The 576716-nt window shown below is 43.4% G+C and overlaps 1 protein-coding gene and 1 pseudogene across 3 annotated transcripts; one reads left to right on the forward strand and one right to left on the reverse strand.

Annotated features, from left to right (window-relative positions):
* The first annotated feature begins 45537 nt into the window (after positions 1-45537).
* SYNDIG1 (synapse differentiation inducing 1) lies at positions 45538-433375 on the forward strand. 3 transcript variants are annotated; one of them, XM_088477355.1, is made up of 4 exons: positions 45538-46076; positions 232366-232936; positions 322504-322641; positions 429261-433375. In XM_088477355.1, exons 2-4 carry the CDS (start codon positions 232457-232459, stop codon positions 429417-429419), a joined length of 777 nt encoding a protein of 258 aa, XP_088333481.1. In that variant the 5' UTR covers positions 45538-46076; positions 232366-232456; the 3' UTR covers positions 429420-433375. The 3 variants fall into 3 exon arrangements, with proteins under 3 accessions (XP_088333481.1, XP_088333483.1, XP_088333482.1); XM_088477357.1 differs by lacking the exon at positions 429261-433375 and adding an exon at positions 365756-367483; XM_088477356.1 differs by lacking the exon at positions 45538-46076 and adding an exon at positions 190618-190641.
* Positions 433376-435522: 2147 nt separating this feature from the next.
* On the reverse strand, positions 435523-435641 carry LOC148518358 (5S ribosomal RNA; annotated as a pseudogene).
* Positions 435642-576716: the final 141075 nt, after the last annotated feature.

The raw sequence follows: 576716 nt of genomic DNA on the forward strand, positions 1-576716 counted from the left end.
CAAGGATTAAATATAATGACTCATGCACGCCGCTTATAGTTCTTTCACCGCAGAAAACAATTTCCAGCGTGTACAGAGAAAGTGACAGCTCTGCGTGACTTATCGATGTCACTGCCAATTTATTCATGCTATAGAAAACACATTCATATTGTGAAGTTAACTTTATTATGATAACATGTTATGTTCTTTCATGGAAGAGTGAGTTTATTAAAGAAAATTATATTAATCACAATCACGAACAAATCATTGGATACCATTAAATGCAATACAACAAACATTTGTGCAGATATGATTTTTTTTTAGTAGAGTAATGTGAAATGAATTAGAAAGAAAATGCTTAGGCTTTAATCCATGATAATATATACTATGGAAGCTTATAACAAGCGGTGAAGGTGAAGTCGTGCACTAGCAGTGCTTTGCGGATGACAAACTTGTCATCATGTATGTAATGCGCATAAATTTACCCAATAGAAGCTCCTGGTATAGAATGGTAATGTATATATATTTGCATATTGCATATCTGCTGCTCCCATTTGCTTGGGTGAAATATAAAAAGTGGACAAATACTGGACAACCAGAGGTATATTTATCAAAGTTCGATTTTGCATTTCTGGTGATTTTGCATACAATTTGCATTCGATTTTTGTCATCAGAGATTTACTAAAGTCAAAATCGTATGTAAAATTGAATATAAAACTGAATCCCTTTCAAAATCGAATATAATTTAAACATTGGTACTTTTACATAGACCAACATCGGATCCTCTGAGTTACTAATATTTGAATTGAAATCGAACACCAAATCAAACACAACATCCACAAAATAATAGACCTGCTTCATGCTGGTGATTTTAGCAGGTTCTAGCATGGTTCATGGTTCACCATTAAAATAGAGCTCAAAATAGAAAATAACATCCCCAAAATAATAGACCTGCTTCATGCTGCTTATTTTAGCATGGTTCTTGTGTGTTAAAATAAAGAAAAGAGATGATGTGGGTTCACCCCCAAAAGCCCAACCAGCACTGGGCTGGGTAAGCCAGTTCTGGTTGTGAAAATACGAGGGAAAAAGGACATAGCAGTCCCCTGTATTTTTAACAACAAGCACCGGGCTCTTACTAGCGGGGTGTAATGCCACAGCATACAGCACCCCACACTATTCAGCCCAGGCCAGGGATTCCAAAAAAGGGGTCTCCCCTCTCCAGATAACAACAGACCTGGGCTGAAGCCCGGGGCTATCCCCCATATCCCTGATCAGTGGGTGCGGGGTTGTAAAATATAGACTAAAACTAATATTGTCTTTTACATGGGAACTGTCGGTCCCAGCAAGACTCCACCGCATGCTGGTACTTGGAGAATTACAAGTACCAACATGTGGGGCAATAAGGGGCCGCTCCTGTAAAGGAAATATTAAAATAAAGGCAGTACATATATAAAAATAAAATGTTATTACATACACTCACACTATACTCACCTTGTGCCCAGTGTTCGGTCCTCTTGTCCAGTAGAATACCGGTTTGGATGAAAAAAAATCTCCAGTAGCATCCCGGGCATATAAAAAAACAAAAAAAAGACAGGGATCGATATAAATAGCACAAATACACCACAGCGGCCTGTGAAATACCAAGCGCCTTCACCAACAAAACCCCATACACAAGTGTCCAGAGAGATAAAGCGTATCCACAACATACAAAGGTGATTCCTATGGGAAGCAGTTGGGAAGCCGATGGACGGAATGCCGACCGCCGGCTTCCCGACTGTACAATCCCGACAAGGGTTAAATGATCAAAGGTAAGCTGGGCGACGGGCGCGGACAGCCGCTGGGGGGGAGGGTTAGGTTTAGGGTTCCCGGGGGGGGACTTGGGGTTAGGCATCCCCCTGGGAGGTTAGGTTTAGGCTAGGGGAAGGGGGTTTAGGGTTAGGCACCCCCGGGGGGAGGTTAGGCTTAGGTGGTGGGGAAAGGGGGGTTAGGTTTAGGCACTTAGAGGGGGGGTTAGGGTTAGGCACTTGGGGGGGAGGTTAGGGTTAGGCACCCCTAAGAGAGGGTTAGGGGGGGAATTAGGCTAGTGAATATTTACCTTGGGATGATCTGGATTTTCATCCTTGTCGGGCTGCCGCCGTCGGGATTTGAAATCATACTGAATCCATTCCTATACCAGTCACCCAGAAATAGGTATATATTGAAAAATCTTACTCTTCAGAGTAATAAAGGAAGTTTGCTCTTCTCCTTATATGGACTAATTTAATACTTCTTGAAAAGTAAACACAAAAGATCGCAAACAGTAGTGTAGTATTGCCTCTAAATTGGTTTTAATTAGTTAATAAATCACACTCACAAAGGTAAAAATATTCCTCCCCGACTGATAATAAAAAATTTGAGTGGTCCTTTTCTTGTAATTTTAACTCTCATTTTAGAGAAATAGAAACAGTTTTTAGAAAAAAATGGAAGATTTTAAGACAGTGAATGGTAAAATATATCCGATAAAACAATTCCTTACTTGTAATTCCAAAAATGTAGTCTATGTACTACAGTGTAAATGCGGATTGACATATATTGGAGAGACTGGTAGGAATCTCAAGACTCGTCTTTCTGAACATATATATAATATAAGAAAGGGTCTTGAATCGCACACTGTTTCTATGCATTTTAAAATAAACACCAATGTAAAGAAAGCAATATACAGTCTTTTTGGGTCATTGAACAAATAAATTGTACATGGAGACAAAATAAAATAGAAACTAGACTATCCCAGGGTGAGATGCGGTGGGTATAACTGAAAAACATCACTGCCAAACAGATTAAATGGAGACTTTGAGCTCAAATGCTTTTTATAAATATATATATAGATATATATAGATATATATATATATACACACAGAATATGTATATATATATATATATATATATATATATATATATATATATATATATATACTTGTTTTTTAGAAATATATATTTATTTGGATTTGAGTCTTATTAGAACATTTTAAACTGATTCTACCTTTCTGTATCTTTTTTATATATATTTATGAGTGTTCTTATCTTTTTTATGATTGTATGAATTTTTACCCATTGATGTTCATTGTCATATTAACCCCGATTGTGCATTGGTATGAATTGTAATTATTATGTATCTATTTTATTCTATGTTTTCCGGATTTATATACCACCCTGGACTCAAATATACTGCTCGGAAGTTGAAAGGAGAGGATTTCCAAATATACCTTATGGATCTGTGCTGTGGAACGCAGGTGACTTGCATCTGGAACACATAAACCAGAAGTATGCAGGTCATATGATCCGGAAGCATGGATCATCACTTACAGTTACTGGACTACCTGGAATTGCGGCTGTCAAATGATCAACTGCTGATAATAATTAGACATTAAGGGCGGGATGTACTAAAGGAAAAATGCTGTAAAAACCCCGTTTGGGGGGTTTTACCACATTTCCATATGTACTAAGCCCCGTCCACCCTTTTTTCGTCATGGAGGGTAACGCCAGAAAAACCTGGCGTTACCATATAGAAACCTATGGGCTTCTTACCGGACCCTGCACCCGACGCTTCGCCGCCATGTGACCAGCAGGAAGCACCCGGGGCTTGGAGGGGACGGGGTCCCACGGAGACCCCGTCACCAGGCATCGACTGCTTCGCAAAGGGCAGCTCTTATCGCAAGAGCTGTCCTTTGCGATACTAATCGCATATGGTAGTACATATGCGATTAGTAAGGTTGCGGTGACTGGCGGAATGGTCACCACAATCTTAGTACATCCCACCCTAAGGGTGGATAAACTAAGATGTTTTGGAGTCACTGTCACCATGCCGCTGATGAAGGACGCAAGGTCTGAAATGTATTAGGACGCTGATAACTGGAAGACTGTGGAGGGTATATTGATTGGGAGTATCCGGAAAGGGTGAGACAGGGAGCCGGTTACCCAGCTATTGTCCAAGAAGCATGTTTACACCAGGAGGATCCCACAAGTGTGGTGGATATATGCTTTTATTTAATAGTACCATTTCAATGGATTAGAGAATATAGCTGGATTATCCTAGAAGCAAGTTTACATTAGGAGTATCCCACAGTGTGGTGGCTATATGCTTTATATATTTTTACCTTTTGTGAGTGTGATTTATTACCTAATTAATACCAATTTAGAGGCAAGACTACACTATTGTTTGCAATCTCTTGTGTTTACTTCTCAAATACATAATCTTATGAACAAAAGTCTTCCACAAAATATGGAGAATTAAATTCGTCCATATAAGGAGAAGAGCAAACCTCCTTTATTACTAATGCTGGGCATACACGGCAAGATAAAATGTCTGTCAGACCGACAGACATTTTATCTGGCTGGCTGCCAGTCGCAGATGTCCGCGGCATACACTGTGAGAGAAATCTCACAGTGTATAGCCCGACATCTGCGCTCCGCCCCCGGGGGAGGAGACATTTCCTTGTTCCTTCCATAGGAAGGAACACAGGAAATGTCTGTCTGTCGGCCGCGCTGGGCATACACTGCCCGATGTGGCCGACAGTTACCGGGTAAATATCGCATCGGACGGGCAATATTTAACCCTCGGTCGCCCCCCCACGCTACAATTATCGTGGCGATCCGCCGATATCGGGCGGATCGTCCCGATAATTGCAACGTGTATGGCCAGCATAAGAAGAGTAAAGGTGGGTACACAGCTGAAAGATATATCTGCAGATCGAGTGATCTGCAGATATATCTTTAGATGATGGTCATTCATACACACTGAACAGCCATCATCTATAATCCGGCAGCCGCGGGTCCCGATGGCAGGAAGGCGGGGCCGCCCCCCTGCTCGCAGCTGACGATGTGTGTGTATGGGCGGTCTGCAGACCATCCATACACACTTGCCAATGCGATATGTCTGTGAACGACGCAGTTCACAGACATATCACCTGTACACACTGGCCGACGGCCAGCAGATATATTGGTTGATCAACTGATCGGCCAATATATTGGTCAGTGTGTACCTAGCATAAGATTTTTCAATATATACCTATTTCTGGGTAACTGGTATAGGAATCACCTTTGTATGTAGAACTCACTGCGAGCGCCATTGTGGATACTCTCAGGGACATATTTATAATGGGTGCAGGGTGTGCAGGGCACACCCTGCACACATATTATACTTACCTCTTCGGAGTCCCACGTTGGCGCAGGAGTCGGCGCTGTAAAAACGTCCATTTCCCAGTGACCTGCGCATGCGCTATACACTCTGGGCACACTCTAGTGCGGCGCTGTTGGCCACGCACACCGCTCAGTGCACTGAGCCGGACGGAGAGGAGGGGGCCCATGACGGAGACTGCGCATGGGCCCCCTCCTCTCTAGAAATGCCCCTGAATACGCTTTATATTTCTGGACATTTAAAAAAACAAACCGGCATCCCGAGCCATAACAAACACAGAAGAGATGTATGTGCGTATACACATACAGCTCTTCTCCACAAGTGACAGGAACCACAAGGTTTCCTGCACTTGTAGGGCCACCAGCCAATCAGCTGCCGCTACTATAGTAACTGGTCGCTGATTGGGTGTGAGTGGCCTGGCTTTCAATCAACAGCCAGGCCGCTGATTGGCTGACAGACACAAGAGCCATGCTAAAATAAGCAGCATAAAGCAGGTCTATTATTTTGTGGATGTTGTGTTTGATTTTGTGCTCGATTTTATAGGTGATTTTATGTTCGATCTTGAAATGGACATCCACACCTGAACTGAAGAAATCACTAGTCAAAATCGTACATATTGAATTTGATTTTAAAATAGAGCTCAAAACTGAATTATTGTAAACGTGGGATTTTGACAGTGACATGTACATTCGATCTGCTTTGATTTCAGATGAGTTAAATCGAACATAAAATCAAATAAAAAATACAACTTTTGCTAATATACCCCTGTGGTGAAGTTACTGGGCAACAGCTCAGTCTCTGCCCTGCACTTCTCAGAGAAACCAAACACCCCCCCACACACATACACACACACACTAAACACTCACACACATGAACCAAACACCACCCTCACACACATACACACACACTACTAGGTATTTGAAGGCCCCATAGCAAAAGTTTGTAAGGTCCCCTATGTACCACCCAAAGGTGAAAAATGTATATAACACATGTAACTTTGACAAGGAAGATGGGTCCCTCTCAGCTCTGGGCCCCATAGCAGCTGCATCCCTTGCACCTATGGTAGTTACGCCCATGCACACACACACACACACACACACACACACACACACACACACAAAACACTCATACACACAGACCAAACACTCACACACATAAACCAACTCCCCTTCCCCTTCCCCCCCCCCACACACACACACACAAACCAAACACTCACTTAATAAAATGGGCTCAATTGAATTCAACGCAAATTGAATAGCGCCAGGAAGGAGCTTCCGGCCAGAGCTATCATTTCAGCGCGCTGTTAAGCCCGGCTGAAGGATTTCCTCTCACATCCCTCCTGGGATGTAAGCAGAAATCTGACAAAACTCCTGGCGCAATGCTATTTTCTGCTCTTAGCGCGGCGGAAGCAGCATCGCAGCAGGCACTTAAGTTGGAGAATACCGGTTCGTGACTATACACCATGTTTAAGGTGCCAGAACAGGCATTCTCCGACATAGCAGCGCACTGAATTGAATAGCTCCAGGAGCTCCTTCACGGCACCATTCAATTCGCATTGAATTGAATTGAGCCCATAGACAATCAAAACACCCAGAGAAATAAAACAAAAAACACACAGACAAACACATTTGATTGAAACCCCCACTGCCTTATAAGAACTGTGATCAGCAGTGAATGGGATACTGCAGGAAGAAAACACATAGGTAAACAGTAGCCGGTTGTCGCTGTGGCAACATGTGTTGGAAAAAGACAAAGTGGCTGTAATTGTGGGCAGCCACGGAAGCCAGAATTACTACCTTATGCTCCTGCAAGATACACATCCATGACACGACACTCTCATGGCACATTTTTTATTTATGTAACAATATGATGTAACTTTTATTACATTAACTACATGTCACTGAACTCTGCTGGTAAGGTTAATATTTCCAGTTCAGATGGAAAGATCCAGCACAGATACACAAACAGAATAAAGATACAGTACTCTCCCTGTCAATTCAGATGTATTTTGTGCTTTCAATATCAATATATTATGTGACATTTAATTGTTTTTTTAACATCATTATTTTTTATTGAACAAATTTACTTCTAAAACAGGCTACAAAACAGCCCTATAGGGATCGCCAAACATACAACATAGCACGACAGGAAATTACTGAATGTGTCACATATCACAAACAGCACACATAATAAAGAAATGGAAACATAAATGTTATCATTAATGTGGAGTCTCATTCAGGCTGAACTTCAAGGCGTCAGCTGGACCTTTACAGATAAACCCTGAGGAGCCCTCTCCATCTGTAAAACTGCCTAACAAGGGTGGGCCATACAGAACATGTGCCCTAAGCACCAGCATGTGGGGGCCGAGGTGGCACGGCTTTGTGTGCATACCAATTGCCTCCCTCCCCCAGACATAATTTTATCACCATCAAAATCACCAATAACCATAAGGTGGGTGAAAATAAAGTACCAGCCAATCAGCACCTGTCATTTTTTAAAAACAGGGGTCTATTTACTAAGCCTTGGATGGAGATAAAGTGGACGGAGATGAAGTGCCAACCAACCAGCTTCTGTCATTTTTCAAACACAGCCTGTGACATGATAGTTAGGAACTTATTGGCTGGTACTTTATCTCTGTTCACTTTATCTCCATCCAAGGCTTAGTAAATAGACCACAGCCTGTAAAGTGACAGTTAAGCTGATTGGATGGTACCTTATCTCCATCTATTTTCCTATTCCTATCCTAAAAGACTAAGGGGTCTATGTACAAAGCCTTGGAGAGAGTTAAAGTGGATGGAGATAAAGTATCGACCAATCAGCTCCTACATGTTATTTCTCAAACACAGTCTATAAAATGAGTTAGGGCTGAATGGTTGGTAGTTTAGCTCTCTCCACTTTATATCTCTCCAAGGCTTAGTACATCTCCCCCTAATTCTGCACCGGCCCAGCAAGGTTTCCATGACTGGTCCCTCCCCCAGGACCAGCCACCCATGAGCTGCCTTTTGTGTATTTATTTTGCCCATTTGTCTCTTACCCCATATGTCTTTCTCTCCTCAGTGTCTCTCCCCCATGTCTTTCTCTCTCCCCCCATGTTCTCTCTCTATCTCTACCCCATGTCTCTCTTGGCTCTGACACCTGCTTCCCCCTCGACAATCAGTGAAGAGCACTTCTCACCATGGTCCTGCTGCTGCTGTTGGCACCTACCTATTGATCATCTTCTGTGCATAGAAGATGGAAGGCTGCTGAACTCTAGTTTGCCCATTCTGGCTCCCTTCGCCTCAACAGCCACATCTGGTGCTGTTGCACTCTAGAGAATGATTTGGCTCTCCCAACTAGAAGCTCCTTGCTCTGAATGTTAGAGCTTCTGATAGGACAGATCTCCTCACTGCTCTACATCTGATGGGTGTCCTGACGGGCTGTTCTGGGCCAAGTTAATATACATGTGGGGGGAGGGGGGATTGCGGTTAACTGAGTGAGAAAAGGTGTCATTTTTTATCCTTTTGTCCTGGGTGCCATCAACCCTAGTTACGCCTCTCCTATTATTAATAGATGAACCAAATCATACACTGAGCAGCTACCTGGGTGTGGATTAAGAGATAGACAGTAAAAAGGTCTACAGATGTTAGACAGACAGTAGGTGGACTGGGATAAAAGGTCGACAGATACAAAAGTTCAACACACTAAAGGTCGACATGTAAGAAGGTTGACAGGTACAAATGGTCATCAGGGTCAAAAGATTGACACAAAAATGGTCAACACATGATTTATTTTATTTTCTAGCCCTAATCTTCACCCTAACCCTTCCCTTGGCGCCTAACCCTCAACCGTCGAGGTAGGTGCCTGATTCTAACCGTCCCTTCTAGTGCCTAACCCTCCAGTAAGTGCCTAACTCTAACCCTCCCTCCTGGTGCCTAACCCTAACTGTTGGGGTAAGTGCCTAACCCTAACCCTCGGGTAAGTACCTAACTCTAAACCTAACCATAAAAAACAAAAAAATATCATGTGTCAAACCATTTTTTTTGTGTCGGACATTTGTACCCGTCGACCTTCTTATATATCGACCTTTAGTGTGCCGACCTTTTGTCCCTGTTGACCTCATGTCCCAGTTGACCTAGTAACTATCTAACATCTGGTGTCTATCTAGACATTGTTGACCTTTTTATTGCCTATTTGTAGTCCGGAACCCCAGCCACCTTATACCAAACCCTTAAAAAGTCAAACACAAAACACAACAGAAGGGAGGTCTCATTTGGCCAAGTGCCCTATGAGACCTCAAAAAACAATGAGGCCAAAAAAACAAAAAACAAAAGGAAGGCAGATAGTTCTTGCAGTTGATCGTGTCTTTCCCTGATTTCAGAATCGTCATTTAGTGAGTATAAAGGTCAATTTGTCATGAATACAGTATAAAAGGGCTTTATCTGCAGATCCTAGGCATCAAGTGACAGCAGATTTGAATTCAGCTAGGATTGCTATAATTCTTAAGGTTTTAAAGTTGTGCATAACACTGGGCAATCTCTGCTGGGTCTAGAATTTTAGCGCCCTGGGGAGATTATGTTTATGTTGGTACTGTCTAGAGAGCCGTTTCTGGGTAAGTAGCTTACCCAATCTATTGCCAGTCGAGTAGAATTGCTGGTGTAATTTAGCCAAGGCTGCTTGAGTTTTGAACAGAAGAGCATTTAACTTTTTCAATACCTTTGAAGGGTTAAGGTTAAGATCTTCAGTACGGACAACTAAAGGGGCCTATCCACTAATAGACATAGACATGAGAGCACGATTATGACATTGTAATTGTGCTGTTGTTTCTATGTCTAGTGATTTGCCTAGACTGAACGTTCACTCGTTCAGTCTAGGCATGAGATCACATGAGTGTCTAGCATCATCAGGCTGTGACTGTTTCCCTTTGGCAGTGGCTGAGCCATGTGCTGTGTCTTGCAGAGACAGGAAGGCGGAAGCAAGAGGTGACTGTACCCAGCTCACAGTATATGCTACTGTACGTGCTACGGTGCTACTGTACCTACGGTGCTCTCTTCATTGCTGTCTCTCCCCGTACATGCTGAACCTGACGGGATCGTCAAGTTGACCAGCATGTACGGGCGATGATAGATGGCAAAAATGACCAGCGGGCACGCACATCGCTGGTCATTTTTGACATTTACATGCCCGATTTGCAGGCGATTTGCAGGTGATTGCACGATAACGACGTCGTTATCGGGCAATCGCCTGTCAAAATTGCTTAGTGGATAAGCCCCTTAACTTTAATTGGGCCTGTTGTTTCAAAAGCCAAGACCCCGTCTGTTTTGCCATACCTCACAATACTGACTTAAGGGCATGCTAAAATACAAATTTAGCTATATGTAAACATGACTTTCTTTTTCTTTGTGTCTAATCATACCTAGTTCAGTCATTTTAGAAATTTCCATATTTTACTTTTGTCTATTGTCACATTAAATGTTTACTTCTGTCACCAGTTACCCATCCCATGAACAGTAGAGTAATGGGGGTGTAACTAGAATGTAGGTTGCTGAATGCTTATTTGTGCCTGGAGAATTTGCATGCTAAACTATGTAACTGATAGGAGGGTTTCCATTATCGCACTGCTATAGTGTCTTTAGCTCTGAAAATTCTAATACCTGGAGAAAACAATCTTTTGTAAGCAATAAGGACTGGCTTTCCTATTCATTGGAAGGCTTATTCTGCGTACACACGGTACGATTTAAATGAACGATATGAATGATATCGTTCATTGTTAAATCGTTCACAACATTAATTTTTATGCTGCCAACGATCGACCAATGATGCGCGTTCCTGCATGGACGATAACGATGGTCGTCCATGCATGTAGGTCAACCCGGATGATATCTATCAGTGACTGCAAGAGGGAATGGTCGTTGGTCTTGGGTGATATTGTTGGTGTGTGCATGAACTATATATCGTTCATCCAACCCACCGGGAAATTCAAGGGAGATCGTTCAGCGATATCGATCGCTGAACAAATCGTCCCGTGTGTATGTAGCTTTAGATTGTGTTAACAGATAAGGACAATTAGTTTAAAGATTGTTTTGTGTACAATTCGGCACACTGCTCCCAATGCATTTGAATTGTGCACAATCGGTATTTCCATTGAAAAAATTACTGTCATCTCTGCTATAGTTTAAGTAAAATGATACTGTGCAGCCTAATTTAGTTTTAATCATAAAGGGTGTCATTGTGTTTACAAGGGAAAGAATACTGGTCCTGATTCGACCCGCTTGCGAGTGCTCGCAAGCGGGTCGATGTGCATGCGCGAGACCCGGATAGCGACGGGCAAACCGTCGCTCCGGGTCTCATACCAAATGGGGCGTGCTGTCGATGTTGAGTGACAGCTCGCCCCCTTTGGTGGGCGTGCCGGGGGCGTGGCTGCCCATACGGAGGCGTTCCCATGGGAACGCCTACCGTCTGGGGCCGGCCTCACTGACATCACAAGTGATGTCAGTGGGAGTGCTTTCGGCTCTGTTTGAGCCGAAAGCACGCTAGGGCTTGCGGCAACGAGACCCTACCACAAGGGTCTCGTCGCAAGCCCGATGGTTGCGATGGTCTTGACCATCGCGACCATCTTCCTGCCCGCTCGCTATAGCTGTGGGTGGTCACCCACAGCTATGCGGGCGGGCAGGGGGCTGTTCAAAAAAAAAAAATAGCCCGGCCCTGATTCAGAGCGAGCGCTCTGTCAGAGCGTCCGGCTCTGAATCAGGGCCACTGATAACATACAGGCCATAAATAGTCGTAAATTGCTGCAATAACAATACGTTTGGGCAGTAACAGTAGACAGATGCAGGTTCCATGATGTAAAATGACCCCAACAGTAACAATTACCTGTTCTTTTGTCACATGTATTAAGAATCTTTTAGAAAGTTAATATTAATCTAAATGGAATTGTTTCTGAAATCTATTATTAAACTATTTTTCCTCACTAAAAAAAATTAACAAATGAGCAATGAGTATAAATTTGCAGAAGTGGAGACACATCAACATGAATTTATAAATGAACGCTGTGCTTTCTCTTCTATTCACATGTTTCCATTTCTCTAACACTTTACAGTATTTGAATTGTTTCTTACTTATCTACTTGTGTATTGGAGTATTCACCAATATGTATCGACTGAAGATGAAAAATGAAGTTCAGTACAAAAGAGCATAGAATGTAGCCAGGATTACAGCACTTTATTTTTATTAGCTCTGCAAGGGAACACCAGGTCAAATCACACTATAACAAGGGAACACCAGGTCAAATCACACTATAACAAGGGAACACCAGGTCAAATCACACTATAACAAGGGAACACCAGGTCAAATCACACTATAACAAGGGAACACCAGGTCAAATCACACTATAACGGAACAATATATTTGACCTTCATGTATCGTACCTGAAAATATAATTTTAGAAATATACTGTCTTTTACGTAGTATGCATTACATTATCTGATAGATGTTAGTGAAATCTCAGTTACAACCACACAATAATACATTTATTTGTAGGTACATTGTAAGTATCGCCTGAATTTCAAAATGATTAAAATAATAAAGTATTTTTATTTGCCTGATCCTTTGGTCATTGGTGCCTTATTGCATCAAACACCATTGGAGAGAATGCAACATTATTGTAGTAGGACTCAGTGACATCACTGAGATAATAGATGAGTAGTCCATCCTGAGTTGAAAATTAAATGAAGGCCTTACTAAGCTTTAAGAGTGCAAATTTGGCTATATGAATAAATTACTTTATTTGTGTGTTATTATAACTAGATTTTTAATTGTATACTAAAAATGTACCTTTTCATCGTGGTGTACTCCCAGTGGAGGCTCTAGAGGTGGGGCTGCAGCGCAGTCCAAAATTGAAATAGGGGAGCCACACCAACTGCCAGTGAGTCCTGGCTGACGATGTTAGGTAGCATTTGTGGTGGCAGTTGGTGTGGCTCCCCACTTGGATTTTGGACTGCATTGCAGCCCCACCTCTGGAGCCAGCACTGAGCCCTCCTGATAACTCATCATTATTCTCTTCTAACCTTCCACCATGTATCATTCCCAGTTCTCCCCCCAACTGTTTACCCCTTCCCCTAGTATGTAAACTTTTACAAGTATGGCCCTCCGCCCTCCTGTTCCTCCCTTGCACTATCCAGGTCACCAGTGCTCTGTTCCCTTGTCTCCTTCTCCCTTCAGTGACTCTGACTCTGCTCCCCAAATTGGTTACAGAATCATGTAATTGATTCCCTCCTGCAGCTCACCACTATATGCTCCTGCTAGCTTCAGCATGTTGCCCTACCCTTGCCCCTGTTATTTGTCCTATCCAGTCTGTGGGATGATATTAATGATTGGTACTTACTGTAACCTATGTACTTAAACGTTGGTCTGCCATTGTGTATGGTGTTTATGCTTTGATACCCTTGATACAGTTACTGTTTTCTATGCATACCTTCTGCCTATACTTTGTGGTACCTTACGAATTAAAGATAATAATAATAATAATAATAATAATAATAATAATAATAATAATAATAATAATAATAAGTGTACCTACTATGTCAAGCTACCTATCAATGTATGGAAGAAAAAATAAACAGAAGGTACATGGCCATTTTCACTCTGCAAACGGACATGAGTTTTTGCGCCATCTCTTAAATGCTGCCTTTCTGTTCTTATTTTATACATTTACTGAAACAGATTTTGCACTTTCATTTTGCCCTTTGGTTGAAAACTCCATATCTTGTTTATTTAAAGAAATGTAATAAAAAGTTTCACACAATTTGCTAGTTCAGTACATCCTGGAAGGTAGATGTAAAGGGGTATATTTAGTAAAGTCCAAGTTTATCTGCATTTGTCCGTGTTTATCTGCATTTGTCAAATATATGTTTTTGGTATATTTATATTAAAATATATACAACACGCTGGGACAGGCCTTCTTTGCATGGGCTATATCGGCAACGACTTTGCTGCTGAAGCAAAAAGTAAGTGTAATGTGCCAGCCCGTACACGCTCAGTGAGGGTGCCACGGTGACATTAGACGTCAGAGATAGCAGAAAGATCTTCCATGATTGTATCTACTGTACAGGTAGGAAAAAGACACATAACACCATCAAGCGACACCCAGTGCAGGGAGAAATGTACTGTAGTCCCTGATAAAAAGGGGGCATGGCCTCGCAGGTAGGGGCATAGCCTTCTTGGTAGGGACGTGGCCTAAACCCCAGTTGTAATCACTCCAGGGGGGTCCCGAAGGTGCGGACTGCCCTCAGGGACCACTCTGGCTCGCACCCCCTTGTGACACCACTGTATACAGGCACTAGTAAAAAAAATATAACTATCGGGGAGAGCGCATCACAATGTGGTATGACTTAACTGGAAAATCCCTTTACTATTGTGCAAATCCAGTTGTTCTCAAGTTATTAGGGCAAGAAGTGGTTTTCAGAATTGCTTGTAAAACTTGAGATTCACATAAATGGCAAATATGGAACATATTACTGTGGTTTCGTTGTATATAAATAATTGTAATAATCCACAAATGTCTCCTTAACTCATTACTGAAGCAGAATATGCTGATTGCTGGAGGGTCATCTCAGGCACATAGCAGGAACCCATATTTTATTGATTACCAATCTCTCCCAGTGATTCTATAATGAGGAGCGAAGGTAAGCATTTCACGGCTTGTTTATTCCACAAATGCAGGCTCAAAATGACATTGCTGATTATGACTTGGAAGTCAGTGTAATGATAATAGCATAATAAGTATAATAATAGCTCTCTTTAATCATAAAAATAAAGACATGCCGGCTGTAGGCTCAGCTGGTGATTCTGTCACAACAAATGTACAATATAGTTTTCATTATATTTTCCAAAGAGTTATTTTGATGGACAGTTGACAATAATAACATGGCTGCATAATGCGTGAGCTGAACTTAAAGGGCCTACATATAAAAAAAGGTAGAGTATGAGTGGTGTTTAAATATAGATAAATAAACAATAATAAATAAATAATACAGTAAGTATGCAGAACAGTTTCAGGAGCTTATGAGATCTGAGGATATCTGAAACAACAGAGTGGCTGATTTTATCAATATTCCCTAAAAAAATATGGGGTTTATTTACTATAAGCCTTGGATGAAGGTAAAGTGAACGGAGATAAAGTACCAGCCAATCAGCTCCTAACTGCCATGTAACAGGCTGTGGGGTCTATTTACTAAGGCTTTTATCAAGCTACCTGTCATTGTTTGCACAGAATTTTGGCTATATGAAAACATATAAAGTGGAGATAAAGTGGACGGAGATAAAGGACCAACCAACCAGCTCCTAACTGTCATTTTCCAAACACAGCCTGTGACATGGCAGTTAGGAGCTGATTGGCTGATACTTTATCTCCGTTAACTTTATCTCCATGCAAGGTGTAGTAAATGTTCAAACCTGAAGATTCAAACCTGACGATATCGCATGCGGCCCCATTCATGTTAATGAAGGACGGAACATCGTTCCGTTGTTTATTACATCGTTCTGATGTGCACCCGCGGTACGATATGTCGTCCAGTTTGTACCCACCTTAAGCCACCTAAACTGAGTATTAAGGCTATCTAAAATATACATTGTTGATGGATAAAAGAACTGGAGTTGAGAACTACAACTGGTAATAATAGGAAAGAATGAAGAAAAATATGAAAAAGAAAAACATTAATTAAAAAGTTGTTTTCACATAATAGAGAACAATCTATGTTTGTATATTTACATTTCACTAAAGAACGCACTGAGCATTTTATCTGGAGAAATTTTGTTAAGTAAAATGTACAGTGGAAAAAAAGCTTAAAATACGTTGCTGTAACCATTCATAATAGGTTATTGGATGATGTCACACCAGCAAATTGTCCTCTAATAACCTGCTGTCAATCTCTGCTGACAGAGATTTAGCTTAATGGGAAAATGATACTGGCAGATGCAGCTCTTTTTAAAATGATCTTACTGTATCTGAGAATTACCTGGCCCACAGTAGCAGTTAGTGGCTATTTTACCTTTCTGAGGGCTTGATTCTGAGTGGCACGCTGCTGTTGCTGCTGCTGCTGCTACCACTTTAGTATCTTTTGCTGTAGTCACATCCGCAACTCTATGCTATTCCTAGTATCAGCCCTTCCCCAGGGGTATAAGTGGACGTCTACACTGTGCAAGGACTGAAATGGCCACTTTCTGCATCTTTAGATGCCACCTTCGGCCGCGCCATTGAAACCTTCACCGGCCCCATGCTAGGTGCAGACCATACTCGGCTGCCTCCTCCGTGAGGGGTGGGTCTCTGCAGAGGTGGGTGGGTCTGGGGGCGGCAGGGGATGGGGCTCAATGGAGGTGGGCGGGTATGGTGGCGTGACAACATGATTGCATCATCGTAGCTTTGCCCCTCACTATGCAATGCAGAGATTACTGGTATTGTGGAGCGGGTAGCGGATCCACGATGACGCGATTCAGCGCGATTTGTATCATCGGCCGCCTGTACTGCCCACTTCTCTGGGGAAGTGGGCGGCCACGTCCAGATGCCCCCAAACTCAACAGACTTGTCTACCTTTCCGGGTGGCACATTTTTGTGAGCCTCCTGGTCATTCTGGGAGGATAGGCAAGCATAGTGCAGACAATTCATCAGAGTATGGCCTCAAATATAAGCACTTAAGCGTCTGAGTTCGCAACCAGTTATGCGACAAGCCCGTGACACTCCCAAGACACACCCATAAAATGGTACTTCTCTACGTGTCTGAGTAGCCACCTCCCAGTCACCGCCCAGTAACGTCCATCACATTTCCATACATTTCTGAGACGATGCGTCTCAATCGGTAATTAGATTCACCTTCTTAACAACATTTGGAGACTGGAAAATCACTGCAGAAAATAGATCATAAATCACATTTGCAATTTTTTCATGTATAAAACTGCAGCTGAAAAAGTGTCTGAAAACCACTAAACTTATGGAGGAAGTATGAGCACTTTTACTAGATAAGGTGACGTTTATCTATTCGTTAGTGCTACTGTAGATCAGATCAGTTGCTAGTAGGTAAATCATTTGCATATGCTTTAAGGTTTATTAAATATAATAAATTGAGAGACTTTGGGGTCTATTTACTCCACATACAGTACCGTGGAGTTAATGCCACTCCTGCTTCACCTGCCACCGCTGCGAAGCAGGAGCTGGCTACCGTGGGTAGTACTAATAATAGACCTACCGAGGAGGGTGAACATTAATAGTAGTAAAGAGAGACAGGACTCACCATCATCAGGTCTCTGGAGTCCAGTACAGCAGGAAGCAGAGAGGAGGTTTGTTTTTTTTCAACAAACTTTATTAATAAACGTCCAAACTGATACAATTTAAGTCTTGCTTCTCCAGTGAAGAGAAGCAGATACCAGCACCTACAGGAGGCGATATCAGCGCTGGAGAAGACACCCGACGGTAAGTGCCCTCTCCCCTTAGTAATACCAGGGACACTTAGCACTGCCATAGGTGTCTATGGCAGTGCTAAGTGCCCCAGGTGCAGTGTGATATTGTAGCCTGCACTTAGCGCTGGCAGGCTGCAGGCAGAGAAAATCCCTTTAGTACATACTGAGAAGCGGTATGTACAGGGATTTTCTCTGTCTTTAGCAGTTCTAAACTCTTATCTCCCCTTAGTAAATAAACCCCTTTGTCTGTTGGGGGTGTAAACTACCTGTAAATAGATCTCTCCCATCTATTGCCTCCTATTCATCTTAGTGGTTCGACCCCTTTTTTCCCCTAGCAATCTTGTTCCTTCATCTTAAATTACCTTTCCTAGTTGATAGCATATACAAAAAAAATCAGTAGTACTTATTTTCTGTTCTGCACAATTCCATAGCACACAAGAAATGGATCATTTTGTCACAGTTGTTTATCTGGGTTACCGCAATGGAGGCTTGAATAACTCTCACCATATGTATTCAACCAAAGCTGCAGTCAGTCTCACTCAGCAGTCACAGAAACTTAATCCGTGTTTTGGATCTCAGAACTACATTATATCATATTATATTATATGCATTTATAGAGTGACGCACACACGCCCTGCCCCGGCAGTCTGACTACTGCTCCATCCTCACTACACTGACTGCTGGCATTGTACTGTCGATTTGTGTAACCCACACTGAGGCGCTAATTCAGAGCCGGACACTCTGAAAGAGCGCTCGCTCTGAATCAGGGCGTTTTTTTGGGGGGTTTTTTTGTGCGGCCTCCTGGCCGCTCGCATAGCTGTGTGTGACCACCCACAGCTATAGCGAGCGGCCAGGTTGATGGTCGCGATGATCAAGACCAAGAGATGTGTGGGTACAGAATTCTGAAATCCGAACAAACCTGAATGTAGGGGTTCAGAATAAAACCAGGTCAAGGTTCGGATTCACTTTTGTGACCCGGTTCGAACCTAGGACGTGATTCAGACCCGTTCACTCGCTACCGGGCGATTTTTGCTCAGTGCACATGCGTATAATTCGCAATGCGCATGCGCAAGGTAACTTCAGCGATCGGGAATCGTGCTCTCATAGTACACAGACTTGCCGCTACTTTGAGTGACAGATAGTGCCGTTTGTGGGTGGTAATAGGGGAAGGCGCTTGTGAACGGGGGAGTGGTGCTGCGAACAAAGGCGTGCCCGACCGTCAAAACTGACTTTTAAGGGCGTGCATAATTTAAAGGCCGCATCATTGTACACGTCAGTTCGCATCCATTACGATGGAACTACTCGCAGTGTTTGCGGTAGCCCAGGGTCTACCACAAGCACTGCATGTGCAGACGATGGTTTCTTCCTCTGCCAATGTATGCAGTCAATTGATAGAGTAGCAGGTGTTACTCATTGCATTGTATAATAGCAAAGTGGATGTGTAAATTAGCATTTTTTTGTTTGTTTTGTCTATTTTTGTTTGTTAATTGGATATTAAGAAAGATACCAATCCCAAAAAACTTTTAATTCACAAACAATAGTCCCTATAGTTTTAAAGTTCACAAATGCATGTTTTTTTTCTTTTTGTTGTTTTTAAAGTGAAAGTGTTTTATTGGTTGTGGAACTGCACATCCCAGCATGCCATTCCACAGTAAATACATGCCTTTTTAGCAATACTGTTGCAAGCCAGGGCCGGATTTGTTGTACTATAGTAGTTTGTTTTTTTATGTTATGTTGGAAGAAGGTACAAAAAACATTCTGTCATTGAAAATAAAATATTTTATTTTATTTTATTTTTGGGGGATTTTTTAGAATTCAAAATCCATAATATTTAGAATTAACATTTTTGAAAAATGCATCATTGAATATATATTTTTTTTAATAAAAAAAGCAAACAATTTAATTAATTAAAAATACATGAATTTCTGGACGAACTTGGTTTAGGCTTACCATCAGAAAATGAAGATGTGGACACACTTGCAGATGTAAGGAAAGTGTGCCTGTGCCGCCACCAGATGTGCCTCCTCCACCTCCTACAAACACATCACCTGAAAATGTGGCAGGCCCATCACATGGAACGATACAAAATTAAGATATTCCTTGTGGGCCTTCCAGGGGCACTAGCCAGATTCCATTTTTTGGACATACATTTGGAAAGTTCTGGGTGAAATAAATTCAAGATAATCAATTGGATTTCTTCTTTACAGCCAACTCTGGTAAGCTGAGTTTATGGATCCGGGTGTACCGTCGTGGACCCTGCTGGGTGCTCGGTCCAGCCATAGTAGGGCACTGGTCCGCCTCACCTTCTATTGGGCCAGTCAGATGTTCGTTGATCTCCCTGACATCTTGGCTTATGGATCTTAGAAAGGAGTTTTGCTCCAACATGCTGGTCTGGACAGCCTCCATGACTGCTGATTGCCTTAACACTGCCACCCTAAGCCCATCCAGGACTTGGGCAAGAGTGGCAGTGGAGGATGGGGGAGGCACAATTGATGGAGGGTGTGCCGTCACCCCATTCACACTGTAATATTTGTCATTGCCATCATGAGATCCTCCAGTTTTAGCAGATGGGAGCTGCGTGTCCTCACAGACGTTATGGACCGGCGCCTGGGGCCTGTGGGCCCGCATGTGCCCAATCGCATTAAAATGCGGGTGTACGGGGAGGTGAGAAGGAGGCTCCGATGCATGGGCTTCCACCGCACTGTTGTGCAGCTGGAGAGGAGGTGGTCGGATCTTCGGAGGTGGACCCCGGCCCTCCTGGATCAATTGCGGGCGGATAACCGCCAAAGTAAGTTATGTATTGTATATGCATTGTGTGGTGTATGATTTGTGTTGTGTATGCCTTTCTGCGTGTGTGTGTGTGTTTATGGTATATTTACTGATTTTGATGGCCTGTTTGTTTGCTTCATTTTAAGGTCTGCAGACATTTTAATATTTTTTAGAAAATGGCTGCCAACAAGTTGTAAGTCCTAATTTCAATTCTGTGTTTGAAAAATTAGCACAACTGTTGTAGACATTAGGTGTGTGTGTTGGTGTGTGTGAGGGATTATTTGTAAATCAACATGGTTTCTGACATAGGTGTTTAAATGTAGAAGATGGCTGACAATTTGAGTGTCAGGCTACAGTTTACGCAGTGTCTCTGGATTATTTTCACACGGGTGACACAGGTGTATGTATGTAATCCTCTGTTTTTTGTTTTTAAAAAACCTTGCTCATGCCTTTGCTCTGCTAAACCAGAGAGATCTGGATATGATGTTTTAATTTTTTTATTTTTAAACTCTTAGGATTATGTCAAAGAAGAGCAAGGGCTCGCCAAGCTGAAACCCCACCCACCCCTGAATCCCCCTTCCCCCAACCATCCTCCCCACCCACACCTGAAGATGCCTCCCCCACCCACCCCTGAACCTGCCTCCCCCACCCACTCCTCCCCACCCACCCCTGGACCTGCCTCCCCCACCCACTCCTACCCATCCACCCCTGAAGATGCCTCCCCACCCACTCCTCCTCACACATCCCTGAACCTGCCTCCTCCACCCTCCCCTCCTCACCCATCCCTGAACCTGCCTCCCCCACCCTCTCCTCCTCACCCATCCCTGAACCTGCCTCCCTCACCCACTCCTCAGGAAGCTCTAATTGGGCTGCTTCCGCCCAAGATTTGCCGGCCCAAGGACATGAAGGTACATATGTCACAGATGCCATTATGCAATGTATATCTAATTTAGGAACCAGAAAAGAATGCAATGTGAAAGCAGCATTAACCTCAGTAGCCAATGTGAAACACTGTGCAGTACTATCTGGCGAAGGGATACACACAAATTATTCATGACTATGGTGGGTGGGTTTTATGTCAAACTGTTTGGCTTTAATAACAAATACTTATTAAATCATTTTTCTTTTCCTTTACATTTCAGTTGAACAAGAGGAGCCACTTTGGGAGGTTCTAAGGAGGGAGGTGGCCACAATAGCCACATCTGTCCAACATATTTTGGAGGCCATTACACGCATACAAAATGCGCTTTAAATTTTATGTTTAAAAAAAAAAAAAAAAAAAAAATTCCAAAAAAAGTGTGGTGTTTTTATTAAAAGGTCAATATTCTATAAGTAACATCTTAATAAAGTAGAACTATCTGATTCAATGTTTGCGTATATATGTAATGTTTAATGTGTACATATATATATATATATATTTTTTTTTTAAATTTTAATCAAATATATGTGTATATAATATATATAAAAATTATTTAAAAATCTTGGTTGGTATATATATATATATATATATATATATATATATATAAATATCTTGCAAACAAACTATATATATATATAAATATATGTGCGGATATTAATTCGAGATCGTGATATATGTATATACATATATGTATATATCTAAATTTATATATATTTGTCTGGATATCTCTCTCTCTCTCTCTCTCTCTCTATATATATATATATTGAGAGCGAGAATATATAATTTGACAAAGTTGGGGGAAGTCCAATTTGCTAACTCCAGCCTATGTAAATTAGAATGTAAAAAAAAAAACAACAGGTGCGAATTTACACTGATTGCAATCGCATCAGAAGCAATTAAAGGGGCCATCGAAAGAGCAGATGAGAAAACATGACTCTGCCAAGTAATCGCGGTGGCCGCATATGGTGACGGCTGTGTCCGTCAGACTACTACGAGTGTAGTCATCGCTCATTCTGTTACGTGGTCCGGTAGGTGTGCTTTCATTGTGATGGGTGTTTACCCGCTTGCGCTGCGCATTGTGAGCGTTCGCTCGCTTTGCATGTTATCGCTCACTGCAGCTGCAAGCGATTGCGCCTTAGCGAGTGGGTCTGAATCAGGTCGCTAGTCCCAGCACGGATTTGTTGCTGGTTCGGAGCTCAGATTTAAAAACAGAACTTGGGTTTTGGATTCTGACATTTTAGCTATTTTCATCGATTTTTATTGATTTTTAATAAATTTTTATCGATTTTCATCTGAATCCAAAACCAAAACACTTGAGGGTTGTTTTGCAAAACCAAAACCAAACCCAAACCACAAAAGATGAGTCCAAAACCAAAACACGGGTGTCCACGCACATCTCTAATTATACTATATAATCAAATATATATATATATATATAGCAAAAGGACGCGGCGTCACTCTCCGGACTTAGAATAGGACAATAAGGACGTCACTGCACATCATGACGAGTTTGCTAATAGACTTGAAACGTTGACCGCTATGCAATGACGTCCTTATTGTCCTATTCTCAGTCCAGAGAGTGGCGAAGCGTCCTTTTGCTATTTTAACTACTGGGCGAGCACCATGGCAAATGATACATCTGAATGGGAGTGCCTACACTACAGAACTATATATATATATATATATATATATATATAATGTGTGTGCGTGCTAATATTTACAGGGCAGAGGTCACACAAATAAGTGTTTAATCATTTCCTTCCAGCAGCTGTGCAATCCTCTGAGCCTGTAACACTCCCTGTGATCAGGGGATAGCTAATAGTGTATCACTACATGGTGTGGGGATCATTACTACTGTGCTGTAATTTGGGGAGTATCCAAGGTGTGGAGCGGCCAATGCATACAGTACACAAATCGTCCTCTTCCTCATACTGGTCAGACTGGCCTTACTGGACAATGGGCCTGATTTAGAGTTGTACGCTAATGCAAACACATTTGCAAATTTTGAGACGCTGGAGCTTTGTTCTGTGCATTCGCGATCGCAGCTGCTGGCTAGTACACGCCCAGGAAAGGCCCGTGTTTTGGCAGGAATTCCCCGTAACCACCCACAAAGCGGTCTCTTCCTGTCAAACAATTGCGAGTGAATCCTCACATCGAGCTCGATCACAATTCATTCACATTCGAGAGGGTGGCGGCCAGTCCAGGAGACTTGCCCTCCCTTGTGGAATGCCTGAGTGGCATACAGCTCGGCTTCGTTCATGTTTGTATACACTCAACTCCGCAGCATGTGCAGGGCGGATACATTTGCTCCAATAAGTGCAGCCAAATTTGCTGGTGATATGAAAAGCTAACAAAGATAAGAAAACAGAGCAGTTCCTTTATGGACACTGCAGCAAACATAGATTTTAGGAGAACAAAACTTTCCCACTGCAACAGCAGCTCTGCCAACCTCTTAAACTCAGATGAATGAAGAACCCATTTGAAAAGACAGCAAGCCAGTCACACATAGCTGATGCAGCATGTAAGGTTTTTTCTTTAGAAAGCAGTAAAGAAAAGTAGAGATAAGTGAATACTTCATTTCAAGTACATAATTAAAAGAACTTTAATTAAGCATTAAAAGTGAATAAATTCACAATTCGGTGTAGCCTTCCTCTTGATTCATTTTAGATTTCAAAATATATGATATTATAATTGTAAAATTGCAGAAGTACGTTCTGGATTCCAGTAATATCAGTCTGGCAGTAATAGCATACTTACCTACTCTTCCTTGGATGCTCCAGGAGACTCCCTAATTTTCGGGTAGTCCACCAGGCTCCTGGAAGAGTAGGTGGTCCTCCAGGATCTCTCCTTCTTCCTAGTGAGGGGAAGAGCCTAATAGAGATGTGTGCAGACCCCCGTGTTTTGGTTCTAAATCATCATCATGTTTGGTTTTGGCAAAACCACCCTCAAGTGTTTTGATTAAGTTTTGAGTCTGGTTTTGGATTTCTTTAAAATTGATAAAACAGTGAAAGTCATGACAATTGGACCTGTTTTTGTTACTACAGTATTATTAACATCAATGACATTCATTTCCAGTCACTTTTGACCACCTTACAGCCCACAATATTGTTTTCACCAATATTGGCCAAAAGCTGCAGCGAGCTGGCTAGCTAAACTAAGCATCAGAGCAGCGACACAAACACATGACAGTTTAACAGAATGTAGCACATCTACTAAAAAACAATTGTAAGTGCAGCTCACTCCAAGTTAACCATACCTCCCAACTTCTTGAAAGTTGCAATAGGGGGTATGGCCTCGTAAAAGGAGGCGTGGCCTCATGGGCCTACCCCCAGTCCTGCTCTGCACTGAATGGACAAGGCGTTCGCATGTGCACGGCATGTATTCACTACTGTTCTGCTAAATAGAGCAGAGCGTGAGATGGGGGTCTCAGAACCTCCCCCGACTGCAGGACAGTCTCCAAAAAGCGGGCTGTCCCGCCAAAAACGGGATGGTTGGGAGGCATGAGTTCACTTCTAATAAATATACACAAGAGCCTGTTTGCACTGGATTGCAAGTGCTAGCTAGTGTGTGTGTGTCTGTCTGACAAACAAACACACGCAGTGACAAAGATGCCTGCAGTCTTTTACGATGCATAGCGTTATCTACATATTCTCATACATAACCATTGAGCACAGTTGTGGTCCAACTGCACATCTAAAGTCTGTTATAATTGAAGTTTGTTTTGAAGGTTGAACTTTTAAGTGCAGCATAGATACAATTGTAAATGTTGTACCAAACCAGTGAGTATTCCTGGAATATGGCCTACAAGCTTGAACTAAAGACTAGAGATGCGCGGATTTGGTTTTCTGAAAACTGAGCCCACCTGAATTTTGCATATACCAGTACTTCCAAGCCTGGGCTCGGGTTTTCCCGCCAGGGTGGGCTGTGGGCTGCAACACTAAGTCAGTGTCAGAGGAAGGCTGTGGGATGCAACTAAGCACTGCTGTGGCAGACTGAATAGCTACAGTATGGGCTGCCTGCAGCACTGAGAAGACTGTGTCAGTGAAGGACTGTAGGTTACAAGAACTACTGTGGCACTACTGCTGTGGCTGTGTCAGACTGTGAAGGGCTGTGGGGTGCAGCACTAAGGACTTTGTCAGTGAAGGGCTGTGGGGTGAAATCACTGCTGTGGCTGTGTCAGACTGTGAAGGACTGTGGGGTGCAGTACTAATGACTGTGTCATTGAAGGGCTGTAGGGTGCAAGCACTGTTGTGGCACTACTGCTGTGACTGTGTTAGACTGTGAATGGCTGTGGGGTGCAAGCACTGCTGTGGCTGTGTCAGACTGTGAAGGACTGTGGGGTGCAATACTAATGACTGTGTCAGTGAAGGACTGTAGGGTACAAGCACTGCTGTGGCACTACTGCTGTGACTGTGTTAGACTGTGAATGGCTGTGGGGTGCAAGCACTGCTGTGGCTGTGTCAGACTGTGAAAGACTGCGGGGTTCAGTACTAATGACTGTGTCAGTGAAGGGTTGTGGGGTGCAAGCACTGCTGTGGCACTACTGCTGTGGCTGTGTCAGACTGTGAAGGGCTGTGGGGAGTAGCACTAAGGACTGTGACAGTGAAGGGCTGTGGGTTACAAGCACTGCTGTGGCTGTGTCAGACTGTGAAGGGATGTGGGGAGAAGCACTAAGGACTGTGTCAGTGAAGGGCTGTGGGGTACAAGCACTGCTGTGGCTGTGTCAGACTGTGAAGGACTGTGGTGTGCAGTACTAAGGACTGTGTCAGTGAAGGGCGGTGGGGTGGAAGCACTGCTGTGGCTGTGTCAGACTGTGAAGGACTGTGGTGTGCAGTACTAAGGACTGTGTCAGTGAAGGGCTGTGGGGTGGAAGCACTGCTCTGGATGTGTCAGACTGTGAAGGGCTGTGGGGTGCAGTACTAAGGACTGTGTCAGTGAAGGACTGTAGGTTACAAGAACTACTGTGGCACTACTGCTGTGGCTGTGTCAGACTGTGAAGGGCTGTGGGGTGCAGCACTAAGGACTGTGTCAGTGAAGGGCTGTGGGGTGGAAGCACTGCTGTGGCTGTGTCAGACTGTGAAGGACTGTGGTGTGCAGTACTAAGGACTGTGTCAGTGAAGGGCTGTGGGGTGGAAGCACTGCTGTGGCTGTGTCAGACTGTGAAGGACTGTGGTGTGCAGTACTAAGGACTGTGTCAGTGAAGGGCTGTGGGGTGGAAGCACTGCTGTGGCTGTGTCAGACTGTGAAGGTCTGTGGTGTGCAGTACTAAGGACTTTGTCAGTGAAGGGCTGTGGGGTGGAAGCACTGCTGTGGCTGTGTCAGACTGTGAAGGACTGTGGTGTGCAGTACTAAAGACTGTGTCAGTGAAGGGCGGTGGGGTGGAAGCACTGCTGTGGCTGTGTCAGACTGTGAAGGACTGTGGTGTGCAGTACTAAGGACTGTGTCAGTGAAGGGCTGTGGGGTGGAAGCACTGCTGTGGATGTGTCAGACTGTGAAGGGCTGTGGGGTGCAGTACTAAGGACTGTGGGCCTGATTCAGAGCCGGACGCTATTTGTGGTCGTACGTCCAGAAAATAGGGGTGGCTATTCAAATGAACCGTTCGCTCTTTGCGGTCTGTTCACCCCTCTAAGTCTGAACGAGCGAACAAAACTTGCGGTCGTTTTTTGAAAAAATACGCCCCCTGGCCGCTCGCATCCTACGTCATGTCCGCTATTTATTAGACTAATCGAGTACATCGACCAGCGTATGAACTGCTCGCTATTCTTGTGGTTGGTTTTTGCTACCACAATCTTGCGAGCAGTTCTGGCTATAAAATAACCCAGTGACGTGGTCAATGACGCTCCTGTATTAATTATGCACACCCTTAAAACGCCCGTTTTGACCTTTAAGCACACCTGCGTTTGGATCTCCACTCCCCGTTTTCAAGCACCTTCCCCTGTTACCACCCACATACGCCTCATTCTGTCACTCAAAATAGCAGGCATTCGCTATTTAGCGAACAAACGATTTTTGGCCGCACTGACTGGTTCGCGTATGCGTATTACGATCCGTACGCATGTGCAGTTGGGCAAACATCGCTCGGAGCGAATGAGCGGCCGCTTACGAGCGGCTCTGAATCAGGCCCTGTGTCAGACTGTGAGGGACTGTGGTGTGCAGTACTAAGGAATGTGTCAGTGAAGGGCTGTGGGGTGGAAGCACTGCTGTGGATGTGTCAGACTGTGAAGGGCTGTGGGGTGCAGTACTAAGGACTGTGTCAGTGAAGGGCTGTGGGGTGGAAACACTGCTGTGGCTGTGTCAGACTGTGAAGGGCTGTGGGGTGCAGTACTAAGGACTGTGTCAGTGAAGGGCTGTGGTGTGGAAGCACTGCTGTGGCTGTGTCAGACTGTGAAGGACTGTGGTGTGCAGTACTAAGGACTGTGTCAGTGAAGGGCTGTGGGGTGGAAGTACTGCTATGGATGTGTCAGATTGTGAAGGGCTGTGGGGTGGAAGCACTGCTGTGGATGTGTCAGACTGTGAAGGGCTGTGGTGTGCAGTACTAAGGACTGTGTCAGTGAAGGGCTGTGGGGTGGAAGCACTGCTGTGGCTGTGTCAGACTGTGAAGGACTGTGGTGTGTAGTACTAAGGACTGTGCCAGTGAAGGGCTGTGGGGTGGAAGTACTGCTATGGATGTGTCAGACTGTGAAGGGCTGTGGGGTGGAAGCACTGCTGTGGATGTGTCAGACTATGAAGGGCTGTGGTGTGCAGTACTAAGGACTGTGTCAGTGAAGGGCTGTGGGGTGGAAGCACTGCTGTGGATGTGTCAGACTGTGAAGGGCTGTGGGGTGCAGCACTGTGAGGTGCTGTGTTCAGTGCAGGCACCAAGGTAAAAAAGATAAAATAAACTGTCGAATAATAATGTTCATTAGGTGCCAGTGTGCCAACATTACTATAAGTAGAAAATTAACGGGTTTTGCATTAATTTGATGTATATAAAATTATATAATAATGCTATTCAATATTATTACCAAATCTGGCAGAACCAAGTAAGATCAAGAACGTCAGAATAGTTTTAAATATATTTATATTAAATAATCTAAGTCATAAAAAAACATAAACAGCATACATATTCAGGTGTATTATACACAATAACATGCTAAAAAATCTGCACAATTATATGTAGAGGTGGGTGCATCCAATAGCCGGTTCTTTTCCTCAATATAATGTTAATGGAGCAAAGTATGTCACTGTAAGATCTCACCATATTAGACTGTAAAGGTAAGGTTGTTTGAGTGTCTCCGCTTCTCCGTGTAATAAGCTCCTGTTGTGCAAGCGGTTCTCCCGGGCAGTAATTTTGTCAGCCCTTCACCACACTGCAGAAATAGCACTCTCCTGGCTTGCAGAAGCTTTATCAAAGAGTGACTCTTTGATAAAGCTTCCATTGGAGGGAGCGAAACCGGTCAGAAGACTTCAGAGGACTGTTCTTATTAGATCTGCTACTTGGTGGGACTTTGTGTGGACATTATTCTCAGACTCCCTTTATTAGACCTCACTGTGCATTGAAAGGGGCAGCATTCAGGGAGATAAATTACAAAGATGCACGGGGACTCACTTCAAAGCGCTCACACTGGCCGGGTAGACTTGGGCCCGACAGCTGAGGTGTCAAACCTGTCAGGGACTGGCAGTTGGTGTGTGTCAACCTATAGACTCTAAAACAATAGGAAGACAGAGAGGAAAAGTTTAGTGTGGGGAGAGAGGGGGTTAGTTGGGCACTGTGTGTGGTTGCTGATTAATGGAACAAGCACAGTATTAATAGACAGGGTACACTTGCAGCGGCAGATGAGAGGTCTCAGAATAGTCAAGGGACTATGATGCAAGCTGGGTAGTCAGACAGTGAATGGCTAGACAACCTAAACTAGCTGCACGGCAGGGATGACCAGGACTGAAGATATTGCAGGAATACACGACAAGACTAGACAGGCAAGGACTAGATGAGGACTAGAAAGGCCAAACACAGGCAAAGAAAAGACAGACAAAATGAACAAAGATAAGACAGGCAATGCGCAATATGTGCGGCAGGACTACAGAGCTGCGGTGCAGCTTGAGGTGTGATTTGAGACTGGACAAAGCAACCTTGAGGGCTGAGGTGCAACTAGAGACAGGACTTGAAAACAAAGATGTGATTTGGGATAGGACGATGCGGACTTGAGGCCCATGGCGTGACTGGAACCATGTGATGCGGCCATGCGGCTGAGATGCGCCTGAAACTGGATGATGCGGGCTTGAGGCCCCAGACGTGACTGGAACCTGGTGATGCGGCCTTGCGGCCAAGGTGCGGCTATGACTGCTGAGATGATGCTTGAGAGCTGATAGATGTGCAGGCTGTGACGCAGCCTTGCTTGTCGAGGTGTGGCTATGACCGCAGAGATGCGGCTTGAGAGCCGATAAATGTGCAGGCTGTGATGCGGCCTTGCAGGCCGAGGTGTTGCTGAAGCTGGATTGTGCGGGCTTGAGGCCCATGGCATGACTGGAACCAGGTGAAGTTGAAACAGCAGGACTATTGACTGAAAGCAGCAAGGATGAGAACACTACTTACTTACTACGGTGGACATGAACAACACAGCTTAGCAGGACTGAGGTATGAAGCTGCCACAGGCAACGGCAAGGTTTGATGCACAGGTGCTGCAGAACAAACAGGCATGTACTGGACACTGGGGAAAAAACTCCATAAACAGGAACTGTAGAACTTGGAAGACCATCTAGGACTCAGACTTCTGAGAACAGACCAACTAACAAAGCATGTCAGACAGTATAACCGGCATGGATTGAAGGGCTGGCTGTAACTTAACAGTTGCAGGGTCCAATCAGAGCAAATCCCTGCAAGCCTCCCTAATAACAGACTAGTGTGCACCGTGCCTGTGCACAAAGCCAAAACAATTAACTAGTGTGCAGCTGATTCTGCACACAGACAGGCAGGAATGACAGGCTATGAGCTGTACACAGACAAGACAGGTTTTCCAGCTGCCTGCAACTGCCGGAACAAGGACAAGACACGATGCAGTGTCCCAGTAGTAACTATGACTGGGAACTGACACCAAGATGATCTGCTAAGCGCAGATCCTAACAATAACTGTCTTATTTTCCTTTCTTTTAGTCGTTAATTGTAATGGTTATAGCTGTGAAGTAGTGGAAAGTTAAATTAGATTCAGTACTGGTGAAATTCATTACCTCTTTGTTCTAATGCTATCATCTGCATACAGTTATGATTTATAGATTGTATTTGTAAGACAAGTTGAATACATTGTAAACAAATGTATTTGTATCTAAATTGAAGGAGAGGAAGTTCTATTATTTATACTCATTGTTAATTCAAAATACGTTTTTTATTTATTTATTTATTTTACATTTTTATTGAAAATCTGCAAAATAACCAGATACAAACAATCTTAGAAAATATTTTTCCAAACATATCAAATAAGGTAAAATATAAAATGAAGGGGAAGGGAAAATGGGACTGATCACCTAAATCAGGGATGGGGAACCTCAGGGCCGGGGGCCATATAAGGCCCGCGGAATCATTTGGTCTGCCCTCAGAGCTTTTTTCTGTTAGCCTCATCTGGCTAGCACGGTGCCTAGAATGGCACCCTGCAGCCAGAATCTATGCAGCAGTGCCGCCTGGAGCATCCTTAGGATGCTTCAGGTGGTCACACCGCTGCCCTTACAGCTCTCCAGAGCATCCTCAGGATGCTCTGGGTATTGCTGTAATCACCGGCATCTGTAGCCTCACCCCGTGTGACCTCACACAAAGGGTCGTGGCCTGCACAGGGCCCTCGAAAAATGTTATATATATCAAAATGGCCCTCGGCAGAAAAAAGGTTCCCCACACCTGACCTAAATATAAGAAAACAATACATGAGTCAGTATGAAAATCCAAACCCCATCTCTAAACGTATAATAAAAGAAAATTAACTCTCAAGAAAACTTGCTTAATTAATTTAAATCAACTTAAGTAGTGGCTATATCGACAGGCACAGTAGCATCTGCCCTATAATCACTCCACCCAAACCACTACATTAATGGTGAAGACAAATTTTAAACTACCAGTAAATTTAAAATCTACCAGAAGTCTCTAAATTGGTTATAGACAGATATATATGGTAGCTGAGGAGAATTGTTATTACAAGTAGTCAAGCAGGATAAAAGTAAAAAACATATCATTCTACATTTAAATTGAAGAGGAAAGACAGGTTTCTCTGAATTCATATTAGAAAAAGAACCATAACTCTGTGTCAGAAGATCCAGATCAAGGTAGGCCTTACTAATAATAGTAACCATCCAAATAACTAACCCTGATACACTATAGTTGACAATGTCCAGTAAACACTTCAACTTTCTCAGTTCTGCACACGTGCAAGATGGAAATTGTGCGTACACAGTACAACTTCTGCCTGGGAATGCAGATCATGGACAGGTAAATACAGCATAGCACCTTCCTGAGATGGCGTTATGCTTTCATCTAAAACTGTGGTAATATATAGGAAAGATTCCTGGACTGCACACCCTGAATATATATAATGGGAGGTGCTACCTGATGAGACTAATTGCAGGCACAGAAACAGTCAGATCACAGGTGCACAACTCCAAATTACTGATAATATATTATAAATACATTATGCAATAAAATTTTGCAATCAATAGAGGTTTTTAGCATAATCATGGCCAAGGTTATGGGCCTACCCACCATATCCAGGTAACCTCTGTAGGGTAGGTCCCTAACATACTAGGGTTCAAATCCAGAGCGCAGGACACCCCTAAATCGGCGCAGCCAAGCCGCCCCAGAGCATCGCTATAATGAGAAAAGTGAAATGTGAAGTAAGAAAGATAAGAGCAGCTACGGCTGTGAAAATACAAATATAATAAAAACAAACAGTAAAGTGTTAAAATTGTGCAGAAAAGAAAGAATGTGCTATAATGCGATACCATGAGTCAGAACAACCAAAGCAATCCAGGGGACCCACGCCCCAAAAATTAACCCAAAGTTGCACTACAGTATATAACTTGTAGGACTTACCTAAAATTGTGCCTATTACTAGTGTGCATATACATTACCAGACTATATGCTTTTAAACCAATTAAAACTGTGGTAAGCACAGTCTGACACCGAGTACTGAATTGCTGGCTGGTCACTTTTCCTATAATTGAGTATTGGTAAGCAACATTATCCAAAACCACTCCTTGAATAGCACAAAACTGTAAAAAACACCTTTTTCAAAACTATTGAAAAAGGCTACTGTCAGATTTATGAGCCCTAAGCTTGAGACCTGCCTCTGGTGGGTCTCTAGTTTTAGGGCTCTATTTATGAAGCTGTATAAAGCAGTTAAAAGTCCTATATCATTCACAACCTGTGATAAAAAGGCTTTTCACAGCTTCAAACTATTCATGTAGCAGGTTACCCCAGAGAAATCTCTGATTTCCTCTCCAGTCTCACTATGTCTGCCTCATTTTGTTACCCCATACACAAATATGGGGAAAGCGACCTGTTCACAATACATACACCAATGGTAAGCTCAGTTTACTGTTCACTTTGAAAAAATAATAACGTCATATGAAGTGTGTATGCACTTGCTGATGCCGGGCACACTAGAGACATCGTATAGTGTGTACCCGGCTTACCTCCAACTTTCAATATATACCTCACACCAGAATTGACTTCATATTAATTGTTGATAGATAACAAGTGTATTTTTGAGCACAGTCCCTATCACTGACTCTGAAGTCACAGTGCTTCTCAGCCAGCCCCCCTTCAGCCACTGTTCAGCCTACAGCCGAGTCAATACCTGCTCAATGCAGTCACAGTGCACCTCTGTCAGCACCCACACACCAACCCCCTGACTCAGCCCCTGCTAGCCAGTCACCCCCACTGCCCCCCTCCAGTCTCAGCCCCTGCTCACTGCAAACAGTGCTCCCAGCACCCTCCTCAGCCACTGTTCAGCCCTTCTCTGTCCTCCCCAGACCATACATGCCTACCCTCCCGGTTTTCGCAGGAGGCTCCCGATTTTTCGGGTAACCCCCCGCACCCCCGGAAGGGTAGGCATTTCTCCCGCATTCTGCCCACTTCCTAGTGAAGTGGGCAGAATGAGGAGAATTCTGGCGGTGATCGCGGGTCTCCGTGTAGGGGGCGGGGCTTATGATGTGATTCTACATGAATCACGTTGTTTGGCCCCGCCCCTATGTAAATTCTAACCAATCGCGGCAATTTTACCGGGAGGGGGCGGGGCTTAATGGCGTGAATCATTAGGCCCCGCCCCCATCACCCCCCTGCTGCTTCTCTTACCCGGGCTTCTCCCGGGAAGAGCTATTGAAAGGTAGGCAACTATGCCCCAGACTGACTCAGCCCCTCAACCACAGTGTCCCACAGCCTGGCAACTTGCCCCCTACACCTTCCAGCCAAAATTCAGCCCTCTCCTACCCTCAGCAAATGCTCACTCTTTTGCAGCCAGCCCCACTCTCCTCACCTTTCAGCAGAGTCCCCCTTCCTCACTCAGCAGTGTGTGTCAGCACCTGTAGCTCAAAATCAAATTATTTTAATACAATAATATTCAGTTTCACACTCACTTACCAATAAATAAAATGTCAGCCCCACTCCAGGAGATCATGCAGCTTCGTCAGTCAGTGGCACTTGCTTGCTGCAGCCTGCACCTGCAGTTCCCATGTGACCTTGGCCCGAGGTCACTCCTCCTCCCCTGAGTCCTGACTGAGTCCTCCTCACCCCCGCAGATCCCGACCACCTCCATACTGGACTCTGAGTCATTGCAGTGCACCATGACCGTGTGTGATGGATGGTCCTGACTACGCCGTGGCCCCTCCTGACCACCATTGCATTAGCATGGGTGGCATCTGTGCTCCTCTTCCTCTGTTGCACAGAGCAGACAGTGTAGAGCAGTACGTGGGCAGGGACAGCTGTGTGTGATGTCACACGCCAGCAAAGGGTCACAGGGCCGCTCGGGCCACCCAGTGCTGCAAATCCAGGTGGAGTCTGTCACTTAGTGATTGTGACCAACTCTGTGATTGTGTTGTCTAAGCGCTAGGCAGCCGGGAAAAAAGCGGGGCGAGCAAAGTGGAATCGGCGCACTAACAAAGGGTGGCACTCTTGTGCAAGAGGTGTGCGGTGCAGTGCCTGCTGCTGTGCAGGTGCACTCCCGTATCTTACCTTGCGTCGCACCCTCTCACCTGTAGGCCGTATGTTGATCAAACGGTCCTGGAATTCCCAACTGGACACTGATACGATGACCTAGAAGGAAGGAGATGATGTGAGAACCGATCTTCCTCATGTCGACCGACATGCCCTACCGGACCGAGGGATAGATTCAAGTTTTAAGTGAAGATCATCATTGGCACTTTTGGCCTCAGATCCCGAGTTTTCACCTATAGGTACTCACGCACCAGGTGAAGACTCGACCTTGCACCGGGATGCAAGGGCCACTGTCCGCCCAGAAGGAAGAAAGACAGAATAGAACAAACAGACAGTGAGAGACAGTACACACAGCTATTTCTCACTCTTGCTCTTCATTCGGTCAATCGCCTTCAGGTCCCTGTAAGGAGGTACACACCACAGCCGTGCAGGGCCTAAACCACGCTACTACTAATAATATGACAATATCACCCTCAACCTACAGTGTGTGTAGTGCGGCATGCTTAACAAAAAACAACTAAATGTTTGCCCTGCACGGAACAACAATCACGGACAGTAATCACAAGAGTAAAACCACGGTGCTGTCCCTTTAAATGTTTGTTTCCTGCCTAACTAGAGCTGGCCATCTGCTCTTCTAGGTGACTGGAAAACACTTTTTAGTTTAGTGGAAGATGACACAACTTTCCACGGGGTACTTCACGAGTTATTTCAGTGAGAGCCTGACAGCTCTCCACGCAGAAGGTGGGAGCCTAACAACTCTTCACGGGATACTTGGAGGGTGAAAGTCGCACAACTGCTCACATCTCTCTTGTACTCTTACACAGGGGGCTACCTACTTGCTAAACCAGTGGTCTGGGCCTATTGAACAGAACCACTCTCAATGGGCTGGTGGCTCAGGCTTTGTGCCTGCCTACTGCGGGGAGTCCCCTTTTTTATGTTGCTTGCTCAGTCTATGGGCCTGCCTAATGGTGGGGCTCAGGTAGAGCTGGGGCCTAATGCCCAGAGCCACTTTATACAGTGCTTAGGCCAATGGGCCTGCCTACCGTGGGGCTTCAACGAATTTGGCCTAGTGCCCTCCTGAATGTGTACAGGCCTTAGGCCTGGTTGATGGCCATGGGCCTAGCATCCGCCTACTTAATCCACTAGTAACCTGGGTCTAGTACCCAAGTCACTCGCAACTAACAGAAGCAATTAATCACTATAGGCCCTAAAGCCTACTTACAGCACTCGGGCCATGTGCCCGCCTGTGCCCACAGGCCTATTGCCTGACTGTGCCCCACAGGCCCAGTGCCCGACAACCCTGGTGGTCTAGAGAGGGGTTAATAAAGGCCGCCTACCGGTACGTTCGGAGAGGCTGCAGTGGGGAGCTTCGTTAGCTCTTTTGCTTCCCACCACTGCAGCACTTCTCCGGTCCTCAACTTCCTTCTTTTGCCGCTGACCCGTTCTGGCCAGCGGCGCCGCCTCCTCTTCTCCGCATCCAGCCGGCACCTCCTGTCTTCCTTCTTGACAGCGGCGTCTTCTGGCATCTTCCGCGGCAACCGGAACACTTGCTGCACCTTCTGTCTTCTTTTCTCCAGGAGGTCTTCACTCTTCCCCCTCCGCCATCGAACTGCAGTTTCGCGCTCAGCGGTGTCTAATACAAGACGCTGCTAGTGGGCAGGGCTATGACGCGACGCGGCAAGCCCCGATTGGCTCATCGCATCTGCCTCCTATTGGCTGCTGGCCAGAGCCAAACACCCACCGCTGTAACCAGGCTGCCGGGCTGAGGGCTACAGTAAGCCCACACCCAGAGCCAAGTACGGACCCCCGCACCCGATGCTCAACCGGCGCTGGGAACAGATGCTCTGTCCCAGCACCGACTACCAGCCGTCTCCGCAGGGGACACATCGCTACTTGTTGTGCCGATGCTGGGATCAGCCACTTGATCCCAGCACAACTTTCCACACTTGAGCAGCTGCTCAAGTGGAATGTGCCTAGAGCGGGCCCTGCGCCTGACCCGTACTGTGGATGTGCAGTGCGGGTCTGAGATCCTGCACGCAGTCCGGCAGCAGACTATCAGTGATTGACAGTCTGCTGCTATTTCTCTCCGGGAAGTGGGCGGCAATGGTCTCCATTTCCCAAAATGGAGGCGTGTTGACGCCGTTGTGGGGGAGAGGAAAGGTCAGGATCTCTGTCGGCTGATGGAGATTTCTTGGCCTTTTTTACTCATCTGTGGCAGCTGGTTTGCATGGTCACTCAGTCGGTCGAAGGGATCGCAGATGACCCGATGCTGCGCCCTTGAATGCAACTTAGATCAGTAATGCATGCAGGAGGCGTTTTGCCTCCTGCCGCATTACCATATTACAGCTATCGCAGCTGATAACATGTTAGCACTGCTATAGCATATCTGTCCACAGCTAAATTACTCCCTCTGTTCTGCAGTGATTTCTGAAACTCAATTGATTTTGGAAGCTATTGTTAACTGATTTCTGTTCTGTAAGTCAGTCTGCTTCTGATATACCCCACTGCAAACAGTATGAGAAATATACCTCCTTGCACTGTCATTTACTCCTAATATGCAAAGATATCCAGGCTATAGGCGAGGACAATGTAAAAAAATGAAGGTTGCAGGCATGTTTCAGGGTCCAGTCTTCAACCTGGGCACTGCCATCCAGGTTCCCTATCTCTTTTATGCCTGGCTGCTTTTTAACACAGCTCTCTCCCGTCCTGCTGCAAACCCACAGGCTGGGCTGTGGATGGAGCAAAGTCCCTGCATGGTTTGAGAGCATAGCCCTGACGGGAAACACTCTGATCCCACAGGGAGCCTACCCAACAGCCTGACTACGATGACAACAATAAAAGTAAACTATTAAAAATATTAGTACTTTGCTGTAAAAGGTACTATCTGTTATTGGCCTATTATTACATAGATAATGATCCCTTAGCTGTTTAACTAGAAATCGGTACCTTGCTGTTAATTATTGTGGTACTTTGCTGTTATTGATTGCTCTCCTGTAGTTCCTTTTTTGCGCTGTGGTTGTTAGAAGGAAGGGATGATCAAAATTTGATGTTGCACTTCCAGGAACTTTTTGTGCCAAAATGTAACCTGGCCGCATGCAGGTCGGGTGCACATCCTGCCGCTGCTTGGAAATCCCCTTCAGCTGGAGAAATGCCACAGCCTCCTCTATATCCGGGGTAAATCCCAAATAGTTTTAATCATTTATTTTTATTGTCACCGTAGCCAGGCTGTTGGGTAGGCTCCCTGTGGGATCAGAGTGTCTCCCATCAGGGCTATGCTCTCGAATCCCCCTTCAGGGACTTCACTCCATCCACAGCCCAGCCTGTGGGTTTGCAGCAGGACAGGAGAGAGCTGTGTTAAACAGCAGAGAGGCGTAAAGGGATAGGGCACCCGGGCGGCAGCGCATCTACACCGCACCAGAGCAGGAGGGGAGAGAGGCAGCCAGATATAAAGCAGTCAGGCAGCGGAATGTGAAGGGATAGAGAACCCTGGTGGCAGCGCCATGTATGGGGACACACCATCTACACCGCACCAGAGCAGGAGGGGAGAGAGGCAGCCAGATATAAAGCAGCCAAGCAGCGGAATGTGAAGGGATAGTATGGAACCCGGGTGGCAGCGCCATGTATGGGGACACACCATCTACACCGCACCAGAGCAGGAGGGGAGAGAGGCAGCCAGATATAAAGCAGCCAGGCAGCGGAATGTGAAGGGTTAGGGAACCCGGGTGGCAGCGCCATGTATGGGGCACACCATCTACACCGTACCAAAGCAGGAGGGGAGAGAGGCAGCCAGATATAAAGCAACCAAGCAGCGGAATGTGAAGGGATACGGAACTCGGGTGGCAGCCCCATGTATGGGGCACACCATCTACACCGTACCAAAGCAGGAGGGGAGAGAGGCAGCCAGATATAAAGCAGCCAAGCAGCGGAATGTGAAGGGATAGAGAACCCGGGTGGCAGCGCCATGTATGGGGACACACCATCTACACCATACCAAAGCAGGAGGGGAGAGAGACAGCCAGATATAAAGCAGCCAGGCAGCGGAATGTGAAGGGATAGAGAACCCGGGTGGCAGCGCCATGTATGGGGACACATCATCTACACCGCACCAAAGCAGGAGGGGAGAGAGGCAGCCAGATATAAAGCAGCCAAGCAGCGGAACGTGAAGGGATAGGGAACCCGGGTGGCAGCACCATGTATGGGGACACACCATCTACACCGTACCAAAGCAGGAGGGGAGAGAGGCAGCCAGATATAAAGCAGCCAAGCAGCGGAACGTGAAGGGATAGGGAACCCAGGTGGCAGCGCCATGTATGGGGACACATCATCTACACCGCACCAAAGCAGGAGGGGAGAGAGGCAGCCAGATATAAAGCAGCCAAGCAGCGGAATGTGAAGGGATAGGGAACCCTGTTGGCAGCCCCATGTATGGGGACACACCATCTACACCGTACCAAAGCAGGAGGGGAGAATGGCAGCCAGATATAAAGCAGCCAAGCAGCGGAATGTGAAGGGATAGGGAACCCTGGTGGCAGCGCCATGTATGGGGACACACCATCTACACCGCACCAAAGCAGGAGGGGAGAATGGCAGCCAGATATAAAGCAGCCAAGCAGCGGAATGTGAAGGGATAGGGAACCCTGGTGGCAGCGCCATGTATGGGGACACACCATCTACACCGCACCAGAGCAGGAGGGGAGAGAGGCAGCCAGATATAAAGCAGCCAAGCAGCGGAATGTGAAGGGATAGGGAACCCGGGTGGCAGCGCCATGTATGGGGACACACCATCTACACCGTACCAAAGCAGGAGGGGAGAGAGGCAGCCAGATATAAAGCAGCCAGGCAACGGAACGTGAAGGGATAGGGAACCCGGGTGGCAGTGCCATGTATGGGGACACACCATCTACACCGTACCAAAGCAGGAGGGGAGAGAGGCAGCCAGATATAAAGAAGCCAAGCAGCGGAACGTGAAGGGATAGGGAACCCGGGTGGCAGCGCCATGTATGGGGACACACCATCTACACCGTACCAAAGCAGGAGGGGAGAGAGGCAGCCAGATATAAAGCAGCCAAGCAGCGGAACGTGAAGGGATAGGGAACCCGGGTGGCAGCGCCGTGCATGGGAACAGTGATACACTTCATTAGTCTCTGCATACCTTCACTTTTCTGTTCTTATACAGATTCAAACATCCTACACTACGTCAGCCTTATCTACTGAATAGCTTCTGTGCATAAAATCGCCTGGTGGTCATAATAATTTGGCCACTCAGTGTATATTTCTCACATATTACAATATATGAGACAATTAAAATTGACAATAAAACTATAGTCCACATGTTTTCTTTTAAAGGGACACAGGGCTGGACTTTTTCATTTCATTTTGTTATCAGTGTCCTACTGTGATGCATGTGCTAGAGATCCCTAGGACACTGCTTCCCCTCTGTATCTAATTCTCACCTGGATGTTTTACTCTGCTCCACCATTACAGGAAAATGTTTAGGTACTCCGGAACATCACAGTGATGAACCCTGAGGGTACTAGTTCGTACCCCAGGTTGAGAACCACTGATATTATGGACTGGGCCAGCAGCAGCAGTTTTCTGTAGGACTGGCCTGCATACTCAGCAAAGGCTGGACCATGCCACAGTTGTCTTAAGGGGCACATCCACTAGCAGACATAGAAACGACTGCACGATTACGACATTGTAATCGTGCAGTCGTTTCACAGTCTGTTGCTGTGCCTATACTGAACGTTCAGTCGTTCAGTGTAGGCACATCAATCATTGCCTAACATGCTCAACCAGACGATAAAGCATGTTCGGGTGATGATTGATGTCGGAAACGACCAGCGGGAGTGCGCATCGCTGGTCATTTCCGACATTACATCCCCGATGTGTGCCCGATTACTGAGCGATTGCACAATTACGATGTCGTAATCGTGCAATCGCTCAGTAATGTCGTGTAGTGGATACGTGGCATAACTCTGAAGACATCCAAAATTCTGAAGCATGTCTTCCTCTCCAGACTATAAATTATATTAACCGAACCTAAGCAAACTAGCTTCAAATAAGGAAGGACATGGAAACCACTGAAATTGTTAGTATCCATCTATTACTTTTGTAAATGTGTATATGTTGTAATGGTTGTCTCTTTATGCCTAGGGAGGCATTCTCACATTAGAGGGGCCTTGCAATCCCTCTCCCGCAGCCCCCTTCCACTTTACTTCTTACTGATCACCAGGACCCTTTCCCAGCGTCTCCTTTAAAACAATTCTGGCATAAAAAAAATGTCTGACTGCAGCGAATTGCAGCAATAACAAATCTTAATTTTCGGGGGGCACACTGGGCTTAATAATAAATATGCCCTTTATTCCTTTGTAGAAGCCCATCACATCTTGTGTCACAATATTGTAATAACAACAGAGCCTAACACAGCATTCTGCATTTATACATGACTGTAGCTGGAATGTGCAGCACATTCTTATTCAGCACCACATATTCCACCTACAGCTGACTAAGTGGCAGCGGAACACCTAGTGCAATTATTCTACAGACAATTAGATTAATGTCAGCACACAGCAGTTTGTAGTGACCCCAGAGACAGAGAAGCACACAACGGACACAATTCCAAGTTCTCAGGCCAGGCACATCAGAGGTATATTCAGCTATATGGCAAAGTGCCCACTTTGGAGAGAGAATTTTCTTTCCGTAGATAAGAGGGCTGGAAATGTGCAGTCAAAGACATTATCTCATCCCAGATAAGCACAATGACAACTATTTTAAGTACCTACTAATATGCTTAAAGCTGAATAGTGCACTGATGAAATGACAGTGGCAGAACAAGTTATCATCACACACCCAGGTGTAGGTTCTGTGTGGCTGGTGCACAGTATACAGTATGTGCAGGCTGTGTGTGGCTGGTATACAGTATGTGCAGGCTCTGCGTGGCTGATGCACAGTATACAGTATGTGCAGTCTCTGTGTGGCTGGTGCACAGTATACAGTATGTGCAGGCTGTGTGTGGCTGATGCACAGTATACAGTATGTGCAGTCTCTGTGTGGCTGGTGCACAGTATACAGTATTTGCAGTATCTGTGTGGCTGGTGCACAGTATACAGTATGTGCAGTCTGTGTGTGGCTGGTGCACAGTATACAGTATGTGCAGGCTGTGTGTGGCTGGTATACAGTATGTGCAGGCTCTGTGTGGCTGATGCACAGTATACAGTATGTGCAGTCTCTGTGTGGCTGGTGCACAGTATACAGTATGTGCAGGCTGTGTGTGGCTGATGCACAGTATACAGTATGTGCAGTCTCTGTGTGGCTGGTGCACAGTATATAGTATGTACAGTCTCTGTGTGGCTGGTGCACAGTATACAGTATGTGCAGTCTCTGTGTGGCTGGTATACAGTATGTGCAGTCTCTGTGTGGCTGGTGCACAGTATACAGTATGTACAGTCTCTGTGTGGCTGGTGCACAGTATATAGTATGTACAGTCTCTGTGTGGCTGGTGCACAGTATACAGTATGTGCAGTCTCTGTGTGGCTGGTATACAGTATGTGCAGGCTCTGCGTGGCTGATGCACAGTATAGAGTATGTGCAGTCTCTGCATGGCTGGTGCACAGTATACAGTATGTGCAGTCTCTGCATGGCTGGTGCACAGTATACAGTATGTGCAGGCTCTGCATGGCTTGTGCACAGTATACAGTATATGCAGGCTGTGTGTGGCTTGTGCACAGTGGGCCTGATTCAGACCCGCTTGCTAGCGCTTGAGCGCTCGCGAGCAGGTCCATGGTGTGCTCTGCACACATGCAGCGGCCGCACTGCGCGCGCGCAAGCCCCGGAGCGAGAGAAATTCTCTCGCTCCGTGGATCACTACAAAAGGGGCGGCTGTCGATGTTGATCGACAGCTCGCCCTGTTTTGTAGGTGTGGAAGGGGGTTGGCTTCACAAACGGAGGCGTTCCCATGCGAATGCCTGCCGTTTGTGGGTGGCCCCAGTGATATCACCAGTGATGTCAGTTGGAGAGCTTCTGGCTCTATTAGAGCCAGAAGCTCTCTGGGGCTTGCGGCCACGAACCCTACCACAAGGGTCTCATCGTAAGCCCCGATGGTCACGATGGTCTTGACCATCGCGACCATCATCCTGGCTGCTCGCAATAGCTGTGGGTGGTCACCCACAGCTATGCGAGCGACCAGGAGGCCGCACACACAAAAAAAAAAAAACGCCCTGATTCAGACCGAGCGCTCTTTCAGAGCGTCCGTCTCTGAATCAGGCCGACTATACAGTATATGTAGGCTGGGTGTGGCTGGTGAAATACAGAACAAGCGAGCGCATATAAAGTAAAACAAGTATTGTTTAATATAACATGATAAGATCAATAAAAGATAATAAAAGAATGAGAAATAGAAACAATGTCTATAGACAATAAATGCCACTAATTGGTCTCAAATTTCCGGCATAGAATTGACACTTACTGTAGATAGTGAGGTGTTCCAATTAATTTTATATTATGGCAAAGGTGCCTTCTGATGAAACCATTCGATATAAATAACGGAGAAATGCATTAAGATCTGTTTTTGGACATTAATACCGGCTTCTGGACATTTAACTTGTGATTGGTGAAATACCCTGGGCGCAGAACTGTGCACGTTAAAGGTGCCCATCCACTAGCAGACATGAAAACGACTGCACGATTACGACATTGTACCCGTGCAGCATACTTGCTGACTATCTGGCTGCCCCTTCCGGGAGGGAGCAGACAGATCGGCATGACTGGGGGGCGTAGCCAGCAAACGGGGGCGGGGCTGGGCAGACGACGAGTATTTGCGGGGGGCGGAGCCATGCAATAACATCATTTTGGCGAATCGCGTCACCACCGTCCCCCGCGGCGGGGGCTTTACATGTAATTGCGGGGGGATAGGAGGGGTCGCCGGCAGCCAGGAGGCTTGCCTGCCTTCCCGGGAGGTCAGGAGCGGCACCCGATTTACGGGAGGCTCCCGACCAAATCGGGAGGGTAGGCAAGCATGCCGTGCAGTCGTTTGTCAGTCTGTGATGAGCCTGTACTGAACGAGCAGTCGTTCAGTGCAGGCTCATCCATCATCTGCAAACATGCTCAACATGACGTTATCGTCAGGTTGACCAGCATGTTTGCACGATGATAGGTGTCTAAACGACCAGCGGGCATGCGCATCGCCGGTCATTTTAGACATTTTTGCAAACGATTTGCAAACTATTGAACGATTGTTATCGTTCAATTACTCAACTTAATCGTCTAGTGGATGGGCACCTTTACTCACAGCACGAGCTGAGTCTCGCTCCATATTACATTAGGCCGTGGATGTGAGGACGTTCTCCCACCGCAGCCTTTCTGTGACATATATTGCTGGGCATCAACATTGGTGGTGAGATTACTGTAAGTCTTTGGAGAGTGAGCACGTGAACTATTTGGCACCTTTGCCATAATATAAAAATGTGTTAAACCGCAAATTACACCTCCTGCTCCATGCGGTGCAGGCGTTGTGCTGCCAATTACTTAATGTGCAGGCTCTATGTGGTGGCATCTGGTGCACAGTGTACAGTATGTGTAGACTCTTTGTGGTGGCATCTGGTGCACAGAATACATTACTGTATGTGCTTGCTGTGTGTGTCTATTGCACAGTATACAGTATGTGCAGGCTCTGTGTGGTTGGTGCACAGTATACAGTATGTGCGGCTCTGTGTGGTTGGTGCACAGTATACAGTATGTGCGGCTCTGTGTGGTTGGTGCACAGTATACAGTATGTGCAGGCTGTGTGTGGCTGTTGCACAGTATACAGTATGTGCAGGCTCTGTGTGGCTGGTGCACAGTATACAGTGTACGTGCAGGCAGGGGTGTATCTAGGGATCTAAGCACCCCTGGCAAGGTAATGGACTAGTGTCCCCTCCCCCCAAAATTTCAGGAAATGCCCCCCAGTAGTAGTCCCCTCTATGCAGTGCCACCAGTAGTAGTTCCCTCTATGCAGTGCACCTACTAGTAGTCCCCCTTATGCATTTCCCCCAGTGGTAGTCCCCCCTATAACGTGCCCCCAGTAGCAGCCCACCTATACAATGCCCCCACTAGCGGCCACCCACCCCATAACATTCCCCCAGTAGCACCCCCCTATACAGTGCCCCCAGTATTGGCCACCCCCCCATAAAGTGCCACCAGCATTGGCCACCCCCTATACAGTGCCCCCAGTAGTGGCCACCCCCCCATAAAGTGACACCAGCATTGGCCACCCCCTATACAGTGCCCCCTAGTAGCCCCCCCCTATGCTGTGTCAGGAAAAAAATACACACACACACACACACACAGAAAAAACTTACCTGATCCCCACTCCTGCCGACGTCTGCCGCTGTCCACTCCCCTGGGCCCGCCCTCGCTCTGCCCTACATCATGACGTCTCTCCCATTACCCGCAGCGGGGGAAGCCGGAAGGCGGAGCTCATGAGTGAGCTCCAGCCGGCTCCCTCCGTGGACGCAGCAGCCAATGAAGGTCTGTCTGACTCTCATTGGCTGGCTGCTATAACAAACACACAGCTGCCGCTGGCGGCTGTGTGTGTTTGTCACTTGTGGGGCCGGGGGACTAGCGGGGCTAGCTCAAGCCTCTGGGGTAGTCCACCCATTGGCTGCTGGTGGCACTGCCGGACAGCGCCCTCCCTTTGGCCGGCGCCCCTGGCGAGTGCCATCCTGGCCAATGGGTAGATACACCCCTGCGTGCAGGCTCTGGATGATTGGTGCACAGTATACAGTATATGCAGGCTCTGCATGACTGGTGCACAGCATACAGTATATGCAGGCTGTGTGTCGTATACAGTATATGCAATGCACAGTATTCTGTATCAATGAATCAGATTACTCCTGCTGTGATGAATGTATCTGGAGCGCAGGGATAAAGGTGGGACGTGCAGTGACTGAGGATTCTGTGGCAGCTATATACCTCACTCTGACTATACATATTGCAGTGGCATAAAACACTTACTACTGTGACAGGGATTACTGTATCAAAGGGTGAAATATCTCCCCATCACTTCCACACAGAGCAGGCGAATGAGATCAGTTACAGAGAGACTCTCTTTAAGACCAAGAAGTATCCTTCCTCCATGTCTCTCTCTACCTCTCCTGCCGTGCAGGGGCTGTAAATTACTGTGTCAGCCGAGCAGTAGCTGCCCTTATCTCCCACCTTCACGTCTCCTCCAGCCTCTCTCTCTCCTATTACATCCAGCTATCCCCCTTCCTTCCCTGCACTATGCTGAGCAGCTGATATACTAACAGTCAGACAGGCTGCAGAGGAAAAGTTGGCCCCATTTACCTTTTCCCACTATCCCATCAGAGCAGCAATTGCCGTTTGAAGCGGGGGATCTGCAAAGCATCCATCCGGCTGCGGTGTGTGAGTGGGCTACCTCCCTCCCACCTCTGTCACAGTGGCCGATTCAGGTTCCTATCCAGCTCCCTTAGCTGCTGCTTCTGCTGCTGTGCACTGCTGTGGGGGCGAAGCTATCTTCTCAGCCCACAAGTCTGAGACTGGCACACAGACACCCTTCGCTTCCATGGATCGGATGGAGCAGCCATTCCACGATTAGCACCAGACTCAACTTTTGCCCCCTGTTCTGAGCTGTGTTACTTTGCCAGGTAAGGTGCCTTTCATTGTAAATGCTATTAGTACTTATTACTAATGTATACTGCAGCAACGTACTATATAGAACCTGCTGCCCTCAACCTATTGGAATGCCAGGGCCCCTCTGCCAGGGGGCATCTGCATAATGTATTTTATATAGCTTTGAGCTTCATATGTTACTTTGTGGCTCCCATGTGGATGAGGATAAAACGCTGTGAGCGTATGTTACTGCCTGTATAACGTGTGGTGCAGCATCAGGTCTCACTATCACTGATAATGCAGCAGATAGGTTGTGTATTGTAAGGTGAAGTTAATATGCGCTGTGCATCTGCTGGAGCTGTCTGTGCAGGGGAATGCAATACCAGGCAGGCTCATTCTGTAGCTTAGGGTAACATGTCTGTGTTACCACACAGGATTCCCTCTATACTTCATCCTGACACTACTGCAGCCTGTACACAACATCACTGAATAATGCTGTTACTATTTGGCAATCATTTACACCTTCTATTATTGCACATATACAATCAAGACAATAGAACTCATCTTTATTTTAACTGGGGGTATAATAAAACTGCTGCTTGATTTTTTTTCATATGAAAAGTTTTATATGTGTTGGACAAGAGTAACTATTGAAAGTGTCATGTGTAGATCAACTTGACTAGAGTTCAGTCATATAGCAAAGTCTGTACACATTAGTACATTTGAATTATGTTTTATGTCTTCCTCTTAGCAAATCAGTGTTTGAACAGTGTAGTTTATATCTGGGTCTGCACCTGTGGTCACTGCAGACCTGCAATCAACAACATAATTGCTCATCTGACCTATGGTCTTTTTAAGCTATTTTGATTTGCTACAGTATTTCGCTGTGTTTAAATTGCAGGGATGTGATGTTCTTCTTTTAAATGTGGAACTTAACCTATGAAAGTCTTACTTGCACAGCAGGTTGCAGTCAGATGAATTATGGTGTGATATACTCGTACAGGGATTCCAAATTGTAAAGTTTTGTACAATTTCTTTTCCCTGCATGCTGTTCAGCAAAATGTATTATACACGTTCAAAATATAAGCATGGAAGCAAATTACCTCTCATATAAATTAATACATGCAAGAATTCACATAAACTTATGTATTGCTGTTGATTGTGTAATATATACACTAATATGATAGCAATTGCAGTGTTTATAATCCAGAGTAATAGAGCAGGACTGACCAGACGGGGAAGACGTTGGAGCAATTGGTCAGCTTAACAAATGTTGCAACAATTGAAACTAACATTCCCTCTTTATATATGCAAGTTTTATTTTTTACATACAGTATATATGCAAGTTTTATATTTGAAATGTATTTTAAATTCTGTTTTCATGATCTGTAAGATGGAGCCTCTACGATGTCATTACATTCATAGACAATGGTACATTAACAAAAGCAAATAGTTTTTTTTTAACATATACTATAGTATAATTGTTTGTTTTGATGAACCTTTTTTCCTAGAGAACATCAACATAATTTCCATATTCCCATGGGAAATCACTGGAATAAAATCCATTCACCCCTTCACTTGGCAGAACTGCAAACCTGCCACTACGCTTGGCTGTAAGACCCACGTATTACTGTCTGCTGAGAACTCTACTGTAGTCTGTAATCATCAGCATATACATGTCATGTATCATTAATAAATATTATTGTTGTGTTCACACTGTTAGATAAGGAAGCAAGAAAAAAAGATGATATCACTTTAATCAACATATGACGTAAAATAAATTTTCTCGCTGTAAACAACTGACTCACATTTATGCACTGAAGTGCCAAAAGTCATGGGATAGGTGCTTAGTATTAGTAGGACCCCCTCTCGCCCGGCGAAGTGCAGCAACTTGATGTGGCTTCAATTCTACAAGTGGACGGAAGACTTCTGGAGAGATGTTGATCCATGCCATCTGGATAGCTTCCCACAGCTCCGTGATGTTTGTAGGTGCAGGATCTTGGGTGTGATTGGACCTCTCCAGCATATCCCATAAATGCTCAATTGGGTTCATGTCGGGTAAACATGGTGGTCACACCATTCGTCGGAACGCTCCAGAATGCTCCTTGATCAAAATCTGGACAACTTGGGACTGATGACATGGTGCATTACACGGCTGTAATATGCCATCGTTGTGGGGTACATGAAGTCCATGAAGGGCTGCAAATGGTCATCAAGTATTGCAAAATAGGGGTTGCCAGTCAATGGCGTGTTCATGCAGAACAGTGTACCCAAGCCATGCCACGTGAACACACCCCACACTGTTATGAACCACCACCAGTCTGCACGGTGCCTTGTTAACAATTGGGGCTCATGGGATCTGTTCCACACCCGAACCCTACCATCAGCCCAAAACAACTGGAACTGTGACTCATTGGGCCACATGTTGCCAGTCCTCTAGGGTCCAATTAGCGATGCCATGAGCCCAGGTGATGTGCTGAGTCTGGTGTCATGTTAATAGGGGCACTCTGGTGGGTCTTCTGCTTCCATATCCTATAGACGCTAATGAACACTGCACTGATCTTTTGGATATGCGTCCGGTACGTCCTGTATTGAATGTGGATGTGATTTGATCCAGTGTCACTTGTCTATTACCATGGACAATTCTGGCCAGGCGCCGCTGATCACGATCATTAAGCACCCATGGTCGGCCACCATGGTTTTAGGTAATGCCCTCCATGAGGTATTCTCGGTACACTCGTCACACCATAGATCGAGGAATGTTGAATGTCCGCACAACTTCGCAAATGGAATGTCCCATCCGGTGGGCACCCACTATCATGCCCTGTTCGAACTTCAAAATTTAATGTCGCCTTGTCATGAGCAGCCTAGCCGATGTTCAAACTGACTCATGAGATGTCAGATTACAACTGATGCAGGTCTTGGCATTTTCAAGACATCACAGTACAGTGGTATCACCTACCATTACCTTTGCATATTGCTATCTCATCACTTTTGGCACTTCAGTGTAGACTAGACCTTCAATCAAAGATAATGGTTGTCTTATCACTGCGCATAAATGACTGCAGCCCGTGACAAACTTAAAGGACACCTTACAATTTCCTTAATACAAATACAAGAAATTTTTTAGAGTCTCACAATGGCGCTGTCCATAAAGAGATTAGTTCATAAATCCATGCTTCTGATGAAGGACCTAAGCATCCGAAACGCGTTAAGCTGGTGGAGATCAACATCTTAACTGAGACTTTTGGAACTGTGGTGGTGAGTCGATTGGTGTGTCCGGAAACCCCTACTCTACACCCCAGTGACAGTGTTGGTGTGGCACTTTATTATTTTCTCTCAATATATGGGAGCTGATGATCCAAAAGTGACGCAAGGATCTATCAGGAGTCCATTGGTCATACTTCAATAAGAAATTGTGAAAGGCTTGATCTATCTACTAAAATGTGAGTGACCCTTTTGTCTAAAAATTGGACTTTATAATCAGCACAGTATTACACCATCCTCTGTTTTCTATCTTTTCTTGGGAGGTATAAAAGAATCTCGGAGAAAAGATTGGTGATCCTAAAACAGCAAGAAGAACATTTTTGTATTGTTTAGGGTACAACCGAACTTTTTATAAACTAATCTCTTTATGGACAGCACCATTGTGAGACTAAAAAAATTCTTGTATGCCTAGTTCAATGGCACACTCATCTGGTGCGTCCTCAGTGAGGCTCAGACTTCTTTGGCGTGCTACATCACACAATCACACCACTTACGTTCATCCGGTATGAGTGCTGTGCACTCCTACGCGGGCTGTGTCTTTTCTGCACCGCCTAGCCCAGGCAGGCCAATATGTTTCCTGGACCGGCAGGCTGGCTCTTTTGTGGCACACTTGTTCACTAGTCACGGCAAAGCCACACCAGTTGAAAATCACAGCTTTAATTCATTCTCCCCTTTTCCTGCTGCTCTCTACCCTGTACACAAGTAGTAGCAGGCGAAGTAAGGGATTGTACCCCCCTGCACATTTTCACAGTGTTCCGGAGAAGCAGCATGGTGTGATACTAGCTTACTGAGGAGGGGATGGCGGTGAGAAGATTGATTTACAGTACAGAGGACGTAAGGGAGAATGATTTGCCGAGGAAGGGAGGATGTATTATACAGGAGAGAAGTGGAAAAATGAATTACAGGGCTGGGATTGGGGTGAATGAGGTACAGGGGAAGGGGGGGGAATGAATTACACTGTAGGGGAGGTAGGATAACTTAACTTCACGGGAAGAGGATGAATGAATTGCAGGGAATGGTGGGAAAGATTTAAGTACAGATTCTGGCAGTGACAGTAGGAGAGAATTGAATTACATGGAAAGTGCACAGATACTGGTTATGGGTAATGAATTAAAGAGGAGAATGAAACCGCACTCTGGAAACAGTTTGAATGTGTAAATTACTTGAGTTTATTAAGTGCCAGAAACAGCAACGTTTCGGGTCTGCTCAGGACCCTTTATAACTTGATAATGGGTCCTGAGCAGACCGGAAATTTGCTGACCAAACAGTTGTTATGGAGACAAACATGGAAACCTTCCTGTGGTGGATAGAGGCCTCCTCAAAAGCTACTTAATGCTCTGTAAGCTATGGCACTAAATCATATATTAAAATTTTTGTGTTATATCCAAAAAGCAACCTTCAGTGTATTGCATAGTTGCCGATATACAGTGCCCCTGAGCGGAAATGGGGGCAGGTCCTGGCTCTTCTCATCATTAGGCCCTGCCTGCTCCCAACATAATGCCACAAATCATTGTTTTATGAAGGGTGGGGTAGGCCAAAATTATGTGATTCTCATAAAGTGTTCTTGCAAGAGCTGTCCCTTCATTTTATACATACAATAGATATTCAAGTAAACAATACTTAGAAACACATCAATATGGACCAGGGCCATAACTAGGGGTGGACGAGCTTTTCCGCTGCTATATACAGTACTAGGGGACTGTACTGTTGCTGCTGCGTGGCACCAGTTTTTAGCATGCAGGGTGCCTGGAACTGCTCCCTGCAGCGCCAAGAAAGCTGCCGCTGCGCGCTCAGCTTCTTATTAGTCCCAACGGCTCTGCCCCTGACAACATAACATCACATGTTCCCGGGCAGGACCAGTACAGGGCGGATTTTCATCCTACTTCTGTCCTGATATGGACTGTTAATCATCGGGGGTATACCATGATTATTCATATATAGGGGTCTATTTACTAAGCCTTGGATGGAAATAAAGTGAGCAGAGATAAAGTCCCAACCAATCAGCCCCTAACTGACATTTTTCAAACACAGCCTTTGACAGAGCAGTTAAGGACCTGATTGGTTGGGGTTTTAGCTCCATTCATTTTATCTCCATCCAAGGCTTAGTAAATAGACCCTATAGGGAACATAGACTATCTGGATTTTACACTGTCCCTGTAACAGATACAAGAGTTGTTCAATAAATAAGGTAACAAGACCGCTCATTGTGTAAATGTATTCAACTCGTTCATATGCGTATAATCTATAGTATGGCCTTGGTACAGATTATTTTTCCACATAGACCCCAGTCTAAGCGTTTGTTCCAACTGTACACCAAAGCATCTATTTCGGCATTGAAGAAATCAGTGTCAAGCAGCACTAGAAGCCAGGACATGGCGCCTTGCTGAACTTCACCGATGGTTGCGAATCGCCTTCCACCCAGGTGCTTCTTGAATGGTCCAAAGAGATGGAAATCACTCGTTGCCAGGTCAGGGCTGTAACGAGGTTGGTCCAGTACCTCCCAATGGTAGGGCAGTAACAATTCAACTGGATGTGCTTGGCCGACCAGATCGCTGCTCATCTTGAAGTCTGTTCTGCCGTTATAAAAGGCTGTGCACCAAAGCCAAACCTATTTCTGTGACTTGACTTTATCACCGTACACCTTAACAAGTTGGCGATGAATTTCAGCTGCTGATGTGCCCTTTAGGTGCAGAAATCTGATCACACTATGCACCTCAATGTTGGACCATGTTTCTGCCAGCCCTGCCATCTTACAACTGAGGTTGAGACAGTAAATTTACTGAGTGGCCCTACTTGTACACTGTATGGGAGTGGGACCTGTTTTCCTGAAATTGGTTCAGCTCTTATATGATAGCCTTAACGCCAGGCCAGGATTGCTGTTAATGGCTTTGTGTCCTCCCCTTTCCCCCTGTCCTGTGATACCAGGCAGGGCTGCCCCCTATCTCCTGCTCTGTTTGCCCTGGCGATAGAACCGCTGGCTTGTATTTTTAGGTCACACCCTGACATTTTGGGTCTTCAACTTGCTTTATATGCTGCGATTTACTTTTAATTCTTCAGGATTATAGGAAGGCCAATCCAGCAGTTTTGCGCATCATGGAGAAATTTAGAGAATACTTCGGTCTCACTACCAATTTGGGTAAATCATCCATAATGCCACTGTGAGGGCCTCCTCCTACTATTCCAGAGTTAGATTTGCCATTGTGGGGGTTTGAATTTGTAACAACTCAGAGGAGTTCATTACTCTAAATTTGACGCCGCTATTCACCTATTTGCGTGACAAGATAACTTCTTGGACCAATCTTCCCCTCACAGTAACGGGTAGGGTGAATCTCATTAAAATGGTGGTGCAATCTAAATTTCTTTACATCTTACAGCAGTCCCCGGTGTATTTCCCGACCGTCTCTTTTTCGGAAATTGAATAGTATGCTGTCGTCTTTGATGTGGGCGAGCAAGCGTCCTCAGATTTGGTTGGATGTGGTCACCAGGTCCAGGGAGGATGGTGGCCTAATGCTCCCACATTTCAGATTCTATTACAAGGTTGCTCAGATGTCACATATTCGGTCATGGTTACAGGATAGCTCCGTTGACTCCTTGCCTGCTCTTTCAGTCTCACAGCCAACTCCAGGACATACTCCCCTACAGGCTTTGTTAGGTGGTAAGATTTCTAATCGCAGCTCTCCACTACTTGTTCAAGCCGTCAAGATTTGGCGTCAAAGTGCACTTGTTACTCCAGTTTACTGACCTTGACCCTGACACCCCTTTATGACATTCTGGTAGGGTTTCTGAACTGGATGCTCTTTTGATGAGACAGGTTTGGGATGTTAGGGGTGGTTGGTGTGCTGGGACAATTATATTCTGATGTCTGAAATATTTTGTGTAATTGAGGGATGAGTTTGATTTGCCGACCACCTATTTTTATAGATTTTTGCAACTCAATATATGTCGGCAGTTTTTACTTGTTTTGATGTTAGATGATATTCTGCGCGTGGCTTTTATTTATTATTTATTTATTTCTGTATTTATTTTGTTCTATTTTATTGTGTACTATGGTCAATTCTATTTCTGGTTTATTTTTATATGTAAATTGATATGTTTTTTTTTATATCAGCAGTGTGTTTGCTATTTGTACGGGGTTTAATTGCTTTAAGACTTTTTGATATCTCAGATTATATATACGCTTTTACCTGTGTTTTTCACTGATGTTTAACAATTGTGCATAATCTATTGAATATTGATCTGCACTGTTGCGAGTGCATGTATTTTCTTCTAATTGAATATTCTGGGCCCTGTGATGCCCTTGTTAATGTATATCTGTTCTGTTGGCTTTTATGCTACTGGTTGTTCAATAAAAAATACTTACAATTCCCACTCAGTTAATTTTTTAAGTATTTTATCGCCAATTTTTCGTAATAGATATAGAAGAGTGAGGGGACTTGTGACTCCTTTAATTATTACAGGTGGTGGCAGTAACAGGAAGTGTTGTACATATAGGAATTCAAATTACGGCGTTCTGCCCATAATTAGAGTGCAAGGGATACTTAAGCCGCGTTCACACTAGATGATATTTTGAACGATATCGTAATCGTTCCAAATATTGACTAGTATGTATGTGAAAAACGACTAGCGATGTGCACTCCCACTGGTCGTTTACGATAACCCCTGGTTGTTTACGATAACCTCAGTCGGCTGTATATGCAGCTAGTATCGGACTGGGACATAAAGGGTCCACTTGGGGAATGCAGTTAGGGGCCCATGATTAAGAGGTGTGGTCATCCACCATAGGGGGTGTGGCCAGCCACCACAGTTGTTTGGCTACCCATTAGACAAATATTAATATAGTTTTTATAGAAGCAAACCAAGAACCGATAGTCCTACTCCACAAGGTAACTGACCATCTAATAGAGTAACAATGTACAATTTAATGCACAGTCTGGAACATGATCCCTAGAGGAGGTGGTGGGGCCTTTATGCAGTGGGGCCCACCGGGGATTTCTCCTGCACCCCTGTGGGCCAGTCCGACACTGCATGCAGCCCAATCTGGGGTTATCATAACGATACTGAATTAGAACCTCTATACATTCCTTCCTATATCTTCTAATATCCTGCCTATACCTTCTAATATCCTGCCTATACCTTCTAAAGATGAGGCTAATTTGCGTATGCAGTCATACAGTAAATAAAGACTTCAGACCTTGAATCTGTGGTTCCAAAGCACAAAGCATTATTCAAGTAAAAGTACAGTCAGTTACACGCTATTGATCCAAATACAATTCGGCGCAAAGGAATTATACAGACCCAAGTACAGTATACATACGCAGCGCTTCCGGACCAGATGTTAGGCATCAGCAAGAAACCCCTCTTTAAATCAGCATTCAGCACGAAGACTAAGACCCAGTGTTGGAGCACACATATTTATACCCCCCAGAAATAGACAACACAATAGAGAAGTTTGTTGCTGATGCCATTGGTTCCCAAGGGGGATGCATCTGTTACAGAGCATTTAACAGGCTGATTCAAATAGACCCAACCCAGCCTCTAACAACTGGGGGTCTCTGGATTCCCGCCTCATGCAACATCCTAACAGTTGTTCATATAATATACATTTTGTTGCTTGAAGTCTCTGCCGTCCATAAGTTGAGAATGCATGATGCGATCTCCACACCGATGATACCGGAATACTGTGGAAAGAGTACGCATCAGTACAAAACCAAACACGGCTTACTTATCATGTATAAAACCTTAGTTACCAAATAATCTTTATTTCACAGCATGTATACTAAATGAACAAACTTAAATCTTATCCTTTAAAGCTTATGGAACCTTGTATCTGAATATGTAATGTGTGAGTATGTGGGGTTTGATATAAAGACGCTAGTTAACTTGGAGCAGATGCGTGCGCATAAAGCTAATGAACAGCGGTTTCATATAGGATCTTATGCATTCGCTAATATGCGACTAGTTAACAGCGCAATTGTGCATATTAATGTGTATATGAGGAATGGTGAAAGATGCAATTGCATGGTGCTAATAGTAATATCGCCACATGTACTAAAGTGTGAGTTTATCTAAAATGGCGCTTAGGCGGCCATTCGCAAAATGGCGTCTTGCGATCTCATTTCCAAGATGGTGTCTTGCGGCCAGTCGTAAGATGGTGTCGCTGCGATTCAATTTTAAACTGATCTTGTCTCAGCCAATAATCCAGCTTCGACAGTCCACCCTTTCATAGCGAACAACATTCTATCACAATCTGATTTTAAAATATAACTTAGGCTTACATTTACATATTATTTAGTGTTATTATGGGATGGCACAAGGTGGTTCTTAATCCATCAATAATGTGTCTCTGAGTGGGGACGTAAAACTACTATTATACGCACACCGCGGATCTTGGAAGATCATGTGAAAGGTGTGGGGATGCACCAGTCTTATAAAAGCAGTCTTGAAGGGGAATTTAGACTTTACATTATCTGAGGTGTTCTTATAAATAACATTTCAATAATACCTTCTATGCATGTCTAAATATGATACATTAAATGATGGTATTTCCTAGTTCAGGGTTGTAATGCAGTTCTATATTTACCTCGGTATTCATATTGTCATTACTGACCACCATCATAATTTCGTTCTTTTGTTTTACTCTATTTTTACATTTACCACACTTCAACACAATAGGAACACACCGGACACATATGCCAATTATTAAGATGACAATCAGTATAAGGATTAAGAATTTGCCTATGCTGGCGATCACTTCCTGAACCCATTCCCCTAGACCTGAGAACCATTTCACTGGGTTCAGCCATGAAACCCATCCTTCTATCTTTTCCCCTACTTCAGCCACTGAAGCGTTATGGTTCTTACGAAACTCCCATTTTAGCTGCAGAATTTCATCCATCATCCGGTCTATCACCTCCTTGGAGTTGCTGGTATCATTGGTGACATAGGTGCAACATTTTACTCCAAATTGGGTGGCCAACATTACGCAATACCCTCCAGTAACAGCAGTTAAATAATTTAATACTAGCCTGTGTTGCACCAGTTCTTTCTTGTACGCTTGCAATTCTCTCCCTGTATACCTGAATGTGTCATCGTACATCTCGGTGATATTATCTATCAATTTAACAAGTTCCTGAATATACCTAAAATTTAATGTACCCCGAGCAATCCTGGTGGGATCCAGTGCAACTAAAACTTGAAAGCCAGTTGTCTCATTAATTAACTGAGTGGCTTTATGCACGTCACCAGGTATCATATTTCTTTTGCCTCTGTGTTCATATTGCGTGTGAAGATATGGTGATGGTGTGTTCTTATGTATACCAAGCATTTCAACATGTGTGAGGGTCATAACTTCTGGGACTACTCTTCCCAGGTAACACAAACCTTTGGAACTTGGGGAGAGCCACTTATAAGTATAAGCATAAGGAGTGGTCCTTATGCTATGTAGGACCAAAGGTAACGCTTCTGGCCATCCTAGTCCAGTCTCTGCCATGATTTTACTTAACTTATTTTTAGTAGTCCCGTTCATCCTCTCTACCTTGGCACTGGCTTGCGGTCGGTAGGGGGTATGAAGTCGGCTATTAATACCCATCAGCTTACACATATTTTGAAAAACATCACCTGTGAAACGAGTACCCCTGTCACTCTCGATGATTTTAGGGATACCGTACCTTCATACAAATTCCTGAACTATTTTCTTGGCAGTTAATGCAGCAGTATTAGTGGCCGCTGGGTAGGCCTCAACCCAATTAGAAAATACATCAGTGCACACTAATACATACTTAAGATTCCTGCAGGGTGGTAATTGGATGAAATCAATTTGTATCACCTGGAAAGGTCCATCGGTCGGTGGAATGTGGGACGGTTCGTTAGGGATCGATTTCCCTATGTTCTCCTGCAAGCAGGTCAGACAGGACATTGCTATCTTTTCTGCTTGTGAAGAAAAACCTGGTGCGCACCAGTATGCTCTCACCAACTTGTACATACCTTGTTTTCCCAGATGAGTCAGACCGTGTGCTGCCTCAGCCAGGCTGGGGTAATATGCCTTTGGGGCTACTGGTTTACCTTGTCCGTCCCTCCAGAGCCTGGAGGACTCTTGCCCACATCCCTTGGACTTCCAAATGGATTTATCCTGAATTGAACACAAATTTTGCATCTCAATTAATTTCAGCATATCAATTGTTTGGAAAGACATCATTTTTTCAGTTGGAGAAAACATTTTTAACCTTGCTGCCCATTTTGCAGCTTCATCGGCTCTGTTGTTGCCCAGTGACACCGGATCATCCTCACATGTATGGGCTTTACATTTAATTACTGCCACCGCTTTGGGCAGTTGGATTGCTTCTAAAAGATGTTTTATGTGTCGGGAATGTGCAACTGGTATGCCTGCTGCTGTCATAAAATTCCTCAGACGCCATAGATCCCCAAAATCGTGCACCACCCCGAACGCGTACCTCGAGTCAGTGTAAATGTTAGCAGATTTGCCTGCTGCCAATTCACACGCTCTAGTTAGTGCTACTAACTCTGCCACCTGGGCTGAGTGAGGAGGACCAAGAGGTTTAGCTTCTATGATGTCTGTGTCATTTACAACAGCATAACCTGTACATAATTCACCTGTGTCTGTTTGTCTATCACAACTCCCTTCTGTATAAAAAGTCACATCCACATTCTCTAAAGGTGTGTCATGTATGTCAGGTCTAGCAGTAAAGGTCTGATTCAGATATGTCATACAATCGTGCGTATCATTATGTCTGCTGAACTCACCTCCCGCCAGCAACTCATCTCCTTCCACCCTTTGTACATCATGTTGTACATATGGTAAATATGTTGCTGGATTCAGCGTGCTGCAACGTTTAACAGTGATGTTTGTGGGTGCGATTAGAGCTAGTTCCCATTTGGTAAACCTAGCCGAAGAGACGTGTCTGGTTTGAGCTGAGTTCAGCAGAGCAGATACAGCATGGGGAGTGTAGACAATGATATCATGACCCAGTACTACGTCCTCACTTTTACTCACCAATAGAGCGGTAGCTGCTACACTTCTCAAACAAGTGGGGAGTTATCTTGCTACAGTGTCCAATTGGGCACTGTAGTATGCTACGGGCCTACTGGCATCACCATGTTTTTGTGTAAGGACACCTGCAGCACAACCATCGGCTTCGGTACAATACAAATAAAAAGGTTTTTCATAATCAGGTATTCCCAATGCAGGAGCTTTTGTCAGACTGTCCTTAAGATTAAGAAAAGCCTGCTCTGTTTCCTCTGTGTGTATGACACGATCGGGCTTTGAGGAAGAGACTAATTCCTGTAAAGGCAAGGCCAAAATAGAAAAACCTGGGATCCACATTCTACAGTATCCACACATTCCCAAGAAGGTACGAATTTGCTGTTGATTCTGCGGTAGTGTCATGTTTTGTATGGCCTGGATTCTATCATTTGTTAGATGTCGTAACTCCTGGGTTAGGCAGTGTCCCAAATGTTTTACTCTGGATTGGCACGGCTGTAGTTTGTCCTTAGCCACCCTGTGTCCTCTATGGGAGAGATGAAGTAACAAAAGTTTAGTATCATTCAAACATGACATAAAGGAGTCAGAACATAGCAATAAATCGTCCACATATTGAATTAGAACAGATCCATTGGCAGGTTGAAAAGATTGTAAACAGTCGTGCAATGCCTGGGAAAAGATACTAGGGCTGTCTATGAAACCTTGGGGTAACCGTGTCCATGTATATTGTACATCTCTGGATGTAAATGCGAATAGATACTGACAGTCAGGGTGGAGAGGCACAGAGAAGAAAGCAGAACAGAGGTCAATGACAGTGAAATGGGTTGCATTTGGTGGGATCTGCATCAGGATGACAGCTGGATTTAGCACTACAGGGAATTGGCTCTCTACTACCTTATTAACACCTCTAAGGTCTTGTACCAGCCTATAACCCCTCCCACCACTCTTCTTCACCGGAAAGCTGGGACTGTTGGCTACACTAGCTGTACGAACTAAAATTCCCTGTTGCAATAATCGCTCAATTATTGGAAAAACCCCTAACTCTACCTCCTGTTTTAGTGGGTACTGGGGAATTTTTGGAGCTTGCCTACAGCTTTTTAAATTTAAAATTACAGGGCTTACGTTTGCCATTAATCCAGTGTCCTGTCCATCCTTAGTCCAAAGGGAATCTGGAATTTGGGACAACATTTCATCTACCTGAGATGGGTTTTCATTTAAACTTGTAGAGTGATACATTATCCTTTGGGGAGTGTCCAACATATCCCGCACCTCGTGTGCAACTCTCTCTGGGATATCTAAAAATACACAGGGGTGCAATATACAACACATCCCATTTTAGACCATCGCGACCATCAGGCTTGCGACGAGACCCTGCGGTAGGGTATCGCTGCCGCAAGCCCAGGAGTGCTTTTGGCTCTATCAGAGCCAAAAGCATCCCCTCTGACATCACTAGTGATGTCAGTGGGGCCAGCCCCAGACGGTATGCGTTCCCATGGGAGCGCCTCCGTCTGGGCAGCAATGCCCCCGGCACGCCCACCAAAGGGGGCGTGCTGTCCTCACCATCGACAGCACGCCCCCTTTGGTGCGAGACCCATAGCGACAGCTTGGCTGTCGCTATGCGGGTCTCGCGCATGCGCACGACGGAGCTCCCTCCGTCGTGCGCATGCGCACTAGGGCACCATCGACCCGCTTGCGAGCGGGTCTGAATTAGGCCCTGTGTTTGTTGTTGCGTGGGGTTAGTGAGGGCATATAACTGTTCAGATGTAAGTGTGTGTGCAGGTGCGAGTGTGTCTGTTGGCTGTGATGTTACCGTCCTTCCCTCCAGAGCTTGGATACTGACAGCCATTAGTTTTTCGCTCTGGTTCTCTCTCTTGAGATGTTTTTATCATGTTCTATGGCAGATTCTATGAGGGTATCTATTGTGAGTCCCCTCCAGCCAGGCTGTGAGGTCTGAACCTGAGTCTTTAAATTCTCTTTCAGACCGTCCATGAGTACCGTGACTATCATTCCCCTGTGGTGAGTGCTATCTTTAATATCTTCTATCCCAGTGTACTGGGTGATAGCCTGCAGAGCCCGGTCTCAATAATCCTCTGCAGATTCACTCTCCTTTTGCTTAATGGTGAAAATTTTGTTCCAGTTAACTACTACTGGAAAATATATACCCAATTGAGTTACAATGCGGGAAATGTTACCTTGGTTTACTTGGTCTGTTAAGGGAACGTCTCCATCCAATAAACAATCCGTGATAAATTTTGTCACGTCGGTATTTCATGGTAGACAGGCCCTTAACACCACCCGCCAATCTTTATTAGTTGGCTCATGTGAACTACCCAAATTTCGCAAAAATCTTTGACATTTGGCTAGTTCCTTTTTGGGATCGGGGAAATCATTTATGATGGAATTTAGTTCTGCTCTTTTCCAGGGATAATGCATTACTACTTCCCTCGTGGGCACTACACCGTTCGCATCTGCATTTCCATTCGGAACAGTTATCGTCCGAATGGGATGCAGACCGGTAGCGCTGCTACCTTTGACCTGGTTACCTGGCTGGGGGTTTAATCTGCTGCTGCTACGTATGGTATTAACAACTTCCTCTACGGGTGCAGAGTGTGTTAGCACTTCCCTTGCTGTTACCGATGAAGATGGCGGCACCACTCGTGATTGTGGTGATGCAGCATCTATCATTTGCACAGCATGGAAAATGGCAGACATTACAATAGGCTCATTCATCCACATCATAAACATTTTCTTTATGGTTAATTAAGAGAGGGTACAAATTGCTTGTTACATTTTTATGGGTATTTTTGGTAACTGTACTTGCACCTCCATCCACATAAGGTGGGGGAGGTGAGCATGAACTGCTGGCAATACTCTCTACAACGCTACTTTGCTGCACGTGCACGCCATTTTGCAGCTCACCCGTATTGCAATTCAGCGTCGCGGATGTATTCTCTGGCAATGCGCTCGCAACGCTAGTTTGCGTTGCTTGCGCATTTTTAAGCCACGCCTCCCCTTCATGCTGCCACAACTTTAAACATTCATAATATTTGACCTTTTTCTCTCGGGAGCGCATCAGACTGATGTGATCCCGGACATTATCTAGTACATTTTTATCAAAACTACCAATTCTGGGAAACAGTCTAACACTTTTCATCGTCATTTTAAACCATACATCACAATACCTTATCGCATAAGTACCGTACTTAGTATGCATAATACGACGGGCCGATCCAATCGGCGCTTCCATTAGCAGCACATCATTGTCTAACATCTCTACTGTTTGCGCGGCTCCCATTCTGAGACAAATCCTATGCTTTTCAATAAAGATTTAGGACCTCATTCAGAGTCGGTCGAAGCGGCCGCACGGTCGTATGCCACCGATGTTCGCTGTACTGCGCATGTGTAAAGTTCGCAATGCGCGTGCGCAAACTAGCCGCTACGATCAGAAATTTCTCTCTCCTTGAACACAGCCAGGTCGGTAGTTTGAGTGACAGATTGAGGCGTTTGTGGGTGGTAACAGGGGAAGGTGCTTGAAAACGGGGGAGTGGAGATCCGAACGCAGGCGTGCCTAATTATGTGAACGGCGTTTTATGGGAGTGCATACGGTTTATGGGAGTGCATAATTAACAATGTAGCGTCATGGCACATGTGACATGGGAGGTTTTTACACGGACATGATCGTAGAGCTTAAGAGATGGTATGGTCAACCTTAAGCTCTACGACCAGTTCCGATGGTTCCCGATGGTCTCGATTAATCCTTATATGCCCGGAGATGACGTACAATGCGTACGAGAAGGGGGCGTATTTATTTTTAATTCCGGCCGCTTCCTCCCCTTGGTCGGCCAGCTATCGATCCGAACCTAGGGACGCAACTTGCGAGGGAATCATTTGCATATCCGGCCCCTTTTCCCGTACGACCATGCGGCCGCTTCGACCGACTCTGAATGAGGTCCTTAAACTGGTGAAAGACAATCAAGATACTTTCACTTACCTGTGGACGATTTAAATGGCAGCGCCCACACACCTGGATAAGATTTGAAAAAGGCAACTTCCACACACAGATAAGATTTAGTAAGGCAAGTTCCACACCTATGGAAGTTTATGTCGGCTGCTTCCACGCACCTCTCTACAACAAAGACAACATGTACACCTGCTACTGTGTATAGAACAGTAAGCTGCTTACCGAGCGACTAGCACTTAGCCCTTAAAGGTCATACGGTACCTCTAACTGTAGGGAACAAGTTACCCCTACCAACAAATACTCGCTGTTACAGACTTTTTCCTGCGCAGAAAAATACACGTTAACCCAGATATTGATAACAATTGAAAAATGTAAACCTCAACGGCTTTATTTAAACACGTGGCGGCACAACCGGAAGTACGTATACGCTATTATGCGACCAGTCGCATACACAATAATGCGACTACCACACAACCGTATGACAACTTTTTAGCTGCGTATGCAAAAGTGCGTCTTTGCTGTGCGCAAAACTGCGACTCAGCCTCGTGCTCAATACTGCGGCACCCCTTTAAACGTTAGGTTCTATCAACAAAGGAAAACAAACTTTTTCCTCTCTTGTCCCTGGATTCTAGTCAGCTTCCTTGACTCACACGGAAATGGATAGCGATCTTTCAGCACAAAGCGGTTGCAGGTAAACCCTGCATGTGGCCACTCCACCCTTTGCTGAGATATCGATAACCCTATGTGCCATGTGAGTAGGTAAGTGACTTCACTACGAGCCCCAAACTAACGATACTGAATTAGAACCTCTATACACTCCTTCCTATACCTTCTAATATCCTGCCTATACCTTCTAATATCCTGCCTATACCTTCTAAGGATGACGCTAATTTGCGTACGCAGTCATACAGTAAATAAAGACTTCAGACCTTGAATCTGTGGTTCCAAAGCACAAAGTATTATTCAAGTAAAAGTACAGTCAGTTACACGCTATTGATACAAATACAATTCGGCGCAAAGGAATTATACAGATCCAAGTACAGTATACATACGCAGCGCTTCCGGACCAGATGTTAGGCATCAGCAAGAAACCCCTCGTCAATCAGCATTCAGCACGAAGACTAAGACCCAGTGTTGGAGCACACATATTTATACCTCCCAGAAATAGACAACACAATAGAGAAGTTTGTTGCTGATGCCATTGGTTCCCAAGGGGGGTGCATCTGTTACAGAGCATTTAACAGGCTGATTCAAATAGACCCAACCCAGCCTCTAACAACTGGGGGTCTCTGGATTCCCGCCTCATGCAACATCCTAACAGTTGTTCATATAATATACATTTTGTTGCTTGAAGTCTCTGCGGTCCATAAGTTGAGAATGCATGATGCGATCTCCTCACCGATGATACCGGAATACTGTGGAAAGAGTACGCATCAGTACAAAACCAAACACGGCTTACTTATCATGTATAAAACCTTAGTTACCAAATAATCTTTATTTCACAGCATTTATACTAAATGAACAAATTAAATCTTATCCTTTAAAGCTTATGGAACCTTGTATGTGAATATGTAATGTGTGAGTATGCAGGGTTTGATATAAAGACGCTAGTTAACTTGGTGCAGATGCGTGCGCATGAAGCTAATTAACAGCGTTTTCATATAGGATCTTATGCATTCGCTAATATGCGACTAGTTAACAGCGCAATTGTGCGTATAAATGTGTATATGAGGAATGGTGAAAGATGCAATCGCATGGTGCTAATAGTAATATCGCCACATGTACTAAAGTGTGAGTTTATCTAAAATGGCGCTTAGGCGGCCATTCGCAAAATGGCATCTTGCGATCTCATTTCCAAGATGGCGTCTTGCGGCCAGTCATAAGATGGTGTTGCTGCGATTCAAGTTTAAACTGATCTTGTCTCAGCCAATAATCCAGCTTCGACAATCGTGAGCAATGCCATTGCTGCTAAATGCAGCATGGCCCTGCTTCGACCCCCCTCCCCCCCTGCCATTGTCCGTCGCTGGTCGACATCGGCAAGTGTGTATACACTTGCCGATGCCAGAACCCCGTCGGGCCGCCGATGACGATATCACATCGTGTAGTGTGTATGTGGCTTTACTGAGGTCCCTGACATAATTATATTCTGTAATCATGACTTGTTGGGAATTGTAGGGCATCAATGTCAGCTGTGGTGGGCTTAACGCCCCCATTCATCAGAGATGGATTGCAGCAATTGTGCAATTTGCAATCGAATCTGTATAAAAATCTGCAATGTATGGGCTTCACAGATCGCAGATTGCAACCAAAAAGTGATTGGAATTGTTTAATCAGATTGTCCAACATGTTGGATTTCACAGATCGATTGGGGCTGTAAATTGCTAGTGTATAGACAATATGAGCGGATTTGCAGACAGTTACTAGTAAAATGATGGGCCTTTCAAGATTGCCAGATCTGTGTTTGCTGCAATCGATCTGCAAATCACTGAAAAAGATCTGTAGTGTATGGGCGCAGATTGCTCGATTGCGAAAGCCTAAGATCGGGCAATAAATCTTCAAATTGTTCAATTGTGGTTTTCAGATTGCTGATGTATGGGGGCCTTTAGGTGCAGCAGCTCAGCAGCAGAGTCCAGTTATATTGTTTTAAATTATTGGCAACTATATAATGGAATATCAAACCTTACATAAATACATGATTGTACAAAATCACAAGAACTATTAAAACCCTTATCCTATAAGAAGAATTTAATACTATAGTAATACTATTACAGTTTGCGTAGACACAGCAACTTGTGGTTGACGTTACATTAGTAGAGTGTGTTGGAGTGACACCAGCCCAGACATGATAAGTAGATTTAATATGAACAGAGTTATGCAGAGAAAAAAAAAATGTACGCAGGAAAATTAATAAATTCTTTTTCATTTAAGCATCAAACAAGAGCTCAGCAAAAACATATTTTTATTGCTACATGTATTCAGCCAGAGCCACATATAATATAAACATACCTTGAAGACATCAAGCTTAATTCATTGATATTTTTTAACCGAATTTTGATTGCATCTTTTTTCATAATCTGAGTAGGAGTAGTATGTTTTAAAACCTATAGAATGTAAGCATGCGAGCAGGGCCCTCTTACCTATGGGGGAATTCCAGTATACCCAATATTTTTTGGGGCAAATAAAACTGGATTTTAACAATTGAATTGCCTTTGATCGTGTCTTATTCGCCCCCAAAAATATCTGTTTTTGGACAAATACACAAAGGATCCATGATAAGTTAACAAATCCTATGTGTTAACACCAGCGCCTGCCAGAAAACAAAGAGTTATCGGGCATTTTTCTTCAGAGCCTGCTGACCTTCTGTATAAAAGGCCTGATAAGGAGTGGCGCTGAGAAGGTGGGACATTACCGCTCCCCTTACCTGTCAGCAGCCCAGCACACGCTGCTGTGTGCTGGGCTGCAGTGGGTCTAGGGAGACTTATGAGCAGCAGCAGTCTCCTCTCCCTGTGCGAGAGTGTGGCAATCACCCTGATGGCCCCCCCTCCTCAGCCAACATGGCGCTGCTACCTTTTTAGGGGGCGTTTCCATGGCGCCCATGATTCGGCCATGCCCCTGATGATAAGTACGGGCTTTGGGGGTAATTGAATTAACCCAGGGGATCAATTAGCCAGCGGTAAAGTACGTTGGCCAATTGAATTCCCCCCTATGTCTGTCTGTTATTACCCAGTCTTCTATTCAGTTCTATTTCCCAATTGTAAAGTGCAACAAAATATGCTGGCACTATATAAGTAACTGATAATAAATAGATAACTAAATAAATAAATAAAATAGCATGTAATACTCCTACGCCATTGTTTTTTTAATAAATGCATTATGTAAGTGACACAAGGGAACATCATTGATGTAAAACACTGACACTCACAAATCTAAAACTAAAAAAAATAAAATAAAAATCCAATATGATGCAAAGACCTTACTTTATGATCCTGTTCCATGACATCATGGGCCTATTTTGGCACCATCGAGATTGTTTGTACGGACTGTCACTGTAAGGTGGTATCAAATGTGGAGGAAACATATTTTCTATTCATTATTGGCAATAATGCAGCACACTATGATGGGATATTGTAATAAATTTCATGGGGTGAAGACCATGAATAAAGCCCCATACACACTGGACGATTGTGATATCTTTGAACGATATATAGTTCAAATCGTCCAGTGTGTATACGCTTACCGACGAATGATGCACGCTCCCGTGGGTCATTATCGATATCCCCAGTCGTCTGTACATGCAGTCCAATCTGGGGATATTGTTAACGATGCCATGCTGCTGAATGCAGCATGCCCCCCCCACCACGGTCATTCGGTGTTGCCGGCATTGGCCCTCATTCAGAGCCGCTCGTTAACAGCAGTACGCTCGTTGCGTTCCGATGTTGAGAAACCGCGCATGCGTCGGTGTAACACTGCGCATGTGCGTACGGCAGATTGCGAGCTTTTTTTCACTCGTTCGGCAAATTGCGAACAGGAAGTGACATGTCAAATGTGATTGACAGAACAGGCCGTTTTTGGGCGTTGACGGGGGTGGAGATGGAAAAACGCAGGCGTGGCGAGGCGTTTTTAGGGCGTACATAAATTAGCTCATGCGAATGTCCAATGTGTTCGTACCAACTCATACGTCACTGGCTGATCCTCTTTCCGTTCAAACTGCTCGCACAGCTTAGGGTCTGGATTACTCGACCACAATGGCGATGGCCTTCTCCTTTGGCCCGGGCCTCCTCAATGTTTCATCGATTTATCACGGCTTCTCAGATAAACAATAAACTTTGGATTGAAAACCAGCTTGTAATGTTTTTTGTTTTTTTTTCCTTTGGAATAGCACAAAACCGTACGCAGCTGAAAATCTCGGCTGCTAATTTCAGGATTACACAATCAATTAGCGTTTTTTTGTAGTAATGTATTTTACAATTTTGTTAGTATTTTTGGATTTTGTAACAATATTGTAATCATCTTTGTGTGTATTGTAACCTTTTGCATTGGGCTGTTTTTTTTTTTTTTTCCAAAGTGTTCCTTAAAGTAACATTTTGTTTTAACCCTTGATTTTTGGGAACTCCCAAACTCAGATTTCATTTTTTCCTTGTGGGACAGGATTAACTAGAAACCAATTTTCAATTAATGTCACAATACAGTTGAGAACAATTTGTAGGTTTTATTTTCAAAACACATTTTAAAACAAATCATGTGCATTGTCACGTACATTTTTGGGGTCATTGTTACCCACTAATCTTTGGTACATTCATTTTTTTCAAATGATATTTTTGGTTCCAAAAAGACAAAAATAAAAAAAAAAATTCACAAGAAAGGAGAGGGAAGTTTTGGCCAGAAAGGAATATGGGGCAAGCACAGAAGGAGTGTGGTCAAAGTAGCCAATGCTGTCATCGTTTCTTTCCCCGTTTGGCTGGGGTAGGGTGGGCGCCAGACCGGCTCCGGGATGTCCTCTGGCTGGCCTGTCCAGAGGCAGATGTTGTGGCCTCTGGACTAGGCACAGGGCTAGGCACATTTGGAGGAATGGCTGTTGTTGTGCCAGAGGTGGAGGATCCTGATGTTCCGGCAGGAAGGGAGGTCGGCTCCACCATGTGCTGGCGAACGAGCTGCTCCAGGGCATTGGCGATTCTGATGTTGGCCCTGGTATTTTTAGCCAGGGCCTGACCAATGGTCACGTTGGCCGCCGCATTTTGCTCCAGGGCCTCAGCCACCCGTAGCAGACTGGCGTCCATCCTCTGCAGAATCTCCGTATGGGAATCCGATTTAAAATTGAGTTCTGTGAGGAGTGCCACTGCCTGCGAGGGGGATTGCCCAGGACTGGCTTCTGCAGGGTCCTCAGCCGGATGTACTGGTTCCTCCCCTGCAGAGCCAGCAGAAATTCTGCTGCCAAGGCTCCCCTCTGGAGCAGACTCATCCGCCTGTGTCTCTGTGAGAAAAAAGAGAAAAGAGGAACATTACAATCGACATATTGTCACATTAACATTTCAGAGTTGGTTACATCACAACATTTACCTGGGACAACATTAGGAGCCGCAAAGTCTGGCATGTCCGTATCCATGTTGGACACGCCAAACACCTCCACATCCTGCACACACCCCTTTGCCAGCTCTTCCAAATCATTAAACTCCAATGACACAGGGGTGGGACCCCCACCTGTCCCCCTTGCATGCCTAGCCCTGTCAGCCATTTTTTGCTTCCGGCGATATTTGAAGTCTTGCCATCTGTGGGTGAAAAAGTAGCCATTATTCCTGCATTATTTCACCCTGTTTTTTTTGGGTGGCCAAGTTTTTACTTACCGCCGTTTGACATCCCGGGCTAGACGGACATAATCACCCACCCTATTGACAGCACTGGCTATCTCCTCCCACATTCTCCACTTCTGGCTTGCACCCATATTCCTGTCTGCCTGTGGCAGGATGTCCACACACTTCTGAACCAAAACCTCCATCTCCTTTCTTGTGAATTGTGGCTGCATTTTCTTTTTCCCTGCAGCCTCTTCCATGTCATCCTCAACACCTATTTTCAATAAAATTGTGAAATTTTAGCTGGCCAACTTTCACTATATTCTGCCTCAAAATAATCCTTGATTGTAAATGCCAGAAAAACTTACCGGCCGCCTCTTGGCCATTGTTTGGCTGGTCTGTAGCCATTTCTCATACCAAAACAAGAAATACACCAGACTGTTTTTTTTTGGTCGTGACGTATTTATACATGCGTCCTTATTATTCGTCTGCATCATTGATTGTGCGTTCCTATGATCCCTCCTTAATTTGAGCGGGAAAAGAAACACTATTTATGGCTTTGGCCGACTCGAGTCTAGGTGGCGGGTGTTGCTTGTTGGAGGTTACGTTGGTCGGAGTGGAGTGTTGGCGGGAATTGTATTTGGTGGTGTTTGGCGATTTTTTCAGTGCGTTTTTTTTTGGGTTTATCTTTCCGTTCGTTTTTTTTGGTGTGGTTCTTTTAGTTGTGGTGTATTTTTTTGGTAAGTTTTTTTCCATCTTCCTTTTGTTAAATTTGGCTATCCTTTTGTTTTTTTTTGGGTCCAAAAATTTTTAACTTTTCTCCTTTTGTAGGTTTCTTTTGGCTCTGCCCCAACGACCTTTTTGTTCGGTGACTTCTATATCCTGTATTGGTAAGTTTGGATTTTCACTTGTTTGTTAAATGTTCATGTCTTTTTTTACGCATCTTTTGTGGATATTACAGTTTTTTTCTTTGTTTTTGTGTTTCCTAAATGTCTGAAATAATTAGCGCATTTTTGTCTGCTTATTTTTTCTAGTTAAATTGCGAACTAATTAGCGCATTTTTGTCTGCTTATTTTTTCTAGTTAAATTGTGAACTAATTAGCGCATTTGTGTCTGCTTATTTTCTCTAGTTAAATTGCGAACTTATTAGCGCATTTTTGTCTGCTTATTTTCTCTAGTTAAATTGGGTGATATTTACCGTTCCCAATCTTGGTTGTTGTTTGGGCCCCAAATTGTGGAAGTCTGCGCACTGTCGGATTGCTCTTTGGAGAAATGTGTGTTTATCCCCTTTTATGTTTTGTCTTTTACCAAATTAAGAATCCTAAATGGACACCAAACATTTTGTCCTTGTTCTGCTATTTTAATTTTTAGGCTTTGTAAATCATGACAATACCCCGGCATGTAAGCATCATTGGATTGTATCGTAAAGATAAGTATTTTTCGTTCTTTTTTGGGGCAAACAAACCTTAAATTCAATTCTTGCCATTTCAGGTTGATCTTGGTCGGATTGTTGTGGCCATGCTCCCGGAAGCCGACCAACCTCAATCTCGTCCCAGGCGTAGGCATCGTAGGCGTGCAAGGCCCCAGATATATAGAACACGTGTCACCCTTTTTGGAATGCCCGATGGTGAGGTGTTAAGGCGCTACCGTCTTCCGCCCCAAATCATCATAGACACTCTCTCATTAATAGAGAGTGATCTTGAGCGGCAAATTGACAGTCCTACAGCAATACCACCACTTACGCAATTTATGGCGGTGTTACATTTCTGTGCCTCAGGATCCTTTCAAACCACGGTGGGAATAGTTGCGGGAATATCCCAATCCTCCTTTTCAAGGATCCTGAGGGCAGTGATGGAGGCCCTTTTCAAGCACCTCCATCATTTTATTAAAATGCCTTTGGATATGGGTTCCCTTAGTGTGGCCAAGGCCAATTTTTACCAAATAGCTGGCTTCCCACACATCATAGGAGTTGTGGATGGTACTCACATACCACTTCAGCCTCCAGCATGGCTGGAGGCCATTTTTAGGAACCGCAAACACTATCACTCACTGAATGTAATGGTGGTATGTGATGCCTCCCTCCAGATCCTGACCCTGAATGCAAAATTACCCGGGAGTGCACATGACTCATTCGTCATCCGGCAATCAGGGATATGGCAAAAATTAGACAACCTACAAGCTGGTGATGCATGGCTTCTGGGTAAGTGGAGACCTTTAGTACATACCAATGCTAAGCTTGATACACAGTGTTCCTGATGTTGTCACTTCTTTTTCACAGGAGACAGTGGCTACCCTTGCACGCCCTGGCTGCTCACTCCTTATTTGGCTCCCACACCAGGGCCATAAAGTAATTTTAATTCCGCACTTACAGCCACCAGGCAAGTGGTGGAGCGCTGTATCGGCCTTTTAAAAGGCTGATTCAGATGCCTCCACTGCTCTGGTGGCGAACTCATGTATTTGCCGGATATGGTTTCGAAAATTGTGGTCCTGTGTGGGATATTTCACAACATCGCCATAAGGAGTGGTGTCCCAATGCAGCCAGATGATGCCTTGCCTGAGGATGGCCCCCCCGAGGTTGGTCGGAGGTCAGTATGTGGGGGGCCATAATCAATGATGTGGTGGCCAGATTCTTTAGGTAATTATTGGCACCAAAGAAGTTATTTGACACAATGTCGAAAGGAATTTTTTGGACCATCAAATTAATTGGTTTTTTATTTCCCATCTTGTGTTTTATTTCATAATCTTTTGGACTGAAACGATGACTACTTCCTGCTCCCAAAAAATGACTTCATGGGGACACATTGGATATATATTCTGGACCCAATTTGGAAACGCAACATTTGTGGAATCATGTTGGCATGCTCATTCGTCAACCAGTTCTTGATTTTTATTGTCATTTTTATTATGGTGTCTGCTGTTTTTTTCATTTTGTTATCTCTGTGTGTATTGTTTGTGAACCAACACTTTGTGTTTTTTTTATGTGGTGAATAAATTTTTTGATTTTGGAATCCCAAAAATGTATTTGTACATTACAAGCAAGTGTAAGCAGGTTCACCCACGTAAAATTTGCTTAATGGTTAATCCTGTAATGTGGCAATTTGCACATTATTTAACTATGCTTTGTGGGTCAAAACCAACACCAAAAGGTATTATGTAGAATCAGTATGCTTTGGAATCTCGGCCTAAGCAGGTTTCCCACAAAATTGTTACATGTAAATTTATTAAATAAAAAAAAAAAAACATCTGGAAACTCGCAAAACCTATTGTTAGTGTTAGCTGTTTCATGTGCCTGCTTTAAAAAAACAACATAACACAATCTTAGTGACATTAGTTGCAAATACTTGCTGCAAGAGTCTACTTATGTAAGTTTATCCAATCTAAGATTTTGAGACAAGGAATGAGACTGGATTCAAACTTTAACTTTTTATTTTTAAAAAGAATTTGATGGTGAAAACAAAAAAATTAGGGACGCAGGATCCCTGCCGTACGATCCAGGACCACCAGCAGGCCGATCACGTGCCCCCGCATAACTTGGACGCACCCGGCTAGGTCCGCCAAACGCCGCTGGTCCTCTGTGGGTTAGAAAATTATGGTGCTTACTACAATGAATCCATAATTTATGAAACTCAAAAAATACTCAAGCAAAAGAGAGTTAGCAAAAAGTGACAATAGTGTTGCAAAAACCACATAAAAAAAAACCCCCAGAACAAATAAAAAATGTACAAACAAAAAACAGTAAAAAAATAGCAACCGTAAGCCAGACATACAAGTTTGACTGTTTTGATATGTGTATGGGGAAATCAGCTGTGAAATGTAAATACAAACAGATATATAACCAAACTTTTTGAAACCAAAAAAAAAGGAAAAGGCACAGACAAAGGATTAGATCAACACATTTTCATCAACAAAAAAGGAAAAAAGGGAAACATACCGTTATGAATGACGGCTGGCCCCGAAACCACTCCCTCGTCCTCCTCGGAGGTGGGCACATTTCCCAAGGAGGTGGGTGGGTTGAGGGGAGGGGGAATTGGGATGGAGGGGAAATTGCAAAGAGGGATGGGTGACAGGGTCTGGGCAGGCTGGGGAGGAGGGGGTATTTTGGGGAGAGGAGGTTTGGCTGGGGGTTGGGGAGAGGGGACGAGAGCGCCGTCTTTGCCGGCGATGACGCCGAAGTCTTCGCTCGGCCCCTAAATGATGGAAAACAAATTGAGGTTAGTTTAGAACATCACCTTGTTAAACGCTAATTGTTTAACCCAAAAAAAGGAAAACATGCACACGCAGATATGAGTGCAAAGAATAAACAGGCCAAACAAGAAAATATGCACACGCAGATATGAGTGCAAAGAATAAACAGGCCAAACAAGAAAACATGCACACGCAGATATGAGTGCAAAGAATAAACAGGCCAAACAAGAAAACATGCACACGCAGATATGAGTGCAAAGAATAAACAGGCCAAACAAGAAAACATGCACACGCAGATATGAGTGCAAAGAATAAACAGGCCAAACAAGAAAACATGCACACGCAGATATGAGTGCAAAGAATAAACAGGCCAAACAAGAAAACATGCACACGCAGATAGGGCCACAAAGATAAACATGAAAACCAAAGAAAAAAAACTTACTTTCCGCTATACGCATGCGAAAGCATGCCAGCAAGCGGGGCGTCCGCCGTTGAAGGTCGGACCACCTGCGCTCCAGCTGGCCGATCTGTCGGCGTGAGCCGAAGGAACGCAGGCGTCCGCGAACCTCCGCATAGGCGGCACGATTTTCACGATTGCTGATGGGGGGAGGCTGGCTGGTGATACGCCGGTCCATCACCTCTGTTAAAACCAGAAGCTCTCGCTTGGTGAATGCAGAGGCTCTCATGATGGCAATGGTGTATTTTTAAAAAAACAGTTTTAATAAAGACCAGAAAATAATTTTGATTGGCTAATGTAGTTGGGAAATTAACATGAACCATTCTATTGGTTAGTGTATGAGTCATGTGTTCGACAGGGACAAAAATCTATTGTGAGTTATGATAGGCTTGATGCAGTGACATGCGTAAGCTAATTTAAATAAAGAAATGAACCCAGTAAAATATGCCTGGGTAAAAACACGGAAAACAAATGGATAATTGGCTCAAACATGTATTTTGGCAAAAGAAAGCTACTGTTTAAACCGTACGTATTCTGCGGGTAAACACAAACACGGACAAGAGTAAAGTTTATTGCAATTACAAAAAAAAAAAAAAAAAGAACACATGTGAAGAGCAATTAATCTAATTGATATATTGATTGGCATGATACGATTGAAGGAGGTAGGCAGAATAAACGAGTAGGTAATCGGAATCTAACAGGCCCACTTCCGGTTTGTACTTGTGCGTGCGTTCCCTGCAAGCCACATTGTGGATGTACACTCGCTATTTGGCTCGCTCGTTAGCTAGAGGAGGGGTCGGTAGACTTTGGGGTGTCATTTTAGGTGCGTTCGAAATTACGTGCGAGTGCTTAAATTTACATATTTCGGCACGTACGCCGAACGTACTTTCGGCCACTTGCGTCCGGGTCTGAATCAGGCCCATTGTCATGTGTGTATTCACTTACAGATGCCAACATCCCCGTCGGGCCTGCCACTGCTGATATCGCTGGGTACACACATCGTCCAGTGTGTACCCAGCTTAAGACCACGTATAATTGTAGACATTCCTGACATAGCAGAGGTCCATAGTTCTTTTATAGCTTGGCTAAAAGATCATATGTGCACAATAAAGGTGGCAGCAATAATCAGAGCTTGTACAATACAATGTGAAAAACATTCAGTGCTTGTAAGTTAATTGGCTTCTGCCAAAAACATTAAACCTAGTGTGCATGTGTGTCCATGTGATAGGGCAGTGTTTCCCAAATTAATTCCTAAAGCTGGCCGTCCACTATACAATTTTCTGTCAGATATCTGTCCAATCTGGCTGGTTGGAATGAAAACCTGGTAATGTATGGGAGCAAATGACAATTGACCATTTGTTCACAAACACTGGAAAATAGCTAAAAATGATTGTTCAGACAAATTGGTTAAAACACACAAATTTAACCAATTTGAACAATTTTTTTTGTCCTTTTTTTTCAGTGTTTAAAACCATATGATCGACTGTAATTTACTCCCATACATTACCAGGTTTTCATTCCAACCAGCCACATTGGACAGATATCTGATAGAAAATTGTATAGTAGATGGCCAGCTTAACAGTGCATGTTTTCCAGGGCTCCTCACAGAATCGTAAGTGAAATAATTAGCTACACCTGTGGATCTATTAAAATGTGTCAGCCAGTAATGAATACACCTGTGCACCAACTAGAAAAATGAAAACCATGCACTGTTATGGGGCCCATCCATCAGCGATGGATTGCCGCGATCCAAGGATGCTGCATCTCGGGATCGCAGAAATCCAACATGTTGGATTTTCCCGTTTTGATGATCGCAATCAAAAATGATCGCGATCGTCAAATCGGGGACATTTAACATGTAATATTTCAGCGATCCTGCGACGGATCGCTGACCATCGATGTTGGCCGGCCGGCGTTTCCACCCAGCAGATCAGCATTTCCGATCGCGTTTGCAGGAACGCGGAAATACCGGTCAGATGTATGGGCACCTTTAGGAATGAGTTTGGGAAACACTGTGATAGGGAATGTAAATTGTAAGCTCCACTAGGACAGGGATGTGAATCACGAAATAGTGCTTGTAAAGTGTTACGCACTATGGGCCTGATGCAGCAAGGATCGCTATTGCGTATGCAGCTGCAAATCCTTATGGAACGCAGCTGCGTATGTATGCTAAAGCATTCCACATCTCGGTGGGCATAGGGACGCCCAGTGCTGCTTTCTCACATCCGCATACGTCGCATTTCAGCATATACAACGGTACCATCGACGCACATCGGCCCCTCGCGCACAATTTACACCAGGTCTGACCAGCCGCAGAAACTGCAAGTCTTGTCGCACGCTTTGAGTACTCAAGGGGCGTATGCAATCACAGTGGCTAATTTATGCACGCCCATGAAACGGACACGGCTGCATTTTTATGACCACTCCCCCTGCCACTCACTCTGCGATCGCTTTCTCTGTGCCTCTGTAATTGCAGTGCAATCACAGCGCACATGCAGTGTGGCTTTTACGCATGCGTACTAGTGAACAATTGCCCGATCTGCGAACGCTGTTGAATCAGGCCCTATGTGTGCACTATATAAATAACTGTTAATACATAAATAAGTTAATACTTTCTATAGACTGCTCTTCCCAAAACAAGAATGTGAGCAAATTTCACTGAATGGAGTAGGCAGACAAATTGGCGTAGGTGCTGTGCTGGGCCATACCAAGAGTGGTGCCACCACCCAGGCTGCCTGTTACTTGCCCCAGTCTGTTCCCTAAAGACTCTCTCAGGAGTTGTAAATGGTAAGTATATCCGGGGGGAGGGGCCAGGAGGATTTTACAAGTAGCATTAATGCCAGAAGGGCCAATGGTCTGATGGACCGATTGGCCCAAAAGCCTGGCTGTGCAGGTCTGCTTCATGGCGCCCTACTCGGCCGGCATGCAGAGAAGTGAGGTGCTCTGGGTGGGGGCACTGCCCGGTCGGCCTGGTGAGTTAAAATATCATGGCATAGTACTGCTTTAGTGGTTAGAGTAGCTGGCAGACAGGCTTTCACCTGGATATTCATGCTTTAGGATGTTCTCTCTGGGTTTCAGAATACTATTTGTTTTCCAGTCCTGATTCCTGAATGAAAGTGTAACACAGTAGGACCCTTATTTTACATTCCCTGATTTTCCTCTTTCCTGGGACCTACACATTCTTCATGGTCCCCTCGTTCTCTAATATATTACAACAGGTCCATTTACTTGATTGTGCACATATTCTCCCAAATACAGTATTTTGTTCATACTACTACTATCATGTGCGAATGTACAGAATAGTAATTCAGTGTTTACCAATGTAAAAGCTACACTATAATATAACTGCTTAAATTAGGTTTAACCTTATGCAGTGTTTCAATGCACAGATGTGATTTTCTTTCCAAGGAGACTCCATAATGTGGAAACATTTTACATACCGGAATAAACTGTTGTTCACAAGAAATCACTTTGTTAAATTGCCTTAAGTGTGTGTCCTATATTATTACTTAAGGCTTTTGGTGTTCTTCTGTCCACAACTGATGCCACCTTACTGTGCCAATCCGCACAAACAATCTCAGTGGTGCCATAATGGACCCGGTCATGGAACAGGAATACATAGTCTTTGCCTTTATTTTGCATATTCAAGGATATTAAAGTCGGTTCCTGGTTGTCTGAACAGCATACAATTATTGAATAGTTTAAAAGTACACTAAGGGAAGTAAAACGGGATCCGGTCAATATCCCAGCAAAGCGGATGCCGGCGCTTAGAATACCGGCGCCAGAATCTCGATACCTGTCAGAATCCCAGTGCTGGCATCCCGTCCGCCAGCATCCATACCCAAACAAAACATAGGGACCCAAAAGAATACGAAATACGAATGGAGCATCAGTTACTCCAAATAAAATCAGCTTATTTTGAGCCATCTTATTGAATAGACTGTGCAAGACTGAGCCCTTTTGTACTGTTTTTCCTCTGATGCGCTTAGGGGGCCTCAGGTGTTAGATACATGCAGCTCAAAACACTGGTGCAAGTTTGCAAAATTTTCTGTGATGCTTAAAAATGTGACACACAAACGCATAATCACCCTTAATTTCAGGGCCCTATCTGTGTGCAGTTTGTATGGTCTCCCTGTGTTTGTGTGCTTTTCATCCATGTGCTCCAGTTTCCTTTCATATTTTAAACACATACTAATGGGTTAATTGGACAAAATTAACCCTTGTGTGCTTGTATGGGGCAAGAATTCATGTGGATGACGAATATACTTTGTACAGCACTTTGTAAAATGGTGGTGCTATATAAAAACCGATAATAACTATAATTTATAACATAAATCAGGCTAAGATGAGCAGTACATTAGCTAAAAAAACTGTTTGGATACATAAAGGGTTTGGCCATAATGTGGTAACAGGTTGACTTTGCAGTGATGTTTATATCATATCCTCCACGCACATTTTCTGCAGCTTTCCCCTTTTTGCAGGGGTGGTTCCAAGATGGGCAGTGGGCAGGCACCTTGAAATGTGTTTGACAGACATATATTAGACCCCTTTCAGACTAGCAACTAAAACCCGGGTTATTGTCTGGTTAACTCGGGTTGCTGTTAGGTGTAAAAGGGGCCAGGGTTGGATTACCGGGTTGAGTGACCCAGCAATCCAACCCGGGCAGCTCGCAGGGTTTAACACGGGAACGGCCCGTGTAACCCTGCAGTGTACATGGGTAACGCGGGTCATACAACCCGGGTCCCGTTTACAGCATGGAGGGTTACAGATTTTCCAGCACTTGGAGATGATGTCATCTCCAAGCAACGGCAGACCAGTTCCACTGCACCTGTGTCTGAAGGGGGTATATCCTGTGTCTGACCCTGTTTGGAACCTTGTTCCAAATACCGGGTCAGACCCGGGAATTTTGTGTAAAAGGGGTATTAGTCACCCTTGTGTGAAAAGAAAAGCAGTGGTGGTATGCATTTTTTGCAATTTGTAAATGACTCTTAATGCAGAGGTTCCCAACCTGTAAACAAATAAAGGCTGCAGGTGTACTTCAGGGTCCAGTCTTCAACCCGGGCAACGCCGGGTATCCCAGCTAGTGTATAAAAAAATATGGAAACCCCCCACATTGATATAATTATATATAAAGAAACCCCCTTAGAGAGAAAGAGGGAGAGAGAGACTGATGATAGATAGAGCGAGAGATAGATAGATAGATAGATAGATAGATAGATAGATAGATAGATATGACAGAGATAGATAAATAGATAGATATGACAGAGATAGATAGATAGATAGATAGATAGATAAAAACACAAAAGCAAAACTCACTCATGTCCTTTGTAGGATCCCAGGCTCTCTCCAGCTATTGATTCTCCTGAGAAATGTACAGATCTCCACAGTGAGGGCCTGATTCAGAGCCGCTCGTTCGCTCCGAGCGATGTTCGCGCATGCGTATGGGTTGTAATATGCATGCGCGAACCAGTCATTGCGGTCGGAAATCGTGTGCTCGCAAAATAGCAAATGCCTGCTAATTTGAGTGACAGAATGAGGCGTTTGTGGGTGGTAACAGGGGAAGGTGCTTGAAAACGGGGAGTGGAGATCCGAACGCAGGCGTGCCAAACGGTCAAAACGGGCGTTTTAAGGGTGTGCATAATTAACAAAGCAGCGTCATCGACCACGTCACTTGGTTGTTTCTTAGCCTGAACTGTTCGCATGATTGCGGTAGGAAAATCCAACCACAAGCACTGCGAGCAGCTCAGATGCCTTTCGATGTACTCGATTAATCTAATAAATAGCAGAGATGACGTAGGATGCGAGCGGCCAGGGGGCGTTTTACAAAAAATAGCGAGCGCATGTTTCGTTTGCTCGTTCAGACATAGAGGCGTCAACAGACCGCAAAGAGCGAGCGCTCTATGTAAATATCCGGCCCCTTTTTCTGAACGAGCGAGCGCAAATAGCATCCGGCTCTGAATCAGGTCCTGACATCACTGGAATTCACCCTGAGGACTCTCCCCTACGCTCCATGCTCCTGCATCTAAGCTGTATGCCATCCCTTAGCTGTCCGTTTGTGATCAGTAAGGTTGGCTTCCAGCAGATGGGACAGCACAAAAGGAGATGGGGGCATCTAGCGGCACCTGGCAGTACAGCTTCCAGCAGAGGCAGCTGCTCTCTGCGACTGGCTGGCTCCTAAAGAGCCATCTTCTGCTTGGTGCTCTAGATAGCGTATCTGCTGGCCGGCCCTGATCAGGAGGTGGGGGAAGGGGCTGAAGCTGCATACACACACACAACGATTTAGTAAATGAACGATTTTAGTAAATGATTTTTGTTAATTTTTTCAAGGGAAAAATGAATGAAAATCTTTTACTAAAATCGTTCATTTACTAAATGTAATGATGATTTTTTTTAACTACAAACGATTTTTGCATATTCCCTTAATGAAAATCGTTGAGTTGGTCAGTCTGACTGAACTACAAACTACAAACATGAACTTGCATGAAAGATAATCGTTCATCGTTATAACTCAGAAAGTGAACGATTTTTTCAACGATTGAACGATATCGTTATCGATAATCGTTCAAAAAAATCGTTGTGTGTGTATGCACCTTTAGTACTCAGAATGACTTTACTCTCCGAGAGGAGTAGCATACAGTATTTTCTTACATTACTAATACAGAGAAATGTTGTTCCCAGTGTACTAGAATCGATAGGCTTCAACTTTAACCGCACAGGAATTGGTTTCCCACATGTACATAGTCGCAGATAAAGCACCGTTGAACAAAGATTCAGACTGTTGCACACAGATGTACAAATGTCGCTAGCCCCAGCAGTCAGTGTATGCTAGTAATGCTGTTCTGTCTCTTCCAGTTGTTTTAATGAAACGAATAAGATGCACATTTTTTGGCAACAAAAGGAGCTATTTGGCACCACTTGAGCCACAGTGTATCAGGACACATCTGCACACTACTTACCCGATATCAAAACTTCAAACTGCACACAAATCAGGATAGCCTCTGCATAACCCCCTGATTTAGTTTAGCTTCCTGTATCTTATGCTGAAAGGTTTAAGGACTTGAAATGAGTCTTTGGCAGCATAATTGAGATTTGACAAGCGTTTAATATGCGCACACAGGCAGCAAAAAGAGAAAACACTTGTCTACATCAGATAAACTTTTTCCTATTGTCTCTTCTTTGTTGCAGTTTCTATTGCTCCAGCAGTTCTATTGCATTTGAATCAGTTGGAGGTTTCAGTTTGTTTTCTCATACCACAATATCTAACTGCAAACAGAAAACCTTCTGCTGAGAACAATACATGCAGAATAAATATCATTTTTTTTAACTCAAACATTAAAATGAAGCAACAGAAACGTTTTATCCTAACAAGGCATTCAATCGGGGCAATCTGCCTATCAGAAACTTAATTGTACAATTTGTAGTCTTTCCATGTGTAAAAATTGTAATGGCGTTTTCAGATCTACCAGTATGAAATAATGTGGTCTGATGTGCCGTTTGGCCCTCAGTAAATCACAGTTTTTATGAAGCACACATTAGAAACTATGCAGAACGGTGAAACTGTACTTTAGTAAATCTCCCTCATGGGTGGGAATTCAGGTAGTCGCTAGCTTTACCATTTGGCCTCAGCTCCTGGGTAAAGTGCCCATTGCTATTCAATTAGCGGCCCACGGTAGAACAGCGGCTAGCCACCACTTAAAGCGGATTTCTGATCGCACCCTCCGGAGTGGTTCAATGTTGGGATACTGTGCTTGAAAAATATGGAGCTGAGCTGATAGATATATAATATGAAGGTAACCATGGAGTATTGGGGTGGTTATTGGGGGTTTCACAGAGTACCAGGGAGTGGGAGGGAGGCTTGGGGGTGTTTGATGAGAGATGGCAGAGCAAATTTGAGGGGGGGTGCCTAAGGTGCAAAAATGGCACTGCTTCTCCCAATCTATTAAAGGGTCTCCCCCAGCAATAGCATTTTCTCCATATATCGGAGAAAACTATTTACTGAATAGGCTTCCAGTTGCACTATGCATTTGTGAATTAGCTAGCTGGGTCACACATGTCAATATCCCTGGATGCCAACCCGGTGAAGCGGTCATATTTTATTGATAAGTTAAGGGGATCTGAGGTTTTCTATCACCGAGATAAGCTATGATAGAAAACCTCTATCATCCAGTGTTAATAAATAGGCTCTTAGGCGCATGGGCTCTGGGTTAGTAATAATAAAATAATAAGAGAGAGAATAAGAGATTAAAAGAAAACAAACAGCAGTTACTGGCTGAGACTAGTGGCTGGCAAATTAGGGAGCTTTTTAGGAAGCATTGTGACAGTAGGAAATAGACTAGAAGAGAGTTAAAGTGGACGATATGTCATCCACTAGACGATATGTCGTCCATTCCAGCGGATTGTACGACATATCGTCTACATTGAGCAGCGACATCGCCCATCGCTGGTCCCACTGGCGATATATCGTCAGTGAGGTCCATGCTGCCGAATACAGCATGGCCCCCGATGTCGCTCCTGCCATTGGCAAGTGTGTACATATTTGTCGATGCCAGCACCCTCGCCGGGTCCTGTTGCTAACGAGGTCGATACACACTATACATCGTCTAGTGTGTACCGGCCATAAGACTACCTGTGACTTTTTAGCTATCGTGGAACTAACAGGCCCCACCACTTATCTTCAAAGAATTATGTATAGAAAATCCTCTTATCAGGAAAATACTGTACATTCCAAAGCCAAACATATTCATCGCATTCCCATTGAAAAAAAGATGAATAATAGCAACCAAACCTAGAAAACAAGCGGATAGTATGATATCACCGTCTAGTGACAAATGCCATATGGAAAGCCATACAAAAGACAAACAAAGGCTGCTGCCGAGGGAGAAGAGATAAAGAAAAGGACAATGATTGCATTGTCCAAAACAAATGGAAGCATACTTTTGGGTGACAGAATAGTGGGAGAATAGTGGTTCCCTAGTGTCTGTGCAGTGATATATTGACAAAGATACAGCATGGTTACTTGCAAACAATGAGGCTGATTCAGAAGTGGACACTATAGCACAGCCGCTGCGTCTTTAGTAAAAAGATGCCCACTGCTGGTTCTGTGATCTGCTGCTGCAACACACACATATACACATATATAACCGTGATTTTTAGCTATTCAATTATAAATCTGCGTTAAGGGCCTGATTTAGAAATGGATGCAGTGCTGATTTTATGCGCAGTTGAGCGATGTTTTGATGCTACACCATGCTTGGCCGATTCACACTGAATCGCAGCATTTTGGCCCCACCCACTGCTTCACAATGGCGGTAATCTCGGCATTGTGTAGCGGGGGCGGGGCTAAAGTGATGCTGGCCCCGCCCATAAACCGGCTCGGCCACGCCCTATTCCGGTCACGCCCCCTGCGATGCCGATTTGGTTGCTCTCTCTCGGAAGGGGCAGCCAGAATATTGGCAACCCTGTACTGTGCATGCTTGAAAGTCCAAGAAATCCATACTGCACACTTAACCTAACTGTACAGTAGCGGTCACAGTTGCATCCTGGATCAGTATCATTAGAAGAGGTCACTGCATATCATGGGCTTTTCTGGAAGGTGAATGGGAGGTGACCTGAAGTGAATGCAAAAAGCAGAAACAGGCCCTAAATCAATGGGAGTTAAAATGGCTTTTATCTCACGTCTCCAGACTAGGTGGAAGTAGAGGGAAATCCTCATTTTAATGTAAAATACAGGACACAATGTAATACCCCTGGGACACCCCTCCCTATGAATAATATTAATGTATGTTTTTAATAGTAAAATATAGCCAATACAGACATGTCAAGCCATTTTCTGTAAAAAGCAGAAAAATGGGTTTAATGATGTGGCACATGGCCTAATGACTTGACAGTCTGCCCCCGCCCCCTAGAGATGCCAGAGGTATCTCCTCTCCGGGCTTGTCCCAGTGACTTTGAAAGACCCACTACTTTATTAAAGCCTTCCAGCTCTCATCCTAACTGCTATATGCTCCTTCCTCCTTTAGAAAGTGTCTCAACTGTTTGTCTGCCCTTCCCCTTTAGAATGTAAGCTCTTATGAGCAGGGCCCTCTACCCTCTTGTGCTTCTCCCTACTTTAGTTTCATCTACTTCTTACTCCCCACTAGGGCACCTAACACTTGGTTGCTTATGCTCTGCTGCTTATGTGGGTGTTATGGTCGCTAATGTAGCAATGTATATTATCCATGTCCTTGTCCTGCATTCTATTGTATTGTACTGTTATGCTGCATACACATGGTCAGATTTCTTATCAGATATGAACGATAATGATTGTAAAAATCGTTCATATCTTTGACATGTAGGGCATGCATCGACCAACGATGAGTGTGCCCGCATGTCAGATAACGATATCTGACATCGACTGTGTTTGCAGTCAGATTTGGGCGATTTCATTCATTTAAATGCTGTCAGAAATTGTTAATCGTTCATCGTTCATGAAATCGTTGGTAAAATCGTTCAAATCGTTCATCGTTCATCGTTGATCTAGCAAGTCTGACCGTGTGTATGCACCATAAGTCTTTGGTCACGTAATTGTTTATATATTTTGTAAGGTGCTGCGGAGCACTTGTGGCGCCATATAAATAATCAAAATAATTATAATAATAATAATGATAAAGTAGGCAAGTATGTGATAGAGCGTTTTTTATTTTTCCATCTTATTATAAACTTAAAACTCACTATAGAGACATTTTAATGTCACCCAAAAAATCTAGACCCTTTTATTTTCTGGAATAAACTTGCTGGCTATATTTTTTTCCATAATGTATAATACTGTAGTTGCAAATATCAACCATGTGACACCATCTAACCATCTGGCTGCCTTAGGGGTGTGGCCATGTCCAAAAATGGGGCATGATCATGGTATATAGGAAACATGCCTATCTTACATAGGGGAGATTTCCCAAAGCTTGGAGAGTCTGCAGCCTGCTTTAATTTGCAGGCAGTGCAAGGGGGGTGTTTGGTGTGGGGGAACTGGAGTAGAGGGGCTGTGGGCAGTTTAGGGGTACTGTGCATCCCACTGCCTCTCCCTGTCACCCATGTCCTCTGTCACCGTCTGCCTCCACCTTCCACTGCCTCTCCCTGTCACCCATGTCCTCTGTCATCGTCTGCCTCCACCTTCCACTGCCTCTCCCTGTCACCCATGTCCTCTGTCACCCTCTGCCTCCACCTTCCACTGCCTCTCCCTGTCACCCTCTGCCTCCACCTTCCACTGCCTCTCCCTGTCACCCATGTCCTCTGTCACCCTCTGCCTCCACCTTCCACTGCCTCTCCCTGTCACCCTCTGCCTCCACCCTCCACTGCCTCTCCCTGTCACCCATGTCCTCTGTCACCGTCTGCCTCCACCTTCCACTGCCATCCATGTCCTCTGTCACCCTCTGCCTCCACCCTCCACTGCCTCTCCCTGTCACCCATGTCCTCTGTCACCCTCTGCCTCCACCTGCCACTGCCTCTCCCTGTCACCCTCTGCCTCCACCTTCCACTGCCTCTCCCTGTCACCCATGTCCTCTGTCACCCTCTGCCTCCACCATCCACTGCCTCTCCCTGTCACCCATGTCCTCTGTCACCGTCTGCCTCCACCTTCCACTGCCTCTCCCTGTCATCCATGTCCTCTGTCACCCTCTACCTCCACCATCCACTGCCTCTCCCTGTCACCCATGCCCTCTGTCACCGTCTGCCTCCACCTTCCACTGCCACCCATGTCCTCTGTCACCCTCTGCCTCCACCCTCCACTGCCTCTCCCTGTCACCCATGTCCTCTGTCACCCTCTGCCTCCACCTTCCACTGCCTCTCCCTGTCACCCTCTGCCTCCACCTTCCACTGCCTCTCCCTGTCACCCATGTCCTCTGTCACCCTCTGCCTCCACCATCCACTGCCTCTCCCTGTCACCCATGTCCTCTGTCACCGTCTGCCTCCACCTTCCACTGCCTCTCCCTGTCACCCATGTCCTCTGTCACCCTCTGCCTCCACCTTCCACTGCCTCTCCCTGTCACCCTCTGCCTCCACCTTCCACTGCCTCTCCCTGTCACCCATGTCCTCTGTCACCCTCTGCCTCCACCTTCCACTGCCTCTCCCTGTCACCCTCTGCCTCCACCTTCCACTGCCTCTCCCTGTCACCCTCTGCCTCCACCTTCCACTGCCTCTCCCTGTCACCCTCTGCCTCCACCTTCCACTGCCTCTCCCTGTCACCCTCTGCCTCCACCATCCACTGCCTCTCCCTGTCACCCATGTCCTCTGTCACCCTCTGCCTCCACCTTCCACTGCCTCTCCCTGTCACCCTCTGCCTCCACCTTCCACTGCCTCTCCCTGTCACCCATGTCCTCTGTCACCCTCTGCCTCCACCTTCCACTGCCTCTCCCTGTCACCCTCTGCCTCCACCTTCCACTGCCTCTCCCTGTCACCCATGTCCTCTGTCACCCTCTGCCTCCACCTTCCACTGCCTCTCCCTGTCACCCTCTGCCTCCACCTTCCACTGCCTCTCCCTGTCACCCATGTCCTCTGTCACCCTCTGCCTCCACCTTCCACTGCCTCTCCCTGTCACCCTCTGCCTCCACCCTCCACTGCCTCTCCCTGTCACCCATGTCCTCTGTCACCCTCTGCCTCCACCTTCCACTGCCTCTCCCTGTCACCCTCTGCCTCCACCTTCCACTGCCTCTCCCTGTCACCCATGTCCTCTGTCACCCTCTGCCTCCACCATCCACTGCCTCTCCCTGTCACCCATGTCCTCTGTCACCGTCTGCCTCCACCTTCCACTGCCTCTCCCTGTCACCCATGTCCTCTGTCACCCTCTGCCTCCACCTTCCACTGCCTCTCCCTGTCACCCTCTGCCTCCACCTTCCACTGCCTCTCCCTGTCACCCATGTCCTCTGTCACCCTCTGCCCCCACCTTCCACTGCCTCTCCCTGTCACCCTCTGCCTCCACCTTCCACTGCCTCTCCCTGTCACCCTCTGCCTCCACCATCCACTGCCTCTCCCTGTCACCCATGTCCTCTTGTCACCATCTGCCTCCACCTTCCACTGCCTCTCCCTGTCACCCATGTCCTCTGTCACCCTCTGCCTCCACCTTCCACTGCCTCTCCCTGTCACCCTCTGCCTCCACATTCCACTGCCTCTCCCTGTCACCCATGTCCTCTGTCACCCTCTGCCTCCACCATCCACTGCCTCTCCCTGTCACCCATGTCCTCTGTCACCCTCTGCCTCCACCTTCCACTGCCACCCATGTCCTCTGTCACCCTCTGCCTCCACCCTCCACTGCCTCTCCCTGTCACCCATGTCCTCTGTCACCCTCTGCCTCCACCATCCACTGCCTCTCCCTGTCACCCATGTCCTCTGTCACCGTCTGCCTCCACCTTCCACTGCCTCTCCCTGTCACCCATGTCCTCTGTCACCCTCTGCCTCCACCTTCCACTGCCTCTCCCTGTCACCCTCTGCCTCCACCTTCCACTGCCTCTCCCTGTCACCCATGTCCTCTGTCACCCTCTGCCCCCACCTTCCACTGCCTCTCCCTGTCACCCTCTGCCTCCACCAACCACTGCCTCTCCCTGTCACACATGGCTTCTCTGCCCCCCACTGCCTCTCCCGCAGTGACCCGTGGAAATAGCTCCATATTGAGAGGCTGTGACCCTGTACTGACAAGACTCTTGTACCATTAACAAAGTTGCGTCTTTGCGTCTACAGAAAGCCTGTAGAGCCATCCAAATGGCCTGCATCACCGCCATATCTCTTCCCCTGTGACACCCTGACAGAGAGCGCTCTCTGCTGCAGTACTATTCCCCTCACTGTCATAGCTCTTCACACATACATACTGCACATATGCATACCGCACAGATGCCCACTGCAGAAATACATATTGCACACATACCCACTGTTCACATGCGTACCACACAGATGCCCACTGCAGACCTACATATTGCACCCATACCAACTGTTCACATACATACTGCACATATGTATACCGCACAGATGCCCACTTCAGGCATACATATTGTACATCTACCCACTGTTCACATACATACTGCACACATTCTTGCCTTGCCCTCTTCCTACCACCAGCACTGCTTTCTCCTAGCCTCATCCTTGCCCCCCAGCACTGCCGCAACTGCTTTCTGCACTTACCCCCTCCCTACCCCAGCACTGCCTGACCTTACTCCCCTCTACCCCAACTTCTCCCTGCCTTTACCCCCAGCTCTACCAAAACTGCTGCTTGCCCTTAATCCTCTCTACCCCAACTGCTACCAGCCCCCCGCACTGTCCCAAATGCCCCCTGCCCTCACCCACATAATATGTGATGGGACTCAGAAACGGTGGAGTAGGACCCCAACTTTATAAAGTGAGGGGTCCCTGGGACCCACAAATTTTTTCGCTTTGCGCGACCACTGCTACTGTATAAGGGGCACTACTGGGGAACAGCGCAAGGGGCTCTAATACAGGAGGCATTGCATAATGGGCTTTAATATAGGAGGCATTGCATAATTGGTTCTAATACAGGAAGCATTGCATATTGGGCACAAGTACAGGGGGCATTGCATAAAGGGGTATTAATACAGGGGGAACTGCATAATGGGCACTACTACTGGGGGCATTGAATGAGGGGCACTACTACTGTGGGCATTGTGTATAAGTGTCAATAATGTGGTCATTGTGTAAAATGGGAACTACTGTGTGTCAGAACATAAATACTACTTTATGGTGTAATGTGAATCAGGGGCACTATGTGCAGTGTAATGTGGATAAGATTGTGCTACTGTGTGGCGTAATTTGAATTGGGGATAGTATTGTATGACCATGTCCCTTTCTTTCAAGATCACGCCCCTTTTTTGTGCTACACGCTTTAGGCGCACGCTGTCCTTTTATTGATAAATCGCCGGAGGAGGGGGGGGGTCGTTCCACCACATCTCTAGGACCACTTTTAGCACTGCTACCCAGAATATCGGGCAGGCGTGGCATAGTCACTGGTAAGGGGGAAGAGTTCGTGGAGCTGCAAACCTTGGTCCCGATTTTTTTTTTTTTTGTGGAGGGGGGGGGGGGGTGTGTCACCGTGCATTACAGCATCGGGTGACACCAACTCTAGTGACGCCCCTGTGTGCATGGTAGGCTATGCTCATAGAAGTATCTTAGCAATCAGATGTTCTGTGACAAGTTGCTGTCAGTAGGAATGTGCTGTTGGGTACAGTGTGAGCAATGGGGGAAGGGCTGTGCAATTAGTGGGCCAGTGTCTGTGCAATGGAGTATTTAACAGGATGGTGTAGTGTTGGTATAATCATGTGCAGTGGTATAATGGGGGTATAATTCTGTCTGCCTTACTAATTGGCTTGGTTCGGGAACTTTGCCTGATATTCTGTCTAGTATCCTATTTGAACTTGATCCATGGACGTGCACATGAATGCATGTCATAGACACACACAGGATTATAATATATTATTGGATAAATATACAATAATAATAATAATAATTATTATTATTATTATTATCTATATAATTATCATTTACATCAGACCCGAGGCCTACTTCAGAGTTGGGAATAGAGAGAGAGATATTACTTAACTGTGTACCTGGACAAACCATGTTGCAATGCAAGGGGTGTAAATACATAATTATTTTTTGGATGTATGGTAAATATTGGCTGCTTTTACATGTACTGTGGCCCACAAATAATACACAGCTTTATTATTACTCTACAAATTAGATGTCAGTTTGGACACCTCCCTCCCAAATGTAAATCTTTCTGCACATTTTAAATCTGCCTCACCTGCAGTGCAGCATGGTTTCACCAAGATGATCAGTTGAGAGAGATATCTGCCTATTAGGGGAACCATCAAAAAATGTAATAAATAATAAAAGACAGAGCGTAGTTGTTTAATCAACAATTAAAATAGATAAACGAAGAACCAATGAATGTCAGGAGATATCATATATGACCTCTATTTATGTCATATAATCACTACTCTCTGTCCCCTATCCACATCCTTAATTTTTTTCCAATAAAAGAATAATAGCAACATTAATATTGTCTGTAGACTGTTACAACATTGAAGCAACTATCAGCCTACAATGTTGCAAATGCTCTTTTATTATATAATACATAAACAACATGTGTTCCAATGAAACAGTACTGCACTACAATACAGTAAAGTCATATTAACAACATACCAACGAATCCGAGTTGAACATTTGAGTATCAATTACTATTTGATTCTGCAGTCTGTACCAACTAAGGAACATAATTAAATAAATTATAAATATAGAGCAACCAATACCACTGTGATTCAGCGGATCAACTTATTGATTTTAAATGTAACACTTTTTCTTACCTTTTTGCACACATTCTTATTATCTATAATTTTGTTATACAGTATATGATCTTAATTAATCAACAATAAAGGTTATGTTTTACAATTAAAACATTTATAAAAATGAAAAAATGAATACATAAGAAGGCCCTGGAGTGCCCCTTTCAATCTCACACTGATTTTTTTTGTTTTGGTGGCAAAGTAGTCTTACATTATTTTAAATTGTTACTGTGGGGATATAGGGTCCGCATATCACTGAGACACGCTAGAATATGAACAACATGAAACAAAGTTTATTTTGAAGACAGACTTGAATACAGAACATTTACATGAAGGGATGAGTCTGATAACACTGTGGGGCTAGGCACAGACTGCCGATGTGTCACCTAGATGTCCATAGATTGATGTTAATGTCCTCCAGCAATACAGGGTCCCAGATGAATAACCTGACTCAAAGTCCCAAATATTCCAGTACAATGGCTTCCATAGCAAACCCCTGGCAGAGCTTCACCTTAAGGTGCCTACACACATACCGATTTTTTACACGATCTGGTCGATTCCGACGCATTGGAATGACAGATCGTGTAAAAAATGCCCAATTCGTGAGTCCCCACTCACAATCACAATGCGATGCGTGTCCCCGCTGGTCGCACATCACATCGTCAGATCTGCTGTGCAGTAGGGCAGATCTGACAATCTAGGATGCGATGCACTGTAAAAGTCTGGATGCTGGAGAGATTGTATGAAGATTGGACACCAAATTGTGTGCAGAGCATGTGCAGAGCTACCGGGGAGAGTTTCAAGGGAAATTATACACATCGGCTGATTGTGAGCATATCGCTATGTGTGTAGGCATCTTAAGATCCATGATTCCCTGCTCCAACTCTCCAGGGTGCCACTTTTATTACCCCCTTAACTCTACCGTGGGAATGGTCTACCGAGAGGAGTTTCCAAAGGACAGGATTTGTGAGTTTCTCATATAGCCCAACCTCCCCTTACCTCCCCCAAGTGTCCTTCCCCAGGAGACCCCCTGCAGGGTTGGTGAATGTCTAGTAGAGCTTACAAGTGGACAATAGGGTGTAAATAGCAGTGACAATGGTACATTAATGCACTCAACCAGAGGCGTATCTACCCATTGGCCAGGATGACACTCGCCAGGGGCGCCGGCCAAAGGGGGAGCGCCGTCCGGCAGTGCCACCAGCAGCAAATGGGTGGACTATCCAAGGGGCTTGAACTAGTCCTGCTAGTCCCCCGGGCCCAACAAGTGTAGGGGCAGACCGCAGTGAGAGCGGTCTGCTCTACACAGTAACAAACAGACAGCCGCCAGTGGCGGCTGTGTGTTTGTTAAAGCAGCCAGCCAATGAGAGTCAGACAGACTCTCATTGGCTGCTGCGTACACGAAGGGAGCCGGTTGGAGCTCACTCATGAGCTCTGTCTTCCAGCTCCCCCCGCAGCGGGTAATGGGAGAGACGTCATGATGTCTCTCCCATCCCATAGTGCAGAGCGAGAGCGGGAGAAGTGGACAGTGGCGGTCATCAGCAGGAGCGGGGATTAGGTAAGTTGCTCTATTTTTTCTGTGTGTGTGTTTTTTTTCTGGCACAGCACGGGGGGGGAGGAGTGTGGCTACTAGGGGGCACTAAATAGGGGGTGGCCACTACTGGGGGCACTTTATGGGGCGGTGGCCGCTACTGAGGGCACTGTATAGGGGGCTGCTACTGGGGGCATGTTATGGGGGGGATGGCTGCTACTGGGGGCACTGTATAGAGGGGGCCGCTACTGAGGACATGTTATGGGGGGGATGGCTGCTACTGGGGACACTGTATAGAGGAGGCCGCTACTGAGGGCATGTTATGGGGGATGGCTGCTACTGGAGGCACTGTATAGAGGGGGCTGCTACTGGGGGCACGTTATGGGGGGGGTGGCCACTACTGGTGGCACTGTATAGGGGGACTACTACTGGGGGCACTGCATAGAGGGGACTACTACTCTGGGGACTACTACTGGGGGCACTTCCTGAAATTATGGGGGAGGGGGGTGCCAGCGCATTACCTTGCCAGGGGCACTTGGATCCATAGATGCACCCCTGCACTCAACTCCTGAGTGTTACCTGTGGAGGTAGAATTTAACCCATGAAGTACTTTCTCCAGTAGATGTTACAATGTCATTCCAGGTACTTCCTGTATGGCCCACTTTTAAGGACAGGTAGATATACATTTATGACAAACAGTTTCCTTACAGTTACCAAATCTATTAAGGCTATACCTAGACTATAAATTTTATTATGCAGTTAGCTAGTGCTGAAAATGGGGACATTTCCATGGATAAATCATAAAACCATGAATTGTGCCTGGAAATTAGAGGTATCATTATACTTTTAAAACTGGCTCATAATATGCACTCACTCCTCTTTACAGATTTATAGCACAAACACATTAATACTCTTGAGCAATAACCCAGAGACAACCACAATAAATGTAACAAATATAATGCTAGTGTTTCCCCAAAGCACTTAAAACAATGGCTTCACTGGAAGTATGAGGTTGCCATGGTTACCAGAAAGACTGAGATTAATCAAGTAGTGATCCTATGTCCTCACAGAGATGGGAGATGCCATGTGATCTTTGAGAGGTACACAGGTCAAACTTTGATGAATCGGGGCCATAAACTGTATTGAGCTCTGGGGATCCATACAACTAATACCGTGAACACCTAAATGTCATATGCTCTTATTTTCTGAATAAGGCATCTGATTAAAAACAATATTTTGTGAAAATCTCAAGAGGCTGTAAAACATGCAGTAAAATTGAGCAATTGGATTTATTGTTGTAATATAAAATTCTTGATTCTGCTGCATAAGAAAATTACCATAGCTAGGTATTAGCAGCCGGTACTTTTGACAGAAATTGGGCTTTGCCCTACACATCAAGAGGTACCTATGACGATAGCACTGGTACTGCCGGCAGTAACCCCCCTAAAGCCGTTGGGCTGCCAGTTGAACTACGCATACTCCTATTCCCTGAAACTGTCATGGCGAAGTCGTATATTAACCCTTTATTTTTCAGATCACTATCACCAAAGCAATTGGACATTGCTCAGCTGCCTTGTTGAGATTTTACTGATGAATTGTGGCAGTAACAGAACTTTTTATCACCACCAAAAGCAGTGATAATAAACTAAAAATAATTGTTGCCGCCACTTAAAACTAAATAGGCCTCCACATTTGTTTGGCAACAGCTTTTACACAACAGTACAAAATGTGTGTGCCTTTGCAAATAGTACTTAGTAAAAGGCAAAGTCACAAAAAGAAATACATTTCAAGGACAATAAACTTGAGAGACCATTACATCAAAGCAGTAGACTGAGAAGAGGCATTCTGTAGTGTAATAATAAAAGGTAACCTTCATTCATACCATGGTAAAAACAGATAAGAACCAGTGCCTGATACTGAAACAGATGCATGTGGAATTGCAGACGTATCTTATAGACTGCGCATACATCAGATCAGGAATATGTAAATCACAAGTGTGTATGGACCATACCTTGAAATGGGTGTTATCTGGGTGGTGACCATGCAAATGCACTGAACTTTTCTGTCTCCTGGGAATGTCATGGGTGTGTAATGCCACATACACACTAGACGATTATTATGAAAGATATGGACGATAACGATATCGTTCAACGATATATTGTTCTTATTGTTCTGTGTGTATGCAGCGACCAACGATGCATCGCGCTCCTGCGGGTGGTTAACGATATCTTTTGTTGTCCGTACATGCAGGAGAATCTGCCGATATCGCCAAGAATTGGTGTTCAGAGATGTGGCAGGATGACTTCTCTGAAAGACATCTTTAAAGATATCTGTCAGTATGTACACCCAATATCGTTTGTCCTGCACTATAGAAAGTTCAAGGGAAATCTTTCACCAATATCGTTCATACACCTCATTGTCTAGTGTGTATGAGCCTTAAGCTGCATACACATGTAAAGATTTTCTGTCCAACCATCCAACTAGTTGATTGTTTGGAAGGAAAATCTGGTAACGTATGAAAGCAAATGAGAATCAGCAATTTGCTCCCAAACGCCGGAAAATGGAAAAAAACTGTTGTTTGAACAAATTGTTTAGATCAAACATTTAACAAACTTGTCTGACGACCATTTTCATCTGTTTTCTGGCATTTAGGAGCAAATTGCTGATCATCATTTACTCCCATATGTTACCAGCTTTTCATTCCATCCAATCAACTAGTTGGATGGTTGGATAGAAAATCTTTACGTGTGTATGCAGCTTTAAGATGACTTCCTTATTTTTGCATAGCCTGCAGATGGAGATGGGACACCTGTTTCTTTTGCACCCAGCATTGGGTGTGTCTTACATTGGGATCTGGGTTCCCATTGCAGGGTCCGGCTGCCATCTGTGTCCACGCATCCCTAAGACCATTCTTCTGTAAAATGCAGTTTCTGTTGTTCTGCAATTAGTCATCCACTACTATCCTGGGGGTCTAGCCTACCTTCACAGGAGTACAGTAAGTAGGTATCACAATATTTCAGGAGTCTCCTGGACATTCAGGGTGGGTAGATAACTATGATTAGTTTAGAGTGGGGATATTGTGAAATATGCTTCACAAAAGGACTACTAAACCCCAATACATAGTTTTCCAGGCATGAACTATGAAGGTAAAATACAGCTGATATTGTTCTGCACTGCTGCTATAAAATAAGGGGTTTCCTCTCACCTCATAACAGTGGAAGTCCCTCCCATATGTGTAGGACAGTGGACGGGATGCATCAGGCTTCGTATTTTGCATGCGATGCATCTCGTCACTGATTGCATACATGCCAGCGTACATAATGCCGGAATGCATAAATAAAATCACAAAGGACAGCTTTCCTGATAATAACTGTCCTTTGCGAGAGAGAGACTACCGGGTTTATGAACCAGAAGTCCCTCTGGCGTCCTTCTACGCATGCACAGAAAGACGCGTGTGGTGATCGGATCCCTCTCAGTTTGCGGGATGCATGATGATTCGCATTCGGGATGCGATTCATCCCGCCACTTCGCATTCGCTTACTTATGCCGGTATACATGAACAAAAACGCAAAGGACAGCTTTCTCGGTAAGAGTTGTCCTTTGCGAATGAGGGACTTCCGGGTCTATGACCCAGAAGTCCCTCTGGCGTCCTCCTGTGCATGCGATGTTATGGAAAAGCATTGTATCAGTTCCTGGCTCATTGCAGACTGATAGAAATGTATTAACCTTTCTAAGTTAGTAAGAGAAGCATATATGTGCCTGTTTTCAGACTGACTTTATGTATGGGAAATCTGTGTAGGTTAATATAAAATCTATGAAACATATTGGGAAGCATTCACCCTATGAGCTGCCAGGGATGGTTTTCAAAAATCTTGAAGGAATCTCAGGCTATCTGCAGAAGTTCATAAAAAAAACCTGTCCATTGCCCTAGGGCGTCATCTGTCTGTGTGTCATTTCCATAAAGAAGGATTTCGCCTTCTTCCTGGCATTACTTGCGTCTAGCATTTCAACTACTGAATTGTCCCAGTCACATTGCATAAGGTACTTTAATTGTTTTAATTTTCTAGGCCTGTGCTATTAAAATAATGAAATCCCTTCAAACATGACTTATGTCCCACGGTAATGTATAGGGGAGAGGTAATGTGTAAGGAGGTTGTTGGAAGGTCTATAGCAATGTTTGCGGCAAAGAAACAACTCTCTCGTCCAATTTATCTAGTTTCTATAAATATAAGACAGGCGTGTCTGCTGTACCAGCACAAATATACACGGGCGTTTCTAGAGAGGAAGGGGCCCGTGTGTAGTCTCCAACATGGGCCCCTCCTCTCCTCCCGGCAGCTGGCAGTGCACTGAGCTGTGCGCGGCCAGCGCCGCAGTTATAGACTCTGGGCACTAGAGTGTGCCCAGACTCTCTAGTGTATGCACAGATCACCGGGAAAATGGCCACGGCGGCCATCTTCCCTTTACTGCGCATGCGCAAACAACGGGAAAATGGCCGCCACGGCCATTTTCCAATCGTTTTCCAGCGCTGGACCCCCGCGCCGACGTGGGACTCCGGAGAGGTAAGTAATATTATGAGTGCAAGGTGTGCGGTGGACCCAAGGGCCCGTGTTCCCTGCTCACCCTGCACCCATTATAGATACGCCCCTGAATATACAGGTCCTAGTTGCCTCACATTGCGACTTAGATGCATTTTCGGCAAACGCAAAAGAGACGCCCAACTCTAGCAGAGTCTCACGGGACCAGGCGCGTCAAGAGGCGCTGTTTGGCGAGACTGCAGCAAAGACGAGTGAGGACACATCTGTTTACATTGCCAATTGCGGAGTAGGATCAGACATGACCATTATAGCCTACTCCCATTTACTCCAGCAACAGAGATCTGTCATAAATATGGTACCAAATGTTTGCAGTTTCTAATTAACAGTATTAAAGCCTAGTGTGCACCTAAATAATAATTTTGTTTCTGGCCCAAGCCAAGGAAATTACTCCTAAAGGGAATTGGAGTGGCTGACAATATAATTTCCCAGTCAGTGGTACACAGACACCTACACACAATAGGGGCAAGGATATCAGATGCCAATTATGCAACTGGAATATCTTAAACTTTCAGATAAAATCTTGTGGGGGCCTTGGCGGAACTAAGTTGTGGGTCCCTTGTGCCACCACAGTGCCCCCCCCCCCGGTGACCGTCTCACAGACCCCATCTGTCTCTTTGACACACTGAGTCCCTCTCCCTGGTGCCCAGCCCCCACACTTACCTTATTTGTTTTCCGACTGCTCACTGCAGCACAGCTCCTTGGCTGCCTGCTCTCTTTCAGTGAGTGCAGCGCTGCCTGACGTCACGCACGCTGCACCGATTAAACAAATTAAACTTTATTGCATCGGCCAACTGGCACAACTAGTTCAATAAAGTTACTGTGCACCGCAGACCCCCGGACTGTCCCCTTACAGGTATCTGCCTTCGCCCTGCTAGTCATGCAGCAGCGCAGGCAGCAGTCCACCTGTGCCCCTAGTCCTCCCGTCACCGGGTATGTGTGTGGGGACCCTCCTGTGTGTGGGGGCACCAGGACGACTGCCCCTGTTGCCCCCCCCTTAGACCGGCCCTGCTTGGACCCCAGTACAATGCTGACCAAAGTTCTTAAAAGAAAATATTTTTCAATAACTACTCTCCCCCTGATTAGTGGAACTATGGGGATCATTCAAACTTCCAATTTTCGACATATTCCTTCTTGCAAATTTCTAAAGCGAGTTAAGTATTCATAGGTAGTCAGCAACATTATTGGCCAATGATGTCATCTTTACATGGGGTCAATATTGGAGAATTCACTTTTTTGGAGGGCGGTTCAATTGGAATTGGCATGAAATACCGCCGGCCACATGGCTGGCGGTTCGATTCCCATCAGCGGCAGCCCGACAGGAGCAGAGTGCGACGCAGCGGAAGCCCAACAGCGCTGGAAATCACGATCGTGGATAGGTAAGTATCCACTAACCTATCCCCCCTAACCCTAACCCTCCTTAGGGGTGCCTAACCCTAACTTCCCCCCCAAGTGCCTAACCCTAACCACCCCCTTCCCCACTGCCTAAACCCCGGGGGGGTGCCTAACCCTAAGTCCCCCCCGGGGGTGCCTAACCCTAACCCTTCCTCCCCCTAGCCTAACCCTAACCCTCCCGGGGGGGTGCCTAACCCTAAGTCCCCCCCTGGGAGCCCTAAACCTAACCCTCCCCCCCCGCGGCTGTCCGCTCGCGGCGCCCGGCATCACTACGATCGTGATGCCGGGCGCCGGTCTCCTGGCATCTGGGAAATGCGGGCGTCTACATCTAGACGCCCGGCATTTCACCCTTGCCGGGATAAGACAGTCGGGAAGCCGGCTGCCGGTATTTAGGCAGTCGGCTTCCCGATTGCCTCCCGTTCAATTGTTTTTTCGGTGGCTACTTTTTTAAGGCGCCTGATGGAGCAATTCAATTGTTGCTCCGTCTGAGCGCGATAGCCACCAGCGCCGGCATTTCTGCTCACACCTTAAGGAGGGTTCGAGCATAAATGTGAGAGAAACCCGTGGTTAGGGTGCCCTAACCAGAATTAGGGTGCCCTAACAAGGACTTTAGACATGTTTAGCCATTTTACACGGCTAAACCTGGTCTATTAGGGCGTAAATAGGACGATAATTAATGAGCGCCCAGAACAATTGAATTGAAAACTGGGTGCTCATTAATTATCGCCACCAACGCAACAATTGAATCGCCCCTTGGAGTGAAACAGCCTTTACTGTAAGTTACTCACTGGTTCAGAAGAAAGTAGTTGAGGATAAAGTACATGCGCATTCATGAATATGCTCAATTTACCTGACATGTTTCATATCTCTCAACCACACGATTTCAGCAGGACACTCCCAAATTTACAGGGGTAGTCCCAATTTGGTTGGACTGTCCTGCCGTCCAACATTTCAGACATTCGTCCCACTTTGTGAGAATCATGGAGGTATTTCTACATCAATGGCACACGTAGTGGGGGCAGATATCTCCAGTGCATGCAACAATAAACTTGGTTATTTGGAGGGTAGGGTGGTCTAGCACGTCCAAAGTACTAGGCAAGCCCTCTGGGTACATGGTCGCACCTGCTCTGATGCACACCCACAAACAATGTGCTGCAGCCACGCCCAGGTGTTCTGAAGTTTACAAGTGTTGGGGGTTACAATACAAGGAATGGGTATGATATGCCGGTTCATGAGATGCTGGTGGTTTAAATACCGTCGTTGGAATCCCGATCATGCAGAATCCCGACAGCGGTCAGTAAGTACCCTAACCCTCCCCCTCTCCCCCCTAACCCACCTTTGGTGGTGCCTAACCCTAACTTCGCCCAACGGTGCCGCACCTTAAATATAACCCTCCCGGAGTGGTGCCTAACCCTAACCTCCCACGGTGGTGCCTAACCCCCTATCCCCACAGCCTAACCCTATCCCTCCCCTAACCCATCCAGGAGGTACCTAATCCTAACCCCCCCATCCCCGGGCTAAGGCTAGTATACTTACCTTCGGGAAGTCGGGGTTCGGGATGGCGACATAGGTATCTTGATCTTTCGGGATTTCGGCCCCGAAATACAGACGTCCGGCATCCCGTCCACCGGCAGCTTAACTGCGTCCCACAATACACAGCAGTGAAGGTGATCACTAGTGCTTAAGGTTGGTACATCCCTGACAGATATATTTATAGATTGACTGATCTGCAGATATATCTGCAGACTGTGCAGAAAATATGTTCTGAATACAGACTGCCCAATTAGTTGCGACCGGAGTCACAACTGGGCGGGCATTTACATATTTACATGCGACCGCCCAGTTGAGCTGTCAATCACCGCCATCCCATGCAGCAAGAGTATGGGCGGTCAGCTGACCGCCCGTACACACAACATGATGCACCACTATATCTGCAGATTTATTGGGCATCGGCTGTGCAGCACAGCCGACATGATATGTCTGTGAACGACGTCGTTCACAAACATATCGCTGGTACACACTGGCCGACGCACACACGGTGTATCAACTGTATCAAAGATATGTCGGCCAGTGTGTACCCAGCATTAGAATGGAAATCTGTTATCATTAAAATGATAACTGCCAGTACATCAAAGGTGCTCCGAGGTCCCACAAAACATCTCCTATCCTAGCTAACAGCACTGGAAATACATGAATCAAATCTACAATTTTTACATGTTACTGCACAGTCCGTAACACCCAAAATCAGTATAGGAGATGGAAAAAATACATATTATTGTCCTCATACAAGACTACATCTCTAACGAAGGCTTGTTAAAAGCATTCTGTCTAAAAGAGAAGAGCAAATGGAAATGACAGCAGTCACTAAGGTAGAAATTCAACCTACTATGTAGCTTAAATATCAAAAAATGAATATGATGTGTTCATGCTCCAGGCAGGTTTTTATAATGTTGACGACTATGAAGTAACTAACCATACATTGGTTATAAATAATGAGCTTAGTGAAAGGATATGAACACAGCAAATCCAGTGCTGTATTGTCCTGTGAGTTTGGAGCCTCTGGAAAAGCTTTTGTATTAGTGCACTTTGGACCCTCTGTATCTAGGTCATCACTAACAAAGCCACCGGTTCCACACCATGCAATGAGAGGTTTTATTATACTAAATCCTAGAAAACATGTTTTTCTTTTACTGGCAACTAAAAAATATCTTATTTCCTGTTTCCAGGGATTCTTTTCACAAAATGTTTCTTGTCAAATTTCTACAGCAGGATTTTAATCCAAGAACATCAGTGGTGGAAGCTCTCTAGTTAGCAGCATTCTCCTAGCCCTGATCAGCAGCATTCTCCTAGCCCTGATCAGCAGCATTCTCCTAGCACTGATCAGCAGCATTCTCCTAGCACTGATCAGCAGCATTCTCCTAGCACTGATCAGCAACATTCTCCTAGCACTGATCAGCAACATTCTCCTAGCACTGAACAGCAACATTCTCCTAGCACTGATCAGCAGCATTCTCCTAGCACTGATCAGCAACATTCTCCTAGCACTGATCAGCAACATTCTCCTAGCACTGATCAGCAGCATTCTCCTAGCACTGATCAGCAGCATTCTCCTAGCACTGATCAGCAGCATTCTCCTAGCACTGATCAGCAGCATTCTCCTAGCACTGATCAGCAACATTCTCCTAGCACTGATCAGCAGCATTCTCCTAGCACTGATCAGCAGCATTCTCCTAGCACTGATCAGCAGCATTCTCCTAGCACTGATCAGCAGTATTCTCTTAGCACTGAAAACGATTGCAGGAGGGTGCAGCCATTGGATACCTTTTATAGAAAGTGTGGGGATAATGTAAGGGTGAAATGTTGGTCGCAACTTACTTTACATACGTTAAGTATCGCCTGCTCTTGTCTGCAAATTTCTCCCAATGCTTTCGCATGTGGGAGCCTATTTGTCACATATAATCACGACTTGTTTTATTAACGCCACCTCGGGATAGCTTTGACAACAATAACAGACAGAAAAAAACTAAATGATTAAGTAGTTTTTTTTTTATTTTGTAAATTGAAAAGATATATTTATAATCATTTAGAATATAATTTCTAGATTTTTATATACATAAATACTTATTTGTAACATGCCCCATATGTACTTATAAAGTATTAAATAATGTTAACAAGTAATTTGTAAGCAGCAATAAAAAAAATTACACTTAAAGATGTATCCTCATACATGTAATCTCAATACGCCACGCAGCAAGACTTGCCTGGCGTGAGTGAGCCGCAAGGTTCCGTGCAACTCTGCTAGTGTTAAGCATCTTTTTTTGGCAAAAATGCATCTAAGCTCCAATGCGATGCAACTATTTGATATGCGACTCTAGTATATATGAGTGGAACGGAACTTGGAATAAAAAAACCTTTGGATGCAACATTGTAGCACTTCATATACAGATTCAGGTACTCAGGTGCAAACAGATATACAAGAGTTGCATAACAAATTACTCAATACCAACATCCGAATCCCGACAAGGGACTTAAGATAGGTGTCGAAATACAGACGTCTATCTTAATCCCAGCAGCTGAACACCGAAGGACACCATCCCGAACGAGGTAAGTCTAGGGTGCCCTTAGTGTTAGACGCGCGCGCGGGGGGGGGAGGCGGGGGGCTACGTTTAGGGAGCATAGAGGGGTTAGGTTTTGGGGATGGGAAGTTAGGGTTAGACACCCCTAGGGGGGAGGGTTAGGTTTAGGGTGCGGTAAGGGGGGTTTAGAGTTAGGCACCCCCTGGGGGGAGGTTAGGGGGGACAGTTAGGGTTAGGCACCACTAAGGGAGGGTTATGGGGGGAGGGGTAGGGATAGGGCACTTACCTACCCTGCCGGCGTTGGATATGAACCGGCGGCTATTCAGTCACCGGGACTTTATACCCATTCCCATTAGCACATCTCTCTTTCCTTGTCACTTAATACCTGATTGCAAAATTGTATTGCAGTTTTGTGTCTGCTCAGATGTCCAAATGAAATAATAAAGAATGACCATAGCATTATTCATGAGCAGGAAGCAGCATATGTGACTAATTATATGTCTCTGAAAGATAGCAAAAGCATGTTTATTAATGCCAATCCAGGGGTGTATTTATAATACTTTTTTTTTTCTTACCTCTCCAATGTCCCATGGAGTAGCGCTGCTGAAAATGCCTGGAAAATGGCCGCCGTGCCCATTTTCCCAGAATTTTGCGCATGTGCAGTAGGAAATCACTGAGAAAATTGCGGCTGCCCCATTTTCCCTGTGAGCTGCGCATGTGCAGTAGACTCCGGGCACACTGTAGTGCCCGGCGTCTACTGCTGCTGTCAGTCAACTGACGGCAGCCGGGAGAGAGGAGGGGGCCCCGGTCAGGGAGTAAACATGGGCCCCCTCCTCTCTAAATATGCCCCGTGCCAATCTGTTAAATGTTGCTCTATGGCCAGATTCATTGTTGGGAGATTTGGTCTTACATTCTAATCAATTCATCAATCCATAATTTCAGATACACAGATTTCAATTGTAACATACTGTAGAGCAATAATCTTGTGTGCTTGTCAGAAGAAACAATTAGTGTTGCTCAGATCAGTGATGACCTTCTGAAGTGCTGCTGTTCCCGGACATAAAATAGACAAGTTAAAAACTGGGGAATGTGCAACTTCCTCATGTTAGTTTTGTGCATCTGGCCTCTTGTATGGAATCCTGGGGTATTGATGCAAACATCTCACATCACTTCTAGGCGCACAGAGAAAGTTTCCGATGATTTCATACCAATGAATTGCAAACATGTTTGTCTCTGTGTAACATATGCAATTGTATGGCAAAGTATGCTACTTGTAAAACACAGGTGTAAGGAGTGGATGACCCTATGTACTGTATATGGCATTCTCTCCCCTCCTGCTCTGAAGCATATACTGGGTATAGGCTGGGTAAAAATGCAAAGTGCACAAGTATAGAGCTCCTAAGTATTCCCATCAAGTCTCAGATCTGTAGTTAGTCTGTGCTGTCATTATCTGATAGCAGATCCCATCCCCTGTACAGATGTGACCTCCTACACGTTCTTGCGCTGTATGGAGCAAGATTCCTGCCACGATTTAGACGCCATACCGGATTGCTAGCTTCATACTTTTGTATTTTAGCATCTGGTTCACAACCATGTAGTGTATTTTTTGCCCCACAGCCGCATAGCAACAGACTTAGGGGTAAATTTACTAAGATTCGTTTTGGTCCCGATTTGTCCCGTTTTTAAACACGCCATTTTTTTCACTAAAAAATTTGGGAGTTTACAAAACACCTGGTTTTGACAGGATTGAGTTGTTTGATGATGTATTTGATCAATCCTGTCCGTGTTGAAGCCCCGAGTTCCCTGGCCGACTTTTAAAAAAAAATTATGTGGGATCCCCCCCAAAAGCATAAACGGCCTGGACTGGTCAGCCAGTCCTGGTGCCTAAAATTACTTGGGAAAAAATGTGTAGGGTTCCCTCGTAATTTTGGAATCAGCACCTGGCTGCAGGGCCAGTCCTGGTCTTAAATATAGGGGGGGGGAAAATGCGTAGGGGTTCCCCTATATTTAAACCAACACCGGACCCAAACCGACCGTGGTGTAATGCCACAGCCAGGAAACCCTATCACCAGGTCTCCAAAGCCAAAGCATTAACACCCCAAGCCAGTCAGCCCAAGCCGGGGATCTCAGGGGAGGTGGGGACCCCCGCAAGAAGGGGTCCCCCCTCTCCCGAAACCCCAGGCTTAGGCTGAAGCCTGGGGCTCTTCCCCGCACCCCTGGGCTGTGGGTACGGGGGTAATAAGGTGGTATATAGTTAAAAACTATTGTAATTTACAGTGGAACTACAGGTACCAGCATGCCTGCCCTTTGGCACCCGTACCCCCACTGTAAATGAAATTGTTAAAAAAACACAGTACGCACACCATCTAAAGTACAACTTTATTACATACCTACCTCACTCACACATACTTACCTGCTGCCAGATGTTCATGTCCCCTTCTCCATGTAGAATCCAATGGGAGTACCAGGAATAAAGATCCTATACTCACCTCCATCCTCGCGCCGCTCTCCGTAGTGTCCCCGGACTTGGCAAAATAACAAAACGACTGACCCGAACTAAGGCGGACATGTGTAAATATATGTTGTGACGTATACTTACACTTCACAAAATGACAGATGATCGCAATCATCTGTATTTCACACGGGCAGCTAGCCAATCAGCGGCCGCTTTACATGTAGGGTAACACTTTGAGCGTCCGCAACATGTAAAGTAGGTGCTGATTGGCTGGCGGGTCCAGCTTCTGACAGTTCACAGGTGGGGTGTCCCGTCAGAAGCCGGGTAGCCATCTATGTGATAACACATAGGCGGCTACAGTCTGCTGTGCTCGGGACATACCGGGGATGTTACGGAGACCGGCGCCAGGATGGAGGGGAGTATGAGATCTTTATTCCAGGTACTCCCATTGGATTCTACATGGAGAAGGGGACATGAACATGTGGCAGCAGGTAAGTATGTCTGTGTGAGGTAGGTAGGTAATAAAGTTGTACTTTAGACGATGTGTGTGTACTGTGTTTTTTTTAACTATTTAATTTACAGTGGGGGTGCGGGTGCTGGCCGCCTGCTGGCACTTGTAGTTCCACAAGTGCCAATGGGCAGGCATTCTGGCACCTGTAGTTCCACTGTAAATTACAATAGTTTTTAACTATATACCACATTATTACCCCCGTACCCACAGCCCAGGGATGCGGGGAAGAACCCCGGGCTTCAGCCTAAGCCTGGAGTTTCGGTAGAGGGGGGACCCCTTCTTGGGGGGTCCCCACCTCCCCTGAGATCCCCGGCTTGGGCTGACCGGCTTGAGGTGTTAATGCTTTGTCCCTGGAGACCCGGTGATAGGGTCTCCTGGCTGTGGCATTACAACCTGGTCAGTTTGGGTCCGGTGCTAGTTTTAAATATACGGACTCCTATGCATTTTTTTTCCCCCTATATTTAAAATGTCTGAATACAGCAAAATGAATAATGGTAAATTCCCGAATTATGCTGAAGTTAATGAAAAGTACTTCCGATTTCAGTCAATGATGTATTCATTTCTAGTTAAAAAAACGGCCGCATTTGCGGTATTAACATGCCCAATTTCAACCCCGAAAAATTAAAAAACTACCCGAGTTTAATAATAGTAAATTCCCGATAAGCAAAAAAGTTTTACATTTTCACCCGAGATTGCAATCTCAGACCAACACGAATCTTAGTAAATTTACCCCTTATAGTGTAATGGGGATTTATTAAATGCAGTTTTTTTGCAATTATGGCAGTGTAAATTCGTACAATGATAAATGGCAGGATTCATGGTGCGGATTAGCTATATCGGACCCCTGTCTCTTCCTTTTTTTTTCTCAGAGTCTTTTTCACACAGCTTTAGCCCGCAAATACGCTAGTAATGAACAGAGTAGGCGTACCTTGTGCTATTATCTCACTAGCAGTGTGAAAAAGATACAAATTGAGTAAAATATTGTATAAAAGAGACACATGATGTTTTTTATAGCGTGCCATATGAGGCTATTTGGCATAATTTGAGGAGAAGTGATGATCAATTTTCTACTTTTCACTGAACTCCAACAGGCTGCAGGAGTCATATGAAGAAGAAAAAAACAGCCATAACAGAGTCTTTGGCCAAGAGTCCTGATGGCCAAGAATCCTTGGCCATCAGGACTCTTTATTGTATGTAGTTCAATAGGGATGGACTTTATACAATAATCACCAGATTATATTATATGTATTGAATACTTGCCAGGCAATATGTTATGCTTTGTAGTGGTAATATGGTATGTGTTGTACTCTAGCCACCATTGTATTGTACTAGAAATCGGAAACCAATGTTTGGCAACAATCAATGTCTTTGGATCAATGGAAATGGTTTTTCAATTGGATGCCAGGGTTGCAATGGTTGCCACAAGTGCATGCTTGTTTCTGATGGCCATCCAATGTGCATGACGTCAATTCAGCTGCGGACACCTGGAAGCGGTGCCCGCAGCACAATACTTTTGTGCTTGCATGATATTCCAGCCTTCGACTGCACATGCGCACCAAATAACCATCAATGGTTAAATTGCGATGGCTACATGATATCGCAAGGCATGTTGTGTTTCCGTCATCCTTGGCTTCTTGTGATGGCTATCCCTATATTGCACTCTAGCCAACAGACAATGGACTCTGCAGGGTTACTTATCTGGTATATAGTAATGGTACTGCGCTAGTATCTGGGTCATGTCTGTTATAATGTGGAGTCACGCGAAGTGTAGAAGCACCAGTTCATACTTCCTAACTGTTCAGTGGATGTTTCTGGTGGATATGGGTGGAGTTTAGGTGAAGTTTGGGTTGTTTGGAGCAGGACTTATTGTGTCCCACTTTCATGTCTAAATTTTGGGAGGTGTGCCATTGGGTATAATGTTATAATGGTAATGGTGTCAAAGAAAAGTGGGGATTGTATTTTGTTACCCTTAAAACCAATTCAACTTTCAAATTAACTAGGAGAAAATTATATCCATCATGCTATGATAACTTTGAGATATATCTCAAACATACTGTTTAGTGCATATGTCTTTCTTTTAAAGTACTTTTTAGGAGTTAAGAGGTACAATCATATTAATTATGGGGGGCCGGTATCCAACGCGAGTATCCAACGGTATCCATTTGTTCGGAAGTTGCCATGTCATTGTTTATTGAGGAGATCTTTAGGTGTTTAGTGAGGGTTTGTTAATGGGTGTATGGTGGCAGGGCGTCGTCTCTGGGCTCAGAGTCTAGCTTTGGTGAGAAAGAACGACAGGTCATTCAGCTTGGGTGCAGTTGATTTGTATTTGGGTGCACTCAATTTAGTCTGAAGCCTCAATCACCCCATCGGGGGCAGCACTACACCTTTCCGGGTGATTTTTGTTAAGTTGTAAGGTTGAATTGGATACCCCCTTAGTTGTGTTTTGTAAGCACCTATATGGCAGACTCCGCCTGCAATGCATGTTTTGTGTTTGCATTGGTGCATTGCTGGGCTGCGATAATTATTGCCTGTCCTTTCTTGCCACCATACAGTCTTTTATTTGTGATCTTTTCAATAAAAAACTAACCTTTTTAATGCCATTCCTGTCTCAGTGTCATTATTTTATATAAGTTATTGGGACCTAAGCACAAAACACACGTCAGCTGAGGTTTATGCATTTTTTTATTTATATATTCATTTAAATGAGCCTTATATGGAATTGCTATGTGGTATTAATGAACAAGCTTATATGTAACAATATTTGGTAGTTTTAAGGATGGAATAGAACCACACACATGATAATTGTTAAATCAATTAAGGGAACATAATTTATATAAGGCTTATCTGTGAAGCTCCCAGCATGCACCAGTTTCCTTTGAAAAAATCTGGTTTGGTCAGAAGAAACGCGTCAGCAGGTTTTACTGGGCTGGAAACACTTAAAGTTGCTCACTGGATCTTTGCGGGTGACAATCCTGTTACAATTGTGCTATAATATTGCTACAGCTACTGGCTACAGATCTGCAACCTGAAACCACATCGTATATGCATAATACCTGCTGTGAGCTTTTTTATCAAGACGGCATCTGGAGAACCGCAGTGAATGATCTCACAGGAGCCCTTACGGCAGGTCGCAAGCTCCGCCGTCTGTAATATCTATTGTGGACAGGTGATAAAAATACCCAGCGGAGAAGGACTTTCTTTACTACAGGGGCGGAGGTTTGAATACCAGTGGGGCGTGATGTCTCCTGAGCCCAAAAACAATTAAACTGCAGTTGTTTCCGTTGGTATCCCGTGACGGTGGAACTACAGAGGCAATTTAAGAACTGCTATATGGAATGTTCCCAGATTATACAATCTAATTGATATACATATTCATATATTCCTGGACAATAAAAGTTGTCTATTACGGTTTAACATTGTCACTGTATCCAAGAGCATAATATTAATATTTTTTGAGGTGTGAAATGAAGTAATATTGAAATTGTGGAGCATTAATACCTACATACATTTGTATATATGGTTGTTTTGAATAAGTATACAAAAGATGTTTCTTTATGGTTTTTAATATATACACTGTGTGAATATATTGGTATATTTGATTGAGAATTGTTTATTGGCAATTATTCACTATAGCGCAGTGTATATTTAAATCTTGTTTTTTTTCTGTAGTTTTGTTCCAAATTAGAACAGAGACAGAAATAACATTCCTATAATATTAGTACAGATAAAGCTTATGTCTTTTGGATTGCAACCAGGCCAGAACATTATTTTGCATCTTTAATAATATGTTGCTGAAATCGTCCACAGTAAATCTGTAGAAAATTAATATTGAAATAATTCAGAATTCATATAATATACTTTGTGTGTATTAAATATGAATAAAGTTACATTCTGGACTTTTATATAGGGTTAAATGGAAAATATCCTACTATATCAAATTGTTTAGGTACACTGTGGCAGAATGTAACTGTAGCACTAATCTTTCCAGCAGACTATACATCTTTATGGAAACATGAATATACTGTACAACTAGTCCTAGCCCCATCGCATGTCAGCAGTTTGAACTAGGTAGTACAGAAAGCTATTGGTACTGCTCACGTCAAAACTCAGCGTCCAGCTTGTTTCTTGTTGGTGGGCAGCGCCGTAGCAGGGCAAAGATGCAGGGCCCCTAAGAACGCTCCAGGCGAATACTGTCTAGGCTGCAGGATGCTGTTTTAGGCACCCCACATATCAAATACAGGTGTAATGGCGCAGCCATGGTGCCGGACCTGAGCCCTGGGCAGCAGCATCTATCTCCTACTTCTAGTTACACCCCTGCTAGTGGGTCAGGACATAGACATATGTATGCACACTCACAGCCCCTGCATATTGGAGAGTCTACAGTAAATGGTAATTGATAGAAACTTTAGACATGAGTCATACTTGCAATATACTCCCTTAAGCCAGGTACACACTATAAGATTATCTGTCCAATATGGCTGGTAGGAATTAAAATCTGGTAATGTATGGGAGCAAATGACAATCAACTATTTGTTTCCAAATACCAGAAGGCAGACAACAAACTGTCATTCAAACGGATTTAACCAATTTATCTGAACGACCAATAACGGCGGCTGTTCAATGAATGGGAAGAAATGGTCGATTGTCATTTGGTCCCATACTGTACATTACCAAATTTTCATTCCAACTAGCCAGCTTGGACAGATAATCTTATAGTGTGTACCTAGCTTTCGAGAGGCTGACCTACTAATGGAGTAATAATTAATGAATTATCAATGACACTAATAACTCAAAAAAACAGACAGCTTTGCATAGCATAATTGAAAACACAGTTAAAGCTGGGTTAAAGTGTTAAAGTGTAGCTGACAAACAATATATCTTCCCGGACATCGGCAGATGTGTACACACAATGGACCTCATTCAGAGTCGGTCGAAGCGGCCGCACGGTCGTACGCCACCGATGTTTGCTATACTGCGCATGCGTAAAGTTCGCAATGCGCGTACGCAAATTAGCCACTACGATCAGAAATTTCTCTCTCCTTGAACACAGCCAGGTCGGTAGTTTGAGTGACAGATTGAGGCGTTTGTGGGTGGTAACAGGGGAAGGTGCTTGAAAACGGGGGAGTGGAGATCCGAACGCAGGCGTGCCTAATTATGCGAACGGTGTTTTATGGGAGTGCATACGGTTTATGGGAGTGCATAATTAACAAAGTAGCATCATTGCACATGTGACATGGGAGGTTTTTACACTGACATGATCGTAGAGCTTAAGAGAGGGTATGGTCAACCTTAAGCTCTACGACCAGTTCCGATGGTCTCGATTAATCCTTATATGCCCGGAGATGACGTGCAATGCGTACGAGAAGGGGGCGTATTTTTTTGAATTCCGGCCGCTTCCTCCCCTTGGTCGGCCAGCTACTGATCCGAACTTAGGGATGCAACTTGCGTGGGAATCATTTGCATATCCGGCCCCTTTTCCTGTACGACCGGGCGGCCGCTTCGACCGACTCTGAATGAGGTCCTATACATCTGTGAACCACGTAATTCACAGATATATTGCATTGCCTGTGAAGCACATCTGCGTGTGTGTACAGATGTCCAACCAACCGACCCATACTGTATGCTGGCCAAAGGAACCAGAGGCAATGACGTCACAACTAGTTCCTGCAGACGGACATATCGGGGCCGATTGGTAAGTGTGTATGCACATATCTGTTGTGCAGAACACTTACCAAAACGTTGGATCGGTTTGCCCATCAGGCCCCGAGGCCGAACCATCATTCACGCATGTACCCCACATATGATATACTAGAGATTTTAATATTATAAATATTTGCCTACTTATTTTACTTTTGTATTACTGTAGTTGAAAGCATTACTAGCACTGACTAACACAAGGAATCCTCCGCATATGGTAAAGACACACCTCCTTGTGCTTGCCCCATAACAGACAGCTGCCACTTAAGCACAAATACTATACAGAAACCAACATCTCATATATTACAGTAATTGGCTGCCAATAATCTAACAAGAAATGTCTTCACTTAGGGAGTGATTTGTTGAAAGGATAATGATATCAGTCCATTATCAACAGAAAAAAGGCCTCTTTGCATTATCATTTAAAAGCCACAATTACTTGTCCATTGTAACACACTGGTAAATGTCGGAACAATTTTAGTAAATGCTTTATTGGAAAGAATATGCAACCAAACATGTTGTTTATTTTATTTTTACTTTATGCGCAGGATCAGCTTGTAGAGAAGTGTTAAAGCTTCTCTATAAACACACTGAATATACATAGTAGCTTTGAAACTATACATTCTGTGAGGTTGAGGTGGGGGACATTTAAGATAAATGCAGATGTTTAGTAACCAATAGTGAAACCTGCCAACAGTTGGAATTTTAGTAGATAGATGGTGGTTAGCCTGTCAGCAAGAGGGAATGGTTTTGCCTGAAATTGGCATGTCATGGGAGGAGTGGGCCGTGTGTTCAGCAGAACAATGTGGATGCCTAATCTGTTCTGATTTTGGAAGGTATACACATAGTGACCAATCATACACTTACTCTTACAACAAGCGGGCAGACTCAATTTTACCAGCCAGTCCAAAATTGGTTAGCCCGCCCGATTGATCATTGTGTTTGTAGTGTTTAGCTCCCCTCACACAAGCCAGTCATTGTTCAGTTTAACCACACATAGAAGCTGATTGTCTGAATCACTTTTGGCTCTATTGTTGCCTATTTTATCATTCAAAAATACGGGATGTAGTTACTATCCTGGCGGTCGAGATGCTGGTGCTTAGGATACTGGCGCCAGGATCCTGTCAGCAGTTGGAATCCTGGCGCCAGAATCCCAACTGCCAGCATCCGAAGGTGAGTATTAGGGTTAGGGGGAGGGTTAGGTGTAGGGTTAAGGTTAGGCACTAGTGGAAGGTTTAGGGTTAGGCTGCGAGGGGGGATAAGGGTTAGGCTGCAGGGGGGGAGGGTTAGGGTTAGGCTGTGGGTGGGAAGATTAAGTTTAGGCTGCGGGAAGGGTGGGTTAGGGGGAGGGTTAGGGTTAGGATCACACTTACCTGATTGGGCCGAGACTCTGACTATCTGGATGCCGCTGTCGGTATTGGGACCGTCGGCATCCCAACCACCGGGATCCCATGCCCAACCCAGAAATACACTGAGAGTCACCTCTATTTTTCAAGAAAAATCCTTTATGAATGATCTTAGGAGGCATTTTATGTGACTCCAGTAAATTGTTCAAGAAAATCGAAACTGTAGCAGAAGACAGAGTGGTCAGATTAATTTTTGAAATTAGGAACCATTAACTGACTTCTGGAAGTTGGTCTTAGTTGATAAGTGTGGTACATTGCAAGGGTAATTTGTCTGTTTAGATATTTGGGTATTTTTTCAGAAAGATTTTGAAGGATAAATAAGTAAAGTTAAGTTGAAGTTGTGGAGCGGCTCCTAGCTATGGCTCTGTGATAGACAGCCACTATGTTGACAGCGACAATGTCAATCACAGTATTCAGGTGCCAGGATGCCGTCAAAGTTAACATGCTACTTTACCTGCATCTTTACTGTTGTAATGCCGATCCAGTTAGCTTGTTGTAAGTAGCATGTTAAAAGTGTCAGCATGCCCGAGCCTGCATTCTGGGATCGACATCATCACTGTCGACATAGTGACTGTCCATCTCGCATACTAAACCCATTTTGTGCTAGATCAGATGTTATACACTTTGCAGGAATAGTAATTTTTCCAAAAAATATGGGTACACCTCTATCAGAGTTGTTTGACCTGTGTGGATTTAAGATAGTGTAATCTCTGTGTACATATGCATAAAAGCTGAGGTCATTTATACTCACAGAGACTAATGTTAACATTTTAGATATTAGACTTGGAGCTTGATATTGGTAAATACTGTGATCCAGTACAGAGTGATGCTGAATGTCAAAAGCTTTTGAACCAGTCAACTGTCCATAATTTTTTCTACACTGAATTTCATTACACATTTATAGCATGCTTGTGACTGTTGAATGGTTTGGTCGAAGCCAGACTGAAAAGGACTCGGGAAATGTATTGTTTTGTAAAAACTGCTGATTTGGGGATGAACATGTTGTTCCATGACTTTGAATAATATAGGCAATATACACAGGTTTATGGCTTGAATGAAATGCTTGTGTAATCACCTTTGTGGTTCAGGATAACTATGCTATGAGAACTACTCATTGATCGCTATGTATTACTGCACATGTTCACATTTGTACCTATTTTCATAAATGATCCACATTGTGTACCATACTTTGGGACTATGGTATGACCACATGAAATAATAGATTTAGAAAAGAGGCTTAGCAATGCTGCAACACTGAGCTGCCAAAACCTTGACTGCAACTGGTTTGGCCAACATTGTATAATTTAATAATATAAGCTTTTGCTGTAGTAAATGTGAATTTGTTATTAGCTTTTGTTGGGCGCGGTATTGTCTGAGTGCATTCAAACAGGGCTTCTGAAGTTCATTGATCTTGCTGGGAATAGTACCGTTGTCAGATACACACACAACGGTTTTTTGAACGATTATCGTTAAACGATATCGTTTAACGATAATCGTTTGTAAAAATCGTTCACTTTCTGAGTCAAACGATGAACGATTTTCGTTCATGTGCGTTCACGTTTGTAGTTTGTAGTTCAGTCAGACTTGTCAACTCAACGAGTTTCAGTAAGGGAATATGCAAAAATCGTTTGTAGTTCTAAAAAATTGTTCATTACATTTAAATGAACATAGTATAAATGTACAACTTTAGTAAACGATTTTAGTTCATTTTTTCAAGGGAGAAAATCGTTTACTAAAATCGTTCATTAACTAAATCGTTGTGTGTGTGTATATGCAGCTTAACAGGTTCCTGACAGCAAGATGGTGCACATAGGGGGAAATGCAATTAGCATTGCGGGAGTGTAGTTTAAGGTTAAGTGCCCGAAGCTATTTGCCTGCAAGGTAAATGTGTGACTAGCGGATTTCTGCTTGCATCCTCCTAAGGGTGTGAGCAGAATTTGTGCAAACTCATGCTTCATAGCTAGTCATAGTCTTACTGCATGCAGTAACAGCATCTTGCCAGACAATTAACCCGGGATATGCAGTTTTCTGCGACTCTGCCCTGAGTATTAGTCATGGTAAAGTGTATCTTTACACAAGGCAGGCAGTTGAATAGCTCTGGGAACCAGTGGTGTAAGTTCATCCCAGACGCCCGTAGGCAAGTTATAATTTGGTACCCTCCCTGTCACAGCCGCTGACACTGTAAAGTAGCAATTCGCATGCAGACAGGCTATAGATAGACGAAGGCAGCAGCTGATGGTCTGACATGGAGCTCTCCACTAGTGTATGGTGGCTTCCTAGGTGCCGGGAAGAAGTGTGATGTATTGGGTGGCCATGACGGTACACTCTGGGGGTCATTCAGACCCGCTTGCGAGTGCAGGACGCTCGCAAGTGGGTCGATGTTCCCCCACTGCGCATGTGCACGACGGAGGGAGCTCTGTCGTGCGCATGCGCGAGACCCGGACAACGACAGCCAAGCTGTCGCTCCGGGTCTCGCACCAAAGGGGGCGTGCTGTCGATGGTGACTGACAGCACGCCCCCTCTGGTGGGCGTGCCGGGGGGTGGCTGCCAGATGGAGGCGTTCCCATGGGAACGCCTACCGTCTGAAGCCGGCCCCATTGACATCACTAGTGATGTCAGTGGGAGTGATTTTGGCTCTGATAGAGCCAAAATCACTCCAGGGCTTGCGGCAGCGAGACCCTACCGCAGGGTCTCCGTCGCAAGCCCGATGGTCACGATGGTCTTGACCATCGCGACCATCATCATGGACACTCGCATAAGCTGTGGGTGGTAACCCACAGCTATGCGAGCGTCCAGGAGGACACTCCAAAAAGACGGCCCTGATTCAGAGCGAGCGCTCTGGTCAGAGCGTCCGGCTCTGAATCAGGGCCTCTGTGTACATAGTTACAGCCCTAAGTGGGGTGAATATGTTGTGGACAATGGAGGAGGTGCCCCTTCAGAGCTGGAGCCTGGCGGCAGGCGCCTCCATTGTCTCCCATAGTTCTGCCCCTGCTGGGATCATAACCCAGGAGCGCAACCCCTGCAATGCTAATTGAATTAGTTATTAGTGACCTTCCTTAATATTTCAGGATTTGAAGAGTGCTTTGGTGAGAATCGTCAGAGCTTTTGCTACTCCTGTTTCCATAGCTCATGTATTCCACAAGTGCCTGGAATCACGTAGGGCCAATTAATGCCCATTACTTCACAAAGCTGTCTAAAGCCAGATTAGTCAATAAGATAAGTAAAAAGTGAGTCTCATTGCACTCTGACTGCAGAATGGTGCATGGCTATTGCAGGGTTTTAGGTACTCTGACGGAAAAATATTCAAATGCAGAATCAATGTCAGGTCTCAGATAGATACAGTATTATGAACAGTAGGTCTAGTAAGGCATGTAAATGTCCAAGGTGAATATGAACATTCTTATGTTTCCCTATCTGTTGGACCAGCCACACTACACACTAGACCATATCTTAAACAATTTGGCCTATTCCGACGCATCGGAATGACAAATCGGTCATATCATCCAGTGTGAACACTCTATCACAATCCCGATGCGCTTTCATGCGGGTTGTAGGTCGCATCTTCAGATCCTTTGTACATGCAGGAAGATCTGTAAATCTTGTTAACAATATGTCGTTCAGACAGGCACGATGCGGTCATCACTTGACAGGCATTCCCATAGACACTCCCCTCCCAGACCTGCTTCAGACGCAGATGCATGCACAGATCAGTGAGATCCGTGCATGCATCTGTGTAAAAAGCTTGTAAAATGAAAAATAAAAAAAATGTGGGGTCCTCCTCTAAAAGCACAACCAGTCCCAGACTTTGCAGAGCCAGTCCTGGTTGTGAAAATACGGTGGACAAAAGATGTAGGGGGCCCCTGTATTTAGCACAACCAGCACTGGGCTCAGCGAGCCGGTCCTGGTTTTGGAAATACATGGGACAAAATGACTAGGGGTTCCCTGTATTTTCCATAACCAGCACCAGACTCTTTCTAGAGGAGGTGTAATGCCACAGCCAGGGGAAGCCTTTAACTGGGTCCATCGGCCAAAGCATGAGTCCGGGGAGTACAGGAGAAATCGTCGACGACATTGCATCGTTTGCAAGTTGTACTATGGTAATATGTACCCAGCTTTACTATTCAATTAATGATAATTCTTAAAATCATACTGGGAATTTTTATTTTTTTATTTTTTTTACCATGCCTGAAAATGATCCGCTTCCTTTACAGAGGCTTATTATTATGGAGGGTACACACGGTCAGATCTTCTGGAAGATATGAACGATAACGATTGTAAAAATCGTTACATTGTTCATATCGTTGACATGTTTGGCATGCATCGAAGAACCGTGCACGTGCCCGCATGTCAGATAACAATTTCTGAAATCGACTGTGTTTGCAGTCAGGACAATATCATTCATTTAAATACTGTTAGAAATCATTCATCTTTTATGAAATCGTTAATATCGTTCATCGTTATCGTTCATCGATATTGATGATCTAGCAAATCTGACCGTGTGTATGCACCATTTCAGATTGAAGTGGTTTTCGGACCACAAACACTGCAATAATGGAGCCGTTACCCAGTATCAGCTGTTTGTTGTTACCATTAAAGAAAGCTTATTAATGATTGGTTGCTATGATTGTCGCTGATTGTGTACTATGTACTATTGCACATGGTAATAAACATTCCCATAGTAGTTTTCAAAAAAATTGCTACTCATCTGTTTTGCAGAAGGAAAGCTGATGCAACTGGAAATTAAATATGCTGCTTGTCATTTTAAATGTAAAATCACTTTATTAAAAGTAATTGATTATGTGCCAGGGTGTTTTGTTGCTTAATACTTTACATTTGCTTTAAAGTCAGAAAGATATTAATAGTTAAATATAATAATATAAAGGTAGATGAAAGCTTTATCTACAATATAATCCTAATGAGACACTGTTCATGGTCAGCAGAGATCTATCACTGTTATTTTTTATTTCCTTTGTATCTTTCATTCTTTGTCAGACAATCATTGATACATCAAATACTAGGATGCAGATACTGCTTTTATTATATTGCATATCGTTTCATAATAAGCATTTATTTGAGTGGTGGATATCATACAGACATGTTCAGGGGAAAAAACGGACCAAGATTAGAAAATGAGATGACCGTCACAATTTAATTACTATGTAGTTAAATTACTGTTTTACTGACCCGTATCTGATGCAATTGTCCTGTGGAGATACATATTTACTGTAGTTCAAGTGTGTTATGGTGATCTATATCTGGTGACATATAATATGCAGATCCATATATAGGGGCCCCATTTAATAACAATGCTTATTACCAGCGGCATATTTCATTCAGTATTGCAGTGATACTAACAAATATACCGTTGGCATTTAACATTACCTAACCCTCAGGTGAGGTCCAGTGATGGCCCCCTCCTCGGTGGAATTCTCCACTCTGTTGCTGGCAGCGAAGGACTGCTGTGTCCCCTGGCGGGGACTCTGCAATGCCTATAGTGCTTCGCTAAAGCCTGAAAGGCTGTTGCTGGGTCCCTATTGCCATATTGCTCTCGCCATCATAATTGACAGTGACATACAGAGGTAATCTTAGCTTACTGCTGTTTGTAGAATACTGAAAGGAGGAAATAACCCCTTTAGCAAGTGCTAAAGGGGCTATGGATCTCATTCAGACCCGGTCGCAAGCACCGATGTGCTCGCAACTGGGTCGATAGTTAGCCCTGTGCATGCGCAGCGGCCGCACTGCACGTGCGCAAGCCACGGAGCGAGAGAGAATCTCTCTCGCTCCGGAGCTCTCTACAAAAGGGGCAGCTGTCGATGTTGATCGACAGCTCGCCCCGTTTTGTAGGCAGGCCGGGGGGGTGGTTTCCAAAATGGAGGCTTCCTTAACGAACGCCTACCGTTTTGCGGGCGGTCGCACTGACATCATCAGTGATGTCAGTGGGGAGTTTCCTGCTCTTTCAGAGCAGGAAGCTCCCTGGGGCTTGCGGCTGCCGAGACCCAACCTTAGGGTCTCGTCTCAAGCCCCGATGGTCGCGATGGTGTTCACCATCGCGACCATCAACCTGGTCGGTCGTTAAGCTGTGGGTGGTAACCCACGGCTTACCTAATGACCAGGAGGCCGCACTTCAAAAATTAAGCTGCCGCCCTCATTCAGAATGAGCGCTCGCTTCTTGCGAGCGCCTCTGAATGAGGGCCTATGTCTCACTGTTAAATGAGGCATATTAATATGCAGACTTGCTGAAAATCTTCAATCTGCTGGATATTAATTATGCAGGCCATGTCCTGGTTCTGGGAATACAGAAAGTAGGAGTTCCCTGTAATTTCCATAACCAGCACCAGACTGTTTCTATTGGGGGGAGGGGGGGGTAATGCCACAGCCAGGGGAACCCTTTCACTGAGTCCCCCAGCTGAAGCATTACCCCAGACCGCTAGTCAGCCCAAGCCGGGGATCCCAAGGGAGCTGGGGACTCCCCCAATAAAGGGGTCCCCCACTCCAGGGCACTCCTGACTAGGCTGATAGCCCAGGGCTATCCCCAATACCCCTGGGCGGTGAGTGCCAGGTTGATGATGTTATGTGTTGTAATTGATAGTAGTAAAAATATTGTCTTTTGCTGAAGAACTACAGGTCCCAGGAAGCCTCCCCGCATGCTGGTACTTGGAGAACCACAAGTACCAGCATGTGGGGCATTACGGGCCAGCTGGTACCTGTAGTTCCACAGCAAAACAAATATAAAAAAAACAGAACACACACACTGTGAAAGTAAAAGTTTATTAAAACATACAGTAAATGCGCACTCACACACACTTATCTCACATAGGGCTCTATTTATTAACATTATTTTTACTAAAATAAAGTGAAAAAGGGTGTTTTCACACCCTTTTCACATTATTTTAGTTTCACCTGTAGTTATTACAGGGCAATTGGAGTAGAATTAGTAAAATTCTACTCCAACCCCCAGTATCACTTATTTTTAGTAAAGCAGATCGCATTTCCCATAATTGTAATGGGAAATGTGATCTGTGTGCAAGTTACTAAAAATAAATTGTAAAAAAATACCGGGGGAAGCCCTGTGATAATAACGCCACCTGGAGGTGGCGTTATCCAGGGTCTCCCCCGGTTACCGGGCTCCCACTCTGCTCTAACGGAGAGAGCAGAGGCGGGAGCCGGTACCAGTAATCAGCTATGTGGTCTAAGTAGACCGCAAGCTGATTACTGTAAAAAAAAGAAAAAAAAATTAAACATTTTTTTTTTTCCTTACCTGAATCCAGGGACCGGTGATCGGGCCTCCGGTGATGGCTCCTCTCCGGTCAGCTGGTCTCCCACAGTGCACTGGGGCCCGGTCATCAGGTGATCGGGTCCCAGTGCAGTATGGGAGATCACCTGATCGGGAAGCCCGGAGAAGATCACCGGTGGCCAGGAGGATGCAGGTAAGTGTAATGAAGGGAGGGGGGGTCGCGGGGGTCCGCGATCGCGGGGGGCGGGGCTTAGCGTCGGTGGGGGGGTAGTAGCGGTGGGCGGTCGGCGCATGCGCGGGCTCTTAGTCGCGGTATTTTTTCCGAAAACACTGCGACTAGAGTGCGGATGGGATCCGCAGGGACAGAGCTTTATCGCAAGCTCTGTCCCTGCAGGGGATTTATAGTAAATCCCTGTGATATTGCCTGAATTCGCAATGCGAATTCACTCGGTAATATCACACTACAATCCGCATTCAATATGCGGATTGTAGTAAATAGAGCCCATACTCACCTATGTATCCCTGAAGCCCATCACATCCCAGTAGGAATCCATAGGGTGCCTGTAATAAAAAATCTGTACTCACCTCCTCCTATGCGTTGATCACATCCTCTTCTGTCCATGTAGGCATCCACGGGCTTGGTAAAACATCAAATCGAAAATCCCAGACCAGCTGACATTAGTACCGTCCTCTAAGGATGGTAATACCAGAATGAAGGCTCAGCGGATGTAGAAATCCCGGTGCTGAGTGCTCATTGGCTGAGAGAGGCGAGCCTTCTGCCTCTGCCAATGAGCGGTTCTAATCATTGAAGCCAATGGTGATAACTGCAAAGTAACCTTAAGTAAGATTTAGTTTTGACGAGACATAGAAAAGGAACATGTAAAGTTGTCCATGAGAAAAGTGTCTGTCCCTGTGCTTTATTTATTGTCATGCCAAAGCAGACTCTTACTGGGAATTGGACTCTTTGAAATTAAAGAATCATTTTTCACATAAATGAAATAAGAATGGTAAAAAACATGAAAACTGAAATTTTGTATCAGTAAACAGGACTTACATCAATTTTTTGGACAAACCGTATAGCAAATAGAGATGTGCGGGTTCGGTTTTACTCGGTTCTTTTTTCGCCAAAATTATCGCAAGTTCGGATTAGTTCGGATTTATTTTATTGGCTATCCAAAACACGTGATAGCCGATAGCCAATAAAATGCCATTTTTGAGATCTGAACATATCCGTGTAAATCCGAGTAAAACCGAACCCGCACATCTCTAATAGTAAGTATCAATCTCTACATGATATAAAATGATGTCCATTATTTTTTTCATTGACTTGCTTCACTAAAATTGTCACTGTTCAGCTCTCGTTTGTCATACATTAAGCTTCATATACCTAAACCAGGGATGGGGAACCTCAGGCCCAGGGGCCATATAAGGCCCGCGGAATCATTTGGTCTGGCCCTCTGAGCTTTTATCTGCTAGCCTCATCTGGCTAGCATGGTGCCTAGAATGTCACCCTGCAGCCAGCATCTATGCAGCAGTGCCGCCTGGACTGTCCTTGGGATGCTTCAGACAGTCACACCGCTGCCCTTACAGCACCTAAGGATGCTCCGGGCATTGATGTAATCACCGGCGATTGTGGCCCCACCCCCAGAGGGGGCGTGGCCCGCTACAGGCCCGCAAATAATTTTATATATATCAAAATGGCCCTCGGCAGAAAAAAGGTTTCCCACCGCTGACCTAAACCTTCCTCGATAACTGTTATATAGAATAATGACAACTGCATCAAAATCCGTCTAGTGGTTCTCGAGATTACCCCGAACAAACAGACAGACGCCTACCAGGGACTTTATTTTATACTATGTATAGATATCAGGTTACCAGTGTCATAGGTGCTACAGTGATACAACTATTAATTAAATTTGATTTTTAATATACATTAACATACATTATTATTTTATTTTGATGGTGTATTTGAATGGTTGAGAGCATTTTATTGTATTGGAACTTCATTTTCTGCTTGCCCAAGTGGGTGGAGATAGAGCAACCTGTAGCCAATCAGATCATGCACATGCTCCCAACAACACAGATCATTTAAGAATATGAGTGTGCTTTTTGTTATTCACATCTTACGCAGGTATCACACAGCCTTTCTTCACGTCACATTTAACAAGCAGCTTTTAATCACTCTAATTTGAAATCGTTAATTTCATTGAATAAAACAAAGAGTATTTGAATCATTCCACTTTCCTAACAGCAGTTTTAGTGAGAAGTGTACAGTATATAGTGTTTAATAAAAGTGCTCTCCATTAGAAATAACTGCATATATTGAACAGACCCATCACACAGAGCATTTTAAGTTCTCATTATAAGTCATATGATTTAAATGCTCTGAACTTTTCCAGTTGTAATAAAAACAATATTATAATGAGGCATGACACTTCCAAAGGTGGAACAATGTTTGCGTGACACGACCTTTACTTTCAATTGTGTTAAAGTTTTGCTACATTGCTTTAGTTTGGGAAATAATGTGTCTATATTATATATATCTCTCTCTCTCTATATATATATATATATATATATATATATATATACTGTGTGTGTGTATATATATATATATATATATATATATATACACACATTATAAAAATGCTATTTCTTATGGAGCATACACACGGTCAGATTTGTCAGATGAACGATTTGAACGATTTTACCAAAGTTTTGAACGATTTGAACGATTGAACGATTTTTGACTGCATTAAAATGATTGGAATCGTCCAAGTCTGACTGCAAACACATCAGATGTCAGATATCGTTATCTAACAAGCGGGAACGCGCATCGTTCATCGTCCATCGTTCAGGCATGTCAGATATGTCAGATTTTCCTTCAGATATGAACGACTGAACGATTTTTAAATCGTTATCGTTCAGATCTGAAGGAAAAATCTGACCGTGTGTATGCACCTTTAGGCACATTGTAGAAGATAGTCTCCTAGATTTTCAAGGTGAATTCACATATGCTCACATATGCTCACATCTTAAGTACAATTTATAGCTATAGTTTTCATACCCTGAAAATGGCATATACTGTCAGGATGTAATAGCAAATCATTCTGCTACACTGGATGCTGAAATAGTCTTGTAAATGTTTATTTTGGTCACCTGAATAATAAACAGTTTATGAATGTGATGAGTTATATATTGATCTATTTGAAGATTTGTACATCTCTATTTTTTGCAAAAAATGTAATATTTGTAGGTTCATTATCACTTTTAATGTTGTAGTCTTATTTTATTTACAGCATTACTTTTCCTGACACCGGTAGCTTCCATACTCTATTTAATGGACTGTTTTTCTAATATGAATCCTAATTGAGTAATTAAAATAATAATACAACTGCATTATTTTGATCTAATATAAGATTATTATTTCTGAAGGGATTCACTAATTAGACCATTTATATTTTTAGTTAATTTAATTATAGCAATGAAATATTCTTGTAACATGTTATTAGAATTCTGATCACATTTTGCTTTCTTCTGTACTACCTATCCCTAATTTTACTGCCGGTTTTCTGCTTTCACTGTTACATATCACTCTTTTGTGTCTTCTACTGTTTACAATTTAATTATTAAAACAGATTATTTCTCTGTTCAAGCCCTGCTGTTCATTCTCTCCCTGTACAACAATGTGGAATATGGTGGTGCTTTAGGAATCAAAATAGAGTATTAGTAATTATTTTGTTCTCTAACATTTTTGTTCGCGGGTACACCCTGGTCGATGGGCAGCAGATATTTTGGCCGATCAGTCAGCTTAACTGTATCAATTTGATTGTGCTAAAAGTTTTTTTCTTTTTTTGTGGATGGCATTGGTCATTTGAATGTAAGATATATGGTATGTATATGTCTTTAACTGTATGTGTAGAATGAAATGTGCATTCTGCTTCAAGTGAGGTATTCTGGAGTGACTGGCAGCACTACAGATCTCCATATTATGTGCTCTTCGTGGTGGGTTCCTTGTCGCACATGCGCGTTGGAGTTGGTAACGTGAGTGAGAGTGGGGGGCATGGGAAGACATGTAGCCTATGTTCTGACCCAGCCTGTAAACTATTCTTATATGGATTGTCAAGTTAACAAATATTCAAGGTTTAATTTTCATATATTAGTAGGGTTATGTGTGTATATATATACACATATATATATATATATATATATATATATATATATATATAGATCTTTTGTATGGATTCGTACTTGTTATGCACATACAACTCCTCATGATTTTTTATGTTGGTATTTATGTTAAATTAGTGCTTATTTTGCAATTGTTTCTGCATTTAATTGTATTTTAAATGGTAAAAATGGTAAATGCTACTTTACTATTTATACTGTCCAGAAACAAACAGACTGTCTTATGTGTATGATACTTTATTGTACTAGATCATAAACCAACTGTAACTTTAACATTTACTACTAACACGGTCATGCCACAACTCCTGGTGTAAACCAGGAAGATATACTATTATTCAATCCTAGCATTAACCTGGAGCATATACTATTGGACAATATCACTGCACAATAGTGAAAATGTTTACGATGTGAAAATAGTTACTTCTAATTGATTTCAGCATGCAAAGAATGAATATGACATTTAAAACTCTCAGTTAGCTCTGAGTTCCGAGATATAGCCCATTTATGACGATGTAGGGGTATTCCTAGTGAAGTGGGCAGAGTGGAGAGAATTTTACCAGCAATCTGCGTTCCGTGCAGAGGGGGCGGGACCTAATGACCCAATTAAATGAATCAGTTATTTGTCCCCTCCCCTATTCAAATATATGCGATTCACAGGATTACCCACACAAGATAACTGTGGTGCACTGAGTGACAAGCATAGTGAGCGATTCCACGAAGACATTTCAGCAATGGAACAATGATATCAGGGTAGGTGAATCACTACTGTTGGACAGTAACTAGAGATGCCCCAGAAAAGTACAAGCGACAAGCAAAGAGAAAGCACCCCCATGAATAGGCCACTATGGCCCGTATTCAATTTGAAGCGTTAAGTCCGGATCTGCGTTAAATTACCGCCGATGACGTCATTATCGCCTGTTTTGGTTTTACCCCGTATACAATTTGAAAGACTTTCCGTCAATCCAATGTAATAGGCGGTAAAGTATCGCCTATGAATGGCAGGCGGAAAAAAATGCAGAATTGGGGTTTTGGGGTGCAAAGTTTCGGGAACCCCCGTGCAGCCTTTAGACAGTCCCCCAAAGGTAATCTGTGTAAAAAAAAAAAAAAAACTTAAGGACACCCCAAAAATTCACTTTGAAAAAGGGGGTGAAATAAAAAATTGGGGGGTACAAACTTAAATACTAGCGAACTTGACTCTGGGTGGGTCCCCAAGTATGGCCCAGGTGTTTTTTTGATTGCAGGTGTTTGCGGCAGGTGGATTTTTCACGATCTTTTTAAGTTCACTTTTTCAACTTTAAATATGCTGACCCCCATTTTCAAGTACCCCAAATTTGCTGGGATAACTTATTTTCTGGAAAAAATACTCCTAAAGACTATTCTGCATCAGGTATAGAAAAACGCAATTTAGCAGCTATTAAGCCCATTTAAAAACACCATATACCTTCAGCGAGCCAAATCGGTGTGGGTACCATAGTGAACCTCCATGTCAGAGCATCATTTGGGGGTGACAGGATGATTTCCCCAAAAATGACAGTACTTTCCGCTAGTTACAGTATCGCCGGGTGCCGTTTACGCGTACTTTCAAATTGAATACGGGGTAAGGCGTTACAAAACAGGCGAAGTCGGCATTAAGTCTGGGCCGCGTTAAAGCGGCTCGGCTCAAATTGAATATGGGCCTAAATTAGATAGTACTTTCGTATGCTGTATGTTTGTTTCGTATGCTGTATGTTTGTTTCAGTTTGTGTTCTTATTTGCGATTGAATTAAAACGACTGTTATTTATTTTCTGTCAAGAAAATATCAGATTATTTTGAAATAGCTTTTCACTATGACTATATTACTAATGCACATACAGTATAGTGCAAGTAGTGTAGCTCAAAAAATAGAGCTTTTAAAAACATTCTGAAATCATTTTAGTTTTTCTTGATCTGACATTAGTAATGTATGACTATTTTTGGAAAGGAAACAAAATAAAAGTATTAATTTGTTGTACAGTGTTTAGTGCATATACCAACTTTGCAGTGCTGGATGGCATCGTCTGCACAATGGTTTTTAAGTGTGCATTTTGCGCTTGTGTTTTTAACTAAAAATGTGTCCCACTCCTATGTTAGAAAAAATGGGTTTCCAGTGCTAGTACTCTGTTATTTACAATTGCTGTTGATATGCAGTGTATATATATAATATATATATATATATATATACACACACACACACACACACAATATGCTCTTTACAATATGCCACCTTTAACAATGCAAATGTGAAGTGAAAAGTACATTCTGATAAATATTCAAACCACACTTTCTGTCTTGCATGATACAAGAAATGCTATGGTAACTGAGACATGCAGTTTATCATTTGATTTACTGCTCCTACGTGAATCCCATTTGGTTATTGTTCTGCCGTTATTTGCATATAATAGTCCATGTACTGCAATCCTTGTTCAGATAGAAAAAAAGGCAAAATATGTCAAGATTCTCTTTGTTGTTTAGAGACTTTGGAAAAATACATACGTTACAGGTTATGCATGAATTCAATTCACAATTTGTCTATGTACTTTTATATGTTATATAAATGTTCTTGAAATACTTGAAAGCAGTTTTTCTGTCCATCAGTGGCATAGATTAGAAAAGGGTACATACATTTTGTGTGTGTCACCCAGTGCACCACCAACCTTTTGCCCCAGGTATAAATGGACCTAAAATGAAACTAATCTTAATGTATTTTTACTAATTAAAAATTTATTATTATTAAAAAGATGTTTAATAAAGTCATTATGTTAAATACAGTTCTGTACTGTCACATTCCCTGTTTATATACACAAATGATTAGGCTAACCTGCTCTCAACCTATAGTGTCCAAATTTACCTCTAATGTGGGGTATCCACTTAGCGATTTAGCCAAGCGATTGCACGATAACGACATAGTTATCGTGCAATCGCTTGCAAATCGCGCATGCATCGTGCATGCGTTAGTCGGAAGCGACCAGCGATGCGCGTGCCCGCTGGTCGCTTCTGACATCAGACATCGCCCGTACATGCTGGTCAACCTGACGATCTCGTCAGGTTCAGCATGTGCGGGGATGGAGGGATGTGCCGGGACTGAATGAGTGAACGTTCAGTCTAGGCACATCACTAGATATACAAACGAGAACACGACTGGAATGTCGTAATCGTGCTCTTGTTTGTATATCTGTTAGTGGATACCCACCTTAAGGGAGTTGTTATTACAAGGTTCTCAGTTGCCCCAGGACTTATGATTGAGCCAGCAAGTGATTTATGGTACCAGACTTAGGAAATTACAGGAGTAGAACACATTGCAAAATCAAAGACAAAGAAGGCAAGGTCAATAATGAGTTTATAATTATCAGAATGTTCCCTATTTGTCAGTAAAAGTATATTATATAACTTTTTCTTCATTCACTCACTCTTTCTTTAATTCAAACAAACATATTTAGCTTATTTTTAACTTTTAGAAGTGAATATTTTTAATTGAAATAGAATAAAGATTTACATGTATAAAAGAGTGCACAGACGCAAAATAGTTGTTTCCAATGTTTGTTCTTGGATCCAGCCAGTACCAGAAATACGAGTGCACAGTGAAATTTCTGTCACATGACCACGCCTGTCTTATCCAGAGTATCAGTCTTAGTTATCTGGCTGCTTGGACAGTTCCTGCTGTTCCCCAATCTTGACATTGGCTTGCAGTTCCTGTTTCCTGATATCCTTGTGCATCATTATCTGTCAATTCTAACAGTGATATTCTCGTGTCTCTTCTAATAATCATCTGATTGGAGAAAGAGCTCTATATAAATAAAATTATTATTTATCGTGATATTCTCGTGCCTCATTGTTTTCTCTACATACTGCCAGTGACATTCACATTCCTCATTGTCATCTGTTCCTGCCAATCACATCTGATATTCACTCAGTGGACTGCGACCTGCGTGGTGTCAACAGTAAAGTCATACTTTCGCACTCTCCCAGAACCTCTGGGAGACCCAAAATTAAGGGGAGAGTCTCCAAGGTTCTGGAAAAGTGGCCAATACACCTGTACCCTGGATTCCTCCAGTTTACTGGTAGATCATTGGGGCATGATGACACAATATGCTATGAATCACATCATCACAACCCACATGGCTACATAAAGCCATGAATCATGGCAAAACATCATGGGGGTGGGGCTGTAATGATGTAATTCATGGTGCCCCACAGCCACTGTTCCCCCTGGCTTGCCCTCTCCAGGGAACTCCCCGAGGGGAGGGTTGGCGAGTATGAGTAAAGCATACTTTCTTGAGGGGGTTCTTGGTGAGCATATGTGCCAGCGGTGGCCAACCTGTCGCTCTTGAGCCACATGCGGCTCTTCCATTGTCCTGATGAGGCTCTCTTGCCGGCTCCCCTGACTGACACTGACTGCTGGAGTGACACATGGACAGGCTGCTGTTGTGACACATCAAGGGCCGCTGGAGTTACACATGGAGAGGCTGAATTGTATTTTGTGAACCTGTTTTTTTTCCAATGTATTTTTTGTGGAAGTGGCTTTTTCAGTGTATTTTATGTGGATGAGGATTTTTCAGTGTATTATTTGTGGATGTGGCTTTTCCAGTGTATTTTATGTGTAACTGGCTTGTTTCAGTGTATTTTATGTTTTTTTCAATGTTTTTTTATATTGTTCTGGCTTTTTCTTTCCCTTTAATAGTTACCTCCACGGTGATTGTGTGCATGCGCTTTTACATACTCCTACAAAAATCGTACCAGGGGCGTGGCCTAGCTGGCACAAGGCCACACCCCTTTTTACATGTGCGCCTTCGGCGCGCGCATGATCTCGGCTCTTTGACATACCTACAGATATTTTGAGCTCTTTGAATCTGACTTGTTGGCCACCCCTATCTGTGCCATGTTAGGCTTTGCACCTCCATAGTTGGTAGTGTCAAACTAGACTGACAGTTTGGTGTTCTTCATATCACAGTGCATTTCTAACAGATCTGGGCTGTAGCTCTCCTAACTAAGTTGACTGTAGACATTTATGCCCGTATTCAATTTGAGGCTTCCGCGATAATGTTTCGCCGATGTCATTTTCGCCTGTTTTGAGTTTCCTCCGTATTCAATTTGGAAGACTTTTCGCCTAGGCGGAAAGTCAATGCAATGTAATAATAAAAGTTTTGCCTATGAATAGCAGGCGGAAAAAAGTGCAGAATTGCGGTTTTGGGGTACAACATTGCGGGAACCCCCGTGCAGCCTTAAGACAGTCCTCTAAAGGTAAACTGCGTCAAAAAAAATTAAAAATATTTGGGACACCCCAAAAAAATTATGTTTAATTTTGGGGGTAAAAAAAAAAAGGGGAGCAAAGTGCCAAACTATCTAAATTAATTCAGGTCGGGTCCCCATGTATGCGGCAGCTGTTTTCTTCATTGCGGGGATTTGTAAAAATAACTTTAGGGACTTAAAAAAATGCTCATCCCCATTTTCATGTACCCCAAATTTTATAGGAATAGTTATTTTCCCCCCAAAAAATAATCTAAGTGCTATTCTTTACCACTTCTTCATATCCGCAAAATTGCACCTTGCGCGGCTATTACAAACCCCGACTTCCTTCAGCAGGCAAAAATGGGGGTACCATAGAGATCCTCCATGTCTGGACATCTTTAGGGGGGTCCCAGGCATATTTCCCGAAAATTCCGTTTTTTTTCGTAAATGGGGTGAAAGGTAATTTAAAAAAAACAGGGATAATTTTTCAATTACATATAGCAGGTGAAAAAAAGTGCTGATTTGGGGTTTAGGGGTGCAGGCTTAAAAAAATAGCCTACACCCTTGGGAATGCCCCCTTAAAACGAAATGTGCCAAATTAAAAAAAAAAAATCGGGACACCCCATAAAAATGATTTTAAATTTTGGGGTGGAAAAAAAAAAAGTAAAAAATGTTTTGCCAAACTAATGAAATAAATTCTAGTGGGGTCCCCAAGTATGTGGCAGGTGTTTTTTTCATTGCGCAGAGTAGTGGCAGGAGTATTTTTTAAGAATTTTAAACATTACCTTTAGGGTCTTAAAAATATGCTTACCCCCATTTTCATGTACCCCAAACTTGATGGGACCACTTTTAAAAATGAAAAAAAAAACCTAAGTGCTCTTCTGCATCACTTCTTCAATGTCAGGAAAAATAACCACATGCTGCATCTATTTAAAAAGCCGACTTTCTTCTGCAGACAAAAACGGGGGTACCCATAGTGATCCCCGAGGTCTGGACATCTTACAGTTATTTCCCAAAAATTCCCATATTTTTTCACCGATCCAAGTTTTGCCTGTTCCTGGTTTCGCCTACTTTGGAATTGAATATGGGGAATAGCGGGCACGCGCGCAATACTTTTCCGCCTGGAAAACAGGCGAAGGAGGTGTAAAGTCCAGTAGGCGAAAAGTCTGGACTTTTCGCCTCAAATTGAATACGGGCCTTAGTAACTCTAGATACACCCTCTAGTCTAAGTGGACACCACTACTAATATCTTATTTGTCACAAAAGGGTTGGCTTAACATCATTATCACACTTCAAATATCAGTGTCAAATTATACAGTATGTTTTATAAGAACTTGCTATATTTCTATGATAGCACTGAGGCTTTATTATGAAGCAGATATATTAATTACCAATTAACAAAACCAACATTGCAGTTTAAAAAATTGCCACTTTCATGAGTTTGTTACTGGAGGTGGCTTATCTACAAGACGAAATTGTCACAATATTTATGATGTAGGAGGCACTGTTTTATTAGAGGCTAAGGATCACTGAGAGTTCCAATTATTCTCCTTCCTATGAGGCATCCATTACTACAATGAAAGAGTTCTGGAGATGAATCTGAATTTGGGTTGAACGAAAGCTGTTGCCCCTTCCTACACCTTATTCTGCCCAGCCCCCCGCCTCTCTTTGCTGGCTGATGCACCCTGGCTCACTCCATCACCCTCTCTGTTCTGCCCTCTCCCTGCTGTATATATTTGCCCCTTCCTACCCAGAGCAGAGCGTTCCTCCAGCTAAGGTCTGTCTCACCGCTTGCTACAGTGGGAGCTATCGGAGGGGCTGCGCACAACCGGGCTCCCACTGCGCATGCATGTTGGAGTTGGAACAGACCTTGCCGGATTATTATATAGATATATATTTATATATAATCCTATTAAACCATTGAACATTAAAAATATGCTTTAACCCTAAAAGGGGAAAGAGGTAGATGGTAATGAGCCTGTAAAGAAAACATACTATGTACGTTATTATCAAGTAATGTATTTGCAAACAAAAAGCTTCACACATAATTTACTTCGTTCCCGGCAGCCTGCATTGCTGTCTCCATCAAAAGAATAAATCATTTTGTCAATCATTTTCATTTGTTATTGCCACCTGGAGATGACGGTAAGAAAACAAGCATTACGGGGGTATTTGTACGGCCACAATATTGCATGCAAGTCTTACCACTGGCGGGGTCTTTACTTGTTTGCCGGCAATAGGGCTTATTGCCATTTAATAAATATGTCCCATCGTTTTGATTCTACTCAATTAAAGGTTAAAACCATAAATACACAAACATGAAACAAGCCAAAAACTGATTTACTTAATTATGGATGAAGATTTTGAGTGTAATTAATCAGAATTTGTCAGAAGAAAAGTTCATATATACTCTGTGGGGATACAGTAACATCTTGTTATTTGAAGAGTAGAGATAGTTGTGACAGACCGGCGGAAAAGTAAGATATGTCTGGAAAGGAAAATGTGCTTAAAATAAGAACATGGTAGGTTGTTGGAGAACAATTGTGTTTGCTGGATTATAGCAGGTCATGTCACTCAGGTACTGTAGAAGTGACAATACTATCTTTTCTGGCACCAGTGTGATCCTGCTGAAGCAATTTTTGGCATTTGTCTGAACTTTGCTTGTAATACACAATAAGCTTTATAAATAAATATCTTTGTACTGTGTGCTATATTATTGTGCTGCTGATTTATTATTGAACATAAATTTGTAATCTTTAAGAGTTAATAAGTATTTTACAATAAGGCAACGTGTTAGCTTGAAATTCATGATGTGTGCGCTTTCTGATGATGCGTTTTACTGTCCACTTCCTGATTGCATCATGCATCTGTATGTCACCATGGCTGCCATTTTGTTCTAAGCCAATGTTGAAAGGAGGCGGTTGGTAATGATCACTAAGCACAAAGAAAGATCGTAACCTGGATTCTAAAGTGACTTGTACTGTATGTCAGCTTTTGTAGGATCCAGGTTACACTAAATCTGCCCATACTAACCATAGGGGAGAATTCAGGCTCCTTTTTCCATGTGCATACAGTTGCCACTTGTGCCTGAGTTACAGCGATAATCCCAGGTTTTAACAGTTTGTCCTTGTAAATTTTTATTCTGTGTAATATTCTGATTCAGGGCGGTAAATATGAAAGTGTAAGCTGCCACATGGCACCTGCGTTTAGTTGTCAGTGGGCATGGAGCGTAACCCCGCTGTCTGTAGTGCTGTCACAGAGCCACACAATACATCCTTTGGATGGCACTCCCCTTCTTCCTGTTCCAGTGGCCCTGTCCCCGGACATTTTACATCATGATGTTGTGCCAAAGGGGCGTTGCTGCCAGTACCAGGAAGAAGAGAAGTGCTCGGAGTGCCATTAAGGTGGTCATGGCAGCTCTGTGGCGGCTCTTCAGGGTGTCACTCCAGGCTCACTGCTAGTTAAATGCAGATGCCATGTGGCAGCGTTGCTGCCCATCCCTAGGCCTTGTTATGTTCCTGTTCTGATTTCTCAATATTGACTAACTGAGCAGTACAAGTCATCTAATTTTCTCCATAAAAATACAATTATCATTATGTGCTGATTTACAGATGGGTCCTCATACATCTAGCCTCTTTGCGTGTTAAACAGCCCTTCTAATCGCGCCATGCCGTAGCGTGACTCAGTTGCACCGAGCATCTTTTTGTGCGGCTTTGTACCTTCAAATGCGTCTTATTGATGCAGTGATGTGAATAGGATGCACAAGCAGCTTCTGCTGAATAAAATGCTATGCAGCATGCCTGTGTTCCCTGTGTGCATCTGCGGGTGTATCTGCATGCGAAATGCTACGTTACAGTGTTACAGCTGCTAAAACTTAAACGTAAGATTTCACAAGCAGATACACCCGCAGATACACACAAAACATAGGCATGCTGCATAGCATTTTAATCAGCAGAAGATGCTTGCGCTAGCTGTGTGAATAAGGTGCATTTGAAGGTAAAAAGTTGCATGAAAGATGCTTGGCACTACCAAGGCACATGGAACTTCCGCATTATGTGTGGCGCGACTTGTAGCAAATGGAGGATAGATGTATGTGGACACATCTGTACTGTGAATTTTAATTGTAGCATAAGTTTTACTTTTCACTTGTGGCCCAATGTTTGTTAAGGAAGATTCGGGGAATCCAAGTGCAACTTATTTGCATTTCTGTTAGGAAGTGTATCTTCTTTTTCTAGTCTACTAAAAGAACACCCTACATGTCCAGAAGAAAACAATGTGAAATGTAGACAATTGGAACTAAAAAACTTGGATACATTGGTACAGTATGTAGCAAAGTGGTGGAATGTGGTCTGCATAGTAAGGTATAAAATACACCCTGCATGAAGAGGTAACATTTTTGAGCGGCAGCGAGAGAGGAACAACAGGAACATTCGCTAGCTCTTGGCACAGGTCTGATGCAAGAAATTACAGAGCACTTCTACGAATTCCTTTTATATTCCCATCAGACAGGATTTACTTTTCAGCAAATCTACGCTCTTCTCTAGGTTTATATTCTCAGCACTTTCAATAAAAAACACTCAAATGGTATAATAATGAAATTACTATTGAAATAGCATTGAAAAATTCTAGCCTACTAGAAAGAGTAATGGAATACTTTTGTCCAATGTTTGATACATTTTGAAACCAAGAAAAGGATATTATTGTAATAACTGTAATATATATTTGCAGAATTTCCTGTAGCATTATGACAACAATGTTTATTGAAAATGTTTGACATTTTAAAGGCGCCATGCCCTGTAAAAATAAGGTATGTTTTTAATCACACTGGTGATTAAAAACATAAAGAGATATTGTGTTGCTCATTTATCAGTAGAGATGTAGTTTAACTTGCTATTATTTAATTTCTATGCATTTACCGTGGAAACTGGTCACAGGACATTGTGATGTAGTGAGCAGGGCTGGCAACAGAAACCTTGGGGCCCAGTACACTTATATCTCTGGGACCCCCAATCCCACCCCCCCATCCAATGCCCCCTCCAAACTGTGAGTGGAGGGAAGAGTTATAGAAAAACAATTTTTTATATATATATGTAATATATATATATATATATATATATATATATATATATATACATACATGCAATACCAAAATCCGGCACTCCGCTGGTACTGAAGTTAGCTGGGCCGGGTGCATTCCACAGATGGCTCTGCTAGGAGTCACACTGTTAAATAATAATTCACAGGCGGCACTCCAGACAAAATAATAAATACACTCTTACAAAGCTTTCATATGCAACGTTTCAGCGTCATTATTGACGCTTGACAAAATATACATATATATATATATATATATATAGTAGAAAAGAAAGCACTCAAAAGGGACTTTTGAAGGGATTTAGGGGGTCATTCAGTCCCGGTCGTTAGTGCCGATGCGCTCGGACCGGGTCGATGGCCCCCCACAGAGCATGTGCACGATGGCGAGTCTCGATCCAAAGGGGGCGAGCTGTCGATGTTGATTGACAGCTCGCCCCGTTTGGAAGGCGGGCCGGGGGGGTGGCAGCCCAAACGGAGGCATTCCCATGGGAACGCCTGCCGTTTGGGGGCGGCCCCACTGACATCACTAGTGATGTCAGTGGAGAGCTTCCGGCTCAGACAGAGCCGAAAGCTCTCCGGGGCTTACGACAAGGGAGACCCTACCCTAGGGTCTCGTCGTAAGCCCCGATGGTCGCGATGGTCTTGACCATCGCGACCATCACCTTAGGCGGTCGTAAGGCTGTGGGTGTTAACCCACAGCCTTACTACCGCAAAGGAGGACGTCTTGAAAATTCAAGACGTCCTCCCCTCATTCAGACCGACCGCACGCTCTGTGCGACCGGCTCTGAATGAGGTCCTTAATACTTAGCTTATGGAAAACACATTTTGGTCCACAACATTACGTCATAGTTAATGAGTGGCTCAGGAACTGAGTTTCTGCTTGTTCCTGCTGAACAATAGCACTGCATACACACACATATATACATTCACACACATATATATATATATATATATACACACATATATGTTAAAAATGACAATAACATAGTCGCTTAAGCTGCCCATCCACTTGGCGATTATACCTAACGATGGAGCGATAACGACGGTTGTTATCGCTCCATCGCTTGGTAATCGCCCGCAAATCGGGCAGTAAAAGGCTAAAAACAACCAGCGATGCGCGCCCCCGCTGGTTGTTTTTAACATCAATCATTGCCCGAATATGACGGTCAATCTGACGACTGCCGTCAGGCTGCCATGTTCGGGGATGATTGATCTGCATACACTGAACGTCTGTACGTTCAGTGTATGCAGTTCACCCCGCGGGAGACGAAGGCGTCGTAACCGTGCCGTTGTCCCCCGCATCGTTAAATGGATGGACATCATTAGTCACTTACCTTCACGCTGAGGCTGTGGACAGTTATGACGCTTGGCTTTGTCCCTACGCTATTCAGATGGATCACTAAAGAGGAGGACTCGGAGTGTGGGGGTGCCACGAGGGAGGAGTCCGCAAGGGAGGGCAGGGTTGCCGCGAGGGGGGCTCAGAGGGGCCACGAGAGGGAAGTTGAATAACAGGGAAGGAAGCCAATGGGAGAGGAGAGTAACAGGAAGGAAGCAAGAGGGGTGAGGTACTGGAGCTTGGTGCAGGAGCACCAGCCTTTGCGTTTCACAGTGTGACCCAGTGTTTGACTTGGGAAGGTGGGGCAGGGTGTCAGTGGGCAGAGCTTTGGCTGGACTGCTGCTGTAACAGCTCAGCAGCTGTTTAAAAAGTTTAAATAGGTGCTGCTGCCGCGTTTTTTCTGTCCCTGGTCCTCGGGGCCCCTCTGATGCACGGGACCCGGTATGGGTGCCCCCCCCCCTGTTGCCGGGCCTGATAGTGAGCTGAGAGATTTTGCAATGCCCCTCTTCGGTAGCTACGGTATGTAGTTGCAACACCGCCCACCTTACCTCTCCTTTCTCTATCATCACTTTGTCAAGTGTGCAAGCAGTAGGTCCTGATACTATGGAGACAAATTTTGATAGGTAATTTATTTTAACATACATTCTAACAGTCCCAATTTAAGAATATAAAAATATATATAGGCAGTGGTGTCTCTAGGGGTGTGGGTGCGGAGGGTGCGGGCTGCACCAGGTGACACCATCTGAGTGGGGGACACAAAATAGCAAATTTTTTGTTGTCACCCCCTCGGATGGTATCACCAAGCAGCGGTGATAGCTGAGATGGATGACGCACTTCATCCACTCTGTGCCTGGAGAGGCAGTGTGATGAGAACGGGGTCCTGACACAAGGTCAAATCATCATTCAACAGGGTGTGTGGCTTTGCGGACATGAGGTCACTTTTTGCAAGCATGCGAAGAGTAGCTGGGGCTTGTCAGAAAGTGGGCATGTTTGTACAAGGTTTGTGTAAATTGGGAACATAGTTTGTGCACTTTGGGGGATGGGCTTATTTTGATCCGTTTTTGGAAAGCTGTACAGTACATGAGTGGATGGGGCAGGCTTTGACAATAACTTGCTGTTTAAACATATATAACCACCCAAACATATGTTGATTTGCACCTATATAAAGCAACATTTAAATCAGCGATGAGGAACCTCAGGCTCGGGAGCCGTATAAGGCCCACAGAATCATTTAATCTGGCCCTCTGAGCTTCTTTCGGCTAGCCTCATCTGGCTAGCAGGGTGCCTAGAATGGCACCCTGCATCCAGAATCTATGCAGCAGTGCCACCTGGTGCGTCCTTAGGATGCTTCAGATGGTCACGCCTCTGCCCTTACAGCTCCCCGAAGCATCCTGAGGATGCTCTGGGCATTGCTGTAATCACCGGCTATTGTGGCCACGCCCCGTGTTATGTCACACAGAGGGGCATTGCCAGCATCGGGCCCACAATTCATTTTATATATTTCAAAATGGCCTTCGGCAGAAAAACGGTTCCCCACCCCTGATTTATATTATGAACATTGTGTCAGTGATACATATTTTGAGAAAGTACTGCTGGAACAGATAATATTTAATTTAAATAGAGTTGTAAATGACATTGTTTATAATGCAGGGTACACACTAGACCAGCAGTGGCCAACTTGTGGCTCTTGAGCCACATGCGGCTCTTCTGTTGTTCTGATGTGGCTCTCTTGACTGACACTGACTGCCTCCTCTGATAGGCGCGCAGCTGTTCAGAGGAGGCTTGTCCTTTGTTGCAACAGTCTGCTCTGCTCCGGAGGCATGTATGGGCGATGTGGTAATGTCACCAAGTTCACACAGGAGATGGAGTTCACCTTGTGACTATACCTGTAGCCACAAGGAGGACGCGGTCGCAGATGCGGGAGCCTACATACATGACACAGATAGTCGCACTAGGGTAAGAGCTGTGGAGGTTTTTATTTCTTTTTCTTTTTCTTTGTGACATGTGGGCGGGCTGGAGTGGCCTGTGGAGTGGGATGGAGTGTGGGGGAAGGTGGCTGTACTGGAGTAACCCGGGAAGAGAGGGGGGTTGGAGTGGCACATGAGAGTCTGCTGTTGTGACACATGAGGGTCTGCTGGAGTGACATATGGTGGGCTGGAGTGACACATGAGGGCTGCTGGAGTGATACATGGGGGGTTGCTGGAGTTACACATGGAGGATCTGCTGTTGTGACACATGAGGGGCTGTTGGAGTGACAAATGGGGACTGAAGTGACACATGAGACTTCTGAAGTGACACATGAGGGGGACTGGAGTGACACATGGAGGGTTGGAGTGACACATGGAGGGGTTGGTGTGACACCAGGGGGGGGTTGGATTGTATTATGTGAATCTGTTTTTTATTTTTTTTCAGTGTATATTTTGTGGATGAGGCTTTTACGCATGATCTCGCTGATGATGCTCGTTCCCGCACATTATTGCATGCAGGTCCGACAGGAGTTACCGTCAGAGGGGGACATACTGTCGTAATGCAGCATGGCCCCCTGCCGTTCATCCCGGCAACGACAAGTGTGTATGCACTTGCCGATGCCAGGACCTCCACCAGGTCCTGTCGCACATGAGATCATGCTGGGTACACATCGTTTAGTGTGTTCCCAAGATTAGCCTAAAATACAAGTTGATAAATGTGAAACTGTATTGTGTAATCACATTATTTGTACTGACAATTTGTGAACAGATTTGTCAACATACAAAATGTTGACACATTGAGATTTTTGACATTTTACATGCTGATATTCACATAATGTTGCTATTGCCAGATTGTCAACATTGTAGTTTTTAGAATGTTGATTATTCGATTTTAATTGTAAACCTAACCCTAAACTCAACCCTAACCATAATATAACCCTAAACCTAAAATCACTCTTCAATATCCTGGCTGCTGACATGCATGTCAACATTCTGCCCATGTCGACATTAGTCTGTTGACATTCTGAATGTTGACATGATGACTGCATACCATATGAACCGTTGTTAAGGCCAGATTCAGAGAAGCATGCAATGCTGATGTTGGACGCAGTAGAATGATATAAAGCCGCACTGTGAATGCACATCGTTAGCTTAGGTATAGCGCTTGCACAGTGAGTGACAGGTATTCAGCATTTGGGGGAGGTAACGGGGTGGCTAGAAAAACGCTGGTATGTTAGAACCGTTTTCTGGACGTGTGTATTCCCGGCATCTTAGGAGAGCGGCTCATTCTGAGATAGCATAGGCTTGCTCATTGGTTTGATGTGTGAGTGTATGACCGATGTACGTAAGCTGCAGATGTGAGACACGGACAGTGGGCATTTTTTGTTAGTCCACTGCATACATGATCGCAGGAGTGACAGTGATTGTGTCAGTGCATCTCTAAATCAGGCCATTAGTGAGCTGAGGGCCTGATTCAGAGCCGCTCGTAAGCGGCCGCTCGTTCACTCTGAGCGATGTTCGTACAACTGCGCATGCGTATGGGTCATAATGCGCATGCGCAAACCATTCATTGTGGTCGGAAATCGTGCGCTCACAAAACAGTGAGGGGCTGCTAATTTGATTGACAGAATGTACCGTTTGTGGGTGGTAACAGGGGAAGGTGCTTGAAAACGGGGGAATGGAGATTCGAACGCAGGCGTGCCTAACGGTCAAAAGGGCGTTAATGGGAGTGCATAATTATTAAAGTAGCGTCATCGACCACGTCACTTGGTTGTCTTTTAGCCTGAACTGCTCGCAGTGATAGCGGTAGGAAAAGGCTACCACAAGCACTGCAAGCAGTTCAGATGCCTTTCGATGTACCCGATTAATCTAATAAATACCGGAGATGACGTGTGATTCGAACGGCAAAGGGGCGTCTTTACAAAATAGCGAGCGCATTTTTAGTTCGCTCACTCAGACATAGAGGCGTCAACAAACCGCAAAGAGCGAGCGCTCAATTTAAATGTAAGCATTTGTTCTCCTGTTATCTTCCATAATGTGCTTTGAGTGGTGTATCTGTCAGAAGATTCCCCCCAATAAACATAGGCATCTCTTACTGTACACACAGAGGGCCTGATTCAGACCCGGTCGCAAGCGCTGAGCGCTCGCAACCGGGTCATTGGTGGCCCACAGCGCATGCGCATGACGGAGCCGTTTGGGTCTCGCTCCAAAGCGAGACCCAAACTCGATTTGAGTGACAGCTCGCCCCCTTTGGTGGGCGGGCCGGGAGGGTGGCTGCCCAAACGGAGGCGTTCCCGAGGGAACGCTTGCCGTTTGGGGGCGGCCCCACTGACATCACTAGTGATGTCAGTGGAGAGCTTCCAGCTCTGTTAGAGCCGAAATCTCTTTGGGGCTTGCGATGAACGAGACCCTACCACAAGGGTCTCGTCGCAAGCCCGATGGTCGCGATGGTCTTGACCATAGCGACCATCATCATGGCCGCTTGCTATAGCTGTGGGTGGACACCCACAGCTATGCGAGCGGCCAAGAGGCCGCTCCAATAAAAAAAAAAGCCCGGCCCTGATTCAGAGCGAGCGCTCTGTCCGAGCGAGCGGCTCTGAATCAGGCCCAGAGCCTAATGCAGAGTTGGAAGTATATTGGGCACACATTGCTCTCACTGAACTTTGCCCGGTTACCACCCAGTCCCTCCTATTCGGTCGTAAGTGTACATAGGTTCGAATGCATGTCTCGGCATTGCCCGTACTGGCGTGTGTTCAACTCTGCATCTGTCCTATTATGTTCAGTCATTAGAACCCTATAAAGCTTTTATATATTATCAATATTGTTATTAAACAGTAATTTAGTGGATTTAGCTGTTTACCTTTAGTGGTCTTTTAACGATTACCTTTATTTATTTATTTGTTTCCTTTGTTTTTCTGAATATGGTGACCCAAACCATAATGCTGCTTCACCTAAAATAGAAACTGATTTACTGTAAAGGGGCTTTCTGTAAAATGCAATTACATGTTCTGTCTATTAGTGTAAATTGATTTTTTTTTGTACTCTTATTAGCCAGAGGGCACAAGAACTTGTCTTCTATACTCTTCCATATGTGATGTTGTGTGGATTCACAGCGAGTTTGCTTGATAATGAATAGGGATGCGTATAACTAGTGCTAAGTTCCCTGTAAGATCCAATAGTAGATCCGGACGTGCAGCAAGGAATAGAAGGAGCTTTTCAACAACGCCCCTCAAAAGACCGTTTTGGAGACAGTGATCGCAAAAACTCGCTACAGCACATATTTTACCCGGTATTGCAAACCAGGGACTCACTTTTAAAAACTGTCCTGCTAGATTTAGCCTTTCTTTAGTGGGATTTATATATGTGTTATATTAGATTGAAGATTCATTCTTGATAATCATGGAAACAAGAAAATAAAATTGAAAAATATTGAATGTGTAGATCCATTTAGCTCTATAGGACAGTTATTTATCTATATTTTATGCCATCTGTTGCTTAATTTACTTTGCATTTATTTGAACACTGTATCTGCTTCCAAAGATTTAACTTGTATATATTATATTTTAATATGAATTACAGAAGCATGTTCTTTCAATTTGTCTAGGTGTTACATTTTTCTTCTTGGTACATTTATCTATTTACTATTTGTTATTGAGTGAAAAAGTGATATCCATGAGACATAGGCGGGCTTATACACATTGAGTATTACGCCAGGGGAGCTTAGCATATCTTACCTGATTTTGCACTGTGCATGCTCAGGACAGTGACATACAGATGTGTTCTCATACCATACTTGCCAAATCTCCCTGTTTTGTCAGGGAGACTCCCTGAAATAGTAGCAATCTCCCTGACTCCCTGAAGAGTCCAGCAATCTCCCCGATTGCACCTTACCCCCATTATGTAACTGTTATACAGTATATAAAAAACACAGAGATATGTACATTCAAATAGGATCATTAGTATAATTTCCTTGCATTGGTTATAAGGTACAATGATCCATATGGCTACATGCGTTTTCTGAAAAGTATCAGTGTATTTTCATCAACAAGTAGATCTTACTGGGGCTCATTTACATTTGGATGTAAGTCAATTTTACTGCATACCTCTCAGACAGGGCTGGCTCCAGGAGGAGCCGCGCCCTGTGCAGAACCGGACTGAGATGGCAACCAGAAATGGGGGCGTGCCCTAATTACCATAGGCCACACCCGCTAAACAAAGTTATTTGGGGCCGTATGGCACGCCTCCCGTATAACGTCAGGCTGGGGGCGAGCGCAGCAGTAGTTGGGCTGCCCCTAGTCCTATTCCTGCACTGAATGAATTCCGCGCGGTGGGGGTGCCCAACCTTCCGACTGCCCGTGAGACACTTTGGTGGAACAGCGGGCAGTGCCCGAAAAACGGGTTGAACGTGCCTCGAGCCGGCCCTGCTCTCAGATGTAGCAGTACACGTCCACTTTACCACAACACTCATGTTGCTTTAACAATAAAGCTTTTTCAAAAGTAGGCAAGTATGCCTCATACACTGTGGCTTCAGAGATGCCAAACAGCTCCTTACACCTCTCCAGGTCCCGTGCGACCGCACCAAGCGTCTTTTTCAATCAAAATGTGCATCTTATTCACATAACTAAAACAATCTACTTTGCTAGATTGCACTGATCAATTTATTGTGTGACATTTCACATTTGTACATATGTGTGAATGAGGCTGAATCCATATACAAAGTGCTACAATGCAGCAGCCATGCTTTTTCTGACGCCAAGTTCTTCATCTGCGACTTTGTACGTGTTTAACACTAATTCCTTGTCTGCTGTTATGGTCACAGCCCAGAGTCTCTAGTACACTGTGAGTGGTATTTTGTCTCAGAAGAAAAAGATTGTACGCTACTCCTATTAGAGTGGCTCAGCCATGCCGGACATCTCGCGCTATGTGGCGTATAGACGCTAGGTGTATGAGGCCACACCTGTATGCTTATGTGCCCATGGCAATGTGTATGATTCTGACACTTTAACCTGCTTGATCATAGGTGGGTGGGATATTTGTATTCAAATGTAAGCTAAGTGGTCATTGGCAGGTTCAGCTAGTGGATGATGATTGTGAAATAGCAAACCGCTAGTGATTGTTTGATTGCAAATGCTCCTCTGACACTGGGTAATGATGACTCCTAGGCATAGATGTGTGTGCATGATTTTTTTCTTTTTATCCATACACAAAATGGGCAGTCGTTTTGGCTATCTTAAGTGAGTTTTATTATATTTAATATTTTTCTTAATTTTTATTTTTTTTAATACAGGTACTGGAGCCATGTGGGAAGTTGTAAGTAGGGTCTAACCTACGTATTACAATTACATTTTCAAATTGACTAGTTTTAACCCCTTAACTTATTGAATGAACACAAGCGACCAGTGTTACCTGATAAAATAAACCTTCAATTATACAGCTGGCTCCATGGATCAGACGTTTCCAGGAGAGCATGAGCCATACTTGCCGACTTTACAATTCTCCTCTCCAGGAGCAAGCCCAGAGAAGAGATGTTGCGGACTGGTCCGAGAGGTGGGAACGAACTAAAAATGTCATTAAGGCCCACCCCTCACGGCAAAAGGCCGCTATGTGCAGGTCTGCAAGTAGGGGGTAGGGTCAAATTGCACAATTTGCTTTGTTTAGCCCCGTCCCCTCTACGGACCCGCAAATTCCCCATAAAATCTCCCCATCTTGCCCACTTCACTAGGAAGTCAGTAGCTGGGGCAGCCCAAGGGGCGGGCTGACAGGACCATCGCCTGGAGCACTGTAGCTGCAGTAAGAGTGGCAGATTCATGGCGTAACTGAATCTCCCTAACTAAAAAAACAGGAATAGGGTAGAAAGTAAATCCGCTCTCTCCCCGCAGCACTACTGTACCTCACCTAATCGGGACAGACCACATCCTGCCGAAGAAGAGCAGGTCACAACAGCTGGGCCTACCAGCATCTCTACCGGCCATCTCTCTCCATCCCCACTAGAGACCAAACTGGGAGATACTGCAGCACCAATGGGCAGTTTATAGAGAGCCTATCAGCACTCTCCATGCAACACTGACTGCTCATTCATTCTGAACAGGGCATACTACTGTCATAATTGGACATTCATTGTACTCTCGCAATCATCCTGATTGACTCTCACATATGACAACACAGTGCTACTTGCTAGGAATTTACTCAGACGTTCACCAGCTATAACCTCTCACCACCAGAAATACCAGCTAATAGTGCAATGCTGGATACATAATACACATCAGCTCCAGTGCTGTGCACCTGTCAATAAATACTTATCAACTGTGGGGCGCCACAATATTCCTCCCACACCAGGCATCCTGAAGTAGGAAGCCCTCACCTAAGCTTCATAGTAGCAATTACAGGGAACATACAGCAGGCTTTGTGAAGACTGTACGGACAATGCTTCCTAGGGGAGACACCCCCCCTCCAAGGTGCCACATTATTATCAGTGGGCAGGATAATAATGCACAATAGTCTGTGTTAGGCATAATTTAAGGTATTTAGGAAATAATCTGCATACAAGTTTCTTGTCAATTTAAAAATGTGAAAGTGTAATGCATATGCACAGACCGGGCATGGCACATGACACAGCAGCCTGTCGCTGGCATCGATATAGGCTGCCAGCAACAGCATGAAGGATGCCACTGATTGAGGTGAACTTCAGTGGACCTTGCCGGAAAGATAAGTAATGTTAGCTACCTACGGCATATTGGTTGATTTTTATCTATCTTAATATATATAGTGCCCATGGCAGTACTAAGTGTTTGAACATGATGGTTAAGATTAAAAATGAGACAAGGCCTCCAAAAGGGTAATAACTGAGTTTTGTGAATATTGCAAAGACCTTTATCATTTACACGGGCCTTCACCTAATCCAGTTAATTTAGACTTTTCCCCAATGCCAAATCTATCTAACAATCTGCCTCCTCGTATCATTACACAGCAATCTGTGTAACTGAACATGGATATTACTGTAGATGAGATTCTTGCAGCAATCAAGGGACTTACATCATTGGGGGACCCAGGCCCTGATAGTCTAACGCTGCAGTACTATAAAAAAGTTGCAAACTCTCTCATTACCTTCCTTAATAACTTCTTTAATAAACTTCTGGATGGAGCTTCTATTGACCCACTGAACTCGTTGGCTAACATATTAGTCATACCAAAATGTCCCGTGACTCAGATATGCACCAATTATAGGTCTATTTCTCTTTTATATATAGACTTAAAATTTATGCAAAAATTGATTAAGCCCTCTGCTCCCCACCCTGGTTCATACGGACTAGGTTGGGTTCATACAGGGCCACCAAGTTCTTGATTTACTCTATCCATGGTCAGAAGCTCCCTGCTATGGTATTGGGATTCGATGCAGAAAAAGCATTTGACCCTATAGCCTGGCCATTTATTTTTGAGATGCTACGATCAGTAGGTTCGGACACAGGTTTTTTAATTGTTTCTACAACAGTCCCAGGGCATCAGTGTTGGCCAACAGAGTCACTACTCCCTCTTTTATGATCTCCAGTGGCACGCGGCAGGGATGCCCCCTATCCCCTTTCATTTGTGCTAACAATAGAGGTGGCACAGATAAAGGGAATTAAAGTGGGTGATGAGAATCACAAAATAGCAATCTCTGACCCAGTTTATTCTCTCCCCCACCTATTTTGAGAGTTGGAGGAATATAACTGGCTCTCTCTTTACAAGATCAACACACAAACAGAAGTCAGACTTCTTTATTTCTCAAGACCTTAAGCACATGTTATGGAGCCAATAGAAATCCAAAAGGTTTTGGGTAACAATTGAATAAGAAACTCGGAAACTGCATTTGATTGCCTCTTTGTTATGGCTCCATATTGCTCCATATCTGAGCCCTATAATCCCTCTATTTGACAACCCTCACTTTTAGCATTGAAGAAGGCTGGCTTCCTTTATACAGTGCATTGGCAGTCTGGCGGAATTAGATTGATGAACTTTATTACCCAAGATTTAATATTCCCCACATTTCTAGATATGCAGACCAAATTTCCCCTCCCCCACAAATATTTTCATCAATATTTACAAATTTTCCATTTTCTCTCAATGATAAAGTCAAGGCTAACTAATAGACTGCCAACTCCTACTGAGTCCTTAATCTTAAGGGGCACAGGCAGCAATGGACTTATCTCCGCATTGTATGCAGAACTCACACTTCCTTGGTCCGAGACAAGAGATCCACATGAGATGGCATGGGAGGTAGACCTGGGGGAAACTTTAAAAAATAAGAGTAGGAAGACATTAATGCCAATGTGGCATCTTGCTCTTTCTGTGTACATAAAAGAGAATGTTTATAAACGGTTTTATAGGTGTTACTATGTTCCCTCCAGGCTAAATAAAATACAGCCCGAAATAACAAATTTGTGCTGGTAAAGCAGATCGGACATTGGAACGTTTGTGCATACATTGTGGAGCTTCGTGAAGCTTGTTTCCTTTTGGAATGAGATTAGTAATCACTCCTAAATATTTTATTTTGCCGGTGTGTGTCCCCGATGTCACCTGTCAGCAATATAAATTGTTTCGACATATGATCTCAGCAACCACTTGTCACCTAGCAGCAACTTGGAAAACAGCTGATGTCCCAACCGTGGGTGAGATCATAGCTAAAGTGTGGCATATATATTAAATGGAGCACATGACCAGCATTCTACAAGACTCTTCTAAAAGCTTAACCAAAACATGGGAGCCATAGATCTCTCATTTTCATGTCTCCCCAGCATTTAGCTGACTCTCTGCATGAACATGCTATCTGTGAGACCAGTTCGCTATTAGCAAAGGTGTAATAATGTTCAGCTCAGTCAATCCCCCAATTTTATTTACATTTTCCTTTTCTCTTTGGGGGCAGCCACCCCTCTAATGCTTCTTCTCTGCACTCTATTTTTTTATAAGTCATAAAATTGGATGAGACTATCCTAAAGCGAACACGTGCATTATAGTTGGACATTGTATGTTTTTCTTCATCCTGTATGATGTATGTTCATTAATGTTGTGCCATTTCTCATTTATAGACCTCTGCATAGGTTATGTGACTGCTGTCTCTCATCCCTTCAATAAAAAATGTCTTTAAAAAAAAAAAAAAAAAAAGAGACAAGGCAAGTCGGATTGTTTGATAGAGAGCTCACTCCCAGGTCACCTCTTCTATCTCTCACTCTTCTACAGCTGAACAGATCACAGTAGAACCAAGCTTATGCTAAGTACATAGTGCACACGACATTAGTAACCTTAAGTTCTAGATCTTCCAAAGATGTGATTTCTTTTGTAGTGGCTAATGCTGAGTACACACTATAGCGATATATCTGCAGATTGAGTGATCTGCAGATATATCTGCAGATGATGGTAGTTCATACACACTGAACGGCGATCATCTGCTTCTGCTCGCGGGTCCCGGCAGCCGGGGGGCCTGTCGGGGGCGTGTCCCGCTCCCTTCCCGCAGCTGCTGCTGTGTGTGTACCGGTGGTCTGCAGACCGCCCATACACACTTGCCGATGGACAGATATGTCTGTAGACATATCTGTCCATTGGCTGTGCAGCACAGCCAATGCGATATCTCTGTGAACGACGTAGTTCACAGACATATCGCCTGTACACACTGGCCGATGGGCAACAGATATATTGGCTGATCAATTGATCGTCCAAGATATCGGCCAGTGTGTACCCAGCATTAGAATTGTGTGACTGTGAACATGTAGGGGTAAATTTACTAAAGTGAGAGTTTTTAGAAGTAAGTTTTAGAAGAGATGTTGCCCATAGCAACCAATCAGATTCTAGCTATTATCTTCTAGAAGGTATTAGTTAAATGTTCAGTAGAATTTGATTAGTTGCTATGGGCAACATCTCTTCTAAAACTCACTTCTAAAAACTCTCACTTTAGTAAATTTACCCATAGTCTACAGTCATAGGCTACATGTTAAAAAATACATCCTTCTTCTTGATCCATTCTTCCTTGTCTGTTAATCTTATAAACATAATAATTTGAATTATTGACAGATGGCTGAGATAATAAAATGAACTTCATGTTATCTTAAAAATGGTTTAAATTAGGGGTGAGCGGGTTCGGATTTCTGAAATCCGAACCCCCCCGAGCCCCCCCGATCCGAGTCCGATCCGAGTCAGGCTCGACTTTTCCCGCCTGACTCGGATCTGAAATCGAGGCAAAACGTCATCATCCCGCCTTCCGAGTCTCGCGGGTTTTGGATCCTATATAAGGTACCCGCGTCGGCGCCATTTTCTCACTCGGCTGTGGACAGTGAAGAGGGAGGGTGGGAGTTAGGGCTGGCTGGGCAGTGTAGTGTAGTGTAGTGCTGCTGTTGTCCACTACTTCAAAGTCCATAGGGGCTGGCTGTGTTGTGCTGTGCTGCTGTTGTTAATAGGGGCTGTGTCCACTACTTCAAAGTCCATAGGGGCTGGCTGGACTGTGTTGTGCAGTCAGTTCTCCATAGGGGCTGTGTCCACTCCAAAGTCCTGTGCAGTGTCCCAGTCCTAAAGGGGTGCTGTAGTGTTGTCCAGGGGGTGCTCTGTCCATCAGGGGTGCTCCCCCCAAGTGCTAAAAAAATAATATATTTTCTGTGTTTGTGAATTGTGTGCGCAGTAGCCGCACGTGCATCAACAAAGTAGTGCCAAGCGTGCGCCTGTGTCATAAGTAAAGGGCCGGCTGGCTTGACCGTTAAAGGGTGCTGTAACCCCCAAAGTACACTCCAGTCCAAACAAAAAAAAAAATTATTTTCTGTGTTTGTGAATTGTGTGCGCAGTAGCCGCACGTGCATCAACAAAGTAGTGCCAAGCGTGCGCCTGTGTCATAAGTAAAGGGCCGGCTGGCTTGACCGTTAAAGGGTGCTGTAACCCCCAAAGTACACTCCAGTCCAAACCAAAAAAACAATTATTTTCTGTGTTTGTGAATTGTGTGCGCAGTAGCCGCACGTGCATCAACAAATTAGTGCCAAGCGTGCGCCTGTGTCATAAGTAAAGGGCCGGCTGGCTTGACCGTTAAAGGGTGCTGTAACCCCCAAAGTACACTCCAGTCCAAACCCAAAAAATATATTTTCTGTGTTTGTGAATTGTGTGCGCAGTAGCCGCACGTGCATCAACAAAGTAGTGCCAAGCGTGCGCCTGTGTCATAAGTAAAGGGCCGGCTGGCTTGACCGTTAAAGGGTGCTGTAACCCCCAAAGTACACTCCAGTCCAAACCAAAAAAAAAATTATTTTCTGTGTTTGTGAATTGTGTGCGCAGTAGCCGCACATGCATCAACAAAGTAGTGCCAAGCGTGCGCCTGTGTCATAAGTAAAGGGCCGGCTGGCTTGACCGTTAAAGGGTGCTGTAACCCCCAAAGTACACTCCAGTCCAAACCAAAAAAAAAATGATTTTCTGTGTTTGTGAATTGTGTGCGCAGTAGCCGCACGTGCATCAACAAAGTAGTGCCAAGCGTGCGCCTGTGTCATAAGTAAAGGGCCGGCTGGCTTGACCGTTAAAGGGTGCTGTAACCCCCAAAGTACACTCCAGTCCAAACCAAAAAAATATATATTTTCTGTGTTTGTGAATTGTGTGCGCAGTAGCCGCACGTGCATCAACAAAGTAGTGCCAAGCGTGCGCCTGTGTCATAAGTAAAGGGCCGGCTGGCTTGACCGTTAAAGGGTGCTGTAACCCCCAAAGTACACTCCAGTCCAAACCAAAAAAAATATATATTTTCTGTGTTTGTGAATTGTGTGCGCAGTAACCGCACGTGCATCAACAAAGGAGCAGCGCCAAGCGTGCGCCTGTGTCCCATAAGTAAAGAGCCGGCTGGCTCATTTCTTAAAGGCTGGTGTAACCCACAAAGTGCACTACTCTCCAGCAAAAATAAAAAAATATTTTCTGTGTTTAGCCGCACGTATATATCAAATCGATATAACATAAATGGAGGACCAAACTTTCTCCGATAAAAATAAAATAGAGAAAGATCAAGAACCACTTCCTCCTAGTGCTGAAGCTGCTGCCACTAGTCATGACATAGACAATAACATGCCATCAACGTCGTCTGCCAAGGCCGATGCCCAATGTCATAATAGAGGGCACATACAATCCCAAATGACAAAGTTCAGGAAAATGACCTTGAAAAAAACATTTAAATCAGCTGAAGAGAAACGTAAACTTGCCAATATGTCATTTACGACACGGAGTGGCAAGGAACGGCTAAGGTCGATCCCTAGTATGTTCATGACTAGTGGTTCAGCTTCACATGACGATGGAAGCCCTCCTCCCACTAAAAAAATCAAAAGAGTTAAGCTGGCAAAAGCACAGCGAAGAACTGTGCTTTCTAAGAAGATATCACAAATCCCCAAGGAGAGTCCAAGTGTGGTGGTGGTTGCGATGCCTGACCTTCCCAGCACTGGACGGGAAGAGGTGGCTCTTTCCACCATTTGCACGCCCCCTGCAAGTGCTGAAAGGAGCACCCACAGTCCACTTGCTGATATGCAAATTGAAGATGTCACTGTTGAAGTACAACAGGATGAGGATACTGGTGTAGCTGGCACTGAGGAGGAAGTTGGCGAGGAGGATTCTGATGGTGATGTGGTTTGTTTAAATCAGGCTCCGGGGGAGACAGTTTGTTGTCCGTGGGATGAAAAAGCCCATCACGGTCATGCCTGGGCAGAAGACCAAACATTCCACCTCTTTGGTCTGGCAATATTTCTATCCAATTCCGGACAACAACTGTCTTGCCATATGTACCTTATGTAAAGGTGGAATAAGTAGGGGTAGGGACGTTAACCACCTAGGAACATCCTCCCTTATACGGCACCTGCAGCGCGTTCATAATAAGTTACTGTCAAGTTCAGAAACTTTGGCTAAGACCGTAAGCAGTCCAGGGACACCTAAATCCCATTGTCCTGATGTATCCAAGCGCCTGCAAACCACACCGTCAACTCCCTCCTCGTCAATTTCCTCCTTAGTCAGGATCGGAAGTAGTCCTGCAGGCCATGTCACTGGCATGACTGACTCTCCTATCCGGGATTCCTCTGGAGGATCCTGCATTGCTACGCCTCCTGCTGCCGCTGCTGCTGTTGCTGCTGCTGGGAGTCGTTCATCATCCCAGAGAGGAAGTAGGAACACCACTACTTTTACTAAACAATTGACCCTCCAACAGTCCTTAGCGAGGAGGATGAAGTACGACAGCAGTCATCCTGAAGCAAAACGTATAACTGAGGCCTTGACTGCTATGTTGGTGTTAGACGTGCGTCCGGTATCCGCCATTAGTGCAGTGGGATTTAGACAATTGCTGGAGGTAGTGTGTCCCCGGTTCCAAATCCCGTCTAGATTCCACTTCACTAGGCAGGCGATACCGAGACTGTACAGAAACGTCAGAAAAAGTGTCCTCAGTGTCCTGAAAAATGTGGTTGTACCCAATGTCCACTTAACCACGGACATGTGGACAAGTGGAACAGGGCAGACTAAGGACTATATTACTGTGACAGCCCACTGGGTAGATGTATCCCCTTACGCAGCAACAGCAGCAGCGTCACCAGTCGCAGCATCTCAGAAACGCCAGCTCGTTCCAAGGCAGGCTACGCTGTGTATCACCGGTTTCAGTAAAAGGCACACCGCCGACAACCTCTTAGAGAAACTGAGGGAAATCATCGCCAAGTGGCTTACCCCACTTAGACTCTCCTGGGGATTTGTGATATCTGACAACGCCACCAATATTGTGCGGGCATTACATCTGGGCAAATTCCAGCACGTCCCATGTTTTGCTCACACAATAAACTTGGTGGTGCAGAATTTTCTGAAAAGCGACAGGGGCGTGCAGGAGACGCTTTGGGTGGCCCGAAAAATTTCAGGCCACTTTCGCCATTCAGCGACTGCGTGCCGAAGACTGGAGCACCAGCAAACACTCTTGAACCTGCCCCGCCATCACCTGAAGCAAGAGGTTGTGACACGGTGGAACTCAACCCTCTATATGCTTCAGAGGATGGAGGAGCAGCAAAAGGCCATTCAAGCCTATACATCCACCTATGACATAGGCAAAGGAGGGGGTATGCACCTGACTCAAGCGCAGTGGAGAATGATTTCCGTGTTGTGCAAGGTTCTCCAGCCCTTCGAACTTGCCACACGTGAAGTCAGTTCAGACACTGCCAGCTTGAGTCAGGTCATTCCCCTCATCAGGCTTTTGCAGAAGCAGCTGGAGAAAGTGAAGGAGGAGCTAAGATGGAGCGATTCCGCTCGGCATGTGGGACTTGTGGATGAAGCCCTTCATTCGCTTTGCCAGGATTCCAGGGTGGTCAATCTGTTGAAATCAGACCACTACATTTTGGCCACCGTGCTCGATCCTAGGTTTAAAGCCTATGTGGTGTCTCTCTTTCCGGCCGACACAAGCCTGCAGAGGTGCAAAGATCTGCTGGTGAACACACTGTCAGCTGAAGCGGAACGTGACACGTCAACAGCTCCTTCTTCATTTTCTCCCGCAACTGGGGCTGCCAGGAAAAAACTTAGGTATCCTAAGCAACCCGCTGGCGGTGATGCAGGGCAGGCAGGACCAAGTTTGGACATCTGGTCCGGACTGAAGGACCTGGCAACAATTTCTGACATGTCTACTGTCACTGCATATGATACTGTCACCATTGACAGAATGGTGGAGGATTACATCGGTGACAGCATCCAAGTAGGCATGTCAGACAGTCCATACCTGTACTGGCAGGAAAAAGAGGCAATTTGGAGGCCCCTGTACAAACTGGCTCTATTTTACCTGAGTTGCCCCCCCTCCAGTGTGTACTCCGAAAGAGTGTTTAGTGCAGCCGGGAACCTTGTCAGCGAAAGGCGTAGGAGGTTGCTTCCACAGAATGTGGAGAAGATGATGTTCATCAAAATGAATTATCAGCTCTTCCAGGAAGACCAGCCTCCAGAACGTACAGAGGGACCTGTGGTGGTGGTGGATTCAAGTGGGGACGAGTTAATACTTTGTGAGGATGAGGATGTACACACTGAAGAGGGTGAGGAATCGGTGGATGAGGAGGATGAGGATGACATCTTGCCTCCGTAGAGCCAGTTTGTGCAGGGACACATTAATTGCCAGCTTGTTTTGTGGGGGCCCCAACGAACCAATCATTTCAGCCACAGTTGTGTGGCAGACCCTGACGCTGAAATGATTGGTGTGTTAAAGTGTGCATGTCCTGTTTATACAACATATACCAAGGACAATTCCATCTTGCACCTCTTTTTTTTCTTTGCAGTATGTACAGTTTGGGGCCTAGTTTTTCAAACTGCCATCCTGTCTGCCACTGCAGTATCACGCCTAGATGGGTCACGTGTTTGTGCCGCCCACTCGTGTCGCTTAGCATAGTCATCCAGCTACCTTGGTGCAACCTTTTGGACATAAAAACACTATTGTGAGGTGTGAGGTGTTCAGAATAGACTGGAAATGAGTGGAAATTAAGGTTATTGAGGTTAATAATAGCATAGGAGCAGAAAAACCTACAAATTCTGTGATTTTAGCTGTTTTTATGCTTTTTTTCAAAAAAATACAGATCCAAAACACGGAAGGGTGGTTTTGGCAAAACCAATCCAGATCCAAAACACGAAGAAAGATCCAGGTCCAAAACCAAAACACAAAACACGAAAAGTGGCCGGTGCACACCCCTAGTTTAAATAGATCTATTCATTCTTCTGTAGAGTTTACGATCACGCAATTTGGAATATTAGTATCTCTTTTCTAAAAAATATATATATATATATATATATATATATATATAGCTAACATATTACCACTTCATAGGAGTTGGGTATGAGATCCCGGTGGATCAGAATACCAACAGCGGCATCCCGACAGTCAGAATCCTGACAGCCATAAGGAAAGAAGGTAAGACTAACCCTTACCCCTAACCCTCCTTGCCCGGTGCCTAACCCTAACCTCCCCCCTAGTGTCTAAACCAAACCTCCCCCTCCCCGCACCCTAAACCTAACCCTCCCTCGCCATTGCGTAAACCTAACCTCCCCCTAGTGTCTAAACCTAACCTCCCCCACACTGCACCCTAAACCTAACCTTCCCCTCTAGTGCCTAACCCTCCCCCTAATTCTAACCCAGCACCCTAACCCTCCCCCTAGCACCTGATACTTACCTTAGGGATGCCAGCAGTCGGGATTATGGTGCCAGGATCCCGACACTTTCGGGATTTTGGTGCTGGTAATTCGCCCGTCGGCATCCCACTGACTACATCCCCCTCATAGACCATATGTCTATGCTTTTTTACAACCGTAGAGCAAGGATACAAGATAATGTATAGAGGGCAATATTAAACATGAACAAAATTACATTGCTGGCGCAATGGTTAGCTTGCGGCCTGACAGCACTGAGGTCTTGAGTTCAGTTCCCACTGAACTGTGTGGAGATTGAATGTTCTCTGATTTTCTCCAACAATTCAAAAACATATAGTAGTAGTGCCGTCACATGGGGGGTGCGGCCCGCACCCAGGTGTCACCAGATGAAGGGTGACACCGAGGTGCAGACTCCCCTTCAGTGACAGGAGCCGATTGCTGCACTGTAGCATTGAGTGCAGCACTCGGCTCCTGACATTGTAAGGGAGTCGGCACTTCCACAAGGAACCTTCTGCACCCCCCTGCAGTAACAAGAACGGGACCACTGGGGTTCGGGCCCCCATCCTGCAAGGCCACGCCCCTTTTTGGCGGTGCGCGGCTTCGCCGAGTGCACAGCGTCCCTCCCCGCACCAGGTGACACCGCTGGGAGGGACGCCACTGTATGGTAGGTTAAAAAATGTAGCCTAGTGTATACATAGCTGTGTACATTTGGTGAGGATATAGGCCCTCATTCAGAGCCACTCGCTATCGGCAGTACGCTTGTTCCGAGCAATGTTCGCACATCTGCGCATGCGTACGGTTTTTAGTACGCATGCGCGAACCAGTCAGTGCGGCCGAAAATCATTTGTACGCAATATAGCGAGTGCCTGCTATTTTGAGTGACAGAATGAGGCGTATGTGGGTGGTAACAGGGGAAGGTGCTTGAAAACGGGGAGTGGAGATCCGATCGCAGGCGTGCTTAAAGGTCAAAACGGGCGTTTTATGGGTGTGCATAATTAATATAGCAGCGTCAATGACCACGTCATTTGGTTTTTTTTAACTCAGAACTGCTCGCAAAATAGCGGTTGAAAAAACCAACCACAAGAATAGCGAGCAGTTCATATCCTGTTCGATGTACTCGATTAATCTAATAAATAGCGGACATGACGTATGGTGCGAGCGGCCAGGGGGCGTTTTTCAGAAATAAAAGAGCGTATGTTTTGCTCGCTCATTCAGACTTGGAGGTGTGAACAGACTGCAATGTGCGAACGGATCATTTGCATAGCCACCCCTTGTTTTTGACCGAACGAACGCAAATAGCGAACGGCTCTGAATGAGGGCCATAGAATGTAAGCTCCACTGGGGCAGGTACTGATGTGAATGACTAGATATTCTCTGTTAAGTGTTACAGAATATGTTTGCATTATATAAATAACTTAATAAATAACTGTTAATAAATAAATTCCTTACTAGTGACCTATTTATTCAAATATGGGGAATTGAAATCTTCTCTAAATTCAACATAAAAGGAAGATATAATTTGAAATGGATGAGACAATAGAATGAATGGAAAATAGTCAAGGATTACGTTATTAATATTTAGTCATGCTATTTTGTCTCTGTAATGTTCCTGCCATTTTTAAGGATTTTGTTAATTACAGTTTCAGACAGTTTAGAGAAACGTACAGTCATTTATCTTTAATATATATTGATTTTCTCCTGTTCCTTGGAGGAACACTATAATCATAGCCATTTATTCTTTAAATGCTAAACGTGAAAATGTATTTTTGAAAGCACTGAAGTTCCATTTTTGATATATATAAATACTATTACTAGCTAAGTGTCACACATTGATTAAGAAAAAGTTCAAACTATATTAGACTGGGCTCAACCCAAGAACAAAATCCATTCAGAGGTTTTTGGCATGTTAGTTGCTATAACACGATATACATAATACATTTTTAAATAATTTCTGTTGTTAGAATGCATTACTGCTTTGAGAAATAAACGTGCTATACAAGAATAGCCCTTCAGAAGCAGAATTGGCCTGTATCACCCCAGTACTGTGTCACCCCAATAATCTACACCCTTTCATTGTGGAAGTTTATGTATCTGAATTTTGTGCTTGCACTTTCACTATCCTGGAACCCCTACAAAAACTTCACATGTTTATGTTTTTTAAAGAAAAATGCTTCACTATCAAAACAAACTTTGCCATAGATAGCTGAGATTTATTAGCAATCATGTGGCTATTGAAAGAATGGAGCCATTGGTTAGACAGCACTCTATATCCAGTCATGGTGTATGCTGATCAAGGACTTGATTGAATCAGCTAAAACATTTCAGACAGGCTAGATGTTAAGGTCCCCATACATCAGAGATTGATTGCAGCAATCGTGCAATTTGCAATCGATTGTGTATAAAAATCTTTCCCTTTTTCAATCGATTGCTGATTGCAGAGATGCCACAATCGATTGAAAAAGGGAAAGATTTTTATACACAATCGATTGCAAATTGCACGATTGCTTCAATCAATCTCTGATGTATGGGGGCCTTTACTTGTATTTCTTGTGACTTGAATATCACCTGTGTACCAGAATCTAAAAGTATCTAAGATTACGCTTTGTCTCATAATTGTTTGCATCTACACAACAAATCATCTAAAATACTTCACATTATCCCTTCAGAATTAATAACTGTCATTGTGAGTCTTGACTTTAAATGAAAAAAGCCCATACAAAATCTCCATCTGACAGACCTTCTATGTTACTGTATGGAGCCAAGCTGAATGTATACAGTGGCAAACTCAGGATTTCTAGAGGGGGGTTTCCAAATGCTTGATTTTAGAGCAAGTCTGACCAGTCCATGAAGAGGGCAGAATTATTACTTAATCAGCTTTAATATGTTACATACAAAGTATATTGTGTTGCATAATTCCAGCATACACAGGACCAACGATCACAGTAAGCCATTAGATGCGGCAGTAGCTCCATCCTGTCTGAGCAGAATGTTTTTCTTCAGATGTGGGCATCATTAAAGAACATTGGAGCAAGTCTGGGAGTCTGGGGGAGCAGCAGAGGAACCTAGCACTGCCGTGGACATATATATGTACCTATTGATCTCCTTATGTACTGGATAGTGTATTATTATACAGTATTAATAATTAGCCCTATTGAAGGTCTATAGCAGTGCACCCCTAACAGTGCATATTTTCCACATCTCCAAGTTGGTGCATAGGTGTATTTATTACTAGCTGAAACATTTTAAAAGATCCACAGGTGGTGCTAATCATTTCATTTGTGATACTGAGAAGAACATGCAGTACTAGTAACATTCTATTATATTACTATTTCTATTGTGGTCATGGTGTGTGCTGGGGAGGGGGGTTTCCAGGCAGACGGAACCCCCCCCCTGCGTTTGCCTATGGTATACATCTGAAAAGTGAAATACCTCACTCAAAGCCGGCCAGACTATCCAAATACTTTCTAGAACAGTCTGGAATTATATGAGAAGAAATATTAAGGTGCATATTAAAGCTTGTGAAGTTTGTGCTGGATATACGTCGTCTTTTGCTTCTCTATGATCTATTTTACAAATGAACATCTCTAAAGTACTACATACTCATATGTCCACAGTTTTGTTGTCATTTGGGTGTTTTTAGATCGTTTTTTTAAAAAAAGCATCATTTTATTAACCTGTCCTGTTTACCTTCAGTGATATTTGCAGATAAAACAATTAAACGTCATGGGATTCCCACTAACTTAGAGTGACATTTCATTTGAACTTATTGGAGAGCTTTTGGAATTCAGATTTTTTTCCCCCCTCACGTACTATCCTGAAAGCAAAGGATAGGTTTCATTCCTTACTCTGTCTTCTTATATAATATACCACAATCCAGTTCCATAGTACCTCTCACAAATCAGGAAAGTCCAAGCAAATTTAACACATACATATTGTAAACAAAAGAACTTTGTGACCTAAATTTAAAATAGTTCACTAAAAGTTTGATTGTCCACTAAAAATATTCAACTTTACCTTCTCTCAGATTAGATGGGATATGGTCCTGAAACATCACTGTACAGTAAACAAGTATTTGAGTATTGGTTAAAAGGAAATTTCCACAAAAAAATAAAAATTTATAAAGCCTAAAAATATGGCTTCTACTCCCCAGCCTCATTTTGAGGGGAGTATTATGGGATACTTGTATAGGGCTCTTAGTGATACCGAACTGAGGGCCTGATTCAGACCCGTTCGCAAGCGCCGAGCGCTCGCACCTGGGTCGATGTTTGCCCACTGGGCATGCGCACGACTGAGCCGGCTCCGTCATGTGCATGCGCGAGACCCGGCTAGCGACTGGTGCTCTGTCGCTCCGGGTCTCGCACCAAAGGGGGCGAGCTGTCGATAGTGAGTGACAGCTCGCCCCACTTGGTGGGTGGGCCGGGGGGGTGGCCGGCCAAACGGAGGTGATCCCAATGGAACGCTTGCCATTTGGGGGCGGCCCCACTGACATCACCAGTGATGTCAGTGGGAGAGCTTCTGGCTCTGTTAGAGCCGAAAGCTCTCTGGGGCTTGCGGCCACGAGACCCTACCACAAGGGTCTCGTTGTAAGCCCGATGGTCGTGATGGTCTTGACCATCGCGACCATCAACCTGGCCGCTAGCTATAGCAGTGGGTGGTCACCCACAGCTATGCGAGTGGCCAGGAGGCCGCTCCAAAAAAAAAAAAAAACGCCCTGATTCAGAGTGAGCGCTCTTTCAGAGCGTCCGGCTCTGAATCAGGCCCTCAGTCACACAGAGGGCCTCATTCAGAGGCGGTCGTAGGATGCAAGCGGTCGTTCTGAAACAGGGCGGCTGCTTGCATCCTGAATGGCCACCTCCATGGGATTTTAAATAAAGTTTATAGTATACTGACTCTCCAAAACCTGCTTATGCCTATAGAAGTTTGGTTTATCATTAGGGATGTACAGGCTCAGATAGGTTTGAATTTTCCCGCCAAGTTCAGATTTTTCCTGCCAAAAATCGGGTCTTAGAAAGAGGCAAAATATCATCTTTCAAAGACAAACATCATCACTCCTGGACAAAAGTCCATGGAAGATGATGTTTGTCCATGAAAGATGACGTTTTGCCTCTTTCTGAGACCTGATTTTTGGTGGGAAAAATCCAAACTTGGCGGGAAAATTCGAACCTATCCGAGCCTGCACATCCCTATTTATCATTGGGACTTTCTCCACTACTAATCTTGTCTTACAAAGAAAAACATCATACAGATTTGTGTTTAGTCCTTCAGCAAAATAATGTGGTTGTCAAGATGATGATTAGGCAATGAGTGAACCCACAACTGCCATGTCACATCCTATGGGAAGTGCAGCAAAAATCATAGCGTAAATAGAAATAATAATAGCGCATCTTTAATGTTTTGAGCTGCTTCCTTACTTCTTATAAATAATATGAAGTGAACAATATAGGTAATAGGGAAGCGCTGTGTGTTTAACGTGAACGTATAATAGTATTTCGCAAAATGGTTGAAACTGGTTCTCACACACCTCTTTTTACACGCATGAAATATACTACATATATACATTCTTTCAATCATTTTTTCAACCATTTTGCAGCAAAAATCATGCTGAAACACAGGTACAAGTAACTAGTATAGAAACATATAAACATATTTAATAGGCATCATAGATCGGAAACAGTAGTACCCTAAAAGGTTTTCTCCATTTATCATAAGATGCACCAGGCACACTGTGCTATAAATAGAAATGATCTGTGCATTAAGTTATACTTGTTTTCCATGTGGGGGAAGGGGAATCTAGCCACAGCTTCTTTATAGCAATATGACAGCACAAAATACGGTATCTATAAACTTTGTGTAGTGTGAAAGGCGAAACAGATAGTTACAATAATGGAAATTGTCTAACTGAAATGCATCAAGTAATCAAATAAAGGGGCATATGTATCAAAGCTTGATGTGAGATAAAATTGTGAGATATATATCACCAACCAATCAGCTTCTAACTTACATTTTGCAGGCTGTGTTTAAGAAATAATAGTTTGGAGCTGATTGGTGTTGGTGATATATATTTCACAATTTTATCTCACATCAAGCTTTGATACATATGCCCCAAAGTACCATATTGGTAAATTGTAAAATCAGAGGATGTAAAATTGGGGTTGACTATGTACACAGGTTACCATCAAGAACAGCTCATTAGTGGAATATATTTTTTTCCAATTACGTGAACTATTTTGTTACTCATTTTACAATGTAATCTAATCTCTCTGAGGTGTAAGATCTTTGCATGGGTACTTCTGGGGAATTGGTGATATGGACTGTACCGTACCTTAGGAGAACAGTCATAAAGAAGTGCTACATGATGACTGACACTTTAGATTTATCATGTAACATCATGAGAGGAACTCATCATGATTTTGCATCAAGGTTTTAGGCTCTATTGGCCTTAAAATAAATTATGTGTGTGTGACCAAGACATATCAATATAATTAGAATTTTGATTGGTTTCTGTGGTAAATCCTGACAACAGATCTATGTGTGATAAATTACAGAAAGCATTTTGATTCCAGTGCTTTGGCAACTCAACTCGCTTACCAATTTATAATTTCTGTTCAATATGCCCTTCTATGTGTCTCCAAATTTGCCACAAATTTCACGTTAACAAGCTCTTTCAACCACCAGATTGCAGCATGCGTGGCGAGCTTTAAAAATGAACTAAGAAAAATTAAGTCACGTCATCATGTATTGTTGGAGGAATTTATGCATTTTAAAATTAATTAGTAATATATAGAATAGATAGAGGCTTGATGAAGTCCCAGGACGAAACGCATTGGCGGTGGCTACACCTTGCCTCATGAACTTGTGACAAACAACTTCTTTCCATTCACTAAGATAAGCTGCTATTTTTTAGAAAATATTTTTTCTTTTTAATATAATGAAATATAGACAGTTGTAAATAATTCTCTTGATTTTATCCATATGTTCTTACCCTTTTGAGAAAGGCTGATTGTATTTTTTTTTATTAATTGTTTTTATTTATTTTTTATCTTATATTATCTTCTCATTATTATGTGTCGCTGAATAAATTGTTTATTTATTTATATATACGGTACTTATTTGCACTAGCACTTTATTTTCTTTGATTCACACAATGTGTATATGCACTTGAAAACATTATTTCATTTGAGTCACAACCATACCATTTGTGCACTTTAGCAAACTAGTCGCTCTGCAGTCAATCATTTCTATCTAATTGTATACCAATACCTTTACCAGTATTTTTTATCATTGACATGGAGTTGATGCCTTTAAATATTAGGCATTGTTGCTGCATTTTTTATTGTTTCGTTTTTGCACGATTATTAAGTTATACACTTCTCCTCACTCCATTACAGTAATATTGGCGCCGTACCCATCTATTTTTTCTTTTTTTATATATACCACATTTACCACATTTTACTACATAGCATTTGGCTAGCACAACACCAGTTGTAAATAGGGATGTGCGCCAACCCCTGTATTTTGGTTTTGGATCTCTATCTCCTTTAAGGTTTTGGATCTGGATTTGGTTTTGCAAACCACCCTCGAGTGTTTTGGCTTTGGATCTGGATTTTTTTAAATAAAAAACAGATAAAAAGTTTTAAAAACAGCTAAAATCATGTAATTTATGCAATCCAAAACCTGAAATTCGGATTTAAAATCCGAATTCCGAACCGCAAAAAGATCAGAACCGTGACCCGGATTTACCCGGATATGCTCAGGAGATTAGAACCGTGACTCGGATTTACCCGGATTCACGAAATTCTGGTGGATTTGGATTTCTGGAAAACTGAACCGCACATCTCTAGTTGTAAATCACTGTTTGGACCTGATTGTGAGTCGGTCTCCGCAGCGAACTCAACTGCGTCATTTACCACATTTGAGTCTGCATCTTATGCTAATGCCACGGACGATTTTCTAAAAACTGAGATGACCACTTGCAGCTCCTTGAGATGGTGCATTTCAGCCATGCCGTGTTTTTAGATGCACCATCGATCTCACCATCGAAACTTACACCAACCCTATGGCCTCCCAGGTACAGTATGCCCAGTAAAATCCACAGACCCTGCGCCCAATTCCATACTATGTCTCTGAGTGGTAACAATTGGGATGCATGCGCTGTGCGACTCAGACATCACACCATCGGCTAACTGCGTGCGCATCGACATAACTGAATCAGGCCCTTTGCCTTAGAGAGAGAGATAAAGTGGATATAGTACCTACCAATCAGCTCCTGTCATTTTTCAAAAACAGTGACAGGAACTGATTGCTTGGTACTTTATCTCTGTCCACTTTATACCTCTCCAAGGCTTAGTGCATAGATCCTATAATCTCTATAAATTGTGTTTCAGTGATAAATTAAAGATATCCAATGTATAAAGAACTTTTTGGATCAACAACGTTAACAATAAACCTTTAGACTAGAACAATGATGAACTTCCTCCATAATTTTTCATTATCCTTTCAGTAATAGATTTAAAATAAATCCATCTGTCACTGGACTTGGTGTGATTGGTTATTAGTGGAGTGTGACTAGAAAGAAGTATATTACACATCTCTGCTCCTGTCTACAGATAGTGCTGCAGAAGGACAATAAAATTGATAGATGATGATGTTGCGGCAATATACTGTGCTCTGGATTTACTGCAGTGTGCATCATCCTGTGCTTTGCAATATACTTAGAAATTATATATGTCAAGTAACTTCTTTTGAACTTGACTCAAAAGAACATGACAATCTATTTTTTATGGCTCCATGACATTAAATCTCATTTATATTTAATGAACAGTAAAATGGTTATAATTAGCAATTTTAAAACAGAACTTAAAAGCCAGTTTCTTTCTACGTAGTAACTAACAAAGTGCATTTGTGTAACCTATTTATAATGCTGTACTCCAAAGTTACCTAAAGCCTAAATCGCATCCTGTTATTTTTAATTTTTTTCCAACGCTAGTAGCTTTTTTTTTTTACTATTGTTCAATTTATTAATTAATTTGTTTAAGGCAGAGAGAGAATTTACAGAATATTTTGTTAGAACAATCCACAAACACCTGTAATTCGCTGTAAGCAAACCTCCTGGCCTTTTTGTAAGAGACTGTAAGAAGGGGTGCAGGAAAAGTTGCACTTATGTTTTTGTGACTCCTGCACGGGAATGGGTATGAAATACCGCTGGCCGCATGGCAGGAGCAGAGTGCGACGCAGCGGAAGTCCGACAGCGCTGGAAATCCCGATCGTGGATAGGTAAGTATCCACTAACCTAACCTAACCCCCCCTAACCCTCCTTAGGGGTGCCTAACCCTAACTTCCCCCCCAAGTGCCTAACCCTAATCCCCCATCTAAGTGCCTAACCCTAACCACCCCCTTCCCCGCTACCTAAACCTAAGTCCCCCGGGGGGTGCCTAACCCTAAGTCCCCCCCGGGGGTGCCTAACCCTAACCCTCCCTCCCCCTAGCCTAATCCTCCCGGGGGGGGTGCCTGATCCTAAGTCCCCCCCGGGAGCCCTAACCCTCCCCCCCCGCGGCTGTCCGCTACGATCGTGATGCCGGGCGCCGGTCTCCCAGCGTCTGAGAAATGCGGGTGTCTACATCTAGACGCCTGGCATTTCACCCATGCCGGGATAAGACAGTCGGGAAGCCGGCTGCCGGTATATAGGCAGTCGGCTTCCCGATTGCTTCCCCCTGCACGGAGGGGGTGAATTTAGCGTTTAGCCATTCTATTTTCATCTTTGTGAATTTGGGCATTTCCAGGTTTCTGGGCTGTGCTCTTCTGTGACATTTCCACCATCGTCTATCGGTGTTACACCTTCATCAATTGCCAGGTCTTAACTCTCATCAACACCAATCAGAACAGAACCATCGTTAATGTTTGCCTGTGCATTAAGACGAACACAAGAGGGCAGTAGCACATTGGGGGATAAACTCATTACCTGCTGCATCGCAAAAAGAAGGGGAATGACGCTAAAGCCACCATCATCCTCTGCAAAAAACCTTGCTTTTCTTATCAAATGTGTGCAGCAGTTTTAAAATGTTCTCCATAAGTTGTAATTGCCTTGGGAGAAGAAAAATACATTTCCCACAAATTTCATGTTACATAGCATAATCCTTGTTAGCTTTTCTTTGATTTTTCAGGCTCCTAAATCTAACTACCATAGAATTCCATCTAGTTGCAGGATCACACATGAGAGGATGTTGTAGAAATTGTTTTATCTTTGTAACGTGTTTAGAGCATTCCTTGTTCCATATGTAAAGTCTCCGAGTTCTAGTTGGATAATAGTCTTGAGTTTTACTCAGGAGCAGTGGTGGATCTAGAGGTGGGGCTGCAGCACAGTCCAAAATTCAAATAGGGGAGCCACAACATGGGCCGCCATTAGGGGGGGGACTGCCGGCTCCATAGTCCCGGGCCCAGAGAGAGCAGGGTCTCGGATAGCAGCAGTGCAAAACTGCAGATATGCACCCCAGCCAGGGAGAGACAGCGCCACCACTGGCACTTCAAATATGGCTCTGGCCTCTAGCCAGACACAGCTCGCAGATCGGCAGCCAATCAGGAGCGGACGCTCCTGATTGGCTGCCGGTTCGTGCACTGTGATTGGCTCGCGGCCAGTGCCATATTTGAAATGCCACCGATGCTGTTACTAGCTGACTACCGGTGCATATTTGCAGTTCTGCACTGCTGCCACTCGGGCCCCCGCTCTCTCCGGACCAGCTGAAAAAACGAGGTAGCCTGGTAAGTATATAGCCCCTGCCCTGTACCCCTCTACCTAGTTCAGCTTTCCCTGCTCTGTGTCTCCCCCCTACTTCATCCAGCCTTCCCTGCCCTGTACCTCCCCTACTCCAGCTTTCCCTGCCCTGTGCCTCCCCATTAAGGTTCAGCCTACCCTGCCCTGTGCAAACCCCCAGGGGGGCCCTTCCTGCCTGTTTTATCAGTACCAGCCCCACAATTTCTGGTGGCAGTTCTGGTCACACCAACTGCCAATAAGCCACTGCCAGGGATGTTTGGCAGTGTTTGGGGTGGCAGTTGGTTTGGCTCCACTATTTGCATTTTGTAGTGTGCTGTAGCCCCAATTCTGGAGCCGCCACTGCTCAGGAGTCTCAGGGAAACTCTGTGATAGCAGGCAAGTATGCCTGCAGTCCATGGTAGGCGACAGACAGTGCGAGACGCAGAGTGCGGCCGCCCGGGGATCCCACCACTTGTGCCAGTCCTCTAGGTCTTTAAACCTACATTGACTTGGGAGTGCTGATATCGGTGACCTCAGCCTGCACATCTATAATAGTTAGACGGGGACAAGCTAGCCAAAGAGGATTTCTCCCCTGTGTGGTGATTTATATGCTTTAAAATTTATTACAAAGTGAGTTTTTTGGAAGAATAAAGTGTAACGTTTTTATTAACAGTGTTGCACTATTTTTGTTCTGTTTTTACTCCGAGGTGTTTACTACTGGGATTAAGTTGCATATACACATCACCATTACTTTCTCTTAAATTGTAGGAACAGAAAAAGGAAAATTGATTTAACACTTCAACCACCTGCTTGATGTGAGGACTCTAATTTGTGCATTAATAGATACTAAAGACTGTATGAAGCCAGTTATGTGCCATTATTAGTAATATTTCTTATATTGTTGTTTTGAATTGTGGTGAGAGTGGTGAACGCTCACATATGTTATGTTATTCTAGGCTGCCTCCTGTGTAATTTGTGCAAAGTATTTTAGATCACTATTTATTAATTGATACACAAACACTGCCATCATCATTCACAGAACAAGTTAGTGGTTGTGTATCAGGAGTGTAGTTTGAACCCTAAATACTGTGAGCATTAAATCAGTATTGTATATAAGTGCTGAGCTGTCGTAATCTCTGTTGCACATGTCTGATCACAACTCTCCGCACAGAGGGCCTGATTCAGACCCGGTTGCAAGCGCTGAGCGCTCGCAACTGGGTCGATGGTGGCCCACAGCGCATGTGCACGACGGAGCCGGCTCCGTCGTGCGCATGCGCGAGACCCGGCTAGCGACGGGCATTCCGTCTACCACAAGGGTCTCATTGCAAGCCCGATGGTCGCGATGGTCTTGACCATCATCATGGCCGCTTGCTGTAGCTGTGGGTGGTCACCCACAGCTATGCGAGCGGCCAGGAGGCTGCTCTAAAAAAAAAAAAAAGCTGGCCCTGATTCAGAGCAAGCGTTCTGTCAGAGCGACTAGGTCTGAATCAGGCCCAGAGTGGTGTTGAATGGGGATATAAAAAAAGGATGATACTATGGAGCATAGTTGCCGACCTTTTGGCTGCAGGAGGAGGCAGCCAGTTTGGCACTGTGGGTTGGTACTCGGTGGAGGTTGGTGGATCTGGGGGCGGTGATGGGTGGGGGCTTAGCAGAGGTGGGTGGGTCTCGGGGGGCGTAATGACACAATCACGTCATTGTAGCCCAGTCCGCCACTATGCAATGCAGAGATTACTGACATTGTGGAGAGGGAGACTCAGCCACGATGACGCGATTCAACGCGAATTGTGTCATCGGCCACACTGAGGAAGTGGACAGCCGGGTGGCCTCAGCTCCCCGGGAGAATTGTCCATCTTTCCAGGTGGGCGGGAGTGCAAGTATGCTAAGGAGCCTCTTTGTTTGTAGTTGTAGCTCTAATTTCATACCTTGTCATATGTCATATTTCCAATCTTTAGTTGTATGGGGGACACACACCATGCTTATTGGGCCTGATTCAGAGTAGTACACAAACCCGATGGAGGTTAGTTAGCTTTTTGCTATAAAGTGTTTAAACATAAGTTTGTTTAGCAATACTCTCCTTATTTTTCTTATGGGGCATACACACTAGACGATAAAAGTGAACGATATCGTTCAACGATATATCGTTCATATCATCCAGTGTGTATGCAGCAAACGACCAACGATGCGCGCTCCCGCGGGTCGTTACCGATGTTTGCTGTTGTGCAAACATGCAGGCCAATCTCACTATATCGTCAGAAAGTGCCTGTTCAGGGAGGTGGCAAGATGATTTCACTAAACGATATCGTTCACTGTGTACACCCGATATCATTCCCCAATATCTTTCACAATATCTTTCACCAATACAGTATCTTTCACCAATATCTTTCACAATATCTTTCACCAATACAGTATCTTTCACCAATATATTTCACAATATCTTTCACCAATACAGTATCTTTCACAATATCTTTCACCAATACAGTATCTTTCACAATATCTTTCATACAGCACATCTTCTAGTATGTATGAGCCTTTAGGGAGCCTGTTCCAGGATGTGTCTTGCTGCACGTTTACTTCTGTCTCATACGGTGATCAGAGATGATTGTCAGCCATAACTGTTGCTGGTTTGGATTTTTTCTGTGGAATTACTTAATATATTGGTATGAAAGGTTGGTGTGACCAAATAAGGCAACTATTTAGTAGAGGGGCTGTAAGAGACAAGTTTCATTACACCTTGAACTGCTAAGATTATCCTTCTTTTCCCCTGACAGTCCTGAGTCATGATCAGTGAAAGTGCATATTTTTGACCAAATTAGGACTTTCTGAGTGGATTCAGGTGGAGTTTGGGCAACTCAAAGGCAGCGACTCTTTTGTCTTTATTTGGGTTTCATGATAGTAAAACATTATTTTATTTCACAGAGACAGCTGCACTTTTCTGGTGCAGTATATAAAGTTCTGGATAGGGCTGGGCAAGGGTTCTACTCTGCATAGAGGAAGATGTAACAATATTGCACAATGATTTATCCATACGTAGAAGCAAGGTGCATGGCAAATCTTGGCTTTTATTACTTGGGCTCACTGAGCTTCATTCCTGCAGCCGTCATCATAATTACAGTCACTGTTTATACATTCAGAGCAGAATGAATATAAATCATGCAAATGATGCTTAATGTGCGTCTCTCCAGAGAGAAGAAACTAGAAATAGTGATTAATTGAAGGAAGTTTCTCAGCTGCAATGAAACCTTGGATATTTTGCAGGTTAAAACAGATTATCATTAAAAGCAATGAAAGTTATAGAAGTATGCTAGGCATTCCGCAAGCTAATATTGCCATGTTGTTAGACTAGCTGCACTGCTAATCATTTTGATATATAGTATCCTTATGTCTTCCCAGCTTTGAGTCAAGTAGCCATCTGCATATAGGTTGAGGAATGCCGGTTCTGGACACTTTGCATCAGCCATCTGTCATCCTCTCCATATTATCCTGGAGATAACCTTCTCTATAATTAAATAACACAGAAATGGTTAAAAGAAGCACTCATTTCAGTTGCTTTGCATACAAGCTAATAATACCATTCAGTTATTCAGGTAAAAGTTCCATATATTGACATTTTATTTTTCTCCTGGAAAATCTGGGGGGCTACTCCTGGAAACTCAGAGCACAGGCCCTGATTCAGAGCGAGCGCTCTCTCTGAATCAGGGCCATCCTTCCTAATTTTATAGCGGCCTCCTGGCAGCTCGCATAGCTGTGGGTGACGACCCACAGCTATAGCGAGCGGCCAAAAAGATGGTCGCGATGGTCTTAACCATCAGGCTTGCGATGAGACCCTTGTGGTAGGGTCTCGTTGCCGCAAGCCCTGGAGTGCTTTCGGCTCTTTCCCATGGGAACGCCTCCGTCTGGGCAGCAACGCACCCGGCACGCCCACCAAAGGGGGTGTGCTGTCACTCACCATCGACAGCACGCCCTCTTTGTAGTGAAACCCATAGCGACGGCTTGGCCGTCGCTATCCAGGTCTCGCGCATGCGCACGACGGAGCCGTCTCCCTCGTGCGCATGCGCACTGGGCCAACATCGACCCGCTTGCGAACACTCAGCGCTCGCGAGCGGGTCTGAATTAGGCCCACTGTCCTGTATCCCGCTCATTAGTCTGGTGGAATGGGTGGCATTGGTGTGTGATGGCACAGTTCTATAATGGGCGGCATAGGTTTGTGATGGCGCAGTTCTCAGAGTTTCAGGCTATCACAGCACTTACCACAGTTGCTGAGCTGTCGTGAATTTCAGGAAGGCTCAAAACATTGAGAGACAAAAATAATACAGCTGGTATTTTCTGAAAATATATTCAGTTTGTATGACTAGAGATCTTCTCACCTACACCTTCCTATGGTAATAGTATAGTAGGGGTATAGCTAATAATAGTGGTAATTCTGACTCTCATTACATGTAAGCAATGTGTAACTATTCAGATAGCTAAACCAAGTTCATCTCCTAATCCACAGCCAATGAGATTTTTGGAACTTTCCACCTTTTCTTAATACAGACTGGAATGATTGTCTATATAATACAGCTGTAGTTCTGCAGAGTAGGTCACTGTACATGGGGTAGCAAATAAAATGAGATAGAATAAACAATGTGCGATAAGAAGATATAAGCCTGTAGGGTAGTGGAGACTTAAACACAGCCTGTCAGCAACTCATACACAAATTAACTGCAGTAAAAATAAAAATGGATGATTCAACCCTTTGACTTGTCACATGTTAAAAGGCAGCTAGGCATAGGCAAACAAACGCAGATCTGCACAGGACAGAGTAGACTTAGGGCCTGATTCAGACCCACTCGCGAGCGGCTGTCCGCTCGCAAGTGGGTCGATGGTCTGCACTGAGCATACGCACGACGGCGGGAGCTCCGTCGTGCGCATGCGCGAGACGCGACGAGCGAAGGACTTTCCTTCGCTCGTGTCTGATCAAAGGGGGCGTGCTGTCGATGTTGATTGACAGCACGCCCCCTTTGGTGGGCGTGCCGGGGGCGTGCCTCCCTGACGGGGGCGTTCCCAAGGGAACGCCTACCGTCAGAAGCCGGCCCACTGACATCACTAGTGATGTCAGTGGGAGTGATTTTGGCTCTGATAGAGCCAAAATCACTCCAGGCCTTGCGGTTGAAAACCTCAACCGCAGGCTCCGGCTCGCAGTTTCGATGGTCGCGATGGTCAAGTCCATCGCGGCCATCAAACTGCACGCTCGTATAGGCTGTGGGTGGTGACCCACAGCTATACGAGCGTCCAAGAGGACGCTCCATTTTTATGAAGGGCGGCCCTCATTCAGAGCGTGCGCTCTGCTCAGAGCGTACGGCTCTGAATGAGGGCCTTAACCAGCAGAGTGCAAAACATAAGCTTGTCACATAAAATCACTAGAAATAACCAAGTGGAAGCTGCTCAAATCAATTTGGCAATACTTTTCAGGAGCATGAAAGGAGCTCATATTAAACAAACAAATCAGAAAGGGGGTGTCCCCCAGATGTTCCCCTGCACACTAAATTGTACCTTTAACAATACTTAAACTATATAGTAGTCACCCCTGGGATCTCCAATTAGCACTACAAGAACCAGCATGCCCTCCAAATGCTGGTTCCGTCTATGCCTCTCAAAACAGCAAACATAACAAAGTGGAAGTTTGGCAATACTCTTCAGGTGCATGAAAGGGAGGGGTCATACTAAACCACAAAATCACAATAGGGCATGCTGGTTCTTGTAGTGCTAATTGGAGTTCCCAGGGGTGTCACCCAGGTAAGCTGGCTCTCAGTTTGGATGTATTTCTGTATGTGCCTTTATATGAGGCCTTACAATAGACAATTACATGGCCCAGAGTAGGTACTGTTATCATGCAGTGTAGGATCCACAAGTTATCAGAGAAGCCGTGAAGTTGGCCTGGTGGCTTACCATGTATTTGCAAATGCATGTAACAAATATCTCTGAATTTCTATTACAATATAGTTTTCATGTATTTTTACAGGTACAATTTAGTGCTCTGGGGCAGTGGCGGACTGGGCCGGGGGGCAGGGTGCCATCTGCCCCCCGGGCCGGCACAATTTAAGTCCAGGGGGGCCGCCAGCTGACTGCAGCCATTTGCTGCATACACATGATGGGCCGGCACTATAACCTCATCACCGAGGGGGAGGATTGGAAAGGAGCGCCACGCTCGCAGCTCCGCCTCCCCTCCTGGACGTTCCAGCTCAGTGCTGTATACTCTTGTTAGCAGCAGCCTGCCCGGGGCTTCCAAGGCCCCGCCCCCAAACCACAGACCCCGCCCCCACCCGCGACCCCCCCCCTCCTGTCATTTCAGGCAATTTTTATTAATTGTGATTGCTGCCGGGCAACTGCTACTACTGCCAGCCGGCAATATAGCAGGAGCAAAAGCAGCCATCCCCGGGAAGCTCCCAGCAGAGCTCAAGGAGGCGGAGCTTCTCAGGCTCAGCCTCCAGGCATTGTTGTGATGAATTTGGGCTGGAAGGCCAGCAGTGATCGGCATCAGGTAAGGAAGTTTTTTTTTTTTTTAAATAGTGCTGCTAAGGGGGGATGTTTGTAAATGCTGCTGGTGTTATGGAGGGGGGAGTGTGTAACTGGTGTTGGTAAGGTGGGGGGATTGTGTAACTGGTGCTGGGGTGTTGGTAAGGGGGGAGGGGGGGAGTGTGTAACTGGTGCTGGGGAGGGGGGGATTGTGTAACTGGTGTTGGGGAGGGGGAGTGTGTGACTGGTGCTGGGGTGTTGGGGAGGGGGAGTGTGTAACTGGTGCTGGGGTGTTGGGGAGGAGGGAGTGTGTAATTGGTGCTGGGGTGTTGGGGAGGAGGGAGTCTGTAACTAGTGTTGGGGAGGGGGGAGTGTGTAACTTATGCTGGGGAGAGGGGGGAGTGTGTAACTGGTGTTGGGGAGGAGGGAGTGTGTAATTGGTGCTGGGGTGTTGGGGAGGGGGGAGTGTGTAACTGGTGCTGGGGAGGGGGGAGTGTGTAACTTCTGCTGGGGAGGGGGGGAATTGTTTAACTGGTGCTGGGGAGGGGGGAGTATGTAACTTCTGCTGGGGAGGGGGGGAATTGTGTAACTGGTGTTGGGGAGGGGGGGAATTGTGTAACTGGTGTTGGGGAGGGGGGGTGTGTAACTGGTGCTGGGGAGGGGGGAGTATGTAACTTCTGCTGGGGAGGGGGGGAATTGTGTAAATGGTGCTGGGGAGGGGGGAGTATGTAACTTCTGCTGGGGAGGGGGGGAATTGTGTAACTGGTGTTGGGGAGGGGGGGAATTGTGTAACTGGTGTTGGAGAGGGGGAGTGTGTAACTTCTGCTGGGGTGTTGGGGAGGGGGGAGTGTGTAACTTCTGCTGGGGTGTTGGGGAGGGGGGACTGTGTAACTGGTGCTGGGGTTTTGGGGAGGGGGGAGTGTGTAACTGGTGCTGGGGAGGGGGGAGTGTGTAACTGGTGCTGGGGAGGGGGGGTGTGTAACTGGTGCTGGGGAGGGGGGAGTGTGTAACTGGTGCTGGGGTTTTGGGGAGGGGGAGTGTGCAACTGGTGCTGGGGAGGGGGGAGTGTGTAACTGGTGCTTTTTCGAGTGCGGGGAGGGGAGGGAGAGGAGAGGTTAGGTTTAGGAACTAGGGGTGAGGTTAGGTTTAGACACCGGGGAGGGAGGGTTAGAGTTAGGGTAGGGAGAGGGGAAGGTTGAGTCACTGCTCATGGGCTGGTGCTTTGTGCTTGCCCCCCAAGCTAAAATTCACCAGCCAGCCCCTGTCTGGGGGACACCCTCCTTTCTATTTTTTCACATAAAATCACTGACAAGACTATAATAATAGAAGTGCTGTGGATTTAGTACACTCCCTGTCTGATATCTGTAAATATCACTATTTAACTATGCAAACACATGAGGAAAAACAAAATCATAGTAATGCATGCATATGAGACATAAGAAGCACAGTCTCTGTAATTGGTCTGACGAAAGTCTTAACAGTTCCATCTTCAACTACTTTGACTGCTACTTTTCGAATCTTTCCATCTCCGCTAGGAAAGGTTGTAACAATTAGTCCCATTGGCCACTCATTTAAATTGACCTGCTTGTCTTTAAGTTTTACAAGGTCTTTTTCTTGTAATTTGGTACATGTGATTGCCATTTGCACGATTTTGTAGAGTTTCCAAGCTTCCAATGGTTCCAAAGGTTTTAGCAAGAAACTGCACCTGTTTCCACTGTCATTTGTACAAGTCGTTATCATCAGATGTAAGGTTTATCAATTGGAAAGAGTCTCTGGCAACGAGTGATTCATCATCTGGACGTAACAAGAATGTTGGACCTGTTAACCAGGTGGTGCTCATCAGAAGTGTTGCAGGAACTGACCCAGTGGCATGATCTGCAGGGTTTTTATCTGTAGACACATAGGAGGTCATTCAGACCCGGTCGTTAGCGCCGATGCGCTCGGACCGGGTCGATGGCCCCCCACAGAGCAGGGGGCGAGCTGTCGATGTTGATTGACGGCTCGCCCCTTTTGGAAGGCGGGCCGGGGGGGTGGCAGCCCAAACAGGGGCGTTCCCATGGGAACGCCTACCATTTGGGGGCGGCCCCACTGACATCACTAGTGATGTCAGTGGAGAGCTTCCGGCTCAGACAGAGCCGAAAGCTCTCCGGGGCTTACGACAAGGGAGACCCTACCCTAGGGTCTCGTCGTAAGCCCCGATGGTCGCGATGGTCTTGACCATCGCGACCATCACCTTAGGCGGTCGTAAGGCTGTGGATGTTAACCCACAGCCTTACCACCGCAAAGGAGGAGGTCTTGAAAATTCAAGACATCCTCCCCTCATTCAGACCGACCGCACGCACTGTGCGACCGGCTCTGAATGAGGTCCATAGTTCCGGAAAGGAAGATCTTCTCATCTTTTTCACCCTGTTACCAACATACACATGGGATCTTCTTGTTTGGTTATATATGTAACCTAGAACTACCTTACTATCAGTGTCATCCGGTTTGATGTCTAGTTTTTTTAATATAAGCTCTGCTATTTCTGCTGCTAGTACAGCTCCACACAATTCGAGTCTCGGAATAGTTATCCTGTCAACAGTTTCTATGACCCACTTGGTTTTGTAGCGCCTGTAGCGAAGTCTTTGCTAAGGGAGCTTTCAGCAGATTTACAAGACTGGGATGCACCACTACCTTTAGGGAAGAAACAAGAATGGCAGATGTGGAAAGATTTCTAAAGTTCCCTAGAGTAAATCCAAGTTTCACGTTGCTACACCTCTGTGTTAATTATTGCAGAAAAGTGTAGGGAGATTTGTATTTTCTCAGATTCTTCAACAAAAGCCATACCTAAAGGCTGACAGATCCTAAGGCAGCTTGCCAGATTGGATTCATTCAAGGCAAGGCTAAGTTGGCACCACAACCTCAACTAACTATTCCGAGACTCGATTGTGTGGAGCTGTACTAGCAGCAGAAATAGCAGAGCTTATATTAACAGAATTAGACATCAAACCGGATGACATTGATAGTAAGGTAGATCTTCTTGTTTGGTTATATATGTAACCTAGAACTACCGTACTATCAGTGTCATCCAGTTTGATGTCTAATTCTGTTAATGCCTCACCCATTCCTCTCCCATTTACATCTCTGATCTCCTCTCCCTTCACTCTTCTGTCCGCCCTCTTCGTTCACTTAATATAATACACGCCGCCTTTCATGCCAATTGATTACTTCCTCCCACTCCTGCTTCCAAGATTTTGCCTGCGTTGCTCCCCACCTTTGGAACTCCATCCCTCTCCCCATCTGACTCTCTACAATCTTTCAAACGAGCTCTTAAGACCCACTACTTCATTAAAGCCTTCCAGCTCTCATCCTAACTTGCTGCTACATCTTCCTTCCTCCCCGCCTACTCCATCTGTGTCACTCCTGTTCGTCTGCCCCTCCCTTAAAGAATGTAAGCTCTTTCGAGCAGGGCCCTCTACCCTCTTGTGCTTCTTCCTACTGTAATTTAATTTATCCCATACTCCCCATTAGGGCAACTAACACTCGGCTATAGCAATGTTTATTATACATGTCCATGTCCTGCTTTGTATTGTATTGTAAGTCACTGGTTTCATTGTCGAATTGATGTTATCAATGGCCTTTGTGTATGTCTTGGTATGTTTGTTTTTGGTTTCATAAGGAATTATTTTAAGTTAATAATATTAAAGGTTACGTTTTAATTATCTTAATTTTTCAAATATAAAGAGTGCTCATAACACAGGGTTCTTTTATCTTCCTCTTATTTTCAAGGTGTAATATTTCTCTGGCTGCAATCTATAGGTCACATAATTGTGTTTTGAATTTGGTTCTGAACGTTCCTTGCATTTGACACTTTAAGCACATCCGTTTCAGGGCCCGATTCAGACCCGCTCGCTAGGCTGCGTTCGCACGCAGCCTGCCGATGTTTGCAATCTGCGCATGCGTATGCAGTGGTGGTGCGAACGCAGGGGTGCCTGAGTGTCTTAACGCCATTTCAGAGGCATGCATAATTAAGACGCAGCGTCATAGTACACGTCACATGGTTGAAATTCACACTGAAGCACTCGCAACTGCTGCGATCACTTCCGATGGTACTCAATGTTATTGATGGTTTCATACACTTCCTGGACATGACGTGGGAATGTGCGCATCTTTAGACAGGCTGGTGGGCGTCTGCATACACACTGCGATTGCACGTCAAGACATAGTGGATGTGCTAATGCTTTTCCGTGCGATTGCGGATTTGCATACTTTCGCTGCGTGCAGGTCTGAATCGAGCCCTCAGTTCTATCCCATGCTTTTTCTAGTCTTCTTTGGTATTCATCTCTCTCACTGATGTATTTATCCCTGGCCTTTTGAAATAGCTTAACTGTACGCATAGTTGTAGTGCCATTTTGGGCCTGTTTGTGTTGTGATGGGATTTCATCATCTGCAATTTTTGGCAGTTTGTACATTAGAGTTATAGTCTGCCATGATGTGGCGTTTGCAGGTTAATGACTGATGATTATTAGGATATGCTCTGTGCTGCACACATTTACTTGAGTTCTGTGTGGTGAAACTGACTGCGACAACACGCCTTAAATACGAGATTAACTGCACGTGACGATGAGTCCGGAGCAAACTTGTGGGAAGTTCCGGCTGTATGGACGCAGTCACCGGATAGTGGATCTGTAATGGGTGAGATTACACCAGCCTGAACCCTCAGAAAGGTTATCTTCTTACTATTTTGACCCTCATTACACGTAAGGAGTGTGTGACTATTCAGATAGCTAAACCAAGTCCATCTCTTAATCCGCAAACAATGAGATTTCTGGAACTTTCTACCTTTTCTTAATACAGACTGGCATGATTGTCTATATAATACAGCTGTGGTTCTGCAGAGTAGGTCACTGTACATGTGGTAGCAAATAAAATCAGATAGAATAAACAATGTGTAATGAGAAGATATGAGCCTGTAGGTTAGTGGAGACTTAAACACAGCCTGGTCTAGAACGAGGTACTTCACAAGACCACTGAAGTCACACGTCAAAAGGGGGAGGGGCAATATTCAGAATGGGGGACCAAAAGTGTTTCGGGATTAGGACCCAAGAGTCCTTCTGCGCATGCGTCAAGTGAAGCACATGCTGTGGGGGGTGCTGGGAGGTATCCAATTGGATCCCTTTTAGAGGGATATGTGAATAGAAGCCCATAGGCTTCTATTGGGCAATGCCATCTAAAGATGGTGTTGCCCACCGCATCCAAACTCCAGATCTTATCGCATTCCCGGAGCTTGGTGCATATGTGGTAACCACCAAAAACTGCATTTTCAGAGGCTTGACCGCAAAATATGATTTGCTGCATCCTGCCCAGGTGCTGCACGCAAACAATCGGGTTTGCGGACAACACTGAATAAGGCCCATAGGTAATAATATTAGTGGTATAGCTATTGGAATTCACTGTACATCATGCTTTGGAATAAAATTACTGTTACTAATAAATGCAGCATTTCCCAAACACTTGCATTATGTATTGATTTGAAGTCTATGTTAATTTGACAGTCTACTATTACAGTACAGGCTAATCTCAGGACACACACAATAAAAATGAGATAAATTATGGGGTTCCTTATATTCATTAGGTTATTTACCAGATATTTTTTTTTGGTCTTCCTACATTCAGTGCATGAATAAAATAGCTTGCTGTAAAGCTATTTTTTTTTTTTAAATACACCACAAACAAACAAACAAACAAACAGGAATTGCTCTTTTTGGATATTATAATATAGCTCCTCATATACTAGAACTGGTTCAATCACAGCCAACATTACAGGGCATTTTAAGTGAAAATAGTAAATTTCATGTACTTTTGTAAAATGTAAGTATAACCCCCAATACAGGAAAAAGTCCCACTCTGTAGTATGGGGATGTAGCAAATATCTCATTCATTTAACAAGCTCTGCAAATACATTTTTATTGGAACTGTTTTAGTGTAACTAATGGCCCCAATTGTCTGCTAAAGATTGTGCGGGGAGGGATCTTTTCAGATCCTTTCCCCTGATGCAGCAGCTCCTCCCCTCCTCTCCACCACTGCACCCAGCTGGAGCCAAGTATAACATCCAACACAGTAGTTCCATTCATGTTGTGAAGCAACATGCAAGAAGACAACCCTAATATTATTGTATAACTAAGACAAGTATGATTGATTTGGGGGTGGATATATGTAATAAACTTATATTGGTGTACTTCCTATTAGAGTCCGCATATGGGACCTGATTCAGACCCGCTCGCTAAGGCGCGCTCGCTCGCTGGGAGCGATTTTCGCACATCTCCGTATATAATTCGCAGTGTGCGTGCGCAAGCCATTCAAAGCGATCTGATTTTGGTTGCTCGTAAGCCACTATCAGGTCGCTGCTTTGAGTGACAGCGCCGTTTGTGGGAGGTAACAGGGGAAGGTGCTTGTGAACGGGGGAGTGGATGTGCGAACGCAGGCGTGTCAGGCCGCCTAAACGCCGTTTAAAGGGCGTGCATAATTAGCAAAGTAGTGTCATTGTACACGTCACCTACATGTATTTCAGCCCACACTGATCGCAGTGCTTGCGGCGGGCAAAGGCAACCCCCAAGGGCTGCGAGCAGCTCCGATGGCTCACAATGGTCCCGATTAATCATACATTTCCCGGTGATGACGTGTGTTGCGAGTGGCAAGGGGGCGTCTTCAGACACTTGCGAGCGCAATTTGCCGTAGCTTGCTAACACACAGTGGGTGTCCTTATGCAGTGCGTGCGCTTAATTTAAATATCTGGCCCCTTTTTGCCAGCGAGCATTCACATCTTGCGTGCGGGTCTGAATGAGTTCCATAGATCCATGTCTGTCCATCTCTGCAGCTCTGCTCTCTGCTGCACATTTGGCTCTCGCACTGCTATGCATGCCCGGGATCATAAAGGAACGTGTGCAAATGGAATAGAAGGTGCAAAGTGGAACGGAGGTGCGAGCAAGCAGGTGATCTTTAGCACACGTCTGAAAAGCTGTACTTGCAAGAAAGAGCTGCTTTTCAGAAGCAATATTTATTATTTATATAGATGCCGGGTTATAGTCCCAGTATATAAGGTAAATTCACTTTTATTTGCAGTGAGTTTAAAACTAAAGTTACACTGATGATAATTTTAGCATAACATGATGTGAAAACATAATGATAAACATAATGATAAACATAATGTGAAAAAGAGTGAAAATTTTGAAGTTTCAGATCAACCTTTATTGGTTAACTTACTTGAATCAAAATGAAAAGATACTGTATAATAAATTGATTTATTAATCTAATAACCCTAATGTTATGGTATAATTTTGTGCACAGTATAAGTATGTATCAGTGGTAAAATAGCAGCTGTCCAGGTGCACTCAATGGTCTGGGGGTTATGTTGTTAAAAACATAACATTTTAATCTAGTTTCAGCCATACAAACACTTATATTAACGTAGCTATGAACCAATAAAAAGCTACAAAATAAATTAGTTACTTGATGTTAATGTTGTTCTTACAACAGTGGTTCCCAAACGTTTTTGAATCACGGCGCCCTAGAGTATCAGTATTGTTTTCACGGCACCCCTAAGCCAATACAGGTTGAGTCTCCCAATCCAAAATGCTTGGGACCAGGGGTATTTTGGATTTCGGAAAATTCCGTATTTTGGAATATTTGCATATCATAATGAAATATCTTGGGAATAGGACCCCAATATACACACAGAATGCATTTATGTTATATGTACCTTATACACACAGCCTGCAGGTCATTTTATAAAATATTTTCAATATTTTTGTGGCTCAAGCAAAGTTTGTGTACATACATGAAATTCATTTGTTTCATATACACCTTATACACACAGCCTGAAGGTAATTTTATACAATATTTTTAATAATTTGTGCTTTAAACAAAGTTTGTATACATTGAACCATCAAAAATCAAAGGTTTTATTATCTCAGTCATGCCAAAATTATTCCGTATTTCGGAATATTCCGTATTTCAGAATATTTGGATATGGGAGACTCAACCTGTAGTTTGTTATTGAGAAATTCAGAAATATATGTAGCATGTAGTAAAGTGAAGTAAATTGTGCTTACCTGTCATCCTTAGGGTCAGTTATGTGGTGGTGGACAGGTTTGTGCTTCTGTTTGTCCACATATTTACATTACATTGACCATAAAAAATTTGATTTGGTGCTGGAACACCAACCTGAGGCACCCCTGCAAGTGTCCCAAGGCACCCCAGAGTCTTAGAAGATAGTTTAGAGTTTGGGAAGTCTTTTGAGATTTTGGGAGATTGGTTTGTGTTCATCTATAACCAGCAACTGTTCAAATTAATTCTTCAGATTGATTTTCTAAACAATTTTTCTACACCGCAGGATATATGAGACCTTTAGAAATTGTACTTTACAGATCTTCAAAGACAGTGTAGAGTGCGGTTCACTGATGAAAATGTCTACATTTAGTCATTTTACTATTAAATATGAGGGACCAAAAGCTTTTTGTTGCTGTTATTCTATTGCTTTGATTAGGGGTTATGATCTCTGCTTTTAGCATTTGAACAAGCAAAATTATAGAGGGTTTGGTGTGTGGGTAGGTGTGTGTGTCTTACTTGCCCATTCTCCGGCAATGGCCGGGAGACTCCCGAAAATTGGATGGCGCTCCTGGCCGCCCAAAAGAGTAAGTCTCCCGTAATTGGCTAACATCACCTCGTACCCCACGAAGCTGCTCGCACAATATCCCCCCCATGACCGCCAATTTACTGAGCAGGGGGGCGATTATGCAATTGAGCTGAATCTCACATCCTTGTTGCCCCATCCTCACTTTACAGTGCCTGTAACATCGGCACTGTATAACGAGGGCCATGATGACTCAATAGAGCTGCACTACACACCTATGCCATTCCCGCTGCTCTCTGACGAGGAAAAAAAAAAATTTATACGTTTTTGAAAACAGTTAAAACCATGTAATATTTGCAGTCCGAAACCAGATATTCGGATTTAAAATCCTGATTCCAAAGATCAGAACCGCTACTCGCATCTGTCCGGATTCACAAATTCAACCAAACAGCACATCTCTACTATAGATATCTCTACCAAGTACACATATAAAACAATTTCATAGACCTAAGCTAGCTGGTGAAAGGTCCATTCTCTTTGTAAACTCCCCATTCAATCGTTTCATCATCTATGACAGTGGTCAGGGAACAGGGGTAAATTACCCCATTTGGGGTAAAACTGAAATTCCTGGGGGTAATGGATGGACAGCCGGGCATGCTTATGAATCATTGCATGTCCGGTTGTCCCCCCATTACCCCCAGGAATGGAGGTCACTGGCAGCGGCGCACCCGGCATCAGTGACCTCCAGCCCGGCGCCGCAGTGAGGCTCTAAGCCGGACGCCCGCTGAGATATTATTACCATCGGGGGCCCGGCTCCTTCCCTGCAGCGCCGCGTTAGCCGGAGGCTGGAGTTCTCTTCTGAACTCCAGCTTCCGGCTTTCCATGCACACTATGGGAGAGACGTCATGACGTCTCTCTCATATTTCCGAGGAGCAGCCGGGCGGACAGGCCGGCGGCGGATGCAGGAGCGAGGATTAAGGTAATTTTTTTTTTGTACAACCTGCACTACAGGGGCATAACTATGGGGGCACTACTACAGGGGCGTAACTATGGGGACACTGCTACAGGGGAATAACTATGGGACACTGCTACAGGGGCATAACTATGGGGACACTGCTACAGGGGCATAACTATGGGGACACTGCTACAGGGGCATAACTATGGGGGCACTGCTACAGGGGCATAACTATGGGGGCACTGATACAGGGGCATAACTATGGGGGCACTACTATAGGATTTCCTTCCTTTCAAATCAAGGGGGTAACGTCGGCGTATCTAAATATATTTTGGTATATTTTTTTCATAGACCCCTGATCTATGAAAATCTATAAAATGATTCTTAAAGTGACAGTTTCCCAGTATTTGATGCTAATTTGAAAGATGATGTTTGTCCATGAAAGATGACGTTTTGCCTCTTTCTGAGACCCGATTTTTGGCGGGAAAAATCTGAACCTGCTCATCTCTAATTATAACTTTCCAACATCATAGTGCTGCCAACAGTAACATTCTTGACAATGTCACTGCTGACATAATGAATGTATCCCGTGTCTACTATTGTATATCATAAGGCTCCTTCTTGAAGATGGAAATGCAGAAGGAGGTTTAGTATTGGATGAATGGCCCTCAACATGTACAGTAACTAGTAGTATACCAAAGGCCTCCATCAAACCTATTCTAGCTTTACATTTGACTGAGAACCCTTTCCTTAGTTTAGATCTGACCTTTCCTATAAGTATAAAATTACTCACTTACTACTCCTCCAATATCAGATTATCCTGGGGAACATACAATAACAAAATTGAAAGGCATAGCATTATTTTACAAGCCAGACAGGATGAATTCCCATGCGCAGTTACATAGTCGGCCATGTACATTCATCTCCTCTCTGCTGCGCTTTTACGTTACGTTTAAGCCGGCTTCATACATTTCCAGAATACACCATTGCTGACTATGGAGCAGGAGTTTCTGCACTTCAGTATGACGGGAGATTATGACAAGATCTCCTACAATACTTGCGACTTACATTTCACTGATCATTAAATTCACAAGGAAACATGTGGAAAGTGCAGGTTCACCATGTTTTTAATTGAAATACAGTTTGATACATCTCCCCCTGTTCTAAATCACTACTGGGTACGCTCAGAAATGAGTTTACACAGTTTTCGGATGGATCTTGGTCAAATATCTGTCAGAGTGAAATTGACGTTACTGGGCGTTACCGAGTGGTAACCAATCAGAGAGGTCTGCCTCATGTGAGTGTCTTGGGCATGTAGCTTGAGGTCTGTGCTATTCTGAGTTGTGTGTACGAGGAAGGGAAGCCTGTTTCTGATATGGCACCCTGCAGCCAGGATCCCTACTGCACCGCCGCCAGACCGTCCTTCGCGCCATGCGTCCGATGTCGGGAGCTAAGGATCCGGCTGGCACATGGCGTATTTAGGCCCTGTTACAGCTCTGCTTTAAACTTTGGGTGTTTAATTACTTACTGCCTTCTAAGGTATGTTTAAACTTTATCTCTGAGCTATAGTTTTCCTGTGACGATAGACAATTTAATACTCTCTCTAGTAATGTAATAAAAATGTTTATTTGTTCACATTGATTTATTTCTTTTTTTTCAGCTCTATTAACTAAGCTGTCACTAATTCATTAGAATTCACTTTTTTTATTCTTAAATATTAATCCCCCGATGGCTATTCATTAACTTGTTTCATGTTCGTTCACATTGATTAATATTAATTCATTTCAGTTCATGAATATTCAGGCTTGTCAAGCTAAATGGTGACCCAGGGCTGTCAGTGCTCTTGTAATCTAGTGATTTTGTTATAAATGTGAAAATGTAGGTTGGTTTGCGTGGTGTGTCTATAGGAAAGAAAATGTACTTGCAATCTGTTCCTAAGATAAGTTACCACTGAAGGCTCAGAGGAGACAACAAGGCTCTAATAAATCCATTGCTGATTAGCAGGTTGAGGCCGTAATTAGCTGTAATTTATTCCGTTACTTCATATTATTAAAATAATTTAAATGTATTTATTATTATTATTATGATGCTTAAGTAATTGTAAATAAATATTGACATTGGCTTATGTATTTCCTAATTTGACCTATTTACGGTATTTGGAGACAGACTTTTGTCTGAAAGATTTCTTACACGCTTTGGCAATTTTAGCCTGATGCAGGGTTGAATGCAATCTATGTCTTAAACAATGGCGTAAATTGCATTAACGAACATTTTGCGTAATATGCAGAGAATGTGCATTCCATGTAAAATGTGTATTTTGTATAAACTATATAAGTTGCATAAGTCAAGCAATTCACATAAGAAATGCTAATAATGTAAGGTTCGCTATAGTGTATCTTGCATACATGCCTACCCTCCCGGTTTTCGCGGGAGGCTCCCGATTTTTCGGGTAACCCCCCGCACCCCCGGAAGGGTAGGCATTTCTCCCGCTTTCTGCCCACTTCCTAGTGAAGTGGGCAGAATGCGGAGAACTTCCGCAGCACTCGCGGGTCTCTGTGTAGGGGGCGGGGCTTAATGACGCGATTCTGCGGGAATCGCATCATTTAGCCCCGCCCCTTATGCAAATCTACGCCAATCGTGGCAATTTGCCGTGAATGGGGCGGGGCCTAATGATGCAAGATATCAGGCCCCGCCCCCATCACGACCCGATCTTTCTCCTCTCTCCAAGTCTCCCGCAAAAGAGTACTACAATGTAGGCAAGTATGGTATCTTACCCTATTGGCGTAGCTCATACCTGCGTACTTTTGAAAAAGCATTTCAGAGAGATTGTGAAAGGAACAGCTATCGGTGCGGCGGTAAAGTGGGCGTTTACTGCTACATCTGAGAGGCGAGCTATAAAACTGATTTACATCCAAATGTAATTGAGCCCCAAAGCAGTCAGTAAGATCTACTTGTTAATGAAAACACACAGATGCTCTTCAGAAAATGCATGTAGCCATAGGGATCATTGTGCCTTATACCCAATGCAGAGAAATTATACTAATGATCCCATTTGATTGTATACAGTATATCTCTATTTTTTAATATAACAGCTACATAATAGGGGTAAGGTGCAATCAGGGAGATTGCTAGACTCTTCAGGGAGACGGGGACATGGCTGCTATTTCAGGGAGTCTCCCTGACAATAAGGGAAAGTTGGCAAGTTTGGCGTTAGCTCCGTAGTGTGTTAGAATGGGTGCTCCCCATAGTCTGACACAGACCGAGGGAAAACCCCAGTGTAAACATAAAAGTGCTTTGGCACTTCTTAAGCTGGGTACACACTGAACGATGTGTGTACCCAGCGATGTCGCCGACGATTCCAGCGCCGACGGATCGACATATTGGGCGGTAAGTACACACTGGGGGATCTGGTGTCCGACTGCTCGATATGCCGGCTCCCCCATATAGCGCTGCATGAGATCATCAGCCGCATCACCTGATCTTACATGCGGCACATAAGATCAGGCGATGAGGCTGACGACCCCAAGGGAGCGCGCATTACACGATGTAGTGCATACACACTACACATTTTTAATGGTTTGTCATTCTGATGTGTCGGAATCGGCCAAATCGTTAAAGATATCATGTAGTGTGTAGGGGCCACTAGTCATTCATAGCTCCATAAGTGGGCATTGCAAGTATTTTTGTCAAGCCAAGAAGGGCATGTGTGTGGGAGGTTATTTCTAAAGCTGCATACACACACACAACGATTTTTTGAACTATTATCGTTAAACGATATCGTTTAACGATAATCGTTTGAAAAAATCGTTCACTTTCTGAGTCAACTGATGAACGATTATCGTTCATGCGCGTTCACGTTTGTAGTTTGTAGTTTGTAGTTCAGTCAGACTTGTCAACTGAATGATTTTCATTAAGGGAATATGCAAAAATCGTTTGTAGTTCATAAAAATCGTTCATTACACTTTAAAAAATCTGACAGATAATCTGTCAGATAATCTGACAGAAAATCGTTAATAAAAATCATTCATAAAATCGTTGGTCGTTATGTGTGTATGCAGCTTAATACATCTTTTGTTAAAGACAGTCACTGTCTCTGTTTTTTTTTTCCGATCTATTTTTCTCCTTGAAGTACTACAGGTCCTAGCCTACCCTGGATACAAGGCATGCTCTCACTAGCCAGTGCCAGCCTGTTCAACCCTTTAAAGATGACCTAGTAGTGCTGAGACCTGTAGTCCTCCAGAGATAGTTGAAAATGTTTTTATATTTTACCACATTCACACCCACTCATCCCATACTTACTCTCCCGGAAGTGTCGGGAGGCTCCTAAATTTTTGGGGAGCCCCCCGCACCCCCGTACGAGGCACAGTGAGGAAATATGGCTCATTCAGCATGTTTTCATGCTCCTAACATTGACGGGTAATAAAAAATTAATCTGAATGGATGTACTGTAGCTAATTCGATAGTTTCTCTAAACTAGTGATATGCGGTCCGCTGAGGCAGAGCCTTTCCTGTCATTCTTAGGTATACTCCAGAGTTTTGACTGTAAAAGTTATATGAAATATTTAAAGAAAATATTACAAATATCTTCTTTGCATTTTTATAGTCAAAACTCTGGAGTAAAAAGTGTATGGAAGGTGAGGCACTGCCTCCCCTGTCTACCTTTTCTGCACATCCCTGATTAAAACTCACCAAATTTCAAGCACTATATACTGCTGCACCTTTGTATAATGCCCACATGAACCCTCTGGTTCATATCATACTTGCCTACTCTCCTGATATGGCCTGGAGCTTCCCGAAAATCAGGTGCCGCTCCCCGAAAAAGTAGGTAAACCTCCTGGCCGCCGACCCCACCGCGAATCCCAGACAAGCCCATGCAGCGGGGGGTCTGATGACACGATTCGCATTGAATTCGAGTCATCATGAACCTGCCCCCTGCTTTACAATGCCAAAATGACGCGATTCCGTGACCACGATCACCCAGTAGCATGCCCGGCCGCGCCCCCCTCTACCACGCCACGCCTCCCTGCTTGTCCGACCTGGCTGCCCCCTCCTGGATGGGCCTGCCAGAATGTCGGCAAGTATGGTTCATATATGTGTGTGTAAATCTGGCTTTGGTGCTAGCAAGTGCCTCACCAGCTATTTACTTCACCGCACATTACTGACGTGTCTGATGTTTGTTCCAAATATCTATGGTTTAATCTAACCAGATAGCCTGAAACAGCACCTCCATAAGTGAGGAGGAAGTGATCGATCGCTTGTCACTTGATGCACATGCAGATATATTTGAGTGGGATAATCAGTGATCCTCCATCCTGAACATTCTGCCTGAGACCCAAATACATATAGGCCCTCATTCAGAGCCGTACGCTCTGAGCAGAGCGCACGCTCTGAATGAGGGCCGGGCTCCATTTTCATGGAGCGTCCTCCTGGACGCTCGTATAGCTGTGGGTCACCACTCACAGGCTATACGAGCGTGCTTTGTGATGGCCGCGATGGTCGAGACCATCGCGACCATCGAAATTGCGAGCCGGAGCCTGCGGTTGAGGTTTTCAACCGCAAGCTCCGGAGTGATTTTGGCTCTATCAGAGCCAAAATCACTCCCACTGACATCACTAGTGATGTCAGTGGGCCGGCTTCTGACGGGAGGCGTTCCCGTGGGAACGCCCCCGTCAGGGAGGCACGCCCACCAAAGGGGGCGTGCTGTCAATCAACATTGACAGCACGCCCCCTTTGATCGGACACAACGAGCGAAGGACTTTCCTTCGCTCGTCGCGTCTGGCGCATGCGCACGACGGAGCTCCCTCCGTCGTGCGCATGCTCAGTGCATAACATCGACCCACATGCGAGCGGACAGACGCTCGCGAGTGGGTCTGAATCAGGCCCATAATCTTCAAATCATAGACATTTCAGTATCTTTCTCCTTTTCTATGTGGAACTGCACTTAGAGATCAGTAAGTATGTTGATAAAGAAGAAAGTAAAGCTGTCAAGACACATACAGTAAATATGGAATACATGTAAATTTAATACATATCTTATCTAAATATGAAATAAAGTAATAGTAGGAATATACGTTGTCCAGTAAGGAACTCCGCATCGCAAAGGTAAACAAAATGCGGAGTCCCGGAAACAGGGGAATTCCTTACTGGACAAAGTACAGGGTGTTTCTCTCACTATTGGCCCTAAAATGTTTTGATAACCTTTAAAGTAATTAACATCATTTAGTGAGATTTCACACAACCCCACTTCGTGTCTGTATGTTACGTGCCAATATGAACCGGTACATAGCTGAACAACGCATATGTATTGCATACATGCCGACAATCAGCCCCCTCCTTCCGGGAGGGAGCTGATTGTCAGCTAACAGCGGGGGGCGTGTCCAGCCAGATGTGACACATTGGGGCCGGAGCTGGGGTGGGGCTGCGCGATCGCCGATATTTTCGGCACTGTGAAGCAGGGTGCGGGGCCACGATGACGCGATTCAGCGCGAATTGCGTCACCGGCCCACCCGCTGTGGGGATTGCTAGTGGATTCTGGGGGTGGTCGGGAGGGTTGGGGAATGTCGGGAGGCTTGCCTGCCTTTCCGGGGGACCGGGAGCGGCACCCGAAAATCGGGAGGCTCCTGGCCAAATCGGGAGGGTAGGCGAGCCTGATGTATTGTCCAGACATACTGGAAAACTGCAATACAAAATAGTGGTTGCTCATATCAGCTTAATGGTTTTTCACAGGTACTTGTAAAGAGAGGGGTTTACTCTGTACTACAGAAAAAAAAGAAAAAAAACTTTCCATTGAGCACATTGCAAAAAACACCTGCACAAAGGCTTGAATACTACATGATAATAGAAATCCAGAGGTCTTTGTTGCATATATTTGCAATTATATGGTTAAGCGCTGGCCCGCGTCAAGGTACCGGGATTTCAACGCCTGTCATTAGTACCCTGCCGGGATTTGACAGTCGGCTTCCTGACTGCATCCCATACACAGGAATATGTGGGCCACATGAGCCTGGAGCTGAAAATGACCAAGGGCCAGGGTTGGACTGGCCCACAGGGGTATAGGGAAAATCCCCGGTGGGCCCCACTGCCTGTGGGCCCACCCCCTCCTCTAGGTGTCAGGTTTCAGACCCCAAATTATAAACTGTTACACTATTAGACAGTCAGTTACCTGGTGGAGCAGGACCACTGATTAACAAGGGGGCTTGGTTCACTTCTATAGAAACCACACCAAGCCTAATGGTAAGCCAAGCATCTGTGGTGGCAGGCCACACCCCCTCTGGTGGATGACCACACTCCTTAAGCATGGGCCCTTACCAATGATTACCCCGGTGGGCCCCTCATGCTCCAGTCCGACACTGCCAAGGGCCTATTATGAGAAGCAGAGGAGGTGTGACCAGTGATTTGTGGGTGTGGCCAGTGCCATGTGGGCGTGTACACCCCTATACTCTCAGCTCCAATGTCTGCCTAAATATGTTAAAGAAAAAAAATGCTTCATTTTGTGAGGTAAATAGAAATACAATTGTACTACTTGATTTATGGCTGACCGTGTGGAGAGCAGATGGCCAGTCAACATTATGTTGTCATGACAATGGGCCTATTTTTATGTGGAAGCCTGGAGCTGTATGGTAGCTCCATCCGCCCCATTGTTAATCTGGCCCTGGCCCTTCCCCCGTACCTGTTTGATTGTGCCTCCCGCTCTATGCTTCTCCCACAGCGCCATCTTTCCAGTGATACATTTGGAAAGATGGAGCATACATAGAAGAGAGCAAAGACTATGACACAGTACCATAGTCTTTATAGTCTTTGCGAGCTCCTGTGCAGCGCCATCTTTCTGGATACATCACTAGAAAGATGGCGCCACAGAAGCAAAGGCATATTCGTTAGTATCACTGTGATACTAAACAGAATATGCCACTGGTAATAAGGATCGTTATTAAATGCTTCAGCCTTACTATGGAGAGTGCCATTTTTCTATTGCTACAGATGTAGCCGTGCTCATCTATGCCACAATGCGTGCGCACCATAGTATGGACGATGCAACTAGTGTGCCCGTGTCTATGGCGTGCACATGCATGTGCACAATGGGGAGAACGTCGGCCTAGTCACGGCCCAGCGAACGCTGCTCTATGCCGCGATGCATGTGCCTGCGCACACGCATCGGTGCAACGATGTAGATGGCTACATCTGTGTGTATATCCCATTTTCTATCTTGTACCTATTACCTGTTTTATGGAAAATTCAAAGTGTTATATTTGTCCGTGTACTTTCCTGCTACAATGCTCTTATATATATCAGTGTTTGTTGGATTCTACAGAATGTATTTCCTTATGCAAATAACATTGTAAAGCTGAGCTTTTCTGACTTCTCGCCATCACCTTGTATATTTTATATAAATGAAGTCTGGTGCCTGCGCTATACAGCTTTGCGGAAAACGATGTACTGCTAGAGATGAGTTTAGACTATTTCACAAGGACAGTGTCATTACAAAGTGTAGGTGATTAGCAGATTTTGTCCATCCCAAAACTTGGCAGAGATATGAAATTCTATTAAATCATTATAGAAATCATATTAGTCGAATGTTCATTGGTGTATTAATAACGAGATTCATTCAGCCAGAGTCTGTTTCAAGGGCACTAGCAGTGTCTTGTGCTAGATTATTTAATATTACTCGCTACTGTATACCAGCTTTGCTATTTTGTATTTCACAAGGTCATTCAAACATGAAGACATATATACACGAATATGACCTTGCATGCTCAATTTTTTTTTCAAGTGATGCTTGTTTATTACCAGACTAGTGGTGGATAAATACACATCACTAATTAAAAACACTCAAAACACATTTATTGACAAATAAACCATATTAATAGTATAAAATTAATTGGAATTAAATTTTTAGTAGCCTTGACATCATCAAATATACCATTTTGTTAAATGCAATGCAGCCCTGTTATGCTGCTGATTCTCTGTATGAAATATGTAGGAAATATATAAAATAAATTGTATTTATTATTATTAACTAGCTGGGAAACCCAGCATTGCCCGGCTTGTAGACTGGACCCTGAAGTACACCTGCAGTCTTTATTTGTTTATATTGTCCTCACCCCATTCCATTGATCCTGAAAAGGACCCCACTGTTTGCTAACATGCGTGCAAATAGTGGTGTTACTACCGTGGGTGTGTGTGAGTGTATCTGTTTCACTTCGAATATGCACTTTAGTGTTATATATTAATAAATAAGTGCGCATTTATTAATGTAAGTGTGTTTGTTCCACTTAGTATGATAAATATGCACTTAGTTGTTATATATTAGTAATGTTTATAGCCCTTTATAGGGAAAGTGAAGAGTCCCGTCTTGCGCTCCGACTGTGGCTGTCAGGCAAAGGAGCCGAGGTACGGAGGATAAGATCTGATCCTATATTTCCTTTACCTCCTAGTTACCTGTGCTTGTGCTGCAGGTATGAATGCTGCTGCCGCAGTGGTGATCGTTCCCCAAACTGGACTGTCAAACTCCACCATGTGGTCTGGGGATGACATTGGTGGAGTTTGACAGTGCATATGTATAATTGTTGAGTATATATATATATATATATATATATATATATATATATATATATTCAGGAGCAGCCAGCACACACCTCCTTACTTTTTCGCCTCCCATTGCTGCCAGAAGCCCCGCCTCCCGACTGACAGCCACAGTATGTCTCCGGGAGTGCAGGGAGAGGGCTAGACAGGTGGAGAGGCAGTGATGTGACTTCAGGTTCCTGGCATCAATGAATGCCGAGTAGTGTGTGCCTCTGGGGCCGGTTCCCTGCATGGTAGTCTGGCAGCAAATAGACAGCGGCCGCACTCAGACTTAAGCCAGCGCCCTTGACTTTTATGGCACCCAGAGCTTGCGCTATGCCGGAACTGCCCTCCCTACGCCCCTCTTTCTAATGTGCTCCTGCAGACTGATTTGAAAATCTGTTAAGGTGCCCATCCACTAGACGATTAGTTGAGCGATTGAACGATAATGATCGTTCAATCATTCATAAATCGTTTGCAGAAATGTCTAAAATGACCAGCGATGCGCGTGCCCGATGGTCGTTTAGACATCTATCATCGTGCAAACATGCTGGACAACCTGACGATAACGTCAGGTTGAGCATGTTTGCAGATGATTGACGAGCCTTCACTGAACGACTGCTCGTTCAGTGCAGGCCCATCACAGACTGACAAACGACTGCACGATTACAATGTCGTAATTGTTCAGTCGTTTTCATGTCTGCTAGTGGATAGGCACCTTTTAGTTTTTCCTATATTTATTTTTTTGAGATTGCAGGAACACTCTAAAAGATATATAATAGAGGCGCTCCTGCAGTTCGTGATGCTGTTATTTGTTTACTTCTAATTCTATGAACTGTATCATAATTAGTTAATAATAAAGTACGAGCTAATCTCGTACAAACAAATAATAAGTAAGATTGTACTATATCTTAAGGGAAGATCTGCCCTTGGTTTAATCATATGCTAGGTAACATCTAACTTAAAAATAGCCTTAGGGGTCTATTTACCGGCACAATTTATTAACCCATGGTTCCTATCACGACCAGAGCGTCCTTACCTGCTGGCTCGCGGTCTCTGCCTGTGCGTGCGCTCTGGCGTGGTCCTACCGATGGGGTTGCTGGTTCCTGGAGGTTGGCACGAGGAGGTCCCGGGGGAACAGGCCATGCTGGTACAGGTAAGACTGGCAGCTTCTCCATGCTGCAGACTACTGGGTGCCGCCATCTTGGTTTTGAGCATGTGACCTGAATGGGCCAATCAGGTTGGAGCCTTGCATGTGACTCTCAGCAGCCTATCTTGCACCTTCCTTTGGTACTTAAGGGTGTTCAGCACACCCTCTAGTTGCCAATGCAACATGTTCTCAGCCTTGCTGTGTGAGAGTTCCCTGTGCTCCCTATCCTTGGTATATTGCAGTCTCAACAGTGTCTCGTTTGCTTTCTGTCAGCATTCCAGGCAGTTCCCAGGATTCCTGCACCAGCTATACCCCACATCTCACCCTCCACTGGTTGCCCATCAACCGCATGCACTCAGAACCCACTGCAGTTTACAGACCTCTGATCCTCAGCATACCTGTATTGGAATTTCTTCCCTGTCAGTTCATTACCAAGCACCTGTTTCCCTGCCTCACGTCAATTGGACTCATTCATTACCAGACATCTGCTTCTCTGCTTCTATTGGATTTGTTTTTTTTATCAGACACTTGTTTTGCAATTCCACAGCAATTGGACTATTATTTTCTGCCAGACACTTATCCTCAGTTCACCCATGGACTTTTTACAGTATTTATATATTTGTTTAATTCCATGAATCTGAATACCCCCATGAAACCAGCTGCCTTTCTGTTTAACAAGACCGTTCCTGCTTCGACTCCTGATTCCAACTCTGGTCCAAAAATCCCCCAGGTCCTGACAGCTCCTCTGTGAACCCCAGCAATAACTGCCCTCCTCGGTGAGGATTTCTTGTCTTTCACTATCAGTCCAATGCTCCCGGCAAAGGAGTAAGTGCTATGGGCATAGTGATCTAACCAGGAGGGATTCAGCAAAGTCTCTTTGGCGTTGCCAGACCCCCGTTAACCAGGAAAGCTACAGTAACACACCATCCAGAGAATATTAACAAACTAGTCACATTGCCATATGAGAGGTCTATACAGGTCTGTAGGGATTGCGTTAAGCTCCTGTAACAGGGATAACGTCAGAGAAACCTCTAATTTCTCTGATATTATCATTTTGTTAAATAGCAAACAGCAGTGGCATAGGGGCCTATTCATCATTACTTGAAAATTCTCTGGAGGTAATTCGGTTTAGAACTCGCATGGAGTTCTACCTAATTACTGGAGGAATTCATCATTCCTCCTCTCTATAACTATCTATTCCGAAAAGCTGTCATTTTTGCAATGCCAGATTTTCAGAAAATAGATGCTTTTCCCTCTCTACTCTAACTTACCGCAGCTGTAATCATCAGTGCTCCACATGTGCCGTTACATTCACAAAAGTGGCGCATTAAGTAGCGCACGCAGGGGGGGGGGTTCTGAGTACCCAGAAACCCCCCCTGATGGACCAAATTTGTTTTTTAGAGACGTAGACAGCACTGTCTCCGTCTCTGCACTGCCCGCGGGCGTGTCGTAGCTGCTGCGGACACACAGACAGAGAGCTCTCTGCCAAGGAGGATACAGGTGCAGCGGGCGCCGGGTAGGTAGCGCTGTTGTGTGCCACTGTCAGTCCCTGCTGTGCTGTGATTGGCTGGCTGTGAGAGGGCGTGTTGGTGCGGCGACAGTAGGGGGTGGAGCAACAGTGTGTCTCCCGGTCACTGCTCCCGCTGTTTCCCATCATGCTGTGCGGATGCTCCCGGACCATGAAGGGCCATCGCTGTGGTCGTCCTGGTGCAGTGTGCAGGTGCTCCGGCGGGCCTGGCTCAGCTCCAAGTCCTATGTCTTCAGCCGGGAGCTACTACGCATGCTGATCAGCAGTAACTCTGCTCACATGGGCTCCGGCGGTGACCCAACTCAGCCCTCGGTGAGTATACTGATGTTTATGTATGTATGTATGTTGTGTATAAGTATGCTTGTGTGTGTATGTATGTATGTATGTATGCTGTGTGTAAGTATGTATATATCTTGTGTGTATGTATATATGCTTGTGTGTGTATGCAAGTATGCTTATGTCTGTGTGTATGCTGTGCGTGAGTATGCTTATAAGGTGTGTGTATGCTGTGCGTGAGTATGCTTATAATGTGTGTGTATGCTGTGCGTGAGTATACTTATAAGGTGTGTGTATGCTGTTTGTGCGTGCGTGTGTAATATACATATTTATATAAAATTTGTGTGTGTGGGAAACCCCCCCTTACAAATCCTGCGTTTGCTACTGGCATGTGCAGCACTGATTACAGCTGCTGTTATTCTGTGTCCCTCCTCCAGCATCCACTCCCCTCTAATCTCCCACCTACCTGGCCGCATGAGAACGGCGTATAGTAACACCATCAAATTTCTAAACTATATAATTATCGGAATTTGATGAATAGCCTAATTTCTACATCCCCATCCTAATGTACTAAAGTATGAGGAGTGTGGAAATTAACGCAGATGGACTTAGCATGAGATATCAGTGATATCTCCTGTGTTAAGGGTGTTAATACTAAAAAAAAACGGTCATTAAGGAAAATGTCCTTAAAACCATTGTTTTATTGTTGATGAATAGGCCCCAGAGTCTTTTGAAGCCGTTTACGCCAGCATCTCGGCTCCTCGCCGCTTCTTACATAGACCTCATAGAGTTGACATTTGGCAAATCAGCTGGGAGGCAGACATAGCATTTTGATGCAGTATGTACAGTAGATGATCAGACAGAGTCTCTGTCATTCTTAAGGTTCTCATAATACAGGATAAGTCTAGGAACATCCACTGGATCTATCACAAATAAATGTCACTTGTTTCCTACAGGCAAACTCTAAATTCATATAATATTATCCGTGGCCGATTACACCAGAAATCCATTACTATCACTGCGGGACTCACTCACATACTATAGTCCCTTGGGCACCTCTGTCACTTCACTCATACAATTGCTACGCTGTATTGACTGTGGACCAGAATACTTTAATGTAAATATATATATATATATATATATATATACTGTATATGTGTGTGTGCGTATTAGGTGGAGTGCCTTTATTTAAAGTGTCATATGAACACATTCATTTCTTGCCTGTATAAAATGTACCCAGACAGAGCAGAAAGTGCTGCAGAATAAGTAGTGGCTGAGTTAATAAGGTTCTAACATTCCTTAGATTATATTGTTTTTGTTTCTGCAGCCATTCCATACAAACAAAGGCAATTGGCAATGTCACGACAGCTGATGTACCTCTGAGGACTGTGGGCCTTATTCAGAGGTGGACACTAATGCATGCGCGCTGCCATTTGTTTTGGATTCGCAGCTGCGTTGATATGCAAATGCTCTTCTGTAATTGCGAGCGCCAGAGATTTCAAGCCCGGAGACGCCCACTTTCAATGTTTATGGACAGTGGAGAGCTGCCGGTGGGCCCAAACACTCCATCGGCGCACCATCGCTATAGCTTCAACACTAATGATGCCCTAGGGCTGGCACAGTGTCTCCTTCTAAACATGGCCTCTAAGGCTGCGGCTCTGCGTTTGAGAATGCAGCCGTGTTCCCTGACACGCCCGTGATAATCCCATAACACGCCCATCAGACGGCTTTTGCTTCTTCACTTCAGGCCACCTCCCAGACACCGCCATGCTTTTCCTCTGCCATCTTAAATGAGTGTGATGGCATACACAGCGATCTCTTCGAACACTCAGTGGTGCGCATGCGTCCTAGGGGTTTCCATTACTTTTTGTGCATGTACCGTAGCAAATACTCACTAAACTGCGCAAACATGCGTCCACCTCTGAATCAGGCCCTGTGTGAGTATCTAACTTGCTTCATGGATACTTAAACAGCATAAAATGTTTTTAGATGATAAAATTGGATAACATTTACAGTTCTATCCTATTCATACTTGCCTACTTTTCATTTTTCCTCCCTGGGAGAAGCCCGGGGAGGAGAAGCATGTTGGCAGTGATGGGGACGGGGCCTGATGTTTTGCATAATTAAGCCCCACCCCCTTACTGTATCTTGAATAGTGCATATTTAATTAGGGGGCGGGGCCAAGTGACGTGATTATTTAATAATTGTGTCATTAAGCTCCGTCCCCTACTCGGGACCCCCAATCTCCATGAAAATTCTCCCCGTTCTGCCCACTTCACAAGGAAGTGGGCAGCAATGCAGGAGAGGTGCCTACTATACCGGGGGTGCGTGGGGTTACCCGAAAAATCGTGATCCTCCCGTGACTTCTGGGAGAGTAAGCATGTATGATTCTGCCCTGATTCTCCACTCTTTTTATGAAGTATCCCCATTCCCTAATGATAACAATTAGAGACACTTTCTACGTTGTGCTGAGTATAAAGGTGATTTGTACCACTGACCAGGGATTTGGAACACGTTTCCAACCCGGATCAGACCCAGGACAGACCCCTTTTACACCGCAACGGTGACCTACCGTTCACACTGGGGCCTGGTCTGCTGTGACCCAGCTCTTCTGGTGCAGGTAAGCAGCGCTTCTCCCCCTCCCTCTAACCTCACTCTCTGCAGTGGTTCAGAGGCAGGGAGGGTGGGTGGGGAGCGCTGGTCAGGCCGGCCCTGGTTGCAGTGAACTCTTGGAGATGATGTCATCTCCAAGCGCCACTAAATCCGGCCAATTGGGTAGTGTGCGGCACAGATTGCACCATTTATACTGCAGGGTGTCACGGAAACGACCCCTAGCCAACCCTGCAAGCTACCCGAGTTGCATTCCCGGATCCCTGGACCAGGGTGGATCCATTTACACTGACAAAAATCCCGGGTTGATGCACATTGATTCTGATTTCACAATGAATGAAACATGTAATCTATATAATAAGCGAGTATGGCGGTATGCAGTCAGACAAAGTCAATATGATGCAAATCGACATAGTGCATGCTCACATCGTGAACATACAGTACCTGTTGACATTAGGTAGTTGACATAATGACTGTTGACATTCTACACATCGACAATGGCGCCGGTCACAATCCCGACTCCAGAATGCCGGCAAAGAATTTATGATGGTTGTCGAAATACCGCCGTCTATCATAATCCTGATGCTGGAATCCAGGACAACGCGTGCCCGAACGAGGGAAGTACAGGGCACCCGTCTTGGTAGCCGCTGCGGGTTAGGGTTAGGTTTAGGGCATTTAGCGGGGTTAGCGTTAGGTTTCGTTTTTGGGGTGGAGGTTAGGGTTAGGCACCCCCAGGGAGAGGTTAGGCTTAGGCAACCCCCCCCCGGGAGGGTTAGGTATAGGGAGCGTTAAGGGGGGTTTAGGGTTAGGCACCCTGGGGGGGAGGTTAGGGTTAGTATAAATAAGCAAACAAATAAAACTATAAGAGCAATGTGTGCAAATGCTAGGAGCTTAGGAAATAAAATCCCTGAACTAATAGCAATAATGACAAGGGATGATCTGGATATTGTGGCTATTACGGAGTCATGGCCATGACCGTGATATACTTTATTTAAGAAGGACAGAATGGGAAGAATAGGAGAAGGAGTAGCAATGTATATCAAGGAAAGCATAATTACTATGTTAATACATAATATTGAAGAATGCTTGCCTACCCTCCCAATTTGGTTGGGAGCCTCCCGGTTGCCGCCGACCCCTCCTATCCCCCCTGCAATTATGGGGCTGGTGACGCGATTCACGCATTCCGCCCCCCAACCGCAAACACTCGTCAGGTCTGTCCCACCCCCATGTGCTGGCACGTCCCCCCCAGTCATGCCGACCTGACTGCTCCCTCCCGGAAGGGGCAGCCAGATAGTCAGCAAGTATGCTTTGGGTGACTATAGAAACAGGGGAGAAAGTGATTCTTCGTATTGGGGTGATTTATAGGCCACCAGGTCAGGAAGAGGAACTGGACAATAAACTATTGCTGGACATCACTAAAATGGCATTAAAAGGAGAGGTTATAATCATGGGAGATTTTAATCTACCCGATATAAACTGGGAGGTGTCTGTGGCAAGTTCCACTAGAAGTAGGGACATCCTGATTTCATTGCACGGTGCCTCCCTCCAACAATTGGTGAGGGACCCCACTCATAAAGATACAATATTAGACTTGATACTTACAAATGGAGACAGAATATCTGATGTAAAAGTGGGTGAAAACCTGGGATCCAGTGATCATCAAGCAGTATGGTTCAGGATAAAGACAGATACTCACCCCATACAAAAACAAAGGTGATAGATTTTAGGAAGGCTGATTTTGCAGGGATGGGAAGACGTGTAAGCGAATCTTTGGCAGAGTGGAGAAACGTGAAAGGAGTGCAGGAGAGGTGGGAAAATTTAAAAAGTGCAATATTAAAGGCAACAGACCTTTGTATCAAAAGGGTTAGGAAAACCACAAGGAAAAGGAAGCCAGTGTGGTTTGGGAAAGAGGTAGCCAGTATTGTGAATGCAAAAAAGATGGTCTTTAGGAAATGCAAGCAGATGCAAAATAATGAGGACAAAGAGGAGTATCTTGTAAAACAGAAGGAGGGTAAGAAAGTAATCAGATGTGCAAAAGCTGAAGAGCAAATGGCACAGTCAGCGGGTAAAGGGGGCAAAACTTGTTTTAAGTATATAAGCGAAAGGAGAAAAACAAAAGGTGGAATAAAAAGACTAAAGACAGAAAGAGGGAGTCTTGTGGAGGGAGACAATGTAACAGCTGATCATCTTAATAATAATTTTTGTTCAGTGGGCCTGATTCAGAGCCGCTCGTAAGCGGCCGCTCGTTCGCTCCGAGCGATGTTCGCACATCTGCGCATGCGTATGAGTTTTAGTACGCATGCGCGAACCAGTCAGTGCGGTCGAAAATCGTATGCTCGCAAAATAGCGAATGCCTACTAATTTGAGTGACAGAGTGAGGCGTTTGTGGGTGGTAACAGGGGAAGGTGCTTGAAAACGGGGAGTGGAGATCCGAACGCAGGCGTGCCAAACGGTCAAAACGGGCGTTTTAAGGGTGTGCATAATTAACAAAGCAGCGTCATTGACCACGTCACTTGGTTAACTTTTAGCCTGAACTGTTCGCATGATTGCGGTAGGAAAATCCAACCACAAGCACTGCGAGCAGTTCATACGCCTTTCGATGTACTCGATTAATCAAATAGCGGAGATGACGTAGGATGCGAGCGGCCAGGGGGCGTTTTTTCCTAAATAGAGAGCGCATGTTTTGTTCGCTCGTTCAGACATAGAGGCGTGAACAGACTGCAAAGAGCGAGCGCTTAATTTAAATAGCCAGACCCTTTTTCTGAACGAGCGAGCGCAAATAGCGTCCGACTCTGAATCAGACCATGTATTCACTACTGAGAGAGAGGGCAAGGGGCCACAGTTAAGTTGCAGGTGTAATCAGAAAAATTAGGTAGTAACAAGCACATTTACAGAGGAGAAGATCCTAACAGAACTCTCAAAACTGAAAGTGGATATATCAATGGGGCCTGATGGAATACATCCAAGGATACTAAAGGGGTGCTGGTAACACCATTAACAGAATTATTCAACCAGTCACTAGCTACTTTAGTAATTCCAGAGGACTGGAAAAAAGCAAATGTTGTCCCACTGCACAAAAGTGGAAGCAAGGAAGAGGCAAGCAACTACTGACCAGCGAGCCTTACATCAGTCATAGATTATCTCAAATCCAGCAATTTGCAGGATCCCAAACAGCATGGCTTTACTGGGGGGAGATCATGTTAAACAAATCTTATTGACTTATTTGACTGGGTGACTAAGGAAATAGATAAAGGGGGGGCCATAGATATAGCTTATCTAGACTTTAGTAAGGCTTTTGACACTGTTCCACATCACAGACTGTTAAATAAACTGGAAAGCATGGGATTGGATACAAAGATAGTTGAATGGATAAGATCATGGCTGCAGGATAAGAAACAGAGAGTTGTAGTAAACGGAGTGCAGTCTCAAGAGGGAAATGTTACCAGTGGAGTACCTCAGGGGTCTGTACTTGGACCAGTGCTTTTTAATATCTTTATCTGTGACATTGCAAATGGGAAACTATGCCTTTTTGCAGATGATACAAAGGTATGCAACAGGGTAGACAGACCAGGAGGGGTAAAACAAATGATTGATGATCTAGGTACACTAAGAAATGGTCAAGAACGTGGCAACTACAGTTTAATGCCAAAAAATGCAAATCATGCACTTGGGTCTCAAAAATCCAAAGGCTAAATATAGTATTAATGACACTATACTGGAAACTACTGAAGAGGAAAGGGATCTAGGAGTCACTATTTCAGGTGACTTAAAGGCAAACAAACATTGTAACAAAGCAATGAGGAAGGCAAGTCAGATGCTTGGTTGCATAGGGAGAGGAATCAGTAGTAGAAAGAAAGAAGTGATAATACCACTGTATAGGTCATTGGTACATCCTCATCCCGAATACTGTGTTCAGTTCTGGAGGCCATATCTCCAGAAGGATATTAATACATTAGAGACTGTACAAAGAAGGGCAACTAAAATGGTGCAAGGTCTACACCACAAAACATACCAGGAAAGACTAAAATATCTTAATATATATAGTTTGGAGCAGAGAAGTGAAAGGGGGGACATGATAGAAACGTTCAAATATATAAAGGGTTTTAACAAGGTAAAGAAAGGAGACATTCTTCAAAGAAAGAGAAGTATTAGAACAAGAGGACATGTTCTGAAACTGGAGGGTGGTATGTTCAGGGGAAATTTGAGGAAAAATTACTACACAGAAAGGGTAGTGGACAAGTGGAATAGCCTCCCATCAGAGGTGGTAGAGGCTAAGACAGTACAGCCATTTAACATGCATGGTATAGAAATACGGATATCCTTCAGAAGAAGTAAGGATCAATAAGGGTTGAGGTAACAATATGTTTAAAAAATGGGGCAGACTAGATGGGCCAAGTGGTTCTTATCTGCCGTCAAATTCTATGTTTCTATGTTACCTGCCGCTGTCGGGATTTCCTGCTGTCGGGCTCACGCTGTCGGGATTTGAACCGATGGCTTAACAGCCGCCGGCATTTCAATCCCATTCCATCGACAATACATACTGCTAGTTTCCAGCAGGATCAAGCAGGAACTCAGGGCTCGATTCAGATCCGCTCTCTAGATGTGTTTGCATGCTGCGAAAGTATGCAAATCGCAATCGCACGGCAAGGCATTAAAACGACCACTATGTCTTAGTGTGCGATCGTGGTGTGTATGCAGACACCCACCAGCCTGTCTTAAGATGCCCACTTATGCACGACATCTCCAGGATGTGTATGCAACCATCGGTAACATCGAGTACCATCGGAAGCACTTTTGGTTGACCATACTCTTCCACAAGCACTGCGAGTGCTTCAGTGTGTAAAACAACCATGTGACATGTACTATGACACTGCGTTTTAATTATACACGCCTCTGAAACGGCGTTGACACGCTCTGGCACGTCTATGTTTGCACCACCACTCCCCCGTTTCCATCTACCATACCCTGTCACCACCCACACACGGCTTCTCCTGTCACTCATTCTAGTGAGCTCTCTATGCGCAGCAAACGAACACTTCCCGATCACATGGACTAGTTTACTCATGCTCACGCATGCGCAGATTGCACACATCGGCAGGCTGCGTGTTTGAATCGGGCCCTCAGTACCTGAACCTCTCATTAACTGATACTTACCAACATTTTAATTTTCCTCTCCGGGGGTTGCCCAGAGAGGACAGCGGCGTAACTACATTTACCTGTGTCCGGTTCAGGCCACGCCTCCTCCGCATGACGTCATGGACGGGATCGTGATCGGCGGTAATCACAGCAATGCCCAAACCATCCTCAGGATGTTCCGAAGTGCTGTAAGGGCAGTGGTGGGCATGCCTGATGAGTCCTAAGCACGCTTCAGACGGCACTGCTGCAGAGCTTCTGGCACTCTGCTAGCCAGATGCAGGGACCGTGGGTGAGCTGCGGCCGCGCCGCTCGCACACCCCTAGTTTCGGCCCTGGGAGAGGAGATGCAAGTGGGCGGCAAAAGCGGACATGCCCATACTATTTATGGCATTAGGTTCCGCCCCCTACTCACGGACCGGCGATCCCCGGGAAAATCCTCCACATTGTGCCCACTTCACTAGGAAGTGGGCAGGATGCGGGAGAAGTGCCTACTTTTCCGGGGGTGCAGGGGGTTTCCTGAAAAATTGGAATCCTCCTGCAGGTATGATGTAATGTCCTGGGCCAAAATCTATTTTCCATAACATAAGTGTTATTTTAACGTCTTCTGAGTGCCTTATTTTCTTAATACTCTCTCTATATATATATATGTGATTTTTTATGGAGTGCCGCTGAAAGTGTTTGTGTGTATATATATATATATATATATATATATATAGATATATATATATATATACACACACACACACTAGGGTGAGTCAAAAATTATCCACACTCCAGTTATATTAAAACTTCTGCTGGCAGCATTGTCTTACCAATGCTTTCCGTACCAGGTCGCTGTCTCCCCAGTCACTGCTGTGCAGGTTTGAACATGTTACGTCAGTTCATTTGTGAATGCAGTGCAGGAAAGAATGGCTGCCCCACTTGTGATTTGCGTGAAAGAGCAGCTTGCAGTGATTCTTTTTTTTGTGGTCTGAGGGTGTGTCTGTGTGGAGAAAGTGTTTTATCGCAGAGGACTGCAATCCAAGGGTGTTGTGTTGTTACAGGACAATGTACTTCCATACACCGCTGTGCATACTGTCGAAGTAGGCACTTTCCAAAAACTTAGGGCCTGATTCAGAGGCGCACGCTATTTGCGTGCGCACGCTCTGAATCAGGGCGTCCCTAATTTTATTTAATTCTGGCCTCCAGGCCGCTCTCACAACTGTGGGTGACCACCCACAGCTTGTGCGAGCGGCCTAGCGATGGTCACGATTATCGCGACCATCGGGCTTGCGACGAGACCCTTGTGGTAGGGTCTCATCTGCCGCAAGCCAGAGTGAGCTTCCTGCTCAAATAGAAGTGTAGGGTCCAATATACTTTATAAACATGTAAAGTCATATTTTAACTTTTTAGGTTATATTTACAGGTTATAAATGCATTCATATTTACCACATTTTTAGGTATTAGAAATTCTCGCCCTGATTGCATAATAGCGCATTTTTGGTTTTCTCTGTTTACACTAAAGAAAGGTAAAAAGTAATTTTATTGGCAATATATCACAAATGCATGAACTTAGGGCTCGTCATTGATTAGTAACCCAAATCTAGATATGCAGAGGTTAATATACTGTTCTAGGTTCTCCTTGCTGCTCTTGGGGACAGCTGTGTATGTGATATTTAGACATATTTAACAATAGGTTAACAGTCTATCACTTTGAGGCTGAATTATTATTAAGGGGAACTAATGTTTTGAGAGGATCTTCTGTGTGAGCCTGTTGTAAATATCTCTAGCATGCTGTAATCTCTTTGGTCGAAAGGGATAGAATTTCTGTAGCCATTGTATTGATTTTGTTTAAGGCAAGAGTGAAAGAGGAAGTGGTTTTATTAATGTCAGGCACAGCTTTCGACAACATTGATGAACAGTGTAATGCTTGAATAGCTGAAGGGAATTGAACTTGAGTTCACCGAGAAAGAAGCCGTTTTCTATATATTTTATACAAATGGGCAGCTACAACAAAGATGTGAGTAAGCTATATTGTTATACATTGATGGTAGCTATAAAATGATGTGTTGAATCATATTATAACATTAAAGAGGACCTGCCACCTAGTTATTGGATGTCATTTTATTTGCTTTATTACATGTTGCAATGTTAATTATTATTATTATTTTTTCATGCATTCTGCAATCTCTTGGTCATTCTCTGCCACCATAACTGCTGTCTGACCGCCTCCATGACTGCCAATTTTGTGCATAAATATTTGACTGGGGTCACCTTGTCCCAGTAAATGGGCATTCACATTTTCATCACAATTTGCACTAAGAACCTTATGATTATTTCAGATATTACAGATGCGCCCAGTTACCTTGTGGCTGATCGCGCCACAAACGTGCGTACGCATCGTGCCATGCGATTCCCCGCGTCTGCATATGCTACAGTACGTTATGGCGTGCACTGGGGACGCCCCATGCATTCCTATGGAGGCGCAGGTGCGATGACAGTACGTGTATCCTCTCGCGGGCGCGCGTCTCCTGTCATGTGTGGCACGATTTGCCGCGCCAGCAGCAAGGATGTAGCTTGGCATATCTGTATATAGTATTATTGGAATCTTATATACAAATGTTTCTTATTGTGATTACTATGTTTTTTGTGTCTAAAGTATGCTCTAGTGTTCTTTCTTGTATAATTATGGAAGCCATGCCTGTTTTGTCCTTGTTACTTCTTATTCTCCATTTTATACTTTTTCTCTTATGTGTCTTCACCATTCCTCAGTCTCTGATTCTTGGGGCTTCTGTGCATGTGACAGTAGGGGTGGCCATTAGTGGTTTAACCATCAATGCTCACCATCGATGATATTATTGGTGGTTAGCCTTAATGATCATAAACCCGGAAGTCCTCTTATCGCAAAGGACAGTTCTTTCTGGAAGGGCTGTCCGTTGAGATTTTAAATGCAATTGTACGTGCATACCAGTGTTATTAACACCAGTATGCATACTGTAAGTGGCGGGATGTATCACATTCAAAGTGCGTTGTTTGGGCGGATGCAGCAATGTCAGAAATGCAGTCAAAACCCCGAAAATGCAATTTCTGTTGGTTTGACTGCATTTCTTATGTGCACCAAGACCCGAAATGCGAAACATACCGGGGCTTGGATGCAGTGGGTAATGCCATCTGCAGATGGCGTTATCCTATAGAAGCCTATGAGTTTCTATACGCAGAATGATGTGGAAGGGATCCCTCCCAGCACCCCCTGCGGCATGTGTGCGCAGAATACCACCAGAGGGACTTCTGGGTCATAGATCCGGAAGTCTCTCACTTGCAAAGGACAGCTCTTACCGAGAATGCTGTCCTTTGCGGTTTTGTTCATGCATACCGCCGTAATTAATGCCAGCATGCATGAGAAGAGTGGCAGGATGCATTGCATACAAATTGCGATGTGTCATACACCCCGCCCTATGGGAGATACTGTATATATCAAACCTTCTAAAGAGTGGAGAAGTAGACAATTGGAGAAGTTGTCTATAGCAACCAATCACCTTCGACCTATCATGTTACAGAATGTACTTAATAAATTCTAGCTAGAAGTTGATTGGTTGTTATGGGCAACTTCACTTGTCCACTCTTTAGAAGGTTTGATACATTTTCTCTTCTGTGCTACTTGTTACTGTTTGGGATGCTCAGGGAGTGCTCCCAGCCATTGCTTGGAATCTTAATATATATTTGACTACATAGCCACTAGAGCAGGTCACCGTCTGTCTTAAGACCCGAACAACAAAATCGTTCAAATCGCCAAGTGTGTATGCACTATGGGCCTGATTCAGACCTGCTCGCTAGATGCGGCCGCTCGCTCCCAGCGTATACAAATTCAGCTAAGTGATGTCATGGCAGGCGATCGCACGGCAATGCATAATCACGCCCACTATGTCTTGGCGTGCGATCACTTTGTGTTTACAGACACCCACCAGCCTGTCTTTAGCCGCCCACTAGCGAACGTCATCTCCAGGAAGTGTATACAACCATTGGTACATCGGTTGCCATCGGATCTGACCGCGGTTCTTGCGGTTGACTGTAACCTACCGCAAGCACTGCGAGCACTTCAGTGTATAATTCAACCAGGTGACGTGTACTATGACGCTGTCTGTTAATTATGCACGCCTCTGAAACAGCGTTGAAACACGTTTGCAACTCCAGTCCCCCGTTACTACTGCCCTGCCCCTGTTACCACCCACAAACGGCCTCTCCTGTCACTCATTCCACTGGGCTGTCTTTGCTGGGCGAGCGCTTCCTGATCGCTCGGACTAGTTTGCGCACTGCGATGCATGCACAATTGCATGACATCGTAACATCGGCCAGGAACGAGCGAGCGGCTGCTTGCGAACGGGTCTGAATCAGGTCCGATGCGTGCTCCCGCGGCATCGCCTGTCGCATCTTTGGATCTTTTGTACATGCAGGAAGATATGTCAATCTCGTTAACGATTCCCCTCAGATCGTGCAGTGTGTACGCTCTACCGAACGACCGGTTACATTATATTGTTAACGATCTAACCACCAAATGATGCAAGATATATTGTTTAGTCGTTTGTTAGATTGCACAGTGTGTATGCACTAGATCGTTTGCCCGGGAATTCAAGGGAAATTGTTGACGACCTTGTTTGCAAGTTGTCTAGTGTGTACCTAGCTTTACTGTCAAACTCTGCAATTATAGCTACAAGCTTATTGTTTGCTATGGGCATTTTTAGTTTAAAAAGGCCAGAGGGTAGGCTGTCAGGGGACAGAATCTCAGGAGAGAGCAGAATGCAGGCAAGAAGGAAGGGTATCAGAGGACAGGATAATAATGGACAGCTGAGAGGGTCCCAGGTACAGGGTGTCAGTAGTCAGAGTGCCAGGTAAGAAAGAGGGTTTCAGGGGACAGTATTAAAGGGGGGCAGGGTGCCAGGAAACAGGGGAAGTTATCATAGGACCAGGGAAGAGAGAGGATGGTAATAGGGAACAGGATCGGTATGATTTCAAATCCCGATGCCAGAAGATCGGCACCAGTGAAGATCCTGACTACGCTAAAGGTAAGTATAAACTAACCTAACCCTCCCTTAGGGGTGCCTAACCCTAACCTCCCCCCCCAAGTGCCTAAGCCCCCTCTAAGTGCATAAACCTAACCCCCCCTAAACAGAGGAAACAGAGGAGGCTCAGGAGAGGCTGAATTGCTTCTATAATGCAGAATTTGTTTCTTTATAAGAGTAGAGCAGCAGTTGTAGTATGAGGACATGTTACATAGCTGGTGGAGAGCATAGAAGGCCTCTGAATGACACAGACGGTTCCCGACCAGCAATTAGATTACAGGTTGTTTCGTTTTTAGCTGAAAACACCAGGAAATACTTCTAATTCCCAGCTTTTTCTGTTCAATTCAAAAACCAAAATCTCAATTTATAATGCAGGAAGGAGAATTCAAATGGCTGGACTCGCGTAATGTACAGCAGATGAAACACTGTTACTCCATTAGTTAAGTTAGTAACAACTATAATATTTCTTTAGTTTTGCTTTTGCCCCTGACAGTAGAGGCAAAATCATTAACAGTAACTTGTAAACCTTATTATCAAGCAGGATATATGAATTATGAATGAAAACAAAAATTGGGTAGAGTTACACAGCATATAATATTTAAAATCTTAAATTTGCATCTATAAAACTAGAGGATGATACCGTAGATTGATGGTAAAACCTAAAACGTGGCTTGAAAGGTATACCAGGTGATCGGTTGACAATAAAAAGGACGACATTCATAAGGTTGACCTGAGATGGTCGACACATTCTGAAATGACGTAAAAAGGTCAACATGCTCATTAGGTTGACCATCATGCTGCCGACGTATTTGGGTCGACAGAGTTAATGGGCGGACACAGTCGAAAAGGTCAACATTTTCATGATTTTTAGGATTAGGGTTAGCTGTAAATTTAGGGTTAGGATTAGGGTTAGCTGTAATTTTAGGGTTACGTTTAGGATTAGCTGTAGGTTTAGGATTAAGGATAGCTATAGGTTTAGTATTAGGATTAGCTGTAGGTTTAGGATTAGCTGTAGGTTTAGGTTTAGGATTAAGGATAGCTGTAGGTTTAGGGTTATGTTTAGGTTTAGGGTTAGGCTAAACTAACAAATATAAAAGGGTTAACATTTTAGTGTCTACATGTTAAATGTCGAGTTTTTGATTTTGTCGACAATTTAACCATGTCGACCTAAATACATGTCGACAAAGTGATGGCCAACCTATTGACCATGTCTACCTTATTACTGTCGACAATCAGAACCAGTTGACCTACTGTACTGGGGCCAAGCTTCTGAATATCGACCTTTATACTGTCCACCTTTTGAACCACACCTGCTCAAAAGTGAACCATGTATTACAGTGGGAGAGAATTATAAGGCACGTGAGCAGATAGCATGTTCCATTATTCCTCACTTTCAAAGCAATGATCCATGAAAGAGGTCCTACTGTAGTTCCGTTTTGTTTGCACTTTTTATTGTAAATGCATGCTGCACAGAAGGTCTTCAGCTTTATCAAAGTATGAAAACCCTTCATGGGTCAAGTATTTTAAGCTCCGTCAGCTGTAGATTTGTTATGAATAATACAATAAGTAAAGTCAGCTATACATTTTAATTATGTGCTTAAAGTCATAATGACGCTTCTATCAGTCACATTTTGCTTTGTAATAGTTTGAAGATTAATATGACATTTTTTTTTAGAGAGTGCAATTTCTTGCAATTTACTCCACAGTGACCTTCTGAGATGTGTCACGCGTCACTTGTAAGCTCAGCAAATATCAGCATACAGACAAGCACCACTGAATTACAAAACTGGACCATACCTCTGATAGAGGGCCTATGGGAATGGCATATAACAATATATTGCTTGGCATTTTGTTTTTTTTCATGATTATATGTCTGTTTTGTCTAAATTTTTTTTTTTTTCTTTTTTAAATACTTTTTACATATTTTTTTTAAATAGAAACCATTGCCCAACTTTGTTAATTCAAAGTTTTCTTCATCTGTGAAATGTCCTGCAGCCTTTCTGGATAGTCAGGGAATGCAGATCAGTGTGTCCTTTTAAAAAAATACATAATTTTGTCATTACTTTTATCAGTGTGTCCAGTCTAGTATAAAGCAAGATAGATTAAATTGTCCTTGAAAAGCAACCAATCATATAAAACATGGAAAGGGCTTGGCGTAGTCTAAATGAATTGTTTTGCTATAGAAAATGCTCTGCTTGCTTAACTAACTTTGAACTGACATTTAGTTGCAACAGGTCTTCAAGGCAAGTAAACCCAAATAGTAGACTTGGACACATTGGGTCTGAATCTGAGTCGGATGTAAGTGCAAAACCAAATGCATTTTGCAATTATCCACAGACTGTGCAATAGTCGAAAACAACATACACGCTCTACAGTATTTATACTTTGCACAAAATGCCCAGAGTGGCAAGGAGCTCTGTACTACATGGATCTCAAGCTGACTTATCCTTCCATAGAATGGGTATTTCTGGGTAGTTACAATGCGGAGGCATAGAACAGATGCATCTCATGGGAGCGGCATGGGCGTATAAACTAGGGGTGAGCGGGTTCGGATTTCTGAAATCCGAACCCCCCCGAGCCCCCCCGATCCGAGTCCGATCCGAATCAGGCTCGACATTTCCCGTCTGACTCGGATCTGAAATCGAGGCAAAACGTCATCATCCCGCCTTCCGAGTCTCGCGGGTTTTGGATCCTATATAAGGTACCCGCGTCGGCGCCATTTTCTCACTCGGCTGTGGACAGTGAAGAGGGAGGGTGGGAGTTAGGGCTGTGTAGTGTAGTGTAGTGTAGTGCTGCTGTTGTCCACTACTTCAAAGTCCTTAGGGGCTGGCTGTGTTGTGCTGTGCTGCTGTTGTTAATAGGGGCTGTGTCCACTACTTCAAAGTCCATAGGGGCTGGCTGGACTGTGTTGTGCAGTCAGTTCTCCATAGGGGCTGTGTCCACTCCAAAGTCCTGTGCAGTGTCCCAGTCCTAAAGGGGTGCTGTAGTGTTGTCCAGGGGGTGCTCTGTCCATCAGGGGTGCTCCCCCCAAGTGCTAAAAAAATAATATATTTTCTGTGTTTGTGAATTGTGTGCGCAGTAGCCGCACGTGCATCAACAAAGTAGTGCCAAGCGTGCGCCTGTGTCATAAGTAAAGGGCCGGCTGGCTTGACCGTTAAAGGGTGCTGTAACCCCCAAAGTACACTCCAGTCCAAACCAAAAAAAAAATTATTTTCTGTGTTTGTGAATTGTGTGCGCAGTAGCCGCATGTGCATCAACAAAGTAGTGCCAAGCGTGCGCCTGTGTCATAAGTAAAGGGCCGGCTGGCTTGACCGTTAAAGGGTGCTGTAACCCCCAAAGTACACTCCAGTCCAAACCAAAAAAAAAATTATTTTCTGTGTTTGTGAATTGTGTGCGCAGTAGCCGCACGTGCATCAATAAAGTAGTGCCAAGCGTGTGCCTGTGTCATAAGTAAAGGGCCGGCTGGCTTGACCGTTAAGGGTGCTGTAACCCCCGAAAGTACACTCCAGTCCAAACCAAAAAAAAAATTATTTTCTGTGTTTGTGAATTGTGTGCGCAGTAGCCGCACGTGCATCAACAAAGTAGTGCCAAGCGTGCGCCTGTGTCATAAGTAAAGGGCCGGCTGGCTTGACCGTTAAGGGTGCTGTAACCCCCGAAAGTACACTCCAGTCCAAACCAAAAAAAAAATTATTTTCTGTGTTTGTGAATTGTGTGCGCAGTAGCCGCACGTGCATCAACAAAGTAGTGCCAAGCGTGCGCCTGTGTCATAAGTAAAGGGCCGGCTGGCTTGACCGTTAAGGGTGCTGTAACCCCCGAAAGTACACTCCAGTCCAAACCAAAAAAAAAATTATTTTCTGTGTTTGTGAATTGTGTGCGCAGTAGCCGCACGTGCATCAACAAAGTAGTGCCAAGTGTGCGCCTGTGTCATAAGTAAAGGGCCGGCTGGCTTGACCGTTAAAGGGTTCTGTAACCCCCAAAGTACACTCCAAACCAAAAAAATATATATTTTCTGTGTTTGTGACTTGTGTGCACTGTGGCTGCACGTGCATCAACAAAGGAGCAGCGCCAAGCGTGCGCCTGTGTCCCATAAGTAAAGAGCCGGCTGGCTCATTTCTTAAAGGGTGGTGTAACCCACAAAGTGCACTACTCTCCAGCAAAAATAAAAAAATATTTTCTGTGTTTGTGTGCGCTTTAGCCGCACGTATATATATCAATATAACATAAATGGAGGACCAAACTTTCTCCGATAAAAATAAAATAGGGAAAGATCAAGAACCACTTCCTCCTAGAGCTGTTGCTGCTGCTGGGAGTTGTTCATCATCCCAGAGAGGAAGTAGGAACATCACTACTTTTACTAAACAATTGACCCTCCAACAGTCCCTAGCGATGAGGATGAAGTACGACAGCAGTCATCCTGAAGCAAAACGTATAACTGAGGCCTTGACTGCTATGTTGGTGTTAGACGTGCGTCCGGTATCCGACATTAGTGCAGTGGGATTTAGACAATTGATGGAGGTAGTGTGTCCTCGGTTCCAAATCCCGTCTAGATTCCACCTGCATCCTCAAAGCAGCAGCGACAAGCGTGCGTCTGTCTGTTAAAGGGTGGTGACACCCTCAAAGTGTGCTACACAAACAATTAAAATATTGTTCTTTTTTTTTCTGTCTTTGTGAATTGTGTGGGCTGTAGCCGCACCTGCATCCTTAAAGCAGCAGCGACAAGCGTGCGTCTGTCTGTTAAAGGGTGGTGTAACTCTCAAAGTGCTCCAAAAAATAAAAAACTATTTTTTTAATGTGTTTGTGACTTGTGTGCGATGTAGCCGCACTTGCATCCTCAAAGCAGCAGCGACAAGCGTGCGTCTGTCTGTTAAAGGGTGGTGACACCCTCAAAGTGTGCTACACAAACAATAAAAATATTCTTCTTCTTTTTTCTGTCTTTGTGAATTGTGTGGGCTGTAGCCGCACCTGCATCCTTAAAGCAGCAGCGACAAGCGTGCGTCTGTCTGTTAAAGGGTGGTGACACCCTCAAAGTGTGCTACACAAACAATTAAAATATTGTTCTTTTTTCTGTCTTTGTGAATTGTGTGGGCTGTAGCCGCACCTGCATCCTTAAAGCAGCAGCGACTAGCGTGCGTCTGTCTGTTAAAGGGTGGTGACACCCTCAAAGTGTGCTACACAAACAATTAAAATATTGTTCTTTTTTTTTTGGTCTTTGTGAAATGTGTGGGCTGTAGCCGCACCTGCATCCTTAAAGCAGCAGCGACTAGCGTGCGTCTGTCTGTTAAAGGGTGGTGACACCCTCAAAGTGTGCTACACAAACAATAAAAATATTCTTCTTCTTTTTTCTGTCTTTGTGAATTGTGTGGGCTGTAGCCGCACCTGCATCCTTAAAGCAGCAGCGACAAGCGTGCGTCTGTCTGTTAAAGGGTGGTGTAACTCTCAAAGTGCTCCAAAAAATAAAAAACTATTTTTTTAATGTGTTTGTGACTTGTGTGCGATGTAGCCGCACTTGCATCCTCAAAGCAGCAGCGACAAGCGTGCGTCTGTCTGTTAAAGGGTGGTGACACCCTCAAAGTGTGCTACACAAACAATAAAAATATTCATCTTCTTTTTTCTGTCTATGTGAATTGTGTGGGCTGTAGCCGCACCTGCATCCTTAAAGCAGCAGTGACAAGCGTGCGTCTGTCTGTTAAAGGGTGGTGACACCCTCAAAGTGTGCTACACAAACAATAAAAATATTCTTCTTCTTTTTTCTGTCTATGTGAATTGTGTGGGCTGTAGCCGCACCTGCATCCTTAAAGCAGCAGCGACAAGCGTGCGTCTGTCTGTTAAAGGGTGGTGACACCTCAAAGTGTTCTACACAAACAATTAAAATATTGTTCTTTTTTTTCGGTCTTTGTGAAATGTGTTGGCTGTAGCCGCACCTGCATCCTTAAAGCAGCAGCGACAAGCGTGCGTCTGTCTGTTAAAGGGTGGTGTAACTCTCAAAGTGCTCCAAAAAATAAAAAACTATTTTTTTAATGTGTTTGTGACATGTGTGCGATGTAGCCGCACTTGCATCCTCAAAGCAGCAGCGACAAGCGTGCGTCTGTCTGTTAAAGGGTGGTGACACCCTCAAAGTGTGCTACACAAACAATAAAAATATTCTTCTTTTTTCTGTCTTTGTGAATTGTGTGGGCTGTAGCCGCACCTGCATCCTTAAAGCAGCAGCGACAAGCGTGCGTCTGTCTGTTAAAGGGTGGTGACACCCTCAAAGTGTGCTACACAAACAATTAAAATATTGTTCTTTTTTTTCGGTCTTTGTGAAATGTGTGGGCTGTAGCCGCACTTGCATCCTCAAAGCAGCAGCGACAAGCGTGCGTCTGTCTGTTAAAGGGTGGTGTAACCCTCAAAGTGTGCTCCACAAACAATAAAAATATTCTTTTTTTTTCTGTCTTTGTGAATTGTGTGGGCTGTAGCCGCACCTGCATCCTTAAAGCAGCAGCGACAAGCGTGCGTCTGTCTGTTAAAGGGTGGTGACACCCTCAAAGTGTGCTACACAAACAATTAAAATATTGTTCTTTTTTTTTCGGTCTTTGTGAATTGTGTGGGCTGTAGCCGCACTTGAATCCTCAAAGCAGCAGCGACAAGCGTGTGCGTCTGTCTGTTAAAGGATTACATCGGTGACAGCATCCAAGTAGGCATGTCAGACAGTCCGTACCTGTACTGGCAGGAAAAAGAAGCAATTTGGAGGTCCCTGTACAAACTGGCTCTATTTTACCTGAGTTGCCCCCCTCCAGTGTGTACTCCGAAAGAGTGTTTAGTGCAGCCGGGAACCTTGTCAGCGAAAGGCGTAGGAGGTTGCTTCCACAAAATGTGGAGAAGATGATGTTCATAAAATGAATTATCAACTCTTCCAGGGAGACCAGCCTCCAGAACGTACAGAGGGACCTGTGGTTCCAGCAGGGACGAATTAATACTCTGTGAGGATGAGGATGTACACACTGAAGAGGGTGAGGAATCGGTGGATGAGGAGGATGAGGATGACATCTTGCCTCCGTAGAGCCAGTTTGTGCAAGGACAGATAAATTGCCAGCTTGTTTTGTGGGGGCCCAAACGAACCAATCATTTCAGCCACAGTTGTGTGGCAGACCCTGGCGCTGAAATGATTGGTTTGTTAAAGTGTGCATGTCCTGTTTATACAACATATGGGTAAGTGGGAGGGCCCAAGGACAATTCCATCTTGCACCTCTTTTTTTTCTTTGCATTATGTACAGTTTGGGGCCTAGTTTTTCAATGCCATCCTGTCTGCCACTGCAGTGTCACGCCTAGATGGGTCACGTGTTTGTGCCGCCCACTCGTGTCGCTTAGCATAGTCATCCAGCTACCTCGGTGCAACCTTTTGGACATAAAAACACTATTGTGAGGTATTCAGAATAGACTGGAAATGAGTGGAAATTAAGGTTATTGAGGTTAATAATAGCATAGGAGCAGAAAAACCTACAAATTCTGTGATTTTAGCTGTTTTTATGCTTTTTTTAAAAAAAATACAGATCCAAAACACAAAACCCAGAACCCAAAACACGGAAGGGTGGTTTTGGCAAAACCAATCCAGATCCAAAACACGAAGAAAGATCCAGATCCAAAACCAAAACACAAAACACGAAAAGTGGCCGGTGCACACCCCTAGTATAAACTGACATCCATGTTTGTTTGAGGTGTGCTGATGGAGATGAAGGTGGGTGCAAGTGCTAATACTAATGATGACGACTGTGTCCGGAAGAACAGTGGCGGTGCTACAGCATGTAGCCATAGGGATACTCACATAAATGGATGATATTTACATTAACATAAAATAGTAAATGTGGCTGTCGTGGACTACCACACTTGATGCCACTTTGTGTCCGACACAGTTATTCCCATTTCGCGCTTATGCCTCTTTACTCTTGCTTAGACAGGCGGGACACACGATGGAGGGGGTGCGCAAGCATTGGCTGATTAAAGACAGGGCGTGTTCCAGCAATTGCATCATATGCAGATCACAACAATACAACAAAGTCATATATATATATTTGTTTTATATATAGTCTTATGCACGCAAGATACTGTAACTGTCTCTACTTCTAGAGAATCTCATGGATAGTTCCACTCAGTGGTATATATTGTTAAGATTCGGGTATATTTTAGAGAGTATGAGTCCAGCAACAGCCTTGAGGGCTGGAACACTTGGCTAGCTGCGGCCCTGGAGAAGCCTTGATGGCTGGTAGTCTTTAACTAGTTGTGGCCTCAGGGCTGAAGAAGTTGATGTAGCCTTTGGGCTAAGCAACAGTCTTGAGGACTGGTAAGTCTTTGACTAGTCGTGGCCTGAGGGCATTGAGATGAGATGCGGCCTTTGGACCGTGCAGTAGCCATGTGGGCTGGTAAGTCTTAGCACGCTGTGGCCTGTGAGCTGTAGAGCAAGATGCAGCTTTTGGGCCGAGTAGCAGCCTTGAGGGCTGGTAAACTTTGGCATGCTGTGGCCCATGGGCCGTAGAGCAAGATGTGGCATTTGGGCCGGGTAGTTGCCTTGAGGGCTGGTAAGCCTTGGCACGCTGTGGCCTGTGGGCCGTGGAGCAAGATGCGGCCTTTGGGCCAAGTCGCAGCCTTGAGGGCTGGTCTGATGAGGGACCTGTGCCGCTGGGTTGACACTGGCCGTGGTACACTGGATTGCGTACTTTGGAGACTGCATTGCGGCCTGTGCCGCCGGGTTGACACAAGCGGTGGTACGCTGAATTGCATACTTTGGACGCTGGATTGTGGCCTGTGCCACCGGGTTGACACAAGCAACTGGACGCTATAGTGCGGCCTGTGCCGCCGGGTTGACACAAGCATCTGGACGCTGAACTGCGCACTCTGGACACTGAGTGCAGTCTGTGCCGCCTGGATGACACAATGGCAGATAGTAGATATGCGGACCGTGCCACCTAGATGACACAAACGGCAGGTAACAAAAGCTGACAGGAGGACTGGGTACTCGAATGGATAACAGGAGAAAACACCAAAACCGGATACATGTGAAACGCTATCACCGGCATCGGAGCCGCCTTCGCACCAGCAGGAAATAGCCACAGAAGCCAATCCAGGACAGACCAAGGATGATGGACAGCTGATGGGGAGGAGTTCAGCGAACGATCGCCTGGCGTTCACCTCGCCCTGCATTCTCAGTGCGGCGGCTTGTGACATATATATAGGAACATAACAATGTCGCCAGGTGGCAGCACTCAGGTGAGTTAGAAGATAGAAACAGCAGGATACGGTCCAACTTTCCAATTAACATTTTGTCATCAGTAAAAAAAATCTCCAATTTGATTCTATTAAACAAGATCCTTCTGAATACATGAAAATCCCATCAAAATGCATATTTACTACTTACAGTGCAAATTTTACTTCATATAAGGCAAGACATTAGATTAAATAATTAAGACCTGCCCTACATATACAAAATGATCATCCAGAGGAATACCTAGAGACCTGTGCAAGATCTCAGTTGGGGCACCGGGCTCCTTACACTACACAAACCTCAAACACCTTTAGCAGCACTTCCCCTAAATTTCACATTTATCCCTGACACTTTCACATATGTGGATTATACATCTCCCTCCAACTTTACAAGTAGCTAAAATACATTGAACCCCTTAAACTATACTTATAGCTACACTTATAGCTATAACATACCTCTCATCAATAGAATCAGAATACAGGACGTCCAGTGGTCATGGCCAATCCTGGTGGGCAAGTTTTGCACTTCTAAAATACTAGGTTGCCATCACCTCCTAGAAAAACCTCCAGCAAATTGGGCAAATGTGTTGAACTCGGAGACAGCCAGGAGATACTGTATGGCTATAATACCATTGACCACCTAAACTTCACACATTCTACATCTCCAAGCAGGAATGGGTTAGAAATCTTGGCAGTCGGGCAGCATCCTGATACTCATTCATGCGTATTCACACATACGCTGATGCACATAATGCACACATATATATACATATATACACACAGACGCTCATATGCGTATTCACATACTTACACATGGACGCTCATCTGTATATATTCACGTACATACACATAGACGCACATTTGCTATTTCAATACACAGATTACATATAAAATGGTTCCCACACATTATAGTTAATAACCACAGTTATTAAAGGTATTTGTTAGCTAATAATTATGGTGTAAGATGTACTTAAAAGAGATCTAAGGTTCAGAATACAGTGGATATGTCCTGTTTGGTATCATACTAAATCCCTGTTTATTTGCAGACATCTGTTTCTATCGGCAAAGAAGTCGCATCATGTGTCTGCTAGTTATGGATGATAGGGAGTTATTGAATAGAATGTTATTACTAGTATGCAGTGCTGTAGCCAGTTTTAATCAGTTGTTCGTCGGGAAGCTACACAATGTGACCGTTGGAGAATTGAGCCATACCCCTTATGACACCGTATTAACGGACCAATGACCAGATTGACCAGAAGCAAGAACCAATAAGAACCTGTCAATTTGTCCCTTTGTTAACTCTGAAACTTGTAAGGTATATAAGCTGTGTCCTGACCTCAGTGTACGGACATCATCTTCTAGCGACCGCAGACTAAAAAATCGAGCGCTCGCTCTGAATCAGGGCGGCCGCATGTTTTTTGAAATTCAGCCTCCTGGCCGCTCACATAGCTGTGGGTGACCACCCACAGCTTTTGCGAGCGGCCAGGTGATGGACACGACCATCGCGACCTTCGGGCTTGCGATGAGACCCTTGTGGTAGGGTATCGTTCCCGCAAGCCCCAGTGAGCTTCTGGCTCTAATAGAGCCGGAAGCTCACCACTGACATCACTCGTGGTGTCAGTGGGGCCTCCCCAAAACGGCAGGCGTTCCTTCGGGAATGCCTCCGTTTGGCAAGCCACCCTCCCGACCCGCCTACCAAACGGTGTGAGCTGTTGATCAACATCGACAGCCACCCCTTTTGGATGCGAGCGCCGGAGCAAGTGATTTCTTGCTCGCTCTGGGGCTCGCGCTCGCCACACGTGCACACTGCCTAACAATCGACCCACTTGCGAGCACATAGCACTTGCGAGCGGGTCTGAATCAGGCCCTGTATACTGGGACCTGTGCGCATGTGTATGTATCGGGCTGAACTATTTTATTGCTTTTTACTCTAATTGTTAACTCTTACATCGTGTTACCCCTTTTTACATTAATAACTTTTTGTGCTTTGGAACCACACAATTGGACTGGAAAGCAATTCTTTTTTAAGCGACTTGCAGCGCTAATTAGCGACTTATAGGAATCAATACCCTCACACCTTGGTGCCTAAATCTGACCCTTCCCCTTTAATGCCTAAACCTAATCCTTCCAGTGGTGCCTAACCCTAACCTCCCCCTCCCCAAGCCTAACCCTACCAAAGTGGCGGCTAACCCTCCCCCTCCTAACCATCCCCACTATACTTATGTTCCGCATCCCGGCTGTCGGGATTCCGGTGTCGGCATCGGCATCTATTGTCTGTATTCCGGCGCCGGTCTTCTGGCCGGGTAGTGGCATTCTTACACCTGGATTTTGTCAGCCAGGATGCCGGGTGTAGGTATATTAACTACATCCTCTCCAAACATTACATATATACTTAGCATCCTTCCAGAATGTAGTTAACATCCCAGCTGTCGGGATGCTGGCGCTCAGAATGCAGGCGCCAGAATCCCAACACCAGTCAGAGTCCCAGCGCGGGCATCCAGACCGCTGACATCCCGACGGTAAGTATTGGGGTTAGGGTTACTAGGGGGAGAGTTAGGGGTAGGCTGCAGGGAGGGATGGTTAGGGTTAAGCTGGCATCAGGATTCTCACCGTCGGGATACTGAGCGCTGGCATCCCATACCCAACCCCATCCTTCCACCCAAAACCTCACACTTAGCATACTCCTAACATGAATCTGAACCCCCTAAACTTTAACTGAACTTTCCATGCATCTATAAGGCCCTGAATGCCAAGGTATGCTCAGGCCTTTGTTCTGCAAACACCAGCATGAGCCTGAAGCCATGGTTATGTTCTACAAACACCAGCAAACCCAAACAGTTTATGGCTGGAAGGGCTTGCTGGGAAAAGTGCTGCCAAATTAAAAACAAAATGATTTCTATAATTTACAATGTATTAATTTAATAGCCACTGATTGGTTTATAAAGAGACTAAATGCCACACTCCTTTCAGCTGTGATTCCCCCCAACACCTGGCACCCGCCCCTCGCCCAAAGTCTTAGTGGCCCTGGTCAGAAATTAGAATTTTCTGATAGTTTACACATCATCTTGTAAATACAATGTAGCAAGGCAGTGGTGTCCCTCCCCGTGGTGTCACCCGGGGTGGGTAGGGGTGATACGCATGCGCCTCCGAAAAGGGGGCATGACCACGGGGGGTCTAGGGCATGGCCTCGTGGTCAGGGGGCATGGTCTTGTGGCCCGAGGTTAACCCCCATGCCGATTACTTGGGGGGAGGGTGTGCAAGGTACCTGTGTGTAGTGCTGGCCGGCTCCTGACACTGAGGAGTGCTACAGTGCAGCACCCGACTCCTGTCAGTGAGGGGGAGTCTGCATCTTGGTGTCACCCCTCGGAGGGTACGGGTGACACCCGGGTGCAGACCACACCCCCCTTGTGACGCCACTGTAACAAGGCAAAGTCACAAAGCAGTATTTAAACAGTTACTGTCGTTGAGAGGGTAAGAACTAGAACACTTGTAGACTTCTCTATCTTTCCACAATAAAATATACCACCATTAGTCATACCATTAAAACAATGGACAAGCCCAAGGATCTGGGCAGCTTTGACAAGGACCAAATTGTGATGGCTAGACGACTGAGTCAGAGCATCTCCAAAACGGCAGGTCTTGTGGGGTGTTCCTGGTATGCAGTGGTTAGTACCTACCAAACATGGTCCAAGGAAGGACAACCGGTGAACCAAACACAGGGTGATGGGTGTCCAAGGCTCATTGATATGCGTGGGGAGAGAAGACTAGCCTGTCTAGTCCCATCATACAGAAGAGCTACTGTAGCACAAATTGCTGAAAAAGTTAATGAGATGCCCACTTTCAGGCTGTGTGGTCTGTGCATTTGCGATGGAGATTGTAAACACTCCAACAGTGATGCAACATCGATCACACCATCGACATTTGCAGTAAAGGTCTACTCTTGCTACTCTCTTCTAATCCAACTATACATGACAAAAAAACACTCAACTGCATAAATATCGGCACTGCGTCCCGTCCATCTTTGAATCAGGCCCTATGTCTACTGTAATGTAGGGATAGCCATCAACTATCAATGGGTAACATCCATCTATGGTGTGCCACGATGGTCAATAGTTTTGTCATAGATGACAGATTTGATGTTTCTCTGACATTGATGACAGAAAGCACCACAATTTTTTATTACTTGTCCTTTGGCGCTATATTTGCCTGGCCTTGCCCCCTTTTGCCACGTCACACCCCCCGTGTGGAAGCCTGACAGCTCCCTCCCGGAAGGAGGGAGCTAAATGTTGGCAACCCTGCTCAAATGTGTCTTATTCGCACAAAGATGCGACTAGATAGCACATGTATCATCTGCTGATTAAAATGATATGCAGCATGCCTGTGTTCTCTGTGTGACTGCGGGTGTATAAAAAGGTAAAAAGATGCACGAAAAGACGCTCGACGCTACCAAGTCACGCCACGGGATGGCGCGACTAGAAGGGTTGTTTAACGCGCAAGGATGCTAGATGTATGTGTACCCATCTGTATATAGGGAACAAAGCAAACACAACCTTAATGGGCTTAGCCTTTGCTTGCCTTTCCCTTACCTCCCCCATTTTTACCTCTGCTATCACTGACAAGCCCGTAATACTCCATAACACACCCATGAGACAGAATTGTTGCACTCACTTCAGGTCACTTCCCAGTCATCACCCAGGTATACCCGTCACTGTACTGCCCCATATCTGATACTGTCTGTCCCAACCCCAACAGCATCTTTGTGTGTACACTCATCATAGGAGTTTCCAGGAAATAATCGCTCAGCTACATGACCACCTGCATTGTGTGCATCTATGAATCAGGCCCAAATCCTCATGACAAGATTGATATGTCTAGTACAAAGGAAGAAACTGCTACATAGCTACATGATTTGGATTACTTGCAGTTTGTGTAGTATGACTTCAGCGTTTCATTGGGGCCTGGAGCTGAAATTCATGAAGGGCCTATTGTGTGTCACTGCAGGGGGTGTGACAAGTGCTGTGACGATGTGATTAGTGATGTGGGGGCCTGACCAGTGTGGTGTGGATGCGGTCTACATAAGGGTTGTGTCCTGTGCCATGGATGTGGCTATCTGCATGTAGGACATGACTAACGCCTACCTTCAACACGCGATGGGCCTAATTCAGAGTTATACACAATGCCAATATTTTTGCAGTTGAGAGATTATTGGTAAACTGCGTATGCATCTAAATCGCACTGTGCATCCACCACAGTATACCTGTATTACCGTAGTTACATGCAGCAACTTTTTACTTGCAGTCTAACAGTCGGGGAGTGTTTGGGGGAGATAATAGGGAGTTGAGGCAAATGCCACAGGAGTGCCGCGACCATTTTGGGGGCGTGTCACATCTTGCACCTGCAATCCTGTACCCAAGAAACATGGCTCTTGCTTCTCAGTTCCCACATCCATTCTGCACGGCCAGCACATGTACTTTGTGCAATTCTAATATTTGTCACAGCATGTAGTGGTGCAAGTAAGGTGGTATGGCGTACCATTAAGAAATAAGCAGCCGGTATGTGGTACCTTCTACAACCTTACTGCCGACACCATTAGCTGCGCTGCTGAGTGAGTCACAGCACTCTGCGGTAAGACCGACCCCAGGCAATCGGTGACAAGGAGCAGCCCACCAGCTCCCGGAGTGCCCCAGAGAAACAGGGGCATATCGTGCAGACACAGCTATGTTTCGAGTGGCCACACCCCTCATATGTGGCCAAGAACATTTTTTGTGCACGCACTTTCGACACATGCACAGGGTACAACAAATAAATTGAAACTACCAGCACCGCTATCTATCGTCTATCCTATCTATCTATCTTTCCAAAAGTTCTGCACTCACACCTCAGTTCAGGGACAAACGCTTGGGTGCTCCTCTAAGGTGTATTCAAAGATAACCCATAAATATAGTAATAGTTCAAAAATGAGGATGGAAAGCCCTCACCAGACCTGAAATAAATCAGTACTTACTGTATTAGACAAAGTAATACCATCTCTGGTCGGCGATGTTTCGGTCCTTCAAGAACCTTTGTCAAGACTCTATAGGTGAAGCACTTAAACAAATACACAGCATATCAGGCAGAAATTACACCACTTATCCCTGGGCCCCATATTTATACCCATGATGTAGGCAAAAATTGCTCCAAACAAATTGCGTTTTAGCGTGGAATGCATACCAAAAGTTACATCATAATCTTTGTTTTATATATATATATATATATATATATATATATACGTACACACACACACACATATATATATATATATGTATATATATATAGTGTGTGTGTGTATATGTGTGTATATATATATATATATATACATATATATATATATATTTATAATTTCTCTGTTTACATTTATATACACATACCTTCCCTCCTTTCCTAGGCAGCTCAGCCTCTGCATTAGCAGCACTGACTCGTTATGATTCCAGTGCCCTACTGCCAACAGCTAAGAGGGGTGAATGAATGTGCACTGGCCAAGCCGGAGGCTTCGGATGACCAGGAAACACATAGACAGCTGCCTGTGGGTGATCCAGGGGGTGGAGCTTAACATGGCTAGAGACAGCATCGGCCAGTATGTAGACGGGGTTACATGCAGGAGGGGCGGAGCTACGGATGGCCCTGCTGTCGGCCGGGCTTCAGTGAGTCAGCAGGTTGGGTAGGGTGTAGGGTAAAGTAAATGGGCAATGCTTCAGGTGGCCGGGACTCAGGATGAGCTGGGCTGTTGGTGGTTTCAGGAATTTTTTTTTTTCCTGTCAGCACTGCATTGTAGTGGACCCTATGGGCCTATTTTCATGGGTGGCCTGGAGCTGTAGCTCCATCCGCCCCATTGATAATATGACCCTGACAGTGAGATAGTTTGAAATATGACGAAAGCTCATAAAATTTCTGCTACAATGGCTTTGCTGAAAGAGAATTACAGATACCAGCAGTAATCCGCGGCAGAAACTGACACTATGAGGAAATAGCTAATCTGTACATTATTATTTCACTTGCAATATATCCTGCCGTGGATTCAATCCAGATGATTTTCTTCTTGGAAATACTGTAGTACGTAATATGAAGAATGTATTATTGACTGCTACAAAAATGAAAGAATTTCGAGGTAAAATTATTTTGTAACCTGCGCCTGCTTTACACCTCCAAATGTGCGTTGTAGAAATTGTGGAATGTCATTTAAAAAAGTATCTAGGACCTCTCTGAGTTTAAGGCAATTTTCTACTTCTATCTTCAGATTCATGTCTTTAGCCTATAAAAGGTATTACTGCAATCTCTCTGGCATGGCTCACACAATTACAGTGTGGCATTATATGTAAATGGCATTACAGTGTGTTTTTATTTGTGGTATTATGTGTACTTGGCACTACTGTGTGGCATAATGTGTAAAGGGCATTACAGTGTGGCATAATGTGTAAAGGGCATTACAGTTTGGCATTATATGTAAATGGCATTACAGTGTGGCTTATTTGTGGTATTATGTGTACTTGGCACTACTGTGTGGCATAATGTGTAAAGTGCATTGCAATGTGGTATTATGTGTGGCATTATGTGTAGTGGGCACTACTCTGTGGCATAAGGGGGGGCGCCAAAGGGAACTTTTGCCCTGAGCTCCACAAGGTCTAGAACGGGCCCTGTTTACATCTCTGATTAAGTAGTAAACTCCCATCTTCATCGGGATTTCCAGGTAGCATGTCACATCTCCCAGGTCCTTGCTTTCATAGTGTTTACTCAGAACTGTATTTAACTTTGTGATTTCTTTGTTTTCCTTGTGAGCTATAAGGTCCAGACACTATTGTGTGGCTTTAAACAGTTTTTCCTTCATTGGAAAACTGTGAATGCACAGGACCTGTCCTGCACAGATGTGTTCTGCGATCTCGCTCTCAGATTCCTCAAGCCGCAGCATCATTGACATGCTGCGGCATTTGGGGGGCAGAGTGGGGGTGTGCTGAGGCAAGGGTCTGCGTCGGTGGCAGCGGATTTCCTGGCCTTCCAGGCTGCAAGTCTGAATAAGCTGAAGCTTACTCAGACTGGCCGGTGCTGCCGCCATCGCAACCGATGGTCACGATGGTGATCCAAGGCGGCATCTAGTGATGCTGCACTTGGATCGTTATTCCTGCCAGGAGGTATCTGCTTCCTATAGATGCCTCCTGCAGAATTTGAATATTTGCTGGATGGTATTGCACAGCCTCTTCATTGGGGCTGTGCAATACTGTCTGGACCTGAATCAGGCCCTATATTCCTAGATCATTTACATAACATGTTTAGGCATTTTTCCACTTTACATTTGGATTAGGCCTCCAATCATGGATCAGCTTGTCCTCGTGTGGACCCTTCTTTTTCTAACAAAACCTGGTTCATATTAGAGTTCTATGCTCTGGTTTCATACTTGAATTTGTGAAGTGATCTTTGTAACCTGTAAATATTGTGCTCTATTCCTTTCCTGGCATATCCTCCAACTCCTCTGCAATGTCCCCAATCAGGATGGGTATTTTGAATTGATGTTATGATATCTCACTTTCATCTTCTATACAAGTGCCATGGCTATCAGGGTCCTTAGTGTACTTGTTTACTGGCCTGAACAAAAGTAGCATTATTATCTGAAGCACAATGGCCCTCTGCAAATACTCACCTTGATTCTGGGAACAGAATCACATTTAGTTTTTAAATGCCCATTTGCATCCAATTGCAGGCTGTCCCAGTAGTAAATTATTGAGATCCCAGGGCTGGATCTCCTTATCAGCAGGACAGTAACACGATTCAGACCATGTCCCGAAGTGTGTGGAGTTTGCTTGTCCTCCCAATATTTCTGTAGGTAAGTTCATTGGCTGCTGAGAAAAAGTGACCCAATGTACGTTTGTGTCATAGACAATTTAAACTCTAATCTCCAGTGGGGCTGGGACTGTGAGTGATAAAATGCTCTATGTACAGTACTGCGCTGTACTAGTAAGTGATAATAATCCTCGTCTCCAGCCTTCCATGTCTGTAGCTCGGATTTTGGTGTCGTAGGACATGTTTTTGGCTGTTTTGTCAGGAATGCTCTTGTTCTGTCTTCTTGATCTTCTAATTAAATGTAAAACTGTTACTATTTATTTTTCCTATTTGACAACTGGATTGCCTACATTAAATCTTTTTGCTTCACCTAAGCTACTTGTGAACTGATGCTGAGTGTGCACTATGACAGTTGCTGTTGTGTATCTTGTTGCATGCATGCCATCTCTCCCTGCCATCTTATAACTGATGTTGGGACAGTGGGCCTGATTCAGAGCCGGACGCTCTGACCAGAGCGCTCGCTCTGAATCAGGGCCCTCCTACATGAAAATGGAGCGGCCTTATGGACGCTCGCATAGCTGTGGGTTACCACCCACAGCTTATGCGAGCGTCCATGATGATGGTCGTGATGGTCAAGACCATCGCGACCATCGGGCTTGCGACGGAGACCCTGCGGTAGGGTCTCGCTGCCACAAGCCCTGGAGTGATTTTGCCTCTATCAGAGCCAAAATCACTCCCACTGACATCACTAGTGATGTCAGTGGGGCCGGCTTCAGACGGTAGGCGTTCCCATGGGAACGCCTCCGTCTGGCAGCCACGCCCCCGGCACGCCCACCAAAGGGGGCGTGCTGTCAATCAACATCGACAGCACGCCCCCTTTGGTGCGAGACCCGGAGCGACGGAGAGCCCGTCGCTATCCGGGTCTCGCGCATGCGCACGACGAAGCTCCATCCGTCGTGCGCATGCGCAGTGGGGCAACATCGACCTGCTTGCGAGTGTCCTGCGCTGGCGAGCTGGTCTGAATGACCCCCAGTATGTCTGATACAGTCCCAACAGTGCAGTCTAATGCCCGTGACAGGAAGCAGTGGTCTACCTGTTCTGAAATTAGTATGAAAGAGAGAACATTACACACGTGAGAGGTCTTGTTATCTTACTTATTGAACCTCCCTGTAGCTGTAACTTGGTAAGGTGTTTTCTTTGGATACAGACAACCTTTCATTAGCACCAATCTACAGAGATAGTGGTAAGAAGGCAGTTTTAAGAAACCGATTGAAGGATACAGTCAACTTTTCATTAGCACCAATCTATACTTGCCAACTCTCCCCGATTGTCAGGGAGACTCCCTCAAATAGTAGCAAATTCCCTGACTCCCTGAAGAGTCCAACAATCTCCCTGATTGCACCTTACCCCCAATTATGTAGCTGTTATACTGTATATTTGGAAAAATCAAAGTCAGAGATATATACATTCAAATGGGATCACCAGTGCCATTTCCCAGCATTGGTTATATAAGGCACAAGTATCAGTGTCTTTTCATCAACAAGTACAGTGAATCTTACTGAGCAACAACTGCAACATAATATATATATATATATATATATATATATATATATACACACACACTGGCGGCACTCACAGGACCTCACAACAGATGAAACAACAGGTCAGTTGTATTCCAACGTTTCAATCTTTATTTTGAGATTTTCCTCAGGGACCAAATCTCAAAATAAAGAGATTGAAACGTTGGAATACAACTGACCTGTTGTTTCATCTGTTGTGAGGTCCTGTGAGTGCCACCAGTGTATACATATTATTCGGTGAGATTGCATCTATCTGGGGGAGGGCACCCAGGCAATTAACTTTCTGCTGTTTAACTACTGGGAGTGCCGGACATCGAGATTACTTTTATTTATATATATATACAGGTTGAGTCTCCCATATCCAAAATGCTTGGGACCAAGGCTATTTTGGATATCGGAATATTCCGTATTTTGGAATAATTGCACACCATATTGAAATGTCTAAGAAATAGGGCCCAAATCTAAACACAGAATGCATTTATGTAATATATACACCTTCTACACTCAGCCTGAAAGTAATTTTATACAATACTTTCAATAATTTTGTGACACAAACAAATTTTGTGTACATACATGAAATTCATTTATGTTTCATATACACCTTATACACACAGCCTATAAGTAATTTATACTTTATTTTTAATAATTTTGTGCCTTAAACAAAGTTTGTTTACATTGAACCATCAAAAATCAAATATTTCACTATCTCAGTCATGCTAAAAATATTCCGTATTTCGGAATATTTGGATATGGGAGACTCAACCTGTGTATAATATATATATATATATATATATATATATATATTTAGGGCCAAGTGTAATAGGGTGAGAGCTTAATCAGTAATCTATTACACTTTTTGGCCTAATGTAATAGAGTCTGAGACCATGAAAACTCCCATGTTTTTAGACTCAAAAAACTGTCACGATTTAAACTCTCATCCAGATGTTTTCCCATTGTGAAGATAAAACTTGACCAATATGAGAGGTTACTGCTAAACTCCCACATTTTCTAAGCTATCACACTATTACATTTGGCCCATAGACTCTGAGGAAAGATAATTATATCCTGGTTTCTAGTTTAAAAAAACAAGAAAAAAATACTTTATTTTCTTTTTAACAAAACACATACAATACAATACAATAACTGTCATAGTAAACCTAGAAATAAACATTATTTTAACTATATGGCAGTCTGTCTATTGAGGTCATTAACTCTCTGAAGACTTTTGTATGTGGATGCTATCAGACACATATAATCTTTTGCAATTGCTTTTGTACTATTACGTTTTTATATCCATAGCCCTATCATGAGCAAATTTGCATTATTATTTTTGCATTATTACTTTTCATGATTTTATTCTATTTCAAATTAGAAAAACATTGTTAATATTTCCCATGTAACCAATTGAGCGCAATGTTGAATAGCCTCGGGAAGGAATTCCCAGAGCTATTCAATTGACCGCACTGTTAAGTCCGACTAGAACCATCTAGGGGCCGTATTCAATTAGACGCGAAAAGCCGAGATCCACAAAAAAGTATCGCCGATTGCGTCTTTTCGCCTGTCGGAAAGTTATCTCCGTATTCAATTCCCCCCGCTTTTGCGTACGCAGAAAATCAAAGCAATGTAATAGGCGAAAAAGACTTGCCTCTGAATAGGTGGAGAAAAGAAGTGCAACATTTTTATTTTGGGGTACAAAGGCGGGGAAACCTCTCAGAACCCTTGGGACAGCCCCCCTAAGGACAACTGCGTCAAAATATTCCAGAAAAAAACTTTCAAACACCCCAAAAAAGTACTTTAGTTTTCGGGGCAAAAAAGCACAAAGTGGGGGGACAACTTCAAAATCTAGCGAAATAAGGTTCTGGGGGTGCTCTAAGAAGGGGCCAAGTGTTTTTGGGATTGCAGGTGCTTTTATGATGGAGGAATTTCACTTTACTTAAAACTTCACTTTAGAGACATTATAATATGCCATCACCCATTTTCAGGTACCTAAAATTTACCAGGACTACTTATTTTCTCAAAAAAATACTGCTTTATGCCATTCTTCACCACATGTGCAAAGATGCTAATTAGAGGCAATTGTACCAACTTAAGTACCCCAACAGTTTTATTAGGACTATTCGGGCACTACTACATTGATCCCCAATGTTTCTGCATCTTTTTGGGGGGTCCTGGCTGATTTCCCCGATTCTGACACCATTTTCCGCCTGTTATGACTTTGCGGGTCGCCGTTTTCGCGTCTTTGGAATTGAATACCGTGAATAGCGGTGACACGGACGATAAGTTTCCGCATCCAAATGACGCGATGTAGGGAAAAATTCCGGCAGGCGGAACTATTTTGCGGACCCGAAACTAATAGAATGCCGCCCTAAGTCGGGGAATGCCAGTAACCGAGCCTTAAGCTGGGTGTTTAGTTGTGCCAATCGTTATTCTCGCACTAAAGTTCCGACTGCGAGGCTGTAAGCGCCGGACACTAAGCCGGAAAACAGCATCACGGCCGGCACTTAAGTCAGATTTTTACTCGCACCACAGGAGGGTGCAAGCAGAAACCCTGTAGTCGGACTTAACAGCGCAGTCAATTGAACATCTCCGGGAACTCCTTCCCGGGGCTATTCCACATTTGCGCTGAATTGAATTGCCCCCAATGAACATAAAGACTTATTTTACCAATGTTTGCCCTTTATGTGTATTCTTTGAAATTTCTGTAGAAAGTACAGTGTCTGTAACCTGTGACTTATGGATTTAAATTCTACCTTTTGAGTTTAAAATTTGTACAGTATCATTTAATAATATTTAAAAAGCCTGCATTTCTGGTATGAGTTTTTGTCTACGAAGATATACTCATTTACTTTTATTTATACTTAGGATCCTTGATGCTCTCTTGTCGTTTTGTTTTTTTTTTCAGCACTATTATAGACCTTTTCCCTAGGCTTTACCGTCTTTGGATATTTAGAATGAGCTTATCTGTATCTTCCGTTGTTACATTGGCAGTGCCATTATACCAATTAATTTCAGAGTAAATAAACTGGTTCTGAGTTCAACTTTGTCCAGTTATGCAACCTTCTCTAGCTGTAATACAAATTGAACTTTATCTTCTTTGTTAGTGGATAATTACAAAACTTCCAGTTCAGTTTTCAGCACAGTTCTGTAATGTCATGGAAATGAACTCTAGAGCAATGAAAAATCTCTATTTTCTGTTTCCCACTGCCAAGCACCAATTCAGGAAATTATACTGTCACTAGGAGCAACAAGGACAAAACTTATTACATTTTATATTCACTATAACAAATTACAGGGAATCGAATATGATAAAATACTATCATAGAGATTACATTGATTCATTATACTCTGTATTCCTGGAACAAGGTGGATGTCAACTGGATACAGATACACCCACGTTCATTTTGGCTGATCACAGCACAAACATGCCCACGAATCGCGCTATGCGCCACGCGACGGCCCATCTTTGAACGCAGGAGTGCATCTCCATTCAGACGCAAATGCGCATCCCCGATCCCGAGAGTGCGTCTCCCATTATATCCTATGGAGACGCGAATACGCGTCTTCGATTGCGGGAGTCCATCTTGCGCCATGCATATCGCGATTCGCTGTGCTATGGACAACAATGTAGCTGGGCAGATCTGTAGTTCTTTGATTCATATGGGTCCCTGCATCTGACAAATTGCCATTTTATGCACAATGTATATAAACATTTGCCAACGGACAGGCAAAAAGAAAGGCAGTGTGGATGCTGATTTGGGGAAGTAAATCTCCACTAGCTGTGAACATTCTATATCTTTCCTCTGTAACATACGCCCCATCAATACATCAGACATAATTTCCTGCACATTTTCTAATGAAAAAAATAAAATTTATTGCATTAATAAGTTTCTATCCAAAAGATAGTTATAATTTGCACACTTTCATGCAAGTCTTATGTATGAATTGAAATTGTTACCCAGCAGGAGGACCTGTAGGATGACTTTTGTAGGTGACGTAACATTCTGATGTTAATATGCCATCCTAAACCCTCAGTGAGTTTTTGAGATTCTTTAGCATTCCATTAGCTTGCCAATTCTCTAATGGACTATCCGTCATTATGATGCATAAGATAAACGTGTTTTGGCTATCTAACCATTCCTGAAGGTCCACCAACATCTCCCACTGTTGACAAATTTTGTGTGTACAAATGTGTCCTCATACACCTAGCATATTTTCACCATATGGTGCGAGACACTTGGAGTGATTTAGATGCTCCACCATTGGTAATGAAGCATACGTTTTACAAAATATTGTGTCTTATGCCATGTATCCACTACACGATCTTACAGAGCGATTGCATGATTACGACATCGTAATCGCGCAATCGCTCAGTAATCGTGCACAAATCGGGCACTATTATGTCGGAGACAACCAGCGATGCGTGCTCCCGCTGGTCGTTTCCGACATCAATTATCTACCAAACATGCTGGTCAATCTGCCGATAACGACAGATTGCCCATGTGCAGAGATGCTTGATGTGCCTACACTGAACGATCAATAAAATACTGTAGACCAGCTATTCCCAACCTCGGTCCTCAAGGCACACTAACAGTCCTGGTTTTGGTGATATCCATGCTAAAGCACAGATGGCTTAATCAAAATAACTGTGGTACTAATTAAGTTGCTTGTGCTCAAGTATGGCTATCCTTAAAACCTGGACTGTTAGTGTGCCTTGAGGACCATGGTTGGGAAACCCTGCTGTAGACATACCGAATAATCTACAAATAAACAATATAATATAAAACATATATCAAACAAAATACAGACATAAAAAAAAACCCTCCCATCATTTAGAATCTGACACAGGCAAAATAAGGCTAATTACTTGCTTTGAATGCGCCGGGACTCTACTCAATATTCACTCCAACTAAACCATATCATTAATGGATTATTAGTTGAGGTGGAGTATGAGACTCCCGCTCTCTCAAAATCACAATGGGCTTGCATTTTATCTTCTATTGTATCCAATTTTGGTATTACATCTGAACGCCAGTGATATGCAATAAGAGACTTAGGGGCATATGTATCAAAGGGGCATATTTTGATTGCCACTAAGGGGCATATGTATCAAAGCTTGATGTGAGATAAAATTGTAAAATATATATCACCAACCAATCAGTTCCAAACTATCATTTCTTAAACACAGCCTGCAAAATGTAAGTTAGAAGCTGATTGGTTGGTGATATATGTCTCATAATTTTATCTCACATCAAGCTTTGATACATATGCCCCTTAGTGGCAATCAAAATATGCCCCTTAGTGGCAATTAAAATATGCCCCATCACATATTTATCCCCAGAAGAAATATCGCCATGATGGACATGGAATACTGCTAAAAGAGGATCTTTTGGATGTATCATAATCTCAGTCACTTTAGAGATTAACACAAATACCTGACACCACAGTGTATTCAATTTTGGACATGCCCCCAAAAAACATGATAAATATCCCCAATATAGCCCCATTTGCACCAACATTGGTTAGGAAGCGAGGGACAAATTTTATGGAGCCTGTCGGGGGGTTAAATACATCCTTTGATTAGGTTTATAAAACATTTCCACATGGAAAATACATTTAGAAATACGGAAGCACAATTTAAAAATGGAGCCCAGTCATCTTCCGTAAGTGATCTAGGAAGATCCGATTCCAATTTCAAGAGAGCTGGAAAAATTACCAGTTTGGAAGCACCTACCAATATACTATACCACCAAGAGATACTTTTCTTATATTTCCCTGAGGTAAGTCTCTCAAAAATATACTTTAGGGTAGCTTGCAATGGCTGAGAGCCCGAATGTAAACTGTGCAACCAATGGCGTAATTGTAGGTATTTATAGAAATCCCTTGATGAAACGGAAAACAATTCTTGAATGCGGGAGAAGGGGAGAATTACACCATTAGACATTACATGATTCAGTGAGATCGCCCCCTGAGCCACCCATGTATCAAATTTGAAATCAGGGATCAAAATAGCTATACTACTCAACGTAAGGTTAGTAGTAGGAAGTTGAAAATCATTTAATCTAGCTATAGCTTTATTCCATGCAGACACAGAAGCACTTACTGCCATTGAAAAAGAACTTTTTACAGTTTTGCGGTAACCACAGTAAATCAGATAAGGAAAAAGGATGAGACAAGCCCCACTCCAAAATTATCCATTGCAAACCAATCCCCAAGTTGACATAGAATACACGCCCACTGGTACAATTCTAGATCTGGAAATGCAAGACCCCATTCCGTCTTAGGCAGGGACATAATACGTCTAGACAATCTGTTTTTCTTTTACTTCTAAAGATATTTTGTAAAGAACCCATAAAATTGAGATAACAATGACAAAGGGAGTAACTTTGGAATGGTGCGACACAAATTCATTAACTTAGGTAACAGTACCATTTTTAAAGCAGCAATACAGCCCAACCAGGAAACCTCTTGTAACATCCAATCAGCTGTTAAGAGAGAACATTTAAGGGGGGTATCCACTTAGCGATTTATCCAAGCGATTGCACGATATCGTGGAATCGCTTGCACATCGCGCATGCATCGGGTATGTTTTGGTCAGAAGCGACCAGCGATGCGCGTGCCCGCTGGTCGCTTCTGACATCCGTCACCACCCGTACATGCAGTTCAACCTGACGATCTCGTCAGGTTCAGCATGTGCGGGGATGAGGGATGTGCCGGGACTGAATGAGTGAACGTTCAGTCTAGGCACATCACTAGCTATACAAAGACAGCATGATTGCAATGTCGTAATCGTGCTGTCGTCAAGAGGGGAAGATAGTTACAGGCCACAATATTAACCCCCCTTTTTGGAATCTGGACTCCCAAATATGTAAGACTCTTATCTTGCCATACATAATTGTAAGCCCCTTTAAACCTAATCAAAAGTTTGAGAGAAAAATGTATTGGAAGTGCCTCTGTCTTAGCCGTGTTTCATTTATAATAAGACACTCTGAAGTTTTGTAAGGATTCAGGGCTAGTGAGGCACATTAATACATCGTCAGCAAAATGAGCCCTCCAACTGAGGCTCCTGTATAGCAATGGTTTCCCTAATAGTTTCCGCCAAAGGTTCTATAGCAAGCGTGAAAACCAAAGGGAAAAGTGGGCAACCCTGCCGAGTGCCATGCGATATATAGAAAAGGCAGAGGAGAGAAGACCGTTCACAAAAACTTTAGCTGAGGGGTTAGAATAAAGGGCCAATATAGATGACAGAGCTCTATCCTGTTACCCAAACCGACTCAGAACCGCAGATAGGTAACCCCAATACAGTCTATCGAATGCATATTTTCGGAGCTTGATGAATTCTGTCCCCATACTAGTGTATGGGGAAAGTGGGCCATTCCACAAGAGGAAGGTAAGTAGGAGATATCTGTGATATCTCCTGCTTTACCTTCTTGATGAATGCCCGAAAACTTAATTTTTACAATTGCAGGTGAAAATGTGCATTTCACCTGCTTTTGTGAAAAGTAAGTGATGATAAATAGGCCCCTCAATGTCTGCAAGGCCCAACTGGCCATCTGGGACTTCTGACAAATGCCAGAAGGGCTAATGGCCTGATGGGCCGGTCCAGTCTGAAAGCCTTTCCCTAGCAGCTCTGCCTCCCAGCGCTCTGCTCGGCCGGGATACTGAGAGACGGGGGCGTGCCGCTGCCAGGCCCCCATGAGTCGCCTCATGCCCCCATGAGATTTAACCACACCCCTGTGTGGCAAGGCCACAGCCCTTTTACGTGAGTGTGCCTACGCCGCCGGGAATGCCAGGGCTGATCTAGAGCCCCAGCTTGTCCGTGAATTTTGTGTATTTTTGTGGATATACTGTAGCATAATGGGTTACCTAATGTTATTCAGTGCATGAGTTTTACACAATTCAATCTAAATCAGTAATATAATGCAATCTGGCACACTGATCCACTGAAGTTTGTATGCCATAAATACAAATGGGAAACTTATCAAGTGAATTATTAACTTCTATTTCGAGACAGCCAGTAGTCACTGAGCAGAAATTACATTTTTAATGTAAACGGCTCATAAAATAGTACCTGCATTGTTCATTCCAATTTCTTTTTTATTTAATGTGTACTGTATATCTGCGCACCATAGAGTACTTCAGTTGTAAATGTCTGAAATATGGGGAGCTGATTAATATGCAAGGTGTGCTGTTAGAAATAATGACTAAATTACACTAACTCGCTATTTATTCATTTTTAGATGTCATTGGCTTGCATTTCTGTTTTACTAACATCGTTTATTTTTACTGCTTTTAGGAAAATAAAATCCATTAGGCAAATGTGACCTGCATTTACCTCTGCAACTGGAGCCACAGCAGCAAAAAATACAAACACAGAAACTGAAAATATGGACGGTTTAATTGAACAGAACAGTGTTCTTATGCATAATAAAATCACAGAAGCAGGTAAAAGAAATGGCTTAATCAACACAAGAAATTTAATGGCTGAAAATAAAGACGGAACAGTGTCTGTTTATCCGACTCCTCAATATCAAAGTCACATTGTTGGGAGTATATCACCTCAGAATGGCATAGACAACATTAAAAATGATCCTGTTCAACAACTATTGGATCCTAACATGCTACAACAGACGGTAGAGTCTCACTATCGTCCCAACATCATTCTGTATTCTGAGAATGTCTTACGCTCTTGGGGTGAGAACGTGAGCAACGAATGCTGTGAAACCACATTCATTGAAGATAGATCGCCAACCAAAGACAGTCTTGATTACCCAGATAGCAAGTTCATTGACCTTTCCTCTGAAGACATCAAAATTCATACTCTTTCTTATGATGTAGAAGAGGAGGAAGAATTTCAAGAGTTAGAGGTTAGTCTCAACCATCTGATGACTGATAAGAAATAAGGTGATCATTATGAGGGAGTACTTAAAATGTTATCACTTACATGCAGAATGGTGCTTGGTTTTTAAATGTCTTTTACAGTACGTGCGCTTAAACTGGATGTGTTTGTATTAAAGGTATGTTGGTTATATCTGCCAAAGCAGATGTCTCTGTAATTGAAGGTAAGGTTTATCTTTAAGTATAGAAAATAATACCGAAGTTATTTAACTTGAAAGAATTATAGATGTTACATGGCTCTTGTTACTTATAGGAGGATCATTTCCAAAGGTAAAAATATTTTTCTGAAAGATATTGCTAGGGTATATTGCCCTAATATTATTACCAATGTAACACATATATGAATATTATTTTATTTCAACTTAGTAGCACAATATCAATATCTGTCATGGGGGATACAGTATGTATCAAGCAAATAGAGAAGTTGCCCATAGTAACAAATCATTTCATAGATTGTACTTTATAAATGATAGTTAGAATCTGGTTGGTTGCTATTTGTCCTCTTCAGAAGCTTTGATACATCTCCCCTATAATCATTTATCAGAAACTAACATCAGACTCTCACGGAAAATTGTTTGCTGGAGCCAAACATCATCATTTATCGGAGTCAGAGAAGCGAGATTAGTGATATGGGAAGTGTGTTGTGCTTGATGAGTGATGCACCATGGATGACTTGTAGATGATTGATGAGTGATGACAGCATGAGGAGCGATATTGTATAATTCTTCACCTTTTTATGTTCAACTTATGTTTCTAATTTTTGAAAAATAATGTAAAAGGCCAGAACCTAGTATAATATATTGCGTTGACATTCATTATTTACTAATTTATTGTGCTCTTTAAATACAATATATTGTATAGGATATCATATGGTAGTGCACTTTTTACAAATGAATTAATCCGTTATACTGTACTTGATGTGAAAAAAAAATCACTTAAGTAATTTTCCTTATTGATTTAATATACTATAATGACTGAAAGATTATGTACTAAGATTACTTCACCACATCATGCTTTATTAGACATTCACAGGAAAAGACAGGGCACCCTTCACTGCTAATATGGATACATAACTTTTTCACCCTGCAAAATATATTCCAGTATCCTCTGTTGGTAACTTGTATATGTGTCACACTGTCACATGTATAACATATTGAGCCTGGATCAGAGGTGGACACTAATGCCGCCACGGCTGAGACTTTTTACCCAGGGTGACTGCAGCTTATGCTAATGCTACAGCCGATGGAGTTTGTACAGCAAGACAGCCATTTTCTTCTGCACTAATCTGCCGCTTTGTTTAAAAAGATGCACCATCGGTCGCACCATTGTACATTGCACCAGCCCTATAGAGGGGCAGAATGTCCATCTGAGCACGGCCGCTGAAATCAGTACAAGTGGCAGTTTTTGACCGCGGCACATGCGCAACACGCCTGTGTCTGGCTAGCCACCCCCCTGTTACCACCCAGAAACACCACTGAAATTCCACTTCTCTGCATTCAAATTTGTACTGCATCCCCCAGCGGTAACCATCAGGATGAATGTGCAGGATAAAAACACTTGGTCGATTGCATCCGACATCGACATTGCGTCCACCTCTGAATCATGCCCATTCTATGGTAGCTGCATTACCTCTCTTGTGAATTTACTTTTAAAGTGAAGTGTAAGTGTGTGTGTATACACACACACACATAAATTATATATATATATATATATATATAAAATGTGTGAATATCGGAAATGATATAAAGCGCCATATGTGCTAATTTATTTATATATATATATATATATATATATATATATATATATATAAATCAAAACTTAATATGTACCATTAATCCCTTAGTGTAAAAGTTACATGTGCAAAGAAGTGCAAAAATGCAATGATAAGTGCAGTATGTGCATACAGTTAATACATAGATACAATTTAAGGTGCGGAATATTGCAGAACTGTGTACATCAGTGTAATAATGCCATAGTATAAAAATATATAAAAATTTAATACAGAATATAGACCTGACCCTAACACATAGGGCAGTACATAAAACATAACATATAAAGGATAAAAAAATAAACAATAGTTCATATATAAATTACTGAATGAGAATATGAAAGAATAGCTTATCTGGATAAAAATGAACGGTAAGTTCATGAGAAGGTGGAACCAGGAGTGCCCAACGCGTTTCGTCTGGTCAGTGGACTTCTTCAAGGGATCCCTTGCAGAAGTCCACTGACCCAACGAAACTCGTTATAACATGAACTGTAAGGGGGGCGGGGCCTGATGAGTCAGTTTTAAGCCCCACCCCCTTTGCGGCAAATTGCAGCGGTTTAAGTTAAAATAGGGGTGGGGCTAAATGACGCGATTCACTGAGAACGGGGGCCCGCGATCGCCGCGGAAATTCTCCCCATTCTGCCCACTACACTAGGAAGTGGGCAGAATGCCGGAGAAGTGCCTACCCTTCTGGGAGTGCGGATGGTTACCCGAAAAACCGTGAGCCTCCCGCGAAAACTCAGGAGGGTAGACACGTATGATTATAAGTATCTTTTGCATAAGTTGGTGTGCTGGTCTCCAAATAAGGAGGCACTCATGAGTCTTTCACATCACATAATAAAATGGTCCTTTATTCCTACGCACGTTTTGGGAGTCACCCCATCGTCAGGGACAATAAGCATACACAAATAAACACAACCAACATTACTCTCTCGGATAAGGGATGTTTGTTTATCATAATGTGCTATTGTATAATGGATACGGATACTTTATTGGAGTGTATAAATAAGTTTATGTGATGGGTACACTATTGTAGATTTTGATCTTTAGTCATATATTTAGTGGTTCATCATGTATATATTATTGTATCCAAGTTGGAGAGGGAGAGGATGATTTGCATATCAGGCCGTCCATCGTTACTTATAAAAGCTATGTGATAGATGCAACCTAAGGGATCATGGCCCTCATTCAGAGGCGGTCGCAAGAAACGACCGCTCGTTCTGAATGAGGGCGGCCGCTTCTTTTTTTTAAGTGCGGCCTCCTGGTCGCTGGCTAAGCTGTGGGTTACCACCCACAGCTTAGCAACCGACCAGGGTGATGGTCGCGATGGTCCAGACCATTGCGACCTTCGGGGCTTGCGACGAGACCCTAACGGAGCCCCAAGGGAGCTTCCTGCTCTGATCGAGCAGGAAACTCCCCACTGACATCACTGCTGATGTCAGTGCGGCCGCCCACAAAACAGCAAGCGTTCCATTAGGAAAGCCTCCGTTTGTGTAGCCACCCCTCCCGCCCCGCCTACAAAACGGGGCAAGCTGTTGATCAACATCGACAGCCACCCCTTTTGTAGTGAGCTCCGTAGCAAGAGAGTTTCTCTCTCGCTCCGGGGCTTACGCATGCGCAGTGCAGCCGCTGCGCGTGCGCAGAACCGAAACATCAAGCCGGTTGCGAGCGCTCAGCGCTTACGACTGACTCTGAATGAGGTCTTATATCCCTATAGGCGATTTAACAATTCTTGAATAACTGCATGGGGGTAATGATTATAGATTGCTCTGGTATCTCGTAATGCTTTTTAATATGTTTTAAAGTATTTTAGAATTGTTGTATATGTTGCTTAGCAATGGAGGGTTGCGCTCACGTGGTGAGCGGGGGTTGGTGAGATCATCCTGGCCGCACTGCTTGGGATGCCACTGACTGGCGCTCCCCAGGTGAGATTAGTTAACAGTGCTAATTGTGTGTGGATAAGGGTATTTAAATGTTGGTTGTGTTTATTTGTGTATGCTTATTGTCCCTGACGACGGGGTGACTCCCAAAACGTGCATAGGAATAAAGGGCCATTTCATTATGTGATGTGAAAGACTCGTGAGTGCCTCCTTATTTAGATTTCTTACATTGGGCTGCACCTTACAACCCTGGAGGGCACTGGAGCACTTGAAAAACGGAGTTGAAGGAGTGCCGGGTCTGTGGAGATGTATATGTTTTTCTCTGACAGTTAATGCTTTTCTACCATTGTCATATTGTCATGTCTATGTCTACTTATCTGTATGTATGCTTTCCTCTAGAGTAAACATAACAGAATAACATTCAGATGGAAATTAATATTACCATATTTTACATGAAATACAGCATTTACAGATCAAGTCTGGGAAATGGCCACAGTAGTTATTTATTAATAGTACATCTAGGAAACAAGTTCTGCATCTTCTGGTTAACCTTCTACTCCCATTAAAATATATGTACAGAAAGTACTTCTTACTCAGTATTAAGAATGTGCTCCATATTTGTCATGCAGCACAGGTGAATAATCCAGGTGAATACTCCAGAGATGGAGAGATTTAATACAGATATATACCCAGCATCTTGCAAAAGTATAAAGACCCACAACCAATTTTCAAATGTTATTAATGCACTTGCTCCGGACTGTTCAGATCAAAGATGTGATGCTCGCAACAGAAATCTTGGGGACTGGAACACTCATGTTTTTGGGGGCCCCTATCCCCTCCCAGTAGGAACATGCAGGTTAACCATTAGCTCATCACCTGTGTCTCTCCAGCCTCATCCCCAACTGCGTCCCTCAGCCTTATCCTCGCCTGTGTTGCACCAACCTCAGCCCTCATCTCTCCAACCTTGCCTGTGGCACCATCCCTGTATCCAGCCTCATCCACCCATCACTCCATCAACAGCCATCCACTCATCTCCCCTCTGTCTCTCAGCATCATTTTGCCCCCCACCCATCCCTCAGCTTCATCTGCTCCACTGTCTCTCAGCTTCATTCTCCACCATGTGTCTCTCATCTTCATTCCTCACCCTGTATCTCTCATATTCATTCCCCAGCCTCCGTGTCTCTCAACTTTATTCCCCAGACCCTGTCTCTCTCAACTTTATTCCCCAGACCCTGTCTCTCTCAATTTTATTCCCCAGCCCATGTGTCTCTCAACATCGTTCCCCAGCCCCTGTGTCTCCCAGCTTAATTTCCCTGCCCCTGTGTCTCTCAGCTTCATATCCCAGCCCCTGTGGCTCAGCTTCATTCCCCAGCCCCTGTGTATTTCAGCTTCATTCCCCAAGCCCCTGTGTCTCTCAACTTTATTCCCCACCCTGTGTCTCTCAGATTAATTTCCCTGTCCCTTTGTCTCTCAACTTTATTCCCCAGCCCACAAATTGGGAAAAGGTGCAGAGTTTGTGAGCACAGTGGTTGGACAGGAGACTTAGGATGAGGTTGGATCAGGATCTTGAGCATAATTTCCCACTATTTTGCATCAAAGATTGTTTCTTCTATGGTGTATTAACAAGATACCTAGTCTCTGTTGATAAAAAGCAATCTCATAGCATATTGCCACCACCACTGTAGTGCACGAAGCGGGGTTTGCGAGCACATAGAAACCCCACCAGACGTACCAATTTTTTTTTTTAAAGACAGCAGTGGCGTCAGAAGGGGGGTGCGGCCCGCACCGGGTGTCACCCTTCAGGGGGGTGACACCAAAAAGAGCAGCATACAGACCCGCGGGCCGCACCTGCTGTCAGCACATCCCCTTCCTCTGCACCACCGACAACCCCAAGGCTCTGCACGCCGCCGGGGGTCACTTGGTTCTCTCGCCGCGGCTGGCGTCCAGAGACACACACAGGAACAGAACATTTCTATGTGCCGGTGTGTTGATCTGGACGCTGGCCGCGGTGACGTAATCACGCACGCGGTATGCCGGAGGAAGAAGGAGGTGCGCGCCCGGAATCCACCTGGTGGAAGCCAGCCTGGACATCCTGAAGATAGGCAAGTAGTATTGCACAGGGGAGGGGGCACAGCATAAGGGGCATTACTGGGGGTGTTCTGGGGCCACTGCATAGGAGCACTATTGGGGGTACTGTATAGGGGGCACAATATAAGGGCATTAAAGAGGGCACAGCATATGGGGCACTACTGTCTGGGGGCACTGCATAAGGGGAGCTCCTGGGGCTACTGTATAAGGGCACTATAGGGGGCACTGTATAAGGGGTGCTACTGGGGGTACTGTATAAGGGAACTATAGGGGCACTGTATAAGGGGTGCTACTGGGGGTACTGTATAAGGGCACTACTGGGGTACTGTAAGGGGCACTACTGGGGTACTGTATATGGGCACTTTAGGGGCACTGCATAAGGGGCGCTACTCGGCCTACTGTATAAGGGGCACTACTGGGGGCACTCCATAAGGGGAGCTACTGGGGGCACAGCGTAAGGGGCTCTAATACAGGAGGCATTGCATAATGGGCTTTAATATAGGAGGCATTGCATAATTGGTTCTAATACAGGAAGCATTGCATATTGGGCACAACTACAGGGGTCATTGCATAAAGGGGTATTACTAAAGGGGGAACTGCATAATGGGCACTACTACTGGGGGCATTGAATAAGGGGCACTACTACTGTGGGCATTGTGTATAAGTGTCAATAATGTGATCATTCTGTAAAATGGGCACTACTGTGTGTCAGAACATAAATAAGGGACACTACTTTATGGTGTAATGTGAATCTCTAGCACTATTGACCTGATTCAGAGCCACTCGTAAGCGGCAGCTCGTTCGCTCCGAGCGATGTTTGGCCAACTGCGCATGCGTACGGATCGTTATACGCATGCGCGAACTGGTCAGTGCGGTCGAAATTCATGTGCTCGCAAAATAGCGAATGCCTGCTAATTTGAGTGACAGAATGAGGCGTATGTGGGTGGTAACGGGGGAAGGTGCTTGAAAACGGGGAGTGGAGATCAGAACGCAGGCGTGCTTAAAGGTCAAAACGGGCATTTTATGGGTGTGCATAATTAAAACAGCAGCGTCATTAACCACGTCACTGGGTTATTTTATAGCCAGAACTGCTCGCAAAATTGTGGTAGCAAAAACCGACCACAAGAATAGCGAGCAGTTCATAGCCTGTTCGATGTACTCGATTAATCTAATAAATAGCGGACATGACGTAGGATGCGAGCGGCCAGGGGGCGTAGTTTCACAATAAACGACCGCAAGTTTTGTTCGCTCATTCAGACCTAGAGGCGTGGACAGACCGCAAACAGCTAACGGTTCATTTGAATAGCCACCCCTATTTTCAGGACGAGCGAGCGCTAATTGCGTCCGGCTCTGAATGAGGGCCTATGTGCGTTGTAATGTGGATAAGATTTTGCTACTGTGTGGCATAATGGCATAATTTGAATTGGGGATAGTATTGTATGACCATGTCCCTTTCTTTCACGATCATGCCAGAGTTCGCGGAGCAGCGCACCTTGGTCCCGATTTTTTCATTTTTTTGGTGGAGAGGGGGGGGGGGGGGGGTGTCACCATGCATTACAGCACAGGGTGACACCAACCCCAGTGACACCTCTGAGACAGAGTCAGCGGGCCGTGACCTGCTGCTGCGACTGTAGCTGCCGCACATGTGTAACAGCTCCTCAACACTGGCAAAACTAGGGGGTGGTCCGGGTGTGCACCCGACCACCCATTAGCCAGATCGCCAGTGGCCACTTGTAAATCTAGCCATCTGCCGATGCGGCTGCAGCCTGCCCGGCCAGGACCGGGAGGAAGAAGGTTAGTAGCTGCTAGCAGCAGCAGCTTCCGGACTGGTCTAGTCCCGGGCTGTGCCTCCTGTTGTTTACATGCGCCACGTGAAGACGTCACGCTGTGCGCACTCTATGTGGCGTTGGCCATGTATGAGCAGCCAAACATACCAGAAATCATGTGGCCAGGAACAGGAGGTCCGGACACTGAATCACCCGAGGAGGAAGAGGAGCAGGTAGGCAGTCTTCGAGTGACACAGGCGGCTGTAAGGGATAAAGGGGACAGGAAGGGACCCTTAGCAGCTGTAGGGGACCCAGGAGGCTGTAAGGGACCTAGGAGGCTGGGAGAGTACCCAGGAGGCTGGAGAGTACCCAGGAGGCTGGAGGGATCCAGGGGCTGGAGGGGACCCAGGAGGCTGGAGGGGACACAAATCTGGTTCCCGAACTGTTGTATGATGAGGGGGACACCAAAGGGAATTTTTGCTAACTTGGTCTAGAACTGGCCCTGGCCACACTGTGTAGAAGCAGTAATCAGCTCACTGAACTCCAATAATTAAGGGAGTGCAGAATGGCAAATGACCCTCTGACTAGGTTTGATGAAGTTAAGGGAGCTGGTTTTAATCATCACATGTGGGGACATGCCATCTGCTAGGGTAACCGTGGCGGTGAGCCTCCTCCTCCTCAGCCCTGGGTTTATGTAAGTACTATATGCTCTGTGTATGTTTGTTATGTGTGTGTATGTATTTTGTGTGTGTATGCTGTGTGTATGTTTGCTATGTGTGTGTAAGTATGCAATGTGTGAATGTATATATGCTACTGTATGTGTGAGTGTATGTTTGCTATTTGTGTGTGAGTATGTTTGCTATGTGCGTGTATGCATGCATGCTTGTGTGTGTATGTATGCTGTATGTGTGTATGTATGCTGTATGTGTGTATTGTGATAGGATCACTGGTAAAGTGGTCTGTGACGGGGACATTTATCCCAGATTCCTGTCTTATGTGTTTTAAATCCCCAGGAGAAAGTCTGCAGTGTAGCAGGCTTGAGTTTCGGCTTTTTGAAAAGCCGGTTTGGGACCTGGGGGTTGTGGGTGAGAGGAGAGGGAGGGCTCCACCCACGGCCACTCCAGGTTTTGGTTCTCTTATCCTGGTAACAGGCTTGTTAGGGTTTCCACCTGAGAGTGGCCAATATAAGCCTAGTTTGTTGAGGGCTGATTGTCTCACCTGGGAGAGCAGACAGGGAGTTTGCTCAGAGACACTTGAAAACCTAACTGTGAGTGTTGTGCTGTGCCTTTGTTGCTGGTGAGGGCATTAGGCCCTGCCAGGTTCTGGTAGAGAGGGAACTACCTGTGAAGTTAGTGCCCCGACAGGGCTAGGATTTATGTTTATGTTTTCTTTATGTTATTTCTGACATTGTACAATAAAGACTGGCGCCGACCAGCTTGTACTCACATCCAGACTGGTGTGCTGCTTCCCTGCTGCTGTGTGTGTGTGTGTAAGGAAGGAGCCCCCTACCCAGGAGAGGGACCTCCTAATCTCCTAATCTGACTGTCACAATATGTACAGTATGTATGTATGCTGCATGCTTGTGTGTATGTCTTAAGGTATGTATGTATGTATGCCGTATGTGTGAGTATGTATGCTGTATGTGATATATATATATATATATATATATATAAAATGGAACCCCCCCCCTTAAAACTCCTGCGTTTGCCACTGCACCACCACTCTTCATGGTATGTATGGTGTTTGAGTCATGTGCAGTATTCGTTTTGCAACACACATAGGACCTCATTCAGAGGCGGTCGCTCGGGAGCGATAGGTCGCACACAAAGTGATCAAGAATATGCAAAACGAGCGCTCAGTCGCAACGCACATCGTAAGCGCAGAAACACCCACAACAATGAAAGTACACCTCCCATCTCTACGGCCTAATTCAGAGTCGGTCGCAGGTGGCAACCTACATCAGCACGATTAACACCTGTTACATTGTTAATTGCCTACAATCATCAGTTGAGGCAGAAACCATCGCCAGCACTCGCAATGCTTAAAGTAAACCCTGGGCTACCCTTAGTTCTTTGAGCAGTAGCGTCGTTATTGCAACGAGATGACGTGTGTGATGACTCGCTCAGTAATATATGCACGCCCTTAAAATGCCCTTTTTAAGGTCAACCACGCCTGCGTGCGCACCACCACACCCCCGTTCACAAGCACCTTCCCCTGTAACCACCCACAAACGGCACAAAATGTCAATCACAGCTACGACCTCGTAGTGACTAGCGAGCAAGAGGATTGTGGTCGGGAAGACAGGCTTGCGCACGCGCACTGCCATGTACATGCATGCGCAGTTGAAAAAAACATTGCTTGCTACGACAAATCGCTCCGTGCGACCGCCTCTGAATGAGGTCCTTATTGCTTTGGATGTTGGCTAAATTCCTCTATCTTGGTCTCATGTCACAAGCCTTTTCCCACATCACATCAGGGTCATTCTCATGCTTTTCGACAAAGTCCAGAGAAACTTTACTATGAATGATTATAATGGCTACTCTGATGCCTCTCTTCCAGAGCCGGCCCTAGGCATAGACAAACTAAGCAACTGCCTAGGGACATCCAAGCCCGGCTAGGGCCAACGGTCGGCAGAGGTTTGGGGAATGCACTGAGGCACAGGGTACCTGCTGCCAGCTGGGGAAGTTGCTGCTGCACAGCGTCCACTGTTTGCTGCTGCCCGATCTGAGCTGTCAGCCGAGCTCCGATTGGGCCCAGTAGCAGAAACAGTGAGCGGGCATGCAACGGAGAAACAGCCGATGGCGGGACACCTGCATGGCGGGACTCAGCTAGTTGTTAGTCAGCCGCAATTGGAGCTCTCAGCTCCGATCAGGCAGGAGCAGAGTAACAGACTCTGCACAGTGGGAGCAGTGGGCACTGGGCATCAACAAAAATGGCAGCTGGTCTCTGAAGGAGGGCTACTGCGCATGTCCAGCTGGATAGTTGTATATTTTGTGCATTTAGCATGTGTTTCTTTAACAATAAAAAATAAACAAATGCGTTATTTTCGGTGTCCGTGCTCGATTCAGACCTGTTCGCTAGCAAGCGTTCGCTCGTAGCTGCCGATGGTTCTCAATGTGCGCATGCGTATGCATCGCAGTGCGCAAGCGCGAACTAGTCTGAGCGATCGGGAAGCGTACGCTCGCCAAGCATAGACAGCCCAGCTGAATGAGTGAAAGGAGAGGCCGTTTGTGGGTGGTAACAGGGGCAGACCAATAGAAACGGGGGAGTGGAGGTGCGAACGCAGGCATGTCTGAGTGTCTTAACGCTGTTTCAGAGGCATGCATAATTAGCAGGCAGCGTCATAGTACACGTCACCTGGCTGGATTTACACTGATGTGCTCGCAGTGCTTGCAGTAGGGTATAGTCAACCATAAGCGCTGCGAATGCATCCGATGGTACCCGATGTACCGATGGTTGCATACACTTCCTGGAGATGACGTGCGCAAGTGGGCGTCTTAAGACAGGCTGGTGGGCGTCTGCATACACAAAGCGATCGCACGCCAAGACATAGTGGGCATGCTTATGCCTTGCTGTGTGATCGCCTGCCATGCTGTCACTTAGCCGAATTTGCATACGCTGGGAGCGGGCGTAAGCATCTAGCGAGCAGGTCTGAATCGAGCCCCAAGCTTGGTGGTGGGATTATCTGCTAGGGAACACCAACAAAAATCTTGCGTAGGACATCAAATTGCTTAGGGCCGGCTCTGCTCTCTCCCATACAGGCCAGTGTTATGCAGAGCTCCTGATATGGCTGAATGGATCACCTTTACTCCAGTCTCTGCCCCAGAACTCTGTAGCTCTTTCAAAATGATTTTTAGTCTCCGTGACTCGACAATAACATAAAACAATGTCACTTTAAAAAGAAATAAAAAAAAATATTTTAAGTTCCAGTGCTTCCAAATACATTACTGCAGGAAACAAAATGTCAGTGTAGGATGTCATTCAGGAAAATTAGAGACTTGGTAAGAGTAAGACAACCCCACAAACAATATATATATATATAATTTTTTCAGTTTAAACCCTGTGATAGCAGCTACCAGGTTTCCATTAGTATGACAGATAGTGTAGGACCTGCAGAGAAGTGGGGTCCCGTGATGGGGGCTGCAGGCTTAAATGCATTGATCAATCCATGAACCAAAACCCCATTATTTATTTATATATTAATGTGATTGATTTAACAATGGTGAGTGCTGAGTTTTCTGTTTTTATTAATTTAAGCAATGTGGCCACAAGCCACTTGCACCCCATGCCTGGGAATGGCGAGTGCAGGTCTGCACCCCAAATCTGGGAGTGGCGAGTGCAGTGGATTTCTGACTTTGTATATACAAAATGTACAGCGGGTGACTCTTTGCACTAAAATATTTTTCACAGAATCTGTATTCCCATATACAAATTAGTCTCCCTACCAAATTTGGTTACATTTTTTTTAGATCAGAATACAGACGGCTATGAGTAGGGGAAGATTTATATATATAAGCCAGTGTCCAACATTTCTAATGACGTATCCCTGATGAAATATGAATAAACGGAAACATTGGACACTGGCTTACAGTTGAAATCCCTGAGTGCCACCTTGCTGACTTTTGTTATTCCACGTCATATGGTAGGCATCTGGGTTGCTGCAATATCCTTTACAGAAGTATTGTTAATCCTTTACTGACCATCATAAGTGTTTGTATTTTAGTTCAATATATAGAAAAACATACAGCTACTACTATACATTATTAGGCTTCATAAGGGTTCAGGTTAAGAAATAAGGAGCAGTTATGATTTAAAAGATAGAGGGATCCTGCTTGTAAGGCTAGAGGGATTCACCAAGGACATCAATGACTATATTAAGGTATAAGGCAGCTGGGCCAGTGTTTACATACAGATGTGTCCTCATACACTACTGCTGCAGTCGCGCCAAACATCCCTTCTCGGTGCACTAAGTCCCGTGCCACTGGCATATTTCTTGCATCTTTACACGAAAAAGACATTCGGTGAAAGCCGTGTAACGAAGGACCTGATGGCTCACTCGTGCCAGGCATCTCGCACCACATGGCGTATTGAGGCTAGGCGTTTGAGGACACAACTTTACAGAGCACAGAGCTGCTTAGTGACTTCTAATATCCTTTTTTTTATTACATGTAGACAGTATTATTTAAAGCCTATTTTATAGTGATTCTCTCTATGAATTAAAATTTACAAGAGAACTCAATGTTCACTCTCTAATTCTCATTCTCTTTGAAAAAGGTTGGGAACTTTGGCCCTGATTCAGAGCCGGACGCTCTGACCAGAGCGCTCGCTCTGAATCAGGGCCCACCTCCATTAATATGGAGCGTCCTCCTGGACGCTCGTATAGCTGTGGGTCACCACCCACAGCATATACGAGCATGCAGGATGATGGTCGCGATGGTCTTGACCATCGCGACCATCGAAACTGCGAGCAAAAGCCTGCGGTTGAGTTTTTCAACATCACTAGTGATGTCAGTGGGGCCGGCTTCAGACGGTAGGCGTTCCCTTGGGAATGCCTACGTCTGGCAGGCACGCCCCCGGCACGCCCACCAAAGGGGGCGTGCTGTCAGTCAACATCTACAGCACACCCCTTTGATGAGACACTCCGAGCGAAGGAAAGTCCTTCGCTCGTCGGGTCTCGCGCATGCGCACGATGGAGCTCCCTCCGTCATGCGCATGCGCAGTGGGGACCATCGACCCACTTGCGAGCGGACAGCCGCTCACGAGTGGGTCTGAATGAGGGCCTTTGTTATTTAGTTCACAAAAGTTTTAATATCGAACACATGCTTTCCTGGGAGTCGTCATATGAATTTGAACAAGTATAAAATTAACTGTAAGAAACTAATGTAAATGTGAAACATAAAATAGATGGGTGATAATCCTATAAAAGTTAGAGAAGACACCAACATAATAGAAACCATATAGTGTAGTATAATAATAAATAGGGATGTGCGCCAACCCGTGTTTTGGTTTTGAATCTGTATTTCCTTCAAGGTGGATCTGGATTTGGTTTTGCAAAACCACCCTTGCGTGTTTTAGTTTTGGATTCGTTTTTTTAAAAAAAAAATCATAAAAACAGCTGAAATCACGCTTTTTTGTTCCTACAGTATTATTAACCGCAATAACATTAATTTCCAGTCATTTCCACTCAATTTTGATCACTTATATTGTTCACCAACATAGGCCAAAGGCTGGCTGGCTTAACTAAGCAACCAACAGATCAGCGGCACAAACACACGGCAGTTATTTCTGTTTACAAATGTTTTCCAAATTAGTAATGTATTAGCAATAACCAATCAAACTAACTCACAGGTAAATTCAATAGAAAACAATCCAGCACAGAAATTTACTAAAAATCGTATGTGGAATATCCTTGCTCAAAACAATTAGTCGTAGTTAACAAGCAGCAAACAAAAAAACCCTAAGCCATGTGTTAATAGCAACAGCAGACATGAATGCCCCCTACACAAGTGCACATGCCCCCAGCACATGCCTAGTCTCACTGCCTAATCTGTATTTTCCTCATGGGGGCACTGGGCCACCGATGACTGGCACTCTGTGCCCATGTAAAGCCCCGATCAAGCAGCCTTTTCGTTGAGCAGTTCCACAAAATCTCCCCAATCCTAAAAACCGTGCTCCCTACCTGCGAGTCAGAAACAGTGCAGATTGGATAGAGTGCAAGTCGCATACAATGCAGGTCAGATATAGTGCTGGGTACAGTGCGGGTCAGATACAGTGCAGGTCAGATATAGTGTTGGTAGGATACAGTACAGGTTGGATACAGTGTGGGTCAGATACAGTGCATGATACAGTGTGGGTTGCATACAGTGGATTGGATACAATGCAGGTCAGATACAGTGCAGGGTACAGTGTGAGTCGGTTACAGTGCCGGTCGTACACAGTGCAGTTTATAGTGCAGGTTGGATACAGTGTGGGTTGAATACAGTGCCTGATTCAGAGCCGCTCGCTAGATGCGATTGCTCACACGATGTGTATGCAAATTGCGTAGGCAGTGCTAATGCACAGCAATGCATTAGCACGCCCAGTATTTCTTAGAGCGCGATCACATAGTGTTTTCAGACACCCAGCAGTCTGTTTTAAGACGCCCACTTGTGCACGTCATGTCCAGGAAGTGTATGCAACCATCGGTACATCGGGTAACATCGAATGCTATCACAGCGCTTGAGGTTGACCATACCCTGCCGCAAGCACTGTGAGCACTTCAGTGTAAAAACAAGCCAGGTGACGTGTACTATGATGCCTTCTTTTAATTATGCACACCTATAAAACGCCATTGATATGCTCAGGCACGCCTGTGTTTGCACCTCCACTCCCCTGTTTTTAATGGCCAGCCCCTGTTACAACCTACAAACGGCTTCCCCTGTCACTCACTCTGCTGGGCTGTTTATGCGCAGCGAGCTAATGCATTGTGAACTTTCGCTAAGGTATGCACATGCGCACAATGCGTACCCCCTGCATACCATCGGCAGCAGCGAGCAGGACCGTAGCTAGGGTAGTGCGGCCAGTGCCATCGCACAGGGCACCACAGGTCAGGGGGCGCTGTTTGGGCCTGTCAAATTTCTGTTTATTATCATTCTTGCTTGTAGCTTCCTCTTATTTCATCCCCAGCATCTCCTGGCCTTAAATATCTCTTCCCTGGCCCTTCCCCATGAAGCCATGGTCCTTTTTTGGGTGCATTATGTCCCTTTGAAAAATGAGGGGGGCGCCAATGCTCTTTCTGGCACAGGGCACCAAAAAGTCTAGTTACGGCTCTGGCAGCGAGAGTATGCATCTTAGTGAGCAGGTCTGAATCAGGCCCACAGTACGGGTCGGATTCAGTGCGGGATACATAATGGGTTGGATGCAGTGCAGGTCGGATTTAGTGTTGGATACATTGTGGGATACAGTACAAGTCTGATAGTGCGAGATACAGTGTGGGTTGGATACAGTGCAGGCCAGATACAGTGTGTTATTCAGTGTGGGTTGAATACAGTGCAGGGTACAGTGTGAGTCGGTTACAGTGCGGGTCGGATACAGTGCAGTTTATAGTGTGGGTTGAATACAGTGCGGGTTGGATACAGTGTGGGATACAGTGTGAGTTGGATACACCAATAGTGCACTTACTGTGACAGCAGTGTCGGCAGTGTGGGGTGCTGGTGGTGTCTCAATGTGAGAGTGCCAGTGGTGTCCTTGGTGCAGGGATGCTGACAGTGTCCTCAGTGCGTGGGACGGCAGTGCGGGGGTGCTGGCAGCATCCTCAGTGCAGGGTGCTAGCAGTGTCGGCAGAGCGGGGGTGCCAGTGGTGTCCTCAGTGCAGAGTGCTAGCAGTGTCGGCAGAGCGGGGGTGCCAGTGGTGTCCTCAGTGTGGGAATGTTGGCAGTGTGGGGTTGCTGACAGTGTCCTCAGTATGTGGGGCAGCAGTGCGGGGGTGCTGGCAGTGTCCTTGTTGCAGGGTGCCGGCAGAGCGGGGGTGCCAGCGGTGTCCTCAGTGCACGTGTGCTGACAGTGTCGGCAGTGCGCTGGTGCCGGTGGTATCCTCAGTGTGGGAATGTTGGCAGTGTCGGGTTGCTGACGGTGTTCTCAGTACGTGGATCAGCAGTGTGGGGTGCTGGCAGTGTCCTCAGTGCAGGGTGTCGGCAGTGTGTTGTTGCTGACAGTGTCCTCAGTACATGGGGCAGCAGTGCGGGGGTGCTGGCAGTGTCCTTAGTGCAGGGTGCCGGCGGTGTCCGCAGAGCGGGGGTGCCAGCGGTGTCCTCTGTGCACGTGTGCTGATAGTGTCGGCAGTGCGGGGGTGCCGGTGGTGTCCTCAGTGTGCAGGTGCTGGTGGTGTCAGCAGTGGCAGTGCCGTCGGTGTCGGCAGCGGGGGGTGCCGGTGGTGTCAGCAGCGGGAGGAGCAGCATTGTCAGACAAGGGGGATGGGCAGCATCTTCCTTCCCTCCTGTGCCCATTGAATTCAATGGGCTTAATGCTGTTTGGCAGATGGCTCTCTCAGCCAATCAGCCTTAAGCCCATTGAATTCAAAGGGACTTTGTAAAATGCAAAACCTCGAGATCCAACAGCGGGATTGCAAGGTTTTGTCTCGATTAGGGATCCAAGCTGTGCCTCGGATCCCTGAAATTCATGTGGGTTCGGTTCTCTGAGAACCGGGCTCGCTCATCTCTAATAATAAGGTTATAGTTGTCAGGATGAGGCCTGAGATCGGTCGGTACTTACACCTACGGCGGCGTCTCCGTGCTCCGAGGCGTGTGGATGCCAGGCCTAAGGGTATGTAGTATCTCGTCGGGGTCCGCTAGAATCCTCATGTGTGCATCTTGGTTACCATTAGCTTGGACGTGGACACTGCCATGTTGGTTCATGTCATCTGACAAGTATCCTCCAATGGTAATCTACAGTCAGTCAGCTGTCTCATTCGACCTACAGTATGACCAGCTACCTAAGGGTATTTATACCTGACTCTTGGTGCAGAAAGTTCCTGTGCAGCTTTGCTTCTCTTTTGGTTACTCGCTGAGACTGCGTTTCAAGGCTCACACTTCTCTGATGTATTTCTACTAGTTGCAAAACCTGAGTATAACATCTTTATCCAGTGTCTGGTTAACATCTCTAATCAGCTTCTGGATACCCACCAGTTACATCTCTGTTTAGCGTCTGGATATTCAAAGTATAACACCTTTAGCTAACGTCTGGATACACACCAGTTGACACCTCTAACCAGTGTCTGATTCACTGATGGCTTTCGTCTTTACCCTGTAAAGTTACATTGCTATTGAGCATCTGGATACTGATCACCTTGCAAATATCTCCTAACTGTATCGTCGCTAGTCTGAGGCTGACTGCTGCTTCCAGTTAATTACCACCTGTGTCTGTTCCGCTAGTGTACTGTGTTCTTTGTCTTCTGCTTTTCCCAGATACCTGCTCTAGGGGCCACAACCTGTTCACTCGATGCCGCAAAAACCCATATCCCACTTGGAGGGGTCACTGGTGAACACCACTGAGTGGAAAAGACTCTGCACCCTGGTCTAGGTCTCATAAACATCTGGGAATAGTTTATGAGAAAGACCTAGATCCAACCTCCTGCCTCCAATCCACCCTAGCCCCCCAGCTACTGAACCCAAATCTGAGGAACAAACATTCCTGGGCCTTATAGTTTGCACAGGCTTAATGGAAGCCGCCGGGTCACAAGGGAAAGGAATCCTTCAGAATTTGTTGACTCGAATGGAGGCTCAAGAGGCAACCCAGCAACATATGGGGCAACACCTCCAGGATGTCTCCCATCAACTCTCATCTAGTCAGACCCTGCTTACTGCCTTGACTTCTCCACAAGTTCCTCCTATTAGTCCTCCCGCAATCCCAGTTTTACCAAACACTCTACTTCATTTGGTTCATCCTAACCATTTTAACAGTAACCCTAAGAATTGCAGAGGATTCATCAATCAGTGCAAAATCCATTTAGAGTGTCTGCCACAGATTTTCCCCACCCAGAGATCAGAATTCGCTGATGTCTTTTTTGAGAAGGCGGCGGATAAGTTACCACCTCATCACAAATGGCACTGCGGTATTGACTTAATTCCTGGGAAGATACCACCTCGTGGCCGTACATATCCTCTTTCAGTCCTGGAAACTGAGGCTATGTCATTCTACATTAAGGAAAACTTAACCAAGGGGTTCATAAGGCCCTCATCTCCTCCTGCCGAGGCTGGATTTTTCTTTGTTAAGAAAAATGATGGGGGTCTCAGGCCCTGCATTGACTACAAAGGTCTCAACGATATTGCTATCAAAAACCTGTACCCACTCCCTCTCATCTCAGAACTATTTGACAAAGTACGAGGAGCCACCATCTTTACAAAACTTGATCTCCGGGGTGTGTACAACTTAAGTCGGATATGAGACGGAGATGAGTGGAAGACTGACTTTAACACCAGGGATGGGTATTTTGAATACTTGGTTATACCCTTTGGGTTAAGTAACGCATTAGCAGTCTTTCAGGTGTATATTAATGACATTTTTAGAGACATTCTTTATCTCTTTGTCGTGGTGTATTTAGACGACATATTCATTTTTTCAAAGGATCTGAAATCTCATCATCTGAATGTCAAAGAAGTTCTTTAACGGCTCCGAAAACACCAGTTATATGGGAAACATTCTAATACCCCTTTTACACCGAGTATAAAATCCCGGGTTGATGCACATGAATGTGCATCAACCTGGGATTTTAATCAGTGTAAATGGATCAACCTGGGTCCAGTGACCCGGGGATCCGACTCGGCTAGCTTGTAGGGTTGAGCACAGGTTCTTCCTGTGTCACCCTGCAATGTAAATGGTGCAGCCAGGCCACGATGAACCGGGTCGCGCCGCATGCCGCCTGATTGGCCAGCTTCAGTGGCGCTTGGAGATGACATCTTCTCCAAGCGTCCACTGCCTGGCCGACCATAGCAGAGCAGCGCAGCCCACTCGCCCTTCCTGCCTCTAGATTGCTGCGGAGTTAAGTAAGGGGGTCACAGAGGGGGAGGGAGGGGAAGAAGCCAGCTCACCTGTGCCGGAGAGACGGGTCAGTGCAGACCCAGGTCCGGTGTGAATGGTGCTGACCCGGTGCTGTTGTGTAAAAGGGGGGCTGTCCCGGGTCTGATCCGGGTTGGAAATGTGTTCCAAATCCCGGGTCAGACCCGGGACTTTGGTGTAAAAGCGGTACTAGTGTATCTTCGAGAAATCTTCTGTACCATTCCTGGGTCACATCATCTCCGGAAAATCCTTACAAATGTATTCAGAAAAAGTAAACGCCTTCAAGGAATGGCCCCAACTAAATTCTTTAAAAGGCATTCAATGGTTCTTAGGATTTTCCAATTATTACAGAAGATTTACTTTTCATTTTTCAACTATAGTTGCTTCAATTCACTAAAAAGGGTACAAATCCTCTTAACTGACCTCCCTCAGCTGTATTGGCTTTTCAAACACTCAAAGAAGCTTTTGTGTCTGCTCCAGTCCTCAACCAGCCGGCTACAGAAAGACAGAAAGAAAGAAATATAGGGAGAGCGCAGGACAAAAGTGTAATATTTAATATCACTTGTAAAAAACACATGTTGTGCAATACATAACTACAATGGCACAATAATAGACAAGATGTAAAAAGTAATTAAATACTCAAACCCAGGATCAACTGAATCAAAAAATTATAGTAAAATGTCAATAGTAGTTCAGAGCTTCTCATATGGTCAAAAGATGGTCTGTTAGTGTAATGCAGATCATATAACATAAAAAACAGCAGTTGTTAGTGCAAGCAGAGGTATATGAAAAAAAGCATCTCATGTACTGAAAGTCCACATTCAGCCAAAAACCGTGTGTGTATAGCTGCATAAGCACAGTAGGCAAGAGTCACGCACATGCAATCCAACCCAGCATAAAAATAATTAAAAATGGCTCACATAGTCAGTCAGGGAACTTCATGTGGGAAAATGGGTCCGATGATATTATCAGCCAGTAGTGTCCCTATATTAGGGTCCACATAACACCAATGTGTTGTTGCACTGTATGCCGGCGTCCCGGTCAAATCAATACTTTAACAGGTGCCTGCGTTCCCAAGTTTTCAGCAGTGTAACGGGTCTTTGTAGCCTGGAAGGGAGAATCGCGCTGTTGGATGTTCCCAGCAGTAGGCGCCTAAGGCGCTGATGGAACAACCCGCACTGCTGTATGCAGGTCCCGGCGGCTGGGGGGCAGAACAGCGTCTCCGTCTGTGGTGGGATGGGAAGAGACTCGCTGTGCCAGATGGTGTGACCAATCGGGTGCTCTCCTGGTCAGGATCCATGAACTGTCAACAGACGCGTTTCTCAGCCAATTGGAAGGGCCGTTTCATCAGAGGTGGCTAGAATATCCAGGTACTCCGTATTTAAGCTTGTGAGTGATTACTAATCCATGACATATGAGAGAGTGCAATTTAGCAATTAGAGGATAAATGAATCACTCCTAATATAAAATTGTATAATGATCATAAATACATGCATAATAAAAAAAGGACCTCTTGGTGTTGAGGGAATCTGTTCTAAAGCTATGACACAGAGTCCCTCTACCTCCCCTTGCTGGCAGTGCGTCACATGTCTAGATAAACTATGATTTTTTATGCCATTCAATATATTGCGTCTATGTTTGACAAATCTAACATGTAGGGGTTGAGTTGTCCTACCCACATATTGTAAGCCGCACTTACATTGAATTACATAAATTATATATGTTGATTTGCAGTTCAAAAAACTGTTTATACTGAACTGTTTTTTTTTTTTAAAAGAGACTACATCAGTCACTTTGTTTTTAGAAAATGTACATGTGATGCATCTTATTCCACTGCATTTGTAATATCCATGAGGTTTGGGGGTAACCAGGAGATGGTGCTGGTTTCTGGATCTTTTGGTTTTCTCTTAAAAAGACTAGGGGCCAGATGTTGTTTCAAATTGGACGCCTTTCTGAAGACTATATGTTGTTGATTGTTTAGGATCAAACTTAGAACTCTATCCGCTTTCAAGAGTGAGACATTTTTCGACATTTTTCTCTTAATAGCATAGGCCGCTGTATTATACTGTGTGATGAATATTATTCGTTCATCTTTCTGTTTATGATCACTAATAGATTTTAGATGTCTTGATCTTGTTTTAAGCAGCGAAGTTCTGTCTATATGAGTAACTTCCATCCAGCACTTTGTCTACCAAGGCATGGGGGTATCCTTGTCTAGCAAAGGTATTATATAGTTCTAAGGCTTGTGATTGGAAAGCTTCCAAAGAAGAACGGAGGAACTGTCCTTTTGGAATGTTAGTTTTCCATGGTTTATAGTGACTGCTGGCATAGTTCAAATAGTTCCCACAATCGACAGGTTTAATGTATGTAGTAGTAATGATACAATCGATCAGTACTGTCAGAGTGATATCCAGAAAGTTTAATGTCGCGGAACTAAATGTGCTCATGAATTTCAATCCAAATGTGTTAGTGTTGAGGTGATGAACAAAGGCATCGATCGATATAGAATCACCATCCCAAATTAAAAATAAATTATCAATATATCTGCCATAGAGAACCAGGAGCACCCCGAAGTTCCTCCCCCACACATGGTGGTCCTCGAACCTGCCCATGTATAGGTTGGCAAAACTCGGGGCTAACCTGGTTCCCATGGCAGTCCCCTGTGTTTGAATAAAGTATTGTTAATCAAAAGTTAAATAATTATGCTCTAAAATAATAATGCTAACTAAATGCTAACTAAAATGAAATCACATGATGTCCCGTATATCGGTGGGCCATTCCCTAGATAATGATTGATAGCAAGGCGACCCAATTCATGTGGTATATTAGTATACAAAGATTCGACATCACATGTAAGTAAATTATATGAATCTTTCCATTTTACTGTACTGATTAAATTAAAAAAATGTGTTGTATCTGTGATACATGAAGAAAAGGACATCACGTATTGTAGGTATGTGTCAATGAAAAAAGAAAGATTACTAGTGAGGGGCCCAATATCTGAAATAATAAAACGACCTGGTGGATTGGTGAGTGCTTTGTGGATCTTGGGCAAATTATAATAAATAGGTGTGACAGGGTGAACAGTGTGAAGGAAATCAAAAATTTCTTTGGATATCATGCTACATGACAAGGCACCTTCCAAAAGTTGTCCAAAGTTTGGTCCTATACGTACTAATCAGATCACCTGAGAGTTTAGAATAAAATGAATCATTCTTTAACTGTCTAAAAGCTTCTGCAATGTAGTCTTTAGTGTTCTGAATCAATAACCCCCCAGCCTTATCAGTCTGCTTGACAGTCAGATCCTTGTCTTTGACCAGTTTATTAAGGGCTATTCTTTCATATCTAGACAGATTATCAGCCATATTGGAGCTTTCTGATTTACTGCATAGATTCCTAAAATCTTCCATTGAAGTGCTATGAAAGCTGTCAATAAAGGGGCTGTGATATTGAAGTGGATAGAAATTGGAAGGTTTTTTAAAAACAGGAAAACAAATCGTATGATTGAAGCTTAATAGGAAAATCTAGGTCCCCTTCAAGACAAGGATCTGAGTGTCCAGCATTCTCTTGGGCTAAAGAATCCAGAATGTCTAGTGATACTTTGTCATCATTATCCAGAACAATAGGAAAACCCTCCAACTGTTTGCTTTTTAGGGTTTTCAATGCAAAAAAAGTTTACAACTAAGGGTCCTTACATACTTTAAGGCCCTTCTTAAGTAACGGAATTTCATTAGTGGTCAATAATTTCTCTGAAAGATTGAAAATACCTCTAGTGTTCCCTAACGCCATCTTACGTTTTTTATGGGATTTTTTTACATCTGTTTCCTTCTCGTTTTCCTCTAGATCTATTTCTGTTTCTTTTTGAGGGCCACCCTGATCTTGTCTCTCCTTTGTATGCCTGGGGGAGGGGTGGAGGAGTATGATAATGTCTCCTGTGGTCCTTCTCTAAAAAACAAGAAGTATTTGGGGAACGAGATTGAATTGGTGATTTCTTTTTTGTTATTTGGAATCTATTCTCATGGATCAGAGTATCTACCTCATCTATCAGGTTAACAAAGCTGTTAGGATGATCAGAATCTGACCATGATCCCTTTCTTCTCATCAATAAATTATTAGACTTCGGTGTTCTTCTGAAACTGGATTTAGTATATGGCTTTCTATCCCTGTCTGGCCCAGGGGGTTTGGAAGGTTGCCTCTCAGTTGCTAGTGATGATATATGTGAGAGTCTAAAGCCTGATATAGTAGGATAAGAATTCCTCAGTTGTTTATTGTAAGTTCTCACCTGTCCCTTAGTATAATCAGTGTGCTCTCTTAATAATTTTCTATTTTTTGTATCAATTAGTGTTTTTTCGAAATTTTTAATTTTTCTATTAACTTGCATATCCCTATTATCATATTCAGGGTGTTTCTCATGTTCCTTCAAAGTTGTTTGTAATTTTTCTAATTCTATCTGAATATTTGCAATCTTGTTCTCTCTATATTTAATTAAGAGTTTTATTAAATTCATAGAACACTGATCTAGGATAGCATTCCATTGATCAGTGAAAGTATTATCATCCTTGAAGGAACATGTTTTAAATATCCTTAATCCCCTCAGGATCAATTCTTTATCAATATATTTTTGAAGCGTAATTTTATCCCACCAATGGCGAGTTTCTGCCAGAGATAGGGACTCGATTTTGTTAAAGAGTTGATGCATATCATCCTTAGAATCTTCCAAAATGATCATAGCATCATTCTCTGGATCATCTAAATAATTGTTACGCCTCTCTAGGCGTTCTGCCAGACATTTCAAACCTGGCATCATGCCTAAAGCCTCTTGGTATCAGCAGAAAACCTTCACAAGGAAGAAGGAAAAGGAGGAAAAATATCCAACCAAGCGCTAAAAAGTACAAATTTCCAATTCACCAAAAACAAAAAAAACAAAAAGAAAAGAAAAATTAAATGTTTCTATCTATCTCAATGAATATGACCACCGTTGTCCTGCTGCTCAGCCTATGACACTGGGTTGCTGTATCCCAGAAATCAAGGACAGAAAGAAAGAAATATAGGGAGAGCGCTGGACAAAGGTGTATACAGAAAGACCATTTACTGTAGAAGTAGATGCATCTTCTATTGGAGTTGGAGCAATTTTATCTCAAATTGCCGCTGATGGCAGGAATCACCCCTGTGGGTTGTTTTCCCAGAAATTTTCTCCCGCGGAAAGGAATGACACTATCGGGGATCAGGAGCTTCTAGCGATGAAACTGGCTTTGGAAAAATGGAGGCGTCTCTTGGAAGGAGCTAAGGGCTCGATTCAGACCCGTTTGCTAGATGCGTTCGCACGAAGCGAAAGTATGCAAATCCTGCGATCGCACAGCAAGGCATTAGCACGCCCACTACGTCTTGGCGTGCGATCGTGGTGTGTATTTAGATGCCCACCAGCCTGTCTTAAGATGCCCACTTATACACGTCATCTCGAGGAAGTGTATGCAACAATCAGTAACATCGAGTACCATCGGAAGCGTATGCAGCACTTGTGGCTGGCCATACCCTACCGCAAGCACTGCCAGTGCTTTAGTGTGTAAAACAACCATATGACGTGTACTATGATGCTGCGTCATAATTATGCACACCACTGAAACGGCGTTAAGACGCTCAGGCATGCCTGCATTCGCACCACCACTTTCCCGTTTCCATTGACCATCCTCTGTCACCACCCACAAACGGCTCGTCCTGTCACTCATTCTAGCGAGGTGACTATGCACAGCGAGCGAACACTTCCTGATTGCATGGACTAGTTCACGCACTGCAATGCATACGCATATGCACATTGCAAATATCAGCAGGCTGTGTGCGAACCCAGCCTAGCAAGCAGGTCTGAACTGGGCCCTAAATTCCCAGTCACCATCTTTTCAGATCACAAGATTCTCCTGTATTTAAAAAATGCACCGAGGCTCAATCCCAGACAAGCAAGGTGGTCTCTATTCTTTTCTCGTTTTGATTTTAAGGTGGTGTTTCATTCTGGGAACCTTAATAAGATGGCGGATGCTTTTTCAAGGTCTTTTGACTCCACTGAAGAAGATTAGGATTACTCAGAGTCCTCAACCATTCTTCATCCTATGATGTTCGCCCATACTCAAATCAATACTCCACTTCCAGGCAAAATTTTTGTGACCCCAGGACTCCGGAAACAACTGCTCACTTGGGCTCATGCTTCTCTGTTTCTGGGCACTCTGGTGTCCTAAGGACTTTAACATTATTACAGCGAGCTTACTGGTGGCCTACCATGACAAAAGACATCAAGGAGTTTATTGCTTCTTGTGTCAAATGTGCCCAACACAAGATTCCTTCTAGAAAGAGGTTGGGCCGCATCCATCCTTTATCCATTCCTACCAGACCATGGTCCCATATTTCCATGGATTTCGTCACCAACCTGGTCTTCCCTCGAAGTTTCAACACCATCTGGGTTGTTGTGGATCGCTTCTCCAAAATGGCGCATTTTAGTCCCTTACATGGTTTGCCGTCTACTCCTCAACTGGCCAAAGTCTTTATTTGGGAGATCTTCCGCCTGCACTGTTTGCCATCTGAAATTGTATCTGTTAGGGGGGTACAATTTGTTGCTAAGTTTTGGCGAGCCTTATGTTCCTCTTGCGAAATCAAGTTGAAATTTTCCTCCGCATACCACCCTCAGTCCAACGGACAAACGGAACGTGTGAATAAGGAGCTGGAAACTTTCTTAAGGTTATTTATTTCGTCTTCCCAGGATGATTGGCTAGATCTATTACCATGGGCGGAATTTGCCCTTAACTTCCGGTACCATACTTCTAATTCCACGCCGTTCTTTACAGTGTATGGAAGACATCCTAGGATACCTGAGTTCCAAAGTCTACCTCCATTAGAGGTTCCAGTGGCTACAGAACTTCTTGAGTCTTACACCGAAATCTGGAGATGAGTTCATTCCTCTCTGACGAAGTCCTCAAGTAACTACAAAAAGTTTGCCAACCGCAGGCGTATGGCCGGGTGTTAAAGTCTGGCTGTCCACAAGAAACATCAGAATGAAAGTGCCTAGCATGAAGTTCGCTCCTCGATTCATTGAGCCTTATCGAATTTCAAGTCTTGAATCCAGTCATTTACCAATTGGACTTACCTCCGCACCTGAAGTTACCAAATCTTTTCATGTCTCTCTACTTTTCCCCATGATTCTAAATCGGTTCCAACAGTCTTCACCAATTATTCCACAAGTTCACACTCAACATAGAGTAGAATTAGAAGTCAAACAATCCTTGATTCTTACCTTCTTTTGGGTCAACTTCAGTACTTGATCGACTGGAAGGGATATGGTCCTGAAGACCTTTCCTGGATTAAGGCCTTAGATGGCTGTGCAGCTTATTCGTTCTTTCCAGAGGAAATTTCCTAACAAGCCATTCCAGTGTCCGGAGTCCAACCTGAAATGGGGGGGACTGTCAGGATGCGGCCAGAGATCGGTCTTTACTTACACCTACGCCGGCTACTCTGTGCTCCGAGGCGTGTGGATGCCAGGCCTAAGGCAGTGTAGTGACTGAGTATTCTCCACGGAGTCCACTAGAATACTCATGTGTGCGTCTTAGTTACCATTAGCGTGGACATGGACGCTGCCATGTTGGTTCATGTTATCTGACAAGTGTCCTCCAATGGTAGCCTACAGTGGGTCAGCTGTCTCATTCAACCTATGACCAGCTACCTAAGGGTATTTAAACCTGACTCTTGGTGCAGGAAGTTGCCTGTGCAACTTCGCTTCTCTTGTGGTTACTCACTGAGACTGCATTTCAAGGCTTCTCTGAAGTATTTCTACTAGTTGCAAAACCTGAGTATAACATATTTATCCAATATCTGGTTACTCTCTGGTTAACATCTCTAATCAGCATCTGGATACCCACCAGTTACATCTCTATATAGTGTCTGGATATTCACAGTCTAACACCTTTATCTAGCGTCTGCATACTCAGCAGCTAACACCTTTAGCTACCTTCTGGATACTCACCAGTTAAAACCTCTAACCAGCGTCTGATTCACTGACGGCTGTCATCATTACCCTGTATCCGGAGTTGTTATTGAGCATCTGGATACTGATCACCTTGCAAATACCTCCTAGCTGTATCATCGCTAGTCTGAGTCTGACTGCTGATTCCAGTTCCTTACCACCTGTGTCTGGTCCTCTAGTGTACTGTGGTCTTTGTCTTCTGCTTTTCCCAGATACCTATTCTAGGGGCCGCGACCAGTTCACTCGGTGCTACAAAAACCCATATCTCACTTGGAGGGGTCACTGGTGAACACCACTGAGTGGATCAGACTCCGTGCCCTGTACTAGGTCTCGTAAACATCTGAGAATAGCTTATGAGGAAAACCTATATCCAACCACCCCATCTCCTGCCTCCAATCCAGCCTAGCCCCCTGGCTACTGAACCCACATCTGAGGAACAAACATCCCTGGGCCTGATAATAGTGTAGTATCATAAAGTTACTTTAATAGAAAATGAAATAACATTATTGCACAGATATTTACAAAAAAGTCAAAACAACTTATCTGGACGTTGAATGAGACATCCTACAGGGTTGCTTTCCACAGAGCTTCCACAAATTCTTGATTTATTTTTTTTATAAGAAATTATTCATTTGTTTTGTCTTTTGCTTTTTTTACTCTGCAAAGATCATTGTCAACATGGATGTTGAGCCAGGGGTCCAACATTTGTGGTAGCTCAGATGGAGAATTAATTTTGCCAAGCCTTGCAGCTTCAGGGAGCGGATCTAAAAGCTGAAAGTATGACAATCACTGATCCTCAATTTTGTATGTCCCCAAACATGTGACGCCTCATTGAGAAGACTTGTCTGCTGGCACTAAGAAGGAGAGCACTGTCCTTAGGACACTACTGGGTGTGTGCCCAAAGTTGCAAGCTAAATGCAGGTGCTGTGGGGCAATGATGGTGTCGCCCTCAGGCCCCGCACCCTAGGTGATGGCACCATTCGCCCATCCCTAGTTACAGCCCTGTGTGAAATTATCATGGATATTAAAATACTGTATTCTATATAATAACAATACTAAAACCCAAAAGCTGGGTACACACTGGAGCGATGTGTACCTGGCCGACAGGCTGACATATCATATTTGCAGTATACATCAAAATGATGTAATGAAAGTCAGAACAATCCCCCTCATTCCGTCCTTCATTACCTTGCACAGCGCCACATGCAATATCGTCCTGTTACCCATGCAGCACGACCGACCGGAACATATCGTTAACGACCACTGGAGCCCGCAGATTGGCTGTACACACTGAACTGAAATGACATCGGATCCGATATCGCTCCAGTGTGTACCCAGCTTTAATGTTTGCACAGTGGATGAAACAGGGCAAATTATAGTTTTAAATGTAACATTTATAAAATGAACAAAATTTTAAATAAAAATGTAAATGCAATAGGTCTATTTGAACAAGCCCTTTCAGTGATGCACGCTGACTGACTTCTTTTAATGAATCATTTTTTTTTATTCCATTCATATAAATAGTTTTAAATGATGCTTCAAGTCTCTCAAAATATTTCACATTTGCTTGTTTACTTGTTAGACGTATTTTATACATGCTGTGCAATTTCCTTTCCCATCATTATAGTAAACAGTTCTGGTCACAAAATATCTTCCCATTTTAATCAATCTGAAAATAATTTCAGACTACTGTGATTGAGCAAGCAAATTTCATAGAAAATAGTCTTCTGTTTTTATGAGGGAAAACAGATTAAACGGAAGAAAATATAAATGATAGGCTGTTTTGTTGGTTTCAATTGAAGATTTTTTTTTTTTAAATCCTTTTTCTTTTTTAGTTGTACAATTAACAGAGGAACTGCATAAAATATTCAGTGCATCCAAAGCTGTACAGTTGTGGGTAATCCTGCAGGGAATCTGTAAATTAGACTTTCTGTTTTGCTGCCAGACATTAAAGAGTGAATCACAGTTTTCCTATTGTAATTTGTTGAAGTGTGACTTTTTTCCCCTAGCATCCAGTACTAGCGCAGCACAGTGCTGCTGATAAACGTCTTCTTTAAAATGAATAATCATTGCAGGAGGGAAAGCCTTAGGCAAGTCCTTTCCATTGTGCTGCAAAATGAAAAGGCTTGACAGAGGTTTTTCTTTAGTATAGTACAATCAGCCAGAGTACATTGCAAGGACTATAGCACTAATCTGAAAACTAGTAGTGACAGCCTCATTGAGCAAAGAAATTTTGATTTTGCCTGGAATGTGTATTTAATATTCCTAGTACTTGGAAAATCAGCCGAGTTACATTGCTTCACAGGGGAAGGTCGACAAGAAAAGAAATAACCTATCTCGCCACTGCAATCTTTTATACGAGGACCAGGCTAAACAGTTGGTCAGTAGCCACCACTGCAGAATCTTGTGTGCTCCGCAGTCCCTGAGTATATATACAGAGACAATGCATCTCCAGTACAATTTTTGTTTTAAGTATTGTTTATTTTTTGGGGGATAAAATTTATTCATTAATACATATAAAACAAATCAGAAAGTAAATAAAGTGATAAAGAGAAAAAAAAATTAAACTCTCCCTTCCCCATTTTGCTTTGCCTACTGTAGATACATCATATGTCTGTTATTACCCAGTTTTGTTCTATTAATGTTTACAATTGTAAAGCGCAACGGAATATGCTGCGCTATATAAGAAACTGTTAATAAATAAATATGCATATAAACCAGAGATGTGCGCCGACCCCCGTGTTTTTGGTTTTGGATCTGTATCTTGTGTATTGGATCTGGATTTGGTTTTGGATCTGGATTTTTAAAAAAAATTTTATGAAATCTGCTAAAATCACATATTTTTGGTTTTGTTCCGGTAGTATTATTAACCCCAATAACATTAATTTCTACTCGTATCCAGTCAGTTTTGACCACCTCACAGCTCACAATATTGTTTTCATCCTGTTTAGGCCCAAAATGTGCACCAAGTTAGCTGGCTGACTAAGCTAAGCGGCAGCAGTGGGCGGCACAAACACGTGGCAGTTCAACTTCCAACATGGCACCTCAGGAAACAAATGTTTTTATTATTCAAGAGGCCTGAGGGAGTTGGAGTATGTATGCAATTGAAGGCAGGGACAGGAAGGGTTTATTAGTAGTAAATTAATTTAATGTTTTGATTCCGAAGCAAATTTATGAGGGAGGAGGGGAGGCATTTACAAAATATTTTTCTCATTCACATCAGTCCTTGCCCCAGAAGAATCCTTGAGTGCTATGCCTGCTGCTGCTGGGAGTGGATTTTTAAGTGGATTTTTATCCTAGAAGGGGAACAGAAAGACTAGTAATAGTGCTTTCAAAAACAATTGACTGTTAAACAATCCTTGCAAAGATTCCACTTCACTAGAAAAGCATTTCTCAACCTGTACAGGGACATTAAAAAAAATTAATTAGTGGCCTCCAAAATGCCGTTGTACCCACTGTCCACTTAACCACAGATATGTGGACAAGCTGAACAGAGCAAATGCAAGATTTAAGATCAAAGGTATAAATCTTACGTTGTGTCTTTCTTAAGAATCCTTGAGTGCTATGCCTGCTGCTGCTGGGAGTGGATTTTCATCCCAGGAGGGATGAAGATCTTGTGCCTTTCTTCCCAATGAACACAGATCTGAAGAGCTGCAAAGAGCTGTTGGTAAGCTAATTGTCAGCTCAAGTGGCACATGATGCAGCGATGGCTTCTCCTTCAGTTTCTCCAGCAAGAGCATCTGCCGAGAAAAAACTAAACTTTCCCTAAAAAACACACTGGTGATGCAGATGAGTCAACACAACCAAGTTTTTTTTAATGTTGTGCCCAGGCATGACAATGGGCTTTTCCTTATCATGGGCAACAACTGTTTCATCCACTGGTGCCTTATTTAAACAAACAACATCCTCATCAACCACATCCTCATCATCAACATCCTCATTAGCGTCAGCTTCATTCTGGTGCACTTCCACAGAAGCATCCTCGATTTCTGGATGTTCACTTGTGCTTACATCATCATAAGAGGCAGAACCACCATTCATAAATAAAGGCCAAGGCCTTAGTCTTTCCTTGCCACTTCATGGCATATTACCAATTTTATGTCTTTCTGCAGCTAACTTTCCCTTTGATGTTTTCTTCCTTACCACTGTAAAAGATTGGTTCTTGATTTTAGAAGCCCTGACTTAAGCCCTGTATGCCCTTGGTCATCGGCTTTAGTAGATGATGTAGATGGATTAGTATCATCTTGACTGGTGGCACTGGCAGCAGCTCCAGCACTAGTATATGGTTCCTGCTCTCCTCTCAAGTCTCAACTGATCGTTCTCCATATCAACAAACACAAATCAAGTGGGGTACAGCACACACGTCAATTTGTGCCAATTTTAAATATTACACTGCGGTATCAATGATCTACAGTGTCACAAGATTTTTTTATGAATAAGAAAAGAATAACACACTGCGCTGCCACTTACAGTGTCACAAGATTATTTATGAATAAGAATAACACACTGCGCTACCACTTCGTGTGATCAGATTAATTATTTATGAATAAGAATAACACATTGCGCTACCACTTACATGTCATTATGTTTTATATATAATGCATGTTATTTAGCACTTTATTGTAGTCGGCATGTAGAGTAATCATTTATTCACAATTGAGGAAAGAAGTGAAAAGTTGAATATTAGACTGCGCTACTTACAGTGTCTCAAGATTAATTATTTATGAATAAGAATAACACACTGCGCTAACACTTAGTGTCACAAGATTAATTCTTTATGAATAAGAATAACACTGCGCTGCCACTTACAGTGTCACAAGATTATTTATCAATAAGAATAACACACTGTGCTGCCACTTACAGTATTACAAGATTATTTCTGAATAAGTAAAGCATAGCACACTGCGCTGCCACTTACAGTGTCGCAAGATTTTTAACGAAAACACTGCGTTTCCACTAACAGTGTCACAATATTTTTTATGAATACACTGCTTTTCCACTAACAGAGTCAATATTTTTTACGAATACACTGCGTTTTTCACTTACAGTGTCACAATAATTATTATTAACTGCACTACCACTTACAGTGTCACAAACAATACGTGTATGAATACACTGTGGTCTGACCGGCATCGTCACAGTAAAAACAATAATAATATTATATTATACACTGGGGTACAGCACAAAAAATATATTATTTTTTTTATTAATTATATTAGCTTTTATTTTTTTATGCACTGGGTACCCTTGGATGGACAGCACACCCCTGGTTGGACACAGCAGCCCATGGATGGACACAGCAGCCACTGCCCCTGGATGGACACAACAGACCCTGGATGGACACAGAAGACCCTGCCCTTGATGGACACAGCAGCCTCTGGATGGACACAACAAACCCTGGATGGACACAGAAGACCCTGCCCTTGATGGACACAGCAGCCTCTGGATGGACACAGGAACCTTTGGATGGACACACCAGCCCCTGGATGGACAAAGCAACCCTTGGATGGACACAGCAGCCCCTGGATAGACACAGCAGCCACTGCCCCTGGATGGACAGAACAACCCCTGGATGGATACAGAAGTGACTGGATGGACATAGCAACCCATGGATGGACACAGCGGCCCCTGCCCTGGACAGATACAGCACATGCGATCACTAAACTCTCCACAGCCGGAGTGAAAATAGTGCCGATCGCGGAACCTTTATATAGTCCAAAACCCGACATGTAAACCAAAAAAAGAATACGGTACTCTGGAACATTCCAATTATCAAGTGTGTTTATTGTGCAAACTAGCAATGTTTTGAATCAGTAGGATTCTGAAAAATGCCTTCTTATCACTGTCTCTATACATTGGTGCATACTTGCCTACTTTTGAAAAAGCATTTCAGAGAGATTGTGAAAGCAACACCTATGAGCGCGGCAGTAAAGTGAACGTGTACTGCTACATCTGAGAGACGTGTCATAAACTTGATTTACTGTACAGTGAAACTTCTCAAGAAATCCTGCGCTATATTCACAAGTGAAAACTGGTATGGAAATAATGTCATAACACCAAAATATGTTTAAATATTAAAAGTACTGTATTTATTATACATTAAACAAGCAGTTGCTTGTTTATTTATTGTACATTAACAGTATGTATGTACGTACGTACGTACGTACATACAAGTTTATTTATTATACATTAACAAGTTTATTTATTATACATTAAACAAGCGGTTGCAATAAAACAAGCAAAATATGTTGTTTTATTGCAACCGGTTGCTTGATGTATAATAAATACTTTTAATATTTAAACATATTTTGGTGTTATGACATTGTTTTCATACAAGTTTTCACTTGTGAATATATAGCAGGATCTCTTGAGAATTTTTGTTGCTCTCTATCCATGTAATGTATATTATATTATATTATGTATGCATCCACAAGCACACTCTGATCCCGCTGCTTTTAATGCCTATCCCTAACCCTCCACCTAGTGTCTAACACTAAGCCTCCCTCTGGTGCCATACCCTAGCCCTCCCCCTAGTGCCTAACCCTGACTGCCCCCTTTCACAGCCTAACCCTAACCCACTGCCAAGTACCTAACCATAAACCTAACCCTAATCCTAACCCTGCCCCTGGTGCCTAACCCTCCCCCTAGTGCCTAACCCTAATCCTAACCCACCACCTAGTGCTTAACCCTAACCCTCCCCCTAGTGCCTAACCCTGCCCCTAGTGGCTAACCCTAACCTTAACTCTAAAATTCATGGAAAATAATGAAAACCATGTGTGAACCATATGCATGTCGTCCTTTTAACCCTGTCGACCTTGTGCACTGTCAACCATTTGCCTGTCGACCTTTTAACCTGGTCAACCTATTCATTGTCTACCCCCGGAAGTCTATCTATTAACTGCCTATCTAGTTATTGTCTATCTACCATCCGGAGACCATCATAGCACCCTGGGAGGAACTGCCTGGGATGACAAGAGCCACAACAACGAAAAACAATCTGTTTTGCTTTAGACTCCGTTGCCAGAGCTATAGCAATAGAGGCCTGTATACCAGCCAACACTTGTTCTATTAAAGGTATAATGAGAAGCATCATCTCATGACCATTCTCGCTGCTTTGGGTACAATTATAGAGTGGTACCAAAGCGAGGGAAGGGGAGCAGCATATGGTTGGGATGTAGAGGGAGGCTGCCATCTAGTGGAAGAGTACAGTATTTTTTTTTCCATTTTGCTACCGAATAAGTGGTATAAGTTTCAGCACTCCCTGGCCAATAAAGATGATATATAATAGGCCCAAATAAGGAGACTAAAAGAGCTAGGTAAAAAGCATTACAAGCAGCATTACTACCCACATATCCTAATATGCACATGACCTTAAATCTAGCAAATATGCAACAATTGTCATCAACTTCAAAGTTTGCACATTATGTACTGTACTGCACCTGCAGGTTACTGGTCCTTTTCAAATGATATACTGTACTCTACATACATCTCTTCAATTTTGCATAAAAACACATTGTACTTATGTGCAGCTCAGATCCAATGAATTTAGCAATAAAAAAGACAGTAAAAGAGCAGAGTTCCTCTAAGCCACATGATGACAGTGCCTAATAAAGCATACTCTGTATGGCCAATGCTCTCTCCTGAGCCTGCTTTCTCATTACCTGAAGATTGTTGTGAGGTTTGGAATAAACACAGCCGGAGGCTTTAAACCTTGCCACTGTCTATCAGTCTAGACTAGAGTGTATTATATGAAATCTCTTTTCTTGATAAGTAAATACTGTTTAGTTTGTAATGCTGTGATTAATATATAAATAAAAAGGTAACGATACTGGATCAGAACCTCTATACACTCCTTCCTATACCTTCTAATATCCTGCCTATACCTTCTAAGGATGAGGCTAATTTGCGTACGCAGTCATACAGTAAATAAAGACTTCAGACCTGGAATCTGTGGTTCCAAAGCACAAGTATTATTCAAGTAAAAGTACAGTCAGTTACATGCTATTGATCCAGACACAATTCGGCGCAAAGGAATTATACAGATCCAAGTACAGTATACATACGCAGCGCTTCCGGACCAGATGTAGGCATCAGCAAGAAACCCCTTCGTCAGTCAGCATTCAGCAAGAAGACTAAAGACTCAGTGTTGGAGCACACATATTTATACCCCCCAGGAATAGACAAAACAATAGAGAAGTTTGTTGCTGATGCCATTGGTTCCCAAGGGGGATACATCTGTTACAGAGTGTTTAACAGGCTGATTCAAATAGACCCAACCCAGCCTCTAACAACTGGGGGTCTCTGGGTTCCCGCCTCATGCAACATCCTAACAGTTCATATTATATACATTTTGTTGCTTGAAGTCTCTGCGGTCCATAAGTTGAGAATGCATGATGCGATCTCCGCACCGATGATACGGGAATACTGTGGAGAGAGTACGCATCAGTACAAAACCAAACATGACTTATTTATCATATATAAAACCTTAATTACCAAATAATCTTTATTTCACAGCATTTAGACTAAATGAACAAACTTAAATCTTATACCTTAAGCTTATGGAACCTTGTATGTGGATATGTAATGTGTGAGTATGTGGGGTTCGATATAAGGACGCTAGTTAAATTGGAGCAGATGCGTGCGCATAAAGCTAATAAACAGAGGATCTTATGCATTCGCTAATATGCGACTAGTTAACAGAGCAATTGTGCGTATTAATGTGTATATGAGGAATGGTGAAAGATGCAATCGCATGGTGCTAATAGTAATATCGCCATATGTACTTAATTGTGAGTTTAGCTAAAATGGCGCTTGGGCGGCCATTCGCAAAATGGCATCTTGCGATCTTATTTCCAAGATGGCGTCTTGCGGCCAGTCGCAAGATGGTGTCGCTGCGATTCAATTTTAAACTGATCTTGTCTCAGCCAATAATCCAGCTTCGACAAAGGCAATATAGAAACAATGCCAGGACAGCACCCCGTTATCAGTGTCGCAGGATTTTAAATGTAAGTCAAATATTCAACTATCCTTTTACCATATTTAATTATTTGCAAATATGTACATGTCCACATGCAAGAGATTGGCACAGTCCCTAGTTCCCACTCTTGTCATAGGAGCCAACTCTTTGGGTGCTTTAGCTCACCCAATACTCATGCCACTAACCATGTCTTCTCATGGCATTTTATAATCGTATAGTTGGGGGTATATATACCCCCGGTGGGAATATGCAGGTGGCCACTATGGGGGGGTGGGGTAGGATGAATTTTGTATTTGTTGGTCTGCACCCCATGGCCCAATGCCATGTATTACAGGGGCGTAACCAGAACTTTTCGGGCCCATAACAACATTTTGAAACCTTTCTAGAAGTCAATGCTACTAGAATGACACTGCAGTGGTTGTTCATCTTACGCCCTATAGTAGTGCCTTAATTCATTCCCCGAACTGTAGTAGTAACTTAGTTCATATTATGAATAATAGTAGTGCCCTAGTTCATTTTATATCCCATAGTTTTGCCACATTACGAGGGGCGTAACTATAATGTGTGCAGGATGTGAGGGGCACACGGGACCCTGGGCCCAGGGGGGCTCACACGGCAAACCCTGTAAATATATATTTAATACTTACTACTCCGCATCCGGAGTCCCACATTGGTGCCGCTGTCAAAATCGCTTGGAAAATGACCGCACCACGTTTTGCACAGGTGCAGTAGGAAAAACTCTGGGAAAATGGCTGCTGTACCATTTTCCCGGTGACCTGCGCATGCGCTGTAGTCTCTGGGCACAGACTATTGCCCACTGTCTACCGCAGCGGCGCTGCGCTCAGTGCACTGCCGGCCACAGAAGAGAGAGGAAGGGGCCCCGGACAGAGACTGCACGCGAGCCACCTCCTCTCTTGAAACGCCCCTGCACATTACAGTGCCCTACAGATCACATGATGTCATATTATCGTGCTCTACTTTATATTATGATGCATTACAGTGACCTCCTGTTCAATATTAAAGTGCCCTCAGTATATTATAACATTCACTATACACAACCCTCTTACCAGTATAACATCCACTACACATCCCCCTTAGAGTTATAACATCCATTGCACACACTACTAGCTGAAAATGGAATGTCACCCCATTAGGCAGCCTTATCCTACAGTACTTAGAATTCTGGTAAAAGGTTTTGAGGTCTATGTACTAAACCTTGGAGAGAGATAAAGTGGATGGAGATAAAGTACCAACCAATCAGCTCCTAACGGTCACTTTACAGGCTGTGTTTGAAAAATGACAGGAGCTGATCGGTTAGTACTTTTTCTCCATCCACTTTATCTCTCTCCAAGGCTTAGTACATAGACCCCCCAATCCCATTGACCTCTTATCTTATCTCAGCTTATTTGCTGATGATGACACTTCGGGCTCTGTCCATTTAGGAGTGAATTACTCCCAGCAATGGAGATTTACTGATACTGAGGGACAGACTGAGACTGCCATGAGTGCTGAGTGTCCCTTTTCAGGCCAGTCCCAATTCCTTAGCAAGCAATTCTGGGAAATTGGTAGACAACTGTATGACCTGGGTGCAGGAGGCCAAGGCCCCAGAGATGGACCTCCTATGCCTCTAGGAACCATAGCAATGGCACACCCTGCACTCACTATAGCTGTGCCCATGGTCAGGGGTAGCAAGAGCGCCCCCCCCCCCAAAAAAAAAAAATTGCTCCTAGGTCTCGTTCCATTCACTCATGGAAGTGGCTGTATAGGCTTTAGACAACACTATCATTTACATAGTTACACATTTAGCAAGGTTGAAAAAAGTCACATGTCCATCAAGTTCACATACCACCCAACATCTCAGTGAATCGGGACAAGAGGCACGATGGGGACCCTGCCGCTGGGCCCCCAATTGCCCATTACCCCCTTTGGTCACTGCTTGTGTGCTTGTTGAATGTTCACTGCTGCTCTGCTATGAAGAGCAGTGGTGAATGGGATAAACCTCCTAATATTACAGCCCACTGTATGATGCAGCTTTTATCGGGACTGCAGGACAAAGCTCTCAGATCAGGACTCACCTGCTGATATCGGTACAGTTAGGAGATAGTAGTCTAACCTTTTATAAATTGCAATCATGTTGTTCCAGAAAGGATAAAACAAAACTGTGTGTTAGTTGCTAATTTAGCCTTACAAAGAGGTTCAGCATAGAGGTGTCCTTCCTGAACCTACAAAGATCTCCTTCTGACCTCAGAAAAGGCAATCAGAAAAGTTCCATTACTTGCTCACCCCCATAATTATACAGACCCAATTTTTTTGCAAGAAAAGTATACAGACCATTATTGTCATCTCCACCATATGTGGTAAGGAATTCTGCAAATTAACCCATCTGTAAAATACAGATGTGTACTCAAACACTTAGCCTCAATATGCCATGCAGCACCAGATGACTGGTGCAAGGGAGCTGCACCGAGCGGTGTAGCATAGCAATTATTTAAAAAAAATTAAATTAAAATTAGCATCTTATTCGCATTCCAGACGCAGCGAAACATCACTCAATCTGTACAAGAAACGCTGGTCTGCAACATGAATTAGCTTTAAATATGTACAACGTTGCAGATGAAGCACAATGGAATTTGACACATACTTGCCAACCTTCCCTGATTGTCAGGGAGGCTCCCTGAAATAGTAGCAATCTCCCTGACTCCCTGAAGAGTCCAGGAATCACCCTGATTGTACCTTACCCCTATTATATAGCTGTTATACAGGGCCATAACTAGGGTAGTGCAGCCGGTGCAATCGCACAGGGCACCACAGGTCAGGGGGCGCTGTTTGGGCGTGTCAATTTCTATTATCATTCTCACTTGTAGCTTCCTCTTATTTCATCCCCAGCATCTCCTGGCCTCGCCTATCTCTTCCCTGGCTCTTCCCCATGAGGCCATTACCCTTTTTTGGGTGCATTATATCCCTTTGAAAAATGAGGGGGGCGCCAATGCTCTTTCTGGCACAGGGCACCAAAAAGTTTAGTTACGGCTCTGCTGTTATATAAAAGAAAAGACAGAGATATTTACATACAAATGGTATCATTAGTATAGTTTCCCAGCATTGGTTATAAAGCACAATGATCCCTATGGCTGCATGCATTTTCTGAAATGTTTCAGTGTTTTTTCATCAACACGTAGATCTTACTGACTGCTTTGGGGATTGTTTACATTTGGATGTAAGTAAAGTTAATGACACGTTTCTCAGATGTAGCAGTACACACTTTACCGCCGCGCTCATAGGTGCTGCTTTCACATCTACCTGAAATGTTTTTTCAAAAGTAAGCAAGTATGACTTGACATGAAAAAAAAACGCGGACGCTGCATCGTAGAACTTCATATACAGATTCAGACTCATTATTACTCCGATGTACAGGTGTTACATATCACATTATACAGTGTAGTTTCGTTAAGTAGTTTTGTTGCATCGCATTGCAACTAAAACCCGTATTAAATTTGGAGCGAAATGCCGGAATCAGCTAAAAAATTTCGCCGTTGACTTCATTTTGCCAGGCAGAAAAGTATCGCCGTATTCAAATTGAAACACTTTCCGCCTAGGCGGAAAGTCAATGCAATGTAATAGGCAAAAAAGTTTTGCCTATGAATAGCAGGCGGAAAAAAGTGCAGAATTGGGGTTTTGGGGTGCAACATTGCGGGAACCCCCGTGCAGCCTTCAGACAGTCTCCCAAAGGTAAACTGCGTCAATTTAAAAAAAAAAAAAAACACTTAAGGACACCCCAAAAAAATCACTTTGAATTTGGGGGAAAAAAAAAATGTTGGGGGACAAAGTTAAACTTTGACTTTGAACTTGACTCTGGGGGGTCCCCAAGTATGCCCCATGTGTTTTTTTCATTGCAGGTGCTTGCGGCAGGTGGATTTTTCAAGATTTTTTAAACTTAACTTTAGCAACTTTAAAATATGCTGACCCCCATTTTCAAGTACCCCAAATTTGCTGGGATAAGTTATTTTCTGCAAAAAAAACCTCCTGAATACTATTCTTCACCACTTATACAAAAACGCTACTTAGCAGCGATTGAGCCCGTTTCAAATACCTTCAGCAAGCCAAATCAGGGGTAACCATAGCTAACCCCCATGTCAGAGCATCTTTTGGGGACGTCAGGCTGATTTCCCCAAATCTGACATAACTTTCCGCTTGTTTCAGTTTCGCCAGGTCCCGTTTTCACGTACTTTCAAATTGAATACCGGCATACGCGGGCACGCGCGTGATACTATTCCGCATGCAAAACAGGCGAAGTAGGCGGAAAGTCCAGGAGTCGAAAAAGTATCGCGGGTGCGAATCAAATTGAATACGGCTCTAAGATGCAAAGTTGAGTGAAAAAGAGGCTCAGCGCAAGCCGAGTCGCACAGGACCTCGTGCACCGAGAAGGGCCTTTTGGCGTGACTGAGGTAATAGTGTGTGGGGACACATCTGTAGGAAGTAGTTCTCCTGGCCGTATCCTGGAGCTCAGGTGATAAGGTGTGCTACAGAGGGATGATATGGAGTGTGTGTTGTTACTCAGCCCCTACTGTATATGTCAAATGCCCTTATTCTATAAGATAAAATGTTAAATACTTTACCTACGTTAAAGAATTCCTAGACCAAAAATGATCTTATTACAAACCTAAAGCATGACATACAATGTGAGAACTGCAATAATATCAATCTCGTATGTATTCATGTGAGAATAAACCATTTGGAGGGTTTTATGTCTTGTAATTTCATTGACAGTGCACGGTGTTAATGGCTCTGTGTGCATGCCCTGTGAATTATGAAAAATAATATCAACTAAATCAATTTTACTTTCTTAAGGGCATTAGTTTTGGCTCTGGAGTAAACATGATTTCTTTTCCCTGCTGCATTGAGATCCCTGCCGTTTTACTATGTGAATATAAATAAATTTTATTCCACACAAATGCCCGCACTGGCCAGCGAGTTCCCCACTACATTCCCTCAGCTGAATATCTTTTCGCAGAATGAAGAAATAATTCACTAAACCTCTACTCAGCACTCTCATTATAGAAATGTCTAATACAGTACATTTATGTGTGGTGATTGTGAGCACATAGAAGTAGCATAGAGCTTTTATGACAGTAGTCTGTTAATATAACAGGTACTGGCATAAATAGGTCAGCATGCATGCAGGTACAGATCGGCAAATATAAACAGTTCCCATTAGGATGCTTTTTTGCATAAAGTGCATTACCTTGTACAGGAAAATGAATGTTTTCCTGCACCAGCCAGAGCTACTGACCTACTGCTGTACAAAGGACTGAAATAGGATATATTAGTGTACCGTACATATAACAGAGAAAGTGCAAATATTAAAGTGGTAAACTGCAAAGATATAAGTATTATAATCAGAAAGGCAGTCATTTGCCCAGATAACATCCTCATTCCCATCACAATGGAATACAGTCCCAAATTTTCACTATTGAGTTCCATGCCAGAAAAAAAGCCCAATACCCACCTGCTATATATTGCTATATATACACATATTACCTGCTATACAGTTTACCAGCTTCATGCATGTGTGCCTTACCTTTAAGTAAGCTGGCTGCTTTGTCTCTAAAGCTGGGTACACACTAAATGACTTGTGTACCCAGCAATGCGACAGGCGATCATCCCACAATGGGCCAACATATTGGGCGGCCCATACACACTGGACGATCTGTTGCCCGACCGCCCGATATGTCAGCCCCCACCACATACCGCTGCATAGGATCGTCAGCCACATCGTCTGATGGGACTGCATGTACAAAAGAACAGACGATGCGACTGACGAACGCACTACACGATATAGTGCATACACACTGCATGATTTTAATGATTTGTCCTTCCGATGCATCGGAATTGGCCAAATCCTTAACAAAATCATGTAGTGTGTACGGGTCTTAAACAAGCCAGATGGACACTTTGAAAGTAATGGTCACCGAACGATTCACAGCAGTAGCTTCTACCTATCATAATCATTATTTATTTGTTAGTGCCACAAAACCACGGGCGGATTAAGGTACGTGGGGGCTCCTACCAATAAAATTATCAATTAATGTTGGGGATATTATTAAAAAGTATCATGTGTAAATACTCCCAGCATCACAGATGTGCTAAACACACTGTGGTGTTCCTAGTTAGCAGTATGCTGAACAGAAACTCTTGTGCTTCACCTTCCCTTACACTTGGTTGCTTAGGTCCTGCTCCTTCTTGTTATGATTGCCAATGCAGCAATATTTTGAAATTATGTCCTCGTCCCACATTTATTTCGTACTGTAAATCACTGTTTTCTTCTTCGCTCATCTCTTTATGTACTTTGTAAGGCACTGCGGAACCCTTGTGGCGCCATATAAATAAAGGATAATAATAATAATGGTTTTATACATTTCCCCCTTTGCAGTGGCATAAGTTCATCCCGGACGCCCAGAGGCAAGTTATATTTTGGTGTCCCCCGTCACAGCCGCTGACACAGTAATGTAGCAACTCGCATGGAGACAGGCTGATGGTCTGACATGGAGCTCTCCACTAGTGTATGGTGGCTTCTCAGGTGCTGGGAAGGGGTGCCATGCGGCTGTGATGGTACATAGTTACAGCCATAAGTGGGGAGAATATGTTGTGGACAATGGAGGAGGTGCCCCTTGACAGCTGGAGCTTGGCGGCAGAGGCCTCCAATTCTTCCCATAGTTCTGCCCCTGCCTTTGTGTTTTTGTGCTTGGCTGACTAATCTTCTGTGCACCTACTCTGCCTTGATCTTGGCCTTGTCTTAGCCTGCACTGACCTTGGCTTACAGTTTTGGCTACTTGCCTCCACAACAGGCCTCAGTATGGTTACTGAAATTTGTCTCTGCATTGAATGCTTACCTGAACATGTTACTGAGAAAACAGATTGATATGTGGTTACAATGTCTGCCATGTAAAATTGGTTTATTATTATTTATTATTAGTAATTTCAAACAAATGTATTTTATTAATAATTATATATCTGGTCCAGTAAGTTCAAAATTCACAGGGCCTGATTCTGAGAAGAAACGGCGATGTTGGACGCAGTGGAGCAATGTTTTTTATCTGCGCATGCGTCTGAGTATCACAATGCATGTGTCTCAATTTTGTACGTCTCAGTACGAAGTTAGACACACGGTAACAGAATGTATGGGATGTTCCTGATTGGTGACTGACCGGTAACGGGGCGGTGGCTAATCAGACGCACGGAGATGTTGCCGGCTTGTCGCTGATATTGGTACGTGTTCATAGATGAAGAAATGTTCACATTGGAGGCCATAGTCATACGGATAATCTCCACCTGCCATAGTGATGGTACATGTTTCAATGATGCGACCAATGATGCTTCTAAAGATGTACCATTCGGTATTTCAGCATCTACGGACGCTGACAGTGGGGGTCTCAGTCCTCGGACATACGGCTGTACACCAGGGACGGGCTTGTAGCAGCAGTTGCACAATGTCACTGATGTGAGTGCAACAAAAGATGCAGAATCATAACCAGGCCCACAGCAATTTGCACTTAATATTATTTTTTGCCTTAAATTCACTGGTCTAACTCATGAGAAGCGCACTGCTTTCTAAATCTAGCCCTCAGTGTACATTTTAATCATGTTCTTTCCCCAGTGTACGTGTATGTTCTGTGGTTTGGTAAAAATTATTTATTAGTTCATGTAATTAATTACACTATTTTGCATTAACGTTATACACTAGCCACACATAACAACTAACATGGCTTGAGTTGAGATTATAGCATTTGGTGATCTATTAAAAAGAAAAATATAAAATAAATAATGAAGAAGTAAATGTCTCTCAAAAATATAGCTTAGTATATTAGTAACTAGCTGAGATACCCGGCGTTGCCCGGGTTGAAGACTGGACCCTGAAGTACACCTGCAGCCATTATTTGTTTACATTGTTCTCACCTATAAACCCATTCCATTGATCCTGAAAAGGTTCCCACTCTTTACTAACATGCATGCAAACAGTGGCATAACTGCCATGGGTGCAAGAGGCGCGGCTGCTATGGTGTCCGAGCTGCCTCTGTGGCCTGCCGCTCTCCCTGCACCCAGTCACGCACACAAGATGGCCCGGTCCAGTCAGGTCTGCTGAGGGGGGCCTGGGTGGCCCGGGTGGCAGCGGTGTTGATTTGGTTCTGGTCCGCCAGCTGATTACAGCTGGCGCAACAGCAGACAGATATGGAGAGACAGCGCCGCCGGTTGCGAGGCAGTCAGAGTTTGCGGACCAGCAGCCAATCAGCAGTATGAATATAAATGGAACAGGCTTGGGGCTAGGGTGCACTGGTATCAATTTCCAGAACACAGATTAATGTATCATACACAAGAGGGTAATTAGAACCCTGTAGAGATTGAAATAATAAAACAAATACTTTCCTTGAATATATACGGGGGTATTCAATATGGGTGCAATAACATCGTTTTTGCGTTAATATCAGAGGTATGACGTCATTATCGCAGGTTTGACTTTTACACCGTATTCAATTTCAAAGACTTATCGCAGTTTTGAAAAGTCTTTGATAAAAAACTGGGATAAGTTTTCACCATTGAATAGGTGTCGAAAAAAAGTGCAGGATTGGGGTCTAGGGGTGCAGGCTTAAAAAAAATAGCCTGCACCCCTGGGACTGATATTTAAAAAAGAACTGTGTCAAAAAAAGTTTTTAAAAAAAAAATAGGGACACCCCAAAAAATTAATTAAAAAATTGGGGTGAAAAAAAAATGGGAAAAAATTGTTTAACAATAGGGAAATAGGTTCAGGGCTATTCTGCAAGTATGCGGCAGATGTTTTCTAGAATAGAATTATAGCGGCAGGTGCACAAATGCAGAATTTTTAAAAACTTACTTTAGGGACATAAAACTATGCTAGTACCCATTTTCATGTACCCCAAATTTGATGGGACCACTTAAAAAAACAAAAAAAATAACCTAAGTGCTCTTCTGCATCACTTCTTCAATGTCGGAAAAAAAACACCTGCTGCGGCTATTTAAATCCCCAACTTTCAATTAAAGGCTAAAACGGGGGTACCCATAGTGATCCCCCATGTTTTTACTACTTTAGGGGGGGGTCTTACAATTTTTTTAAGGAAAAATTCGTAACTTTACGCAAATCCAACTTCGGAGTTTCCCGTTTTCGTTAATTTTATATTGAATACGGGTATAAGCGGGAGTGCGCCCGATACTTTAACGCAGGTAAAAACTCTGATATGAAACGTTAACTTCGACAGCGAAGTTAACATTTCATATTGAATACCCCTCATGGTGTTAGAGGGTTCCGTATCTGTGTATTCTCTCCCTTGTTATGCGTCCCATATCATAAAAAACATAATGGAAAGAAGGGGAACCATAGTGTAGTCCAATCAAAAAATCCAATTTATTTAGACAAAATCATTCACATAACATAAAAAAAATCATTTAAAAATTGTCATTCAGAGACAAATACAATGAACTTCATGGACATCAAAAAAATTGTGGTTGCAAGATATGTAATTACCAGATATCCCCTTGCATAAAGGCCTGTAGAAAACCACAGCATAGAAGCCTCTGGATGCTTCACCTCAAACTCCTTTGTGCCGGGGGATGGTACCAGGAATGTCCACAGCAGTAACCTTCAGTCTGTACCACAAGCCAACGTGTTTCGAGAATCCCAGCTCTCTTCCTCAAGGCTATGTGGTTCAGACTGTGCCAAGCATGCTTTTTATCCTCCTTTCTAAATCTACTTCCGGGTCAGATGACCTATGCTATCTGTAATTTCCTATGTATATTGTTTAATCCTATCTTAGGCTACACAAATACATCTGTATTCCTCCTTCCCTTATGGACTAAAACAATAAATATATTTCAAATTAACATCTATAAGTTAATATGTTTATTAGCGCCGAAACCGGAAGTGTCCACCCGAACTTCCGGTTTCCCGGAACGTATTCTTTGCAGTGCCAACTGACACATCAATAACATTCCACCCTGCAAGGATGTTCCCTCCACATCCGAGGGTCCCACTGTCATCTGGCCACACCCAGAGCAGCTCCCGATCACACCACGATCTCCAGCATAAAAGAGACCACTTCCGATTCCGCCTCTTCCGTTTTTGGCAGCCATCTTACTTAGGGCTAAAAATCCACTGCAACATGAGGGATCACTTCTGGTCCTGCCTTTTCCATTTTTGGCAGCCATCTTACTTGAGGCGAAAACATCCACTCCTCAACTCCATGTGTATATCACCCCTCCGGATAATAGGTGGCCATTTTACATGTTGGTATCTTTATATATAATGGGCAAAAAACACAATTTCTAAAAAGAAGTAAAAATGGGTAAGAAAATGGGTTTGCAAACACAGAATGATAAACCAAATAATGGACATAATGGACATTTGAAACAACAATAGCAGCGTCGAAATAATGACCACAGTAAGGTTATAAAACAATATAAACTGCATATATAAAAAGTGTATAAAAGTACATATAAAATTGTACTAAAAAGCTTATAAAAACCACTTCAAAATCAGAGTTAAGGCCATTGGGGATTAACGTTTTAAGGTTAAAAATCCATTTAATTTCTCTTTTAGCTAAATGCTAAATATCTCTATTTTTCCACGTGTTTTTAACGTTCTCTATAGCCATAAATCTGGTTATTCCTTTTGTTGAACATTCATAAACCTCCTTGAAATGTTTAGAAAGGGAATGGGTCATTAACCCCTTTTTTATATTCCGCAAATGTTCACTTAGTCTGGTCTTCAGGGCTCGACTTCTTCTCCCTACACAGATCAGTCCGCAGCTACGTTCTATGAGGTAAACGATATTTGTTGTGTGACATGTCATAAACTGATTCAATTTATATTTTTTTCCATTTCGAATTCTTCATACTTAGTTTACCCTGTTTTGATCTCTCTGCAGGCAGTACAACTCCCACATCTGAAAAAACCTTTGTTTCTGATGGGATGAGTAGGTGCTGTCGCAAGTGCACTTTTAGTTAATATGCTTTTCAGATTGGGTGCTTTGCGATATATATAACGTGGAAGTTCAGGTATAATTTTTTGTAAAACTGGATCTTTTAAAAGGAGATGCCAATGTCTTTTTATGATGGTTTCTATCTGCCTATGTTGCGCTGAATATCCTGTAATAAAAGCAAATTGAAACTTATCATTTATATCATTGGTTTTTCTGTTATGGCTAATTAAATCATCTCTGCTCTTTTTTAAAACTTCCTTTTTGTATTCATCCAATGTGTTCTTATCATAAACCTTTTCAATAAATCTTTGTTCCATAATGTCAATCTGTGACTCACATTTTTCTTTTTTATTGCAACTGCGTCTTAGCCTCAAAAATTGGCTTTTAGGGACACTTCTTAACGAGTCTCTATGGTGTTGGCTGGTGCTTGCAATAAAATTATTTGCGTCTGTTGGTTTGCTGTAACTCCTGGTTTCAAGTTGATTGTTATCCACATAAATAATAAGATCCAGGAAGTTAATTTCCTTTTTGCTGGAATAAAAAGTTAAAGTAATTTTAAAATCATTCTCATTAACATCGTTATAAAAAGTTGTAAGATTTTCTTCATTGCCATCCCATACAAAGATAATATCATCTATGTAACGGTACCACCACTGGAGGTTCGTCCTAGGTTGTTTGTCCATAACTTCCTCCTCCCAGTATGCCATAAACAAGTTGGCATAACTGGGAGCAAATTTAGTGCCCATTGCGGTACCGTTAAGCTGTATATAATAATCTCCATTGAAATAAAAATAGTTGTTACGAAGAATAAAATGAATGCCACTCATAATAAAATCTTTCTTTTCCTGAGTAAAATTAGTTTTTTTCCAAATGCCATTTAATAGCTTCAAGTCCTTTATCATGTGGTATACGTCTGCTGTGATGAGTGTCATTCCTTCTGTCCAGTTCACATTCTTAATTTTTCGTAACACATCTGTCGTGTCTTTCAGGTGTGATTTTGTTTTTTATACCAGAGGTTGTAAATGTGAATCTATGTATTCCGAGAGAGTTGTGGTTAAACTTCCCACACCTGCCACATTAGGTCTTCCTGGAGGTTTAGTGGTACATTTATGAATTTTAGGCAATATGTATATCGTTGGAGTGTTGGCATCCTCAATTTTTAAAAAGTCATATTCTTTTTTGGTAATAATTTCATTTTCCAATGACTCATCTAAAAATTTATAATAATTAGTTTTTATCTTCGTGGTTGGGTCGCTTTTCAATTTCCGATAGGTTTCAACATAATTGAATTGTCTCTCTATTTATGCTACATAATCTTCTTTATTTAAAATAGCGACACCACCACCTTTGTCACAAGGTTTAATGATGATATTTTCATCCTTTTGTAATGCTTTAATTGCTTTTACCTCTTTCCTTTTCAAAATTTTTTTTATGTTGACCTTCTCCAGTTGCTCTATGTCATTCAAGACTGATTTTTGAAAACTGTCTAAGAGACTCCCCTTCATATGTGTAGGATAGAATGCCAAACATTTCTTAAATTTATATCTCTCTTTTATTTCTGATGATTCTTCCGTTTCAATTTTTTCTTTTTATGCAAAAAATTTTTAATAGTCAATTTTCTCACAAATTTTTCAACATTTTTCTGAACCACATAGCCTTGAGAAAGAGAGCTAGGACTCTCGAAATGCATTGGCTTGTGGTACAGACTGAAGGTTGCTGCTGTGGACATCCCTGGTACCATCCCCCGGCACAAAGGAGTTTGAGCTGAAGCATCCGGAGGCTTCTATGCTGTGGTTTTCTACAGGCCTTTATGCAAGGGGATAGCTGGTAATTATACATCTTGCAACCACAATTTTTTTGATGTCTATGAAGATCATGGTATTTGTCTCTGAATGACAATTTTTAAAGGATTTTTTTAATGTTATTTGAATGATTTTGTCTAAGTAAATTGGATTTTTTGATTGGATTACACTGTGGTTCCCCCTCTTTCTATTATGTTTTTTATGATTCGGGATGCATAAGAAGGGAGAGAATATACAGATACGGAACCCTCTAAAACTATATATTTAAGGAAAGTATTTGTTTTATTATTTAAATCTCTATAGGGTTCTAATTACCGTCTTGTGTATGATACATTAATCTGTGTTCTGGAAATTGATACCAGCCCTCCCTAACCCCAAGCCTGTTCCATTTATATTCATATTGTTACAGTTATTTTAGGGTATAACTTATTGAGGATAGGAGTGCTGCTTATGGTATTATAGGCACCTGGAAACACACTACATCTTTCAGATAATAGCCAATCAGCAGTGGTGGCTCCTGATTGGCTGCTGTTCCGCAAGCTCCAATTGGCTCACGACCGGCGACATATTCAAATTGCACCAGCGCTGTCTGTCCATGTCTGCTGCTGCCTGCTGGTGCGCCAGCTGTAATTAGCTAGCGGCCCAGCCCCAAATCTACACCTGCTCACTGCTGAGCGCACACATGGGGAGGCAAGAGGCTGCTGGAGGGACACAGGGAGGTGAGTTGCTTGGGGGGCATAATTTGTAAGGGTCATTACTGTGTGGCATAATGTTATAAGGGGCATTAATGTGGGGCATAATGTGTAAGGAGCACTACTTTTGTGTGTGGGGCACTATTATTATGTAGCATAATCTGTAAAGGGTGGTTTAGTATGTAAGGGGTATTACTGTGCAGTGTAAGGGGCATTACTGTGTGGCATAATGTATAAGGAGCACTACTAATGTGTGGCATAACTTGAATTGGCTCTGTGTGGCATAACATGAATGGGCTGTGTGGGGACAAATGTATGCTTTTTTTTACCTCTGGGGGGGCCTTTTAAGATCATGCTGTGTGGCCCCGAAAATTCTACTTACAAACACAAAGGGCAGGCTAATATATATGGTCACTTTAAAAAGGACTGGATTTAATATGAACTTGCATGAGTCAAAGTTTGACACTTGCTCGGCCTATGAGGTTAAAATGATACTTTTGTAGCTTTCACAAAGGTTTTTGGCAGGCTGCTAATTTCCAGTGGAGCCAGTCCCGTAACCTGTGTAATTCAAGAGTGTCCCCATTTTTAATATAGTACATGACTGGTTTGAAATGTTTCTGTGCCAAATAGTTAAATATGAATTACAAAGCACTGATATATTACTACCAGCTTTGTTCAGTGAATAATAAAGTAGTTGCCTCTGGCACAGAAGGTTTGCCCTTTATACCTTTTGATGTTGTACCATGCTAGGCTGTTGCATCCATAAACTGTGCTGTTATAGTGAAAGGGCACGTGCCAGATTCTCCTTATATCCTACACAAACTGCTTCTCATTGTTCCTCTCCGAAAGGTGTTATTAACACAATAATTCATTGCTTTGCTGCTTCTGCTCTTCTCCTTAACAAAAGCTGCAGAGCATCAATTCCCGGAATATGATTGCTGTTGTACGCTGCTCTATTAAATGGAGGGAAAAATGATCTTTTAGACACAATAAGATAATAATTTTGCATGTGATCTGGCAGCATGCATCAGTTATGGTCTCTTATAATGCGAATTGACGATGAGCAATTATTATTGTAACCACTAATATCTGCTGTATTACTGCGCAGCTCTGTGCAGTAAAGTAACATCAGGCATCTTTGATGAGAAAACAATTTAGAGCTGTAAAACAGCATGACTACAACACACAGGACCATATCTGTCTGACTTCCACACATCAACTATTGCAGCTTATTGATACATATTTAACAACACGCACAATTTGCTGGTAGATCATGTGTCTTGCAGTACAATGCATCAACATTAATTGAGTACAGTAAAGCAAATGACAGTAAACGTACAGTAGTGGATGATTTCTAAATTGTTGCTTTTTTAATCAACATACATATCTTATAGGGGAACTGTGAGAAAATGAGCACTGTGGGCAATATTCAATTTGTAATGAAAAGTCTGTTATCAATTTATCGCCGATGACGTCATTTATAATTTATAGCCGATGACGTCATTTTCGCCATTTTCACTTATCCCCATATTCAATTTCAAAGACTTTTAGCAGGAGGGAGAAGTCTTTGTAAAAAAACGGGGATAAGTTTTCACCACTGCATAGGTGGCGAAAAAAAGTGCAGAATTGGGGTTTTGGGGTGTAGAATGAAAAAAAGTACCCTGCAGCCTTTGGAATGTCCCCTTAAAAAAAGTCTGTATAAAAAAAATAAAATGTAAAAATAAGCATAGGACACCTCAAAAAAAGTGATTTCATTTTGGGGCAAAAAAAAAAGTTGGGCGAACAAACTTAAAAATTAGCGAAATTGACTCAGGGGAGTCCCCAAGTATGCGGCAGATGTTTTCTAGAATGCGGGTGGTTGTGGCAGGTGGATTTTTGAAGAATTTTTAAAAATAATTTTAGGGACTTATGAAATATGCTTGAAACCCATTTTTATGTAGCCCAAAGTTGATGGGACTAGTTATTTAAAAAATAAATAAATAAAGCTAAATGCTATTCTTCACCACTTCTTCAAAGATGCATTAATGCATCTGCTGCGGCTGTTTAAAAACCCCAATTACCTTCAGCAGCCCAAATCCGGGCACCCATAGTGATCCCCCATGTCAGACCATCTTTTGGGGGGTGACAGGCTGATTTCCCCAAAAGTGATAGGAGTTTACGATACTTACATTTCTGCCAGGTTTCGTATTCACCAATTCCTAATTGAATACGGGGATAAGCGGGCACACGCCCGATACTTTATCCCCTAAAAAAAAGGCAATGATAGCGAAAAGTCCGACCCGAGACTTTCCGCTTCAAATTCAATATGAACCTAAGGGGTAGATGTACTAACTAAGCCTTAGATAGAGATAAAGTGGGCAGAGGTAAAGTAGCAACCAATCAGCGCCTAACTGTCATTTTTCAAACACAGCCTGTAAAGTGACAGGAGCTGATTGGCTGGTAGTTTATCGCTCTCCACTTTATCTCTCTCCAAGGCTTAGTACATCTCCCCCAAACGGGCTGAGTCTGAGTTACATGCAAAGTGGCTATAGCTGCGGGAAGCCCAGTTTACTACCTTATGCTAATGCTAGAGTCTGTAAAGTGGATAACCACGCCACCTATTATTTTTATGCCAGCCGCCTTAACTGTTATCATTAGTATCGGCAGTTGCACCACATGTACAGTAGGTGCAAGAGATCCATCAGGAACAGGCTCCCCTCTGTGTGTGTACGGCTCTATTCACACAGAGCGTTTGGTACACGCCCATGGTACTGCCATAGAGCTCCCACAAGTCAGGGTGGTTCCATGCTTTTGCTTGCTACCCAGTTGCCATCCTGAAATGCCCAATTATATGGAAAGACAGGGCCATGTTAGTAGGCATAATAGGCTGGAAATGTTGAAATTTGCATCTGCGCATTTGCTGTAATCAAAAACACACTATGCGCGTCGCACAGAGGGCCTGATTCAGACCCGCTCGCGAGCGCTGAGTGCTCGCAAGCAGGTCGATGTTGCCCAAGTGCGCATGCGCACCAGGGAGCCAAGCCGTCGTTATGGGTCTCGCAGCAAAGGGGGCGTGCTGTCAATGGTGATTGACAGCATGCCCCCTTTGGTGGGCGTGCCGGGGGTGTGGCTGCTCAGACGGAGGCGTTCCCATGGGAACGCCTACCGTCTGGGTCCGGCCCCACTGACATCACTAGTGATGTCAGTGGGAGTGCTTTTGGCTCTGATAGAGCCAAAAGCACTCCAGGGCTTGCGGCAGCGAGACCCTACCGCAGGGTCTCGTCGCAAGCCCGATGGTCGCGATGGTCTTGACCATCGCGACCATCATTTTGGCCGCTCGCTATAGCTGTGGGTGGTCACTCACAGCTATGCGAGCGGCCAGGAGGCCGCTCCAAAAAGGAGCAGGGACGGCCCTGATACAGAGTGAGCGCAATACGCACAGATTTGTGGAGTGCAGCACACGGCTCATGCCACATGTGAACGAGAACAAATCATGTACTGATTTGCAGGGGATGGCGAGACAGAACTTAATCCCCCACCTAGGGAAAATCTCCTACATGCACAATTACAGCTATTTGATGCTTATTTATATATACTGTATTGCATCCCGAAGCACAAAGCTCCATTGTGGAATCTTGCCTCACAGTGAGCCACTCTCCTGCCCACCTAGCTGGCAATAGGTAATGAGCGCTGTGATCTGCCAAGCTCAACTCAAAAAAAGGCACATTATGCATCATGCTAAGTCATGTAAAAATATCAACAGGAAGAAAACAGAAGCATTAAAAATACATGCATACTGTATACTGTAAAGAAACAGCATATGTGATACAGTAGTTTCCAGCTTTGTAAGCTTTTTTCTTCTTTTTTTACAATCGCTTTGCACATTCTCATAATGTTATATATGTTTTTGTACTGTAAGTGTGTCTGCCATCTTTATGATGGATAAAAGATAGAGTAACACCCATAATGCTTATAAAGGGCAGGAAGTGGAACTGCAGCGTCCCTGAATGCTTCTTAAACTAGTCCTTGGGGGACACCCATTAAATTCAAATTAATCAATCAAACTGATTACAGTTAATTAACTAAACATAGGCAAAGCAAGCATATGTATACTGCAGTTGTGTCCTGTCCGAAGGTCCCCTAGGGCTACTTAAAGAACCTTTCCTATGCTTAGAGCTCTGCTATAACTTTGGAGATGAGTAATTAAGTGACTCTACTAAAGCACTAAGAGGCCTATTCATTATGTTAATTATTGAGGGCCGGGTGGCCTCCGATAAGTTAGCACCTAACTTTTTGCAAGTAGCAACGGTGAATAGAAAATCACCAGAGTAATTAGATCCGGAGATAATCGGATAGATCAGAGTAATAATCCGAAGATCAGCTGTCCCTGCAATTCCTATCGCTGCTACTTTAGTAGCGGTGAAACATAGCACTGCTGAGTTAGACTTATTAGAGCTAGTGCACATGTGTGAACTGGGGTGCATACATGCGCACAATAACCCTACGCCCTGCTGAAGGAACTGAACTGGGCCGTAGGGAGTTAATCGGATCCTTCTTTGCAACCCCGACTCTCCTTCTCATAGGAGGTAGCGGGGGTGCGGGAATAAGCACTGTTTGAAGATGGCCATGGTTCTCACTGTCAAGCTCCGAAAATGTTATATTCTTAGACAGGGGCGTAGGGAGGGCGGTTCCAGTGGAATGCAAGCTCCAGGCGCCGAAGGTGTGTACCCGGAGGCGCCGCCCGCTGTGTACCCGGTAGCTGTCTAAGCCGACAGCCTGCCGGGCAGAGGCGGGCTGAGCCGGGGGGCAGGGTATCATGTGCCCCCCGGGCCGCGGGCAGTCTGTGTCTCTGCACCGCGCGTGTAGAGCTGACCATTCGGAGTATGGTCAGCACTACACAGTGACACAGTGACAGACACACAGCCACTAGCGCTGGCAGCTGTGTGTTTGTTTTAATTAGCAACCAATGAGAGACATTCAGACTCTCATTGACTGCTGCGCCTACTGTCGGAGCCAGGCTGGAGCTCCATCTTCCGGCTCCCGCAGTGGGTAATGGGAGAGACGTCATGACGTCTCTTCCATAATGCAGAGCGGGCTGGCCCGGGAGGACAGACGGTGGAGCAGATGGCGGCGGCGGGAGCGGGGATTCAGGTAAGTGTTTTTTTATTTTATTTTATTGCGTGTGTGTCTACTTGGGTGGGACCACTACTGGGGGCACTACAAGAGGGGGACCACTACTGGGGGCACTACAAGGGGGGACCACTACTGGGGGCACTACAAGGGGGAGACAACTACTGGGGGCACTGCATAGGGGGGGTGGTGAGACTGCTACTGGGGTCACTGCATCAGGGGACCACTACTGGGGGCTATATGTAAAGGGCAATACTGGGGGTACTGCATAGGGGTGGACTACTACTGGGGCACTGCATAGGGGGTACCACTACTGGGTGCACTGCATAGGGGGGACTACTACTGGGGGCGCAAGAAGCACTGCACAGGTGGGACCACTACTGGGGGCACTGTATAAGGGGCACTGCATAGGGGGGATCACTACTGGGGACACTACTGGAAGCCTGCATATGGGGTACCTCTCCTGGGGCACAAGGGGCACTGCATATGGGCACCACTAAAGGGGGCATTGCATATGGGCACTACTACAGGTGGCACTGCATATGGGCACCACTACAGGGGGCTGCCCCTAATCTTTATTTTTACTTCTCTTTAATCCTATATGGACCCACCTCCTCCCTGGAACTCTTTGGTGGGGGTAGTAACACGCATGTGCTCCGGGCGCTCCGGCTACACGCTACTCCTCTGTTCTTAGAGCTTGATGAATTTAGGTCCCCATACTAGTGTATGGACAGTGGGCCAGTTCGGGACCGAAAGGTAAGCAGAAGATATCCATAATATCTCCTGTGTTACCTTTATAATAAATGGCCCTGATACTTAATTTCTACAAAAGTAGGAGAAAATGTTTGCCCACTAATAAAAGAACATATCATAGAGACTGTGCACTTAGGCGCTACCAAAGGAGGAGTGTCCTGTGCTACCCAAGCAATACTTCAATTACTGCTATTGTCATATGTAAAGTATAGTTCAACATTGGTATTTCAGTACGTGATATGGAACGCAACTGTTTTATGATTATCATTATTCGCAAACAACTAACTACTGTACATTTAATTAATAATAATTAATTATAGCTATCAGCACCAGTCCACATGTGGAAAAATGCATCTTTACAAATCTTTTAGATTTAATAATCTTTGTGTAACAAAAAGATATATATTTTTTCAAGCTGTCATTCTGTTGAATGACAAAAATGGGCGAATAAGGAAAATAGTTAATTTTGTTTTGAACAATATCCTAGTAAATAAAACTTATATTTACATACTAAGACTACATCCACTACTGAGAAGTTAATAGAAACGGATGTTAATGTGTGCCTTTATTCTTAAATATAGTTATTATAATACTATAAAGTATTAAATTCTATTTTATAATATAAAACTGCAATGTATCCCATGCTGATGAAGACTCTACGCATCTGTCTATCAGGCTGTAATTACAAGTTCCAGACACTAAGGGGTATATTTACTAAAGTGCGGGTTTTTAGAAGTGGAGATGCAACCAATCAGATTCTAGCTATTATCTTCTAGAAGGTGCTAGATAAATGTTAAGTAGAATCTGTTTGGTTGCTATGGGCAACAACTCCACTTCTAAAAACCTGCACTTTAGTAAATATACTCCTGAGACTTCTAGTTCCACAAATGTTAGAGCAATTAGTCCTACTGTGGAGATGACCTTCACTTTCTATGTGTTTAACAGAGCTGGAAGTGAATAGGATGAAATGATCATTTCAGGGGACTAGTGTTTGATTGTGACAACAGCCTATCACATCCATTATATGGCCAGTCACTCTGTGCAGACATCGGTTAATCAGCGCTGCTGGGATAGGACTTGGCACAGAAATGAGTGTAGGGCAACAACGCTAGTGCAGATGAAAAGAATGGGGGTGCGGGGTCAATTACAGCTCTACTGCTTCAGAGAGACTGACAGCCATTATTGCAAGTCTGGGAGATGGCCCACGGTTTTGGAAGTCTCCTGTACAGCATGGGAGATGCTGCAAATTACCGTACAGTGTGGCTGATTTAGAGTTCTACACTTTTGTACAGAAGCTGCGTCTTTGGCTAAATCACACTTTTACTAACAGACAATCTTTGATTTGGTTTTTAATTACTAGTAAATGTGTGATTTAGCCGCAGAAACACACCATCAATGTTGATCAATTTTAAATTCATCAAAATTTACCTTTAGTAAACATAACCCAGGGTGTGTTAGTTATTTGTTATGGAGAGTTGAACACCAACGTTTGATATATATGCATGTGTTATTGTTGTATGTTTTTGTCATCTGTACTTTGGCCCAGATTCAGAGCCGGATGCTCTTTGTGAGCGCTTGCTCTCAATCAGGGAGGGCCGTTTTTTTTTTTTTTTTACCGGCCTCCAGGCCGCTCACTAAGCTCACAGCTTTAGTGGGCGGCCTGACGATGGTCGCGATGGTCGTGACCATCGCGACCATTGGGCTTGTGGCGAGGCCCTTGTAGTAGGGTCTCGTCCACCGTGTGATGTCAGTAGGGCCACCCCCAAACTGCAGGCATTCCTTCGGAAACGTCTTCATTTGGCCAGCCACCCCCCCCAACCCGCCTACAAAATGGGGTTAGCTGTTGATTAACATCAACAGCCGCCCCGTTTTGTTGCGAGTCCTAAGCGAGTGAAGTTTTCACTTGGTCCGGGGCTTGCGCATGCTCAGTACTGCCCTGCCATCAATCCGCTTGCGAGCACTATGCGCTCGCGAGCGGGTCTGAATCAGGCCCTTTGTCCTTAATCATACTAACGATAATCATTTGGATAGATTGACACTTAATTTGTGAAAAATAAATTTCACCTAATTTTAACCGTGAAAGTAACAATTATCTTACTGTACGTCATAGAACAGCTGGAACTTTGACTTATTGTTACAGTAACCATTTCTGTCTTTATCCACTTTTTTCCCTCACTTCAATTTTCAATTGTTATCCTTTATGTTACATAAACCATATATGCTGTACTTTCAAACAAGTGACAAGGTTGGGAAAAGACACTAGCACAGAGTGTAATTTGCTTCAAGTTTGATCCGGGGAATTGAAATAGATAGCTCTCCAGGATTGCTGTGCTTAGGACTCCAAAGACACTTTTAGAAAGTCTTATAAATTAGAGTTAGAAATAATAAAACTGTCAAAGTGACTGACTGCCAGTCAAACTGTCAGCCTAATTATTTCATTATGCAACATATGTTGCTGGCAGTTTTATAAACATCTGTGCTATGTTTCTAATTTCATTTTTAAGTAAATTTAATGTCCATAAAAAAACCTTTCAAACTGACTGATCAGCTCTTCAAAATAATTACAAAGTCAAGTTTAAATTGCAGTTCTGACATTGCAGCTTATATGAGTTGATTTCCTTTTTGGAATCTGTCTTGTCTATGCGTTACACTGAGCTACAATTATATGCCTCAAACTTTTTTTTTTACCAATGTAATGAGGGCCTATCTTTAATTCATTCTTTGATACCATCAGGATGCGGTTATAATACCGACAGAAGGGATGCCGGCTTTGGAATGCCGGGGACGGAAACACGATTACTCTAAAGAGTAAGACTCACTATTATTTTATCACTTTGGGTTATTAAAATCAGAATTATTAACAACACACTATAAGCTCCATTGTGAATACATATATATTATTTTGGTCTTTGTTTTGAGGGCCATTAAGGTGAAGGTTTTCAGTTATTCACAGGCTGCTGTGGTGATTTTGCGCAACTCATATAGATTACTTTTTTGATGGGGACGGAATCCTGTCAGAATCCCGATGCCGGCATCCCAACGGGAAGTACTGGTGTTAGAGGGAGGGTTTGGGGTAGGGGTTAAGGTTAGGCACTAGGTGGAGGGATAGGGTTAGGCACTAAGGGGGGAGGGTAAGGTTTAGGGTGCAGGGGGGAGATTAGGTTTAGGCACTAGGGGATGGTTAGGTTTAGGCAGTGGGGACGGAGGGTTAGGGTAGGGATAGGTGTCGGTATCCTAGCCCTGTCGGGATGCCGGTGTCGGGATTCTGACTGCCGGGATCCAGAGCACCGGCATCCCGTACCCAACCCATACCATCATATCATTGCTTTTGATCCCCTTTTCTTAAATAGTGGGATTTCCTTTGGGACCCTCTTCTCAGTAATTATATTTTTTAAGTGTGTTTGTGGGATATGTATTAAACCTTCTGAAAAGGAAAAGTGATGAAATTGCTCAAAGCAACCTATCAGCTTCTAACTATCATTTATCCAGCACATTCTATAAAATGATAGCTAAAAGCTGATTGATTGCTATGGGTACTTCTCCATCTGTCCTCTTTAGAATGTTTGATACATCTCCCCTTTGTGCTATACAGTCAGGTCCATAAATATTGGGACATTGACAGAATATTCATATTTTGTCCTCTATTCACCACCACAATGGCTTTGACATGAAACAAACAAGATGTGATTTAACTGCAGACTTTGATTTAATTTGAGGGTAATTACATCCAAATCAGGTGAACGGTGTAGGAATTATAACGGTTTCTATATGTGCCCCCCACTTTTTAAGGGGCCAAAAGTAATGGGACAAACTAAACAATCCTAAATCTAATTTTCACTTTTTAATTCTTTGTTGCAAATCCTTTGCAGGCAATTACAGCCTGAAGTCTGGAACGCATAGACATCACCAGACGCTGGGTTTCATCCCTGGTGATGCTCTGCCAGGCCTCTACTGCAAATGTCTTCAGTTCCTGCTTGTTCTTGGGGCATTTTCCCTTCAGTTTTGTCTTCATTAAGTGAAATGCATGCTCAATCGGATTCAGGTCAGGGGATTGACTTGGCCATTGCATAACATTCCACTGTTTAACCTTAAAAAACTCTTTGGTTGCTTTTGCAGTATGCTTCGGGTCATTGTCCATCTGCACTGTGAAGCACTGTCCAATGAGTTCTGAAGCATTTGACTGAATATGAGCATATAATATTGCCCGAAACACTTCAGAATTCATTCTGCTGCTTTTGTCAGCAGTCACATCATCAATAAATACAAGGGAACCAGTTCCATTGGCAGCCATACATGCCCACGCCATGACATTACCACCACCATGCTTCACTGATGAGGTGGTATGTTTTGGATCATGAGCAGTTCCTTTCCTTCTCTTCTCTTCCCATCACTCTGGTACAAGTTGATCTTTGTCTCATCTGTCAATAGGATGTTGTTCCAGAACTGTAATGGCTTTTTTAGATGTTGTTTGGCAAACTCTAATCTGGTCTTCCTGTTTTTGTGGCTCACCAATGGTTTGCATCTTGTGGTGAACCCTCTATATTCACTCTTGTGAAGTCTTCTCTTGATTGTTGACTTTGACACATATACATCTACCTCCTGGAGAGTGTTCTTGATTTGGCCAACTGTTGTGAAGGGGTGTTTCTTCACCAGGGAAATAATTCTTTTGTCATCCACCACAGTTGTTTTCCGTGGTCTTCCGAGTCTTTTGGTGTTGCTGAGCTCTCCGGTACGTTCTTTCTTATTAAGAATGTTCCAAACAGTTGATTTGGCCACACCTAATGTTTTTTCTATCTCTATGATGGGTTTATTTTGATTTTTCAGCCTAATGATGGCTTGCTTCACTGATAGTGACAGCTCTTTGGATCTCATATTGAGAGTCGACAGCAAATGATTCCAAATGCAAATGTCACACCTAGAATCAACTCCAAACCTTTTACCTGCTAATTGATAATGAAATAACGAGGGAATAGCCCACACCTGTCCATGAAATAGCTTTTGAGTTGATAGTCCCATTACTTTTGGCCCCTTAAAAAGTGGGAGGCACATATTGAAACTGTTGTAATTCCTACACCGTTCACCCGATTTGGATGTAATTACCCTCAAATTAAATCTGAAAGTCTGCAGTTAAAGCACATCTTGTTTGTTTCATTTCAAAACCATTGTGGTGGTGAATAGAGGCCAAAATCTGAAAATTCTGTGAATGTCCCAATATTTATGGACCTGACTGTATATCTAAGAAATATTTATTTCATATTTTATTATATCTTGCTTACATATTTATTATTAAGGACTCTATTATGTGTATTTTGATTAATTGCCAATTATTAATTCTGCAATCTAGTGTAACATGCGTAAATAATGATTTGGATATTCATGCACCTTCCACTTAGCAAATGTCTTTGGACAGTGTATACAAACGTTGACGAGTAAGCAAGAGTCTTGTGAAGTTTGACAGTACTGAATTATGGGCCTGATTCAGGATTGTACACAAACCCGATGCTTTGCATTCAACTCCGATGGAGGGCGATCGGCACATTGCAGGATCTGTACTGCGCATGTGCCGATCAGTGCATGCTCGCCTGCAGTGCCGTTAAGCCGCAGAATGATTGACATGCTGCAGCCGTTTGGGAATGAGGAAGGGTCAGTGACAGCCAGCATCCCAGAAAACGGGGGCGCGTCAGCCTCATTTCCTGGCCATGCTGAGGCCATTGTCTGCATCTTCCGACGCAACTTCACTCGCCCTGGCTGTGTGAAAACATTGGCCATCCTGAATTACTTGAAGGTTACTCAGATGGCCGATGTTCACGCAAGTGATCTGATGGCTGCGTCCCCAGACACAACAGCAGATCACAGATGCCGGTAGGAGGCGTCTATTCACATATGTTTCAGGATCAAAGATGCAGCAGCGATGCAAACAGCGTACAACTTTGAATCAGGCCCAAAGAACACTGCTTGGTTGTAGTTTCTGCTATTTTACGCTTGTAGATTTTGTCACAGTATTTATATGGTTTTCAGTTTCTGTAAGATTCCAAACTCTACCACTAAGCGCCAGGGAGACAGAAAGATGTCAGAAGGTGTTAGAAAGCGCAGAGTTTAGCATTTTCCAAACCTCGGGAGGCTCATCCAGTGCTTGGGCCAATGTGGATAAAGCAGCTTCTGACAGAAACAATTCACCAAACCATCAATCACTGCAAAGTAGTAGTTTACATTTGTAAGTAAAATCCTTATGCCAGGGTCAGAGTGACAACATGGAAAAAAAAAAAGGTGACATGGTTGCCTGATTGAAAGCATCAAAAAGGAACATGGGGCTTTATTTTCTTATTTGGAAGGAAATCACGTTGCGGTAACAGAGCCCAAAGAAACCAATGTTCTCCCTGTGCTAAGGATTTGAAGCTTGGAATTAGTCAGCTGAAACAGTACACTATGCTTGATTAATGTGACTTTGCTTCAGACTCATCCCGAAGCCTCTAACTTTGAAATGCTGTGTGATCTTTATATTCGTGCTTTGTGAACCCATTTTGCAAGGTTCATGTAGAAAGTTGATCAAAGTATAATCTCTTGATGTTAAAAAATGTGCCAGGCTCCTGAACCAGCATAGAAATTATAGATTGCCCATTGCTCTTGCCAACACAGCTACGTCCCTAGCTACAATAATATATTACAAGAACATTGCTTTACTATCTCTAACTTCTAGTCAGGTAGAAAACAGATGTTTGAAGTTTAGTAAGTTTAGTACAGCTTGCTTGGAGAGAACAAGTCCGTTCACCATCACAGCCTTATAATTCATCTAAATTATTGCATAAGATAACATTTAGTAACCTTTTACTTATTTCTGTTTCTAGCTATTGCAATGCTTAAGGGCTTATTTATCTTGCTAAAAATGTGGACAATTTCTCAGCATCATGGCTAAAGCAGATATCTCCAACTATGGCAATAGCAGTTCCCATAACTTTTTGAATCTTGGCCATGCTAGTTGACACCATCTATAGAAATGTTTTAGACAAGGGCAGGTTTTAGGGGCAAGCTGCCCCTAGATACAACTTTATTGGGCTTACCCCCTTGGATTCTGGTGAGACCCAGCCCCCTCTAGCTACCTGTTTGTTTGTCCTTTTGCAGGTGTCTCTCATGGGCTAATAACATCTTCTTCTTGCTTCCTGGATTGCTTGGGGAACGCTCCTGAGATTCTCCCCGATACAAACCTGATCTTCCAGGCTCCTGGCCTCTACATGTGCCTGCTCCTGAGACTCCCCTTGATGCATTATTGTGGACGTAGTCTTTGTTTTGTGTCCAGAATTGGGGCAATGGAAAAATCTGGCAACCCTAGGCACGTGCCTCACTGGCGTTAGCTGATTGTAGCCTATGGACTACATCTTCCAAAACTTTTCTTAGGGAGGGTTCTTAGTAACCCTTGTCCTTATGGCTGTGCATGTGCATTAGCTCTTTCTGGGCCAGACCCGGAAGTAAAGTGATTCTTCTCCCTTTTTAGATTTTGCTGTAATGGGGTCTGTGTCAGCTGCATTATACATTGCCCTGAAAGAGGAACTGAATAGGATATTTTATCTTTCGAGGAGGTGAGTATTGTGCTTCTTGTGCTCCCCCTCCTTCCTCTATGGGCTCCAGCTGTTCTGGTAAGTATTTTTAGACATGTGGGTAGGAATGATTGGAATGTATGGGAGCTGTGGATGACATGTTTGGGAGATCTGAAGGGCATGTGGGGAAGTCTTAGGGACATATAGAGAGGTTTAAGTGTAATATTGGAGTTTTGAGGGCGTGAGGGCATTTTATGGAAAGTGGGGGTATTAGGACATTTTAGAGCAAGTGATGGGCAAGTGGAGCATTCTGTGATGATGCCAAGATTGTTTTGGTGCTGTTTTTTGGGGGTTTTTTTAATGTAATTTGTAAATCTTTTAAAAGCTGGAGAGTATAGTATATCAGGTTGTCAGTCACTGGCCTATACTGTCCATAGCCGTTATAGGCAAAAATTCTAAATATATAATTATTGTTATTTAAATTATGTATAAAGCACTAACATATTAAACAGTGCTGTACATTTAGAGACCAATGAGATGTCGCCAATTACATACAATGACATTCAACCCCAAACTGCCCCTCCCCATCTTAATTACTGGTACACCTGTCCTGATAATCTGTCCCATCTCGTTCGCTGTGGTGGGAGCCTTTGAGCATGCGTCCATGCTCTCACTGTGCATGACGGAGACAGGAAAGACCATTCTTGATTATTATATAGGTGTTGAAACACAAGGAGAACAAGGATAGTACTGTATGAGGCGAGGGCACTCTTGGTGGTGTTGTACCAAAAAACACCCTGAAGATTGCCCTCGCCCATAGAATACTATCCTTCTGTTCCTTTTGTTACTACAGTTACAGCAAATAGCCAGATTGCAATATTATTATTATCCTTGATTTATATGGCACCACAAGTGTTCTGCAGGGTCTTACAAAATACATAAACAAATAAATGAACAAGAAACCAGTGACTTACAGTACAATACATTGCAGGACAATGACAGGGTTTATACAAAATGCTGCATTAGCGAGTATAACACTCAAAATAAGAAGTCAGCAATCAAGTGTTAGGTGCCCTTGTGGGGAGTAAGGAGTAGAAGAAAGTATAAGTAAGGAGAAGCACATGAAGGAAGAGGGCCCTGCTCTTGAGAGCTTACAGGGAGGAAAAACATGTAGTAGCAGGTTAAGATGATAGCTGGAAGGCTCTGATGAAGTAGTGGATCTTGAGAGCCCATTTGAAGATTTGTAGAGAGGTGGAGAGTCTGATAGGGAGAGGGAGAGAGTTCCAGAAGTAGGGAGCAGCATGGGCAAAATCTTGGAGGTGGGAGTGGGGGGAAGTAATCAGTTGGCAGGAGAGAGATGGTATGCATTTGTTGAGCAAAGTGGATGGGCGGGAGTGTGAAGGGAGATGAGGTCAGAGATGTAAATGGGAGAGGATTGGGTGAGTGTAAGAACCTTGAATTGGGTTCTGAAGGGGAAGGGGAGCCAGTGTAGGGCTTGAATGAGGGGAGGAAGATGTAGAATGGTTGGAGAGGAAGATGAGCTGAGCAGCAGCATTGGGGACAGATTGTAGTGGAGAGGGATGGGAGTCTGGGAGGCCAGATAGGAGATGACCAGTGAGTGGATGAGTGGATGATGGTTTTAGTAGCATCCAGGGTGAGAAATGGTCTGATCCTGGAAATATTTTTGAGATGGAAACGGCAGGACTGCGAGAGGTGCTGAATGTGTGTATGAAAGAGAGAGAGGAATCCAGGATAACTCCAAGACATCGCACTTTGGAGCTAGAGGAGATAGTTGTGCCATCAATTGATAATTAAATTGTGGGAAGTGAGGTTATACGATAGGGTGGGAAGATGATCAGCTCAGTCTTAGACATGTTAAATTTAAGAAAGCGCTGGGACATCCAGGAAGAGAGAGCAGAGAGACAGTTGGAGATACAGGTGAGGAGAGAGGGAGAGAGGTCAAAAAAGTTGATGAGTTAACCTAAAGAGGACGTAGGGAGAATAGGAGAGGTCCAAGAACAGAACCTTGGGGAACACCTATTGTTAGTGGAAGCAATATAAGTACACACATTAAACCTGGTTATGTAATCTTGTTATCTAAACACATTTTTTAATTAAATAAAATGTCACTTTCACTTGTCACATTAAGAACTTATGTACACTTCACTCTTCTTCACTTCACATTTCTCAGGACCACGAATATTGCCAACATGAGATGATCAACAGAACTGTGCTGACGGCATCTCACATGTAATTTATTTATTTTTTTTAACCATAATTTTTATTCAAGGAAAAGGAGAATAAAATGACATTCACAACACATTGTGAAATATATAAGAACATCAATACAATTGAAGTCATATCCATATCGTATGAGACAACATAAACATTCACCTTACAGTTTCATATAATTTTTTAAATGAATAAAATAAAATAAACCGGAACAAAACAAAAACACTCAAAACAAAAAAAACACTCAGTAGAAAAAAAAAAAAAATAATAGAGAGGGGGGGGGGGCAACATATAATAATATCATATTAGATCTCATCTTATGTAAATAGTACCACCGTAACATTTCTAAAATATCATATTTGGACAGACAAGGTATCAAATCCTAGAGACAGTAATAGTTGAGTAATTAAACCATGGGTCCCATATCTTATTAAATTTATCTGACTGATCCCTAAGAGCAAATGTGATTTTCTCCATGTTAGCAATAAACCAAAGACTTGGCCAAAGTACACCTTGCGGCATGTAATATTTGGAGAACTAGTTTATTTGAGGGGGAATTCAGCCCAGATATAGGTAGCCCCAATAGGGCAGTCCATGGGTTAGAGAAATCGAGATGTGAAGTACATTGTTCAATAAGGATTTTATCTCATTCCAGAAATTAGTGATTTTGGGACACGTCCACCAGATATGTATAAAATCACCCCGCTGACCGCAATTCCGCCAGCACAGTGGGGAAGAGGATGGAAAAATCCTACACAATCTATATAGATTTTATAAGAATTTTCTTTTATCAGAGTGGAAATGGAAGATTTTGCTACATTACTTCTGATGATTTCCCATGATTCCTCACTAGGAGGAGAGCCCAGATCAGCCTCCCGTGCCAATTCATGGGAAAATGTATTTGCAGAAACTGAGGAGCAGAGTAAGCGATATAAAATGGAAATAATACCCTGTCTTGTGGGTGTATAATAACAAAGCCTCTCAAAAGGCGTAAATGGTCTACAAATAGAATCTTTAGGAAGAGAGTTCAGAAATTACCTAATTTTAAAGTATTCATAGAGAACGGGGCGAGAAATTTGATATCTCTGTACCAAATCCGCCAATGAATACCAAGTAGTGCCCTGTATAAAATCATACAGAAATCTAGGACGTAATGGTAATTTAAACCACGAATGTGACCGATTGGTATTTAATCCAGGAAGAAAATCCGGGTTGTCCCAAATAGGAGTCAAGGGGGAGGGATATGATGAGAGATTAAATCGCCTAGTGCATAAAAGCCATATAGAACGAGTCAGTTTAGTAGTCGGACCAAGCCCCGGAGCACTCCCCTTAGGGACAGAGGGAGTGAGAATGGAGGACAGAGAATACAATGAGGATTCAGCAGTTTCAATTTGTACCCATGGTAGATTGATTATAGGTGTAAACCAGGTGAGAGCTTGGCCTAAATGGGTAGCGTAATAATACTTTCGCACATCAGGAAGTCCACGTCCACCTTCTATGGGACTCCTAATAAGAGTAGAGAGTTTCACTCTAGGTGGCTTACCTAGCCATATAAATTTAATTATTGCTTCTTGCACCCGACTCAAAACCTCACTAGGAATTCTTACTGGTATAGTCTGCATAAAATAAAGAATTCTGGGCAGCACATTCATTTTAACTGCAGACATCCTGCCAAACCAAGAGATTATCTGGCCCCTCCAAGCTTTAAAATCTGATTCCACATTAGCAAAAAGAGATGGGAAATTTTCCTTATATAGAGAACTATAGGAACTAGTGATATGGATCCCAAGGTATTTTATCTTTTTGGAACGCCAAGCGAATTGAAAATTATGTTCTAGTAGTTTACGGGTGTCTGGGGATATATGTAACGGAAGGGCCTCTGATTTAGAATAGTTAATTCGATATCCAGCAATAGAAGAATAAGAGGATACAGTTTGAAAAAGGATAGGGACAGAGGTGTGAGGAGAAGAAAGTGTAAGTAATACATCGTCTGCAAAGAGTGACAATTTATATTCCCTCTCACCAACTTGAATCCCTTTAATATCAGGGGAAGACCGTATTAAAGAAGCAAGAGGTTATATAGTTAAAGCAAAGATTAGAGGAGAAAGGGGACAGCCCTGTCTGGTGCCATTACTAATTCCAAAGAGTTCGCCGTCGGGTTGGAATACAAAATCCCTATACCTCTCAGAAGATTCCCTCCCAGACCAAAACTCCGAAGAGTAGCAAACATAAAAGGCCATAAGATTTCATCAAATGCCTTCTCAGCATCTAATGAAAGAAGCAGAGGAGGCATCTTTCTTTTATTTATGATATGGATAAGATCAACTGTTCTTCTTGTATTGTCCCGGGCCTGTCGACCCGGGATGAAACCCACCTGATCAGGGTGGACAAGCTGTGGAAGTACCTCGCTAAGCCTAGTTGCCAAAATTTTGGAGAACAGCTTAATATCATTATTAAGAAGGGATATAGGCCTATAACTTGAACATACATTAGGATCCTTCCCTGGTTTGTGTATAACAACTATTCTAGCCTCCAAAGTACGAGGAGACAGAGTCTCACCCTTAAGAAACCCATTAAAAAGTCTGCACAAATGGGGTAATAGGATAGGTTTAAATTTCTTATAGTACAGTTGGGAAAAGCCGTCTGGACCAGGGGCTTTACCAGTTTTTTGAGATTTTAACGTCTCTTCCAACTCTTCTGATGAAATATCTGAGCTTAATTGAGCGGCCTTAGAATTACTTAATCTAGGGAGATGACACCTTGCCAGAAAAGAATCGATATCGCTGTCTAAAGAGGGAGAAGGAATAGAATTGTGGTTAGAGTTATACAAATTTTGATAAAAGGATTCAAATTCCTTCACTATCCTCCCAGGGTCATGCGTTAGATCACCCATTCTAGTTTTAATCGACAAAATATTTTTAGATTAAACTTTAGCTCGTAATTTTCGAGCCAGTAGCTTATCGGTTTTATCCCCCTTTTCATAATACCTCTGATTTAAACAACGGAGACAGAGTTCTGTCTTATGGGATAGTAACACATTAAGTTCTCCTCTAACTTTAATAAGCTGATCTAGGTCAGATTGAATAAGAGAAGATTTATGTTTTAATTTTAGTTTGGTGTAGCTGTGTAGTTAAATCCAAAATGGCTTGGGTGCGTTTTCGTTTAATTCTAGAAGCCATTTGAATAAAATGGCCATGTAGAACTGCTTTGTGGGCTTCCCACAAAGTCATATCTTTGATATCAGGGGTACGATTTATGGAAAAATAATCCTTGAGTAAGTGGGAAATCTGTGTTATAACGTCATTATTTTGTAAAAGAGAGTCATTTAGGCACCAGGAAGGAGGCAGAGAAATAGGAGAAAGACAAGACAAATTGGAAGAAACCGGGGCATGGTCCAACCATGTAATGGAGTGTATATTAACCTCATCAATATGAGGAGTCATGGCCTGACCAATAAATATCATATCGATTCTGGTATATATCTTATGCACTTGGGAGAAAAATGTATAGTCTTTGGCAAAAGGGTCCTGCACCCGCCAGGTGTCGAACTGTATTAAAATCTCCTGCTAATATAACCTCCCCCTTACGATAATGAGAGATTTTTGAATCTAGAGCAGCAAAAAAAGAAGATTGATTTATATTCGGGGCATAAACATTAACCAATGTTACCAATGTATTATTTAACATACCCACTATAATAATGAATCTACCCCTCCTATCTCTGAACACCATCTCCGGTTCTAATTGTAAATGACTCGCAACTAGAATCGCCACTCCCTTTTTTTTTGTGAATGATCACAGGCATGAAATACAGCAGGATACCTGGAGGAACGGAGTTCTGGGTGGGAAGAACCTTGGAAATGCGTTTCCTGGAGAAAAATCAAATCACCGGACATTTGCTTTAAATCAAAAAATAACTTGGTCCTCTTTTGTGGGCTATTTAAACCCTTAACATTATAAGTTACGATACGAATTGACATCTATAATAAAAGTAATAGTCTCCCAAATATAACAATAATCGCCCCCCCAAAATAAAACAACAAAATTAGAAAAATAAAAATAAAAGAAATAAGAAAACAAATTAAAATAATACATAAGAAAAAAAAATTAAGACTCGTAAACCCCGAAAGGGAAGAGTCCAACATACTGAGCACCGAGAAAAGGAAAGGTAGGAGAAAAAAACCCACCAAAGCTCAGAAATGGTCATATTGACCTGTAGGGGTAAGGCACTGGCCTCACACCAATACCACTGAAAAAGGAACCCCACTCATTAAAAATCGCATACACAGAATTTATCAGAAAAACAGAAACGTATCATAGAAATCAAAAACTGAGATCACACCGCTAGCATGACCAAAAAATAATACATTAAGTATATGTAAACTGTTTTGTTTATCTTTTTTTTTGTTTGTTTTTTTATTTTTTTATCGTAAATTTTTTAGAAAATATCCAGAGAAGTAAAAAACCCCAAACCTACAAAAGTGCAGATACTTCACATAGAAATTAACTAATGAAAACATAAAAAAATAAACCAGCCCAATTTGGTAATAACATCTCAAAAAGGTTAGCAAAAATTGGCATAGCTCCAACCGGGAATGCAGGAGAGTCAGATTTAAGGTGGATTGCGAGAAGATGAAGATGAAGTTGTAGAAGGCACCGTTGACCAAACGCGCTTTGGGGCCTTTGGAGACGTGGGAGAACCAGAGGACTTCTTCTTAGCCTGATTCAATTGAGATGTCATAGCAGACCCAGCGCCAGGGGGAGATAGATTAAGCTTCGTCAGTAAATGGAGAACATCTTCTTTGGATTTAGCTGACAGTTGTCTCCCGTTCGATGAAACAATCAGAGAGAAAGGAAAACCCCATCTATACTTAATATGATTGTCCCGAAGGACCTGGGTATAGTCCCGGAGGTCAAAGCGTCTTTTAAGGGTCAAAGGAGAAAGGTCTTGGAAGACCATTAGATGATGTGAGTCAAAGGCACAATTGTCTCGTTCCCGGGCTGCGGCCAACAAACTCTCCTTCGTCTTGAAGTAGTGGCAGCGTAGCACCACATCTTGTGGAGGAGCAGACGGAGCCGGCTTTGCCCGCAATGTGTGGTGCGCCCTATCCAGAAGAAACTGCTCCACAGGAGTGGCAGGTAACAAGTGTTGAAAGAAGCGAATAAGAAAATCTGCCAACTGGGATGGCTCAATGGATTCGGGAATCTTCTTGATCCGCAAATTATTCTGTTGGGCTCTGTTCTCAATATCCTCCTGCTGGTCTTAAAGCAAATGAATATCATCTTGCATAGTGGCCAGAGAATGCTCCACTCCTTGTTGGAATTGGATCACTTCATCCATTTTATGTTCCATCTCGACAGTGCGGATTCCGAGCTCTGAAACCTCAGCTTTGAGACCAGAGACCGCTTTTTGAATCTCAGAGTGGAACGCATTTTTAAGTGATTCATCTCAGAGAGAATGGAGGCAATGCTATCTCTCATAGAGGCAGCTGGAGGGTCCGACTCGTCTTCCTGTTCTGAGATATGAGCAGAAGCAGAAGGAGCCATAGATTTTTGAGATGGAGTCTGCATTTTATTTATGAAAGTAGTAAGATCAGCAGGGGGAACCGACTTGCGAGGTTTAGGCATAATGAAAAGTCTGCAGGGTTAGGATTAGGTCATGAAGCAGTGTGAAATAACCATATTCAATAATATGGCATCTTTATATAGAGTAACTGTATATTCAGATCCAGAGCAGGATTCCTATAATCAGAGAGACATCATTTACATAGAGATGGTAGTGAGGAGTAGAAGAAGCCTGGATGAAATAGTAGCCCAGATAAAGGGAGTCCTCTAGTTCATATGTAGACACTGTGCCTCATGAATTCACTGGGCAGTAACAGCCACACTCAGCCACAAAGCTGATAAGGAGCACGTCTGCTTTCCTCAACAGCAAGGTCACGCCCCCCCAAGAGAGGGTTTAATTGCAGGGACCCCACTGTAATTCCAGGAATACCCCCAAAGTCAGTTCTCACACCCTTGCTTATACCTTGAGGGAATATGCAGAGCCAAGATGGCAGACGCCTCCGAAGGCCAGCCGCTGGATGGTGTCAGAAGTAGCTGGCTGTAAGAAGCAAGTCCCAAGCAGAGAGTGAGCAGAGCCCCGGCAACCGCGCACCACCTGGCAGCAGATGAAGGGAGACTAAATGGAGAGGAAATCCCCGCAGGCACCTCGGGGGGAAGCAGAGCTCTCTCACCTCCAGTGTCTGTGCTCCTGGTCAGCAGGTCCGCGCGGCGCCGGCAATCAGCTCAGTCCGTCCCACTCCCTCCTCAGGGATAGTTCAGCAGCGGACTGTGGGCGATGCAGGAGATTGTAGAAGAGGCAACAGCATTGCAGCAGGTGGGTGACCGCCAATCCCATCACCGGAAGATACCTCCGCCGGGAGCCTGTATGATACTTGAGGTCCCGGCTTCGGGGAGGGGTACTGACCGCAACTCGCGGGAGGGTAATCACCACTGTCCCAACCAGATCCTGGTCACTGGGCGCACAAGAGGGGTGGCAGGGACTGCTGTGTGCAGCCTAGTGTCCTCACATGTAATTTAATCCGGCCCTGTGAGAACTATCAGTACAAAAACACCTAAGAATCTTAGAGCGCCTTATAAACTACTGACTATATTTTATAGGTGGATAGAAGCCAGAAAACATGACTAGCATACAAAAATGTGGGTACCAAGATAGACAACAGTAGTGTGGCCTATATGTCAGATTGAAGAGGATTTCAATACTTTGATTGACAATAAACATTGGAAAACATAACCAGCATTGTCCCACAGTGGTTAGTACTGTATTACTGCCTTGCAGTACTGGAGTCAATTCTGATCAAAGGATTATGGACATGACATTTGTATGTTCTTCCCTTATTCACTTTGGTTTCCCTAGGCTGCTTTCACTCACAGTCCAAATACATGTACTTGTCAGTTATTCAGCTTTTGACTACATTGGTCCCAGTATTTGTGTTTTTGTATTTGTGATTTATCTGAACTACAGTTGATTTAGACTAGTACTATATGTGTGGAATCTTACTATTTTTATGTTCCTTTACTACCTGTTTGTTAAGCTGTTTTATTATTTATTATATGTTCCTGCTCACTAAAAATGTTTGGCTCTAATGTACCCATCTGTTGACACGTGACAACTGATATATTGAGCGTGACATAATGAATTGTTTTTCTGAATTCTCTGAAAAACATGTTTCAGAGCTGTCAGACACTACAGCTTCTAAACCTTGTATTCTGCATCTTGAAATCAATGCAGAACACTATTCTATGGCACAACTTTGTCAAGTAAAGTTCTGATTGACAAGTCTTATTATGATTACTTATCTATTTTTAAGATACAGTTTGCTATTTCAGCGTCCTAAGTCATTTTTTTCCCCAATTTGTACTTTTAGCTACATTTCAGAATGTAATGCATATGCTCTCCCATCTTTTCTAGTGGCTTCTTGTTTCAGCTTCATTGTCTAAATGTCTTAAAAAAATATTTACTTCCACGAATTGTTATCTTGGCATTTTAAAAAACCCAAACAGAACCCCTACCTCTAGGAATTTCTCAGTTGTGCATTAAATGCTAATGGTGTTTTTACTTTGCTTCCTGCACAATCTGTTATTATATCTAAATGTAAAAATTCATATATTCAGAAAATATGCTGAAAATACATGAGTATAATCAGTACAAATTCTTGATTAAACTAAATAAACATGGTAGACATGTTAGAGCTTGAAGATCTGGTCCTTGCTTACCAAAGACTTTGTAGATATAATATGGTACTTCAACTACATGTGCTGCTGTATCCCATTCCTCAGCAGTTAACAAAGTACACATTTTGCTAGACTTCTAAAATTCTTGCTGTCCCTGCAATCAGGCCAGCTTAATCCTGAGTCTATGGTTTCTTACAGCTACAGCTACAAAGCTAGCACACTGTTACTGAGTTTGTGGAATCCTGAGTTTGTTAACTTAGTGCCTTATTCAGAAATGTACGCTAAACCGATGGTTAGCACACACCTCCGATAGTGGGAGGACTGTGCATGTGCAGGTGGTGTACTGCGCATGTGCAGCCCTCTGTCTTTGAGTTCGCTCGCAGTGTCTCCCAGCCACAGCCTGATTGACAGGCTGTAGCATTTGGGAGGTGGAGTGGGGGCATTTCCAGAAACGGGGTTGTGACGTCCCCGTTTTCTGGGAGGGATGAGGCCAGTGTCTGCATGGGTGCATGCAGACTTCCTGGCCTCGTAAGCTGCCAGGACCCGGTCAGGCTGCGGTAAGCTCCAGCTACTGCAGCATTGCCGAAGGGACAACAATCGCGACTGATGGTCGCGATTGTTCTGATGGTCGCGATTGTTCTGATGGTGACCCCAGGCTGCAACCTTGGAGATCACTGGGATCACGCAGATGCAGCAAGGAGGTATCTGTCACCTCTTTCTGCATTTGCACTTTAAATGGACAGAATTGCACAACTGCTTGTGTGCGGCTGTGCAATTCCATCTTTCTCTGAATCAGGCCTTTAGTCTCCCTACTGTGTTATTGCAACCTTTCTACCAAAGTGCTACCTGTGTTCATGCAGTCTTGCTTCTAGAGTCCCATCTAGTGTTTCTGAAACCTTGCTACCAGAGTGCTATCATCTCTTCCTGCAACTCTGCTACCAAGGTGCAATCCAGAGTTCTTGCAATTATGCTATCAGTATGAAAATACTGTGTGCCTGCAACAATTATATTAATGTATAATTATGTATTCTTGCAACTTTGCTACCTGTGTGTAGTTTTGTGTTCTTACTACTTTGCGACCATAGTGTTATCTCAAATTCCTGATTCCCTATGACTAGTGTTCTTTTATGAGTTCTTGACACTCTGCTATCTATGAGCTGTGTTTAATAAAGAACGCTACACTTTCACAGATTTATGTCTCCAAATGTGGCATAAATCAAATCAACATTTACAAAACCCACACAAAAGGTACTTTGTACGTTTTATGGTGGAAAGGCAGCTGTCCTGTTTATTTTGTCAAGACTTGTTACATTTTAATCATTGTCCAAACAAGACACTTGAGCATGTGTGATGTGTGGGTCTGAAACCATTAAACAAAACAAAATAATATTTCATACTCACTATTAGTTACCTAGGAGGAGATTTATCAAAGCTTGGAGAGAGATAAAGTACCAGCCAATCAGCTAAAAACTGTAATTTTACAGACTGTGAACCTGATTCAGCAAGGATCGCTGATGCGATCGCCGCAGCAAGCGCGTACACAGTTCTGCTGCAAAATGATGCAAATGACTGTGATCGCAATGCCACAGCACAGCATAAAGATGCCCAATTCCCTTTACTCACATCCGTAATACCTTGCAAGTTAGCGAAAACATCAGTAACATTGAGTACCATCGGAGCATCATGCACAATTACGGCAGGTCAGACCTCACTCACAAACTGCTAAACTTCCTGTCGGTATCTAAGGCTCAGGCCGCGTATGCCATTGTGAGGGCTTAAATATGCACACAGCAGTGTTGAACCTGTGTTTTGCCGACCACCCCCAAACAGTACTTCCTGTCAGTCACTCTGTGATGGGTCTGCTTAGTCACTGCAATCACAGTCCCGATCTCAGTGGCTGTTTCGCGCACAGCGATGCATATGCATGCACAGAACGCAACAATCGACCGGGTGCATACGTTTTTTTACTTGTGATCCTTGCTGAATCAGGCCCTGTGTTTTAAAAATGACAGCTAGGAGCTGAGTGTTTGGTACTTATGTATCTCCATTTTATCCCTCTCCATGCTTTGATAAATTCCATCCTTGGTTCTGCCATCACAAAAATTTGGTTCTAAAGCAGACACTTTACACACGTCTTCAGTCACTTCCTGACTTGTCTCAAATTACACTCAGATCTTAAATTAACCAGAGTTACTGCAACCCAAACAATTATTTGCCTTAAATGTAGCTTTTATAAATGGCCAAGCTAATCTGGCACATGAATTCTTCAAGAACAAAATGACAGAATGTTACTAAAAGTAGTAAAAATGTTGTGGTCACAATGCTTAATGTAGGTTAAAAAGGAAATCAAAGAACATAAGTAATTTTATTGCAAAACATGTCTATAAAATAAACATAAGTAAAAATTTAAATTGAAAACTCACATGCTTTTGTGTGACTAAACTGGGAAATGATAGAAAATGGAGAGATTTTTAACAACAGATTAACCCACAAGAAATAACAAGGTTCTAACATAAGGTTAGTTTTTAAGCATTATTTTGCTGTTCACGTCTGCTATATTTGTGAGGTACTAAAAGAAGGTATGCTAATCAGTTTTATGACTCCTCTTATGACCTTTGTTCCAAGAATATTTCTATTAAGGACTTCTAATAAATAATATTTCTTTTATCTGGCACATCACATAAATAATACATCTAATCAACAGGAGGAGAATCTGATACACAGATACGTTTGATGCATCATTATGAAATATATGTTTTTCCTCTATGTCCTCTCAGGTTGGTAGTTATAGTTCACACATTTTATGAGGCTGAGTCCTCCATTCATGAATAAGTGTGGCGGTCATCATATATGGATTAAAGATTTGCTTTGATGTACAGTATATTCCCTGCAAGAAACATAAAGAGCTGGGATGGTCACACTGATTTCACAGGTACTCCTCTATTGGGAGTAAATATTTATATGTATGTTTTATTTTCTTATCCCCCAATTGTGTCATAAATATGGCAATCATAAACTAACATGTCTCATAATTAAATGGCTTTACCAGGTAGCGTGGGTGGGATATCTTAAAAGTCTGCTAATGTAATCTACATAAAGAAATGGTTTTGCTCAGTATATATACTGTGTGTATATATATATATATATATATATATATATAATATATATATATATACAGTATATGTGTGTGTGTGCACAATAGATGTAGAGGCGCACAGGTAACGGTGTAACACAAATACATGAAAAATATAGGAAGTGATTAAAAAAAATAATAATTTTGTGAAATTATTTTTGTGACACTATTAAAAAATAATTGAGTGGCAGCTTAAAAACAAAATTTACATAATAATTCAAACTGATAATGGTGAAGAAAAAAGCACCTACTAGTGTCTAGAATAATACACCCAAAGAAACTAACAGTGAAGTGAAAACTGATAATAAATTCACTTGATGAAGTCTTAGATATTAAGATGAAATGCGCTGGTTATGCTGTACCTTTACTCTTCATAATGGGCAGATACAGTAGGCTCATATATTTTTATTTCTTGTACTGGTGTTTTTTTACCATTTGTCTGTCACTGCACTATTAAAATTTGTCTTTTAAACCTTTCATGATCCTTGAATGTGAATTTAAATTAGTGGGACGTGCATGTTCCCTAGAAGGTTTATTTGACATCCAGCTTTATAAGAAAGCTTGCAGTGTTTAAATGGTACACACTATGTTGCATTTCTCTTTTTTATTTCATATTTATGGCTCACATGACCGAAGAAACTATTCCCAGAGAAGTATTGGATTTATCATCAGTTTTCACTTCACTGTTTTATTTGGGTGTACTATTCTACACACTGGTAGGCGCTTATTCCTTCTTCAGCATTATCAATATATATATATACTATATATATATATATATATATATATAAATATATATATTATAATATAAAAATATAGCAATTTTAAATTAACACGCTCTCCACACCGGACTTTCAATTTCCCTCCATTTTGGTCAGTCTGCTTGCATTGAAACTAATCTGGGTAACATACGAGTATTCCCAACAGCGCAACATTTTCTCCACATATTTAAATAAATAAAACATTATTCTTTCCTTTTAATTAAAAATAATTAACTATAATTTTTTGAGGCTCATGCCTCTTCGTTCATTGAAGACTCCAATGTTACAAAATCCAATTCCAAACTTATTTATAATACCTAGCATTTATGTGGTGCTTTAAAAGAGCTAAACACATTGCAGAAATATACAGTAATTCAGTATTCATGGGCAAATGCAAGATTTCTATCGGGGTTTCCAAATGTACTGTACTGTATGTATTTGGAAAGCTATATAACAAGTATTGTAGCGGTATTTGTACTACTGCAATACCCGTTCTGTAATTGTCATATCAGGACAGGGATACCAGATTAATGTCATTTGAAAAATACTTGCTTCTTTGAATAAAGCATTTTTTAATGAATGAAGGTGGAGAAAATGTGGGTGTGGGACGCAATGTTTAAACTATACGACCTCATGCTGCCTTCTCTAAGCTAACTTGCAGTGCATGGCCCATGGTGCAGAGAAAAGGGGGCTCCACTTTCTTTTCTCTTATTTTTCCCTTCTACTTCTCTTTTTCATTGTTTTGTTCAATTTAAAGCTTCCTCTTTTAGTTCATTTCTCCTGCTACATGTTTCTTAAACCACACTCTAAATCACAAAACTAATTCTGCTGCTTTTCTGTCTCTTTTTTTTTCTTGAACTCTCTATCGACTGATGTCATCCTACATTTGATCATGGTTAATGATATAAACTTATCTAGTAAGATACACAGAGACATATTGCCAGGGAAAAAGGGTCAACTTTATTTAGATTATAAAAAAGGCGGATAAAGGTAAGGCGGCGAAGAAAGAATGGTTCTAAAAGCAGTATATCATTTGTTAAATAAGTAAGATTTCAAATGGGGGTCTATTGCCAGCACATCACATAATAGATGATGGCCAACTGCCACCCCATCACCAATCTCAAAACTTAGTTGGGGGGCCAACTGTCAGCCCATCGCCAAACTCAAGACTTAAATGGGGCCAGTTGCCAGCCCATCACCAGAGTCAAGACTTTGATGGTGACCAACTGCCAGCCCATCACCAGAGTCAAGACATAGATGGGGCCAACGGCCACCTCGTAGCCAAACTCCAAGCCAACTGCCAGCCTCTCACACACAACTGAAGGTAACCAAACTCCTCTCCCAATTACATGATTAAAGATGAAAAAACCCTACACCCTTATAAGACCCAGAGCAGGTCCCCTAAAACGAAACACACCTACCACAGAAAGATGTACTCCATCCAGCATGAAAAGATGGACAACCTAAACCTGAAGCTGAATGGCCAAACACACCACCTCTCAGACTCATGACCTTCCAACCTATCACAGAAGTCACCCTCATCCGGGTAAAGTCACTGACCTCTTAGAAAATCAATAAAGATGAGAGAAAAATTACAACACACCCAATCAAAAACTACCACAGCCCACAAATCCAGCAAACCACAGTAAGCCACAAGAGAAATATGAAGAGGGGAAGGAGGAAAAGGATGGGGGGAAAAGTGTCATAACTTAACCTGAGGCAAAACTAAAAAAATCGGGTGAAACACAATGACTGCTGACTATTATTTTCCTGTTGTCCCTATTTTTAAAGTATGAGGTTCCTTTCAGTCAGTTAGCACGCCTCACTGAGAACCTTAGGAGTGACTACCGGCCATTACAGGAGCATTATATGTACTGTAGCCCCAGGGGATGGAGGATGCAATCAATAAGGATGGAGTGAACACCCCACAGCCATCTGCCATATGGCTTCCAACGTTTCACATGACTTTTATTTCAACTTTCTTCAAGGAAAAATCCTTTCAGATCCCTCCACCCTTGTCCAGCTCCCTTCACCGGACGTCGGGACTCTTTTGCGCATGCGTAACCTGTAGGTCACACATGCGCACTTGTGTCACGGCTCCAAAAGGAGCAGTGAAGCCGCTTGTTGGGATAGCTGATTTTCGGATCAGCTGTCTCCGCGGCGGAGCAGTGATGAAATACTTCGGGCGTCCGCGGTGAGTTAGAATGTTAACATCATGAATAGACCCCTAAATCATTGGCTAAACTTAGACAAAGTTGAAAACTGAGATCCACTGATCTATGTTATATTTTGGAAATATCACACTACTACTGCATTTTAAATGCGGATTGTAGTAAATAGGGGCCTATATCTTGACTAAAACAAAGCAAAAACAAGAGACAAAAATGTGACTTTAAACCAACTACAATTTTAAAGAAGCGACAAAGACTAAAACTACATTTTAAAAATTAACACTAGTCCCTCGACATCGATTCCGAGACCAGCACCAGTGAGTGTCGCGAGAGACGTCCCAGTACATGAAACCACAGTATAAAACACTAACCCCACCCATTCAAATCCTAATTTGTAACAAAATGCCATACCCCAAATTTCTACCTTCTAACAAAGTTAACCCTTGCTGCTAAAAGTATGATGCACAAAATTTATCCTTGCTGCTAAATGTAAGCTGACCCCATCCTAGAAGTTTATTTTTCTGCCAGGCATATTAAATACCTTCTGTCTCCTTTCCTCTGTCTCTATTCTCTGTCCCTGCAGGGAAGAGGTACAGACCTTACAGCACAGAGAGGTCTATTCATGTAGAACATGAACTGGCTGCCGAAAAATATAACTATATATCGCATAACATTGATGCAATATATAGTGATGTTTTGCAGCCATTCATGTTCACTTACCTGTCTGACGTCGTCCAACTTCTCTGCTCTTTTTGTTTCACTGTACAGATTATGCCGTCCCGAGATGGCAAATCTGTACACAGCAGAAGAACAGAAAGCTGAGCTTTCCGTTCTTCTATGATCGCTGTCCCAGAAGCAATCCAGCCACAGAGCAGTGGCGCCGCTGGAGAAGTCATAAACTACTCCACGGTAATTTGCTTCATGAATAGAATTTAAAAGCCCTGTTTCATAGCTGCCTGTGAAGATTATGGGGGCCTGTACGACATCTGTACGACATCTGAGAATGGCACCACCAACACCACCAAGTGCCGAAAAAATTAATTTTTTGGAACTTGATGAATATCCCTGACACTTAATTTATAGAAAAGTATGTGAAAGTGTTAATTTTCACGTGCTTTTGTATAAATTAAGTGATGATGAATAGACCCCTTAGGGCCCTATTCATCATCACTAAATAAGCCATTATTTTTAAGTTTTCATAATTATTTCACATTTTATTGTAAAAACCCTAATTATCAAAGCTGTAACAAAGGAGATACTTCTCATATCTCCATGTTACAAAACTATCCCAAAAATGTTCAATATGGGGACAGGGTCGGACTGGCTCACAGGGGTACAGGGGGATTCCCCGGAGGGCCCCACTCCCTAAGGATCCCACTTCCTCTTCTAATGTCAGGTTTCAGACGGTGCACTTAAATTATACATTGTTACTCTATTACAGTCAGTTACCTGCAAGAGCAGAAACATGGATGACCATGTACAGTAGTATCCATGTTGTCTGGAGGCTATGTCCTCCTATAAGCTTGGGCCCCTACAACTGCCTGTCCCTGGTGAGCCCTTCATACCCCAGTCCAACACTGTATGGGGATGTTAAAATTGGGGGATTCATCAAACTCGGAAACTACATTATTTTCGGAGTTTAAAAGTGAAACTGTTCGCCATCTTTAGATGGCATTCAGTTTCCCTGCTATGCTAAACACTGCTAACAAGCTACCAGCAGCTTGTGTAGCAGTGTGTGCAGTGGAGTGATCTGTTCAGATCACTCACGCTGTGCTACTCCTCTCCACAGCCCATCCCCCCACACCTCCACAACCCATCCACCTGCACCTCCACAGACCATCCGTCCCCACCTTCACAGGCTGTCCGCCCACACCTCCACAGCCCGTCCTCCTGCATTTCCACAGCCTGTCTGCCCGCACCTCCACAGCCCTCCACATGCACCTCCACAGCCCAGCTGCCGCTTACTGCTCTCCTGGGTTCCTAATTTCTGCATGATATTATATTTCTCCTGTGCGGCTCTGGCTCCAAGCTGATGCCGCACATGTGCAGTAATCATAATCAGCCAACAGAGAACTGGAATTTGATGGAATATCTTCTACTACTCTGTACCCTGTTGCTCGATGTTCTTAATGTTTGTAGAAAATAAAAACAATACTAATAAGGGGTCCATCACTACTATTACAGCTGCTACTAACGATAATAGTATGAAATCAATTACAATGTTAAAAAGTCAAAATAACATATAACGATACATTTAAGGCTAACAGCTGTCAAAACTGGCATATACGGCTATTATATGAGCAGTGTATGTAGGTTAGGTCTAAATGCCAGGATATGCCTAGCACGCAGTATGGATCTTTCTATTGCATGATGTCCACTGAAGTAGACATGTGATTTTACATCATACTTGCCTACACTCCTGGAAGTCGTGGGAGGCTCTTGATATGGCTGGCGTGTGTGGGTGGGTGGTTAAGGTGAGCGCCTTACAGAGTGGGCGTCCCTGATTCGAGACCCGGAAGGGGACAATGGCATTTTGGACATCAATATTTTCTTTCTTTTATTTTTTAATAAATCCTCACTACAGAATAAAACATAAATCACTTGGTGTGTGAGTTCTGTCATTTATGAAAATACATACAGGTGGCTGTGTTGGCCAGAAGATGCACATCCAGCATTAAATAAAGACAGAGCAATAACGTTCAATATTCTTAAGGAGCTCCAATGAACTCCATACATAGCTTTTAATTTCCCACCACCTGGCATGCTGCATTTTACGTTATACTGCTATTGACATTATATAGTATTGTACCCATTCTCCGCTGTAAAGTCACACACGTTACATCACATACACGACAGGTGCGAATCTCGATACGCTGGCGTGTGTGGTTGAAAGGTTAAGGTCAGCGCCTTACAGAGTGCGCTTCCCAGGTTCAAGACCCGGAAGGGGACAATGGCATATTGGACATAGTCATTAATTTTCTTTCTTTTTTTTTTTTAATAAACACTACAGGATTAAAAATAAAATGTCAATAGCGGGCTCAGCATGCGACGGCATTGAATAGAAGCGAATGATGGTGGGGGATGGTGGTGAGCCATACAATGAGCTCAGTGGGGTTGAATAGTAATGAGTGATGATGGAGGGAGGTGGTGAAGGGACTTGGGTGGCCAAACACAGAAAGGAAGGGAGGAGGGAAGTGCAGCGTACTGCATTTAAAACTATTGAACCTGACATGATCTCGCTTTATGAAAAACTTCCCAAGCATCATACGGACGGCCCTGTAATTTGTATAATACAATGTCTACTGCATAGTGGAAATGCCAGGTGGTGGGAAGTTGAGAACAATGTATTGAGTTCAGTACAGTTCCTTAAGAATTTTGAACTTCAATTACCCTGTCTTTATTTAATGCTGGATGTGCATCTTCTGGCCAACACAGATACAGTACCTGTATGTATTTTTATACATGACAGAACTCACACACCAAGTGATTTATTTTTAATCCTGTAGTGAAGATTTATAAAGGAAAAAAATAAAGAATGAAATAAAATATCGAAAAATATGTCCACAATGCCATTGTCCCCTTCTGGGTCTCGAACCCGGGATGCCCACTCTGCAAGTCGCTCATCTCAACCACTCACCCACACACGCCAGCCATACCATGACCTGCCCTGTCGTGTATGTGATGTGACATGTGCTACTTTACAGCAGGGAATGTGTACAATACAGTAAAATGTCAATAGCGATTTATAGTCTAAAGAAGCTGGATATCATGATATGGAGATGAAGTGATGAGGAAAGTGCAGAGCTATGCATAAAGTTGAGCAGAGTACTTTAAAAGTATTGAACCTGAAATTTTCTGTCTTTATGACCAGGCATCTTTACACCATGTAGTGACAGTATACAGTACGGATGGCACAGTAAGTACAATATACAGTAATTTCTAGCGGTTTACTGTAGTCTTGACACAAAGTGATCATTTTAAACACGAGTTACTGTTCACACTGCCTGTACGTGATTGGCCAGCCTCTCACGGATTACCGTGCACTGCTACCATATTATATTCAGTACTGTAGTTTTCATCCATGGAGCATTCACCACCCAGTGGTTAAACTGTGTACTGCATGGCGTGTAGTCTTTTGTGGCATACAGTATGCCATGGCAACACATGCAGTATCTGTCATAACGTGTACTGACATGACGCGGCAGTGAGGTCAGAATACCGCGCTATGAGCAAAGATGTAGTAGGACACATCTGCACATCAACTGTGAAAAATAAAAAAATTGAGCAGTTAATCAAAGCATCTACCATATTATGCACTAAACATTACTTTCCCTGACTTTATACATTTCCCTGACTGCTATCTTTGCATACCTCCCAACATGACCCTCTCCAGGAGGGACACAATGCCCTGATCCTAGAGTTCCCTGGTAATTTACGATTGGTGGTGGCTCCAGGGGTGGGGCTGCAGTCAGGGCCAGTTCTAGACATTGCAGAGCTCAGGGCGAAAGTTTCCATTTGCGCCCCCCCCCCAAAAAAAAGCCATTATTACAGCATCTGGAAAGGGGGCGTGTCCTTGCGGAACACCCCCAATTCATCACACTTTGGGGTGTGCCCAGCACTTACGGAGGTGCTGGGCTTCCCCCAAGCTCTGCCCTCATGATGAATAATTGCCTTGCGCAGTAATGCGCATTACACAGTAATGCCCTTTATAACACGTTATGCCACACGCAGTAATGCCCTTTAGAATACATTGTTGGAGCCGGCCTTCCATAGTATCTGGGTATGTGAATGAGACTGTCTCCAGTAGTCAGTGTCAGTCTCTAGGGTTAACTGGTACTTGGGTGTGTATGTGTAGGAGCCCGTATCTAGTGGTGGGTGGTACATGGGTGTGTGAAGGAGCCCCTCTCTAATGGCGAGTGGTACCTGGGTGTGTGTAGGAGCCCTTCTCTAGTGGCGAGTGGTACCTAGGTGTGTGTAGGAGCCATCTCTAGTAGTATGTGTAGGAGCCCATCTCTAGTGGTATGTGTAGGAGCCCCCCCTTAACAAATCACAAGCAGCACACTCCCCTCCCCTTACAAACACTCCAGCAGCACACTATGCCCCCTTACCAGCACCCAACTCTGCCCCCCCTACCAACACCCCTACAGCACACTCCCTTCCCCTTACCAACACTCCAGTAGCACCCCCACCATACCAACACCCCAGCAGCACCCCCTCCCATTACCAACACCCCAGCAGCACCCTCTCCCCTTACCAACACCCAGGCAGACACCCTGCCCCCCTTACCAACACCTCAGCAGCACCCTCCCCTTACCTACATCCCAGTAGCACCCTCCCCTTACCAACATCCCAGCAGCACACTCTCCCCTTACCAACACCCAAGCAAAACACTCTGCCCCCCTTACCAACACCTCAGCAGCACTCTCCCCCCCTTAACAACACCCAAGCAGCACTCTCCCCTTACCAACACACCAGCAGCACTCGCTCCCCTTACCAGCACACAAGCAGCACCCCCTCCCTTTACCAACACCCCAGCAGCACATTCTCCCCTTACCAACAAACCAGCAGCACCCCCTCCCCAACACTCCAGCAGCACACTCTGCCCCCCTCCCCAACACCCCAGCAGCACCCCCCTTTACTAATACCCCAGCAGCACACTTTGCCCCCCTTACCAACACCCCAGCAGCACACTCTGCCCCCTTACCAACACACTCCCCCCCTCCCCCTTACTAACCCCCTAGCACTACCAGCACAGCCCCCCCTACCCCTTACCAACTCCCCAGCATCACTTACAACTGTACACTACTTTAAAAAAAATCCTTACCCGATGCTGGTCCCCTTCCGGTCCGAGTTGACTGTGTACACTGTACTGCTGTCATCCTCCCACACACTTCCTTCCTTGATGCAAGCAGCCATGCCTGGGCAGGAAGCTCCCAGATCACTGAGAGCAGACTCAGAGCTCAAGGAGGTGGTGCTTCTAAAGCTCAGCCTCCGAGAATGCTGTTGCTGCAGCTGCTATACAAATCAGGCTGCCAGTAACAGCAGCTGCCCGGCAGCCAGCAATTAAAATTAAAAAATAAAAAACCTGAAAATGATGGGGGCTCCGCAGCGCCCTCTAGGGGCTGGCGCTCCGGGCGATGGCCCTGTTAGCCTGCCCCTAGAACTGTCCCTGGCTGCAGTACAGTCCAAAATTCAAATAGGGGAACCAAACCAATTGCCAGTGTGTCACAGCCATCCATGTTTGGCAGTGTGTGAAATGACAGTTGGTGTGCCTCCCCTATTTGAATTTTGAACTGCGTTGCAGCCCCACCTCTTACCAGGGAAGTCCAGGACCAGAGCATAATACATAAATAATACCCTCCTGGAGAGGGTCATGTTGGGAGGTATGGCTTTGAGTAAAATTATTTTACATAAATCCTTTAAGTGCTTGGTGCTGGTGAACTTTTGTCCGTAATTTTATTTTGACCTTATTGTTTTTGTAGGAATTAAAAGCTGCCACTAGGCGGCATAATGTACCTTCTAAAGCTGGGTACACCCCTATACAATCATCGGGCCATTTTCAATATCGAGAGAACGGCCGTTGGATTGTATAGGTGTTTAGCCCTGGTTAGGGACTGGAGTAACTACAGTTCTAACAAAAATATATATGTGACAAATCCTGAGGATGACAGGTACTTTATATGTATATATTTCATGTTTTGCACATTCCTGAGGTAAAATGTGCTACTTTATGTAACTATATTGTTTGTTGAGATAACTTGTGTATAAATGAATGTACATTTATATAACTTGTATGTATAAGATGTATTAATACCCTCTTGAGGTAAAATTGTGCCCCAGTGTGTGGGATACACATGCACTGTGGAGGAAGGGGCGGAGTGATAAAAGTAAGAGTGATTTGGTTCCTGTCAGGGAAAGAGGTTCCAGTTTTGAGAGAGGTATATAATAGCTGTGAGCTCACAGACAGCTGACAGCAGGGGTCACACTGGAGACAGGCTGCATGGCCGATCGAGAGAGTTTTACCCGATCAACCTGTAATCAAATAGGTGTGTACCAGGCTTAAGTTTGGTAGAGGACCAAATAAGAGGACGCCATGCACTAGTGATATCAAAAGAGAGTTTCTATAGGAGATATTGGGGCAGATGTATGAAGCTCTGGGAAGTGATATTGATAAAGTGCAGAGTGATAAACGACCAACCAATCAGCTCCCAACTGTCATTTTTCAAACACAGCCTGTAACATGACAGTTGGGAGCTGAGTGGCTGGTCATTTATCACTCTGTACTTTATCATTTCCCAGAGCTTCATACATCTGCCCCAATAACTAATAAGCAGCTGTCCACTGTAGTGACTTCTATGAATGAAAGGGTTAAACTGAACTTTAAATAAACTGTCAGACAGTGCCCTGGTATTTTCACACATATTGCAAAAGTTAGAATCCAAGTTTCTGGTTCTTTAGAAAAAACATGGAAAGGGCATGGGTATGAGATACCTGTGTAAGCACTACAATAGGGACCAAGTATTATAATATCTCTGAGAATATATGCAAACACATGTTCTTAGATCTGTTCTCAGACATCATCAGCAAACCTAAGCACTATATATATTAAGTCAGTGGTTTTTTAACTCGGTCCTCAGGACCCCACACAGGTCACGTTTTCCAGGTCACCCAGCAGAAGTATCCACAGTGTCATACAAGCAAAATACAGAAAAATAGTGTAACTTGACATATCAGAAGTACAATGCAATGTAAACCAACATACATTAAGGACAACACACAGCAATGAAACAAAATGCCAGGGAGGATGGTGACACTGGCCAAAGATTAGGCAAGTCATTGTATCTCCAAGTACAAGTGGAGATGAGTTACAGGAAGGGATAGACAGTTTTGCCCGTATCCAGTGTAAGAGGGAACACACTGAGAGTCTGATTACGAGATGGACGCAATGGCGATATTTTCACAGATCGAGCATCTAAGTCGCACTGCGCATGTGTCACGATTGTTTTGCGATTAGATTTGCACAGAGGATCCATTCGCAAAAAGAGAGACAGGTAGTCAGCATTTTGGAGAGGTAGCAGGGGCATGGTCGGGAGGCTCCCGAAAATCGTATGGCGCTCCCGGCCACCTGGAAAAAGTAGGTAAGTCTCCTGCACCTCCCTCCATTGCCAGCAACCCCCTGCGGGCCCCCGTCCACTCGCTTGCAACCCCTTGCTGCCACCCACTTATAGAGCACAAGTGGGTGCCCGATTTCTCTGCACTGTATAACGGGGGGTGTGGCCACGATGACACAATCATTCCACCACACACCCTTGATCCGCCCACTTTCTGGACCCCCACGCCCCCTCTCTGCCGACCTGGCTGTCCTCTCTCGGAGGAGGGGGCAGCAAAGTAGGCAAGTATGCATTGAATGGATATGAGAAGTGGGCATTTTGGCAGCCATTAGCATATTTTAACAACTGCCATATGTGGGCCTGATTCAGCAGCATACGCAATTGCAATTATGTATGCAATTACAAATGTTAAACACTGCAAATGCACAGCATTGAGTGTGCACTGCGATCGTACTGTGATTACGGACTCACTGGGGAATCCATCGCAGGGTGAGTGACAGGCTGCGAGCATTTAGGGGTGGTGACGTGGGAGTGGCTGGAAAAACGCAGGTGTGTCTGTCTGTTTGAACAGTTTCCTGGACGTGCATATATTAGCTGCTTAACTGCGTGCGATGAGACTTGCAGTTTCTGCAGCCAGTCAGATTGTATGACCGGCTTATGTGTCAATGGTACTGATGTATACGCAGGAGTGTGAGGTCGTACGGATGTGAGAAAGCAGCAGTGGGCATCTCTATGCCGCAGGATCTATGGCAGGCATTAGCATACATTCGCAGCTGCGTTCTGTGCAAATTCGCAGCTGCATTCGCAATCCTTACTGAATCAGGCGGTGTGAGTGAATGCAGTTGTGATTGCTTTACTGTGTCTCTGAATCAGGCCCTGATTTCACTGAAAGGAACTTGGAGTATAGGTGCCATGGTGAGTGCTCCAGGGAGAACAAGAGCAAAGAGGGCAGATTGACTTTTCTGTGCCAGGCACATTAGCCTGTATGTTAAAATTGTGTTATTTCATTTGACATCATCAACATCTCCTCGTTTTTGCTTTAGTTCCAGGATAAAAGTATTAGGAGATCCAGTGAAGCCACAAATGTCTTCACTCATCTAATGATGTAACACATATTTATATTCTGATTACATATTCTGTGCTTCAGTGGGGATTCTAAATATTTTTAGCCAGACCATACATTGTGTCTGTGCATTAGCTTTGTGATCTATGTTTCTGTTTATAATTGATACTACAGTATACTTCCTTTTAGTTCTTTTAAATGTGCTGACAATTTAAATATGTGATTACAAAACTTGCCAATGGGAATTAGCCCAGTAAGACCTGGTTCAGGATTATCCTGTGTACTGCAGTGACATGTACATGTGTCCATTAAACAGATGATTTGGTTATCTGGAGCCTGCGCTGCTGAACTGGATACGTCCTTCCTGCTCACGCCATCAGGACTATTTGTCGAGAGTCCCTGGTGGAAACACAGTAATAAACTACATGACAGGAGTGTGGCGTCAAATAATGTCTGTGTAATTAACAATGTATAATTAACAATTACCATTGGTTGTACATTTATATTTTATCTATTAGATTTTGTTTTACATATATTCCATGTATTTTATATATATAATGTTTTATCGATATAAACAATTACTCTTATTGATATTATTTTTGCTAAGTGTTTGCCTACATTGTACTATATACTGTACATACTTGCTGACTCCAGGAGAGGGCAGCCAGGTCTGCACTGCAGGGGGTGTGGTGATGGCAATTGTGGGCAGTGCGGGGGCATAGTGGTGGCAGTTTTGGGGCGTTGTGGGGCCATGGCTGCTCTATTGTGTCATCGCGACCACGCTCCCTGCTATACAATGCCGAGATTACCAGCATTGTAAAGCAGGGTCGGTCTACGATGACACGATTTAGCTCGAATCACGTCATTGCCCCACCCCACCAGACCGCCCACATTCACGACAGCTGCAAGGAGGGTGGGTGGTATTTTCCACGGATGGGGTGGCCGGGAGACTTGACCTCTCTCGCAGGTGGCCGGGAGTGCCAATTGAATTTTCGGGAGCCTCCCGGCCATTGTGGGAGAGTTGGCAAGTATGACCGTATAGCATATTTACATTTATTCTGGTACAGGTACAGAGTCTAGTTTTAAGTTGGAAGCTGCTATATTATAAATAATAGTTTAATAGTTTCTATCTTTATGGAGTTTAAACATAGACCATAGGTTTTAAGTTTCCTTTAGTGGCAGAGAAAGATAACAGAACCTAAAACAGGTGGCGTGAAATTACTAATCACAATTGGAAGCTTTTGCTTTTGAGCATTCAGTTGCAAGTTAAGCTGGTTTATCGTGACAGGAGTAAGATCCGTTGTAAATATTCCATCCGTTCCAAAAAGCCCCAACAAAAATTCTCCAATTATACACTATATACTTCACAGCCAGCATCTTATATTGTTATTTCTTTTACAGCGCATTAACACTTTTCTTATGTCTTATTTGTGCTCTATATACAGAGTGACTATTCCAGTGACACAGAAAGTGAAGACAACTTCTTAATGATGCCACCAAGGGATCACCTTGGCCTCAGTGTATTTTCCATGCTGTGCTGCTTTTGGCCCCTGGGGATTGCTGCCTTTTATTTGTCACACGAGGTAAGTTTCAATTTGGTGACAATTGTTAACACATACCTGTCAAATACTCTATATAATGAATCTCAGCGTTTTCCGTCTCTCAGAAAACCTACTTAGTCGCTACATCAGATTAACATTATGTGTTCATTTTTAGCAGCAGTATAGCAATGGTTCTATCTCAAAGATACATTATTCATGCCTAGAACTTTGTCTCTAGTTGCACGCAGATATTTTTGGCAGCCAGAGAAGTTTTATTTGTCTTGGTGCTTTTTGCTAATAGCCTCTATTAATCATTTTATTCATTACCTGCATTTCTTTTATTTATTGTGCTTGTTTATGTGTTTATCTCTTATAAACAGATAAGAAACAATACCAACAGAAAGATAATTATTTTGGGAATGTCAACTATTGTGGTTTGCATGTAAAAATGTACAGATTTATGCAAAAGTTTTGGCACCCCTGGTTAAACTGCATATTACACTGGCTCGCTAAGTGAAAAGAATTGCACACAATGGTACTTAAACAAGGATAAAAATGTAAACATGATATATTTCACAATTTTAGTGCACAATTGCTACTCATTTGCTAAGTTAATGGGGAAAAAATAAAAATTAATTTGGCATGTGCAATAATGGAGGCACCCATCCAATTTGATTACTTTTTTAAGACCTTAAAACTTGGTTGACTCGTTAGGTCTTAAATTAAGCGAGATGAAGACTATTGCAATGTTAAATACATATGCTGACCCTTTCAGCCTCTCAGGATGCTCTGCCAACACTCCGCAACCATAGACTCCTCTAAGCACTTGAATGAGGAATTAAACGCAAAGGTAATTGACAGTTACAAGAAGGGGAGGCTACAAAAAGATATCCAGACACTTCCAGCTTGAAATTTCACTGTCAGAAACATGATTAAAAAATATGAAGTTTTGAAATCAAATAACTTCAGACTGGGAGCCCTGTTATTGATCTATTAAAGGAATGTGGGCTTGTATGTTTCTGTAGTGGCACTCTTTTGTTTGATGAACGGACAGTGCACATAGCAAGGAGAGTGTGAGCCATGTATTCACACTGGATACATACAGTAGTCATTATTCTAATCATACAGGAGTGAAGATATCTGCTTAATGCTTGGAAATATATACTGGGTTCAAGGCTCAGAAAAATCTGTTCTTAGACTGGTCAGATATGCAAAGCGAAACCCTCATATCGCTGCCAAGCACCTAATAGTGGTCCAGAGGTCCGCCATAGAGCACTGGTTACACAAAAATGATTACATAGAAAGGTTGTCAGAAAGAAACCTTTGTTATGACTCATCAGAAAATGCAATGTCTGAAAAAACAATACTCTAATAATCCAAAATCATTTTGAAAAAAGTTTTATGGACTGATGAAATAACAATGTTTAACTTTTTGACCATAACCATAACTCATATACACTATATAGACAAAAGTGATTGGACACCCACACGCAAGTTAAATGAATACCATGCATATCATTGCACACTAGTTGTAAATGGCTACTAATGTGGCGCTTTCAACAAAAACACTTCGTAGGGAGGCCCATGCAGGCAGTTCTACTGAAACAGCAAATGTTTTTATCAGGACGACAATGCCGTCTGTCATATTTCCAGGGCGATGCTGGACTGGCATACATAAAATTCAGTAACCCGGAAGGACTGGCCAGTTCAGAGTCCAGATGTTAACCCCATTGAGAATCTCTGGGACAAATTGGACCGATGGGTGCATTCTAGGCCAACTCAACCTTCTTCAGTGTCACAGTTGGTCACTATACTTAAGGCGGAATGGCAAAACAGTTTACCAAGAAGGGTGTCTGCAGTAATCACTGCATGGGGTGGACCTACAAAGTGCTGACGTCAATAAAATCTCATTGATATATTTGCTGTCAGTGTCCAATCACTTTTGTTTGCATAGTGTACAGTCATTTGGAATTTTCATTATCACTCGCTCAGTGGCTCAGTGGAGGACTGGATTATGAAGGGCCCACATGGGAATGCAATAATAGGGCTCACAAAGGGGTGTGGCCAGTCACTGTAGGGGGTGTATCTATATATATATATATATCTATAAGTCCTTGGTCTGGAACTCCCAATAACAACGTTTAACTGCTGCCGGTGTCCTCACAAAATAATGTACAGTGCAGCACTCATGGCATCTTAGAATGAAAACTCATGGTGGGTACACACTGAGCGATATCGTGTAGTGTTGTCCCTGGCAGGCTGTGCTCAATGTCGTTCATGACATTGAGCACAGCCGCTGAACGATATCATTAACGATATCGTTCAGCGCCGGGCGCTCTCCCCCATTCCCTGACATGCAGCAACCTGACGAGATCGTCAGGTTGGCCTGCATGTCAGCCCGATGAACGATAATGACGAACGACCCGCGGGAACGCGCGTCGTCGTTATCGTTCATCTTTTTGGGGTTAAAAATGGACGATAAAGTGGACGACTGAACGATAACGATATCGTTATCGTTCAGTCGTCCACTTTATCACCCAGTGTGTACGCACCTTCAGAGATCGGCTAGTGCAGATAGGTAATTGTGAGTATAGAGGGGTCAGGAGGTAGTGCAGATAGGTAGTGGTGAGTATGGAGGCGTCAGGAGGTAGTGCAGATAGGTAATTGTGAGTATAGAGGGGTCAGGAGGTAGTGCAGATAGGTAGTGGTGAGTATGGAGGGGTCAGGGGAGTAGAGCAGATAGGTAGTGGTGAGTATGGAGGGGTCAGGGAGGTAGTGCAGATAGGTAGTGGTGAGTATGGAGGGGTTAGGTAGGTAGTGCAGATAGGTAGTGGTGAGTATGGAGGGGTCAGGGAGGTAGTGCAGATAGGTAGTGGTGAGTATGGAGGGGTTAGGTAGGTAGTGCAGATAGGTAGTGGTGAGTATGGAGGGGTCAGGGAGGTAGTGGTAACCACAGAGAAGTCAGAGAAGTAATAGTGAGCCACCCAGTAACCCTTGCAATGCTGGTCAGTTGTAGTGCAAACCGTAGTGTCCCACATATTATGCCACAGTGTAGTGCATCTACATTATACCACACTATAATGCCTCCCACATTATGCCACACTGTAGTGCCCTACACATTATACCACCTGTAGTGCCTGCACCTTATGCCACACTGTAGTGCTAGACACATTACACCACACTGTCGGGCCCCCCACATTGTCACACTGTAGGGCCCCACACATTGTCACACTGTAGTTCCCCACACATTATGCTACGCTATAGTGCCCACACATTATGCCACCTGTAGTGCCCACATTGTGCTACACTGTACTGCCCCCACATTGTGTCACACTGTTGTACCCACACATTATGCCACACTGTAGTCCCCACATATCATGCCACACTACAGTCCCCACACATTTCACCACACTGCAGAGCCCACACAGTATGCCACACAGTTTGCCACCTGTAGTGCTCACACATTATGCCACACTGTAGTGCCCACACATTATACCACACTGTAATCCCACACATTATGCCATCTGTATTGCCCACACATTATGCCACCTGTAGTGCCCACACATTGATACACTGTAGTGCCCACACATTATGCCACCTCTAGTGCCCACACATTATACTACACTGTAGTGCTCACACATTATGCTACACTCTATTTCCCACACATTATGCCACCTGTATTGCCAACATATTATGCTACCTTTAGTGTCCACACATTATGCCACATGTAGTCCCCACACATACTTCCTGTAGTGCCCACACATTATGCCACCTCAAGTGCCCACACATTATGCTACACTTTAGTCCCCACACATTATGCTACACTGCAGTGCCCACACATTATGCCATCTGTAGTGCCCACACATTATGCCACCTCTAGTGCCCACTCATGCCACCTGTAGTTCCCACACATTATACTGTAGTCCCCACACATTATACCACCTGTAGTGCCCACACATTATGTCATCTCTAGTGCCCTCACATTATGCTACACTGTAGTCCACACACATTATGCCACCTGTAGTCCCGACACTACCTTTAGTGCCCAAACATTATGCTACACTGTAGTGCCCACACATTATGCCACCTGTAGTGCCCACACATTATGCTACAGTGTAGTCCCCACACATTATGCCACCTGTAGTGCCCACACAGTGTACTCACCAGCAGCATCCTGACCTCAGGCAGATGGTGCCCACACATTATGTCATCTCTAGTGCCTTCACATTATGCTACACTGTAGTCCACACACATTTTGCCACCTGTAGTCCCGACACTACGTTTAGTGCCCACACATTATGCTACACTGTAGTGCCCACACATTATGCCACCTGTAGTGCCCACACATTATGCTACACTGTAGTCCCTACACATTATGCCACCTGTAGTGCACACACAGTGTACTCACCAGCAGCATCCTGACCTCAGGCAGATGGCAGAGCAGCAGTCACAATGAGTCACACCCATGAGGCTGCACTGCTGCTAAACTCCAGGTCAGAGGAGCATGTGATAGGCTCCTCCAATCAGAGCTCAGCACATGCTTCTTTGACCCCACTGCAGAGACTACAGGGATTTATTACCCTGTAGTGCACTGCAGTGGTGAGTCTGAAAGACTGCACTGTGCTCCAGTCCCCTGTGTCCCGGCCGGGTCAGTCACAGACTTCATGACTGCCCGGCAAACAGCTGCACTGCAGCTGCCATGCAATTACAAACGGTGTCGTAGGCCATGCCCTCCCGTGACAGGGGGCATGGCTACAAATCAGTGGAGTCGGGCGGCCCAGTCTCAGCCTGCACTCACTACATAAGGAGAAAGCATGCAAATCTTGAGAAGTATAGAACACCTTGCCAACCGTTGTTTATGGAGGTGGATCTATTATGCCTTGGCAGCCAGTATCATGTAATATATTGTCTGAGTGGCAGGAAGAATGGATTCATCTAAATATCAACAAATCTTGTCCCAGAATCAGTGAAGAACTTGATGCCAAAACAGGTTGGATAACTCGGTAAGACATTGATCCAGAATACACCGCACAATCAAAAGCCTAAGGTTTTGGAATGGCCCAGACTTGAATATTATTGGAGATCTGTGAAAATACTGTATGTCAGATTTTCAGTCCATGTAAGAATATTTAAATATATGTCTAATCTAAAAGAGTCCTGCAAGGTAGATTAGAAGACAATGCCTAGCTATGGTTCTTTATATAAAGAACCATAGCTAGCTACAAGAAACATGGAAGTGTGAATTCCGCCACAGAGATGGCACTGTTGGGGTGCCAACACTTTTGCACATGCCACTTCTTTCAGTTTTGCCAAGATGTTAAATTCAGAAAATCCAAATTGTGCATTGACGTGCAGAAACATGCCCTGTTTACATTAGTACCATACAGAGTTTCTGTTATCTTCTGTTACTTTAGAAAGTCAGTGGAATCTACATACATGATGAATAGGGGGCACAAATTTTTGCATAAAATTGTAGTTGTAACACGGAGTGGTCTTTATTTATTGACAAATCCATATAAATAAGTATACTGTGTTACTTTGGTTTTGGTGTTAGATTGAAATAAAACATTCATGGTAAAATTCTGTAGATAACAAAAATAAAGAGAATGGTAAGTAGTAATGTAATAATGACCTCCAGTAGATCTGAAATTCTGACTTTCAAGGCTAAGCATGTAAAGTCTGACTGTTGTCATATTCTCTGGTGGGCTAATGCACTGTTACTGTCCATCTTATAACTGCTCTGTGCCTGAAACTTCTATGAACACTTCTGTTCTGTTCTTTGAAAATTCAAGTCGGCCTACACGGAGAAACCCAGCTACTTGTCTTTAGTGCCAAGTAACAGGATTTTCAATAAAATCTGATAATATCTTGGCCAAGGACAAGGAGTCAGATCGCTTCTGGTGCCCTTGCAGTTTGTTGGCAAGTTTAAAACATAATGTAATAATATATGTAAACAAATGTATACCCAGGGAGTTTTCTCCTCATATCCATAGGCCCTCACTATAAAATTCTCACCCGCAATGGAACTAGCCCCCTCCCAGTGTCAAAAGATCCCCAACATTATCACCCTCTCACCTACCCTACTAATAGCTCACATCCAAACCCACAGTGCACACTTGCCGACTTCTAGCTCCCTCCTTCCGGACGGGGCGGGGCCACGATGACGCGTTTCAGCGCGAATCGCGTCACCGCCCCCCCCGCTTCCGGGGATTATACTGTATTCGCGCGGGGGGGGGGGGCAGATAAATTGCCGGGGACCGGGAGGCTTGCCTACCTTTCCGGGAGGCCGGGAGCGGCACACGATTTTCGGGAGGCTCCCGACCAAATCGGGAGGGTAGGCAAGTATGCCACAGTGCCAATGGGTCACCACTGTATTAGTGCCCCCCCTCCCCTCCGCCTTCCCATGAGTTTCTGTATATTCAATTGAAAATTTCTCATTCACCCTCCCCAGGCAAAAACAAGCCTTTTCGTAGGGCATATAGTGCCCATAAAAAAAGCTAATTTTTATTCATTTAAATTTTAAAAAAATACCTAAGTTGTTCATGAAAGAGACAGGGAGGGGCACAGTTTGGTAACTGTTTTTTTGTCAAAACTGATATGTTTAAATTTACATTGCAATTAGCCTTTCACTCAGGATGTACTGTTAATGTTAGTTTCTTTAAAACTGCTTGAGATAATGAAAAGCAGATCTAATGTAGATCACTGAATGAATAATTCTGATTTGGTCTCCTGCAATAGTTGTCACATCTAAGGGCCTGATTCATTACGGATCACAACTGTGATTGCAATAGTGATTACACACAGTCTCACTGCCATAGTATGCTAATCCACTGCGATTGCTATGCCGTTGCAGCAGAACATAAGAATGCTACTTTACCTTACATCCGTAATGTTTAGCAATACCATCGGTAACATCGCAGCCTCATTCACACTTGCACAAGCTCTGACCTTACTCAGGAATTGCTAACTTCATCGCACGCTATATGGCCTCAGGCTGTGTACGGCATCGCAGTGGATAATTTATGCATGCCCATGTAATGGCGTTCAAATGCACTGGCACACCTGCATTTCGCCGACCATCCCCCCTTTACCTTCACCTTCCACAAACGGCATTTCCTGTCAATCACTCTGTGATGGGTCTGCGTAGTCACTGCGATCACAGTCCCGTACGCAGTGGCCAGTTCGCGCACGCGCATTTCGATGCTTACGCACGCACAGAACTCAACAATAGCCCGACTGCATGCGTAATCGCAGTTGCAATCGGTAGTGAATCAGGCCCTAAGGGCAATCTGAGATATGTGTTACCATGTTAGTGACACAGCACTGTTTGAATTTGAACTGTTCCTACGTGACTATGCTGGTATAAGAAGCCATTACATGCCACACCAGAACTCTGAGGGTTCTGGTATAGGACTGCAATATAGGGATTTTGTTCATTTTTCTTCTAAGTATATAGAGGTATTGTGACTTCCAGTGGGCATCTATTACATGGTAGGCCAGTGCAGATTACACCATGTAGATGCATCAGTACACAATCACATGTATCGCATTAAAAACCAGACTGGTAAAATCATACCTCCCAACTTTCCCGTTGTTCCACCTGCGGGCCACAGTGTCCCGCGGTGTGTTTGTGTTTGCAGGGGGATTGTGAGGCCCCCTCTCACCCGTTGCTCTGCTTAGCTTAGAGGCCGTGCTCATGAGCGCAGCACTGGGGGAAGCCCAGCAGCTCCCGCAGCACTAGGAATGTCCCCAGCGTGGCAGAAAAAGGGGAGTGGCTGTTGGCATGACGTTTTCTGCAAAGTCACGCCCCCCTGCGATGATGCCACGGCTATTGCAATGAGGCCACACCACTTTTGGGGCGCTCACAAAAGTTCTGACCTCTTTTTAGAGACTGTTGGGAGGTTTGGTAAAATGAAAGCATTGGATCCCAACCTCGACCCTTACGTTTTGATCAACAGGTCATGTTTGAGGATTTCTGTCTGTGGAAGCAGGTGGGATTATTACTAACCAGCAAAATAGATTAACTCACCTGTACATGATTAAAGAAATCCACAAAACATTACCTCTTGGTGGTACTTTGGGACTGGATTTGAGAACCCCTGATATAAAATATACCTATATATTACATGCTTACTACCTGAAAGGCTTTGAAATTACACATTACATCTTAGAATCTAAATATTGACAGCCTCACCAGATCAATTGATTTTGTTTTATTTTTTGCTACCATTTTCTCATATGCAGGTTTTTACACTACATATCATCCCATTTGTATCTTGATAAACTGTTGTTAATCTGTTATATGCTGTATTTCATAATGTTTGGCAAGTGGTAATTTACATGTCATTATAGTAAATAAAGTGCATTTTTAATAGTAATTTTAATTTATATGCAAAAAACTGTTATTCTTTTTTGAGTGCCTGCTACATGAATTACCTGGTATTACATATACAGTGTGTACTAAAAGAACATAATTTTCAGTTGTTTTCTGGAGTGTACAGAACATGCTGGGGCTGATTATTTTTTCAGTTGATGGTATTTGATTGAATGAAGAGGAATGTTTTCTTTAACATTAAAAGTAGAATAAATGAAATGTAAGAAACTTTATCAAACTTAGGAGTGAGAGTTTTTAGAACTGGAGATGTTGCCCATAGCAACCAATCAGATTCTCGCTATTATGTTCTAGAAGGTGCTAGTTAAATGTTAAGTAGAATCTGATTGGTTGCTATGGGCAACATCTCTATTTCTAAAAACTCACTTTAGTAAATATACCCCTAATGGCTCTTACACACTACACAATATTTTTAACGATTTGGCCGATTCTGACACATTGGAACGGGAAATCGTTAAAAATGTGTAGTGTGTATTCACTACATCTTGTAATGCGCGGTCCCGTGGAGTCGTCAGCCTCATCACCTGATCTTTTGTACATGCAGAAAGATAAGGCGATGCAGGTGATGATCCCCGGCAGCGCTATGCACGGGGGTGGGGGGGCATATCGGGCGTTCAGGCACCGGATCGCCCAGTTTGTATCAACCATCCGATATGTCAGCCCATCGGTGCTGGGATCGTGAGCGACATCGCTGGGTACACAATCGTTTAGTGTGTACCCATCTTTAGAGTTCAATTTTGAAGTTTAGCACTGACATTTGTGTTAATATAACTGAACATGAATGACGAGGTGCTTTCCATAAAGGAGCTGTATACAAAAAATGTTCTGTATAGTGAACGGCGCTGGGCTTTACATAGATGTGTGCTCTAAGAAACTAATACACATACAGTTTCTCTCAAAGCGTATTCATAAGGATAGACAAAAATGTATTCCGATAGTTAAAAAAACACAAATTTGTGGACATAAAACATACGTTAAAAATCATATATAGAACTTTTCATATGAAATGAGGGACCCAATCTAAGGCAAGATCATAAGGAGAAACCATATAGTCCGTATTTTTCTCACCGTATAAGGGTGGTGCGGTGGGCTAGCTTGTCTCAAGCATTGAGGTCCCGGGCCTTCCAGTTTGGCGCCACCACAAAAGGTTTTTAATCAGACCAAACGGGAAATTTCCCTGCAGCTTGTCCTCAGTGGTCCCAGCATGAGAATGTCCGTGCAACGCATTTTGGTAGTTCAACTTCCTTCAGGAACTTTTTTTGTTAATAAAGGCGCTGTAGTTAAAAGCAATACTTTATATAAATAATTGTAACTGCAAAACAGTTGGCATACAGTAGCTCAGTGGCATGCCACAAGGTCACTGAGTGATCAACTGGAAACCCCCATTTGAATCCCATTAGAAGTTCTTAGCGACTTTCAACAATTCTTCTAATCCTGGCAACATATGCCTCAATTAGCCAGTATGCCTGCCATATTTTCTGTTTACATCCCTATATAAATAATAATCTATTAATATTAATAACTACACATCTACAGCATAAAAGTGCCTATATTATTAAAGGGTAGTGTTTCAATATATGTGTACAGTAAGTAAAAAGAATAGCTGACATATTTTGTAAAGTTCTACTTTTTTCACCTACTGTATGACAGTTGCGCTGCTGCAAGAGTTTCGTCACATATGGTATACAGTAGATAAAGATTAAAAAGACATGCACCTGATAGTGTAGTAATTTAAATGGTAATCAAAAGGTGCTCGAGTAATATGTGCGTACCAAAAATAAATTCTTTAATGCTTATCTGAATTCCCATTGAAGAGTTCCTCTCTGGATGAAGCAGCACCTGGGGTTTGTCAGCTGAAAAACCTTTTAGAGGAGCTCAACCAGGCCCATAAGATAAAACAGCAATATAGTATAGTACTTCTTTCACACAAATATTGTGATACTGTAGTAGCCAATATAGCTGAGTACCAGATAATGTTGAAATTAAAGCATGTAGTGATCTACTCCTGGATGTTCCTGTAGTGATCCATACCCATATGCAGCATAGACAGACAGCAGGCTTCAAACCAAATAGAGATGATCCCCCATCAGTATAAGTTAAGTTTTTCTACCTATCCTATCCGCAAGCCAAAACTGGACCCCCTAAAAAGACTGCTGCCGCCTTCACTCTAAGGAGTAGTGACTTTATTCACCTTTGCAATCACTGGATTGTTTTTCTATTGTGGTATATTTACCATTTGTATATATTTTTAAGCATCTTGCTGATACAAACTAGAATTTTGAGGGATATTTACTTTGTGCGCTATCCTAACACACAATTCTATGCTATACAGTAGTTCAGAAATATTAATCATTTTCTATATGTGAATATTACTAGCTCTCCAAGATCAAAACTGATAATTAAACTTTATATTTGATTGGTGTCAGCGGTGTGTGATGGAGGTCAGTTCACACAGTGAATAACTTTACCAGGGATTGGTTTATTAACCAGGTAGAAGCGCAGGATGTAAGCTAACACAGTGTTAATACAGCACAATGCAGGAACAAAAGCAATGGGAAACAGATCCAGCCAGGAGCGGTGGTGGATCTGGTGGTGTGCGGTGCTTGTGGTGCGGCCGTTATATGTGGCAACTATATGTTTCGGGTACAGTCTCTCTAAGAGACACTCAGAAGAAGAAGAACGTGTGGTAAGGCGCGCATGCACAGAAAATGGATTTGGTTGGAGGGTGCGCAGCAGCAGCTTACCTGCCTTACTATGGGAACCCTGTCACACTGAGGAGATAGCAGAGAGAGTATTCCTCAAACTCAACGTTCAATGTGGTCTCTGGTTACATGGCAATAAGTAATCTATGTCACCGAATCACAGAACACAAAAATAACATATCTTGACATAACACATCAACATTTCATTATGCACTCCAGTCCATATTTTGCTAGTAAGGCATTGAGCACATATGATGTCAAACCCTTAGTTAACATATCTGCAAGGTTTCCCTCAATAGTTACATAAATCTCTCTGACTAAAGTGCTATCCACCAGCTCACTTATGAAATGGTGTCTTATAGCAATGTTCTTAGACTGGCCATGTTTGGTGCTGGAAGACAAATTACTTGCACATTTGTTGCTAAATGCAGCTGATGGTGTCATTTAAACTAAGAAGACCCAGTTCACACAAAGGGCTCAGGGCCTGATTCAGCAAGGAACGCACGGATGCAGACACACGCAGTCGGCCGAAGTACGCAATCTGCGCATGCGTCAGGCTCGCAGTGCGCGTGCGCGAACCGCTCACTGCATCCGCAAAAGCGAGCACAGGGAATACGCAGACGCAGGGAAAAGTGATTGACAGGAAGTGACGTTTGTGGGTGGATACGGGGAGAAATTGTCCGAACGCAGGCGTGTCAGTGCATTCGCACACCTTTACAGGGGCATGCATAAATTAGCCACTGAGATGACGGACGCAGCCTGGCGTCCCTCTGCATCCACATACCTCCCAACATGACCCTCTCCAGGAGGGCACAATGCTCTGGTCCTGGACTTCCCTGGTAATTTATGATTGGTTGCGGCTCCAGAGGTGGGGCTGCAGTACAGTCCAAAATTCAAATAGGGGAGTCACACCAACTGCCAGTGAGTCCCAGCCAGTGATGTTTGGCAGCGTGTAAAATGACAGTTGGTGTGACTCCCCTATCTGAATTTTGAACTGCGCTGCAGCCCCACCTTTCACCAGGGAAGTCCAGGACCAGAGCATTGTGTCCCTCCTGGAGAGGGTCATCTTGGGAGGTATGCGTCCATGAAGTCTCTTAACTCCTGCGGCAGGGTCAGGTCTACCTTTAGTCTGCGTGCTGCTCCAATGTTACTTGATGTTCCCGATGTTTTATTAGCCTTGCGCATCAGTACGGACGTTAGCGGACAGTACAGGGGGCTGCATTTTGTAGTGCTGGGTGTCTTTGTGCTGCGATTGCCGTGCGTATGCATTCATTAGCATATTCTTGCAGTTTCCGGGTGCGTGCGTCTGCATCCGTGCGTTCCTTGCTGAATCAGGCCCTCAATCTATTGTCTGCGATGATATCGCAGGTGTGAGTCATCGTGACAACAGCCGCCATTGACGGCAACCTGAACTTGCACAAAAGTGCTCGCAACTTCATAATGCTACAAACAAAATTGTGCGATTTCGAGCTCTGAGCTGGCTGCGAGGAGTGCGAGATGTGGTGCCGTTGCCGGCGTTTTAACGCTGTGGTAATGGAAACTTGCGCCCTTCATGGCTAATTGGATTGAACCCTAATTCTCCCTCAGCCACAGTGCTGCTTTGGCTCATTCTCTGAGTGCCATATGCTCAGCTTTAATGGTAAACAAGGCAACAGTAGGCTGTTTTCTGCTAGTCCAGCTGACAGCTGTGCCTGCTAGTGCGAACAGGTATCCAGTGTAGGTACGCCTATTGCATACTTGCCTACTTTTGAAAAAGCATTTCAGGGAGATTGTGATAGCACCATCTATGAGTGCAGAGGTAAAGTGGACGTGTACTGCTACATCTAAGAGGTGTGTCATAAAATTGACTTACATCCAAAGGTGTATCTATAATGGGTGCAGGGTGTGCGGGGCACACGGGCCCCTGGGTCCAGGAGGGCCCCGCACTACACACCCTGCACCCATAATATACTTACCTCTCCTCTCCGGAGTCCCACGGTGGCGCGGGGATCCGGCGCTGTAAAAACGTCTGAAAAAACGCTGCGGCGGCCATTTTCCCATCGTTTGCGCACGCGAAGTACAGGGGAAATGGTCGTCGTGGCCATTTTCCCAGTGACCTACGCATGCGCCATAGACTCTGAGCACACTCTAGTGCCCAGAGTGTATAACTTCGGCGCTGGCCTCGCACAGCTCAGAGCACTGCCGGCCGCTGGACAGAGAGGAGAGGGCCCATAACGGAGACTGCATACAGGCCCCCTCCTAACTAGAAACGCCCCTGCTTACATCCAAATGTAAACGAGCTCCGTGTTGCTCTTGCGGCGTGGAAGATAAAACGGGTAATAGCAAAGCAGTCGGTGACCACGTGTACCAGCACTGTAGTCATGGTCGGCTCCTGTCTCAGCAGCAGCCTGGTGGTGTGGAGCTTGTAGCAGATAATGGGTACTTGTTAATGGCCGCATGTTAATTTTTAGCGGGCAGCTGCACATTGATCGAATACCTGGTGTTCGTGTAGGAGAGCAGCAATGCATATCGGCTACCACCGTAGCCTTTTTAAAAGCTGGAAAGCTCTCCTCTATCCATTAACGCAAGGACAGGGATCATTGGACAATTAGTTAGTTAATCAATTTTAACCATCAGTGATCTGTCTTTATATTCAACAGAGGTGATCCTAATCAATCTTGTTTAACCTGAGAACACAGCTATTCAACTGATTATATGTTAAACAGGCAATATCTATCTCATTGACATATCAATATACAATATAAAAAAATGGAAATCTTATATGCAGAAATTATTCTTTAATATAATAAATTAATAAATATTGTGTACCACATAATTTAAATCTAAATCCAAAATATAAAGTATCAACAATGTACAACAATTGAAAGTCATATAAAACCAATATGGCTAATATAAATTATTATCACCCTAATGTCCCAACAAAAATTTGACATAGCATAGTCAAATTATTACCTAAAACAGTGGTTCTCAAACTGTGCGCCACAGCACCCTGGGGTGCCTCGGGACACTTGCAGGGTTGCCTCAGGTTGGTGGTCCAGCACAAAATCAAATTCTTTATGGTCAATGTAAGGTAAATATATGGACAAACAGAAGCGCAAATCTGTCCACCACCACATAACTGACCCTAAGGGCCATATTCAATCTGAGGCGAAAGTCCGTTGCCGGACTTTTCGCCGTCATCTGAGGTTTTGGAAGTGAAAACTTATCACGCTTGTCCCCGCGATTCCCCGTATTCAATTTTATTTCGCGAAAACGGGACCTGGCGAAAAGTACTGTCATTTTAGGGGAAATCAGCCTGACACCTCCCAAAAGATGCTCTGACATGGGGGATCACTATGGATACCCCCGAATAGCCCTGCTAAAGGTATGTGGGGTCTTTAAACGGTCTCAATAGGTGCTGTATAGCGTCTTTGGGAAAGTGGTGAAGAATAGCATTTAGCAACTTTTTTGGGGAAAAATAAGGTGGCCCATCAAATTTGGGGTATATGAAAATGGGTACTAGCATATTTTAATGTGGCTAATGTGAAGTTTTAAAAATTGTGAAAATTCCACCTGCCGCAACCATCTGCAAACAAAAAAACACCTGCCGCATACTTGGGGACCCCCACTGAGTCTATTTCGCTAGTTTAGAAGTTTGTCCCACAATTTTTTTGGTCTCGCCCCCAAAATGAAAGTACCTTTTTTGGGGTGTCCTGTGGTCCTTTTTTAACACAGAATAACTTTTGGGGACTGTCCAAAGGTTCAGGGTGGTTTTTGGAAGTCTGCACCCCAAACCCCAATTCTGTACTTGTTCTCGACACTTATTCAATGGTGATACTTTTGCGCAGGTCCCAATGCATAGACTTTTCGCTCCGGCGAAAGTTTTGCAAAAAACTATACGGGGATAAGTCAGACCTGCGAAAATGACGTCATCGGCGATAAAGTATCGCCGATAACGGGTATTCACAGCCTAATTGAATACGTTCCTAAGGATGATAGGTAAGCACAATTTACTTCACTACATTTTTTTCTGAATTTCTTAATAAACTTTTGGCTATGGGGTGCCCGTGAAAACACTGCTGATACTCTATGATGCCGTGATACAAAAAAGTTTTGGGAACCACTGACCTAAAACATTTATAAAGACAGGATTAATAATGTGTTTTATTAAATATCTATCTAACTCATGATAAACTTATTATTCTGAACAACACCAACTAAATAGTGTAGAGGAGAGTAAGTGGAAAAAATTCTCCAAAAGCCTTTTTATTATTATTAGCCTCATAAAAAGAGCACAAAAGTTGAGGACCCATTATGAAGGGAACTATCTATTTGATCGATTAATGCCCTTACAGTCAGCAAGTATGCTATCGTCCTCATCTGATTCCTAATCAGCATCTCAGAAGGATTGTAACTCTAGACTTTCATCTTCTGAAAACTTTTAAGGGGCTAGTATCTTTCGGATATTTGTAAGAATACATTTTACAGCAGTCCAGTGGGGTCTTCGAGGGTTGTTTGCAAATTGGGTAACGCGACTGACCTGCATAATTTCTGGATGTGTGCCAACACTTGCAAACATTAAACAAATTCCTCTATTTCTGCCTCTGACGCTGGACACACAGCTTTTCTTATTTTTGTACTTGTGTCAGTTGTGTGCTGAAAGGTTTGAGCATTGACTCAATGTATCCTTGTTGGTCAACTGTAACAGTCTCAGCATTCAAATTTTGTACAATCCTCAGACCCAATAATTTCTTGTATAGGCCCAAGGTCTTTTAGTTTGATCTGTCACTGATACCCCTTCCATATATAAGACGCAGGAAATAAACTGGTCCATTAACCCTGGAATTACCCAAGTCTCAGTCTGACCATGGTATAGAGCAGTGTCGTGGACCCGGGACTTCAACCTGGGTAGTTTCTATTCACATATAGTGAAAACCCGAGTCGATGCACGTTCATGGCAAAAAACCTGGGTTTTTGCTGTTTGTGTGAAGGGGTATTAGCAACAATTTCACTACGGCTATCTGGCTCTCCTGCCCGGCAAGCAATAAATCATTGTGTGCACAACTATGATCGATAAGCTTTTCTCTTTCCATTTGCAGTATAATCAGTGATCAGTTTTAATGTACCAGCAGCGGCCACTTTGCTTTAGCTCATACAATGATTTCCTTAACTGACATACTTTCCCCTCTGGAAATGCATTAACATTGTAGTGTTCCAGTGGCTTCATTTAAATTTCTTCAGCTAGCCTCCCGTTTAAAAAGGCTGAATCAAAGTCTAGTTGGTACAGCAGTAAATCATACGAGGGCTGATTGAAAAGTAATGAGACTGATTTTTTTATTCAGAGTCAGAGGACTCCACAGGATCTGAATATTTTTATTTTTCAAAATAGCGTCCTTCACATTCAATATGTTTTTTGCAGCGTTTCAACAAAGATTCAAAGACTGCATTTTTCACTTCATCATCTGTTGAGAACTTCTTTCCGTGCAGTTGTTTTTTTCAGAGTTGGCAATGCCCAGAAATCACCAGAATATATGGAGGGTGTTCCAGTGCTGTCCTATTAATGTCAGCCAGTGCTACTAATGCAACAGCAGCAACATGTGGTAGTTCATTGTCTTGGAGCAAAAACCACTGTTTCTTCAGCTAATGTGATCTTTTCTTCCTCATGGCTCCAGGCAAATGGGTTTCTAGGAAGTTTGCATAGTAGTCACCATTACTTGTCTGTCCTTTGGGAACCCAGTGCTATAGGATCATGCTGTGCACATCAAAGAACAGCAGAAGCATGACTTTACACACTGAAGAAATCACACAGAATTTTTTGGGTGGAGGCAAATTCACGTGTTTTCATACACTGGACTGTTGCTTGGATACCGGGTCATAATGATGAATCCATGTTTCGTCACACGTCACAATCGATGTCAGGAAATTAGGTATCCTCTCTGTCATTTGAACTGTGTTCTTGCACCATTCAACTCGTCGTTGCATTTGCCCTTCTGTGAGATTTCTGGGTACCCACCTGGCACACACGTGATGCATTTTCAGTTATTTTGTCACATTATGCTGGACCCGTTCGAGTGAGATGCCAAGTGAAGCCGAAAGTTTGTGTAAATTTAACCTTCTGTTATGTTGCAACATCTCCGCAGCTTTGGCAATGTTGACATCTGTAACCGCGGTGGATGGTCTCACAGAACGCGTTTCATCAGTCACTCGCGTATTACACTCTTTGAAAGTGCTTCCACCACCGAAATACTGCAGCACGGCTAATTGTTTCTCCACCGTATGCTTGCCGTAACATTTCATGAGTGAAAATGGGCGCTCACTAAAGGGGTTATGGCAGGTTTCTGGATTTAACAAACAGCGGTAATCTAAGATTAACGCTGTTTGTCAAGAATCGCTCTCGGCATCTTTTAGTGCTATGTCAGAGTATAGGTGTGACAGCCATTTTCCCTGCGTTTTTCCTACTGCACATGCGCAAAATGCAGTGAAAATGGCCACCGCACCATTTTGACGGTAATTTGAACAGCGTTGTTACCACCAACACGGGACTTAAAAGAGGTAAGTATTGAATAAATGTGTTCAGAGTGTGCAGTGTGGGTCTCCTTGGACCAAGGGGCCTGTGTGCACCACACAGCCTGCACCATACTTACCGACTTTATATAAGTGCTGTCTGGGAGCAGCACAGAGAGCTGCTGCAGGCTGGTTCAGGGGTCGGGCCGGACTGTTGCTGTAATTAGACCCCACCCCTTTCCCGGAAAAGTCTGCGATTACCGGGTCCGTTTAGTATAGATATTGTTCCTATCCTATAATAGTTTTTTTTTTTAAGTGACTGCTAATATAATGCAACTAGTGGTAATACAGCAAAGCTTAATCACTGTTTAGTTATGTGAGATTTTATTTACACTAGATATATCTTGGCATATGCTTATTTTGTTACCTCTAGCATCACTTTAGCAACAAACTGATAAAGTAGAAGGGGAATGGAGATCTTAGATCAAATGGCTATAGGCTGTAAAATAATCTTACAAGAAATCATATGCTGAATTAACCTTTACTGTGTTTTCCTTCGAAACTAGAAACAAAATCCTTGTACGAGTTTTAATATTCCAGGTCATTTATATTATATTACTGTAATCTTGTTATTCAAGTGTTTGATTTCCTGCCCCCAACCCTAACAACTAGAATGACCAATCAGTCTCTCTACTTGCCAGAATATTTAAAGATCCTGGAAATTGTGGAAAAAAACTCCCCTAAGATTTTCTTGCCATCTAATCATTAGTATCTAGGATATATGAGTACTGTACTACACGTCGTGTCTGTAGCCATTTTGAATTCATGTATTATGATAAATTAAATATCAGTGGTTGACAGAGCGGAGTTACATTTTAACTTGACATTTTCCTGGCTTGGTATGCCGTGCATTTTAGAGTAAAATCATTAATGCTCCAAAAAACCCAATAGAGAGAGAAAGCTAAGAGTGACAATGATGAGAAGATGTGCATGCAATGTATGTGTGACTGTGCATGCATGTGTAGCATTGAATTAGAAACATTTAAATGCACCCCAAGTACTTTTTCCTTGTAATTGGATATTCATTGTGCTCTTATAAGAAATTGGATTTGAACATGAAAGCAGAGCTTGTTATTGAAAAGCAATTCTGTAATAGAATAGATATTGGTGAAACAAAGGATTGTTTATGTTGTTTTCTCATAATTTTATTTTGTTCTATTTCCATTGTCTAAAATTGGGTTCCAGTACTTAATTGTTCCAGATATTCTCTATGTAGAGATACGTCCCGGGGACAAAGACTGGAAATTTGTTAAACGAAGGTTTCAGTGTTACAGACTGTCACAGACATAAAAGCTGCACATTACTGATACCTGAAAAAACATTCAAGACAAAGAACATATACACGTTATCTTCACATTCTAGATAACAAACATGTTTTTCTTGAGAACTAACATCAAACTAATGTGACTGTCATTGTTACAATTACAGATGTGCCTCAATACGCCATGCAGCGCGATATGCCTGGCGTGAGTGAGCCGCCAGGTCCCGTGCAACTCAGATAGCGTTGAGCCTCTTTCTTTGCCAAAAATACATCTAAGCGCACATATTTTTTATTTTAATTGTTTTAACTGTGCTGATTAATTTGATATGTGACACTTGTATATCTGTGTGCGACTGAGAATGTAAAGGAAACTTGGAGTGGAAAAAGCTGCGGACGCTGCATCGTAGCACTTTGCGTGCTGATTGAGAGACTCAGTCGCACAAAAATATATGTGTCATATATCAAATTAATCAGCACATTCTCCTGGTGCATCCCAGTCACATCACATTTCGACGCATATTCTGCAAAAAAAGACCCCAAAAATACGCCTGACTCTAGCAGAGTCTCACGAGAGGTAGGCTGTTTGGCGTGATTGCAGCAAGGATGATTGAGGACCCATCTGTACATATACCCATACACATCTTACTTTTAGCAAAGAATAATAAATTATTCAATCAACCCATTACCATTCAATTAGCCTTCAAAGCCTCTCTTTGAGATAGTGAAAGTTCTCCGTTGGCTACACCGCTCACATACAGGTATGTGTGAGTGAGGCACAGTCCGATGTAGCTGGCACAATTGGCTTCCTGCTGACTCATTCACACTCCAGTACACATCAGATAACAACAGGTAGGACTACAGTTAGTGTTAGGAGAAATCCATAGGCTCACAAACCCAATTAATCAGAAACAATTTGCACAACCTATTTGTAAAAATGAATGGATGTGTTGATAATTCACCCCACTGCTTTCAAGCTGTGATGAATGAAATAGATAAGGAACAAAGATAGAGGGCCTGATTCATTACAGATCGCTATTACAACAGCGTTCGCAGATCAGCCGATGGTGCGTACTGCACATACGTATGCACCGCAGTGCGCATGTTTGAGTTAGCATTGCTATTGCACTGCAATCACTTACACAGATATAAAGTGATCGCAGATGGGGGTGGTGACGGGGGAGTGGTTGGAGAAACACAGGCTTGCCTGTACGTTTAAACGCGTGCATAATTTAGCCACTGTGGCGGCATACGTAGCTTGAGTACTAACTGCGTGCGACGAGAGTTTCAATTTTGGAGTAAGGTCACACCTGCTGTAATTGTGCGTGAGGGGCCGATGTTACTCGATGGTACCATTGCTTACGCAAGTCTGCCAAGTCTTACGGATGTGATATAGAGATAGTGGGCGTCTCTGTGCTGGCATTGCAATTGCAGACAGCATATTTTCGAAGCAGAACTGCGTGTATAATTGCATCTGTGATCACAATAGTGATCTGTAGTGAATCAGGCACAGAGATCAGTATTCCTTTTCTGGATCACACTATTTAAAAGAGCACTTCTTTAATTACCTGCCACAGCAAAAGTGTCATAAGTAGAGTTACAGTCAGTAGCGCACGCAGGGGGGGGGGTTCTGAGTACCCAGAAACCCCCCTTACAGCCTGGAGTGCAGGCACTATATTTTTATGCCCACCCCTCACGGCAAATTGCAGCAATTCGCGGGTCAATATGGAGGAGGTGGGGACAATATGATATGATTCCATTAGAAACAAGTCATTTGGCCCCGCCCCCACCTGATTGACCCGCAAATCGCTGCATTTTGCCAGGAGGGGCAGGGCCTAATTACATGGTGTCAGCCTGCTAGGTCCTGTACCGATCAGATCTGCTGCAAGGTACAGTAAGCTTGTCTGTAATGTTTATGTGACATGTGTGTATATATGTGTGTGCGTGTCAGGCATGTGTGTGTATATATGTATTTATGTGTATGTGCAGTGTCGGACTGGGGCAGGGGCACCAGGGAACAGCAGTAGTAGGGGCCTGCTAAAGGCAGGTAATAATCTGCCAGAGTGGGTGTGTCCAGTGAACAGAGAGGCGTGGTAATAATATGTGCAAATAGATGGAGTTAACTGGCGATAGACCCCCAAAAAGCCAGCGAAAGGGTTGTCCTGAATAATAAATAGAACCCCCAAGAGTGACATTAATACAAAATAATGTGTTTATAGATATACCAATCCAGCTTTAACTTTATAAGGATGATATAAATTGAACTACTGAAAAGAATCTAACTACTGAGACTGTGTATTAATCCCATTTTGAATATGTGTTATTTTAGGATTATTATTATGTTTAGTTTAAATGTGTTTAACCATGGAGTTGATGAGGGCTATATTAATTAAGAGACTTTTCTTCCAGCTATTTCATTATTATTATTTATAAATGGCACAAAAAAACAGTAGACTGCAAGGACAGCACGTAGACACCTCCACATGCCACTATTATGCCATAAGACTCCTCCATATGACACTATTATGCCATTGGACTACACCGCATGCCACTTTTATGCCATCAGACTCCTCCACATGATACTATTATGCCATCAGACTCCTCCACATAACACTATTATGCCATCACACGTCTCCACATACCACTATTATGCCATCACACGTCTCCACAAGCCACTATCATGCCATCAAATTCTCTGCCTGCCACTATTATGCCATCAGACTCCTCCACATGACACTATTATGCCATCAGACGCCGCCGCTTGCCACTATTATGCCATCAGATTCCTTCACATGACATTATCATGCTATCAGACTCCTCCACATTCAGTTACACATATTATATTAAACTTGATAATTAATTTCACACACACATCATCAGCTGTTACAATTTGTCTTAGCAGGGAAAATTCTATTCTGTCCATATAATGAAGAAAAAGGAGGGTGAATAGCTAAAGTGGAAAACCTTCACATAATGGGTGCGCGTACTAATATTAAACCATGTAGTAAAAATAAAAAAACAAAGACAACAGGTATCTATGAATAAAAGGTATTAAGACCAATTGAAAATACACAAAGACCAGTGAAGAGAACATAAAATCACAAAAACACCAATAATCCAATAATATATCAATGTATCTCTATCTGTCAATTTGCTCACCTCCTATTGTACTTAGAAGTGGAGGGAGTTCAAATTATTATAAATGGGTGCTGGTTGGACCAAATAATGAATGGATGATGGATGCTGGAGTATTTCCCAGGGGTCCACATATCTGTGTCTTTTGCCACAGTTGTGCCTGGTTCTTTATGCAAATGGAACTATAAAGGCCTTCTACATCCATGCGTCCATATATATATATGCAATTTCTGTAAAAGAAATCACCATAAAATACTTATGCGTCCTTGTATTCCTTCAAATCTCCCATCTATCAAATTTTCTCACATCAGGGATCCCATACATAAAAAAGAAAAAAACAACAACAATAGTGTACTACGTATGTAACACAATGTTTCAAAATAAAGAGGGTTCAATGAAGTCTTAGGGCTCTATTTATTAACATTATTTTGACTAAAATAAAGTGAAGAAGGGTGTTTTCACACCCTTTTCACATTATTTTAGTATCACCTATAGTTATTACAGGGCAATTGGAGTAGAATTCATAAAATTCTACTCCAACCCCTAAGTATCACTTATTTTTAGTAAGCAGATCGCATTTCCCATAATTGTAATGGGAAATGTGATCCGACCAGAGTTACTAAAAATAAAATGTGAAAAAATACCTAGGGAGGCCCTGTGATAATAACGCCACCTGGAGGTGGCGTTATCCAGGGTCTCCCCCGGTTACCGGACTCCTGCTCCGCTCTAACATGGAGAGCAGAGCCAAGAGTCGGTCCCAGTAATCAGCTGTGTGGTATAAACAGACCGCATGCTGATTACTGTGTAAAAAAAAAAAAAATTTACTTAGCTGACTCCAGGGACCGGTGGTTGGGGCTCCGGGTGATGTCCTCTCTCCGGTCAGCTCGTCTCCCATAGTGCACTGTGGCCCGGTCATCAGGTGATCGGGTCCCAGTGCAGTAGGGGATATCACTTGACCGGAGGACATCACCGGAAGCCCGGATCATGCAGGTAAGTGTAATTAAGGGAGGGGGGGTTGCGGGAGGTGAGGGGGGGCCTCGATCACGGGGGCGGGGCTTAGCGCTGGGGGGGTAGCAGCGACGGCCGGTCGGCGCATGCGCGGGCACTTTGTCATGGTATTTTTTCCGAAAATACAGTGACTAGTGTGCAGTTGGGATTCGCAGGGACAGAGCTTTTTTGCAAGCTCTGTCCCCGCAAGGGACTTGTAGTAAATCCCTGTGATATTGCCTGAATTCGCAATGCGAATTCCTTCGTTAATATCACACTACAATCTGCATTCAATATGCGGATTGTAGTAAATAGAGCCCTTAGGGATAAAGTCCGTTTTCTATTCTATTGAAATGGGATCACCTCGTGAAAAGAGGGGTAAGATCTAGTAATGCTCACATCAAAGCATATGTTGTAGTCATATAAAGGTATCTTTTCTGATTATTCCTTGTGGTGTTTACACAAATCAGAACTTCAAATCACCAACGTGTGTTCACAGTCATAGAGAGAAGAAAAAGGGCTTACATGTGTGTTTAGATACAAGTGCTTTATATTCACACGTATAGTGGTTTCTTTTTTGGTCCTCCTGATTTAGTGATACCAGATTCCACTCCACGAGCAAATTTAAGGATATTTATTTATAAGAACTAAAAAACATAAAATAAAAGAAAATATAAAAACAATACAAAGTTGCAGGTGATACAGTATTTTAGCACCTGAAATCATACTCCTTAAACCAGGCTGATGTTATACTTAGTATGGAAAAGAGCCCAAGGGGCCCCAAAGAGCTCTCACCATCTAGTAGTAGTCACTGGTTAGGAGAAGATATGTCCTTGGAACACCATTACCGCCAACACATTTCGACTGTAGTCTGTCTTTATCAAGGTGATGGTATTACTGTCCTTTGGTGGGGTATATAAGTCCAATAAAGTTCCGCCCCCAGTTGAGGTTGTAAAGTGACAAACATGCTATAAAACATCTAAAATTACAAAATAAATATATCCTGTAAACATAAGGAGCATTGTTTAATCATATTTAACTATCAGCATAATAAATATAGCTTAAAACATAGATGATTAACCTTTAAATACGTTTCAGGAATCTAATTTGGTGGTTTATTGTTGCCGCGGCAACCAGCCCGGCTGGCTAATCACTGTTCTCAAATACTTCTACCACTAGGACCACTTCATTTCGGTCTCTAGTGGAGGGGCAGGTGTGCTTCCAGTCCGCGCTCACTCCGCAGTGAACCAGGGGTCCCACTAGTATGTTCCCACGGTACTAAGTACATAAAGTACTTAACTGTGTGCGGCGGCTGCACATTGTGCTTCCAGAAAAGGGCATATGTCCGGAAGTCTGGAGGGCACTATTATATTACTTTCCAAGTGAATACACTTGGAATCCGTCCCTCTGCGGCCTCTAGTGTTTGATGGGGTGCCATTTTGGAAGAGTAAAATTGCTTTTATATATTTCTAATTACTGTAACTGTTCGGGGTAAAGGTGGTGCCGAGACTTATAGGTCCACCTGGTTGTCAATTTAGGAGCAAAATAAAAACACAAAAGCTCTCCCACAGTAAGTGTCTCCTTGCACCATACTTGCCGTCTTCTGACATTTCCTCCCCGGGAGAAAGCCAGGCAGGAGAAGCAGTTGGGCTGTTTTGGGGGGCGGGGTCAGACGATTGGCATAATTAAGCCCTGCCCACTCATGGTAAAATAGCGCGATTCCCGCATATTTGAATAGGGGGCATGGCTAAATGACACAATTATAAATGACTCACATCAATAGGCTCTGCCCCCTACTCGCAGAACCGCCGATCTGCGAAAAAATGCTCTTCATTCTGCCCACTTCACTCAGAAGTAGGTAGAATGCGGGAGAAGTGTCTACTTTCCCGGGGTGAGGGGGTTACCCAAAAATTCGAGAGCCTCCGGCGACTTCTGGGAGAATAGGCATGTATGCCTTGCACCCATATGCACCGTACAGTATGACACAGCCGCACACACACTGATCATTGATGCTATCCACCGGGTGTTCTACATCTAGCCTCTGAAATATACTGATCTGTGATGCTATTCACCAAGTGCACTACACGTTACACCGTTAGTATCATGTCACACCTTCAAAAACACAAAAGCTCTCTCACAGTAAGTGTCTCCTTGCACCCATACGCACCGTACAGTATGACACAGCAGCAAGCCGCACACACACACACTGATCATTAACACTATCCACTGAGTGTACTACATCTCGCACATTTAATATACTGATCAGTGATTTTCAGTTTTTGGAGTTTGCTGAATATCAGAGGCTCCTACTGCACCCCTGATGATAAATGGACTGGTAACTAAAATATGCAGAAACTAGCGTTTCTGCATGGTTACTAGGCCATTTAGTGTTGATGAATAGGCCCCATAGTGATGTCACTGATTGTAGTAAATATTTTTATTAAATTTTTAATGACTGTCAGCTGTTTTGCCGTACTGTACTGTATTTTTTTCTACAATTTGACTTTATAGCGTCTTTTTTCACGGGCACTGGCAGCGGATCTGTTTACACAGTCCAGTACGTGATTGGCCCGCCTTTCAGGATTTGCTAAATATACTGTAGTGTCATTTCCATCCACTGCTATTGTGTTTAGATCTGTACTGTAGTTTTAATCAGTGGAGCACCGGCCACCCAGTGTTGAAGCTGTGTATTACATGCCATGGATACTGTCACGTCTAACTGTGCCTCACCGCGCCTCCCTACAGTATTTTCATGCCGCGACTTAGAAGCCTGTAAGGCCCAACATCGTAAGAGGACACATCTATATGTACAGTATATACCGTAATACTGTATATTATTTATAGTCAAAGGTGTGTATAGCTGTTGTGGAAATACTGAGGGCAGACATAAATATCACATGTACATTATCTGGTTTAATCCTGAACCCATCTAATGTCGACATAAGTGAGTCCCACTCAGCACGGAGCATGTCTCACCACCACCCTGGTATAATAAATACTAGGTGGTTATTTCATGCTGAGTACTTGCTTTTTTAAATGTGTTTGATATTTGCTTTTATTATTTATTCAACAATTAACTTTGATACTAATTTAAAAGATAATTTTGTGCAACTTAATTAAGTGATAATTGGTAATAACATACAGTATGCCCCATTAAATGTCTTTCTGTAATTTATATTGAATTTTAGATGTCCTTGTAAAATTTCACTTTAGGACTACTAATTTAGGACTCTAAAATGTAATTTTGTTATAGCTAATATGCAAATAAAACAGTTATTTTCAATTTCCATTTTGCTTGTATTACTTTTTTCAATATAAATATGTCCGTAATTATTGCCTGGGCAGGTACAGTGTGCCTATTTTTAACGATAATGGAGTGTGTTCTATTGTCAAGTATGAGCTGACCGAGGGAGTCTTTCAATGCCAACAAATGCACAAAACAACTCTGGTGTATGTCATATATCTCAGCTTGACCTATCTATTCACCTATTCAGTGATTTTTTCTCTAAATAACCTATCCGAGAATGACAGCTCCAGGACTTGCAGTTCTTAGCGCTCACATATGTCCAACATGAATAAGCTAAATTGAATTCTACAGATTGCCATTTCAGTAAAAGCCTTGAAGAAGAGAATACCTACAGCGTCTAAATATATTACTCACAGCAGTAAAGTGCACCAGCCCAGTAGTAAGCCAAGACAGGCCAGAAGACACTATCAAGTCATGCTGCCTCAGTTGAATAGCAGAAGCAGTCGACACTGAGGAGGAAGATGCTTAATAATTTGGTCAAGTTTTCAGGAACATAATTATAAATGTCACTTAAGCTTACAACCTCTGGTGCCAGTGTGACCACAGTATTAAGGAAAAGAATCAGATTATTCCGCAATGTTTCCACACCTATGAGATCTCTATACTGAGCTGCTGCAAAGCATACATTAATTTATTTTTATTTCTGAAAAGTTTTTGCTAAAAGTATACATACTGTACATAAACACATATACATGTATTTTAACTCGTCAAATTGTAAACACTTGAGAGAGACGCGTTGAGGATGTTTTTCTTTTTTCAAATAAATATTTCACGCCAAGTTCCCCATTGACAAACTTAAAATAAAGAAGGGTTTCACGCATGTCAGGGCAACTTATAATAATGTTTGGATAGTAATAGGACTAAATGTGGCATTAGGCACAGTAGACCTGTGTCTAGGTGATCCATTGGTTGAAAGGCCATTTTTTTAATTCTGTGCATTAATTAAATATGGCTGTGGGTAGTAGTCCAGATAAATGGACCCAGAGGTACCCCATTTCACCTAAGCATATCTATAACATAGTATATATTCAATGGGGTGAGGTTGCTGATTACTGCAAAATAGTAGATAATGAAGTTTACTCAGTGCTGCTTAGAGGAAACACATGCCATGGTCTGGTGGTGACTTTTTGGAAACTGTTTCGCTCAGCTTTGGCAAAGGCCAGTCCATGGTGCGCAGCCTAGAGGGTGATGTGACATAGGGGGCCATTAGGAATCTATTGATCTTCTCAATCAAATGTCCCTGGTTCTCCTCACCCATAACCACCGGGTCATGCTTGTCAATATTCTTGGAAGTCATTTGGCTTCCATCGCTCTAAAGTCAGACAGACAGTATAATAATATTTTGGAGCAACATGTACATTTGTCCAAGAGGTCAAAGAGATCCCAGAGTAACAGTAAAGGCTGCTGTACATTGTCCAACATGATCATGAGATCACTATAAGAAAATCACTGAACAACCTCGAAATCAGGTTTGAGAAATGTCACGTAAATGATTGAAGGGGCTTTTGGAAAAATGTTCCAAAGGCAGATGAGTCAAGAGTAGAAATGTTTACATACATAAGAGAGTGATGCGGAGATTGAACATATTTGTGTTCAAATTCTGTGATGTAAATAAGTTTACTTAAAAAAAGCAACTGCATGCATATGCAAAGTTACAACAATTACAAGATGCATGCGTCAGATATACTTTTGCCCTCTAGTTTTGATAGCAAAATATACAATGCCTATTAAGTATGAATAAAAGTATAAAAACCTCAGAGTACAGCCGGTAGCCCTTTTACACTGCAGGGTGCCATTCTTGGCACCCTGCTAGCCAGGTGGGGTTAGCAGAAAAAAGCTCAGAGGGCCAGACCAAATGAATCAGGGGGCTTTATACGGTCCCCGGGCCTGAGGTTCCCCATCCCTGGTCTAAAATGAATACCACTGAAATACAACAGTTTTCTATGTTTTGTTCATGTTTTTTTTTTATCCTGTACACCTTCTATTCTTCCTCTTTGTGAGGCCGCTACATAGGGCTGTATATATGCTAAATATTCTTTTATGACCTCAGAATTCTTAGAAATGTTGGTACTTCCTGAAAGTATCATTTTACATAAAAAAGAGCATATAACCAATTTACACACATATATTAAACTAATCTGTAAGTTCTCTAAGCTTAACATATATAATGAGCCTATTGCAGTGTTTGTATGTACAATACATACAGGGAAATATGCACATTTGAATTACAAACATTATTTTGTTGTTGCATCCCATCTCCCATAGGAGTAGATACCGGCCTTGGGATTAACACGTTTTTTGTTCTTGGTGATCACAGCAGCTGGTTGCCCATAAATCTTATTATATCTGCATGTGTAAGGCAGATGGACAGTAGAGACTCTAAATTATTCCTTATGTATGTACATATATATATTTGCCAGGTACTGTCTTTTTTCCTGGGGTAGTGAATATTTTTATATATTAGTACCCCCATGAGTAGGACCTAATCACTACCCTGAGGAAGAATAACTATTATTTTTTTTTTGAAACATACTGTATGAAAAGAAGTATGTAACCAAATGGTATGTTGTTCCTTTCAGACTTATTTGATCTTGGTTTTCATAGAATATTATGCAATTAGGATAAATTGGAAAATAAATCCCTTTTCTTAATTCTTCAAAAGGTATATAGAGTTTTTTTTTGATGCTCAAAGCCAATTATAAGCTGTCCCTAAAAGAGGGATCCTGAGATGGCTGTCTGCACCCTGTCATAAGCTTGGACAAATTCACAACTTTCCCAAACATCCATTTTCATTGATGGTTTATTTTAGTTGAGGAATGTGTCTAATGCCCCAGTTTTCCAGTCAAGAAATAGTAAATATCAATGAGAATATCCAAGTTGAGTGGGAAGCAAATTGTAAAACAGGTACACAACAGAGGCATGGACTCTAGCAATTACACAGAATATTGAACACATTCATTGCAATATAAGGGAAAAGGGAAGAAACACAGCTGGGCTAGATCTTCCAACATGTCTACAGCTTCTGTTGAGTTAACGTTTGGTCCCTATTCTTAGAGCCTCATCCTGATATCAGGGAAGGTGCTTTGCTATGTCTGATAAAAAAGTTAGATGAAGAATTTTAAACATTTTCTTCTTTCCTTCTTGAAAGTGTTCTCGGGGTGCCCCAAGTGGGCGAGATCTGTTTGAAATACATAGATCGCTCTCTCAAAAAGCAAGGCAAGAATAGATCTAAGGCCATGAACAGATCTGAGGCCATGAAATCTTAGCTTAGTTTCTCAGCAATGATTCCCCTTTGGGAATCCTAGGATTCTAACATGTTATGGTGTGTTTCTTCTGTGTCTTTTCAGGCCGTTAGCAGATTATCCTGCTGTATACTACTCTAATTCTTTTTTTTGCTTTTGTGTACAAAAACATTAGATTTTTATGCCATGTCTGCAGTTAAATCTCAATATGATCTATTTAGACTGTAAAATCTTTATGACGTGGCATATGCAGGTATAATAGACAAAGTTTCAGGAATTACCATTGAAGTTGGCTCCAAGATTTAAATAATTCTTGAACGGTTGTAATTTGAGATTTCAGTATACAGTAGTATCCCACAAGTCTACTGAGATGAAATGTCCTTTTCATTATATAGAGTAGTGGCATGAAATTCTAAGATAATATAATGTACTGTATGTGTACCACATACCACTTATTGCCAATCACCAAGATGGTGACTGATAATATGCAAATCTTAAAGAAGATTATCAGTTGTAACACAAAAGAACAAGAGTGGATAGCAGCGCTTTGATGATAAATGTTCACAAACAAATATTCACGGTTTCAATAAACATGTTATTTTAATGTTAAAAAATCCAATAAAATCAATATAATGCAATAAAATGCTAGCCAATGTATCACCATATTGTGAACACACACACACACACACGTTGCCTGTTCCTATAATACTTCCAAATAAGTGGATGACAATAGATGACAGTCAAATGACACTTCCATAAGTTGTAAGTGGGACTGTCCAGTATATAATTACCAGATGACAGTAGATAACACATGCATAAGTCGTAGATAGGACTGTCCAGTGTATAGTTACCAACTCCTTGCACCGATAGGGGGGATATTCATATTGACATGTAAGTTCCATATGCTGCACTTGGAGCCCTCCAGAATTCACGGTGTGGACCTTTGCTTTAAATCCAGGATGTGGAGAAACAAGGATAGTTCCAATAAGTCCCAATCTTAGGCTAAATTTACTGTCATCTGGTAATTATATACTGGACAGTCCCACTTACAAGCTATGGAAGTGTCATTTGACTGTCATCTATTGTCATCCACTTATCCGGAAGTATTATAGGAACAGGCAACGTGTTTGTGTGTATTCACAATAGGGTGATACATTGGCTAGCATTTTATTGCATTATATTGATTTTATTGGATTTTTTAACATTAAAATATAATATGTTTAGTGAATATTTGTTTGTGAACATTTATCATCAAAGTGCTGCTATCCATTCTTGTTTTTTTGTGTATATATGCATGGGCCCGACTAGCCCTACACCTAGTAGCTGCTTGGAATAAACAACTCACTTCAGCGCCTGTACCCAACCTATTGGTATTTTCTTGCAGTTGTATCACAACTTTACAGTACATATATCTCCAGCAACAAAGAAGTTTACTCCTATTAAAAACACTTGACACTCCCTCAGTTTTGCCATGACACACAACCTCCAGTGCAGGTACTATACTGAGTTCTAGAACAAGATCCTGAGGTATAAGTGTTTACAGAGAGCCAGTGGAGTAAGTTCATCCCTGACACCCGGAGGCAAGTTATAATTTGGTGGCCCCCTGTCACAGCCAATGACATTGTACTGTAGCATTTTGCATGCAGATACACCTGCAGTCGCACACAGAATATAGGCATGCCGCATATCATTTTAATCAGCAGAAGCTGTGGGTGTCCTATTCTCATTGCTGTGCAAATGAGACGCATTTGAAGTGAAATATTTGCACGAAAAGATGCTCTGCGCTACCGAGTCACTCTGCACTCACGCGTTATGTGTAACGCGACTTGTAGCGCACGGAAGATAGATGTATGGAGTGGGACGGGGAGTTGTGGGTGAGAGGGTGTGCTGGGACTGCTGCATGGGTCTGAGGCTGGAACTGCCGCTAGAGAGGAGTGTGACAGGGAGTTGTGGGTGAGGGGAGGCGCCGGACGTGTCACACTGAATCTGCTGAGGAGCAGCGACACCAATGAGTAGGGACAGGCTATAAATAGATGGAGGCGGCAGCTGAAGCTTCTCAGGTGCTGGGAAGGGGTGCCGTGTATTGGCCGGCCTTGACAGTACACTCCGGTACATAGTTACAGCGCTAAGTGGGGTGAATACATTGTGGACAATGGAGGAGGTGCCCCTTCAGTGCTGGCGCCCGGCGGCAGGCGCCTCCATTGTCTCCCATAGTTCTGCCCCTGCAGAGAGCGGGAAAAGGTCTGCAGTGATTCTACTAGGGATTGTAAATATAGTATCCTCGCCAATCACCACTGCTACCTTTCATTGATATGCCACAGTATTTCACAAGGCTTCCTCAGGTTTCTAAGAGGACAGACATCAAGTATCCCAGACAGAAGCATCAAGAGTTTCCCTACCTTTTGGAAGCACATTTACTCCAGAGGGAGTTTTAAATGTCCATCCTTATATTGGGTGGACTGTAGAGAGGGTCATGGGGATCGATTAAGAGTTTAGAGTGGTGGTTTAGAATAGTGAGTAAATAGGGTTTTCAGCCACAGACTCCCTCCCCTCTGCTTCAGAGCATGACTGTCATTATACTGGGCCACATACAGGTTATTTACCTTTACAAACCCATAGAAATAGCTTTTATCCCTTTTCTTACCCCAAAACTGGGAAAGAGTTTCCAGTTGCACTTAAAATCTACTATGCAACATACAGTAACTGTAAACAATACATTACAAATACTGGTCTCTAAACCAATCAATGTGGTAATCGACTTGAGCACAATATTTTGCAGATGAACCAGGCTTCTTTCACTTCTTATAGGACACAGAACTGCCCAGGTACAGTATCACCAGATGTTTGGCAGACACAAACTGTTAGAAAACCCACTAAGGTCAGGTGGGAAGAAAGTGGATGTCTGGTCTTGGTAGTCATTCTAGAGTCCAGCAGGAGCCGTAAGCCCCAGCCAATCCTGTCTTCACTTCTCCACACAGATTTAAAATCTCTTCCATCCCTTCAGATTGGGTACTTTAAATGTATAAATGCTCCCATTTTCTCAGACTCTGGCCCCCTGGCTCTTCATTCAAGTAGTTGGTGTAATCTGCAGGAGGCTGACCAGCAGGGGTACATCTCTGAGTCCAGCCACCTGACTTTTAAAAGGAACCTGTGGGGATCAGCCCATGACTAGGGAGGCCAATCCCGGGTTCGGGATCAGGGATTTTGGCCTAAAATTATCTGGATATAAATCCCAGGATTGGAGCTTCCAATCCTGGGATTTCGGCATTAGTGAGTGCATGCGTGGGTTTTTTTTTTTTTTTGCACAGTTTAGTTTTTATTTTTATGCTGGGGAGCACTGGGCACCTGCGGCACTCACTTAGATGCTGCCCCAGCCCCATGATGTCAGAGGTCACATTGAGCAACCCAACGCCGGCCCGCCCTTTCAGCTGCGCCCACCTGCCCCATTGACCAACTCAATCTCAGGTATTTCGGGAATCCCAGGATTGGCATTTTTCAATCCAGAAATCCAGGATTGCAAAAACGATCTGGAATTTGTTTCCCTACCCATGACCTACTACAACGGATTGGTGAGGTTACGGCTGCTCAATTGCATCACCGGGTTTGTGTACTGTCTGACACACTCAGGAAGTGCGGAGAGTGATTGGCTGCTGTGTGAGTCTTGCCACCCTGCTAGCCGAAGTCATCTTCAGTGGTTCCGGTACTTGTGGGATCTCAGCCACTTCAATTATATGATCTGGCAAGCACATTGTTATCCGGCACCTGGAGGAGTTGGCGTCTAATCAGCTGTGTGCAGCTGCATAAGGTCCAATTACCGCACTAGTGTGGATTGCTCCCTACCGGGGTCACGGTGTTCTTGCCGGTCCCAGACTCACAAACCACTCTGTTTGGCGGACTTTAACTTTGGATTTAATTAGCTCCTTCAAGGAAATTATTACAACAATGCAGACTTCTACTGGTGGCCACCTGATGTTGTAAGTTAAATAATCGTAAATATAAATGGCAAATAAATCTTCCAAAAAATATGTAATAACTACTAATGCAAGTCTAATACTCCTTAATAAAATCTAATGCTAAGTAACGTATTACTGAAACATTTCAAATATTTATTATTATTTATTTATTTATTTATTACCAGTTATTTATATAGCGCACACATATTCCGCAGCACTGTACAGAGAATATCTTACCATTCACATCAGTCCCTGCCCCAGTGGAGCTTACACTCTATATTCCCTATCACATGCGCATACACATACACACTGGGGTTAATTTGTGTGGGGAGCCTACCAGTATATTTTTGGAGTGTGGGAGGAAACCAGAGTACCCGGAGGAAACCCACGCAAGCACAGGGAGGGCCGTGGTGGGAATCGAACCCATGACCTCAGTGCTGTGAGGCAGTAATGCTAACCATTACACTGTCTGTGCTGCCCTAAATAGTTAGATTGTTCATTTATATAGTCATGATTGACAGAGGCGTCACTTACCTCCATGGCATCCTGGTGCAGCAGGAGTAGCTGTATTGCGCGCCGTAGGCGCGTGAGCCCGAAAGGGGGTGTGGCTTTGTGGAAAGGGGCATGGCCTCATCTCACAAAGCCACGCCCTATTATGTGTGCCGATCTTGGGGGCGTTACTGCCTCCCATTCTCGGCACACAGTGGGCTTCCCCAGCGCTCCTTCAGCTGCTGGGGCAGCCTAGACCTTTCCCTGCCTCTCTCCATGTCACGGTGACACCATCCCACGGGGTGACCCTAAAATAGCAGAGCAGCTCTGCTATTTTGGTGTCACCCCTTCGGATGGTGTCACCCAGTTCGGCCCGCACCCCCGTAGTGACGCCAGTGATGATTGAGCATTTTTATAGCCATTGCCTACTTTACTATATCTGAGCTCTACAAACAAAATAACAAAAACTCTGGCACTTGTGTACTTTACGGACTCATTGCAGAGAGAACACAATGAATGTTTTAAATGGTACTTGTGTACTTTACGTACGCAAGTACCGAAAGTTGTACCCACCTAAAGAAGAAAGTTGTCCCCTCGTGGGCTCGCTGCGCTCGCCATGCTTCGGGCAAGGTTATGTTCCCCCTCTATGCCCACTTGGATGGTAGGGAATGACGCTGGACACAGGTTGATGACATCAGGGTCCTCTCCATGAAGGGGATTTAGACATTACCATGACTGATAATAATAATGAGTGTAGGACACTTGGGTTCTCTCTGCAATGAGTCTGTAAAGTACACAAGTACCAAAACTCTTGTGGTATATACGTGTGTAATAGTTATAGATGTTAACTTACTTTTGGCAAAAATATTTTTTTACATCTTGCATTATTCTAAGCATTGTGCATAATAAAAGCTCTATTTTTCTGATGTTATTGATACTAGACAGTCACCTCAATTCACAAATGACATAATAAATTACATATTTTTGGATTTCACATAAGTGAACATTGACAATACACTTAGCTCAAACAATTTTCCATTTTTAAACATTTGAAATGAAGTTGAATGAATCCAATAGCATTACAAGAAATAGTCACTTTTTGAAAGAGAAATTTAAGTTAGCTTATGTGAATATTGAGCCATAATAGGTGTGGTGTGGTGATTGCTGTTTGCTAAAGTTGCCAGTTTAACTTTCAAATGAGCATAATAAACCTGACGGTTTTGTTTTTTTCAAGTATGTTCGGTTTTCAGAAATTTGAACCCGCACATCTCTTATGCTGCATACACACGGTACAACCTGCTGAACCAAAGATATCGCTGATAGATTTCCCTCCAACTTTCTGTAGTGCCAGGCAAATGATTTTGGGTGTACACACTGATAAATATCTTTGATAGATATTTCAGTGAAGTCATGTATTTACAGGCAAATCTTGACAAAATCGTCCAAGTTGGCCTGCATGTACGGTCGACCATAGATATCATTATCGGTCATGCATAGACATCGTTATCGTTCAGGAAAATCGTCCCGTGTGTACATACTTGCCTACTTTTGAAAAAGCATTTCAGGGAGATTGTGAAAGCAGCACCTATTAGCGCGGCAGTAAAGTGGGCGGGTGCTGCTACATCTGAGAAGCGTGTCATAAAATTGCCTTAAATCCAACTGTAAATGCACCAAGAGATCTATTTGTTGATGAAAACACACTGATACTTTTCAGAAAATGCATGTAGCCAGAGGGATCATTGTGCCCTCTAACCAATGCAGGGAAATGACACTAATGATCACATTTGAATGTATATATCTGTTTTATTTTTAATATAACAGCTTCATAATGGGAGTAAGTTGCAATCAGGGAGATTGCTAGACTCTTCAGGGAGACAGGGAGATTACTGCTATTTCAGGGAGTCTCCCTGACAATAAGTGACATTTGGCATGTATGCCGTGTGTATGCAGCATAATTTTAACGGACCTATTTCAACAGTTCTGTCTGTATTCCTTATCTTACCTTATGCAGATTAATTGCAAAACATCTTGAACAAGATAAAATAAACTTTGTGAATATAAACATACTGTATAAGGCAGAAAGATGATAGCAACTTGGTAATGCTAAAATTTTCCTATCCGCTGGGTGATAATACATATAATAATAATGTGCTATACTTCAAGGATCTGTAAGACATTAAAACACACATAAAAGTACAATGTAAAGGATTTGCATATTTGCAGCTCTTACAAAATAGACTGCATTTCTGAAGAGGACAGACTTCTGATGGGGACAGATTTTGCAATAAAAATAAATATTGTATATGTCCATTTTTATGAAAGCACCAGAGATTTTACAGCATGAATACATGGAAAAGTTTCAAATGCATTTGTGTCTGCATTGAGGAGGCAATTTTTCCTGTCATCCCTCCGGTACATACCTCATGCAGACAGCAGCCTCTCATTTTTAGAATTTGGCATCTTCAGCAAGAAGCGAGAAACTTGAAAATGGAGAGCATGCAAGAAAGAAGAAGGATAATGGAGACCCTGCATGACTTAATTTATCCACGAGGTATAAATAAATAAATGTATATATTATGCCATATGGAGTTTTAATACCTGAAAAGTTATATATTTTGCAAAAGTAATTTTTTTTTAGCTTATATGATGTTTTTCTATTGGAATTACACATATTTCATATTTTAACAATTGCCAAGCAAAAGAATTAAAAAAGCTATATTTGCATCACCGACATACTGGGAAAAAACAAATTAATGTTAAGTTATAATAACATTTTAACTTTTAACTCAGTATATACAATATGATATAAATTAAATTAGAACTAATTCTTAATATTTTCAAATAGTCTACTGATGTAGCACGTGTCAAATTGTGTTAATGTTAGGTGATTTTCCGCATCACATACCACAAGCATGATGTTTTTTTTCCTGAGCATTGGAACAACCTTGTATAGTGAAAGCCATCCCTAGACCGGTCAGACCTGGCCTTTTGTTCTGGGCTGCAAACACAATGTGTCCTCTCCTAGAGGCTACCAACCCCATGCCAAAAAATACTTGGGCTCTTCCCAACAGTCCTGGATCATGTTACTTGGGTTAAATAAGAATGTTGCGACCGTGGAGCAGTGATTGCATTGATCACCTGGGTGTTTCTTTATCCCTAGGGCTGGTTTTTACTATAGCAATAGAACCCCCCACTCGTTGTCTTCTATTATAGCTGTATAGTGCTGTAGCTGGTTGGGGATTTTATAGAGTGGTGGGGAGTCACAAACCTCAGATGACAGGTCTGTGATCTGCAGTTAGGTTTATCTGGTAGAAACATTTTTTGGTGTTAGCATATGTTGTTTATTTGCAAGGTTCTGTAAGAGCTGATAATCAACTGTTGAAACACAATGGGAAAGTTAAATTCCTCACTTATAAATTAAATTATCATTGCTGGATGGATGGTCTTAGCCAAGTGGGTGAGATCTTCATTTCTACAGGCAATCATTTTTGTTTAGTGATGTCCATAAAGTGATCGTGTCCAGCGCTGACTCCTACCTTCTCAGAGCAGGGGGACTGAAAGTGTTCAACTGTACACTACAACTCCTAGAAACCAAGTAAGGCTGACAAAATAGCAGGTGGAATGGCTTCCCATGGGAAACGCTCTCTGCTAACTGCATTCTGGACTGGCAGTCCCAAACTTATTTTGATAAGGATATAAAAAGATGTAAGGCGCTAGTCAGTCATAGGGTGTCTTTTAATTACACAACAATTATTACCATATAATAAAATAAAATAAAAAATAAATAATATATATAAAAAAAGATATAAATAAAAATAACAGGAAAAAATACAAGTACTTAAAAAATCAGCACGTACCACATATATTGCATGAATGCTACATAGATATATAGCTACACCTAATATAGCACCAATCAGTTCTACTCAGTAGAGAAAAATGTCATAAAAAGAAATAACAAATAAATAAAATATTTGCAACATCAGAGTGTTCAAGTATAACTCCATTTGAAGAAGATTTTGTAATTTGTATCCTTTTTTGATGAAGAAAAGTGCATATAGCACTGTCTCAATATATTTGTAACAGTGTTCTCAGAAAAAAGTATAATTGATACATTGATTTTATACAGCAGTCCCAATAGGAGGATGTATAAATTATTCCGGTTTGGAGATAATAAGGCTGTGGAATTTGTTAGGCGTGGGTTGCAGGGAGAGTTTAAAACAGCATGCATATATTACATAAAAATGTCTCAAAGACTCTATCCCCAGTGGTGTCTCTTGTATATTTAACCAAGTCTTTTAGCTCAAAGCACACATGCTTTACCCGGGAATAGGTGTTCTCAATCTGGCAGCAGTAATTCACTGGTCACAGTGTTTTTAGATGAAGTAGGGAATCACCTCCAACATCAACTCATATATCCTCAAGCCTCTCCACATGTTGGTACTCATATAACACGTTTCTCCACCTTAAGCTAGTCGGCGGCTTCCTCAGATAGGTGGATTCCCTACTTCATCTAAAAACACTATGACCAGTGAATTACTGGTGCCGGATTGAGAACGCCTATACTGGGGATAGAGTCTTTGAGACGTTATTATGTAATATATGCATGCTGTTTTAAACTCTCCCTGCAACCCACGCCTAACAAATTCCACAGCCTTATTACCTCCGAACCGGAATAATTTGTACATCCTCCTATTGGGACTGCTGTATAAAAGCAACGTATCAATTATACTTTTTTTCTGAGGACACTGTTACAAACATATTGACACAGTGCTATATACAGTATATATGCACTTCATCAAAAAGGATACAAATTACAAAATCTTCTTCAAATGAAGTTATACTTGAACATTCTGATGTTGCAAATATTTTAATTATTTGTTATTTCTTTTTATTAAAATTTTTCTCTACTGAGTAGAACTGATTGGTGCTATATTAGGTGTAGCTATATATCTATGTAGCATTCATGCAATATATGTGGTACGTGCTGATTTTTTCAGTACTTGTATTTTTTCCTGTAATTTTTATTTATATAATTTTTTTAAATATATTTTTTATTTTAAATCTTATTTTATTATATGGTAATAATTGTTGTGTAATTAAGACACCCTATGACTGACTAGCACCTTACATCTTTTTATATCCTTGTCTGACTTCTTTTGTGGGATATCCAGTATTCCCCCTTATGTGGAGGGCAAGCTGTCAGTAGGGTGGTGCTAATTAAGCATTGTATCGAGTTGGATAGATCTATCTAGGAGGTTTAGTGCTTGGTTTTTTGGCTCTCCAACCTTCTTTTGCTTTTACATTTTTGCCACTTTAAAAAAATTGGCATACTCGCCAGAATCAATTCTGCATCTGACAGACTATTACATTTCTCCCTCGATGTTTTTGGTGGATATTAGAATTATTTTTATACTGTAAAATATTCGGCACTTGCCATATGTAAGCCAGTGGTTAACCTGTTATTGTCTAGAGTGTGTGATTACCCTGCTCTAGTGAAAATCAGCCATAAAATTGCATACACACGGTACTCTGTGTACCACCAATGACTTGAAAGCTATCTTTCAAAGATATCTTTGAAAGATCTTTCAAAGATATCTTTCAAAGATCTTTCAAAGATATCTTTCAGTGAAGTAATCCTGCCACATCTCTGAACAGGCAAAGTTGACAATATTGTCCAAGTTGGTCTGCATGCATGGACGATGAAAGATATCTTTATTGTCCATGCGGGAACGCGCATCGTTGGTATTTCACAGGTTGGCAAGTACATAAAAATGAACAATAACGATATGAACTATATAGTTATCGTTCACATCGTTCAATTTTATTGCTCCATGCGTATGCACCTTAAGACTAGACGGCCACATTGGACCCTCTTGCTAAAGTAAAAACCCACCCACAGATGGGCATCTTTGGCTAGTTTCCAATATAACAGGGAGACCCAAGTGTGAAGTCAACATGGAGCCGGGGGCTCTTTGGGGTTAGAGCAGGAGAGGTGCCCCTATTGGGAATCACGAAGCACAGTCTGCATGCACTACCTCATTACCATTCATCTGCAAAGTATACTTTTCTGATGTGGAGGGAATTTTTAGATTACATTTTGGAAAAAACATTTCACACAGTACATTATGTTTCCTTAATGCATGCAGAAAAATCAATCACCCAATATTAAAAATCAATATAACGCATGCTGCAACTGTAGCTACACTATTGAGCTTATTTTAAAATAAAATATATGTAAATCATAATTGTTATTGTTTTCTCTAAATTTTGAAGCCTGTATATATTCATAAAATAGTGCATTTCATTTTATATTACATTTTATACTACATGACATTTCAGGGCTAAATATTTTGCTGAAAATCTATTTAATACCTTAGAAATACAAATAACAAAACAGCTATTTGCACTGGATTTGTGTTCTTGGCAAAAATTTTAATCTATATATAATGCTTCATAAACTTCGTTAACATGATTTAAAAAAGTACTAATATGATTACATTTATTTTGCACTGTAGAAAGGAATTTATTGCATTTACTGTACATGGAAAAAATATTTACTTTAATTAGTCTGATGATCTATACATTCACAGAGCTATTTACCAACTTGACAACATTGTTTTACCTTATTTTTCCATTTTTGAAGTTCAGGAGCACAGTAGCAATGCATTTCACATCACAAGGCCAGGCCCGCACTGCACGGTGCCATGATTTGCAGCATCACACAGCAGGGGGCATGCCAAGATTATGTGATTAGTAGGGAATTGGGTCATTGACCCCTGCTCACCTACATAACAAGGAAAGTGGGCAGGATGCGAGTGGGTGGTGTAGAATTTTTACATTATCAAAATGCTCGAACTCTCAGAATAACTGGGCTCTTAAATTTCTCTGAATTTTTGGACTCCCAGAAGAGCAAGCAAGCATGCCTTTTGCCCATGTAAAAATTCTACATTGTGTTTGTTCATTGTCCCCCCAAAAAATCAAATTAGATGAAATTCTGTCATTATGGCCTATAATTTAAGTTAAATAAAATAGCTTTCTTTGGATAATATATCATTCATTGCAAAACCCTCATTTAAAAAAAAACAAAAAAACAAATCAACAATCTTGTGTGACACGATTGGTTTAATTAGTGTGATACTGTATAAGTGCCAAAACAATACGAAATAGTATGGGGATAACTATAGTTTTGCAATTTAGATATACTGCACTGAACTATATGTACAAATATATATGATTATTAAATTTTAACAAGATGAACTGTGCTCTTTTTGCATATGCATTGCCTCGTCTCACGGCACAGAACATGTTACTGCTGGGAAGGCTGTCATTATAATTCATCCTGCTGAGTTTTTGCTTTTTTTTCTCAACAGAAGGAACATAATAAAGGGGAGATATAAGGATTTTTTCTTTAAATATGTTGAAAGTAGCTTTTCCTAAATTCCTTTTTCTAATTGGTTGTTTTTAAAAAAAATATAAATTCCCTTATAAGAATCAAACTGTTTTGGGACTAGAGTGGAGGTTATTGAAGAGACATAAATCTCTAAAGACCTAACTTTATTATTATCAATTATTTCTATAGCGATAACCAATTATGCAGCTCTGTGCAATAGAGAATATTAGTCATTCACATCAGTCCCTGCCATATTGATGTTTATAGTGAGAGGGAGATGGCGTGGGTGCAAATTACTTGAACCCAGGCCGGTCTTGGAGCCCAGAGGGTGCCAGGGTCAGCCAGAGAGGTGGAGCAACGTCCCCATGAAGCTATAGCGTGTACATTTATATCTGTGCAGAACATGCAAAGCTGGGTGCGGCCATGTCTCCAAAATTGATCACACCCCCAGATGCACATGTTTGTGAGCTGCCAATTAATCAGCAAGTATGTTTTTAGGAGTCTTCATTAAATAATTATGAGAGGGGCCAGAAAAGCTATAACTTTTGCAAGCCACAGCGTCTTGGGCTGTTTAATCCTGAAATTCATAAAGGTAATGATATTCAAACCACTCTGTATGAGTACCATTTTAAAACTCCAGTTTAAACATAACAAGAAATGGTGGCTTGCAATAGCTGTCGTTTAGTAAATGTACTGTCAAGCTGGGTACACACTTAACGACATGTGTACCCAGCGATGCGACCCCACCGCCGACAGGCCGACATATCGGGCGGGCAGTACACACTAGGCAATCCGGTACCCAACTGCCCAATATTTCGGGCCATGCCATATCCGCTGAATGGAGTCGTCAGCCGCATCGTCAGGTGCGACTTACAACCCCACAGGAGTGCGCACCGGACAACATAGTGTATACACACTAGACTATTTTGAATAATGTGTCGTTCCGATGCTTCAGAATCGGGCATATCGTCTAGTGTGCAGCCAGCATTACAGTAACTCAGAATGGCATCATTTGGAGGCGGGGCTTAATGCTTAAAGGAAAATTCTTTATCCTTCTGGGATTTGATCAGCGGAGATAAAGTGAAAGAGATTTACTTATCTCTTTTACACAAAACAATTAATGTGAGGTCTCCTGACAGTTCCCCTTTTAGTGCTTTAACTTAAGTATACTTTATTCTCAGTACTGTTAAGGGAACAATGCTCCTTTTGTTGTTATAAACCAGAGATGGGGAACCTCAGGCCCGGGGTCCGTATAAGTCCCGCGGAATCATCTGGTCTGGCCCTCTGAGCTTTTTTCTGCTAACCTCATCTGGCTAGCAGGGTGCCTAGAATGGCACACTGCAACTAGAATCTATGCAGTAGTGCTGCCTGGAGCGTCCTTAGGACACTTGAGACGGTCACACCGCTGCCCTTACAGCTCCCCGCAGCATCCTCAGGAACCATCTGTACCATTGCTGTAATCACCAGAACCATTGATGTAATCACCGGTAATTGTGGCCCTGTCCTATGTGATGTCCACGGAGGGGGCGTGGCCTGCACTGGGCCCGTGAATAATGTTATATATATCAAAATGGCCCTCGGCAGAAAAAAGATTCCCCACCACTGTTATAAACCATAATAAAAGTTGCAAACCTCACAATAACAATATTGCAATATGTTTATGACATTTAGTGAAAAATTTGATTTTAAATTCAAAATAGTGACAATGTGTGTTAGGCTATTCTTACATACATTTTCTTTTTCTGCTCTTTTTTACAGAAAGAAGATGGATCGGCAGAAAAAATGCTTTTACTGAAACAAGAAAAAGAAAATAACTTATTGATTGTGTAGAGCTAGTTTTGTTCATGATCAATGGGATTGCATGGTGGGATTTTGTTAATTATCCTAATGTTCGCATGTTTTTTTGCTTTTGCTTTTCTTTGGGTTGTGTTGTAAAAATAGGCAGCTACTGTATGACTGGAAACAAAATCTCTGTCCCGCTACAGTGTAATGTCATTGAAGTTTACTTTGCTGTCCTATTCAGGAGACATGGACTCAATCCTCATTTTAGGAGACATGGACTCAATCCTCATTTGTAAACAATACGTTATGTTTAACTGTACATTTACATGTTATAGAATGTATGGATACTTTTAAAGCCTTTGAATCTATTAAATTGAGTATTTGGAATGAAGCTTAAAATTAATTTTTAAAACATATGGCAGGTTGCCATTCTGCTGGGAAGCTGTGTCTGAGGAACTTCATGATTGATGTACAGAAATCATGGTCTATATTCATAAGGCAGTGGTTCTTTGTGAATTAATAATAATAAGATGCATTTCATGATCAGCCCATAAAATGATTTACCCGCTGTGTGTAGGAAACAGATGTTGATCTAACAAACAGAATGTTGAACAAAATCAGCATAGTATATAGGCTGTTTACATGATTTTACATTATGTATTCCGTCATAGGTTTTCAAAACAACAGTCTTAATAAAATACATATTGAAAGTGAAAGTTCTTGGATATATGAGAACCATTCAGTTTATCAATGATGAAAAACATAGATATTAACTACTGCATTACATCATACTTGCTTGCTCTCCTGGAATGTCTGGAAGACTCCAGAATATAGCGGAGCCCTCTCAGACTCCTTCCAGAATAGGCCATTCTCCTGCAACCCGCTTCACTTTCTTCAAAAGTGGGTGGGCCTTGGTGACGTGAAATGACACGAAATGGTTAAGTATGTCCATTCTGCTACTGGATGCACAAAGGCGCAAATTAGGATAGCGGAAGTGAGGGAAGGCCAGGATGTTGCAATGGTGATGTCACATCCAATGCACTTGTCACTTTGACCTTTTGTCCTCCACTATGGAATTTCCTGAAGAGGATGTCGAAAAAGTAGACAAGTATGTGTTATACTAGGCCTTTATAACATGGTTTAATGTGTACACACATGATTTAGCCCAGAGGAATTAATCACATTATAGATGTCATTTTTCTTGCATAAAGTAAATGTGATTGGTTGTTCTGGTTTATAGCATGTTTGTACACACAGCACTATGTATTAAATAAGTATATATTGGGTTAAATGTAATAGCTTGCGATCTTCAGCCGCTGCGGGGATTTATACAAGTCTAACCGTATTTTTAAAGCAGCAATAACTGTAAGGTTTAAACCAAGCTGGTCGAGCCTTTAAAATGATTGCCACTTTAAAAATACGGGGAGACTCGCATAAATCCGAGCAGCGGCTGAAAGATCGCAAGCTATTACATTTAGCCCTTTTGACTTTATAATTTACATCTTTGTATAAAAAAAGTTATTCATTTCAGCGTTTTAATAATATTCATTTGCAATGTCTGTAAACTTGAAATAAGTTTTGCAAATTGGACTGAAACTTGCATCAAAATTATGTTCATTGTAATTTCCCAAAGCTTAAAGATCCTACCTAGTAGAATCTTGAATGCATTCTAAAATGGTTTGTAAATGAACAGACTTAAATATTGTACAGAACATAAATAAAATTGTTCATCATCCAGCTCCTTGTATTTTTTGTATACATTTCTGCCTGTTTATTGTATTCATAAACCGTGGAGATATCATCTGCAATGTAAAATGCTGAGGATCTCAAGTTTATATTGATTACACTAACAAACTATGATTTTCAATATTAATGTCACATACTAGAAAAAATACATATATTATGTTATGAAAACAGAAAATGGGTGCACCATAGTGCAATCTATAATCATATTCCTAAATGACGACTTTAATGGAAACATATAGAAAAAAAAAATTCAGGGAAAGCATATAGTAAAGTTTAAAGGCATTACAAATTATCACACCAGCTACTCCTACTTCATCCACGTTACTGTTGAATAATAAACACTGAAGTGTGAACACACTCTACACCAGTGATTTCAACTGTAGGCACACTACACAAGATTTTAAAATTGCCAAGGCAAACTATCCAGCGATGCAGCATGCGTGTCCAATGAAAAAACATACACACTGGCTCCCACATAAAAAAAATTACACACACATTGGCCTCCACATGAATAAAAAACACTACATTGGCCTCCACAGGAATAAAAGACACTACATTGGTCTCCACAGGGATAAAACACACTACATTGGCCTCCACAGGAATAAAAGACACTACATTGGCCTCTACAGGGATAAAACACACTACATTGGCCTCCACAGGGATAAAACACACTACATTGGCCTCCACAGGAATAAAACACACTACATTGGCCTCCACAGGGATAAAGCACACTACATTGACCTCAACAGGGATAAAACACACTACATTGGCCTCCATAGGGATAAAGCACACTACATTGACCTCCACAGGGATAAAACACACTACATTGGCCTCCACAGGAATATAAGACACTACATTGGCCTCCACAGGAATAAAACACACTACATTGTCCTCCACAGTGATAAAGCACATTACATTGGCCTCCACAGGAATATAAGACACTACATTGGCCTCCACAGGAATAAAACACACTACATTGACCTCCACAGGGATAAAACACACTACATTGGCCTCCACAGTGATAAAGCACAATACATTGGCCTCCACAGTGATAAAGCACAATACATTGGCCTCCACAGGAATAAAACACACTACATTGACAACCACAGGGATAAAACACACTACATTGGCCTCCACCGGGATAAAACACACTACATTGGCCTCCACAGGAATAAAAATACACTACAGTACAAGTGCGCTGAGCTGATCGCAGCGGCACACTTGCACAGTGATTGAAAAACGCTGCTCTACACGTTTGTCATGCAATACTACATCAGGAGGATAGATTGACAGCAGGCATTCAGTTATTTTATAGTTCTAAACTTTAAAAACTTTAAAACCCTTCAACCAATTTACCTAAATTAATTAATGACATAAATTAACCAATTGATTGCTGGTATTCAGAGAAGACCGATCAATCCTGAGATGGTGTGTGACCTCCTGGCAAATCAAGTAAAATTCAAAATGGGCTTTATATTAGCTATTCTTATTATGCTTTGTGTCAGTTTTTCACACATGACATTAGATAATTGATATTACATAACAGCATTGTACTACAGTGACACCTTAATAAATCCATCTCATACAGTTCCATTTTTATGGGACCCTATAAATGTACATTTTCAAAATTTGTAGTCAACACTTTTAAAAAACCTAGTAATAGAAAGGTGGGGACCCAGGAATAGGCAACACCAAATTGGAAATAAAGCAGCTGTTAATCGGGGTGTCAATCCCCTAGTTTAAAAATCTGGGGGTTTATTTACTAAGCACCAGGTTCTAAAACCCAGCACTTCCAGTCATGTTTATAGCCAAAATGTAAAAGGAAAATGCTTTAAATTTCTTTGATAAACACCATCGAAATCACCAGTTTTCAAACCAGATGCTTAGTAAAGTACAATAAAGAATGGAAAAACTGCGCTATAAACTTAAAGGATTAATTAAATATAAATATAAAAATTAATTGAGGATATGTGCAATAGAAAATTAATTCAATAACAAGTAGTCATTAAAATATATCATAAACAAAATAACTAGCATAATTGATGCATCATGCATATATGACCTTTAAATATATATGCTACTATATATATTTATAACAGAAACGTCGACCACCCATTTTTTTATGGCAATTCTTTGTATTACAATTATGATTATTGATGATTAAATTGTGATGATATTCTTGGATTCATTAAAGACTTTCTTTGACCCCTTGGCGAGTACTTCCATCCATGAGACTGGATAGCGTGTGGGTATTTGTTGGATCAGTTCAAAAATGCTGATTTTGGACAGCACCCCATCGATGACCTTTTTCTGATGTGAATGCAGGACGTCAATGGATATATATATATATATATATATATATATATTATATATATATATATATAAATAATATATATATATATAGCAAGATGAACCCCGGCACTCACCAGTCCTTTAGATGGTAAGATCGCTCTGGTGCCCTCCAATAGGGTGATAATTCCCCATAAATAATCCAATGTATCCAAAACCATGACCGACTAAAGTTACCCCGGAGGGGGTCCTTCTTTTGCTACTTCCAAGTCTCTGAGTGCCGCTTTTTGGATACATTGGATTATATATATATATATATATATATATATATAAAACTGACAGGCTTAATCCACGGCACTCAACCATCTGGGGTGCCCTTGGTATGTGACCACACCATTTACATAAAAAATATCATACAAACTCAGCACTCACATGCTTTTCAAACTGCAACTCCTTTGAACATAGGGAATGTTGGTTCCAAGATATTGCAATAATTTGTTAAGCTGACCACCGCTTCACGGTCATTCCCATCTGGCCAGTCCCTACACTGATTCTCAGATAAATGAACTTGATCTGCCACCTTTGGCTCAAGCTTGCATACATTTTACACATGAAACTGGGTCCTGCCTTAAAGAGACAGGACCACACCCAGGGATATCAGTTAATAAACACCTGGAAAAAGAAAAAAAAGTATATATAATATATATATATATATGTATATATATATAGTGGCAAGATCAGAGTGATCGCAGCTAGTTTTATTAGCATCGCAAATATAAACAAAACATAAAAGTAAGTCCTGGCCCGTCCATCTCTATCTAAACTAAATCCTCTCTCAGACTGGAAGGACCAAACGTCCTTCTCACAGAAGTCTATAAGAAAGCAATTACAACCAGTAATCAGTGTATCTCTCAACAAGTCTCTGATTTCTCCCCAGGCAGCGAGAGACTGACTATAAATACTGACACACCTTTTATCAGCCTTTCACAGGTGGTCTGGCAATCAAGGCTGATAATCAATCTACCAGACAGAAGCTAAAATCGTGGGACATACATCTCTCCTTGACAACCTTTCCGTTTTTGTCACTATATATACACTGACTGGCAATCCAGACTCCACAAATCACGCTGCAATACTCACTGTTGGATACAGTTCTCCTCAAACAACATGTGGAGGAGGAAGCACATAGATTTATGTCACAGTGTGCCCTGCCCTGCAATCAATGTAGTAAGTAAATTAAGTTTTGAGTGCCCCTGCACATATACTACTATAATTTTGTTAATGTATTAAAAATATGCCCCCGTTTCTGACAACACAATGCAAATGTTTTTGCCCCCAATTCTGATATCACAGTGGAACTGTTCCCAGAACAGATTATTTGGGCTGTCTTTGGCAACTTTTGGAACATTCAGCACTATACTGGTCATAGTGCATGCTGCAATAATCTCTTTACTTACCACCCACACCCATTAATGACTACTTGCTATACTGTGTGTTACTGAACATATATAGAAATGTAAACTTCTGTAGACTTCTACTAATAAACTAGCATAAACCATGGCTTAATATACACAGCAAAAAAATAAACACCCACCAAAAGTACTAACTTAATACAATAATGTACCATAATAATATAGCTGTAGCAAATTTAGAGGCATAAAAAGAAAGTTACTTGTTGACTTTAACAAGAAAAATGAAGTATTTTATTTTGTACAAAAAGCAGCTTTAATAACCTCATTGTCACCCTTGCCTTAGTGTACCAGAATTTGATTACATTAATACGCTGGCTGAGAAGTAATATGAAATGTTATCTGTGCTATAATGCTAATGGAATATTTTATGCACTCTTTAAAGTGCTTCAGTCACCTCTGCAATACATAACGACCTAGTTCCGTTTGCATCCTGTTATGAAGTTTACAACAATTGTATAAAACGTAATAACTATAATAAATAACGGGGGATTTTGAAATAAAAAAGAGTCAGGGGGGACATGGCTGGCATAGGGGAGCACTGCCAGACATCTTACCCGGTATATGTGGGCTGAGTGAGGGGTGTGGCCGCTTATTTGCGTAACTTTATCCCCATCCCAGCTACACAAGATTACCGGCATTGTGAAGCAGGAGGCAGGGCCAAAATGAGGCAATTCAGTGTGAATCGCATCATCGGCCTCCCCCGCTGTGGGGTTTCTCTTGTATCTGCAGGTGGGGGGCAGAGTGGTTCATATCACTGTATTAGACATCCTACAGTAGTAATGGACAGTGGATAGCATAAACACTAATATAGGTTTAATCAAAAATGGTGTCTTATTTCTGCACCTTTACTTGGGGGTATCAAGATCTTATCTTCTAATGCAGTGATTCTCAATAAGTTTCTACATGGGTTCCCCTTGGCAGCCCATTTATTTTATTTGTACCCCCAATACTTGCAAATCAATACACTTATTAATACAGTTAATATGGTTATATACATACATGCCTACTCTCCCGGAAGTCGCAGGAGGCTCCCGATTTTTCAGGTAACCCCCCGAATGCCCCGGTAGAGTAGGCACTTCTCCCGCATTCCTAGTGAAGTGGGGAGAATGGGGAGAATTTTCACGGAGATCCGTGGTCCCCGAGTAAGGGGCGGGGCTTATTGACACGATTCTACAAGGATCGCATCATGTGGCCCCACCCCCTATTTAAATATGTGCTATTCTTGACAATTAACCAGGGGCGCGGCTTAATGCTGCAAAATATTAGGCCCTGCCCCTAAAAGTAGGCAAGTCTGGTTATATAGAGAAGAAATGAATGCATATATGTTTGTATGGATTAGGGGAAAGGACCATGAACACAGCATGCTCTCGTAAAACAGCAGCGACTGGAGCTGAGATGGCATTGATAGACTTTTTTTTGTATAAATCATATAATGATGGACCTCAGTTGTTGAATATCAGACCAGATAGGTGTTACAGGTAAAAAAAGTTGTGCAAGTAACTAGACTGCAAGAGCTGATACACTGGCAATGCTTATAATAAAGCTGTGCATGAATTGGCTGGCCTGCACACGAATAGCAGAGTCCCCAAAACAAGCCAAGTAATGAGAGTCCAATAGTCCTCAAATTTAGGGTCAAATCAAAAGTCAGATTACTGGAAAATCAATCAGGAAAAATGCAGCGGGCTCAGCATTTGCAGTGTAAACAGCAAGCACACAACAACATTTTCTACGTAAAAGTTTTGGTAATTATCAAGGATGATGAAAGGCAGATGAGTGTGGTGAATATTGAGGCCTAAATGAAGTACTGTAGACAAAGTTGTTTGCGATTTAAAGCAGCAATTTTTTTAAAGGCAAGACCAACCTCTTCCTGTCTTCCACACATCTTTTGCCTGCTATTATTGTCTTATTTTCCTTTTTATGTTTTTAAAAATGTATCTCACGTATTTCTCCCTGTAAACAATTGGTAGTTAGAGTAATCTAAAATTAACTCCAGTGAAACTATTTCTAGTCATATTAAAGCCTCTAAAGCTCAGGGAGATACAGTAGATCTGCAAATATATTTTTACATATTCAAATATGATACCACAGCTTATAAATAAAGCATGTAAATACATTTGTGATACTGAATAGTAAACATATGGTAAAGGACGGCATGCAAATGATCATATTCAGCAACTAAATGCTGTATTAATAATTCATATAGTGCTAGAACATGTGTTTATTTGGCTTTGCAAATTGATAATGTGTATAATATAATATTCCTATATTGTAATGTAAGACCGTATAGGTAGGATGTGCTGCACAGCGGACAGATATGTCTGTAGACATATCTGTCCATCGGCAGGTGTGTACGGGCGATCTGCAGACCGCCCATACACACACAGCGACAGCCGCGAGGAGGGGGGTGGGAGCGGGTCACGCCCCGTGGTTGCCGTCCCCCTCCTCACAGCTGCCGCTGTGTGTGTATGGGCGGTCTGCAGATCGCCCGTACACACCTGCCGATGGACAGATATGTCTACAGACATATCTGTCCATCGGCTGTGCAGCACAGCCAATGCGATGTGTCGGTGAACGCCGATGTTCACCAACATATCGCGGGTACACTGCCCGACGGGCAGCAGATACATTGGCCAATCAATTGATCGGCCAATGTATCTGTCAGTGTGTACCCAGCTTTAGTGCATGCAAGCTTCAAAATTTGCAGAATGCAAAAAGCATAGCCTGTTACTGTGCTTTTCCTTATATATGACTATATTGGTCTTATTTCTTTCTGCCCTTGTCTATTCGGAGTAGTAAGAGATGACCGTATAGCAAAATGTTTGTTGCAAGGATTTACCTACTTTTATAGGGCACTGGCATCAAAATACATGTTCTCAGCAGGGATAAAAAATGCTAATAAAAGCACGTACTATAAGTGTTAGAACTCATTTCCAATGCAGGACAGATGAGATTACACTTGGCAGGCTGAAAACTAACAAGAGATGTGATCTCGCACCAATAAATTTATAGATAAATCTCCATTCCAGAGAGATTTCCTCTTATTAATTTTGAAGACCCTACAACTTCACTTCTTTTATTACATTTGTAGTTATAAATATATGTGAAGGTGCTACCTTATAATCTTGTAAGTATCACAAAAACAAACAGAGAAAAGACAGGATTTTATCTGGTGCACTTATAGGGTCAAAGTATCCTTATATTTAATGATTCTCTGGAGCAATATTAAAATATAACCTTTATTTTTATGTTCTTAAAATTATGATAGCTAAATCCAAAAATATAGGCGAAATATATATTTTTTGTGTCTTATCTTCAATGTTAGTATTCCTAGACTGCTGATATATGTTGCCTTTAGTAACACATTTAAATGAAGATACAATTGCAAGTATACTTCAATCGTGGACTCCCTCACAGCTGTTAATCTCAAACAATCAGAGCCTTCATATAATAGTTTAGCTACTTTTCTATAATGCTATGCTATGATATTTTTATAAGGCTTATCTAGTCTGTGCTGTCGTGCACAGACTCGTATCCCAAGTCCCATTCACTCCTCATATACATATCAGTTTCTATTAGAATTTCGTAGCTCGTCTGTTACAGTCACAGAACGGCATCACACACTTCTCCCACTGCAAACAATCCCTGTAAGCCCGGTTTCACATGTATGTGTATTCCTGGTATTGCCAACATATTTTGCATATGATAGTGCTTTAGACCGGCGGCAGCGTGGTATGCCGACGTGCGTTTCGCCGATAGCTGCTTTGTCTAGGCAGTGCAACCAGAATGCCTGCCGTGTCCTGTTTTTATCCCATGGGAGGATATCTCATAGGTCAGTTTGAATTTTCCTCTCAATTGCTCTCTCTAATTGGTTCTTCTATCTGCTCCATGGTATGGTCACTACTCAGGTGTACTAATTAGTAATAAGTGTGTTTAAATGGAACTTGTTAATATAACCCAAAATTCACAATAAATATGGTATGTCCTACCATCCCAACCTTATCACTTATAGTTATTGATCATTGGATGACTTATATGATATTTGAATAAAGTATATTAAACTTAATTTCTTTTTTAATTGGTTAATGGATATTAAATCTTTTATCTTTAATCCCCGTTAAAAGGATAATCATATAAAACGACCCGTGCCTGTCCTTTTTGCACTATAAAAATCTATTTTAATATCACATATTTTAAGTTATACATCCCTTCATTCCCTCTGAAAGTGCATATATCTCTAATTAATACGATTATAGCATATTCCTAGTACTATAGATCCAACGAGGCGGCACTCTATAAGAAATTCACTGAACACAGGGATGAAAAAATCAGACGTTTCGGAGCTATTTAATACTCCGTCCTCAAGGTACAAACCACAAATACAAATGAGACACATTAAATACACTCACCCATCCTTACGTGTCCTCCATGCCGCTTGCCGTCCGGGACCGGGGCGCACTCCGATGATGTCAAAACGCCCAACTCCCACGCCGGCACATCACAATGACGCGTCAGCGTCAGGATAGGGGAAGACCTCAACAGACCGCGTCCCGGTCACCCGGGCAACACAAGACAGCACATCAAAGGCACAACATGTTAGATACTGTGGATATCAAAAAACAATATATATCACATCTTAAACAATACTTAGTGTATCATATACAATACAAGACAAACCAACATAGAAACAGATTAACTAGCATAAATATATATCAGACACCATGGTGGATAGAAGAGCTCTTTTCCAAGTCCCATATTCCAAAAAGCACATCACATACTACATCCTGAAAAACTGGACCATAAGCATGAATCACAGGTCATAAAAGATGACTAAAATATATCTTAAGGAGAGTACGTATAAACTCCATACATAGTGTGACATATGCTGAATTCACAAATACTTTTAACATTATTTAGAAGGAATTGTATACCAAAAATTCAAATATTATAAACATAGTATACTAAGCTACGAACATACTATGGTAGAGTTTACAGAAAACAATGCAAACCTAAATTTTCATTCAATCCCCTGGGAGCTAATGCTTCAAGTCTAAAGATCCATCTGGACTCGCATTGTAGCAATAGCTTTGATCTATCACCACCCCTGGAAGGGGGTGGAACATGATCAATAATCATGTAGCGCAGTGTAGCTAGACTATGACCCTTGGTGCAAAAGTGCCTGGCAACCGGCTGTTCACTGTTGCCTGAGTTGATCGCGGTACGAATAGCCAAACGGTGTAATGCCATACGTTCTCTTAAGGTTCTATCGGTCTTTCCCACGTATATGAGGCCACAAGGGCACACAATCATATATACTATGAACTTTGTGGTACATGTAACCCGATAGCATATTTTAAATTTCTTGCCACTGTACGGATGGCAAAAATGGCTACCCGTCATCAATGATCGACAAGTTAAACAATTTAGACATTTGAAGCATCCAACTTTGGAACTTAAAAAACCTTCTGGTTTTGCTGCTCCAAAGGTGCTGATATCAGTCTTAGCAATCCAGTTACGTAAGTTACGCCCCCTAGTATAGCAGGGCATGACCCGCGACTTCTGTAGTCTTAAATAAGGATCAGTGCCCACAATGGGCCAAAATTTCTTGACAGAACTATTGATCTTATGGCTACACGGATGATAATGATTCACCCAAGGGATCTTATGTTCATAATCAATGTTGTGTTCCCTAGACCTAAGCAACTCCTCCTGGGGTATAGAAAGTGCCCTAATTTTCGCCTGTAGTAATAAATCGTATGGATAACCGCGTTGGCGAAATTTGTCAAACATTAATTCCATATGTTTCAAGGCTGTAGTCTCTTCACTACATAACCTGCGGGCCCGCAGGAATTGTGAATAGGGCAGACCATATTTTAAAGGTCTTGGATGACAACTGCCATAGTGTAAAATCTTGTTTCTATCGGTACTCTTACAATAAAGCTGTGTAATTAATTTACCTGCCTTAAGTTCCAAGTTAACATCCAGGTAATTCACACTAGACAAATCAATACTGTATGTGAATTTAATGGGACTACTAGACTGGTTGTGTTGCTCAATAAAGCCCACAAACTCAGATTCAGACCCCGTCCACACCAAAAAGATATTGTCTATGTATTTGGCATAAAAAAAGATTCGGCCAGACACATAGACGTGCTGGAAAAAAATGTCATGCTCTGCAAAGAACATATATGCTTGGCGTAGGATGGGGCCACATTCGACCCCATCGCTACGCCAATGAGCTGCAAGAACAATTTATTATCATGTAAAAAGAAATTCTTGGTCAGGATCATCTCAAGGAGATCGAGTATCAAATTAATATCAGGACCAACAAAATGGGGACTATCCATCAACAATTTTTTCACCGCCAACAGCCCTTCATTGTTAGGTATTACCGTATATAAGCTACTGATATCAATGCTACATAGGTAGCTACCCTCTGGAATGGGGGTCAGGCTGTGTTTTTCCTTAAAAAAGAGGTAGTGTCTAATAGATATCGGGGATGATCTTTGATACACGGCTGTAGAATAGTATCCAGATACACCGATACTGCCTGGAACAATGACCCCCTGGCCGATATTTAATCGGTCGACCAGGGGGATTGTCCAGGCATTTGTGTATCTTAGGCAACATATACAGGAGTGCCGTAACAGGAAATTTCGGGACGAGTACATCCCTTAGTTGACTTGATATCTGTCCCTCACTTACTGCTTGATCCAATCTCTCAAATAGTTGTCTAGAGAAGATAGCAGTGGGATCGCTAGTTAAGGGTCTATATACCAACACATCAGAAAGTTGCCTCTCAATTTCGCCCATATATTGATCAATATCCTGAACAACAATAGCCCCGCCTTTATCAGCGGGGCGAAAAATTACATCTCTATAGTTAGACATATTACACAGCGCTCCCCATTCCTCCTTAGAGAGATTACTGTAGCCAAAGCGATCATTCCTAGCTGGAATTAGTTTCTTGACATCCTGGTCAAGTAATCGGATATACGTTTTAATTGCCGCATTGTTCGATGCTGGTTCAAAAAGAGATCTAGATTGAAATTTATTTAACGATCCTGGAATGTCACTGATGGAATCTTGTAGAGGTCTCGGTGCAGCTTTAACTCCATGATAAAATTCATGTAACCTCAGTTGTCTGTTGAGGCGATATTTCTCTATCTCCCATGACATGGGTTCCAATTTGGTGGTAGGTACATATGAAAGGCCACGGCTCAGTACCCTAATTTCTGACTCAGTCAGTGTCCGTGAAGAAATATTAATTACCGACGATTGCGTTGAAGGGGGGTCTTCCCACTCTCCTTTGTTCGCATCCTCGCCCATTGCCTGCTTCTCCTGGTGTACCTCCGCCACCTCTTAGGGGTAATGGGTGCATCGTGCCTCTCCCTAAAGGGCCGTAGCGTTGAGATTTATTACCAATGCCCACGTCCGAATCACTGGTGTTCTGCTGTGATGAATCGGAGTTACTATACATCTGTCTAAAGCCCCGTCTCTCAGGGCGACGCTGTTCACTCCGTCCATTATTCACCCAATTGTAAACTCGGTTTTGATCATAGTCCAATGCAACTTTGGCCATTTTGTTCTTTTTAAATTGAATCAACTCGTGTTTATAAGCCGTTACTTGGGTATTTAATTTCTCCAGCCATGCTACATTCGTATCTGATTCAAAAGACATCCTGTGTTCACTTTCAAAGGTGGTCAGTTTTTCCCTCTATGGTTTGGGCTGACATATGTCGGTACCATTGTGGAGGGCACCTACGCATTGACATTATTTTTGGGAGTGCCATCCTGAGCTGTGTTTTATATTCCTAGTACTGCTATGTCTGTGACAATCCTTATAGCAGTACTTAAAGTTTTCATTATAATGCTGAACAATTTGATCATATATTAATTGTATTAGGCTTTTAATTTAAATCCATATGTATATAATAATATAAAATAAAACAAAACAGAGGGAAGAAAAATATGTAATATAATCTATGTAATAATTATTATTATGGAATCCAATCACAAAAATATGGGAATTTGATTATATAGATATACTGCAGATAATGATGTTAAATGAAACACAATATAACATATAATATAAATGATAATAATAATGAAAAATATTTTGTGAGATCTAATTATAATTCGTGGAGGAATTTAACTATAGGAGATATATTACGGTATTGGTATGTACTATAATTTAATATTTATATTAATTGTCCCATCACATTCCAAATCTATTGATATGTGATAACTTATCAATAGGATTAATAAATGTGCTATAGTGTAAAAATAATTGTGAAAAACAAAAACAAAAACCATAAATCAAAAATATAAAGTGCATATCCTAAGTAAAAATAATCATATTGTGAAAAAATTATTTATTATCTTATTAATTATCCTTGTTCAAAGTGAATAAAATTGGGTAAACTTCACGAGCATTCAAAATAATATCCTATGATTTTACCCTACAAATAGTTCAGTGATATATAGTATTTATAATAAATAGTGAGTGATATTATTAATATATTGGTGTTAAAAATGTGTTTAATATTAATTTTAATCATATAATAGAGAGGGAATGTATTGAATACAAAAAAACTATTATATCCCTATATGAAACTATCCTCCAATTTTGGAATATTGCATATGGAGATATGTATATTCCAAAATTGGAGGATAGTTTCATATAGGGATATAATAGTTTTTTGTTTTCAATACTTTCCCTGCGTTAGATACGGAACCCGGAAATGCGGCTCATTACCGCGTTTGGACACTGTATAAATAGACGGTAAGGACATATTACTAACCATTTGCCCTTGAAAAAGTCCCACCATTGGGATGAAACGCGTTGGGACATGATTTATGCATACCCATGGTACATGCTGATTACCACCTAATAGTGTGGTTATTTGTTGTAAACTTTTTATCTCTTTATTAAAAGTCCAATTTGAATTATTCTCATTGGCATCATTGCGTGCCGCACCAATTGGGCCCCTTACTTACACGCACCTGATACACCTGGACGCAAGGAGGAGTCAGACCAGCAGTCATTCCTACTAGGTAAGTAGGTTCTTACTTACCTGCTACTGCATTCTAGTGTCATAAGACATCCTGATACTGAGTTTCCTTATTTCTGAGGTGGAGTGTGGTTATAACGAAGGTGGCACCTACAACATACGGCTTTAAGCACGATACAAAGCATTTACCCCCGCATCTTGATCTTACAACATCCAGTCTACAGTAATTGCCCACGTGTCTTAGCCGGATATTAACCAAATACATTAGCAGTATTTGGCCTGTTACGACTTTCTTCATACAGGAACACTCCCTGCACCCATATTTGGATTAACTTTACATTGACGCTATTTCACCAATACCCAGCCTCAAGTTATTGCCCACCTGTTGCCAATTACTTCACTCCTATAGGAGTTGTTATCTAGTATAAACATTCCTATATCCTATTTACATACAGCATTGAAACCTTAGGAATTGATTATATATACATTTAATTATTTAAGTAATTATTTTTGTCTACACATTCATATATCTCTATACCACAGAGCGCTTTCCTCCCTTTACTTGTATAACCTTCCAGGTGTTACACTTGCGATTTATACGGTGTAGCAAGCAATACTAACACCGCTAATATACTTGACAAAGTTGCACCATATAAGCTTTGGGTATTATAAAATACGTTGAATAGACCGGCGCCAGGTGGCCTTTTAAATCACTTCAATACTATTCTACATATGTATATACTCTTTACTTATCTTTTTCTATGTTAATCATATTTCGCCTATATTTTTGGACTTAGCTATCATAATTTTAAGAACATAAAAATAAAGGTTATATTTTAATATTGCTCCACACTTGGCAGGCTGTCTGTGGTGATAAATGGAATCCCAGGGGATACAGATGTGCCCTCGCTCATCCTTGCTCTGGTTGCGCCATACAGACATCTTTTTTGCGGCATGAAAATACCGTGGGTTTGCGTGGTAAAGCATAAGAGGATCTACGGCATGCAATATACAGCTTAACCGATGAGTGGCTAATGCTCCACTGATGAAAACTACAGTACTGAATACAATAGCAGTGGATGGAAATGGCACTACAGTATACAGTAGCAAGCCCTGACAGGCGGTCCAGTCATGTACAGTGTAAAGAGTCTCAGATGTAAACCACCGGAGCAGCAGTGAACAGAGATTTTATTTTGCTTGTTCCTGCAAAAAGTCACACAGCCAACTGCTAGTCAGACACCCACATAGTAATTGAATAAAGTTGCACATACAGTGTTTAATAAAATGAGATGTTTTCAAAATAACACTTGTACTCTAGTTGACTGTTGCACTAGTGATGTCATAGGCCGCTCCTATCCCCAACCATTAATTTCCAACATTGCCACTAGCAGCTAAAGTAAATGAGTAGTGTATCAAGTGCTGTACATACTATAGGGCCTGATTCAGAAAAGTATGCAAATGGCAACAGAGCTGTGATTTAGTAGGCAGCAGCTGTGCAAAAAATATGCAAATATCGATGCCGCAGGGACTTGAATTAAAACATCTCAGATCCGCTGCTTGTGTACTAAGGGCCTGATTTAGCTTGGATCGCAATTGCTAATACACAAGCAATTGGCCGATTGTTGTGTTCTGCGCATGCGTATGCATCGCAGTACACAAAATAGCTATTCCGATTGGGACTGCGATCGCAGAGGCTACGCAGACCCATGGTAGAGTGATTGACAGGAAGTGCCGTTTGTGGGTGGTAACAGGGGGTTGGGTGGCCGGCCGAACACAGACGTGCCAGTGCATTCGCACGCTGTTGCAGGGGTGTGCATAATCATCCACTGCGATACCATACGCAGTGTGAGGTCTCATAGCGTGAGTGGCTGAGTAAGGTCAGGGCTTGTGCAAGTGTGCATATCGGTCCGATGGTACTTGATTGTACCAATGGTTTCGCTATTCTGCTAAGCATTACGGATGTGCGTATGGTAAAGTGGGCGTCCTTATGTAGTGCTGAGATTGCATTGCAATCGCAGTGGTTTGGCTTGCTATCGCAGATGAACTGCGTGCGTACACAGGATTGCGATCCATAGTGAATCAGGCTCTAAGGGGTCTATTTACTAAGCAGTGTTAGGAGACAGAGTGAAAAGTGATAAGGTGCCAGCCAATCAGCTCCCAACTGTCATTATTCAAACACAGCCTGTGATATGGCAGTTAGGGGCTGATTGGCTGGCACCTTATCACTTTCTTATCACTTTTCACTCTGTCTCATAACACTGCTTAGTAAATAGACTCCTAAGTCACTATAAAGTCGCAAACGCAGATGTAAACCACCAGAGTAGCAGTGTACAGGGATTTTATTTTGCTTGTTCAAAAAGTTGCACAGTTGACTGCTAAATAAGCAGCACACACAGTAATTGAATAAAATCGATCATGCAGTGTTTAATAAAATAAGCTGTTTTCATGATGACACTTGAGCTCTAATTGACTACTGCTACAGTGATTTTATAGGCTGCCCCTCTCCCCCCCCTTCATTTCCAACATTGCCGCTAGCAGCTTACAAAACATGCTGTTTTTGAAAGTGTACAGTGGCTACAGTACAAAGTCGCACAGATCAATATCTTGACACACTATATGGAAAAAGGGTACAGTACTGCGTGAAGATACTCATCTGTGCAACTTTGTACAGTAGCCACAGTACACTTTCAAAAGCAACATGTTCTGTAAGCTGCAGGGGCAATGTCGGAAATGAATGATTGGAGAGGGGTGGCCTATGAAATCACCAGAGTCAACTAGAGTATAAGGGGTATATTAACTCAAGTGCAGGTTTTTAGAAGTTGCGTTGTTGCCCATAGCAACCAATCAAATTTACTTATCATTTATCTAGTACCTTCCAGAAGATAATGGCTAAAATCTGATTGGTTGCTATAAGCAACAACTTCACATCTAAAAACCTGCACTTTAGTAATTATACCCCTAAGTGTTATCATGAAAACATCTAAATTTATTTAACACTACAAGATTTATTTACTAAGTGTCGTGTTGTAAAATCCGACACTTCTGTTCATGTTCATGTTCAATGTTTAAAAGGGCGGTGCTTTCATTAGCTGTGTCTTGCTAGTAAAAGCACTTCCCTTTTATCAGCTTTAAGGTGTTCCTGGCTGGGCTGCTAAATAAAGCATGCAAGGCCCCTGTTGCTCTTTTTTTTCCTAACCTCTCTCATGCCACATACCTACATACACATTGACACAGACAGACAAACATAGATCAGAGAATGAGAATTACACCCAGTATGCCGGGATATGACTCTACCAGTAAAGTACCTGCCATTGGCAGAGTAGTAGCTCTCCAATCTTGTTTATTCAGCTGAGGGGCAGTTGCTAAAGTCTTCAGCACTCTCAGTATCAGGTGAATTAACTTCCACCTTACAGTGGGCGGGATGTACTAAGCATCACTTCCGAGATGCTGTACATCCCGCCTCTCTTCGCGTACATACTGCGGTATGTTCTTAGAAATGCGATTTACATCGCATCCCTCTCAGGGTATGCATCCCGATAAGAAGCCCATAGGCTTATTTTGGGTAATGCCACCTGAAGTTGGCGTTACCCACTGGGACGATGCATTCCGCTGCTTAGTACATATGGAAAATGCATTTTGGGGGTTTTACAGCATTTTCCACTTTAGTACATCCCGGCCAGTGTGTCTCTATTACTGACTGATATCCCTTTCACATCGGAATGCCAGGTCGCATTCTGGATTTTGTACACTGGTCCATCTTGGGTGCGTCTCGGCTGAGACCCTTTTCAGACTGGTTGCCCGACCCGGCTTATTGTGACGTCACCACAATCACGTGCTAAGCCGGCGCTTGGAGAGCATCGACTCTTCCTATGCTGTGAACGGGACCCGAGTTGCATCGACCCAGGTTACCCATTCACACTGCATCGCGAACCACGTCGAACTCGTGTTCAACCCTGTTCATTACCAGGGTTGAAATGCCGGGTCTTTTAACACTGCACAGTAACCTGGGTTGCTGCACGTTCATGTGCAATAACCCGGGTTATTGCTTGTAGTGTGAAAGGGGTATGAGTTGTACAAGTGTCAATCAGCCAAAAATGTACTGCCACCAATGTTAATAGAAAGTCACTATGGATTCAGGATTAGATGCAAATTGATGGTACAACTAATCACCAAATGTTGAGTGAAACAGAAACCTCTCAGTGAAGTGTCAGACAGGATTGTCCCCTTTACAACCCTGGCCCCTATTACAAGTGTATCCGATTTACAACCCTGGCCCCTGTTGCAGCCATGGTTCCTGGCTGTGCTTGAAGACTTTACCATGCACTTTTATATTGTTTTGTCTTTATACTTTTAAAACTATTTGTTTTCATATGGAAGAAGGGTGGTGTCTAACTACTGTGGACAGGGTTGGCAAACATTAAGAGGGGCATGTTGTAATTGTGCGTGGTCAGGATGGAGATTTTTTGAAATTTTTCATGAATTTTTGAACTTTGGAACTGGCTCATATAATCGATTTGGAAACCATTTTTGAGCATCTGCACTTGGTGTAGTTGAACAAGAAGTTTACTCTAACTTCTACAAGGTTGTATTGCTGACCAGGTCTCTAGATCATATCAATAGGAGCTGAACTCCGGTGGGAAGGTGGGTGGTCCCTTACAGGGGGCTCGTTGCCATAGGTCCAGCAGGGACCTACCTTCTCACTGGAGTTCATCTCACCACACCCCTCCCACCATAATCACCACACCCCTTCACCCCACTCCACCATCTCCCTCCCCCCCTGCCCCCGAAATCCCCCCCCAGACCACATCGGAGTAGCATTGTGTCTTTCAATAAACAATTTGGCCCCACCTCTTGGTTGTCTGTCATCCTTTACGGCACTACACACCACACTCTTCTCCACCCACATCTCACACAATACTACCCCCATTGCATCACACCTCAACTCTCAGCAAACCCACTACCCACAAGAAGAGCGCACCCGACCTATAACTAACGACCCATCTGAGTTAGTCTAAGCTTACTCAGAATAGGCAACGGCACTCTTCTGCCAGGGCCAAGAATTCTGCGTCTAAAGACGCGGACCCTGGCCTAGGCACTCCTACAAAATGGGGAGCTGTCTCCATCACTACCCATTCTCCACCCTCAAACAGCCACAGCATGTCAATAAGTCTGCATGGGTTGCAGTGGCTTTGTAGCACATGCGCACTGCGGCCCCGACATATGCGCAGTCCATCCACCATCGGATTTATGCACAAACCATTAGATTTGTATACAAGTCTGAATCCGACCCTAAAATGCTGCTAGGTTGGTGCACTCTGATTTCTACTAATTTACTAAATATTTGTATTAAATAATTTAACAGCAGTCAGTAGACAATGTTCACTTGTTTAGTTACTTACATCAAGTCTCTGGCTTCTAACTACACTGCTCAACAGAGACACTTCATAGATGGCTACTGCGGGAGTATAACAACAGCTACAGGCTAAGTATTACTTGAGAAGCTATACAGATGTGTCCTTCTACATCTTTGCTGCGTATGCAGAGAATCGCGCCAAGCATTGTGCGAGACATGTGCCCATTAGCGGATACACACACTACGATCGTACACACGCCGCTAGGAATGCATGGTGCGATCGCGTGTGTGCCATAGTGTATGATCTCGTGGATAATCACATAGCGCCATGCGTGCGCACGTTTGTAGCTTGATCCGCACAGATGTAGCAGGACACATCTGTAATTGAGGAACAGTAGATGGTGCCGTATGATAAGTTGCCACTGTGTAGTCTGTCTATATTGATATAGCGTACGCTTTACTAGAATCTTCTTATTAATCCTCCATGATATGAAGTTTGCATGTGCTGGTTCCAGTAGAGTTTATGCCACAATCTTTCCCTCTATGTTTGATGCTTGAATAAATAAGCATCAAACATAGAACTACATAGCAGCTACTATAGCAGCTACATCCCAAACTTCGCATATTGCTCCATGCAGGCAGGCAAATTAGTGGGGAAGAGGAACATGAGCATGTTGGGTGCATTTTGCATATACTCCCTCACAATACCTAGGGCAGCAGCATCAATCCTGCATACAGCACAGCATGCACTAGTGAGTGTGACTAATGGAACACAGTACTAAAGAAAATCTGAGCACACAGTTTTAATTATTAATAGCTATTCTATGGGATCTATATTATATAGAAATCATAAATAAGCCATGATTTATTCCAGGGAAGAAAGCAAATGAGAAATATACCTGATTTGTATATGATCAAACTGTAAAATAAAATGCATCATACATTTTGTTGAATCTCTATATTCCTGGTAATTTATTGAAAAGTTACACACTATGGTTAAAGTTTAAAGACATGTGTGTTTTCTATTAACTGAAGAAGGGCCAGGGGGGTGTAATTACTAAATTCTGTAACCAGGGCACTGATCATACTGTTCACCTCTAACATTGCCACACCTCCTTATAGTTCTCCATATGTAGGGGCGCCACAACGTTTTTAGTTTGGGGGGCCAAGACATAATTTTATTTTGGTGTTTATAATATATATATATATATATATATATATATATATATACACACACACACACACATATATAATATATGCACCGACACATGTATATGTATATATATATATATATATATATATATATAGGCTTACTATATCATCCCTATAAACCGGGACACTCATGGATCCTGTGGCTCCTTAAAACCAGGGGAAATCCAGGCTTGAAGTGTCAGCCAGGTACAGAACCTGTGTAATTCATGAGTGACCCAATTTAAAGGGATAGTATGGTAAGCCTATATATATATATATATATATATATATATATAGTTAAAGAAGATGGCACTCACCAATATAAATGCAGCTTATTTGTTCCAATATAACAAACTAGGCTTACATACAGGCAGCGACGTTTCGGTCCCCAAACGGACCTTTTTCAGGCAATCAAGCCTTTACTTAAGGGGAGCTATACTCGGTTGCCACTATGCAAGTAAAGGCTTGATTGCTTGAAAAAGGTCCGTTTGGGGACCGAAACGTCGCTGCCTAGTTTGTTATATTGGAATAAATAAGCTGCATTTATATTGGTGAGTGCCATCTTCTTTAACTATATATCTGCTGATGAACCCTGGACCCAGGAGGAACAGCTGGTGTGCACCCCACTGCTGCATTGGTGTTTGGTGCGAGTGCTGGACAGTGGACTTATATATATATATATATATATATATATATATATATGTGGATATAGATAAATATATAATAAACACATGCACATATATATATATATAATTATATATATATATGTATATATATATACACTATATATATACACACACAGTATAGTCTTGAAATAAGGGTTGCACTCACCTGACTTTAAATAAGCAGCCAAATTTATTCTTAATGAAGCGAACTTCAAATAGATCAACATTTCAGTCCCTCCCAAGACTCTTTTTTAAGTTAACAACATATGTGTACCAAACTTCACAAGGGTGGTGGTGCCACGAGGGGGGTTTTGGGGTGCCATGAATAGGGGACGTTTGGTTCCAAGGGCGGAGAGAGAATGTACGAAGGGTGAGCTGCGGTGGAAGAGGGAAGGAACATATGAAGTGGGAGGGAAGAAGGGGCGCAGTGCTCGTCCCAGAGGAGGGGCGGGCCCACAGTTACTAGCCCACTGTAGTGGTCAGAGCTAAGTGGTTGGGGGAGGAGGCAGACAGAGAAGGGCTGTGGGGAGGGAAAAGGTGGAGCAGCTGGAAAATGGAATATCTCTGTGCCTGGCCCTATGGAAACCCTACTTCCTATGGCCCAGTACATATACTGGTGCCTCTCAAATGTTTGGAAGTGGTAGTAATCCATCCCCCTGTTCCAGTCCCTATATCCATGTGCACATTATCTAGGACAGTGGTGCTTGTTCTGAGTATTAATGATGGATATTTATTCTGTCGATTCTGACAATTGAACGTATTTCACCCCAATTAATATATTTGTACATATCAGTTTGTCAAAAATTCTGCAAATAAACACTACCTTATGGAGAATCAGGCAACCCTGCCCTCTTCTGTGAAGCCATGGTGACCAGAGGGTACTAGCACAGGAACAACATTGATCTGCCTTTGGGCCTGATTCAGACCCGGACACTAAGTTGCGCTCGCTCGCTCTGAGCGATGATCGCCCATGTGCGCATGCGTATAAGTCGCAGTGCGCGTGTGCAAACTAGTACGAGTGATCGGATTTTGCTCGTTCGCCCTGAAAAGACTGCCCAGTGGAATGAGTGACAGATAGCGCCGTTTGTGGGTGGTAACAGGGGAATGTGCTTGTGAACGGGGGAGTGGTGCTGCGAACACAGGCGTGTCTGACCCATGGAGTTTAATGGGTGTGTATAATTAGCAAAGTAGCGTCATTGAACATGCCACTTGGTTGGTTTTTACCCTGAACTGCTCGTAGCGCTTGCGGGAGGGTAAGGTCTACCTCAAGCTCTGCGAGCACCTCCGATGGCTCTCGATGTTACCGATTAATCCTTCAAATACCGGAGATGACGTGTTGTGAGTGGCAAGGGGGCATCTTTATACACTAGCGAGCGCTTATTGCTGGGCCTCGCTAAGACATAGAGGGCGTCCTTACGAGATGCAGTGCGAGCGCTTAATTTAAATATCCGGTCCCTTTTTACCAGCGAGCAGGTCTGAATCAGGCCCTTTGTTTCTAAGCTACTGTAACTGGTTCTTTCTGCATAAATAGTGGAAACAGCCCCTCATCCCTATAGACTTAATCCAAAGAGGTCTTCAGCATTGCTGGATATAGCTAATATAGCTAATGCCACCCTGACATGATGTTAGCTTACAGCTTTTCCACACTTGCTAAATAAACTCATGTCACTGTTCCCCTAAGAGGTTGGTGGTAAGCAGTGCAAAATGGAGAAATCTCTGAATGCTCTTGTGTAAATCTTTTTTGTTAAATTGAGATAAGCTGAGATTTTGCCATTTTCTCAACTTCATAAAGAGACCCACTTATACTGTAAGCTCTACTGAGGCAGTATCTGATATACAATAGGTCAGCTCTATATAAATAAAGGTTATACTGGCAGACATTCTGGCAGCCAGATTGGCATAGCTAGGGTGCATGGTGTGGCATAGGGAGGTGTGGCAGGGATATGATGTGGAATTGGGGGCGGAGCAGGGCCATGACCATGCGATTGCTTCATCCCGGCCCCACCCCCGTTACACAATGCCGAGATTACCGGCATTGTGAAGCAGGGCATTGGGCCATGATGACGCGATTCAGTGCCAATTGAGTAATCAGACCCCCTACCCTGCTACAGAGGGATGTGTGCGTGAGTGCAGGGGGGTTCAGGGGTATGCAGCTGGCCAGGAGACTTGTCCACTCTTCTGGACGGCCGGGAGTGCCACCCGATTTTCAGGCAAGTATGATAAAAGTTAATAATAATAATGAATGCTTTGGCTAATAGGGGATCCCCATATTCACATCTGTCTTCAGCAGCATCTCCTTTAGAAGATCAAAACAATGACCACAATAAGTGTTACTGGTTTAGCCCATATTTGGCCTGTCTGTCTGACATGGACATAGCACATTTTCCTTTGATGCATTTTCAGTCTTTCCCTAGAGTCTTTGATTTCTGATAACGAGTGTAGAATAGGTGACGGTCTTTCCTAATTATCTGACAGTTTTCATTCCAGCTTCATCAAAGAAAATACACACTTCTACATTGTCATTTTATGGCTTAGGACATTTGTACCTTCCTATCATTGTCACAGCTGATCACGCAATTCACATTGTTTGTAACATTACTTACTGTAGCACATACTGTACATAATAAAATCTAGAAGATATTGCAGTACATGTTACAGATTCCCTAAGTGTACGGGCCTGATTCAGAGTCGCAGGCTATGCCAATATTCACACAAATAGTAAATGTTTTTTCTTCTGCGCATGTGTTGGAGTTGCACAGGACAGGCCTCCCGATTGTTACCGCGCTGAGACGCAGCACGGATTGGGACGCAGGGTCTATGGATTTCAGTGAGCATTCCTGGGAGGTAATGGTACTCAGACGGAGAAACTGCACCTGCCATCCATCGTACGTCCGATGGCGCTACTAAGATGGGCCGAGACGAAAATGCACCATTGCAAGACCCTGCAAGTGGGCGACTCAGTATTGAGAAAATCATTAGCATAAGATGCAGGTGCGGCAAAAGGCACATCCGCGCGCGTCTCTGAACCAGGTCCTATGACTCTCAATAATAGGTAATTTATTTGCGGATCAGGTGACGGAAACATGACTGTAATTGTCTGTCATACGTGTACTCCTTTGAATAAACGCTCAATTCAGGACACCATAGTGGGCCCAATTCAGGCTCACACGCAAGTGTGTGCTGGGAAATAAATGCATGCTATATATAGGAAAGATCCCTGGACTGCACACCCTGAATATATATAATGGGAGGTACTACCTGATGAGACTAATTGCAGGCACAGAAACAGACAAATCTCAGGTGCACAACTCCAAATTACTGATAATATATAATTGCAATAAAATTTTGCAATCAATAGAGGTTTTAGCATAATCATGGCCAAGGTTATGGGCCTACCCACAATATCCAGATAACCTCTTTAGGGTAGGTCCCTAACATACTAGGGTTCAAATCCAGAGTGTAGGACACCCCCAAACTAGCCCAGCTAAGCCACCCCAGGGCACCGTCATAGTAAGAATAGTGCAGTGTAAAAGAGATAGTAGCAGCCACAGCTGCATATAAAGAATGAAAATAAAAAAGTGAAGTACATGTATAATAAACAAACAGTGAAGGGCTAAAATGTGTTATAAAAGAAAAATGTGTTATAATGCGGTGCCCTGAAACAGATCAACCAAAGCAATCAAGGGGGACCCATGCCTCGAAAATGAACAAAAGTTGCACTACAGTATATAACTTGTAGAACTTACCTAGAATTGTGCCTAATACTAGTGTGCATATACATTACCAGACTCCATGCTTTTAAATCAATAAGGAAGGGTGCTAATCCAGACTGAGGGCATCTCCTTTCCCTCAGGTGTGCAATAAAGCACATTAAATGGAGTATATAGGAAAGGTTCCTATACTGCACACCTTGAATATATATAATGGGAGGTACTACCTGATGAGACTAATTGCAGGCACAGAAACAGACAAATCTCAGGTGCACAACTCCATATTACTGATAATATATTAATGCAATCAAATTTTGCAATCAATAGAGGTTTTTAGCATAATCATGGCCAAGGTTATAGGCCTACCCACCATATCCAGGTAACCTCTTTAGGGTAGGTCCCTAACATACTAGGGTTAAAATCCAGAGCGCAGGACACCCCCAAACTGGCCCAGCTATAAATAAATGCATGCGCCTGCAGTCAGTGCTGCACACATCTATGCGGCCGCACCACCCCCATCCATCCACTTGTGGAAGCAGTTATAATCACTATCAGCGCACATTTGCACTAGCACTGTACCTGGTGCAAGAGATCCATCTGTAATTAACTGGATCTCAGTGTTTGCTCAGCAGTGACTAACCCATAATACCGTCTACATGTCTGCAACACGATAACAGCATGGTAAGGTTGCTATTATAGATTATTTGCCAGAAGATATATTGTATAGCCGGTTTCCACTGAATATATATTTTTATGGTTGTTCATTTTATTTTTATAAATAATAGATTATAAACAGTTTTAAAATATATACAGCACCCTCATAGCACACTTATCTATTGACTTTCTCATTTCTATATACAGGGTACTAGGTCCCTTTCAAGTGCAGCAAAGGATTGCTGTTAGATACTAGCGCCGACATAATTATTTGATTTATTATTGGGAGATCTGTCCTTTGCTTAAATCTTAATGGATACGGCGTTACTAAACTCTGGAATGCATGCGGGATAGATCGCACCCAAAATGTGATGCTTGATGCAACCTGCCCCTTGGCTCTGATGCCACTTTTATTTCTTGCACACTTCTCTGTCCTCTCTTCTGTCCTCACCTCACACAAACTTCAGTTTGGCACAATCAGTAATACAGTGGGCAAATACTGGCACTGGGATCGAACCAGGGGCGTCTTAAGAGAGGAGGGGGCCCGTGTGCATTTTTCGTGCAAGGCCCCCTCCTTTCTCCCCAGCAGCCGACTGATGCGGCTGGCCGGCCTCCGCAGAAGCAGTAGACTCTGGGCACTAGAGTGTGCCCGGAGTCTACTGTGCATGCGCAGAACGCCGGAAAAAAAACGCAGCGGCAGTCATTTTCAGGTGTTCTGTGCAGCGCTGACACCCGACGCAGGACCACGGACTGGTGAGTTTTAAATTATATGGGTGCAGGGTGTGCGGTGCGGGGCCACCCGGGGGCCCGTGTGTCCCGCACGCCCTGCACCCATTATAGATACGCCCCTGGATCAATCTTTAAAATATTCACTGCAAGATTTTTTCTTTTTACATTTCCTTAGATTTTACAGTCTACAGATTATTACTGTTTTCAGAGGAAAAAGCAATCATGTTTTATTTATGCAAAAATTCTAACGTATGCAAATTGGTATCTTTGGACAGGAGATAGATGAATAGGCTCAGGAGCAATGTAAAGAGAGACATAATAATTTCATGTTACAACTTGTTAAGAGGTGACATGGTAATGGAAACATAAAAAAGATTATATAAGCCTTATGGAGTATAAAAACTTCAATGAAATTACATATATGATGGAAAAGATGTAGTGTATACTTTGTTACAAGTTTATAAGAATGGCTTATGTAACTCGTATCAGCAATGTATTATAGAGTTTGTACTGTATTGCTACATGACATGTATATGTTATTTGCTGCAAGCAAAGGAATAAAATATATTTGTATTAAAATGTTATTGCAGACATTGAACGTAATGGTGTCACATCACCACAGACATGCATATCACAGGATGGAACAATAACTATGCAAATGCTGCCTGTATGTTGATTATGAACTAGTGACATTATTGATACATGAGGCATTATGTAATTTGATAGGCTACATTGCCTTGACTATTATTTCAGGGTACAAAATGGTTGCATTGACCCCTACTTTCGACACAAGGAAAAATGTAGCTGCTGACATTTAAGTGTACAGCAAAATACAGTGATTACACAGAGTAAAACTGACACAGAGAACGTTGGTGTGATTGAATCCAATTAAGATAATTGGACGTCAGTATTAGAAAAACGGATGAGTAATTATCTGTTGACAACTAGTACAATGGATAAAATGACCACTTTAGCACCATTTTATGTATAGGGTACACAATGCTGAAACAGTCATTTACAAACTGTATAAAATTCACCTATTTGCCAACATACAGTAGAATATGTACTGTACAGAGTTGCATGACCCCATTACACTTTTCAGAACTGCTGCCACTTACAGTAAATTCTCTCTCTGACACTTTACGGTCCACATTTATATAAGCATGGTGGAAAAAGAACAGTTACCTCAAAGTCCTTCTGACTACCACTACTTACCAACTAGAACCCCACTGCACAGAGCATATTTGTCATTCATATCAGTCCATGTTCTATTGAAGCTCACAATTTAAATTCTGTAACACACCTATACACACCTACAGTATATACATACACACACATTTATTTTCGTCAAAATCCATTTAATATGCCTGTATGTTTTGTGGAGTGAGGGAGTAAACCAGAGCACCCTGAGGAAACCACTCAAACAACGGAGAAAATATAAACTCCTACAGATAGGGGGCTGACCCGGCAGTTTAACACATTATCTCAGTGCTGTGAGGCAGTAATGTTAAACACTGTGCCACCGTGCTACCCATCAATGAAGTAAGCATTGTGGAATGTGTCACTTTCATACAGTTGAATGTTTTAATGTATTGGTAAAATTGCTCCTATCTTATCCTTACATTTCTGAAGTGCACCTGGAAGGTGGAAAATGTCTCTCATTCAATAAGGCACAGGTTCTCAAACTCGGTCCTCAGGACCCCAAAACAGGGCATGTTTTCAAGTCTCCTAACAGAATCGCAAAGGAAATAATTAGCTCCACCAGTGTATCTTTTCAAATCTGTCAGTGAGTAATGAGTACACCTGTGCACCTGCTGGGTGACCTGAAAATTGTGAACTGTGTGGGGTCCTGAGGACCGAGTTTGAGAACCACTGCAATAAGGGATGGACTTTCCATCTGGCAATACTAGCAAAGGAGATACCCTAATGAGCTTGGGGACTTTAAATTACATTTGCTGATAGATGACCGGCTGATAGATAGATAGAAGATAGATAGATAGATAGATAGATAGATAGATAGATATTATTACAGATATTGCAGTGAAAGACTGCCAATTGTTGATGCTGGGGGAGGGGGAGTAGCTACATATTGACAATAATAGATTATGATAAGAGGCACCTTTGTGAAGGTCAATGGTGGATCTAGACTTTGCTTTTAGGGGGGGTGGTTTAAGAATTAGTACTGACTCCTCCCCTCTCTATTCATTGCTCCTCCCACTTAGTTCTGCCCCTCCTATTTTCAACAAATACTGGAAAAATAAAACAAATTGAATAATCATTAACAGAACATAGATCATAATAAATAAAGCCTACCTTTTACAACACCTGGGCCCCTCAATAATAATTTACCACACAAAGCAGGCTCCTCCCAGCACCACATGTGCACCAGACCTCCACCCCCAATAATAATATGCCCCACAGAGCAGGCTTCCGCCCAGCCCCACATGTGCACCAGATCCCACCCCCAATAATATTATGCCCCACAAAGCAGGCTCCCCCCAAACCCACATGTACACCAGACCCCACCTGAGCCCTCCCAATAATATTATGCCCCACAAAGCAGGCTACCCCAGCCCCACATGTGCACCAGACCCTCCTCAGACCCCTAATGATATGCTCCACTCCACAATGACTTACAGCACTCTGCAGGAGACAGGCAGGAAAAGACAAGTCTGCAACTCTGCAATTATCCCACCACACTGTCAGCCAGCCCAGCCCACACAGCCCAGTCTGCTCTTCAGCGTCCTAACTGTCCTCACTGCGCAGCACCAGCTAAGCCGGCTGACACTACTGTTAATGAGTGGGCGGGGCTTTCAGGAATTGTGGCTGTGTGTACGAGGGGTGATCGCCCTTATCGCACCCCTCTGGATCCGCCACTGGTGAAGGTTAATGATAGCTATACCAAGGTCCTGACTGTGTAGTGCAAAATTGATTATTTGCAGCACTAATTAACCTCTCAGTGACAGCCATTCAATGTAAAATCATCACCCATCATCCCCTTGCCAGCTCTACCCTGACAATAGTTGTACCCTAAGCCTGCAATGTGGAAGATGGGTGTCCAGGTAAAATCATCACCCATCACCCCCTTGCCAGCTCTTCCCTGACAATAGTTGTACCCTAAGCCTGCAATGTGGAAGATGGGTGACCAGGTACAGTAGCATCACAAATGTAAGCTGGTATACTGTGTATGCCTGGGCTGCTTTTGAGTCCCAGTTTGTCTATGCCTTGAAAGCATAGGACAACGCTAATTAGTTGTTCCATTTTAGTACCCGTAAAAATCAGTTAATCAAGTGTGACCATCGACCCACTAACAGAGCTGGATTTAGACCCCATGGGGCCCTAGGCAAAATACCGGTTTGGGGGGCCCCCCTCCCTCAACTTCCTTAAACAATCCATAGCACTATATACATATTTATTTCATAATATGTGTCTATACACATTTATTACAGGGTATAGATATACCTATATCCTATATATACCTGCTGTTTACTTTGATGTATGTGAGCTTATTACGCTTAGTGATTGTTTAATTAGTGTAGTTACTAGTGCAGTGGTTCTCAAACTCGGTCCTCAGGACCCCACACAGGTCACGTTTTCCATGTCACCCAGCAGGGGCACAGGTGTATTCATTACTCACTGACACATTTTAAAAGATCCACAGGTGGAGCTAATTATTTCAATGATTCTGTGAGGAGACTTGCAAAACATGCACTGTTTGGGGTCCTGAGGACCAAGTTTGAGAACCTGTGAATTAGTGTACACTTAGTGATTGTTATTTTTTACTCACGTGGATGTGCCCTGTCTTCTTCTTTTCGTTTCATTATATATATATATATATATATATATATACCTCCAAAAGAGAAACGGCACTAGGACACCATGTATATGTAGAAAAATTCTTGTATTAGAAGACAACAGTTTCGGAGCAGCCGCCCCTTCGTCAGGACCATTCGTATGGTCCTGACGAAGGGGCGGCTGCTCTGAAACTGTTGTCTTCTAATACAAGAATTTTTCTACATATACATGGTGTCCTAGTGCCGTTTCTCTTTTGGAGGTATTCGTTTGGTATATTCTGGCACAGGACCACGCTGTATGGAATACATTGAGTGCCGGCAGAACTGTGGATGTATATATATAAATATATATATATATATATATATATAACTCCCACATGGATCGTCACTCTCCTGGATGGGTTCAACAACTCTGGTGCCCTCAGGATCAATCCATGTACACCACCGACACAAGCAAGCTGCGGCACTTGGAGATTTGCGAAAATAGTAAATCTGTATTCAATTTACATATATGTTACCACCAACGTCCTGAAACGTTGGTAGTAACATATATGTAAATTGAATACAGATTTACTATTTTTGCAAATCTCCAAGTGCCGCAGCTTGCATATGTCGGTGATATATATATATATATATATATATATATATATATCCAAACACAGTACTTAGAGGGCGCTAACAAATTGAATGTTTTATATGATTTAATACAGTTTAAGACCAATACAAAATTCACAGTGGCGATACCACTGAAACTGAAAACTTTCAGTTGACAGATGTTAGCATTGAAGAATTCTTCTGATATGGCCACCTAGGTTCTTATTCAATGTGAGATGTCCATTTGGTTCTATGAACATACCCTCTCACCAAGGAAATCACCCAACAATGAGGCCAAATAAACGTACATCAGAATAATTTTATTCTTGATTAAATGTTAAAAATTAGCATAGAAAGCAATTGCTTTCATCAAATGTATAAAAAAGGTGTCATTGATAACGCCAATATGAAGGTATAGAGATAGCCTGGTGATTATCCCTTTGATTTTCAGATTCCAAGGCTGAACATAAACATGGACGTTATAAGTGGCACCCCGCCCCTATGCTTTTTGTCCATCTCAAGGACTTCATCATGGGTACAAATCCAAGGAAAATGGTAGCTACACTAATAGATGGTGTAGTCAACTAGAATCGACTGTGAGCACGGCAATTCCCACGATATCTTGGGTGTTTCTCATGCCAGCTCCCACAGTGTCCTGCCAGCCCCAGCAGTGTTCCTCCAGTCAGCCCCCATAGTGTCCCTCCAGTATTGGCGGAACTTACAGGACTCTCATCTTATAAAAATAGAGACACGCCCCCGCGTGCTGACGACAATTCTTTTATAGAATTGAAAGTGTGTGGGAGCGTGTTTCTTTATATGTGGAGGGGACCTAGGCACATTATCTAATCTTACTGAATGCTGGTCGATTTGGGACTAATATATGTATCTATATATATATATATATATATATATATATACACATATATATATATATACATATAATATTGTGCGTGTCCAGTACCTTGCACCAGCAACACCTACTGTACTGGAATTTATGCACTGTTATTACAGCTTCTGGTTGTTATTACTTGATATAATTAGAGCCCCTCATGAGTAAAATTCCATCCTTAACATGTCCTCTCTCACACAGCAGCACAAGCAGTGAGTCTCCCTCTACCTCCGTTCCTCACTATTGTGGGGCTATGTGAGTTGGTTCTGGGGCCAGGATGGCTGAGATCCTGGGCTTGACTGCAGTCAGGGTTGTTGCTAGATCCAAGTTGGGGAAAGGACCACTGACATCACAACCATGTGAACGCTACGGCAGGGCCGATCAGGAATCCAGTGTTACTATCCATGTGGGCATAGAGGGGGAATATAAACCTGCCCAAAGCCTTGCGAGTGAAGCGAGCCCACGATGGGACACTTTTGGCCGCCTGTACTGAACCTTGCTCCTCCCCTTGTTGTCGCGAGTCACATGGCTGTGACGTCAGAGGTCCTGTAAACCACTTCACTTTAGACCTAACCCTGTAGTAAGTGTTGCTGGGACGAGAGCGTGGAGCGGGGTCACGTGATGTCATGACAATGTGCGGTGCTCTGCTGGGACTCGGGCGATGTTTTGCAAAGGCTCAGTAACGGAGCCCAGCGCCAGTAATAGTGCTATTACTGGCCTGAGCACCATGTGGCGCCTCTGTAAAACTACATGTACAATAGAGAAGCCTGCCTTTGTAATACTTAGGGCTGGATTTCGAGGGCTGTGGGCTCCCTGGGACCCGCTGGGCTCTAGGTAGGCGCCTAGGTAGACTACAGGCCCTGTTGACTAACATGGGAATGCTATTCTAAAATGTCACTCTTTATCATGTTAAGTTCATTTAAATCTCATTGCTGCATACAAAGAGCACGAGGAGCGCACTTAGACAAACATATTTAGAACACACCTGTCCCCATCAGAAGGAGAAACTTCTGCAATTACTGTAATCACCTCCATGGTTTATACAGACCTGCTTACTGGATACAATTTTCTATATGATTTCATTAAGTGGCTACTTCATGCCCTCCTGCAACAATTTCCCCATCCTTAAGCCTTTAAGCCTTGGAGAGGCTCCATGATTTGATTTATTAGCATGATTAAAAAGTGTTTGCTATACAGTGCATCCGGAAAGTATTCACAACGCTTCACTTTTTCCACATTTAGTTTAGGGGTGTGCACCGGCCACTTTTCGTGTTTTGGTTTTGGATCTGGATCTTTCTTCGTGTTTTGGATCTGGATTGGTTTTGCCAAAACCACCCTTCCGTGTTTTGGGTTCTGGGTTTTGTGTTTTGGATCTGTATTTTTTTGAAAAAAAGCATAAAAACAGCTAAAATCACAGAATTTGTGGGTTTTTCTGCTCCTATGCTATTATTAACCTCAATAACCTTAATTTCCACTCATTTCCAGTCTATTCTGAACACCTCACACCTCACAATAGTGTTTTTATGTCCAAAAGGTTGCACCGAGGTAGCTGGATGACTATGCTAAGAGATACGAGTGGGCGGCACAAACACGTGGTCCATCTAGGAGTGGCACTGCAGTGGCAGACAGGATGGCAGTTTGAAAAACTAGGCCCCAAACTATACATAATGCAAAGAAAAAAAAGAGGTGCAAGATGGAATTGTCCTTGGGCCCTCCCACCCACCCTTATGTTGTATAAACAGGACATGCACACTTTAACAAACCAAACATTTCAGCGCCAGGGTCTGCCACACGACTGTGGCTGAAATGATTGGTTCGTTTGGGCCCCCACAAAACAAGCTGGCAATTAATCTGTCCCTGCACAAACTGGCTCTACGGAGGCAAGATGTCGTCCTCATCCTCCTCATCCACCGATTCCTCACCCTCTTCAGTGTTGTGTACATCCTCATCCTCACAGAGTATTAATTCGTCCCCGCTGGAATCCACAACCACAGGTCCCTCTGTACGTTCTGGAGGCTGGTCTCCCTGGAAGAGTTGATAATTCATTTTATGAACATCATCTCCACATTTTGTGGAAGCAACCTCCTACGACTTTCGCTGACAAGGTTCCCGGCTGCACTAAACACTCTTTCGGAGTACACACTGGAGGGGGGGCAACTCAGGTAAAATAGAGCCAGTTTGTACAGGGACCTCCAAATTGCTTCTTTTTCCTGCCAGTACAGGTACGGACTGTCTGACATGCCTACTTGGATGCTGTCACCGATGTAATCCTTTAACAGACAGACGCACGCTTGTCGCTGCTGCTTTGAGGATGCAAGTGCGGCTACAGCCCACACAATTCACAAAGACAGAAAAAAAAGAAGAATATTTTTATTGTTTGTGGAGCGCACTTTGAGGGTTATACTACCCTTTAACAGACAGACGCACGCTTGTCGCTGCTGCTTTGAGGATGCAAGTGCGGCTACAGACCACACAATTCACAAAGACAGAAAAAAGAAGAAGAATATTTTTATTGTTTGTGTAGCACACTTTGAGGGTGTCACCACCCTTTAACAGACAGACGCACGCTTGTCGCTGCTGCTTTGAGGATGCAAGTGCGGCTACAGCCCACACAATTCACAAAGACAGAAAAAAGAAGAAGAATATTTTTATTGTTTGTGTAGCACACTTTGAGGGTGTCACCACCCTTTAACAGACAGACGCACGCTTGTCGCTGCTGATTTGAGGATGCAAGTGCGGCTACATCGCACACAAGTCACAAACACATTAAAAAAATAGTTTTTTATTTTTTGGAGCACTTTGAGAGTTACACCACCCTTTAACAGACAGACGCACGCTTGTCGCTGCTGCTTTGAGGATGCAAGTGCGGCTACAGCCCACACAATTCACAAAGACAGAAAAAAAAAGAACAATATTTTTATTGTTTGTGTAGCTCACTTTGAGGGTGTCACCACCCTTTAACAGACAGACGCACGCTTGTCGCTGCTGCTTTGAGGACAGTATCATATGCAGTGACAGTAGACTTGTCAGAAATTGTTGGCACGTCCTTCAGTCCGGACCAGATGTCCAAACCAGCCCTTGACTTATGACACAGGCGCACGCTTGGCGCTGCTACTATGTTGATGCACGTGCGGCTACATCGCACACAAGTCACAAACACATTAAAAAAATAGTTTTTTATTTTTTGGAGCACTTTGAGAGTTACACCACCCTTTAACAGACAGACGCACGCTTGTCGCTGCTGCTTTGAGGATGCAGGTGCGGCTACAGCCCACACAATTCACAAAGACAGAAAAAAGAAGAAGAATATTTTTATTGTTTGTGTATCACACTTTGAGGGTGTCACCACCCTTTAACAGACAGACGCACGCTTGTCGCTGCTGCTTTGAGGACAGTATCATATGCAGTGACAGTAGACTTGTCAGAAATTGTTGGCACGTCCTTCAGTCCGGACCAGATGTCCAAACCAGCCCTTGACTTATGACACAGGCGCACGCTTGGCGCTGCTACTATGTTGATGCACGTGCGGCTACATCGCACACAAGTCACAAACACATTAAAAAAATAGTTTTTTATTTTTTGGAGCACTTTGAGGGTTACCCCACCCTTTAACAGACAGACGCACGCTTGTCGCTGCTGCTTTGAGGATGCAAATGCGGCTACAGCCCACACAATTCACAAAGACAGAAAAAAGAAGAATATTTTTATTGTTTGTGTAGCACACTTTGAGGGTGTCACCACCCTTTAACAGACAGACGCACGCTTGTCGCTGCTGCTTTGAGGATGCAAGTGCGGCTACAGCCCACACAATTCGCAAAGACAGAAAAAAGAAGAAGAATATTTTTATTGTTTGTGTAGCACACTTTGAGGGTGTCACCACCCTTTAACAGACAGACGCACGCTTGTCGCTGCTGCTTTGAGGATGCAAGTGCGGCTACAGCCCACACAATTCACAAAGACAGAAAAAAGAAGAATATTTTTATTGTTTGTGTAGCACACTTTGAGGGTGTCACCACCCTTTAACAGACAGACGCACGCTTGTCGCTGCTGCTTTGAGGATGCAAGTGCGGCTACAGCCCACACAATTCACAAAGACAGAAAAAAGAAGAATATTTTTATTGTTTGTGTAGCACACTTTGAGGGTGTCACCACCCTTTAACAGACAGACGCACGCTTGTCGCTGCTGCTTTGAGGATGCAAGTGCGGCTACAGCCCACACAATTCACAAAGACAGAAAAAAAAAGAAGAATATTTTTATTGTTTGTGTAGCACACTTTGAGGGTGTTACCACCCTTTAACAGACAGACGCACGCTTGTCGCTGCTGCTTTAAGGATGCAGGTGCGGCTACAGCCCACACATTTCACAAAGACAGAAAAAAAAAGAAGAATATTTTTATTGTTTGTGTAGCACACTTTGAGGGTGTCACCACCCTTTAACAGACATACGCACGCTTGTCGCTGCTGCTTTAAGGATGCAGGTGCCGCTACAGCCCACACATTTCACAAAGACAGAAAAAAAAAGAACAATATTTTTATTGTTTGTGTCGCACACTTTGAGGGTGTCACCACCCTTTAACAGACAGACGCACGCTTGTCGCTGCTGCTTTAAGGATGCAGGTGCGGCTACAGCCCACACATTTCACAAAGACAGAAAAAAAAGAAGAATATTTTTATTGTTTGTGGAGCGCACTTTGAGGGTTACACCACCCTTTAACAGACAGACGCCCGCTTGTCGCTGCTGATTTGAGGATGCAAGTGCGGCTACAGCCCACACAATTCACAAAGACAGAAAAAAGAAGAAGAATATTTTTATTGTTTGTGGAGCGCACTTTGAGGGTTACACCATCCTTTAACAGACAGACGCATGCTTGTCGCTGCTGCTTTGAGGATGCAGGTGGAATCTAGACGGGATTTGGAACCGGGAACACACTACCTCCATCAATTGTCTAAATCCCACTGCACTAATGGCGGATACTGGACGCACGTCTAACACCAACATAGCAGTCAAGGCCTCAGTTATACGTTTTGCTTCAGGATGACTGCTGTCGTACTTCATCCTCATCGCTAGGGACTGTTGGAGGGTCAATTGTTTAGTAAAAGTAGTGATGTTCCTACTTCCTCTCTGGGATGATGAACAACTCCCAGCAGCAGCAACAGCACTAGGAGGAAGTGGTTCTTGATCTTTCCCTATTTTATTTTTATCGGAGAAAGTTTGGTCCTCCATTTATGTTATATTGATATATACGTGCGGCTAAAGCGCACACAAACACAGAAAATATTTTTTTATTTTTGCTGGAGAGTAGTGCACTTTGTGGGTTACACCACCCTTTAAGAAATGAGCCAGCCGGCTCTTTACTTATGGGACACAGGCGCACGCTTGGCGCTGCTCCTTTGTTGATGCACGTGCAGCCACAGTGCACACAAGTCACAAACACAGAAAATATTTTTTTTTTTTGGTTTGGAGTGTACTTTGGGGGTTACAGCACCCTTTAACGGTCAAGCCAGCCGGCCCTTTACTTATGACACAGGCGCATGCTTGGCACTACTTTGTCGATGCACGTGCGGCTACTGCGCACACAATTCACAAACACAGAAAATATTTTTTTTTTTGGTTTGGACTGGAGTGTACTTTGGGGGTTACAGCACCCTTTAATGGTCAAGTCAGCCGGCCCTTTACTTATGACACAGGCGCACGCTTGGCACTACTTTGTTGATGCACGTGCGGCTACTGCGCACACAATTCACAAACACAGAAAATATATATCTTTTTGGTTTTGACTGGAGTGTACTTTGGGGGTTACAGCACCCTTTAACGGTCAAGCCAGCCGGCCCTTTACTTATGACACAGGCGCACGCTTGGCACTACTTTGTTGATGCACGTGCGGCTACTGCGCACACAATTCACAAACACAGAAAATAATTTTTTTTTTGGTTTGGACTGGAGTGTACTTTGGGGGTTACAGCACCCTTTAACGATCAAGCCAGCCGGCTCTTTACTTATGACACAGGCGCACGCTTGGCACTACTTTGTTGATGCACGTGCGGCTACTGCGCACCCAATTCACAAACACAGAAAATTATTTTTTTTTTGGTTTGGACTGGAGTGTACTTTGGGGGGTTACAGCACCCTTTAACGGTCAAGCCAGCCGGCCCTTTACTTATGACACAGGCGCACGCTTGGCACTACTTTGTTGATGCACGTGCGGCTACTGCGCACACAATTCACAAACACAGAAAATAATTTTTTTTTTGGTTTGGACTGGAGTGTACTTTGGGAGTTACAGCACCCTTTAACGGTCAAGCCAGCCGGCCCTTTACTTATGACACAGGCGCACGCTTGGCACTACTTTGTTGATGCACGTGCGGCTACTGCGCACACAATTCACAAACACACAAAAAATATTATTTTTTTAGCACTTGGGGGGAGCACCCCTGATGGACAGAGCACCCCCTGGACAACACTACAGCACCCCTTTAGGACTGGGACACTGCACAGGACTTTGGAGTGGACACAGCCCCTATGGAGAACTGACTGCACAACACAGTCCAGCCAGCCCCTATGGACTTTGAAGTAGTGGACACAGCCCCTATTAACAACAGCAACACAGCACAACACTGCCAGCCCCTATGGACTTTGAAGTAGTGGACAACAGCAGCACAGCGCAGCACAGCACAGCACAGCACAACACTACTCTGCACTGGAGTGTACTTTGGGGGTTACAGCACCCTTTAACGGTCAAGCCAGCCGGCCCTTTACTTATGACACAGGCGCACGCTTGGCACTACTTTGTTGATGCACGTGCGGCTACTGCGCACACAATTCACAAACACAGAAAATATATATCTTTTTGGTTTTGACTGGAGTGTACTTTGGGTGTTACAGCACCCTTTAACGGTCAAGCCAGCCGGCCCTTTACTTATGACACAGGCGCACGCTTGGCACTACTTTGTTGATGCACGTGCGGCTACTGCGCACACAATTCACAAACACACAAAAAATATTATTTTTTTAGCACTTGGGGGGAGCACCCCTGATGGACAGAGCACCCCCTGGACAACACTACAGCACCCCTTTAGGACTGGGACACTGCACAGGACTTTGGAGTGGACACAGCCCCTATGGAGAACTGACTGCACAACACAGTCCAGCCAGCCCCTATGGACTTTGAAGTAGTGGACACAGCCCCTATTAACAACAGCAGCACAGCACAACACTGCTAGCCCCTATGGACTTTGAAGTAGTGGACAACAGCAGCACAGCGCAGCACAGCACAGCACAACACTACTCTGCACTACACTACACTACACAGCCCAGCCAGCCCTAACTCCCACCCTCCCTCTTCACTGTCCACAGCCGAGTGAGAAAATGGCGCCGACGCGGGTACCTTATATAGGTTCCAAAACCCGCGAGACTCGGAAGGCGGGATGATGACGTTTTGCCTCGATTTCAGATCCGAGTCAGGCGGGAAAAGTCGAGCCTGACTCGGATCTGCCTCGGATCGGGGGGCTCGGGGGGGTTCGGATTTCAGAAATCCAAACCCGCTCACCCCTAATTTAGTTATGTTGCAGCCTTATTCCAAAATGGAATAAATAAATTTTTTCCTCAAAATTCTACACACAATAGCCCATAATGACAACGTGAAAAAAGTTTTTTGAGATTTTTGCAAATTTAATAAAAAATAAAAATAAAAAAATCACATGTACATACGTATTCACAACCTTTACTCAATACTTTGTTGATGTACCTTTGGCAGCAATTACAGCCTCAACTCTTTTTGAATATGATGCCACAAGCTTGGCACACCTATCTTTGGGCAGTTTCGCCCATTCCTCTTTGCAACACCACTCAAGCTCCATCAGGTTGGATGGGAAGCATCGGTGCACAACCATTTTCAGATCTCTCCAGAGATGTTCAATTGGATTCAAGTCTGGGCTCTGGCTGGGCCACTCAAGGACATTCACAGCGTTGTCCTGAAGCCACTACTTTTATATCTTGGCTGTGTGCTTAGGGTCGTTGTCCTGCTGAAAGATAAACCGTCGCCCCAGTTTTAGGTCAAGAGTACTCTGGAGCAGGTTTTCATCCAGGATGTCTCTGTACATTGCTGCATTCATCTTTCCCTCTATCCTGACTAGTCTCCCAGTTCCTATAGCTGAAAAACATCCCTACAGTATGATGCTGCCACCACCATGCTTCACTGTACGGATGGTATTGGCCTGGTGATGAGCGGTGCCTGGTGTGCTCCAAACATAACGCCTGGCATTCATGCCAAAGAGTTCAATCTTTGTCTCAGCATGGTGTGAGAGTCCTTCAGGTGCATTTAGGCAAACTCCAGATGGGCTGCCTTGTGCTTTTTACTAAGGAGTGGCTTCCGTCTGGCAACTGTACCATACAGGCCGGATTGGTGGATTGCTGCAGAGATGGTTGTCCTTCTGGAAGGTTCTCCTCTCTCCACAGAGGAATTCTGTAGCTCTGACAGAGTGACCATCGGGTTCTTGGTCACCTCCCTGACTTAGGGCCCTTCTCCCCCGATCGCTCAGTTTAGACGGCCGGCCAACTCTAGGAAGAGTGTTGGTGGTTCCGAACTTCTTCCATTTATGGATGATGGAGGCCACTAAGCTTATTGGGACCTTCAAAGCAGCAGATATTTTTTTGTACCCTTCCCCAGATTTGTGCCTCCAGACAATCCTGTCTCAGAGGTCTACAGACAATTCCTTGGACTTCGTGCTTGGTTTGTACTCTGACATGCACTGTCAAGTGTGGGACCTTATATAGACAGGTGTATGCCTTGCAAAATCATGTCCAATCAACTGAATTTACCACAAGTGGACTCCAATTAAGCTGTAGGCACATCTCAAGGATGATCAGTGGAAACAGGATGCACCGAAGCTCAATTTTGAGCTTCATGGCAAAGGCTGTGAATACTTATGTACATGTGATTTCTTAGTGTTTTTTTTTTATTAAATTTGCAAAAATCTCAAAAAAACTTTTTACACGTTGTCATTATGTGGTATTGTATGTAGAATTTTGAGGACAAAAATGTATTTATTCCATTTTGGAATAAGGCTGTAACATAACAAAATGTGGAAAAAGTGAAGCATTGTGAATACTTTCCGGATGCACTGTATATGATGGTTGAAAAGCCTATATGTTGTTTTTTTTAAAAATAATTTTCTACAAACACTGGCTTAAAAAAGAAAAATGCCCACAACACTGAGAACTTGGTATAAAATCCACAGTAGAAAACACCAATTATGATGCAGTCATTAACTAACAAGAAATGTATTTAATAGTTTTAGAAAAGATAAATAAAGTAACATTTCTTGCAAATGAAATTGAATGGCAGAACAGAAATGCATTGTTCCAGTGATATAGGCCCTCATTCAGAGCCGTACGCTCTGAGCAGAGTGCACGCTCTGAATGAGGGCTGTCCTCCATAGCTATGGAGCGTCCTCCTGGACGCTCGTATAGCTGTGGGTCACCACCCACAGCCTATACGAGCGTGCAGTTTGATGGCCGCGATGGTCTTGACCATCGCGACCATCGAAACTGCGAGCCGGAGCCTGCGGTTGAGGTTTTCAACCGCAAGGCCCGGAGTGATTTTTGCTCTATCAGAGCCAAAATCACTCCCACTGACATCACTAGTGATGTCAGTGGGCCGGCTTCTGACGGTAGGCGTTCCCTTTGGAACGCCCCCGTCAGGGAGGCACGCCCCCGGCACGCCCACCAAAGGGGGCGTGCTGTCAATCAACATCGACAGCACGCTCCCTTTGATCAGACACAACGAGCGAAGGAAAGTCCTTCGCTCGTCGCGTCTGGCGCATGCGCACGACGGAGCTCCCTCTGTCGTGCGCATGCTCAGTGTAGAACATCGACCCACTTGCGAGCGGACAGCCGCTCGCGAGTGGGTCTGAATCAGGCCCATAGTCTTAGGGACAAAAGTAGTAGCCCACTATTTGCCTTTAAACTAATTGCTGCTTTAAATTGAATGACTTTCTCACCAGAATCAAGCTGGCTTGTGCAAATCACAGGTTATTACATTTGGCCCTTAGAGCTCTGCCATTCGGCATGTTCCTGTCTGCTGGTGAGGCACACCACAATCACTTCTCTGTAATTCTTGGTGCTGTTTCATTTGACAAATAGATTATTTAGAATATCCCCTTTGTGGCCAAAATTCCCCTATTGCACCAATTGCTTTTTTTTCTCATCCATTTGTAGAATTTGTAAAGTAAAGTAACGTTCAACATCTGGTGTTATCAATTACGTTTATATTAATAATACATTAATATATTAATATTATATTAGTATTATTTTATTATTGTCCTTATTATGAATATGTAATACGCTTTTTCTCCACACCTGAGGTAATAAGCCACATGGTAAGGTTTTCTACATATAACATACTATCAATTACATTTATTTTTATTTTCTTGTCCTACTCTATGAGAATGTACAAAGCCGTGATTGGTTGTTCTGTACCGTATGAAATAAGATACATATAGATCATTTTATGAAATCTGGTTCATATAGATTCACTTGTCTAGCGTGAGTACAATTCAATGCAATTTGAATGACTTACCTGTAAACCAACACATCCAAATTAGTGAAATACCTATGTGTTATATGCTATATATATTTGAAACCAGGTGTATTTAAAATGCGCCAACAATAAACTATTGTTACATGTGGCGCATTTTAACAGCGGACCCTACGTGGTTTGGACTGCAGTGTGAAACAGCACTTTTTGAAATATTGTTGAACTTGAATAAAAGAGTTTTGGGACTGGAAGTGATGGCAGATTTGAGCCAATAACAATGAACCCACCTTATCTTATTGTTATCCAGCACACTATTGGTCAACATTTCACTTTAGTATGTTAGGTGGACAGGATACATACCTAAAGCAGGGCATACATGGTGTGATAGGCATCGTGCGACGCGACGGGGGATCCGACATCCGATATATCGGTCGGTCCCCACACACGGTGCGATTGGGTTACCGACCGCCCGATATGCCGTCTTCCCCCTCCCCTACCCGCATAGCGCTGCTTGGGATCATACATCGCATCCCCTAATCGACTGAACCTGCAGTAAGATCAGGGGGTGCGATGTATGACCCCACGGGTGCTTGCTCGGAACGACATGAGGCCTATACACGGTGCGATAAAGCAGCCAAATCATACCAATCTGTCGGATCGGCTGCTTTGTCGATCCGTGTTTGGCCCGTTTAAGAATTGCTATTTACTGTAACACTTTTGCATGTGATATATTTGAGATCCATTATACAGGTTGAGTCTCCCATATCCAAAATGCTTGGGACCAGGGTTATGTTGGATATCGGAATATGCCGTATTTTGGAATATTTGCATACCATAATGAGATATCTTGGGAATGGGACCCAAATCTAAACACAGAATGCATTTATGTTTTATATACACCTTGTACACACAGCCTGCAGGTCATTTTATACAATATTTTCAATAATTTTGTGCCTTAAACAAAGTTTGTGTACATTGAACCATGAAAAATCAAAGGTTTCCTTATCTCAGTCATGCTAAAAAAAATTCTGTATCTCGGAATATTTGGATATGGGAGACTCAACCTGTAGTGAGAGGAATTTACAGTACCATCATTGATTTGACTTAAATGCTACTGAGATCAAGCAATAAAGGAAACACAAATTATATTTTAAACTCTATGATCTTTATTTCCCTTTCATTATAATTTTTAACTTTTTTGCACACTATTCCACTATGTTTTGCTTTATTTTGCTTATTTTTCACAATAGCAATGAACTTTATAGCATCATTTTCATATAACATGATTAAAGGTTATGTTTTATATAAAGCAACATCACACCAGTGCGTCATCTTGTAATTAGCTTCTTTTCGTTTCTGTGGTTGTTCATCAATTCTTTATAAGCTAATTTGACGGCACCCTCCTGGCCAGATTTTTACTAGATGGTAAAGAAATTAATTCTGCCTGAAATAGCCAGCATCAGTGGGGGGAGTGTGAAGTCCAATGTAATAGCAATAACTATTACTATATTGTTACTTTATCATTCCTTAAGTCTGTGCTGTTTCTAATATTTTGAGTTTGTGACAGCACAGAATGTACTAAGAATATAAGCATTCAAGGAAATGAAGCATTCAGTGCATATACTGTCCATCATCAGTATAAACTGCACCCCGGTATGACCTGTTAGAATCTGCAAAGTAATTACTAAGTTATTTACTGTACAACACAAAAATCATACACATATACTTGCAAACTATGAAAGAAAGAAAAAGCTACAATATATAGTTTTTAAATGCACCAGAAATAATGTATGCCTGTCTGGTTCAATGCGAAAGCTCTCACTTTTTACATGCTTTGGAGGAGGAGTTCTCATTGGATTAAGTTTAAAAGAATTCCATGCAATACTAAACATTGATGTTGGGTAGAATTGATTAATGACCCTAAAAGACAGAGGGCCTTATTCAGAGCCGCTCGTAAGCAGCCGCTCATTCGCTCCGAGCGATGTTCGCACATCTGCGCATGCGTATGGGTCGTAATGCGCATGCGCCAACCAGTCAGTGCAGTCGGAAATCGTGTGCTCGCAAAATAGCCAGTGCCTGCTAATTTGAGTGACAGGATGAGGCGTTTGTGGGTGGTAACAGGGGAAGGTGCTTGAAAATGAGGATTTGAGATCCGAACGCAGGCGTGCCAAACGGTCAAAACGGGCGTTTTAGTGGTGTGCATAATTTAACAAAACAACGTCATCGGCCACGTCACTTGGTTGTCTCTTAGCCTGAACTGTTCGCATGATTGCGGTAGGAAAATCCAACCACAAGCACTGCGAGCAGTTCAGACGCCTTTCGATGTACTCGATTAATCTAATAAATAGCGGAGATGACGTATGATGCAAGCGGCCAGGGGGCGTCTTTACAAAATAGCGAGCGCATGTTTCATTCGCTCGCTCAAACATAGAGGCGTCAACAGACCGCAAAGAGCGAGCGCTCAATTTAAATAGCCGGCCCCTTTTTCTGAACGAGCGAGCGTAAATAGCGTCCGGCTCTGAATCAGGCCCAGAGGCTCTGATTCAGAGACGGACGCTCTGAATCTGGGCGTTTTTTATTTTGTACGGCCTCCAGGCCGCTCGCATAGCTGTGGGTGACCACCCACAGCTATTGCGAGCAGCCAGGTTGATGATTGTGATGGTCAAGACCATTCTGCCCATTCTGTTGTGCAGAATTGATTAATGACCCTAAAAGACATAGGCCCTGATTCAGAGACGGATATTCTGAAAGAGCGCTCGCTCTGAATCTGGGCGTTTTTTGGATGCAAGTTATGTCATGGTTCCATATGCAGCGGACTTGCAAAAATTTGCTAATGACTTATGCACTGAGAGACCCACCTCCAGTGTTTGAGATCCGCCGCTCATATACAAAAGCAGGGACATCTGAAACATCGGTCGCACATCGAACTTCTGAGCACGCCTATGCTCTCTCTAAAAGGCCGGACCTCTCCAGCTACAAACTAATTAGCAGAGGCTCACTAGAGCACAACAAGAAAATGGTACTGACACGACTGTGTTTTCATGATTGTGAGGTGGGAGTAAAGCAAAAAAGAGCAAGTGACTGTGCACCTGGACACGCCATGTTGCACTGCAGGTGGGGCAGATTTCAAATGTGCAGAGAGCTATAAGGTCCCCACACATCTTCCAGTGGATTGCGCGATCCGATCAGAAACTCTGATCGAAATCTTGACCACAAAAGCTAGACAGCTTTACACTGCAATTTAGATTGAACATTTGACACGCCTCTCTAAAATCTAATGGCTCCCATACATCTGCGATGGAATGCCACAATGTTGCGATCCTGCAACCCCGCATCGCAGGATCGGTGAAATCCACCATGTTAAATTTCACCGATGTGCCAATCACGATCATATTTTGATCGTGATTGGCAAATCAGTGAAATCCAACGTGTAAACATTAAGTGATGATGACTAGGACTCATAATATTTTTAACCTCAGTTTTCAATTTGCAAAAATACTTTTCTTTTTCTAACAATTGAACTTCTAATGAGAATATGCATATCATATTTTCCTTCTCTTTAGAGCATTTTCAGCCTGATTAATTACATTTAGATGACTAATTCCTAGGTAACAACTATCCATGTTCCAGCTTCTTTACTTATCCAAACTTGCACCAGCTTACTGTACTAATCAACTCATTATTTGTATGATTATACTGAACACTTGCTGTAACAGTAATGACTAAAGGCTCACTGTAGGGAATGTAGTTAGGATATCGGCGGGGCGGGATAGCGCCCGCCGATATATGTCGACAGCCACATCCCGACATTGGACTAAAGAGAGGCATCGAAATCCTGATGCCTATTATTAGCCACACTACTAAATCCCGGCTTACCAAACTCAGGTAAGCCGGGTGTTTTCGCGTGTAGTCGCGGGGGGGAGGCTGTTGGAGGGTTAAGGTAGGGAAAGGGGGAGTAAGGGAAGGCACCACTGGGGGGGATAGGGATAAGGCACAGCCTCCCGAGAGGGTTCGGTTTAGGGTGCGGGGAGGGGGGGTTAGGTTTAGGCACTAATGGGGGGAGCTTAGGGTTAAGCACTATTAAAGTAAAATAATTGTGAAGTCCGCTCAGTTTACTTGGAGTTCCAAAGTCCAAAAGATTTATTTGCACAAAGAAATAAATAGAGTACCACCCCTTACAATGTGCATGCGCGGTTGGCACGACACAAGGCTTCAATTCTGAATGCACTAGCTTCCAACGGTCAATGCAGTACAATTTATAAATTCACATTCAAATAGTTCTTAGGGAATAAAATCATTGGGTACAGGCAGGGATCTGTGTATACTCGACGTTGGATAGGTCAGGATCTTCTACTTTGTGCGTGCAGCCGGATCTTCATAAGGCCAGAGGGCCCCGCCGATGACTATTCCATGCTGGATTTCCTTTGTCTTAAAGTATCATGGGTGAGAGGAATATACTGAGTTTCAGCGGCAGAACATTACATTACTTAACTGCAAAAAAAGGGATCTAGAACATTACATCCATAATATTACATTTATTTTTACAACAGAGATGGAGTATTTATCTATTAAACAATACATATTAAATGCTGATTAAAATAAGACTAAACATCAATCAATATACATACTTAAAGTATATTTAAAGTAAGAACTTTGTATTGATCATATTCCATAACTGCATGGTGCTTTAGTTTCTGCAGGGTCACCAGAGTTATCCTATTGGAATACAACACAGAACAAGCCCAAGGAATGGTGCAATATTATAAATCACAATAGCATACAATCAGATCTCAAACAATGATAACTCATACAATCAGATCTCTTAAAATAAAGACTGACTGAACATTATTTGTAATCTATATAAGTAAATGCCTTCATCCAAGATAACTAGCTTCAATTGAGTACAGGAGGAAAGGGTAAGACAACCTTTATACACGCTCAGCAGATACCTAGGGACCATTGGTAGGATGTGGGAACTCAACTAACCTATAAAGGTTGCTTGGAGAATTTAGGGGTACATTTTCTATGTAACATTCACTGTGCATGTAATTATGTATGGCTAAATCTATTCACATTTCTTTCCTTATTAGAACCAATTTAAATATTTCAAAATATACATATATTTCTTTACCCTCCACCAATAAATACTAATTCTCTAAAGGAAGTTTGTCTATTTCAAATCAGTATTATGCGTACATAGACCTTTTTTTTCTTCAATTATGGGCTCATAATATTTACAAACCCTCCATAGTGTTTCAAAATCCCAAAGTTTCATCAGATCTATTTATTATACTCAAATTGAACAATGCTTTAGGTTGGACTGAATTTTCTATCAATTTCTCTGAATCCACACCTTCAGCACCACCACCAAACCCATTCTCCATCACTTGATTACTTTTGCAAAAATAGAATGTACTGTACTATGGAAAAATAAAAATTGGGAAAAGAGAGCGAGAAAAAGAAAATAGGAGATGAAAAGTCCAAAAGAACTGTGATCTTCAATGCTGTAGAAGTAGATATTTTGTTGGATCTTGATTTTAGGTGTTTAGTGGCAATTGTCTCTTTAAGTCTCATGGAATAGATTCTCGAGTGACGGTGTAACAGATTCAGTCTCTGCTTGGTCTGGAATCTTCTTGGTATTACTCACTGTCTTGCAGTGGGTGGCATGTATCCAAGTATCTCTTTCGGCTACTTTCAAGGCTGTAGTGCTGGTCATCAAAACCTGGTACGGTCCTTATTTATTATTTTATTTATTTATTAACAGTTTCTTATATAGCGCAGCATATTCCGTTGCGCTTTACAATTGGAAACATTGATAGAACAAAACAGGGTAATAACAGACAGACATAGAGGTAAGAGGGCCCTGCTTGCAAGCTTACAATCTATAGGGAAATAGGCGTTGATACACAAGGATAGGTGCTATATATATTGCAATTTGGTCTGGCCAGAATGCAGAGTTTCTTGGTGGGCTGCATGATCCAGTCACACAGGAATGTCGGCAAAATGTCAGGAGTATGTGAAGAAAGACAATATGTGAGGTTATGTGTGGACTGTGAGAGGGGATGTGATAAGACACCTGTCTACTAAACCACCTGAACATAAGAAGTTTCGTAACATTCTCCAGGCTAAATCTCATAGCATTTTACTTCTGGCATCTCAGGAGACAATAATTTCAAGTTATTTTGTTTGCTTCCTCAAGTGCTTACTCATTTTTATGAGGTACTGAACAGTCACTTCATTGTTGCACTTTAAATCTTCTTGAGAATCTATCATCACATGGGGTTGTTTACCAAAAAGTATCTCAAAAAGCGGCAGGTTAAGAGATGGTTTTGGAGTGGTCCTGATGCTGTGCAAGACTAGTGCCAATGCTTCTGGCCATGCTAACCCAGTTTCAACCATCGCTTTGCTCAGTTTGCTCTTAATAATCCCATTGACTCTCTCCCACCCGTCCACTAGCCTTGGGCCTATTGGGAGTGAGCAACCTGCTATTAATACCCATGAGTATACCCCTGTTCTGGAAAGCTTCACTAGTAAAATGAGTATCTCGATCACTTTCAATCACTTTGGGAATACCAAATCTACACACAAATTCCTGAACACTATTCTTAGCAGTAAAAATAGCAGTATTAGAGGCCGCTGGATAGGCTTCTGTCCAGTAGAGAAAATGTCGATACAAAATAATACATGTCAATTTAAAATAAGACATACTTTAAATACCTGCAGGGTGGTAATTGGATGAAGTCGATTTGTATTACCTGAAAAGGTCTGTCTGCAGGAGGAATATGGGATGGCTCTGTCACCAATATGCACCCACAAGTTTACACATACCTTCTTTACCCAGATGAGTCAGACCGTATGCAGCTTCTGCTAAGCTTGGAAGATATGTCTTGGGGGCTACTGGCCAACCTTGTCCATCCTTCCAGAGTCCCGAGAGCTCCTGACCACATTCCTTTCGCCTTCCAGATGACCTTTTCCTGCTGGGAACACAAATCTTGCATTTCAATTAGTTTATGTACACTTAGAACTTCAAACATCAATATCTTAGTAACACTTGTATTTACAGGTAAGCCTGCTGCCCACTTTGCGGCTTCATCTGCCCTACTGTTGCCAAGTGACACTGGGTCTCTGTCATATGTGTGTGCTTTACACTTACTGACTGCCACCTCTCCTGGTAGTTGTATGGCTGTCAAAAGCCTTTGTATATGTTGTGCATGTGCCACTGGTGTACCTGCTGTTTGTCATAAGCATAAAGCATGATTCTTATCTATCATGGGACCCCGACTTTTTATATATGAAATCAAACTGATATAAATGTTCCATGCAATCATGTGTATCTGTGTAACTGCTAAATCCTTATCACTCTCCACCCTTTGTATCTTATGAGATACATATGGTAAATAAATTACAGGATTTAACATATTACATCTTTTGATGGTTAATATTTGATGATGCCATAAGGGACAATTTCCATCTTGGGTATACAATCGTGAAGCTGGCTGCCTTAATACCGACAACCGGCTTCCCGACTGTCATATCCCGGCAAGGGATGAAATGCCGGGCGTCTAGATGTAGACACCTGACATTTGCCCGACGCCGTGATGCCGGGTGCTGCGAGTGGACAGCCGCGGGGAGGGTTAGGTTTAGGGCACTCGGGGTGGACTTAGGGTCAGGTACCCCCCCAGGACGGTTAGGGTTAGGCTAGGGGGAGGGAGGGTTAGGGTTAGGAACCCCGGGGGGGGACTTAGGGTTAGGCACCCCCCTGGGCGACTTAGGTTTAGGCAGTGGGGAAGGGGGGGTTAGGGTTAGGCACTTTAAAGGAGGTTTAGGGTTAGGCACATGGGAGGGAGGTTAGGGTTAGGCACCCCTAAGGAGGGTTAGGGTTAGGGGTTAGGTTAGGTTAGTAGATACTTAACTTAGGATGATCGGGATTTCCAGCACTGTCGGGCTTCCGCTGCCTTGAACTCTGCATCTGTCGGCCAGGCGCTGCCGGGAATCGGCCAGCGGTATTTCATACCGATTCCCCATCTTGTGCTCGTTTATATCAAATTTATAATGAGCAGCTACTGCATTGTGTGCATATAACATTAGATCACGCCCTTATATTGTGTTTTTCCTAAATCCTGTCTGGTGTCAAGTGTCTCGTCCCCTGGGTCAGACATGTCCCAAATATTTCTCCTTTGCCCGACATGACTGTAGCTTATCCATATAATGTGTCCTGCTTGCAAGAGATGAAACAATTGTTTTAGCATTAGGCAAAAAAGACAATAATGATCATAACAATAAATCCATATGACTAAGGATGGATACATATAGAGGTTATTAAGGATCTGGTCACCCATCTATCTACAATAAAAGTTTGATTAGTACCAGAAACATTAATTTTTACATTAAGTTCATCATTGAGGTTTTCTGTCAATCTAACTGGCTGCAGCATACAGGTATGACCTAAACTTCAAGAGTAATTGACATACTCAGTGTAGCATTTGTGGCTATCATTTGTGCTTGTCTCTGGTATGTAGCATCAGGTACTTGGGTATTCTTTGAATAATTCCCATATGATGGTCCTCTTTCTAATCCTTGATCCCTTCTAGGCCAATTACCCTGTTCCCGATTATGTGTAGGGTAATTTCTCCCATGTACCTGAGAATAACCTGAGTCTCTATTTCCCTTCTTATACTGTCCCAATTTAGATTTCCTGGCCATATGTCCTATTTGTCCACATGTGCAACACTTACGTGAATGTGGCTGTCTTTCCTTACCATGCCGTCCACTGTACCTTTGCTGGTGTGAATGCTGTTCCTGCAGGGCCTGTATGCTCACAGTCATTAATTTTTCACTTTGCATTTCCTTTCTATTGATTTATATTTTTATCATGGTCAATAGCTGATTCCCTAAGAGCACCTACCGTGATTCCTCTCTAATTTTTATTGTGGGTTCATGGGCATTACCCAAATTCTTGTCAGGCTTACCATTAGGAACAGCTATTCTGCGTACAGGGTGTATGCTATTGTTTATGCTAATTGCAGGGTCTATTGTTTCAGTAGCATGAATGCTCCTGGGCTTATTAACATCTGAGAGCACCTCACGATCCTCAACAGTGGCCACTGGAGCAGAAACTACCCCTCCCCTCCTTGTGGGCCCTCCTGTAACTGGATGATATGAGAAACAGTAGAGATTAAAGCAGGTTCATTGGCTTCATCAAAATCATCATATTTTTCAACACCGGATACAAATTACATTTAACCTTCTTATCAGCTGTACTTAGTACAAATCTTTTCTTTACCTGAGCTCAATATTTCTGGGTCAAAGCTACCAACATTAGGAAATGGATTCACACATTTTGCAGTCAATTTCATCCACTTATCACAGTACAGTGTTGCATTCACACCATACTTTTATTCATAATATACCTTGCTGACCCATAAGCTGGCCACACACTAGACCAACTTACATCCAACCAGCCAACTAGTTGATTATGTTGGAATGAAAATCTGGTAAGGTATGAAAGCAAATGACAATCAGCAATTTGCTCCCAAGTGCCGAAAAATGGACAAAAACTGTTGTTTGAACAAATTGTTTAGATCAAACATTTAACAAACTTGTCTGACGACCATTTTCATCTGTTTTCTGGCATTTAGGAGCAAATTGCTGATCATCATTTACTCCCATTCCTTACCAGATTTTAATTTCAACTAATCAACAAGTTGGCTGTTTGGATGTAAGTTGGTCTAGTGTGTGGCCAGCTTAAAGGTCCTAATTCGACCTGCACATCAGTCACAATGTGCCCCTGCCGTGTCTTCTTCGCTCCATAGCAGAAAATATTATTCCTGCCGTATGCAAACAGACCACGGTGCACGTCCGCAGGCTCACGTTACTTAAGCGACGTATCCTCCACTCTGCAAAACTGGGAGCACAGAGGGAGACATACACTTCATTGGACTGAATGGAGTTTTACCATTTGCTTGGCACTAGGTCTCATCGTTTTTAGACTTTGGGAGTATATGATACATCTTCATATCTAAATTGCTATTAAGGAATCTGGTTACATTTATCGGTTGAGAAACATCCATCTAATTGATCCAGTAAAATCATTATAAGAACTACCTGGCTTCTAAGAGCCTTTCTAGGAACCGCTCCTTATCAAGGGACGGAAAATAAGCTTATACCACTGAGTGTTCTAACCGGTTCCATATCATCGAGTGTTTATTCAGACTAGTTCCATTTTTGTATTTACCCCTAATGAAGTCTCGTATGTGGACGAAACGCGTAGGGTCATCGTTTTGAAAAACCTGCACCTACCACATGAGAGGTTTACCTAAGAGCTCACACCCGTAAGGGTGTAGGTGGCAGATAAAATCTATCCTTCTGTACTGGGGCAGGTTTACTAAAAGTTGTTTTCTGCTATTTATGTATAGATTTGTATTGTAAATTGTTTTATATATTTGTACCTCTGTTGATATACCAAGAATAAAATATTCAGGTATAAGAATTACGGGCTGCCATAGGGCTTTTATTTACGAATAATATCCAAAACATAAACAACTGGTGATTTGAAGAGTAACTAGAAGGTTGTGTTTGACCAACAGCTAATATTGCAATAAATCCCCCTAAGTGGTGGAAATTTCTCATAATCTATTAATATTCAAAGTTGTAGCGCACCAAAGGTACCCCCTCTTTTCAATATATATATATATATATGTGTGTGTGTATATCCATATGTGTATAAAATATGTGTGTATAATATATAAATATGTCTGTTTTATCTATCTATCTATCTATCTATCTATCTATCCTCCCTGTGTCCCCCGACTATACTACACGCATGTACCTGCAAATATTGCGCAAAGTGATTTTTTACATATTCTCTTGGAGGGGGTGTTTTATTATTTAACAATGGCGATTCTCAGACACTTTCACCTGACGGGTTAAAATGTGTATTGGGGGAGTAGACAGAAATGTTGCCTAGGGTGAAGAGAAACCTTGCACCGGCCCTGCCTAAACCTAACCCTCCCACTAGTGCCTAACCCTAACTTTAGCCCTCCCCCCTAACCCCACTACTTACCATCGGGATGCCGGTGCTTGGGATTTTGACAGGTGTCGGGATTCTGGCTCCGGCATTCTAAGCGTCGGCCTCCCGACTGTCGCTATTATAACTACATCCCATTAGCAGTATGTTTGGAAACAATACTTATGGCTGGTGAGTCATGTTTTACAGCATTAATAATAGTAGCTGCATCGGATTCCGAGATAACTTTAGTTTCCAGTATTACATTTTTCTATATCCTTTGTTTTTTATTACTATGGGAAGGAAGAAAAGCTTTTACTGTAAATGCAGCAGCCTAATCTCATTTTATCTGCTATCTGCATTATTCATAGAAAACAAAGATGTAATAAAGCTGTATTTTAAGATAAGAATTTACATTTACTTGACTGCTAGGACTTTGCATATTACAGACTGAGATGGTTATTTCCTGTGACTTTCCACGTTACGTTGCATTAAATGAGTTAGATACAGTGAGTTCGCACATCAAAATAATTGAGGATGGGTAAAAATGTGTCTGTTAATGTATTTTTTTATTTTAGTCCAAATAAGACAGTATCACAGTGAGAATTTGAAGTGTACATACAATCTGATGGTATACAAAAAATGGGTAGGGCAGCTGAGTACTGTATAGCAGGACTCATTCACATCTATCTGTTGTTAATATGTTGTTCGGATGCCAACACCTGCCTGAAACCACATTAACATAGGTTGAATGTTTCCTTATTATCATTGTAGTAAAAATTGTGGCACATAGTTGAAAATGTTGGAGCACTGCACAGCCTATATCTCATGCATTCATGCACACTTCTAGTACAATAGATTGTATTGGTAAACTCACAATGCATAAACAATGCATGGAAACATGATACCACTTCATCTAAACTGTACATTAGTTTTCATAATTTTTTACTTATTTTATCTTTGTGTATGTATTTATGTATGTATGTAGATATGTATGTATGTGTGTATGTACGCATGTAGATCAGGGTTGCCTACCCTCCCAATTTGGCCGGGAGCAGCTCCCGGCCCCCTGGAAAGGCAGGCAAGACTCCCGGCGCCCGCCGATCCCCCTGACACCCCCCCCCCCCCCGCAGCCAGAAAGTCGGCAACTATGATGTAGATATGTATGTGCATTTAGGGCCTGATTCAAAGCAAAAAAAGGACTGATGTGACTGGCCAAATATTCTCTGTAAAGTGCTGTGGAATATGTGTGCGTTATATAAATAACTGGTAATAAATAAACTTGTGAATAACTGGTAATAAATAAATAAACTTTCCAGGTCACGTGAAAAGCTCAGGCTAATTTATACACGCCCATGCAACAGCGTTCAAACGTTTCACCGACCACCCACCCCGTCACCACCCCAAACGCTTTCTGCCTGTCAATCAATCTACTAGTGGTGTACGTGCGCTCGCAATGGCAAGTTCGCGCACGGGCATAGCAATACATGCGCAGTACGCAGGAATCGACCTATAGCGTACACATTAGCAACTGCGATCCAAGCTGAATCAGGCCCAGAGTTTTTTTTGTGGGGGTTGCATGCAGTGTAAATACTGGCTGCTTTTGCATGTAGCCCACAAATGCCGGGCAGCTTTATTTTTACACTGCAATTTAGATTTCAGTTTGGACACACCCCTCTCCCATAAAAATCGTTCTGCACATTTTATAACTGCCCCACCTCAGTGCAGCATGGTTTTGCCAAGGTGCTGATTGTTTTACTTAACTCCCAAGTCAGAATCAGGTCCTATGTATGTGATAATGGTGCACATATACTGCAAATAGTTTACACTATTTACAGAACGAATTATCTCAGAATAAATTGTTCAATGCATGCAGATGCTGTTATTATGGTAAAGGCAGAGGGAGACTGAAAATGGAGAGAAATCCAAATATGTGTGAGGCTTACAGGGGACTGGCTCCCAACAAAAATTACCGTGTGTATGTGTGTGTGTAAGCTCCACTGGGGCAGGGACTGATGTGAATGGCCAAATATTCTCTTTGTAAAACTGGTAATAAATAAATAAATATGCATATGTCTTTAATATTTATGGAAAATAAAATTAAACAATGTTAAAAATAGTTAATAAGATATTATTTTTATTCTGATTAAATTTGAATCGTAAAATGTTATAATAAGACACATGATAATTACATACAAAAGTGTTAGGAAGCTATGAGAACCGTTTTTTGTAAGATTTTCTTTGGTATCCTTGTTGCGGGCAGTCCCTCTGCAGACTCCAACAGTAATCGGCCATCATATGACGATCCCACCTTCCTTGATATCTTTCTTCCATTACCTGAATATCCTGGTGGAACCGTTCACCCTGTTCTTCACTTAAAACTCCTAGATTGGACGAGAAGTGATCTAAATGGCTGTACAAAATACTCATGTTGGCACCTATTTTCTCTAAACATTTTAGCAACATGGACTTATTCATGATAGTTGTCTGCCTTGTGATTGCCTAAAAAATTTTGAATGACAGACACATAACCAGTGGCGAAACTATAAATTTTGCTCCCCCATGCCAAAAAAAGTTTCAGGCGCCCCCCCGCCCAAAGATCAAACACACCCAAAGACGACGTTTAAGGTGTGTGGTTACATGATACAGCAACGTGCCTTACACATTATGACACACTAAGTAATGCTACTTATAACACAGTGTGCCACACTGGAATGCCCCTTACAACACATTATGCCACACAGCAATGCCCCGTACACATGTCACACAATAATGCCATGTATAACACATAATGACATAAAGTAAAGCCCTTATAACAAATTTATGCCATGCTGTAATGTCCCTATTTCACATTATGCCACACTGTAATGCAACATACAACACATTATGCCACACAGTAATGCCACATACAACACATTATGCCACACAGTAATGCCCCTTACACATGATGCCACACAGTAATGCCCCTTATAGCACATTATGCCCACAGTAATGCCAAATACACATTATGCCAAACAGTAATGTCCATTACATCCCACCCTGACAGATCTACTTCACCAACCCTCCTCTCTGCTCCTGCCAGTCTGTCACCTCAGCTCAAGACAGGTTGCACAGTTTTTATGTCCGTGTAGAACCAGATTATTGGGAACATAGTTTATAACCTATAAACTTTGTGTATCAAGTTAGTGCCCCTTACACAGTGCCCCCTGTAGTTGTGCCCCAAAATGCGATGCCCCCTATACTAGTGCCCCTTATGCAATGACCCCTGTAATAGCACCCCTTATGCAATGCCCCCTGTAGCAGTACCCATTATGCATGGCCCCCTGTAATTGTGCCCATTAAAGTAGTGCCCCCTGTAGTTGTGCCCATATGCAGTGCCCCTTGTAGTTGTGCCCCTTCTAGTAGTGCCCCCTGTAGTTGTGCCAGTTTAGTAGTGCCCCCTGTAGTTGTGCCCAGTAGTTGCCCCCTGTAGTTGCCCTCAGTAGTGAGCCCCCTGTAGTTGCCCTCAGTAGTGAGCCCCCTGTAGTGAACCCCCAGTAGTTGCCCCCAGTAGTGAGCCCCCAGTAGTTGCCCCAGTAGTGAGCCCCTTGTGGTTGCCCCTGTAGTGAGCCCCCTGTAGTTGCACCTAGTTGATCCCAATAGTGAGCCCCCTGTAGTTGCCCCCAGTAGTGAGCCCCCAGTAGTTAGCCCCCTGTAGTAGCTCCCCCCCCGCGCTCGCACACACAAAAAAACCCACTTACCTTTATCCCCTCTCCAGTGCTGCTGCCGTCCATACCCCGGCTTCCGCTCCTCGGCACTATGGGAGTGACGTCATGATGTCACTCCCATAGTGCCCTGCAGGACCTGGATGATGGAGGGAGCTCCATCCTCCTGCTGCCGCTGGGAGTTTGAATAGGAGCCGGGCGCCCGCTGGTAACACACTCAGCGGGCGCCCGGCAGATGGAGGTGCAGGGGGTGTGGCTGCACCCCCTGCACCCTCCATAGTTACGGGAGTTCCGCCACTGAGTGGCGTAACTACTGCCCCCGTCGCCCCCAAGCTACCCAGCGCCTCCAAGCCACCGTGGGGGCAGTAGTTACGCCACTGCACATAACTCAGACATGCTTCAGATTCGGTTTCAGTCATAGATGTGGTAAAATTTGGATCCTTCACCAGTTTCCGTAACTGTGGGCCGTCAAAAATTCCTGCCTTTAATTTTTCAATACTAAGAGAAGAAGCTATTTTTTCTAAGACTAACTTGATATTTTCATTCTGTTCTTTAAGTTTGTTGAATGACCGATAGGAATCGATGCAAATTTATTCCCATTGTGCAGTAATACGCATTTTAAGCTCCTTTTAGACTAGTAAGGTACTTCATATGGAGAAAATAATAGAATTTTATAATTTTTCATTAATTTGAAAACTGGAGCCAATTCAGCTATAGCGAAGATCTAATGCAAAAATAGGACCTGCCACTACTCTCAAACCGATCTTAAATCCTTGGCAAGAAAAAAAAATATTTTTTTTGTTCCCCAGTGTAATAGTTATTACATTGGTCGTGTGACTGGATAATACGTAAGCGCTAAGGATCTATGTTCAAATGCTTTAGCCAAAGAGCTCAGTTGTCATTGCTGGCATTATATCTGTTTGGCTGCTGGTCTCACTGTCATTAATGTTTCCATATCTGTTTAACTGCTCTCTGAGCTCAACTGTTATTGCTTTTGCCATCTCTGTTTGGCTGCCAGGCCCGCTGAGCCCAACTGTCAGTGTCCTTGGATCACATGTAAAAGCTGCAGAGACTGCCTACTCTATTACCTTTAGTCCTAGACAAGGCAGCTCCAGCCACCTCACAATAGGGGAGATATATCAAGTCTTGGAGAGAGATAAAATGGAGATGTTGCAAAAAAGTACACTGTAGGCTTCCCTGGGGGACAGCTTGCTCTAATGCAGACGTCTGCAACTATAAAGTCATCCTTTCTGCTTCTACCACCCTTTCACTGCCCAAGAAAACATACTAATGTATCTCAGAGTTCCCCAAATTCCACCATTACAGTCCAGGTTTCAAGGATATCCACGCTTGAGCACAGGTGATTTAATTAGTACCTTAGTCAATTGAATTTAACCATCTGGATTTGAGCATAGATATCCTTTAAACCTGGACTGTAATGGCAGCGTTTGGGATACTCGGATGTAGCTAATAATGCAGCCTTTTACCCTTGACACCTCTTTGCCACCATCAACTCACTTCTATGCTCATCTGCCCCCCCTCTGCCTTCCTCCTTCCCAGCCTATGCTCATCTGCCCTTACCTCTTCCTTCCCAGCCTATGCTCATTTGCCCCATCTCCTCCTTCCCACCCTATGCTCATTTGCCCCACCTCCTCCTTCCCACCCTATGCTCATTTGCCCCACCTCCTCCTTCCCACCCTATGCTCATCTGCCCCACCTCCTACTTCCCAGCCTAGGCTCCTGCCACAGTGATTCAAAGACAAAATTGATATCACTTGACAAGATAAGTTCTTCATTTTATGCCAAATCACACACCTCACTCACCATCTCCTACACTCATAATCCACGCTGAGTTCATTCTCTTCAGTAACCAGGACAGAATCCCTGAAATTATCTCATCATCTCATTCTCTAACTTGCCCCATCCACTCTATTTCCTACCAAATTCTCCACTCACTCAGCCCCTCACCGCATCTCTAACTTAAGAAACCTGTTAAGAGCCTTCACATTTTTACACACTCTTCTCTTTTAGAGCTTACACTAATCCCACCAAAACTACCCACAAATAACCTTCACATCTACTCTGTGCCATCCTCCCCCCCTGTGCCATACACACCACTCTGTTTCATACTCACCACTCTGTGCCATACTCACCACTCTGTGCCATACTCACCACTCTGTGCCATACTCACCACTCTGTGACATACACACCACTCTGTGCCATGCACACCACTCTGTGCTATACTCACCACTCTGTGTCATACACACCACCCTGAGCCATACTCACCACGCTGTGCCATACTCGCCACTCTGTGCAATACACACCACTCTGTGCCATAGTCACCACTCTGAGCCATACTCCCCATGCTGTGCCATACTCCCCATGCTGTGCCATACTCCCCATGCTGTGCCATACTCACCACTCTGTGTCATACACACCACTCTGTGTCATACACACCACTCTGTGCCATACTAACCACTCTGTGCCATACTCACCACTGTGTGCCATACTCTCGTTTCAGCTGTGTGCTCTTCCAATTAAAATAAAAGCTCTCTCCCTGCCCTACGTGTTTTCAGATCTGCATTTATTTTGTCTACCTTGTATTTTCCCATTTTATATATGTCATGCTTTCTCAATGGTGCAGAGCACTGCAGCTCCTTACACATCACCAATAATAATAATATAGCTCCACTGAGCACTTTTTCCCATTGCAATTTGACTGGATCAATATACAATTTGTGTCACTTAACCCCATGTATTCACTCTTGCTTTCCTATATCCTGAAATCTTGTGAGCAGGGTCCTCTTACCTCTCTGTCTGTTTGTTATTGCCTACTCTTTCTATCACTGCATTTGTTCCCAACGTTACACAGTGTTGGCTGCTGAAACAATAGAAGTGGAACTGGTATGGTCCCTAGTTCTGTTCCCATAGCTTTGTATGCTACAGTATGTGGCCACTGAGGCTACGCTACAGTCATTATATTTACTGTATATACCTGTAGTTACTAAGTACTTGGACTTTATAGGAGTTTTCAGTCTCATTCTCTATTTATATTGTATTTTATACTGGTATTCAATATGAATATATATAAATATATATATAGATATATATATATATATATATATATATATATATATTTATATGAAGCACTAATCCATGGCACTCACCATTCCTAAATTTGGGGTGCAACATGGTATGTGATCACATTGTTTAAACAGAAATCACAGGGGCTCTGTACTCACAATAATAACTAACAATAATAATAAACAAAATAAACAGTGGGGTTTTGGTTCATGAATTGATCAATGCATTTAAGCTTGCAGCCCGCGTCACGGGACCCCACTTTACTGCAAGTCCCTATCCATCACATTAGTGTTAAACTCAGGATATGCTATCAAGGTTTAAAGCTCACAGCAACTTTGCTTTTAAACGTGAGACAGTTACCAAGCACACCTGTTGCAAAGCACCTAGGAAAACAGCTGACACAAGTTAGATTAAACTAGTTAAAATGGGTGCATTGGGGTCCCGTGACGTGGGCTGCAAGCTTTCCCTAGGTTTGTTCTGTGCTAGAATATTATTGCCTTAAGATCATGATGTGAGTTTTCACTTACACTAAGCAAGCACTAAGTAAGTTACATTTTACAGCTCAACACCGGTATCGCCGCGGCTGCAGAGTCTCACTGATCTACACTGATCTACAGAGGCACTATTTATTCTATAAACTATGACTATCAGAGATTGTTCAAATATATATAATATATAAAAAATCAGCCTTATCAGCCTTTTTACATAAGTCCCTAAGTCCCATAAGGATTAACTCTTGTGCTATCATGGTGCGTTTTAAGTGTAAAACAATGCTCATTTATGCTATATGCATTATTTTATTTATCTTTAGATTTATGTTTATTTAACTTTATGCTGCTGCTGGTAATTAATGCACAATAATGCAGAACACTATTTTGTGCGTGCTTTCTTTTTTTCTATATACCTTGTGGCATAAGTATATTTGCTCCAATACTTGACTTAGTTAATAATAAAACTCTTGTCCATCCTTATTTGTATTCTGAGCACACATGTCATCTCAAACTGTTATTTGCAGATTTTAATGTAAAATCAATTGGGCTATATGGTGAAGATAAACAGCCAGGCGTAAGCTGCTAAGAAACATACCAAGTGCTCCCTGTTTCAGAGATTTAGCAATTGCAGACACAAAGCGGAAATGTAGAGACATAACATTATCTCATATATATGGGCTGCCAAGTACGCTTGTTGTCTTACACGTCTCATTTGGCAAAAACCTGTTTGTATAAGGCTATAAAAAGAAGGAATGGAAGTCAGGGTTTTCTGGTAACCATGGATATAAATGTACACTTGCCAAATAGATTATTCTATTATGGATTTTCTCCCGGCATTTACTTTGTTTTCACTTCAATTATTAAAGTCAGTAGGATACATTCAAAGTTTTATATTGAATATGTACATATTTTACTATATATTACTTTGTTTCTATTGATTGATTTGCTTGCCAACAACCTACAGTAATAACATTTTACCCCCTTTCCCTGACAAATGTCTGGGACAAATTATTTTTCTGTAAATCAGATTTGCTAAGTATAACTTATTATTTATTAAGCAAACTTCATTTTGTGTGTGTGTGTGTGAGCAGGGGGCGTTGCACACACAGGGCCTCATTCAGAGGCGGTCGTAGGATGCAAGCGATCGCCTCCATGTCGGTCATTAGGCTGTGGGTTAACACCCACAGCTCTAACGACCGCTAAGGGAGATGGTCGCGATGGTCAAGATGGCCCAGCGCTCGCGACCGACTCTGAATAAGGTCCACAGATCTTTCTTGGAATAATGTCGGAAGAAAACTTTTTTAATTACACTTTTAGATTATACAATTGGGGAAACATTTAACAAATTTTCATTTTTATTTTTTCGCTTTTGTAAAATTAGTTCAACCCACTATAGGTTCTAGCTAGGAATGGAACTTAGAACTGGGGGATGATATAGAGCACTTGGAAGGGAGCAGGGGTGGAGGACGGGGTAAACTGAAACGCACATGGGGGTTATCATTTTGCATTTCTGCTTGGCAATATAAACTGTGAGACAATATACACAGGGGGTGTATTATTGTTATAAAATTATATAATTTTATAATTGGTTATTACTCTTTGCACTGCATAGTGACTTCCTTGCTATATTTCATGTTTATTTTTATGTATATTAAATTATTAATATGGATTTAGAGTTTCTGAACTTTATTCCTGATATACAGTACCAAACAGTGGTCGAAGTAGGAATTTTGAAGTGGGGGTATGGAAATGTAGAAATCGGCGCGTGGTAAAATATGGGTGTGGCCACGTATCACAAGGGACTGTCACCAGAATGTTGACATGGTATGGGTGTTGACATTCAGAGTGTCGACCCAGATGGTGTATCGATGTGTGATGTGTCGGCATGCATGGTATTGTCATGGTCATAGTGATGACATGGTTATAATGTCAACATTGGCCGTGTCGGCCGGCGGCATGTCAACAAGGCATTTTTCGACTGTGATAGCCCTAAACCTAACCGCAGCCTAACCCAAGCTCTAACGCATAAACCTAAATCTGTAATGTCGACATTGTGACAGTATAACGTATAAACAGCCAGTGGTGGAAAATGCTTGTGGCAGGCTGGCTTGAAGAAGGGTCCTGGGGACTCCTGCCATGGTCATCCATAGTAGGCAGTGTCATATGTTATGGATATTTTCAGGTTGGCTTTTTATTTACCATGTAGAAAGTAATGGACCAAATAATATCTGAATATTTTATTTATAATGTAAATAGTAAATGAGAGTTTAACTGAGTTTTTTTGTTAAATAAATGTTTATTTGAAAAATGTTTAAAAAATAACAAAAGAAAACGCTCCATTAAAACTCCTGTTTGCTGCTATTGTAATGACTTTAACTGGCTGCAGTAACATCAGACTGTCCCAACTCCTCATGCAGTGCACACGATTTTACAAGAGCTTTAAAAATATATTCAAGCCAAAATGTAACCAAAATGTAACTTTGTAGTGTAATGTCACTTTCATCTAAAAAAAAAAAACATTTCTTCAAAGTACAACTCATTTTTTTTCCTCTTTGTTAATTACAGACCAACAAAGCAGTGGCTAAAGGTGACTTTCATCAAGCAAGTTCCAGTTCCCGGCGAGCACTCTTCTTAGCAGTACTGTCTATCACCATAGGAACAGGAATATATGTTGGCGTGGCTGTAGCACTTATAGCCTACCTTTCCAAAAACAACCATTTATGAACTATAACAAGCATTTGACTAAAAAAATATATATATATATCTCTTATACAGAGAGAGATAGAGAGAGAGAGACGCACAAGACTGAACTTTGCAAGTTGTTACAGCATGGAGATGCAGAGAGGGTCAATAGCTGACTTCCACAAGAATCTTGCTTTACAGATTGAATCCTTTTCAAGTCATTCTTGGATGTACATTCTTTTTTCATCATGGGTTACTTTATTTCTTATTCTCCTGTCTTGCAATTGTGCCAAGCAGCCAGACAAGTCCAAACTGCCAGAAAAGTTACATTTACTAACAGACGTGACCATTAAAGCCTAGTCGCTCACCTCTTGTAACTGTTTGCTAGTGGGACTTCACAGCAGATGAATGCAGCTCATGCATTCCATTGTAAACCAGCATTCCTGTCTTGTAAACCCTGAATTACAGCAATATATAAATCGAAGGACACAACATGATCATTCTCATGGGCTGATGAAATCAATTAAAGTCTGCCCCAGGCTTCTTAGTAATAAAGCAACCTTACATTCACTAAATCAGCATGAGATTCCTATCCTGTATAACTTAAAATAAGATGTTTTACCTCCGTTAACATTGTTTTTTTGAATGAGTTGAAGTAAAACAATATGAAGCATGTTTCGGGAAAAACAAGCATTGTTCAGTGCGACGTTACATTTACAATAAATTTGAAAGAAATATAGGCAGGGAGCAGCATTAATTGAACATGTGCATCATTTGTAATGTACATTACAGTCATAGTACTGTAAATCAAGTGATGTCACATTTTTGACTTCTCTATATACAGCAGTTCCCATTCAGGTCATGATTTTCCAGGAAACGGCAATCGGATGTATGCTGGAGGCCCCATCTTGTGTTTGCTAACTTTTGTCCTCTTTTCTATTTTTTTTTTTGAGAATGTGAATAGAAAATATATTTGAAAATAGTTTTAGAAGTCATCCCCAAATATAGAGCTTGAAAAAGTTACAAGTTATATTTTGAAATTGTTTTCAGGATACAAGCAGCCATTTTAGATTTTACAAAATAAAAACATACTGTACATATAATCCTATGCCTTTTCTTTTCACCAATATTTACATATACATGCAACATATTTGGCATACAGTACATACGGTATATCAAGCATTATATACTGTGGTTCCCAAACTGAGTGCCATGGAATCCAGGGTCACCGCAGCGCACTTGCAGGTGGTATTGCCTTCTTCTCTCATGTGTCATACAACCCGCTGCCCACTTGCAACACACGTTCTACCCTATTGCTGTAACCCAAGAAAGTTTGGGAACCACTGATATACTGTATGCATCATACAAATGACACTGCCCTTCCAAAAGGTTCATTGCCAGGCCTTAGGTCTGCTAGAGATGGCAGCACAACAGTATATCTTTATAGATGAATCAGTATGCCCGGGCTAGAGGGAATATTTTGCCTATGCTGAGGTACCATGGTGAAATAAATGATTTATCGATGATGCTTTTGGTAACATCGCATCTGAAAGTGAAATTTTATTTGAGCTCTGTACCTGCAAATGTGAATCTTTTGCAATCTGTAAATCTGACAAACCCATCCATGTGCTACCAGAAAATTAAGACACATTGAAGGCATTGCCTTTTAAAAATAGCACTGATTCAACAAACACAGTATGTCAGATAGAAATAATTATTTTAATGAAGAATAAAAAATATGTAAATAGGTACAGTGCAATCAGTCAACAAAATTGTTTACTCATTCAGATTTTGCATCTGTATCTGCATTGTTTTAACAGGTTGCAAATGTACAACAAATGTCATTGTTAATCTCATTTTGTTTGTTGGTTTTGAAAATTAAATTTTGTGGCAAAAAGCATATTATTTGCGAAAGGGAACAAAATAAGTAATAATTAACCATTGTTGCTTAATATCTACTTGTGCTAAGTACTTCTGTTAGGTTTAGATGGTGAGGCAAATCTAAAGTCAGTTAAGTTATAGTAACTAATAAGATCCATTGAAATCCATCTGTAAACTGATGCCAAAAAGAACTTGTAAAACATATGACATTACCCATAGCAACCAGTCAGGATTAAGCTTTCATTAGTCTAATCTAAACTGATAAAAAGCTGATATCTGATTGGTTGCTAGGGGTTACAGCAAATCATTGCTCTGGCAACCCATTATTAAATATGCTCCATAGATTTATATAATCATTATTTAAATTTCAGTGATAGTTTCAATTTACATGTCACCCTTATGTTATATAATATACATAGCGCACAGTAACCACAAAATCCTTTCTAAGTGCCAAATGCAGATAGCTATCTGCCTCTTAATCCTAATCACTCATCAGAGTAACTTTGGGAAGCCATAATACTATTAACATCAGGATGCTTTCTTCTTTCATAACATGCCTTACACTTAAAAATCTTATAATTATAGGTGGTTATCCAATACATAGTTGCCAATCAGATTTATCTCCAATGACATATAAGCCTGTTATGTCCTTCAAATTAAAGATTTCTGTTAAGTTGTGGTGTCTTTAATTGCAGACAGACAAAAACTCATAATAATTATCAAGCTGCAACTTACTAAACTACAAAACAGCAGTAATGTAATGATGCATGGTACTATGCATGTAATCAGATACTTTAGTGAGCAATCTTGTTATCCCATCATCCTTTCTGTTCAAGTGTAAAATATAACGGTCTAATTACAATTTCTTGTAATTAGGCCGTCATCAAATGGTGTATAAATGAAATATATATTTAGGCATATTTTTTCAGTGAATAGTTCTAAGGTAACATGTTGCACAAAAATAACTTTTGTCCCCAGGTTTAGTGTTGTAGTTGGTCTCCCAGTCTCAGCTCTGTCACTTTTCACTATGCTGCAGATAATAGGTTGTTCAAATTATTGCTATGTGACTGATAATGTTGTTTGTAACCTACAGTACTGTAGATAGGCTCCATGAGTGGAATACAGTGAGAATTGAAAACACAATGGACTTATGCAATACTTATAAATGAATGAAAAAGGGAAATGTCAACTTGAAATTTAATTTGTCTATACATCTATAATATGACAGTGCCCTATAAATAAAAGCGTACATTTAAAAAAAATAGATACTGTAATTATAGTGTTTATTTATTTTCATGCATTTGTCTGTACAAATAACTGCTCAAAGAGCTACCATTTTTTTTTAAATATATTTCTGTTGTCGTTTTCCTTGAATTAAGGAACATCCAAATGTTCTTCACTTTTTTCAATATAGTAAAAAATAAAAAAAGAGATACTGTACAGTAAAGCAAAATCTGTATCATCTACACTTTCTGCAAATATCCCATCTGCTCTAAATAGTGGGCGCTCCATATTTATCACCTCAAATTCCTTTAAAAAATATTTTATATAGACAGAAGGGACACATTTATGCAAACATATTTGTTTTGTATTACAAGCCGTTTTAATGTAAGTTGAGTTTACAGATAATAATTATAATATATTTATGGTTTCAGCTTTTGGGTTTATTTCGGTTTAGTGTGAATGTAAATGTCCTGTAAATCTGTATAACAATCTGAAAGATTTGTAAAAAAAAATATATATATATATATAAAATCCTAATATTTTGATTGGTTTATTTATTGTACTTGTATAAAATGCCACTTCCCGAGTATTACATTTCCCGAGTAAAAACACTCATTATTAACATAAAGAGTAAAAAATTACAATTCCAGCAGACTTGTTTCAGAATTTAGTATACTGTGTTTATATCATTCTTGTTTACAACATACATTTATACAATTCTTACAGCCCATGATCATAACTTCCAATACATGTAACACTGTGAATGTCTACATAGTACTTTAGACAAAATATAGCTATAACTATGTTACTTTGCTTTATTTTTGTAACAATTGCATTTTAACGTATGAATTACATTGTTATGTCAGAACTTTTTAAAATGGCCCTGTATTAAATTTCAGAACCAAAACTGATTAATGAATAAATGTATATATCAAATCACAAAACATGTTTTTTTACTGTGTTTTAAATACATATTTAATCCTAATTATGGATATTAAATCATGTACTTTACATTTATTTGCATACATACTGTATAATTAATGCATATTCCTTCCACACAGTGAATTAAATTCATATTTTACTTGAGCAATAGTAATTTCCAAATTTTTATTACCATACAAAAAAGCAAGAAAATTATCTCCATATTGTACTTTTTTTAAGCACTTGTTCACTGTTACTGTGTTTAACACCTTTGGTTTATTGGGCTTACTTTAGCACTGTAGGGGTGTTGGTTTTACAGCCACAGGCATCAGGCTTGAGGAAGTATCTCAACGTTTTGGTCCATATAGGACCATCATCAGGAGGCACAACTATACAGCAATTGCATCAGGGCAAACAGCCCACCCAGAAGCCAGCTTCAGGGTGGGCTGTTTGCCCTGATGCAATTGTTGTGTGGTTGTGCCTCCTGAGGATGGTCCTATATGGACCGAAACATTGAGATACCTCCTCAAGCCTGATGTCTGTGGTATGATGTACATGGAATAAATAAATTTTTATTAACTTTTCAAAATTCTGGTGAATTCTCAATTTTTTGCTTTATATATATATATATATATATATATATATATAATTAAATGGATTTGATATGGAGCGCCTGAAAGTGCTACGTGCCTTGTGCAAATAAATAATTAATTGAGTAATTGAGGGTATATTCCAACCACTCTCACATTGCAAGCTGCAGTGTATATGTGCAATAATCAGTGCAAATTTCACAAAAAACATATATTAAAAATAAGAATTAGTACTAATAGCAGTATAAAGTGTTCTGGTGCATTTAAAGTGTCATTGGTGCATACGTGCATATATAAAAATCACAATGATGTGCTGATTTTACTAAAAAAGGTATACAATTTATTTCAAGATTACAACAGTAACTGCAATAAAGGTTTGCACAGATAGCATGAACTTGGAAAACATCAAGTAAGAAAAATATAAAAAAAATATAAAAAATGGAAAAAAAAAAAACACTTTAAAAAGTATTTTTTTCCAAAGAAGAAAATATGGAGCTTATCTCAATTTTAAGAAGGTTCTCGAAGGCTGGATTCCACTGTTCCAACGCGTTTCGTCTATTCTCTAGACTTCTTCAAGGGGATGTCCATTATGTGCTGTGTCCCTGTATTTATACCCCTTTGCTTGATATGCTGAGTTTAAGGGGTGGGGTTTTTAGTGTGACATCACTTCCAGGTACTGAATATGCTATGTAATGCACATAGCAATCGATGTGTGTCTATCCATAGGACTAACAACTATAGTTCATATTGTGCCCTTTCCATCAGGGCCCTAGCAAGTAACATTGCCATTCATGTACAAAAAAACGAGCTTTAACCTATTTGTCCATAGACATTCCGTGGCAGCCATCTTTTCGGATCCCATATGTTCATTAAGACTCTCTAGTGGTGGTGGCCATTTTGCTGTATCCCATTATGTGTACTTAGACCATTTTGCTGGATTCATCTCTGTAGATCTGTTGTGCACTTGTTCCCATAGAAATTTAGTGGCAGCCATCTTTTTGGATTCTTTGTACACATTTGACAATCCGTTTTATTATGTCCTATTATGATTATTTCGGCCAATTTACTGGGTTCTCATTTAGTTCTGTGGACCATTTTGTTATGTCAGATATTTGTATATATGGCAATTTTTAAATAAAAACATTGTTATGACATCTGTATCCTTCCAAGAGTTTTTATTATGGGATGGTTTTTCCTAGATATAAAAGGTGTCTCGTGGTTGATTCCTAGGTATTCAAAAAAATAATGATTAGAAAGCGTAAATACAACACAGACCCATAAGGTTTTATTTATAACTAACAGACTTTCTTATCATGAACCGATAATATTTATATTTCAAATTGATATAAGCAAATGAATATCTCATACATTTGTCCATTAAAGACAAAAAACATAGTTAATATTTGGTTACATGAACCTACATATATGCATCTTAGTATAATGGAGACTTACAATTTGAAAAAACAAGGATGAAATAAGACTCAGAGCCTGACCAATTATGAAACCAGATTTATTATATGCATATATTATGACTACAGCACCTGGTGTTCTTGGGAGGTCCCCCATCCCAATACTGACCAGGCCCAATTATGCTTAGCTTCCAAGATCGGATGAGATTGGGCATTTACATATTGGTATGGCTGTAGATGAAGTAGGCATTTATTTTATCATTTTAAAAGGGTTCAGGCTTAGAACTATTTCAAATGACTTGTTAAAACAAATATTTTAAAATCGAAAAGAGTTTAAAATTAATTTGTTTATAAAAAAGGAGCCATCTCGCAGTTGTCATTAAAACCCATCGGAGTTAGGGTGTTCAGCTCAAAAATCCAGAACATCTCCCGTTTTGACAACTTATTGCTGAAATCGCCTCCTCTTTCTCCCAATTTGACATGTTCGATAGCTTTGAATATAAGTTAATTTGCCTATGTACATTTCACTGGATGTCCGGCTTCATGAAGCCGGACATCTGGTGAAATGTACATATGCAAATTATCACACCGTATCTTGAAAATGTCAAACAAATGTATGTGAATGTAGTGTGAAAAGAATAGCAACGAAGTATACACTTTTACAGTACCCGCATCTCAGCTTAACTCGAGTGGCAGAGAGTGGGCACAGACTGTTTGTAGCAGTATTGAAGCCCAAATCAGAGGCTCTGGATACAGCACCGACACGCAAAGCACAAGTCCAGCTTATGGGACTTGGATCTAGTACACACAAGCCGCGTGCACATGCATGACAGCAGGCGGCTGAGACCCCAGGCCAAGTGCGTACATACGACAGCAGCATAGTGCACAGTCCACATACAGAGAGTTGTACGAAAACCGCATGTCTCAGTGATAACGGGTGGCAGAGGGGAAAACAAAACAGGGGAATTGCAATTATAAAAGCAGCCTATATACAAGGCATATATAACAAGCAGGATACGATTATCCAAATAATACAATTATAAGGTAGAATATCATCCACAGCTGCTATTATCTAACATACCTAATTACATAAAAGTATCAAACAGATACAAGAGATACATTTTCTAACAATACTTCTACTATTTGGATACAAATATAGATGACTAGTCTGAGAAAATAACAGACTTAGTTTATCACGAAAGACACAAGTATAAAGTCAGAGAAATTAAAAGTTTACTTTGTTCCAATTACAGACAAAAATAAAAATACCAACCACACTGCATAACGACATAAATAAGAATTGACATGTCTTTTCCCCAGATCACTGAAACTGTGAATATAAAACAGTAGAAATACCACAAAAAATAAAAATTAACAAATAAGACAAGACACAGTGATCATTGTTTTTAAACGTCACTTTATTTATTCACTTTATGTCATGAATCTTCACTATAATTCAAGTGTTTCAAGTTTGTAATGATTGCAAACTGTTTTAACATACCAAAATAAAGGTTACATTTTAAGTATACAGTAGATTTAGACATTAATAAGTAAGCTTCAATTAATTAATCCCCTGAGTGCACCTGTAGTTCTCATCTCTTTCCTTTTTTTCGTCTATGAAAAATTCTCTTAACTAATATTTTAATGATGAGTTTGGTAGCACCATTTTCTTTTCCCAACCAGTAACAATAGATACAGAATATAAATAAAAACTGAGTGAAAGCCCTTGTAAGGGAAGAAAAGAGAAACAAAGGGGATTTTTACAAAGAAAAAGTAGAAATCACTCAATAAAGTAAATTTCTGTGCGGAACAATTACAATCATACACATAACAAAATGGTCAACAGAACTAAATGAGAACCCAGTAAATTGGCCGAAATAATAACAATAGGACATAATAAAACGGATTGTCAAATGAGTATAAAGAATCTAAAAAGATGGCTGCCGCTAAATTTCTATGAGAACAAGTGTACAACAGATCTACAGAGATGAATCCAGCAAAATGGCTGCAGTACACATAATGGGATACAGCAAAATGGCCACCACCACTAGAGAGTCTTAATGAGCATAAGGGATCCGAAAAGATGGCTGCCACTGAATGTCTATGGACACACAGTATAAACCTCCGTTTTTTATACATGATTGGCAATGTTACTTGCTAGGGCCCTGATGGAAAGGGCACAATATGAACTATAGTTGTTAGTCCTGTGGATAGACCCTCATCAATTGCTATGTGCATTACATAGCATATCCAGTACCCGGAAGTGATGTCACACTAAATCCCCACCCCTTAAACTCAGCATATCAAGCAAAGGGGTATAAATACAGAAAGCACAATGGACATCCCCTTGAAGAAGTCTAGAGAATAGACGAAACACGTTGGAGCAGTGCAATCCAGCCTTCCAGGACCTTCTTAAAATTGAGATAAGCTCCATATTTTCTTTTTTGGAAAAAAATAATAATTTTTAAAGTGTTTTTTTTTATTTATTATTTCCATTTTAATATTTTTTAATATTTTTCTTACTTGAAGTTGTCCAAGTTCATGCTTTCTATGCAAACCTTTATTGCACAGTTGCTGTTGTAATCTTGAAATAAATTGTGTACCTTTTTTAGTAAAATCAGCACATCATTGTGATTTTTATACATGCACATATGCACCAATGACACTTTAAATGCACCAGAACACTTTATACTGCTATTAGTACTAATTCTTATTTTTAATATATGTTTTTTTATTATAATTGGCACTGATTATTGCACATATACACTGCAGCTTGCATTGTCAGAGTGGCTGGAGTATACACTCAATTACTCAATGAATTTATTATATATTTGCACAAGGCACTTAGCACTTTCAGGCGCTCCATATCAAATCCATTTAAAGATAACATTTCTATGTGTCAAAATCCAACTGACACCATTTTTTTTATAAAGCTGACACCCTTTTCAAAAAAGGGGAGTGCATCAAGGTTATTATTGATTAATCTCTGTTCAAAAGTGTCCTTTTTACCTATCTCCTATATATCCTGTTGTGGGTTTTAATTGTCGCCGAATTTTCATCTATATATATATATATATATCCTGGCATACTATGGAAAGAAAGCCTACATCTCCGGAAAGAAGAAAAAAAATAGAGACTATATAAGTTGTGACAGTGTACAGTGAAATGTAAAAAAAAAGTTATTGCAGGTAAACAAACAAATTGGAAATAGCTGATAATGGGTTTGGTCACTGTGGTACAGAGTATCGTCATTCATTAATGGTGACAATCACGAGAAGCACATATAATAAGAGGAATATTACTGTACACATCTCATCTTTACAGAGATTAATGTTTAAAACCTTGGTCTGTTCCTTCAAATTTGAAACTGTTAAGTATTTGACAGTATTATTATTTGTAGGTATAAAGGTGTTATTTAGATATACTGCAGTACAGTGGTGACATAAAACATGTAACATTGACATATAGAAAGCATAATACTGTGGAAAATTCAAAATAGGCAGGATGTAAACCAATTGTTAGAAAGAACATGGACACAGGTGGGAGCAGACAAGAAAACAAGAGGAAGGAGTGCCCTCCTCATGAGAGTTTACAAGCTAATGGGAGAAGGAGAGCCTAAAGGTGCCTACACACTCGGCAATGTGGCAATTTCCTTTGAACTCTCCCCCGACTGCTCCCCGGAAGTTCTACACACGATTTGGTGTAAAAAGTGTCCAATGTGACAAACGATCTTTTGTGCATCCATAACTTTTTCCAGTGCATCGTGTCCCAGATTGACAAACCTGCCCTACAGCATGGCAGATCTGAAGATGCGATGGGAACCTGCGGGGACGCACACCGGCATCGTGATCGTGAGTGGACACACGATTTGGGCATATTTTACACAATTTTTGTCGTCACGATGCGTCGGAATCAGGCAAATCGTGTAAAATATCGCTATGTGTGTATGCACCTTTAGACAAGAGGGTGAGATACAGGGTGAGAATGTTGGTGTAGGTAAGTCTAGGCCAGTGAGCATAGAGCTAGGAGGAAGACTGGTAGATCTTGATGAACAGGTGGGTTTGAAGCACTGGAGGCTGATGGAAAGTCTCTACAGAGGGTAAGCTTGTAAGTTGGTTAAAGACAAGTCAGTCAAGTGATCTGGAGGTAGAAAGAAAAGCTAGATACAAAGGGCGCTGTAACAGGTACCCCAAATGGTGGGTATATAAATTGACAGGCACTATTTACTAAGTAATGCTAGCTGTACACAGGTTCAAAAGTGAAACTCATATAGCTGACCCTAGAAAACCAGGTAGTGTCCTGGCTAGATATAATTACCTATTTAGTAAAATGCAGTGCTATAAGTGTAACTATTAGAGAAACACACCTTAAAACAATAGAGATAACAAATGTATATCTTATACATAAAGGACACTAATAGAGCCGTGTGATTGTAAATAAAATGAATTTTCCTACTTAATCTTTTGGGTATATCTTGCACTAAATTGAAATTATCACTCTCATCGATGTGGAATTTACCCCGGATTGTATTATATGAACACTATACCTATAACTGCAATAGCGCCCATTTGACTACTCTACATGAATAGTAGCAAAAGGAATACATTTGAGATTGTAGCAAATTGTTGGTTGTAAAACGTTTTCCTTAATACAATTGTTTAGGAATTAACACATTTTTATTTTTATGGATTTTATATTCTTGCTGTTTATTGTGGGAATATTTAACATGTGAAGAATAAATAGTAGGAAAATTCCATTTATTTACAAACAGTCACATGGCTCTATTAGTGTCCTTTATGTATACGATATAAATTTGTTATCTCTATTGTTTTAAGGTATGATTCTCTAATAGTCACAAGAATCTGGAAGTAATTGAGAGGAGAGAAATTGGGTAGTTATTAGATATGCAAAGTCATGAAAATGATATAATCATTATTAACATTAATAACAAATAACAATATATATTTTAAAAAATAAACAACAGCATTTTGTCGTCCCATGCAGTGGCATCGCTATGGGGATGCGGACCACACCGTGTGTCGCCCGCAAAGGGGGTGACACCAAAATGCAGGCTCTTCCTCAGTGACAGGAGCCGGGTGCTGCAGTATGACATTCTCCTGCAGAACTCGGCTCCTGTCACAGAGGAGGAGCCTGTAGTGCAGGCATCAGTGATGCTGGACTACCCCCAGAGGGATTTCCCACGAGGCCATGCCCTTTTTATTTTAGGCCACACCCTTTCAGGGCATGTGGCAGAGCTGAGCAAGGGAGATATGGAGTATGCCCAGATGTCAAAAAACCCGTTGGCGCCTCTGGTCCCAAGATACTGTAATGTCACTTAGACATACCCCTGAAGAAGTCTAGGTGACAATTACAGTGATATTACAATATCTCGTCATGACAAAACGTGTTGGAAATTCTGCTCTGGCTGATGTCTTCTGGATATGCTCAGATAAGTGTATTATTTGAAATCTATTGTACAGTACGTGTAATTTTTCTGTATGTTTTGGTATTTTTTATACTTTTCCAGAATTACACTATGTTTATTTGTTTTTGGTTTTTATCTTGGAGTAATAAAAGTAGAAATCCTTATTGTTGGAAGCATTTGTGGAATAATTTGGGATATTAGATAAGGCAAGCCCTTTTTATTTGTGCACTTGGTGCAGGTCTGCTTTTTTTTAGCAGATTTTTTATGTTAATTATACATTATTGTACTAAGAGGAGTCTTTATTTTTCTAATTTCAGATTTGGAGCTTGGTACAGTATGGTTCCTGCAAGGACAGCTCCTGTCTCTTACATTTTCTAAGCATACATTGACACAATGTTGGATATTGGATTTTTGCACCTACAGATAATTATATATACAGTACTGTGCAAAAGTTTTAGACAGATGTGGAAAAATGCTGCAAAGTAAGAATGCTTTAAATAATAGAAGAGTTAATAGTTTATTGTTCTCAATTGACAAAATGCAAAGTGAATAAACAGAAGAGAAATCTAAATCAAATCAACATTTGTTGTGACCACCCTTTGCCTTCAAAACAGCATACATTTTTTATTTCTTTTAGGTACACTTGCACACAGTTATTGAAGGAAGTCGGCAGGGAGGTTGTTCCAAACATTTGAGAGAACTAACCACATATCGTCTGTGGCTGTATGCTTGCTCAAATCCTTCTGTCTCTTCATGTAATCCCAGACAGACTCGAGGGCTGGAGAGCGGTACAATAATGAGTGTCTGAAGACTATCCAGGGTGTCGCAAAGGAATTGGTATAAAATCACAGACTAAGCATAACGATATATGGCACAAAGCATGGCACAGATCACTCATATTGGGCATATGCCTGTTGCCTGTTTACTCAAATAAGCGAATGAGTTGCACACAGAAGTACTTCTGTCACATTGATGACTCTAATAAGATTCATATTTTATGAGAAAGCCTCTGGCGGGATGCTTGGCACAGCAAAGTTGCAAAGACCTTGGATTTGAGGAAAGGTGTATGAGCGCACATCTGTATGTGAAGAGACAGATAATATAACAGTGTAAAACTGTTAGGCAGTAAGGGAGTTCATTGCCTGCCTTGAGTATGAGTGTAGGCTGCTATAAGTTTGGTGGGATAAAATTAGTCCCTGCCCAACTTTTGCCCCAGGGCCACCATTGGAATCTTGTGTCCCTGACAACCTGATAAACAGGGTCTTTTCCTGTCCACCATGGTGGGGAACCTCTTTGGTGTCCAGTGTACAAAGCAGAGCCCATTCTAGGGGAAACTATGAAAACCTGAGTCAATACTCATATGTCAGTCTGTCCATTATGGGGAATTGTGTATCATGCGCTGTACCTGTTGTTCTCTCTGCAAAAAGACACAGTCTGGTGAGAGCCGCTAGAGACTCAACCTCTACATTGGAACTCATTTTGTTTCAAAGTGCAATTCTATCAATGTGTTAAGAACACAAAGTGACACATGTATTAAAGAGAGCCCCAATGGTCCAAAACAATGCTGCGCTTACTTCTATAACTTAGAAATAAAGGAAGATATTTTCTCACCTCCGCCTCTGAACCCTCTATAGTTCTCCTATGTCCTAATTAAAATGAGGTGTCTAAAACTATAATCAATGTCACTGTTAAGGAGCTAGTCTAACTAGTCAGTTATATTATGGTTATTCTTTGTATGCATCACGTGTATTTATCATTTCAAAATTCATTAATAATTCATTAATAATTATTCCATTTATTTTATGTACCCCCAAATTTAGTCAACTGAGCTGCTGCTTGTGTACAGCTATTCAGCTTTCTATTAACTGATAGTACTAAACCTTTGCCATTCAGGACAGGAAGCTTTGAAATGAAACAAACAAGATGCGCTTTACCTGCAGACTTTCAGATTTAATTACATCCAAATCAGGTGAACGGTGCAGGAATTACAACGGTTTCTATATGTGCCTCCCACTTTTTAAGGAGCCAAAAGTAATGGGACAAACTAAACAATCCTAAATGTAACTTTCACTTTTTAATACTTTGTTGCAAATCCTTTGCAGGCAATTACAGCCTGAAGTCTGGAAGCATAGAAATCACCAGACGCTGGGTTTCATCCCTGGTGATGCTCTGCCAGGCCTCTACTGCAAATGTCTTCAGTTCCTGCTTGTTCTTGGGGCTATTTTCCCTTCAGTTTTGTCTTCATTAAGTGAAATGCATGCTCAATCGGATTTAGGTCAGGGGATTGACTTGGCCATTGGCCATTATTATTTTAATTATATTATTATCTTATTTACATTTAGACATGATATAAAGTTGGATGGAAATTGATTGTATGTTTGCTCCTGAACTGCGTGCATGGAAAAAAGGCATGTATATCCAGGGCTGCTAAGAGAAGTCCTGGGCCCCGGTACAGTCACTTCCTGGGCCCCCCCTGGAGGGGGTGTGAACACAGCATGTTAGGGGCAGGGCTGCACCTCTTTGGGGGCGTGTCTATATCATCAGCATGAGGTCACGGCAGTGTCTAAATCCCCTTCACGGAGAGAACCCTGATATCATCAGCCAGTGTCCAGCGTCACTCACTACTATCCAAGTGGGCATAGAGGGGGAATATAACCATGTGGCGAGCGTGACGAGCCACCGAGCCCAAAGCGTGGTAAGCTCAGCGAGCCTGCGAAGGGACAACTTTCTTCTTTAGGTGGCCTTAATGTGCATGGAACTGCACTTCTGCTCTCGCTCACGTCGCTTCCAGGTCCCTAGCATGAAGGGGAAATAAGCTCTACCATGAGGGCACCCAATTAGCAGCATTTTAATTGAAACCAGCGCATGCCGGACCTTGCATAACTAGGTATGTTTGTATATATATATATATATATATATATATATATATGTCACATGGATATATATACATACAGTCAGGTGCATAAATATTGGGACATTGATAGAATTTTCATATTTTAGCCTCTATTCACCACCACAATGGCTTTGCAATGAAACAAACAAGATGTGCTTTAACTGCAGACTTTCAGATTTAATTACATCCAAATCAGGTGAACGGTGTAGGAATTACAACGGTTTCTATATGTGCCTCCCACTTTTTAAGGGGCCAAAAGTAATGGGACAAACTAAACAATCCTAAATCTAACTTTCACTTTTTAATACTTTGTTGCAAATCCTTTGCAGGCAATTACAGCCTGAAGTCTGGAACGCACAGACATCACCAGACGCTGGGTTTCATCCCTGGTGATGCTCTGCCAGGCCTCTACTGCAAATGTCTTCAGTTCCTGCTTGTTCTTGGGGCATTTTTCCTTCAGTTTTGTCTTCATTAAGTGAAATGCATGTTCAATCGGATTCAGGTCAGGGGATTGACTTGGCCATTGCATAACATTCCACTTTTTAGCCTTAAAAAACTCTTTGGTTGCTTTTGCAGTATGCTTCGGGTCATTGTCCATCTGCACTGTGAAGCGCCGTAGAATGAGTTCTGAAGCATTTGACTGAATATGAGCATATAATATTGCCCAAAACACTTCAGAACTCATTCTGCTGCTTTTGTCAGCAGTCACATCATCAATAAATACAAGGGAACCGGTTCCATTGGCAGCCATACATGCCTACGCCATGACACTACCACCACCATGCAGTGCCAGATTAAGGTCTTCATGGGCCTGGAGCTGAAATCTATGGAGGGCCTATTGTGTACAATGCAGGGGGTGTGACCAGTGATGTGGGGGTGTGGTCTGTGTCATGAGGTGTGGCTAGCACCATGGTGCATAGCTACCCACCTACATTAAACTATCTTCATCTCCCTCCCCTCTTTGATTATATGAAGTATACACTACCTTCATTTTATTTTTTTATTATTGCACACCCACACATATATATACTGACAATAGCGTTACTAATACCCCTTTTAGACCAGAGCTAAAACCCGGGTTATTGCAGGGTTAACTTGGTGAAAAGGGGACAGGGTTGGATTCCTTGGTTGAGTGACCCGGCAATCCAACCCAGGTAAACTTGCAGGGTTTTACACGGGAATGACCCGTGAAACCCTGCAGTGTAAATGGTGCAATCCGGGTCACGATGACCTGGAGCGCGCTGCATGCCTGCCGATTGGCCGGCTTCAGTGGTGATTGGAGATTACATCAACTCCAAGCGTCCACTTTCACGCCGGAAGAGCCGGGTCTCTGCAGACCTGGCTCCGCTGTGAACGGCGCTGACTCGGGAATATCCTGGGTCAGCGCCGGCTAAATTCTGGGTCTGATCCAATTGGTAACCCTGTTCAAACCTCCGGGTCAGACCCGGAATATAGGTGTAAAAGTAGTATCACACTGAAGCTTTGATTATAGCCGTTTGTCTATGCCTGTTATTGCGCCGAGTGCTGCACCTTACTCCACTGCATGTTCTGCTTTCGCTGTGAGGGCATCGGCCAATGTGTATGTATGTGTGAAAATATATACACTGTGCATGTACACACATACATGCACAGTGTATATACACATACAGTTTGTCTAATATATATATATTTGTCTAATATATATATATATATATATATATATATATATACACAGAAAAAGCTGCACATCCTGCTTGCAATATATAACGGTGAGGTGCTCCACTAAGGGCCAAACAGATGGACCAACATATAGGACATGCAAATGAATGGGTACTCTCAATGCAAAAAATAGAAATGTTTTATTTAGCTCACATGTTCAAAAGTCAATAGTCCACGTTTCGGTCCAGCAGGACCTTTGTTGTGTTGTTTGGATGCCTTGTGTCTTGACAAAGGTCCTACTGGACCGAAACGTCGACTATGGACTATTGAACGTGTTAGCTAGATAAAACATTTCTATTTTTTTCATTGAGAGTGCCCATACATTTGCATGTCCTATATATATATATATATATATATATATATAAACAAACACTGATGGCCGGCACTCCTATGAAGAAATAGCCATATGGCCCGGGTACAAATCCTGGTAGCCCACAAGATGACCTCTTAAATCACACGCACAAAAATGACAGCTCTCCAGTATGTGTGTATATATATATATATATATATATATATATATATATATATAGTTCGGGTTGGTCCACACTCACGTCCTCATAGTTAAATTGCTGGGGTAGCTTACCCAAAAGGAAGTCCAAAAACCACCCATAAAGAACAAAAATATGCAAAAAATGGGGTGCACTCACCAGTCTTCCAATAAAATCCTTTATTTAAATGACATACTATGATACCTGCTGCTATGTAACATTTAAATAAAGGATTTTATTGGAAGACTGGTGAGTGCACCCCATTTTTTGCATATTTTTATATATATATATATATATATATTATACACACACACACACACATATACACACGCACTGGAATACATATGACAGCGTGAGCCCGGCAGGGGTGAAAATCCTGATCGTCCTAGGTAAGTATTTCCTAACCTAATTTTACCCCCTAACCCTCCATTAGGGGTGCCTAACCCTAACCTCCCCCCCACGTGCCTAAGCCTAATCCCCCCTCTAAGTGCCTAAACCTAACCCTCCCTTCCCCGCCGCCTAAACCTAAGTCCCCCAGGGCGGTGCCTAACCCTAAGTCCCCCCGAGAACCCTAAACCTATCCCTCCCCCCCCGCGCGGCTGTCCGTGCCCAGCTTACCTTTGATCGGTAAGCCGGATGTCGGGCTCCCGGTGTAGGTCTAATGACCAGCGTTGGGATTTCAAAACGGTCATTAGACACCTGCCGGGATTGAACATTCGGGATGCCGATGGTTTGGCATTTAGACCATCAGCATCCCAACTGCATCCCCACACATACACAGGCAGAGGGCACTAAAAAGTCCAGCTATGGCTCTGTATGTATATATATATATATATATATATATATATTGTCGAAGCTGGATTATTGGCTGAGACAAGATCAGTTTAAAATTGAATCGCAGCCGCACCATCTTGCGACTGGCCGCAAGACGCCATCTTGGAAATGAGATCGCAAGACGCCATTTTGCGAATAGCCGCCTAAGCGCCATTTTAGATAAACTCACACTTTAGTACATGTGGCGATATTACTATTAGCATCATGCGATTACATCTGTGACCATCGCCATAACTTACGGCGATTCATCAAAAGCCCATTTCATGACTTTACGTAGTTTGGGTGCTCTGGATAAAGTGCGTGCATTATTATAATTCCCCTAAAGGATATATTTCAGAAATGGCTGTACAGTAAGTCAAAATTGGATTGCATTAGCTAAACAGAGCAAATGGCCATGTGACAACTAGCCTGTGAAGACAAGCTTCATGGACATAACATCTGCTCTCACTCCAGGTGGCCCTGCTCGAATACAGCAAGAGGGTCGTTTGTAGCACCTTACATTAGCAGGCTTCCTACAATAAAATACCTTCAAAGCCAAGAGTGTTATCTGAGGTTTGGGTCTTGTAGCTGTGTTAATTTGCACACTGCTAGGTGTTCTCATACACACATTAATATGATACACACAATTGCGCTGTTTGCAGGATTTGCATGGAGCGGGAAACCAGAGACCACCAGTTGTTAGAGGCTGGATCGTGTCTATTTGAACCAACCTGTTAAATGCCTTGTAACATATGCCCTCTCCTTTAGGACCAATGGTATTAGCAACAAACTTCTCTATTGTGTTGTTTATTTCTGGGGGGTATAAATGTGTATGCTCTGACCCTGGGTTCCTAGTCTTCGTGCTGAATGCTGATTGACGAGGGGGGTTTCTTGCTGATGCCTAACATCTGGATCAGAGAGCGCTGTGTATGTATAATTGTACTTGGGTCTGTATAATCTCTTTGCGCTAAGATTATATGAGGATCATAGCGTGTAACTGCTGTACTTTTACTTGAATAATACTTTGTGCTTTGGAACCACAGGTTCTAGGTCTGGAGTCTTTATTTACTGTATGACTGCGTATGCAAATTAGCGTCATCCTTAGAGGTTTATAGGCAGGATATTAGAAGGTATAGGCAGGGGTATATAGAGGTTGAAAGTAGGGATGTGCAGGCTCGGTTCTACTCGGTTCCGTTCGGTTTTTTTTACCGAATCTTATTGGGTTTCAGCTGTCACGAGTTTTGGATAGCCAATAAGATTCGGTAAAAAAACCCGAACGGAACCGAGTAGAACCGAGCCTGCACATCCCTAGTTGAAAGGCAGAATCCATAGTGTGTATATATATATATATATATATATATATATATATACACACACACACACACACAGTATAAATACATATATAGTGTATATGTTTATATATACAGTGTTTGTGTGTGTGTATATATATATATATATACACACACACACAGTTTGCATACATGGCCTTTTTATTTACAATATATACATAGCGTTCCCGCTAGGCTGTTTTAGCGGGGCGCGGCGCCCTGCCCTCCTTCTGGAGGGCAAAAAGCACCCTGCCCTCCAGAAGGAGGGCAAAAAGCGCCCTGCCCTCACAGCTTGCGGGAGCCGTTCTCACCCGCGGGACGCAGTGTCCCGCGGGTGGAGAAACATGCGGTGACCCTGTCACCGCCGGAGAATAGACGCCGGGCGCATGCGCCCGGCATCTATTCTCCCTGTCTGCAGGGCTTGGGGGCTGCCCGGTGTGTCCGTAAGTGCCGGGCACGCCCCCAAGAGTGACGAAAAGGGGACGCGTCTTATAGACACGCCCCCTTTTCCGATGACCACGCCCCCTTCTCGGTCGCGCGTGCCTTCGGCACGCGCACGGGCATGCCCTCTCTAGCTCCGGTGCCCTGCCTCCCGCCGGAGCTAGAGGGAACACTATATACACACACATTAAATATATTTAGAAACATATTTTTTTTATATTTAATAATTTAATTATGTATATGATTGATATGCATACATATCAATACATATACTACTACACAGCAGCAGCCTGGCCATAAGGACTGAAATGCAGCTCACCTTTTGGGGGACTTAAAAGATCACACCCAGTGCTGCTGCAGTCACGGAGTCACCAGCTTAAACGGTGGAGCTGTTAGAATGTGACGGAGGTGGTGGTCGGTGCACAGCCTAGGACGGGCTGCAGGAGGACGCGTTGCACTGACAGCGGAGGGCGGCATCTATGTGATGTCATACACAGTGACGTCACATGATGCGGAGGCTCCACCGCTGCCAATTAGCCGTTACTAGCGCTGGGAGGGCATTAGAAGCCCAGCCCTCCACAGCGCTCCAGGTCCAGTGTCGAAGCCATGCGCGTGGGGGGGGGGCGTGGACGGCCATCTGGCTGCTGCAAAAAGGAATTAAACATTCCTTACAACAGCAGCGCACACACACATCAGAAGGCTGTGGGCCTATTCTGATGGTGGGCCTGGAGCTGTAGCTCCATCAGCCCCATTAATAATACGGCCCTGCCACCATGCTTCACTGATGAGGTGGTATGTTTTGGATCATGAGCAGTTTCTTTCCTTCTCCATACTCTTCTCTTCCCATCACTCTGGTACAAGTTGATCTTTGTCTCATCTGTCCATAGGATGTTGTTCCAGAACTGTAATTGCTTTTTTAGATGTTGTTTGGCAAACTCTAATCTGGTCTTCCTGTTTTTGAGGCTCACCAATGGTTTACATCTTGTGGTGAACCCTCCTATATTAACTTTTGTGAAGTCTTCTCTTGATTGTTGACTTTGACACATATACACCTACCTCCTGGAGAGTGTTCTTGATTTGGCAAACTGTTGTGAAGGGGGTTTTTCTTCACCAGGGAAATAATTCTTCTGTCATCTACCACAGTTGTTTTCCGTGGTTTTCCGGGTCTTTTGGTGTTGCTGAGCTCTCCGGTGCGTTCTTTCTTTTTAAGAATGTTCCAAACAGTTGATTTGGCCACACCTAATGTTTTTGCTATCTCTCTGATGGGTTTGTTTTGATTTTTCAGCCTAATGATGGCTTGCTTCACTGATAGTGACAGCTCTTAGGATCTCATATTGAGAGTCGTCAGCAACTGATTCCAAATGCAAATGTCACACCTAGAATCAATTCCAGACCTTTTACCTGCTTAATGTCATCATCTCGCGAGAGCATTTGCTCCGCAGCGGCGCAGCTGCAATGCAACAAGTAGCACCTGACCTGACACACAAGACAGTGTGGCCGGTGACCATCCAACCCTCTTCCCCACGCAAACTACCACCCGCCGGGGAGTGCATAGGAATAAAAGAGTAGGTTGGGGGAAAAAAAACAAAACGCAAAACGGTGGTTTGCTGTCGGCGGTTCGGGCCCCTGCCATGTCCGGGCCCAGGTAATCTGTACCCGCTTCGCCCCCCTCTCGGCGCCCCTGTATATATCCGCCTGTATGCCGGGCTGTACGGATCTAACAGTGCACCCTCCCATACGTGTACTGATGGTTTGTTACTGTCATTGTCATGTAGATACCATACACTAGGTACAAATAGTACAATCAGATACACCTTGCAAGTGTGGATGTGATAGAATGCGTACGATTCTGCATCAACCTCATTTGCATGCATCCATTTTTATAGTTTGCACAGTGTGAATATCCACAAATTGGCGTACATTCAACTCTGCATCAGTCCCCATGTGTAGGCACACGCAGAGTCTAACACAGAGTCTAACCTCACACACTTTCCGATCTATTCTTGTTTTTGAACAGTAGTCACAGCAGGATGAATGGCTATGTACTTGTGAGCAAGTGTAGTCCGATACAGGCCAGGGTCTTGTACACTTGGAGCCAAACAGAACAAAAAAGAGTAATGCTGGGTACACATTGGCAGATATATTGTCCGATCAATTTAACTGCCGATATATCGTGTGTGCGTCGGCCAGAGTGTACCAGCGATATGAACGATGTCGATCACAGACATATTGTGTCGCCTGTGCTGCACAGCTGATGCCCTATATATCTGCAGATATAATGGTGGATCGTGCTGTGTGTATGGGGGGGGGGGGTCAGCCTACCGCCTTTGCTGCAGAGGAGGTGTGATGCCAGATATACCTTTAGAGGGCAGTAATGGTTGCTCTGTGTGTATGAACAACCATCATCTGTATATATATATATATATATCTCTGCAGATCAGTCAATCTGCAGATATATCTTTCAGGTGTGTACCCTGCTTAAGCCAGAACTGAGTCAATCTACTAGGCAGCAGAGTGGGTACACAGATAGGAGAGCACAGAGTGTTGTGCAACAGTTAGACATCTGACAATAACCTAGCCAAGGCTTGCTAGAGCCAAACATCCTTTTAACCTGAAGGGAGATGGAGAACTGAGAACATAAATTGTAGCCGGCACTACTGCTCAGTATGTGGAGATCACTGTAAGCAGAGACATTAGTGATAAACTCTCATTCTCATTCTGTTGGCAAACTGTCATGAGCCAGGTGACAATAGTAATACCCCTTCCACATCGCAAACTTGGCTCTGACCCGGAATTTTGATCACGCATCCAACCCGGCTGAGATCCCTTTCACACTGCACCTTTGACCATGGTTATTCCTGTGTTGGCCCTGTTCAAACTGAACTCGGGTCAGTCCTGTAAAACCCTATGGATGTCATTAAAAATTAACTTTTTAATGCTCACAAAGATAAGATCACAAAAGGGAACACAAGGGAGGGGGTGGGGACTGCTCACAGCATTGCAGGAATCATGGCTGATGGATTACCACTGTGTAGCCCTGAGTTCATGAGTGTTTGTGCTTTACTGCTATTTGATTCAGCCAGTGAGAGCATGATGCAGCTTCTGACAGCATAGGTATACAGTACACTACTTTATCACTCCTATTGGCCATCGTTGTAATGACAGTAGTGGTATCAACCCCTTTCAGGCTGCTGGAATGCTGCCATTGTGTCACGAAGTTAAACATTCATTCATTGCTGTGTCTAAAACCTCCAACAGACTATCCCAGTGCTTACTGCTCACCTGGTCATCCTGAGCAATTACCCGTTACCATTCCCTAGATATTTCCAGGCCTAGGAAAGGCTCATTGCCTGAACAACTGTGTTCCTCCCTGAGGATCGTCCAGGCTCAGTTTCTCCTGTGGATAATTTCCTTGCTGAAACTCAACCATTACCTACTTGTACCATCGCTGTTTGCCTCTCAGCACTGCGGCTTCCATGCTTTATAGAGATAACCACCGGGGCTGTTCACCATCGCCGCTGTATACCATCTCAGCACCGCGGCTTCCACATCACACACAGACAGCTTGCTGTTGTCTGCATTCCATCTACCACTGTGTATCATCTCTCAGCACTGTGGCTTTCACGCCACACACAGACTGATCATTGTTCTCTGCATTCCGTCTACCGCTGTGTACCATCTATCAGCGCTGCGGCTCCCAGCATGCACACAGACCGCTTCCAACTCCAGCTCCAGTTCTGCTGGCAACAAGTGTCTGATCCCAGCACCGGCACAGCTGCTGGTGACGTGTCCCCAGCGGGACACTTCGGCGGCCAGCGCTGGGATGCTGTTTCTGCTACCAGCTCTGGGTATACTGAGGTAGTGGGAAGCCGGCGCTGGAACTGAGTATCAGCCGGCTGGAAGAAGAAAAGAAGAGGTGGCGTCGCTGGCCAGGATGGGCCAGCGGCAAAAGAATGCGGCTAAGGAATGGAGAGGAGCCTCTCTCAACTTACCAGTAGGTGGCCTTGGGCCACTGATATTGTTTAACCCCTCCCTAGACCACCAGGGCAGTCAGGCACTAGGCTCGTGGGCACATTCAGGCAATAGACCTGTGGGTAAATAGGTGGACACTAGGCCTGGGCACCATAGGTTATAGATAATTAACCCTGTTAGGAGTGAATGACCTGGGTGTTAGGTCCAGGTCACTAAAAGTGTAAATAGGCGTGCCACCCTAAATATATAAAGTGGCCTGGGTATTAGGCCTAGGCCACTAAGTAAGCCCCTCAGTTAGGCTGAACCTCCAATACAGTGGATGTGGGCACTAGACCTAGATCACTGAAAATGTGCCCAGCATTAGGCAGGCCCATAGGCCTGAGCCATCATATTGAAAAGGGGATTCTGGACATTAGGCCCAAGTCCCTGCACTACGCCCCTGAAATAGGCAGGCTTATAGCCTGAGCCACTTGTATTACCTAGGCACTAGGCCCAGGGCACAGAGTTCATTTAAAGTGGCTCTGGGCATTAGGCCCAGAGCACTGGTATAATAAGTAGGTAGCCCATGTGTTATTGTATAGAGGTGTGAGTAGTTGTGCGACACTTATCCTCCAAGTACCCCATGGAGAGCTGACAGGCTCCCAATGAAATAACGTGTTTCCCAGTCACCTAGAAGAGGAGCTGGCCAGCTCTAGTTAGGCAGGATTAAAAGGGACAGTGCCTATGTTGTTCATCTGTGGTCGCTCTTATTTGGTAAACTGCCCATGTTATGATGAATGTATTATTGTGCCGTGCAGGGTAAACTGTTGACATTTGTTGAATTTCATAAGATTGTGTTGCACCACACACAGTTTGGCTGGTGAGTTAAGGCCATTGTTAATGTAGATAGGTGTATTAGTGTGACATACTGTTAGAGCAAGATAGGGCTCTACATGGCGTTATTGTTGTCTCCCTACAGGGACCTGTGAGGGATCGAGCGGGACGAAGTTACAAGAGTGTCACTGATGAGCGCCTCTTTGTGTCTGTCTATTTGTCTTTCAGTCTACCTTCCTTCAGGGCGTAGAGTGGACCTTGCACTCTGGTGCAAGGTCGAGTCTTCACCTGGTGCACGCGTGTCCATGTCCAGTTTGGTATTCCAGGACCATCTATTCACCATACAGCCTGAATTTGAGAGGATGTGATGCCAGGTAAACCACAAGAGTACACCTGCATGGGAGCATACACCACACAGCACCCTCTTACAGTTGCCACACATCTTATCACCTACGTGGATTCCACTCTGCGTTATGCCGACATCATCTGGACTGTGCTGCAAGTATCACTACACTCTGTGGCTATAGTGGGTTACTGCATTATCTAGGTTGACTATTTGGTTATCCTGTTCTGTATGATCTACTCTTGGGCTGACAGTCAGCGTTGGGATTCCAGGTCTGGAAGGCATGATCGGGTCACAGTCTTTTAACAATCTTGGTGTTCAGTACTGTGTGTGCCTGTACTGTCTCTCTATCCTGAGTTCCCCTTCCGGATTATGGTCCAGGTCTTGCGTCAGAGCTGTATCAGGGATATAGCTTCATTAGTTCTTCCCTGGTTACATGAGACTCAGATTCCTGGCTTTGTTCCCAGGTCTAGACTGTCAGTACTATACTGTTTTCAGTACCGGTTCTTCTTGTCACTGCAGTAGTTCTCTGGTCTGATTGGTCCTTGGACCATTAGGTGAGAGGCTGCCTGGTGGCTTGGGTTCCTGTTCCAATTGTAGTATCCTTGCATTGCTCCGGTCCGTGATTCCTAGTGTCTCTAGTCTGCCAGTACCTGTATTACCTATGAGTCGTGGTATCTTAAAGTTTCCCCATTTCCTGCACTCCTCAGTTAATACTCTGGGCCCCGTGCCAAATCTACAGAATACAAGAACCGTGACACTCTGCTGTTGTCTGGAGTGTGCTGCCTATGTGTCTGGCTGCTGACATCAGCAGCCAGACACAGGAACATCCAATGAGTGTTGTTTGCTGAATCCCGGGTTGGATAGCCCGGGTAGGGCCTGTTCACACTAGGGGTGAGCGGGTTCGGATTTCTGAAATCCGAACCCCCCCGAGCCCCCCCGATCCGAGTCCGATCCAAGTCAGGCTCGACTTTTCCCGCCTGACTCGGATCTGACATCGAGGCAAAACGTCATCATCCCGCCTTCCGAGTCTCGCGGGTTTTGGATCCTATATAAGGTACCCGCGTCGGCGCCATTTTCTCACTCGGCTGTGGACAGTGAAGAGGGAGGGTGGGAGTTAGTGCTGTGTAGTGTAGTGTAGTGTAGTGCTGCTGTTGTCCACTACTTCAAAGTCCATAGGGGCTGGCTGTGTTGTGCTGTGCTGCTGTTGTTAATAGGGGCTGTGTCCACTACTTCAAAGTCCATAGGGGCTGGCTGGACTGTGTTGTGCAGTCAGTTCCAAAGTCCTGTGCAGTGTCCCAGTCCTAAAGGGGTGCTGTAGTGTTGTCCAGGGGGTGCTCTGTCCATCAGGGGTGCTCCCCCCAAGTGCTAAAAAAATAATATATTTTCTGTGTTTGTGAATTGTGTGCGCAGTAGCCGCACGTGCATCAACAAAGTAGTGCCAAGCGTGCGCCTGTGTCATAAGTAAAGGGCCGGCTGGCTTGACCGTTAAGGGTGCTGTAACCCCCGAAAGTACACTCCAGTCCAAACCAAAAAAAAAATTATTTTCTGTGTTTGTGAATTGTGTGCGCAGTAGCCGCACGTGCATCAACAAAGTAGTGCCAAGCGTGCGCCTGTGTCATAAGTAAAGGGCCGGCTGGCTTGACCGTTAAGGGTGCTGTAACCCCCGAAAGTACACTCCAGTCCAAACCTAAAAAAAATTTATTTTCTGTGTTTGTGAATTGTGTGCGCAGTAGCCGCACGTGCATCAACAAAGTAGTGCCAAGCGTGCGCCTGTGTCATAAGTAAAGGGCCGGCTGGCTTGACCGTTAAAGGGTGCTGTAACCCCCGAAAGTACACTCCAGTCCAAACCAAAAAAAAATTATTTTCTGTGTTTGTGAATTGTGTGCGCAGTAGCCGCACGTGCATCAACAAAGTAGTGCCAAGCGTGCGCCTGTGTCATAAGTAAAGGGCCGGCTGGCTTGACCGTTAAGGGTGCTGTAACCCCCGAAAGTACACTCCAGTCCAAACCTAAAAAAAAATTATTTTCTGTGTTTGTGAATTGTGTGCGCAGTAGCCGCACGTGCATCAACAAAGTAGTGCCAAGCGTGCGCCTGTGTCATAAGTAAAGGGCCGGCTGGCTTGACCGTTAAAGGGTGCTGTAACCCCCGAAAGTACACTCCAGTCCAAACCAAAAAAAAATTATTTTCTGTGGTTGTGAATTGTGTGCGCAGTAGCCGCACGTGCATCAACAAAGTAGTGCCAAGCGTGCGCCTGTGTCATAAGTAAAGGGCCGGCTGGCTTGACCGTTAAGGGTGCTGTAACCCCCGAAAGTACACTCCAGTCCAAACCTAAAAAAAAATTATTTTCTGTGTTTGTGAATTGTGTGCGCAGTAGCCGCACGTGCATCAACAAAGTAGTGCCAAGAGTGCGCCTGTGTCATAAGTAAAGGGCCGGCTGGCTTGACCGTTAAAGGGTGCTGTAACCCCCGAAAGTACACTCCAGTCCAAACCAAAAAAAAATTATTTTCTGTGTTTGTGAATTGTGTGCGCAGTAGCCGCACGTGCATCAACAAAGTAGTGCCAAGCGTGCGCCTGTGTCATAAGTAAAGGGCCGGCTGGCTTGACCGTTAAAGGGTGCTGTAACCCCTGAAAGTACACTCCAGTCCAAACCAAAAAAAAATTATTTTCTGTGTTTGTGAATTGTGTGCGCAGTAGCCGCACGTGCATCAACAAAGTAGTGCCAAGCGTGCGCCTGTGTCATAAGTAAAGGGCCGGCTGGCTTGACCGTTAAGGGTGCTGTAACTCCCGAAAGTACACTCCAGTCCAAACCTAAAAAAAAATTATTTTCTGTGTTTGTGAATTGTGTGCGCAGTAGCCGCACGTGCATCAACAAAGTAGTGCCAAGCGTGCGCCTGTGTCATAAGTAAAGGGCCGGCTGGCTTGACCGTTAAAGGGTGCTGTAACCCCCGAAAGTACACTCCAGTCCAAACCAAAAAAAAATTATTTTCTGTGTTTGTGAATTGTGTGCGCAGTAGCCGCACGTGCATCAACAAAGTAGTGCCAAGCGTGCGCCTGTGTCATAAGTAAAGGGCCGGCTGGCTTGACCGTTAAAGGGTGCTGTAACCCCCAAAGTACACTCCAGTCCAAACCAAAAAAAAATTATTTTCTGTGTTTGTGAATTGTGTGCGCAGTAGCCGCACGTGCATCAACAAAGTAGTGCCAAGAGTGCGCCTGTGTCATAAGTAAAGGGCCGGCTGGCTTGACCGTTAAAGGGTGCTGTAACCCACAAAGTACACTCCAGTCCGAACCAAAAAAAAATTTATTTTCTGTGTTTAGCCGCACGTATATATCAAATCGATATAACATAAATGGAGGACCAAACTTTCTCCGATAAAAATAAAATAGAGAAAGATCAAGAACCACTTCCTCCTAGTGCTGAAGCTGCTGCCACTAGTCATGACATAGACGATAACATGCCATCAACGTCGTCTGCCAAGGCCGATGCCCAATGTCATAGTAGAGGGCACATACAATCCCAAATGGCAAAGTTCAGGAAAATGACCTTGAAAAAGACATTTAAATCAGCTGAAGAGAAACGTAAACTTGCCAATATGCCATTTACGACACGGAGTGGCAAGGAACGGCTAAGGTCGATCCCTAGTATGTTCATGACTAGTGGTTCAGCTTCACATGACGATGGAAGCACTCCTCCCACTAAAAAAATCAAAAGAGTTAAGCTGGCAAAAGCACAGCGAAGAACTGTGCTTTCTAAGAAGATATCACAAATCCCCAAAGAGAGTCCAAGTGTGGTGGTGGTTGCGATGCCTGACCTTCCCAGCACTGGACGGGAAGAGGTGGCTCTTTCCACCATTTGCACGCCCCCTGCAAGTGCTGAAAGGAGCACCCACAGTCCACTTGCTGATATGCAAATTGAAGATGTCACTGTTGAAGTACAACAGGATGAGGATACTGGTGTAGCTGGCGCTGAGGAGGAAGTTGGCGAGGAGGATTCTGATGGTGATGTGGTTTGTTTAAATCAGGCTCCGGGGGAGACAGTTGTTGTCCGTGGGATGAAAAAGCCCATCACGGTCATGCCTGGGCAGAAGACCAAACATTCCACCTCTTTGGTCTGGCAATATTTCTATCCAAATCCGGACAACAACTGTCTTGCCATATGTACCATATGTAAAGGTGAAATAAGTAGGGGTAGGGACGTCAACCACCTAGGAACATCCTCCCTTATACGGCACCTGCAGCGCGTTCATAAAAAGTTACTGTCAAGTTCAGAAACTTTGGCTCAGACCGTAAGCAGTCCAGGGACACCTAAATCCCGTTGTCCTGTTGTATCCAAGCGCCTGCAAACCACACCGTCAACTCCCTCCTCGTCAATTTCCTCCTTAGTCAGGATCGGAAGTAGTCCTGCAGGCCATATCACTGGCATGACTGACTCTCCTATCCGGGATTCCTCCGGAGGATCCTGCATTGCTACGCCTACTGCTGCCGCTGCTGCTGTTGCTGCTGCTGCTGGGAGTCGTTCATCATCCCAGAGAGGAAGTAGGAACACCACTACTTTTACTAAACAATTGACCCTCCAACAGTCCTTAGCGAGGAGGATGAAGTACGACAGCAGTCATCCTGAAGCAAAACGTATAACTGAGGCCTTGACTGCTATGTTGGTGTTAGACGTGCGTCCGGTATCCGCCATTAGTGCAGTGGGATTTAGACAATTGATGGAGGTAGTGTGTCCCCGGTTCCAAATCCCGTCTAGATTCCACTTCACTAGGCAGGCGATACCGAGACTGTACAGAAACGTCAGAAAAAGTGTCCTCAGTGTCCTGAAAAATGCCGTTGTACACAATGTCCACTTAACCACGGACATGTGGACAAGTGGAACAGGGCAGACTAAGGACTATATGACTGTGACAGCCCACTGGGTAGATGTATCACCTTACGCAGCAACAGCAGCAGCGTCACCAGTAGCAGCATCTCAGAAACGCCAGCTCGTTACAAGGCAGGCTACGCTGTGTATCACCGGTTTCAGTAAGAGGCACACCGCCGACAACCTCTTAGAGAAACTGAGGGAAATCATCGCCCAGTGGCTTACCCCACTTAGACTCTCCTGGGGATTTGTGATATCTGACAACGCCACCAATATTGTGCGGGCATTACATCTGGGCAAATTCCAGCACGTCCCATGTTTTGCTCACACAATAAACTTGGTGGTGCAGAATTTTCTGAAAAGCGACAGGGGCGTGCAGGAGACGCTTTGGGTGGCCCGAAAAATTTCTGGCCACTTTCGCCATTCAGCGACTGCGTGCCGAAGACTGGAGCGCCAGCAAACACTCTTGAACCTGCCCCGCCATCACCTGAAGCAAGAGGTTGTGACGCGGTGGAACTCAACCCTCTATATGCTTCAGAGGATGGAGGAGCAGCAAAAGGCCATACAAGCCTATACATCCACCTATGACATAGGCAAAGGAGGGGGTATGCACCTGACTCAAGCGCAGTGGAGAATGATTTCCGTGTTGTGCAAGGTTCTTCAGCCCTTCGAACTTGCCACACGTGAAGTCAGTTCAGACACTGCCAGCTTGAGTCAGGTCATTCCCCTGATCAGGCTTTTGCAGAAGCAGCTGGAGAAAGTGAAGGAGGAGCTAAGACGGAGCGATTCCGCTCGGCATGTGGGACTTGTGGATGAAGCCCTTCATTCGCTTTGCCAGGATTCCAGGGTGGTCAATCTGTTGAAATCAGACCACTACATTTTGGCCACCGTGCTCGATCCTAGGTTTAAAGCCTATGTGGTATCTCTCTTTCCGGCCGACACAAGCCTGCAGAGGTGCAAAGACCTGCTGGTGAACACACTGTCAGCTGAAGCGGAACGTGACACGTCAACGGCTCCTTCTTCATTTTCTCCCGCAACTGGGGCTGCCAGGAAAAAACTTAGGTATCCTAAGCAACCCGCTGGCGGTGATGCAGGGCAGGCAGGACCAAGTTTGGACATCTGGTCCGGACTGAAGGACCTGGCAACAATTTCTGACATGTCTACTGTCACTGCATATGATACTGTCACCATTGACAGAATGGTGGAGGATTACATCGGTGACAGCATCCAAGTAGGCATGTCAGACAGTCCATACCTGTACTGGCAGGAAAAAGAGGCAATTTGGAGGCCCCTGTACAAACTGGCTCTATTTTACCTGAGTTGCCCCCCCTCCAGTGTGTACTCCGAAAGAGTGTTTAGTGCAGCCGGGAACCTTGTCAGCGAAAGGCGTAGGAGGTTGCTTCCACAGAATGTGGAGAAGATGATGTTCATCAAAATGAATTATCAGCTCTTCCAGGGAGACCAGCCTCCAGAAGGTACAGAGGGACCTGTGGTGGTGGATTCAAGTGGGGACGAGTTAATACTTTGTGAGGATGAGGATGTACACACTGAAGAGGGTGAGGAATCGGTGGATGAGGAGGATGAGGATGACATCTTGCCTCCGTAGAGCCAGTTTGTGCAGGGACACATTAATTGCCAGCTTGTTTTGTGGGGGCCCAAACGAACCAATCATTTCAGCCACAGTTGTGTGGCAGACCCTGGCGCTGAAATGATTGATTTGTTAAAGTGTGCATGTCCTGTTTATACAACATAAGGGTGGGTGGGAGGGCCCAAGGACAATTCCATCTTGCACCTCTTTTTTTCTTTGCATTATGTACAGTTTGGGGCCTAGTTTTTCTAACTGCCATCCTGCCTGCCACTGCAGTGTCACTCCTAGATGGGTCACGTGTTTGTGCCGCCCACTCGTGTCGCTTAGCATAGTCATCCAGCTACCTCGGTGCAACCTTTTGGACATAAAAACACTATTGTGAGGTGTGAGGTGTTCAGAATAGACTGGAAATGAGTGGAAATTAAGGTTATTGAGGTTAATAATAGCATAGGAGCAGAAAAACCTACAAATTCTGTGATTTTAGCTGTTTTTATGCTTTTTTTCAAAAAAATACAGATCCAAAACACAAAACCCAGAACCCAAAACACGGAAGGGTGGTTTTGGCAAAACCAATCCAGATCCAAAACACGAAGAAAGATCCAGATCCAAAACCAAAACACAAAACACGAAAAGTGGCCGATGCACACCCCTAGTTCACACTGCACTTCAACCCGGCTTGTTCCCATGTTCAACCCTGATCGATTGCAGGGTTGAAATGCCAGGTTGCTCGACATGACTTGCAAATGAGTGGCATACCAGACCATATGGCATAGAGATAGTGTAGAGATATTTCTTGACAGTGGTGGTAAAAAATGCTAAATTCAAGTTACAGTGCCCTAAGTGTAATAATGTAATGAAGTAGCATACACACATGAAATATTATCTTGACAGTGAGCCTGATTCAGAGATGGACACAGGGCCTCATTCGGCAGTGCACAGTAGCAGGCTGTCAGTGATTGACAGTCTGTTGCCGTTTGTGGGCAGGGAGAGGGCGACGGCTGCTTCTATTTCCCAAAATGGAAGGGTGTTGCTGCTGGCTGATGGAGATTACCTGGCCGGTTTTTCTGAACTTCGATGGCCGGCCTGCGTGACCCCGTGGTCACTCAGCCGGCCGAGGATCACACAGATGATGCGATGTTGTGTCCATGGATCATTAATGCATGCAGGAGACATGACACCTCCTGCTGCATTACCATTTTAGCAAGGACGGAATTGCAAAGCTGCTTGTGTGCGTCTTTGCAATTCCATCCTGTGCTGAATCAGGCCCACAGATCACACAGCCAATGCGTCTTTGTACACAGCGGCTGTGTGATAATATGCTAATACCACAGTAACTTGAGTAAATAGACTCCTCCTGCCGACTTCTCTGATCCAATGCTGCATTCGAGGACGCAGCATTGGATCATCTGTATGAACATCGGTTAATTAAGTCCCTCAGGTTACTCAGGATGGTCAGTGAAAGTGAAGCTCACACTACTGTGGCCACGGAACCTGCTGTCCAAGGATGCAGCCACTGGCTGCTCAGAAAACAGAGCTGACATGCCTCCATTTTGTGTAATGCTGCCTGTGGTCGCCCCTAAGCGCCACCAGCATGTCAGTCATACTGCAGCATTTGGGGTACTGAGAGCGACATCACTGCCCTGGATCTGCACATGCGCAGATCTAAAAACATTGGACATTGGGTTTCCATATATAATGCAATTAAATACAAACACAAAGTTAAAATACAGGCTAAATGACTAAACATATCTAGAATGTGTGCATTCCTCACCCATGATGCCATTACAGCAATTATTCCTGTCCTTGTTTTCTCTATTGTTACTTCCAACTCACTGGTCTCTTCTCTCCAGACTCTCCTGCCTTATATCTATCCTCAGTGCTGCTGCTCATCTTATCTTCCAGTCATAGGCGTCTTTATAATGGGTGCAAGGTATGCGGTGCACACAGGCCCCTGGGTACAGGGGGCCCACACCTCACACCCTGCACCCATAGTTAATAAAATACTTACCTCTTGGCAGATTCCGATGTGCTGCCCTGCATCGCCAGACCGGCACTGCAGAGCAGCAAAAACTCACTGGGAAATGGTCGGCGGCCATTTTGCCAGTGATCTGTGCATGCGCAGAAAAGATATCCCCGGGAAAATGTCAAGGACACCCGCGCAAGCACAGTAGATTCGCGATTAACCACAATTTAACTGGGTGCATCTGTAGGTGTATGGTATGCCTGGAGTATTCCTTGGCGCATTAACATCTATTGAGCTGCATCCAGGTACTGTAATCAATTGCTTACATCCCAATAGCTATAGAACAATTGCGAAAACTATTAAATGTAATGAAAGCTATCTTTCATGAAAATGCATACCTGCACGGGAGACTAACGACCAACGTTTTAAAGTCCTAATGAAAGTATATTTCTCATATACTGTATATTTGACATTTAACACATCTAATTGATCACATTCCCATTTTTTTGCGATTGGCTGTAACTGTCCACCAATAAGTGTACAGAAAACCGTTAGATTTCTTTTCCAATGCATCAAGAAATAGAGGAGCAAATAATTCATTTGAATCTTCACCAGGGAACTGAAGACTGCTTTCTGCCCTAATCCATGTTTCCTCTCTTTGTAATCTTCCATATTAGTTGAATACAATAGTGTTACTAGCTATTAAACTATAATTCTGTGTATGCAAGCTACATCAAGACAGGCTATATGAAGTTAGTGATCATGTTGGACCAGGGCCAAGCTAAATACCATTCAATATTTCAGCCTCAACTCCATACTAGCATCAGAGCCAACCGAACCAGAACATATGTCTTCCACCAGGCACATTTTATTAGCACACAAGGGCTCTATTTACTACAATCCGCATATTGAATGCAGATTGTAGTGTGATATTATCGACTGAATTCGCATTGCGAATTCAGGCAATATCACAGGGATTTACTACAAATCCCTTGCAGGGACAGAGCTTGCGATAAAGCTCTGTCCCTGCGAATCCGACTCCGCACACTAGTCACGGTATTTCTGCGAAAAATACCGTGACAAAGTGCCCGCGCATGCGCCGACCGGCCGCCGCTGCTACCGCCCAGCACTAAGCTCCACCACCCCCCGCAACCCCCCCTCTCCCTTAATTGCTCTTACTTGCATGAACCGGGCCTCCGGTGATGTCCTCCATGCCTCCGATCAGGTGATCTCCCATACTGCACTGGGACCCGATCACCTGATGACCGGGCCGCAGTGCACTATGGGAGACCAGCTGACCGGAGGGGAGACATCAACGGTTCCTGGAGTCAGGTAAATATAAAAAAAATTGACAATTCTTTTTTTTTTTACAGTAATCAGCTTGCGGTCTGCTTAGACCACACAGCTGATTACTGGGACCGACTCCCAGCTCTGCTCTCCCCGTTAGAGCAGAGTAGGAGGCCGGTAACTGGGGGAGACCCTGGATAACGCCACCTCCAGGTGGCGTTATTATCACAGGGCTTTCCCCAATATTTTTTTACAATTTATTTTTAGTAACTTTGGTCGTATCCCATTTCCCATTACAATTATGGGAAATGCGATCTGCTTACTAAAAATAACTGATACTTAGGGGTTGGAGTAGAAATTTACGAATTCTACTCCAATTGCCCTGTAATAACTATAGGTGATACTAAAATAATGTGAAAACGGTGTGAAAACACCCTTTTTCACTTTATTTTAGTAAAAATAATGTTAATAAATAGAGCCCTTAGTGAGATACAGGCCACTTGATTCTGTATAGAGTATACTTAACTGATGTTTTTGAAATAGAAACATCTAACTAATAGTTTATATAAGCACTGTTGACTGATTAATAGCTTATCACAGATTTAACTTTATCTACAGAGAGCAAATTACAAACACATCACTAAGTCTTCATACTGTATAGTTTCTACAAACTGTAAGAATAAATCCCGGGCTAATAAAACAAATAGTAATCAGAGATGATGGGTCATTCCTAATTAGGATCAATGCACAAGGCATGGAGGGGTTAAACAAACTTGGCCATTTGCCCTGAAAACCAGAATTTATTCAATGGGAAACTGTTTCAAATGAAATCAAATTGTTGTTTATTGTCACTACAACTTTAAAACTTGCATAAGTGAAAATACAATGCAATACACTCACAGATCACATGAAAGTTTTTACACAGTATTAAAGATTCAGGCTAACAATTACGGAGGAAAATAAACTATTCCGCAACCTGCTGGCATGGCATCCAAGACACCTGTAATGTTTCTTGGAGGGCAACAATTTCTAGGTAGTGACTAGATTTGGACATTATACAGTGTCCTCTGGAAGAGGGTTGCATTTGATAGTTTCTATTAGCATACATTGGGGTTGATTCTGAGTTGGAGGCAGCTGTTGCCCATCAGTGACTTTATGTATCCAAATGTACAAGGACTGGGACGACCACTGTCAGCATCTGTAGACGCTGAAATACCGATTGGTTGCACCAATGCAACTTGCAACAGCCCTATGGAAGGTGCAGTTTCTCTGTCCGAGCATGGCCTCTTATATGAGCATTACAGCGTATCTGTATAATATGTTACCGCTTTCAGTGGGATGCCCGGAACACTCCCATAACACACATGCTTAGTCTCCTTCGTGTCACCATCCAGGAACGCCAAATACATTTCCAAACATTTCTGATACCGTCCATGTCCCATGCGCCTCAATCGCAACTATGATTCTGTACACATGCGCAAATCGACATAGACGCATGCGCAGAAGAGAAGAAAATGATTCACTGTGTCCGACATCGGCAGTGTGTGCGATTCAGAATCAGGTACATTGTGTGGTGTGTAGGGGCCACAATAATCCTCTCTATATTTTCTAGAGGTCATTATAATGCTCTCTAAATTGTACAGAGGTAACTAGGAGGATCTCTCTATTGTATATACAGTGGGTCACCGAAATGCTCCCTGTATTGTATATCAGTCACTAAAAAGCTCTGTGTATTGTTTACTGGTCACTAGAATGCTCACTGTATTGTAGAAAGGTCACTAGAATGTGCTGTGTATTGTGTATAGGTCATTAGAATGTTTTCTGAATTATACATCAATTGCCATAATAGTGTTGTTTTCCATTGTAACTCTTTGATGTAATATTTTATATTTTTTATTATATATTTCACTAGCTATATGAAAACATTAAATAAACCCAAAACTCCACTGTGGTATACTTGTGGAAAAGCTTGAGCAGTTTGTCTGTGTTGCCTCCCTAGTTAAAAATCTGCCAATCAGCTCCTGAACGAAAGATATAAAATAGTTACCCCTTAATTCTTTTTTTCCCCAATATTAAATTTTTTATGATTTTCATCTACACTACTCTCAGCAATCTAACAGAAAATACATATAAAATAGCCTTTATTAAAATATTTAGCTCATCTGGCTCACAATCTAGAACAGGGTCTGATTAAGAGTGGCCCTGGAAAAAAAATTCAAAATAACCTCTGATACAGTTGGTGGGACCAAATCAACTATAGTCATCCTAGTGATTGACATACAGTATAACATATACATAGATATTTGGTATTCAACCATAATGGATAGCACCTCTTCAATATCAGATAAATAAATGATGTATTAATAAATCTATAATTGAAGACAAGGTCACCAACTAGTGTGGTTGCTTTTTGTTCATTACATACAACATATACTGTGGTGCTTGAAAGTTTGTGAACCCTTCAGAATTTTCTATATTTCTGCTGAAATTTGGCCTAAAACTACCTCAGATTTTCACACGTCCTAAAAGTAGATAAAGAGAACCAAATCAAACAAGCAAGACAAAATTAGACATGATCATTTTTTTTTTAGGAAAATTATCCAATATCACATATCTGTGAGTCGTAAAAGTAGGTGAACCTTTAGGCTTAGCAGATATTTTGAAGGTGAAATTACAGCCAGTTATTTTCAATCTATGGGATGACAATCAGGTGTGAGTGGACAACCTGTCGTCCTTTAAAAGAACAGGGATCTATCAAAATCTGATGTTCACAACACGTTTGTGGAAGTGTATCATGCCACGAACAAAGAAGATTTCTGAGGACCTCAGAAGAAGAGTTGTTGATGCTCATCAGGCTGGAAAAGGTTACAAAACCATCTCTAAAGAGTTTGGACTCCACCAATTAACAGTCAGATTCTGTACAAATGGAGGAAATTCCAGACCATTATTACCCTCCCCAGGAGTGGTTGACCAACAAAGTTCACGCCAAGAGCAAGGCGTCTAATACAGTAGTTTGCAAGGTCACAAAGGAACCAAAGGTAACATCTAAGCAACTGACAGCCTTTCTCACATTAGGTAATTTTAGTGTTCAGGAGGACACTGAACAACAATGCTATATATAGATATGTGTAGATAGCTCAATTAGTGCGCAATCCCTCATGCAGCAGGACAAACGTGATTTTTAAAAGGTATCCCAACCTTCACCAACACATGTGAAATAAATAGAAAGCAAAAATCACATGACCTGCGCTTAGTACAATAATCCAAACGGGTGGTATTCCCCAAATCTTGTTCAACTCTTCTGTGTAGTTCTCATATATGGTATCCCATAATCAAAAGCAGAAAGAGATAAACATAGTGAAGCACAATTTATTACAAAACAGAAAAAAAGACATAAATAGCTGATCCTTTATATAAGCATTCCCCCAACGGGATGATCCACAATGACATGTAATTGCAATTACCGGATAGCAGAGAGTCCTGTCAACGGACAGTCCTCAATGAGCGTGAGATGTTTAAAACATCAGCATATATCCCGGGAATACTGCTGGGCACTGCTCACCTCCTCAACCGTCCGGGTTCTGCAAGGTGTCTGCCAGCATGGATGTCCCCCGTGTGTACCGACGCATTTCGATCCCTAAGTTCTGGGATCTTTCTCAAGGTAAGTGTCAATGGTGAATGCTGAATAAGTCCCTCCACAGTCCTTAAGTACTGCCTTCATCCAATCGTAATCCTCAGGGCCGGATTAACAATGGGGCGAGTGGAGCTTCAGCTCCAGGCCACCCCATTAAAATAAGCCCACAGGACAAGCTGTGCCGCTGTATTGTAGACAGGATTTTTTTTAACTGTTACAGCGGGACGTCACAGCCTGCCTGCAAGGGCTGTCCAAGGCCCCACCCACTCAAACTCCGCCGGGCCTCCACCATCCCACAAACAATTCAATCCCTACAGTATAGTGTCTGGGGCCTGGGCGCCTTCACCGCGTCATGTGACTGCCGGCGCCGGCCACTAGTACAGACTGATCTAATAGCAGGCTATATGCACCGACCTGCTCTCCGTCAAGGCAGCCACACCGGGTGATATGAAGTGTCCTACTGCTCTTCTGCTGATCATAGGGGACAAGATGTGCTGCAAACTGAGCCTCAGTGGCTCTAAAAAAGGTATGCTCTCTCTTGTGAGTGCCTTTTCTGTTCCAGGATATACTGTGAATGTGTGTGTATATATATATATATATTGTGATAGGATCACTGGTAAAGTGGTCTGTGACAGGGACATTTATCCCAGATTCCTGTCTTATGTGTTTTAAATCCCCAGGAGAAAGTCTGCAGTGTAGCAGGCTTGAGTCTCGGCTTTTTGAAAAGCCGGTTTGGGACCTGGGGGTTGTGGGTGAGAGGAGAGGGAGTGGCCAATATAAGCCTAGTGTGTTTAGGGCTGAGTGTCTCACCTGGGAGAGCAGACAGGGAGTTTACTCAGAGACACTTGAAAAACCTATCCGTGAGTGTTGTGCTGTGCTTTTGTTGCTGGTGAGGGCATTAGGCCCTGCCAGGTTCTGGTAGTGAGGGAACCACCTGTGAAGTTAGTGCCCCGACAGGGCTAGGATTTATGTTTATGTTTTCTTTATATTATTTCTGACATTGTACAATAAAGACTGGCGCCGACCAGCTTGTACGCGAATCCAGTCTGGCGCACTGTTTCCCAGCTGCTGTGTGTGAAAGGAAGGAGTCCTCTACCCAGGAGAGGGACCCCCTAACCTGACTGTGTCACAATATATATATATATATATATATATATATATATATATATATATACACACATACACACACTATATACTCATACACCAAAACAAACATACACACACATATATATATATATATATATATAGTCCAAATAGGTCCACACTCTCGTCTTCAATGATAAATTGATGGGGTGACACACCCATATGGGATCACAATAATCCTCTTCATGCAAAAGTAGAAAAAAAAGGGGGTGTAGCACTCACCAGTCTTCTTAAAAACATCTCTTTATTGCATCTCAGTGAAAATGTTACAACATTTCAAAATCCGACGTTTCGGTCCTGTGCATGGACCTTTGTCAAGGTTAAAAATCAAGTGAAGTACAGCACATATACCCATGTAGCTAATCAAAGAACTCCTCCCCCAATCACTAAAAATATTTCACATGTTGAAAACAGCAGATAACTTTAACCAAATAATCATAGCAGCCAAATTAAATGCCAATATAAATAAGCATCATGTGAGGTCAATAAAGTAAAAAATCTACTAACCTCATACATTTCAACAATAATGTGTAGCCCTGCTGGCGTGCATCTCACATTCCTTCCACTTCCTGTGGTTTGAAACACCCTGCATCTGGTTGTCAAGGTAACCAGAACACAACTTCCCCTGCACCAGCCCTCCGAATCAGTGACAGAGACACTATCCTTACCAGAGAACTTAATGTCATGATAAGCAACTACAACAGTGTCTGATCTCAGTCACATGTTGCAAAAGAATCTGCACTAACATAAAACAAACAAGGAACTAATACACAGCACCCATGTGACCCAGTAAATGTCTTGGTCACAGCTGCACTGTCAGGTAGTCATGGCAACCAGTATACAAATTCCTGTTATGCATTAGCTATATCAGCTGTGTTCAAATTCACTGCCAGCAAATTTAATTCTATTGAGATCTCATTAACCCCAATGAGTTAAACATAATATTAAGATCTACCATTAAAAGCTTAAATGCCTCACAGTACAATATATAATAATACATGGACTTATTCACTGCCAGCAAATTTGACTCTATTGACATCCCCTTAACCCCCGCGATATTTATAGGCATAATATTGACAAAATACAATTGCCATATCCAGATCTAACATCAAAAGCTTAAATGCCTCACAAGCTGATCAACACAAAATATTAACACATATAAACATTCGAATTCAAAGCCACAGACTCCACAGGAAAAAGCCAGCCGCTAATAATATAAAAAAAATAAAAAAAAAAATTTATCAAAAAAATATCAAGAAAATAATATCAAAACAAATTCCAAAAAATGTATGCTGAATGGTATATTGAGTCCTGGTAGTGTACCCCCAATATATGTCCGCAATCTATTAATCCAGAAACATACCCAAATGCATGGCTTCGTTAAGGCCATGAGGATAGATCGTATCCAGCTTGTGTGTCCACATTGCTTCTTTTTGCAGCAATAGTTTTGCCCGATCTCCACCTCTCCTTGGCAAAAGCACCTGATCAATAATCATGCATTTTAAGGATGATAAGGCGTGATGTGCTTCATAGAAGTGTCTTGCCACAGGTTTACCGGATAATCCATTAGATAACGCAGCTCTGATGGAAGATCTGTGGTTAGCCATCCTCTCACGAAAAGGACGGATGGTTTTACCCACATAATATAAGGAGCATGGACACGTCAAAATATATACCACATGGTCAGATGTACAAGTGACACGATGTCGGATTTGGATCTTGCGTCCTGTGTGTGGATGGTGAAGAACTATCCAACCATAATGCTCCGGCATGTGGTACAGTTAACACACCGAAAGCAACCAGGTTTAAGTTGATTAATAGTGGGTACGCACTACACGATATGCTCCCTGAGCGATATCGTGTAGTGTTGTCCCCGGCAGGCTGTGCTCAATGTCGTTCATGACATTGAGCACAGCCGCTGAACGATATCATTAATGATATTGTTCAGCGCCGGGCGCTCTCCCCCATTCCCTGACATGCAGCAACCTGACGAGATCGTTAGGTTGGCCTGCATGCCAGCCCGATGAACGATGATGACGAACGACCCACGGGAACGCGCGTCGTCGTCATCGTTCATCTTTTTGGTGTTAAAAATGGACGATAAAGTGGACGACTGAACGATAACGATATCGTTATCGTTCAGTCGTCCACTTTATCGCCCAGTGTGTACGCACCATAAGCCACCCAAGAGATGTTTTTAAGAAGACTGGTGAGTGCTACCCCCCCCTTTTTTTCTACTTTTATATATATATATGTGTGTGTGTGTGTATATATATATATATATATATAGAATTTTATATATATATATATATATATATTAGGGATGTATACACAGAATGTCCACGGGAGGCACTCCCAAAAATAAGATAAATAAGATGGCAGGTGCCCTCCACAGAAAGACAATCGTGGTTGTCTCCCAGTATACAATCCAGATAGGCGGCACTCCATGCAAATATGAAACACACAGGGATGTGAGTAAGTCACCACCAATGTTTCGGGGCCCTTTATTGCCCCATTATCAAGTTGCTCGAAACGTCGGTGGTGATTTAATCACATCCCTGTGTGTTTCATATTTGTGTGGAGTGCGTGGCATTCCCGATATTGATATATTTGGCAGCATCGCATCCCCCATAGAAACCTATGGAGGGATCGCAGCAGGTATTGGAGATACCTGCTGCGGTCTCTCCTTCATATATCCGGGGGATACTTAGTATTTGAGGTAAACCCCCGAAAACAGGTGTTTTCGGGGAATTTACCTCAAATTCCCTTTGATAAATGGGCCCCTTAATGTCCCAGAGAACTGTCCCCTTCTTATACAAGATTGAATGGAACGCTCATCTGAACGGGACAATGGGGAACATTGTTTTTTCTTTTGTATATTGAGTGCTGGACAGCAGTTTATGTGTCTATGTATGTATATATTTGCATATACTATATATATATATATATATATATATATACACAATATGTATGTGTGCCGCACATTGTGACTCTTTTACATTGGATCTCACTATAGTGTCTAGATAGAAAATCTCAGCATAGCTATTACTAGAGTAAGGTCTCTCTCACGTTAACAAGGGGTGTTTCCCTTTTGCTCATTTCTAGACTCTCAGTACACTGTTTATCTAAGTGAAGACAAGAGGGAGATTGAGGATTTTGAGGGGAGGCATTAGGCACAGGCCGCGTCCCCTTTGCAGACAACACTGGCTACTCCCTTATATCACTAGTTATCCCCCTCCCCTACCATGCGCGGTGCTGGTCACACCCAATAGGCCTTTCTAAATGTCAGCTCCAGGCCCACTTGGACCTTAATCTGGCACTGGTAATCCTCCCGTCACAGCTGTTTCTTAAGCGTACATGGACTACATATCCCATGATCGTCTATTCCGACGACCACGTGACGAGTGTTTCCCATGCGTCACTTCCGGAACCATTCCTCAGTGTGATAATGTCCTTTCCGCCGCATGCTCTCCCCAATCATTTTAAAAAATACCATAAGTGTGACCCTTCTGAGATAAAATGTTTTATGGGCCTCCAGAATGTTAAAGGACAATGGCGGAGGAGAGACCTAGCCAGCCAATTAGCAAAAGCTGAAATTAAAAAGATTTTCGATTTAGGTACCTTACATCCAGGTGGTCTCAATATCGATTTTGAGGTTAAATGGTTTTTATAAGCATGTTTTTATTCATTTATCCTACAGCACTGCACTTGCACGAGCACTTTATATAGGAAAGTTTGACATTCATTTTATAACTGCATGTTTTTAATTTATTATATTTTAATTATGATTCTTTTGTATTTTTTTGAGGAATTGACTAGATGTTTCCATTGTATTTCCTGGGATCGTTTGATCATTGTATCGAGATAATAAATTGGAATCCACCTGATAAAGCCCTTTGTTGACATCACCATGGCAACAGCAATGAAGCCATCAATGATATTTAAATAAAGAAATGCGTGAAGTATTTTGGAACACAAGTCGTCTAAAGTTACGAACAACTCAGGGGATAACCAGGGGATTCCGGATATGAGATACTTTTTGGGGTCATGTGACCGCCGCAGCAAAGAATCATGGACGTGGTAGTTGATCTATGTCTAGAGATTTGCTTCGGCGGAAAGGACATTATCACACTGAGGAATGGTTCCGGAAGTCCCGCATGGGAAACACTCGTCACGTGGTTGTCGGAATAGAGGATCATGGGATATGTAGTCCATGTACGCTTAAGAAACAGCTGTGACGGGAGGATTACAATTGGATGAAGGCAGTACTTAAGGACTGTGGGGGGGACTTATTCAGCATTCACCATTGAAACTTACCTTGAGAAAGATCCCAGAACTTAGGGATCGAAACGCGTCGGTACACACAGGGACATCCATGCTGGCAGACACCTTGCAGAGACCGGATGGTTGAGGAGGTGAGCAGTGCCCAGCAGTATTCCCGGGATATATGTTGATGTTTTAAACATCTCACGCTCATTGAGGACTGTCCGTTGACAGGACTCTCTGCTATCCGGTAATTGCAATTACATGTCATTGTGGATCATCCAGTTGGGGGACTGCTTATATAAAGGATCAGCTATTTATGCCTTTTTTTCTGTTTTGTAATAAATTGTGCTTCACTATGTTTATCTCTTTCTGCTTTTGATTATGGGATACCATATATGAGAACTACACAGAAGAGTTGATTAAGATTTGGAGAATACCACCCCTGTTTGGATTATTGTACTAAGCGCAGGTCATATGATTTTTGCTTTCTATTTACTGAACAACAATGGTATGCATGGCAGGATTGCAAGGAGAAAGCTGCTGCTCTCCAAAAAGAACATTGCTGCCCATCTGCAGTTTGCTAAAAATCACCTGGACAAACCAGAAGACTATTGGTACAATGTTTTTGTGAATAGAGGAGTCCAAAATAGAGCTTTTTGGTTTAAATTAGAAGTGTTATGTTTGGAGAAAAGAGAACACTGCATTCCAGCATAAAAACCTCATACCATCTGCGAAACACAGTGGTGGTGGTGGTATCATGGTTTAGGCCTGTTTCCTGCATCTGGCCCGGGATGACTTGACAACATTGATGGGACAATGAATTCTGAATTATACCATGAGCTGTATCTCAAGAGAACATGGGTCATGCAGCAAGACAAGCACACGAGTCATTCGACCAAAGAATGGTTAAAGAAGAATAAATGTAAAGTTTTGGAATGGGCAAATCAAAGTCCTGACCTTAATCCAAGAGAAATGTTGTGGAAGGACCTGAAGCGAGCATTTCATGGGAGGAAACCCACCAACATAACAGAGTTGAAGCTGTTTTGTACAGAGGAATGGGGTAAAATTCCTCCAAGCTGATGTTCAGGACTCATCAACAATTACCGGCAACGTTTAGAAGCAGTTATTGCTGCACAAGGGGGTCATACCAGATATTGAAAGCAAAGGTTCACATACTTTTGACACTCACAGAAAAGTGAGATTGGATTATATTCCTCAATAAAAAATGAGCATATCTAATTTTTTTGTCTCATTTGTTTGATTTGGTTCTCTTTATCTACTTTTAGGAAAATCTGAGATAGTTTTAGGCCAAATTTCAGCAGAAATATAGAAAATTCTGAAGGATTCACAAACTTTCAAGCTCCACTGTACAGTATGCTTTTTTGCATCCAATTTTTCATACATATGTTTGGTGGACAAATGCACCCAATTCTATATAAGACCCATGGCTCGCCCAAGTACAAATTTGCTGCATTTCCTTCTAACTCTAAACCACGCCCAATACTTCCAATAATAAGAAGAAAAAGAGGAAAACAGTTTGCATAAAAGAATACCATGATACAGTAATATAACTTTGTACTGTTGTGGTCTCAGTTCGACACAAATATATTATTTCAACAACTTCTGTTTGATAGTTGATTTTTCATGTGTTGCTTTGTCAAGTTTTAGAGTTTCTGATATTATAGTACTCTTTTACATACCTCCCAACCATCCCAATTTTGTGGGACAGTCCCGCTTTTTGGACACTGCACCACCTTCCCACATGCGGTGATGGTGGTGGTGGGGGTTAGGAGGCCCCCTGTTACACACTGCTTTGCTTAGCAGAGCAGAAGTGAATAAATGTCATGGCATCCATTCTGTGGGGGGAGGGTCTAGAAGCATGTCCAGCAGACACTGGGCATGACCCAAAATAGGGGGCGTGGCTTGCGGAATGGCATTTCCCATGAGGCCACACCCTCTGTCATTAGACTGCATCCCTGTCACAAAACCACGCTCCCTTTTCGGGTCTGTGCTTCTCTGTATATGCCAGGGTACCGATTACCATTTACATGAAGTTGGGAGATATGCTTTTATGTAAAATCTTTATTATGTGTAGGAAGGTTTTGCCCCATAATTACTGAAAAACACTTTTTTCTACTCCTTTTTCCCAATTAAATACTTGGATGTCGTTTACCCTGTTACTTCTTAAGCAAATTATGAGAACCTTAAGCTTTTATTGTTGTGTTGTACATTTTATTTTAAAACACACCAAAGTAGCATTTTGGCTCACCAGAAACATAATTTGTCATTTAATAAATTAGACTGCATTACATCTGAGCACCGTGTAGTGTGTCTATTTCATGTAATATGATGTCAACAGTTAATAATGTTTCACATTTATTTATAGGAATATTGATGCATGGTGGATCCTATTACCTGCCTTATGTATTATTGTGTAAACGGTGTGGGTATGATGCAGAGGCACACGCTAACTGCGCGCAATGTGGATATTATTCACGCAGTTGGCCGATGTTGGAAGCACTGCGCATGTGTCTGAGTGGCAGACGGAGAACGAATTTGAACACAAGAGTCAAGGATATCATTCCTGGGAAGTAACAGGGGGCAGTTAGGCAGACACCGGTGTGGCACTGACAGTAAAGGCGCAGTAACGCTGACACAGGACGCCATGTTAGGGTGAAGAAAATGCACCTACCACAGGGGTGGCGCAAGCTTTGATGGTGCATCCGATGGGGCGTCTAAAGACACATGAGATGGATTAGCGCCACAGCAATTGGGCGTCTCAGTAAGTTCAGAATCAGATGCACAATTAACATAAAGATTCGGCTCCAGCAAAAGACGCAGCAGACGCCGCATAAACATCTGATCAGGACCTCAGTGTGTTATGGGATTGTGGGTCCAAATGAGTCTGGTGGAAGTTTAAAAATGTTACTTGAAAATCCTGCCTACTTTATGACCACTCCCCATTATTATAAAATTAAGATTGTTATCCTAAACAATAGCCTCATCAGTCTTATATATCTCTTGCACTATGAGATAAATGTCACCAAACGACAATTGCATGTTCTTGTTGCATTGGTATAAATACACCTATAAATGCGCAATTCCATATAAAATAGCAAATGACATCCCATTTCAAAGTATAGTCAAAGTGTGCAGATACAGTACAAGATAGAGCTGTCCAGTCAAATGTGGAGAACTACCAATAAGATACTGATAACATAGGGGGAAGGAAAATAATCCTTCACAAATGAGTTAATATAGGCAGCCCCGCCTCCTTTATAGAATGCAGCAATCAAGAGTAGTCTTTGGCTGGCCAATGACCAGTGGTTTTTAAATAACCTTACCGCAGTTTGGTCTACACCACTGTCGATTTAGGGAATTCACACTTGTTGTCAATTAACATGATTTCTATTTAAAAATGCTGGGTATAAACTCCTGCAATTTGAAGGCCAAAAATTCCATAATATTTGCTGTGATTTGTAGCCCTATACAGTTCCCCAGAATCATAACATGTCCCCTATTTTCACGATGCAATGGTTAGTTTGCTGTCTCACAGCATTGAAGTCTTGAGTTCTATTCCCACCAAGGCCCTGTGTGGAGATTGTATGTTCTCCCCGTGTTTGTGTGGATTTCACCCGGGTACTTCAGTTTCCTCCCACTATCCAAAAACATACAGTACTTGTGATTGGGATGTAGTTACGGTCTCTATCCCGACGCTGGAATCCCAACAAGGGAGTTAAGATAGGCGTACAAATACTGACGCCTATCTTAATACTGATGCCAAAATCCAGGAGGATGCGTGCCCAAACAAAGGTAAGCTGGGGTGCCCATAGTGTTATTCGCGGGGGGAGGGTAGGGTTTAGGTCAGTTAGTGGGGTTAGCGTTAGGTTTTTGGGGAAGGGTAGGGTTAAGCACCCCTAGGGGAGAGCGTTAGGGTCAGGCACCACTAGGAGGGGGAAGTTAGGTTTAGTAACTAAGAGGGGAGGGTTAGGGTTAGACATGAAGGGGACTGACTTAAGTTTAGGAACTAACTGGGAGGGTTAGAGTGCGTGGTGGGGAGGGTTAGGGTTAGGCTACAAGAAGGGAGGGTTAGGGGGAGAAGGGTAAGTATACTTACTCAACCCCTGTCGGGATACCAACCATCGGGATGCCACTGTCGGTATTGTGACAGGAGGCATCTCAACAGCCGGCATCACATACCCATTCCCTCATTGTTAACTGACTACTGACACAAAATTAACTTAGTACATGTTTTAAGAAAACATATGGCCTGATTCCGAATCTCCGCAATGGCGATATTTACACATGTCATTGTTTGCCATTGCGCATACACAAATGCTGCACTGCACACACACAGTGATTGGTTTGCACTTACGCTTGTACAGAGTATTCACTCACAAAATGAGTGACAAGTAGTCAGCATTTGGGGGAGGTAACAGGGGTGGCTAGGAAAAGCAGGTGTATCAGGTCCATGCATAAATTAGCCAATGTGATCTCCTTGGCAGCATGAGACCTCTCAGCATGTCAGGAGAGATGCAGGGTTTATGGCAGATCAGACTTGACTTACATACTGCGTGACTGCCTGATGTGCGTCGATGTTACCGATGTTAATGTTGTTGTACGTCGATGGATGGATATGCTCGGCTAAGCTTTGGAAGGCATTAGCATATTTAAGCAACTGTGATTCGTAAGAGATTGCAGTTCTGATTGCATTAGCGGAAATCTGGGAATCAGGTCTATAGATTGTTATATTCAAAGGGACTGATGTGAATGACTAAATATTCTCTGTAAAGCAATGTGCTTGCTACAGCATATCAGTAAATGTTAATAAATAAAAGAAATGTCCTTGTTTCCTAAATGTATACTTCTGGAATCTTATCCATAGTAGTAGTATCCACTGTATTTTACATTATTTCCTTTTGTTTACAACAAACATTTATTATTTTATTATTTTATTATACATGATTCACGGGAAAGTAAGTAAAAAGGGCCCCATACACGGTGCAATGTGCACCCTGTGAAATACGATCCGACGGCCGACATAACGGGTGGTGCCCACACACGGAGCGATCCGGTGCCCGACCGCCCAATATGCCACCCCCCCATAGGCCTGAATGAGATCGTCTGTCGATTCTCCAGATGTACATGCAGAAAGATCTGGAGGAGCGACGGTCGACCCAATGGGAGAGCACAGCAGACGATATTATGCCACACACGGAACACTATAGCTCCAAAATTGTTCCAATCCGTTGAATCGGTCGCTATATCGCTCCGTGTGTGGGGGCCTAAAGAGTGAGTACTGTATTATGCTTCTATCTATGACAATGACATCTTTGTTTTGGAAAGTATACAAAGTGATGGCGGTTCCCTTTAAGTATTCTTTATGTAGCTTTCCTCTCATTTTATACTACAGCGGCAAATGCATTTACATGCGAAACATGTTTAATTATGCAAATTCGAAAATGTATTTAAACACTTGGGATAAAATAATGGCTACTGCAAAAAGGAATCAGTGCTTCAAAGTACTGTAATAATTGCATTTAATTATTATGGCGCTTAATCCACAAATGAAAGCATATTCAAAACAAATAGAAAAGAAACACTTGTAGTTCTGTGGACACCTCTAATTTCAAACAATATTGAAGGCAAACAAAGCTAAGTGACATATTTTAACAATATTCCTCTGTGTGAAAACATAATAGTCTATCAGTAAGCTAAAAATTCCCTCTGTGAGGTTCTGAACAGCTTTGGAAACAACTATCAATTATTTATTTTCAGTTACAATTATGTCTAATAACTACCAATTATTAATAAAATTAACTAAAATCCACAATTGTAGACAGGACAACTTAAACTGGCAAAACTAACAGAAGGGAACTGGATAACATAACATCAAATGCACCCCCAAACACTGCCTAACAGCTTGTCCACTGGTAATGTTGGGAGGTCAGGGGGTGTAACTGTGAGCTGAGTGATTGGGAATACAAAGAATAGAATAACCCGCACCGATCAATATATAGTTAAAGGTCCTTCCTATAAGTCATGATAATACAAGTGTCAGTTTGAATCACTAAATATAATACAATTCAAGTAGGAGGTGCTCCCTGGAATATAATAAACAGTATAAGAAAAAGAGGCAAAAAAAGCAAGATATTCCTTAGTGGAGCACACACAGACCAATATAAGCTATTTGGATGTGAGTCTGACCTTGAAGAAATTAACAAATTTATAAAATATAACTTTTATTAGTATACCAAAATTAAAAGTTGTATGCGAATTATAACATAATAATAAAATCCAAATAATAAGTACACAAATAACAACAATTAAACCACTATGTATCTCCTATGTGTAGGTAACGAAATATATAATTATATTTCATTCAATGATGGTACATATATGACACGGGTGTCTGTAGATCTTGAGGACAAATAGATAAATAACATCAAATAATAATAATGGTGGTGATCTCTGAGAATTATAGCTCACCACTCATGCCCAATGTATCAAAAATAAAAATACAGTCAATCTAATAGAAGTATCACTTAAAGATAACTGTACTAGACCGGATGAATGTCATATATCTTAAATGACCCACATGATGATCTAATAAATATCGTTATCCAAAAGCCACATACGGATCGAAGCCTCAATATAATCCAATAATATGTGGTATGGCAACAGTAAACCGCATTTATATTAGGGGATAAAAGTAAGCCCCAAATAAACAATCATGTGAGTTAGAGGTGCGTTAAATTTACCTGTTATATATCAAGATATAATATAACACCTTAATCGCTTAAGGGATTTAGTGGTAATTCCACACTATAGATATGATACAGGATATACGTATTGCGCCAAAATCACCCCTAGTCAGGAGGATATTTATATATTGCCGCATATGCCAATTGGCACCTTATCTACGGAATCATAGTACATCCAAACATACATACGGTTAAAGGTGTAATGTGTGCATCTGAAACTTAATTTAATATAGGATAAACGTTCAATTTCCTTTATAATAGCTATATTTGAACAGAACACCATAAGTATACAAAATGAAATTATGGTGTACCAGCACCTATTAACTTGAGAGATCAGAACACACACGTCCCTTATGTTGATCCAGGGGCTTATAGAAAGTAGATACCTCGAATATTCATCTACTAGCATATAAGGGTTAATGCTGAATTTTAAACTTGAGCCAGATGGTTGGTAGTGAAAATGTCACTCATAGATTTGTCAGCCATATCATGGATAAATCATTCCCTATATGGCTTAAATACTAAAACCGACAGATGTAATTTTCATGGGCACAAGTGTTTGGACATACACCAATATAATCAAATAGTAGCGAGCACGTGGTCCCCCTTTATGTGTTACATAATGTATTAATATGCCACAGTAACAGTGTAACTGTCACAATAGTATGCACTCGGAGAGTCACGTGCTCCCACTGAATAGTCCTTCTGTCTTACAGACACCCTTTACGTAGTTTGCGGCAACATACAATAGTGGTTATGACATTACATTTCTTAAAACATAACACGCATTTCATAGCGTGTACAGCGTGTCTCTGACCCGCGTTTCGCATCCAGCTTAATCATAGAGTCTATGATTACAGGCTGCTGCTTCCCCGTATGCAAATTATCCTTGGTGGGGAGTCAGCGGTGTAGTACCCTGGTAGTGACATGAGAATATAGTCCAGTATCATGAAACAAGTGTATCCTAAGGTGGTGGGGGAATTCTGAAATCAAGAGACATCGCAGAGTCCGCACCCACCTCAACTTAATGGGAAAACACAGATTCCACTGAAAGAGACAGAGACACCTATTTTGGGAGATCAAAGAGATGGGAATAGTTCCTGTTCTGGCAACTACAATAGATACTACTACTACTATAACACTTATTTCAGCAGCTGGAGTGAATGGCTCAGACACTTAAGAGCCCCATTCCAGCACCCATAATGGATGGCTAAGGTACTTGAAGCACCAAAGCGGCAGCTGGAGGGCTTGTCTAAGGTACCAGGAAAGCATGGCAAATGCGGTCAGAGCCTCATTCTAGCAACCTGAGTGGCTGGTTATGGTGGTCAGAGCACCATTCTGGCACCTAGAATGGCTGGTCAAGGTGATCTGCGACCTGTTCAGGCACATGGAACAGCTGGCTAAGGTGGTCTACGCTCTGTTCCGGTACCTGGAATGGCTGGCTAAGGTGATTAGGGCCCTTTACTAGCTAAGGAGGTGTGTGACCCATTCTGGTACCCAGAATGGCTGGCTAAGGTGGCCTGTGCCCTCTTTTGGCACCCAGAATGGCTGGCTAATTTGTTTTGTGCCCCATTCCCGCACCCGGTATGTATGGCTATGGTGGTCTGCACCCGGTTCCAGCACCCAGAATGGCTATCTAAGGTATCTTATGTAGTATTAAGTGTACTATTTTTTCTTAAACCACTATTCACTATTAACTTTTTTCAAACTTCTCCTTAATATTCGGGGTACTCTCATTGCACCATTTGTATTGGAGGTCCTTGCACCGTTACAACAAGGTCCACCATACAATGAGTGCAACAGCAGATACGCTTATACCAGAGCATGCCAGAGAGGGATCTGTTATTTTTCAATTTTTTCTATTTTTTCTTCCACTGATTTTATTTATTTTTTAGAATTTTTTTATTTTGCAAAACATACAAATACAATGTTTAAACATTACATCTTCAAATATTACATCTTCCATAATACAAAACTTATTTCACCAAGTTATTTATATTCTTTCCCTTACTTGTTTCCCTTCGTCTTAACCATACTTTACCTCCCCTCTCATTCTAGTGTCCTCCCCTTTCCTTTTTTTTCTTTTCTTTCTTCCTATTCACCCCGATGCTTTGTTGCTCTACCTCTTACCCCCTTTTTCTTTTTAAATTTAGTAATCCCTTTTTCTATTTACCTCTGTTTTACTTAAAAGGGTACATTTCCTTCTAGACCCTTATTATTGTACCATGTTGTATACTGAAAGCTTTTTTCCACTGATTTTGATGTATGTACTAACTTAAATACTCAGGATATCTGTGGGTCTCTTTACACCTATCTATTTGACAAATTGTGATACTATTGTATACTTCATATTATTGTGAGGAATTTGCCACTGTATTCTGATTGATGTCTGGTTTACTGTACCAAATCTCTATAACTAATAACGTAAACTAGATCTAAATAGAGAGCACTTTGCAGATCAGACACCACTCTGTGATTCATATAGGGATTTATGACACTCGGCGTAGATTTCTGACATATTTTCTGTGACTACGGTGGCCGCCACATGATGGAAGTATTTCTACTTATAGTACTGTATTATATTGCTAATATTATTTTCGTTGCTTCTTATTAAGCTAATATTTGAGCTTTATTGTTGCTTTTACTCTTATGTTGTTTTGAATATTTGTGTAATAGTTAGTACTCCGGAGGACTCCTGACCACTTTCCTTAGCCTTCCAGATGGCCTTACCTCGTGCCCAATTTTGGATTGCCGCGGGTATGCTCGCTCCCGATACCCGCAATATCCAATTAAATAAAAGTGGTTGCGGGGTTTTCAGCTCTGAAAACCCTGCACCGTGTGAAAATTTTTTTTTCTGCACTTACCTGCCCGGGGGTCTCCGATGGTCTCTGCCGCTCCCAGGGGCCTCCCCTCTATCTTCTCACTGGAAAAGGGGCTCCTGGGGGTATGTGGGCTGCTGGGAGGCTCCAGGGGCTGGTGGGAGGGGCAAGGGCTGTTGGGAGATGTAGTTCTCCCTGCGTCCATTCCGGGGGGCACACAGACACTGGGGGGGCCACACACACCGGAGTTCACACACACACAACACTCATACACACAAACCTACTCATACACACTTACAAACACTAACAAACACTCACACTCACTGACATACTCACCCTGCTGCAGAACACCCGGCATCTGATGCTGGATGCAGAAGAAGATGCAGAAGACAGCACTGCAGAAGGTAAGTAATTATGGACTAATTAAGCTAATTGGAAACTTTCAATTGCTTTATTAGTCCTCAAGGGGGGTGCCGTCAGGGGGGCCAGAGCAAGTCCCACTATTTTTTCCTAAAATTAACGATTTATGGAAATATCACACTTGCTCTGGAGGGGCGAGAATAAAAACCTCCCGGCGTGCAAATTTTTTAAAAAACTGCACCTAATTGAGTAGCAAAAATCCTGCACCTGCAGGAAAACCTTGCAGGTGCGGGTTTTTTGCTTTGCTCACACCCAATTGAATATGCCCCTTAGAGTCTAAAAAGAAACATTAAATTGGTTGCCTGGATTATTGGCAACTGAGCTAGATGCGGCTGCCACTCTCTTTGCAACCTCATCAGCTCTACTTGTCTTAATAAATGTAATCCCTATACAGTAGTCCTTTGTGTGGTGTTCTAGTTGTTTGTCATAAAAATAAAACAAGATTCTAATCTGTCATAGGACCCCAACTTCATATATGACCTCAAAGCTTATCTTTTAGTTGGCATTAGTATTGTCTTCTGCCAACCCACATCATTTATAATAGTGCTATCAGCTCACACCTCATAGTCTGTAATAGAAGCTCCCATCTTTAAAAGTGAAAAAAAAAAAACATAATATTAAAGTCTATACTTTCTAAAGGGTTGTCACATGTAAGGTCTATCTGATATAAATGTTCCATGCATTCATGCAAATCTGAGTAACTTCTACTTCTTGTCACTCTCCACCCTTTGTATCTTATGAGATGCATATCGTAAATTACAGGATTTAACATATTACATCTTTTTATGGTTATTTTTTGATGATGCCATAAGGGACAATTTCCATCTTGTGATCGTTTGTGTCAAATTTAGAATGAGCAGATACTGTATAGTGTGCATACAACATTAGGTCACGCCCTTATACCATGTGTTTCCTATATCATGTCAGGTGTCAAGTGTCTTGTCCCCTGGATCAGACATGTCCCAAATATTTCTCCTTTGACCGACATGACTGTAGCTTATCCTTATACCTTGTCTCCTGCCTAATTGTTTCAGCATTAGGCAAAAAAGACAATAATGATCATAACAATAACAAATCATCCATATGACTAAGGATGGATACATAACTTGGTAAAAAGAATTAAAACAGTCACTTCCCTGTGATTCACTTTATCTTCTATGTCAGATATTCCTGTATACTTGGCCATATCCAACAATGCTCTATGCCTATGGAAATACTCTAAAGCATTTTCATTATCTTTTTGCTGTATGGAGAAAATCTTATGACAATCAACAATTACAGGGAAGTACATTTTTAACTGGGTATTAATGCAAATAATGTTCGCCTGATTAATCTCATCAGTTAAAGGTTTGTCTTCCTCCAGTTGACTATCCTCAATAAAATTTTGCACATGAATTGTGGGAAGAAGACATGCCCTTAATACTACTCTCCTATCTTTTTTACAATTCGCTCAATCTGTCCTAGGATCTGGGAATTCAGTAATATTTGACCGTGATTCAGACCTATTCTAAGGACAGTGCATACTATAGCTACATTTCTAACTGGGATCACACCTTCCTTGTCCATCTTACCATTAGGAACAACTATTGTGGAGGACCCGCACCCTTCACTGCCGGAAAATCAGGGGGCGTGGCCTCTAGGGTGGGCGTGGCTTGCAGGTGGGACCATGGCCCCGTGGGCCAAACCCCCCTTTTTTTTACACCAGGGGTGCTGGAGGTGCAGGCTGCCCCCTGGGACCAGCCTGTTTGAGTGCCTGCTCCCTCACTGTGCTAGGAGCCGAGTGCTGCACGTAATGCAGCACCCGGCTCCTGTCACAGAGAGGGAGCCAGCACTTTGGTGTCACTCCTCAGCTGGTGACACCCGGTGCAGCCCGCACCCCCCTTGTGACACCAGTGATTGCAGGGACTATTGTTTCAGTATGCTCCTGGGCTTATTAGCATCTGAGATCCCCTCATGATCCTCAACAATGACCACTGTAGCAGAAACTACCCCACCCCTCCTTTGTAGGCCCTCCTGTAACAGAATGATATGAGAAACAGCAGAGATTAAATCAGGTTCATTGTCATCATCAAAATCACCATTTTATTTTTCCAACATCGGATACAAATTACATTTAAATTTCTTATCAGCGGTACTTAAGCCATCATCTGCATATGGCGGAGGTGGTGCGCTTGCGACTTTTGTAACTAACTGCGTCTCTTTGTTCATTTTTTTTGGCACCATATACTGTCCTCATGTAGCCACAAATTCAAACACATATTATATTTCACAACTTAACGTACAAATCTTATCTTTAACTGAGCTCAATATTTCTGGGTCAAAGCTACTAGGAAATGGTTTCACACATTTTGCAGCCAGTTTCATCCACTTATCAGTACATTGTTGCATTCACACCATACTTTTTAATCATAATATATTATGCTGACCCTAATGGCCCTAATTCGACCTGCACATCGGTCACAATTTGCCCCTGCCGCGTCTGCTTCGCTCCTATAGCGGAAAATACTATTCCTGCCGTATGCAAACAGACCATGGTGCGCATCCGCGGGCTCACGTTACTTAAGCGACTTGTCCTCCACTCTTCACATCTGGGAGCACACCAAGCCAACCTCAAGGTGCTTTCCAGCGTGGTCCCTGACACACCCTGATAAAGACTGATACAGTCACTCAGTTCCAATTTTTTGTCTCTGAGCCGGGCCAATCACCTGCTTTCGTTGGTACTATTTACCGCAAGCTTTGATGATTGTTGTAAACAATTCAAGCCAATTAAAACACTTGCTTTACATTTGCATTTCTGAAATATACTTTCAAGCTAACCTAACCTCACAACACAACAAAAATACTTCTAATCTCTACAGTATCTTGTATATTTCAAAAACCTAAATGCCTCTTACCTGGGCATTCAGCTCGATACCTCACATGGATATCCCACGTTTCTAAAGCGACGTGACCTCCACTTTTAACAATATCTCCAACACACTTTTCTTAATTCACTTACATACTTTTTTTTCCTGTACAGGAATTTTCTATTGCTGGTAGCTTATTCTCAGAAACTTCTAACAATTTACTTCAGTATACTATACTATAGCAGAACAAATATAAACATTTGAATTTAGTGGCAAACAGTACCTACAGTATATACTGTACATAGCTTAAAGACTCAGCCACTTACGCTTGAACATAACCACGTAATTTAAGTACACAATCTCTTTACATAAAAATCACAATAGGAGTTATGTAAAACACATTTTTACCTTTTTCCCAGGTTCATATCAGCGTCCCCTTTCCCACAAGTAGGAATTTGGCTTGCAGCAACAGATACACTTTAAGAGAATGATTTGCGTTCTTACCTTAAAGATGCTTCCACCCTTGTGCTGAGAAACCGAATCCAGGGGCGGTACCTTTAATTCAGATATCTTTTCTATTCCAAACATATACTGACTGAGATAAAAACTAAACTATGAGTCAGGCCATAGATTCTAGTGTCCTGGCTAAAGTGGTGTAACTAGGGTATTTGGGGCCCAGGGCATATTTAAAATTGTAAAAATGGAGCCACCCCCTCTCCTAAGTGCGCATGCCACAAAATGGGTGTGGTCACAAGGGTGGCGTAGTCACTTAAAAATGGGGAGTGTCAACATGACACACACCCCTTTCTTGTCACTCTGAACATTCCTTTCCATTCCATATGCTGTGCTCATTATACAGTCCCCCCTATGCAGTGCCCTCAGTAATGGTTCCTATTATGCAGGCCCCCAGTAGTGTCCTCCCTATGCAGTGCCCCCAGTAGTGGTCCCCCTTATGCAAGCCCCCAGTAGTGCCCCTTATACAGTACCCCAAGTATGCAATGTGCCCAGTAGTGGTTCCTCTTATGCAGGCACCCAGTAGTGCCCCTTATACAGTGCCCCCAGTAGTGGTCCCCCTCATGCAGGGCCCCAGTAGTGCCCCTTATACAGTGTCCCCAGTAGTGGTCCCCCTCATTCAGTGCCTCATGTAGTGGTCCCCCCTATGCAGTGCCCTCATTAGGACCCCTTATACAGAGCCCCCAGTAGTGGTCCCACTTATGCAGGCCCCCAGTAGTGGTCCCCCTATCCAGTGCCCCGTGTAGTGGTCCTCCTTATTTAATGCCCCCAGTAGTGGCCCCCCAGTGCAGTAACCCTTGTGCCCCCAGTAGTAATCCCCTTATATAGTGCCCCCAGTAGTAGACCCCCCATTCAGTATCCCAGTAGTGGTCCACCCTATGCAGTGCCCCTTATATAGTGCCCCCAGTAGTAGTCCCCCCATGCAGTGCCCCCAGTAGTGATCCCCCAATGCAGTGCCCTCAATAGTGGTCCCCCCCAGTAGAGGTCTCCCCCAGTGGTGCCACCAGTAGAGGACCCCCCAGTAGTGCCCCCAGTAGTAGTCCCCCCTAGTGGTGACCCCAGTAGAGGTCCCCCCCAGTAGTGCCCCCAGTAGTAGTCCACCCCCCTGATGCAGTGCCTTCAGTAGTAGCCCCCCCGGTGATGCCTCCAGTAGTAGTCCACCTCCCCCCCAATGCAGTGTCCCCAGTAGTAGCCCCCCAGTGGTTCCCCCAGTAGTAGTCCACCTCCCCCCCAACAAATACACACCATAAATAAAACACACACAGTAAATAAATGAAGAAAAGTACACTTACCTGAATCCACGCTCTGGCTCCGGCTACTGCTCCCGCCACCATCCGCATGTCAGTCCGCCTGGGCTGGCGCGCTCTGCATTATGGGAGAGACATCATGAGGTCTCTCCCATTACCCACTGCAGGAGCCAGAAGGCGGAGCTCATGAGTGAACTCCAGCCTGGCTCTTGCAGTGGGTGCAGAAGCCAATGAGACTATGTCTGACTCTCATTGGCTGCTGAAACACATCGCTGCTGCGCTGGTGGCAATGTGTGTGTAAATGCACCAGCCTTTGCCCACCTCCCACCCTCCGCCTGGCGCTATTGGGTAAGTGCTCAGGGGGAGGGAAGGGGCTCAGCTGTGCAGCACAGGACCGGCGCTGGGTGCAGGGAAGTGTGTAAATGTGTGTAACTGCGGTCAGCACTACAATGGCTAACTAGGATAGGCCGGTACCATGGCTGGTGGCACCCCCCACAACTCTGGTCCCACGGCGCCCAGGGCATGTGCCCCGGTAGCCCTGCCCTAGTTATGCCACTGCCTGGCTCAATGTTTTCATGTGCTAATTAACTTGCCTAGCAAGTCTGCACAGGAACAATAAATAGTGAAATTTAAAACACTGAGCTACTTTATACAATTTTGATGGCAACGTAACTATGAGGCAGAAAGTTATTTTAAAATACAGCAAATATCTATGCAATTTATTTTACTTTATTCCTGAGTTCTTCTCTGCATCTTCTCAACTCACAAAGCAGGAATTTGGTATATCAACAGAGATAGTTTAGATATAGAACAAATTGTTCTTACCTTTTTGTGATGCGCCTTCACCCTTTTTGATACACCAAATCCCATTTGTCTATGAGTAGATTCGATGAGATACCTTTCCACGAGCCCCCAATTATTAAAGTAAATTAATTGTGAAATCCGCTCAGCTTTCTTGGCGTTCCAAAGTCCAAAATATTTATTTGCACAAAGAAATAAAGAGTACCGCCCCTTACAATGCGCATGCGCGGTTGGTACCAACACGAGGCTTTACTTCTGAATGTACTGACTTCCAAAGGTCACTACAGTACAATTTATAGGTTCACACTCAAATAGTCCTTAGGGAATAAAATTATTGGGTACAAGCAGGGATCTGTGTGTACTCAACGTTGGATAGGTCAGGACCTTCTCCTTTGTATGTGCAGCTGACTTCCAAAGGTCACTACAGTACAATTTATAGGTTCACATTCAAATAGTCCTTAGGGAATAAAATCATTGGGTACAGGCAAGGATCCGTGTGTACTCGACGTTGGATAGGTCGGGACCTTCTCCTTTGTATGTGCAGCCGGATCTTCATAAAGCTTGAGGGCCCCGCCGATGATTATCCCATGCTGGATTTCCTTTGTTTTACAGTATCATGGGTGAGGGGAAATATAGAGTTTCAAGGGCAGCACATTACATTGCTTAACTGCAAATAAAGGGATCTTAGAACATTACATCAATAATATTACATTTATATTTACAGCAGAGATTCCGGATTTTTCTATAAAACAATACATAATAAATGCTGATTAAAATAAGACTAAACATCAATATATGGTTATATAAAATTATAAATATACTTAAAGTGTATTTAAAGTAAGAACTTTGTATTAATCATATTCCATAGCCGCAAAGTTTGATCATTTCTGCAGGGTCACCAAAGTTATAGCGCCCTGCCCTCACAGCCTGCGGGAGCCGTTCTCACCCGCGGGACGCTGCGTCCCACGGGTGGAGAAACATGCGGTGACCCGGTCACCGCCGGAGAATAGACGCCGGGCGCATGCGCCCGGCATCTATTCTCCCTGTCTGCAGGGCTTGGGGGCTGCCCGGCGTGTCCGTAAGTGCCGGGCACGCCCCCAAGAGTGACGGAAAGGGGACGTGTCTTATAGACATGCCCCCTTTTCCGATGACCACGTCCCCTTCTCGGTCGCGCGCGCGCACGGGCATGCCCTCTCTAGCTTCGGCACCCTGCCTCCCGCCGGAGCTAGAGGGAACACTATATATATATATATATATATATATATATCTGAGTAATCAATTATGTAAAGATAAAATAAATATAGAGTTTTGTGAGTAATTATTGCTGTTCTATGCATGGGTCCAGCAGGCATGCCAGCAAGGGAGGGGGGATGTTCTGAGTACCTAGAAACCCCCCAGCCCGCAGATCTAATGCCACAGCTGAACAATATATTTTTTTGGTCTATGGAGGAGCTGTACCAGTAACACGGCTACAGCTACCTGCCTCCTCATATCCACATGACTGAGAGGCTGGCTGAATCTAGGGGGGCTGCAGTACGTAGCTCCCCCATTCCCATGGGGCTTTGATGGTGACCCACTGACTCACTGCCTTCCATTCTGTCCCGATAGCTGCTAGTGTGCATCTGAGTGTATTAAATAAAATGATAGGCGGCTGTGTTGATTTGCGTGTGTGAGTGTTTGTTTTTAAGTAAAGGGTCTGTTTGTGTGTCCTGGAGATGGTCAGTATAAGTGTAGTGTTGTGGGATGAATATTAAATGAAGTGGGGACTGTCAGGATAGAGGGGGGTGGGGGGCATGACAGACAGGGTATGCTGAATATTACATTCAGAGGGGACTGTCAGGATAGAGGGGGACATGGCAGGGTATGATGAATATTACATTCAGAGAGGACTGTCAGGATAGAGGGGGGAGTGGCAGGGTATGATGAATATTACATGCAGAGGGAACTGTCAGGATAGAGGGGGGAGTGGCAGGGTATGATGAATATTACATGCAGAGTAGAATAAGCAGGAACACCCTGACCCTGGACTCTGCAAACCCCATGAGTCAGATTAGAATTCATGCAAAATGCTGCAGCGTGCAGGCTGACTGGTAGATCCGACGTTCAGGCGAGATTACACATAACCCTGACATTGCTCTATCCTCTGACTCACTCCCTGACGTACAGCAAGCAGAGCGATACATGGAGCTCAGGGTCACAGTCTCTTCGGCTCCCACTTGTAGCTTCTGTCAGAATGATCTGGTCAGAAGTCGCAGGAGGGAGAAAAATTAAGAACTTCAGCTCCCTGTATCACAGATCGGATCCCTCACTGCTGCCTGCGCTTAATAAATTACGCTATTCCGCCCACCTGAAATTGCTAATTAGATCATTATATCCAGCCTCAGTGGTGCCACCCTGCTCAGATGTCGCTCTAGGCATTTGCTTATTCTGCATGTGCTTAAGGCCGGCTCTGACAACAATATATGATGCTTTTGTAGGGCTGCATCCAGCCCACAAGCTAACGGCTGGACAACCTTGGGCTTGTGCAGTGGTTCTCAAACCTGGTCCTCAAGACCCCACACAGTTCAGGTTTTCCATGTCACTCAGCAGGTGAACAGGTGTATTCATTACTCACTGACACACTTTAAAAGATCCACAGGTGGAGCTAATTATTTCACTTGTGCTTCTGTGAGGAGACCTGGAAAATATGCACCGTTTGGGGTCCTGAGGACCGAGTTTGAGAACCTGTGTGCTAGTGGATGGAAAATAGTTAATTGAGCACAGGATAAATCTCTAAAGCTATAAAGCAGCTAATTTTACATTTTGGAGGCATAAGGGGCACATTTATCATCACTGAAAGTAGTCATCTTCACTTACGTTTGTAAGATCCAAGTATCAGGGCTATTCATTCCACAGATAATGCAGGAGATATCACTGATATCTCCTGCTTATCTTTCAGCCGCAATCCTATATGCAGTCCCCATACATTAGTATGGGGATCTTAATTCATCAATCTCCAGCAACTGAAAGCTTCAGATGGCGTTTGTTCCTGGAGCCCTGCTTCTTCCTATGGGAAGGAGGTCCAGGTTGTGAGGGGGGATACATTGGGATCCCTCCGCACATGCACAGATCTCTCGGTCCATGCTGGCCTGCTTTTGTGCACATGCATGAACTCAGGTCATGCATGTGCACATACACTGCCAGGGTAGACTCATTTGTGTAAAGTTATGCTGCTGCTAATTAGCAGCGTAACTGTCAGTAATAGGTCTCGCGGGGACAGCTGCTTTCCAGAGCTTTTGTCCCGGCTCTGATTGCGGTGAATCATATGATTGCATGGACAGGCTATTATAGAAAGGAATGCAAAGGCATCAACTCATATTAAATCAGCAGCTATGTGCATGGATGGATTATGGGTGGGTCAACCAGGGTCCCAGAAATTTTCTTCATTAACATTATTATAATAATCCACAAAAAGGCTATATGGTTAGAAGAATACATATATACAGGGTATCTTTCCTTTTTGGAACAGAGTACAGTCCTCTGTCCACGAACTTGTGCCTAAATTATAGTGGTACAATGGGTATTTGATTTATTTATTTATTTTATAAGGAATATCTTGGAGTCTGATATCTGTTTTTATTTAGATGTTACAATAAAAGATATATTTTAGATACAAATTCTACTGAAAGAGTGTCCCATCCAAAAGTTTTCTTTTACGCTTTGATTTGCTACACAAAAGGATATTCAGATAAGCAAAAATGTCAAGTTTCAAAAACAAACGCATACTACTTATTGAAGCATTATTAATGTTTTATCAAAGTTATTACACCATAAGTGCCCTCTGGGTGCTTGTTTTTGTATGAGATATATGTTAATTATTTTTTCAACTCAATGTCCATTTATTTAGACTAGAGATGAGTGGTTGGGCTTTGCTGAAAGCAGAATATACCCAAACTTTGGAGTTCCAAGTCGAACAGAGCTGCACCTCAGATCACTTTCAGGTTCCGAGTAGAACTGAGTCCTGACTCTGGTCTTCTCGCCAAATTTAGAACTTGGATCTAAAAACTGAGTCTCATATATTTTGGATTGCATTTAAGTCTAACCTTCGTGATTTCAGCTGCTGTGAGATGGTTAAAACTGACTCTAAATTAATGTTATTGATGGTAATAATACCATGGAAACAAATACTGTACAGGTACAAGCTACATTTTTAAAGAAATCCAAAACCGAAAGTGAATCAAAACCCTTAAGGGTGGTTTTGCCAAAACCAAAACATTTGAAGGTGGTGTCCTTTTTTATCGTCATTTCAGTCGCACCAAAAAGTACCTCTCAGCCAGGTCCCGAGCAACTCGGCTGCACCGTGCATCTTTTTCGGTCCAAATATGCATCTTCTTTGCTTGATCAAAACTGCTAGAACTGACAAAACTACCTTGCTAACGTGCACTGATCAATGGGGTGTGCGACATTTGTACATCTGTGTGCGGCTGACTCTGAATCTGAGTAAATATGGGCTCAGATTGGAGTATCTGCAGCTTTTCTTTACACAAGATCCATGGTTCTTCATTTGCAACTTTGTACCAGCGTCTCTGGTACACTGCGTGTGGCTTTTTGATGCATCTGCGATGTGACCAAGATGCACAATTTAAAGGAGCATTTCTGAGCATCTCAGTTACGCTGGGCGTCTCGAGCTACATGGCATAAAGATATCCCGTATGTGAGGACACATCTGCATGTTTCTTTTTAAGTTTCCATAGTAACAACAACCTACAAGCATTCTTCCTAGCTGTCATTCCTTGTGGGCAGGGATGAGTGACACCTAAACCACAGAATACACATTCAGATAATAAACTAGAAATGTTTCAATGGGAAATCTGAATATTTTTGGCCACAAACCACGCTTACCCTGCCAGTATTCAAGGAGAGCAGAACCAGGTGAAAGTATTCTAGGGCTATTTTTGTATGTTTTCTCCATTTTATGTTTATACATCGCAGGAGTTGGTGGTAATTCATCCTGTTTTTTACTATAATCATCAAAAACCAGTGAAGAGAATGATGAGAATGTTTATGAGAATGATGTTGGTGGTGAGGAAGAATTTGTTTTTGGACATTGTAAAGTGACCATTGAACCCAGCATATTGATTCATGCTATACTCACTTAGGGGATATGTATCAAGCCCCCTCCCCCCCATCCCTTCCCCCCCCTCATCCACATTCCCAGTTCCACCTCTTTGGCGATAAGGGTCCAAAGTGCACATTACTGGGCACAGCTGCTTTGCAAATGCTGATTTTCTGAGCATACACAGTGTAATTCACACAACATATGCTAAACAGGTGTACATTCAACACCGCATCAGCACAAGTTTATACTGAATATTAGATTAATCATGAACTTATGATCTATCCAATATTTCATGCAACTTCTGTAATAATACTATCCCACATCATGTGTGAGCTGTCCCAGAAAGTGTTTGACTGTAGTTTGGGCTGAATATACCACAAATGTTTATTAATACCTCAGGTCACCTGTGTACTTTTAAAGAGGGGGAGAGGGGAAGAGGACGAACACTGCTATCGGCCTCCAATGCTGAACCAGCCAGGCATGTTATATATGAATAGAAGAGCAGGGGAAAAGTACGGAGGCAGCAACTTTCTATATAATACGTTTCTGTTGCAAGTACTAAGTAGCATTAGGGTGTCCTTTAATCTTGTGCTGGCGACCTCAATCACCTCAACGGCGCCCCTAGGCAGCTGCCTAAAGCTGCCTAATGGTAGCACTGGCCCTGGTAGGAGCTGTTTGGTTGCTATGGCATCTTCTCCACTGGTCCACACTTTTCACTGCTTGATACATAAACCCCTTGGGGGTCTATTATCTTAGCAGTGTTAGGAGATAGAGTGAAAGGTGATAAGGTGCCAGCCAATCAGCTCCCAACTGTCATTTTTCAAACACAGCCTGTGAGATGACAGTTGGGAGCTGATTGGCTGGCACCTTATCACTTTTCACTCTGTCTCCTAACACTGCTTAGTAAATAGACCCCTTGATCACATACTTGATCATATATATTTTATGTAGACCATCCAGCATGACACTTTCCAAAATGTGTACAAAATTCTCTGCTCCTGGACTTCCCACTTAATTTATGATTGCAGTCACCTATATTAAACACCCTTTTCTGTTTTTGATCACTGTTCCGGTGTTCTATGAATAATTGGTAAAAACCAAAACACCCTTCTCATCCATTGATTGGTTTAACACAGGTAATTGTAAATTAAGTGGGCAGTCCAGGAGCAGAGTCTTTCCTGTCTGGTGGAAGGGGTCATGTTGGAAGATTTGCAAAACATATACTGTATATAATCGAGTATTTGTTAAGATAAGTATATTCAGAGTCATCATGTTACTCTCAGTGGTCATTCTTATGATTTTACAGGGTCTGATAGTGACATAAACCAAAGTATAAACAGATTATCTAGATCAGGGAACTTTTTTACCTTTTACCCCAAAATATATTTAGATACGCCGACGTTACCCCCTTGATTTGAAAGGAAGGAAATCATATAGTAGTGCCCCCATATAATGCCCCTGTAGTAGTGCCCCCATAGTTATTCCCCTGTAGTAGTGCAACCATATAATGCCCCTGTAGTAGTGTCCCCATATAATGCCCCTGTAGTAGTGCCCCCATATAATGCCCCTGTAGTAGTGTCCCCATATAATGCCCCCATATAATGCCCCTGTAGTAGTGCCCCCATATAATGCCCCTGTAGTGCTGCTTGTACAGAAAAAAAACCCACTTACCTTAATCCCCGCTACTGCATCCGCCGCCGTCCTGTCCGCCCGGCGGCTCCTCGGAACTATGGGAGAGATGTCATTACATCTCTCCCTTAGTGTGCATGGAGAGAGCGGAAGCTGGAGTTCAGAAGAGAACTCCAGCCTCCGGCTAACGCGGCGCTGCAGGGAAGGAGCCGGGAGCCCGCTGGTAATAACATCTCAGCAGGCGTCCGGCTTAGAGCCTCCCTGCGGCACAGCCAGGCATGAATGATTCAAATGCATGCCCGGCTGTCCGTCCATTACCCCCAGGAATTTCATTTTTACCCCATGTGGGGTAATTTACCCCTGTTCCCTGACCACTGATGTAGATAATAAAACCAATGTGCCTCGGTTCTGCACAAGCAATCTATTCCTGAAATGCAGATGCAGTTTCAACAACTCAGGACTGCATTATTTCTGAAGCTGTCATTTTTTAAGTCCCGGGTCAGTGAAGACGCTTTTTGATATGTCCTTCTGTACTTTTTCCCCTCTGTCTAATACTTACAGTAGTGATGGCTATCTGCCATAGTCTTGTCTGAGTTTGAATATTCCTGTGGTTTTATTATAGACACTAACTGAAGATGACTGAGAACAAATGTTATTATCATCTGGATTGCCAACATGGGCTGGCCAATCCACAATTTCATTGTTTGTCTCTCATCTATTAAATCACAGCTTTGTCTAAAGTATGTCACTTTTCTGGGGCAAGGAAGACTTATCTTTTCTTTGCACAAGTCGTCATTCTGTACACAGTCAATAAAACACATTTTATATTGTTACTTCCCAGTAAAATAAAATACGTAAAAATAATCATTGGGGTCAGACAGGCTAACATGTGACAAATAGAGAATGTACAATTTTTTGGTGCCAGTGAGGGTGCTGTAAAAAATACAATAATTGAGATGACAGTATATTCTCTGTGTATTTGTAAACTTAAATAGAACATGGAAAACTTTCATGGAGATGGCTGTGTATAGCCTGGGCACTCGACACTTAAATATCTTTTTGCACTAATGATAAATTGAGGCAAGATTACTGTATTTTGTGCCACACAAATACATCAGTTAAGACAGAGGTAATGGGGTATATTTACTAAAGTGAGAGTTTTTAGAAATGGAGATGTTGCCCATAGCAAATAATCAGATTGTACTTAACATTTAACTAGCACATTCTAGAAGATAATAGTCAGAATCTGATAGGTTGCTATGGGCAACATCTCCACTTCTAAAAACTCTCACTTTAGTAAATATACCCCATGTATTTATTGGGTACTTGAATAGCTAGAAAGTATTTGTGTACTGTGGGAAAACATAATAGTACACAATTCTATAGCTGTAGGTTACTATAAAAGAATACAATGCATCTTCAATTTGTTCTAAAAGAACCATTTCTTGGTGTAGGATCTTGTATCCATCTCATATATTAAAAGTCAGGTAACCTTTTTGCTATCTGAAGCTCAATTCAAATAGATATGTCTATTGATAGCAATCAGCCATGCTCATATGTATATGGACAAACAGGAAGAGGACATATGTTTGTGTTGGGTGTTGGATGTGGCAGTGCTCAGCGCTCTAAACTGCAAGGACCATAAGTAGGCTCAGATTTAGGAGTAGGCTGAACAGGCTGCAGGCTAGGGGCCTCCACCACCTGGAAGTAGGATTGTATGTTAATTTGTTGTGGCATACTAAAATTACAATACTGCCTCTGTGGCTCCTGGTGGCACCGAACGTGATGTAAAATATACTCACAGTAACTGTTCCCTCATGTTTGAATTCCACCATGTGATTTAGATTTGGGGAGTTTCTGGTCGTCTATGGCCATTATATAAACAATCTTTTTATTATTTGGAATGGGGATTTTAACACAGCACAACTTTTTGTTTGTTCTCTTAACACCAACACCTTTAATTTGAGTTTCACATTCACCTACAGTAGGAATCTGGCGCATTTTCTGACTCTAAAGGTCATAGATAATCAAATAATCATGTCCAACTACTGTAAAACTATAACCTTCATTGGAAATGAAATATACCAAAGTAGTGCTTTATATATAATATATATACATATACACAACCACATACTTTATATATTGTACAGTGTATATGTATATATGATTCTAATTCTCCCAGTCAAGATGCAATGAGTTTGCAAAATTCTTTGCAGATAAAGTATCCTCCATCCGGGCTGGAATCCCCACAGTGCCATCAAAGGAGTGTCAAACTACCAAGCTTGCCAAGGTAAGCCACCTGTCTCCCTGGAACAGCTTTGACATAATGGATGTAAAAGACATTGCTAAAATTATCAGAATGTTGCGACCCACCACCTGTGATCTGAACCCTTCCTCAACCGAGCTTCTCTTAGGGTGTATAGAAATTATTGGCCCTGTAATTGCAAAAAATAGTTCAATGCTCTTTGCAAACAGCCATTTTTCCAGAACCACTAAAGGAAGCAATTGTTAGACTACTTCTTAAAAAACCTAATTTAGACCCCGACTGCATGACCAACTACCAAACCTTCCTTTTCTAGGAAAGGTCATTGAGAAAGTGGTGGCAATGCAACTGGAAGCCCACCTGTCTACCCATGATATTTATGATCCATTCCAATCAGGATTCAGGAGAAGACATAGCACTGGAACAGCCCTGGTATGTGTGCTTAATGATCTTCTGATGGCAAGAGACAGAGGTGATTGTTCAATCTTAATCCTTCTGTATCTCTCAGCAGCATTTGATACTGTGGACCATGGGATTCTAATAGAGCGCCTGAAAAATTTCTGTGGACTGGATGGCACAGTCCATAGGTGGTTCAAATCATTTCTCACTTGCAGGTCACAGAGAGTTTCTTCTGGAGTAAACTCTTCATCACCTGTGTCACTTCCATGCGGTGTCCCACAGGGTTCTATACTATCTCCCATGCTTTTTGCAGTATACATACTACCATTGGGTGAAATAATCAGACGTCATGCCCTGGTCTACCACTGCTATGCAGATGATACACAACTGTACCTGTCCTTTGCTCCAGGTACAAAGGACCCAATAACAACCTTAAATATCTGCCTAGCTGAGCTTCAGGAGTGGATGAGTGCCAGTTGGCTGAGACTGAACCCTGATAAAACAGAATTTCTTATGATAGGTCACAGGACAGGGCTATAGCATAGCCAACCAACAGGACTTACGCTTGGGGGTCCAGAATTACAAAACACAAAACATGTGCGGAATCTTGGTGTTGTCCTGGATAGTGGCTTGACATCAGGTATCAGCCACAATCAAATCCTCATTCTTTCATCTGAGGAAAAGAGCCAGAATCAAGCACTTAATTCCCTCAGAAGATCTGCCTAAAGTCATACATGCATTTATATCATCACGCCTAGACTACTGCAGTGCACCTCTACCTCGGTCTCCCAGCAAAAGAATTACACCGCTCGCAGATGGTACAAAACGCAGCTGCCAGGCTATTAACCAACCAGCCCCGTTCCAGCCACATAACACCCATTCTCTACTCCCTTCACTGGCTGCCTGTCAGATGGCGAATTGCTTTCAAGATTGGATTAATAACTTACAAAGCCCTTCATGACCATGGCCCAGGGTACCTGAAGCAGCTTCTGATTCCTTACTGTCCCACTCGATTACTGCGATCTGGAGACGAAGGACTATTAACAGTACCTAGAATCTCACGGAATTCGTCTGGGGGCCGAGCTTTCAGTTTTGTGGCTCCAACCTTTTGGAAATCACTTCCCCGCACAGTTCGAGAGGCCTCCACTCTAGAATCCTTCAAAAATAGACTCAAGACTCACCTATTCACCCAAGCATTTCACTAATATCTATTGTTTAAGCTTATTTTGTATTTTGTACTGTAAATGTAAAGCACTTTGAGTCCTTTAGGAGAAAAGCGCTATATAAATAAAATTATTATTATTATTATTATTAATGGAATAGAGTCATATTGACCCCACAACCTCCCCACTGGGCTTTGATTGCGGGCTGTAGCCATTGTGAAAAATAAAATCTGCAGGGTGTCCTCGGAACCTACCCCTGTGTGCACCACTGCAAAGGTTAAATTAATGTGTTTTAAGCTGTGTACACACCAGAAAGATATGTCTGCAGATTGTCATATCTGCAGATGATGGTTGTTCTTACAAACTAAACAACCATCATTTGTTATCTGGCCGTGGGTCCTGCTGGCCAGGGGTCACGTCGCATCCCCCTCCCTGCTGCCTCTGCAGTGGTCAGCTGATCACTCGTACACACAGTACGATGGCCAATGGCAGATATATCTGTGGATATATCTGCCATTGGCTTTGCTGTCTCCGAACAACATCGTTCACAGACATTTTGTTTGTACACAGAAAACGGAGTTGCAGATGCACTATGGGATCATTACTGTTCACATTTAAATTTATTTTGTATTTAAATATAATTTCAGAGGTAGTTAGCATATCAGTGGCCAATGATACAGGCCTGCCCACCATCGTCAAGGTCACCTCATTGAGCAGGTCCCTAACACTCTGGGGTTCACATCTGGGATGTGGGGCACCCCAAAAGATAGCCCAGCCAAAGACCTCCCCAGGGCATCACACGAAAAAAAGACAGTGAAGTGTTATAAAGTATCAGGTGTGTAAAAGTAGCTAATAAGTGTTAAAATAGTAATAAAGGTAAAATATGTGTGAATAAGTACATGAATAATAAACAAACATGAATGTGATATACAAAGTGACTATGTGTATTAAGTGGTGATGCCCTGAAGAGGTCCAGCCAGAACAGCCCCACACCCCAAACACTCCCCCCAAATAAACTGACACTATAACAATATAAATAGGACTTACTTTGGATTATATTCTCTGCATGATGGCACCTTTCATTACTATTAAAGTGTGCAGTCTAGAGCCCCTCCCTATACTCTATATTTTGTCTATACACACTAGCCGACGGGCACACAATATATTGGCTGATCAATTGATCAGCCAATATATCTGCCAGTGTGTACCCAGCAGTAGATGCATGTGTTTGGAATTAGACCCCTTTTTAACTCTAGCTACACAAATGCTAACAAGTTTCAAAGATAGAGCATATCCTGCAGACCTTTTGGAACGCACATTAACTGAAGCTTTAAGAATCTTATTAGACCAAAAACCACTAATGCCCAAGATGAAGGTGGGACTCTCTACTGCACAGGAGTGTGAATACATAAAAAATAGATACAACCAGTGATCAAAATATAGCTTTTATTTCAAAATATAACAATTCATCATATATTATTAAACGTATTATAGAAAGATATTATCATATACTAAAACATGACAGAGTTTTAAAAAATATAATACTGGATAAGCCAATATTTTATACTGGTAAAAAATTGCTAAAAAATGCCCCTAGCCGTTTGAAATCAATATCTAGTGTATCTAGGAATTGATTGAATGAATGGCTTCCCCCTAGACCAACAGGTTTTTACAAATGTGGAAAATAGGTGCCTCACTTGTAAACATGCTCTTAATAAAACTAAATTGATCACGGAACACAGTGGGAAAACCTTTGAAATAAAAAGTTTCATCAACTGCAATGAAAAGTATGTGATTTATCTGTTACAATGTTGCAAAGATGTGAGGTATGTTGGAAGAATAAGCTGTAAGTCACCCATAGTTTTATTATTCTACCATACTTAACTTAAACTTATCCAACTAAAATAAAGACACTGACAACGATATAGATTTGCAAAAAAGAGGTCGCAGCCAAATTTATTAAAATCAGATTAGGAATTGAATTGTAATGATCGAGCATGGTGGCGAAAAAAGCAGTGCTAACTCGGCTACAGCCCATCTGAGAGTATATTACTTAGAAGGAGGTGGAGAATCCACCACCCAATGTGAGCTGTCTTGAGTAGTACCATCCCCCCTTAATCTAGCACAGTGCTGATCCCTCCATAAGATGGAGACCTGATCCTCCCTAAGGCAGTGACCGACTCGCCTCTCTCAAAGGGGGGATGCTAGGCAAGTTCAGCTGCACTAAATTGAGCCGCCGAGGAGCACTGCTTTCCGCCAGCTGCACCTCCCCTGTTGGAAGAAAGAACATAGAAAACAACATTCCAACGAACAACATCGGCCCAAGCCGATTCAATAATCCTTCACAACTGGAAAAGAGGAAGCTGATTCCTCCCAGCACCCTAATATTCCTAAACAGAGCCCGCCTAAACAGGTCCCTGATAGGCTGTCGCTACTGATTGATCCACTAACCTAACCTATAACGAGACTGCAACCCCAAACCAGTTCTAACCAGTATTAGCACAATAAAAAACAGGGTGCTTATGTCCTCTCATGCTTATTCTAGCATTCGCGTGCTTTAAGTCACCCATAGTTTTATTATTCTACCATACTTAACTTAAACTTATCCAACTAAAATAAAGACACTGACAACGATATAGATTTGCAAAAAAGAGGTCGCAGCCAAATTTATTAAAATCAGATTAGGAATCGAATTGTAATGATCGAGCATGGTGGCGAAAAAAGCAGTGCTAACTCGGCTACAGCCCATCTGAGAGTATATTACTTAGAAGGAGGTGGAGAATCCACCACCCAATGTGAGCTGTCTTGAGTAGTACCATACCCCCTTAATCTAGCACAGTGCTGATCCCTCCATAAGATGGAGACCTGATCCTCCCTAAGGCAGTGACCGACTCGCCTCTCTCAAAGGGGGGATGCTAGCCAAGTTCAGCTGCACTAAATTAAGCCGCCGAGGAGCACTGCTTTCCACCAGCTGCACCTCCCCTGTTGGAAGAAAGAACATAGAAAACAACATTCCAACGAACAACATCTGCCCAAACCGATTCAATAATCCTAGGGTGGGCGGGTGAGATCACAACTGGAAAAGAGGAAGCTGACTCCTCCCAGCACCCTAATATTCCTAAACAGCGGTGAAAGGTCCTCGTGAACTAGCCATTGCAAACCGCCCTGCGGACGCTGTAGATTGTAACGCTTAGCTACGCTTACTGGACATATGCTCGGGTCCGGATGCGCAGGGATCGACAACCAATGCCCCCTACCTATTTGGTCGGTTTTTGATCTTTGAAAGCGCACCACAAACGCACGTCCTCCTTAAGCTCCTTAGTCAAACAAATTAAATGGTGCGCTTTTTTAACGCCCGCCGTGGCCCTCTCCAACCTACGGCAGAAGATCCTACCCATAGGGATCACCCGGCAAGAGAAATTAAGTAGGCCGAGTAACAACTGCAACTGCCTCAATGAAATTTTCTTTGCAGAGAGGCAGAGGTCTAAATACTCGCGCATCTTAGCGACTTTATCTTTGGGGCAAACGACATAAACCCATCACGGTATCAACCTCGATACCCAAATAGGATAAAACTGTGGTAGGCCCTTCTGTCTTCTTCACCGCAATGGGCACGCCCATAACGCGAAAAAGAGCCTGCACTGACAATAGCAGCTCGCTGCAGACCTCGCTATCCGCTGGACCCACTAAAAAAAATTATCTAAATAATGGGCTATCCCCATCTTTCCCGAACCTGCTCGAATGCACCATTGCAAGAATGAGCTAAAACATTCGAAAAAGGAACAGGAAATGGAACAACCCATTGGCAAACATTTCTCAATGAAATATGAACCCTCGAACTTAAAACCCATGAACCTAAAAGACTCGGGGTGCAATGGAAGTAACCTGAAAGCCGACTCTATGTCTATTGTGGCCAATAGCGCTCCCCTACCAAACTCCTGCACTATCCGGAGGGCGTCCTCAAAAGATTGGTAAGCGACGCTGCAATCCTTCGGATCCAGAGCATCGTTAACTGACCCTCCGTCCGGATAGGACAGGTGCTGAATCAACCGAAATGTACCTACCTCCTTCTTGGGGACAACGCCCAAAGGAGAAATGCACAAATCCGCTAAAGGAGGATACGAGAAAGGGCCGGCAATGCGGCCCAATTCCACCTCCACCATCACTTTCGCCCTCACAATATCAGGATAATCCCTAGCCGATTTAAGGTTCCTTTTTGCTAACACCGCAACTGACCTAACTATTGGCAAACGAAAACCCTCCCTAAAACCCTGCAACAAAAAGGCCGCTTCCGCCCTGAGCGGATAGCGGCCTAACCACCGTTCAATTGCACATCTAATTGCACTGGTGAAACAGCTCTATTTAGCATTCCGCTGCTCGCCCTGTCCAGCTGCTTGCCCGCCTGCACGCTTGCACTCTTTAACTGTGTGATTACCTCCACACGACAGACAGGCATGCTTAAAACGGCAGCCGGCTCCTCTGCTACACTGCCCGTTATTAAAGGCAAAGCACTTTCCCTTTCCTGCCGTGTTGAAACCTGGACAGGCAACAAAGGGCTGCTTACGGCCCACTGGTGCCTCAGTGGTGGGTTTGTTTTGCTGAGTGACCTCAAGCCAAACCTCCACGTCCTTATAACCGAAGCTAAGAATTTTTTGGCCATCCTGCTTCTTACGGAAAGCCTCGTCATATTGCCGCCATACATTATGTCTAGCGGACAACTGCATGCTATGAACGAGGTGTAAGTACTTCAGGATGTTCAAAAACTCGGCAGGCCTAGTCTCAGTGTAGCAAGCCGCAAAAATATACATCCCGCAAAGCCAATTCGCGTAGCTGCGCCGCGCCTCCTCTGCTGCTGCCCCCCAGTTTTAGCTGTATCCAAAGCTTTTTTGGCGTCATGCATAATAGAAAACATGTCTACGTATTTGCCTTTCCTAATACGCTCCCTCACTTTCGACCTAACGCTCTTAAAATGGCAGTGATAGAGCAGTGCACCGCATCGCCTGTCGCATCCGGAACCGAGCTTCCAGCAGAACTACGCGCTCTATTCGGGCTTTTACGCTTCCCTTTCAATTGCTGAACGAAATAGTGCATTAGCTTACGTGGTTTCTCTACTGAACTGGATGAGTCGGACGAATCCTCCGAGTGTGACAATTCAATGTTGCTGTGGTGCAATGTTATCTCACCTGCTCCGGAAGTCGACTACCACAGTAGTAGTGCCCCTTACACATTATTACCACAGTAGTACTGCCCCGTACACATTTGGCCCACACTAAAGTGAGAGTTTTTAGAATGGGAGATGTTGCCCATAGCAACCAATCAGATTTTTCTTAACATTTATCTAGCACCTTCTAGAAGATAATAGCTAGAATCTGATTGGTTGCTATGGGCAACATCTCCACTTCTAAAAACTCTCCCTTTAGTAAATTTACCCCTAGTACTTCCCCATACACATTTTGCCCACAGTAGTATAGCCCCATACACATGCCCACAGAAATAAGAAACTCACCCTGGTGTGCCCCCCTGGGAAGTTCCTGGCCCAGAGACTTGCACAGCAGGCAGTGTTTCTGGAGCCGGTGTCCGGCACTGCACCAAACTACACTACAGTGAAGAAACTCAAAATAAACTACAGCTCCCAGCAACCCTTGCTGCCCGGCAAGGGCAGTGCTAGTGTGGGCATAATGTGTACAGGCACCCTGACCCCTCCATACTCACCACTACCTACAGTATGTGCACTACCCCCCGACCCCTCCTTACCAAACACTATCTCTCTGCACTTCCTCCTTGACCCCTGGGGTAAGGGTTAGACTTACCTTGTTCCTTATGGTTGTCGGGATTCTGACCAGCTCTATCTATCTATCTATCTATCTATCTATCTATCTATCTATCCATCTATCTCATATCTCTCTCTTTGTGTACAAAGAGGCAGCATTGGATGCAGATCAGTCGAGTAACCCTATGGTTTCTCAGCATGGGCATTGTAACTGAGACGCCAGAGCCTACACAACTGTGAGGGGATATCAGTCCTAGGCTGAAACACACCATGAAAACAGCTGACATGCTTGGGATTAAGTCGTTCCCATCTCCCACCCACCCCCACCCCAGTTGGCGCCAACAAACAGTGCCTGCCTGTCAATCACTTTGTGAATAAATCCTTACTGCTACCTCATTGCGACACATGCGCAGTGTGATTTATATGCATGTGCAGCAAAATAGTCTGACAGTCCACTGATAAGTCACAGCTCACATCACAGGCCACAATCACAATAAGGACATTTATCAGGGGTGAAGCTAGTTTTCTGTCCCCTGGGTCAAAGACTCATCATGGCAACCCCCCTCTCCCTTTTCCCCATCCTAGTGGATATTAGTTATCCTCTTTGTATATAACCACCATATAATACAGAAAGCATCAGTGACCACTACAGAGAATATTAGTGACCACCATAGAATTAGTGACTGCCATTTTATACAGATAGCATTAGTGACCTACATATACTACAGACAGTATTAGTAACCGTCATATAATACAGCAAGTATTAGTTACCGCCATATAATCTAGACAGCATTAGTAACCATCATATAATACTGAATGCATTAATGACTGCTGTATAATACAGACATCATTAGTGGCTGACATATAATACAAGCAGCATTAGTGACCATCATGTAATACAGACCGCATTAGTAATCATCATATAATACAGAATGCATTAGTGACTGCTGTAAAATACAGACATCATTAGTGACTGCTATATAATACAGACAACATTAGTGACCATCATATAATACAAACAGCGTCACTAACTATCATAAAATACAGAAAGCATTAGTGACTGCTATATAATACAGACAGCATTAGTGACCATCATATAATAGAGAAAACATTAGTTACCGACATATAATATAGACAAATGCATTAGTCATTGCCATATGATACAGACAGCATTAGTGACCACCATATAATACAGACAGTAGCATTAGTTGCCACCATATAATACAGAGAACATTAGTGACTGCTATATAATACATACATCATTAGTGACTGCCATATAATATAGACAGCATTAGTGACCATCATATAATACAGACATCAATAGTACCTGTCATATAATACAGAAAGCATTAGTGACTGTTGTATAATACCGACATCATTAGTAGTGGGGGTATGGAAAATTGAGTAGAATGGCCGGGGGTCTGGAGTACACCTAGAAGGAAGGAACAGATTTTGATAAAGTGAAATAAATTTTAGATACTTTTTAACACTATTTAGTATAAAATAAACCAATTATATGATATAAAGTTATCAAATCTGTGTTCCTTACCTACCCTGTGTCCTTCCACCTCTTCCCCATTTCTGTTTCATTTCACCTCTCCTTAATGTCTCACATGTCAACCCTGCTCCTCTTACTTCATCTTTCACTAACTTACCCCCTACACCTCTCATACCCTCTATCCCTCTTTAACCCCCCTGTACTTTTTCTCCCTCCTTCCATTTTTCACATCTGCAACTTTTACTCCCTCCTTCCCTCTATCACCCCTGCACCTCTCCTTCCCTTCCACCCTTTGCACCTCTCACTACCTCCGCCCATCTCTCATCCCTGCACCTCTTTTTGCCAATTTGCAGCTAAATCAGGCCCTCAGTTCACATTTATCTGTAATTCAGATGAATTTTCTAATTGGCCAGATCAATTTCACCATCTCTCTTTATCGCTATCAGATGCAATTATTTCCTTTTTTATTTCTAATTTAAATAACTTTCTGGATCTTGGATCTTTAGACAAAAGAGTAGATGCCTATTTCTACTTAAGCTTCAGGATAATGGGCCTGATTCAGCATGGATCGCAATTGCAATCGCATATACAGATCGGACGATTGTTGCGTACTACGCATGTGTTTGCCCCGCACTGCGCATGCGTGGTGATCGCACTGCAATTACGCACGCAGACAAGAATCCATCGAAGAGTGAGTAACAGACCGTGAGAGTTTGGGGGTGGTGACGAGGGAGTGGTTGAAGAAACGCAGGCGCGCCTGTCAGTTTGAACGCCATTGCATGGACGTGCATAAATTAGCACTGCGATTGCCTACTCAACTTGTGTACTTACTGCCTGCGATAAGACTTGTTATTTCTGAGACAGGTCAGACCTGCAGTAATTGTGTGTAACGAGCCGAAGTTCTCCGATGTTACAGATGTATACACAGGACTGTGAGGTATTACGGGTGTGAGAAAGCAGTAGTGGGCATCTCTATGCTAGCTGAGCTGTGGCAGACATTAGCATATTTTCGCAGCAGCATTACGTGCTATTACGCATCTGCGAACACAATTGCAATCCGTGCTGAATCAGGCCCTGTGTTTGTATTTTGTTAATCAAAGTATATTTTCTCTCTCCTGTGTATTGTGGTGCTTGCGTGCACCTTGCTGAAACTGTTTTCACTCTCCTTTTGCATAAATATGTTACCGCCATTAAAAAGTGACTGCTAGGAGAAGGATTAGAAAAAAGAAATAGATAAATAAAATAACATCTGAAAGAAATGGATCGCATACAATGCTTTTCATGAAGTGTTAACTTGTAAATAGTTAATTCAAGTCAACAGAATTTTAAATGTTTCCCTAAACTTTATCTAGATCTGTTCAGAACGGCATTATATTTTGCACAAATAAAAAGAAAGTTTAGAATTAGTCTGTACTGCAAACAGAAGAACTGCAGATTTCTGAGATAAATCTCTGTAATATCTTTTCTAAACAGCACAGCTCTGGAAAATAAAATGTCTGAACTTCTTTTCAGTACACACTCGGGAAATCTATTTGCACTAATCTTTAATGTCCCAAATATAGCGTGTCAGGTCTATTTAGAGCATCTCTAATATTACAAATGGAACCAGAAACAAAGCAATTGCCAAAATGATATTTTCAGGAGTAAAACAGCATTAGTACAGTGTAGTCTGTAAAGTGTTAGGTTAATGGGGATGTAGTTGGCATCCCGGCGTGCGGGATGCCGACGGTCTTAATACCGGCGCTGAAATCCCAACAGGTCGAGATCCTGGCACCAGTATCTAGACCATCGGCATCCCAAAGGTAAGTATTGGGGTGCAGGGGGAGGGTAGCGTAAGCTAGAGGGGTTAGGGTTAGGCATTAGGGGGAGGGTTAGGGTTAGACATCGGGAAGCAAGAGTTAGGATTAGGGTAAGGGGAGGGAGAGGTTAGGTTTAGGCAGTAGGTGGGGAGGTTAGGTTTAGGCAGTAGGTGGGGAGGTTAGGTTTAGGCACCGGGGAGAGGGTGTTAGGTTTAGGGTGCGAGGAGGGGGAGGTTAGGCTTAGGCACTATTAGGCACGAGAAGGGTGGGTCAGGGTAGGGGTTAGGGTAAGGGTTAGAAATATACTCACCATTGACTGCAATGGGTGTCAGGATTCTGGCTGTCGGGATACCGCTGTCGGTATTCTGACTAGCGGCATCCCGACAGCCGGGATATCATGCTCAGCCCAGTAAAATGTAACCATTTCAAATGAATTCCATTGATGTCCCCAGTGCAAGATAAGTAAGCAGAAACTGAAAATACTGCAACTGTAATATCCCTTTTTCAACAAACAATTAATCCAGGTTATTGCCGAGGCAACCCGGTTACATATTTGGTATAAAAGGGTCTAAGAAAAATAACCCGGGTTACGATGCAGTGTAAACAGCGTGACCCAGGTTGTCCGGCCTGGGTGTAGTTGTGTATGTTAAAATATCATTGTAGAGAGTGTTGGACACTATGTAATGTGTTTGAATTTAGTCACATGGGGCGGGATGTATTAACCCCCAAAAAATAGTTTTTGGAGGCTTGCTGCATTCCCCATATCCCCGCAGGGCATATGAGAGTTAACAATAAATTATCTGTGAGATATATATATATATAAGTCTCGAAACGTTGAAGTAAATCTGTTTTCTAACAAACTGCAGTGCCGTGTGTGTTTTGCCGGACCTGGCATTTCCATGATCTTCGATCCAATTTTATGCAAAGGCACGCAGGACTTTATTCTTCATACGGGGAGTGCCGAACCTATGTGTATTATATATATATATATATATATATTAGGGGTGAGCGGGTTCGGATTTCTGAAATCCGAACCCCCCCGAGCCCCCCCGATCCGAGTCCGATCCGAATCAGGCTCGACTTTTCCCGCCTGACTCGGATCTGAAATCGAGGCAAAACGTCATCATCCCGCCTTCCGAGTCTCGCGGGTTTTGGATCCTATATAAGGTACCCGCGTCGGCGCCATTTTCTCACTCGGCTGTGGACAGTGAAGAGGGAGGGTGGGAGTTAGGGCTGTGTAGTGTAGTGTAGTGTAGTGCTGCTGTTGTCCACTACTTCAAAGTCCATAGGGGCTGGCTGTGTTGTGCTGTGCTGCTGTTGTTAATAGGGGCTGTGTCCACTACTTCAAAGTCCATAGGGGCTGGCTGGACTGTGTTGTGCAGTCAGTTCTCCATAGGGGCTGTGTCCACTCCAAAGTCCTGTGCAGTGTCCCAGTCCTAAAGGGGTGCTGTAGTGTTGTCCAGGGGGTGCTCTGTCCATCAGGGGTGCTCCCCCCAAGTGCTAAAAAAATAATATATTTTCTGTGTTTGTGAATTGTGTGCGCAGTAGCCGCACGTGCATCAACAAAGTAGTGCCAAGCGTGCGCCTGTGTCATAAGTAAAGGGCCGGCTGGCTTGACCGTTAAGGGTGCTGTAACCCCCGAAAGTACACTCCAGTCCAAACCAAAAAAAAAATTATTTTCTGTGTTTGTGAATTGTGTGCGCAGTAGCCGCACGTGCATCAACAAAGTAGTGCCAAGCGTGCGCCTGTGTCATAAGTAAAGGGCCGGCTGGCTTGACCGTTAAGGGTGCTGTAACCCCCGAAAGTACACTCCAGTCCAAACCAAAAAAAAAATTATTTTCTGTGTTTGTGAATTGTGTGCACAGTAGCCGCATGTGCATCAACAAAGTAGTGCCAAGCGTGCGCCTGTGTCATAAGTAAAGGGCCGGCTGGCTTGACCGTTAAAGGGTGCTGTAACCCCCAAAGTACACTCCAGTCCAAACCAAAAAAAAAATTATTTTCTGTGTTTGTGAATTGTGTGCGCAGTAGCCGCACGTGCATCAACAAAGTAGTGCCAAGCGTGCACCTGTGTCATAAGTAAAGGGCCGGCTGGCTTGACCGTTAAAGGGTGCTGTAACCCCCAAAGAACACTCCAGTCCAAACCAAAAAAAAAATTATTTTCTGTGTTTGTGAATTGTGTGCGCAGTAGCCGCACGTGCATCAACAAAGTAGTGCCAAGTGTGCGCCTGTGTCATAAGTAAAGGGCCGGCTGGCTTGACCGTTAAAGGGTGCTGTAACCCCCGAAAGTACAGTCCAGTCCAAACCAAAAAAAAAATTATTTTCTGTGTTTGTGAATTGTGTGCGCAGTAGCCGCACGTGCATCAACAAAGTAGTGCCAAGCGTGCGCCTGTGTCATAAGTAAAGGGCCGGCTGGCTTGACCGTTAAAGGGTGCTGTAACCCCCAAAGTACACTCCAGTCCAAACCAAAAAAAAAATTATTTTCTGTGTTTGTGAATTGTGTGCGCAGTAGCTGCACGTGCATCAACAAAGTAGTGCCAAGCGTGCGCCTGTGTCATAAGTAAAGGGCCGGCTGGCTAGACCGTTAAAGGGTGCTGTAACCCCCGAAAGTACACTCCAGTCCAAACCAAAAAAAAAATTATTTTCTGTGTTTGTGAATTGTGTGCGCAGTAGCCGCACGTGCATCAACAAAGTAGTGCCAAGCGTGCACCTGTGTCATAAGTAAAGGGCCGGCTGGCTTGACCGTTAAAGGGTGCTGTAACCCCCAAAGTACACTCCAGTCCAAACCAAAAAAAAAATTATTTTCTGTGTTTGTGAATTGTGTGCGCAGTAGCCGCACGTGCATCAACAAAGTAGTGCCAAGCGTGCGCCTGTGTCATAAGTAAAGGGCCGGCTGGCTAGACCGTTAAAGGGTGCTGTAACCCCCGAAAGTACACTCCAGTCCAAACCAAAAAAAAAATTATTTTCTGTGTTTGTGAATTGTGTGCGCAGTAGCCGCACGTGCATCAACAAAGTAGTGCCAAGTGTGCGCCTGTGTCATAAGTAAAGGGCCGGCTGGCTTGACCGTTAAAGGGTTCTGTAACCCCCAAAGTAGACTCCAAACCAAAAAAATATATATTTTCTGTGTTTGTGACTTGTGTGCACTGTGGCTGCACGTGCATCAACAAAGGCAAAGGAGCAGCGCCAAGCGTGCGCCTGTGTCCCATAAGTAAAGAGCCGGCTGGCTCATTTCTTAAAGGGTGGTGTAACCCACAAAGTGCACTACTCTCCAGCAAAAATAAAAAAATATTTTCTGTGTTTGTGTGCGCTTTAGCCACACGTATATATATCAATATAACATAAATGGAGGACCAAACTTTCTCCGATAAAAATAAAATAGGGAAAGATCAAGAACCACTTCCTCCTAGTGCTGTTGCTGCTGCTGGGAGTTGTTCATCATCCCAGAGAGGAAGTAGGAACATCACTACTTTTACTAAACAATTGACCCTCCAACAGTCCCTAGCGATGAGGATGAAGTACGACAGCAGTCATCCTGAAGCAAAACGTATAACTGAGGCCTTGACTGCTATGTTGGTGTTAGACGTGCGTCCGGTATCCGACATTAGTGCAGTGGGATTTAGATAATTGATGGAGGTAGTGTGTCCTCGGTTCCAAATCCCGTCTAGATTCCACCTGCATCCTCAAAGCAGCAGCGACAAGCGTGCGTCTGTCTGTTAAAGGGTGGTGTAACCCTCAAAGTGCTCCAAAAAATAAAAAACTATTTTTTTAATGTGTTTGTGACTTGTGTGCGATGTAGCCGCACTTGCATCCTCAAAGCAGCAGCGACAAGCGTGCGTCTGTCTGTTAAAGGGTGGTGACACCCTCAAAGTGTGCTACACAAACAATAAAAATATTCTTCTTCTTTTTTCTGTCTTTGTGAATTGTGTGGGCTGTAGCCGCACCTGCATCCTTAAAGCAGCAGCGACAAGCGTGCGTCTGTCTGTTAAAGGGTGGTGACACCCTCAAAGTGTGCTACACAAACAATTAAAATATTGTTCTTTTTTCTGTCTTTGTGAATTGTGTGGGCTGTAGCCGCACCTGCATCCTTAAAGCAGCAGCGACAAGCGTGCGTCTGTCTGTTAAAGGGTGGTGACACCTCAAAGTGTGCTACACAAACAATTAAAATATTGTTCTTTTTTTATTGGTCTTTGTGAAATGTGTGGGCTGTAGCCGCACCTGCATCCTTAAAGCAGCAGCGACAAGCGTGCGTCTGTCTGTTAAAGGGTGGTGACACCCTCAAAGTGTGCTACACAAACAATAAAAATCTTCTTCTTCTTTTTTCTGTCTATGTGAATTGTGTGGGCTGTAGCCGCACCTGCATCCTTAAAGCAGCAGCGACAAGCGTGCGTCTGTCTGTTAAAGGGTGGTGACACCCTCAAAGTGTTCTACACAAACAATTAAAATATTGTTCTTTTTTTTTCGGTCTTTGTGAAATGTGTGGGCTGTAGCCGCACCTGCATCCTTAAAGCAGCAGCGACAAGCGTGCGTCTGTCTGTTAAAGGGTGGTGTAACTCTCAAAGTGCTCCAAAAAATAAAAAACAATTTTTTTAATGTGTTTGTGACTTGTGTGCGATGTAGCCGCACTTGCATCCTCAAAGCAGCAGCGACAAACGTGCGTCTGTCTGTTAAAGGGTGGTGACACCCTCAAAGTGTGCTACACAAACAATAAAAATATTCTTCTTTTTTCTGTCTTTGTGAATTGTGTGGGCTGTAGCCGCACCTGCATCCTTAAAGCAGCAGCGACAAGCGTGCGTCTGTCTGTTAAAGGGTGGTGACACCCTCAAAGTGTGCTACACAAACAATTAAAATATTGTTCTTTTTTTTTCGGTCTTTGTGAAATGTGTGGGCTGTAGCCGCACCTGCATCCTTAAAGCAGCAGCGACAAGTGTGCGTCTGTCTGTTAAAGGGTGGTGACACCCTCAAAGTGTGCTACACAAACAATTAAAATATTGTTCTTTTTTTTTTGGTCTTTGTGAAATGTGTGGGCTGTAGCCGCACCTGCATCCTTAAAGCAGCAGCGACAAGTGTGCGTCTGTCTGTTAAAGGGTGGTGACACCCTCAAAGTGTGCTACACAAACAATAAAAATATTCTTCTTTTTTCTGTCTATGTGAATTGTGTGGGCTGTAGCCGCACCTGCATCCTTAAAGCAGCAGCGACAAGCGTGCGTCTGTCTGTTAAAGGGTGGTGACACCTCAAAGTGTTCTACACAAACAATTAAAATATTGTTCTTTTTTTTCGGTCTTTGTGAAATGTGTGGGCTGTAGCCGCACCTGCATCCTTAAAGCAGCAGCGACAAGCGTGCGTCTGTCTGTTAAAGGGTGGTGTAACTCTCAAAGTGCTCCAAAAAATAAAAAACTATTTTTTTAATGTGTTTGTGACTTGTGTGCGATGTAGCCGCACTTGCATCCTCAAAGCAGCAGCGACAAGCGTGCGTCTGTCTGTTAAAGGGTGGTGACACCCTCAAAGTGTGCTACACAAACAATAAAAATATTCTTCTTTTTTCTGTCTTTGTGAATTGTGTGGGCTGTAGCCGCACCTGCATCCTTAAAGCAGCAGCGACAAGCGTGCGTCTGTCTGTTAAAGGGTGGTGACACCCTCAAAGTGTGCTACACAAACAATTAAAATATTGTTCTTTTTTTTTCGGTCTTTGTGAAATGTGTGGGCTGTAGCCGCACATGCATCCTTAAAGCAGCAGCGACAAGCGTGCGTCTGTCTGTTAAAGGGTGGTGACACCCTCAAAGTGTGCTACACAAACAATAAAAATATTCTTCTTCTTTTTTCTGTCTTTGTGAATTGTGTGGGCTGTAGCCGCACTTGCATCCTCAAAGCAGCAGCGACAAGCGTGCGTCTGTCTGTTAAAGGGTGGTGTAACCCTCAAAGTGTGCTCCACAAACAATAAAAATATTCTTTTTTTTTTCCTGTCTTTGTGAATTGTGTGGGCTGTAGCCGCACTTGAATCCTCAAAGCAGCAGCGACAAGCGTGCGTCTGTCTGTTAAAGGATTACATCGGTGACAGCATCCAAGTAGGCATGTCAGACAGTCCGTACCTGTACTGGCAGGAAAAAGAAGCAATTTGGAGGTCCCTGTACAAACTGGCTCTATTTTACCTGAGTTGCCCCCCCTCCAGTGTGTACTCCGAAAGAGTGTTTAGTGCAGCCGGGAACCTTGTCAGCGAAAGGCGTAGGAGGTTGCTTCCACAAAATGTGGAGAAGATGATGTTCATAAAATGAATTATCAACTCTTCCAGGGAGACCAGCCTCCAGAACGTACAGAGGGACCTGTGGTTCCAGCAGGGACGAATTAATACTCTGTGAGGATGAGGATGTACACACTGAAGAGGGTGAGGAATCGGTGGATGAGGAGGATGAGGATGACATCTTGCCTCCGTAGAGCCAGTTTGTGCAGGGACAGATAAATTGCCAGCTTGTTTTGTGGGGGCCCAAACGAACCAATCATTTCAGCCACAGTTGTGTGGCAAACCCTGGCGCTGAAATGATTGGTTTGTTAAAGTGTGCATGTCCTGTTTATACAACATAAGGGTGGGTGGGAGGGCCCAAGGACAATTCCATCTTGCACCTCTTTTTTTTCTTTGCATTATGTACAGTTTGGGGCCTAGTTTTTCAATGCCATCCTGTCTGCCACTGCAGTTTCACGCCTAGATGGGTCACGTGTTTGTGCCGCCCACTCGTGTCGCTTAGCATAGTCATCCAGCTACCTCGGTGCAACCTTTTGGACATAAAAACACTATTGTGAGGTGTGAGGTATTCAGAATAGACTGGAAATGAGTGGAAATTAAGGTTATTGAGGTTAATAATAGCATAGGAGCAGAAAAACCTACAAATTCTGTGATTTTAGCTGTTTTTATGCTTTTTTTCAAAAAAATACAGATCCAAAACACAAAACCCAGAACCCAAAACACGGAAGGGTGGTTTTGGCAAAACCAATCCAGATCCAAAACACGAAGAAAGATCCAGATCCAAAACCAAAACACAAAACGTGGCCGGTGCACACCCCTAATATATATATATATATACTGTACTAGCGGAAGTACCCAGCGTTGCCCATGCTTATATCTTCAAGATATTACGTTTTATTATGTGATGTCGTCCAAATACAGTGCCCAGAACAGGCTCCCTGGATCAAAGTTCTGCCTGGCGCACTCTGCCATGAGGTCTAACCAGGTCCCCAACCACTCTATTAGGCATCCCAGACAAATTACCACCCCTCTGAAGTTTTCATCTAAATCCATCCAGTGGAAGGCCCAGAACAGGCTCCCTGGATCAAAGTTCTGACCAGCATACACCAACGGGAGGTCCGACCGGGACCTCAACTCCATAGTATGTATTTATGTATGTTACCACTCTGTGAAGTTTTTGTCCAAATCCATTGAGTGGAAGGCTCAGAACAGGCCAAATTTGTACCCAGAATACGCTGCTGTGTCTTCCCCTCATCTGTGCCACTTTCTTCCTCCATCTGCACCACTCTGTCCCCTCCAATCGTGCCACTCTGTCTTCCCACCCCACCCGCACCACTCTGTCTTCGCCCTTATCTGGGCCAATCTATCTTTACTCATTTGCGTTGCTCTGTCTTCCCACATCCATGCCACTCTGTACCCCCATCCACACCGCTCTGTCCTCCCAAACCATGCCACTCGGTCTCCCCCCATCCACACCAGCTCTATCTTCTGCGCAGAATTCAGTTGCATAGACTGCATGTGTGTATTCCAATGGGCACACAATTCTGTGAATTAGCAGATCCACCATTTTGAGAGTGACAGCAATCTCACTCTGTGAGAGTGCTGTATCTGCATTTAACCACAGGTTGTGATGGCATACCATATCTGTATTGCGCAAGGAACACGTCCATTAAGGAGTCAGCCTTAGTGATTGTAATTTCATTACTTTGTTGAATTGAGTGGCAGAAATTCACTAGGTTTTGTGAACTTTCAGATCATGTCTAAGAAGCCTTAATGAGACATGTAAGGTTTTTTGACTATGGGATATATATGCCAGCTCCTTGGGGTTGCTGAAAATAATTTGAAACTTCTTTTACATACCCACCATCAGCATACATATGGAATGACGACAGTCATTATGTTGAGACTGCTGATGTCGGCGGCACTTTCCGCTATTGACTACATCCTCCACTGTCTGCTGTGGTGTGGTGGGATGGAAGAACAACAGTGCTACAAAGCCAGACCAGCATGCCATAGCACAAGCCGATTCCTGAAGCTGTGCAGCTATAAGGCACCATCTGACCTATGCTTATCCATTACACGTTAGAACACCTCACTACACCGGGGTACCACAGAAGCAGGGAGCTTATTTTCCCACAAGTACTTCTAAATCCCATAAGGTGGGTGTGCACCCAAATATGTGCAAGGTATTTGAATAAATGAATGTATGCATAATAAAAAGCAGTAGGAGGAGAATGTTTCCATTTTATAAATGAGGCCCTTTGCCTGGGAACCTGCTGCACATATTAATTCTTCCCCTTGACTGTAACTTCACTAGCACTGCAGTTAAAAGCACATGTACCCATATGAGATCTGTCTAATATCCCTATCAGCCAATTTTATAGTGCCATAATGTTCGCCATCAGTGCACCATCATTTTAATAGCATTATGAAATGGGCCTATGAAATATAATTATGTAATTGAGCTGAGGAAATAATTGTGCTTCTTAGAGAAATCCACACAAACTGCTCAGACTGCAGAGGATTTTCAGCTTGTTTTTTGATCCTTTGGATGGATTGTTTTATTATTTTATTTCAGTATAAATCAGAAATAAATTGCAGACATACATACGTATCACTCAGTGCTGTAGTCTTGACATTGAGGTGTTCTGTACTGCCATTTAGAAACTATATAGCTGTGCTTGTTCTTTATGGTAACATATTTATGCATTGAGCTTTATTAAACCCTCCTCCTACAGGATATTTGCCATTAGAGTACATATAGAACTGTGTTAGTAACTTAGTATAGCTCTTTTTCTTTTCATTTTTTTGGGCTCTACTTGCCATAATTACATAAATCGGCAATAGAAAAGGATTCAAACCTAAGGATCTACTAACAAAGGGAAAAGTTAGATTTTTTTGCTTTTGTTTGTAATTTACTGATGTGTTAATTGCACACATTAAAGAGTCAAGCATCATATAACATAATAGACAAGCTGTACACAAGCAGTGGCGTAACTCCCAGAGGCAACAGAGGCATTTGGGACTAGGAGATCTGACGCTTCACCTCCATGTAAAAGAAAAGAACAGAATAAAAATTAATCTATGGATTTCAACTATTACAGTATTGACTGCTAGTAAATCATAGGACTTGCACTGTTTGTTTTTTTCTCTGTACCTTATTTGCAGTAACAGGTGTATGGATAGAAGCCAGTAGGGCACACTAATAGGTACTTTGATGATAGTACAATAAGATTTATAATTACAACAATAACATCTTATGGGGCACATAAAACAGGCAGCTGTTGGGACTGTTTCCCATTCTGCAGACGCTGGGGTCCATTTTGGATATTCTCGATTCCGTCCCATAAATGGTCAGAATTGGTAAGTGTGGGATTTTTAACATGTTGAATTTTCCCAATTCCCTGATGAACCGCCGATTACCGATGTCGGCCGATCTGCATTTTTTTTTTTTAAATTGTGTTTAGTTGGTTTTAATATAATAGCATACATGCAAAAAACAGATAATATAATATATTTCAAGGCATAGAGCTAAATTAAACTTCTAGGTATGAGCATGCAAGGTTTTATATTAGTCCTAAGGTCAGACTAACGGCAGAGAAATGTTCCAATATACTATACAAGTTATCCTAGTCGAGAGCAAAACCGGGATTGGCTAGCGTTAAAGAGGGTGTAAGGATATATAGCTAACAACATATAGAGATTATGAAGACTAACATCTGCATCTATAATGGATACAAGATCATCTTGAATGCAGATTTAAGAAGAATAACTAGAGCAAATGAACCAGGCAATAAGCAATAATCAGAGTAAACAGTAGTTACATCTAAAAATAAATCAGTTGGAACAATTATACACTGAAAATCTATAACAATACCTTAAAGATAAATCAAGAGATAAAAAGGGGGGGGAGACAAAGGGAAACACAGTAGGAAAGGGTGAAAAGCAGGTTATATTTATCACAGAAATAGATAAGGCAGAGAGCACTATTGAAGATAACAAAATGTCGATGACTCGGGGGGGTCGAAGTCAGGTAGAGGAAAATATCAGATCACCTACCAATCAGAACGCTAGAATTTAGGACTGAAGATCAAACTAAACAGTCAAAAATGTTATTTATATTCGTCTGTTCCGAGTCAGGCAATGAAGTTAAGTAGAACTTCCAGTTAGCATGAAAGTTACGACCGGTCTTATCAAACTCCTGGAAACTAGTTTGTCTGTCATAGTATAAAAGTTGCGTTAGTTTTTTGTGAATCTCAGAGAGAGATTGGGCAGATTTTTTTGTCCAGTGCGTTAATATGAGCTTTTTCCCTAAGGTCAGAATGATAGAGAGAAGGAGAGTAACATCTTTTTTATTGAGTAGGCCTAGGTTCCAGTTTTTAAAAATGTGTAATAAAAAGGCCAAAGGGTCTGGATTAACTGAAATAGAAAATAGATTGCTAATATAGTTAAGCAATTTATACCAACATTTTCTAACTTTACAACATTCCCAAAATAAATGGATAAAATTAGCATTGGCAATAACACATTTATGCAAGAACCCGTCTCTTCAGGTACCATATGTTTTCGCTGTGAAGGGGCAATATATGCTCTATGAAGAGTTTGGATATGTACCTCTTGGAGATACGCTTATTTAAAATTTTTTAATGAGTCTATATAAGGGGAAGTAATAACTTAGATCACTTCTATGTCAGGGATATCGAATTTCCATTTTTTAAGTAATATGTTCCATTGGGGGGTGGAATTTGAAGGGACCAAGAGGGAATAAAGATATTTAACCTTCTATGGGTTGATTCTTAAGATTTTCAGTAACGCTTCCAATTCCAAGGCCTGTGGGGTGTGAGTCCGAGATATATTGCACTGGGTGAGAAGAAAATGTCTATCTTGGAGATAGATATAGAAATGGTGTCTAGGGAGGTCGTATTTCTGCTGGAGTTCCGAAAAGGAGTATATATTGCCACCAGGGTCAAACACTTTGTTTGAAGAAGAGAGGCCGTTGCATTTCCAAAGGTAATAAGAGGATCTGTTGTCCAATGAAAGGGGGAAGGATGGGTTGCCCCACAGCGGGATCATTTGGGTGACAGAAGGATCTTTGAGTGAAGGAGGTAACTTGGGGAGTAAGGTGAAATAAGGCTACATCTAAGGGGCCGTCGGTGTAAGTACCAGTTTCCAATAGCAAGTCACTTATGTAACGAAAAAGTATCGCTAAAGAGTAACGAGAAAGTATCGCTAAAGAAAATGCCTTCATATTTGGAGCGCTTACCCCTCCCTCATTCCGGAAAGTCTTGAGTTTTTGACGAGCTATCCTAGGTCTTTGTGTTTCCATATGAATCTAGAGAACAGGTCCTCTATTTTAGAGATGTCTGTCTGTGATAGGGAGATTTGGAAAAACAATGCTTTTGATCACTGCCAATCTCCCCAAGACAGACAAGGGTAATTCCTTCCCATTGTTGAGCATATGAGTAATTTTGGAGATCATTGAGGAATAGTTGAGTTTATAAATATTAGAAATATTATAGCTAATGTGAATCCCCAGGTAAGTATCTGAGACGGCGCTATCTGGAAGGGTGGAAGGCTTGAAAGATATATCGCTGAAGGAGAGGAGTTTCGTAATATCAGGATTTCAGCGATCTGCATTTTTGATCACCAATTGGCGAATGGACGTAGGGGCCTGAGGAATCGCGACGTAGATGTATAGCCTGCATTACTCTCAGTAATAATGCTAAGAGCAATAAGATGTTGCTTAGGTAAAATAAGTCATTACAGGGTGACACTGCTTATGTAATTATATGTTGTCTACCTTATTTCTTAAGTACAACTCCTTTTGCAATGTCACTTCTAAAAATACAGCAATATTCAGTGAGCATCCGCAATCTGGGATAAATCAGAGATGCACGCAGATGCTCGCCGCTGCTGCTGTGTGTGTTTGCGGAGTCACTGTGGAGATAATATGCAATTGCTAGTTTCAGCCTTTTCCTTATGTACTAATGTGTGCTGTACTGTGCATGACATGAGGCGCCCACATTCAATGTCCGTACATGCTGTGTCAGTGCCGGTGGTATTGAACACTCCACCATCAGCGCATCATCCCTGGCACCACTGATGCTTGCGCCATCCTATGGCAGGTGCACTATTTCCTTCTGAACTCCATCTAAACATGGTCTCTGTTGATAAACAAGCAGCCACATTCACTGACATGTCAGCGACACTCCCATAACACGTTTATGAGACTGACTTTATCATGTTCACTTCAGACCACCTTCCCATTACCATCCAGAAATGCCCATGGCTTTGCCTCGCATTTCAAAGAGTGGCTTTGAAAAAGCTCTCTTATGGGCGAAATGCGTTAATGATTTAAGCACTTGATCTTTTTTTTATCCTACTGCTTCACCTGGGAGAGAACAGAGTTTCCTGCAGAAACAGGTATCTGGCTATAAGGATTTGGCAATCCTATCATCTACTGCAAGATGGAGGTCTCCCACAGCCATGATATGGTGGTTCCCAGCATGCTCCACTCAGCCCTGCACTAACTTGGCTGAAAAGGTCCACTCAGCCCTGTACCAGTACAGCTGTGGGCAAGACAGTCTGGGGCACTATTTACTGTGAGTGGGACATATCAACATCAGGAGGTGGTCTCTGGTAAGCACAAGCAGATATATATGCTATATATAAACAATACAGAAGCACGGTACAATAACAATATTCTGGATACAAGCTGCAGATGCTTCCTCCTTTTCTCGTTACTCTGATTGTGATTTAACAGCTGGAGGGTTTTGTTTGGAGCCAAAAGGGGAAGAAAAAAACCTGTCATTATAAAATCACTATGTCTGAAATATAAAACCGAAGGTGAATAGGATATTTTACACATTTTTTTATATACATTTTTTTCTTTTATGCAGGTATGAGCGCATACATATTTAATCTACTGCATTTTTCAACTGTATATTTTTAATGAAATACATTGTTTTATGTGTGTTATTATGAATAATTGCGAAGGATTATATATATACAGTATACTGTAGCAATAAATTATATTTATACATAACTCAGCGTGTTTGTAGTCATCTATTCAAGCTTTTTCCTGTCTGAAAGGGTCAACCAGGGTTGAAATAGCTGGATCTCCGACCCTGGTAAAAATGTCAACCCAGGTTGACCCTTTCAGACAGACAAAGGACTCGTGTTGATCAGCAAATTACCAGCTAAAAGTGCTTTACCCGGTAATTTGCTTTACTGCGTGAAAAAGGTAGTATTCCAATAAATATCCAGTGCTACTGAAGGGTCATATACTCAGAACTTGTCAGAACAAACAATTGACCTTAATTTGCAGCATTATTTGTTCCTATGACCTTGCTCTGTTTATATGTATTCTAATATAATATCAAATACTATTTAAAAAAAAAAGTCCTTCTCATGTATATAATGATTTACTTCTTAAATCAGACTTTATAGTTACTCTCGGTGCTTAAATCTATACACCTGACATCTTTTACTTTAGATGAAAAGTAACAGCTTTAAAACACATTATAAATAGATCAATAGTCAATTTAGTTTGAAGCAGAGCAACTTTATAGCGCTATAATATGTTGGTTTAGAAATTGGGATATTATAAATTACCACCATATGTGTACGATGGTAAGTAGCAATTCCTCAATAAATAACTAAGGCCCTCATTCAGAGCCGCACGTTAACAACAGTACGCTCGTTGCGTTCCGATGTTGACTAACCGCGCATGCGTCGGTGTTACACTGCGCATGTGCGTACGGCAGATTGCGAGCTTTTTTTCTCTCGTTCCTAAAATAGCGTACAGGAAGTGACATGTCAAATGTGATTGACAGAACAGGGCGTTTTTGGGTGTTGACGGGGGTGGAGATGAAAAAACGCAGGCGTGGCGAGGCGTTTTTGGGGCGTACATACATTAGCAGATGCGAACGTCAAATGTGTTCGGACCGTCTCATACGTCACTGAAACATCCGCTTTCCCTTCAAAATGCTCGCACAGCTTAGGCTCAGGATTACTCGACCACATTGGTGATGGCCTTCTCCTCCGTCCCGGGACTCCACGATGGTGCTGCGATTAATCGCGGCTGGTCAGTAAAGTAATTAGTGTTGGATTGAAATCCGGCTTGGTATGTGTTTGGAAAGCAGTTTATTGGGATAGCACAAAAGCGTACGCAGGTGGAAATCAGAGCTGCTAATGTCATGATTACACAATCAATTAGCGTACATTTTTGGGGTTTTATTTTGGCCACAATTTGTTGGTTATGGCCTATTGTAACAATAATGTCATCATCTTTTAATTAGCTCCCCTTTTTTTTGGTTTACTGTGGAATTTGCATCGCTATGTGATTTTTGAAACGTTCCTTAAAGAGGCCTTTTTTTTTTTTTAAGAGGGTCAGTTTTTGCCTTTAGGGCCAGGATTAAATGGAACCCATTTGTACAATAATGTCACAATACAATGTCAGTTTTTTGTTTTTAATTTATTGTTTAAACACAAACAAATTGGCCTAATATTTTGTTGCCTTTTTTTGTGGCCAAGATATTTGATCCAAAAAAAAAATAACCATAACTGCTAACATAAGCGTAAATACAAAATTTAAAAACATTTCACAAGAAAGGAGAGGGAAGTTTTGACCAGAAAGGAATATGAGCCAAGCACAGAAGGAGTGTGGGAAAAGTCGCCATTGCTGTCACCGTTTTCTCGCCCGTTTGGCTGGGTGAGGGTGGGCGCCAGACCGGGTCCGGGATGCCATCGGGCTGGCCTGTCCAGAGGCAGATGTTGTGGCCTCTGGACTAGGCACAGGGCTAGGCACATTTGGAGGATTGCCTGATGTTGTGCCAGAGGTGGAGGATCCGGATGTTCCGGCAGGAAGGGAGGTCGGCTCCACCATGTGCTGGCGAACGAGCTGCTCCAGGGCATCGGCGATGCGGATGTTGGCCCTGGTATTTTTAGCCAGGGCCTGAGCAATGGTCACGTTGGCCGCAGCATTTTGCTCCAGGGCCTCAGCCACCCGTATCAGACTGGCGTCCATCCTCTGCAGAATCTCCGTATGGCAATCCGATTTAAAATTGAGTTCTGTGAGGAGGCCCACTGCCTGCGAGGGGGCACGCCCTGGACTGGCTTCTGCAGGGTCCTCAGCCGGATGTACTGGTTCCTCCCCTGCAGAGCCAGCAGAAATTCTGCGGCCAAGGCTCCCCTCTGGAGCAGACTCATCCGCCTCTGTCTCTGTTAGGAAATTGGAGAAAAGACTCACATTAGAATCTACATATTGGCACAATAGCATTTCAGAGTTGGTGACATCACAAGACTTACCTTGGCCAACATGAGGAGCCGCAAAGTCTGGCATGTCCGTATCCATGTTGGACACGCCAAACACCTCCACAGCCTGCACACACCCCTGTGCCATCTCTTCTAAGTCTGTCAACTCCAATGACACAGGGGTGGGACCCCCACCTGTCCCCCTTGCATGCCTAGCCCTGTCGGCAAGTTTTTGTTTGAGACGATATTTGAAGTCTGACCATCTGTGGAATGAATTTGGAACCATTATCCTTTTTTTTACAATGGGGTTTGTTTATAGGATGGGAAAGTGTTTACTTACCGCCGTTTGACAGACTAGACGGACATAATCACCCACCCTATTGACAGCAACGGCGACCTCCTCCCACATTCTCCACTTCTGGCTTTGGCTCATATTCCTGGCTGCCTGGGGCAGGATGTCAACGCACTTCTGGATCAAAACCTCCATCTCCTTGCTTGTGAAATGTGGCTGCCTTTTTTTTTTGGCAGCTTTGGCGGGTTGACTGGGGCCAGCAGTCTCTTCCATGTCATCCTCCTCACCTATTTGGGTAAATATTCAGATTTAGCCACTTCACAACTTGACCAATATATTTGTTTGAAAATAATCATGGAGACAAAATGCATGAAGGCCTTACCGCCGGATTTTTGGCCATTGTTTCCCTGGTCTGAAGCCATGTTTCTGCTTCCAGAATGAAAACAACCAGAAATTCAATGTGATTTCGTGACGTATTTATACATGCTTCCGTTGTTTGCTGCCGCATCATTGATTGTGCGTCCCTATGATTCATCCTTAATTTGTGCGGGAAAATAAACACTATTTATGGCTTGGTGTGTGTGGAGTCGAGGTGGGGTTGTTGGAGTGTTGTCGGTTAAGTTGTTTGGATTTGGTTGTTTGCGGTTGGAGGATTTGGCAGAGTTGGTTTTTTGTTTGTTTTTGCTACAGTTCTTTTGTTTTTCCGTTCGCATTTTTTTCCTTTTTTCCACATCCTTTCCTGATTTGGTAAGTATTGTGCAGTCAAATTTGTGGCCAATTGGTGTCTTCTTCTGTTTTGTGGTTAGTTAATTTTTTTAACACTCATTTCATCTTTTTTAGTTTTTTTTGGTTTTCGGACCCAAAGAAGTTTTTTTGGGAAATCTTATATATTCGAGTTGGGTAAGTCCATTTTTTGTCTTGCATTTGCGAATTAATTACCGCATTTTTGACTGTTGGTGTAGTGACTTGCATTTGCGAATTAATTAACGCATTTTTGGCGGCTTATTCATCATGTAATCCAGTTTTGCTTTTCCCTTTTCCATTTTTTGGGTCCATTTGAACCCTATTTGACGTACGGTGTGCAATGTCGTTTTCATCGATGGCCAAATGTGTGTTTCCGCTATTTTCTGTGTTGGCTTGCAACAATTTGAATAAATAAAAATCACCCTCTAAATTTTTGAAGTCTCAATGTTGGCTTTTTTACAGTTTATACGTATCATGACAATACCCCGGCATGTAAGCAGCTATGGATGGTATCAGAAAGCTAAGTTGTTTTTTGTTACTTTTGGGGTGGGTCAAAAGCCTTACATTGTAAACTTAGAATTTCAGGTAGATCTGGGGCGAATTGTTCTGGCCCTGCTCCCGGAAGACGACCAACCTCAAACTCGTCCCAGGCATAGGCATCGTAGGCATGCAAGGCCCCAGATATTTCGAACATGTGTCACCCTTTTTGGAATGCCCGATGATGAGGTTTTAAGACGCTACCGTCTACCTCCCAAAATCATCATAGACACTCTCTCATTAATAGAAAGTGATCTTGAGCGGCAAATTGACAGTCCAACAGCAATACCACCACTGACGCAATTTATGGCGGTGTTACATTTCTTTGCCTCAGGATCGTTTCAAACAACGGTGGGAATAGTGGCGGGCATCTCCCAATCCTCCTTTTCCAGGATCCTGAGGGCAGTGATGGAGGCACTTTTCAAGCACCTCCATCATTTTATTAAAATGCCTTTGGATATGGGTGCCCTTAGTGTGGCCAAGGCCAATTTTTACCAAATAGCTGGCTTCCCACACATCATAGGGGTTGTGGATGGTACTCACATACCACTTCAGCCTCCAGCACGGCTGGAGGCAATATTTAGAAACAGGAAACACTATCACTCCCTGAATGTAATGGTGGTATGTGATGCCTCCCTCCAGATCCTGTCCCTGAATGCTAAATTACCCGGAAGTGCTCATGACTCCTTCGTCATCCGGCAATCAGGGATATGGCAGAAATTAACCAACCTACAAGCTGGTGATGCGTGGCTTCTGGGTAAGTGGAGACCTTTAGTACATAACAATGTTAAGCTTCATACACAGTGTTCCTGATGTGGTCTATTTTTGTTCACAGGAGACAGTGGATACCCTTGCATGTCCTGGCTGCTCACTCCTTATTTGGCTCCCACACCAGGGCCACAAAGTGCGTATAATTCCGCACTTACAGCCACCAGGCAAGTGGTGGAGCGCTGTATCGGCCTTTTAAAAGGCCGATTCAGATGCCTCCACCGCTCTGGTGGCGAGCTCATGTATGTGCCGGATATGGTGTCGAAAATTGTGGTCCTGTGTGGGATATTTCACAACATTGCCATAAGGAGTGGTGTCCCAATGCAGCCAGAGGATGCCTTACCTGAGGATGGCCCCCCCGAGGTTGGTCGAAGGTCAGTATGTGGGGGGGCCATACGCGATGATGTGGTGGCCAGATTTTTTAGGTAAGTTTGAACAAAACTCCAGTGTTTATACCTAATGTGTTTGTGTTTTTTGGCGAACATCTAATTTATTTTTATTTTTCTCACCATCTTCTGTTTGTTCACATAATCTTTGGCACTCCAACGCTCACTACTTCCTGCTACCCTTACCAAACCTGGATCTGGTCCTTTTGGGCATATATTCTGGAACCCATATCGCAACGCCATGTATGTGGAATCATGTTGGCATGGTCCTTCGTCAACCAGTTCTTGATTTTGTGTTTTTATTTAATTATTTCTTGGTATGTGTTGTATTTGAATTTATCACTGTGTATTTATTTTGGGAGTGACCACTTTGTTTTCTCTGTTATGTTGTGAATAAATGTTTGAAGAGTGAAATGGTCTTCCTTTTTTGGAACGTTAACAGCAAGTGTAACCAGGTTAACACAAGTTACATTTGACTAAGGGGTAAACCAGTACTGACGCCAGTTGAGCTAAACTGAAATATGTTTTCAGCTTCCCAATCCACACCAAAAGGAAGCCTGGCCCAACCTTGGGATTTGTAAGATTGGCCTAAGCAGCTTGCGCACCAAGTAGGAACCTGGAAAATGTAGAAATATGTAATTGACACTACACCCAAAAAGGGAAATGACATTGGTACTGTTATGTGTTTCTTGTGTCTGTTTGACATACAAAGACAAAACACAATCTAACTTTTAAAAAAGGGAAATCCTTGCAGGAACAGTCTACTTATGTCAGGCTAAACTATCTTGGTTTTGGTTTTTAAAAATGAGCCACAACGTATATTTGTCTTAATAAATTTAATTGGAAAATAGAACAAAAATAAAAAAACTAATGCCGAAGGAGGCCAGACAGCCGGTCGAGGGCCACCAGAATGCCGATGACATGTTGGCGCATCTGCCCCACAACATCCGACGCCTCTGTTCCTCTGTGGGTGAGAAAAGTGTGTGGGTTAATACAACAATAGGGAATCCACAGAAAAAAAAAAAACAACCAAATCACTCCTAAACCCAAAAACAAAAATAAAAAGGGTGGGCTGGCAAAAATACAAGGCCTAGGTACAAATTCCCACAGGTATGATATGTGTATGTTTAAATCACCAGGAAGAGGTAAAGGCAAACCTTCACAATCAACAAAAGTCAAGCCACAAAAACACAAAGAAAGGCACGACACATGATTACATACAAACAGTTTGTGCTTTAAAAAAAATAAAATAAAACATACCGGGAGACAAAACGGGAGCTCCGGGCAAACCTCCATGATCCTCCTCGGAGGATCCGTCATTACCCAAAGAATGGGGCGGAGTTATGATGGACTCCGGGGAGGGGGTAATTGGAAGAGGGGTGGGTGGAGGAGAGGGGGAAGTGGGACGGAGGGGAAGGAGGCCCGACATTTCCGGGAGAGGGTCTGGGAAGGATGGGGAGGAGTGGGGAATAGGGGAAAGATTTGGGGTGGAGTGTTGGCTGGGGGTTGGGGATAGTGGGCGGGAACGCCGTCTGGACGGACGGTGAGGGCGGAGTCTTGGCTGTCCCCCTAAAATATGTCAAAGAAATTGCGTTTAGTTTATGGACAAATCCGGGCAACCAAACCAAAAAAAAAAAAAAAAAAAAAACCAAATAGCAGTAGAATTAATAAATCAGAAATAGAGGGGAAACATGCAGACGCAGATATGAGTACAAATAATAAATAGAACAGACAGGAAAACATGCACACGCAGATATGAGTACAAATAATAAATAGAACAGACAGGAAAACATGCACACGCAGAAATGAGTACAAATAATAAATAGAACAGACAGGAAAACATGCACACGCAGATATGAGTACAAATAATAAATAGAACAGACAGGAAAACATGCAGACGCAGATATGAGTACAAATAATAAATAGAACAGACAGGAAAACATGCAGACGCAGATATGAGTACAAATAATAAATAGAACAGACAGGAAAACATGCACACGCAGTTTGCCCCACAAACACAAACATTAAAACCACAATACATAACACTTACTTGCCAGGATCTGCATGCGAAAGCATGCCAGCAAGCGGGGCGTTCGCCGTTGCAGGTCGGACCACCTGCGCTCCAGCTGCCCGATGTTGCGGCGTGAGCCGAAGGACCGCAGGCGGGACCGTACCTCCGCATACGCGGAGCGCTTCTGCTGGTTGGTCATGGGTTGAGGCTGGCTGGTGATCCGGCGATCCATGACCTCCGTAAGCACCAGCAGCTCGCGCCTGGTGAATGCGGAGGCTCTCATGATGGCAATGGTGTTTTTCTTAAAAATCATTTTTGATAAAGTGTGTAAAAATTTTCTGATTGGCTAATGTATTTTGGAAATTAACAGGAGCAATTTTATTGGTTAGTGTATGAGTCATGTGTTCGACAGGGCCAGAAATCTCTGGAGAGTTAGGATAGGCTTGATGCAGTGACATGCGTAAGCAAATTTAAATAAAGAAATGAACCCAGGGAAATATGCGGGGATCCACAGCAATAGTACAATTGTTTAATTGTGGTTCACATGTTTTTTGAACAATAAAAGCGAATGTTTCATCCGTACGTATTCTGCGGGTAAACACAAACACGGACAAGAGTAAAGTTTCTTGCATTGTGTTGAAAAAAACAAACAATTAAGCTAATTGATACATTGATTGGCATGATACGATTGATGGAGGTAGGCAGAATAAAGGAGCAGGTAATCGACATCTGTTTATACTTGTGCGTGCGTTCCTTTCAAGCCATTTCGGGGATGTACGCTCGCTATTTAGTACGCTCGTTAGTTAGAGGAGGGGTCGTCAGAGTTTTGGGAGGAATTTTAGATGCGAACGAAAATACGAGCGAGCCATTGAATTTAAATATTTTTGTACGTACGCCTAACGTACGTGCGCCCGCTTGTGAGTGGGTCTGAATGAGGGCCTAAATCCATGTAATGGAACGTTAGATGAGTTCTCCTGCAGGCAGATACCACTGAGTAAAATGGAAGAATGGAAAAAAGGGACACAGGGCCTAAATCAGAAGTGAATGTAAGTTCACTGCTGATCGCAGATTCCCGATTATCGCAGAATCTGTGTGTGCGCAGGACTCATTCTGCGAGTATGCAGAATGGGTCCTGCGTAGACGCACGCAGGCCCTTCTATGCCTCTGTCTGGGTGACAGGCAGAGGCATTTAAGGGGAGGTGTAGGGCGGCCACCGTTCACGGAAACGTGGGTGTGTACAACCCCCGTGGTTCGGCAGTGGCTAGCCCAGGATCTGCATTGATCAACGTAGTGTTACTCAGCTGGCCAGAGCTCCGGCGCCATCCACGATCGCGACCATCGACCACGATAGTCGCGTTGGTGATCCCAGATGCAGTAGGGCTGTCATACACCTGCTGCCTGTGTGCATACATCATATATCTATAGCCTGCGTGCATACATCATATATATAGCCTGCGTGCATACATCATATATCTATAGCCTGCGTGCAGCTTTGCAATTGCAATCCTTGTTGAATCAGGCCCATAGTTAGTTTGTTGATAGTCAGATTGTCGACACTGAGAATGTGGACAGCATAATGTGGAACAGAGAATGCAGACACAGTAGTAATGTGAATTAAAACCGTGTCGGCTCCTTTCACAAGCAAATAGATGGTGCATTACGGTTACAGAATGCTGACACGGTAGCAATGTGAATTAAAACCATGTTGGCTATTTTCACAAGCGGATAGTTGGGGGCAGTGCAGTTACAAAGATGTGGCCAACTCTGCATATAGTACCTGAAGATATTCACATCTAGGGCCTAGTACAGACCTGGTCACAAGGCTGCGTTCGCACGCAGCCTGTAGATGTTTGCATTCTGCGCATGTGTATGCATCACAGTGTGCGAACCGGCCACAGCGAGGATGCAGTGACTGACAGGAAGTGACCGTTTGAGGATGGTGACGGGGTGGTCAGAAAAACGCAGGAGTGCCAGGGCTTCTAGATGCCGTTTCAGGGGCGTGCACAATTAGGCCCCAGCGACGGCATACGCATCCTAATGTCTAGTTACACACACAAACATTAGCAGTGTCTGCGTTAGGGTCAGGTCAACCACAACTAGTGCGTGTGGGTCCGATGGATCCCGATGTTTTTGCTGTCTTGCGAGAACGTAAGTGAAGGGAAGTAGGCGGCATTATGTAGTGTTGGGTGTCTACTTATTGTGCTGCGGTTACATTGCGTATGCGGTCATTAGCATATTTTTGCATCGACAGGATACGTGCGGACGCAGCCTTGCGATTGGGTCTGAATCAAGCCCCTAGTTCCGAGTACAAAAAGTGGACACAATTGCATGCAACTCTGATTCAGGCCCATTATCTGCTTTCCAAACACAGACACAGTCAGTCTGAGCCTGAGAGCCGGTGTAACTGATTGTCATGTGAGGTCAGAGGGAAGACAGGGAGGTGAAAAATCTGAAAGAAAGTGAGGTCAGAGGCAGAGGTGTAGCATGCGGCCAGGGTGCCCGTAGCACGAGTGTGCTACCGCGCCCCCCCCCTCAAAAAAAATGTGTGCTATATAATATAACCGCTACATATATACACATGATTACACATACATACATGGCAGGGTCATACATACATACATGGTCACACGTATTACAAACATATACACATACAGGAATGGTCACACATACAGGCAGGGTCACACATTCATACATACATACTTAGACACACACATGCTGGCAGGGTCACATACATACATACACACACATGCAGGCAGGGTCACACATTCATACATACATAGACACACACATACACGCAGGGTCACATACATACATACACATACAAGCAGGGTGACATACATACATACACACACGCATACAGGCAGGAAGGGTCACACATACATACACACATACATATATACACACACACATACATACACACATATATACACACATACATACAGGCATGAAGGGTCACTAATACATACATACATACACACACATACACACACATACATACATATATACACACATATATACATACATACACACACACACACACACATACATACAGGCATGAAGGGTCACACATAGATACACACATACATACAGGCAGGAAGGGTCACACATACAGTACATACAGGCAGGGGGGTGATAGACATAACTAGGGTACCTCTCTTACCTTAATGTGGACCCTGCAGCTTCTTCTTTGACATGCTACTGTAGCCCCGCCCCATGCTGGGGTCAGATGAACATGTGCTGAGCTCCACCAATCAGGGCTCAGCACAAGCTCCTCTAGTGTCCAGGAGTTTCTCACTAGAGCAGGAAGCAGGACAGGAGCTGCTGTTGCTACTGCGGACCCGGCACAGGCTGTCAGCTACTTGACAGCTGCTCCGGAGTCCAACTGCAGGGCGCCCTCTGGTAAGTAAGGCGCCTGGAAATTGAGCTACAGTGGAACCGCCGTCCCTACGCCCCTGGTCAGAGGGGCTAATACCGCTTAAGTGAATTAAACGACAGAGCATAGAGAAATCAGAGATTTCCATAGTGGCATTTTTGGCTTTTGTAAATAATGCTGCTGCAAAGTGTTATGGGTACTTACTAAGTGACAAAAAGCTCACCATTACAGAGGATGGCACCATGTGTTACTTAAAAATCCTGCTGCCGTCTCTGGACCTCCTTGCACATGTACTTGCAATGAGATCTCTCAGTTATTTGAAATCTCATGTATGTACCTTGGGATTAGCCAAGAGCCATGACATAGAGCATCAGCACTAGGCCTATGCACTACGAGACTTGGTGTGATCGCCAGAGGGGCAAGTTTTCTCTACCCCACTCTGGCGGCTAACTTATTAATACATAGCTTCCTGCAGGAGCTGTAATTTCTTATTGATACATTTACCCCTATATCTTCAATGCCCAATGTTATTGTTTTTGCTACAGGTAGAGTCTCCCATATCCAAAAAATGCTTGGGACCAGGGGTATTTTGGATAACAGAATATTCCGTATTTTGGAATAATTGCATACCATAATGAAATATCTTGGGAATGGGCCCAAATCTAAACACAGAATGCATTTATGTATTATATACACCTTATACACACAGCCTGCAGGTCATTCTATACAATATTTTCAATAATTTTTGGTGCAAACAAAGTTTATGTACATAAATGAAATTCATTTATGTTTCATATACACCTTATACCAGTGATTTTCAACCTCTTTCAACTCGAGGCACACTACACAAGATTTTAAAATTGCCAAGGCACACCATCCGGCGATGCAGTGTGTGCGGACTATGAAAAAACACACTACATTGGTTCCCACAGGAACAAAACACACTACATTTGCCTCCACAAGAATAAAACAATCCCATTGACTAGCCTCCACAGGAAAAAAACCCACATTGCTCCCCACAAAAAAAAACAACCATACCACATTGCGCCCCACAAAAATAAAACAACCATACCACATTGCTCCCCACAAAAAAAACAACCATACCACATTGCGCCCCACAGAATTGCTCCCCACAGAAAACAACTGCCACATTGCTCCCCAGAGAAAAAGAAAACCATGGCTGGCCCCACAGAAACAAAACAAAACACATTGTTCCCCACTAAATAGACAAATATATGGCTGGATAACATAGGGCTGGTCCTCACTAAAAAAAATGACATGACTGGTCCCCACTAAAAAATAAACTATGGCTGGTACCCACTAAGAAGAAAAAAATATGTCTGGTCCCTACTTAGAGAAAAAAATATGGCTGGTCCCCACCGACCCAAACAAAACCCACATTTCTTCCCCCCTTGTCACTCACACTGCAGCAGGATCGCGTGCGGGCTTCCAGGCAGGCTGCCGGGTGGGAGATAAAGAGTGCGGGCTGGCTGATTGGCGCCGGGCGTTGGCTGGCAGAGCGGGCTGGAGGGCAGTGGACAACGCTGCGTGCGTGACCTGTGGTGTCACGACGCCGCGTCTTTGCAGGTCACTGCCCGGGCGCGCCTGAGTCTCCCAGAGTAGCTCAGCGGCCCGGGATGCTGAAGTACGGTAAACTGTGCCCGGTGCCTCTGACAGCCCTGCGACACACTTCACAGCCGGCCACGGCACACTAGTGTGCCGCGGCACACCGGTTAAAAACCGCTGCCTTATACACAAAGCCTGAAGGTCATTTTATACAATATTTTTAATAATTTTGTGCTTTAAACAAGGTTTGTGTCATTGAATCATCAAAAAACAAAGTTTTTACTATCTCAAGGTGTCCATCCATATAGTGATATTTGTAATCGATTGCACAATAACGACGTCGTTATCGTGTAATCGCTTGCAAATCGTGCATGCATCATGCACATTTATGTCGGAAAAGACCAGCGATGCGCGTGCCCGCTGGTCGTTTCCGACATCTATCATCATGCAAACAAGCTGGTCAACCTGACGATAACGTTAGATTCAGCATGTTTGCAGTTGATTGATGAGCCTGCACTGAACGACTGCTCGTTCAGTGCAGGCTCATCACAGACTGACAAACAACTGCACAATTACAATGTCATTATCGTGCAGTCGTTTTCAGCTCGTCTAGTGGATGGGCAGCATCAATCATGTTCCAAAAATTCTGTATTCAGAATATTTGGATATGGGAGACTCAGGGGCCTATTCATCAACACTAAAATAACGTTTTTAAGGACATTTTCCTTAAATAACGTTATTTTGGTATTCATGTAGCCACTTAGCACAGGAGATATCACAGATATCTGCTTGCTAAGTTCTCCTGCGTTAATTTCCACACTCCCCATACATTAGTATGGGAATGTGGAAATTGTGGTATTCATCAAATTCCGAAAATTATCATTTTTCGGAATTTGATGCAGTTACTATTCGCCACTGTGAGGTGGCGAATAGCAGGTGAAACTTACCTGTATCCGCGTGTGCAGGTCCCCCGACGAGTCCCTCCGGCGCTCTGCTCCGTCCTCAAGCTCCGGAGGCTGGTCGGACATGTGTGCTCCCCAGCAGAGCACAAGAAAGTTTAGACAAAAAAAAAAGTTGTTTTTTTTTCTAATCTGTCATGTGGTCTGCTGGGAAACCACATGACAGACCAGCAGGATGGAGCCGGAGGCTGCTGCGCGGACAGGTAAGTCGGGGGGGGGGAGGTGAGCGGAGGGGGTCGGGGGGTGGGTCGGGGGGGTACACAAACTTAACGCATCTGTAGGCAGTGCTGCGCATGTGCTGGTATTACAGATGTAACAGCGCATGCGCAGCACTGTTTCCAGATGCGATAAGTTAGTGTAGGCAGGGAAAAGTATCTACTTCCCGAAAAGCTGTCTTCGCAAAAATTACAGCTTTTCGGAATAGATACTTATGGAGAGGTGGAATGATGAATTCCACCTATAATTAGCTAGAACTCCATGACAGTTCTATAGCTAATTATCTCCAGAGAATTTTTAGGTTTAATGAATAGGCCCCTCAACCTGTATTACATTACAAACTAGCTGGGATAACCGGCATTGCCCGGGTTGAAGAATGGACCTTGAAGTCCAATAACTCCATTCCATTGAATCCAGAAAAGGACCCCACTATTTGCCAACATGGTTTTAGCCCTGAAAGGACCTATCTATCCATTTATATAAAGTATTTAGACACTGTTACCTCAACACTAAGGTATAAACAATGTTGTTTGTTTCTCCATTAGGAGCCAGAATGAAAAGGCTGTTGGAAGTCCCCACTCAGACTGGAATTGGGTATATCAGGAGCAGAGTGACTTACAGGACAGAAATCAATATAATATATATATATACCTGTGTGTGTGTGTAGGACACATCTCTAAGCAGCGCTGAGCATCGGGTGACAGCTCCCTGCTGGACGGCATTAGTACAGATGTGGAGCTGGTTGCAGTACACAACCTTGGCCCCGGGCGTGAACCAATCACAGACCAGCGGCCAAATAAAAAGAATCATCAGCGGTAGCCTTTTAAATTTGGTGCCGGTCACTAGCCACTCACAACTTGCGGACTGGCAGCCAATCAGAATCAGCCACTATTTATGAATAATAATACAGAACGTGCTCTGGGCCTGATTCAGCTAATAAGCACGCAATTGGCCGATTGTTGCATTCTGCACATGCGGACGCATCGCAGTGCACGAACCAGCCACTGCGATGGGAACTGCGCTCGATGTGGCTATGCAGACCCATTGCATAGTGATTGACATGAAGTGCCGTTTGTGGGTGGTAATGGGGGGGGGGTCGGCCGAACGCAGACATGCCAGTGCGTTCGCACGCTGTTGTAGGGGCATGCACAAATTATCCACTGCGATTCCATATGCAGTGTGAGGCCTCATAGCGTGAGTGGCTGTTAGCAATTCCTGAGTATGGTCAGGGCTTGTACAATCATGGTTATGGGTCTGATGTTACTCGATTGTACCAATAGTTTACGGATGTGAGTATGGTACAGTGGGCGTCCTTATGTGGCGCTAAGATTGCATTGCAATCGCAGTGGTTTGGCTTGCTATTGCGGTTGAACTGCGTGCGTACACAGAATTGCGATCCAAGCTAAATAAGGTCCTCTGTTGTTAATTTAGCTTTTGTTTTTCTTTCTTTCAAATGCTCACATGCCCCCACATGTTGGCCACATCCTCAATTCAGTACAGGTGAGGGGGGCGTCGCAACATATTCTTGCTCCGGGCACCATGGCTCCTAGCTACACCTTTGGCTGGTACCCAACATCGTACGCAGATGGGAAGGCAGCGGTGGGTGTCCTTATGCTCTGGTAAGCTTTGGAACTGTTAGCATATTTTCATTGCATCATACCGTGCCCAATCACAGCTGTGATCGCATTAGCGTCCAATCCTATGATACACTTTAAGCCAATCATGCAGTACAGATGACAGACTTAATCATGAAGCTGATAAATATTAGCAGCCTAGGCTGGTATCTGTAAAATCAGTGGTCCATTAAATGTGGTAACCAGTACGAGGATATCAGTACTAGGCTATGCCAGCCAGGGCTGGTGCTACTATAGCAGGTCCCCAGCCATAACGACAACTACATCTAACCTGCTCAGTACGGGACTCAATTCCATACTTGCCTACTCTCCCAAATTGGCCAGGAGTCTTCCGATAAATGGGAGACGCTCCCGGGCCATCCGGAAGAGTAAGCAACTCTCCCAGGAACCAGCTGGCACCCCCCGCACCCCCCCTCCCGAAGATGTCTGCACCCACCACCCCACTTGCTGAGCATTATTTGGCAGTCTGGAGGGGCAGCCAGGTCGGCTAGCAGGAGACGTGGTATGGCCATAGGTGAGCGGTGCAGGTGGCTGAATTGCATCATCATAGCCCCATACTCACATTACAGTGCCTGTAATATCGGCATTGTTTAGTGGGGTGCCCCCCTCACTGCCCAGCTATGGCCATACCACATCCCCTGTTCTGATGAGGAAGCTGACCTGGCAGGGGCAGCCAGAAAGCCGGTCAGTATGCTTAATTTCCTACAAGAAAATGCATCCCAGTCTATAAAAAAATACAGCCCCATGCTGTACATATCTTTGGACTGGATTTGGGAACAGAGGGGCTGCGTGCAATGCTGAATACAAATTCCCAATTATTAGGAATCTGCACGTGCGAATGACCCATTCTGCAAGTGTGCCTGGAGCTGTCCACCATCACGTGCCTCATCAAATATCATACCCTATATCTGTCTCCCCCTCCTTCATTAAAAGTCATACCACAAATTCCACTCTCTCATTGATGATCATACCCTAGAATCCGGGCCGGTTCTAGACCTTCTGTAGCTCAGGGCGAAAGTTTCCTTTGGTGCCCCCTACCGTAGCAAGAGGGACAGTGCGCGCCAGTGGCGCGCTGCAAAATATAGGGGTGTGGCTTCATAGGAAAGGAGTGTGGCCACAGAATAGTACTAATTCACGTTACACCACACAGTAGTGTCTGTTATTCAGATTACACCACACAGTAGTGTCCATAATTCACATTACAGCACACAGTAGTTTTCGTTATTCACATTACAGCACACAGTAGTACTCCTTACACACGTTACACCTCAATAAAGCCCCTTACACATGATGCACCACAATAGAGCCCCTTATACACGTTACACCATAGTAGAGACACTTAAACATGGTACAGTACGTCACAGTAGAGCCCCTTATACACATTATGCCATGGTAGAGCCTTTATACATGTTACAATGCAGTAGAGACGTTTATAACACTGTAAGCCCCAGTAGAGCCCCTTATACACATTATGCCATGGTAGAGACATTGCAGGATACAGGGAGAGGGTGGAGCGCACACCGCTCCACCCTCCGTTGTAATATATATTGGAAGTGGTGCATCCGGCTGAGAAGCCGAGTGCACCGCTACGATTATACATTGCAGTAGACGGTAGAAGGTCAGTGGTGGCGGCGCATACACGGGTGGATTGCGGCATCTTCATAATGCTCTACAGTATATGCTGGGAAATGTTGTTCTCCATGTTAAAAAACACTTAAATATGAACACTGCCCCCTCAACTGAAGACCCTCATACTAACAAATCTTAAGCCGCGTATCCACTAGACGATATAATGAACGATATCGTTAATGTTCATTATATCGTCCAGTGGATATGCCGTCAACAACCCGCGATGCATGCTCCCACTGATCGTTGACGATGTCATACATCGCCCGAACCTGCAGTCCAACCTGACGATATTGTCAGGTTGTGCAGGTTCAGGGATGAGTGAGGGTGCCGGTACTGAACGATATCATGGATGATATCGTTCAGTGTGTGTGCTCAATGTCGTTAAGAACATTGAGCACAGCACTGCCGGGTACACACTACACGATATCGCTCATGGAGTGAATCGTGTAGTGGATATGCGCCATAACACTCCTTCACACGCCCACAGCCTCCGCCCCCTCCCCTCCGACAACTCTCTCACACACTTATCTCTCCCACACACACAGTAACACATACACATATCCCTCCACCACAAATCCCCTTGCTCACCATGGTGTCTCAGCGGGCGGCAGGATCCGGCTCGCAGCACAGAAGATCAACAGGCAGCCCAGGGACTGTCACACAGCAGCAGCCACCGGGTCTTCTCTCTTCAGGGGCTCATTTATTTATTATTCATATGTTATATCTACAGTATCTAGTGTGTATATATTAATAAAGATCTACATCCCACACCGTGCTCCCCTTCCCCATCCCAGACACTGCTCCCCTTCCCCTAGTTACATTAACACAGGGCCCCCCTTCCCCTAGTTACATTAACACAGGCCCCCCCTTCCCCTAGTTACATTAACACAGTGCCCCCTTCTCCTAGTTACATTAACACAGGCCCCCCTTCCCCTAGTTACATTAACACAGGGCCCCCTTCCCCTAGTTACATTAACACAGGGACCCCTTCTCCTAGTTACATTAACACAGGCCCCCTGCCCCTAGTTACATTAATACAGGGCCCCCCTTCCCCTAGTTACATTAACACAGGGCCCCCTTCCTCTAGTTACATTAACACAGGGCTCTCCTTCCCCTAGTTACATTAACACAGGGCCCTCCTTCCCCTAGTTACATTAACACAGGGCCCTCCTTCCCCTAGTTACATTAACACAGGGCTCTCCTTCCCCTAGTAACATTAACACAGGGCCCTCCTTCCCCTTGTTACATTAACACAGGGCCCCCTTCCTCTAGTTACATTAACACAGGGCTCTGCTTCCCCTAGTTACATTAACACAGAGCCCCCCTTCCCCTAGTTACATTAACACAGGGCCCTCCTTCCCCTAGTTACATTAACACGGGCCCCCCTTCCCCTAGTTACATTAACACAGGGCTCTCCTTCCCCTAGTTACATTAACACAGGCTCTCCTTCCCCTAGTTACATTAACACAGGGCCCCCCTTCCCCTAGTTACATTAACACAGGGCCCTCCTTCCCCTAGTTACATTAACACAGGGCCCTCCTTCCCCTAGTTACATTAACACGGGCCCCCCTTCCCCTAGTTACATTAACACAGGCCCCCCTTCCCCTAGTTACATTAACACAGGGCCCCCCTTTCCCCTAGTTACATTAACACAGGGCCCCCCTTCCCCTAGTTACATCAACACAGGGCCCCCTTCCTCTAGTTACATTAACACAGGGCTCTCCTTCCCCTAGTTACATTAACATAGAGTCCCCCCGTTCCCCTAGTTACATTAACACAGGCCCCCCTTCCCCTAGTTACATTAACACAGGGCCCCCCTTCCCCTAGTTACATTAACACAGGGCCCTCCTTCCCCTAGTTACATTAACACGGGCCCCTCTTCCCCTAGTTACATTAACACAGGGCCCCCCTTCCCCTAGTTACATTAACACAGGGCCCCCCTTCCCCTAGTTACATCAACACAGGGCCCTCCTTCCCTTAGTTACATTAACACAGGCTCCCCTTCCCCTAGTTACATTAACACAGGCCCCCCTTCCCCTAGTTACATTAACACAGGGCCCCCTTCCCCTAGTTACATTAACACAGGCCCCCCTTCCCCTAGTTACATTAACACAGGGCCCCCCTTCCCCTAGATACATTAACACAGGCCCCCCTTCCCCTAGTTTCATTAACACAGGGCCCCCATTCCCCTAGTTACATTAACACAGGGATCTCCTTCCCCTAGTTACATTAACACAGGGCCCTCCTTCCCCTAGTTACATTAACACGGGCCCCCCTTCCCCTAGTTACATTAACACAGGGCCCCCTTCCCCTAGTTTCATTAACACAGGGCCCCCATTCCCCTAGTTACATTAACACAGGGATCTCCTTCCCCTAGTTACATTAACACAGGGCCCCCCTTCCCCTAGTTACATTAACACAGGCCCCCCTTCCCCTAGTTACATTAACACAGGGCCCCCCTTCCCCTAGTTACATTAACACAGGCCCCCCTTCCCCTAGTTTCATTAACACAGGGCCCCCCTTCCGCTAGTTACATTAATACAGGGCCCCCCTTCCCCTAGTTACATTAACACAGGGCCCTCCTTCCCCTAGTTACATTAACACGGGCCCCCCTTCCCCTAGTTACATTAACACAGGGCCCCCTTCCCCTAGTTACATCAATACAGGGCCCTCCTTCCCTTAGTTACATTAACACAGGCTCCCCTTCCCCTAGTTACATTAACACAGGGCCCCCCTTCCCCTAGTTACATTAACACAGGCCCCCCTTCCCCTAGTTTCATTAACACAGGGCCCCCATTCCCCTAGTTACATTAACACAGGGCTCTCCTTCCCCTAGTTACATTAACACGGGCCCCCCTTCAGCTAGTTACATTAATACAGGGCCCCCCTTCCCCTAGTTACATTAACACAGGGCCCCCTTCCCCTAGTTACATTAACACAGGCCTCCCTTCCCCTAGTTACATTAACACAGGCCCCCCTTACCCTAGTTACATTAACACAGGGCCCCCCTTCCCCTAGTTACATTAACACAGGGCCCCCCTTCCCCTAGTTACCTTTTACTTTCACTTCACTCCCCGGCCAGTTGCTGCTAGGAGAGGCTGAGCACTGAGTTGGGGGCGGGGCTGCTTGAGGATGACTCGTCGGATCACTGACTGAAGTCATCAAGTAGCCCCACCCCCAACCCAGTGCTGCAGTGCTCAGCCTCACCAGCGGAGTGTCTTATTAAAGACATTAATGCTGGTGTCGGGCAGTATAAGGAGACTAATGGCGGCGCATCTGCGGCGGACAAGGACCCCCCCTTCTCCTCCCTCTCCTGGATCCATCACCGCCTCTTGCTGCTAGTCCCTGAAGGAACCACTGCTCACAAGTCCTACTTGCAGCGGCACTCAGAGGCGACCCTGGGGGAGGGGAGCAGCACAGCTCCTTCTCACACAGCCTTTCTAGCCACGGCAGGAACCTTACCTTTGTCGAAGTCCTGTGCATGGCTGACAGCAGGGAGCATTCATTCTTTTCGGGCCACGCTCTATGCGCCAGCGTAGTCAGAGACAGTCTTCTTTTTTCATATATGGGAACTCGGTGGCACCCTCTAGGGGCCGGCGCTCCGGGCGACGGCCCTGTTAGCTAGCTCCTAGAACCATCCCTTCCTAGAATTAAAACCCCATCTCATTAAATATTAGACCACAAATTTGACCCCCCCATCTCCCTCATTGAAACAAAAAGCCCAAATTTACCCCCCTCCCTCATAAAAACCATACCTCAAATCTACAACCCCTCTCTCACATTGAAAATTATCACCCAAATATGAAACCCCCATATCCGCAATCCTAATCATTTATTAAAAAATAATGCCCATTTGAACCAGTTAAAAATCAGGCCTCATATCTATGGGGCAACCCAATCACATGACTCACCCGACCTTCATCCCTTACCATTGCTCATTACCACTTCATGTAATCTGATTTTTGGACATCTCCAACTACATTGTGTCATATGATGTCATGTGACAGGACACTTCTATCACTACAGCGCATTACAGTGTTACAGTGTCACCTGACCGGGTGAGTATTGTGTGTTCCCAAAGCCTATATAATTTATACCTGTTATTTCTGTATTTCTGAGCTTTTCTCTCCACCTGTGTACAGATACCTACACTGCTGAGATGTTTTATAATGTGTATCCCAGGAACAATAAGTCTATATTTTAAGGGCGAATAATCCTACACAGAAATTATATTAAGTTTGTCTATTTGTGGTCACTGTGTTGGTCACCATTGATCCATGGATAGATTACTAGCTTTATACTAATTTAATTACTTTGTAGCCAGGAGTTATACATCATATATGTGCTTATGTCCACAGTAATCTGCAAAGAGTGTGGGTACTAGCTAGTCACTTTATGTCACTCTATACATTATCCTTTATGTATAGTACAGTGTTGGGTAGTTATACTTATATGTGACATGAGACACCTCTATCTGTATCATGATCGCCCCTCAGGACCCCATAACCTGCCCTTACACTGTGTCAGTTAGGAAGGAATGTGCTGCAGATTTAAAAAAAATGTGGCAGTTGGTGATGATGGCACCCGGGAACCAACTGTAACAGACTGGCCAGCAGCACTCCTGGTGAGTATGTGCTCTGCCAGCTGCTCCCCAATGAGGGGAGACAGACGGCCCCTTGCTACCTAGGGGGGATTGTAAGGGAGTGCTCAACCCTATGGTGTGTGTGTGATAGGCAGAGTCATAACTAGACTTTTGGTGCCCTGTGCCAGAGTATCCCCTCACTCACATAGTTTCATAGGGAAGAGCCAGGGAAGAGATAGGGGAGGCCAAAAGATGCTGGGGAGAAAAGAAGAGGAAGCTACAAGTGAGAATGATAATTGACAGGAAAATTGAGAGGCTCAAACAGTGCCCCCTGCCCTGTGATAGGTGTAGTAACTGTGCACCAGCTGGATGGGCTGGGATATGTGATATGTTAGGGATCCTGAGGGCCAAATGTGGGAACCACTGCGCTATATATATTACATTTATTTATGCAAAACCTCCTTAATTACTGTACATATATCTATAATAAAAAGAATATAAGGGTGCATTCACCAGTCTTCTTAAAAAAGGCTTCTTTATTGCATATAAAAATATACTGTTACAGCATCTGCAGCATCGACATTTTGGTCCTATGAAGCTTTTTTGAGAAGACTGGTGAGTGCACCCCTATACTCTTTTCATTGTGTATAAGGGCCCTGGTGGTCCTTTATGGGTCAGTCACCCCAGCAATTTGTGTTAAACAACGTGAGTGTGGACAGACCTGGATTATATATATATATACATATATTTATATATATATATATTAGGGGTGAGCGGGTTCGGATTTCTGAAATCCGAACCCCCCCGAGCCCCCCCGATCCGAAGCCGATCCGAGTCAGGCTCGACTTTTCCCGCCTGACTCGGATCTGAAATCGAGGCAAAACGTCATCATCCCGCCTTCCGAGTCTCGCGGGTTTGGATCCTATATAAGGTACCCGCGTCGGCGCCATTTTCTCACTCGGCTGTGGACAGTGAAGAGGGAGGGTGGGAGTTAGGGCTGTGTAGTGTAGTGTAGTGTAGTGTAGTGTAGTGCTGCTGTTGTCCACTACTTCAAAGTCCATAGGGGCTGGCTGTGTTGTGCTGTGCTGCTGTTGTTAATAGGGGCTGTGTCCACTACTTCAAAGTCCATAGGGGCTGGCTGGACTGTGTTGTGCAGTCAGTTCTCCATAGGGGCTGTGTCCACTCCAAAGTCCTGTGCAGTGTCCCAGTCCTAAAGGAGTGCTGTAGTGTTGTCCAGGGGGTGCTCTGTCCATCAGGGGTGCTCCCCCCAAGTGCTAAAAAAATAATATATTTTCTGTGTTTGTGAATTGTGTGCGCAGTAGCCGCACGTGCATCAACAAAGTAGTGCCAAGCGTGCGCCTGTGTCATAAGTAAAGGGCCGGCTGGCTTGACCGTTAAAGGGTGCTGTAACCCCCGAAAGTACACTCCAGTCCAAACCAAAAAAAAATTATTTTCTGTGTTTGTGAATTGTGTGCGCAGTAGCCGCACGTGCATCAACAAAGTAGTGCCAAGCGTGCACCTGTGTCATAAGTAAAGGGCCGGCTGGCTTGACCGTTAAGGGTGCTGTAACCCCCGAAAGTACACTCCAGTCCAAACCAAAAAAAAAATTATTTTCTGTGTTTGTGAATTGTGTGCGCAGTAGCCGCACGTGCATCAACAAAGTAGTGCCAAGCGTGCGCCTGTGTCATAAGTAAAGGGCCGGCTGGCTTGACCGTTAAAGGGTGCTGTAACCCCCAAAGTACACTCCAGTCCAAACCAAAAAAAAAATTATTTTCTGTGTTTGTGAATTGTGTGCGCAGTAGCCGCACGTGCATCAACAAAGTAGTGCCAAGCGTGCGCCTGTGTCATAAGTAAAGGGCCGGCTGGCTTGACCGTTAAAGGGTGCTGTAACCCCCAAAGTACACTCCAGTCCAAACCAAAAAAAAAATTATTTTCTGTGTTTGTGAATTGTGTGCGCAGTAGCCGCACGTGCATCAACAAAGTAGTGCCAAGCGTGCGCCTGTGTCATAAGTAAAGGGCCGGCTGGCTTGACCGTTAAAGGGTGCTGTAACCCCCGAAAGTACACTCCAGTCCAAACCAAAAAAAAATTATTTTCTGTGTTTGTGAATTGTGTGCGCAGTAGCCGCACGTGCATCAACAAAGTAGTGCCAAGCGTGCGCCTGTGTCATAAGTAAAGGGCCGGCTGGCTTGACCGTTAAAGGGTGCTGTAACCCCCGAAAGTACACTCCAGTCCAAACCAAAAAAAAATTATTTTCTGTGTTTGTGAATTGTGTGCGCAGTAGCCGCACGTGCATCAACAAAGTAGTGCCAAGCGTGCGCCTGTGTCATAAGTAAAGGGCCGGCTGGCTTGACCGTTAAAGGGTGCTGTAACCCCCGAAAGTACACTCCAGTCCAAACCAAAAAAAAATTATTTTCTGTGTTTGTGAATTGTGTGCGCAGTAGCCGCACGTGCATCAACAAAGTAGTGCCAAGCGTGCGCCTGTGTCATAAGTAAAGGGCCGGCTGGCTTGACCGTTAAAGGGTGCTGTAACCCCCGAAAGTACACTCCAGTCCAAACCAAAAAAAAATTATTTTCTGTGTTTGTGAATTGTGTGCGCAGTAGTCGCACGTGCATCAACAAAGTAGTGCCAAGCGTGCGCCTGTGTCATAAGTAAAGGGCCGGCTGGCTTGACCGTTAAGGGTGCTGTAACCCCCGAAAGTACACTCCAGTCCAAACCAAAAAAAAAATTATTTTCTGTGTTTGTGAATTGTGTGCGCAGTAGCCGCACGTGCATCAACAAAGTAGTGCCAAGCGTGCACCTGTGTCATAAGTAAAGGGCCGGCTGGCTTGACCGTTAAGGGTGCTGTAACCCCCGAAAGTACACTCCAGTCCAAACCAAAAAAAAAATTATTTTCTGTGTTTGTGAATTGTGTGCGCAGTAGCCGCACGTGCATCAACAAAGTAGTGCCAAGCGTGCACCTGTGTCATAAGTAAAGGGCCGGCTGGCTTGACCGTTAAGGGTGCTGTAACCCCCGAAAGTACACTCCAGTCCAAACCAAAAAAAAAATTATTTTCTGTGTTTGTGAATTGTGTGCGCAGTAGCCGCACGTGCATCAACAAAGTAGTGCCAAGCGTGCGCCTGTGTCATAAGTAAAGGGCCGGCTGGCTTGACCGTTAAAGGGTGCTGTAACCCCCAAAGTACACTCCAGTCCAAACCAAAAAAAAAATTATTTTCTGTGTTTGTGAATTGTGTGCGCAGTAGCCGCACGTGCATCAACAAAGTAGTGCCAAGCGTGCGCCTGTGTCATAAGTAAAGGGCCGGCTGGCTTGACCGTTAAAGGGTGCTGTAACCCCCGAAAGTACACTCCAGTCCAAACCAAAAAAAAATTATTTTCTGTGTTTGTGAATTGTGTGCGCAGTAGCCGCACGTGCATCAACAAAGTAGTGCCAAGCGTGCACCTGTGTCATAAGTAAAGGGCCGGCTGGCTTGACCGTTAAGGGTGCTGTAACCCCCGAAAGTACACTCCAGTCCAAACCAAAAAAAAAATTATTTTCTGTGTTTGTGAATTGTGTGCGCAGTAGCCGCACGTGCATCAACAAAGTAGTGCCAAGCGTGCGCCTGTGTCATAAGTAAAGGGCCGGCTGGCTTGACCGTTAAAGGGTGCTGTAACCCCCAAAGTACACTCCAGTCCAAACCAAAAAAAAAATTATTTTCTGTGTTTGTGAATTGTGTGCGCAGTAGCCGCACGTGCATCAACAAAGTAGTGCCAAGCGTGCGCCTGTGTCATAAGTAAAGGGCCGGCTGGCTTGACCGTTAAAGGGTGCTGTAACCCCCGAAAGTACACTCCAGTCCAAACCAAAAAAAAAATATTTTCTGTGTTTGTGAATTGTGTGCGCAGTAGCCGCACGTGCATCAACAAAGTAGTGCCAAGCGTGCGCCTGTGTCATAAGTAAAGGGCCGGCTGGCTTGACCGTTAAAGGGTGCTGTAACCCCCGAAAGTACACTCCAGTCCAAACCAAAAAAAAATTATTTTCTGTGTTTGTGAATTGTGTGCGCAGTAGCCGCACGTGCATCAACAAAGTAGTGCCAAGCGTGCGCCTGTGTCATAAGTAAAGGGCCGGCTGGCTTGACCGTTAAAGGGTGCTGTAACCCCCGAAAGTACACTCCAGTCCAAACCAAAAAAAAATTATTTTCTGTGTTTGTGAATTGTGTGCGCAGTAGCCGCACGTGCATCAACAAAGTAGTGCCAAGCGTGCGCCTGTGTCATAAGTAAAGGGCCGGCTGGCTTGACCGTTAAGGGTGCTGTAACCCCCGAAAGTACACTCCAGTCCAAACCAAAAAAAAATTATTTTCTGTGTTTGTGAATTGTGTGCGCAGTAGCCGCACGTGCATCAACAAAGTAGTGCCAAGCGTGCGCCTGTGTCATAAGTAAAGGGCCGGCTGGCTTGACCATTAAGGGTGCTGTAACCCCCGAAAGTACACTCCAGTCCAAACCAAAAAAAAAATTATTTTCTGTGTTTGTGAATTGTGTGCGCAGTAGCCGCACGTGCATCAACAAAGTAGTGCCAAGCGTGCGCCTGTGTCATAAGTAAAGGGCCGGCTGGCTTGACCGTTAAAGGGTGCTGTAACCCCCGAAAGTACACTCCAGTCCAAACCAAAAAAAAAATTATTTTCTGTGTTTGTGAATTGTGTGCGCAGTAGCCGCACGTGCATCAACAAAGTAGTGCCAAGCGTGCACCTGTGTCATAAGTAAAGGGCCGGCTGGCTTGACCGTTAAGGGTGCTGTAACCCCCGAAAGTACACTCCAGTCCAAACCAAAAAAAAAATTATTTTCTGTGTTTGTGAATTGTGTGCGCAGTAGCCGCACGTGCATCAACAAAGTAGTGCCAAGCGTGCGCCTGTGTCATAAGTAAAGGGCCGGCTGGCTTGACCGTTAAAGGGTGCTGTAACCCCCAAAGTACACTCCAGTCCAAACCAAAAAAAAAATTATTTTCTGTGTTTGTGAATTGTGTGCGCAGTAGCCGCACGTGCATCAACAAAGTAGTGCCAAGCGTGCGCCTGTGTCATAAGTAAAGGGCCGGCTGGCTTGACCGTTAAAGGGTGCTGTAACCCCCGAAAGTACACTCCAGTCCAAACCAAAAAAAAATTATTTTCTGTGTTTGTGAATTGTGTGCGCAGTAGCCGCACGTGCATCAACAAAGTAGTGCCAAGCGTGCACCTGTGTCATAAGTAAAGGGCCGGCTGGCTTGACCGTTAAGGGTGCTGTAACCCCCGAAAGTACACTCCAGTCCAAACCAAAAAAAAAATAATTTTCTGTGTTTGTGAATTGTGTGCGCAGTAGCCGCACGTGCATCAACAAAGTAGTGCCAAGCGTGCGCCTGTGTCATAAGTAAAGGGCCGGCTGGCTTGACCGTTAAAGGGTGCTGTAACCCCCGAAAGTACACTCCAGTCCAAACCAAAAAAAAATTATTTTCTGTGTTTGTGAATTGTGTGCGCAGTAGCCGCACGTGCATCAACAAAGTAGTGCCAAGCGTGCGCCTGTGTCATAAGTAAAGGGCCGGCTGGCTTGACCGTTAAAGGGTGCTGTAACCCCCGAAAGTACACTCCAGTCCAAACCAAAAAAAAATTATTTTCTGTGTTTGTGAATTGTGTGCGCAGTAGCCGCACGTGCATCAACAAAGTAGTGCCAAGCGTGCGCCTGTGTCATAAGTAAAGGGCCGGCTGGCTTGACCGTTAAAGGGTGCTGTAACCCACAAAGTACACTCCGGTCCAAACCAAAAAAAAAATTATTTTCTGTGTTTAGCCGCACGTATATATCAAATCGATATAACATAAATGGAGGACCAAACTTTCTCCGATAAAAATAAAATAGAGAAAGATCAAGAACCACTTCCTCCTAGTGCTGAAGCTGCTGCCACTAGTCATGACATAGACGATAACATGCCATCAACGTCGTCTGCCAAGGCCGATGCCCAATGTCATAGTAGAGGGCACATACAATCCCAAATGGCAAAGTTCAGGAAAATGACCTTGAAAAAGACATTTAAATCAGCTGAAGAGAAACGTAAACTTGCCAATATGCCATTTACGACACGGAGTGGCAAGGAACGGCTAAGGTCGATCCCTAGTATGTTCATGACTAGTGGTTCAGCTTCACATGACGATGGAAGCCCTCCTCCCACTAAAAAAATCAAAAGAGTTAAGCTGGCAAAAGCACAGCGAAGAACTGTGCTTTCTAAGAAGATATCACAAATCCCCAAGGAGAGTCCAAGTGTGGTGGTGGTTGCGATGCCTGACCTTCCCAGCACTGGACGGGAAGAGGTGGCTCTTTCCACCATTTGCACGCCCCCTGCAAGTGCTGAAAGGAGCACCCACAGTCCACTTGCTGATATGCAAATTGAAGATGTCACAGTTGAAGTACAACAGGATGAGGATACTGGTGTAGCTGGCGCTGAGGAGGAAGTTGGCGAGGAGGATTCTGATGGTGATGTGGTTTGTTTAAATCAGGCTCCGGGGGAGACAGTTGTTGTCCGTGGGATGAAAAAGCCCATCACGGTCATGCCTGGGCAGAAGACCAAACATTCCACCTCTTTGGTCTGGCAATATTTCTATCCAAATCCGGACAACAACTGTCTTGCCATATGTACCATATGTAAAGGTGAAATAAGTAGGGGTAGGGACGTCAACCACCTAGGAACATCCTCCCTTATACGGCACCTGCAGCGCGTTCATAAAAAGTTACTGTCAAGTTCAGAAACTTTGGCTAAGACCGTAAGCAGTCCAGGGACACCTAAATCCCGTTGTCCTGTTGTATCCAAGCGCCTGCAAACCACACCGTCAACTCCCTCCTCGTCAATTTCCTCCTTAGTCAGGATCGGAAGTAGTCCTGCAGGCCATGTCACTGGCATGACTGACTCTCCTATCCGGGATTCCTCTGGAGGATCCTGCATTGCTACGCCTACTGCTGCCGCTGCTGCTGTTGCTGCTGCTGGGAGTCGTTCATCATCCCAGAGAGGAAGTAGGAACACCACTACTTTTACTAAACAATTGACCCTCCAACAGTCCTTTAAGTACGACAGCAGTCATCCTGAAGCAAAACGTATAACTGAGGCCTTGACTGCTATGTTGATGTTAGATGTGCATCTGGTATCCGCCATTAGTGCAGTGGGATTTAGACAATTGATGGAGGTAGTGTGTCCCCGGTTCCAAATCCCGTCTAGATTCCACTTCACTAGGCAGGCGATACCGAAACTGTACAGAAACGTCAACAAAAGTGTCCTCAGTGTCCTGAAAAATGCCGTTGTACCCAATGTCCACTTAACCATGGACATGTGGACAAGTGGAACAGGGCAGACTAAGGACTATATGACTGTGACAGCCCACTGGGTAGATGTATCACCTTACGCAGCAACAGCAGCAGCGTCACCAGTAGCAGCATCACAGAAACGCCAGCTCTTTCCAAGGCAGGCTACGCTGTGTATCACCGGTTTCAGTAAGAGGCACACCGCCAACAACCTCTTAGAGAAACTGAGGGAAATCATCGCCCAGTGGCTTACCCCACTTAGACTCTCCTGGGGATTTGTGATATCTGACAGCGCCACCAATATTGTGCGGGCATTACATCTGGGCAAATTCCAGCACGTCCCATGTTTTGCTCACACAATAAACTTGGTGGTGCAGAATTTTCTGAAAAGCGACAGGGACGTGCAGGAAACGCTTTGGGTGGCCCGAAAAATTTCTGCCCACTTTCGCCATTCAGCAACTGCGTGCCGAAGACTGGAGCGCCAGCAAACACTCTTGAACCTGCCCCGCCATCATCTGAAGCAAGAGGTTGTGACGCGGTGGAACTCAACCCTCTATATGCTTCAGAGGATGGAGGAGCAGCAAAAGGTCATTCAAGCCTATACATCCACCTATGACATAGGCAAAGGAGGGGGTATGCACCTGACTCAAGCACAGTGGAGAATGATTTCCGTATTGTGCAAGGTTCTCCAGCCCTTCGAACTTGCCACACGTGAAGTCAGTTTAGACACTGCCAGCTTGAGTCAGGTCATTCCCCTCATCAGGCTTTTGCAGAAGCAGCTGGAGAAAGTGAAGGAGGAGCTAAGACAGAGCGATTCCGCTCAGCATGTGGGACTTGTGGATGAAGCCCTTCTTTCGCTTTGCCAGGATTCCAGGGTGGTCAATCTGTTGAAATCAGACCACTACATTTTGGCAACCGTGCTCGATCCTAGGTTTAAAGCCTATGTGGTGTCTCTCTTTCCGGCCGACACAAGCCTGCAGAGGTGCAAAGACCTGCTGGTGAAAACACTGTCAGCTGAAGCGGAACGTGACACGTCAACAGCTCCTTCTTCATTTTCTCCCGCAACTGGGGCTGCCAGGAAAAAACTTAGGTATCCTAAGCAACCCGCTGGCGGTGATGCAGGGCAGGCAGAACCAAGTTTGGACATCTGGTCCGGACTGAAGGACCTGGCAACAATTTCTGACATGTCTACTGTCACTGCATATGATACTGTCACCATTGACAGAATGGTGGAGGATTACATCGGTGACAGCATCCAAGTAGGCATGTCAGACAGTCCGTATCTGTACTGGCAAGAAAAAGAGGCAATTTGGAGGCCCCTGTACAAACTGGCTCTATTTTACCTGAGTTGCCCCCCCTCCAGTGTGTACTCCGAAAGAGTGTTTAGTGCAGCCGGGAACCTTGTCAGCGAAAGGCGAAGGAGGTTGCTTCCACAAAATGTGGAGAAGATGATGTTCATAAAAATGAATTATCAACTCTTCCAGGGAGACCAGCCTCCAGAACGTACAGAGGGACCTGTGGTGGTGGATTCCAGCGGGGACGAGTTAATACTCTGTGAGGATGAGGATGTACACAACACTGAAGAGGGTGAGGAATCGGTGGATGAGGATGAGGACGACATCTTGCCTCCGTAGAGCCAGTTTGTGCAGGGACAGATTAATTGCCAGCTTGTTTTGTGGGGGCCCAAACGAACCTATCATTTCAGCCACAGTCGTGTGGCAGACCCTGGCACTGAAATGATTGGTTTGTTAAAGTGTGCATGTCCTGTTTATACAACATAAGGGTGGGTGGGAGGGCCCAAGGACAATTCCATCTTGCACCTCTTATTTTTCTCTTGAATTATGTACTGTTTGGGGCCTAGTTTTTCAAACTGCCATCCTGTCTGCCACTGCAGTGTCACTCCTAGATGGGCCACGTGTTTGTGCCGCCCACTCGTGTCGCTTAGCATAGTCATCCATCTACCTCGGTGCAACCTTTTGGACATAAAAACACTATTGTGAGGTGTGAGGTGTTCAGAATAGACTGGAAATGAGTGGAAATTAAGGCTTTTGAGGTTAATAATAGCATAGGAGCAGAAAAATCAACACATTTTGTGATTTTAGCTGTTTATATGCTTTTTTTAAAAATAATACAGATCCAAAACACAAAACCCAGAACCCAAAACACCGAAGGGTGGTTTTGGCAAAACCAATCCAGATCCAAAACACGAAGAAAGATCCAGATCCAAAACCAAAACACAAAACACGAAAAGTGGCCGGTGCACACCCCTAATATATATATATATATATATTGGTTTTGCAAAACCACTCTCGGTTTGGGATTTTTTTTTTTAATGGTAAAAAACTGCTGACACCATGTAATGTATAGAATGCAAAGCCCAACATTTGGATTTAAAATCTGAATCTGAACCACTCTGTACCCTCTTTCTATCAGCGGAAGATACCCTAAATGCCCCCAAATATAACAATAGTAGGACCAGCACTCCCTGTCAGCTACCAATCCCATATTTATATATTTATATAGCATGTGCTTTTATATAGTCCCAGCTTATTTTGCAGCATTGTACAATATGGAGGACAGGTGAGAGTGCCCAGGGTTCTAGGCCTACTACTTGCTGACTTTATTTCATTCCCCCCAGGGAGTTCCTGCTGCTTAGATGCAGGTGGAGAGATGCATTATGGTTCTGCTCCTCCTACTGCACAAATCACGGCATTGCACATAGGAGGTGGGATGCCATACGCTGAGAAGACAACCTCTCCTATAGCTTCTAATAACATTTTACTGAGTAATCAGAACAGTATTGGCAACCAAACATGTAACTATATTTTTTATATGTAATAATTGTCTTTTATCTCTATTTTCAATAGGTAAAAAATGCCGACTATCAGCAGATCGTGCAGCTCACTGCGCACATGCAGACTGACATTTTGTATGTACGTGATTGGAGGGATCCTAATATGTGCTGGGGGGCTCATCTCCATCGTCACCTATAAGTCCTGCCAGAGAGACCCCCAGAACAACTGCAGCATGGTACTTAAAATCTTCGGGCCAACACTTGCTGCTCTGGGCCTGTGCTCTGTACTGCTGGCGAGGTGCAGAGCCTATGTGCTGGGAAATACCACTGAGCCACCAAGGGACGCAATTGCTGCAGTCCCTGTACCACCAGCGGACCGACCTTACACCATTACTGTGGGTGAGTACTTACCAAAGTTATATTATAGTACATATTACGTCATGACACAGCTTTCTGATCTGCAGCATTTTACTTTCCTTGTAACAGGCTGATGGTGTGTAACTTAACCAATAGCAATGGGTCAGCTAATCTGTATGAGAAATTATACATTCGCAATGTAGGTGGGTGGAATTATAGTATAATAGTGTTTTTTTGGTGATATATTAATTGTAACTGATGGGGGCCTGCTCATTATCTTTAGATGGCATAGGTTCCTCTGTAATACATTAGTTATGTATCCACCATCGCAACTCATATTGGATACCTAATTAGTGGGGGACAACAGGCCCCTGAAAATGACAAGGCCCCAAAACATTCTGTACATGCCTATCCTCCCAGAAGTCGCAGTTAGCTCACGATTTTTTGGGTAACCCCTGCACCCCCGGAAGGGTAGGCACTTTTCCCGCTTTCTGCCCACTTCCTAGTGAATTGGGCAGAATAAGGAGAATTTTTTTGCAGACCGATGGTTCCGCGAGTAGGGGGCGTGACCTATTGACGCAATTCTATGAGAATCGCGTAATTTGGCCCGTCCTTTTATGTTTATTTATACGCCGTTTGCGGCAAATTGCAGCCAGGGGGCGGGGCTTAATGTCATGACCTGTCCAGCTCCGCCCCCAACACCTCCCACCCGCTTCTTCTCCCCAGGCTTCTTCTAGGTGGGAAAAATCAAATGTTGGCAAGTATGCCCCATAATGAGAAAATTGAGCTATTGCTGGCACACAGAGAAGGCAGCAGGTATGTGGGCACAGCAAACAGTCACTTTATCAGTTTGCAATGAATTGGTGACACCAGTGAGGCATTATGTATTTTATACCTCAGTGACAAAGGGCTTGATTCTCATGTGGATGGATTTAGCATTGCTGCTGCACCTTTGGACATAGTGATGGTAACATATGCAAAAGCAGCAGGAGGCGTCTATAGTAGAAAGAAGCCTCCTACATACCTTAGTGCTGTGTCCCAGGATGCAGCCATCACAATAGTTGTGTGACCATTGGCTACCTGAGTAACCTTCAGGTTATGCAGTACAGCCGGAGGTTTCACGCTGCTGGGCCAGGAAGTCTGCATCAGAAGACGCACACCCTGGTATCGGCACTCCCACAAAAAGGAGGCAACAAACCTCCATTTTGTGGAACGGACCCAGTTGCTGCCCCCTCCCCACCCCAAACAGCCGCAGCCTGTCAATCAGACTCCAGCTGATGGGCACTGCAAGTAATCACGCAATGATCAACATCTAAAAGGGACATCCCTCTATCGGTGAATATTACCATCTATATACAGTGGACTGTCCTATGCTGTTTATTTTGGCCTCCCAAGTGTTTTTCCTTCAGGAGTAGTGCATACTCAAGCAAAGTATGGACTAAAAGTTGTGGGTGAGATCTGTGTCATTTTTACCGAACAGAAATGAATTTTTTGTATTTTTAATTCTTTGGCACAATCAATTATGTATATTAATAAATTGTATATTTTTTTGACATCTAGACGATTGCTATACCTTGTTTTCATAATTTTCATGTTTCAACAATTTTAGCAATTCTAGCGCTACTTTTTGTTTATTGTGTATATGTATTGGTAGGGAGTGACTATCCTGCTTTCAGTAACTGCTTGGACAACATACTCATATCAGCGCCTGTGTAGCATCAGTTGGTGCTTTTTTTTCCCAAAGTTGGATATGTGTAACAATGGACTAGATCAGGGGTATTTAACACGCGGCCCTCCAGGTGTTGTGGAACTACACATACCAGCATGCCCTGCCACAGTTGTGCTAATAGGTCATGGTAAAACTGCAGGACATGCTGAGATGTGTAATTACACAACAGCTTCCACACGAGATATAAGACGTGGAATATAGCCATGATGTTGGCCACACCATGTTATTGTATATAGATTACACTGTAATAGGCAGCCTCTCTAGTGTCATTATAAGGAGTAAGAGACTCATTTTGTTTTGCTTTTTGCAGACAATAAGACCATCACGTTCCCAGCACCTCCACCATCATATTTTGGGATCCCAGCAGAAGGTTATGCCTGTGTCAGAGATGCAAGAGACATACTTGATCCACCACCATCATACGCGAGTCTCTTCAGCAGAGAGTAGGACAAAGCAAATGTCACTGTCACTGTCACTGTCATAGCTATAATCACTGCAGTCCTTAGCAATATAATACAAGGTCCCCAATCTTATCATCCACAGCCCAGAGCTGCATCACTGGGAGACCACAGACCCCACTGCACCTAGCAGCAGATGTTTGGGTTGCTATAGTTATAGTCTCACCATAATGATGTACATGCATAACATAACAATGGATATATGAATATATAATAGAGACCATGTTATGTGGAGTAGAACATGTGCCAGGTAGCAGAGTAGCGCTTTTGTGCACTAAACATGCACCAATACTGAGCGTGCACATGTACAGGCAATGCATGGGCAGAGGCAAGTCCATTGCATGTGCACTAACACATGGAGAGGTGTAACTGGGCTGTGATGGGGTGTTCTCATTTAGTCAGCGGTCAGTGTGGGCGCGGTGACAATACTGCTGGCTATTGGTGCTGCAGTTGGGCGTAAGTGTAAATAAATATACTTATTACGCATCTTTTGTACCTAGTATAGGGCTGGTGCCAGTGCACACTGATGATGAGTACTATTATTATACAAACAATTGTACAGTTAGGTGGTGGTCACAGCATAACATGCATACAACTAGGGGCGGATTGTGGGGTCAGGCTGCCAGCCCACAATTTTATTATTTTGATTATTCATTTAACTTTATTGTTTTTCCTGCCTGGATGGTGAAACACATGCTGTTATGGAACAGATGAATAAACAGTGAGTGTCTGTGGGGCCTATTCATCATAACTAAAGTTTCCCAGGAGGTAATTAGGTTTAGAACTTGCATAGTTATCCCTATCTACACTAACTTATCGCAGCTGGAAGCAGTGCTGCGCATGTGCTGTTACATCTGTAAAACCAGCGCATGCGCAGCACTGCCTACAGATGCGGTAAGTTTGTGTCCCCCCCTCCGCTCACCTGCCCCCACTCCCCCCCTCTCACCTCCCCCCCGTTCAGCACTTACCTGCTCGAGTAGCAGCCTCTGGCTCCGTCTGCTATGCGGTCATGTGGTCTCCCAGCAGCACACAGTACTGTTTAGAAAAAAATATATATATATTATTTTTTTCTAAACTTTATTGTGTTCTGCTGGGAGGACACATGACAGTATAGCAGACGGAGCCAGAGGACACACCAGAGCGCCGAAGGGAGACGTCGGGCGACCTGCACAGCTGGAAGCAGGTAAGTGTTACCTGCTATTCGCCACCTCACAGTGGCGAATACTAACTACATCAAATTCCGAAAATACATAATTTTCGGAATTTTATGAATACCATCATTTCCATATCCCCATACTAATGTTTGGGAGTGTGGAAATTAACGCAGGGGGACTTAGCAAGGAGATATCAGTGTTATCTCCTGTGCTAAGTGTCATCATGAATACTAAAATAACGTTAATTAAGGAAAATGTCCTTAAAAACGTTATTTTAGTGTTGATGAGTAGGCCCCTGTGTCAGAGGATAGTGTTGCTGTGCTGGGTGCCCCCAGTGTGGGAGGTGTCGGCTGCACATACAGTGTAGGACTTCATCATGAAGGGACCGCATGGGAATGCAATAATAGAGGCCCACAAAAGGGTGTGGCCAGTCACTGTAGGGGGTGTATCTATCTATCTATATATATGTCTACAAGTCCTTGGTCTGGAACTCCCAATAACAATGTTTAACTGCTGCCGGTGCCCTCACAAAAACAATGTACAGTGCAACACTCATGGCATCTTAGAATGAAAACTCAGAGGTAGGCTAGCGAAGAGTGGTAGTAGCGAGTATGGAGGGGTCTGGGAGGTAGTGCAGATAGGTAGTGGTGAGTATGGAGGGGTAGTGCAGATAGGTAGTGGTGAGTATGGAAGGGTCAGGGGGTAGTGCATATAGGCAGTGGTAAGTATGGAGGGGTTAGGTAGGTAGTGGTAACCACAGAGAAGTCAGAGAAGTAGTAGTGAGCCACTTAGTAACCTTTGCAATGCTAGTCAGTAGTGGGTAAATGAGACCACTACTCATGTACTAACATTATGCAACACTGTAGTGCTCCCCCCAAATTATGCCAACGTGCAGTGCATCTACATTATACCACACTATAATGCCTCCCACATTATATCACATTGTAGCGCACCACACATTATACCACCCACGCTTTATTTTCCATGTATGCAATGCAGCCACATATCCAACTATGCTTCCCATGCTCCCAGGTGTATGCCATGCCACTGGCCTTACTGCTTGGTTCTAACACTGAGTAACAATCACTATCCAATTAGATTATACATCTCCACCTACTGAGATTGGATGATAAACAATTTTGTGGTCAACAATATCATCAGCTGCATTTACAGTCATAATTGACAATTGTAGTAGTTTTGCTATATATAGCCTCCAAGCCATAACCAGGGGTGTTCGACCGGTTCCGCCTGCACAGAGTGCAGGGATCTATTGGCAGCCCAGTTGTCGCTCCACTGCCCTTACTCCTGGCTAGCAGGGTGCCTGGACTGCCAGGTCCTTTAGATGCTCCAGATAGACACCCTGAAGTCTGTGCAGCTGAGATGCTCCAAGTCAGTGCTGCACTTACTAGTGCAGCACTGCATAACATAATGACGAACTAAAGACTCCCAGGATTCCCAGCAGCACAGCCATCATTTAATGAACTGCACTTGAGCCTAATAGTCTGAGTGCCCCAAAATTCCCCAGTGTTGCTGCATATATTATATTATGTTTCTGAGGCAGGGGCCTATTCATCAAATGATAAATGGCCCGGTAACCATGCGGAAGCACTAGTTTCCGCATACTTAAGTTACCGGGCCATTCATCATCAGGGGTACGATAAAACCCTCTGGTATTCAGCAAACTCTGCAAACTGAAAGTTTGTCATAATATGGGGGCGCACCCCCATATATACCTGTCCCATCCACACAGTATGCCCATATACCTGTCCCATCCACACAGCACCCCAAGATACCTGCCCCATCCCATTTTGCTGAATTATTTAAAATCTCCCCAAAAAATTAATTATTGTCCAAATTAAGCTAATTCAAAACTTCTAAGTACCTAACAATCATAAATGAAATTTTTAAATTAAAACAGGGATTTTTCCCAACTTTTCACCTGCTCAGGGTCTGCAAGGAAAAATCCATGTTAAATTCTATGGAGAGTTAACGTGGATTAACTTGCACTGCTATTTGGATAGCAACAAATTTACGCCACATTAAGTTACATTTACTCGCATTAACAACTGTAAATGGTTTATTTATCACGGCTGTTTGAATTCCCTAATTTTGCATTTTCAGATACGTAGAGAGAGCATCCAGAATCCCGCAAAGTTCATCTGCATGGTGTTCTGACCCCTCTCCCAAATATGAAGAAGTATGTCCCGTGTAGACAAGAGATCTTCCTGCGGGCATGGATTGGACATCAGAGATGATGGAGGTGTTCCCCGAGCGCTCTATTCCAGCTCAATGACCATCTGCCTTCATCATCGCTTTCCAGCCCTCTACATCGGTGACCAGTATTCCACCTAATTCTTCTGGCTGCGGGCTACCTATTGAGCACTCCATCTTAGCTCTGGGTGCAATTCCTGACCCAGCGGCCTTTGAACGGAGCTGAGTGTGCATTCAACATACTACATAAACCAACACAACATTCTAGATATACCAACACTACATGCCGCATATTCCAATACTACATGTTGCCTATACCAATACTACATGTTGCATATACCAACACTACATTATCAATTGAATATTACACAAGCAAAATAAGCCATAAGAGAGGGTTCTATAGGGTGCTTATAGGATCTATATGTTTTATTTAAAATAAATATTCTTTATTAACTTATATAATTATAATTATAAGCACAATAATATTTTCTAGGATCTTTCAGTACCTAATTTTCTACTAATTGAGGCAGTAGACAGATTTAACTTGATTATCTATATATAATTTATAGCTGATTCTCATTAGTCACAATAATCAATATTAAATTTTTAATTACTTTATTAGGACAGTTATTACTAAATAGGCTAGTTTATAGGAAATATATAACATTTATTTATAATTAATTTATTATTACATATATTTATTCACACAAGGCTAGTTTAGTTCTTAGTCTCTGTGTTGAGCTAAGTATAGAGATAGGTAGAGATATGCCTCTGGTAATTAGTCCCAGCCACTATTTTAGATCACTGAGGTGGCTGCACGCAGACGGGACTTAGCCAGGTGTCTGCAGGCCCTAGGCAGCCTGGGCTTAGTGGCCAGACATCCAAACCTGGGGAATTCTGTTGTGCATTCTAGGGAGGCCGGTTATAGCACAGTGCTGATATTGGCGTTTAGCCTGTTTTGTCAAATGACCCCATAGTTCTGACACCTCCACATCAGCTTCATAGCAGTACTGCAAGGGGTTCATTTGCTGGCAGTAGCTCACATTTTGCAGAATTCTATTTGTTAGTGATGGGGGCAGGGTAGATCGTGTAGGAATGTCAGTACCACATCTAGTGCGCCTTCTGCTTCTGTAATGCTATTTGTTTTGCTACAATCCATTTGTCATATTACTTGTGGTTGTGAGGAATCCCATTGGTCTGTCCTTGTCTTGTCAACCCTGTCTTTCCTACTCGGGGCTTTGCTACTCGCCACTTTCCATAGTGGGAGTCTTGAGGGATTTTTTTTTTTTTTGCCTAACTAGACGGACATAATTGGCTAAAAGTCCCTCAGTAGGATTTTTGTTTTTACCTCTCGCCGAGTTAATTTGTTTTTTTCCTTGCAAACACCCTTTCCCCTCCCCATATTACTCCCTCTGACTTCCCCTTTGTGTGTTTATGTCTGTTTTTTTTGGCAGATCCTTTTTTATTAATTATGGTCACTAAAACAAATTTAAACAAATATTAATTTCTTCCCTCCATTGATCTAGAGGTTAAGGTAGGTCAGTTGGACATTTGGACTGATGGGCATTGCTATGTACATTGGGCAGCGAGACTTAGGCTAATTTTAGGTCATCTGTTTTTCCTGGGTCCAGTAGAGTGAGAGAGCTTTGGTATACAAACTTTAGTGGTGATTTTTTAAAGTCGAATATTGTAGGCTGTGGCTACACATAGCTTACCTACTGTTTTAGTTGTTCATTTAAATGGCAATAACCTAGGTAAAAGAATAGCTTTAGATTTGAGGCATACTATTGTACACTGTTTCACCTTATACTATCTATTTGGCCTTCATGTAAGATTTTGTTTGGTCATGAATGGTCCCTCGGCTCTTCTGGCTAGGTGTTCCCTATTGTGTGTCCATTGATGGGGCTCATAAGAAAGTTAATAAAGCCGTTACTAACATTTTGTTGGCCAATAATAGATTTGTGGTTTCCCACCCATTAATTAGATTGCTGTATACCTATCTGTGCCAACTTGCTGGCGGCTGGGTAACTGAAGATGGTTTCATTGTATTTGTGGAGGATTGTTTAGCATGTTAGATAGGGTATGTTAGGGAGGTATATGGTGGTGGAGCAGCACTGTAACTAGATCCTTGCTGTATTAGGTACATGTTTATTATTTTGGGTGCACTCACCTTTGCTAGATATTTTTACCTGTGTCTTCAAAGCCCAAGCCTCTGTGACTGATGAAGCTTCCCCTCCCCCTCCTCATTTTTGTGCTTGGTTGACTTTTAGCTGATTTCCTTGGCTATATTTGCCGGTAAGGACCATCAAATCATCAGCCCAGGTGCAATTTTATTACTTTGGGTCCACTCACCTCCATTGACTGCTTTTGTTGACTGTCCCACCCTTACAGAGTAGCAACACCACCCTACTAGCTAGTGTTTATCAAGTTTAGAAGGGGAGTTGGATACCCTGGTCTGTGGTGACAAGGGCCCTCAGGATGTTCGCCACCTGTAATGACTGTGTGATATTGTTAGGTTGAGCATTAATGGGCTACGCTAATTTCTGGCTATCCTTTTTTCACCAACATATTGGTCTATTATATTGCTCCATAAATAAATATCTGACCTTTATCTGCCAATTTACGTCTCCGTGTCTTTATTTATTATTATTTAAAATTTTGTTATGACATGCTCATGGGACACCCTTCAGCTGATAGGATGTTTAGAAGAGGTAAAGGCTCTATAAGCCTTGTGGCTTAAACCGCATGGCTAGGGGATGGCCTATGTCCTTGTTACATGTTAGGTATTTAGCCTAATAGAGGTAAGGTGATGTTTTTAGTAATATTGGTTAATTATGCCTGTGTGGTCCGTTTGGATGTTGGAGTGGACCTCCAGCCGCAAATAAATAGCGATTTCTGATCTCCAGTAAACCAATTTCCTACACTACAGGCTCGTGTTACTATATGTAGACATATAAATATACTGAAGTGCCAAAAGTCATGGAATAGCAGTATGTAAAGATAATGGTAGGTATTAGCTCTCCAGAGTGTGGGCAATACCTGTCCATGCAGGCTTTCCAACAGTCACACATATAGATACAGGTATAGGCATATGTAGCAACAGTTCTTGTTGAATAATGTGGGCACCAGACCTTCTCTTATAAAAATATACCTCTTTATTTCTTTCCTCCTGTACATGTCTTTAACGGACATAAATATGGTTATAGCAGCTTCTCCTCTCCCTCCTGCTGAAATACTTGGCATGTCAGATGGTATATGGCAATCTTATGGATGCGGTTACATTACCCCACACTCTACTTCTCTAGCCCAGTCTTACAGCACAGTTACAGTAGATGCTTTGCACTAAACACATACAGGTCCACCTGGCCCTACACTGGCTGGTGCTTGTTGTTCTCCAGCACATTTGTCACTGCTCTTTCATCTCTGCAGCTTTACTTGAGGATACACCCTATGCAAGTGCATTATTCCTCAGTTGTGTATTACTACACTGTCTTTCTGCAGACAATGGGTGGGATGCAGCAATGCATTAATGCGATACATTCTGGGGCTTGGATGCACATGTGCAGAAGGATGCCAGAGGGACCATCTCGGTCATAAACCCGGAAACAGTGGTGTAACTAGGGTATTTGGAGCCCAGGGCAAGATGAAAAACATCCCTCCCCTATCTGCAAGCGACAAAAAGTGGACTTGGCCACATGCCACCCCCCGTTTCTCGTCACTCTGGGAACATTCCTTTCCATATGCACCTTAATGCCGCGAGTAGTAGTGCCCCTCTTGCAATGCCCACTCTAGTAGTGCCCCTTATGCAAAGTCCCCTTTAGCAGTGCCCCATGTAGTTGTGCCCCAGTAGTGCCCTTTATTCAGTGCCCCCAGTAGAGCACCCTTATGCCCCCTATGCAGTGCCACCAGTAGTGGTCCCCCTGATACAGTGCCCCCAGTAATGCCCCTGATACAGTGCCACCAGTAGTGGTTCTTCTTATGCAGGCCTCCAGTAGTGTTCCCTCCTTTGCAGTGCCCCTTATACAGTGCCCCCAGTAATGGTCCCCCCTATGCAGTGGCCCAGTAGTGCCCCTTAAACAGTGCTCCCAGTAGTGTCTCTGATACAGTACCCCCAGTAGTGGTCATCCCTATGCAGTGTCCCCAGTTGTGGTCCCTCTTATGCAGGCCGCCAGTAGTGCCCCTTTTACAGTGCCCCCAGTAGTGGTCCCCCTATGCAGTGGCCCAGTAGTGCCCCTTAAACAGTGCCCCCAGTAGTGCCTCTGATACAGTACCCCCAGTAGTGGTCACCCCTATGCAGTGCCCCCAGTAATGTTCCCCCCTATGCAGTGCCCCGGGAAGCAATCGGGAAGCCGACTGCCTAAATACCGGCAGCCGGCTTCCCGACTGTCATATCCCGGCAAGGGTGAAATGCTGGGCGTCTAGATGTAGACGCCTGCAGTTCCCCGACGCCGGGAGACCGGCGCCCGGCATCTCGATCGTAGTGATGCCGGGCGCCGTGAGCAGACAGCCGCGGGGGGGAGGGTTAGGTTTAGGGCTCCCGGGGGGGACTTAGGGTTAGGCACCCCCCCGGGAGGGTTAGGGTTAGGCTAGGGGGAGGGAGGGTTAGGGTTAGGTACCCCCGGGGGGGGACTTAGGGTTAGGCACCCCCCGGGGGACTTAGGTTTAGGCAGCGGGGAAGGGGGTGGTTAGGGTTAGGCACTTAGAGGGAAGATTAGGGTAGGGCACTTGGGGGAGAAGTTAGGGTTAGGCACCCCTAAGGAGGGTTATAGTTAGGTTAGTAGATACTTACCTATCCACGATCGGGATTTCCAGCGCTGTCGGGCTTCCGCTGCTTCTAACTGCTCTTGTCGGGCTGCCGCTGACGGGAATCGAGCCGCCGGCCATTCCAGTGCCCCTTATACAGTGCCCCCAGTAGTACCCCTTATACAGTGCCCCCAGTAGTGGTCCTCTTATGCAGTGCCTCCAGTAGTGTCCCTTTTACAGTCCCCATTATACAGTGCCCCCAGTAGTGGTCCCCCCTATGCAGTGGCCCAGTAGTGCCCCCACTACTGCCTCTGATACAGTACCCCCAGTAGTGGTCATCCCTATGCAGTGCCCCCAGTAGTGGTCCCCCAGTGCCGCCAGGCAGTAGTACCCCTTGCATATATAGCACACAACAAATATACACACACAAACCAATTACATGAATCCCTGCTCCTGTCGCGCCCGCTCCTCCGTCCTCCCGCTCAGTACTATTCGAGACATCATGACATCTCTCCCATCACCCACTATGGGAGCTGGAAGGCAGAGCTCATGAGTAGGCTCCAGCCTGGCTCTGGCAGTGGGTGCAGCAGCCAATGAGAGTCTGTCTGACTCTCACGGGATGCTGAAACACACACCCCAGCTGGGTAGTACGAGTGTACTGGTGATACGGGAATAGGAAAAGTACCGTCAGGGCGTGACAGCGCAACTACAGGCCATGCAGACCTACAAAGATTTTCAACTATATCTGTTCAGAGGCGGATCTTTTACTCCTGCTATAGGGAGGTGACAAATGACAATACACAGTAATGATGAGGACTTGTTGGAAATATGCTGCACTTGCACATAAGCATGTATTCCAAGTGTGTCATGTGTGAAGAAAATCGCTAGTCTCTTTTTAGTAATTTTCTTCCATTTTGCTACCACATCATACTTGCCGACATTGAGCTCCTTCCTTCCGGGAGGGAGCTGAATGTCTGTGTATAGCGGGGGGCATGGCCGGACGATGATTAATTATTGGGGGCAGGGCCGGAGGTGTGACCACACGATCATGTCATCGTGGCTTCGCCAACTCTTCATGATGCTGAAATTAACAGCATTGTGAAGCAGGGGGCGGAGCCGCGATGATACGATTCATCAGAAATTACGTCACTGCCCTCCCAGCTGCGGCGGGTTTCTATCATTGCTGCGGGGGGAGGGGGGGCTGGATGGGTCGGCATCCGGTGGGAAGATTACCTGCCTTTCCGTGGAGCCGGGAGCGACACCGGACAAATCGGGAGGGTAGGCAAGCCTGTACCACATCTGTATGAGCCCCAGTATGTACAACCCAATTAAAGTATGTGGCTAATATATTATTAATATGTAACAATGAGCAGTTCCACATCCTTGCTGTACATGACCCTGCAACCTCCTGTATCCTCAAATAGTCCTGCAGAATCATCACCTAATGCTGCTCCTCCAGATCCTCAGAATTAAGCCAGGTACACACTATGTGACGGGTGCTGCCATTCCGATAATGCTCTGATGGAGTGATTATCACATTGTTGAAGATCCGTACTAACGATACTGGATCAGAACCTCTATACACACCTTCCTATACCTTCTAATATCCTGCCCATACCTTCTAATATCCTGCCTATACCTTCTGAGGATGACGCTAATTTGCGTACGCAGTCATACCATAAATAAAGACAGACGTGGAATCTGTGGTTCCAAGGCACAAGTGTTATTCAGGTAAAAGTTCAGACAGTTACACGCAATTGATCTAGACACAATTTAGGCGCAAAAGGAAATTATACAGACCCAAGTACAGTATACATACGCAGGCGCTTCCGGACCCGGAGATAGGCATCAGCAAGAGACCCCTAGTCATACAGCGTTCAGCACGAAGACTGAGAACCAGCGTTCGTGCACACATATTTATACCCCCCCAGAATAAACAGGACAAATGGGAAGTTTGTTGCTGATGTCATTGGTTCCCAGGGGAGAAGCATCTGTTACAGCACATTTAACTGGCTGGTTCAAATAGACTCTCCCTGCATCTAACAGCTGGGGATCTTTCTCTTCACGCTCCCTGCAACATTCTAACAGTTGTTCATGAAATATACATTTTGTTGCTTGTAGGCTCTGCGATCCATAACTTGAGTTTGCATGATGCGACCTCCCCGCCGATAACACCGGAATACTGTAAAAGAGTACGCATCAGTACAAGACCAAACACGACTTTTTTAGCATGTATAATACCTTAGTTATCAAATACCTTTATTTCTCAGCATTTAAACTAACTGAACCAACTTAAATCATACACTTTAAAGCTTATTGAACCTTATGTGTGAATATGTAATATGTGGGTATTGAGGGTTTGATATAAGGACACTAGTTAACTTGGGGCAGATGCGTGCGCATAAAGCTAATAAAACAGCGGTTTCATACAAAGTCCTATGCATTTGCTAATATGCGACTAGTTAACAGCGCAATTTTGCGTATTAATGTGTGTATGAGAAATGGTGAAAAATGCAATCGCATGGTGCTAATAGTATCATCGCCACATGTACATGTGAGTTTATCTAAAATGGCGCTTAGGCGGCCATTCGCAAAATGGCGTCTTGAGATCTCATTTTCAAGATGGCGTCTTGCGGCCAGTCGCAAGATGGCGTCGTCGCGATTAAATTTTAAACTGAACTTGTCTCAGCCAATTATTCAGCTTCGACAGTCCACCCTTTTATAGCAAACAACATGCTATCACAATCTGCTATTAGAATTTAATTTACATATTATTTGGTGTTATTATGGGATGGCACAAGGTGGTTCTTAATCCTTCAATAATGTGTCTCTGAGTGGAACATAAAACTACTATTATACGCACACCGCGGATCTTGGAAGATCATGTGAAAGGTGTGGGAATGCACCAGTCTTATAAAAGCAGTCTTGAAGGGGAATTGAGACTTTACATTATCTGAGGTGTTCTTTGAATAACATTTCAATAATACATTCTATGCATGTCTAAATATAATACATTAAATAATGGTGTTTCCTAGCTCAGGGTTGTAATGCAGTTCTGTATTTACCTCGGTATTCATACTGGCCACCATCATGATTTCATTCTTTCGTTTTACTCTATTTTTACATTTTACACACTTCAACACAATAGGAACACACCGGGCACATATGCCAATTATTATGATGACAATTACAGTAGTATAAGGATTAAGAATTTGCCTATGCTGGCGATCACTTCCTGGACCCATTCCCCTAGACCTGACAACCATTTCACTGGGTTCAGCCATGACACCCATCCTTCTATCTTTTCCCCTACTTCAGCCACTGAAGTATTATGGTTCTTACGAAATTCCCATTTTATCTGCAGAATTTCATCCATCTTCCGCAGACCCGCCACGAGCCGTGGTGGGCCCCGGTTATAGGGGGCATGGCCTAATAGTGGGAGGCGTGGCCATGCCCCCTTGGCGAGAAAAAAAAAAGATTTGCAGCGCCGCAAAGCGGCGCTGTGCGCTGGGGAGGGGGGGTGGGCGCTCTGAGCTCCCTCAGCTTGGCGCAAAGCCAGGGGGGGGCGCGATTAGTGTGATCACTCCCCCGCACAGGCATAGGAGACTGCTGTGGCTGCTGCTCAGCAGCCACGAGCAGTCTCCACTGCAGCTCAGCACACGCTGTGTGCTGGGCTGCTGTGAGGGAGGGGGAGCAGTGCCGGACCCGGGCCCCCGCCGGGCCCCTCGGTAATCTGTACCCGCCCCCCCTCTCTCGGCGCCCCTGATCTTCCGGTCTATCACCTCCTTAGGGTCGCTGGTATCATTGGTGACATAGGTGCGACATTTTACTCCAAATTGGGTGGCCAATGTTACGCAATACCCTCCAGTAACAACAGTTAAATAATTCAACACTAGCCTGTGTTGCACCAGTTCTTTATTGTACGCTTGCAATTCTCTCCCTGTATACCTGAATGTGTCATCGTACATCTCGGTGCTATTATCTATCAATTTAGCAAGTTCCTGAATATATCTAAAATTTAATGTACCCTGAGCAATCCTGGTGGGGTCCAATGCGACCAGAACTTGAAAGCCAGTTGTCTCACTGATTAACTGAGTGGCTTTATGTATATCACCAGGTACCATATTTCTTTTGCCTCTGTGTTCATATTGTGTGTGAAGATATGGTGACGGTGTGTTTTTATGTATACCCAGCATTTCAACATGTGTGAGGGTCATAACTTCTGGGACTATTCTTACCAGGTAACACAAACCTTCGGAACTCGGGGAGAGCCATTTATACGCTTTTCTTCCACAGATGAAATATACATTATCAGGGAGAACATAAGGAATGGTATGCATCATTATCATTAAGCACATTTCCCTTGCAAACAATCCTATTTCTGGTTCTTCCATCTGGTACATGCAAGTTTCTGGCTGTATTATTTTAGCACAATAACCATTTGGCACCTTACCAATAGTTTCTTTGGTGGAACTCAATGTATACCGATACCTAAAATGTTTCCCACCAGACTTAATGGAGCGCAGCAGATCATGGTTTATGGACTCATTATCAGCTCTTTTTGAGAAGGTCATTGTCTGATTATTCCCCCGTCACTTCCCAACTCCCGGGTTTATTGGGGTTGGTTATGTTTAGACACAAAAGTGATCTATCTACTTGGAATTGATGGAGTTTGAAATGAGGTGGTTTGGATGAGAGGAAGTTTTCATCCAATGTTTTCCCTTTTTGCAATTCTAAAATTTCCGTGATATTCAGCGGAAATGGCACCAACCCTACGTTATGCTGTCCCTGTGGCACATGTGAACACACCCAGCAATCAGTTTGATTTAACACTTTGCCTACCATGCTATGATAATCCTCTAGAGGATACCCACCCCAGTACGGATTATATTTAAGTTGGCACCGTTGGATACAGTTCTCATCAATTAGTGGCCCACAAGGCTCACAAATACAGGAATCTTCAGACGATAAACCTCCACACCTTGCCCGAGTATCTGGAATGACAGCTCTCTTAACAATAACAGAACTAAGATTGGTCAGACACTCCCCTGATTGGCATTGCACTCCTCCTGATTCCACTCCATCAGCACTGCCATCAGATCCCGTTTCCTCAATCGGTCCCCCATCACAGACACTGGATATCCCCGGACTGACCAGGATGGTGAACACTCTAAAAGAGAATATGAAAATTAACACAGCAGGCCCGTCCATTGTCACAACAAGACCTGCAAATTTCTCTCAGTTCAGGTATCTTACTACGACCTTTTCAATCCTCCCGGAACAAGCTCTCGAGCGACAGGTCCACGCTATCAGCTTTGTCTCCGACCTTTTTGCAGTGAGTGGAATGGACCCAGGTATCTCTCTTGGCCACCTTCAAAGATGTAGTACTCGTCAGCAGCACCTGGTATGGACCTTCCCACCGATCAGTCAAACAACCTGAACGCAAGAAATTTCCGATCATTACATATTCTCCTGGTTCAACATCATGACAGTTCATTTCAGGCATATCATTAGACAACAATTTCAGTTTCTGCTGCTGTTGCTTTAACTGCTTACTCATTGATATAAAATACTTCACAGTTACCTCGGTGTTACCCTTTAGATCTTTCTGTGGACTTATAATCAAATGAGGTTGTCTACCGAACAATATTTCAAATGGGGACAGATTCAGAGGAGGTCTACGAGTGGTCCTAATGCTATGTAGGACCAAAGGTAACGCTTCTGGCCATCCTAGTCCAGTCTCAGTCATGATTTTACTTAGCTTATTTTTAATAGTCCCATTCATCCTCTCTACCTTTGCACTGGCTTGCGGTCGGTAGGGGGTGTGAAGTCGGCTATTAATACCCATCAGCTTACACATATTTTGAAAAACATCACCTGTGAAATGGGTACCCCTATCACTCTCGATGATTTTAGGGATACCGTACCTGCATACAAATTCCTGAACTATTTTCTTGGCAGTAAACGCAGCAGTATTAGTGGCCGCTGGGTAGGCCTCAACCCAGTTAGAAAATACATCTGTGCACACTAATACATACTTAAGGTTCCTGCAGGGTGGTAATTGGATGAAATCAATTTGTATCACCTGGAAAGGTTCATCAGTCGGTGGAATGTGGGACGGTTTGGTAGGGATCACTTTCCCTATGTTCTTTCTCAAACAGGTCAGACAGGACATTGCTATCTTCTCTGCTTGTGAAGAAAAACCTGGTGCGCACCAGTATGCCCTCACCAACTTGCACATACCCTGTTTACCCAGATGAGTCAGACCCTATGCTGCCTCAGCCAGGCTGGGGTAATATGCCTTGGGGGCTACTGGCTTACCATGTCCATCCCTCCAGAGCCCAGAGGACTCTTTCCCACATCCCTTGGACTTCCAAATGGATTTTTCCTGAATTGAACACAAATTTTGCATCTCAATTAATTTCAGCATATCAATAGTTTGGAATGACATAATTGTTTCAGTTGGAGAAAACATTTTTAACCCTGCTTCCCATTTTGCAGCTTCATCAGCTCTGTTGTTGCACAGTGACACCGGGTCATCCTCACATGTGTGGGCTTTGCATTTAATTACTGCCACTGCTTTGGGCAGTTGGATTGCTTCTAAAAGATGTTTTATGTGTCAGGAATGTGCAACTGGTGTGCCTGCTGCTGTCATATAATTTCTCAGACGCCATAGAGCCCCAAAATCGTGCACCACCCCGAATGCATACCTCGAGTCAGTGTAAATGTTAGCAGATTTGCCTGCTGCCAGTTCACTTGCTCTAGTCAGTGCTACTAACTCTGCCACCTGGGCTGAGTGAGGAGGACCGAGAGGTTTAGCTTCTATGATGTCTGTGTCATTTACAACAGCATAACCTGTACATAATTCACCTGTGTCTGTTTGTCTATGACAACTCCCATCCATATAAAAAGTTACATCCACATTCTCTAAAGGTGTGTCATGTATGTCAGGTCTAGCAGTAAAGGTCTGATTCGGATATGTCATACAATCGTGCGTATCATTATGTCTGCCAAACTCACCTCCTGCCAGCAACTCCTCTCCTTCCACCCTTTGTACATCATGTTGTACATATGGTAGGTATGTTGCTGGATTCAGCGTAGTGCAACGTTTAACGGTAATATTTGCAGGAGCGATTAGAGCTAGTTCCCATTTGGTGAACCTAGCCGAGGAGACGTGTCTGGTTTGAGCTGAGTTCAACAGAGCAGATACAGCATGGGGAGTGTAGACAATCATATCATGGCCCAATACTACGTCCTCACTTTTACTCACCAGTAGTGCGGTAGCTGCTACACTTCTCAAACAGGTGGGGAGTGATCTTGCTACCGTGTCCAATTGGGCACTGTAGTATGGTACGGGCCTACTTGCATCACCATGTTTTTGTGTAAGGACACCTGCAGCACAACCATCGGCTTCCGTACAATACAAATCAAAAGGTTTTTCATAATCAGGTATTCCCAATGCAGGAGCTCTTGTCAGACTATCCTTAAGATTAAGGAAAGCCTGTTCTGATTCCTCTGTGTGTATGACACGATCGGGCTTTGAGGAAGAGACTAATTGATGTAAAGCTAAGGCCAAAATAGTAAAACCTGGTATCCACATTCTACAATATCAACACATTCCCAAGAAGGTACGAATTTGCTGTTGATTCAGCGGCAGTGTCATGTTTTGTATGGCCTGGATTCTATCTGTTGTGAGGTGTTGTAACCCCTGGGTTAGGCAGTGTCCCAAATATTTTACTCTGGATTGGCACGGCTGTAGTTTGTCCTTAGCCACCTTGTGTCCTGTTTGTGAGAGATGAAGTAACAAAAGTTTAGTATCATTCAAACATGACATAAACGAGTCAGAACATAGCTATAAATCATCCACATATTGTATTAGAACAGATCCATTGGCAGGTTGAAAAGATTGTAAACAGTCGTGCAATGCCGGGGAGAAGATACTGGGGCTGTCTATGAAACCTTGGGGTAATCGTGTCCATGTGTATTGTAAACCTCTATAAATGCGAATAGATACTGACAGTCAGGATGGAGAGGCACAGAGAAGAAAGCTGAACAGAGGTCAATGACTGTGAAATGGGTTGCATTTGGTGGTATCTGCATCAAAATGACAGCTGGATTTGGCACTACAGGGAATTGGCTCTCTACTACTTTATTAACACCTCTAAGGTCTTGTACCAGCCTATAACCCCTCCCACCACTCTTCTTTACCGGGAAGATGGGACTGTTGGCTACACTAGCTGTACGGACTAAAATTCCCTGTTGCAATAATCGCACAATTATTGGAAAAAACCCTAATTCTACCTCCTGTTTTAGTGGGTACTGGGGAATTTTTGGAGCTTGCCTTCCGTTTTTTAAATTTACCATTACTGGGCTTTCGTTTGCCATTAATCCAGTGTCCTGTCCATCTTTAGTCCAAAGGGAATCTGGAATTAGGGACATTTCATCTACCTGTGATGGAGTTTCTTTTAAAACTGTAGAGTGATACATTATCCTTTGAGGAGTGTCTAACATATCCCGCACCTCGTATACCATTCTCTCTGGGATATCTAAAAATACACCATCAGGGGTGCACTATATAACACATCCCATCTTACATAACAAGTCTCTGCCCAGTAGGTTAGTAGGAGCCGCAGCAGCCAGGAGAAAAGAATGCCTGGTATGCAATGGCCCAATAGTAACCTCTGTGGACTTTGTTAAAGGATAATGTTCCACTTTACCTGTTACACCCATTGTTGGTACTGTCTCGTTGGTCACCTGCAAATTAACGGGAGATTTTATCACCGACCTGGTCGCCCCTGTGTCTACAAGAAAAGGATATTCAGTACCAGCTACATCAACCATCATGACCGGTTCTTCCCTAGTACTTCCCGTTAACCTGACCATCTGTAGACTACAGGTATGACCTGACCCTTAGCGTTGGCTACCATTCTCCAATAAAGCATTTACGTCTACAATTGGAGCTGGTGCCTGTTGAACATTTGCTGGCCTTTGTGCATATCCCTTATCTAGGTCTTCCCTGATGTGGGATCCCTACTCCTTTTACTGTACAGTTTCTACTTAAGTGTCCTGTTTGTTTACAGTTAAAACATGTTCGTGTTTCGGGTGAAGACATGTGATGTTGTGAGGTTTGCGCAGAGGGTAAAGGTGGTGGATATGGGTAAGGATAGGGTGGGTAAGGGTATTGTGGGGCATAAGAAGTTGGTGGATAGCCTGGGACTTGTGGTTGCATCGGGTTAGTGGGATAGAGTTGTGTTTGTTGTTGAGTGGGGTTAGTGAGAGCACATACTTGTTCAGATGTGAGTGTGTATGCAAGTGCAAGTGTGTCTGTTGGCTTTGATGTTACTGTCATTCCCTCCAGAGCTTGTATACTGACAGCCATTAGTTTTTCGCTCTGGGCTTCTCTCTTTTTGGAGATGTTTTTATCATGTTTCCAAGGTGGTTTCTATGAGGGTATCTATTGTGAGTCCCCTGCAGCCAGGCTGTGAGGTCTGAAGCTGAGTTTTTAAACTCTCTTTCAGACCGTCCACAAGTACTGTGACTATCATCCCCCGGTGGTGAGTGCTATCTTTAATATCCTCTATCCCAGTGTACTGGGTGATAGCTTGCAGAGCCCGATCGCAATAATCTTCTGCAGTCTCACTCTCTTTCTGCTTAATGGTGAAAATTTTGTTCCTGTTAACTACTACTGGAAAATATATACCCAATTGAGTTACAATGCGGGAAATGTTACCTTGGTTTACTTGGTCTGCTAAGGGAACGTCACCATCCAATACACAATCCGTGATAAACTTTGTCACGTCGGTATTGCGTGGCAGACAGGCCCTTAACATCACACGCCAATATTTATTACTGGGTTCATGTGAACTACACAAATTTCTCAAAAATCTTTGACATTTGGCTAATTCCTTTTTGGGATCGTGGAAATCATTTATGATGGAATTTAGTTCTGCTCTTGTCCAAGGACAATGCATTACTACTTCCCTCGTGGGCACTATACCGTTTGCGGCTGCATTTCCATTTGGAACAGTTATTGTCCGAATGGGATGCAGACCGGTAGCGCTGCTACCTTTGACCTGATTACCTGGCTGGGGGTTTAGTCTGCTGCTGCTACGTATGGTATGAACAACTTCCTCTACGGGTGCAGAGGGCATTAACACTTCCCTTGCTGTTACTGATGGAGATGGAGGCACCACTCGTGATTGTGGTGATGCAGCATCTATCATCTGCACAGCATGGGAAATGGCAGACATTACAATAGGCTCATCATCCATATCATGAACATTTTCTTTATAGTTGCTTAAGAGAGGGTACAAGTTGCTTGTTCCATTTTTATGGGTATTTTTGGTAACTGTACTTGCACCTCCATCCACATAAGGTGGGGGAGCGTGAACTGCTGGCAATACTCTCCACTACGCTACCTTGCCGCATGTGCGCGACATTTTGCGGCTCGCCCATTTTGCAATTCAGTGTCGCAGATGTATTTTCTGGCAATGTGCTCACGATGCTAGTTTGCGTCATTTGCACATTTTTAAGCCTCACATCCCCTTCATGCTGCCACAGTTTTAAACATTCAAAATATTTAACCTTTTTCTCTCGGGAGCGCATCAAACTGATGTGATCCTGGACATTATCTAACACATTTTTATCAAAACTACCAATTCTGGGAAATGGTCTAACACTCTTACTCGTCATATTAAACCATAAATCACAATACCTTATTGCATAAGTACCGTACTTGGTATGCATGATACGATGGGCCGATTCGATCGGCGCCTCCATTAGCAGCACATCATTGCCTATCATCTCTACTGTGTGCATGGCTCCCATTCTGAGACAAAATCCTACGCTTTTCAATAAAGATTTAAACCGGTGAAAGACAATCAAGACACTTTCAATTACCTGTGGACGATTTAAGTCGGCGGCGCCCACACACCTGGATAAGATTTAGTAAGGCAACTTCCACACCTATGAGAGTTTATATGTCGGCTACTCTCACGCACCTCTCTACAACAAAGACAACATGTACACCTGCTACTGTGTATAGAACGGTAAAGCTGCTTACCGAACGGCTAGACTAACCCTTGCACCTAGCCCTTAAGGATCATACGATACCCTTAACTTTGTTCAACAAATATTCACTGTTACACACTTTTTTCCTGCGCAGAAAAATACACGTTAACCCAGATATTGGTAATAGAAAAAAAATTTAAACCTCAATGGCTTTGTTCAAACACGTGGCAGCACAACCGGAAGTACGTATACGCTATTGTGCGACCAGTTGCATACACAATAATGCGACTACCACACAACCTTATAATGACTTTTTAACTGCGTAAGCAAAAGTGCGTCTTTGCTATGCGCAAACCTGCGACTTAGCCACGTACTCAGTACCGTGACACCCCTTTAAACGTAATGTTCTATCAACAGAGGAAAACAAACTTTTTTCTCTCTTGTCCCTGGATTCTAGTCAGCTACCTTGATTCACACGGAGATGGATAGCGATCTTTCAGCACAAAGCGGTTGCAGGCAAACCCTGCATGTGGCCACTCCACCCTTTGCTGAAATATCGATAGACATATGTACCGTGTGAGCAGGTAAGTGACTTCACTACGAGCCCCCAACTAACGATACTGGATCAGAACCTCTATACACACCTTCCTATACCTTCTAATATCCTGCCTATACCTTCTGAAGATGATGCTAATTTGCATACGCAGTCATACCATAAATAAAGACTTAGACGTGGAATCTGTGGTTCCAAAGCACAAGTGTTATTCAGGTAAAAGTTCAGACAGTTACACGCAATTGATCTAGACACAATTTAGGCAAAGTACAGTATACATACGCAGGCGCTTCCGGACCCGGAGATAGGCATCAGCAAGAGACCCCTAGTCATACAGCGTTCAGCCCAAAGACTGAGAACCAGTGTTCGTGCACACATATTTATACCCCCCCAGAATAAACAGGACAAATGGGAAGTTTGTTGCTGATGTCATTGGTTCCCAGGGGAGAAGCATCTGTTACAGCACATTAAATAGGCTAGTTCAAATAGACTCTCCCTGCCTCTAACAACTGGAGATCTTCATCTTCACGCCCCCTGCAACATTCTAACAGTTGTTCATGAAATATACATTTTGTTGCTTGTAGGCTCTGCGATCCATAACTTGAGTTTGCATGATGCGACCTCCCCACCAATAACACCGGAATACTGTAAAAAGAGTACGCATCAGTACAAGACCAAACACAACTTGTTTAGCATGTATAATACCTTAGTTATCAAATACCTTTATTTCTCAGCATTTAAACTAACTGAACCAACTTAAATCATACACTTTAAAGCTTATTGAACCTTATGTGTGAATATGTAATGTGTGGGTATTGAGGGTTTGATATAAGGACGCTAGTTAACTTGGGGCAGGTGCGTGCGCATAAAGCTAATAAAACAGCGGTTTCATACAAAGTCCTATGCATTCGCTAATATGTGACTAGTTAACAGCGCAATTGTGCATATTAATGTGTGTATGAGAAATGGTGAAAAATGCAATCACATGGTGCTAATAGTATCATCGCCACATGTACTAAAATGTGAGTTTATCTAAAATGGCGCTTAGGCGGCCATTCGCAAAATGGCGTCTTGCAATATCATTTTCAAGATGGCGTCTTGCGGCCAATCGGGTGGTGTGTCAACCCATTTTGTAGGCGTGCTGAGAGTAGGGTCTGCGTCTTCAGATGTAGATTTCCTGGACCTGACAATGGTGTTCCGGCAGCCATTCTGATCAGGCTTTCTGTGATGTGCAGATTGTATAGAAAGGATAGCTACTTTATAGCCAAGCATATTCCTGTTTATGTGCTCATGTTGTATCAGGAAACTAGATCTCAAGAAAATATTAAATTCCAAAAGTAAGCTAAATATTAGGCATTCACTTCATTAATGGTGTTGCCCTGAATTTTTATACATAATTCAACTACACAAATATGAACATGTAAATCTCCTGGAAGCCAGAGTAATAAAATCACTTACAGACTATTGTATGGATTTTAGGGGTCTATTTATCAAGCAATGACTTTTCGTGTTTTGGTTTTGGATCTGGATCTTTCTTCGTGTTTTGGATCAGGATTGGTTTTGCCAAAACCACCCTTCCGTGTTTTGGGTTCTGGGTTTTGTGTTTTGGATCTGTATTTTTTTTTAAAAAAGCATAAAAACAGCTAAAATCACAGAATTTGTGGGTTTTTCTGCTCCTGTGCTATTATTAACCTCAATAACATTAATTTCCACTCATATCCAGTCTATTCTGAACACCTCACAATATTGTTTTTAGTCCAAAAGGTTGCACCAAGGTAGCTGGATGACTACGCTAAGCAACACGAGTGGGTGGCACAAACACGTGGCCCATCTAGGATTGATACTGCAGTGGCAGATAGGATGGCAGTTTGAAAAACTAGGCCCCAAACAGTACATAATGCAAAAAAAAAAAAAGAGGTGCAAGATGGAATTGTCCTTGGGCCCTTCCACCCACCCTTATGTTGTATAAACAGGACATGCACACTTTATCAAACCAATCATTTCAGTACCAGGGTCTGCTACACGACTGTGGCTGAAATGATTGGTTCGTTTGGGCCCCCACAAAACAAGCTGGCAATTAATGTGTCCCTGCACAAACTGGCTCTACGGAGCCAAGATGTCGTCCTCATCCTCCTCATCCACTGATTCTTCACCCTCTTCAGTGTTGTGTACATCCTCATCCTCGCAGAGTATTAATTTGTCCCCGCTGGAATCCACCACCACAGGTCCCTCTGTACGTTCTGGAGGCTAGTCTCTCTGGAAGAGTTGAAATTCATTTTTATGAACATCATTTTCTCCACATTTTGTGGAAGCAACCTCCTACACCTTTCGCTGACAAGGTTCCCTGCTGCACTAAACACTCTTTTGGAGTACACACTTGAGGGGGGGCAACTCAGGTAAAATAGAGCCAGTTTGTACAGGGGCCTCCAAATTGCCTCTTTTTCCTGCCAGTACAGGTACGGACTGTCTGACATCCCTACTTGGATGCTGTCACCAATGTAATCCTCCACCATTCTGTCAGTGGTGACAGTATCATATGCAGTGACAGTAGACATGTCAGAAATTGTTGGCACATCCTTCAGTCCGGACCAGATGTCCGAACCGGCCCTTGACTTATGACACAGGCGCACGCTTGGCGCTGTTACTGTGTTGATGCACGTGCCGCTACAGCGCACAAAAGTCACAAACACAGAAAAAAAAATATTTTTTGGAGTGCACTTTGGTGGTCACGGCACCCTTTACCGGACGAGCCAACCGGCCATTTACTTATGACACAGGCGCACGCTTGGCGCTACTTTGTTGATGCACGTACGGCTACTGCGCACACAATTCACAAACACAGAAAATTATTT

Source organism: Taudactylus pleione, unplaced genomic scaffold, assembly GCF_031769625.1.
Source record: "Taudactylus pleione unplaced genomic scaffold, aTauple2 ptg000201l, whole genome shotgun sequence".
Classification (NCBI taxonomy): Eukaryota; Metazoa; Chordata; class Amphibia; order Anura; family Myobatrachidae; genus Taudactylus; species Taudactylus pleione.

Excerpts from the sequence above, each read along its gene's own strand:
- SYNDIG1 (XM_088477355.1), top strand. The coding sequence starts at position 232,457 with ATGGACGGTTTAATTGAACAGAACAGTGTTCTTATGCATAATAAAATC. Across the intron at positions 232,937-322,503 it reads AAGAATTTCAAGAGTTAGAG|AGTGACTATTCCAGTGACAC; the intron begins GTTAGTCTCAAC and ends CTCTATATACAG. Across the intron at positions 322,642-429,260 it reads CCTTTTATTTGTCACACGAG|ACCAACAAAGCAGTGGCTAA; the intron begins GTAAGTTTCAAT and ends TGTTAATTACAG.